At 41.5% G+C, this 576,716-nt stretch overlaps 3 protein-coding genes and 1 non-coding gene across 4 annotated transcripts in view; 2 read left to right on the top strand and 2 right to left on the bottom strand.

The window, feature by feature from the left end:
* Positions 1 to 78,522, top strand: part of LOC126092733 (uncharacterized) — a 179,117-nt gene extending 100,595 nt beyond the window's left edge. The window contains exons 6-7 of the mRNA XM_049908459.1: positions 22,249 to 22,533; positions 78,416 to 78,522. Of these exons, the coding sequence (XP_049764416.1) occupies positions 22,249 to 22,533; positions 78,416 to 78,522 (392 nt within the window). The remainder of the gene's footprint in view (positions 1 to 22,248; positions 22,534 to 78,415) is intronic.
* Positions 23,159 to 23,233, bottom strand: Trnas-cga (transfer RNA serine (anticodon CGA)). Its single transcript has one exon. It is a non-coding gene; the product is annotated as a tRNA-Ser (tRNA).
* Positions 78,523 to 175,665: 97,143 nt separating the features above from the next.
* Positions 175,666 to 464,103, bottom strand: LOC126091983 (uncharacterized). The gene is made up of 18 exons (XM_049907347.1): positions 464,046 to 464,103; positions 463,791 to 463,916; positions 433,509 to 433,641; positions 421,108 to 421,293; positions 376,166 to 376,338; positions 370,947 to 371,065; positions 363,319 to 363,486; positions 356,069 to 356,358; positions 345,754 to 345,982; positions 331,685 to 331,874; positions 331,446 to 331,601; positions 300,683 to 300,924; positions 282,238 to 282,387; positions 265,751 to 265,913; positions 250,376 to 250,626; positions 241,230 to 241,374; positions 208,763 to 208,921; positions 175,666 to 177,860 (listed from the first exon to the last, which is right to left on the bottom strand). The coding sequence occupies exons 5-18, from the start codon at positions 376,227 to 376,229 to the stop codon at positions 177,733 to 177,735; spliced, it is 2,454 nt and encodes an 817-aa protein (XP_049763304.1). The 5' UTR covers positions 376,230 to 376,338; positions 421,108 to 421,293; positions 433,509 to 433,641; positions 463,791 to 463,916; positions 464,046 to 464,103; the 3' UTR covers positions 175,666 to 177,732.
* A 223-nt stretch (positions 464,104 to 464,326) lies between these two features.
* On the top strand, positions 464,327 to 529,015 carry LOC126091985 (proteasome subunit beta type-5-like). Its single transcript, XM_049907348.1, has 5 exons — positions 464,327 to 464,555; positions 473,768 to 473,918; positions 500,136 to 500,377; positions 526,389 to 526,593; positions 528,857 to 529,015. The coding sequence occupies exons 1-5, from the start codon at positions 464,409 to 464,411 to the stop codon at positions 528,955 to 528,957; spliced, it is 846 nt and encodes a 281-aa protein (XP_049763305.1). The 5' UTR covers positions 464,327 to 464,408; the 3' UTR covers positions 528,958 to 529,015.
* The last annotated feature ends 47,701 nt before the right edge of the window (positions 529,016 to 576,716 follow it).

Genomic DNA, 576,716 nt, shown 5'->3' with positions numbered 1-576,716 from the left:
TTGAATTATCACGTTCATCATTTTTCAGGGATACCAAGCATTGAGAATGTTCATCATTAGAAACTAATCTTAAATGCTTCTCGTAATAGTGAGGTGAAATATGTTTTCCACAAACACAAAGCATTTACTTTTTAATATCATTGTACACAATACTTGATGGCTTTCCTCACATTCTTTACAAATATATGAAAGCTTATCTTTTGTGTACATATGTGAATATAAGTTATCGACTGACTTCTCCACTTCAACATTTTTAGTTTTATTTGGCTTGTTCACCTTTATTTTTATAGAAACTTTTTAATTAGATTTAAATAAAATATTATGTAATAAATACAATGACACAACCAACTGTGTTAAAATGGTTCAGACAAAATTCGCAAAAGGATACAAAATTTAAACTGTCTTGATAAAAGACAATGATAATTATGTTCATTTTGATAAAACAGTCTGTGATTTACCTCAATATTTACTAACTAAAGCAAAATTGCCTGAAATGCAAGAAAAATTAACGTTATATAGCAAATATTGAATTCATTTTTTCATATTACAGACAAAAATTTATGTAAATAAATGAATCCTCTTTTTCTTCCTGCACAGTAGATAACGGTATATACAAATTATTTAATTCTCTAATTTTTTTACTGTCACTAGCATTTCTACTATGCATTTTTGTTTCAGTTATGAGTATTCATTAAACTCTAAGTTTCATTAGAAAGGAATTAAGACTTATAATTAAATAGTCTCAGTTAGACACACCCTTAAGAAAAGTGCAAAACTACATTATTTAATTAAGCCAAGTAAATAAGTTATATATAAAATGGAGTAAATCCCAAGCACTGTTTCTTGCTGTTCAGAATTGCATACAATGAATATATTACAATATACTATGCAAAATAATTCGGCATTATCTGATGAAGAAATATTGTTCGAATTATGGCTATCTTTGAAGGATATGAAAGACATATTATTACATCAAATTTACTGGGATTCATCAAAGATAGTCAGCGGATGGAAAAGTCGACTGCTGGGTCAATGTCTAACTCACTCATAATGAAAAGAATACCACAAAACGTTTTTCAGCCTATTGAAATTGTTATCTACAAATGGAGTCCCAAAGTACATCTGGTGTTTCTTGGAGTTCGATGAGTAATTAGAATTTATTCATAACAGAAACATGTTGGCTAGACGAATAAAGAAGCACATGTGATTATTGATGAAAAAGTAATCCTTGGTACAAAGGAAAAGATGTTGCAGAATTTTTAGAATATACAAAACCTCAAAAAGCAGTTTGTGACCAAATTAGACAAAAATATAAAAAATATAGTGATATTGGACTGAACAAATTGTTCAAACACACGAATATAAAACATAATACAATAGTTATTAATGAATCTCGGTTACATTCATTAATTAAGAGGTTAAAAATGAACTTAGCTGAAGACTTTCAGGATTGGGAAACTGAAAAAATTTTGATCGGTTCATAAATATGGAGAACATAATATCAGAAAAGAAATGATAAATTACTACACAAACAAAACATAACACAAAAACTGTATAGAACTACAAAATTAATAAAAAATAACGAAGTAATCATTAAACTGCTGGGAGACGAACAGAAATTTTTTAAGTAAATATTAATATTGCTTTACAGATGTTGTTGTTGTCATCTTCAGTCGAAAAACTGGTTTGATGCAGCTCTACATGCTATCCTATCCTGTGCAAGCTTCTTCATTTCCTAGTTACTACTGCAACCTACATCCTTCTGAATCTGCTTAGTGTATTAATCTCTTAGTCTCCGTCTACAATTTTTACCCTCCATACTTCCCTCCAGTACTAAATTGGTCATCCCTTGATGCCTCAGAACATGTCCTATCAAGTTGTGTCACAAATTCCTCTTCTCCCCAATTCTATTCAAAACATCCTCATTAGTTACGTGATCTACCCATCTAATCTTCAGCATTCTTCTTAGCGCCACATTTCGAAAACAATTCTCTCTTGCCTAAACCGTTTATTGTCTATGTTTCACATCCGTACATGGCTACACTCCATACAAAGTCTTTCAGAAAAGACCTCCTCACACTTAAATCTCTACTCAGTGTTCACAAATTTCTCTTCTGCAGAAATGCTTTCTTTGCCATCGCTAGTCTACAATTTACATCCTCCCTTCTTCGGCCATCCTCAGTTATTTTACTACCCAAATAGCCAAACTCCTTTACTACTTTATGTGTCTCATCTCCTAATCTAATTCCCTCAGCATCACCTGATTTAATTCGACTATGTTCCATTATCCTCGTTTTGATTTTGTTGATTTTCATCTTATATCCTTCTTCCAAGACACAGTCCATTCTATTCAACTGTTCTTCCAAGTCCTTTGCTGTGTCTGACAGAATTACAATGTAATCAGCAAACCTCAAGGTTTTTATTTCTTCTCCCTGGATTTTTATTCCTACTCTAAATTTTTCTTGGGTTTCCTTTACTCTTGTCAGTGTACAGATTGAATAATATCTGTGATAGGCTACAACCCTGTCTTGCTCCCTTCTCAATCGCTGCTTCCCTTTCATGCCCCTCTACTCTTATAACTGCCTTCTGGTTTCTGTACAAATTGTAAATATCCTGTGGTCCCTGTATTTTACCCCTCTCCTGTTCAGAATTTGAGAGTATTCCAGTCAACATTGTCCAAAGCTTTCTCTAAGTCTACAAATGCTGGAAACATGGGTTTGCCTTTCCATAACCTAGCTTCTAAAATAAGTTATAGGGTCAATTGTTTCTAAATTTTTGTGGAATCCAAACTGATCTTCCGTGAGGTCGGCTTCTACCAGTTTTTCCATTTGTCTGTAAAGAATTCGAGTTAGTATTTTGCAGCTGTGACTTATTAAACTGATAGGTCCGTAATTTTCACACCTGTCAAAAACTGCTTTCTTTCTCATACATCTTACCCTCCACATGGAAGAGCTTGGTCATGGCTGGCTCTCCCAAGGCTATCGGTAGTTCTAACAGAATATTGTCTAGGCCTGGGGTCTTGTTTCTGCTTCCGTTCTTTCAGTGCTCTGTCAAATTCTTCATCCATCACACATTCATATATGTCTTCTTCCATTTCCATAATATTGCCCTCAAATACATCGCCCCTGTACAGACCCTTTATATATTCCTTCCACCTTTCAGCTTTCTCTTCTTTGCTTAGGACTAGTTTACCATCTGAGCTCTTGATATTCATGCAGCTAGTTCTCTTTTCTCCAAAGGCCTCTTTAATTTCTCTGTAGGCGGCACCTATCTTACCCCTAGTGATATATGCCACTACAGCCTTACATTTGTCCTCTTAGCCATTTCTGCTTTGCTGTTTTGCACTTCCTGTCGATTTCATTTGTGAGACGTTTTTATTCCTTTTCGCCTGCTTCATTTACTGCAATTTTATATTTTCTCCTTTCATCGATTAAATTCAATATTTCTTGTGCTACCCAAGAATTTCTTCCAGCCCTCGTCTTTTTACCTACTTGATCCTCTGCTACCTTCACTATTTCATCCCTCAGGTCTACCCATTCTTCCTCTACGGCATTTCTTTCCGTGTTCTGGCCAATCGTTCCTTAATGCTGTACAACCTATGGTTCTTTCAGTTTATCAGTGTCCCATCTCCTTAAATTACTACCTTTCTGCAGTTTCTTCACTTTTAAACCACAGTTCATGACCCTTGAAATGTATTACAAAATAAAATTTGGTTCCTAAATCTCGGTCTTATCATTATATAATCAATCTGAAACCTTCTGGTGTCTCCAGGACTCTTCCACATATACAACCGTCTTTCATGAGGTGTTAGCTATGATTAAGATATGCTCTGTGCAGAATTCTAGCCGGTGACCTCTTCATTCATTAGCCCAGTCCATATTCAGCTACTGCTTTCCCTTCTCTTCATTTTCCAATGGTCGAATTCCAGTCCCCCATGACTACTGAATTTTCGTCTCCCTTAACTATTTGAATAATTTCTTTGATCTCATCATACATTTCAATCTCTTCATCATCTGCAGAGCTAGTTGGCATATAAGCTTGCACAACTGTGGTAGGTGTAAGCTTCGTGTCTATCTTGGCTACTATAACGCATTTACTATGCTGTTAGTAACAGCTTATCCACATTTCTATTTTTTATTCTTTACTAAACCTACTCCTTCATTACAACTATTTGATTTTATATTTATCACCCCATATTCACCTCACCAGAAGTGCTATTCCTCCTGCTGCTGAACCTCACTAATTTGCACTATACGAGTATCTAACTTTAATCTATCCATCTCCCTTTTTAAATTTTCTAACCTACCTGTCTGATTAAGGGATATGTCATTCTAATGCTCCGATCTGTAGAACGTCAGGTTTGTTTCTCCTGATAATGACGTCCTCCTGAGTAGTCCCTGTCCAGAGATCTGAATGGGGGACTATTTTATCTTCAGAATATGTTACTCAAGAGGACGCCATCATCATTTAACCATACAGTAGAGCTGCATTCCCTCAGGAAAAATTACAGCTGTAGTTTCCTCTTGATTTCAGCCATTCACAGTACCACCACAGCAATGCTGTTTTGGTTGATGTCACAAGGCCAATTCAATCAGTCATCCAAACCATTGTCCCTGCAATTACTGAAAAGGCTGCTCCCCCTCTTCAGGAACCACTTATTTGTTTAGCCGATCAAGAATTACCCCTCAGTTGTGGTTGCACCTACAGCTGTATCTCTGTCTGAGGCTTGCAAACCTCCCAACCATACACAAGGTCCATGTTTCGTGGAGGGAGGGGAGGACTTACAAGAGAGAGATTATTATATAATAAAACCACATATAGTTCCTCAAAGGAATAATAAAAATTTGAGACTAATGTTTGTTATTTTAAGATTATGTGTTGATAACTATAGATATAATTATTATATTATTACTACACAAAGAAAAACACTAGAAAAACAATTAAATGGAATTGCGAATAGACACCATAATTCTGAAGAAATGTTAAGACTTGGTTATTACCCCAGTTGAATAAATTTATACCAAAGAATGAGCGAAAGATTGAATATTATTGGTTTGCACAGATATTTTAATCTTGTGGATGACTACATACAAGAAGAACTGATTGACGATATAACGAATCTTTATCAGACTGAAAATTACATTATTTGTTAATGAAATTGAAAACCCAATTACTTTATTCATAATTAAATTTTACATAACATTCATAACGATATTTATATACATTTAATAAACTATATATCCTAAATCCATCTGAATCAATTAACTGAAATGTAAAATTCTGAAGTAATTCTGATCTTACATCATTCTTCAAATATATTCTCCCTTCTTCGCCTTCTTTAATAAAACAATCAGCGGAATTAGAATTATAATCAATACTGAACACTTTTAATTTTCAGTAATGAGTTTCATTTGTGTATATAAAAATTTTATAGAATAAATTTTTCTTTATTTACCCAACAGTGATGTGAATTAGCAAATCCTAACCACTTAACATACAACTCATCTCCTTTCTTTCTCAAATCCCAACAAGATATATATGTGGATAACTTTGTTTTTTGCAATTCTTGCTCATAAAATTTTCATTTATTCCACATTCGATGATTTCAGCTTGTGTTTGATTGGATTAGAATGAATAAAACTTTCAAATTCAAACATTTATGATGACCAATTCCTTTAATTTTTCTGATTCTGACTTTATCACCCATGTTATATGTCGGTTTCGTCTCCTTCACAACCAACAAATTAATAGTCTGTAGTCTTTCTCATTTTCTTTCCTTACATCATTTGGCTTCATTTGTATTGTTGAATACTTTGTATTTGTGTAATCATCAACTAGTTTTATAACAACGTCAGCCCACTAATTCGTTGAAGAGCAAATCTCTTCCCCATTTTTATCTTTTAGTAATATATTAAATGTTTCAATTATACATGTTTTTAACTCTGAGAAAGCTGAGTGTTGATTAATGTTATATTTTTTCTTAAGTTCTTGAAATTCTTTACTATAGAATTCTATGCCATTATCTGTTTATAGATTTCTTGGCGTTCTCGCTCAAAATACTTTTTCAAAAGCATCGGCTATATTTTACCTGATTTTCCTTATGTGAAATAGCCCAAGAAAATTTTGAATAAATATTTTTCTTTTATTTATTTTTGAAAATCTTTTAAATTTCCTGAATCCATTTCTACTAGACCATCTAGATCATCTACACTAAATGTGATATCTCTTCTTCAAAAAAAATTCTCATTGCATTATGTAATTCGTTAATACCTTCTTCATCAATATTATCAGTATCTGAAGTGGTGAGTGAACAACATACAAAAATATATTGTCAAATTTAGTCTGTTTAGTTTTACACATAATATGTAAATTCTCCATCTTCCATTTTTAATTGTTGTTCTGTGACGATTATGTGTCCCAAAAATTTTCTGCACTTCAAGCACCAGATATAATTATCCTCTTTCATATATTAAAAATTTCCATCTTAAAAAGTTATTGTTCCATTCTGATACCATCATTTGATTCTAAAATCAGTTAACCAAACATGAGTAATTCAGCAGCAATAGGTACAATTTTAACAAAAAGAGATATAAACAATCTATCTTTTATTTTCAAGTGACCAATTATTTAGTTGAGGGGTATATACAATTTTGCATTTCATTGACATTATATCTTTTTATCTGAATATTAAAATCAGTAGGTGGCAAGTCACCATTTACATTGGATCCAAACACAATAATTTAATTTTTACATGATACTCAAGTAGACATTTCATTATTTCATCATCAGTGACAAAATTAAATTTCACTTTATGTTTGTCACACATTCTTCCTCCAAGATCACTTATTTTGAGTTACATGTGGTGTTAAATCTGCCTTGGAGAAGTAAGCTGTAAAAGATTTTTCTCCTTCCTTTTTTGTAAAATGGTTATCTTTGTGAATCTGATTAAGATGTCTTTTAGGCACATAATCATTCAGGTGCATTAGAATACAGGTTTTTTGGCAAGATTGTTTAATTCATTATCTAAATATTGTTTGGTAACTGAATCATAACCAGCTATAGGACCTTTTAAAATTTACCAACCCTCTACATTTACAATCAATATACCTTTAGTTAAGTAGTTTTTATGCAACTGTTTAATTCAATTTTCTATTTTTGGATCAGTTTAATTTTTAATTTTTTCTAATCCTCCAGATGTTTGCTTTTTTATCATATTTCCAAAATGTCCACTTATTAAACTCAAAATGTCATTTGTTGTTGTTGTTGTTGTTGTTGTTGTTGTTGTGGTCTTCAGTCCTGAGACTGGTTTGATGCAGCTCTCCATGCTACTCTATCCTGTGCAAGTTTCTTCATCTCCCAGTACCTACTGCAGCCTACATCCTTCTGAATCTGCTTAGTGTATTCATCTCTTGGTCTCCCTCTACGATTTTTACCCTGCATGCTGCCCTCCAATACTAAATTGGTTATTCCTCGATGTCTCAGAACATGTCCTACCAACCAATGTCATTAACCTTTTAATTATCTGACAACACTATGAAACAAATGGCCACATATTACTTTATTAAAATTTCGTATCCTCTATACATATAGAACAACTTACTTGAACAAAGATATTTAACGAATTTTTAAGGAATGTTTCCTCCAACTAAATCAAACATTTTTTTTTTTCATTATTCTTATAACAGCATATCCAGTGAGTGCCAACATCATCAGAAGTATCTAAATTTACTATTCCAAATTCTTATTCTCTAGGATGAACAGGCAAATCATCAGTGTCTAAGACATCATGAAAGTGTTTAATTTTTAATTCCTTATATATATATTCTAGGTAAAAATTTGATAAAGGTTTATTATATTCTTTTATTCCTTTTTTCGATTTTATCCATTTTTTCACTTCATTTCCTTTCTTCTCCATTGCTAAATTAATCGATTTTGTTCTTCTAATTTTTTATCATCTTTTTTCTTGTTTGTCACTGCAGTAGATGCACCAGCTGCTGCACCAGCTAATGAATCAATTGCAACTAGTGCTGCTAGTAAAAGTAGAAGTAGTTCTCTGTCATGTTTTGTTAATCCAGAACTCTTTTCTTATAAGGTGTTTAATTATTATTATCATCACAAAAGGAATGACTAATGTTGTGAGCAAACTGGCAGCAGTTTTTTTATCTTGTTTTTTTCCTTTTGAGCATTAGTTAAAAATTTATTAATACTCATACTCTGTAACTGTTATTGACTTTAATTTTTCTATCTTTCACTTTAATTTTGCCATTGGGTAGAAATTTGTGACCCATCCTGAAGTTATTCAGTTATATAAATAAAAATTTCTTATAGGTTTCATCCAGTTTCATCATCTAGTCCCATTCTGAGTTTTCTTTCTTTTTTGTTACGTAGTCGATAATTTTTTTTCACAACAGGTACATTGAATGTTATACGTAAACTTCCACTTGTTTTCTTATCTTGCTTTCTTTTCTGAATTTCTGTTAAGAGATCATCAATACTATGTAACTGTTCTTTATTGAGGATAATTCTAATTGATTTTGCTGTAATGTCGCCACTTCCCGAGGACATACAGGTCTACTGTATGATTAAATGATGATGGCGTCCTCTTGGGTAAAATATTCTGGAGGTAAAATAGTCCCCCATTCGGATCTCCGGGCGGGGACTACTCAGGAGGATGTCGTTATCAGGAGAAAGAAAACTGGCGTTCTACGGATCAGAGCGTGGAATGTCAGATCCCTTAATCGGGCAGGTAGGTTAGAAAATTTAAAAAGGGAAATGGATAGGTTAAAGTTAGATATTGTGGGAATTAGTGAAGTTCGGTGGCGGGAGGAACAAGACTTTTGGTCAGGTGATTACAGGGTTATAAATACAAAATCAAATAGGGGTAATGCAGGAGTAGGTTTAATAATGAATAAAAAAATAGGAGTGCGGGTTAGCTACTACAAACAGCATAGTGAACGCATTATTGTGGCCAAGATAGACACAAAGCCCATGCCTACTACAGTAGTACAAGTTTATATGCCAACTACCTCTGCAGATGATGAAGAAATAGATGAAATGTATGACGAGATAAAAGAAATTATTCAGGTACTGAAGGGAGACGAAAATTTAATAGTCATGGGTGACTGGAATTCGTCAGTAGGAAAAGGGAGAGAAGGAAACATAGTAGGTGAACATGGATTGGGGGGAAGGAATGAAAGAGGAAGCCGCCTTGTAGAATTTTGCACAGAGCATAACTTAATCATAGCTAACACTTGGTTCAAGAATCATAAAAGAAAGTTGTATACCTGGAAGAATCCTGGAGATACTAAAAGGTATCAGATAGATTATATAATGGTAAGACAGAGATTTAGGAACCAGGTTTTAAATTGTAAGAACTGCAGATTGAAACTGAAGAAACTGCAATAAGGTGGGAATTTAAGGAGATGGGACCTGGATAAACTGAAAGAACCAGAGGTTGTAGAGAGTTTCAGGGAGAGCATAAGGGAAAAATTGACAAGAATGGGGGAAAGAAATACAGTAGAAGAAGAATGGGTAGCTCTGAGGGATGAAGTAGTGAAGGCAACAGAGGATCAAGTAGGTAAAAAGACGAGGGCTAATAGAAATCCTTGGGTAACAGAAGAAATATGGAATTTAATTGATGAAAGGAGAAAATATAAAAATGCAGTAAATGAAGCAGGCAAAAAGGAATACAAACGTCTCAAAAATGAAATCGACAGGAAGTGCAAAATGGCTAAGCAGGGATGGCTAGAGGACAAATGTAAGGATGTAGAGGCTTGTCTCACTAGGGGTAAGATAGATACTGCCTACAGGAAAATTAAAGAGACCTTTGGAGAGAAGAGAACCACTTGTATGAATATCAAGAGCTCAGATGGCAACCCAGTTCTAAGCAAAGAAGGGAAGGCAGAAAGGTGGAAGGAGTATATAGAGGGTTTATACAAGGGCGATGTACTTGAGGACAATATTATGGAAATGGAAGAGGATCTAGATGAAGACGAAATGGGAGATAAGTTACTGCGTGAAGAGTTTGACAGAGCACTGGAAGACCTGAGTCAAAACAAGGCCCCAGGAGTAGACAACATTCCATTTGAACTACTGGCAGCCTTGGGAGAGCCAGTCATGACAAAACTCTACCATCTGGTGAGCACGATGTATGAGACAGGCGAAATACCCTCAGACTTCAAGAAGAATATAATAATTCCAATCCCAAAGAAAGCAGGTGTTGACAGATGTGAAAATTACCGAACTATCAGTTTAATAAGTCACAGCTGCAAAATACTAACACGAATTCTTTACAGACGAATGGAAAAACTGGTAGAAGCCGACCTCGGGGAAGATCAGTTTGGATTCCGTAGAAATGTTGGAACACGTGAGGCAATACTGACCTTACGACTTATCTTAGAAGAAAGATTAAGAAAAGGCAAACCTACGTTTCTAGCATTTGTAGACTTAGAGAAAGCTTTTGACAATGTTAACTGGAATACTCTCTTTCAAATTCTGAAGGTGGCAGGGGTAAAATACAGGGAGTGAAAGGCTATTTACAGTTTGTACAGAAACCAGATGGCAGTTATAAGAGTCGAGGGGCATGACAGGGAAGCAGTGGTTGGGAAAGGAGTAAGACAGGGTTGTAGCCTCTCCCCAATGTTATTCAATCTGTATATTGAGCAAGCAGTAAAGGAAACAAAGGAAAAATTCCGAGTACGTATTAAAATTCATGGAGAAGAAGTAAAAACTTTGAGGTTTGCCGATGACATTGTAATTCTGTCAGAGACAGCAAAGGACTTGGAAGAGCAGTTGAACGGAATGGACGGTGTCTTGAAAGGAGGATATAAGATCAACATCAACAAAAGCAAAACGAGGATAATGGAATGTAGTCAGATTAAGTCGGGTGATGCTCGGGGAATTAGATTAGGAAATGAGACACTTAAAGTAGTAAAGGAGTTTTGCTATTTAGGGAGTAAAATAACCGATGATGGTCGAAGTAGAGAGGATATAAAATGTAGACTGGCAATGGCAAGGAAAGCGTTTCTCAAGAAGAGGAATTTGTTAACATCAAGTATAGATTTAAGTGTCAGGAAGTCGTTTCTGAAAGTATTTGTATGGAGTGTAGCCATGTATGGAAGTGAAACATGGACGATAACTAGTTTGGACAAGAAGAGAATAGAAGCTTTCGAAATGTGGTGCTACAGAAGAATGCTGAAGATAAGGTGGGTAGATCACGTAACTAATGAGGAGGTATTGAATAGGATTGGGGAGAAGAGAAGTTTGTGGCACAACTTGACTAGAAGAAGGGATCGGTTGGTAGGACATGTTTTGAGGCATCAAGGGATCACAAATTTAGCATTGGAGGGCAGTGTGGAGGGTAAAAATCGTAGAGGGAGACCAAGAGATGAATACACTAAGCAGATTCAGAAGGATGTAGATTGCAGTAGATACTGGGAGATGAAGAAGCTTGCACAGGATAGAGTAGCATGGAGAGCTGCATCAAACCAGTCTCAGGACTGAAGACCACAACAACAACAACATAGTAAAATGTGATCAATGGTGAAGTCATTCATTTATATACAATGTATAAAATCGTTTACAATCTACATCCAAGTCTATTCCTAATTTTCTCTTTTTATACATTATTCCTGTAACTACAGTTGCTACTAATTTTTATCCAAGTGAAGTAACAGAAACATGCTTTCTCTCTTTTGCTGCTAGCTGAACTAGTTTTTCTGCTTCATGTTTTTTTTTTTGTAAATCTTTCTTATTTCTGTATGCATTGTCATGTTGCTTACTGCCTCATATAATAGATAGATTCCTTGATCTCTACTAGCTAATCTGTCATCCAGTTTAGTAAAAGGTCTGCAGCACAAAAATCCTGTTAAATGCAGCTCTAGCATTAGCAACTTATTTACAACCCAAGTTACTAAGCCATTTCACGTTTTTCACTCTTCCAAAACGTGGGTGGTAAGTTATTCAAAAAGCTAATCAAACATGGTATTGCTTTAGTACAACAGATAATAAAATCATTAAATTTAATAGTAACATTGGTGTAATGCCAGCTTATCTGTTATTATAATTTTTATTTCCAGCTGATTCTTCTCCATAGATTAGTACCAATCTCTCGATTAATTACCATGCATCATTCATTCAAACATATTCAACTGGTTTTCTGGTATATTTTTTCATCAAAGCTTCATCCTCACTTCTGCAGTGAATCATCTACATTTCTTTGTCTCGAACTTGGAAAAATGTCATCAATTTCTGTTATGAAATAGTTATAGTTGACTCCTTCACTTGACTTGAGTTCGTTAGGGTTTTTTTGGACAACACCCCTCGTTGGAACAAAATACTTACATAATTTGTTAGATCAGAACTGGTAAATTTTTTGTTCATATTGTCCATAGTGATCTGTTTGGTAGTCAAATGAGGTGTCAATTCATCTATGCCTTCATATGTCTGACCCCTAATAATTAATTTACCTCCATCAGAATTTACATGTAATTTGCCAATATATTTAAAAGTACCAACAGGTCTCAAGCCAAAAACTGAATCTTCACAATGGTTGATATACTTCAGCATTCTTTCATTGAAGTTTATTTTTTATTGGGTTGCTTTTCTTCCTCTTTATTTCTATTTCTTAACTCCTCTTAATATTTTGTAAATCCTATATTTCTGATTTACTTAGCATTTAGCCTTCTTAAACAGTATCATAGTGTTCAATTGCTGGTATGTCATTAAATTCTTAAAAATAATGGCGATAAGAAACCATCTGCTTTTCAACTTCTGTTTTATTCAGTAGCTTTCAGTACATCATCACCTAAAACCTACAATCCTTTGTTTTCCTTTTTTTTGTTGCATCAACAATAAGGTGATCTTTTTTATATTCTTCATATTCCATACTTATCTCCCATTTTTCAATTTTTTTAAAATTCTTCCTTTATTGTTCTGCTTCATCTAGCTTTTCTTACTATTTCTGGATCATATTTTGCAAGCATTTACTAAAGATAGAAAACATTAATAAAATATTTTTTGGACCCAATGTATCGCCAGGGTTTAAAATCAGTATTAATATACATATTGTTATAAAATTTTTAATTCTACCTATGTACTTACCATCGCTAGGCTTCCTAGTCATGTCTACCAAAATGTTCGCCATTCCAGCGTCTACTTTGTACTAATATATTCCTTAAGATTATCAAAACTTAAATCTGCACCAACAGACTCACAGTAAATATGATTTAAATTTACATCATCCTACCTAGAAATATTTTAAAAATTAAGGTTATCTATCACTAATTGTTTAGGTATTCTTGAATATGATGGAGGTAAATAATAACAATCTTTTCCTTTATGTCTTCCTCCAGTGTTTTCTCTAACCACATCCAGATTTTCAAGAATGAAATGATTAGATACTACTTGTAAATCATTGTGGCATTGATTCATTGGTAAAATTACTTCATTATGAAACTAGTAACCTTCTCGTCATTTTTATCTTCGTTTTTTTACACATTTTAAAAAATTCTTGATATTTCGGTTTATATAAACTTTATAGCAAACATACAAGTGATTGAGTTTATTGCAATTCAGCCATCCTGGAACTAGATTATACTGTCAATCATTAATATAGTTTTTCCACAGCCACTTGGTCCTATTATTAAAATCCGACAGAAGTCATTAAAAGCTTGCCATGTGTATTTTATGATTCTTCTCCATAATTCCTGTTTTTGATTCCCAAGCAATTTTCATTTAATTAATAATTTTTTAATTGATATTAAATGAATCAGTCATTTCAATTGAGTGATAAGGCATCTGTTTTCAAAAAAAGATTGCCTATACATATGTGAGGAAGCTACAGTGATGTTCCACTGGTTGGTTTTTATAAATTCCTATCTCCAGATATTACATCGAAAAGTAATAAACTGTATTTTGATGGAGAGACAATAGAAATTCCTGTTGCTTAATATAGTTTGAAAATCTTAGAAAAATCATTCCTTCAAAAAGCCTACTATACACATTAAAGCAGATGAAATTTTAAATAGACTTACTATCGAGAGTGATGTTAAATTATATATGGACATGAAGGATATTATTGGAAGTATGCTAGGTTCAAAATGGCTCTGAGCACTATGGGACTTAACATCTGTGGTCATCAGTCCCCTGCTAGTATTTAATAACAAAGATATTATTGAAAGTAATTAAAAAGGTGTTGCTAATGATACCCCAAAAATTATTAATCCAAATAATCTATATACATTTGAATTTGGCTGATGGAATGTTCCTAAAGCATACATATCATTTTCATTGAGAATCTAATATTAGTTCCTCAATCAAGCCTAATGCTGAATTTGGTTGACCACTAATTCATGATCCACATTACCATACATTTATTCCAATTTTTGATACTATACAGTACTTAGAAATAACTGTAGCTGATGATAATAATTTGATTGACTGCAATGGAGCTACTGTATAAGTTACATTAGAAATGACTTAATAAAATTTTATCCTTATTAAATGGATAAAATTAAGACGTACCAGTTTCACTCATTCCCTGTGAATGATAAGCCTAAAAATAATTTTAAATCTCCCAAACAAGGAAACAGATATTAACACAAATATTGGAGATGGTTGGACTCATCCTAATCATGCTCAGCTATACATGAACTGGAGTTGATGGTACAGAATGTTCAAGATATGATGGAAAATCCAATAAGAAATTAATTGATAGTTATTTGGTAAAGCTATTTGAGGTTATCACTATAAAAAAAAGGAAATAATGTTTGTCTAGAATTGGATATCTTTATATTTCTTCATCTATCCCAATGCAGTTGACTTCATCTATAGCCAATCGGTTAAACAAACAAAGTCATACCCTAAACAATGGGAAGATAAAACGTAAAAAAATGAAGTACTTTTCCACTACAATTGCTTGGTGGCCTCTTCAAAAGTTATGAAGTAGTGGTTTGTGCAGGTGATATTACCTTAACTTTTACTTGAAGTTCTGCTGAAAACGATCTCATTCTTCAATCTGCTGACCACTTTCAAGCCGGTGTTGAAGATATAATCACACGTCCTAAGGAAGTTGAAATTGTAGTAAAATATGGAAATCCATCTTCCTGTTCTTAAACATGAACCAGAATATTCACTCACTATGGAGCAATAAAGTCTAAAAAATCCTAAGATTCGTATATCTTTCTTTGATTCACAAACCACAGATATTGCAAGATTGAGTGCAAAGAGAAATTTTGAGCTAAATATCACCAATTACTAATGTGCCTTACTTTATTTTTCTTGTCTTTCAAACAAATCGAAAAAATAATTGGAGAATTGTCTCTTTTCTGTTGAGTCACATCATACTACTGAGTATTTATATAAAGAATAGAAGAAATGAAGTTTTTCCTCAAGAAATGTAGAATCTAAATTCACCAAACACTAATCTGAAGGCATAGGATGCTTTCCAAGCTTTTAAGTGAGTGACAAAATGGAGTGGTGATGTAAATCCATACAATTCCATAACAAATCATCCTATCCCTGTCATATATATGTGGAGAAGAATGAATGTATTCACCAAACAGAAAACACCAATGAAGCTGAGTGCCACATTCGGTGCTAAAATTCCAAACGAAACACTTGCCTATATTAGTCATGCATCATACAAAAAATTTAGCATATGATTCTCAGCATAGAATTTTGAGTGAACAATTTCAATGGTCTTAAATGAATAAAAAGTATACAGTTGTTACAGTTGCTTTGCAAAACATTTTAAGAAAGTTACAGGAAAAATTTATTATGTCAGTTAGAAGATGATATCTGATTTTATTTATTATTATTTCTATGGATAGCCCTTTTCATGTAGATTACACTAGCTTTCTGAATTTTTATAATTTGTTGGTATTTGACTGAGAAATAAACAAAAATTGATCTGTTCTGGATCTCAGAAGCGGTGAAGCATTATATAGATCCTACCAGTGTGAGAGAATGGACTTGACTGACCCATTCAGGAAGTGGGCACGACTGATATACACTCCTGGAAATGGAAAAAAGAACACATTGACACCGGTGTGTCAGACCCACCATACTTGCTCCGGACACTGCGAGAGGGCTGTACAAGCAATGATCACACGCACGGCACAGCGGACACACCAGGAACCGCGGTGTTGGCCGTCGAATGGCGCTAGCTGCGCAGCATTTGTGCACCGCCGCCGTCAGTGTCAGCCAGTTTGCCGTGGCATACGGAGCTCCATCGCAGTCTTTAACACTGGTAGCATGCCGCGACAGCGTGGACGTGAACCATATGTGCAGTTGACGGACTTTGAGCGAGGGCGTATAGTGGGCATGCGGGAGGCCGGGTGGACGTACTGCCGAATTGCTCAACACGTGGGGCGTGAGGTCTCCACAGTACATCGATGTTGTCGCCAGTGGTCGGCGGAAGGTGCACGTGCCCGTCGACCTGGGACCGGACCGCAGCGACGCACGGATGCACGCCAAGACCGTAGGATCCTACGCAGTGCCGTAGGGGACCGCACCGCCACTTCCCAGCAAATTAGGGACACTGTTGCTCCTGGGGTATCGGCGAGGACCATTCGCAACCGTCTCCATGAAGCTGGGCTACGGTCCCGCACACCGTTAGGCCGTCTTCCGCTCACGCCCCAACATCGTGCAGCCCGCCTCCAGTGGTGTCGCGACAGGCGTGAATGGAGGGACGAATGGAGACGTGTCTTCTTCAGCGATGAGAGTCGCTTCTGCCTTGGTGCCAATGATGGTCGTATGCGTGTTTGGCGCCGTGCAGGTGAGCGCCACAATCAGGACTGCATACGACCGAGGCATACAGGGCCAACACCCGGCATCGTGGTGTGGGGAGCGATCTCCTACACTGGCCGTACACCACTGGTGATCGTATAGGGGGCACTGAATAGTGCACAGTACATCCAAACCTTCATCGAACACATCGTTCTACCATTCCTAGACCGGCAAGGGAACTTGCTGTTCCAACAGGACAATGCACGTCCGCATGTATCTCGTGCCACCCAACGTGCTCTATAAGGTGTAAGTCAACTACCCTGGCCAGCAAGATCTCCGGATCTGTCCCCCATTGAGCTTGTTTGGGACTGGATGAAGCGTCGTCTCACGCGGTCTGCACGTCCAGCACGAACGCTGGTCCAACTGAGGCGCCAGGTGGAAATGGCATGGCAAGCCGTTCCACTGGACTACATCCGGCATCTCTACGATCGTCTGCATGGGAGAATAGCAGCCTGCATTGCTGCGAAAGGTGGATATACACTGTACTAGTGCCGACATTGTGCATGCTCTGTTGCCTGTGTCTATGTGCCTGTGGTTCTGTCAGTGTGATCATGTGATGTATCTGACCCCAGGAATGTGTCAATAAAGTTTCCCCTTCCTGAGACAATGAATTCACGGTGTTCTTATTTCAATTTCCAGGAGTGTAGATATCAAACCACGCCTTTTGCTTCAGTCCACCATTCTGCCTCGCTTCTTCACTACTAATCGCACAGCAGTTGATAATTCCATTCGTAGATGGCACTAAGGCAGCCTCCATTCAAAAAATTATGGGAATATATTTCGTTTTTCGTGTAAAATATTTTTTTAATCTAGATTGACATATTGATTACAATAGCTCTCTTCTAAAAGATGCAATAAAGTGACGTAAATAATGCATTTGTATCTTAAGTAAATCGATGAAAAGTCTTAATTTGAATAAAGCTTAATACTCAAATACCAACTACATATATGATATGTAAACGGTTTTCGCCAGCTTGTACGTGCTGCTTTAGCTAATGGTTTGGCCAGCCATTACTAAACCATTTGCTGTCCTGAATTCTTCGATAATATCTGGCAGATAATCTGGCAGCTCTCATCTGGTAGAGTCAACGATCTACTAGCAGAAGATGGGACAGCAGCAGTGTCACAGAAAAAAGTGACACATGAGCAGCACCAGAAAAAACTTGGAGGATGAAAATAAGAAGCAAACAAGAAACATCAAGGATAAAACCCTCTGGGTTTCTTTGATATGGCCTGCAGTTTTGCTAAATTTTTGTGATAATTTTTTCTATAAATTGGAACCCCTACTCTAGAAGCTCAATAATGCAAACAATCCTCATTTGTTTAAGAAAATTACTGAGCTACAAGTCAATGCTTGGTATAACATTACTGGATGCGAATATTTTAATACTACATATGGAGAAAAATTTTTTGTGGAGCTTGATAATGAATTTAAAATTATTTTGCCAAACAGATACCCAAAATTAATTAGTGCTTGGGATTTTCAATATTTTGAAGATGGGCACATTAAATAGCAATACATTTACCTTATAGATCTTATAATTAAATTTTCCCCAAAACATTTAAGTCTCAACTTTATTTACGATAATGATGAAAGCAGAAGAAATGAATTAAAATTTGCGCCAAGGCCGGGACTCGAACCAGGTTTTTCTGGCCTACTAGGCAGAAATGCTAACCATTACACCACCAGAGCATGAAGGTCAAGTCCGCTGTACAAACTGCGCAAGCCAAGTGCCCTCCCAACACAAACTTCAATTTATATCTTCATCTTATTTTCCCCCTTACATTGTCACTATTGCCAGGGCTCTCCGGCACTGGAATAGCACCCCAGCACTGGATGGGGAAGCCTAAAATCACATATTGTACATCCAACGCTATGGTGCCTTTCCAGTGCCGGGGAACCCTGGCTGTAGTGACAATCTAAGGGGAAAATAATCTGAAGATATGAATTGAGGTTTGTCTTGGGGAGGGACCTCGACTTGGGGAGTTCATGTAGCAATGGTATCATTGGTGCTGCAGTGGTGTAATGGTTAGCGTTTCTGGGACTGGGGTTCAAGTCCCCTCTGCAGTACAAATTTTAATTCATTTTTCTCCTTCCATCTTTATCGTAGATACAATTGATTAAAGAAAATCAAAATGTTGTTGTGGTCTTCAGTCCTGAGACTGGTTTGATGCAGCTCTCCATGCTTCCCTATCCTTTGCAAGCTTCCTCATCTCCCAGTACCCACTGCAACCTACATCCTTCTGAATCTGCTCAGTGTATTCTTCTCTTGGTCTCCCTCTACGATTTTTACCCTCCACGCTGCCCTCCAATGCTAAATTTATGATCCCTTGATGCCTCAGAACATGTCCTACCAACCGGTCCCTTCTTCTTGTCAAGTTGTGCCACAAACTCCTCCCCAATTCTGTTCAATACCTCCTCATTAGTTATGTGATCTACCCATCTAATCTTCAGCATTCTCCTGTAGCATCACATTTCGAAAGCTTCTATTCTGTTCTTGTACAAACTGTTTATCGTCCACGTTTCACTTTCATACATGGCTACACTCCACACAAATACTTTCAGAAACGACTTCCTGACACTTAAATCTATACTCGATGTTAACAAATTTCTCTTCTTCAGAAACTCTTTCCTTGCCATTGCCAGTCTACATTTTATATCTTCTCTACTTCGAGCATCATCAGTTATTTTGCTCCCCAAATAGCAAAACTCCTTTACTACTTTAAGTGTCTCATTTCCTAATCTAATTCCCTCAGCATCACCCGACTTAATTCGACTACATTCAATTATCCTCGTTTTGCTTTTGTTGATGTTCATCTTATACCCTCCTTTCAAGACACTGTCCATTCCATTCAACCGCTCTTCCAAGTCCTTTGCTGTCTCTGACAGAATTACAATGTCATTGGCAAACCTCAAAGTTTTTATTTCTTCTCCATGGATTTTAATACCTACTCCCAATTTTTCTTTTGTTTCCTTTACTGCCTGCTCAATATACAGATTGAATAAAATCGGGGAGAGGCTACAGCCCTATCTAACTCCCTTCCCAACCACTGCTTCCCTTTCATGCCCCTTGACTCTTATAACTGCCATCTGGTTTCTGTACAAATTGTAAATAGCCTTTCGCTCCCTGTATTTTACCCCAGCCACCTTTAGAATTTGAAAGAGAGTATTCCAGTCAACATTGTCAAAAGCTTACTCTAAGTCTACAAATGCTAGAAATGTAGGTTTGCCTTTCCTTAATCTTTCTTCTAAGATTGCTATGCAATCCAACTGATCTTTCCCAAGGTCAGCTTCTACCAGTTTTTCCATTCGCCTTTAAAGAATTCGTGTTAGTATTCTGCAGCTGTGACTTATTAAACTGATCGTTCGGTAATTTTCACATCTGTCAACACCTGAAAAATAACGACAATGAATTTCACAATTTGGAATTTAGTTTAATTTTTAATTCATAAATACACAGTGCTAAGTCGTGCATACCAAATTATTTACATTTTATTGTTTTACTTTGGTGCCCTGTCCCCCTACTGGTTCGCAATAAGTAGAGACATTAATTTGCTGTTCAGTATATCCAAAATGCCCACTTTTGGTAATATGGAGAATCAGTCTGAAGTTTGGTAAATTTCACGATTGCTAGCTTTTTTTTCAGACAGATTTAGAGGACTAACAAGAGAAACAACTTCTTTCGTACCATATAAGCCTTCATGGTGGGAACCATGTACATGTAACAGTTCGCCCTATTTCTTGCTGTTCAAATAGCTGCTATTAATCCTAAGTCCCATAAAGAGATCCACCTCTCAATGTTACACTTCTTCAGTGACTGAGCTGAGTCATCTTTGTGTAAGTGGTACTTGTTTAAATATTTGCAGAACTAAATACAAATATAGATAACCGTGACCATTCACTTCTGAAATGGATTACTTTTTAAGTATTTTCTGGCTCACCTTCATATGGGGAATAGTTGCATATTTATGTTCATAGGGTCAAGGTGGATATTTGTTCCATGACAAGAAGATAAGAAGCACTTAAATTTATCGCTGTGGGTTATAGTTAAATTGCTAGTCGTATCGAAAAAGTAAATATCATTGTCCGAGTAAGTAAAGAAATTCGTTTTTCGACACAAACTGCCATATAACGGTGACTCAGGCGACTCATCCTTCCTTCTGTAGTGTCTTCAGAGCCAGTATTGAGTGTTATGCTACAAAAATAAGTATGCAACTTCAGCATGCCCCATCTGAAGATCAGCCAGATAAGGCTTGAAAATTGGTGGGAGTTTTCTGCTTTTATAGTAAGTTAATACACTTTCATATGTGCTACACTGTCCATAACTGATAAGTTTAAATTTATTTTTGGGCTATGGGCTTTTCCAGTAGAACACATAACTTAAAAACAAAGACCAAATACAAATTAATTATTTTGTTGGCTTGCACTGTGATCAAAGTAGAACGACTTCACTATCGGTAGTGTTAGCTTTCTGTAATAAGTACAGGGTGGCTATGATTAAACATTCACTGCTGGAGGAAGTGTAGACGGAAAATTGCCACCATGTGGGCACCCAACTTTACGGGACTGATGTTCAGACTCTGAGCTGCAGGATTTGTGTTGTTAGTAGTGTTAGTGGCATGACATGCCGTTAGGCACTGGTAGTAGAACGGTGATGTGGGGTTGCAATATAAGAAACAGTGTGCATTACAGTTGCAGACAGTCAACGTCAATCTGGACGAGGTTAGCAGAGCTTTACTGGTAAAGCTGTTTTATTAAAAGAACAGCGTTTGTGTTGCTTGTCTTCACGAGTATCAGAGCGTTAAAGGAGTACGGACAGGTCCTCTTTCAGCACAGCGATTCAAGAATGCGATTACAGCCAATTGTGCAAAAATTGTTGCAGAAGTTACTGTTGCCATGGCTGAGAATGCTGGAAGCAGTGTGCGATCTTCAAGCAGTACGCAAGCTGTGTATCGACAATTGAACATCCCAAAGTGAACCGTTTGAAAAGTGCACCAGTAGAGGAACGTTCGCTGTGGATGCAAAATGTCATCACATTGCACAACGTTTGTAACCTGGAACGTAAGCACAGTATGCAGCTAACAAATGTTCCCTTTCCATGTCAAAATTAAAATGTGTTTATTTCAATGGTTTATTCGTTATTCATCTTCCGCGTGTCCCTACAAATGTTACCACAAAGTTTCATTGTCCTGCTATCACTCGTTTTTTATGTTGGTGCTGTCATGAAGCGAAAGTTTAATTATGGCCACCCTGTACATTAATATCTATGAGCCTAATCTATTCAGTCCCACCATATGAATCGTTCCAAACACGAAAATCTCAAGAATTAGCCTTGAAGTCATAAACGGTAGAGTTAGTGACATTTAATTTCTATTTAGCGCAAAGAGTGGAAACATCGGCCTTTCGTGACTGCGCAGCAGCCTGAAAACCTTTGCCCGCACGCGTTGGCTCTCCTGCAGACAGGCGACCGCAGCGCCGCACGGCGGCCATCACGCCGGACCTGATCCGCGGCGCGCGGCCGGCCCACCGCAGCCTGCCCGCACGCAGCCGGAGCAGCACCGCCGCCCCCGCCGCCCCCACAGTCTGCGGCCCCGAGCGCCCCTGGACGCTGCAGCGCCCGGACGGCGCCTCCGACCCCTGTGTAGTCGACAGCGACCCCGCTGGAGACTCTGCGCCGGCAGCCGCCTGCGCTCGCCCCCCTGCGAGCCCGCCACACGCTACCATTGCTCTCCGCAGAGACACAGGTACTCTCGCTATAGGTGTCGTGCCCCACGCTTGTGCGACTTCCAGATACTTTTTAGAAATGTGTTAAAATGAATCACTTTAATATGTAAACACAGCACAGAACTACTCCAGACGTACATAGTCACAGCCTACTCCTGTTTAACCGTGAGTGCTGTTTTCTAAAAAAAGATTAGTTATCTGTGGGCTTAACAATGGAGCTCATCTTTCCATCTGAAAACAACTGTACACCCAGGTTATGGAATCTCTCGGTGGAATGAGACTTTCGCTGCATATATTTACATTAGACACTTCATTGACTTCATTGAAGTTCAGAGTATTCCAAGTTTAATGATAATTACAGAAATATTTTTTATGATTAATCCTTACTGAGAAAATCTGTTTGAGGCATAAACAGTTTTTTAATAAGTTTGGTAAATTGTTCAATAGCGTTCACATATTCTTCAAGATATAATCCAATAGAAAAGGATGAATACTTCCAGCTAAAAATGATCAACATCTTAGTTAAAAGACAGAAAAAAGAACTCTTTCACTCTTAGATTAGAAGCATTAAATTGAGAATTCGCTCTTGATTATCATATGAACCTTCTAAAATGACGTTAATACTGGCTTATCACTCTCAACTACGTGCCGGGCCGAGACTCGAACTCGGGACCTTTGCCTTTCGTGGGCAAGTGCTCTACCAACTGAGCTACCCAAGCACGACGCACGCCCCGCCCTCACAGCTTTTCTTTTGCCAGTACCTCGTCTCCTACCTTCCATACGTAACAGAAGCTATCCTTTCTTTCAGGAGTGCTAGTTCTGCAAGGTTCGCAGGAGAGCTGGTTGGAGCCATCGATCAGATGTCTCTCTAGACTCTCACTCATAATAAAAGAACTAAGACATCCAGCGCCATAATGACATGATCCATGATGTTTTCTCTTTTTAGAGTAAAGTAAGTGGGACATGTTCTTGACCCATACACAGTGCTGTTTATTGTGCTTGGAGAATAACAAATGGTTCAAATGGCTCTGAGCACTATGGGACTTAACATCAATGGTCATCAGTCTCCTAGAACTTAGAACTACTTAAACCTAACTGACCTAAGGACATCACACACATCCATGCCCGAGGCAGGATTAGAACCTGCGACCGTAGCGGTCGCGCGGTTCCAGACTGAAGCGCCTAGAACCGCACGACCACAAAGGCCGGCGGAGAATAATAGCAATCTATATCTTTTGCATGCTGACTAGCTAATTTGGAAAGGTTGAGGGGTCCGACAACTTTGTGCTTCGCTTCTTTTTCTTTTTTCCACACAGCGTTCTCTTCCTCTGGCTCACTTTCCTGTTTCTGAATGGTTTAAACATGAACTGAATTACACATGTTCTGCGCCCTCATTAGGTACATTGCACAGTGTCAGGGAGAATGAGGTGCCATTAAAGTTAAAAAGCCTGCAGTCATTGTTCCGTATTCTTGAGGACGATGTATGTTATTAGTATAGTTCCTTTCATAAGCCAATACCGGCCACGAGAAGCAGAATTCACCTTCAAGTTCTTAACATTGATACATGCTTGTTTAGCTGACAAATCATTTGCAAGTTTTATATAGGCGGAGCCCCGTTTAATGGGTGAAATACATGGGTATGGACATCCAAGTAACAAATATGGCTGACTGCCTTACCAGCCCCTATTTCCAGAAAAATGGGCTAGTAGGACACTGAAGACGGAATCACGGAACCACCACTGATTGAGTCGGCCCACGCTAGCTTCGGCCACACCAACATTTTGTTTGGAGGGGGCATAAGTTAGTTCACAGAATAGTATAGCACTGCATTTTATGGTGACATAACATGGATCTCTTAAGATTTTAGCGAGCGCGCTTTCCAGAATGTCTATACACATGTTAAGGAAAAGGTTAAGATCTATGTACCATACAGTAGAATTCTCTGTGGGCATATGAGATCAGTTCCATAAATATGCCTGAAAACACTGAGTGGTGTAATGCTGGCATGGGACTGCCATAGTCCAGTCCAAATCCAATAGGTTGGGCAAAGGAGTTTCTGCTAGCCAACTAATGACTATTGCATGTCGAGAGTGACGCCATGAGGGCCACAGGCGAGGTGATGGCGCCATAGACGGTGCCAGTGATGCTATGAGGGCCCCACACATGGTGACTTAGCAGTAGGCGGCCCCAGTCGTGGTGGCTGCAGCCACGGCGTCGTAGACGATCCTGGTGGCAGGAAGTGAGGCCATGAAGGTCCCACACGCAGGGACTGAAGATATGATGGTCCTGCACATTGTGGTGGTGTCAGGCGCCTTAACAAAGGGTTAGAAGGCAGGATTGTTCGGTGAAGTCTGCCTTCAGAGGGGCCCTCAGGTATTCTGCAAGGCAAAAATACAAGGACAATGATGTCTAACGATGTCAGGAACGAAAAAAACATATGACAGTAATGATTTGTGATACTTACTCATACACTGATCTGCATCGTATATCACCCTTATACATTCTTGTCTGCCAGGAGGCATCTCTTATCAACTGTTCAAGATCGTCATTTGTCATCATGAACATCACACAATTATTATTATTATTATTATTATTATTATTATTACTATCGAGCACATGTAAGTATGATACAAAAGGTTCTTACATAAGAATGACATAAAAAGTTGTTAAAGTAGAAAAAGAAGAAACAGTTTTCATCTATGATGGGGCAGATCCAGCCCTGTGAGCTGATGGGAAGAGTGGAGTCATGGGCTCAGATAGCTCGACCCATTGTCTACCAACAGCTTCACTGTTATCGATACCATCCAGAAACAAGATGAAGAAGAATAACATTCGATTATTTCATCGGTTATTGGCGTCCATTCCTGTGAGGCAATGAACGAAAGAGGCATCATACCTGGGATGGAACATCTTTCTGATTATAGAGTCCTTCTAGCAAGGAGAAGGACTTGTAAGCATTGCATATCGATGATGCAGGGAGAAGAAGGAATATGTATCACTACATATATATATGCTCACTCACTTGAAAAGTTAAGCTCTCGGGCCAAAAACGGTTATGGGTACCACATTTGTAACGAAAACTCACAAGAAAGATTACGCTCGCCGTGTTGTGGAGCCACGGGACTGGCTGCAACCTAAACGTCATCTCGTGAGGCGACCAAGCGTACAAGAGAGACGAACTCGCTCTGAGCTGCATTTGCCCCTGGAACATGATTTCACAGCCTTTATTATTTTTATTTTATTTACACGTCAAGTTCCGTAGGACCAAACTGATGAGCAAATCTCCAAGGTCATGGAACGTGTCAGTACATGAAATTACAACATAAAAGTTTGTTGTTGTTGTTGTTGTTGTGGTATTCAGTCCTGAGATTGGTTTGATGCAGCTCTCCATGCTACCCTATCCTGTGCAAGCTTCTTCATCTCCCAGTACCCACTGCAACCTACATCCTTCTGAATCAGCTTAGTGTATTCATTTCTTGGTCTCCCTCTATGATTATTACCCTCCACGCTGCCCTCCAATGCTAAATTTTTGATTCCTTTTTTGCCTCAGAACATGTCCTACCAACCGGTCCCAACTTCTCGTCAAGTTGTGCCACAAGCTCCTCTTCTCCCCAATTCTGTTCAGTACCTCCTCATCAGTTATGTGATCTACCCATCTAATCTTCAGCATTCTTCTGTAGCACCACATTTCAAAAACTTCTATTCTCTTCCTGTCCAAACTATTTATTGTCCATGTTTCACTTCCATACACGGCTACACTCCGTACAAATACTTTCAGAAACGACTTCCTGACACTTAAATCTATACTCGATGTTAACAAATTTCTCTTCTTCAGAAACGCTTTCCTTGCCATTGCCAGTCTAGATTTGATATCCTCTCTACTTCGACCATCATCAGTTATTTTGCTCCCCAAATAGCAAAACTCCTTTACTGCTTTAAGTGTCTCATTTCCTAATCTAATTCCCTCAGCATCACTCGACTTAATTCGGCTACATTCCATTATCCTGGTTTTGCTTTTGTTGATGTTCATCTTATATCCTCCTTTCAAGACACTGTCCATTCCGTTCAACTGCTCTTCCAAGTCCTTTGCTGTCTCTGACAGAATTACAATGTCATCGGCGAACCTCAAAGTTGTTATTTCTTCTCCATGGTTTTTAATACCTACTCCAAATTTTTCTTTTGTTTCCTTTACTGCTTGCTCAATATACAGATTGAATAACATTGGGGAGAGGCTACAACCATGTCTCACTCCATTCCCAACCACTACTTCCATTTCATGCCCCTCGACTCTTATAACTGCCATCTGGTTTCTGTACAAATTGTAAATAGCCTTTCGCTCCCTGTATTTTACCCCAGCCACCTTCAGAATTTGAAAGAGAGTATTCCAGTCAACATTGTCAAAAGCTTTCTCTGAGTCCACAAATGCTAGAAACGTAGGTTTGCCTTTCCTTAATCTTTCTTCTAAGATAAGTCGTAAGGTCAGTATTGCCTCACGTGTTCCAATATTTCTACGGAATCCAAACTGATCTTCCCCGAGGTCGGCTTCTACCAGTTTTTCCATTCGCCTGTAAAGAATTCGCGTTAGTATTTTGCAGCTGTGACTTATTAAACTGATAGTTCGGTAATTTTCACATCTGTCAACACCTGCTTTCTTTGGGATTGGAATTATTATATTCTTCTTGAAGTCTGAGGGTACTTCGCCTGTCTCGTACATCTTGCTCACTAGATGGTAGAGTTTTGTCAGGACTGGCTCTCCCAAGGCCGTCAGTAGTTCTAATGGAATGTTGTCTACTCCCAGGGCCTTGTTTCGGCTCAGGTCTTTCAGTGCTCTGTCAAACTCTTCACGCAGTATCGTATCTCCAATTTCATCTTCATCTACATCCTCTTCAATTTCCATAATATTGTCCTCAAGTACATCGCCCTTATATAGATCCTCTATATACTCCTTCCACCTTTCTGCTTTCCCTTCTTTGGTTATGACTGGGTTTCCATCTGAGCTCTTGATATTCATACAAGTGGCTCTCTTTTCTCCAAAGGTCTCTTTAATTTTCCTGTAGGCAGTATCTATCTTATCCCTAGTGAGATAAGCCTCTACATCCTTACATTTGTCCTCTAGCCATGCCTGCTTAGCCATTTTGCACTTCCTGTCGATCTCATTTTTGAGAGATTTGTATTCCTTTTTGCCTGCTTCATTTACTGCGTTTTTATGTTTCCTCCTTTCATCAATTAAATTAAATATTTCTTCTGTTACCCAAGGATTTCTACTAGCCCTCGTCTTTTTACCTATTTGATCCTCTGCTGCCTTCACTACTTCATCCCTCAGAGCTACCCATTCTTCTTCTACGATACTTCTTTTCCCCTCTGCTGTCAATTGTTCCCTTAATCTCTCCCTGAAACTCTGCACAACCTCTGGTTTAGTCAGTTTATCCAGGCCCCATCTCCTTAAATTCCCATCTTTTTGCAGTTTCATCAATTCCAATCTGCAATTCATAACCAATAGATTGTGGTCAGAGTCCACATCTGCCCTGGAAATGTCTTACAATTTAAAACCTGGTTTCTAAATCTCTGTCTTACCATTATATAATCTATCTGATACCTTTTAGTATCTCCGGGATTCTTCCATGTATACAACCTTCTTTTATGATTCTTGAACCAAGTGTTAGCTATGATTAAGTTATGCTCTGTGCAAAATTCTAACAGATGGCTTCCTCTTTCATTTCTTACCCCCAATCCATATTCACCTACTATGTTTCCTTCACTCCCTTTTCCTACACTCGAATTCCAGTCACCCATGACTATTAAATTTTCGTCTCCCTTCACTATCTGAATAATTTCTTTTATCTCATCATACATTTCATCAATTTCTTCATCATCTGCAGAGCTAGTTGGCATATAAACTTGTACTACTGTAGTAGACGTGGGCTTCGTGTCTATCTTGGCCACAATAATGCGTTCACTATGCTGTTTGTAGTAGCTTACCCGCACTCCAATTTTTTTATTCATTATTAAACCTACTCCTGCATTACCCCTATTTGATTTTGTATTTATAACCCTGTATTCACCTGACCAAAAGTCTTGTTCCTCCTGCCACCGAACTTCACTAAATCCCACTATATCTAACTTTAACTTATCCATTTCCCTTTTTAAATTTTCTAACCTACCTGCTCGATTAAGGGATCTGACATTCCACGCTCTGGCCCATAGTACGCCAGTTTTCTTTCTCCTGATAACAACGTCCTCTTGAGTAGTCCCTGCCCGGAGATCTGAATGGGGGACTATTTTGCCTCCAGAATATTTTACCCAAGAGTACGCCATCATCATTTAACCATACAGTAAAGCTGCATGCCCTCAGGAAAAATTACGGCTGTAGTTTCCCCTTGCTTTCAGCCATTCGCAGTACCAGCACAGCAAGGCCGTTTTGGTTAGTGTTACAAGGCCAGATTAATCAATGATCCAGACTGTTGCCCCTGCAACTACTGAAAAGGCTGCTGCCCCTCTTCAGGAACCACACGTTTGCCTTGCCTCTCAACAGATACCCCTCCGTTGTGGTAGCACCTACGGTACGACCATCTGTATCACTGAGGCACGCAAGTCTCCCCACCAGCGGCAAGGTCCATGGTTCATGGGGTAGAGGAACATAAAAGTAATAACAGATAAAAATAAAATGTCAATCCATAAGTTTAAGTAAATGCAATCAACAATACAACAAGATTCAGCTTCATTTTTCAAGGAAATCCTCGACGAAATAGAAGGAGTGACCCATGAGGAAACTCTTCAGTTTCGATTTGGATTACTGCTAAGATTTTTGAATTCGATTGGTAGCTTACTGGAAATGGCTGCAGTAGTGTACTGCACACCTTCTGCACAAGAGTTAATGAAGTCTGATCCAATGCAGGTTTGATTTCTGCCGAGTATTAACTGAGTGAAAGCTACTTATTCTTGGGAATAAGATAATATTGTTAACAAGCAATGACAGTAAGGAATATATATATTGAGAGGCCAATGTCAAAATACCCAGACTCGTGAACAGGGCTCGACAAGAGGTTCGTGCACTTACACCACTTATTGCTCGAACCACCCGTTTCTGAGCCAAATATGCTTTTAGAATGGGAAGAGTTACTCCAAAATATAGTACAATATGACATAAGCGAATGAAAATAAGCAAAGTAGACTCACTTCAGATACCGTTCGGGTAGTAAAAATGGCAGCATTAAGTCTTTGAACAAGATCCTGAAAGTGGGCTTTCCACGTCAGTTTACTATCTATCTGAAAACCTAGAAATTTGAACTGTTCAGTTTCACTAATCATATGCCCATTCTGTGAAATTAAAATGTCAGGTTTTGTTGAACTGTGTGTTAGAAACAGTAAATACTGAGTCTTACTGTGATTTAGCGGCCGGCCGAAGTGGCCGTGCGGTTCTGGGCGCTGCAGTCTGGAACCGCGAGACTGCTACGGTCGCAGGTTCGAATCCTGGATGTGTGTGATGTCCTTAGGTTAGTTAGGTTTAACTAGTTCTAAGTTCTAGGGGACTAATGACCTCAGCAGTTGAGTCCCATAGTGCTCAGAGCCATTTGAACCATTTTTTTTGTGATTTAGCGTTAGTTTATTTTCTATGAGCCATGAACTTAGGTCACGAACTGCTCTATTTGAAACTGAGCCAGTGTTGCACACAACATCCTTTCCTACCAAGCTAGTGTCATCAGCAAACAGAAATATTTTAGAGTTACTCATAATACTAGAGGGCATATCATTTATATAAATAAGGAACAGGAGTGGCCCCAACACTGATCCCTGGGGCATCCCCCACTTGACTGTATCCCTCTCAGACCCCACATCTCAGCCATTCTCAATATTGTGAATAATGACCTTTTGCTGTCTGTTGCTAAAGTAATAGGTGAACCAATTGTGAGCGACTCCTCACATTCTGAAATCGTCCAACTTGTCGAGCAATATTTTGTGATCAACACAATCAAACGCCTTACTTAAATAAAAAAAAATATGCCTAGCTTTCGAAACCTTTTGTTTAACCCATCCAGTACCTCATAGAGAAAAGAGAATATGCCATTTTCAGTTGTTAAACGACTTCTAGAGCCGAACTGTAAATTTGATAGCAAATTGTGTGATATAAAATGATCACTCATCCTTACATACACAGCCTTTTCAATAAATTTAGCAAACGCTGATGGCATAGAAGGAGGTATAAAATTATCTACATTATCCCTTTCTCCCTTTTTATGAAGCAGCTTTACTACCGAGTACTTTAATCGTTCAGGAAACTGATCATTCCTGAAGGAAAAATACATGTATGGTTAAATACAAGGCTAACAGGTACAGCACAGTACTTTAATATTCTGCTACGCATTCCATCATAACCATGAGAGTCCTTAGTCTTCAGTGATTTAATTACTGATTCAATATCCCCTTGTCTGTATCACAGAAGAGTATTTCAGACATCAATCTTGGAAAGGCATTTGCCAAGAATGTTTTATAATTCCCTGTACAAACCAAATTTTTATTTAATCCATTAATTCACCAGCAATGCTCAGAAAATGATTGTTAAATACTGCACATATATCTGATTTATTAGTAACAGAAGTACTTTTACTATGAACTGACTTTATATCGACAGCCTTGTGCTGACGACCAGACACTTCCTTCACAACTGACCACATGGTTTTAATTTTATCCTGTGAATTAGCTGTTCTATTTGCATACCACATACTCTTTGCCTTCCTAATAACATTTTAAACACCTTACAATACTGTTTATAATGGGCTATTGCAGCTTGATTGTGACTGCTTCTAACATTTTGATGAAATTCCCACCTTGTTCGCCAGCCGGAGTGGCCGTGCGGTTCTAGGCGCTACAGTCTGGAACCGAACGACTGGTACGGTCGCAAGTCCGAATCCTGCCTCGGACATGGATGTGTGTGATGTCCTTAGGTTATTTAGGTTTAATTAGTTCTAAGTTCTAGGTGACTGATGACCTCAGAAGTTAAGTCGCATAGTGCTCAGAGCCATTTGAATGATTTGAACCACTTTGTTCTACATGATATCCTTATCCCACTAGTCAGCCTACCAGGCTGCCTATTACTGCAAGTACCCCATTTAGAACGTTCTAATGGAAAGCAACTCTCAAAGAGCATGAAAAATCTGTTAAGGAAAGCATTATATTTATCATCTATGTTACCGGCACTACAAACATCCTGCCATTCTTGTTCTTTAACATGAGTTAAAAAATTCTATGTTGCTGTTGGATTAACTTTCCTACATAGTTTGTAATTATATGTGACATTTGTTTGAGTACAAAAGCCTTTTAGTTTTAAAATTTGTGCATCATGGTCTGAAAGGCCATTCACCGTTTTACTAACAGAATACCCACCTAGTAATGAAGAATAAATAAAGATATTGTCTATGGCTGTGCTATTGTTCCCCTGCATCCTAGTTGGAAAAAATACAGTCTGCATCAGATCATATGAATTTAGGAGACCTACCAACATCCTTTTTCTTGCACCATCATATACAAAATTTATATTGAAGTCACCACATATAAATAATTTCCGGTACTTCCTACAAAGTGAATCAAGAACCCGCTCTAGCTTGAGCAGAAATGCTCTGAAGCCAGAGTTAGGGGACCTATAAACAACATCAATTAGAAATTTAGTTTCACTAAATTCAGCTGCCCCTTCACAAAATTCAAATATCTGTTTAGTGCAGTGCTGTGATACATCTATGAACTCATATGGAATACTGTTTCTTTATGTGCATAGCCACTCCCCCATCCTACGAGGAACTCCTTGAGAAACAGCCAGTAATCTGTATCCTGGTAAAGGAAGTCTCTGAATTGTCAGATTGTTTATGTGGTGCTCTGACATACCAATAATTTCAGAGTCAACATCTATAAGCAGTTCACTAACTTTATCTCTAATTCCTCTTACATTTTGATGAAATATGATAATTCCTTCCCTACTTGGAAACATGACATCCTCTGAAGGTGATCCCGTTGTTAGAGGGACTTCGTTTAAGCTGGTATACATATAAGCCGGTATACCTATCAGTTGACTTCAATCTAAAAAAGGGGCAGCTCTAACACCAACTACTACAGAAAATTTTCCATTAGTGATACCACCACTACCCACTACACTGTCACCTATAAGCTTTGCCAGCCTCCTCTTCCCATACCTACTGAGGTGCAGGCCATGCCTAGTGAAACCCGATCTACTGATAGACCCAACTGGCACCACTGAAATGTGACCCATGCCCTCTGCCATCAGCGCCCTCCCCAGCCCCATGTTAACGTGCCTAACAGCCGCATTAAGATTAGGCCGATCATGACGCTGATACAGTTGCGCATTAGTGCCACCAGTTTGAGTGGCTATCCTTACCAGATCACGACTTACATCATGCTCTCTGCTGGCCGGTGTGACCGAGCGGTTCTAGGTGCTTCAGTCTGGAACCGCGCGACCGCTACGATCGCAGGTTCGAATCCTGCCTCGGGCGTGGATGTGTGTGATGTCCTTAGGTTAGTTAGGTTTACGTAGTTCTAAGTTTTAGGGGTCTGATGACCTTAGATGTTATGTCCCATAGTGCTCAGAGCCATTTGAACTATCATACTCTCTGTCCCTATCAAGACTGTCCCCTGCTCCAACCGGCCGCGGTGGTCTAGCGGTTCTGGCGCTGCAGTCCGGAACCGCGGGGCTGCTACGGTCGCAGGTTCGAATCCTGCCTCGGGCATGGGTGTGTGTGATGTCCTTAGGTTAGTTAGGTTTAAGTAGTTCTAAGTTCTAGGGGACTTATGACCTAAGATGTTGAGTCCCATAGTGCTCAGAGCCATTTGAACCATTTGAACCCCTGCTCCACCCACTATCACTACCCGATCCGCCTTCATCCTACATAGCTCCCCTATGCTGTCAGTCACCTAAGCCAACCGTGCACTAGGCTTCACAATGCTAGTGACCTGCCACTCAGTCCCCAACACATCCTGCAACTGCTGGCCCACACCTCTACCGTGAGAACTACCTTGCAGCAGAACCTTCTTCTTTCTGTTAGACTTTGCAACTGACCTAGGCCTCCTAACTGCTGAGGATTGGTGCATGTTCCCTACATCTACAGCTACAAGAGGCTCCTCTCCACTCAACTCTGATAGTTGGTCAAATCCATTGCATATACGCAAGGCGTAACTGTCTGAATACCCTCCTACTCCTAGCTGCCTTCTTGCAAACTGCCAGTTCCCATTCCCCATCACACTTCACCCTCCTCAACCTATCTATTTCCTCCTTTTCGTGTTGTAATTGCACCTGAATGGCACAGATCTTACGCTCCTGCTCCTCTATCAACTTATTTCTACTACAGATTCTTCATTCCCAGGAGAGGATTTCGCTATAATGCCCACTGGCTTCCTCACTGAATCCCCCCCCCCCCAATGTGAAAATAGTTTTAAAAAATCCCACACCGCAACCCACTACTCACAAACCTACGACGGAGCACGCACTTCTCACTCATGGTAAAATTTTACAGTTACTGATAAAAACTATACATCTACATCACCTAACTTCACTTACACCAGTAGAACTATTTATAGAACTAACAAAAGCGGTCTAGAAATTCTCTGTCTACTAAGAAAGCAACTACTTGTATGAATCATACTACACCACAGCTAATACCAATACCAACAAAACTTCACAAAATTATTAGCTAAAACTAAAACTTCAAGAGGCCATTGGAACACTCAACAAAGTTAAAACACTGAATGAAAATTTTACTGAAATGTTTCGCTAGAAACAACAAGAAACGTCACCTGAAAACTAAAGCACGAAATTTACTAAATGACTTCAGCTTACAGAAAACTCTAAAAAAAAAAAAACACAGCGAACGAATGTTTTCAAAAGTTTATTAAATCGTTACTTCGCCACAAACAGAAAGAAACGCCGCTGAAAACTACTAAAAGGAATAGAAAGGTGTAGTAGTATTTACAAACACAAGAAGAAAAGGCGGATGGTGTTTTACAAGTAGCATACATAAGAAGAAACATGCAGAGGGAAAGAGATCGCATTAGCACTCACTATGTTGTTGCTGAACTAGCGGGCTGCCTACAAAACAGGCGTCAGCTTGCGGATTGGACGCGTCCAGGGAGTAAACGGAAACGACAGACTCAAACTGGCTCGTATTCGCCCCCGCTACATCACTGAAAAATCTACACATAAGAAGAGGAAATACGTAGTACACACATACACGGAAATGGGGACTCATACAAATAGGGAGAAATACGTTAGATAATAGTTCATCACAAGATGTGTATTCACACTTAGCTTCAAAAAAATCTCGAGTTAACGTTTCTGGTGCCACAGGTCCAAACCAACTCGCTGCTCCCTCAGGGCAATCGGCGAACGAGAAGTCAATTGTTTCGCTCCGCACTAATGGTGACGGTATATCACCATGTGCAAAGACAGAAAATCACAATCACATTTTTTTGGGCTACACGGCAGTGAGCGAGTACATTGGTACATACACAAAAAGTTCACAATACGTATCAACATCAATGCGAGTTCACTTGTCTCCCTTTCCATTGGAGTATTAAGGAGAACAAACTGACTGCATTTGCTTCGTGCTGGAAGTGGTTCTGCTGGCTGTTTGGTGACGACTGACCTACAATCCCGGAGCCTGGCCTATTAACAGGGCGCTGGTAGGGAAGCGGGTAGGGGCGAGGGGGAATGCATCTAGCATCAGAACAGAGTGATACAACCAACCCACCACAATATCTTCAACCAATCAGAGACGAGAGCGCTGCCGCCGTATTGTCTCCCTCCCACCAATCACAATGCCCACATCCAGGAGAGCTTGATGCCTATGCCACAGACAAGTTGGAGTAGGAACATAGCTGCTGCACTATGTGAGCCGGACATAAAAGCTGCCGACCAGACTTGACCTGTTGTTGCAGAGAAGCCCAGATGACCTATTATACTGCGTCAATGAGCAGCTACTGATGCGACCTGAGCATTGTTCTGGATGATGTATTAAATTTCTGTACCAGACAAACCCTGTCTGTAAGAGCTCAATCATCTGTCTCTGGTACAGTGGACGAATGCTACTCCATAGTAAGGCCCTGTGTGTTATATAATGAATTTCTATAACAGCTAGTACAGTAGAGTTCTGCACACTATATGACATTCACATATGTCGAAGTGGATGTTGCTGTGTACAATAAACGTTCACCCGACAAGAGTACTCTAATAAATTTCTGTACTGTCTGCTGATGTAGAGTCCTGCAGATAAGGCAGTGTCCTACCATTGTAACCACAAGACAGCGTCAGTATTCAAGTGGGCTGAGAAGGGTTCTCAGTGTCTGAACCTGCTATATTTTAGACTGCCACAGTGTGAGCACTGAAAACACACACGGGGAGCACCTGCCACAGGGGCCGCCCAGGGAGCACATACAGCCACGCCAGCCCACAGCAATGGGCGCAAGGAATAAGCGGCGCGTGCCTGTCGACGAAATCAGTAACGAACTTCGCCTAGTGAATCTATGGCTCTATGTATACTGGGCAGCTTGCGTAGGGGAGGGGCTGATGAGAGCAGCCGACCGATACCGATTTGGAAAACGTATTTTGAAGCTGTCTGAAATGCTGTCTCCAGTTCTAGAACGCAAACACGGGGAGAATTTGCATACCAACCATTGAAAAATCTATTGGTAAGAGAAATAAACCAAATGCATAAATTAGTTTTTTAAAAAAATGTTTATTGATCACCCAACTTAAACGTCATTTCACATTATTTGAAGCAAAAATAAAAGCATTGTTCTCTCCATTTTCTTCTCTATACATCTTCTTGAGTTGGCAGACTGCCGGACAACAGTATAATTCAAGATAATATACTGAAGTGTTGTTGAATATTTTCTGCGTCCAGAACACTTCGTCACTATCTTTGGCATAAACTACATTACCAATGTGATAAAATTGCTAAACGTCATCAGCACATGTTCCTGAGACACGCCAGATTCGTCCCAGTCCTTTGAATGGCGATTTTGCGTCAGTCATTGTCATTTGATATTCCTGAGTGATTTAGGAGCCTGAAAAATCGGAGAGAATGTTGCTGTCACATGTCCAGAGTTCATAAAAGCTAGGAACACCAGATCTTTATACACAAACTCTCCAAATTCATCCATGAACCCCTGGGTGCCAGCAATAATATTCACACTCTGAGACTCCATCGTCAAATGGTGTTGATGTGGTGTATCACTCGTTATTTTATACCACCTGCTGTACAATTCTAGTCAGTGGGCAATATAACAAGCTCTATACGAAAACATCAATAGGTCCATCTTTGATAAGCTCCTTCTGCTTCAATGTGTCTGTAACACTGATTGTCACTGACTCCTTGAACTTCTGTGGACTCAGTGTACATCCAGATCCATCATGTAACTCATAGCAGGAGGGACAAAACTTTGAATACACGTTTCATAATAGACTGCACACCGTGTACTCCAGTTCAGCTGTAAGTTATCGAACAGGGGTTGGGTTGTTTGAAGGAAGAGACCAGACAGCGAGGTCATCGCTCTCATCGGATTAGGGAAGGACGAGGAAGGAAGTCGGCCATTTCCTTTCAAAGGAACCATCCCGGCATTTACCTGGAGCGATTTAGAGAAATCACGGAAAACCTAAATCAGGATGGCCGCACACGGGATTGAACCGTCGTCCTCCCAAATGTATCGGACAGGTAGAATTCTCCATTTAGAAAGACCTTAGTGTTTGTTAGTTTACAGCTGTCGAATACACCTGAACCATTCTTCAAGTCTCTTTTCTGCTTTGTCTGGAACGCCAATCTAATGAACTACTGCCTTGCTAGCTGAATACGCTTTTTAACTGACAAGACTGACGTTCAGCGGTCAAAAGAACTCAATATTCATATAATTCCCATGAGCGGAAAGATAATGGTAGTATATCAGAGGAATTCAAGACCCCCAAGAACCATAACTGCTCTTCACCCGATTCTGTAATGTGCTGCATTTGCCCGATGACCTTCTCCAGCACTATCTTATTCTATTCCAGATTTGGCTCTTTCTCAACATAACAGTTGTTATCCATGGCACTTCTCACTAAAATCGGTTGTCATTTCGAGTGTAAAATAGCACGTTCCATATCTTCAGAGAACCCCATAAGGCCACGTGGGATTAGCCGAGCGGTCTAAGGCGCTGCAGTCGTGGACTGTGTGGCTGGTCCCGGCGGAGGTTCGAGTCCTCCCTCGGACATGGGTGTGTGTGTTTGCCTTTAGGATAATTTAGGTTAAGTAGAGTGTAAGCTTAGGGACTGATGACCTTAGCAGCTAAGTCCCATAAGATGTCACACACAAAAAGAACCCCATAAGCATCTTGAGAGGTAAGCAGACACCAAGTCAGTCGTATTCACTTACATATCCGTCTATGAACCATCCTGCACTCTGCAGACGATTCTCGTCAGAAGCTGACAACGGAAACATATGTCTTAAGGGTAGATGTGATAACCGTGCTACGAGTGTGGTCGATTTCTATGCCGTTCAGTTCATATCTTATTTCTTGAAACAGAAAGGTGAACACGTTACACGTGAGTCGCGAAGTCAAAACTACACTTCTAGGTAAAGGAAACCGCTGCCTGAAAGTGTCAGTGTATCCTGTTGTTGAATCAAAATTCGTTCTTCATCGTTACTGTTAAACGTCGCTGAAGCAAGCGGTTTATAGGAAAGATATTCCTGACAGATGATTTATTCATCATATTGAATGGAAGCTGTTGTATCGAGTGACGTCGTTGTACGCTTTCAAACCTGTCGCTTTAAGAAACTTAAAATTTGCGTTTCCATCGCAAAGTGGTGTAGTGGCGACTGTGAGAGTCGCATACCCATACTGCTTCAGGTAGAGACATACAACTATCTCCTCTCCACAGAAATCAACTAAATTTCCGTCCTGATCTAGAATATTAATCTCGAGGTGGTCTATTGTCCGGATAGTCAGTGAGAAAGATAATGAGATGTGTGGAACCTGTATACTATTGATCCCTGGGTCTACTGCAGGATAAAGTATCCGTAGATACTTGGCATTAGTCGGTCGTTCAGTTATGAGTTTGTGGCAGTATTACAATCAACACAGATTGTGTTTGCCAGTAACATAGTCATAAGTTATGCTGACTCGTATAATTTATCAAAGATATTCTGTAAAACGGCTCTTTGAGAAACCAAGTAGAGGTCCTGTTGAGGCTTTCTGGCTAAAGTCTGTTCGCTGATCCATAGTTTTATTTCTGTTTTAAACGTACAAACGTTTGTGTGTAACTCGAGCCCTTTTACAAATTGTTTTATATATGCATTAAGATCGTCAGTATCGTATGAGCCGGGGTGGGGGTGGGGATTTGCAAAACTTCGCCACCTTCCAAATGAAGCTTCCTCTTGCCTTGGTGATGTTCAGAATGCTATTGTACATTTCAAGATTGATCAACCCAATATTCCATTCTCCCTTTCGAAGGTTAGTTGACGGGAAGTAATTCGCTTTTAGTACCGATGATCGTCCTCTCAAAGTTGAGCTGTGAGACATAACATCTCGATATCGGCTGACGCATTGACGTCCATGCAGTTGGTTTTTATACATTTGTCAGGAGAAACATTAGACAGAAACGTCAACAGAGATACTGATCGAGGTATTGGTAGCGTCGGAAGTTGTAGAACATATGATTGCTGTAGGTAAAGTAACAGTGCAATTCTTCTAGTTGACTAAAATCATAGTACGAGTCGACGTAGTAAACATCATTCCCATTCTTCGTAACATACGCAACCCAGTAACTTCCAGATCCTCCTGCAATGTCGAGGTTCATAATACGAGGTGCATTCAAGTTCTAAGGCCTCCGATTTTTTTTTTCTCCGGACTGGAAAGAGATATAAACATGCGCATTGTTTTAAAATGAGGCCGCGTTCATTGTCAATACGTCCCAGAGATGGCAGCACCGTACGGCAGATGGAATTTTACTGCCAGCGGCGAGAATGAGAACTGTTTTAAATACTTAAAATGGCGACGTTTTCCTTACTTGAACAGCATGCAATCATTCGTTTTCTGAATTTGCGTGGTGTGAAACCAATTGAAATTCATCGACAGTTGAAGGAGACATGTGGTGATGGAGTTATGGATGTGTCGAAAGTGCGTTCGTGGGTGCGACAGTTTAATGAAGGCAGAACATCGTGTGACAACAAACCGAAACAACCTCGGGCTCGCACAAGCTGGTCTGACGACATGATCGAGAAAGTGGAGAGAATTGTTTTGGGGGATCGCCGAATGACTGTTGAACAGATCGCCTCCAGAGTTGGCATTTCTGTGGGTTCTGTGCACACAATCCTGCATGACGACTTGAAAATGCGAAAAGTGTCATCCAGGTGGGTGCCACGAATGCTGACAGACGACCACATGGCTGCCCGTGTGGCATGTTGCCAAGCAATGTTGACGCGCAACGACAGCATGAATGGGAATTTCTTTTCGTCGGTTGTGACAATGGATGAGACGTGGATGCCATTTTTCAATCCAGAAACAAAGCGCCATTCAGCTCAATAGAAGCACACAGATTCACCGCCACCAAAAAAATTTCGGGTAACCGCCAGTGCTGAAAAAATGATGGTGTCCATGTTCTGGGACAGCGAGGGCGTAATCCTTGCCCATTGCGTTCCAAGGGGCACTACGGTAACAGGTGCATCCTACGAAAATGTTTTGAAAAACAAATTCCTTCCTGCACTGCAACAAAAACGTCCGGGAAGGGCTGCGCGTGTGCTGTTTCACCAAGACAACGCACCCGCACATCGAGCTAACGTTACGCAACAGTTTCTTCGTGTTAACAACTTTGAAGTGATTCCTCATGCTCCCTACCCACCTGACCTGGCTCCTAGTGACTTTTGGCTTTTTCCAACAATGAAAGACACTCTCCGTGGCCGCACATTCACCAGCTGTGCTGCTATTGCCTCAGCGATTTTCCAGGGTTCAAAACAGACTCCTAAAGAAGCCTTCGCCACTGCCATGGAATCATGGCGTCAGCGTTGTGAAAAATGTGTACGTCTGCAGGGCGATTACGTCGAGAAGTAACGCCAGTTTCATCGATTTCGGGTGAGTAGTTAATTAGAAAAAAAATCGGAGGCCTTAGAACTTGAATGCACCTCGTACCACATTCTCCACTTCTCCATATCTCTCCAGGAGCCGATCTCTCAAGAACACCCTATGGAATCACCAGATACGCGATTTTTTGACGAATTGAAGCAGATCTGTTACAGCTATAAGCATTTTTCCTGTCTAAGCCCTTTCCCGTATGATTTTAAACAGAGTTCTTTCCCAGTAGAAATAGATTCCATAAGCTTGTTATGTCTTTGCTACTCCTGAAGTTACCATTATGCACCCGGTGCGTTCTTCATAGTCCATGCTATGGTGGCGGCAGCACCGACCAGAGACGCGGCTCCTGACAAGTCAGCCAGGGCTGCAACCGAAAATAGAATGATTCCACCTGGTGTCTTAGGTAATGGTAGAATCTAGGGCTATTTAACGCGTCGTCTTCTTTTTACTCCTTTCCACTTCAGAATACTTTAAGCCGCCAACAACGATGACATGCCTGATCAGTAGATTAATCTCTTTCTCATTGTGTGCCACACGTTTTTGTAATTTCGCTCGAGGCCCACAAAAATGGTACCCTGCTATATGCAATTCGATTGGTAAACTATAGAGAATACTACCTTTACTGTGCACAATGCGCATTCTAAATGGTTCTGAGCACTATGGGACTCAACATCTTAGGTCATAAGTCCCCTAGAACTTATAACTACTTAAACCTAACTAACCTAAGGACACCACACACACCCATGCCCGAGGCAGGATTCGAACCTGCGACCGCAGCAGCGCATTCTATGACACGTGTTATGATACTGCATGCTTGGAAGGTTTGAGCACATTATTATGAGTTTATACTACATCTTTAGGGTCCACCCAGCTGTTATGCTTTGACTATTTCACTGGTCCCATGCTCCCTCGATGTCTTGCAACACACTATACGAGAAACACGTCGGGTTTAGAGCTTCTCTGCAAATTCTCTGTGTACAAACTACCGGCAGTTTCCCCACCTTCACCGTCTTTTAAGAAGTAAGTCCTTGGATTTGCATGTCCCATTTTGGAAACTGTAAATACCTCCATTAACCAGTTCAAACGCTGTTATATATTGTGAAATATGCACCAAATCGCCTACATCGAATTTCTGTCTGTGTGAATCCAGCTTGTTAATGAGATTGTGCATTGTATTTAGAAACTCATTGTCACATACATCTTAGGGCGCATTTTAATGATGTTATGTCGACAGTGCTTACATTGACCTATTATTTGTGGGAGAATATCAAGCCACAGATGTGATCCTCGAAGATAAAGCTGTACCCAAGACGGTTTTTTACTGTCCTCTTGAAATGCTCCACAATACTCGTTTTCTTGTGAATGAATGTCGAGTAGTGATGTATTCTGCACTGATTCATTATTAGCTGTAACAGCGATTGTAGAATTCACCTCCATGGTAAGTCTAAAGATTGTCGTGGCAACGATTTGTCCCTGTCTACAACAGCTGTTCAAAGATGTCTGCTACTTCCTTATCAGTCTTCAGCTTCACAGCTAGAGCTAAGGCAAATTTCGAATACGTATCTATAACCATTAAAATATTCTTGAAGCCTCTATTTGCTCGCGACTATTGTCCCCAATGAGGTCTGCCGGCCATAAATCATCCAAACCATGTATAGTAATATGTATACCTTAAAATGCCCTTCTCGTTGGTTCATGGAGCTCTCGGACAACCGTTTCCATAATTATTCAATAACGCGTCTTTCTCTCAGCTCGAATATGACATATATAATTTCATTCATGTCCGCTGTATTCCCCCCGGTGCTTGATGCTGTGAGCGGCTGTAACCATTCTATGACTCCGCTAAGATTGTTGTAGTCTATGAACTGCACAGGTCACTTGTTCATTCTCTTATACTCGGTATCTCTACTTTCACCCACACCATGTACAAACTATAATGCAGGTCTAATAATATTCACGTATTTCTTGTTGTTTGGGCTTTTTATTCCTCCATCTAGCGTGCTGTTTAGCCTGTGTGTATTAGTCGTAAATAATACACTACTGGCCATTAAAATTGCTACACCACGAAGATGATGTGCTACAGACGCGAAATTTAACCGACAGGAAGAAGATTTTGTGATAGGCAAATGATTAGCTTTTCAGAGCATTCACACGAGGTAGGTGCTGGTGGCGACACCTACAACGTGCTGACATGAGGAGAGTATCCAACCAATTTCTCATACACACACAGCAGTTGACCTGCGTTGCCTGGTGAAACGTTGTTGTGATGCCTCGTGTAAGGAGGAGAAATGCGTATCATCACGTTTCCGACTTTGATAAAGGTCGGATTGTAGCCTATCGCGATTGCGGTTTATCGTATCGCGACATTGCTGCTCGCGTTGGTCGAGATCCAATGACTGTTAGCAGAATATGGAATCGGTGGATTCAGGGGGGTAATACGGAACGCCGTGCTGGATCCCAACGGCCTCGTATCTCTAGCAGTCGAAATGACAGGCATCTTATCCGCATGGCTGTAACGGATCGTGCAGCCACGTCTCGATCCCTGAGTCAACAGATGGGGACGTTTGCAAGACAACAACCATCTGCACGAACAGTTCGATGACAGAATGAGATTTTCACTCTGCAGCGGAGTGTGCGCAGATATGAATCTCCCTGGCAGATTAAAATTGTGTGCCGGACCGAGACTCGAACTCGGGACCTTTGCCTTTCGCGGGCAAGTGCTCTACCAACAGAACTACCCAAGCACGACTCACGCCCCGACCTCACAGCTTCACTTCTGCCAGTATCTCGTCTCCTACCTTCCAAACTTAACAGAAGCTCTCCTGCTCCTGGTAGAGCACTTGCCCGCGAAAGGCAAAGGTCCCGAGTTCGAGTCTCGGTCCGGCACACAGTTTTAATCTGCCAGGAAGTTTCAGTTTGACGACGTTTGCATCAGCATGGACTATCAGCTCGGAGACCATGGCTGCGGTTACCGTTGACGCTGCATCACAGACAGGAGCGCCTGCGATGGTGTACTCAATGACGAACCTGGGTGCACGAATGGCATAACGTCATTTTTTCGGATGATTCCAAATTCTGTGTACAGCATCATGATTGTCGCAACCGTGTTTGGCGATATCGCGGTGAATGCACATTCTAAGCGTGTATTCGTCATCGCCATACTGGCGTATCTCCCGGCGTGATGGTATGGGGTGCCATTGGTTACACGTCTCGGTCACCTCTTGTTCGCATTGACGGCACTTTGATCAGTAGACGTTATATTTCAGATGTGTTACGACCCGTGGCTCTGCCCTTCATTCGATCCCTGCGAAACCCTACATTTCAGCAGGATAATGCACGACCACATGTTGCAGGTCCTTTAAGGGCCTTTCTGGATACAGAAAATGTTCTACTGCTGCCCTGGCCAGCACATTCTCCAGATCTCGCACCAATTGAAAACGTCTGATCAATGGTGACCGAGCAACTGGCTCGTCACAATACGCGTCACTTCTCTTGATGAAACGTGGTATCGTGTTGAAGCTGCATGGGCAGCTGTACCTGTACACGCCTTCCAAGCTCTGTTTGACTGAATGCCCAGGCGTATCAAGGCCGTTATTACGGCCTGAGGTGGTTGTTCAAATGGTTCAAATGGCTCTGAGCATTATGGGACTTAACATCTATGGTCATCAGTCCCCTAGAACTTAGAACTACTTAAACCTAACTAACCTAAGGACACCACACAACACCCAGCCATCACGAGGCAGAGAAAATCCCTGACCCCGCCGGGAATCGAACCCGGGAACCCGGGCGTGGGAAGCGAGAACGCTACCGCACGACCACGAGATGCGGGCCGAGGTGGTTGTTCTGGGTACCGATTTCTCAGGATCTATGCACCCAAATTGCTTGAAAATGTGATCACATGTCAGTTCTAGTGTAATATATTTCTCCAATGAATACCCTTTTATCATCTGAATTTCTTCTTGGCGTGGCAGTTTTAATGGCCAGTAGTGTATTTCAGCATATGATCGCATCTCTTTGTGGAGATGCGTGCTAGAATTCAAAGTTTTTAAGAATATCAGATTCACTAGACCAGGTGTTCACTCAGATTCCTTCCCTCCAGAGTGTATTAAGTACCTTTCCGAACATAGGAGTGCACGGTTTATACTTAGTGACTCTGTACATTCTGTCTATTTGGCTAGCACTGTGATAGTTAAAGTAATCGGTAATACTATATCTTCTTCTTCTTATTCACCTCTTCTTCTTCTTCACCCCTTCTTCTTCCACCATCCTTCACTTATGAGAGCCTTTTAAGATTTCAGTTACTGGTCTAAACGTCTCTGAAACAGTATTATGTCGCTATAACTTTCCTAATTTCAGCAGTCGTAATTTATGGGGAATTGCCTTACTCGCATCGATGACTTTGCGTTTTGCCAACATGCTCCTGCATACTAAATCGACTCTGAGATGGTGTACAACTTATATACATACTTTAATGCATAGGGTTTCCCTTTCGTATGTCTAACACTCGTTCAACCTCGTTAATCTTTGTATTATTGTACTAATTAACCTTAAAATGGTTCTGCTGCTTTCTTCTCGTATATTTCTTTCCTCATTATTTACAGGAAGGCTTTTCTCCATATCTCCTAATGTTTCTTCAGTTTCATTAGCCTTCTCAGATTCCATTTTTAGGGCATTCCCCCAACGCCTGCATTTCCGTAGTATGACGTTTGAGAGTTCCGGAGATTTTTTTTTTCAATGAAACTTTTACGGGAGTCAACTTTTGTGTCTATTTATAGATGGCTATTCGGTCTGCGCATCATACCTTTGCAAACCTGTCCACTGCAAGCAACGTACTGATGCAGTTACATACAGGTACACTACCTTTCAATAAGAACGTCCTGGAAATTTCGTCTGTACCAGCCACCATTCAATCTCCTAGTTTTACCGACAATCAGAAAACCATACTGCGAACTACTCCAACAATTGCTGCATATGGTGACGAATTCATTGAGTGACGTGTCGGTTCCTATATGAGGTTGGTAAATATGCTTTAAATTTAGACTGTCCTATTTGAAAGCGATAACAAGTTCCGCATTATCCCGAATCAGCTGTTTTTGCATCCTTGAGTACATCCGGTTCAAATAAAATACATTGACTTTCATATGGCGGCCAATGCATAAATATTTTCGGGTCTCATCCTGTCTCTCTGCTGCAACGTCGTCAAATATGAAAACTCTGTTTGGTTTGACTTTTTCATGGGGGTGGCGAAAGTCGCTGCTTTCATCTACATCTACATTTATACTCCGCAAGCCACCCAACGGTGTGTGGCGGAGGGCACTTTACGTGCCACTGTCATTACCTCCCTTTCCTGATCCAGTCGCGTATGGTTCGCGGGAAGAACGACTGTCTGAAAGCCTCTGTGCGCGCTCTAATCTCTCTAATTTTACATTCGTGATCTCCTCGGGAGGTATAAGTAGGGGGAAGCAATATATTCGATACCTCATCCAGAAACGCACCCTCTCGAAACCTGGCGAGCAAGCTACACCGCGATGCAGAGCGCCTCTCTTGCAGAGTCTGCCACTTGAGTTTGTTAAACATCTCCGTAACGCTATCACGGTTACCAAATAACCCTGTGACGAAACGCGCCGCTCTTCTTTGGATCTTCTCTATCTCCTCCGTCAACCCGATCTGGTGCGGATCCCACACTGATGAGCAATACTCAAGTATAGGTCGAACGAGTGTTTTGTAAGCCACCTCCTTTGTTGATGGACTACATTTTCTAAGGACTCTCCCAATGAATCTCAACCTGGTACCCGCCTTACCAACAATTAATTTTATATGATCATTCCACTTCAAATCGTTCCGCACGCATACTCCCAGATATTTTACAGAAGTAACTGCTACCAGTGTTTGTTCCGCTATCATATAATCATACAATAAAGGATCCTTCTTTCTATGTATTCTCAATACATTACATTTGTCTATGTTAAGGGTCAGTTGCCACTCCCTGCACCAAGTGCCTATCCGCTGCAGATCTTCCTGCATTTCGCTACAATTTTCTAATGCTGCAACTTCTCTGTATACTACAGCATCATCCGCGAAAAGCCGCATGGAACTTCCGACACTATCTACTAGGTAATTTATATATATTGTGAAAAGCAATGGTCCCATAACACTCCCCTGTGGCACGCCAGAGGTTACTTTAACGTCTGTAGACGTCTCTCCGTTGATAACAACATGCTATGTTCTGTTTGCTAAAAACTCTTCAATCCAGCCACACAGCTGGTCTGATATTCCGTAGGCTCTTACTCTGTTTATCAGGCGACAGTGCGGAACTGTATCGAACGCCTTCCGGAAGTCAAGAAAAATAGCATCTACCTGGGAGCCTGTATCTAATATTTTCTGGGTCTCATGAACAAATAGAGCGAGTTGGGTCTCACACGATCGCTGTTTCCGGAATCCATGTTGATTCCTACATAGTAGATTCTGAGTTTCCAAAAACGACATGATACTCGAGCAAAAAACATGTTCTAAAATTCTACAACAGATCGACGTCAGAGATATAGGTCTATAGTTTTGCGCATCAGCTCGACGACCCTTCTTGAAGACTGGGACTACCTGTGCTCTTTTCCAATCATTTGGAACCTTCCGTTCCTCTAGAGACTTGCGGTACACGGCTGTTAGAAGGGGGGCAAGTTCTTTCGCGTACTCTGTGTAGAATCGAATTGGTATCCCGTCAGGTCGAGTGGACTTTCCTCTGTTGAGTGATTCCAGTTGCTTTTCTATTCCTTGGACACTTATTTCGATGTCAGCCACTTTTTCGTTTGTGCGAGGATTTAGAGAAGGAACTGCAGTGCGGTCTTCCTCTGTGAAACAGCTTTGGAAAAAGGTGTTTAGTATTTCAGCTTTACGCTTGTCATCCTCTGTTTCAATGCCATCATCATCCCGGAGTGTCTGGACATGCTGTTTCGAGCCACTTACTGATTTAACGTAAGACCAGAACTTCCTAGGATTTTCTGTCAAGTCGGTACCTAGTATTTTACTTTCGAATTCACTAAACGCTTCACGCATAGCCCTCCTTACGCTAACTTTGACATCGTTTAGCTTCTGTTTGTCTGAGAGGTTTTGGCTGCGTTTAAATTTGGAGTGAAGCTCTCTTTGCTTTCGCAGTAATTTCCTAACTTTGTTGTTGTACCACGGTGGGTTTTTCCCGTCCCTCACAGTTTTACTCGGCACGTACCTGTCTAAAACGCATTTTACGATTGCCTTGAACTTTTTCCGTAAACACTCAACATTGTCAGTGTCGGAACAGAAATTTTCGTTTTGATCTGTTAGGTAGTCTGAAATCTGTCTTCTATTACTCTTGCTAAACAGATAAACCTTCCTCCCTTTTTTTATATTCCTATTAACTTCCATATTCAGGGATGCTGCAACGGCCTTATGATCACTGATTCCCTGTTCTGCACTTACAGAGTCGAAAAGTTCGGGTCTGTTTGTTATCAGTAGGTCCAAGATGTTATCTCCACGAGTCGGTTCTCTGTTTAATTGCTCGAGGTAATTTTCGGATAGTGCACTCAGTATAATGTCACTCGATGCTCTGTCCCTACCACCCGTCCTAAACATCTGAATGTCCCAGTCTATATCTGGTAAATTGAAATCTCCACCTAAGACTATAACATGCTGAGAAAATTTATGTGAAATGTATTCCAAATTTTCTCTCAGCTGTTCTGCCACTAATGCTGCTGAGTCGGGGGGTCGGTAAAAGGAGCCAATTATTAACCTAGCTCGGTTGTTGAGTGTAACCTCCACCCATAATAATTCACAGGAACTATCCACTTCTACTTCACTACAGGATAAACTACTACTAACAGCAACGAACACTCCACCACCGGTTGCATGCAATCTATCCTTTCTAAACACCGTCTGTACGTTTGTAAAAATTTCGGCAGAATTTATTTCTGGCTTCAGCCAGCTTTCTGTACCTAATCTGGTTCTTTGCGCCCTTGATGTTATGCTTAACCTCCTGCAGTAGCTGTTACTTGGACTGAAATAATTTTTGAGAACGTGTGTACATTCTCGAAACGGACTCGCTCGGGGTGTGTTAGCAGCGATGTATTCCTCAGGGTGGGTTAGCAGTGACAGAACCAAATTACTTTTCCCACACCCTGATGAACTAATAATTGAAGCACGGGTTTAATTGGGGAGGAGGGAGCCTTCCTTCTTCTTCTCAGCATCATTGCAGGACCAGTCAGTTACTGTACTGCAAAGTCCTTGTGATGGAGATGTTTTGTCCATTGAGCCATGGCTATGATTACAGTGCAACCATACGGTGTTTATCGCTCGACGTGGAGGAGGGGGAGGGATGTGCAGGCAGCCTCTGCATGGTACCTCCCAGCCGGCGCGCCACTGTTCCCTGGCAGCTGTGGCCAAAGGCCTGCCCACCCGCCTGCCAATATTTTAGCACTTTGTCGGCGTATGAAATAATAAACTGCATAACTAACATACCTCAGTGTTATTTCCTTTAACATTAGAGTAGGAAGGGTGCATGCTTTTTGTGACATTACTTGGGTATTTATGTATATGTGAACGCAGATTATGCATTATGATGTTAGTTGCAGGAGTGTATCTTTTTAGTGCAGTGAGATGTTCAAATTCTATAACGATATTCTTGATATTAGAGAAGCAAGACAGTATTTTTCTTTTTTCAGTGCAATGTGACTTGCTTGGAAATTTTTTATGTATGATTACAGGGTATGTATTGTAATGTTAGCTGCAGGAACCTACTTTTTTAATGCACTGAGATATTAAGTTCCACAATGGTATTATTTTTTTTTAATCCGTAAATAGGATTGGGGTGCATTATTGTGCTGGAAATTGAATATGTTTCATGGTGGTGACAGTGTTGCTCCAAGAAGGTCCACACTAAAAATAGCAATCTCTAGATGACACTAATGAGGAGTGGGGGTGATGATGTTTGGGAAACAAGCCGTAGCAGCACAGTGAGAGCAGTGACAGGGTGTCATTTTTTTGTCATAGATTACTATAATTAAAAATGACAGTTATCACTTTAAGCTAAAAGCATCACACATCTGGGTAAACAAGCCACCATTGCACATTGCACATTTTCACAAACGTACCAGTGACTTGGAAACACGATCACAAAAACAAAACTGTAGTGTAGTGGACAAGATGGCGGTCAGAATGCCACTGGTTTCGATCTGACTATCGATTTGTCGATCTATGTGGTGTCAGATGTTTACATGTCTTCTGCCTGTCTTGTTATCGTATTACTGATGTAGGTTGACGAAATACATTACAAACTGAGCACCAGTTACAATATTATTGTACAAATATATTTCATCAACCCCAAAATATGATGACATACGAAAGCAGTGAATCAAAATAGGCATAGTACGCTAATTTACTGATATGTTTATCACCAAAATTTGCAGTAACCCTAATAGCATTAGTAGCTGAACCTAAACATTTGCCGGCCGCAGTGGCTGTGCGGTTCTAGGCGCTGCAGTCCGGAACCGCGGGACTGCTACGGTCGCAAGTTCGAATCCTGCCTCGGGCATGGATGTGTGTGATGTACTTACGTTAGTTAGGTTTAAGTAGTTCTAAGTTCTAGGGGACTGATGACCTAAGATGTTAAGTCCCATAGTGCTCAGAGCCATTTGAACCTAAACATTTCAGCAGATCAGCGCTGTGTTTCTTCCAATTAAATTTCTCATCTATGCACACACCCAGTGATTTTGAATATTCTGCCTTAGCAACGGACGTCTGTTCATAGTTTATATTTATCAATGGTGTTATGCCATTTACTGAACAGAATTGTTTAAAGTGTGTTTTCTCATAATTAAGTGAGATGTCCATTTGCAGAGAACCACTTAATAATTTTATGAAAGACATTATTTACAATTTCTTCAGATAATTCTTGCTTGTGTGATTACTATACTTGTATCATCAGCAAAGAGAACTGGCTTTGCATCTTCGTGAATATAGAGTGGAAAATCATTAATATATATTAAGAACAATAAGGGACCCAAGATTGAACCTCGTGGGACACCATTCTTTATACCTCCCCAGATAGAGAAATCTCCTTTCCACAGACTATCCGTACTTTTAATTTCAACCTTCTGCATTCTTACAGTTAAATATGAATCAAACCATTTGTGCGCTGTCCCACTCATACCACAATAATTAAGCTTATCTAGAATTTCATGATTCACACAATCAGAAGCCTTTAAGAGGTCACAAAATATCTCAGTGGATGGTGTTCGGTTATTCAATACATTTAATATTTGATCAATGAACGCATATATAGCATTTTTCTGTTGAAAAGCTTTCCTGAAAACCAAATTGACATTTTGTTAGTACTCCATTTTTACAAATATGTAATGTACTCTTGAATACATTACTTTTTCGAGAATTTTGGATAAAGCTGTCAGAAGTGAGATTGGACAGTAGTTGTTAGCCTCAGATCAATCCCCTTTTATGCAATGGTTTAATAATAGCGAATTTCAATCTATCTGGAAAAATGTATTGTTTTTGTGAGCTACTACATATGTGACTGAGAATCCAACTTATTTGTTGGGAACAAGCTTTTAGTACTCTATTGGAAATGCCATCAATTCCATGTGAGCTTTTACTTTTGAGCGAATTTATTGTTTTCCTCATTTTAGTAGCAGAGGTAGGTTGAATTTCAATGTTATCAAATTGCATAGATATTGCCTCTTCCATATACTGTCTAGCATTTTCTAATGAATAGCTGGGTCCTATTTTTCTACAACACTGAAAAATGATTATTAAAAATATGTTGTACTTCTGACTTCTTGTCAACAAACTTTTCATTGAGTTTGATAGTAATACAGTCTTCCTGTGCTCTCAGTTGCTCTGTTTCCCTTTTAACAACATGTGCTAATCTCAGACATAATGTACATACATCTGGACTTTTTAATAACTTTTCTTAGTACACTGAAGTAGTTTTTATAAAACTATAAGATACATTTCCGTTTTCTGTTTATAAGATATTTTTATCCCTTTAGTAAGCCATGGTGTTTTATGTGGTTTCTCCATTTTCTTAGGGAAACAGTTTTCAAGTATACTCACAAAGGTATCATGAAATAGGTTAAATTTTAAATTAGCATCAGGTTCTCTGTACAGCTCATCCCAATCTAACTGATGCAAGCTTTCCCTAAAATTTTCAGCTGTTAAATCATTAATTGAATGCACTATTTTGGAGGACTGTGTAGCGTTTCTGTGTGGAACTCTATCATATACTGTACCTGGCTGTGCATCATGATCAGACAGACCATTCTTAATAGGAAAAGTTTTTATTTGATTAAATTTATGTTGCTCCATGAAAACATTATCTATCAGTGTGCTATATTCCTGTACCTCCCGAGTAGGAAAATCAAAAACTGATCTCAAATTGAAAGATACTTCAAGGTCAAGCTTTCTATCAGACTCTTTCAAAAAATCTACATTGAAATCCCCACAAACAATATTGTGCTTTCCTCTGTCTGACAGATAGCACAACAAAGAATCCAAGTTTTTCAAAAATAGTTGAAAATTTCCCAACAGGGACCTATACAAGCCTACAATTATAAAAGTGCCATTGTTTAGTTTAAGCTCACATGTGCATTCTTCTATATGTTGCTCTACACAAAACTTTTTAGTTTCCAAATTTTTCACACTATGACAGACTTTAACAGATATGACAACTCCTCATCTCTCCATAGTGTATCTACCTACATGTGCTGAAAGCTTATGTCCACCTAAATTTACTATTTCGATACCTGTGACTATATTATGTTCAGACAGGCATAGTACATCTATTCCACTCTCAGTTTCTAAATCTTTACTAAACAAACAAGAAGCTCATCTACCTTGTTTTTTAATCCCCTGATACTCTGATGCAATATACTAACATTATTTTTCACTGTGCTTTTATGAGAATCTTGTGACATACTAACATTATTTTCCTTTGTACTGTTATGAGAATCTTGTGATATTTTAACATCTCTAGTACCTGCATTTCTGAACTTCTCATTAAGCTTAATTTCAATAAATTTTTGGATGACTGGACACTGATCTTGTCCTGACAGCATAAACATTACGAAAATCAAACAATAAACAAATTAGAAAGCCAGCACACCTACACACATAACTGTATTTCCCGATATGTATATAATCCCCAGTACCAAAAGTAAAATGATGACAAATATTTCCATCCCTGTACTTGTAACAGAAAAATATTGAAAAACTATTTTCATTCTGACACTGGAAACTGAAACACACCAATATACATAAGATACATTTTCTGTTACATGTATACCCTATTAACAGCAAAGTCTTGAAAGGTATATTCGAACACTATATTGTGGCACTCGGCTGCTGCATAGACTAACGGGATCTTGGACGGCCCGAGGGGAGAGGAATGGAGTGGGGGAACAAGCTCCTGCCTCCCTCTCACTGGACTGGCATCCTACGTCCTTATTCTGTGCCCCTGCCAAAGCAGAACTAAAGTAACACTCATAAGGGATTGACAGTCTCTTCAGGTGTTGTGAAGGTCGTCCTCGAACGCCACTGTGGACGGTGTGTAGTCTCACTGCTCATCACAAACTAAGGAAGGAAAAGCAGAGTACACAAAATATTCAGTAACAGCGACATATGAATTGTCTGCTGACGTTGGCAGCGTCGTAAATGTGTAGTTCAGGCACGACCTCTGCCAGTCTCTTAGGAACCATAGATCAAAACACCATCTACCTTAAATTGCCGCTATATAATGTAATATAATGTAACGTACTCTGATACGAATAACACCCCTTCCCCGACATGCCACACGATAGCAACAAATCATGCCTCAAAACAAGCGTTTTCGAGATTACATTCATTTTACATTCAGCCAGAAAACAAAAAAATTGATACCACTTAGAAAAAAGCGAAAACATGTGAAATACAAATAAACAACAGGTGTTTACTTACCTTTAAAACAGATTAATCCTACTGTTGTGACTGATGGCGGCATCATCAACCACTCTTTGCAAGTCAGTGGTCTTTGTCACAGTCCTTTCTATTGTAAGAAAAGACAAATAAATCAGGATTTCAACAGACCTTAAATTCCTCACATAACATTTTACACGTCGCATACACGAAAATGTTCTTTCACGTGATGCAGAGGAAGCTGGAAAAGTCAATTCTGTATGACTTAATTTGTACAAATCATCTATTGCAAGTTTATATTGCTCTAAAAACTTGAGCAGTGCAAATAAATTGTCAGTCTTCACTCTGGTTTGCTGTTCATTTCTAATGATAAGATTTTATAATATCTTAATTTGTAACATTTGTTTGTCCATGAAATATTCAGTATTTGACTTTAGACAAGTGATTTCTTTAATTAATCCAGAGTGTGAAATAAAACATCTCTCCAATTAAGTTTCTGCTGTATTTAAAACTTCATCAAATACTAATAATTTGAAATCAGTTGGTTGTACAGGTTCCAGGCTGTCATCATTCGGGAAATGATAACTTATTCCCCAAGACGTTCTAGTAGTTTTCTAATTCTACCAAGAGAAGTGGAATGTGTGGAAATAACAGCACCTATTTTTGTGACCACAGCTGCACTTTCTTTCCATACATAAGTGAAACCTGAGTTCTGATTCACACATTTGATTGAACTGATTGCTTGTACCAAATTGATTGCAGTTACACTATCACAGTCTCTGACCTGAAGGAAATCAGGTAGCGACTTGCACTTTTCTAGCAAGCATATGAACAGGCAAAAATTAAAAAAGGAAAAAATTAACTATGCACTAAATCCTGATGCTCCTGCAGCTTGTTCTGAAGTTTTTGCCTGATTGTGTACTAGAAGTACAACGATAGCTTCAGTTGTCTTCTTCACAGCCACGCACGTAACATACTGACAGCCTCATCTAGTGTCACTTAACCTTTTCAATTCCACCTTTCCAGTCTTCATTTTTATTTTTGTGTCAGTGAACATTTGATACACTGCCGACCCCCTCATAAAAAGGTAGAGTCCCTGCAATGTCATAAAACAATCTGTAGCCGACTCGTTGCCCCTGCATGTTATTACTATGACGAGATTAAGCTTATGGTTCTTACAGTACGTGTAGGTGGCTTGTGGGACTTCCCCGCTTCAAAGAGCTTGAACACCTGCGCAAGAACCATTCATTACTGCAGCGCCATCATGTGTTTGCACAATACAGATAATTTAAATCAATTTTACAGTATGCTAGATTTTTTAATGGAAATTACCAGAGAAGAAGCATCCAATTTTTTCCTGGTTCAAAGCCTAGAGTTCTTTCGTATATGTTACCATCTAAATAATACCGAGTGACAGTTGATAGTTGCACGGTTTTCCTACAATCTTTTGATCCGTCAACCATTAGCGCACAATGCGACAAAAATGGGTTCAAATGGTTCTAAGCACTATGGGACTTAACAACTGAGGTCATCAGTCCCCTAAACTTAGAACTACTTAAACCTAACTAACCTAAGGACATCACACACACCCATGCCCGAGGCAGGACTCGAACCTGCGACCGTAGCAGCTGCACGGCTCCGGACTGGAGCGCCTAGAACCGCACGGCCACAACGGCCGGCACAATGCGACAATTCTCTCGCTTCGTCTGAAGTATCTTGTAGCACAATGTTGGTCATGGTGCTAACAATTTGGTTTTTTGTATCATGATTTGTATATATTTTTCTTTTAGATTCAATTTCTTTTCCTAAAACTCAGATCACAGTACCTATTATTGTGCAATAAGCATTTAACGTGTGAGGGTGCCTTAGGATTCCACTCAAATTTGACAAAGAAATCACCATCCCATCGAACTTACCTAGTATCCACTTAATTCTCACAATTGTGCCACTGCACTGAACAATTAACTAAAATAGAGTTAACTAAGGTCCAATTGAAAACAGAAATTGCCATAACCAGCCACATTTATTATATTATACTTTCACTAAATATTTCGAAGCATTAGAATCTGCATCATCCTTGGCTTTACACTATCTGATCAGGCGCATCCAGACATGTATTAGTGGACATTAATATGCTGTGTGTCCACCTTTCATCTTTATTGCGGCTGAAATCTGCTGGAGACACTTTCAATTAGGTTTCGGAATGCCTGTGGAGAAATGGCAGCTCATTCTTCTCAAGTCCCGAAACTAGAAATGTTGGATACAGTGGTCTCGACTGAAGTCGATATTCCTGCTCATCTCTGATGTGTTGTATTGGGTTCTCGTCGTGAATCTGGGCAGGCCAATCCATCTGAGGAGTGTTATTGTCCACAAGCCATTGCCTCACAGTTGCTGCTTCATTGACAGGGCGTGGTGTCACGCCGACACAGTCAGCCATCGCTTCTGAACTGTTCCTCTACTGCATTCCTGTAAACTGTATTCGTAACCATTCGCATTTAGCTTTTTCTTAACCACAGTATGGGGGCCACACTCTAACAACCGAAACACACCCCTTATCGTAGTGCCACCCCCTCCATACCTCATTGTTGGGCTACATGTGCTGGCAGCTAACTTCTTCAGGGATTCGCCAAAGTGACAAGGTGTAGCGTGATGTGGAGTTATCCATTTCACTCGTTTCCAGTCATCCACTGACCAGCAGAGTCTCTCTTTACATCATCTCGAGCGCCACTAACCACTGGCTACAGGTATATGTGGGTCATGGGGGGCCTCTCGACAATCGTACTCCATTCTTTTTAACTCCCCACACACAGTCATTGTCATAACTGGACTGTTGGTAAGACACTGCAGCTCACGATTGATTCATTCCGCTGATTTCACGCAATGTTGTAACAACCACCCTCCAGAATGCTCGACAGTCCCTGCCCAGCACTACACGAAGTCTGACAAGTTTGCTGCGGTTCTTTCTTCGCGTTTCCACCTTACAATCGTATCATCAATAGTCGACTTGGGCAGCTTTAGGATGGTTGAACTGTCGCTGATCGATTTGTTATTCTGGTGGCATCCAATGACTATTCCACTTTGCCTGCCAGAGTGGCCGAGCGGTTCTAGGCGCTACAGTCTTGAAACGAGCGACCACTACGGTCGCAGGTTCGAATCCTGCCTCGGGCATGGATGTATGTGATGTCCTTAGGTTTAACCCTTTCGTGAGCCGTGGGAAACATACTTCCCACTACAATGAACTCGCTCCTAGTCCTGTGGGATTCACAGTTCCCACCTCTGTACGGTGCTACCACCTAGTGAACATTACAGGGTACTACTTCCAATCGGTAGTTCCCGCCGTTTTTGCTGTACCTTCGCGCAGAGGCATTGTATAGCTGAGTGTTGCTCTGTAGAGGAGCCGCCTTTCAGTGCTGTTTGCGTGACATTTTGTGATTTTTTTCCTCAAAGCTATGGTGTAAAGTAAATACTTTTGATTTGCCCAAATTTATGAAGGAAAACGTAAAATTGGAACGAGGAGAATTCCAGTTTGAAACAAAAGGAGCCATTTCTGCAGTAAAATGGATGGATAACCGCCCAGTCACTTTCCTGTCCTCAATTCATGACCCATGAGAAACAGCCACAGTGAAAAGGAAAAAAAAGGATGGTACTAGTACAGAGATTTCTTGTCCTGAAGTTGTGGCAGAATACAACAAAATAGTGGGTGGTGTCGATAAGTTCAATCAATTACGAGAAAGGTGTGCTATTGTCAGACGTTCTGTAAAATGGTGGCACAGAATATTTTATTTCCTGGTGGACGTTGCTGCAATGAACAGTTTTATCCTGTGGAAAATAAGTAAAAGAGAAAGTGGACAGCATGATCAGCTCACATACAGGATCCATCTAGCCAGACAATTTATCGCTGGCTTCTCATCCCAAAAAAGGCGTGGACAAAAACCTGTCTTTCTGGCAAAAAGGGGTAAAGTACCTGAAGATTTTCGTTATGTGGCTGTAGGGGAGCATCAACCCATTTTAGGAGAAACCTACTGGACGTGCCGTCATTGTAGTACCAAAGCTGCGGAAAAGAGCACTCGCTGTGTTTGTACATATTCTCAAATACCACTTTGCATAAACCCATGTTTCAGAAAATTTCATGGCGAGTAATTGTGAACAATCATTGTAACAAGAGAAGTAAATTTATCAGATAAATATGACATATATTGAAAAAGTTGTTTATGTCATTTAACTCCAAGGAAGGGCAGTGGGAAGAATACTTCCCATCTTGTTGTGTGACCTCACTTTCACAGTTGGAGCTAATTTGATATTCTATATCATAAATATACCTACCTGTTAACTACTATCTGCTCTCCATTCATTAAAAAAAACTGCTCAATAATTTTGCCCACGAAAGGGTTAAGTAGTTCTAAACTAGGGGACTGATGACCTCAGAAGTTAAGTCCCATAGTACACAGAGCCATTTGAACCATTGGACTATTCCACTTTTGAAGTGACTGAGGGATGGTCATTCTGTGCAGAGGACGCGGCGCGCCGCCCCGCCGGTGTGGGGGAGGCGGCGCCTCCGCGGGGGTGGGGTGCTCGCCAACGCCCGCCTCCCGGGGCCGACACCCCTCCGCCTCCGCCGCCGCCGCAGCCACCGGCCGCAGGACTCCGCCGCGACCGCACGTGAGTCGCACACACACACAAACACACACACACACACATACCGTTCCTCACTGCCGCTCTGGAAGCAGTGACCGAGCGCGAAGCTGATGTCGACACAGTAGACGGAACGACCGACAACAACAATATCCCATTGCAAATCACAGGGCGCTGTGACATTGCTGTAGCTTCACTAATGTTCGACATACTCCGAGCTGACAAAAGTCATGGGATACCTCCTAATATGGAGTCGGACCTCCATTTGCCCAGCGTAGTTCAGCTACTCGACATGGCACGAACTCACCAAGTCATTGGGAGTCCCCTGCAGAAATGTTGAGCCATGCTGCCTCTGTAGCCGTCCATAATTGCGAAAGTGTTGCCGGTGTACGATTTTGTACACTAACGGACCTCTCGATTATCTTTCATAAATGTTCGATCGGATTCATGTCGGGTGATCTGGGTGGCCAAAGCATTTGCACGAATTATCCAGAATGTTCTTCAAACCAATCGCGAACATATGTGGCCTGGTCAGATGGTGCGAAAATGGTTCAAATGGCTCTGAGCACTATGGGACTTAACTGCTGAGGTCATCAGTCTCCTAGAACTTAGAACTACTTAAACCTAACTAACCTAAGGACATCACACACTTCCATGCCCGAGGTAGGATTCGAATCTGCGGCCGTGGGGGTCGCATAGTTCCAGACTGAGGTGCCTAGAACCGCTCGGCCAGAGCAGCCGGCTGAGATGGTGCATTGTAATCCATAAAACTTTCCATCATTGTTTGGGAGCATGGTGTCCATGAATGGCTGTAAATGGTATCCAAGTAGCTGAACAGTCAGAGGACCCAGCCCATTTCATGTAAATACAAACCACACCACTCAGGAGCCACCGCCAGCTTGCAAAGCGTGTTGTTGACAACTTGGGTCCACGGCTTCATAGGGTCTGCGCCACACTCGAACCCTATATCAGCTCTTACCAACTGAAGTCGGGACTTGTCTGACCAGTCCACGGTTTTCTAGGAGTCTTGGATCCAACCGATATGGTCCAGGAGAGGTGCTGCAAACGATGTCATGCTGTTAACATTGGAACTCTTCTTCTATCTTCTACTGCCATTGCCCATTGGCACCAAATTTCGCCGCACTCTCCTAACGGATACGTTTGTCGTACGTTCCACATTGATTTCTGCGGACATTTCACGAAGTGTTGCTTGTCTGTAGCACGGACACCTCCATGCAAGCGCCATTGTTCTCGGTCGATAGGTGAAGGTCGTAGGCCACTGCGTTGTCTGTGGTGGGAGGTAATTCCTGAAGTGTGATAGCGTCAGGACACTCTTGACAGGGTAGATCGCGGAATTTTGAATTCCCCAACGGTTCCCGAAATGGAATGTCCAAAGCGTCTAGCTCCAAGTATCATTCCGCGTCCAAAGTCTGTTAATTCCCGTCCTGCGCCCATAATTACGTCGAAAATCTTGTCACATTAATCACCTGAGTACAAATTACAGCTCCATCATTGCCCTTTTAGACCTTGTGTACGCGGCATTACAACTATCTGTATATATGCATGTCGGTATCCCATGACTTTTGTCACTTTAGTGTAGAAAGACATCAAATTTCTTTCGTAGATGGGTTTCTCAGTCAGTTTCTTTATTATGTGAACATCGTAGTAGCCTTTCACCGTACAAACTACGTTGCCAGTATTGTGACTGTCTACGTTCCAGCACACATTCCACCCTCTCTATGGAGTCGGCGAGTATTGTGTTGGTGCATAAGTTCGTAGCGTTTTTATATACGTTTAATAAACTCGATAGAGACACATAAAGAGGCTTTAGTCATCAATATTTATTTTCCTTCACTATTTACAACACTCTGCCAACGCTGAGGTGACTTTTAGATTCCGCGACTGTAGAAATCACGTGGTTTTCAGGCGAAGATCTCATCGAGCTACATTTGGTGCACATTTTCAACCTAAAAGGAAGTTCTTCGGAGAGTGGAAAAGGTGAAAATCAGAGGATTCAACTCTTTTATAGTGTTTTGTGTCAGCCTAGCAGAATGCGGGCAGGCGTTATCGTGCAGTAGTATCACTTCACGCAGTCTTCCTGGACATTGTTCTTGGATTGCGTCTGAAAGACGTCTCAGTTGTTGACAATAAATGTAAGCAGTGATGGATACACCTAACAGAAGCAATTCGTAGTACAACAGTATTGCTGTTCCACCAGATGCATAACATTATCGTTTGTCAACGCGTGTAGGTCTCTGTATGGGGAGTTGCTTTTTTGTTTGGGTTCAACCATTTCTTTCTTTTTCCTTATGTTAGCACAAACACAATATTTCTCGTCGCCAGTCATGACGTAGGATAAGGATGATCGGCGCTGTCCAAGAGTCAATTGATGACGAGCAAGCAGAGATGCACATATGGCCATCCGCTGATTTTCGTGATTTGGCTTAGAGCATGCGGTACTCACACACCCGATTTTTGAACGTTTGCCATTGCACGCAAAAGTCGCACACTGGTGGAATGATCACAGTTCTTCACATCTGTCAGTTCTCGAGTACACTGATGTGGATCATTGTGCATTAATCCATTTAAATGATCTTCATAAAACCCTGAAGCTCTTCCTGAACGTGGAGAGTCACTAACGTCAGAACGAGCCTCTTTAAAACGAGAAAATCATTTTCTTTCCATGCTCTGTCCAGTGTCATTATCCCCATGCACGGCACAAATGTTTCTGGCTGCCTCCACAGCTGTCACCCCTCTACTGAACTCAAACAGGAGAAAGTGAAGAAAATTTTCCGATTTCTTCACTTGTATCTTCATTTTCTACCATCCACAACTCCAATTACTATTCCACATGACAAAATGAATGTACGTAAACTCAAGCAGCAACAGTGAACTATAAATAAAAACTGATAAACGATAAATAAAACCATAGCAACCGAAATACCAACGTGCCAAACAAAAACGCTACGAACTTGTGTCATAAACGAAGAAAAATAAGAAAAGTAGATTAATTTTCGTGTTGGACTGTCGCTTATTGCAGATACTGTTTTAACGTTAATTATAACAGGACTTTCAACAAGATCCTGGACGTAGGCTTCCGAAGCTCCAGGCCTAAATTACCTACGAATTGAACAAATAAAGAGATTCGAATCAGGAACTAAAAAGTGGATTTTAAATATAATTAACAACTGAATCTCAAAGTTACAGATACCCGAAATCTGGTATAAAGCTAAAGTGGCAGCCTTATTGAAACGTCTGAAAGATCCGACACACCCCAAAAATTATCGAACAGTCTCACTTCTCTGTCATGTATACAAATGTTTATGAACTGCATATCGCGATATGTAGACCAGGTACTTGTTAAACAACAGGCAGGATTTCGCCTGGGAAAAATCATGTTGTGACCAGATCCTCACCCTAACCTAGCATATAGAGGACCGATACGAGAGAGGGCAGATTACAGGCGTGGTGTTCGTGGATCTATGCAGTTCTTCCAAAGCGTACTACGAAACAGGGTTGTTTGTCACCCTGAACAACAAGAAAATCAGGTGAAGAATCCAGAAAAACGATCTTCCTCAAGGCAGTGTCTTGGCACCGCAGCTGTACAATATCTACACTAATGACCAACCTGTCGGAACAAATATAAGATCTGCAAATATAAGATCTGCAGTTGCAACCCAAAGAAGAAGGAGGCAGAAATGAAGCTGACTGCTGCCTTCGAAGATCTGACGATACCCCCTGACGCCTAACCCATCCAAAACACAGGTCTGTGCATTTCACTTGAGAAATAGACAAGCTAGGGGAAAACTGGAAGTAACTTTGAGGGGAAAGCAACTACAACATTGGAACATTCCTACATACTTCGCAGTAAAGCTCGACCGCACACTTACTTTCAAAGACCATTGCGAGAAGACAAAGTTCAAAGTCTGCCCAAATAATGTTATACACAAGCTCTCTAACAGCACATGGGTAGCGTAACCAAATGTTCCACGCACGTCTGCCCTGATAAGCCACACTTATAAGCCAAAACATTATGACCACTGCCCACTGCGACGTTGGATGCCACCTGGTGGCGTTGCGGACACGTTACGCTGTGACAAAAGGGTGTAAGCGGAGCAGACATGGACCGGGGATCACCCTAGTGAAGGTATGGGCTGCAAATGGGGAAATCCATTGAGATAAGCGACTCTGACAAAGAGTAGGTTATTATTACCCAGAGCCTCTGAAAGGGCATCTCTAAAACGGCAAAGCTGGTCAAATGTTCACGTGCTGCTGTCGTGAGTATCTATGTAAAGAGGTAGAAGGAAAGTGAAACTACCACGAGGCGCTAAATGGTTGGACTGCGCGACTCTTCACAGAACGTGGGGTTCGGAGGCTTATCTGCTATGTAAAGTACGATAGATGGTGATCTGTGGCATCTCTGCCGAAAGAGCACAACGTTCGTGCACACAAAACTGTTTCAGAGCTCACCATTTATCGTACATTGTTGGACATGGAGCTCCTCAGCAGACCACCCCTACGTGTTACATGTTGACCCACCGACATCGTCAGTTACGATTGCAATGGGCACGAGACCCACGGGATTCGACCGTCGATCAATGGACAAGTGTCGGCTCTTAGGGTGAATCACATTTTTGCTACACTACGTCGATGGTGCTCTCCACAAACGCCGTCATCGTGGTGAACGGCGGCTCGAAACGTTCAGTGCGTCACGGAGCAGTATTAAGCTATGGCAGACATTCTACTGCGCCTGCATGGGAGCTGTGGTAGTAATCGAAGACACTGACAGCTGCGAACCACCTGATCCGTTGGTGCTTGATGTCTTCCCTGACGGCGATGTAATCTTTCAGCAGTAAAACTGTCCGTATGTCAGAGCCAGAACCTTGCTACGGTGGTTTCAGGAGCATTATAGTGTACTCAGTTTGATGTCTCGGCGATCAAATTCGTCTGATGTAAATCCTACGGAGCCCAACTGGGTCGCTATCGGGCGCCATCTCTGCTTACACGAAGCAGCGGCCCGCTATTTACGCGAATTACATGACCTGTGCGTAGATATATAATGCCACATGCCTTCACAAACCTACCAACAAACTGATGGATCCCTGATACGCAGAATCAGTGATGTATTTCTTTCCTAAGATGGGCAAACGAGCTGTTAAGCAGGTGGTCATAATGTTTTGGCTCATCAATGTATGAGTCTCCACAGCAGAATCGCGGCACCAAATACATTGATATCGCACTTAACAAGACAGACCGTATTATAACTGGTTGCTTACGACCAACTCCAGTTCACAAAATCTACCTTATTACAGGCACACCACCCCTGGGTATTAGACGAAGAACAGTGACAGAGATTGAGAAGCAAACGCAGGAGAATGATTCCAAGCATCCCAAGCTTCTTGTCCCAGGATGAGGTCGAGAACATTTTTCTTCGAATGACTGAAGCAATTAAATCATCGCCTTCTGCTCGCCAATAGGATTTTGGCGAAACAAGGCAACTGAAACTAATGACCAAAACCTAAAGGAAGAGCCCGATGCTGGTTTCCAACTACCTTACCAGACGTGGAAGAATTTGAGCAGGCTGCGAAGTATAGTGAGGTGGTGCAAACAGAACTTGATTCGGTGGGACACGGTACTGGAGATTCAACCTGCGAATGTGGAGAACTCCAAGATGCTGAACACGTCTTGATCTTCCTGAAGTTACCTGAGTAGTGCACCCTGGATGATGATGATGTTTGGTTTATGGAGTGCTCAATTGTGCGGTTATCAGGGCCCGTACAAGTTCCCAACCTTTGCACAGTCCAATCTCGCCACTTTCATGGATGATGATGAAGTGATGAGGACAACACAAACACCCAGTCATGTCGAAGCAGGTGAAAATCCTTGACCCTGCCGGGAATCGAACCCGGGACCCTGTGCTCGGGAAGCGAGAACGCGACCGCGAGACCACGAGCTGCGGACAGCACCCTGGAGCACATCATGTCGGCAAAGGTTCCAGCAATCAAGACTGCCGAATTCTGGTCCTCAAAATCAGTGCACATGTACAGACACTTGTGTATTTATTGTATATATGTTTTCATTTATATATATTTGTAGTGTGCTGGATACAAAGATGATAACAATAATAGCACTTAGGAATTTTGATTATTCAGATCCATTTATCATATGCTCATTGTGTGTAACCAAAATGTCAGTTTCAGTTTAATTGCGTGTCAGAGGCCGCAAAAACTGAGCCTTACTGTGATTCAGCATTAATTTATTTTCTACAAGTCGTGAACTTATGTCATGAACTGCACTATTTGATACATAAACTGTGTACAGCATGTACAATCCATCTGAAATCTGTTGCTCGCGACACTTCGCTGCCAATATACAGAAAACTACCTTCCCCACTGACGTTGCTAGTTTCTTTATCGGAGTCTTTTGTTTTGCCGTCTCCTGTTTCAGTCGTGGATTATAATGCCGTCGTCTATGCTTTGAGTCTCCTCGTCCATCAAAGCATCTCTCCTCCGGCAGGTGCCACACACTTTTTGGAGCCTAAAGCCATAACAGCAACAGTTGTTGTCACAACAAACAACAGCAGACTGATCACGTGGTACCATGACAGAGTTTTTGGCTAGAAGCGCCGAGGTGTTGGGTTTGATTTCGAGTGACCAACACAGATGTTTCTATGATGGATCGCTCTGTGAATAGGTCCACTCAATCTTGTGAGGCCGCCTGAAAAGCTGCTTGAATAGAAAAGAGAACTAAACTGACGCTCAGGTCGCCGAAGTAGCGTTTGTAACGTTAAGCGTATGTAGGCGAGTAACCTGGCCGCCTGGTGGTGGCATGAAGGGAGAGGAGGTGGAAGTATGGCTGAGCGCCGGGGTCCAAGGACTTGGCGCACTGTGCCATCTCCACCTGGGCGCCTGGTACGGGCGAATCCAAGTATAAAGACGAGAAAATATCGCCGGAAATGGGAAAATCCCAAAGCAGGGAATTTGGGTGGGTGTTGCTCGCATGACTTTTGTGCAGAAAATGCACCAAAAACGACGGAATATCAAACAAGCTGAAAGATAGCTTCTTACAGCTCTTTGAGAATCAGTAATAATTTACAGTCAAGCATTGAAGGAAATCTGAATACACTTGCGATCTCAGAAAAATGAGGTGCATTCAGTGGCACAACAATATTTTCAATATTTTTGAAACTACAGAAATTAATACACACATCAATAAAAGTTTTGCATCACCTCGGTTCCGAAAGTTCCGGAACCTGTACAGAAAATTGGAATAGAGATCAACATAAACATCATTTCCGCCATTTTTACTGCTCATGAAAACCGCACACTGCATGTTGTACCACCATACAGCGAGACCTTCAGAGGTGGTGGTCCAGACTGCTGTACACACAGATACCTCTAATACCCAGTAGCACGTCCTCTTGCATTGATGCATGCCTATATTCGTCGTGGCATACTGTCCAGAAGTTCATAAAGGCACTGTTGCTCCAGATTGTCCCACTCCTTAACGTCGATTCGGCGTAGATCCCTCACAGTGGTTTGTGGGTCATGTCGTCCATAGACAGACCTTTTGAATCTATCCCAGTCATGTTCGATAGGGTTCATGTCTGGAGAACATGCTGGCCACTCTAGTCGAGCGATGTTGTTATCCTGAAGGAAGTCATTCACAAGATGCACACGATGGGGGTGCGAATTGTGGCCCATGAAGACGAATGCCTCGCCAATACGCTGCATGTTTTTGGGTCCATCTGAACTACGCTGCATGGTGTCATGGTTGCAAACACTCCGAAAGAACAGACACCATATCAATATAAGTGTATAGTTCTGGCAATACAGCCATGACTTTCCTCTTCTGTGCCGATGCACACGTATTACCCGAACTCTTACGGGACTTGTAAGAATTTCTTCACGAGTAGTGAGTGTGGTGGGTAGGGACACTATGAATGTAGTGTGTGGACGTCTAAGGTGAGAATGTGGGTCTCGCTGGAGGTCTCGCGGGAGGTGTGCGCGGGATTATCCCTGCAGTCGCACTATCCTCTGTGCCCTCGGTGGCTCAGATGGTTGAGCGTCTGCCATGTAAGCGCGAGATCCCGGGTTCGAGACCTGGTCGGGGAGCACATTTTCACCTGTCCCAGTTGATATATATCAACTCCCGTCAGCAGCTGAAGGTATTAATATATAATTCTAATTATTCAACATGGTGGCTTTGCTGTCAGGGCTCCTCCGAGCCATAATCCGCAGGTAGCGGTCATCCACTGCAGTAGTAGCCCTTGGGCGGCCTGAGTGATGCATGTCATCGTCGGTTCCTGCCTTCTCCATTTCCAAACAACATCGCTTTGGTTCACTCCGAGACGCCTGGACACTTCCCTTGTTGAGAGCCCTTCCAGGCACTAAGTAACAATGCGAACGCGATCGAACAGCAGTATTGACCGTCTAGGCACGGCTGAACCGCAAACAACACGAGCCGTGTACCTCCTTCCTGGTGGAATGACTGAAACTGATCGGGTGTCGAACCCCCTTCGTCTAATAGGCGCTGCTCATGCATGGTTGTTTACATCTTTGGGTGCGTTTAGTGACATATCTGAGCAGTCAAAGAGACTGTGTCTCTGATACATCGTTCACAGTCAACGTCTATCTTCAGGAGTTCTAGGAAGCAAGGTGATGCAAACCTTTTTTGCTGTGTGTTTTTTACAGTGAATAAATTTTCACCTGGCTGTTGTCATCTTGGAAGAGACCAGTGTCCACAGGAGACTCATCAGTTAGATTTACGAGAAAAGGCAACACTTGCTCACCCAAAATTTTGGAATAAATGTCCCAGGTCATGTTCACAGTCAATTGAATGAGTGGATCCAACCCGTGATACGAAAAGGATCTCTAAAACACTACAAAACAACCTCCAGTCTCAACTACAGCTGCCACACACTGCCGGATAAACGCCTCATTAGACTGCTGGAGTACTCTGCACCTGAGAGCAGCGGCAGCGACTGGCTGGAGCACGCCACATCCCTCGTAACATCTCAAAAGAACAGCAGCCGCAACTAGTCAAACAACACTACATGCCTCGCAAAATCTTAAAAGGGGGTGGCTCCGACTAGTCCAGCCATGCTCCGTGCCGAACAGCAGCTCAAAACAGGAGCAGCTGCGACTAGTCAGACCACACTGCATGCCTCACAACATTTCAAAAGAGGAGCAGCCACAACTAGTCCAACAACGCTACATGCACGCAACAACTGAAAAGAGGAGCGTCCGTGACTACTCACACCATGCTATGTGCCTCATAACATCTAAAAAATAGGAGCGACTGCAACTTATCGGATCACGCTGAATTTCTTGCAAAATCTCAAAGACTAGCGGCCATCACTGGTCGGATCACACTAGAGAGGAGCGGTCGTGACTAGTCGGACCACGCTACACGCCAGCAGTCAGCTATCATTTAGCCTATATGCTGCCTAGACCACTAAATATCTGCAGCTTCTAAGCCGCTGTTATCAATGGCTTCTGGGTGGTTTTTTTCCTGAATTATCAGTCTTGTGTCCGGTTTGATGCGGCCCACCAACCTCTTCATCTCGGAGTAGCACTTGCAGCCCAAGTCCTCAGTTATCCGTTGTATACATTCCAGTCTCTGTCTTCATCTATAGTTTATACTGTCTTCAGCTTCGTTTCGTACCATGGAGGTTGTTCCCTGATGTCTTAATGCATGTCCCATCGTCCTGTTCCTTCTTGTTGTTAGTGTTTTCCGTTTGTTACTTTCTTCGCCGATTCTGTGGAGCCGGCCGGTGTGACCGAGCGGCTCTAGGCGCTTCAGTCTGGAACCGCGCGACCGCTACAGTCGCAGGTCCGAATCCTGCCTCGGACATGGATGTGTGTGATGTCCTTAGGTTAGTTAGGTTTAAGTAGTTCTAAGTTCTAGGGGATTAATGACCTCAGCAGTTAAGTCCCATAGTGCTTGGAGCCATTTGAACCATTTTGATTCTGTGGAGGACCTCCCCATTCCTTATCTCCTCAGCCCACCTAATTTTCAGCTTTCTTATGTGGGGGACGCTTCGATTCTATTCTTTTCAGGTTTTCCCGCTGCCCATGTTGCACTACCGTACAATGCTGTCATCCAGACGTACATTCTCACAAATTTCTTCCACACAGTAAGTCCTATGTTTGATAGCAGTAGACTTCTTTCGACAACAAAAGCTCTCTATGCCTGTGCTGGTCTCCTTTTCATGTCGTCCTTGCTTTCTCCGCCGTGGCTTATTTTGCTTCTGAGACAACAATACTCCTTAACTTCGTCTACTTCACGGCCACCAATTTTGATGTTAAGTTTATCACTTTTCTCTTTTCTGTTATTCTCATTACTTTCGTCTTCTTCCAGATTACTCTCGATTTAGATCTGTACTCATTAGACTGTTCATTCCATTCAACAGATCTTTAATTCTTCTTCACTTTCATTCCAGATAGCAATAGGGTCGAAAGACTTCATCCCTCGTTAAACTTCGGTTACACGATAAATCAGTATAATCTAAAAGCCGTAAATTGAACTAAATACCTAGGTATTACAATTACGAACAACTTAAAGTGGAAGAAACACATAGAAAATGTTGTGGGGAAGGTTAACCAAAGATTGCGTTTTATTGGCACGACACTTAGAACATGTAACAGATGTAGATGTCCTACACTATTTTCAATCCGAGGACTTCGTTCTTGACTGTCCAGTCACACTTCGTTCTTGGTTCATAAACAAACTGTATAATACACGTCTTTGCCTATAGCTTACTCTATTTTTTGTCAGAATTTCGAACATTTTGGACCATTTTACGTTACCGAACGCTTTCTCCAGGTCGACATATCCTGTAACTGGGTGTTGATATCTCTTCAGTCTTCCTTAGATTATCAGGCACAGTGTCAGGACTGCCTCTCTGGTGGTTTTACCTTTCCTAAACCCAGACTGATCGTCATCTAACAGACCCTCAATTTTCTTCACCATTCTTCTGTATATTACTCTCATCAGTAAGTTGCAGACATGAAAGTTGTTAAGCTCATTGTGCAATAGTTCTCGCACTTACCTGTTCTTCCTGCCATCAGAACTGCGTGGATGATATTTTTCCGAAAATCTGATGGTATGTCGCCAGTCTCATAGATTCTACACACTAACTTGAGTAATCGTCTCCTTGCCACTTCCTCCAACGATTTTAGAAACTCAGTTAAACTGTTATGTGTCCCTTCTGGCTTATTCGATCTCAACTTTTCCAGAATTTAAATTTTGACTCTAATATTGCATTCCCTACCTCATTCATATCGATTGCAACTTTCTCTTCTATCACGTCAGTAGACAATTCCTCCCCTTATAGAGGCCTTCGATGTATTTTCTATCTACCCGCTCTCTTCTTTACGTTTAACAGCGGAAGTTTGTTCAGTCTTTTCAATATGCTGGGTCACACCTTCAGACGACGTTTCTCTTTCAGTTTCGTCAGATTTTTCCTGCAGCCATTTTACTTTATGTCACTCTCGATTTATGTTGGTGTATTCCTGTCTTTCCCTGAACATTTTTGTACTTCCTCCTTTCGTCGATCAATAGAAGTATTTCTTGTGTTACGTTCCTTCCACCTTATGTTTTTCTGTCGAACATTATAATGGCTCTTCTTAGAGATGCCCACTCTTCTTCAACTGAACTGCCTGCTATGGTATTCCTTATCGCAGTATCCACTTCTTTAGCGAACTTGAAATGCATCTCATCGTTTCTCAGTACTTCAGCATCTCAGTTCTTTCCACATTCGTTCTTCCAGACGATTCTCTTAAACCTCAGTCTGCGGTTCATTACCTGCGAGGTCCCGACTCCAGACGTTGACCGCACGCAGTTCCCTTCGCAGCGTTCCCTCAGAAACTGACAGAAACTGACGTTCATTCGCTGACAGCAGCCACTCCTCCCCCGATAGGTCTGAAAGCAACTATCACTCACAGGGCCTAACACTCGTCTCTGGTCGCTTCCGGTTAAGTTGTTTTTTCGACCATTGTTCCTAGACCGTGTTACATCGCTGTGAATGGTACACCATTCCTTATAAAGACACTGGACAATCCACAATGACACAATAACAAATCAGGCAGCTACATTCGCGTTGTGATTACGGGTACGTGCAAACACGACACTTCATTTCAGATATTCTGTCACGTGTCCCTGCCGACTCATCTTACTTCGCTAATTCCATATAACCCACTTGCATATGCGAATTGTACTCATTAAATTTAATTGTACTCATAAAATTTAATTTATTGAAAATAATCAAGTTGCGACCAAGGAAATTGTTAGCCCTTTTCTACATATTTATCCTGCAGTGCGACAAATTTTTTCTCAACGGTAGCTGACTTGGTGTTGCAGAGGTCTGCATTTTGGCTGTTCAGGGCGCGTGACACCTCGACAGTCACCTCTTCGTCATTCTCTAAATTCTTGTCACGCATCGGGAGAAAGAGACAGAAGACAGGGAGCGCCATTTGAGGGGAACATGGACGAGAAAGAGGTCGAAGCAAAATTCGACAGCCCATGCAGAAAACGAATGCCCCATTTCATTAGTGTGTTGCGACTTTGTTTTGTGTCTCTTCTATCGGTATGCCACGTTGCTCTGGCGCGTGGAGTTGAGTGTATACCCAGGAGTGTGTACACGATCTGCAAACATACAGAAGAAATAATTACATAACTCTATAATTGAAACTTTACGACTAACCCTAATACACAACACTTCACTGCCAAGGCTGATCCTAGCATTTGAGAGCCAGTGACCGCCTGGTAGCAGTTCCATGCCATCTGCAAGGCTCTAAAGCGACCAGAGTGCTCTTTTAAGGGGGTTACAAACATATTTCGTCCGCCGAGCTCCACAGAGTTGGAATATCTACACCCTACGGACTCAGCATTCAGATACGCAAAATGTTGAGTCGCATGGTGGATAATGTGCACTACTAATGAGTGGACATCCCGGGGCAGCTAAAGATCTGTAGAACTTTATTAACACTACACATCAGTGAACTTTAGCACGCCGCGCGGGATTAGCCGAGCGGTCTGGGGCGCTGCAGTCAGGGACTGGGCGGCTAATCCCGGCGAAGGTTCGATTCCTCCCTCGGGCATGGGTGTGTGTGTGTTTGTCCTTAGGATAATTTAGGTTAAGTAGTGTGTAAGCTTAGGGACTGATGACCTTAGCAGTTAAGTCCTATAAGATTTCACACACATTTGAACACTTTTTGAACTTTAGATTTCACACACATTTGAACATTTTTTTGAACTTTAGCACAAAGGAGCTTCAGAATAACTATACTAAAAGACCGTCCAGACCTAATATCAGAATGACACAATACACAATAACAGTTTCTTAGAATGTACATGCCATGTCACTGAGTACTCATGGCTAGTATCTACTACTACTTAGTTCTCCTGTTTGTGTTCCCAGTTGCGCAGCACAGGGGAACGGTTATTATGGATTTTTGTCCCTTTTACTCTTTCGACACGGGACCTTTGGTTGAGTTGAGGATGACCTCAGATGATTAAGTGATTTTATTCTTTACACCAGATGATGGAATTGTAACTGTTCAGAAACCAGTTGCATAGCCAATAACAGATTGTGAATTAAGCAACTGTCCTGCGGTTTTCTTCATTTTTCAGAATAAATATATCATTTATGTTAGCCACGGTCACTGAGTCACGTGAGTGACGCACTCGCGACGATTCGGCAGTCTGTCGTGGTATGCGACACTGTAGACTCTGAGTGATGGACCACGGATGTGACCTGTGTAAAGCCCGCAGTGTACCGTGTGCTCAGCGGATGGGACGGATTGAGGACCCTGTAGCAGTTGGTGTCAAGCCCAGACAACTGTAAACTGTCAGCTCCCGATGTCGACTGACTGGAGAGCGACCGGGTGGCGTCCTGTAAAGCCATCCAGCGGAGGAACACCAGGAAGAGCGTCGTGGTGGCACGTCACCACGTCGCATGCGGAGGCGAGGTAATCACGACGTTAGCAGTGCTGCATGTGGCGAATATAGCGCCACCTGTGGTACCTCGGCGGCTGCTGATGTGTGATGTTCCGCTGTTGGGTTGTTGGCGCACAGGAAGGGCCGCAACCCGCAGTACACCACTGTGTGGCTGATGGCCGGGCCATAGGCGCCAGCCGATGTGGCAGCAGCCCTCGTTCCTACGGAGAAGGCAGCGGATCAGACTCGCTGTGGTCGGCAGCCGAGGATACCGCACAGAAGAGAATTTTTGCCATCGACACACACAGACTCCAAAAGTCACGTGTCTGTAGCGTGAAGCAAGTTTAGCCCATAAATGCTCTGCTGATTTTTAATGTCATTGCGTCGCTACCACAGACACATTTCGTTGAAAGTACCACGGACTTTTCTACACATGTTCTCTTTTCATCTTAACAATTTGGATTCGACATCTGGAATGAACTTGTCTTGCAACTTTCAAGATGTAAATTCCAGTGCATTTCGCTTGCTTGTGATGTGTGTCATAGCTCTGATGTAATTTTTTTTTCTTTCTTTCTTTTTGGGGTGTTACAGCAAAAGAAGCTATGACCACGGCTGTTTTTAGGTTTTGTTCTGAACTCGATAGGACTGCCGAGTCTATATTTGGGCAAGATATGTTGCAGGGGCTTTGTGATATTGTTTTCCTGTGCGCCAAGATGACAGTGTCACGAAAAGCTTCGAATATGGAGGTATTAACGCCGCAAGTTAGTGGTTGATCACACACTGAAGTATTTTTAGGCTCGACATTCTTCTTTTCTTCATTTTCAGTCCGATATGTTTAATATTCACACATTTTTCAGGAGCTATATTATTGATCGTGCATAGTCATTCTCCATGACACAGGCGCTAGTATTATTTTACTATAATCACTAGTTTAAAATAAGCACAATGGTTTGGAGATGTGTGTAATCTGGAAGCAATGACCCATACTGTCGTCTATAAATACTATCTACAAGTAAAAGTTACTCGAAATGTGTGTGCATTCAGCGGACTGAATGCCAGCACACTCCCACACCATTGAATAAGAGATAAGGCCATACAGCCACAAAAAATACTCCTCTGATGTTAACCTTTGTAGCGCCGTTTCTCGATATTTTTCAAGACATAAAAAGCCTCTTACTATTATGATAATCATAATTAGGCCTTCGTGTTACTTACCTATGAAAAGCAACTTTTTCTCCTTTGATGCATTCGGATTTGCGTCTGTAACTGTTTCCTTCTTTTTTTGCCGTAGTGGTTATCCCGTCCAGTACGGAGACCACTTTGACAGGATTTGTCAAATTTTATTTTATTATTTAAGTCTGTCGCCGTACGCTGTTCCTGACGCCACAGCCATGAAGATAACCTAAGGAAGAGAGGTGGTATATGCGCATCGGTCTGTGAATCGCATAAACCTTTCCGTATGTGGTCGTATTTTAACTGTTTGTGCATCTTATACTATGAGGCATAATTTCGGGGACCAGCCCAGCATTTGCATAAACGAAAGTAGGGAACCGCCTAAAAAATATACTGAGGCAGACCGGTGAAACAGCCCACAGTCGTTAAACAGCCACGTGGATTTGGTCCGGGTCTGACCTGCATCTCTTGCAAGCTAGGGGCACTGCGCAGTACGCTGTACGACCAAATTGCGTCCATAAGAGCTGTTACCAATAAATAAATGGGTAAAAGCTGTTCTAAAAAACGGAATACATACATTTCAGAATTAGCTCAAAATGTAAACAAACAGCGTTATGTTGTTGTTGATGTTGTCTTCAGTCCTGAGACTGGTTTGATGCAGCTATCCATGCTACTCTATCCTGTGCAAACTTCTTCATCTCCCAGTACTTACTGCAACCTACATACTTCTGAATCTGCTTAGTGTATTCATCTCTTGGTCTCCCTTTACTATTTTTACCCTCCACGCTGCCCTCCAATGCTAAATTTGTGATCCCTTGATGCGTTAGAACATGTCCTACCAACCGGTCCCTTCGTCTTGTGAAGTTGAGCCAAAAACTCCTCTTCTCCCCAATTCTATGCAATACCTTCTCATTAGTTATGTGATCTACCCATATAATCTTCAGCATTCTTCTGTAGCACCACATTTCGAACGCTTCTATTCTCTTCTTGTCCAAATTATTTATCATCCATGTTTCACTTCCATACACGGCTACACTCCATACAAATACTTTCAGAAACGACTTCCTGACACTTAAATCTCTACTCGATATTAACAAATTTCTCTTCTTCAGAAACGCTTTCCTTGCCATTGCCAGTCTACATTTTATATCTTCTCTACTTCGACCATCATCAGTTATTTTGCTCCCCAAATAGCAAAACTCCTTTACTACTTTAAGTGTCTCATTTCCTAATCTAATTCCCCGAGCATCACCCGACTTAATTAGACTACATTCCATTATCCTCGTTTTGCTTTTGTTGATGTTCATCTTATATCCTCCTTTCAAGACACTGTCCATTCCGTTCAACTGCTCTTCCAAGTCCTTTGCTGTCTCTGACAGAATTACAATGTCATCGGAGAACCTCAACGTTTTTGTTTCTTCTCCATGGACTTTAATACCTACTCCGAATTTTTCATACGTACTCTATTTGGTCAAAAGTATCTGGACGCACGTATGTAATGCAGAATTAACCAGTAAACGTCTGGAGACGCGGATGCACCAATACAAGAGGAGGCGGGTGGTACTGTGTTGTCAGTAGAGAAATAGGAACTTCAGAACGGGTCGGTCAGGAGAGCTCAGTGACTTCGGATGTGGACTAGCCTGGAGCTCCTCACAATTCACACGTTTCTGTGGTCAGTACTGAGCGACGCCTGAGGTGGTCTACAGAGCGTCACCCCTGGACAGCGCGTGACGGGTGACCCTTTGCTAAACCGACGGAAGGGTTTGGGTTCAGCAGATAGCTGGAGAAAATTATCTGCCGTCACGTGTAGGACCAGCAGCGAAGTACGGAGATGCGTATGTGCCAAGCAAGATCGTAAGAGATGGAAAAGAGCCACCGTGGTACAACAACCGAGTTACAAAACTGCTGCGGAAGCAAAGGGAACTTCACAGCAAACATAAACATAGCCAAAGCCTTGCAGAAAAACAAAAATTACGCTAAGTGAAACGTAGTGTGTGGAGGGCTATGCGAGAGGCGTTCAATGAATTCGAAAGTAAATTTCTATGTACTGACCTCGCAGAAAATCGTGAGAAATTTTGGTCTTATGTCAAAGCGGTAGGTGGATCAAAACGAAATGTCCAAACACTCTGTGACCAAAATGGTACTGAAACAGAGGATGACAGACTAAAGGCCGAAATACTAAATGTCTTTTTCCAAAGCTGTTTCACAGAGGAAGACTGCACTGTAGTTCCTTCTCTAGATTGTCGCACCGATGACAAAATGGTAGATGTCGAAATAGACGACAGAGGGATAGAAAAACAATTAAAATCGCTCAAAAGAGGAAAGGCCGCTGGACCTGATGGGATACCAGTTCGATTTTACACAGAGTACGCGAAGCGGTGTACCGTAGGTCTCTAGAAAAGCGTAGCATTCCAAAAGATTGGAAAAGGGCACAGGTCATCCCTGTTTTCAAGAAGGGACGTCGAACAGATGTGCACAACTATAGACCTATATCTCTAACGTCGATCAGTTGTAGAATTTTGGAACACTTATTATGTTCGAGTATAATGACTTTTCTGTAGACTAGAAATCTACTCTGTAGAAATCAGCATGGGTTTCGAAAAAGACGATCGTGTCAAACCCAGCTCGCGCTATTCGTCCACGAGACTCAAAGTGCCATAGACACGGGTTCACAGGTAGATGCCGTGTTTCTTGACTTCCGCAAGGCGTTCGATACAGTTCCCCACAGTCGTTTAATGAACAAAGTAAGAGCATATGGACTATCAGACCAATTGTGTGATTGGATTGAGGAGTTCCTAGATAACTGGACGCAGCATGTCATTCTCAATGGAGAGAAGTTTTCCGAAGTAAGAGTGATTTCAGGTGTGCCGCAGGGGACGTCGTAGGACCGTTGCTATTCACAATATACATAAATGACCTTGTGGATAACATCGGAAGTTCACTGAAGCTTTTTGTGGATGATGCTGTGGTATATCGAGAGGTTGTAACAATGGAAAATTGTACAGAAATGCAGGAGGATCTGCAACGAATTGACGTATGGTGCAGGAATGGCAATTGAATCTCAATGTAGACAAGTGTAATACATAGAAAGAAAGATTGTTTATTATTTAGCTACAATATAGCAGGTCAGCAACTGGAAGCAGTTAATTCCATAAATTATCTGGGAGTAGGCATTACGAGTGATTTAAAATGGAACGATCATATAAAGTTGATCGTCGGTAAAGCAAATGCCAGATTGAGATTCATTTGAAGAATCCTAAGGAAATGCAATCCGAAAACAAAGGAAGTAGCTTACAGTACACTTGTTCGCCCACTGCTTGAATATTGCTGGCCAGTATGGGAACCGTACCAAATAGGGTTGATAGAAGAGATAGAGAAGATCCAATGGAGAGCAGCGCATTCGTTACAGGATCATTTAGTAATCACGAAAGCATTACGGAAATGATAGATAAAATCCAGTGGAAGACTCTGCGGGAGAGACGCTCAGTGGCTCGGTACGGGCTTTTGTTGAAGTTTCGAGAACATACCTTCACTGAGGAATCAAGCAGTATTTGCTCCCTCCTATGTATATCTCGCGAAGAGACCATTAGGATAAAATCAGAGAGATTAGATCCTACACAGAGGCATACCGACAGTCTTTCTTTCCACGAACAATATGAGACTGGAATAGAAGGGAGAACCGATAGAGGTACTCAAAGTGCCCTCCGCCACACACCGTCGGGTGGCTTGCGGAGTATGGATGTAGATGTAGATGTAGAAGTAACGGTGGTGTTACACTAGGGGTGTGCTTTTCGTGGTTAGGACGTGGTCCTGTTACTGTGCTTAAGGGGGGTAGGACGTCAAACGGGCCGACTTGGAACAGGAGAGGCACCACAGGACATTTTAATTTCCACTGTCTATACTTTTACAAATAAATTCATAAAACTTTGTCAGCATGACCAGAAAGGATTCAGAATTCACACTCATAGCAGTGGAAGTTCGAAAACATGACGAAGTAATTTTTTTTACATTTGAAATTTAATCATTTTTTTCACTTACTAATGGCAGCATTTGTTGCTATAGGTACACTTTTCTTCATAAGTAAGAGAGATGGTTCGATGAATTTTGCACAGGATACAAACCATACTTAAAGGTGTATGAAACTTTAGAATTTTCCAAATCTATTAAAAACTGTGGTAAAAATTGCGGTAATTAACTACAAAATTTGTGTTTTTTCTAAACATGAAGTTTAAAATACAACAGCTCATTCGTTTTTTCATAAATTAAATAAATTCTAGAATTTCATACACCTGTAAGTATGGTATGTATGCTGTGCAAAATTCATCGAAGAATCTCTCTATCTTATGAAGAGAAGTGTACCTATAGTAACAAATGCAGCCATTAGTAATTGAAAAAATGATGAAATTTCACACGTGAAAAAAATTTATTTTGTTATGTTTTCGAACTTCCACTGCAATGAGTGTTAATTCTGAATCCTTTCTGGTGATGCTGACAAAGTTTTGTGAATTTATTTGTAAAAGTATAGACACTGGAAAATAAAATGCCCTGTGACGCCTCTCCTGCTGCAAGTCGGCCCGTTTGACGTCCTACCGCCCTTAAGCAATCGTTAAATGCAGAATGATACGAACACATTTTGTAGCACTGTGTGCTGTGTACAGTAGAGGAGCAGTTTGGATACGATGACTGTATCAGAGTGACAATAGATCCTGTCATAAATCAGTGATGGCTGGACACCTACATTCGTGAAATGGGTTGGTGCGCCCGGAGTCCCACCCTGAAGCCAACGGGAGACCTGCAGACCACAGCGTCCCATATCACTATGGTCTCTGGTTTCGGCACTTGAGGAATAGTTGGTTGCCATTGCCATTCCTCCACATCTCTTTGGAAGTGTCCCCAGTGGAGTTCAAGCCGTCACAAAGGAGAAGGGTGGACACACATCATACAATAGTAGTGACCAATGGGTATCTACTTTTGATCAGGTAGTGTAAGTCACGTGATAATGTCGGTGTGGCATTACGCTATACTCAATCCACCTTCATTTCTACTCTACGGATAAGACTACCTCTGAAGTTCGACAAACCGTGTCCCTTACTGTGACGCCTGAGAGCGGCCTCTGCGTCCGTGTTGCAGTGTTTCGCCCGCGGCAGCCGCCCTTCCCCCGCCGCCGGCCGAGCCTCCTGCTGGTGACGTCGTTCCTACCTGGCGGCAGCGCCTGCGGGCCGTCGCCAGCAAGCTGAGCTGCAACTGCGGCTGACGCGGGGGCGGCGTCTCGAGGCGGAGCCCAACTGGAGGCCGTCGCCGCAACCAGAGGACCCCTGTCTCGACGTCCACCACAGCGCTGTCTCTAACGGGATTACGGGCCGCTCAGTTATTGATGTAGTCGACAGTTTAGAATGATCAGTTTCAGGCCGAGACTCAGCCGGCTTGCTATCAGAGGCGTCTAGATGTAGCATTCGCTGGATACACTACGATATAATGGCCTCATTGTGCACACTTTTATAGACAATCACGTAGAGGGACATCACAAAGGGCTAAAGAGTTCCCTTCACATACACGGCCTGTCCTTCTTGATACAATAGTGGGTAAGCTTTTCCACGTCAGGTTCCACAACAACACATGTATTGAATGACAATTCCATTTCTCATTTACGTGACACAATCAACTGATTTTGGCGATTTCTCATTTTCAAGTCCTACACCTATCTTTCTAATTTGACACCATTATCCAGTGTGGGTACGTCTCTCATTAAATATATGACCTTTCTGTTTTTTTTTTTTTTTTTTTTCAAGATCTAATCAGTCGCGAAGTGGACACCACAGAGAAAATCAGAAATGTTTTATTTCCAACATTTAGCTACACCTTCTCCACACAGTCGCCACTCCGACTTACAGATCTGTCGTAGTGTTGTATCAACGTTCCAGTACACTCGTCACAGAAGGCAGCCACCTGTGCTTACCGACAATTCTCTACGCTGGTCTGCAGCTCTTTCTCTGTGCCAAGTTGCCGCCCTCATAGCCAGCACTTCGTGTGAGCAAAGAAAGCAAAAGCAGACCTCCAAGCTGGGGCTGTATGAGAGGTGATCAAACACTTCCCATCGAAAACGCTGTAGGGGCGTCTTTGCTGCAGCTGCAGTGTGCGCCCGAATATTGTCACGAAAAAGTACCACCTCTGATGACAACAGTCCGCTTCCCCTGCCCTTCGTAAATGATTTTCTCTAATCGCCTAACCAACTTGCTGAACAAAATCACTGGTTGACACGCGCTACCCTCCCGTGATCTCCATGCATGACAGTTACGTTTTGTTGGCTGCATGAAAACAGGCAGAACATTTCTGCATGAAGAAATCGAATGACAGCATGCACTTACAACTTAGCCGGAGACACTATTTTTCAACCATATTTGCATATTTGCTGTGAGCTCAGAACTGGAAAGAGCGACGTAACGCGATCGACGGGTGCACTAGAGACACTGCGCAACACATTTTCCCACAGCTTCATCAGATTTTAAATTTAGCATTAACCCAAACAGCCGCCACATACGCATAATGATCGAGGAAAAATGCAAGTAGAGGTCTCGTGGGGCGGTTCCGAGGCAGTATAGCTTACATTCCGGAAAAGACAAAATTTCCAGATGGCATTCAGCCTTTCAGGGTATTTACTCAGCACATTACTATCAAGGTGAACTGCAATAGGAAAAACAGCAGTACAAAGGAACTGCTGTTGACATTCTCGCAGACTTGAAAGAGCATTCAGATTCAGTTGCCGTACACATATAGCAACTACAGTCAACCTATTATAGTTTCTCTTGTGAAGACAGCAGCAGCAAGAAGGATTCTCGAGTCGGAAATAGACTTCATATCACAGATTAGGTACATAACAAAATACAAACGACTAGGATTGCCGTACTGTCAGTGATATCTGACCCGAAGAATTCAGTACGCCATAAAGCGCCCTAGTGTGGTAATGAGAGTCTCTAAACATTGCGACGTGGATTCAGTGTGCGAGCGTTCCTGGAGAATTTCTCTCGAAAAGGTTCATATACAGATGCAACACAAAGCATAGACAGTGTTGCTAGAAGACATTGACGAGTAAGTTGTCGCCTACTCATACCCGACAAGGACATGTTCCGTGGTCCACATAGAGGGCGAACTTACTGGCCAACGAAAAGTGGCAGTCGCTCTTGAGACTCGCACATCTGCAGCCAAATGCGCGCAGGCGTCGTCTTCCTGGAACGTGGCGTTCCGCGTTTCCTGGATGACGAGGAGCACCTCGAGCTCTAAAACCTTTGTGACGTGATTACTGCCGTTCAGACCGATCTTGAGGCGTAGGCCACGAGTCACTTGTGGTGTCCACTGGCGCTCCAAACCACGGAATCCTACGTCTGTCCGCTGCGTCGCTCAGGGAAGCGCGCTGCCCAACAGGAGTCACCGCAGGTCGAAGCAATACTCGTCTGGATTCGACATTCCGCGCACCAGCACGTGCTGTGAAGTGTGACGTGCCTTCAGTTCCTGACGGCAGACGCAGCAGAGTGGGCGTCGCCCGCCTGGCCAGCAGCAGATGCCGTCGAATCGTCGACGCAGGCAGGCCGACCTACCTGCTGCGGTGCTCCAGCATCGATCCGGCGTTCCGGACGAAATTTTGCGGTACCTACGAGTACTGGTCCGGCACCCCGTGATAAAAAAATGCAACTATTTTGTACTGACTGGTGGTCCAATATGTTGGTATTCACGACTTAACGAACAATGTTTGGATTCTGAGACATGTGAAGCTGACGCACTTTCTAACATGTAGTAAGATGTAGTGTCCGAAAAGTACCTCATACCAGCTACATCTTGTTTTCGCTATTAACAATACACACTGTTGGCAGAAAACTTCAGCCAGCTCTGTACCACTCAGGTAATACCCATTGTAACGAACGTTGTTAATAAAAGCAATACTGCATTGTAAATATCACAAAATAAACTTTCTTTATAATAGACATTCTTTATTATCATAAATATTTTAAAAAATGAAACTTGAAAAAAGTACTACGTAAATAAAAATACTAAGAATTAAAAAACACTAAAACTTAGACAATGCACATATCGCTACCACATTTCACTTTCAGCATTTCTGACTGTACAAATCCAAAAAAATTCTAGTTTCTTATTTTTTTATAACAATATGATCAGAAACGAAGCAAAAGACTACAGTTTCGAAGTGTATAAACCGGCTACACCGTGTTCACATGGTTGGAAGTGTGCTGACGGAGTTAGTCCCTCATAGGTTCTTGCTGAGTTTTTTCATCGACAGTTTATATTGTTAATAATACGTAAAATAGTTTTAGGTAGTATGCGGTAGTTTCTGAACATTATATTTTACGACATTTTTGAAAGTACCTTACTGTCGTGTGGCCCTGAACCGAAACTTTTTGATAATACGCTTTTGTTTGTTAAATCATTGATAACAACAAACTGAAATACTGAGTGGAAAAAATAGTTGCATTTTTTCGTTACAGGCTCCCGGGTCAAACAAAGAATATGGCAGTCATAACCATTCCATTAGCCGTTTCCAGGCATACACTATTGTCCTAACAGCAAATCCTGTACGAGTTACGAGTCACAATGTAGAAATATGTTTTCTGGCGACCAGTCATTCTGCCCCATTAGAACTGACTAACATTCCGATATTTCGCCTTTTGAAGACGAAAGGGCCGCCTCGTTTGACAGGTTTCCGGGCTGGCACTAATGACACTGAGCTCTGCAGCCACACAAGAGAGGGCTTTACTGGGCACACGTGTGCAGCACGTAGCTCCAACCTGGACACCGAGCTCTGTCCTATGATCGATTTCATTCGTTATTTACAGATACAAAATGAAGAGCAGCAAATTTTTGCGACAAGGAAGATTATCAAACGCATAGCTAAGGAAAAAGAGATACACTCCAGCAGCGCTGCGAGTTCTGTTAATCAACTGACGAGTCCACGGACCTCTGCGAAATTCCCAGTGCGCGCAGTTAGCTGTGAAGTGACTGAAACCAATAAAATTTGAAACTTTTTTTGTTACTTCAAATTTCGCACCTTCAAGTACAGGAGATGAAAACACTATGGTCCCAGTAAGTACAGTTCAGAGAAAGGTAGTTGCATTGTTGCATTAATAGAAGTGTTTTCTGTCTTGTGTAGAAGTCACAATAAAGAAAACACAGTGCAAAACATTTGTGTTTAATTTTGACTTTACTATGACTGTTAAATGTATTTCACCTAATTCTTCAGGGAAATCAGTCCGAAAAGCCTCAAGACCGGCTCTTCAACTGCTCTAAGAAGGTAAGAGTCATTAGTATGACCGACATCAAACTGGACCCCAGCGACTCCCAGTCTGCTGCAGTTCGCTTCTGGCTGGTGCCTGAGAAGCAGGCGGCGCAGCGGTGGCACATTCTCTACTCGTCGTGTTCCCGAGGTTCAGATCCCCGTCTGCCCGTCGGGATTTAAGTTCTTCGTGATTTCCCCAAATCACTTCGAGGCAAATGCCGGGATGGTTCCTTCTCAACGGCTCTCCCAGTTTCTTTTCCCGCCCTTCCCCAGTCCGAACCTGTGTGACGTCGTCACCAGTGCGACGTTAACCCCTGACCTTCCCTTTCTCTACTGACGATGTTCGGGCATCTCGTGTATCAGGTTCCGTGCGTGTATCTGTCCCATGTAGGTGACTGTAATGAGTGTGTGTTTTTGTGTGTTCTTCAGTGTCCTGTTGGTGTTGATGCTGACGACAGTAATAATGATGATGACCAAGAGAAAACGTAGAGGATGAAAGCTAACGCCAGTAAAGAGCATACTCCTCTAGACAGCACCGCCGGGGTCGCTAAATTTGACGCCTGCAGCCGTCACCTCTGTCACGTGCCCTCTCTTTTCTTCACGAGGAACTGCGAAGGGCTTTGGAATTTAATCCAGGACATTGTCTCAGAGTCTGATGGTAAGGAACCTGGTACCGCCACAGCTCGTTCCCTTGCGGCTAAGTATAGATTGCAAAAATTTACTTCACCACTGCGATTTGAACTCGCTGCATCCGAGTCGAGAGTAAATCCCTAAATCACTATAAAAAAACTGCTACCGTGTATAAAACAGCTTCAGTCGTCGGATTACTTTGCAAATGAGTTAATGTGTTAAATATCTGACGTTAAGCGAGAAAGAATTTAGAAAAGCAAAAGCTATTTTTTCACGCAACTCAGTGCTTATTAGTTCACATCTCCTGAACTATGACTATATAATTTTGCAGGTACATATACAATGGTGTACTGTATATGGATACTGCATCGTGTACAATAATGCCTGATGGGACAGTTTTATTGTGTGAACACCGAAATTATAATAAGCCATAATTTTGTTTTCCTTTCACCTTTTCGTGGAGGGCGTCAGCAATAAAAAGTTTCGTTGGGTTTTGAAATGATGTGTAAAGTTTGTTCCAAGTCACTAAGTGCTGTCATTCTCATATTCTCGACGAATATAGTCGGAGTAATTTGTGTGCAGTCAGCGGCGCTGCCTTAAGACACATTTCGTAACCGTTTGTAGCCGTAAGATTTGTCTTACAGTGTTAAACTTTTCAATGAGTAGATTACGAAAGCAGTTTAAATTTTTAATCTCGGTCAGTAATTACATGATGTACTGAAAACCAAATTTCCGTCGCCGTTGCTGTCATGTAGGCAACCTGTAACTGGGACCGTCAACCATGAACCATAAACCGGATAAATCCCTTAGCAATGAAGATGGGGGAACCTGTTGTTTCGTTTTATATCTTGTATATCCGGGTCTTGCAAGCTGAACTTAAAACTTCGGGTAATGTCTTCTGAAGTTAGGTCAAAACCTGTACATAATGAGTTTGCTAATTGTATAATCTTATCCTGCTCATTTATCGAATCTACGAAATGTGAGAACAGTGAGAAACTGAGAACTGCACGCTATTCCCCTTGAGCCAGTGTACGCCTAATATTGCAGCCAGTACACTGAGGTGACAAGTCATTGTACAGAGACATGCGTATATACAGATGGCGGTAGTATCGCGTACACAACGTATAAGTAGGCAGTGTTCTGCCGGAGTGGTCGGTTGTACTCAAGTGATTGATGCTAAAAGATTTCCGACGCGATTGTGGCCGCACGACGGGGATTAAGAGACTTTGAACGCAGAATGGTAGTTGGAGCTAGACACAAAGGACATTCCATTTCGGAAATCGTTGGGGAATTCGATATTCCGAGATGCACAGTGTCAAGCGTGAGCTGAGAGTACCAAATTTCAGGCATTATCTCTCATCACGGACAACACAGTGGCCGACGGCTTTCACTTAACGACCGAGAGCAGCGGTGTTTGTGTAGAGTTGGTAGTACTAACAGAGAAGTAACACTGCGTGAAATAGCCGCAGAAATCAATGTGGCACGTATGAGGAACGTATCAGTTAGGCCAGTACGGCCAAATTTGCCGTTAATGGGCTATAGCAGCAGACGACCGACGCGAGTGCCTTTGCTAACAGCACGACGTCGCCTGTAGCGCCCCCCCCCCCACCCCCCTGGGCTGGTGACCATATCGGTTGGATCCTAGACGACTGGAAAACCCGTCTAGGGTCCAACCAATATGGTCACGAGCCCAGACTGGAAAACCGTAGCTCGGTCAGCCAAGTCCCCATTTCAATTGGTAAGAAATGATGGTAGGGTTAGAATATAGCGCAGACCCCCGAAACCGTTGACCCATTGTCAACAAGGCCGTGTGCAAGCTGGTGGTGGCTCTGTAATGGTGCGGGCTGTGTTTGCATGGAATGCACTGGGTCATCTGGTTCAACCTAACCCCTCATTGACTGGAAATGGTTATGTTCAGCTACTTGGAGACCATTTGGAGCCATTCATGGACTTCATGTTTCTAAACAATGAGGGAATTTTATGGATGACAATGCTCCATGTTCGCGACTTGTTTGAAAAACATTCTGAACAGTTCGAGCGAATGAGTTGACCACCCGTGGAACGTTTATGAGACAAAATCGAGAGGTCAGTTCGTACACAAAATCCTGCACCAGCCACAGTTTCGCAATTACGGATGGCTGTGGACGCAACATGGCTAAGTATTTCAGCAGGAGGCTGCCAAAAACTTTTTGAATCCATTCCAAATCGAGCTGCTGCACTACGGCAAAAGGAGGTCCGACACGATATTAGGAGATATCCCATGACTTTTGTCACCTCTGTGTATAATGAAAAAGAAAAGCAATGTACATCTAATTACTAAAAAATCAAGTTTCTCTACTTATTATTGGTAAACTAGACCACCCTTGAAATGCTCGTTAGAACTGTAAGACTGCGCCATTGGTATTATCCTTAAAAGCCCATGTTCTTCGATATTTTCTGCGAATACCATTCCCCGTTCTTACATCCAGTACCTAGAACCGTATTATGGCAAATGTGCAAGAAACTGAATATAAAAATTTTCCATTTCCCTCTACATTTTGTGATTTCAGAACTCTAGTTTTCGTCACCGAACTACTCTCTGCTGGGTCACAGTACTCCTTTAAATTTATTTCAACACAAAATTTCATTTTGGTATAAGTTAGTAATTATCTCGCTTTTCTTTTTTTCGTGCTAAAAAGAGCTTCTGGATGCTCATAGTTAATTAGAAAACATCGAGTCCCAAATTTCCAAAGTAAAAAGGCGGAGCCGGCCGGTGTGGCCGAGCGGTTCGATTCCTGCCTCGGGCATGGATGTGTGTGACTTCCTTATGTTAGTTAGGTTTAGGTGGTTCTACGTTCTAGGGGACTAATGACCTCAGATGTTAAGTCCCATAGTGCTCAGAGCCATTTTTTGAAAAAGACGGAAAACAGACACATAACAGTGTGTTGGTGGTTTCTGTTGTGTTAATAATGAAGGCAATAATTCAAAAATCCGTACTTCAAAGACTTTGCACTATAGTGCATGTTTCGAAAGTCTTTGTTTGTTTGTTGTTTCATCAGAAATCACCAATTTAACAACAAATGGCTAACAACCTGTGTGTTGTATGTTCTGGAGCAAGGAACTATCTGCCAATTTACCGTAATCACTGTATGTGACAAAAACAAATATGAAATGGAAAGCAAACTATCACTAAGTTTGCAATACTTAATGGCAGTAAAAGTTAGCACATAAGCCACCAACAATCATTCAATCCAGAAGATGCCATTACCATGAGTAAAAACTTAGTAAGTTGTTGATTGCTAAAGTTGGGGCATGGCGTTGTGGTAACCATGTTCACACCTACAGTGGAGGGGGAAGGGCAAACTAGACGGGCCTCTTCCAGGAAATTACGCAGAGATCACAAGAACAAAAAGTAAACTCACTGTGATAACAGGAGACAGAAGGGCAAAGTTTTTAAGTTAGTCAGGTTACAGCCTTTCAGTATAGAAATAGATCAGAAATAAAATTAGTGGTAGATAGTTTCATCGGAACATTACGCTATTGACGAACGAGAGAAATGAGTTTCTTGCATGTGTTGAGATTGCAGAATCCTGAAGAGACAGGTTTTTGTGCTCATCTGAACGTCAGGTAGCCCTAAGGATCGAGATGATAGATATAAGTGTTTTCGTACTAATAATATTGTCATACAGAGTGAGAATCAAACAACAAGGAGTCGTTAGACGTATGAAAGGTGAAATGAAGTTAAAAGAAATTGTAAAAGTAATTTTGTGTAGTTGAAAACCTAGAAACTTATGCTTTTGAGCTGTTACTGAAGAATATTTCCCTGTTAACTATAACAGTTTGCTTATGCCCACGAGAAAACTTACAGCCAGTTATGAGAAAATCGAAATTCACTGTTAACAAGATGACACACAGTAAGGATTTAAATGTCGATTTCTCAAAAGACTCAGAGAAGAAGAAATAGATGGAAATGTTATTCAGTTATTATAAAGTAATTCCAGCAGCAAGTTTTCCAACTCACATGAGCCTAATTGACATTTCTATGAGCCAGATACAAGATAAAAAAATATTTACTGAAATGTCTGATCATTGTGGAGAACTAATTAAAACATACAGATCTACAGTTATGAGACATGTCTATAAACAACAGTGATACTTGCTAATGATTCCAAAACACATTGTTTTAAAATAAGGTATAAGAGGTGGGATCAGATGGTTTGTATACATGAGATAAATTTGTGTCAATGATTGTATGTAGCTCTCCTTTAAAAAAATTATTCAGAAATTCTATTGAAAAGCGTAAACCATGGATAAGTATGGAATTAGAACACCTTGCAAATGAAAAAGGAAAATTTACACATTTTCAGATAAATTTACCTATTGTATGTGCTGTCTACAAAAAAAATTATTGTAATACGTTCAGAAGGTATAATAAACGGGCCCTGAATAAGCACACCATGAAAAACATTAATAATGCTGAGAATGAAATCAAAGAATGCTATGAAACGAGAGATAGGTCAACCAGGTAACGTGCAAAATAGTATCACAATGAAATTGAATGGCTATAGTGTGCCAGGTAATTCACAAGGTGCAAACAATCTTAATGATCACTTCCTAAATGTAGCAGCCGAAATAGCGACAAATACTTCAGTAGCAGCAGGGGCATATCTTGATGATTTTATTCTACGAAATTTTAAGCTAGGTACTAGTTGTAGCAGCAACCTTCACTAAAATTTATAGCATTTTGGAAATCGCCAAAACAGAAGTACATATGATCTTGATGGAATTTCCAACACAGTTGTGGAGAATTGCTCTAATATAAATAAGCTATGTATTTAGTGATACAATATCCGAACAAATGCATCTGAAAACCTATTAGTGGCCATTATTATGAGGAGGGTCAAGCCTTAGCTTTTGTAACGGCTTGAACTCTTCTGGATACGCTTCCAGTCAGGTCACTGAAGGTCTCTGGAGGTATGTCAGTCCATTCTTACTCAGCCGAATCCTAAGAAGGTGGTGATGTTGGACGCTTAGGTCTGGAGCGAAGCAGACATCCTAACTCACACCAAAGGTGATCCATCAGGTTCAGATCGGATCTCTGGACAGGCCAGTCCATTTCACCAATTTTACTGTCTACAAATCGTGGCCTCGCTGATGCTACTAAATGAGAGGGTGTATTATCATGTTGATACAAAGAAATATCTTTCCGAAGTGTTCCTCTACTGTATGTACTTTGTTCAAATCCTTCCACATTTAGCGTTTTCTTAAGCGCAGTAAAAGGACTATGCGCTAACGACAAGAAACGGCCCCATACCATAACATTACCCCCTCTGTACTTTACTGTACGCCGTAACGACTTTTTTTTTAAATAAGATTGTTACTTCCTGTAACTAAAACTGAATGAAACTTGCTTAGCATTATGGGCAATGGGACTCAGTTACATCACTTCTTCCTTGCATCTTGTCCCGGAATTCGTGGTCATGTACTGGATATGGAATAAGTTTCTTACGGCGTGTAACGTGAAGGGAGTTCAGGATACCCTGAGAAAGTTTTTATAACATTTGATTCCACAGTGCGACACAGATCTTACGTCAAGGAAGACGGATCAACTCGATCGCATGTATAGTAATAGTGTAGTCACCATAGGTTTTACGAGTTACAATTACAAAGCATCACATCTTGTTAACTTAAAAAATTGGAATTGGATGTTACAGTTGCTATAATTCGATCTATACATACAGCTCAGTCCGAAAAAGAAGTTATCACATAAGTTTACATCAAATGCGCACCATAAACAATACTTCTCACAGTTTTGTTAATCATACAAAAAATAAGTTAGGTACATCACTTTTACCATGTTTGCGACTTTTAAATACACACTTTTTTATCAGTTTTAATAGAAGTTCTGACATTTGAACAGAAAGTAAGTTTTAATTGTTTTTTATAGTTACTGACTTACAATAATTCATAAAATTTCATAAGGAAATATAGTTACATATGTAGATCATACAGATAAATAATGGCTGTACAAAAGATAAGCTAAACTTTAAAGTATTTTGGCTGAGAATCGAAAATGAGAAATTCGTTAAAATATGTAATTCAACAGAATATGCCAATTTCAGGTGTTCCTACCAACTGACTGAGCTTTATAGTTTTGATATGTTAGCAAGGTATATTTATTTGCATACAATATTTTCCACAAGGCAGTGATTACTGGTACCGACATTTTAATAATCTTGTCAACTGGAACATGGGTGGTTGCTCACTTTTCAATGAGCTCAAAAATAAGCTCTTGATCCATTCGGTACACTATCTAAGCCGCTCTGTTTCATTTTAATACCACCCAAGAGTATTGTACATTCACAGGATGGACAAAACTCTTCCGTAAAATCCAAGAAACAGAGAACAGATAACTAGTACAAACTTTAGTGCGTATTACAGAATTTTAGATATAAGCATTTTGTGTCATATAGCCCTGGAAAACTCACTGTCTGAATCACTTTTTCTGTCATCCTGGAAACATACATAGAACAATATATATCTTTATAGATGACTGACAACACAACAAAGGATAAACATCATGTAAAGAACATACAAAGAAAAGTAAACCGCAACATCAACTAAAGCCTTGTGCCACAGTTGCCACAAGTTGCCCAAGGTGAATTCCCTGAATTCCAGACACTGTTCCAGAATTTTTCCCTGACAAATTCTGAGATCCAAAGGGTAAGTAAACAGGTAACTTGACAAAAGAATGCAAGGACTTCTACACTTCTTAACATTTTAATAACTCTAAGTCTGAATAAGATCAAGATACTGTCTTGTTTACAGAATTTATGGTATGAAGGGTAAGTAAACAGGTAAGTTGTGTAAATAAAATCAATTTTAGTTAAAGGATTTCTTCGTTTATTAAGAAGTTAATTTAAGCTTTGAATTAACAGCAAGTTTTTGCTTCTTCTCCCATACAGGATTTATAACCTATTCAGGAGATAGAATGTGCCATACCAAACAAGAAACATAAAAGAAATATGTTGTATACCATGACATTAAAATTTAAAAAATAAGAACGTTTGCACTAGGGTACATGTTGTAACATTTTTTCTTCCAAATATCACTCAGTGTTTTTCAAACAATAAACAGTCAAACAATAATCATATCGGATAAGAAACACAAAGGGAATATGTTGTATATCACAACATTAAAGTTTCAGAAATAAGAACGTCTGTACTAGGGTGAGTGCAGTGACACATTCTCTGACAAATAATACTCAGTGTTTTGTGCAACAAAAAAGTCGAACAATGGTCAATCAATGTAAACCAGTGAAAACTTCTTTGTAGAGAAGCGATATCTTCATCAGTTCCTCACAGAAGAGAATGGTCCAATCCGACATGTCGAACGTTTCCCTGAAATTTTTCAAATGGGAAGAGTACACCGAAGAAATGCAATCAGAATTGACCTGTTAAGGCGCTCTGCATTTATTTACTAAAAAATACTGAAGTTACTCATTTTTGCCGCACTTACAACAGTAGTCTGTACAGCCCTTCCTGCCATTGCGCGATTCAGCGAATAAGCACAGATGCAATCATGATGCCGCGATGTCCAAAGTGCGAATTTTAGTCGCTTAAACCATATGTAAAAGTGTCAAATCAATTATTTTTTGAATACCTTGCAGTTCATACCGACAGCGAAACTCTTGCAGGTGTAATTGTCACACAAGTTGCTAGCAGAGTAAAGAAAGTCAGGGCAGTCTATGAGGTTACACGACAGACGAATTCCACCTGTCGAGATTTTCATTTGTTGACGTGAAAATAATATTTTACAACAGTTCCTGTAGCACAATTCTTGCGATAATTTTTTAATAAAGTATATATTGCCAACAGTGAAAAGTGCCTGTTTATTCCCTATAGTCGTAACAAAAATGTGAAGTGTAATACTGAATGACGAAAACAAACATTTTCTTTATCGAGAGACTGAATCTCTCTATTGATTCAAGGTGGAATCCCAATTACATTAAAAATCTTTCCACCAGCCTCCTATAGACGGAGGTGTCGTTATGTCCAGGACAAGAGTCCAACAAAAGCAATGAATTATTTTCGACAACTGGTAGCAAGACGCTTCGGATGTAATACTGAAAGTTATTCTCTTCCACTTCTCCACATTTTACTATGTCGAATACAAGATTCTTGCAGCTAAACAGTTTTTTTAATTTTTGTTCATAATGTGCCCTGCAGTTTCTGAGACCGATAAAAACCTGCAGGAATGGTAGTCCACTGATACTTATCACTGGCATTGTAGTAGTAGTAATAGCTTTATTCATCTGCAGATCTCTTTTTACAAGGATATAGGACATGTCAAAGTATTTACAAGTTAAGACCAATTTAAAATAAGCCCATTCGTATACACATAGATTTACAAACTTCTAGTTAGAGACAATCATTAGATTTACTCCTGATATATAATGCTTTTAAAAAAAAATACTTATAAAATAATGTATTGCCACACTGTTCACGCATATCTCACTATCAGTCACTGCATACACTATACATACATTGCTTCATAATACTTCACTCACTACACACACAGACACACAAACTGGTGATCTCTGAGCCAATCTGTACCACAATTTCCCATTTGCAATCGTGAAAAACTGAATCAGCATCCCTCTATAATGAGTGAGATGTTGATCTCAGAAAGAGGAAGAGGTGTTAGTATTGTGCTATGCATAGCTTGGGGCTAAGTACACTCCTGGAAATGGAAAAAAGAACACATTGACACCGGTGTGTCAGACCCACCATACTTGCTCCGGACACTGCGAGAGGGCTGTACAAGCAATGATCACACGCACGGCACAGCGGACACACCAGGAACCGCGGTGTTGGCCGTCGAATGGCGCTAGCTGCGCAGCATTTGTGCACCGCCGCCGTCAGTGTCAGCCAGTTTGCCGTGGCATACGGAGCTCCATCGCAGTCTTTAACACTGGTAGCATGCCGCGACAGCGTGGACGTGAACCGTATGTGCAGTTGACGGACTTTGAGCGAGGGCGTATAGTGGGCATGCGGGAGGCCGGGTGGACGTACCGCCGAATTGCTCAACACGTGGGGCGTGAGGTCTCCACAGTACATCGATGTTGTCGCCAGTGGTCGGCGGAAGGTGCACGTGCCCGTCGACCTGGGACCGGACCGCAGCGACGCACGGATGCACGCCAAGACCGTAGGATCCTACGCAGTGCCGTAGGGGACCGCACCGCCACTTCCCAGCAAATTAGGGACACTGTTGCTCCTGGGGTATCGGCGAGGACCATTCGCAACCGTCTCCATGAAGCTGGGCTACGGTCCCGCACACCGTTAGGCCGTCTTCCGCTCACGCCCCAACATCGTGCAGCCCGCCTCCAGTGGTGTCGCGACAGGCGTGAATGGAGGGACGAATGGAGACGTGTCGTCTTCAGCGATGAGAGTCGCTTCTGCCTTGGTGCCAATGATGGTCGTATGCGTGTTTGGCGCCGTGCAGGTGAGCGCCACAATCAGGACTGCATACGACCGAGGCACACAGGGCCAACACCCGGCATCATGGTGTGGGGAGCGATCTCCTACACTGGCCGAACACCACTGGTGATCGTCGAGGGGACACTGAATAGTGCACGGTACATCCAAACCGTCATCGAACCCATCGTGCTACCATTCCTAGACCGGCAAGGGAACTTGCTGTTCCAACAGGACAATGCACGTCCGCATGTATCCCGTGCCACCCAACGTGCTCTAGAAGGTGTAAGTCAACTACCCTGGCCAGCAAGATCTCCGGATCTGTCCCCCATTGAGCATGTTTGGGACTGGATGAAGCGTCGTCTCACGCGGTCTGCACGTCCAGCACGAACGCTGGTCCAACTGAGGCGCCAGGTGGAAATGGCATGGCAAGCCGTTCCACAGGACTACATCCAGCATCTCTACGATCGTCTCCATGGGAGAATAGCAGCCTGCATTGCTGCGAAAGGTGGATATACACTGTACTAGTGCCGACATTGTGCATGCTCTGTTGCCTGTGTCTATGTGCCTGTGGTTCTGTCAGTGTGATCATGTGATGTATCTGACCCCAGGAATGTGTCAATAAAGTTTCCCCATCCTGGGACAATGAATTCACGGTGTTCTTATTTCAATTTCCAGGAGTGTATTTCTAGAAAAGGAAAAAAGAAGGGAAAAAACATAGTGTGAAGGTGTTATGTGGAATGTTGGATGTTTTATAATCATTATTGTTAATTATTTGCGTAACTTTCTTTTTACCAAACCACTACTCTGTTTTATCTAAGTAATCCTTTAATGTATAAAATATATTGCATAACAGGTACTTTTTAGCTCCCTTTTTAAATAAGTGTATTTTGCAATTTCTTTAATCTGTTTTGGTAATTTACTGTGCAGTTTTATTTCTTGGTAAATATAAGTTGAATTTACTTCTTCTTCCATGGTCATGGACAAAGCTGTTTGTACAGTAATTACCAATGTTATTTTTGATGTGTACAATGGACTGGTAAATGTATTCACACAGAGCAGTTAAAATCCCCACTGTTTTGAACAGATCTTTACAATGAGCTCTACTACTATTTTTGGTTATTATTCTTATGGATCTTTTCTGAAGTTTGAAAATTGTGTTCATATTTTCTGCATTTGTTCCCCAAAAAAGTATGCCATGGCTAAGAATTGAGTTTCCACATGAACAGTATGTAACTCAAAGACATTGCATGTTACTGGTACACACTGATGATAGGATTCTAAGGGCATAACATGCTGATGACATTCTGTTTGCAAGTACCTTTGTGTGTTCACACCACTTCGATTGAGAATCAATATTCGTTCCTAGAAATTTTGCATTTGTTACACAGTCTACAGAGGTGCCATCTACATTTAATTTAACATTGTCATTTTTCCTCTTCAAATTGAAATTCATGGCATTAGTTTTCTTTATGTTCAATATCACTTTATTGCTTATTGACCAATCATAAACTTCCTTGAGAGTTTCATTTGCTTTCTCTGCAAGGAGTTCTCTTGTTTTCTCAGTTACTATAATAGTGCTGTCATCAACAAACAGAATTTTTTCACTATGAGTAACACTACTGGGAAAGTCATTGCTGTATATCAGTAATAGTATTGGTCCTAATATGCTACCTTGCGGAACCCCTATATTAAGGTATTTTGATTCTGATAGGTGTTTTACTAAATGTTTACATCTATTTGAAGTGTGTGTTATCTCTTCTCTTTGTACCCTATCTGTTAGGTATGATCAAAACTAGTTATTAGCTACACCTCTTACTCCTAATGCTTGGTCGACTGTATCAAAGGGCTTAGAAAGATCCAAAAATATGCCTGTGACACACTCATCTTTATCAAGAGCATCAAGTACAACTTTTGTGAATTCTGCCATGGCTGACTCCATATTTTTGCCACTTTGGAAACCAAACTGTGATTCGCTTAAAAGTTTGTATATCTTCAGTTAATTCATTAATCTGTCTTTCATAATTGCTTCGATTATTTTTTGAGAATGGTGACAGCAGTGAACTAGGCTGGTAATTTTCTTTGTCTTCTGCATTACCATTCTTAAGCAAAGGTATAACTCTTGCCTGTTTTAACTACTCTGGAAATGTCCCTGACATGAAGGATTCATTTATTATATTTGTTAAAGGGCCTTGTATAATCCCTATGCATTATTTCAGTACACACATTGGTACTTCATCTAAACCTACTGACTTTTTATTTTTTACTTTTTGAACAGTTTTATTGACTTCATTCTCTGTGGTTGGAAGTAACATCATTGTATTTAGTGCAACATTATTTACAGGAGTTATATTTGTTTTGGGGAATTCTTGCTGTAACTTCTCTGCAATACTTGAAAAATGTTCGTTAATATAGTTTGCTATATGTTGTGGATCATTTATTGCCGTATTCCCCTCCTTTAACAGTATGTTATTCTGCGTTTGTTTGCCTCTCCCCATTTCCTTTTTTATAACATACCAGACTGCTTTGCTTTTATTCTCTGCATTTTATATTATTTTGTCATTAATCGACTTTTTTTGCAGCAATCAGCACCTTCCTATAGATCTTTTTGTATCTATGATGGAAAATTAAGAATTCTGGTTCATTGCAACTCTTTTTCATGGAACTGAGGTATTTGAGTGGATAGGAGAACTTCTCAATACCTGCTGTTATCCATCTGTTTTTGTGATATGTTAATACAGACATGCATACTTTTGTAAATGCCTTTTCAAAGTTCAGTTTAAATGGAAATTAAATGAGTTGCGAAATCGAGTGTACAGTAAATGTGAAAAGTTGCGTCAAAGAAACTACCGTCTGAAGTTGAAATTCACTTTACAAGTTGCGATGGTGTTGTGCCATATTATCTGTTTACTGATTTGCTGTGTCTGCCAGGTTGCACATGTGCTGCCTGCTGCAGCTACGGTAGGGGTGTACATTCCTCCAACTACCTGGGGATCTACGAATTTTCCAATTTTCAAAACTTTTTTAAAAAGATAATTGCAGTGCGTCCTAGCAGCTAAAATTTTTCTTTCTTTGTATTGTTTCTATACAGAAATTTTGAGAGCATATTTCAACATGGGCTGGCTCGTTCCCTTGTCAGTTCAGTGTTCCAATCGGCCAATATCCGTGACTGCTTGACCTTCAGTTCATTAATTTGCTGGACGATGGACCTCCTCCGTCTAGCTCTCTAGGGTTCTTCATCTTCTTCACATTGCTTCTGCTTTAAAGCCTCGCCATAGCGAACTCTAACATTGAAACCGTCTCGAATCATCCTTTTGTTAACATCAACCTTGAAGACACCACCAGCTGATTTCAGGCCCTAATGTACGTGGCATATGGTTACCAAGGACTTGGATTCTTTGATGGCTATCAAATACTCTTTATTAACGGAAAACCCTTGCTCTACGAAGGCTTGTCCTGGCTCAGTACGAGAATCTTTTGAAAAAAGTTACACAGATGATTACAGGTGGTTTCTCCATGCAACTAGTCTCTCCAAAAGCGATCAGTTCTCGTCTCATTTCCTTTGCAGCTTGTGCAGAGATCCAAAAACTCTTACTTAACATGAAGCTGCGCAAATTCTTCCTCAACTTTATCATAGTCATTAGCGCTTATTCCTTAGCACTCATCCAATTCTACGAAGATACTCGAAGGGCATTTGAGATGATGCTCTTGCTAGCTCTTGGGCTCCTATTTATCACAGCTGGATCGCAAAATCTTATGTATCTACAAACACTATATTTCAAAGGGGACTTTCGAAGGAGATTTGAGCACGTTTTGATCTCACACTCCCTGCACACAGTATTGAAACTTAAAATATCTTTGTCAGGCAGTTTTCCCTTTCTCATCTCAGACTGTACATCACGACCTGAGTTAATTTCTTTGCCGGGAATAAAAGTAACTTCATCCTCGAGCTTCATATCACATACCCACTTCGTGGCAGATAAAACGTCATGCTTAACTACTATGGACATCCCATTACCAGGAACAGAAGACAAAGCACTCTACAGGAAAGATGGCAAGGCGGGCTCGTGAATTGGAATTCCCTCAGAAAGGGCATGACCTGCCCTGAAACAAAGCCGAAAAAAGATATTTTACCCAGCAGCAGATAACCTTCTAGGTACTTCAACATCGTTTGCCAGCTGTAGGTAACTATTTTAACATTGTGCTCCTTTACTTTGTCCGCATAAGGTTTTGAAAAGGGAATGATTTTTACACCCTGGTCGGCCACAGCATCGCTTTCCAACCACCGCACGGAGCAAACCTTTTTAGGGAATGGTAGATTTTCTGGCATCTTAAGTCTCTTATAATTAGCTCTTCTTGCAGCTACATTCTTCAATATATTATAAATCAATATCACTAAGAGGTACAACGCACCAGTTAGTCTTTAAGGCTGCATTCTTGAAACCCTGGTATACTGCATGGAGACCACAAGATCCCATATCAATAAAAGCTGGTGCAGTGTACTCATGAATACCCTTCATATCAAGATGCAGGTCCTTCAAGAATGTCCATTTATATTTGAAGCATGTTGGTAAGATTCAGGTCAGGAGTTTCTTTCTTACAACCGTCCAACATGTCGGCAGCAGTGGTGTGGCCTAGAGATGCAGATAGAAAGTTATGATTTTCAACAGGCTTGTTTACTTTGTGCCAGTATCTGCGACTCAGCCGCCTTGTTAAGGTTCTCGTCAAACGAGATTACAAATGGTACATCCCCTTCCAGATCTGCAAGAACTTGTTATTCTTAAGTGCAGGGCTAACCCATAAACAATACCGTATGATGTCTTGGTCCTCGCAAGCTGCATGTTACTAGCTAGATTATCGTTAGGGAACATGACCGGAAACACAGCAGGCTGGGTCCTGTAGTAAAAAATGGCTCATGATTACCGACAGTCTGCAGAGTCTATAATATTTCCGCCCCTGTAACGTCGTCCAGGATCAGATACATTGAAATATGACAGTTAGCCGACGCAGCGTTGGTACCACGGCGAACCGGTCGCGAACTGTAAGATCCACGACTGCACTCGCAACACACTGCGTGAAATTTGAAATTATTGAAATGAAAAACAGAGGTGCCTATAATTAACATACTGAGTTTTTGTTTAAACTTGGATGGAGACCAATATCTGATTCCAGTCTCGAGAAAATGGATTGTGTATAGAGCATTTAATTCTGCTGGCGCGTGCACAGTAATGAAATATTCACAACGCCGTCATGTCTCATAAATAGTTCGAGATATTGAAATGACCTTTTGGCAAATACTATTGTAGAGAGAGGAGAATATTATGCTATACGATAGAAATGTGGAAGTTTCTTATCTTCTGTGATAAATGAGTGAGAGAAGAGTTTTGCAATGGAATGAGGTAATTTTTAATAGTCTTTGACAGCTGGTGAAAAGAAAATCAACGTGGCAACGCTGGAGATCGGATAATGAAAACAATATTTGGCTTTACTGATGAGGAAAATATTCGAAGGGTAAACGACGCCGTAGAAGAGGTTAGGCAGTGGGCAACAGGGAACAAAGTCGCGAATGATCATACAATGTAAGCTTTCACGGCCGGTATTGTCTTCACTTAAAACTTCCGGGCTGATAGGCCGTGGTCGAAGTATAAAACTCTCTCCTGACGTTTCGTTTCCGACTGCGGGAGACATCCTCGGAGGTAAAGCGGCGAACTGCGAGGCAGTACTCTGACCACGGCCTACCAGCCCGGAAGTTTTAAGTGAAGAAAGTCGCGAATGATTGGCACACGACGCAGATAGCAAGTTTAGAGGAGGACTTATTGAACAACACACGGCTGCCACGACAGTTGACTGGGGAAGTAATGCGGTATACCAGAGTTGCAGAAGAGGCAGTTGATCAGAATACCAGGAAACCACAGACCGAAGCAGAAGCCTTAGGATAGGGAAGTAGTAATGACAAAATGGTTGCAGTCCGTAGAAGATAGTGTTCGGGAAGCACGAGGCTGTATCAGAAATACAGCAGGCTATGCAGCAGACTGTAAGAGGACAGCTAATGGTAAACTTGTCCCCAGGGCAGTATTTAGAGGGTCTAAGGAAAGTACAGAAGGAACTACCGCCGGAACTGGGGTTGGTTTTAGAACCCGAACACAAAAACTTACCTTTTTATTTCAAAAGTAGCAACAGTGTGGGAGAGAACAGATGGAGCAAAAATTTACATTTTCGTTTTTATACCAGTAGCAGAGGAATGAGCACGTTACGAGTGCTACATAGTTCATGAGTATCCTGTCACGTGGGGTATACTGAAGAAATTTGTAAGAATAAAAACGCAGCGATAATTATTAATTGAAAACACAAAGGAAGATATTAGAAACGGAGGAATCAAAGTTATAAAAATGTTACCAAGGGAAATCACAGTCTGTCCGAATATGTTAATACGCAGGATTTAGTCATCAAAAATGTTCAAATGTATGTGAAATCTTATGGGACTTAACTGCTAAGGACATCAGTCCCAAAGCTTACACACTACTTAACTTAAATTATCCTAAGGACAAACACCCACGTCCATGCCCGAGGGAGGACTCGAACCTCCGCCGGGACAAGCCGCACAGTACATGACTGCAGCGCCCCAGACCGTTCAGCTAATCCCACGCGGCATTTAGTCTTCCCTGCAGTCTACGGACTGCAAATACGCAGGATTCCTGCGTAGTGGAGTTGCTAATGGGACAAAAGGAGGTAAGAGAATACAGAAGTGATCGAGCCAGAACTATACTTTCAGTAGGTTGAGGCGCATCGGTTGTACTCTGTCTTCGACAAGATGGTAGTAGTGACTAGTTGTTTCGAGCAGAGGAAGCTTACGTCAGCGAAGAGGCTAGAATTAAACTAGAGTGGTTTGTTATTAAATCGAACAGCGCGCGAGATAATTGGGCCTACTTTCCGTCTGCCCGCCGATTTGAGGGATAACTCACCGGAATATTTCGCAGCCTCGTTTGTATTGGGCAGAGGATCCCACGGAAGTGCTAACTGCCGCCAATCTAACCAGCTTAAATCAAACTCTGATGGACGGAATTAATGCAGTCTATAAACACGCTTCTGAACCAGCAGGAGGGACAAGTCTACCTGGAAACTTTATTGCATCGTGTAAATTTATGCCGAGAAATCAGTCCCGGAAAGAGACAACACTATCGTCATACCAACCACTGAAGCGGCACTTGTTCTACTGGGTTGCTTGTTTTGGTACATAGAAGACGAAGCACAGGACTGGATACACCGAGCGCAAAAGCAGCAGAAGGAAGATGAACGCACAAGGGGGTAGTGTTAACGAGAACTGATTCATATTAGCTTGTGAGTTTGGAATAGAGAGTTAGAAGTATTGTGCAAGACGCCTAGCGATGAAATAAATTCCATAGTGACTAAGCTAAGGAGCTTCTCAAGGGGCCCTTCAGAAATGTGTAGGATTAAGTGACAGGGTTAAGGAAACCTGTCGTTAGAATACTCCTTAAGAGGCGAAACAGGGCCAGAAGGGCCGTTCGGAAGAAAATATAGTGTAAACGATTATCTACTCTGATCGACTCGAGGGACCGCGTCTCGATAAAAAGGGGGGCGACGGAAACTGCTGTGTCTGTCGAGGAAGGTTTTTGTTTTTGTGCTCTTCATTCGTCTAAAGACGCTATTACATCCTGTGGAAATCTCATCATAGATACACAACTACCGCCACCTAAACTCATCTGAACCTGCTCAATGTACCTTACTCAAGCCTTGATGTAAATCTACAATTTGTACCCCCCACAGTCCCTCCCATTTCCAGACTGACAGTTCCTCGATGCCACAGGGTGTGTACTATCAGTCGATCCCTTCTTTTAGTCAAGTACTACCACAAATTTCTTTTCCTCCCGGTTTCAATCAGTACCTCCTCACTACTTATTCTATCTATCCATTCAATCTTCAGGATTCTTCCGTGGCACCACATTTCAAAAGCATCAACTCTCTTCCTGTCTAAAATGTCTGTGTCCAAGTTTCACTTCCACACAAGGCTACACTCCAGACAAATACCTCCAGGAAAGGCTTTCTAACACTTAAATTTCTCTTTTTTCTCTTTGATGTTAACAAGTTTCTCTTTTCTAGAAATGCCTTTCTTTCCATTGCTAGCCTACAATTTACATCCCCTCTACTTAGTTCATCCTCAGTTATTTTGCTGTCCAGATAGCAAAACTCATAACTGCTTTTAGCGCCTCATTTCATTATCTAATACCCGCAGCATCACCTGATTTAATTTTGTTAATGTTCATCTTATAACCTCTTTTCGAGACAGTATCCATTCCATTCAATTGATCTTTCAGGTTCTTCGCAATCTATACTAGAAAACCTGAAGTTTTTATTTCTTTTCCTTGAACCTGAATTCCATTTTCAAATTTCTGGTTTCCTTTACTGCTTGGGCAATGCACAGATTGTATAACGTCGTGGATAGGCTACAGCTTTGTCTCACTGCCTTCTCGACTATTGCTCCTCTTTCGTGTCCGTAACGTGACAGACCAGCAGACAATGTTGTGAAGATATCTATATCAAGACAGGTGATCATCCCTAGACACCCGCCACGTATAAAACACCCATTCTGTAGATAACTGCTAGCATATTAAATCTTGTTTACACCTTGACATTAGTTTATAGTCACTCTATGGTGAAGCAGACATGCTGTCAGGGTTCCGTGCGTCACTCTATAAAAACGAACCCCTACAGGATCGCTTCGTTGTTCGTCTGTATCTCCATCCGATTGTTAAAAACCATTGTTTCAGTGTCGGGTAGACGTATCAAGTTTAAATTTATGTCACATTTAAGGTCTACGATACCTTGGCAGCGTTCCGATTTTAAGCTTCTAAGTCAATTCACTCAAAAGATACAACAATTTATGTCACACCTAGAATCATGAAATGTCGCAGGAAGCAAAAAATGTGAAAATTAATAAATTTTAATTATATCACATTAAAAAAATCTTTTGGCCATTAGAACATACACTCCTAAAAATTGAAATAAGAACACCGTGAATTCATTGTCCCAGGAAGGGGAAACTTTATTGACACATTCCTGGGGTCAGATACATCACATGATCACACTGACAGAACCACAGGCACATAGACACAGGCAACAGAGCATGCACAATGTCGGCACTAGTACAGTGTATATCCACCTTTCGCAGCAATGCAGGCTGCTATTCTCCCATGGAGACGATCGTAGAGATGCTGGATGTAGTCCTGTGGAACGGCTTGCCATGCCATTTCCACCTGGCGCCTCAGTTGGACCAGCGTTCGTGCTGGACGTGCAGACCGCGTGAGACGACGCTTCATCCAGTCCCAAACATGCTCAATGGGGGACAGATCCGGAGATCTTGCTGGCCAGGGTAGTTGACTTACACCTTCTAGAGCACGTTGGGTGGCACGGGATACATGCGGACGTGCATTGTCCTGTTGGAACAGCAAGTTCCCTTGCCGGTCTAGGAATGGTAGAACGATGGGTTCGATGACGGTTTGGATGTACCGTGCACTATTCAGTGTCCCCTCGACGATCACCAGTGGTGTACGGCCAGTGTAGGAGATCGCTCCCCACACCATGATGCCGGGTGTTGGCCCTGTGTGCCTCGGTCGTATGCAGTCCTGATTGTGGCGCTCACCTGCACGGCGCCAAACACGCATACGACCATCATTGGCACCAAGGCAGAAGCGACTCTCATCGCTGAAGACGACACGTCTCCATTCATCCCTCCATTCACGCCTGTCGCGACACCACTGGAGGCGGGCTGCACGATGTTGGGGCGTGAGCGGAAGACGGCCTAACGGTGTGCGGGACCGTAGCCCAGCTTCATGGAGACGGTTGCGAATGGTCCTCGCCGATACCCCAGGAGCAACAGTGTCCCTAATTTGCTGGGAAGTGGCGGTGCGGTCCCCTACGGCACTGCGTAGGATCCTACGGTCTTGGCGTGCATCCGTGCGTCGCTGCGGTCCGGTCCCAGGTCGACGGGCACGTGCACCTTCCGCCGACCACTGGCGACAACATCGATGTACTGTGGAGACCTCACGCCCCACGTGTTGAGCAATTCGGCGGTACGTCCACCCGGCCTCCCGCATGCCCACTATACGCCCTCGCTCAAAGTCCGTCAACTGCACATACGGTTCACGTCCACGCTGTCGCGGCATGCTACCAGTGTTAAAGACTGCGATGGAGCTCCGTATGCCACGGCAAACTGGCTGACACTGACGGCGGCGGTGCACAAATGCTGCGCAGCTAGCGCCATTCGACGGCCAACACCGCGGTTCCTGGTGTGTCCGCTGTGCCGTGCGTGTGATCATTGCTTGTACAGCCCTCTCGCAGTGTCCGGAGCAAGTATGGTGGGTCTGACACACCGGTGTCAATGTGTTCTTTTTTCCATTTCCAGGAGTGTACATTACATTCATCATATGTCAGAGGATAACAGAGGAATGCTATTGCTTACATGCATAAAACGTAAGTTGCAGTCATGTTTCAGTAGCTAAATTAAAAAATATGTTATTAAATTTTCTATATTTTCATATGTCAACTGAAGTTCCCAACTCTTTCTTTTTTGCGCGTGCATTAGTCTGAGGAACTACTGAAAAGATTTTGATACGGTCTTGGAATTCCTGGGACTGATATCTTGCCAGTATCTATACCGAAAACAGCAAAAAGTCGTTCAGATTTTCGATTCCCAGTATGAATGAACAAAATGCACACACACACACGTACGTTCATTATTTTACGAACATTTACTTTCGTAGAAAATTTCTGAAAAACAGCTATACCATCAGCTCCTGAAACCGTTTTCTAATTTGTTTACCTTTAAATTAATAGATAAATAATGTCCAGCTTACGTTAAAATTCAGTGTAAATGTTAGCTTCAAAATCAACTTCATAATTAAAGATTACGTGAATATCTTTTGAAATTAGTTGTTATCATAATGTAACCTAAGAAATTTTATACGGAAAATCATGTAACTACATTTCAGATTGTATAAACCAAGTTACCATTTGTTATGGAACATTTTTCTGTACTTCAACTTCTGTAAAAGACAAATTATTATTGTTAGTTTAATCGAGTTTAAAAACTAGTAGTGCATAAAGCACGATCGACTATTGAATGGAAAAATAAGGGAGCGGCAGAGACCACCATAATTCATTTTAGTGCATTGCTGTTTGAAGTGTTAGAGACATGGTTTTCATTATGATGTGTTCCACTCCATGCACGATCTTTGAGCCAAATACATGTGTGTTCCAATTTTATCTTATGAATAATTTGTGGTCGCTGTTCTTTGATGTCAACTGCTTCAGCGGACTTGCCATGCAGTGCCACTAGACTGCACCGAGTGTCTTCTTAATCTCTTTGCATTTGGGGCAGGTGCTGAAGGAGAGCTCTGATCCATCCAAGCAACCAAATGACGTAAATCACTTTGTGACAACTCTTCTGTATTATAGTCGCAATGTCTTCTTTATATAATTACTTTTGAAACTGCAGGTGATACAGATAACTAATATATCACAGCTCACATCAGATCAATTCATGTACTGCTTTGATATTAGACACTGGAATGACATGCCTCATGTAATCTTCATTTGTTCAGGCACTTACATTCTTGCCCAGACATTTTCTTCTGCCTGAGGCACCACCAGGCCAGGCCACAATGGCAAAGTGCGAGTGGGCCACCACAGCGGGAGGAGACGCACATTCCCCATAGTGTCTTGTCGATATGCTGAGATGACTTCCTTTTTGCATTCATCTGCACATACATCAAACCAGGGTGTGCACAGTGGGATGATCCACATTCAGCAACTACATGAACTACGTTTCCAGTTTCCACAAACATCTTTCATCAGCTGAAGTGGATAGAAGTGGAACATGTAATACACTCCTGGAAATGGAAAAAAGAACACATTGACACCGTTGTGTCAGACCCACCATACTTGCTCCAGACATTGCGAGAGGGCTGTACAAGCAATGATCACACGCACGGCACAGCGGACACACCAGGAACCGCGGTGTTGGCCGTCGAATGGCGCTAGCTGCGCAGCATTTGTGCACCGCCGCCGTCAGTGTCAGCCAGTTTGCCGTGGCATACGGAGCTCCGTCGCAGTCTTTAACACTGGTAGCATGCCGCGACAGCGTGGACGTGAACCGTATGTGCAGTTGGCGGACTTTGAGCGAGGGCGTATAGTGGGCATGCGGGAGGCCGGGTGGACGTACCGCCGAATTGCTCAACACGTGGGGCGTGAGGTCTCCACAGTACATCGATGTTGTCGCCAGTGGTCGGCGGAAGGTGCACGTGCCCGTCGACCTGGGACCGGACCGCAGCGACGCACGGATGCACGCCAAGACTGTAGGATCCTACGCAGTGCCGTAGGGGACCGCACCGCCACTTCCCAGCAAATTAGGGACACTGTTGCTCCTGGGGTATCGGCGAGGACCATTCGCAACCGTCTCCATGAAGCTGGGCTACGGTCCCGCACACCGTTAGGCCGTCTTCCGCTCACGCCCCAACATCGTGCAGCCCGCCTCCAGTGGTGTCGCGACAGGCGTGAATGGAGGGACGAATGGAGACGTGTCGTCTTCAGCGATGAGAGTCGCTTCTGCCTTGGTGCCAATGATGGTCGTATGCGTGTTTGGCGCCGTGCAGGTGAGCGCCACAATCAGGACTGCATACGACCGAGGCACACAGGGCCAACACCCGGCATCATGGTGTGGGGAGCGATCTCCTACACTGGCCGTACACCACTGGTGATCGTCGAGGGGACACTGAATAGTGCACGGTACATCCAAACCGTCATCGAACCCATCGTTCTACCATTCCTAGACCGGCAAGGGAACTTGCTGTTCCAACAGGACAATGCACGTCCGCATGTATCCCGTGCCACCCAACGTGCTCTAGAAGGTGTAAGTCAACTACCCTGGCCAGCAAGATCTCCGGATCTGTCCCCCATTGAGCATGTTTGGGACTGGATGAAGCGTCGTCTCACGCGGTCTGCACGTCCAGCACGAACGCTGGTCCAACTGAGGCGCCAGGTGGAAATGGCATGGCAAGCCGTTCCACAGGACTACATCCAGCATCTCTACGATCGTCTCCATGGGAGAATAGCAGCCTGCATTGCTGCGAAAGGTGGATATACACTGTACTAGTGCCGACATTGTGCATGCTCTGTTGCCTGTGTCTATGTGCCTGTGGTTCTGTCAGTGTGATCATGTGATGTATCTGACCCCAGGAATGTGTCAATAAAGTTTCCCCTTCCTGGGACAATGAATTCACGGTGTTCTTATTTCAATTTCCAGGAGTGTACGTACAATCATCATGTTACATCCCAATTCTAGCTCAGATTTAGTGGGAGTCTTGTTCCAGGATTTGTATCAGTTGCAACCATGTTTCAGATTCATCAAAGTTTTAAGATCAATTTTTTGTGAACGTTTACACAAATTTACGTCTTATACTGCTTGTAAGAATATAGATATCGATTCTGTACCTTACAGATCTCTGCTACTCATCTTCCCTCTAGCGAATTAGCACTGATGATTCGGGGATGTGCACGGTAGGCTCAGTCAGCTGTGAGCCAGCCAGATCTCGTGTACCAGTCGGTCATTGTGAGCCAGACAGGCCTCATGTACCAGTAAGTCAGTTGGAAATCAGCCAGGCGTTGTGTACCGATCGGTTGGCTGTGAGCCAGCCAGGCCTTGCATACTGTTTAGTCGACTGTGAGCCAGTCAGGCCTCCAGTACCTGTCAGTTGGTTGTGATCCGGCCAGGCCTCATGTACCAGTCAGTCGGCAGTGAGCCAGCCAGGTCTTGTGTACCAGACAATCGGCTGTGAGCCAGTCAGGCCTTGCATATTGATCAGTCATCTCTGAGCCAGCCAGGCAGCCCACAGTACAGGCTGCTGGGATTCGTGCTGTGAGCGATCATGCTGCAGAGTGGATACGTTTTACAAGAATGTTTAAAACTGGACTAAGATCACTTTTAGACAAACCGAAAACCGTACCATAGCTGCCACGTGACTCCAGCCTGGGCCATCGTACTGAGCGTCGAAAAAGACGGTCATGTGAAACCCAGCTCGCGCTATTCGTCCACGAGACTCAGAGGGCCATAGACACGGGTTCACAGGTAGATGCCGCGTTTCTTGACTTCCGCAAGGCGTTCGATACAGTTCCCCACAGTCGTTTAATGAACAAACTAAGAGCATATGGACTATCAGACCAATTGTGTGATTGGATTGAGGAGTTCCTAGATAACAGGACGCAGCATGTCATTCTCAATGGAGAGAAGTCTTCCGAAGTAAGAGTGATTTCAGGTGTGCCGCAGGGGAGTGTCATAGGACCGTTGCTATTCACAATATACATAAATGACCTTGTGATGATGATGATGATGTTTGGTTTGTGGGGCGCTCAACTGCGTGGTTATCAGCGCCCGTACAATTACCCAATCTTTGCTCAGTCCAATCTCGCTACTGTCCTGGATGATGATGAAATGATGAGGACAACACAAACACCCAGTCATCTCGAGGCAGGTGAAAATCCCTGACCCCGCCGGGAATCGAACCCGGGACCCCGTGCTCGGGAAGCGAGAACGCTACCGCGAGTCCACGAGCGGCGGACAAATGACCTTGTGGATGACATCGGAAGTTCACTGAGGCTTTTTGCAGATGATGCTGTGGTGTATCGAGAGGTTGTAACAATGGAAAATTGTACTGAAATGCAGTAGGATCTGCAGCGAATTGACGCATAGTGCAGGGAATGGCAATTGAATCTCAATGTAGACAAGTGTAATGTGCTGAGAATACACAGAAAGATAAATCCTTTATCATTTAGCTACAAAATAGCAGGTCAGCAACTGGAAGCAGTTAATACCATAAGTTATCTGGGAGTACGCATTAGGAGTGATTTAAAATGGAATGATCATATAATGTTGATCGTCGGTAAAGCAGATGCCAGACTGAGATTCATTGGAAGAATCCTAAGGAAATGCAATCCGAAAACAAAGGAAGTAGGTTACAGTACGCTTGTTCGCCCACTGCTTGAATACTGCCCAGCAGTGTGGGATCCGTATCAGGTAGGGTTGATAGAAGATATAGAGAAGATCCAACGGAGAGCAGCGCGCTTCGTTACAGGATCATTTAGTAATCGCGAAAGCGTTACGGAGATGATAGATAAACTCCAGTGGAAGACTCTGCAGGAGAGATGCTCAGTAGCTCGGTACGGGCTTTTGTCAAAGTTTCGAGAACATACCTTCACCGAAGAGTCAAGCAGTATATTGCTCCCTCCTACGTATATGTCCGCCCCGGTAGTTGAGTGGTCAGCGTGACAGACTGTCAATCCTAAGGGCCCGGGTTCGATTCCCGGCTGGGTCGGAGATTTTCTCCGCTCAGGGACTGGGTGTTGTGCTGTCCTAATCATCATCATTTCATCCCCATCGACGCGCAGGTCGCCGAAGTGGCGTCAAATCGAAAGACCTGCACCAGGCGAACGGTCTACCCAACGGGAGGCCCTAGCCACACGACATTTCCATTTTCCTACGTATATCTCGCGAAGAGACCATGAGGATAAAATCAGAGAGATTAGAGCCCACACAGAGGCATACCGACAATCCTTCTTTCCACGAACAATACGAGACTGGAATAGAAGGGAGAACCGATAGAGGTACTCAAGGTACCCTCCGCCACACACCGTCAGGTGGCTTGCGAAGTATGGATGTAGATGTAGATGTAGGTCGCAGTGCATGTGACGTGTACCATATCACAGGCAAAGTTGCGTAATTTGAAGAAGGGTTTAATTTCGTAATGAAGAAACGGATATTTAATTTAAAGATTGCTGTAAATTACCAAACAGCAATGGTGAACTCAAATGGAATGGTGCTAGCCCACGGTGGCCTAATGGGGGGAGGGGGGAGGGCCTCGAGATTTGGAGAGCCCCAGGACCAGGCAATTTTAATAAAATCCCAAATAAACAGTTGACGTTAAATTTTGTTTGAAAAATGAATAAAGTGCAGTAGAGCATTCGAAATGTTGACAGTGGCCTTTGGCGAGTCTACTGTGAGTAAGACAAGAGCTTTCGAATAGTATAAACGTTTCAAAGCGGGTTGAGAATACGTTGAAGACAATTCTGACGCCTATATGGTAGAAGTGAAGAAAATTGCTCTGGAAAATCGCCGAATCACTATCAGGGAGTTTGCTAAAGATGTAGGCATGGCCTTTGGCTCATGCCAAGTAATTTTTCGGGTGTTTTTGGCATTAAATGTGTAGTAGCAAAGATTATTCCGGAATTGTTAAATTTCGACCAAAATGACATTACGGAGACATCACTCAGGTACTGCTGAATGAAGTCGACGACAATCCAGAATTTCTAAAGAAGGTTACAAAAAGTTGTGAAACATGAGTATACGGGTATGACGTTGAAACCGAGGCCCAATCGCCCCAATGGAAATTGCTTGAAGAGCCAAGACCAAGTAAGATTCGGCAAGTTTGATCACAAGTGAAGGCTCTTCTCACTGTTTTCTTCGATTACAATGGAGCAGAGCACTATGAGTTCCTGGCTTATGGATATGGTCAATAAGGAATGCTACCTGGAAGTTACGCTCCGTTCGCGTGAAGCAGTCCAAAGAACTGCGGCGAAACCACTCGCGGAAATTGGATCATGATAATGCTTCCACTCACATCTCAATTTTTGTTCATGATTTTTTGACGAGAACAGAAACCTTTATGTTGCCTCAGCCACAGTATTTGCCAGACATGTCCACCTGCGCCTTCTTTCTATTTCCGATGCTGAAGAGAACCTTGAAAAGACGTCGTTTTGCTACCATTGGTGACACAAAAACAGAATCGCTGAAGGATCTGAACACTATAACGAAAAGTAAGTTCCAGAAGTGCTTCCAAGACTGGAAAAGGCGCTAACACGAGTGTACAATGTCTGAGTGGGATTATTCTGAAAGGGAAAAAATGATGTTGATGAATACATAAACATTCTGTAAGAAAAATAAAAATTCCCCTTACTTTTTGATCACACCTCATATGTTCATTAAATAACAGGCAGTTTGGAGTTCGAGTCCTCAAACGTATGCAACATATATGCAAAATAGATGTCGGAAAAGCTGCAGAGGATTCATCAAAAGAAGTTCGACAGTTACCGGAAAAAGATGAGCTGGATATTGTGTTGTGCAGGACTCTATGTTATGACAACGCCGCGTTTATGTCAGGGGCACACGGAGGAGTACAACGACAAATACGAGAAGTTAGTCCAAAAGCTCTGCTCCATCCTACTGGTAAGCATTCCTTAAATCTTTGTCGAGTTCATGCATTTTCATGTGTTCCCTTTACTGTCATCTGTTTGGGAACTGTAGAGAACTTATATTTATCCACTCTCGTCTTCTATACGTAGATGGAAATTACTTGTAGATAACAACACGAAAAAGTTTGAAACGATCATCTGATACTCATTGGAAAGCTCATTACAAAATTAGTCATAAAAGAAAACGTGTAAACAATTGTGGGCTCTTTGGAAGATATGCAAATTCCGTTTGAGGCAAACCTTGATACTACGAGATATGCATCCAGCTTGCTCCTTCTATATATAATTTTACTTTCCGGATGCACATCAGTTTTTCCACACCATACTGTAGGAAGTAAATTTAGTCCAACAATATCTAGTCTCCAAGAAGACTTTGGGTAAAGGATCTGCTAAATTAAAAACCCTGCCTAAGCGTTTAGTGACGAAGTGAACTACAATTATAGACAATACTGGGTGAATCACCATATGATAGTGAATTATAGATTCAAGAAGAAGTTCGTAAATTGATGTTTGAATGCGTGGACTTATTTATACGAGAACTGTCGCAAATACACATGGCCGTCAAAGAAATCACCAAAATTCTCGAAAAAGTTTAAGCTTGCAATGAGTTTCTGGCTGTAGCACTGAAGAATCTGGAAATTTACGATGAGTTTGACAAGGAACAAATGCTGGAAGAAATAAACAGAGAGCATAGGCATCAACATACAACCGACACGAGTGTGGATGTTGCTGCTAGATGGACAGCCCAAGAAATCCTTCGATTCATGACTAAATGGGATTTCAGTGATTTATTGCCCTGCATATCACTTACAATTCAATACTTCTTGACCATTTCTGTCTCAGTCACATCATGTGAGAAAAGTTGTCCTAAACTGAAACTGATAGGCAATTGTCTTCGCTACACAACGAACCAAGAATGGCAAGCCTCTCTGTCCGTTTTATCAATCTGAAGCAAAACAAGCGCTGTATCTTGTGTGAGATACAGAAGCGAGCGAGTGTGGTGGGACTTACCCCAGTTCACTGCTAGTAGCGGCACGTCACCCAAAGCGTCTGCGCGTAGCGCGCAATATTGCCCCACAATTAAGAATAAAATAAAAAATCAAAAATTCAGTTTAAAACTTTGTTAAAACATATTCCATTGTAATAACATTTCAAATATCAAGTCTTAATGTGCCTAGACTTGATAGTTTCCATAAAAATGCAGTTTTAAGAAAAAGTAAGTGGCGCTAAATAATAAAGCTAGAAATCCAGAATTTGGTCAGAATGCTCCTATGGAGGACAGACATAAGTGGTGCGAGTTTCAAAGTAATAAAATGAAAATTACGATTGGAATCCACATTTTTAAGAAAAATGGAAGACGCTAAAAACTGGACTTAGAAACGTAAAAGTTGGTTTTATGCTTCAGTTCACCCTCGAAATAATAACTAAGAGACCACGTTAAGCTACCTCTTATAGTTTTTGAGTAATTAAGGGAAAACCAAATTTGTAACTAAAATATACCCATTTGTAGTAGATTAAGTACCTGTAATTTTAATGGTAGAGAATTTCGGTTAGAGCACATGGTAAAACCTACTAAATAATAGAGCTATACCAAATTTTAGAACCTCAATAACAATAACATTCAATACAAGTTCTACTAAAGGCACGGTTCGGAGGTAACGATCTACCTTTAGTTCCATCATAAAAATTCTAGAAGGCAAAGTTTTTATTCAGGCGAGCTGAAACTTTTTCTATGCTTTCAAACAACCTACCTAAATACATGTAAAAATTAAGAATATTCTGAATTAATTCATAACTATGTTATTGAAGATTATGTGTCCGAGAAAGCGGTCGGTCTGAGGTTGCTACCGTGTGGTAAGGCGGGAGACAACACATGTTCCCTCGGCCGTCCTCTGCGGCACTTATATAAATACAGCCCGAGGTTCAAATGGTTCAAATGGCTCTGAGTACTATGGGACTCAACTGCTGTGGTCATAAGTCCCCTAGAACTTAGAACTACTTAAACCTAACTAACCTAAGGACATCACACACATCCATGCCCGAGGCAGGATTCGAACCTGCGACCGTAGCGGTCGTGCGGTTCCAGACTGTAGCGCCTTTAACCGCTCGGTACAGCCCGAGAGGCAGGAGGTACTAGAGATGGGTCGAACTCGTTCATTCCCGTGAACTGCTTCATTCATTTCACTCTTTGCCGTGAAGCGTTCAAATGAAGTAGTTCATTCATGAAGTACGGAAGCCTGGCGAAGTAGCCCAGTTCGCCGCTCAACCGCGGCTACGCTCGCTTCGCCTCGCTCGTACAATAAAGCTTCGTAATACTTCATAATTTTACCAACAGATGGCCGAACTATGCAGTAACGTGCACGCAACGTTTTACGCTCTTACGACGTCTAAGCTAACTTAAATAGAGTATGGTCGAAGGGGACAAAGGAAAGTAAACAGAGAAGCCTGTCACATATAAAGAAGGTATTACATTTAATCTTGCTCGACATTTTCTCATGAAGCGCCCAAAAAAGTCTTTATCTGCCAAGTGAAACATTATTTGTTGTATTCACGGACTGAAAACTAGGGCTACCAACGAAATGCAGTCCAATTTTATGTTCCTTTTAAAATGTAATCCAAAATAGAATGTGTATGTTTACCACAGTCACAAAGTCTATATATCTACTTTAAGTAATAATTCAGAAGTTTTCCTGTAGATTTATTTTTGTTGAGAATAATAACCCTCCAGATTCAAAACGTAAACTGTCACCTGTAGTCATTGTTACGATTTCAGTGTTATGAACATGTTGGCTGTGCGTGCTCACACAGCCAGCCTCATCGTTTGTATCTGTAATATTCATTTGTCCGCAAGCGCTGCCAACGGTAGGCTACCGGTAGACGCGAAGTATAACTGAACTGCACAAAGTCACGGGTAATGATGTCAGCACTGCAGGAAGCAGCTAACGCTGCCTTCCCCTCGCCCCTCGCCACCAAAACCCGTCGCAAACCTATCGTTTCCCACAAACGCCGCGCGATTCGTCGACAGGCAGTAGAGGGGGAACTGAAGTGAAGGGAGAATAAGTGACGTAGCGCCGATGTAATGGGATGAGGGAGAGGGGAAGAGAGTGAGTGAACTAGATAAAAGTGTGGAGTGTGTTATCTGTGAAGAGTTTGAAGTACCAGTTCATTGAAATTGAGTGGTTAGTTCAACTTCACTGGAATGAAGCGTCCATTTAAACGACTCATTCACGAGCTCCCCATCACTAGGAGGAACGGTCGAGAGCGCGATGTCAACGCGAGCAAACTGTGCAGGGCGCGCGAGTCGATCGCCCCATCGGCCACTCCACTTACGACGACTTCGGCACCGGCAGATGGACATCGGAGGGAGACGATACAGGCTATGGAATTGGTTTATGTGAGTTCAACGTTTCACTCGGACGGAGCTGCGCAACCGCCTGACGCCGCGGCGACGAGAGAACACCACGCGCCGGCCGGGTGGCCGTGCGGTTCTAGGCGCTACAGTCTGGAACCGCGTTACCGCTACGGTCGCAGGTTCGAATCCTGCCTCGGGCATGGATGTGTGTGATGTCCTTAGGTTAGTTAGGTTTAAGTAGTTCTAAGTTCTAGGGGACTGATGACCTTAGAAGTTAGAAGTCCCATAGTGCTCAGAGCCATTGGAATTTGAGCACCACGCCAAACTGACACCAACAGCCGCTTCTACCGGTAAACAAGAGCGTTCGCGAAGCCGGCGGCGACGCGCAAAATTGCAACGTTCACGGACGAAGCAAACTCGTACCCTCCGCGCGTAGCGTCCTTCACGACGAACCTGACGCTGAACAGGACAGGACAACACCGCTGGAATTCGGCGAGGACGTCGAACGGATGGACCAAGAACCACTGGAAAGATACACCAGCTTTGCAGAAACGGATAATTTCGTTGTAGTGCGACACAAATGGCACTATCGGAGGAACTCGAAAGAAGACGTGAACCCTCAGAAACGATGATCTGAGATGATTGAAACTACCAATAGAGTCACACCTAATACCCCCAGAGATGACAACAACGACGACACCATGAAGACACGAAACCTCGAACTAGGAACGTCGGAACAACAAGCCGCTGCTGCATCAGATGCAGCAAAACAGAAACGTGTTCCACCAGTGACGGTTTATTATACTGGCCAGTATGTGGAACTGAATAATGCGCTACAACAACTCTGCAGAACCCTGAAGGCCATCTTCCAGAAGGACTAGATTAAGTACCATTTCGAGTCCTCTGAGGACCAAAGAAAGGCTCTGAAATTTTTTGAGACCTACGACTTGCCCCACTTCACACATCAACCACTGGAGGAAAAGAAACTTAAGGTGGTGATCAAACGACTGCCTGCAACAGGTCACTGAACGTCAACTCCAGGAGGCATTAAGTGAAAAAACATTCCCACACGCCAGGGTACATCAATATAAAAGGAGAGAGGGAGATCAAGTCAGTGGTGAATTAGTTAGGCTGCCCACGTACTGCATCAGCCTTCCCAAGGCAAAGGAAAACCATAAAATCTAAGACATCCGGTACCTTCTCTACTCGAGGGTGCACATTGAATATTATCGGTCCAGGGATGGGCCGACACAGTGCAAAAACTGTCAACGCTTCGAGCATATGGCAAATTATTGCCAGATGCCATCCCACTGCGTGAAGTGCGCTAGAGACCAGCGAACCAAAGACTGCAGCCTGCCCTGCACCTGCAAAGCAAAATGTGCTAATTGTGACAAAGACCACTGCGCCTCATGGCGCGGCTGCAAAAAATACCAGGCACTGCTTGGGAAATGTAAAGTCCAGCCGCAACAGCAGGCCAAGACGCCGACGGTGAAGATCGTTCAACAATCGACAACATCATCGACGACCAGCAAACTGGACTGTGAGGCACCGGAACAACATCCATCCAGACAGCCCCAAATATCAGTTACCCTACAAAAGACTCCAAGATGACGGATTTCACGATCCTATACCTAGGAGCGACCAACCTGCAACATCTGCTTCCACTACAGCCACACTAGGCACCTTGATGCCAGGCATATTGTACATCGCAGCCCTGCTTGTACAACTTCAACAAAAACTGACAGGAAGCCTCACGCTGGTGGAGGGAATAATCAAGGTGTTTATCGCTCCTTAAGGAATAGATAACGGCCACAGAACAAGACACCTCCAGCTCTGCATTTGGAATGCCAATGGTGCAAGTCATAAAGAAACTGAACTGAATGAAATAGTTAGTTGGCACAGGATGGACATAGTTCTGATATCGGAAACGCACCTGACGGAGATGGTTAGTTTCAAATTACGCAACATTCATGGTTATAGGACGGAACAGGTTGGACAACGAGGTGGCGGAACTGCAATGTTCGTCAAAAACACTATACGACCTCATCAGGAGGATCTACCGACCCTGGACTCATTGGAAGCCACAGCGGTTACAATCTTCACGGCAATAGGAAACCTAACTCTTGTGGCGGCGTATCTCAGCCCCAAGAAACAGTTGATGGCCAGAGATCTTCATGCTGTCTTCAATAGATTCAATAAGGTCTTGGTTGGAGGAGACGTTAACTCCAAACATGGGGCTTGGCATTCAGTGAGGGCCAACCGACAGGGACAGCAACTCTACGATCTAGAGAACGATCTTCAAGTCACAATATATTGGCCACAGGAGCCGACTCATATCCCCGAGTTTGCCGTCCAGGAGGCTGACGTTCTCAATATAGCGATTGTTAAAAATGCCGCTGCAAATCTACAGCTCAAGACCATCCAGGACCTGTCATCTGATAATATACCAGTTCTCGGACTTCTTGAGGGTGGCGGCCTCCCAATACCTCCTCCTAGCTCCAGAGCTGTTAACTGGAATCTCTTTGCGACATACCTTAACAATAACATCCGACCGACCCAAGCAGTTTTTACAATTCTGGAAATTGACATCGCTGTGGCAACTTTGACAGCTAAAATGCAATGGGAAGCAAGACGTGCAGCAACTGATATCTTTCGTCATGAGCATCAATCTGAAACATTCCCTCCTCATCTCATCGACATCAAGCATCGCCGGAATACTCACAGAAAACGATGGCAACGATATAGAAATCCAGAAGATAAATGGCTTATGCATCGTTTATCCTGGGAGCTACGCCGCCGAGCTGAAGAATGGCGACAAGACCTCTAGGAAACAAAGATGGACGAAATGTTTCTGCAGACCAGAGAAGAGTGGCAACTTGCCAGGGCACTACACCAACCGAGACCACCAAAGAGAGCAATACGAAACACCGATTGCCTCTTATACGACTCTCTTGGCCAAGCTAAATTGTATGCCGACATATATGAACACCACATGACAGCTCCACCCTCATAGGATGCAGAGGACGCAAGGAAAGAGGACCGTATCTGGCAGCGAATCGCCGACTTTCGCCAACTCCCCACACAACCGAGGCCTGTTCTTAGTACTCCCGATGAAGTTAGAAAACTCATCAAGAAGACGAACAACTCGGCGCCTGGCAAGGACTCTCTGACCAATGCGATTTTAAGCATCTTCCGAGAAAGGCCATCGTTCTCTTAACTCGAATTATCAACAGCTGCTTACTCAACACCACTTCCCTGCATACTGGAAAACGGTGAAGACGATTCCTACTCCCGAAAGAGGAAAAAACCCAACGTTGCCAGACAGCTACTGCCCGATCAGTCTGTTGCCCACACTCGGTAAAATACTGGAACGGGTGCTACTACAGCGTCTCCAAGACTATCTCAAAGAAAATAACATCATCCGCCACTAACAGTTTGGCTTCCAGGCGCGGTTATCGGCGGAGCTTCAGCTGCTTCGGATGAAAGAGTCCATACAACTCAACCTGAATAGACGGCCAGTTAGAGTTTTTCTAGACATCGAAAAGGCATATGATCGAATGTGGCGTGACAAGCTTATAGACAAACTAGTCGATCAAACCCGTCTCCCGACTGTTACATCAAACTGATTGATAGCTTTCTGCTGGACAGGTGCCTGTTTGTACAAACAGATGGAAAGAAATCATCACTGAAAACTGTCTTAGCTGGCATCCCACAGGGAGCGGTGATATTTCAAAAATGGTTCAAATAGCTCTGAGCACTATGGGACTCAACATCTTAGGTCATAAGTCCCCTAGAACTTAGAACTACTTAAACCTAACTAACCTAAGGACATCACACACACCCATGCCCGAGGCAGGATTCGAACCTGCGACCGTAGCAGTCCCGCGGTTCCGGACTGGCGGTGATATTTCCCTGCCTGTTTAATTTGTATATTAACGAAATTCCCACCATTCAGCACGTCACCGCCAGTCTGTACGCCGATGACACGGCCTTCCGAACCTCTGGAAGGAACATCGAACAACTTGTCAACAGGATGTAGTGTCAACTTGTCGTCACCGAACAATGGACAAAGAGCAATAGAATCACCCTAAACCCTGTTAAAACTGCTGCGATACTGTTTACGAAGAAACCGCCTGAACTGAGGACGCGATTTGCCATCAATGGACAGCCAACACCCTGGACTACGACGACGAAATACCTGAGAGTGATACTGGATAAAGGGATGACTTTTACCCCACACATACAAGATAGAAAACTGAATACTATGAAGATGATCTGGGCACTCTCGCCATTTTTCACGAGCAGGAATCTAAACGCGTCAACGAAATTAAAGCTTTATAGAGTAACGGTACAACCCTCCCTCCTGTATGGCTCGACGTCTTGGGAAACAACATGTGACTCTAATATACGTAGTTTGCAACCATTACAAAACAGATCTTTGAAGTGGAGTCTGGGCACCCCACGGTGGGCCAGGACGAGAGAAATAGCTGACTGGAGAAAAATACGTCGTTGAGAAGATAAAAGACCAGGCAACTCGTCTTATTCACAAATTAGACGAATATAGGGGAAACGTCCGCCAACTTGCGAATGTAGGTCAGGCCCTACCACAACGCTGGCACAGATACAAGGTGCGTCGAGCCATTATTGCACCCCCACAGGATCATCAAAGATGATGTTATTCAGTGTAGTTACTGTGCATCACTCGTTCGACTACCTAACCAACACCCTCAAAGGACTCAAGGACCGACAGAGAGCCCAAGTCCCTTTGCAAGCGAATAAACAATAATGTGAAACCATTTCTCACACCTTGCCACTCCAGAAGAAAAAATTGCCAAAGACGATCACTCTTTGGACACAACATGCCAATATATAAAATAAAAAATGAAAAAAATGCAGGAGGAAGTTTCACTTCGCACTCAGCCACTGTAAGATCCACGTCTGTTAAACGTCGGAATGCGCTCTGCCTCGGATGACGTCAGAGACGAACTGGGACAAATCGCGTATTTGCGGTAAAAACTGATAGTGAACTCGCGAGGACTGTACACCGTCCTGGATCGCTTAGAATTTGCTAAAGTAACTTTTACTGTGCCATCCGTGATGATTACAAATCCGCGTGGCAAGTGGTGAATATTATTTCCATTTTTGTGGCGAGCATTTATTTTGAGCATTTATTTGAGTATTAGTAGTCAGAGCGAAAGACCACTTGGTAGGAACGTATCTTAGAGGTCGCCTCTAAACTGATAATAGTGTTGTTTAAGATAGAAAGATTTACTGTCGATTGAACATTGTGACTTACAAAGTGCTGTGCGAGAGATACTTAACTCAATATATGTTTGAACTAAAAATTTATACCTACATTTATAATCATTGTTCTGATCTCGCTAAACAGAAAGAGAATAGAAACATTTCTTTTAGTGGGCTGGACCAGAATGTGGCCGTGCAGACTGGAAACTAAGGCCAGTACGTTCTCCACCGCTTTCTGGCTGACCACAAAATTAGTTACCAGTCTCGCGTGGGAAAGACGGCGTACTACACAAACAACCGTCATAACTATAAATAACTCCGCCGCCCCACAGATTGAAAGAAAAATTTCAAATTAAATGCATTTCACCTACATTATTGAGGATTTCAGTACAGTAAAGGCTCAAAGACACGTGTTATAATAATATCAGTTACAACTACTATCTCGTACTGAGGTTTCGAAAGTGATATTATAATTGTACAAGCTTTGTTTCCAGACATATAAAATAAAAGGTAATTTTGTTAGTCTATTCTTTATTATTTCTCTGTACTCTGTCTGATGGTTGCTGTGCTAGATTCTGATTCGTATTCTAAGTCCCTCACCTACATTTTAAGTATGTAACCTGCCAGGAAAAAAATGCGTCACCCGCAAGGACAATTTCATTTTATTGAGAAGTGAGGTAACAAGCAGCTCATCATTTTAGGAGTGTGTGGCAACAAATTCAGACCAAATGTAGCACACGTCACAGTAAAGGCTGCCCAGACAGTCTCATCAGTACACAGTTTGGCACCCTATGGCAGCAACACAAGCGTGTGTTCTCGCATGCTGACTGGCAACCTGCGATAGATTGTCTCAAGCCTCTTGCGCCTTTTACTGCAATTTAGCAATGGTTCTTTCAAGCCTCAGAGAATGAGTAAATTCCCACTTCATCATCTCCCTTGTGTTTTCAATTGGCAAGAGAGCTGGAGATCTTGCCAGCCACAAAGATCACATCGCACTGGAGCACTTGCATGTGGGTGTGCGCTGTCCTGTTGAAAAACCACAGCATCCTCCTGTCGAAGGACCAGGTGGAGCATGAGGATAACAGTGAGTGCAATATGGTGGTCACTGGTTACTTTACCCTGCAACAACACCAAATGTGACCGTGAGTTGTAGGTAATGGCCTTCCACACCATGAAGCCGGGGATGGTACTTGTGCGTCGTGAGCAAATGAACTCTGAAATAAGCAGTGCACTATGTCTGTGCCGTACACAGGTACAACGGTCACTCGGGTACAGGTCAAACCCACTCTCATCACCGAAGACATCGGACGCCATTCGACTCTCTGGTCAACTATTCTACGTGACCAGAATAATCGTTCTCAGCGTGTCATGGTGTCGACGGTAGCCTAGCTAGAGGCACATTCGACCTCAATCCTGCTTCAGGCAGACAGTTTCCAGTGTCCCTGACGACACCGCGGGAGCAACTTGTGCCCAGATTTCGTCCCTGGCTGCTGTTCGGTCAGCCACGGCTGCTCGCACAATGCGTCGATCTCGCAGTGCACCTTCACTACGGGGGCGTCCTGAACTTCGTCTACAGTTGCGGGAATGTTCCACAGACCGGCGTTGAAAGCAGCGGCGTATCTCCGATACACTGTGCCCAACGTGTGCAGTAGTCCATTAGTGTATCCATCCAGCTCCTCGCAGCACCACAGTATGAACCCGTTCGAAGGGCTGAAGCTGTTCAACAGTAGAACATACTCGTCGGCAGGGCACGGTTGTGCCCTAGAAAGAGTGTTTCGAACAGTGTCCACCTCTAAACTCAATACAGTTACCGACCACAGAGTCAAATCAGAGGGCCACGTGAGTGTCATCTGATCGCCGATGACTGTGACAAATGGATCGTTAACACTACAGCCTCTATATCTACATCTACATCTACATGGTTACTCTGCAATTTACACTTAAGTGCCTGGCAGAAGATTCATCAAACCATTTTCATACTACTTCTCTACCGTTCAACTCTCGAATGGCGCGTGGGAAAAGGGAACACTTAATCTTTCCGTTCGAGCTCTGATTTCTCTTGTTTTATTATGATGATCATTTCTCACTACGTAAGAGGATGTCAACAAAATATTTACGCATTCGGAAGAGAAAGTTGGTGATTGAAAATTCTCGCTGCAAAGAAAACCGCCTTTGTTTCAGTGACTGCCACCCCAACTTGTGTTTCATATCAGTGACACTCTCACACCTGTTGCGTGATAACATGAAATGAGCTGCCCTTCTTTGCGCTTTTTCGATGTTCTCTGGGTAAGGATCCCATACTGCGCAGCAATATTCCAGCAGAGGACGGACAAGTGTAATGTAGGCTGTCTCTTTAGTAGGTTTGTCGCATGTTCTAAGTGTTCTGCCAACAAAGCACAGTCTTTGTTTCGCCTTCCCCACGATATTATCTATGTGGTATTTCCAATTTAAGTTGCTCGTAATTGTAATTCCTAGGTGTTTAGTCGAATTGTCAGCCCTTAGATTTGTGCGATTTATCGTAAAATTATCGAGTAGAACAGAAGTGATATCTGGCGTTCTGGAAGATAGTTTCATAGGCCCTCTGCTGTTCCTGATTTATATAAATGAGCTAGGTGATAATCTGAGCAGCCCCCTTAGATTGTTTGCAGATGACGCTGTAATTTACCGTCCAGTAAAATCATCAGACGATCAACTCCAATTACAAAATGATCTAGAGAGAATTTCTGTGTGGTGCGTGCAGAAGTTAATGGAATGTATTCTGATATTGAAGCTAAAATGAATAAAATGGGTTCTGATACAAAGAATTCTTTAAGCTCTGAGATAAATTGATTGAACAGTGAGATAAATGGGTTGCACACTGAAGTTCATGGATTGTGTCTGAAGCTAATCAAGGGTTTAATAACTTGTCAGTTAAAATGGAATCAAAAATGGAAAATAAAATTTCGAATTTAAGGGATTCATGGAAAAATGATATGACTTTGTTTAGTAACAGCATTAAAAGTGAGATTAGTCAAGTAAAAAAAGAGTGTAATACTGCTGTTGCAACGGTGAAAAGTGAGTTAACATCTCAAGTTATGCAAGTTTCTGATGACAAAAGACAGTTAAAGGAACAAGTAAATTCAGAATGAGATAAAATCCATGAAGAAGTCAATAGTGTAGAAAAGCAACGTGAGGATAATGATATAGCATTGGAAAACCAAATTAAGGAAGGAAAAGATGGGTGTGCGAAGTATGGAGTGCAAGTGGCTAATAAAATCACTAACCTTGACACTAACATCAATCAATTTAGTGCAGATGTTGATGAGCGATTGTGTAACCACGATGGTAGACCAACCAGAATAGAGCAAAGTGTTAACAACAGTAGTGGTTGTATTGTATCTAATGGTGTAATAGAACCATCGGAAATTGCCTACATGACTCATCGACAATTTTTTAGATTCGATTCGAGTAAAAATGTACATCCAAAGGAACTTTGGAGTGATTTTGACGACGTATTGCCCAATCTTGGAATGATAAACAAAAAATTGGAATCATTACGTCAAATCTAGTGGGAGAGGCAACAATTTGGGGAAATATGGCCTCAGATACATATAACAAGTTAGTGGATTTTAAGCAGGCCTTTTCGAGGAATATTGGGGAAAAAGGAAGCAAATGGAAATTTTGAATAAATTATGGTCTGGAGACTAATATGATCCTAAGAAAGAGAATATCAAAAGATTTGTACAAAAATGGGTAACAACTTTGTGCTATTTGAACTCAAAAGTAGAAACCGAACAGGTTATTGTGGGAATAGAGAACAAGTTACCACTATATTGGTGAAATAAAACAATATCGGCACCTAGGGATGATATTGACGAATTTTTTCATTACCTTGAGAGGGTGGAGAATATTTTGAAAGAGGAGGAAAGTGCCAGAAGGGACTAAGACCTCCCATTACACAAAGTGAGAACAGGACCGAGGTACAAGTGAACAGAATAGGAGTACAGAGATCTAATAGTTACAGAGGCAGGTACCGAGGGCGAGGAGGTACTGTAGGAAACAGATCCAATGACAGAGACCGAAATATCGAGTACAGACAGCAGCAATAAGCTGACGGGACAGAGTGGCTAAGACCTCCATGTTAGGAGTAATGACCACATAGAGGAGGAGGAAAACTAATAGCAGCCTGTAACGGCACTAGCGCCTTCAGACTGAAAAATGGTTCAAATGGCTCTGAGCACTATGGAACTTAACAGCTGAGGTCATCAGTCCCCTAGAACTTAAAACTACTTAAACCTAACTGACCTAAGGACATCACACACGTCCATGCCCACGGCAGGGTTCGAACCTGCAACCATAGCAGTCACATGGTTCTGGACAAAATCGCCCAGAACTGTTTGGCCACTGCGGTTGGCTTGCAGACTGAAACAGCACAAATTAAACCCGCTAGCAAGTCCGTTTGTGAGACAGGCGCTGACTGAACAGCTTGGGGGTAAGATTATAGGAACAAAGAAGGCAAAGGAGAGAGGCACTGTAGAAAATTGTGTTTATCAGGAAAATGTAGTCGAAATTTGCGAGGGAAAAAATCAGAAAGGAGATTACAGGAACCAGGTTAATGAGGAACAATCAGCAGAAAGTGATGATTCAGAACAGGAAGTGGGGGTGAATAAGCACTGCCAAGCAGATGAGGGGCTTACCCTAGGCTGTGGAATTAGTACAATAATAGGGGAAACTGTATTGGAAGTACCAGTGGAGTAGTAAAAGAGGGCTGAGGAAGTGTTAAAGAGAATAAATGGAGTAGTTTCAGATAGTGGGGAGGAAGAAACAGAAGAGGAGGAAGCCAAGAATAATTTAGAAAATTCTGACAACACCATGGGAAGGGTTGCAGAATCAAATGATGCTATTACAGAAGGTGAGGATTTAGAGAAATGTTTCAAACTGTCGATAGTGGACAGGCAAGCGAAAGCTGCCACAATTACAGAAGAGGAAGAGAACCCAGTAAATATGTTTGTAACTTCTGCAGGAGGGGCAGGTTTCAATAGATGTGATGTAGTGCAAGATTTATTAGATGAACCTGATTCTGAATTTAGAGAACAAGCTATAGGACAATCTAAAATTAAAGTAATGATATTTAATTAAAAAGTTCCTTGTTTATCAGATAGTGGTTCCGATGTGTGTGCAGTCACAGAGTTTTGCAAAAGCTCTCCCTGATAGTAAGGAGGTGGTTATAGTGCCAGTGAGTGGCATAAATGTCATTGTGGCCACTGGAAAAAGTAAAAGGATAGTACAGGAAATTACGCTACCTGTCAGTATAGGTGGGGTGCAGTTAGAACGGAACTTTTTAATAATTAATGGACTTAGTGTAGAAATTCTGGTAGGTGCAGAGTTCTTACAAAGGTACCAAGGAAGGGTGGATTTTGGAAATAATGAGGCAGTCAAAATAGTACATGGAAGAACAATAGCTATTCCTTTCACAGGAAGAAGACAATATGTATCTGTTGAGAAAAATGACGTTCCTATACGATATAGCATAGCAAAAGAGTATACTGAGGGGTATAATGAATATGGCAAAGGGAAGGAAGTAGGTCCTTCTGAGGTAGAAAATGTCAGGATAAGGATCGATGAAAAAATACAAGGATTATCAGATTTGACTTAAACACAAAATAATTTAAAATCACACAAGTTGCTAGGAATGAGAAACGTCATTGAATTAAAAAGATATACACAGAAGGAAGGATGGATACAACAGTAATTAGGAGGCCTCAGGGGAAGCATGTTCTTCGCATCATCAGGTGTTTGACGAACACCAGGCATCCTCAGTTGTTGGCAATATTATTTCCTTTTCATTTCGTTTTGTCAACCTAACTCTTCATTTTTCAGAACTTCTGCATCATTTTTCCTTCCTCCCTGTTAGAATAGAATTTGTAGATAAAGAGCGTAGAAAAGTTAGGGGTAAAGAGGCAAAAGAAAGACAGCTTTGAAAATAGATAGCTAGAAAACTAACACTTGTGGATATAGAATGAAAAGAGTATTGTAAGGAGAAAAGTAATGTGGCTATGTAGCAGGCGATAAGTAAGCAATTTTTGTGGAACAAATAGATGTTGTTGTAAGATGTTTGTGATAAAGGCCGAAGAAATGTGCCTATGAAAAACCCAATCTGTGACTGAGGACTGGACAATGTGTCACAGTGACGTGGCAATAATGCAACCCATATGTAAGTGTTAGAATGAAAGTTGTTATCACCCATACGTTTCAACAGAAAGTAAAGTGTTTAGATAAAATGGACGCTCACCAAAGCAATCAGAAAGTCAGTTAATTTGTTTCGTGTAAAAAGAACAAACCAACATTTTTTTCATCTGCTAGAAGAATGCTCACCAAAGCGATTAAAATAATTAATTTCATGAACGCTACAACAGCGAGGGTAAAATGTTTAATTTCGTGTAAAATGTTAGATTAAAAAGGACACTCCCCACAGCGATGAATATAGTTTACTAGATTTCAGAGCACTAGAATAGCAATTGTAAAGTAGCTGTACATAAAAAGAACGCCCACCACAGCGATAAAAATAGTTCAGTGAATTTCTTAAACACTGACAAAGCGACTTGTAAAATGTTTGGTTCTGTTCAACCTATATAAAATTTTGAAAAGTAATTTTGTTTTCAAAAAATTGTAATTTCAAGGAAACCTTGAATATGTAATAATGTGAATGGTTTGTTAGATCAATTTTTGTGGAAAATGTTAAAATGCGTCAGTTGGTAAAAAATATATTATTTCTGGAGAAAAAAGGAAATTTATGTAAATTAATTTCGTTATTCGCTATCAAGTCCAAGCCTTTGCAAATTTATATAACAGTGTATAAAAGTGTAATGCAAATTTCGATTTCATTTGAAAAATTTCTTACTGGGAACAAATTTTCATTAGAAGTCCCATAGTTAAAATGTGTCAGTGTAGTCAGAGTTCAGTAATATCTTTGCCACTGTAAGGACCTCAAATACACTCAAGAGGAATTTTAGGATCTTAAGAGGTGTGTAACGTAGCAAGTTATTACCAGATCATATTTTGCACAGTACAGCACACAACCATGTATCACAGTGGCTGCAGGACTTGCTCTCCGCTGTGACTAACAGAACAGCTGACGTTATCGGCCGTGAGAACAGTCTCCAGTAACATCTATTTGGAATGTAAATTCATACCCCCTACGAACATAAATAAACTATAGTAATAATTTCCGATTTTGCTCAAACTTGGTATACCATCATTTGTTATTAAGTTGAAGAGCCTGTTAAAATTTCAGATTTTTATCTATTATTGTTACAGAAATTGAGAAAATTACTTAAAAGTCATAAAACCGACTCTTATGTTTCAAAACTCAGTTAGGAACAATAGCTGTTTGTCTTTTATTATCATCTATTGTCATAACAAAGTTTTCAATATATAAAATTACTTAATTGGAATTTTTTCATAACTTTAATTACTCTGCATTTCGTAGTGTAAAAATCATTCAAAATTATTATTTGCTTATTATTTTGTTGTGTATGTATATTTGGAATGAATGAGAGTGTGTCTGTGGGACATACGCTAAAACTTAATATTGTTTGATGTAAAATCTGATAAAACTGAATCGTGGGAAAATTGTGGTGCAACCACGATGACGTATGTTGAAGTGTGCTTGCTTTTGGAAGAGAGCAGACAGAAGAGAAGTCGGAAGTGGAATAAGTTTCTAAATTAATTTATTGATTATTTTGCATTTCGGTCTATTTTATTAAACATTCCACTAGAAATTGGCATTTGACGTAAATGATTGGCTCAGGCAAGTTTTGCTGCGAGAATGATCTAGAAGGATCATTCTGATTGGTCATTCAGACAATTAATTTATTGATTATTTTGCATTTCGGTCTATTTTATTAAACATTCGACTAGAAATTGGCATTTGACGTAAATGATTGGCTCAGGCAAGTTTTGCTGCGAGAATGATCTAGAAGGATCTTTCTGATTGGTCATTCAGACAATTAGCCAATCAGAATTAAGCTTCCCGCACGCAGAAAGTTAGATAGGCAGAGAGTGGGGTGGCATCATGAGAGTCTCTCGCCAACCTTCGTACGTGTAACATTATGCTAAATATCGCCGAGAAAATAACTTGTAAAATGAAGAACTGTTGAGTTCATTGCTGTTAGGAAGTGTCGTGACTTTGGCTGTTTAAGTTACGAACATTTTGAGGGCAATTTTATTAATTAATTGATGTGTTATGAACGTGTGATATCTCGGTCATTGTGAAAATTCCGCGTGGTATATTATAAAATACTTGGGCCAGCACTTCGAACTTTGAACACCACTGACACGACCAAAGTTTCAAGTCGCAAAACTAGTGTGTCAGTGACTGTCAGATCGGACATTAATCGGGTCAGACTGGTAGATATTCTGGATTTTTTTTTTTTTTCGTGTGAGAACATTTTGTACAGACTGTGAGATGGGAATAGTAAAGCAGTTGAATAGTAAATTCGGACTTGGCGGCAAATTTATGTACTCCCTTAAGAATAATAACTAGTTTACTAAAATTTCCGAACTGCAGGTAAGCTGTATTTTCCCACCACCCGAAATTTGTTAAAATGAACTTACAGGAACTGATCTGCAACTTGAGTTACGCGGCCTCTGTGTGGTATGTATTAGGCCGTGGTTTCATCAACGCTACTTTATATGACCTAGTGAGTATCTACTGCTGCAGACGGAAGGGACATCGTAAGAAAGTCGTATTCAGGTAGGTGGACAATTAAGGTGAGACAGTACAATCAACGACAACAAAACCCCACCCTGCCACAAGCTGTCACCAACACAAGGACAAAATCACACACAAAGAAATACACAAAATACAAGAATAGAAGCAGCACAATGTGTGAAAGAAACATGAAGCAAAAGATGGTATACAATGACATACAACCACAAATACACACACAGAATAACCAATATTTTCAAAAAAGAAGGCATAAAAATAGCACACCAAACCAACAACTCAATTCAGAAATACTTCCCAAAAACAATAGGAAAAATTGATCTGTATCAGGAATCGGGAATATACCAACTGAAATGCAATACATGTGATGGAAGATAGGCAGGTCAAACCAGGAGGACATTTGACACCAGATACAAAGAACATGTAATATCATGGAAGTATACTGTAGTACAAATCATTCAACTTTTGCAGAACACTTACACCAACACCAACATAAAATTACAACAAGAGACACAGACACGGAAATCGTAAGGATAAACAACAAGAAAATTCACCTCCTCACCTTACAAGAAAACTACCACATCCAAAAAACCATAACAGAAAAGAAACAACTCATAAATGATCAGATCAACTTGGCAAACCACACACTCTTTAAACTGCTTCGCTACTTAATATAACATTAAAAGTACAAATACAGCCACAGGCTCCATTTACCACTACCATTTTCTCCCATATCTAAGCCATAATCACTGCCCAGGCCATCCCTGTCGTCCCCCCCCCCCCTCTTAAAAGAAAAACCACCACCCCTCTCATGTCTCTACCTACAAGACAGTTTCACCAACTCTCTCCGCCCCCTCTGCCAAAAACTGCAGATGTGAAATGAAGCCTGTCAACATCAAGCACTGCTAGTGGGAGGGGAAGGTGCAGACTATGTAAAGAAACACCGTAAGTAGCGTACAGGTTAACTACATAAAGAAAGCGCTGTTTTTAACCTAAAAGAATCAAAAAATAAATGTACAAATGTATGTATCCTATTTACAGAACGCCACAGAAGATGCTTTGTAAATAAAAGCGAAACACGTCTGGTGTAATTCTTTTTAATTACATTGCAATCAGCTCAAGACAGATAACCTATAATGACAGGTGGTAATAGCTTTTGCAGAAGATGGCCACATAAACAAGTGTAACAAAATATTTGACTAACATTTCTTTTCTACAACATTTCTAATTTATTTTTATTGATGTGGGCAAAAATTCAAAGGTCCCTTTTTGCCTCACTATCATCACTTTCTATGCCAACATCCCCTAAACCTAGATAGCCTGACATTATCCTTCCATTCCGAACAAACTGCCAGGAAAACAGTGAAAATATAGGGCTTTGAATGGGGATGACATAAACATTACAAAAACAAACAATAAACAAATTTTGAAGCCAGCACACCTACGTATCTAACTTTATTTCTCGATACATGTAGTAGTCATTACTAACAGTAAATTACTGACAAACGATGCCATCGCTATACCAGTAACCTCAGTGCACCTGTATACATAAAACTTATTTTCTGATACACGCATTCCCTCCTAACAGCAAAATACTCAAAAAATATTTCCATTCTTGAATTGGAAATTAAAGTACACCTTTATACATAAGCTGTATTTTCTCATACACGCTATTACCAGCAAATGTTTGATAGATAAATTCGGACACTATATCGTGGCAGTCGTCTGCTGCCTAAACAAACATGAACTTGGATGGCTCGGGGAGAGAGGAACAGAGTTGGGGAACAAGCCCCACACCCCTCTCACAGGACTGGCAGCCCACGTCCTTGTCCTGTGCTCCTGAGAAAGTAGAACTAAAGTAATGCTCATAAGAGATCGCTAATAGCTTCTGGTGTTGTGAAGGTCGTACAAGAGCCCTCACCATGGACCATATTTAGTCTCTTCATTCATTTTAGACTAGGAAAAGGAAACAACAGTTAATGCACAATACAAAGGAAAGCGGAGTACAAAAAACATTCGACAACAGCTACAGGGGAATTGTTTGCTGAGGTTGGCAGTATCATAAACATGTATTTCGGGCCCGACACCAGTATCATGGTCGCCAACCGTAGGGATATATCCCTACGCATGGGGACTTTTGGGTCTTTTTTCCAAAATGTAGGGATGTAGGTACAGATTTTCACCCCTCTGTACATCCAAGAAATAAAAGATTAAAAAATAAATTAAAAAAGGAAATGTTGCCAAACTGTATAAATTTTAGACATTGTAACTAGTAGGACAAAGAGAGCGTCGTCCCACTCTGCATTGTTGCCAAATTTATTGAAGATGGTGGATTCAAGATGGCGGCGAGAGATGTGGCAATGTCGCAGTGATGACATAGTGGGAACTTCAAATTTTGTGGGAAGATATGTCAATTAGGTTACCCCCACTAACCTAACCGCCTCCCCTCTCCTCCCCCATCTCCCCCTCCAAGAAAATGGTGGGAAGTTCATATTTTGGCAGAAAAAGGTCACTTGCGCTACATTCACTAACCTAAGAAAATGGTGGGAAAATTTTGGTTGGAAAATAGGTCACTTGGGCTTCCTCCACTAACCTAAGTCATCCGACCGCCACCACTTCCTTGTAATTGATGGGAAAAGGACTCAGCCTGTGCTGGATAGGATGGACTTAAATCTTTATTTCCAGTGTTTATTTAAACAGTTTGAGGCAGCAGTTCCATCCACTGTGTTCACCATGAGGTCTGGAGCCCAACTGATCTGGTACACGGAACTGCCACAAGAGGGCACTATCGTCCCATGGCGGTCTGGGGGAAAAATAGCGGGAAAAGGACTCAGCCTGTCCTGGGCTGCTGGAGAGAGGAAGAACTGTACTTAATTTATTTCAGAATAACTTTTAATGATGGATTTCATGTACCATAGTTCATTTATTACAATGGTATAAAACATTCGCTCTGACGTGCTTGGGGTCACACTACATAGCCTACAGACCTGCAAACTACTTGTAAATCACCAAAATAATACAGTACACTGATGTGCAGACGCGAAAATAACTCGTAAATTGTCAAATAGTGCATGTAAAACTCTCTGCAAACACGCTCACTAATTGTAAGCTGTCGAAATAATACAGTACACAGCAGACAGACCCCCAAACTACTCGTAAATTACTGAAATAATGCATGTGTAACACTATACCAATGCGCTCACAACGCCTAAACAGCCGAAATTAATGCAGTGTGGAAACACCCAGGGAATGTAAAAACCACTTTCGAACTATTGTCAACCACAAAGTATCAGTGAACTCTCCCCAACAAAGGTTCCAACACACACATATGCTGATGCGGTAAAATTTTGGTTGGAAAACAGGTCACTTGGGCTACCTCTACTACCCTAAGTCATCTGACCACCACCACTTCCTTGGAATTGATGGGAAAAGGACTCAGCCTGTGCTGTATAGGATGGACTTAAATCTTTATTTCCAGTGTTTATTTAAACAGTTTGAGGCAATAGTTCCATCCAGTGTGTTCACCATGAGGTCCGGAGTCCAACTAATCTGGTACACAGTCTGGTGGTCTGTGGGAAAAATAGCGGGAAAAGGAATCAGTCTGTCCTGGGCTGCTGGAGAGAGGAAGAATGAGGAAGGAGTCATGTCTGTTTCAGGTACACAGTTAGAATTCTTTGAGTGTTAGACTGACATCACATCTCTATGTAAATAAGAGCCAAGTCCCCTTCTGGAGACACATGTGTTTGCCATTGCTGGCATGATATCTTTGTACCTGTGGTCCAGCGGTGAGAGAGATGTTTGCATAGCAGCTCACCCTTGCAGACGCAGCTAAAAGGTGCTCATTGTTATACTGATGCCACATGTCTCTGTAAATAAGAGCCAAGACCCCCAGTGGACACGCTATAGAAATCTGTTCAATGTTTTGCAGAACAGCACAGGGTGCATTCTCCCTAACGATCCTAATGGGACATGCGAGACGCCTCCAGCCGCATACCTGTCGGTCCAGTGTCAAGTGAGAGACGTTTGTGTAGCGACTCGCCTGTGCAGGTGCACCTAAAAAGTTCTCAGTGTTATACTGATGTCACATATCTACATAAATAAGAGACAAGTCTACCTCTCAGAAATAGTAAAGTGCCACAGAAATAGTTAACGGTCGCTTTTGTAGGAGATTTTGTGATGTCTCGGCTTGTCTGCATGAAAATTCTGGTCCTAACAGGACCTGTTCACGAAAATAGACCAGAATAACACAGAGTGCATTCTTCTTCATGATCCTAACAGGACAGCCCGTCCGTTACTTTTCAGTCCCTTCTCGGAATTGGTAAAGTGTCACAGAAATAGTTAACAGTCGCTTTTGTTGGAGGTTTCGTGACATCTCAGCTTGTCTGAATGGAAATTCTTGTCCTAACAGGACCTGTTCGCGAAAATAGCCCAGAATAACACCGACTGCATTCTTCCTGATGGTCGAAGGGGCATCATGTGTTACCCTTCCCGGAAATCGTAGTGTCCTGCTTTCAACATACGTCTCAGAAACGGTAAATTTCTCACCGCTAAAAGCCTTCGTCATGTATGTGCATGCTTGCGAAAACACCATTAATCATAAAAGCATTCTTGTTATTTTGAGAGGGAGACGATGGTCGCATCAGGCTCTTCCAGAAATAGTGACGTTCCATAAAAGCTTCTCATTGGCTGTACATTCAAATGAAGCTCTCTCGTTGGTCGCCTCGGTCTATATATAACTGCTACAACCAACCTCCATTGTCCTCAGTCCACTGCTAGCCGCCTCATTGTGTGTTCCATCATCTCTGTGTGTACTTGTTTTCTCTTCCCAAGATGAAGAGAAGTAGCTCCAGCAATGCTTCAGATTGTGGAGTTCTGGAGACAGGATTACCAAGTGAGTAAATAATTTGTACTTTGAGTGTAAATTTCCGTATGTACATTAAATTCGCCTTATTAATTCCGTCTTGTTGTTAAGTGCAACTCCAGGATTTTATTTTGGAGTGTGAGGAGAGACAGGAGGGGGCTGGACCATGGCAGACTCTTGAACTCCAGCCTCCTGTAGTGGATTCACAGTCAGAATTGCCATGTGAGTATAATTTTCATAGTAGTTTGTTGTTGTATAATAGCGGTTTAAAATTTTCTTATTTCATACTTGTTTTTCAGTTTATATAATTTGTTTGCTGTTGTTGTTGTAGGCAAGACAGACTAACTACCAGATGTCTATTCTGATGGTGATGATGACATGCCTGAATGGGTCAGAGAAAGGGCTACTGAACCAGAGGAGGAAAGGCACTCTGATCTGGCCCTATTAGATGGTGATGATGATGATGACTTCTTTGAGGGTGTGTTGGAGTCGCCCAATGAAGTGTTAATGCCTTGGAGCCAGAGTGAAAAAGGTAATTACTCACTCTGCTTATAAACTTGTGATCGTCAGAATGCTTTCTTTCACTGCGCCAGCAGCAGTAAGCAATGTACCTAACTGTTATTTATTTTATCTCTCCTTCTACAGCAGCCATGTCTCCATAACCAGAACACAGTGTAGCGTGCATACCAGTGGTGGCTAAACCTTCTTCCAAAGTGGCGCCCGGTAAGGCGTGCATCACCTATAAGGGCAATGCTAGTCGCTGCTGCCCCCACCACTGCTGCCCGGGCATCGCCGCTCTCACACCCGTGGGCCGAGGAACGAACCACCACACCTCAAGTTACTGGTGTGGGTCTACAGCAGCAGCAGCAACAGCATTGGGAACGATCACCTCAGCCTGGCTGTTCCCATCAAATTGACCTGGTACCACCACAGTACCCTCCACCATCATCATCATCATCGAATCAGCCTTGTCAGAATAATCAGCATAAACACAAGATGTGTGTGCCTTGGCACATACTGACTTACTCCTCCCCAGCACCACCATCAACGGGGTGGACTCAGAATAGCATTAATTGTAATAGAGAACATCCTGTGGCAAGTGACAATTCTCTCTCCCACCTTTTTAGTGAAGGACATTAGGTCAGCGAAACTATACCGCAGTTAGAATACTTGGTAACTGCAGACGCCTGTAAGGAGTGAATCTCATTCATGAGGATCAAGAACCTGGCAGTAGGGTACATCAACCCTGTTGGTTTTTTAAGGGCATGCCTTCCTGTTGCGGAAATGGAGCTTCTCAAAGTAGTCAATGATCTGTGGTATCCCACCATTAAATGCAGTGCGGTGTCCTGCATCGAATCATCGCACACCCCAAAAGTTGATTCTGCTGTTGAAGAGACAACTCTTCATTATCTTTGGGAGGGAAATGGCGTGATAACGCGGAGCATGTCAATCACCAAGTGGTTTCGTAAATACACCTTGAGCTCTATGCTGGCCCGGTTTTCCAAGGTAGAAGTCAGAGGGTCAGCTAAAGCACTCAGCCGATTGCTATACCTGGACATCCATCCCACGGAGGTTCAAGCTACATCAAGCTCCCTAAAGATATTGCTAACAAGAGGGCATGCATTAATATCAAAAATAGAAGCAATTAGGCTTGTTCTGCACGGTCAATTCTGGCTTGCGAAAGAAAGTACAATCGTAGGGATCATCCTGAGCGTCCCAGTACATACCATGTAGATGATAGTATTCGTGGGTGTTATAGCTTTGATGGTATTGATTTCTCCATCAAGTTCGAGGAATTCCTAAATTTAAGGCACAGAATACTGGAACATCGGTTCATGTTTATGGCCTGGAAAAGAAAAGCAAGTCAAATGAGCAAGACAAGCACATTGTTGTCAGACCCCTCAATTTCTCAAAATTTTCTGGTGAGTGTGAGTTACATGTAAACATGCTGCTGTTCTTTGAATGTCATAATTACCACTATGTTTGGATCAAAGACATGTCCCAACTCCTTTCCGTCCAACTGAGTAATCATAATGGTAAGCAGCATATTTGCTTAAGGTGCCTCAATGCATTTTCCTCAGATACCCTATTAGTGCCGCATCTAGTAGATTGCGCTTACATGGACCCAGTACATGTTATTATGCCTACTGAGGAAAACAAATTCATATTATAAGTTTAAGAATGCTCACCACCAGGAGCAATGCCCATTTGTAGTTTATGCCATCCAGTATTCAGCAACGCATATTTTCAGTAAGTTACCAGCAACCATTAAGAGTTTAGTTTCAGACAAGGCACAATTTAAACATAATTTAAAAGAATTTTTGGTGGCCATTTCCTTCTATTCCATCCATGAGTTTCTCAACAAGTGCAGTAGACCATTTTAATGAAAATTTATTATACTTTAATTTTTGACAATACTTGGTTGTAATAGCCAAGAAACTAGCAAATGTCTGAATGATGGATTTAATGAAAGCAGATGTAAGTATTAAACCTGTAAATATTAGAAGTTTAAATGTAATTCATGTACATAATTTTACTGTTTATTACTGAGGATCATTAAAATTAATGAAACTCAAGTTTTTCTAATTACATTTTTGTAATGTGTTTATCTGACATGTTCCACATCCAGGAGGATTCCCTCGTTTATGGGTCTATGGAATGAATAATTAATCTAATCTAATGTAATCTAATCTGTGAATGCCTCCTCGCTCCTGTGACCTGCTGTGAAGGTGATCCCGCGGCCTGACATACCATCCTTACACAAAAACACGTACCATATGTGGCAGCGTATCAAATTGTATCATTCTATGATTCCAGTGTTAACCGCTACAAATCTTATGTTGTGCATAATCCTGCGGTTTGACTGCTCACTGAGCTCAAAAAACTTTCATGGGAAGTTGATAAGTTTCACAACAACAATGTTCCCATGACCAAATCGAAGGAGAATGATGAAGTGTACAATAACGCGGTTGACTGTCATATCTGTAGGCTGCTGATAGACAGAACAGTGTAAACTCCTCTTAGGGACCACTGTTATCTTACAGGGAACTTCCATTGCACAGCTCACAATGCGTGCAATCTGAAGCACCATCTATCAAGGCAAATACCCGTTTTCTTCCACAATTTAAGCGGGTATGATGCTAACTTTCTAGTTTTAGTTGGGAGAAAAATCAGTGTCCTACCTGAGAGCATTGAGAAATACATTTCATTCTCCAAACCAATGACACCAAGAATTACGCTCCACTTCCTTGATACTCTGTGTATTATACAGGCGCCACTCCAAAAACTTGTTGAAACTCTACCTTGGGAGGATATGCATCTCACTGGAGCTGCATATCCCAATGAGAAAAAGTTTCAACTTGTGACTAGGAAGGGGGTTTTCCCATATGAGTATGTGGATAGTATGGTGAAACTCAAAAAAACCAGACTACCCAACATAACTGAATTACAGGCGATGCCATAACAGATGCCGAGTATGAGCATGGTGTGAATGTCTGGCAGGAGTTCAGCACCTCCACTTTAGGAGAGTATGCACGGCTTTACATAGACACAGATGTGCACTTGCTTGCGGACGTTTTCGATAAATTCCAGAGTCTATGCATGACCACATATTCTCTGGATCCCTCCTTTTATTACACAGGGTCTGGATTGTCTTGGGAAGAAATGCTCAGGAAAATGAAGTGCAGCATTGAATTATTGCCAATGCTGACATGCTTCTTTTCTTTAAGCGAGGAATCCGTGGGGGACTCTGGCAATGTGTCCATAGGCACGTGAAGGCAAATAGCCCGCAGATGGGTGAGAGGTTCAGCGCATTCCTTATTTGGTTTACATAATGTACCTGGACATAAATAACTTATACAGGCACACCGTGCAGCAATCACTGCCGATTGGTGAGTTTTGATGGGTGCCCGAAGACGAATGCAAGTGATTAGGTGGTAAACTCGTGGGGGCATGGCACCTGATTCTGATCTAGGGTATGTGGCGGAGGCAGAACTCACATACCATACTAGTTTGCCTGATGCGCATGCTGATTTGCCACTGCGTCCAGAGCAACTAGTTCCATGAGGCGGCTCCACGCCAAAACTGATGACAATGCTGGGGGATAAGCAGAGATATATGATTCATTATCGTAATCTCCAGCAGTGACTCAGCTTGGTTAGAATCATCTGGGCTATCTTCTTCAAGCAGTCCCCCTGGTTGAATGAGTATATTGATTTGAATATGAGACAGAGAGCTTCCACAACATGTGACTTTGAGAAAGATTTTTACAAATTAATGAACAATTCAGTTTTTGGTAAAACAATGGAGAATTTGAGGAAACGACTTGAAATTCTGATTAGAACCGAATGGAATGGGCATTATGGCATAAGAAAATGCATTGCCAGACCAAATTTTAAGTGGGTCACAATATTCAATAAGAACTTTGTTGCTGTGGAGATGGGAAGACTGCAGTAGAGCTTACAAAACCTATTTATGTGGAGATGTGCATACTAGACTTATCTAAACTTCACTTGTACCACTTTCATTATGAGTTTGCGAAAACTCATTTTGCAAATCCTAAATTACTTTATACGGATATAGATAGCTTCATCTATTGGGTGAAGAAGTAACAAGGTGCCACGATAATGAATTTGACACGTCCTCATACTCGGCCGATAATCCTTACAGTATTATTCCACAGAACAAGAAGGTTATTGGTCTTATGAAGGAGGAGGCGAATGGATTGCCAATTGAGGAGTTTGTAGGTCTACGCTCAAGATTTATGTGTATCACACCATGGAAAGTGCCCCCAAGAGGTGGGCTAAGGGTGTGTGTCGTATGGCATCGAGAGCCCTCTCTATCAAAGACTATTTGCAGTGCCTGTGCAGTGGTGTTCACACTGCTGCATCACAGCCTCTGCATATGGTACGGCAGACCAGTATTCAATCAAGAGGACATGGGTATATGCTCTGCTGCAGCCTAAAATCGATCTGTCACCTCATGACGATAAAAGGGTCATTTGTGATGACAGGATTGAAACTCTCCCGTATTCACACTACTCACTTATAGCAAGAGAAGAGTTGGGGGACTCTAATTGAGTGAGAAAGAGAGAGAGAGAGAGAGAGAGAGAGAGAGAGAGTCTGCATAGTAATAGTAGACCCTTTTATGATAGTGAAAGTAGTTTGTGTGTGTGTGTGTGTGTGTGTGTGTGTGTGTGTGTGTGTGTGTGTGTGTATGTGTGTGTGTGTGTGTATGGACACCATGTGTGTGAAAGAAAGGATTTTTTTTTAAAAAAAAGCATAAGAAAATATTAAAAAGCGTAAACAGGAAAACTATTTATATATTTATTTATTTTTTCATATGCAACATATGTGTACCCTGTAAATATGTATTTCTAAGCACCATGTGCGTCTTGTAAATAGAATAGTTTTTAAGTGTGTGTGTGTGTGTGTGTAGCTCACAGCCCATCAGAATTGTTCTTGTAAGAACCTTTGCTATTGGGACTGTTGAAATTAGATTCTAAGCATGGTCAGTCCATCAGAATTATTGTAAAAGCTATGTTACTGGGGCTGTGGAATTTAGTTCTAGTAAAGAAAGTATCTCTTCATTAGTTTTTAGGGCAGATTTATAAAAAAAAAAAAAAATCCGACCAGTGTTACTTTGTAGCGAGTAAGTTAAAAGTATTTCTGCATTGGAATAGCAGAGTCAGTTTATACCTCAAGAATACTATATTGTACCTCAAACATTACATTGTACTTCAAGAACTATATTATACCTCAAGCGCTATAGTGTATTTGTGTGAACTGAATAAATGAAGAAAAAAAATCTTCACCATACGTCTTTGTTGTTATTTACAAAAAGTAGTTTTGCTGAAGATGAGTGCTATTAAGGTGGTGAAGTTTAAGATGGAAGCTAACAAAATATATAGGGTGGTTTCATGGAATTACGCCTATCATGCAGCACGAATTGGGTTATGGGAGCAGGAGGCACGTGACCGTGTCCACTTCCAAGGATATATAGCAGACATGTCTAAAATTATATCTCCTGTGCTTGAAGAAAACCACAGATGTAGCATGTGGTTAAAATTGTACACTTTCAAAGCAGTAACGGGGATGAAAAGAAAAGAACGCAGAGGTTGTCAGGTAAAAATTCATTTATTTCTCATCCAACTTAAAAGTAATTTTACATTTTCATAATCAGACACAACAACACTGTTTTCACACATCTTCTTCTTCTTCAGTCGATGGAGAGAAGGATACCTGTAGAATTCCAGGTTTTGAACAGCAGCAAACTTAAAGATTCGACACATCCATGAGATCTTCTCCATCCCCTTCATGTGGATGATGGTATCCGTGTGGTCAAATAATTTAAGCACCGTCACCATGTCTTTATAGGGTATGCCAGTATCAGCCCAGTGAATTTCATGGTAGAAATTCATTAACCACTTTGCACTCCTCCGTGTCTTAGTACACTTCACATGCTTGAAAGACCTTGGTGAAGCTATGTTTATTGAGAATGTCTCTATTATTCCTGCATATTCTGTGTATGCTACAAACACATCATCTTTAATTATGAACTGTCTACACTCACCATCGTAGAAACCCTGAGCATCTGCAATGATGTTCATCCCTCAAGACGCCATTGTGGGGAGCTCTAGGTATGGTGCAGCACCTGTTCATTTATACTGCTCATTGCAAAACACCTATGAATGGTCAGTAGTTGATCACATAGTTATGTAGAACTAGAGCTTACATGGTCATATATTCTGGGAAAATTTGTTGCAGATTCAAATTCAGTTCGCACATCTACAGGCCCAGACTTAATTATCTCATTCTGTTTTGAGCAGTCTATTACGATAATCGGTGATAGCTCCTTGAACTTCTGTGGATAGGGTAGACACCCTCCTCCTTCTTCTTCTTCAGCATTTCCATAGTAAGAAGCACGAATCTTTGCATACATGTCATATGCTAGACTGTATACATTTTCATTCCACTGCAGGTGTAAATTGTCATATGGGTAGAATTCTGAATTGAGGTAGACTTCGGCATTAGTTAACTTGCAGTTGTCGAACATAGTGGAATCATTTTCTATATTCCCTCTTCTATCAGTCTGAAATGCAAGTATGATGAATCTAGATGTCTCTAGAAGCGAAAAGGTCTTAATAGCCCGTGTTAGTCTGCTTGCACTCGGTAACACTGGTTAATTGAAAACCTCCCATGAGTGAAATGTCAGTGACAGAAATGTACTGGAATTCAGGACTTTTAAAAGCTTCAAATGCTCCTCGTCTGATACACTGATGTTAGGCATTTTCCATATTATCTTGCTGACTGTGACCATATTCTCCTCTTGAGCTACCTGAATGTATGAGTTATTTTCCGTTGCACTCCATAGGAGAATTAGTTCCTGTTTAGCATTCATAATAATCTGCCTGATGTCTTCGAAGTACCCCATAATCATTTTTAGAGGTATGCATGCAGTAAATAGCTTGTACTCTGAAACTGTTCTAACCTCCAGATCATCTATGAACCATCCCGCATTTTCTAAACTATGCAAATCTGCAGGTGGTGCAGAGACGTGTGCTTTAAGGGTTGATGTTATGCCAACACTGTGTATACGGCTGATCTAAGACCCATTGAGTTCATGGTGTATCTCTTGGAACAGGAATGCTAAAGTGTTACCTGTAAGCCTGGATGCCACTGTATCGCTGCCATTGATTTTCTTTAATGATCGCTCTAGATATATGAAACTCTTGCATGGAAGCGTCTTGGTGCTGGATGACAATCCTAATTTCATCATTCTTGTTCAATGTGGTTGAAGCATAAGGTTTATGTGAGAAGTTTTCCTGATGTATAATTCTCTCATCATACCCTACTGGACTGGTTATAATGAGTGGGGATATCATTGCGAGGTTTCAAGCCAACTGATTTAAGAAACTCGTAGTTAACACAAGTTATCAGGAAATTTGGAAATTTGTGTTAAGATCTTATGGGACCAAACTGCTGAGGTCATCGGTCCCCAAGCTTACTCACTACTTAATTTAATTTGAACTAACTTACTAACTTACACTAAGGACAACACATACACCCATGCCCAAGGGAGAACTCGAACCTCCAACGGGGGGAGCCATGCAGACCATGCTACCCCACGTGGCACATGTTATCATGTTGTGGTTCGGCAGTGAAGTGACATGCTATGGATTGGGTACATTGGTCTTATACCATATGCTCATCTTGCCTTAGATGTAATTGTACAATGATTTCCTCACCATGAAAGTCAACAAGTTGATTATTCTGGTCCATAGTATGCAGCTCCAAATAATCCAATGTCTGAGCTGTCACTGGAAGGCATATTGCATTGGCAGGAGTCTCAACAATCTTATACTATGTTGCAACTGAGGGGAAGAATCCGTAAATAGTATGAATCAGTCTGTCATTGAGATAGGAGTTCATTGTAACGTTACACTCAACTCAGATTGTGCTGACAGGAAGTATGTCCACAGTCTGATCTGACTTGTAAAATTTACTAGGATCCTTCATCAAAACCTGCCCTTTCATGAAACCCAGCAGGCACCCTATTGAACCTTTCTGGTTAAAGTCAATCATTGCATTTATAGTCCTTATTTCAGATTTAAGTGTACTGATGTTTGCACATAGCTCAATACCTTTTCCAGACTGTTTTAAGACTTCGTTTAAATTGTCGATATCATATGCACCCAGTTCTATTTCCACAATGTCTTTTTTGCTATTTGCAGTCTGTTGTTAGTCTTGGTGATATTTGGAATGCTGTTGTACATCTCCAGTCCAATCAATACAATTCTCCAGTCACCAATGTTCAAATCAATCGGCCAGAAGTAATTTACACACAATACAGATGATCCTTCTTTTAACATCAAAGTGTACAACATTACATCTGAACCTCAACTGATGAAGAAATGCATAAAGCTCCTCCTTATATTGTCTGCTTCTTCTTCTTCTTCTTTGTGAACGTCAAGAGAAACATGATGCATAGATGTCTGCAGAGGTGAGTATCAAAGTCCTGATAGTGCCGAAAATCAGAGAACACACGTCTTCTGTGAGTGAAGTGTCGTTGTAATTCTTCTGGTGGTTGCAGGTCACCAAATGAGTCGAAATAGTAGACGGTATCCGTATTTTTCATAACATATGACACCCAGTGAGTGCCGGGGTCTCCAGGAACATCTAAATTCACAATACCACATTCAGGAGTTTTCCATATAGTCTTTGGTAATGTATCCTGCATAGACACACCATATCGCTGTCAGGACACAGATCTTCAAACAGCTGTGCTTCCCGCCCTTGTCCTTCTTCTTATTTAGTGCACAAAGTGTAGCATTCATAACTCGCTTGAAATCCATCACTCCCAAACTCAACTTAATTTTTCCATGCATGATTTTATCAACTATAAGTGCTGCGATGCCTTGACCTATGCCAATACCCTTTTTTCTCCATATCACCTTAGCTTCACCAGCTAAAATTCTATCTGTAGTGTGATGACTTGAAAGATCTTTATTTGCAGCGTATGCAATGTCATGTTCCACATATGCTTCACTAGCAGACTGACCCCATTATCACCTTGTGCCAAGCGTTTCTGAAGCTTTGTTCCTGGTCCACAGTATACCCTGGAATGTGTAATTCCACTGGCAGTTTGTCTAGAATACCACCATCTCCCCTAATGCGTCTCCTGTCACACATATTATGCTACTGCGGTGGTTGTGGACTGTGCACCCCTATTATATAGCAGGTCGTTAGCTGCAGGAAAACCAAGCCATCTGACTAGTGCTCTGTTTCCCTGATGTCTTATGAGTCTCTCTACGAGAAACACATCCGGGTTTGAGCTTTTCTGCTACTCCTCAATGTAGAAGCAGCCTGCAATTTCTTCGCCTTTACTATCCTTCCTTTCAGTCCTCATATGTAAGTTCTAGGATTCATTCTTTACGCCTTGTAAACTGTAAATATCTCTGTTGACCTGTTTGGAAGGTATGATTTCTCAAATCCTGTCTTGTGTTTTGAGATACGTACCAAGTCACCTACAGTAAATTTATGTCTGCATGGATCCAGCATTTTAATGTGATAGTACACCATTTTCATGAGTCCATTACCACGAACGTCGATTGGTCTCATTTTTATTGTGCTATGTTTGGTTCTATTGTATTGAGCAATTATTTCAGGGAGGATATCTGTCCATTTGTATGAGCTGTGAAGGTTAAAAAGCATCCACATTCGACCTTTTATTGTTCTGTTCAGACACTCCATGATACTTGCCTTCAGGTGAGTGAATGTTGAGTACTGATGTATTCCATACCGCTGCATCATGGTCTTGAAATACCTATTGCAAAACTATCCACCATGATTGGTTTGGAGGTTGTCTGGGCATCAATTCATCCTTGTCTGTAGCAAACGTTCAAACACATCCACAATATTTCTATCCGTTTTTGTTTTAACAGGTAATGCCCAGGCAGATTTGGAGTATGTATCAATAACCATTGAAATATATTTGAATTCATTATTCTCATGTGACTATTGCCTCATATCTACAAAATCAACTTGCCATAAGTCATCCAAATCTTTAATTATAACATGTCTACTGTGGTGTCACCGCCAGACACCACACTTGCTAGGTGGTAGCCTTTAAATCGGCTGCGGTCCGCTAGTATACGACGGACCCGCGTGTCGACACTGTCAGTGATTGCAAACCGAGCGCCACCACACGGCAGGTCTAGAGACACTTCCTAGCACTCGCCCCAGTTGTACAGCCGACTTTGCTAGAGATGGTTCACTGACAAATTACGCTCTCATTTTCCGAGACGATAGTTAGCATAGCCTTCAGCTACGTCATTTGCTATGACCTAGCAAGGCGCCATTATCATTTGCTATTTATCTTGTGATGCCTGTACTGTCAGACCGATGTACACCAATTATGGATTAAAGTCAAGTATTCCAGCAGCTATGTACCTTATTGGCTATATTAATTACATTGTCCTGTTCCAGACCTCACACCAGCCTGTGTGAGCTTAAACGCGTGCTTTTTGGCTACCAATCATAGTGGCTTGGCTGTCTTGCCAAGTCACAACAAATTGGTGATGAGAATTTTGCGTTCGTATTGATTTACATGTGTAACGGCTTTGCCACAATCTCCAGAGGTCCGAATTTTATCGCTTACAGAATCAGCAGACGCAGGCCTTATTGGATGCCCTTGGACAGCTCGTCCAGGGTCAACGTGCACTGCAAAACGATGCGACAGCCGCCGCTCCACCGCTCCCGCAGCCACAACACGCAGTTGCACCACCTTTTCGTCCTTTTGATGCGGCTGGACGGAGTGGTCGGACCAATTTGGATTCCATCTCGCCGCCTACAGAATTCAAGGTATTGAGCGGCAGCCTTTTTTGCTTTCATGTGTAGGCGTTCAAACGTACCATGTGATAGTGAAATTATTTCCCCGACGTGACGTCGCAACTCTGTCTTACGAAGAAATTTTGTCTGCATTAGATGCATATTTCAAAGACTCAGTCAATGTAGTTGCAAAAAGGTATACGTTCTTTCGTACAAAACGTACGGCCAGTCAAACTAATCGGGAGTGGGTTGCAACTTTGCAAGGCCTTACTAGGGATTGTGCTTTTGAGTGTGAATGTGGACTCCCTTATTCAGATACTATGGTGTGTGATGCAATTGCACAGAATGTTTCTGATGTTCGTATATGGGAACAGATTTTGAAACTAGTCAATCCCTCCCTTCAACAAGTGATGGACATATTGGATCGGCAGGACACACTTGACTTTGCTCAGGAATCATTTGAAACTTCGCCACCTGTGTGTCACGTTAACCGGCCCGCCGGGCGAGCTGCACGGAACAGTAAACAGTCCTTGCGCCCGGCCGCCCCAAAGCCGCCTGGCTCTCAGCCATGTGTCCCACGCCAGCATGCAAATGCAGTGAAATCATGCCCGCGGTGTGCTACTAGACATTCGCGTGAGAATTGCCCGTCACGCCAAGCTATTTGCTTTTTCTGTAATAAAAAAGGACATGTTCAAAGTGTTTGCCAGAAAAAGCTCCGATCAGACACTCACAACCATTCCAGGACCTTTGCTTCACGCCGGTATCGGAATCGAACTAAGGATACTCAGGCTCGCGACACTTCGTCCATGGAAATTCATGTAGTTCATGCCACTCCGCCCAGTGCTACTATCTCTAACAGTGACTGTGTTCGTCCCACAAATAGTGTGCTTTGACATCGCCGGAAATCCCGTCATGTCGCAAGTGATTCTGTACCAGTGTCAGTTCACGTTGCACGAGACAGTCGCTCTTGTCGTCAGCAGGACAATAAACTTTTTGTTGATTTGGACATCGACGGCAACATGATACCGTTCCAGATCGATACCGGAGCTGCAGTTTCACTACTCAATCACGACACTTACAAACAGCTGGGCACACCTCCATTGCGTGCCGCAAATGTTAAGCTAACTAGCTATTCTGGACAGGCGATCCCTGTGTTAGGACAGTGCAGCCTTCTTGCAACATACAAGGGACAAACAAAACTTGTGTCATTTTACGTCCTTCATTCTTCTTCTGCAGTGAACTTGTTTCGTTTCGATTTATTTCAGTTGTTTAACTTGTCTATAGTCAATCAGGTCCTATCAGTGAACCAGACTGTGCCCTCAGCCAGTGTTTCTCGTCTATGTGAAGAATTTGCACACATTTTTGCACCGGGCCTCGGTTGTGCTACGAACTATAAAGCACATTTGGAACTGAAAGTCAACGCGCAACTGAAATTTTTCAGAGCGCGCAATGTTCCCCACGCATTGCGTGATGAGGTCGCAAGAACATTACACGATTTGGAATCTCAAGGTGTAATTGAACGTGTGCAGGCTTCCCTCTGGGCATCACCCTTAGTCATTTTGCAAAAACCTTCCGGAAAATTGAGACTTTGTGCGGACTTCAAGGCAACAGTGAATCCACAACTAGTGACTGCAACTTTTCCTTTACCCCGCCCGGAACATCTTTTTGACAAACTGTGCCCGGGTAACTATTTGTCGAAGTTGGACCTAGCAGATGCGTACTTGCAAATACTGGTGGACGAAGAATCCCAGCGCGTATTGGTGGTTAACACGCATCTTGGTTTGTACCAATTCAAACGACTGCCATTCGGGTGTGCATCCGCCCCTGCATTGTTTCAGCAATATCTACGAACTGTTTGTGCGTTGGTCCCTACTGCAGCAAACTATCTGGACGATATTGTGATCTCCGGAAAGACGGAAGAAGAACATTTAGCCAATCTCAGAACATTATTTCAGATCTTGCGACAAAATGGTCTTCGCTTGCAGAAGGACAAATGCGTGTTTTTTGCTCGTGATTTGCCATATCTGGGACACGTACTCAATGCCCAAGGCATACATCCCAGTCCCGAGCACCTCCATGCCATACAAACTTGCCTTCGCCGCAGAATTTGGAACAGCTACAGAGTGTGCTGGGAAAACTTAATTATTAGCATAAATATGTGCGCCACGCCTCTTCCATTTCAGCTCTGCTTCATTCCTTACGCCGTAAGGGTGTTCCATTCGTCTGGACAACGGAATGCGAACGCGCCTTTCACCAGTTGAAATCGGCGTTGCTTTCCACTACTTGCCTTATGCCATTCGATCCCCGGAAGCCCCTTTTGTTGATGGTGGATGCATCGGATTTCGGGATCGGTGTTGTGTTTGCGCACAAAGATGGTTCGCACGATCGCCCTATTGCCTTTGCGTCCAAATTGCTCTCGTCTGCGCAAAGAAATTATTCACAGATCGAGAAAGAAGCATTGGCTCTCGTATTTGGTGTTACAAAGTTTCGTGATATCTTGTATGGTCGTCACTTTACCATCATCACAGACCACAAACCTTTGACATCGCTTTTTCATCCGATCAAGCCTGTACCTCCATGTACAGCACAGAAATTCATTCGCTGGTCTATTTTCCTCTCGCAGTACCGCTATGATATCTTGTATCGGTCCACTGCTAAGCACGGAAACGCCGATGCGTTGTCCCATTTGCCTGTTGCTGAGGATAGAGCATTCGATTCCTCCGAACTTGCTTGGATGTTCATTGATTCAGAAACCGATGATGTGGTCGAATCGTTTCCGATTGATTTTCGTCATGTAGCTACAGCCACAGCTGCAGACCCTGTCCTTGCTACCGTTCTGCGTTTTGTTGCTACGCAATGGCCCTTGTCACAGTCACGGATCGATGATCCGTTAGTTCGCCGATTTTTTGCTCACAAGGAGAGACTTTTTGTACGACGTGGTGTTTTGCTGTTGCGTTCTGATAATGATCAGTCCAGGGTCGTGGTCCCACGTTCGTTACAGTCCTCTGTCTTAAAGCTTCTCCACCAAGGACATTGGGGTATAGTGCGAACGAAACAACTTGCTCGTCAGCACTGTACTTGGTTCGGAATCGATGCTGTGGTTACGAATATGTGGTCTTCTTGCATGGCGTGTGCTGAACAACAATCAGCACCACCGCGGAAATTCTTTGCATGGCCAAAAGCCGCTTCCCCTTGGCAACGCTTACACATCGATTTTGCTGGTCCATTCTGGAATGCTCGATGGTTGGTTGTGGTAGATTCCTTCAGTAATTTTCCTATTGTTGTCCGGATGTCTTCCACGATGTCTTCTGCCAGCATCCAAGCATTATCCGCTATCTTTTGCATTGAAGGTCTTCCACAGACTATTGTTTCCGACAATGGCCCACAATTCATGTCCGCAGAATTTCACTCTTTCTGCAAGGCCAATGGTATTCAACATCTGACGTCCGCGCCGTTTTCGCCACAGTCAAATGGTGCTGCTGAACGTTTGGTCCGGACTTTCAAGTCACAGATGTTGAAGTTGCAAGAGTCGCATTCTAGGGAGGACGCGTTATTGCTCTTTTTGTCCTCGTATCGCTCTCAGCCCCGTGATGGTCGCTCGCCGGCTGAGTTGCTTCACGGTCGCCCTCATCGAACCTTGATGTCTTTGCTACATCCGCCGCATCAGGTTCCTGTGCAGTGGCAGACACCTGCTTTTGCCCCAGGTGACGTTGTATACTATCGCAACTATCGAGGTTCACGGCGTTCGCTCGCAGGACGCATTCTTCGCTGCCTCGGCCACGCTATGTATCTGGTTTTGGGGGGCCTCTGGTGAGGTGCGTCGGCATCTCAATCAGCTGCGCCTCTGTTGTCACACGGGATCTGCCACTCCCCGTCTGCTTTCAGCGACAGTGCCGTCCGGTCAGCGCCCTGGGGACCCATCTACTGGCTCGCCTCATCCTCAGGTGTTACCGACGCTGCCTTCCATATTGCCCCATGGCGACGCGCCGCCACCGCCGCCGCCTGTTCTCCCGCTGGCGACGCCCGCAGTGGACGCATCGCTGCAGCCGCCGGGCGCCTCCCTGGGTCACGCGCCACCGATCGCTTCCCGTGGCCAGTTGTCCTCCGCCATGGAACTCTTGCCCGCTCCGGACCATCTGTCGTCTTCGCCCGTCGGGTGCTCCGGCTCGATGGAGGTCGACCCTTCGACCCCTCCTGTCTCTCTACGGGTGCATACACCGCATGTTGGCGTGCACCCTGGAGCTGGTTTTCAGGCGTTTCCTCGCTCCCCTCGGTCCGGATGGCAGGATGCGGGTGGCACAGCCTCGCCTGTTGTTAGGCTCCCCACCTCGTCGCATACGCCAACATGGGGTCCTCTCCACGGCGGGCGGAAGCCTTAAACCACAACCGTTCGCCGATTTGCAGGGGGAGGAATGTGGTGTCACCGCCAGACACCACACCTGCTAGGTGGTAGCCTTTAAATCGGCCGCAGTCCGCTAGCATACGATGGACCCGCGTGTCGCCACTGTCAGTGATTGCAGACCGAGCGCCGCCACACGGCAGGTCTAGAGACACTTCCTAGCACTCGCCCCAGTTGTACAGCCGACTTTGCTAGAGATGGTTCACTGACAAATTACGCTCTCATTTTCCGAGACGATAATTAGCATAGCCTTCAGCTACGTCATTTGCTACGACCTAGCAAGGCGCCATTATCATTTGCTATTTATCTTGTGATGCCTGTACCGTCAGACCGATGTGCACCAATTATGGATTAAAGTTAAGTATTCCAGCAGCTACGTACCTTATTGGCTATATTAATTACATTGTCCTGTTCCAGACCTCACGCCAGCCTGCGTGAGCTTAAACACGTGCTTTTCGGCTACCAATCATAGTGGCTTGGCTGTCTTGCCAAGTCACAACATCTACGAGAGTATGTTTTGCGTGTTGGTTTTTACAGCTGTTGAACTACTGTCACCGTACTTATTTGATGATACCTCTCTCTCTAAGCTCAGAGATTATTGAAACAGCCTCATTCGAATGAGCAGTTATTACCTGCAGCAGCTGATGCCATGAGCAGCCGTAGTCGATCTATTAGCTCGTTTGGGTCATCAAAATATATATACTGTGGGATTCACTGCTTTATGCTCAGTGTCAATACCATCGCCGCTGCTGCTGCTGCTGCTGTTGTTGTTCGAGCCATGAAGTATTGGTTTTATAATGGTTTTATATTTCTTGTTGGTCAGGCTTTTTGCGATCTTATGTACATCAGTTAAATGCAGTATTTCACAGTACATTTCCCTATATTAACTGAATAATTTATAGGTTTTTTGGTAGGTCTTAGGAAAATAAGATTCATTAAGCCAGGTGTCCTCTCAAACCGCCTATCACCAATCTGTATTGTATCATGAGTTACATTTATAGGATGCATGCCCAAAATGTATGGTCTCCTCCTGCTAATGTCGAATGTTCTATCTATCTTACCAGGAGCATGATGTATAATGAGTTCATCAATGGCAACACTATCGTTATCGTGTGGTTTCGTTTTTGCTTAGACCTGCCTGAGAGATTCAGTAACCGGCTTGAAGGTCTCTCTTAGTGTTTTCTGTCAATCCGTATGCCCTAACCTTAGCAACCGTAATTTCTTGTGAACTGCTTTCCATGCATGAATAACTTTATGTTTCGTTGACATCTCGGTGTAAGCTAATCAGACGTCTCCACAGCATGAGGCTGTATATATCCGCTCTTCTTCTTCCCCTTACTATGCATCTGCTCAACCTACTCAACAACAAGGAATTCTACATCTATTTTCCCCACAATAGCCTCGACCTTTTCAGTTAAGGCAGTTACTTTCATACTGATTTCATTAACTAACTCATTTAACGCATTGATCATTCTCATAAGAATCTGGTAATATGTCTCTAGTTCCCTGCGCATACCTCCAACTTTATGTACAATAGCTTGAATTTTCGCATCCATGTACAGGCGAATGTTCTATCTCTGTACACCCACTCTCTGGGGTTGAGAGCTAGGCATGCGCACATTTGTCCACGTTGTAGCGTATGCTGATGTACTAACCTCTCTTATCGGACTATGTAAGAGGAAACTCTTGGAAGTTTTGCCTGTACCTACTATCACTCAGTTTTCTTGTTTTATCAGTAACGAGAAAACCATACTGTGAATGATTCCAGCAAACAGCACATATCTTTATAAAATCATTGTACGACATGTCAGTTCCTACATGTGCCTGGTAAATGTGTTTTAAATTCAGATTGTCCTGTTTGAAGGCTATAATGAGGTTTGCATTATCCCTAACCAACTGTTTCAGGATTCTGGAATATGTTTGCTTAAGTAACACACATCAGCACCCATATGACAACGAAAACAGAAATACTTCCGAATTTGGTCTTGGTTTTCCACAGCAACATCGTCAAATGTAAAGACAGTGTTTGGCTTTGCTTTTTCAGGTGGGAGGATATCACCGCTTTCACTGAATGTCGTGTATGTAACACCATCTACACATCTATGAATGAAAAAATGGCCGACATCGAAATAAGTGTCCAAGGAATAGAAAAGCAACTGAAATCACTCAATAGAAGAAAGTCCATTGGACCTGACGGGATACCAATTCGATTCTACACAGAGTACACGAAAGAACTTGACCCCCTTCTAACAGCCGTGTACCACTTAAGTCTCCAGAGGAACGGAAGGTTCCAAATGATTGGAAAAGAGCACAGGTAGTTCCAGTTTTCAAGAAGGGTCGTCAAGCAGATGCGCAAAACTATAGGCCTATATCTCTGAATCGATCTGTTGTAGAATTTTAGAACATGTATTTTGCTCGCATATCATGTCACTTCTGGGAACCCAGAATCTACTCTGTAGGAATCAACATGGATTCCGGAAACAGCGATTGTGTGAGGCTCAACTCACTTTATTTGTTCATGAGACCCAGAAAATATTAGATACAGTCTCCCAGGTAGATGCCATTTCCCTTGACTTCCGGAAGGCGTTCAATACAGTTCCACACTGTCGCCTGATAAACAAAATAAGAGCCTATGGAATATCACACCAGCTGTGGGGCTGGATTGAAGAGTTTTTAGCAAACAGAACACAGCATGTTGTTCACAATGGAGAGATGTCTACAGACGTTAAAGTAACCTCTGGCATGCCACAGGGGAGTGTTATGGGACCATTGCTTTTCACAATATATATAAATGACCTAGTAGATAGTGTCGGAATTTCTGTGCGGCTTTTCGTGGATGATGCTGTAGTATACAGAGAAGTTGCAGCATTAGAAAATTGCAGTGAAATGCAAGAAGATCTGCAGCGGATAGGCACTTGGTGCAGGGAGTGGCAACTGACCCTTAACATAGACAAATGTAACGTATTGCAAATACATAGAAAGAAGGATCCTTTATTGTATGATTATATCATAGCGGAACAAAAACTAGTAGCAGTTACTTCTGTAAAATATCTGGCAGTATGCGTACGGAACATTGTTGGTAAGGCAGGTGCCAGGTTGAGATTCATTGGGAGAGTCCTTAGAAAATGTAGCCCATCAACAAAGAAGGTGGCTTACAAAACACTTGTCCTCCCAGTGTGGGATCCGTACCATGTCGGGTTGACCGAGGAGACAGAGAAGATCAAAAGAAGAGCAGCACGTTTCGTCACGGGGTTATTTGGTAAGCGTGATAGCGTTACGGAGATGTTTAGCAAACTCAAGTGGCAGACTCTGCAGGAGAGGTGTTCTGCATCGCGGTGTAGCTTGCTGTCTAGGTTTCGAGAGGGTGCATTTCTGGATGAGGTATTGAATGTATTGCTTCCCCCTACTTATACCTCCTGAGGAGATCACAAATGTAAAATCAGAGAGATTCGAGCGCGCATGGGGGCTTTCTGGTAGTCGTTCTTCCCGCGAACCATATGTGCCTGGAACAGGAAAGGGACGTAATGACAGTGGCATGTAAAGTGCTGTCCACCACACACCGTTGGGTGGCTTGCGGAGCGTAAATGTGGATGTAGATGCAATATATCCTGTAGTAGCTAATACTTGGGCTGAAACAGTGTTTTTGAGAATACAAAAACATGTTCGAATCAGACTCCATCTACGTGTGTTAGCAATGTCATGAGGACATTAGTCTTGCCACAATTGGATATACCTACAATAATTGCTTGTATATTATCAGGAAGAAGAATTCCGTTCTTCTTCTTCAAGTCTTCTTTTGCATCTTCACAGGACCAGTCACCAACAACAAACTCCTGAGGATGTTTCATTCACCCTGCCAAGATACTACCTACACCAGGTACTGACAAGTGATTGGCATATATAGAAAGATACAATTGAAGAGACAGTAATAGTATGTGTAGCCACTATAGCTCCATCACTTAACCAACTGAGCTGTATTGGCTGCACAGAACAATCAACTATATATATTTTACCCATGAAGAGTAACTTTATCATTCATTTTGTCAATAACTGGTGAGGTGATGTTTGGGGTAATTGTATGCTGCTGCATCGTTATAGATGTAGAATTGAAAAATAATGATATTAATAAGCTTAATACTTTGATTATGAGAGAGATATGAATTAAAACACAAACACGGATTGAGATTATATATACATACATTATTTATTAAATATCATACATAGGATGCAGAATTTTAAAAAAATCATCAGACTCTTTCTTTATCTCCTTCTTTGCACCTATACAGTATTTGCCAAACAAAGCTTTTTGATATGCAATAAATTCTGTGCGTATCTCCATCAAGTCAATAGATACTTCAGAGTACTTGGGTTTTTCACATGCACATTTAATCTGTTTCTCTTTTGGTTCAGCGTTCATGTGCAAACAAAAGTACTGCTCCAAATCATCAACATGTACACTATGCATACATGGGAAGTTTACACCACCATTGTACGCACAGTCTATGCTCAGCAGCCAATGACTCAATCTTGGCTCTGAGCACTATGGGACTTAACATCTGAGGCCATCAGTCCCCTAGAACTTAGAACTACTTAAACCTAACTAACCTAAGGACATCACAAACATGCATGCCTGAGGCAGGACTCGAACCTGCGACCATAGCGGTCGCGCGGTTCCAGACTGAAGCGCCTAGAACTGCGTGACCACACAGGCCGGCACAATGATTCAATCTCTTCAGTGCAAGACGTAGTACAGTATCCAGATCGTATAAGTTCATAAGTGAGGTATGCCTTAGACAAACACATTTGTCACCCGATTTAACATATAGTGCACAGTCATCATAGACTGTTGTAATAGATAGTGTCACACCGGTAAGGCGAATTTCTGGGGGAGAATGAGTGGGATAATATCTGTAGTCATCTGCTGATTGATGTAGCACTCTGCACGACACATTTTGTCCCAATCGAACTCAGAAATTGGCACTTTAACACCCTTCAATGCGTTTTCAACTTCTATTCTCACATGCAAGCCCCAGACATGATGTGCTTCTATACCAATGGTTATACATTTTGTTCCACTGGGAGCTAAATTGTATGCAGAACCGAAAAGCGTGGTTACACTTGATGCCTTCTTATCCACCTGCACTAGCTCAGGGATGTTCTGCTGGGATGGGTCATATCTTGGTGACCAGTGCCATCCACCATCTTGCTGTTGTTTAGGACCACCACCAGCGTTTAATGTGTTGGGAGCAGATCACGTGTCCTCATTACACAAATCGATACGTAGGCCAGATAACAACAGCTCCTTGTCCTGCTCCAGCAAGTGGGCTACGTGCACTATGGGATCCCATGTGGTCGCTACAGGTTCAGAACATGCTGGAGATTGTTGATGCCGCAGGTCTTGACAAGATGGCAGCTGAGGTTGCTAGAGGTTCAGATGAGGCAGAGGTCGGCATGTTGGCACTCAACCCTGTGGGCTTGGATGCAGCGAGGGCTAATGCTGGACAAAGATAGCGAAACGTTACATATGGACCAAAATGTGAAAACAACCAACAACAACAATAATAATAATAATAATAATAATGCTAACCATAGAAAAAGATGTGATATGGGATACTTACTTTTCTGCTTCTTCCTGTTCTGCAGTGCTGTGTTGGATTCCGACTGCTGTTGACGCTTCATGGTTCTTCTTCTTTTTCTTCTTCTTCTTCCTCTTCTTCTTCTGCTACTGCTGCTGCTGCTGCTGCTGCTGTTGCTGCTGGCTGACTGAGCAGGACTGAGGTGCCAGACCTGCTGAGCCTGCCTTATACCCCCTCCAATGACATTATCAGATAATGTCTAATATGTGACTTTATTAAAGGTTCCCATTTGCTCCTGACATTTTTCCCCAGACCGCCATTTTGGATTATGTCACGGGAGGGATGACAGCACTCTCTGGTGGCAGTACTGTGTACTAGGTCAGTTGGAATCTGGACCTCATGCTGAACACACTGGATGGAGCTACTGCCTCAAATTGTTTAAATAAACACTGAAAACAAAGCCTTAAGTCCATCCTATCCAGCAAAGGCTAAGTCCTTTTCCTGTCAATTCCAAGGAAGAGGTGGCAGTCGGATGACTTAGGTTAGTGGAGGTAGTCCAAGTGACCTTTCTTCTGCCAAAATTTGAACTTCCCCCATTTTCTGGGGGAGGGGCGGGGAGGAGGTTAGGTTAGTGGAGGTAGCCTGATTGACCTATTTTCCCACCAAAATTTGAACTTCCTGCCATGACATCATTGTGACATTGCCACATCTCTCGCCGCCATCTTGAATAAATTTGGCAACAATGCAGAGTGAGGCGACACTCTCTTTGTCATACTACTATTGCATATGACTGTCACCACTGTGTTGGCCTATGAGGGCCTGCCTCAGGGACGAAACGAGGTGCAGTAGGAAAGTATTTTAGTCACTGTCTGGGCCCAGATCGGAAGAAATACTGATATGTTTGTTGATTAGCCCTCCTCATACAAATGAGCTGCTGCCTCCTAAGGTACAAATTTTGCACAGAAGGAATGTAGATTCAGGAATGCACATTACAAGACAATCATTTCCAAATGTGGTACTTATTTGCAACAAAGAAAATAAATTAAATTAGAGCTGTTGCAATACTGTGCAATGATTAGAAGAAAAATGGATACTGTTGAGAAGAGCTGACAATCAACCCTGATTACTCCAAATGGGGTCGACATGCAACAACTAAAACCGGGGGCCCATCAGGCAACTTTTACCATGTCTACTGTAGTCTCTGTATCATTGTTCCACAGTACATTCTTAACTCCCATGGCATTTATTGTGTTTCTGTCTTTGTTGTTTGTTCACATGTTGAAAGTAAAGGAAAAAATCTTCTTTCGATCAGTTCAGTTTCTTTCAGCTTAATATAAGTTTCTTTTTTTGGGTGTATAACTGTAGTATTAACATTCTTTCATTATGACTTCTGGACAGAAAAAGAAAAGAGAGTTACAAAACAGTGACAGTCAAAGCCAAAAAACAGAAATTTAGGGAAGCGTGGCAAGAGAAAGAACAACAGTTTAAAGGGTGGTTAACTGCAGATCCCGAGGACAATTATCATGCTCATTGCAGGGAGGTGGTGTATTAGTTTGTGTACTGAAAGAAGTGAACTTTTGAAACACGCAAATCGCAATTTGCACAAAAGTCGAGCATCACAATTTAATAAACAATCAACGCTTTCACTGTGGGTGCATCAACCTATTACAAGCACTGCAAATCCTAAGCTGAAGGAGGATAGCAAACCTGCTGAAATAAGATTGACAGCAACATTTCCAGGGCACTCACTATGCTTATCAACTCATAAAAGACGTTTTCGTCATTTCTAAAATTGTACAAAACACTAACAGTAGCAAACTTTCCAAATAACAATGTGAATATTTTGTTTGAAAATAGTGACCATTCCTTGTACAAAATTAATAATACAGAGGAAATGCTCCTACTGAATACCTGATTAGCCTTTTTTTTTAATTTTGTTCACAGTCTCGAAGTTTCTGAATCCATAGGGATTTTAAAGGTGGAGATAGGAAATTTTCATATGTTGTGTAGGGATGTGGTCGAAAATCAGTTGGCAACACTGGCCAGTATCTGTGGGAACCATAGAGAAAGACACCCTCTAAATAAAACTGATGCAATATAGTGTCCACATATAAGCATACTGTGATACGAATGACACCCCTTTCCCGACATGCCACACAATAACAACAAATCATGCCTCAAAACAAGCGTTTTCGAGAGTACATTCTATTTACACTCAGCTGGAAAACAGGAAAATTGATATCACTGAGGAAAAAGCGAAAACATGTAAAATACAAATAAAAAACTGGTGTTGATTTACTTTAAAAACAGATTCAACCTTACATTGCTGTGACTGATGCCGATATCATTGATCATTCTTTGTAAGTTAGTGGTCTTTGTCACTGTCCTTTCTGTTGTAAGAATATGCTAATATGTGAGGCAATCAACAGAAATTAAATTCAGACTTCCTGGCAGATTAAAACTGTGAGCTGGACTGACACTCAAACTCGGGGACCATTGCCTTTTGTGGGCAAGTGCTCTACCAACTGAGCTACCCAAGCACAACTCACAACCCATCCTCAGAGCTTTAATTCCGCCAGTATTTGTGCTGTGAGGGCGGGTCGTGCTGTGTTTGAGTAGCTCAGTTGGTAGAGCACTTGCCCGTGAAAGGCAAAGGTCCCGAGTTCTAGTCTTTATCTGGCACACAGTTTTAATTGACCAGGAGGTTTCACATCAGCGCACACACCACTGCAGAATGAAAATTTCATTCTGGTAACTTTAAATTTCTTACCTAACATTTTACGATACACATACACAAAATGTTCTTTCACATGGTGCAGAGGAAGCTGGAATAGTCACAGCTGTTTGACTTAATTTGTACGAATCATGTAACTCAAGTTTATATTGCTCTAAAAATTTGAGCAGTGCAGGTAAATTGTCTTCATTCTGCTTTGCTGTTCATGTATAATGATAAGATATTATACCTAAATTTCTGCCTCCAATGATTCAGTATTGCTTGAATAACTTTGTGCTGATGGCAGTAAAATTTGTATATCCACAAAATATTCACTTTTCAGCTTTAGACAAGTGATTCCTTTAATTATTCCAGAATTTGAAATAAAACGTCTCTCCAGTTCAGTGTCTGCTATATGTAAAACTTTATAAAATATTAAAGCTTTGAAATCAATTGGTTAGTGACTTGCACTTTTCCAGCAAATATGTGAACAGGCAAAAATGAAAAACAAAGGAAAAAATTAACTTTAAGCCAAATCCTGATGCTCCTGCAGCTTCTTTGGAAGTTTTTGCTTGAATGTGTACTAGAAGTACAATGATAGCTTCAGTTGTCTTCTTCACAACCAGACATGAATCATATTAACAGAGTCATCTAGTGTAACTTAACCTTTTTAATTCGAACTTTCCAGTCTTCATTTTTTTATTTGTCTGTTGGTAAACATTTGATTCACTGCCGACCCCCTCATAAAAACATAGAGTCCCTGCAGTGTCATAACAAAATCTGTAGCCAATTTGAGCCCTCTGCATGTTATTACTATGACGAGATTAGGCTTATGCTTCATATAGTTTGTGTAGATGGCTTGAATATCTGCACAACAACCACTCATAACTGCGGCTCAATCATGTGTTTCACAGTTTGCTAGTTTTTTTTAATGTAGACTGACAAAGAACAAGCACCCAGTTTTTTGCAGGTCCAAACTTTTGCATGTGTTACCATCTAAATAGTACCGAATGACAATTAATTGATAGCTGCTCAATTTCTGAACAATCTTTAGAGCAGAATCCTGAGCTTTTTTCACATAATCTGAGATATGTTACAGCATGATGTTGCTCGTGGTTCTAAGAATTTTGTTTTGTATATCACAGTGTGTGTATTTTTCCCTTTTACATTCAAGTTTTTCCCTAACACTAAGATTTTTTTCCCTAAAGTGTTCCTCAACTCTAAACAATTTACATTATTTGCTTTATTTTTCAAGTCATGATGACCTCTTTCTGGTACTCCTTGAAGGGCTGTGTACTAAATTACTTCAGTAATTGTATCCTCTGTTTTCCTGAACATCTAGAGCAAACGTTTCATCTATCTGAGCACCAACCGAAGCATTCTCTCCAAACCTACTTTTTCAATTTTTGAAGGACACTCATTCCGATACAGAGTTTTTGTGTACAAAGCTCTTCTCACACTGTTTAAAGCTAAAATTAGTCTCTTTACCAATTAGTGAAACCCTCACTCACAGAACTAAGCAATTTGCTTTTTGTACCTTGAGTTTGGGGATAGAAAAATTGACAGACAGAACATTATACAGCATCATGTAAAATACCATATTGTAGCCATGAATGAATTTTATTCCAGCATGGCTGGAAATTTCTTTTTCTGTCTCCAAATATGCGAGGACAAAAATGTCTTGCCATATTTGGCCAACTATTTTGCACACGATTCTTCAATTTCCCCCAACATATTAGCTGATCAAACAGTCACTTGGGGTACTGTAGATTCACGGTGTCCCACAGGCACAACACTTCAGCAATCAGATATGTAGCCATCGTCACGGACACTGACTTCCTGACGTGCACAGCCAACTTACATTCCCTCCTCTTGCTGGCTGCTCAATATGCAGTCAGCACCTGTGAATGTGCACTGGAGGCCGAAGAGGCAACTGTGGTTAGCGATGCCTAGCAGTGGTAGTGTGGATTTAGACACTCCATCCAACCTGGAACCCGCTCGTCATGTTTGTTGAGTGTCTTCTTAATTAGACCCTGTGCTCATCCCCACACCTTGCCGAGATTATAACTGCAGTCCCGGTTCATGAGAATTATCCTTGGAATGCATTTTGATGACTTCTCTATGACACTGTCCAAGTATTTGGAAGTTTAAGCTAAAATCCTGGTACATTTGTACTCTGTTACTCAAATCTCAGGTAGTATTCTGCAACCAAACTCTTGTTAGGTCTAAATTAGTCAAGTGTGCCACTGGTGTTGCTGGCATTGATCTTCGATGGTGTCCACTGTTTGTCTAATATATGTCTCATCACATTCACATGGAATCTGGTATACCCGGCCTTTTGTAAACCAGGTCATCTTTGCCTCTCTCCAATAATGCTTCTTTTATTGGGAAGGCAAAAGACAATTCTTACACAGTGTTTTGTACGATGAGTCTTATTTTTCCTGATAGGATGTTGATGTATGGCATAAAGGTAGGGGCCTCTTTCTCTCTAACTTGATCCACCTTCACAGGTTGTATTGCAGTGGTGGGATGCAGAGAATGTCTAAAATGCCATTCCAGGTAACCACTTTTCCAGAACTTTGTTCTGAGGTGTTCCTGTTCCCACAGCAGACATACTGTATCTGAGACAACGTGTACCCTGCATACTAGTGTTTTGGACACCCCATTCCTCTGTGCAGGGTGGTGACAATTGTCTGCATGCAAGTACAGGTCAGTGTTTTTTCTTCTGATGTATTCTGTTGATCACGCTACCAGCCACTCTTCTCTTGACCATAACATCTTTCCTCACCGTACATCCCAACATCAGATTCAGTAAAGAGACTGAGGTGAAGAGCAGTCCACTTTTACTGTTCTGTCACTCTTCTGACTGTACTTAATTCTAAAACCTTCAGGATCTGTTGCTTGGACAGGATGCATCAGATAATCACTGATGAAATACAGCAAGCAGCAACCACATTTAAAGATATGCAAAACAGATGATCAACAGCACTTCTTCAATGTGTTGATACCTTCCTGGTGGTAAAGGAAGGAAGGAAGAAGGAAGGAACAAATGAAGGATAATTAGGATTTTACATCCTGTGAACAATGAGGTCAGGGCATAAGCTCAGATTATTTCATGGATGGTGAAGGACATCAGCCTGCCCTTTCAGAGGAACCATTCTGACATTTGCCTGGAGTGATTGACACAAATCATGGAAAACTGACATCAGGATGATCAGATGCAGATTTGAGCTGTCATACTTCTGAATGTGAGTACCATGTTCTAACCACACCAGCTGGATATGAAAAGATTCATACATTCAGACACCATCACCAATGTTGCTAAAGGAAGAACTTTTGAAGAGGGAAAAAGAAAACTGACAAGAGGCTTTGGAAACCTTGGGGAATTGCTATGTTGAAAATCATCTGTGATCTAATCCAGGGAAAACTCAAGTATGCACATTCCACATTTGTAACACAGAAGCCACGAGGCAATTGTAAATAGAATAGAGAGGGATTGGACCATTGCACTACCCCAAAATACTTGGGTGTCAGCCTAGACTCATTTAAAGAACACTGGACTGGGCGCAAAGGAACAATAGGTACAAGAAACAATATTACATGAGAACTGACTGGATGAAAATGGGAAGCACAGCCTGAAGCTCTTCAATCATCAGTAATGGGATTTTGTTTTGCAGCCTTAGAATATGCAGCACAAGTATGGGATTTGTCTTGCCTCTCCAAACAAGTACACATTACTATAAACGAGCCAGTCAGGACTATCACCAGATGTCAGAGGCCTAACTCTGTCCACAAAATTTACCGACTTGCAACCACAGCACCATTAGATATCAGATGCAATGCAGCCAGTGAAACAGGAGGATTAAACAGCAAAGCACCTCACAGCACTTAATGTTTAATCAAAAGATAGTTCGAACTCGTCTTAAGTTGAGGAAGAGCTTTATCCAATGGACAGTACCTGTAGAAGGCTGACCTGAAACCCCAAAGTATCTTTATAGTTGGATTCTCTGCAACATGCAAACTTGCAGCTCAAAGAGGAAATTGCACAAGGGCAGTAACTATAGTATAGTACATGGAGAGCACTAAATAGCTGAACAACAGAATAAGGATGGTTATGTGGAGATACTCTGAAGATTATCAGTGTGAATCCAGAGAATCACAGATGAGTGAACATTTGTTCATGTGCCCAAGGATGGAGTTTGCTTGCATAGCACAAGACCTGTTTTTATGCAATGACAATGCTATTAAATCTGCAGAGTTTTCGAAGAAGATTGTTTACGCGTTACTGCTCAGACATCTAAAGTAAAGTAAGTATGTGTTGATAGGTCTCTCAGGATTTCACAGTTTTAAATACACACATCAAAAAAACCTTTGCATCATCTCAGTTCTAAGAGTTCCGGAACCTGTACAGAAAATTATAATAGAGATCAACATAAACATCATATCCACCCTTTTTATTGCTCATGAAAACCACACATTGCATGTTGTACCGCCATACAGCAAGACCTTCAGAGCTGGTGGTACAGACTGCTGTACCACTGGTACCTCTAACGCCCAGTAGCACATCCTCTTGCACTGATGCACGCCTGTATTCATCGTGGCATACTATCCATAAGTTCATCAAGGCACTGTTGGTCCAGATTGTCCCACTCCTCAATGGTGATTCAGCATAGATTTCTCAGAGTGGTTGGTGGGTCACGTCGTCCATAAACACCCCTTTTCAATCTATCCCAGGCATGTTCGATAGGGTTCATGTTTGAAGAACATGCTGGCCACTCTAGTCATGCGATGTCATTATCCTGAAGGACGTCATTCACAAGATGTGCATGATGGGGGTGCGAATTGTCGTCCATTAAGACGAATGCCTCAACAATATGCTGCCGATATAGTTGCACTATTGGCTGGAGGATGACATTCACTTATTTTACAGCCGTTACGGCACCTTCAATGATCACCAGCAGCATACATTGGCCCCACATAATGCCATCCCAAAACAGCAGGGAATCTCCATATTGCTCCACTCGCTGGCCAGTGTGTCTAAGGAGTTCAGCCTGACTGGGTTGCCTCAAAACACATCTCTGATGATTGTCTGGTTGAAGGCATATGTGACACCCATTGCTGAAGAGAACATGACGCCAATCTTAAGCAGTCCATTCAGCATGTTGTTGGGCCCATCTTTACCACACTGCATGGTGTCATGGTTGCAAAGATGGACCTTGCCATGGATGTCAGGAATGAAGCTGCGCATCATGCAGATGTCAGGAGTGAAGCTGCGCGTCTTGCAGCCTACTACACATAGTTTGAGTCACAACACGACGTCCTGTGGCTGCACGAAAAGCATTATTCAACATGGTGGTGTTGCTGTCAGGGTTCCTCCGAGCTGTAATCCATAGATAGTGGTCATCCACTGCAGTAGTAGCCCTCAGGCGGTCTGAGTGAGGCATGCCATCGACAGTTCCTGTCTCTTTGTATCTCCTCCATGTCCGAACAACATCGCTTTGATTCACTCAGAGATGCCTGGACACTTCCCTTGTTGAAAACACTTCCTGGCACAAAGTAACAATGTTGAAGCAATAGAACCACAGTATTGACCATTTAGACATGGTTGAACTAAAGACAACACGAGCTGTGTACCTCCTTCCTGGTGGAATGACTGGAACTGATCGGCTGTCTGACGCCCCCTGTCTAATAGGCACTGCTCATGCATGGTTGTTTACATCTCTGGACAGGTTTAGTGAACCTCTGACCAGTCAAAGGGGCTGAGTCTGTGATACAATATCCAAAGTCAATGTCTATCTTCAGGAGTTCTGGGAATCGGGGCGATTCAAAACTTTTTTTGATGTGTGTATTTTTTCCAGCCTTCTAATACAATGTCTTAAGCAACATGGTTTCATGTTCTTTAAAAAGGAAGATTAACATTATGACATCCAGTCGACAGTGACATCATCAGATATGAAGCCCATGTTCAAATTAAGGAAAGCTAGGCAAGGAAACTGGCTCTGTCCATTTTGAAAGAACCATACAGGAATTTGCCTCAAGCGTCTGAGAAAAAGCACCAGACACCTGCACTGGATGAGGATTTGAAACACTAATGTCTTCCTATACATGGGTCCAATGTATCAGCACTGCACTATCTTGCTCAAAGTCTTTGAAACACTGCATGAGCAATCACACCCAGATTAAATAATTATTCAGCAATAAAAATCACAACTCTGTTACTCTTAAGAAATATGATTAGGGTTTAACATTCTGTTGTCTGTTTCTCATTAAAAAAAATACAGAAAGGATAATAGATTCATGAACGAATTTTTCACTCTGCAGCAGTGGGTGCACTGGTATGAAACTTCCTGGTATATCAAAACTGTGTGCTGGACCGAGACTTGAACTTGGGACCTTCACCTTTCGCAGGCAAGTGCTCTACCAACAAGGATAACAGATGTTTGTGAGAGAAGGGAACAATATTAAAAACAGAGAAACTTCAGTTGTCAAAGTAAATGGTAGAAATTATTTTGTTACCATTAATTTTATTACTTGCATACAATAACATTAAATACAAATGTGTCTTACAAAATGTATTACCACTATCTCTTTTCATTACTTTTTATTGCAAAATAGTTTAATACTTCCTCCTGAAAGCCTTGTACTGTTAAATTTTCATTAACTTAAGAGACTTGGGTAGTAAAATAGTACACTAATCAGTAATCAAATATTACAAAATATTTTTAGACAACAATTTTACAAATACAGAGCTTATGCTTTCCTATGACTAATTTAATATACCAGCATCTACTAAACAAACGCTATTAAGTCAGGAAAATTATAAGTATTTCATGTACTATTTGATTCATAAAATTTGTTTCTTGCAGAATTCAGCTGCCTATGGCTGTAAAGTGCTGATTAGTGACTAAACACCAAATTGTGGTAGTGGAGGATTTAGGAACTAAAGCAGGACAGATACAATGTTGTGCACTTGAACGGATACAAAAGTGGAACCAAGATGATGATAGACATGAGGATAAATCCTAATTACTTTCGAATAAAAATGCTTATTAATCATGACTGGCATGGCGTAGTGAAGGAGGCTGGAAAGGTACTTCAAGAACTAGTCCACACATTCTAAGTTTCTTCATCCAGACAAGATATTATAATTAGGACTTGTCAGTAGATGCAATTAGCTGGTGAATAATTGAGAATTTTCTACGAGTATGTTCCACTTGGCATTCCATTGTAGGGGGCAACCAGAAAATCAACGGTTGGCCAGGGGAAATACAGGAGATGTGTGTTCCAGTATATTTTACCTGGTAAGAATACTTGGAGAAGTTTATATAAGTTCATGAATTCTTCCTTTAAAAGTGCATGATACTTTTCTGAGACCAAAAATGTGGTCTTTCTGTGGGCAAGTGACAATTTTTATGAGTTACTTTGATTTTAATTGCAGTAAAAATATGTCTTTTATACAACTGTTAAGAACCAATAATTTTCTTTCCTTGTTAGGGAAAAAATATGTATCACATTGTTCTTAATTTGTTTGTTTTGCTGTCTCTCATTGAAAATATTGTTCCTTACTTCCCGAGCAAAAACTAACTACATCCTCATATAATAATGGTTCAATAGCAGTCAACAGAGTTTTCCAGATCCTTCCAGCAGTTTTGTTCTCTCTAGCAACAAAATCTATGTATATCCCATTAAATACCGAGCTTGGAAAAAAGGTGATTTAGAAGGAATCATTAAAAAAATTATAAAAGAGAAGGCAGCCAGTTCAATCCAGTTATGTGAAGTTCAAGGCTCTGAATGAAACAGTGTAAAATTTCTGCCTCTAGAAAAAATGTTGAGAGACCAACACTAATTATAATGGTCCTGTAATTAAGATACAGATGTGCATTACACACAATGACCAGATGATAGCTACCTCACAGACAAGTTCATTTATGAACTGGTCAAATTGTTGAACTTCTGTCCAATGTGTTTTTGTGTTTTTCACTCATCAATGGAATAGAAGCAAACCAATTTTTTTAGCCAGCACTAATTTCAAAGTACAAGTTTATGAAATCAGAAATTTCCTACCTTGATTTAAGTACCTCATCATCAATCTGTATGTAATGTAAAAAAGAATCAACCTACAGAAAATCTGGGACAGAATAATAACAATAATAAAAAAAATTAATTACTCACTGTGTTTCAATATTGGTATATAAAGAAGAAATATTGTTTTTGGGAACTATTTACAAAGATGAGAAAACACACTTATGTGCACATTTCAGAGCGAAACTGGAATGCTGTAACACAAAAGTACATTGATTTGCCAACACTAATACAATTCAGAGTTTATACTTGCAAATGAAAATTAAGTTGGATGAGTGGTGAATCTGCTGAAATTTCTAATGCTAGTTTCAGCTTCACGTGTCACTTAGACAACTCGCTGTTGGTGACAGCCAAGAACGACACCCACATTAGTACACTAAACCAAAGAGAAACACGGTTCAAAAGAGAAGGTTAGGAATTCCAGTGTCCAGCTCTTTCTATGATAGGTCCTATTAGCACTTCACCTCTTTACCAATTCAAAAACTTATTCAGAATTTTTTTGAAGAACCAAAATGTGTTATAAGGTGCAGTAATTCAGTATCACTTGTGCACCTGTAAAAACATTAAACACTTACTACTGAACAAAGCTAGCTGTGCCAGAAATACTACTATGCCAAGTGAAACATGAACTACTTTAGTATCCTATATCCACCAGCTGCCTGGAAGAGGATACATGCAGTCTGGTGATGTCATGTTAATGAGACAACTTCCACACAAAACTCCAGGAGGATAGGTCATTACCTTAGGTAGGATGACATTACCCAAGCTCACATTACCACGTCACTTGATGAGCTATGAGACACACCACATGAAATATCTCTATATGGACAACAACGTAAAATGTGTAAGTGTATAATTGCCACTTATGAGAATTATAGGTAAGTAAAATGCATTAAAATAATCAAAACCTATCAAATTTCCAAAATATAATGACAAGATACTCTGTCCAAATGAAATGCTTTTGGACAACAAATGCTATTTCATTTTCAAACATCTTTTATGCTACTGGTCTTTTATGGAGACTATACAGTCTTACATATCTGAACATCACTCTCTATGCAAGACATTTTAGTGTAGTTGAAGACAATAAAAAATTTTATTTTATTTCTTTTGTGGTTTACTTACACTATCCCACCTAAAATACTAAGTGACTGCAACAGAGTTTTGAATTTGCAAAAGCAGTAAAGCTTGAGATTATGTAATTTATTCATGAAAAATAATCCCACACACATTACTCATTATCTCACCTGTGATTTTACAAAATTTTGTTTTGGTTATCCTTTGTTCACTGGTACTAAACTTCTAAATTGTTGTTCACATACGCCACTGATACAACAAAATATAATCATTTAGGCTATTATCTGCCACACCTGAAAACTCATTACAGCTTGTAATATTTTAATCTCTCTCTCTCTCTCTCTCTCTCTCTCTCTCTCTCTCTCTCTCTCTCTCTCTCTCTCACGCACACACACACACACACACACACACACACACACACACACACACACACACGAGCGAGAGAGAGAGAGTGAGAGAGAGAGAGAGAGAGAGAGAGAGAGACAGAGAGAGAGAGAATGACATAATTAATTAAAAGAATTAAGATAACCTCATCCACCACACAAACACAAACAAAATAGATGGAAGTAATGAATAAAATAATATGTATTATTACAAACTAGATTTCATTTAAAATGCTATTGACCTGAGTGAAATGTCACGAACAGCACAAAATAATTAAATGCATGAACTTTGCCTTCACAAAAAAAAAAAAAACATAAAAATTACAGCAATAATGAAAGATATATTTATATTACAAAGAACTGCATTGAAAAACTCTCTTTATGGGTAATACTACCAGTTTTCTACTACTATAAATAATCTGCAGAACATATCTTCTATAATAGTTCATAATTTACAGTTTTTGATAATCTCACATAGTAAAAGCCAGGTACACTGTTATAAGTTTTTACAGTCCATCATACACCTTAGAATTTTCCTACAGGCCTTATGCTACCTGTATTATATTACTTACTTTCTACATGGAACTACAGAAAACAAAGATCAACTAACCATATTAATTCAACACTAATAATGATGATGATCATGATTTTGATTGTGGTGGTGAGAACAGTAGCAATAATAACCACCATTATCATATCTTAATGACATAAAATACTATACACTGTCAAGTTCTGAAATGAACTGTAACCCTCGACTACAATATTTTTCATTTTCCACAGAACACTTCTTACATTCATCTGCACATAGCATTAACTTACAACATATCTGCTCAGGAGACACTTAAGTGTTTCTCTATTTTAAAAAATGCATTTATGTATTAGTCTAATTATATAAGAGTGACAAACTGAAAATGGATATGAAATGAGATTTTTATGTGTAATAATTTACACATCTGCGGTATAACACAGATACATGAGTGCACACACACACACACACACACACACACACACACACAATCTCCCCCCCCCCCCCCCACACACACACACACACAAACTAATGTGATTGAATTTCCTTAATTAATTTGTTTTTCAGGGAAAGAAGAGACTAGTCAAGATACAGACAAAAAATATACCCAGAGACAGAAAAAAATACACTTGGAAGAAACCTTTGTTCCGTAAGAATGAGGCAGAGAATTGGGAGAGTGAAGCAAAAGAAAGAGAGTGAAACAGAGGGAGGCGAGGAACCTCTGTGTCTCATCCCACTCCTCCCCCTCCACACCCCCCTCCCCATTCTGTTTTTTCTTGTAGGTTTGTAGTTTGAACAACAAACACATCAGTACCTATTTGAAAACACTGTCTGGTGCTTAATTTCAATACAAAAAGTGCTGCAGTTCGAGACCTTATTTAGCACCTAGGCTTCCATACATCCATAATTTGTGATTCGGCCATTACTCAAAAGAACCTTTTTTCACCAAGATCATAAAACATAATAGCAAAACACTTAATTCTGTGAGGTTATATCTACCAGCTGAGACAATACATAGTTCAAAAAATAAAAAACAAACTTATGAAATATGACTTAATTAAAACAAATATTACGCTACTTATTCCCAAATATTTTACTAACAAAACAAAACCTAGTGAAACAGGAACAAATTTCCATCAGGCAAATTAAGGGTACTGTACTCCAAAAATGTATGAAAAGACACCTCCTGGTTTCACATATACAAAAGATTTCAAATGGTGACATTATACATCCGATAAACATTCTAAGTTATGATGTAAAAGATGAATAACAGCAAAAAAAACGTCACAGAATCTGTTAGCACAAAGGCTTCTGCAAGATGAACTGATTTTCTTCCTCTGCCAAACAAATAAAACTTATTTTGACTGTGCAGATGAAAAGTATCTGCTGGTGCATTTTGAAAATTTATTCTCAAAAATGGCTGTAACAAACAAGTCATTTGTTAACATATTATATCAAATGAATTACACACTGAATGTATTTAACAAAATTAAATGGAAATCACTAAGACCTATTTACAAATAGGAATTTTCCTAAATACAAAATTAAGCTCTTTGCCTTTCTAATAACGCTGTCCTAGCTTTGGCACTATCTTAATCGTATAGGAAGATTTCTTTTCTTTTTAATAAACATAATAATACACGCTCTTTAGAGAAGTCCTAAAGTTTTATGAAAATAGCAATATCTGTAGTATACTTTCATCAATAAAAGCTCATTATTCACATCCTGACTGGGTCTGGAGTATGTGCACCCCATTCTCTAAAGTAACTCTGGGGCACAGTCTCAATAAGTGAAATAACATTTTTAAAAAAGCATTAGTTATCAAGTCGTGCTCTTTAACTACAATCTCATGCCAATTTTATAGTAACTTTAAGGTTTTCAGACATCATCATACTAATGAGGCATAGAATAACTTTATATAAAGCTGCCTGAATGTGATCAGATCACAAAAAACAGTTATAGTAATGTATTAAAATGAATTATTAGAATGGCAGATTAATTTTGAAAGAAATTACGCATCTGAATATATTTTTACTTATGTGTTTTCTTCTCACAGCAAATGATTTTGTTTTCTTTAGATTCACACATGTGAAGCTGCGTATTCTAGAAGCAGTCATACACAACACCATTAAAAGAACATCACAAGTACACACATTTCAACAGCATATCACAAAAATATTTAGCAGAATTGTGCATATTATAAATCACTAAGAGAAATTTCAATTAATAACAGAACAATGAAGTGGCTTTGTATTACACAAACAGGCCAACACCTAAGTGAAATATCTTAAGCAGGTTGCAACTAACTACTATGAGGTACAGTTAATCTTTGTACACATGGCAATTCTAACATACATCAAAATTCAAGTGTGACAAAAAAAATACAGTTAACAGCCAATGTGAAAGAGTGCAAAGAGATCAAAAATGCTTTTCTATTAATTTAAGTACAAGTCATCATGACTTACTACAACACAGATCATAAGAGACTTTTTTTAAGTCAGTGGTGTTCATTATCAAATATGGATGAGCTCTACAGTTATTGTGTATCAACAAACAAATAAATCAAGTGGCAGTTACATTCTTATTGCAATAACAAACATCAATTTATTATTTCCATATTCCTATGTTTAAAAACCCTGCCAGAACAGTACACAATGAGGCAGAGTGAGGAAAGCTACAGTATACCAACAAGATCAAACCCAATAGTGCACTGTGCTGTTCAAAGCAACTTTCTGATAGCTGACCATGGCATTAATAAAACAGATGGCAAATGACTACATCATTACATTGTTGCCAATGGAATCAAGTTCATAGGCTAACAGACTACATACCTGCATTTACAACCAATGTGAAGCATTTGTTATTATTTAAAATAAATTTGAAAGAAGTGCATCAACTAATAAGTGTGCAACCCGAGTCAAATATGGGAACTGGATGAACTGCATAGGATTTTGTTGTCAAAGTATTAAAAACGATATTCTATACATATGTTATTGCTTAGCTCTCACCTATTACTAGCACACATCAGTTAGCTGTTGGCTCAATTGTGCTTCATTTACTTCTTGGTTGTTCCACAGGGCACTCAGAAAACAGTTCTAATTAATGAGTGTGGTCCATTTGACTTTTAAAATATGTTTTAAGTTTGCATGTAGTTTATTTTGGAGCTTGTATCATATACGGGTGTTACAATTACTTCCCAACGAACATATTATTTGAATTTATGATAAATTCTTGAGCAAACTTAACAGTAACCATTTTATGACTTCTCGAGTAGTAAAACTGATTTAATTTTAACACAAGGCGAGAAGCGAGTTCTAGCATTTATGAAATAGAATATTAAATAAGAAATATGAAACACGAAAAGTTGTCAACTAAGTAATTTGTGATCAATTACAGGACATATTGGGCTATTACTGTACTTCTACACATAAAATTTTAAATACGCTATTGCTATGACTAAACAGCAGAAAGACACCGAAGTATGAAGAATATAATTTACTCCACTATCAAGTCGGTGAAATATGTGACACTGATTCCCATTTCATCCTCTGCCTAAGGCTCCACCGGATCTCTCTCTCTCTCTCTCTCTCTCTCTCTCTCTCTCTCTCTCTCTCTGTCTGTGTGTGTGTGTGTGTGTGTGTGTGTGTGAGAGAGAGAGAGAGAGAGAGAGAGAGAGAGAGAGAAGAGAGAGAGAATGTTTTAGATACTTAGTTACTAATTAGTACATGAGAGACTTTTGACATTAGCACATGAGAGACTTCAGTTTTCACCTTCTATGTTTGCTTATATACAGTGCATAGGACTGAAATTGTATATTGAGAACAGACTGAAATTTGATATTTAAACTGTAATCGATGTACTATCAGCTGGCTAAAAGGATGGATGAAATCATTCAATTACAGAAACAATATCAACATGACACTCATAAAATTACCTGCCTGCTTGCATCAAGAATATATCTTATTAAAAACACCTGAGAGGATCAATGTAATGTAACTGGATAAATATAAAAATCTATTCACCAAGTGGTGGCAGGAGAACACACACACACACACACACACACACACACACACACACACACAAAGGTTTCACTTACACAAGCTTCGGAGCCAGTGGTTCCTTCTTCCGGCAGAAGAGTTTAATGTGAAGGAAGAGGGGTGAAGGAAAACTGTAGAGATTTAGGAAAAGCGGTTCAGTTCAGAAGTCACCCAGAACCCAGGGTCAGAGGAAACTTACCGGCTGGGATGAAAAAGAAATAGGTCTTTCCTCCTCATCCTGTCCAGTAAGTCTCCCCTGAAACAGGGCTCTGGGTGACTTTTCCGAACTGTACCACTTTTCCTAAGCCTCTCCCATCCTTTTCCTTCACACCTCTTCCTCCCCTTCCAACTCTTCTGCCGGAAGGAGGAGCCACTGGCTCTGAAAACTTGTGTAAGTTAAGTGAGTGTGTGTGTGTGTGTGTGTGTGTGTGTGTGTGTGTGTGTGGGTTTTTTTTCCCCCCCTGCCACTGCTTAGTGAGTAGATTTTTCTATCTGTCCAGTTTCTATTAGTTTCATTGTTACATTAGCCTGAGTGGATCAATGGGCATTTAGGAAACAAATACTAACACCAACAAAAATAAACTCACATTTATGACATTAAATTGTCAGAGTTCAGTGTGATCTAAAATCTTATTACATAACAATCATCAATTTTCTCAATAAAGTTCATGTGCTTATAACAATTTTATCTTGCTTTTCCACTGGTCTATATTTGCATATGGAAACAACAATATGGGATTGTGGGTCTGTCATGCTGCAAAACACTTTTGTTATTTACTTATTGTTCCCAAAGTAGTTTCAGCAACAAAGATATTGCCATCATCAGTGGGTTCTCTGACTCTAAAACATTCGGAAATAGCATACGTATAAAACATTGTTTTACATGTGTACTGCTTGGTTCCAAATATTGTTTTCAGTGAATAATTTCAGAATAGCTTATTTACTATACGTCACAGCGTGTTTTTACAATTGTTGCCTCTGTTTCTGATATCTGCAGGGCATAATCTGTCTCATAGATGAAACACTAAACAGGATAGAAGAGCTACACAGTAACATCAACATGGTGCACCCACAAATCCACTTCACAATGGACACAGAAAAAAAAAGAAACTAAATTTCCTGGACTTTAAAACTACAAGAAACGACGACCAACATGAATTTTCCATCTACAGAAACCCACATAAAGAAGCACTGTTATCCAGAACTCATCCAACCACCCAACATTGAATAAATATTTCAGTTTCAAATACGTGCTCCACAGGATAAACAGGACACCTATTAAGCCAGAAAACTACACACAGGAATTAAATACAATCATACAAACTGCTGTTGAAAAGACTATAAAACAGACATAACAAACAAGCTCAACAACAAGATAAAAATAAAAGATAATAATAGGGGCAACCCACTCAAGTGCACAACCAAAGAGTCTGAAAACACAGAGGCAGAACACACTGACAACACACCACACCACACCACACCACACCACATCAGGAAAAAGAAACAGATAGCACACACTTGGGATCCCAATAATATTCAGAACAAACGACACAGTTCAACAAAGGCTACGACCAGGCAAAAGAATCCTGAAAAATTCAGCAGTGCTGGAATATACCAACTCACGTGTAACTCCTGTCAGACCCAGTACATAGGACAAACAAGCAGAAGCTTCCAAAAAAAGTACAGATAGCACATAAGAGCTCTCAAGACTAACATTCCATTTTTGCAGAACACCCAATGAACAAAAACCACAACCAAACTAATATCAAAAGTGATCTACACATCCTGAAACACAGTGAAACACAGCACCAGTCAATACAGAAAACTAACAATAGAAGAAAATTATTAGATGCAAAAGGCTACAGTGCAAGGGAAAAATGTGATAAATGAAAACACAACACTTTGTCACAACACACTATACTGCTCTAAGAGAACTGACAGAGAACACAGAACAGGAAAAACACACTCACTCCTCCTTCACACACAGAGAGAGAAATAAATAAGGAACAGAAGTTGTCAGAACTCCTGCTATAATTTTCATAACCTTCTCACAATATACGATGCATTTCTAGTGACACATCCAAACAGCACAATTGTGTAACGTTTTGGATTATGAACAAGGTGCGAAAGTTATGTTTTTCTTTGTCTAAAAGTAGGTGCAAGCTGTCCAACAAATGTGATTTCATGACAGACTACATAAAAACCTAGTACACACCAAAACAATTTCCACAACACCACCGCAATCAAAACTGTTTAACAATGACATACATAAGTTCAAATTTTTGTATTTGTTTCCTAATAGCCACTCATACCACTCATACGCCGAGAGGGGGGAAAAAAACAGAAAATATGCTGGAAACAGAAGCAACAATCATAAAAACATGCTGTGACTTATAGTAAATAAGTTAGTCTGAAATTAATCACAGAAAACAATATTTGGAACCAAGCGTAACACATGTAATAATGTTTTACAATGTTTTATAAGAATGCTATTTCTGCATGTTCTAGAACCAAAGAACCCACTGGTGATGGTGATAGTTATCGCTAAAACTAGTTTGGGAATAAATAAATAAATCAATAAATAAATAACAAAAGTGTGTTGCATTAAGGCAGAGTCAAAATCCCACATATGCTTATACTCACATATGGACTTAAAATCCCATACAGCTGCAGTAGTTATAAAATGTGAAAGGCAAGCCTTGAGAGAACAGGAATTTTATTTGTTGTTAAATATAAGTTAATTCATATTTCACAGGGGCAAGTCTGCTAATTCATGGAGCTCTGAGAATTCAGTCCGGCCAGAAACACCAACCAATTGCATCATTTTGTGAAATAACTAATCAGCACTTCTCAAGAATTGCATAAATGAAGGCTTTGTACATTAGCAAAGTTTGTAACAAAAAATCATTACACAGCAAATATACAACAGAAGTGAAAGCACCATGCTAGTTATTTACGACTTTTTGTAAAGTGACTGAGAAAAGTTTGCCACAAAAAGCAGGCCATTGCAAGTAGATATGATTTTTCAGGAGATGGGAATGTCAAATAATGGGCAACAATTGCGAAAGATGTTCTACAACAGTGCTCCTGGGAAACAGCACAATATGAAAGTGCAGTGTGGGACACATCCAAGTCAAAAAAATAAAGACTGTAACCATTTGAAACACTGTACAGTATAAGTCTATCAAAGAACAGATTAAATATAAGAAAACATATTACACCACATGTCAAGTACCCAGAAGCAAAACATAGTTTACATCTTGTAACAAAAGAGGTGGGGTGGGGGAGGCAGGGGTTACACAATTCAAAAGCAAGTGTTACAAGTTGTACAACCAGTTTTGTGAATCAAGACCAGAGGATTCACTGCTGCAACTGTCTATTAATCTTCCCAGGGAGCAGGGCCGGGAGCCAGGGGCATAAGCCTATGGGCTCTAATTGTTTTGATTGGCAAAAACCCGATCACTATTTTTCACGTACAGTTTCATCGATAAAATACATTTCTTTGATAAATATGTTGGTAACTGGCAGGATTAATTTGTCAACAGAAAGAAAGAATATTAGGATGAGAGAGTAGGAGGAAATTGAGGATGTCCTTTTAAAAAAACATCCTTTCCAACCTTTACTCCAGCTGATATGGAGAAACTGCGAACACAGAAATACCCTTTCTAAGACAAGAAGACAAGAGAATATATTTGTTGTTTGGAACGTATTGCAGAGAGAGAGAGAGAGAGAGAGAGAGAGAGAGAGAGAGAGAGAGAGAGAGAGAGAGCGAGAGAGAGAGAGTCATGTGGATTTTAACAAAATAAAGATAAATTTCATAGCATATTTGGAGAAAAAAGGATTTTTTTTATTACAGTTGATTTTGTGAAAGAGCAATTCATATAGGACTCCACATTCCCACACCAAATGAACATTAAAATTACCACCACCAGTTAACAGCAAGGGCACATTAGTTAATGTATTGATGTGTTACTGTATTTACTCGAATCTAAGCCGCACTTTTTTCCGGTGTTTGTAATCCAAAAAACCACCTGCGGCTTAGAATCGAGTGTGAAGTAAGCGGAAGTTCTCAAAAATGTTGGTAGGTGCCACCACAACTAACTTCTGCCGTCAAATATATGTAGCGCTACACAGGCATGCTTTGCAGGCACAAAGAAAAATCTGACACCATAATCTCTGCGTCAGCAAATAAATTTAAAAAAAAAGGTGGAAGACAAGCTTTTTTCTCCGCCCCGAGTTTCGACCACTGCATTTCCATACATTATTCAACGAAGTAAATACAAATTCCTTATTGTTCATCTTCGAATGTAGCGGCATTTCAATGTACTACGAATATCCGACTGGCAAGACTGTTTAGGATGTTTGTCATTGAGAAGAGATGGTTGTTAATAGGAACTTTTATGAATTGTGAATCACATGCAGTATTCTCTTCACCATAAGAATAATACGAATATAAACATTTTGCCATGTATTCTTTCATGTGTGCTGCTATCTCATTTAAATCCTGTCTGCCTAATAAACTACGAAACTGGAGTGAGACAACAGCAAACGCGGAAGAATATACATATCATATCATGTTTATATTCATATCATTCTTATGCCTAATAGTGATACAGTCAGAAATGAAGCACAGCAATTAACTAGATTTTTAAATCTAAAATGACTCTAATTTCTGTGCAGAATGTAATGTACTAAAGAGGCGTCTGCAAAGATTTTCAAACGGAAAAAATTTTTCGCTAAACTCTCGTTCAGAACATCTTCTACCATACGCTGTCTATTATTTGGTTCTTGTTGATCATTATCAAAGAAAGCAGCAGTGTAAGTAACAACAAATAGCAGTCTCTTGCCATTGTTTCGCTAATGAGACGATTCCTCTTTATTTATTTTTTTAAATTGTAAGCGGCAGTAGCGCGCACAAAAGCAAGCCATGCCGCGAGCGCCGACAGGCCGTAAACACTCATTATCAAAATGCAACAAACAATGCACGACACAGTACAGTAATGCATTTTCAGCTTAGAGTGGCTGACGTAAACACCGATAACAAAGAAAACGGCACTTATCAGATCAAAGCAAAATAAGCAATCGATTCAAACCAGACGAAGCACGTGAAAAAGGAAGGGTACCCGTATAAATACGGACGGAGAGCCTGATGCATAGCAATGACTACCTGGTAAAGCTTAACTGCTAAGCTTACGACTTGAACCAAACTACTATAGCTGTATCGTAATTCATTCGACCTAAATTGTGTCTCGTATTACAATGGACCAACTTTGTTTCGATTTGGAGGTGCGGCCTAAAACTTTTCTCTCCCCTTGAATTTCGAGTCTCAAATTTCAGGTGCAGCTTAGATTCGGGAAATTCCCCCCCTCCCCCCCCCCCCCTCCCCACCCCTCGCCCCCTTGATTTCGAGTCTCATTTTTCAGGTGCGGCTTAATTTCGAGTGCGGCTTAGATTCGAGTAAATACGGTAATATGCAAAATAAAGTACTTGTCTAAACTAACTGTTCTGCTCACATGACATCATTTAGGATTAGATGAAATGGTTAATGACATCAATCTAGGATTTTAAAAATAATGACAGAAACAATAACATAAGTAACTTGCATCAAGTATGTTACTTAATAAATAAACTACAGTGAACAGAAACCAACAACCACATCATTTTAAGTTGTACAGATATGGGTCAGCAGCTACAGAACCATGTTTTTAAAATATGCAGGAAAAAAGAGCTCTCCTGAACAGTGGTATAAATGGAAAAATATATAGCTCATCATTTGAGAGCAAATGGTTGTGGTTGTGCACATAGGTTTTTGGTAAATTGATAGCTTTCCATTGGTTCTCATACTCTGAATTATCAACACAACAACATTATCATTTTACTTAAGTCACATTGTGGTAAATGAGTACACAAATACAATGTAAATGAACTACTCCTGTATTACAGTAATGTAAACAGTGTCAATGAAATGCACTATACAATAAATATAATAACATTACATATACCATAGCTCTTCAACTGACAGCTTGTGTTAGGGTAAAAAAATCTACTGCTAAGGAACTTAAAATGAATAGGAACATCATGCAATCTCAGATTTAACAACTATTCACAATGTTTGTGTCAGTACGTGGTAAGCACATATATAAATATTGAGCAAATGACAAAACTGAGGTAAATGTACTTCCTGATTATGATTTTCAACAACTGTATACAAAGACAGGTACCCTACAACAGTTTCTTGGTTTGTTGCCCTTTCTAATAAAATGACAAAAACACACACAAATATTTATTAACATAAAATAAACACTTTATCAGGTAAAGTGAACCTCCAAAGTTGTGTAATTACATTAAAGAGAACCAAACACACTAGAAAACTAAATGTGAAGGTTGCTTCAGTTAACATTAACACAGTCAGATACTGAAAAATCTTAAAGCTTTCTTTACAGAAACAAATCAAATACTAGAAACCATGACGACACGATTTCTGATTACACGCAAGTGTAGCCATTTATGGCCTCAAAAATACCCGTCAATTTTATTTTAGTTGATTAGGATAGACATTTGCTTATTTTGTACATGTGAATGTTATACTGTGATACTAACAGATCTGACATAATAAATACCTAAAAACACGCACATCCTCAGAAAAAGTGTTTTGATTCTATGTAACATTAAAAAGGTGAAACACATGTTGTATGCACATTCAGGGCACAGACAACACACAGCTCCCAAGTGGGGCTGTGATTGCATGCACGTTGCTACTTCAAGGTAGAATGTTGCAACACGATATGCAAAAACCTTGATCAATACCAAAAATATCAACAATGATCACACTTGTCCGTGTTTCAAATGCAGTTCAACACCATAACTCACTTTTATTTGCAAATATGTCTTTTTTCCACAAATGTTTTCTAGTAAGGCCCAGAATATAAAAATAGTTCCAATTCTGCCTTGCAGGTTAAAGGTTACTCTCCCATGTGATAGAAATACTCATAATATTAGAGCAAATCTATCAGTAAACTGCAAAAATGATTTGAGCAAGTGAAGATTCTGTTCCATTTTGAAACACTAATGGTGTTATATGGAGGCAAAGAGCGAATAAAAAAAAAATCACTACCATGCATACTGATACTGCACCACTGAATCATTAAGAGTGTCTTTATTTGATGTGCATCCATTTATTTTTATTTGAAGCCAACTCATCTCTTCTGTATGATGTATACTTTAACGTACGGTACTTTTGTTGCTGATGGTGGAGATGATAAAGGTTAAACACTGCAGTTCAAATAGGAACTCAACACTTGGTTTCATACACATTTCAGTTTCTTCAACACGGCTCACAAGTGAATAGATTCACATCTGCAATCACTTCTTTCGTACAACAGTAACTGCAACCTGGGTGCAATAATAAAAGCTGCATCTTGTCACAACAATGCTCACTCACAACCGTGCCCACATTACTGGAGAACCACATGTAACATATCATAAATTAGCACTTGACCCAACACTGTTCGGGGGTACATTGAAAACAGTGCCACCTGCACTAATATTTCCTGTGGTTATTCCTCCAGTCTGATGAACTTGTTTTGTTCTGTGATGCCGCAATGGATCTGAAAAATACATATATGTATATATTCCAGTCTTTCACATCTCTATATTAAATAATGCCCCATAATGTGTATGGGAACAATCTGAGAACAACTTACACAAAGAATTCAGAAGTAGGATTTATTGAAGTAATCACACATTAAATTTTCATAACACTATGATCAATGAAATAAGTCATATCAAAATTGATGAAAAATCTTGGGGTTGTCAACCAGCCTGCCAGCTGTCCATAAGACGAAGAGTAGGATACTCATCAAAATGTTGTGGTACCTCAACACTGCCAACTGCCTGGAAACCCAAGAGCTTCTCAATAGTAACATATGGCAACAAAATCACCATTCTTATTGAACACATTTCATTTTTGAAAACCAATGAGCACTACTAAAACTAGCAAAAGTGGCTCTAAGAATCTTCATCTGTGCTACAGCAGCATTACACGAGGAATCATATTTATTATATAACTCAACTTTCATAATCGTAAAGCCATTTTTAAATTTTGACAGTACAGTAATTGTGCTCTTAATAATGTTGCTATCAACTCATGAGGTAGCAGAGTTAACTTTGTGCCAAATGCAAGTCTTATTGTGTCACAGAATAAGTGAACAAACAAGTCTTTTGTAGTTATGCAAGGACACAAAACTCCTTCATATGCTCTCTCTAAAGTATTGCAGAAAACATACAATGAATACTACACTTCATGGGATTTGCTAACCATCTTGGAATTTGTATTAGGGACTGTGAAGGTAATGCATATATCCAGATCAGGTCCCAATATAAAATGACTGCAATTAATACCAGTCAATACCTCTACAATATATATCATGGAATAATAATTTGCGAACACGAGATACCTGAGAGAAAAGTCCTCAGGAGTTATAGAACATTGCTGTGATCTGTAGCAGCTTCCTCTTAATAGTTTGCACTGTAACTAGTCTACTGGTGATGTTCTCTACACTCACGCAAAAGCTGTCTGTTTTTGTGTTCTGGTAGATGTCTAGAACCTGCTTCTCTATTTTGACATCCTGTTTTTCAGCTCTTCAAATATTTGATTATTCTCAATTACTGAAACACTGGTGAACTATTCTTGCCTATCTTCCAGTAATGACTAATTAACATATTGGCAAGCAAAATATGTTTTATAATGGTGAAGAAAATCTGTTTTACACTACCCTAACTGTAATCTGTGAACATGTGTCATAATCTTAACAACATGTGAGATCAGTGACTGAGGTGCAAGGCAGTGAGCAATTTCGTAAATATTCACAGAGACCATGAAATTCAAAGAAACTCACTTAATGTTAAAACGGATGTGTTTACACAACCTTAGCAAACTTGCTTGGGACTCAATATACAGTCATTTCATGGTGATCAACAGCACAAAATTTCATGCCTTCTATCAATGCCTGTAATAACTGTCTGGCTCTCATCAAACTAGTAAGCATAGAGTCATGAACCCCAGGCTAGTAAACTTGAGGAACATGAAACTTAGTAACATCTATCTGACCAAGCAAAACAACAATTATCTAGTCTCCTGAGGCCTTAGGGGTCTTCCTGACACTCTTTACCATTAATGCAAAGTTTCCTTCTTCCCATAGTTGGCTGCCTGTGACTGTTTAGCCACAAGAAAGGCTGGTTAAGATCCTTCAGTCTCTCCTTTCATTCTCCTAATCCTGCTATTGTCCACAATCCTGTGCACAATGGTCATATGGCTCACAGAAGACATAAACAGTACCACCTGTTCAACTTTAATTCTTAATATCCACTTGAAATTGTTGTACAGGTGAAGATTAACTGTATAACTTAGGGTGGTGGTGGTGTTTCACAAATATTTTGTAATCCGAGAGCTCTGCCCACATCTGTCCCAATAAATTCTATTACTTTAAGGACGTTGTTCTACGATACCTTCACATTTAACTATCTTTGTCCAGCACTTACAGGGTTTTAATATGCAAATTACAGTTTGTACAGGTGTAGTTAAGTGCTGCTAGAATCACACACTGTAATAGGTTTAATTCCAACTTCATAGTCCAGGTGAACCTGCATAACGCTACCACTGTTGCTATAATACGCCTAAAGCACCTTTTTCGTCTCCTGGTAAGTGTCAACAGTCACACTGATACCATTCCCCTTTTAGGTTTCCATGCAGATGTATGTGCTTAAAAATGGTAAAAAATGACGAGTTCTTGCCAATCAAATGCTTGAACTGTTTTCAAAAGCTGTACAAGCTTCTGAAAAATGCCTTGAACTATAATAAGTGCAGTTTTATTATGGTTCATAAGACAGCTGAGGTGACAGTTACTGATGGTTATGTGTCATTAATGGTAATGTGTGACACAGCACCTGCCTTGTTTCATCCCCATTTTCTGTGAGATACTTACAAAAGTACATTTGCCAATAAGTACATACCATATTCAGTTATGTGAGATTTTAGTACAAGCACTACAAACCTCGCTGTTGTGCGCCCACACCTCCATACCATTATCATCATCAGCATCAGCAGCAGTTATGTTGGCGTGGGTGTGGGGTGAGTGTTGTTTAACGTCCCGTCGACAACGAGGTCATTAGAGACGGAGCACAAGCTCGGGTTAGGGAAGGATGGGGAAGGAAATCGGCCGTGCCCTTTCAAAGGAACCATCCCGGCATTTGCCTGAAGCGATTTAGGGAAATCACAGAAAACCTAAATCAGGATGGCTGGAGACGGGATTGAACCGTCGTCCTCCCGAATGCGAGTCCAGTGTGCTAACCACTGCGCCACCTCGCTCGGTAGTTATGTTGGCAACAAGCTAAGTATCATCAAGCAGGTTGTGAATCTCATTGTTGAGACCTGTCAATTTATCTATTATCGCAAAATAGATGAGAGAATGTCATGGACATGATACAGGATTTGGGATGGACCCAATAGAACAGGCATTTTTCGCTGTGGCAGAATCTCATCACAAAATTTCAGTCACCAACTTTCCCCTCCAAATGTGGAAATATTTTGTTGATGCCAACCTACATAGGGAGAAATGTTCATTATAATAAAATAAGGGAAATCAGAGCTCCCAGAAAGATATAGTAGTTCATTTTTTCCGCACGTTGTTCGAGGGTGGGGTAATATAGAATTATTGTGGAGATGGTTCAATGAACCCTCTGCCAGGCACTTTAGAAAGATTTGTGTGTAGATGTAATCTGGCCTTACAGTGTTCCACATCCTCCAGTAGCATCAAATCAGTAAATTCCTGCACCTACTTGACAAAATGTGTGATTTTTACTCTTATTCTTGCCTGTTGCTTTAAATGGTCAGGAATGTAATTTGTGTACTTCACAAAATGACAAAAACATAATATCGTACAAATATAATACCATTGAAGTCATACAAATACCTGGATGTAACACTCAGTAGGTACACAAAATGGAACAATCACATAATCTCTGTTGTGGAAAGAGCAGGTAGCAGACTTCAGTTAATTGGTGGAATGCTAGGAAAATGCAATCAGTCTACAAATGAGATTACTTACAAATAACTTGCGTGGCCCATCTACATTACTGCTCAAGTTACGATGAAGCAAGCTGGGATCTCTTTACTTCCTCTCTTGTTTTGCCATCTGCCTTCTTAAATTCATTTTATTTTCATTTTTGACTAATTATCTTTAACATACATGAGTATAATCTGCATTTCCATAAAAGAGAAAGGATGGCCCTCAGTCTTAAAGAATAGAGCACCAGGCCTAATTTTGTGCTTAGTTTTGTGTATGTAATTAATTTCCTAATTTATTTTGACTATCCCCAGTTAATACCCTTTGTTATAAGGTGAAGTCAATAATTGTTTGGTGACTTTAATTCTATTGCTGACTTATGAAAAAATATAAATTCTGTGCTAATTATAAACAACTGGAAGGAGAACTGCTAGAATTCTTAAAGTATTTATTTGCCTGTATTCAAAAACATATTAGAAATTAATTATTTCCAAAATCATTACCAGGTTTGTCAAAAGTGTTTTTTGTATAACAATATCTGTTAATTTCATTATTTAAAAACATAATTCAGCCTTTGTGGCTGAAGAAACTTAAAAAAGGAGGAATTTTTTGATGTATTCAGTTAATTGAATGAGTTATGTTTTCATTGTAATTTCTGTAAATTAAACATCGAACAATGTATAGTTTTCGTACCTATTATTGTGAGGATATATAAAGGATGGATTTTTGGTCTCTACACAGTCAGCCCAAGGCCAATTTTCAGAGGGAAATTATGTACTGTTTAAAGTAACAACAATGCGTCAACTTAACAGTGGAGTTAGTGTTATACAAATAGACCGTGCATTAAAACAGGGACAGTGTCAGTTCAATTTTTATAAGAAATGGTGCCACACGTACCATATTATTTTGCAAGAACTGTGAACTGTGTGGTTACGTTTTTACTGCTCAAAGATGTTTATCAGCAAACTATTGTAGCAGTATGCTGATGTTTGCCTGCAACCTATAAATGAGGCTTGTCAAAATTTACCGGTAGTGAACTGGCCATATAACTGTGTAATATTGTGGGGTTGTGAACAGTGAAACTAAATAATTGTGAAACGCTACTATGCAGCTGTCGGCTACATCATTTACAGTAGTCAGTATTGAACTTCCAACCCCCATTTTTCAGCCAGTGTAACAATGCTGTACATCGACACTGTGGACTATCAATGAAGAAATAAAGCAGATGAACATCACATATGGTGCTTTCAGGTGAGGACTACTGCATTTTGACACAATAAACAAGGACTCACAAACTTTGAACAGTGAACTCGAGAGCAGTTTACAGTACAGTGACTTTAACAAAGTGAGTACTTTGAAATATCAGAATTGATGTAGCCGCCATCAAACAGGGAGGTGCAACAGACAATCAGCGAGTGGGTTCTATGGAAGCAGCTGTTGAGTACAGGAGCAGCCAATCAACTCGTAGGTGGACACAGCCGAGCAGGATAAACAACATGTCTCACGAAGAGAATTACAATATGCACCAGCTGTGCAGACGACCATCAAGATGACAACCGCAGCAGCAGCAGGAGACGAGTGAATAAAAATAAGGTAATTCATAGCAAAAGCTGTTTTGTATTAAGTGATACATAATGAGTGGCCTTAACAAACAAGACACTGCGATGGAGGAGAATGGACAACAGGAGAGTGATGTGACTGATAACAAAGCTGTAGATGTTAAGTTTTTAAATGAACAGAAAGACGTAATGGGGACTGATTCAGTAGATGACAGTGATTATAAATCAGATATGAATGTAACTCTGAATGATAAAAGTGGCATCTAAATTCTGTGGTGATGTGAGCGAAATGGACGAAAACAGTACTGAAGCGAGTAAAATCATTAAGGTTAAGGAGGAAGACTCATAGCGAAAGTCAGCAAAGGCAAAATTTATGGCAGACAAAAAATTTAAAGTGATGTCAAGGCAAATTATGAGTAGTATGAGTATGAAAGAAGACATTAGTAGTATGAAAAAAGACATTAGTAGGGTGAAAAATAAAACTGTGAGCATTAAAACTGACATTGCTAGCTTAAAGGATGAACTGAAGAAAGAAATTAAAAAGGTTCAAAATGGTTCAAATGGCTCTGAGCACTATGGGACTCAACTGCTGTGGTCATAAGTCCCCTAGAACTTAGAACTACTTAAACCTAACTAACCTAAGGACATCACACAAATCCATGCCCGAGGCAGGATTCAAACCTGCGACCGTAGCGGTCGTGCGGTTCCAGACTGCAGCGCCTTTAACCGCTCGGCCACTCCGGCCGGCCAATTAAAAAGGAAATTAAGGTAGTCAACTTTAATCTTTCAGCATTAAGTTGATGCAGCAATAAAAGACTGTGATTAAAAGATAAAGAAAGTAGTGCAGAATACTAATGAGAAATTAACATTAATGAGTAGTAAATGTCTAGAAGAGAGAAAGAAACTTTGTGATGACTATAGTAGGAGGACAGGAGGGTGGAGGCTTCCAGGAAACAGTGTAAAGTCAAAGCAGCCAGGAAATTTTGTGCTGAAAATGGGATTAAACTTTAGAACCAAATCAATCAGATTAAAAATGATTTACAAGTGTAGGTAGAAACCAAGTGTGCAAGAGTGATAGACAAAAAACTGGTTGTTGTTGTTGTGGTCTTCAGTCCTGAGACTGGTTTGATGCAGCTCTCCATGCTACTCTATCCTGTGCAAGCTTCTTCATCTCCCAGTATCTACTGCAACCTACATCCTTCTGAATCTGCTTAGTGTATTCATCTCTTGGTCTCCCTCTACGATTTTTACCCTCCACACTGCCCTCCAATGCTAAATTTGTGATCCCTTGATGCCTCAAAACATGTCCTACCAACCGATCCCTTCTTCTAGTCAAGTTGTGCCACAAACTTCTCTTCTCCCCAATCCTATTCAATACCTCCTCATTAGTTACGTGATCTACCCACCTTATCTTCAGCATTCTTCTGTAGCACCACATTTCGAAAGCTTCTATTCTCTTCTTGTCCAAACTAGTTATCGTCCATGTTTCACTTCCATACATGGCTACACTCCATACAAATACTTTCAGAAACGACTTCCTGACACTTAAATCTATACTCGATGTTAACAAATTCCTCTTCTTGAGAAACGCTTTCCTTGCCATTGCCAGTCTACATTTTATATCCTCTCTACTTCGACCATCATCGGTTATTTTACTCCCTAAATAGCAAAATTCCTTTACTACTTTAAGTGTCTATTTCCTAATCTAATTCCCTCAGCATCACCCGATTTAATTTGACTACATTCCATTATCCTCGTTTTGCTTTTGTTGATGTTCATCTTATATCATTCTTTCAAGACACTGTCCATTCCGTTCAACTGCTCTTCCAAGTCCTTTGCTGTCTCTGACAGAATTACAATGTCATCGGCGAACCTCAAAGTTTTTACTTCTTCTCCATGAATTTTAATACCTACTCCGAATTTTTCTTTTGTTTCCTTTACTGCTTGCTCAATATACAGATTGAATAACATCGGGGAGAGGCTACAACCCTGTCTTACTCCTTTCCCAACCACTGCTTCCCTTTCATGCCCCTCGACTCTTATAACTGCCATCTGGTTTCTGTACAAACTGTAAATAGCCTTTCGCTCCCTGTATTTTACCCCTGCCACCTTCAGAATTTGAAAGAGAGTATTCCAGTTAACATTCTCAAAAGCTTTCTCTAAGTCTACAAATGCTAGAAAAACGTAGGTTTGCCTTTTCTTAATCTTTCTTCTAAAATAAGTCGTAAGGTCAGTATTGCCTCACGTGTTCCAATATTTCTACGGAATCCAAACTGATCTTCCCCGAGGTCGGCTTCTACCAGTTTTTCCATTCGTCTGTAAAGAATTCGCGTTAGTATTTTGCAGCTGTGACTTATTAAACTGATAGTTCGGTAATTTTCACATCTGTCAACACCTGCTTTGTTTGGGATTGGAATTATTATATTCTTCTTGAAGTCTGAGGGTATTTCACCTGTCTCATACATCGTGCTCACCAGATGGTAGAGTTTTGTCATGACTGGCTCTCCCGCGGCCATCAGTAGTTCAAATGGAATGTTGTCTACTCCCGGGGCCTTGTTTTGACTCAGGTCTTTCAGTGCTCTGTCAAACTCTTCGTGCAGTATCTTATCTCCCATTTCGTCTTCATCTACATCCTCTTCCAATTCCATAATATTGTCCTCAAGTTCATCGCCCTTGTATAAACCCTCTATATACTCCTTCCACCTTTCTGCTTTCCCTTCTTTGCTTAGAACTGGGTTGCCAACTGAGCTCTTGAAATTCATACAAGTGGTTCTCTTCTCTCCAAAGGTCTCTTTTAATTTTCCTGTAGGCAGTATCTATCTTACCCCTAGTGAGACAAGCCTCTACATCCTTACATTTGTCCTCTAGCCATTCCTGCTAAGCCATTTTGCACTTCCTGTCGATATCATTTTTGAGACGTTTGTATTCCTTTTTGCCTGCTTCATTTACTGCATTTTTGTATTTTCTCCTTTCATCAATTAAATTCAATATTTCTTCTGTTACCCAAGGATTTCTATTAGCCCTCGTCTTTTTACCTACTTGATCCTCTGCTGCCTTCACTACTTCATCCCTCAGAGCTACCCATTCTTCTTCTACTGTATTTCTTTCCCCCATTCCTGTCAATTGTTCCCTTATGCGCTCCCTGAAACTCTCTACAACCTCTGGTTCTTTCAGTTTATCCAGGTCCCATCTCCTTAAATTCCCACCTTTTCGCAGTTTCTTCAGTTTCAATCTGCAGTTCATAACCAATAGATTGTGGTCAGAATCCACATCTGCCCCAGGAAATGTCTTACAATTTAAAACCTGGTTCCTAAATCTCTGTCTTACCATTATATAATCTATCTGATACCTACTAGTATCTCCAGGATTCTTCCAGGTATACAACCTTCTTTTATGATTCTTGAACCAAGTGTTGGCTATGATTAAGTTATGCTCTGTGCAAAATTCTACAAGGCGGCTTCCTCTTTCATTCCTTCCCCCCCAATCCATATTCACCTACTATGTTTCCTTCTCTCCCTTTTCCTACTGACGAATTCCAGTCACCCATGACTATTAAATTTTCGTCTCCTTTCACTACCTGAATAATTTCTTTTATCTCGTCATACATTTCATCTATTTCTTCATCATCTGCAGAGGTAGTTGGCATATAAACTTGTACTACTGTAGTAGGCATGGGCTTTGTGTCTATCTTGGCCACAATAATGCGTTCACTATGCTGTTTGTAGTAGCTAACCCGCACTCCTATTTTTTTATTCATTATTAAACCTACTCCTGCATTACCCCTATTTGATTTTGTATTTAAAAAACTGGTAAAAGTAAATAAAAATGTAGATTCGAAATTGGCTGAAAAGGAGAAAAAGATGGATGAGGTACAAAATCTATTATATAGAGAATGTAGTGTCTCAAACAGTCCTTCATTTGTTAGTTGTAAGAAACTTAATAATTTTGAACCATATGGGGAAGTGCATCCATTGGATTTCATTAGAGAATTTAATGCTTTGCCTGAAACATGGAGTGACAAAGAGAAAATGTCATTTGTGAGAGGTTTGTTGAAATGGGATGCTTATTGATGAGCAGCCCAGGTAGCTGATACTTGTACCTCATGGCATAGCTTTATGAAAGCATTTTTAGATGAATATTGGTCCAAAGAGAAGCAGCAGAGAATTTTGAGTGAATTTTGGGGAGGAGAGAGATTTTGCTCTAGGAAGGGTACTGTGAAAGGTTTCTGTCAGCTTTGGATAAACAAACTGAAATATTTGGACAAAAAGCTAGGTAGTGAATCAATAATTATTGGTTTAGAAACTAAGTTGCCTCAGAAAGTCAGAGAATTGCTTTACCTGCCCCTAGGGGTAATATTAGTGATTTTTTAAAATTATGTTGATAAAGTGGAGAGGATGAAGCCCTCAGTGGAAGATCATAGGAGGAATTTTGATGACAATAATCAATCAGGGAGAGAGTTTCAGGTAAATGGGATGAACAGAACTAATTATAGTAGAAATTCAAGGAATGGTTGGGTAGAAGATAGCCAGAATGAGCACAGAAATGGCAGGACAAATTCAAATAACAAAAATGGAGGAGATGACAGTAATCCTGAATCAAACCATTTATACTAGATAATGCTCCAGTTTTTGGCTCGCAATAGAGGAGGTAGTGATGAAGAGCCATGTGTATGTAAATGTGTTGTAATCACAGGTAAGGTTAATGTAAATGATAGTAGTAAGGCGAGTGTAAATTCTAATTCTAGTGAGATGTTGAATGATGGTGTGGGTAGCAATGTTTATCCTGTAAAAAAAAAAAAAAAGGAGGAGGAACTTGGTATAATAAAATTAAGTGATGAAACAGAGTGTGTTGCTGTTGCTCTGGATGTCCAAAGTGTCAAAATGGATGGTAAATTTTTAAGAGAATTCAGGTATTTTGCTGTTTGTTCTAATACTGGAAACAAGGATCAACTAATTAGCCAAGTATTTGAGGACAGTGAAAGTGGGTCTGATTCTGAAAGTAGCTGTACTGATGATAGCAATGATGAATCCAGTAGTAATGAGGACGAGGTATTTGAATTTATCATCAATAATTATGGCAATGTGTTAAGCAAAGAAAGAATAGAGGATAATACTAGGCCTAATGAAGATTTAGAGTTTAATGAGAGTGGTAATGAGGAAGAGGACCATGCTGTCATTTGACTGTGTCTGATAATTGTTTTGATAAGCAGGATGATAGTTTATCCAGGGAAAGGATTAATGAGGATTTGATGTATGAAGAAGATCACACGCCACGTAAAAAGGAAGTGTGGCAACCTGTAATAAAGTGTACAAGGTATACATGTTAAGTGTTTACTGGACAGTGGTAGTGATTTGAATGGCATTTCACAGTCATTTTTTGAATCTATTAAGAACACAGAGGGTATAGCAGTAATACTTGTTTCTGGAATAAAAATTATTGGTGCTATTGGTAAGCTATCAAAGAATGTGAAATGAGAGGTACTGTAGAATTGGCGGGAAAGTTGTTGGAGTGCAATTTCTTGGTGATTCAAAATCTCAGCATTGATGTAATATTGGGGACTAATTTCTTGTGCAAATGGTGTGTAAATATTGATTCTGCTAGTGGTAAGTTTAGTTTTAAGTGCAATGGAAGTAGGTATGATGTATCATTTTTGGAAGGTATGGACAAGTGTGTGGAAACTGAATTAGATTTGCCATTAAGAGTTTTGACCATTGGGCAGGTTGCTGAGGAACAAAAGGAGGAATGAGCAAGGCTGGAAATAATAAAGAGGGTTGAGGATATTAAAGGTATTACAAATAATCAAAGGGAGGAATTAAATGGTATTCTACTGAGCAACTGTAAGGCATTTTCAGATAGACCAGGTTTGGTAAATGATTTTGAGTGCAAATTAGAGTTTAAGGATTATGAATCATTTTTCAAGAAGCCTTATATTACTCCATTTTCAAAAAAGGAAACAGTGAGAAAAGAAATTCAAAAGATGGTCTCATGGGGGATTACTGAAAGGTTGTGGTCGTAAAGAAGAAGAACAGTGGTGTCAGGTTGGTTCTGGATGCCAGGAAGTTAAATGAAATCGTCGTAGGGGAGAGTGACAGACCAGCTAACACAGATAAAATTTTGCAAAAGTTCCATGGATGTAAGCTTCTGACTTCTTTTGATGTGACTTGTGGCTATTGGAACATTAGTTTGGCCAGTGAATCCAGGTCATGTACAGCATTTTTACATGAAAGTAAATGTTACCAATACTGTGTGGTGCCATTTGGTCTGAACCTCTCTCTCTCTCTCTCTCTCTCTCTCTCTCTCTCTCTCTCTCTCTCTCTCTGTGTGTGTGTGTGTGTGTGTGTGTGTGTAGATGATATCCTAGTAGTGAGTGCATAATGGTTCAAGCACTGTAAGATTCTGAATGAAGTACTGAGGGCTATGTATAGAGAAGGTATGAAACTAAAATTAAGTAAATCTGAACTTGTAAAGTAGGAAATTTCATTTTTGGGTCACAGGATTAACGAGGAAGGTATACAGCCTGATGCAGAAATATTAAAGCTAAGTTTGGCTTGTTTGGCTTCTACTGAAAGTTCATATCAAATCAGCCATTTAACCATTCTTGCTTTGGTAATTTGTTGAAAAAGGATGTGGTGTGAAACTGGACAGAGGAGTGTGAAGAGGCATTTCAGAGTTTGAAAAAAGAATTAGTAAATAGTAAGATGTTAGGACATCCAAATTTTTCACTGCCTTTCTGTGTAAGTACTGATGCAAGTTTTTGTGGTTTGGGGGTAGAAATTTTCCAATTAGTACCTACTGAGAAGGGGGCTGAACACAAAATTATTGCTTTTGCTAGTAGAACATTACAGTCAGATGAAAAGAACTATGATTAGAGGCTTTGGAAATTAGTTTTGGATTTCAAAAGTGTGAGTACTATTTGCTTGGACATATGACTGTAGTGTATACAGATCATAAGGCATTGAATTACCTTCAGAAGCGCAGGCTGAAACACACCAAGTTAACTAGATAGGCTTTGTATTTGCAACAATATGATTTGAAGGTAAGGTATGCAAAAGGAAAAGACGATATTGTGGTTGATGCATTACCTAGGATGCCAGCAGGGAAGAAGGATACTGACAGTAGTGAGAACCATGAAGAACAAGTAAAGTTTTTTAATTTGCAGGGAGTGAAGAATGAGAAGCTTATTAGAAAAATTTGCAAGCAAATCAGAAGGGAGCAGAATGGGGTTCCAAATTTAAGGTTGGTTAAACAGTATTACATTCAGACAACATGCCAAAGGTGGAACAGTACAGTTGATGTTTAGGAGGAAAAATTTGAATGGTGAGGACTGGACGTTTTGAGAATGCACAGTGAAAATATCATCCTGGAAACATCTCCCAGGCTGTGGCTAACCCATGTCTCCGCAATATCCTTTCTTCAAGGAGTGCTAGTTCTGCAAAGTTTGCAGAAGAGCTTCTGTGAAATTTGGAAGGTAGGAGGATTGAAGCTGTGATGAAGGGCCTTGTGTCATGCTTGGGTAGCTCAGTTGGTAGAGCACTTGCCCGCAAAAGGCAAAGGTCCCGAGTTCGAGTCTCGGTCTGGCACAAAGTTTTAATCTACCAGGAAGTTTCATATCAGCCCACACTCTGCTGCAGAGTGAAAATATCATTCTGGAAACATCCCCCAGGTTGCAGATAAGCCGTGTCTCCGTAATATCCTTTCTTTCAGGAGTGCTAGTTCTGAAAGGTTCGCAGAAGAGCTTCTGTGAAGTATGGAAGGTAGGAGGCGAGGTACTGGCAGAATTGAAGCTGTGATGAAGGATCGTGTGTCGTGCTTTGGTAACTCAGTTGGTAGAGCACTTGCCTGCATGAGGCAAAGACTCTCAAGTTCGAGTCTCAGTCTGGCACACAGTTTTAATGTGCCACGAAGTTTCAGAACTGGAAGTGATGCTTTCCTGACCAACATGTTGATAAATTTGTTGACTACTTGCATGAGAGTTATGGACATTATGGCACAAAGAGAATAGTAGCTAAGATACAGGAAACAGTAATATTTAACAATTTGTGGAGAAGGGTTAAGGAGAGACTAGAAAGTTGTGATAAATGTCAGAGAGTAAAGACAACTGGCATGCCATCAAAAGGCTTAATGCTTTCTGTTCTTCCTAGCGAACCTAAAAAGCTTATAGCAGTTGACCTTCTAGGAATGTTCCCTGCATCTACACGAGGTTGTAAACATATTTTCGTTGTTTTGGACACATTTTCAAAACATGTAAAATTGTATCCAATTAAGAAGACAAATACTATAATTGAGAAGTTGACATCTGATTACTTTTGCAATGTAGGGGTACCAAAATCACTTTTGTCTGACAATGGTCCGCAATTTGTTTCTGAGGGGTTTGGACACTGTATGGCAATACACAAAATAAAGCACATAAATATCTCTACCTTTTTTCCACAAGGTAACATGAGTGAAAGGGTTATGAAGGAGATTAATAGAGTGTGCAGGACTTATTGTAGTAAGAAACACTCTGCTTGAGCAAGTCATATTCGACATTTTGAAAATATTATCAACAACTTGTGGAAGAAATCAACAGGATATGCTCCATGTGAGCTTATGTTCAACGAGAGACCCAGCAACATCATCAGAGAAGACGTGGTTTTCCCTCAGCTAAGTGAAGTAGCACAGGATGAAAGGATCAGACTGGCTAAAGAGATCATGAAAAAGAAAGCAGCAGGAAGGAAGAGAAGACATGACAAAGGAGTGAATCCAACTAGTTTCAGAGTAGGTGACTTTGTCCTTATCAAAACCAAAGAAAATACTAGCAAAGTAAATGATGAGATAAAGAAATTTTTGTATGTGTATCATGGTCTTTTCAGAGTGGTACGCAATGCCCATGACAACTCTTATGAATTGGCTTACACAAAAACTAGCAGGATGTTTGGAATAAAGAATATTATTGACCTGAAACCTTATGTATCATCAATTAGATGTTTGTATATCAAACCACGACAGTTTAAAATGTTTCTAAGCTTAGGTAGTGTTGATTTTGTTAGGAGAATGGAGTGTGCATTGAACCAGAAGTAAGACCTACGACCAAGTAGGGGGTTCAAGATTGCGTGTTGTGTTCATTATGTGGCGATAATGCTTACCCCAGCTGTATGTCTCATTCTTTGTGTTTTCTGAGGTAGTCAAACTCTTCTCCTATCCTATCTGAAGTTTATAAGTGAATCGGAAACATTCTATCTTTGACTTTCATGTGTGATCCCCCCCCCGCACTCCACTAGCTAATGAGGTAAGAAATCTAAGTAAAATAATGGAACTGACATATATGAATGAGTCGTGAAAAAGATTAACTGTATACAGACAAATCTGGTGAAACTATGTTGATGATCTATTTTTAAACTTGGCAACATTGGGTACTGTGTATATTGTGCAATTCATGACACTGCAGCTGGGAATGAGAGCTTAACAGAAAGGGCAATATTTGATGTTCAGATCATATAATAGGTTCAGGTCATAGAATACTGAATTATTGGGTCTATAGGTAATCTGAAAACTTCTATTTGTGTTCTCAGGAATTATGAGCTTAAAGTGGCAACAATGGAAGGAAAATAAGTAATTTAGCTGATTAACTGATAACTATGGTGTTAAAGTGATGTAAATATTCTGACAGGTCAACTACTTGGTTACATTTTGTGAGGATTTAATTTTCTGGTTGAATGAGAGCTATACTCAAGAGCTGAGTGGAGAACTAGGGCAATGATTTGGTACAACTTCCATCCCCATAATTTTGATTTGAGTAGTGATGAAGTTATGTGATGGTGAATCTATTCTTTTTTCATAATGTAATGATTAGTAAATCTATGCTACTGCACATCTTGAGTTTTTGCTAGAGGTAAGGTACATATTTTGGACATTAAGATGATGAGTACATACAGGGTGAGAATTTCAAACCAGGACTTGGCATTTTAGTGATTTTGCAAATGGAAAAGAAACCCAAATCTTTCAAGTTTAACCAGTTTAAGACAGAGTTATCTACAAGAGTAGTGTAATGTGCACTTGATTTTAAATTTTTACTAGTCCCCACCTTCCGCACTATAGTCAGTTTTAGTGTTAGTTATTGTAATGTTATGAGAACTGTGTGATGTATTTATTTATGAAGTAATGACCATTATTTTCCATCAGTGTAATACAATTTTTCCTTATACTTAGTTAGAAGTAAAAGTGAGTGTACTAAAGTGGGGCACTTTGTCTAACTTTTTCATGTACTGTAGTGGAGGAGAATCACCTCCAAGGATAGCAGTGCGTTTACTTACTAACTGCCACTTGGACATGTTGAAGGCATGGCCGACTTGGTGAGAAAATGTGTTAAAGCTCATTAAAAGAGTGAAAATGGTTGTGCAAAATAGTACACAATGAAAAAGTGAATTTTTCTGTCAAGAAAATGAACTGCAAGGTGCAGTGCAATTTAACTTTTTGCAACCCAGATCATTTACTTTATTGAAGCAAGTATAAAGTGATATGTATCTTAAAATGTAATCCTTGTTTATCCAAAAAGGACATCACCTATGATGAAGATGCCTATTTTTATTAAAAGTATAATTTGTGGATATTTTGTGCCAAGATACAATATACTATATGTAAATATTTTGTATGGAGATTTTCATATGGCCAGTTCATATAAATAGGAATTTGAAAAACATATGTACTGTAGTTTATGATAAGGAGGTTTCTTATGTAATATTCTTTTGTATGTAGATTATTAAACCTACTTTCTGTGATCTCTTGTGGTCATTGAATTGCCCAGTTAGCTATTTGCAATACCTATCTGGTCAATCCAATGAGGGGGTTATGTGACAAAGCAAGCTGGGATCTCTTTACTTCCTCTCTTGCTTTGCCATCTGCCTCCATAAATTCATTTTATTTTCATTTTTACCTAATTGCCTTTAATATACATGAGTATAATCTGCATTTCCATAAAAGAGAAAGGTTGGCCGTCAGTCTTAAAGAATATAGCACCAGGTTGTGCTTAGCTAAGTCAATGTAATTAATTTCCTAATTTAGTTTGATTATTCCTAGTTAATATCTTTTGTTATAAGGTAAGCTCAGTAATTGTTTCATGACTTAAATTCTATTGTTGACTTATAAACAAAAATAAATTCAGTGCTAATTATAAATACTTGGAAGGAGAACTGCTAGAATTCTTAAAGTATTTATTTGGCTCTTTTCGAAAACATATAAGAAAAGTTAGCCCTTAATTAATTCCAAAGTAATTACAAGGCTTGTCAAAAGTATTGTTTGTATAACTATATCTGTTAATTTCATTATTTAAACAAATAATTTGGCCTAACCTTTGTGATAGAAGAAACTGTTAAAAAGGAGGAATTTTTTGATGTATTCAGTTAATTGGATGAGTTATGTTTTAATTGTAATTTCTGTAAATTAAACACCGAACAATGTATAGTTTCAGTAACTGTTATTGCGAGGATATATAAAGGATGGATTTTTGGTCTCTGCACAGTCAGTCCATGGCCGATTTTCAGAGGGAAATTATGTACTGTTTAAAGCAACAACAATGCATCAATTTAACACTTAATTAGAGTAACACAAATAGGTCATGTGTTAAAACAAGGACAGTGTCTGTTCAGTTTATATGACAAATAGTGTCAGATGTACCACATTATTCTGCCAGAACTGTGAACTGCATGGTTAGATTTTTACTGCTCATAGATGTTCAACAGCAAACTATTATAGCAGTATCAAAATTTACCAATAGTGAACTTACCACATAACTGTGTAATATTGGGTGGTTGCGAACTGTAAAAGTAAATACCTGTGAAACACAACTGTGCACCTGTCAGCTACATCATTTACAGTAGTCAATGTTGAACTTCCATCCTCTATTTTTCAGCCAATATAACAATGCTGTATTCCAACACTGAGGACTATCAACAAAGAAATCAAGCAGGCGAACATCACAAAGTTTGTGGGACCCAAGCTAAGAGTGGAGCAGGAATGGTCACAGGTCTGTCTGACACATGGGAGAGTGTCACAGAGGTGCTGAAGAAAGTCAACTGGCAGACTCTTCACGATAGACATAAACTGTCCCAGAAGGTCTACTCGCAAATTTTCAAGAACCAGTTTTTAAGTGATGACTCTAGGAATATACTACAACCTCCTACATATTGCTCCCATAGGGATTGAGAGGATAAGATTAAATAAATTACAGCACAAACAGAGGCATTGAAACAATCATTCTTCCCATGATCCATATGTGAATGGAATGGCAAAAAAGCCCTAATAATTGGTACAATGGGACATACCCTCTGCCATGCACTTCACAGTGGTTTGCAAAGTACAGATGTAGATGTAAATCTTCTTTCAGAAATGAATGAATATTCTTCCAGGCTACATTAGCTGTTTAGAAGTTCCTTTATTAGGTAGCACAAAGTGTTTCACACCATTATAGATGCATCTTTAAGTGACAATCTGTATTGATTATAAAATATGTTTTTATTAAATGTTGTTAATACATAGTGTATAATAGCTATACTATCAAAAGGATTGATTGCTAATCACTATATAGAGGAGATGTGGAGTTGCACACATACATAACAGAAGACTGTTAAGCATTTGAACTTTCGGATAAAAGGCTTCATATGAAGTGGGGGGACAGTAGGATATGAGTGGGGGACAGTAAAGTGCTGCTTGTGTGAGCATGCAGGACCATGGTGGGGACAGGGTAGGGCAGCTAGGTGGAGTCTGGAGGTTTCACGGGGGAGGGGGCGGGGGAGGAAGTGGAGGAGTGAAAAAATGGCAAGCAGAGGTAGGGGAGGAAATGGAGGGAGAGAGAAAGAGAAAGAGAAAGAGAGAGAGAGGGAGAGAGAGAGAGACTGATGGTTGTGTTGGTGGAATAGAAGATTGTGTAGTGCTGTAATGGGAACAGGGAAGGGGATAGTTGAGTAAATGATAGGGACTAACAAAGGCTGAGGCTAGGGGGATATGGGAATGTAGGCTGTATTGCAGGGAGAGTTCCCACCTGCACATTAAGAAAAGCTGGTGTTGGTAGGAAGGATCCAGATGGCGCAGCTGTGAAGCTGTCACTGAAGTGAAGAATGTTGCTTCCCAGTCAGCACCATCTGGATCCTTCCTGCCAATACCAGCTTTTCTGGACTGTGCAGGTGGAAACTCTCCCTGCAATATATCCTACATCCCCATAAGACCCTGGCCTCAACCTTTGTTAGCACCTATTCTTCCACCAACAACCCATTCCTGCTCTCACTGCAGCACTATACAGCCTTCTATTCAAAAAATGTGCCCACTAGTCTCTCTCTCTCTCTCTCTCTCTCTCTCTCTCTCTCTCTCTCTCTCTCTCTCTCCCCTCCCTCACTCTCCTCTGTTTCTTCACTTTCTCTACTTCTCACCTCCCCCTTGCCCTGCTGACCCTCCTGACTACACCTAACTGCACTACACTCCCTCCACCACATTCCTGTATGCTTCCAAAAGCAGCACTTTACCATCATTTCACAAGCTGTGACATTGTTGCAAAAAAATAGTGACCTGTATATGTAATAAGCTTCCTTTAATTTACGTCTATGGTCACACACTGTCTGTTAACAGATTACCGGTTTCGGTCTTTAATGACCATTATCAGATCTGCAGCAAATGGGAAAAACATAAATATACTCTCAAACTGTATACAGCTTAAGAGCAATACATAGACCATAATGAAAAGTAGTACTGACAAAATTTACATTTGTGAGCTTTAAATATGAAGAGGCATACCTGTTTCATAAAAACAAAGTCCTAATGTACTGCAGCCATAGTGGCATCATGAAATGTTAAATGCGGAATCAGCACCAGCATCATCAAATACATATAAATAACACCACATGCACGAGTCATGTTGTCAGTAGTACTACTGTTTAAAACAAGTTGGCATACAGTAGCCACAAGATGTTTGTGTTGTAAGTTCACCAGATGTCGCTAATGTCGGCATACACTAGTTTTCAATAACTAATTGAAACAGCAAAAATAAAGGGGGATACAATAGTTGAAGTCTGTAATAAGCTTATAATGTATAAAAGGCAACTAAACTGGCCACAAATGGTGAAAAGCTGTTCTTAATTATGTCAAGTATGGATGCTGTCTTTTAAGACAGATTTTAATGATGTGTGAAGCTGTAACAGCACCAGCACTAATCAAGGATGTTTTATGGTATGTATTTTGTAATTAAGTCATGAATATATTATTGGTCCCTGCTACAATATTATATGCAGTTCTGCATGCTGTTGTAAGTTGCTAACTTGAGAAAAAATCTTTTTTATATCATAGATCTGAAGACAGTTAGATTGTTAGCTGAAACTAGTAATCAATCCAAATACAGAAGACTTCATGTGTGATCCTGACTGCATGGGTTTTCAGTCCTTTTTTTAAAATAAATAAATAAATAAATAAACACTGTTAAAGACTTCCACTCAATTGTTGTGCTGTATTCTGAACATTTGGTAATAAATCTAGGATTAAGGAATGCAGAATTCCTGTGATGAACACAGGCATCTCCTGGCCTCTTTGGAGAAGCACTTTTAGCTTCAAACAAATGGAACACTGAAATGTTTCATTATTTAACCATGTCAGTTCTAATGAGGAGGAGGAGATTAGTGTTTAACGTCCCGTCGACAACAAGGTCATTATTAGAGACGGAGCGCATGCTCGGGTGAGGGAAGGATGGGGAAGGAAATCGACCGTGCCCTTTCAAAGGAACCATCCTGGCATTTGCCTGAAGCAATTTAGGGAAATCACGGAAAACCTAAATCAGGACGGCCAGAGACAGGATTGAACCGTCGTCTTCCCGAATGCGAGTCCAGTGTGCTAACCACTGCGCCACCTCGCTCAGTCAGTTCTAATGTTGCAGGTGTCTTTCACACTAGAACTCTAAGGTTGGTTTGATGCCAGACTGGTCTCGGCAGCCAGAGATAGTGGTCATGTCTGTGTGAGCTGTGTTTGGGTGAATGTGTGTGTGCATGTTGCCTATTGCAGCAGAGGGCCTTCTGGCTGAAGGCTTGTGTGTTTAATAGTCTTTTAGTTATGCATATCTGCAACCCATCATCTTCACTATAAGGTGTGTAGCAATCTATCCTTTCCATAATACTGTCATTATACAAATCTGGATTTTCCATCATTTAAAAAAAAGCTAGGTATACGCATCTCTTTACAGTCTTTGGAGAAACAATAACATTTTTACAAAGAAAAAAATTTGGAACAAAGCCCATATAGTCTGCTTGATGATTTTGGAGTTATTTTTCTACTTTTCAGAGAGTGATGTCCACGCATCACATTGAAAAACTTACAGTGGACTTCAAGTTTTGTGTATCTTTGTACTCTTAAAATGACTTATGATGCCTTTTCCTTGCCCATGTTCTATGGCTGTGAACATAATCACTGACGTAAGCAGCTGCTTGGAATAATTCACAAAGTGTTTACATCTTTGATCTGCCTATGTTCATTGACATAACCTGATGTGCAACACCTAAAGTGAATAGAACAGAAGATCTTCAGACCTACTAACATGAGTGACATGGCAGATATCACCATCCTAATGATGTGTTTCTTTCTCTACATTGATTCCTTTTTCCTTAATAAAATAGCTAACAATGGTTCAACATTGTAAAGATACATACATAAACATACGTTAACTGTAGTGCGAGTGGCTGTTTCAAACTGAACCTCTGCAAAACATGCAGTTTTACTGGGAGTGAAATGCTCCCAAATGACACATCAGAAGATACTGGCTGCTCAGCACAAAAAATTCTTTGTGGGAGCTATAGCACTTCAGTGCTTTATAGAGTTGAGTTACTGAGTTCTTCATTTGGATGACATCATAGTTTTGACCACATTATGTTATCTTTGGTCTGTTTTCAATAATTGAGAAAATGTTGGCCAAGGCAGAATGTATTATAAAGACAACAATAATCTCAATTACTAATCAGTCTGGCTAACTGTGGGTATATATCAAATTACATACTTTAAAATTTCAAGTTAATATAAACTGTTGAACAATAAAATACAGAGATTAAAAGCTACTCTGCAACTTGTACAGAAGTCAGACTCCAATTATAACAGAGAAATCTGAACACTGGGCAGATGTTAGAGAATGGAGGGTAATTAAATTAAATTAAGTGATGCTTTACGAATTAGATTAGGAAATGACACACTAAAACTAATGTAGATAAGTTCTGCTATTTGAGCAGCAAAACAACTGAAATAAGACTGACAAAAAGAGGATTTAAGTGCAGACTGGTAATAGCATGAAAAGTTTTACTGTAAGAAAGAAGTCTGTTAACACTGAATACAAATTTAATCATTAGAAACTCATTTCTGAAACATATTTGTCTGCAGTGTAGCTCTATATGAAAATAGGTGGTTCAAATGGCTCTGAGCACTATGCGACTTAACTTCTGAGGTCATCAGTTGCCTAGAACTTAGAACTAATTAAACCTAACTAACCTAAGGACATCACACACATCCATGCCCGAGGCAGGATTCGAACCTGTGACCGTAGCGGTCGCTCGGCTCCAGACTGTAGCGCCTAGAACCGCACGGCCACTTTGGCTGGCTATGTAAATAGAAGCTGGATGATAAACAATACAGGCAAGGGAGTAAAGAAGATTTTGAAATGTGGTATTACAGAAGAACACTGAAGATTAGACTTGTAGACCAGATAACTAATGAAGAGATACCGCATTGAACTGGGAGAAAAGAATTTATATATGAAGATAGTAACTGTTCTCAAAAGAACAGATACCATTGATGACCGTGCAGCTTCTCTAGAATAAATGATAATTAATTGAAATCCTCAGCTGTCGACAGGTGTCGTTGATATACTTCGATGGGGACAGCTGAAAATGTATGTCCCGGTCAGGGCACACATTTTCAGCTGTCCCCATTCAAGTATATCAACAACACGTGTCGGCAGCTGAGGGTTTCAATTAATTATCATTTATTCTTGAGAAGATGCATGGTCGTCAATGGTATCTGTTCTTTCAAGAACGGTTACTATCTTCATATGTATATAGTTAAAGGCTACCCAGCCATTGACCTTCGTCTGTGCAAATGTGCACAGGTTGCCCGAACTCTTACGGGAATCATCACCTTAGTGTGCGCGAGGAATGAGTGGATGGGCAAATATCTATTAGGTACATAACGTATGTAGATTGTGGACAGTTGGAAATGTGGGTCTCACGGAGAGCATGCAAGGGATAAGTCCCTGCAGTGGTGCTACTCATCTGTGTCCTTGGTGGCTCAAATGGGTAGAGTGTCTGCCATGTAAGAAGGAGATCCCGGGTTCGAGTCCCGGTCGGGGCATACATTTTCAGCTGTCCCCATTGAGGTATATCAATAACACCTGTTAGCAGCTGAGGGTTTCAATTAATTATCATTTATTTTAGAAAAGAGTTTAATGACACAACTTGACTAAAACAATGGATCCTGTGGCATCACAGAATTGTTAATTCAGTAATGTAGTGAGGTATGTGGGGGTTGGGTAAAAACTGTGCACGGAGATCAAGGCATGACTACTGTATGCAGGGAGAAGCAGGGCTTGACTTCAGGAAGCAGGTTTTAAGTGATGTCTGGTCCCAGCATTCCTGCAGAGGTGAATAATTTTACACAGGATACACTAGCATGAAGAATTGTGCAACCAGTGACAAGAACATTGTCTATTTTAGGTCAAATAAAGGCTACCATAATGTAACTAATATTTGAAAACAGAAAATGCAGGACAGAATAAAAACAATACACCTTGGGACAGACTGGTAATCACCACATAGCACACACAACACTTATCAGCTGCCAGACCCATTTAAGTAGATCGCTGGCCATTATTAAGCAGTGCATTTTTTGTAGCAACTCGCAGTAGTTGAGTCTTCTAGTATCAGAATAGTGACCAATACACTACATTTAATTTTTGATAATTTTCTTTTTATGACTTAGGATTAAAAGCTATGATGGTAAGTGTGCACTTTCCATTGCTCTTATGTGAGCTATTAAACTATGAAGGTAATTCTACTCCCCACTGACCTTTTGCAAGCTGTTGTGGGTTGCAATCAGAAGTGAGGGAAAAAAAACAATATTTTGTGTTTTTATTTTGGGGAAACAATCCTAAAAATTTCATTTACCACACAATAAAGAAATGAGCTGATACAAGTCATGACAATATATACGGTAGAAATGAAGCAATGTGTTCAGACTTCACAAATGACAACAGTAATGACTTCACAGTAAGCAGAAACTAACGACCATAGCAGTTAGTTTTGACACATAAAGTACGGTGTACTACCACAAGATGTTGGGCACATCCGGAGGTAGTAAGACATATTCCCACGAACACAGTAAAACAAATAAATTGCAGGCACATATGCTTCTGACAGTCCACAAAAAGGAATATTAACCTTGTGAAAAGTTAACAGAGGTGATACAATACATTTCCACGAACGCAGTAAAGAAATACAGTTAGTGGTAAGTATACTTCCCACAGCCCAAGAAAGGGTTATGCTATAGGGCTATGTCCTTTGCCAGATATATGTGGTGCACACACACACACACACACACACACACACACACACACACACACACACACACCAGGTGCTAAGGCCCCATTACAACTTCACCTGTGGTGAGTAGCAATCTCAGCTGGGGTGACCTGGGTCATGGAGGGGGAGGGACGACAGGTGAGGGATGGGAGAAGATGCGAGTGCCATCTGTGGGAGTGTGCAGGGGAGTGGTGGGAACAGGACAGTGGGCTGCTAATTGCAGCGTCAGACAGGGGGGCAGCCTGAGGTGACTGAGGGGAGGGTAGAAAGGGGGAAGGATTATACAGTACAGCAATGACAGAAGGTACATGTAGGGCTGTAGTGGGAGCAGGGAAAGCAGGGGAGAGGATAGAGGCAACTGGAGGAGGAAAGCTAGTAAAGGCTGAGGGCAGGAGGGCTACAGGAACAAATGATATGTGGCGGGGAAAGTTGCCATTTGCACAATTCAGAAAAGCAGTATCAATGGGAAGAATCAGTGTCATGCAGCCGTGAAGCGGTTAGAGTTGAGCACACTGTGCCAGGTGGCACGTTCAGCAACTGGGTGTTCCAGCGGTCATTAATGAGGATGGACAACTTGTTAGTGGTCACATCACTGAAGAATTCCACACAGTGCTTGCAGCTACATCGGTAGCTGACGTGGCTGCTTTCATCATTGATTCCCTCTTTTGTGGGGCAGGCAGTGCCTGTGATGGGACTGGAGTAAGTGGTGGTTGGAGGAAGCATAGGAAAGGTCTTGCATTTATGTCTATCACAGGCATCTGAGCCACAAAGTATTGGGTAGCAAGCAGAGGTGAAATAGGGACAGAGAAAGATATTGGATAGGTTGAATGGGAGGCAGAATATCTCAGAGAGAGGTCTGGGCACAATTTTGTCATTATGACTGGTGGTCACTGTTGTGACAGTGCCACAACATTTAACAGTGCCGCCACGACAGTACGCACAAATGGCGATAGAGGCGCTGCGCAACTCGGCTGAGCGCGGGAGCGCCACCTAGCTACGAACGGCGCCGGCCGCATGTCACGGCACGGCAGTCGAATAAGAGATACTGAGTTGTTATCATGTAACCAGCTATTGTTTCTGAGTGAGTGTGTTTGAATATCCACGCAATTATTGGTGATTAAAGGTTATAGCACTTTTTGGCGACGAGGTCGGATATTTTCACTGTGTTGTGGATTTGTGTGTTCATGACGGGGCAGACATGGAACAGCTTATGCAAGCGCTCATTGAACAACAAACACAGTTGAGGGCTGCTATTCAGGCGTTGTCGACGTCGCTTACTCATCATCTGTCTTCCTCTTCTCCGCCTCCATTCCCTCCTTACGACGAGGCCGCTGAAGACTGGGAGGATTATGAGAAGCGTTTGCAGCAACACTTCTTGGCTTTCGGCGTTGTCAACGCTCCTATGTGTAAGTCGTTATTTCTATCTTGGATTTCCCCACGGATCTATCAGCTGCTATCTCAGTTAGCCCCTCTGTGGGAACCTGCCTCTCTGTCCTTCCAAGAAATGTGTGACTTATTGTCTAACTATTACCGAAAAAACACCCACGTCGTTGCCGCCCGCGTGGCGTTCTACCGATGTCGTAAACGGCCCCATCAATCTTACCGGGCTTGGGCGGCAGAACTACACGGTCTGAGTAGGAAATGTCAGTTTGTCACGGACACTCATCATGAGTCTTATGCTGATTCAATGGTTAGGGATGCTATTCTACGGCTTGCTCCTGATAAAGAAGTTCGGCAACGTGCCCTACAACTGCCAAACCCGTTGTTGTCGGAAGTTCTAAGCATCGCTCAATCCTCTGAAGGGTCTCACGCTGCTGGCGCGCAAATAGACGCGTGGTGTGATGTAGGTGCTGTACAGTCAACTTTCGACACGGACAATTCGCCTGTTTCACAGGAGAACGAAGATGTGGCGGCGGTTCACTCACGTAAACAACGTCGCGTTGGGCAGCAACACTCGCAGCGACAACAGCAACCACAGAAGCAGGTTCGTTCCGCATGACAGGGCCGCATGTCCAAAACGTTGGGCCACGTGTAATTCATGTAGGAAAAAAGGCCACATTGCTTCTGTGTGTCAGTCCCCTGAAGTTCCTGTCGACGAGGACGAGGCATCGGACATGGATGTTAACTGTGTGCTTTCTCAAACAAATAAGTTGTTTGTTACTGTTCCTGTTCTGGATAAAGACATTTGCATGCAAGTGGACACTGGCTCTGCAGTAACTCTCATTAATTCTCGCACGTATTTGGAGTTGGGCTCCCCTCCCTTGTCTCGAGTTACGCGAAATCTGAGAACTTATAATAAACAGAAAATTCCTATCATTGGCCAGTTCGATGCTTCCACTGCCTACAAGTCTGTTGTTAGGCCCCTCACGTTTTATGTGGTGGATCATGCGGGCACTGAAAACCTGTTCGGTTATGATGCTTTCCAGTTGTTCAGGTTCTCCGTTGATGATGATGTGCATCTCATATCTGAGGATATTCCGTATCAACAGCTGGATGGATTGTGTTCTGAATTTTCGTCCGTGTTCTCTGCTAGTCTGGGTCGTGCCAAGGATTTTGAAGCCCACATTACTCTTAAACCTACAGCTCGCCCTAAGTTTTTCCGGGTACGCACTATTCCGGTAGCGTTGCGTGCACCTGTCAAGGCTGAGATAGACAGGTTAACAGCTTCAGGGATTCTCCTTCCTGTTACCTCCAGCGAATGGGCATCGCCAATTGTGGTGGTTTCTAAACCAAACGGGAGTCTGCGATTGTGTAGTGATTTTAAAGCCACTCTCAATGCTCAGAGCCTCACTGACACTTATCCTCTTCCCCATCCTGAGGAGTTATTTACCAAGCTCGCTGGGGGCCAGTTCTTTTCCAAACTTGACTTATCGGAGGTGTACCATCAGTTGCCGTTGGATGCTTCTTCCAAGGAATTTCTCGTCATCAACACTCCTTGTGGGTTGTATCAGTACCAGCTGTTACCATTTGGCGTCGCTAGCGTGCCGGTCATTTTTCAGCGGTTTTTGGTACAGCTCACGGCTTCCGTTCCCAGCTGCATAAACTATCTGGATGACATTGTTGTCACGGGGGCCTCCACTGAGGAGCACCTTCGCAATTTGCGTTCACTGTTTTGGGTTTCGCATTCGGCTGGGTTGAGGTGCAATCTGGACAAGTAACAGTTCTTCCAACCCTCCATTGTGTATCTTGGTTTCCACTTGTCCCGTGAGGGTATACGTCCTCTACGTCAGCACGTTGCGGCCATTAATGCTCTAACCCGGCCGTCTACGGTCAAAGAACTTCAGGTGTTTCTAGTCAAGATTGCTTATTATCACAAATTCATTCCATCCGCGGCAGCGGTAGCTCATCCTCTGCATCAGCTGTTACAAAAAAACGTCCCTTTCTGTTGGTCCAACGAGTGTGAGCAGGCTTTTGTCCGCCTGAAGGCTCATTTGCAGTCGGCGCCTTGTCTTGCCACATTCCGTCCGAGTCAGCACTTGGTTCTGGCGACTGACGCGTCACAGTATGGCCTAGGGGCTGTTCTCGCCCATCGGTATGAGGATGGGTCGGAACGACCCATCGCCTATGCTTCCAAGACCCTCAACGATGCGCAATGGCATTACTCTCAAATCGAAAAGGAGGCGCTCACTATCATTTATGCTCTAAAAAAGTTCAGCGTTTTTTTGTATGGTTCTAAGTTTCACCTCATCACCGACCACAAGCCACTGGTCTCTCTGTTCAGCCCATCGGCGTCGCTTTCGGATAAGGCAGCTCACCACCTGCAACGTTGGGCCTTATACTTGTCTCGTTTTCACTATGAGATTCACTATCGCCCCACGGCCCAGCACGCCAACGCTGACGCATTGTCGCGATTGCTGATGGGCCCCGACCCGGTTTTCGATCGTGATGAATTACTCTGTTTCCACATTGATGAGGAAGAACGTCATGCAGTCGAGGGTTTTCCACTTACAGGTTCGCAGGTCGCGTCGGCTACTGCGCGGGACCTGGTCCTGCGTCAGGTGATCGGTTTTGTTCAACGGGGTTGGCCGGACAGGACCCAGGGCCGGGCATCAGATCTCCTTCGCAACTACAATGCCTTGCGCCTTCGTCTGTCTGTTCGTGATGGTGTTGTTCTTCTGGCCACGGATGGCGCATCTCCACGGGTCGTGGTGCCAGCCTCTCTTCGCAAAGATGTTCTCAAACTGTTGCATGAAGGCCATTGGGGTATTTCTCGGACTAAGTCCCTGGCCCGCAGGCACGTTTATTGGCCCGGTACTGATTCGGACATCGCCCACATGGTTGCTGCGTGTGGTCAGTGTGCTCAACAACTGTCTGCACCTTGTACAATGCCCTCTCCGTGGCCTGATCCGGCGCAGCCATGGGAACGGGTGCACGCTGACTTTGCCGGCCCCTTCCTCGGTACTAATCGGCTGCTGTTGATTGACACCTTCTCAAAGTTTCCGTTTGTTGTTCGATGTCCATCGCCCACCACTGCGGCGACGTCACTGGCTTTGTCCAAAATCTTTGCGCTAGAAGGGCTTCCATCCACGATCGTCACAGACAATGGCCCTCAGTTCTCTTCCCAGGCCTTCCGTGATTTTTGTACTGGACAAGGGATTCATCACGTTACAGCACCAGCCTTCCATCCGCAATCGAATGGGGAGGCCGAGCGCCTTGTCCTCACTTTCAAAAGCCAGATGAAAAAATTCCTTAGTGATTTCTCCACAGATGACACTTTGCTGCAATTTCTGAGTTCTTATCGCTTCACGCCTCTGGGTGATCGCAGCCCTGCTGAACTCTTGCATGGCCACCAACCGCGCACTCTACTGCACCTGCTTCACCCTGTCAGGCCTTGTGCTGTGTCCCCTAGTGCGGGAAAATATTCGGTGGGCGCCGACGTGTGGGCACGAGGGTATGGATCTCGCCCTAAATGGATTCCAGGGGTGGTCAAGCCTCTTCGCGGCCGCCGGCTTTGTGAAATACGTACGGACAATGGCATGGTTGTTCGCCATTATGACCAGATGCACCCACGAGTGGTGGCCACGCCACTGCCACCGCCCCTTCCTTCGCCTCCACCAGCCCGAGAAGCCAGTCCTGTCGCTGCTGCTGATCTACCGTACGTGTTGATGCAGCCGCCGTTGCTACCATTTCCGAGTACGCCGGAACTGGCCCCAGTCACGACGCCGCCTTCTCCGGGACCCATCTCGCTGGAGCACACCTATGGATGCTGCTCCGGAGTTTTCACCCATCATCTCGTCCACGAGGCACGTTCCACGCACGAGCTTCCATCCTGGACATTTTCAACCATACTCTCATGTCTCTCCGCGGGATCTTCTCGGGGCCTCACAAGAGGCCATGGATGTCTCTGCACTGTCCATGTCTCCAAGGAAGTGAGTGTTTTTTTTCAAGGGGGGAAAAGTGTTGTGACAGTGCCACAACATTTAACAGTGCCACCACGACAGTACACGCAAACGGCGATAGAGGCACTCTGCAACTCGGCTGAGCGCGGGAGCGCCACCTAGCTACGAACGGCACCGGCCGCATGTCACGCCACGGCAGTCGAATAAGAGATCCTGAGTTGTTATCATGTAACCAGCTATTGTTTCTAAGTGAGTGTGTTTGAATATCCACGCAATTATTGGTGATTAAAGGTTATAACAGTCACGACCCTAATAGAGAATGTGATTCAGAGCTGCTCCAGTCCTGGGTGGTATTGCGTCATGTGGGAGAGTGGGGGGGAGGGTGCTTCTTTGTTGGTGGCCAGTGGGTATGTGAGGGATGGTGGTGACTGAGGAAATAAGACACATGAGATATGCTTCTAGACAAGGTGCAGAGGGTAATTTCAATCTGTCATTTCCCTGACACATTTGAAAAGGGAATGCTCACCATTATGGATGCAACAACCACAGATGACCAGGCTGTACAGAAGGAACTCCTCAGTGTGGAATAGGTGACAGTTGTCAAAATGGAGGCACTGTTGTCAGTTGGAGGGTGTGATGTGGGTGGAAGTACTGAAGAAGCCACCCTCGAGATGGAGGTTGATGAAGAGGATGGTGACTTGTTGGACTGAGGTGGTCTGGGTGAGGCGAACAGGGAAGAAGGTGTTGAGGTTTTGGGGGACTGTGAATGGGCTGCCCTCACCCTCAGTCCAGACCACGCAAATATCATCTGGGGAGTTTGGTGGGCAGTGGAAGTGTTTAAATTCTGAAGAGTGTTCCTGGACCCACTCTCTAGCAATTCTGGATGCATGGGGTGTCACATTGTCCTGCTGGCATTGCACTGAGTAGCAATTTATCGTAATTCATATAGTTATATTTAACAAACATTTTAGTTTCTTCACATTTCTGATATTCTGTATAGCTCTGAAGACTATAGCTGTTTCAGCACAAAGCCAGGACTACAATTTTGACAAATGTAATGAAACTCTTAAATTTTAAATCGTTTATATACTACATCATTCAAACAACAGCAAGAAATCAAAACAGACTTACTTCTGGACTACAAAGAGCAAAACTGGCACAAATTGTGATGTGTATCACATAAGTAAACACTTTCTAGCATATAAAACTACTTCTGCCTTTTGTCAACAATCTCTATATAATTTACACTACTAATAAATTAGCCACACATGAGAACTTTATCCAAGGACAAGTATTTGACTTCGAACATTTCACATATCTCTCTTGTTGAATTCACTATGTATCCACAATCACATTTCCCTAACACATTTTTATTCAATAGTTCCACATATGCTGGAAGACAGGTCTTTTGGTATGGAGTACTAGTTCAGTCTCTCAGGTCTGATAAACATGAGTGTAACAACCAGTCATAGATATCTCAAGTGAATCATCTTTAAATTTAACTGGACAAATTTATCAAATTACAGAAAACATAAATCAGGCTGGTTTGACAGCAACCCAATTCTCCAGAAACTAACATTCAGAATTTTACTTATGTCAATGATTTACGCCATTACATAAGAATACAATGTTTGAGACATTTCTATGTAGATATTCCACAACATAATTTAAAGCAAGATGATGCTAATGAAATGCTGGATTCTGGGAGTAATGTAAATTGGGTATTCATAAATTACAATGCCATAAATGGCTTTGAGATATTGCTTCTGGGAAAATTCTGTGAAGGTGATTGAATGCATCATTATTTTGTTGGGCAAAATAAATAACTTTTAATGTTGATGGTTCTCATTTATTAACATACCTTCTTACCTAAATATTGTTGACTGAGATTTAATAAATCCTTCATTTCATGTGCATCAATCTCAAGTAATCAACAGCATGCCACTCTACTGAATATTTTAATTGGTATCAAATACACTCACCAGTTTTCACATGGATGAACCAAATGATTATCATCAGTACAATACCAATCACAAAAGATGTCAGAGCAATCCCCACAGTAGCTTGTATGGACACACAAGTTGTACTCATATCAACAACATGTGGGAACACTGCTTCAGCAGAAGTTGGAGAAGGGATGGCTGGAACATATATACCATTAAACTATTTCCACTTATATACAAGTACTACAGTAAATTTATATATCATCAAATGCTGTAAATAATTTTTTTACTCATTTAAAGTTCTGGTACATGGACTAAATTTCAGCCAAATATAAATGAAGTATCATGGTTTCTGAATATACGACATGATAGTGTAATATGTAAGAATTACTGACTGATTCAGATTTCAGTTAAATTGTTCCAGAGAACACCCTAACTGTCAGACTGTTACAATGACTTGTATTTAAATTTAAAATGAATGTGTGTGTGTGTGTGTGTGTGTGTGTGTGTGTGTGTGTGTGAAATAAAATTCTCTAATTTTCAACAGCTGTAACCTTCATCGTCATAAGGAGTAAAACTAACAACTGCCAGAATTGGCACAGTGTTCAGCTTAAATACTGAAGAGCCAAAGAAACTGGCACACCTGCCTAATATAGTGTAGGACCCCTGCGAGCATACAGAAGTGCCGCAACATGACATGGCACTGACTCAACTAATGTCTGAAGTAGTGCTGCAGGAAACTACGCCATGAATCCTACGGGGCTGTCCATAAATCCATAAGAGTATGAGGCGGTGGAGATTTCTTCTGAACAGCACATTGCAAGGCATCCCAGATGTGCTCAATATTAATGTCTGGGGAGTTTTGTGGGCAGCGGAAGTGTTTAAATTCAGAAGAGTGTTCCTGGACCCACTCTCTAGCAATTCTGGATGTGTGGGGTGTCACATTGTCCTGCTGAAATTTCCGAAGTCTGTCGGAATGCACAATAGACATGAACAGCTGCAAGTGATCAGACAGGATCCTCATGTATGTGTTAACCTGTCAGAGTCATATGCTGACGTATCATGGGTCCTATATCACTCCAACTGCAGACACCACCACACCATTATCATTACATCAGCTTGAACAGTCCCCTGCTGACATGCAGGGTCTATGGATTCACGAGGTTTTCTCCATGCCCACACAGACCAATCAGCTCAATACAATTTGAAATGAGACTCATCCGACCAGGCAACATGTTTCCAACAGTCCAATGTCGGTGTTGACGGGCCCAGGTGAGGCGTAAAACTTTGTGTCATGCAGTTATCAAGGGTACACGAGTGGACATTTGGTTCCGAAAGCCCATACCGATGATGTTTCCTTGAATGTTCACACACTGACACTTGTTGATGACCTAGCATTGAAATCTGCAGCAATTTGTGGAAGTGTTGCATTTCTGTCACATTGAACATTTTTCTTCAGTCGTCCTTGATCCCCTTCTTGCAGGATCTTTTTCTGGCTGCAGCAATGTTTGAGATTTGATGTTTTACTGGATTGTGAAGTGGTTGTAAGGGAAAATTGCCACTTCATCAGTATATCGGAGATGCTGTGTTCTATCGCTCGTGCGCCGACTATAACACCATGTTCAAACTCACTTATATCTTCATAACCTACCTTTGGAGCAGCAGTAACTGACCTAACAACTGCACCAGACAATTGTTGTCTTACACAGGACTTGCCTGTTTACATATCTCTGTATTTGAATACGCATGCCTGTAACAGTTTCTTTGACACTTCAGTTTATAGGTGTTGCCACCAGAGAGGGGTAGAAATGACACGTGCATGGGAAGACACATTAGGCTGCTGCTTCTGACAGCTCTGGCCCACTACAGGATGGCATACATCAGATGGTGTGTGGGGCTGGTGCCATGTCTGAACCCTTTTCTCCCGCATCCCTGTAGGCTGCCCCCGTGCCCCAATCCTGCTACATGTATGTTTCTCATTTTGGACAAAATTGTTAGCATATAATTTAACACCAGCCTCCTCTTCTATAATGAAACTCAAATATGGAGGTGCAAGGGCCAAGACCATCATATTTTCATATTGTATTTTATGTTCGTTCTTTAGGCAGTGTTCAGCAATGGTCAAAATCTCAAGCTCCCTCTGCTTTATGTGGTGCACATACCCCCTATACCAAAAGCACAAATCTTTTGGCCTGTGTAGATGTTGCTGAATTCACAGAGGACACTACACAATGGTCACTCAAAGACATACATAATCTTTAGGCATAACATATATCAGGTTGGGCTGAAACACTTGTCTCGATCCCTGACCCTGAAACACACATCCATTTTAGGTCCTCACAGCCATCTTTTTCATCATAGTGTGGAAGGTATACTGCTGGCTTGGCCCCTTGTGTCAAGTCATATAGCATCCTTAACTGGTGGCACCTGAGAGCATCTGCAATTTCCACTTTATGTAATGTGATAGCCCAAGATTTTTATACAGGAGTAGTGGATACACGTTTCTGTTGAAGTTTGCGATACATTTCTATTTTTATTACATTGACGTATATTTATGATTATGTATGTGTGTGTCACATACATTAATCATTGTTTAATACTATTTTAAATAATTTAATATCATTAAGTACAGAAGTTCATCATCAACAATGGAAATTCCTGGCTGGAATAGTACATAAAATAATCTAAAGGCAAGCCCTCACATACAGCGGACTGATGTGTGGTACCCAGAAACATGCAACAGAAAGTAGTATTAATGCTCACTTTTTATATCTTGCTCTTTCTCTTGCAAAAGTTTATGCAATGTAAGCTTTCATGGTTGGTACTGACATCACTTAAAACTTCAGTTTTATTAGGTAACAGTCGATGTATAAAACTTCTTCACAACATTTCCACTCTATTCCGGGAGACATCTTCAGAGGCAAAACAGCCTATCACAGATGTCGGCTATGAGATTATCGCTGGTATTGTCAATTTTGACATCCAAATTTTGTATACTTTAACACCTTCCTCTTTTCAGTTAAAATTATTATGGTGGTTATACATCTCAATAGCCTCTCTATACACATACGCATGATAATGCGATGTTTTCGATGTGACACCCATCTCAGAGAATTTTATTTCATGATCACCATCTTGGTAAAGATGTTCTGCCAAGGCTGATTTATCTGTATATCCCAGGTGGCAATTTCTCTTGTGTTCAATGAGACAGGTGTTAACACATCTTTTTGTGGTACCAATATAAACCAGTCCACAAGTACACGGAATTTTATATATACCCAGTGTGCCGATCTTAAACATTCTTTTATACACTCCTGGAAATGGAAAAAAGAACACACTGACACCGGTGTGCCAGACCCACCATACTAGCTCCGGACACTGCGAGAGGGCTGTACAAGCAATGATCACACGCACGGCACAGCGGACACACCAGGAACCGCGGTGTTGGCCGTCGAATGGCGCTAGCTGCGCAGCATTTGTGCACCGCCGCCGTCAGTGTCAGCCAGTTTGCCGTGGCATACGGAGCTCCATCGCAGTCTTTAACACTGGTAGCATGCCGCGACAGCGTGGACGTGAACCGTATGTGCAGTTGACGGACTTTGAGCGAGGGCGTATAGTGGGCATGCGGGAGGCCGGGTGGACGTACCGCCGAATTGCTCAACACGTGGGGCGTGAGGTCTCCACAGTACATCGATGTTGTCGCCAGTGGTCGGCGGAAGGTGCACGTGCCTGTCACCCTGGGACCGGACCGCAGCGACGCACGGATGCACGCCAAGACCGTAGGATCCTACGCAGTGCCGTAGGGGACCGCACCGCCACTTCCCAGCAAATTAGGGTCACTGTTGCTCCTGGGGTATCGGCGAGGACCATTCGCAACCGTCTCCATGAAGCTGGGCTACGGTCCCGCACACCGTTAGGCCATCTTCCGCTCACGCCCCAACATCGTGCAGCCCGCCTCCAGTGGTGTCGCGACAGGCGTGAATGGAGGGACGAATGGAGACGTGTCGTCTTCAGCGATGAGAGTCGCTTCTGCCTTGGTGCCAATGATGGTCGTATGCGTGTTTGGCGCCGTGCAGGTGAGCGCCACAATCAGGACTGCATACGACCGAGGCACACAGGGCCAACACCCGGCATCATGGTGTGGGGAGCGATCTCCTACACTGGCCGTACACCACTGGTGATCGTCGAGGGGACACTGAATAGTGCACGGTACATCCAAACCGTCATCGAACCCATCGTTCTACCATTCCTAGACCGGCAAGGGAACTTGCTGTTCCAACAGGACAATGCACGTCCGCATGTATCCCGTGCCACCCAACGTGCTCTAAAAGGTGTAAGTCAACTACCCTGGCCAGCAAGATCTCCGGATCTGTCCCCCATTGAGCATGTTTGGGACTGGATGAAGCGTTGTCTCACGCGGTCTGCACGTCCAGCACAAACGCTGGTCCAACTGAGGTGCCAGGTGGAAATGGCATGGCAAGCCGTTCCACAGAACTACATCCAGCATCTCTACGATTGTCTCCATGGGAGAATAGCAGCCTGCATTGCTGCGAAAGGTGGATATACACTGTACTAGTGCCGACATTGTGCATGCTCTGTTGCCTGTGTCTATGTGCCTGTGGTTCTGTCAGTGTGATCATGTGATGTATCTGACCCCAGGAATGTGTCAATAAAGTTTCCCCTTCCTGGGACAATGAATTCACGGTGTTCTTATTTCAATTTCCAGGAGTGTATTTCTGGTGGGTCTGAAAGTAGTGTCCACACAGTACTTACTCAAAACTGCGCTAATGTGATCTGTAATTGTCCTGATGAACGGAAGGAAAACTTTTCCTTCGGGCAGCCATCGTTCCTCATCGGTCCTTATTCTCTCCCTAGGGTGAAGAGATCTATCTACCTCCTCGTTAGAATAACCATTCTTCTTGAAGGTCAAACGTAGATGTTCAAGCTCATCTTTCAAGTAATACGGTTCACAAATTTTGCATGCCCTATCTAGCAAGCTTTTAATCATCCCTCTTTTTTGTCTGGGGTGATAGTTAGAATCTTTATGCATGATTTTTCTATATATTCTTTGGCCCAACGTCCCATCCCCTTGATTGATAACAAACACATCTAAGAAACTCAGCTGTTCATTATCCTCCGTCTCCAAAATAAATTGTATTTTTGGATTGATGCTTTTGAGATGTACCAGGAAGGCATCCACCTCCTCTGCATCGTGTGCCCATATTACAAAAGTATCATCAATGTAGTGGTACCACCTGGCTAGTCTTTTTCTGGCAGTCTGCAATGCCTGTTGTTCAAAGTTACCCATAAACAAATTGGCAACGCCTGGACTAAGAAGATTGCCTATAGCCCCCCCCCCATCCCCCACCCCCACCCCCACCCCACCCCCAATATGTTCATAAAAATCATATTGTACTGAAAATAGGTCATGGTAAGGCAATGTCTGAATAACTCCACAATATCTGATGGAAAAATATCAGCTATACATGAGATAGCTTCATTCAATGGAATAATGGTAAATAAGGACAGAACATCAATACTAACAAGGATGTGTGTGTGTGTGTGTGTGTGTGTGTGTGTGTGTGAGAGAGAGAGAGAGAGAGAGAGACAGAGAGAGAGAGAGAGAGAGAGAGAGAGAGAATGGCAGGGGTGGAGAAGGGGGGGGGGGGGGACAAAGAGAATGGGGGGAGGAGACACCTTTAGCCAAAAACTAAGTTCAACCATGCTGGATTTGTAAAGGACCTTCTTTATTTTACTCATTCCCTGCGGCGAAAACACACTGACAACAGTAACCCAAATAGAATCTTGTTCAAAATAGTTTCAAACTCCCTCCAACATTGATTCTCCTAGCTATCTGTAACCAGAAAACCATTCCAAACCTTATTATTCTTTCTGCAGACAAAGGCTCCAGTGCAGTGTCATAAACTGTAGTGACTATGTGGCTGAGGGCATCTGACAACTTTGCGACAATTCTGCATACAAATCTTATGGCCATGATCCAATGCCAAAGTCCAACATGACCTCCAGCAGCTCTTCCAGGCCTTAAGTCTATCCCCATCTGAATCCATCTCCCTTCTCAATCAGGGCAACCCCCCCCCCCCCCTACCCCCACTCCTAACCTTTTACGTACTCCACTAACCCAAACCCACAAGTCTTCCTACTGATTGTTCCACTGTAGCTCATTACAGTGCTTACACAGAATGAACCTCTGGCTCTACTGACCAACACCTCTGAACTGTTGTCTGTAGCCTCATGTCCTATATTAAACACCCTGCTAACTTCCTTCTCTGCCTTTCCATGGTTCCTGTTCCTTTACAACCAGAAGCCTTCTTGTTCACTGTGTATGCAGTGTCCTTATACACCAACATCCCCCACTACCTATCCCAACATCCATCCTAATCTTTTTAGACAACCATTTTTAGACAACCACATCCTGATCCACAATTATTTCACTTTGAATGATTAATGGAAAATCTCATATAAAGATGTGAAACAAATACTAACAAAGAGTTAGAGAGGCTGGCCAGTACTTACCTCAGCTCAGTACAGCTGATAGATGACACAAAACAGAACAGAAAATTTACATTCCTAGCTTTCGGAACTTTGTTCCTTCATCAGGAAGGAGAGAGGGGAAAAATGGAAGAAGGGAAAGTGGATTTAGTTACTCACAACCCAGGTTATGAAGCAACAGGAAAAGGTAAACAGGGAGGGTAGCAAGGATGGAGGCATGGTTGTCAGAGGGAAGCCAAAGATATTCTACTGTTAAGTACTGTGCCCGGTTCAAACCAAAGAGGATGCATACAGAAGTAAAGAGGTATATAGTATAAAGATAAACACAACTATGTAGGATGAAAAGATGCGGTGAATGGCTAAAGAGGAGAGGCAAAAAGAAGAAGACTGAAGAGTACATGGGAGTGAGGTTGGTTAACGTAGGTTAAGTCCAGGGGGATGGCGGGATGAAAGGATGTGTTGGAGTGCAAGTTCCCATCTCCGCAGTTCCGAGGGACTGGTATTGTTTGGGAGAAGCCAAATGGCATGTACGTTGTAGCAGGTCCCTAGGTCCCTAGAATTATGCTGGACGGCATGCTCTGCTACTGGGTATTGGACATCTCCTAGGCGGACAGTTCGTCTGTGCCCGTTCATGCGCTCAGCCAGTTTAGTTGTCATCATACCGATGTAAAAGGCTGTGCGGTGCAGGCACGTCAGCTGATAAATGACATGTGTTGTTTCACATGTGGCCCTGCCTTGAATTGTGTATGTTTTACCAGTAGTGGGGCTGGAGTAGGTGGTTGTGGGGGGATGCATGGGGCAGGTTTTGCAGTGGGGTCAGTTACAGGGGTAGGAACTGCTGGGTAGAGAAGGTGGTCTGGGAACATTGTAGGGTTTGACAAGGATGTTACGGAGGTTAGGGGGCCGACGAAAGGCAACTCTGGGTGGTGTGGGGAGAATATTGTCAAGGGATGATATCATTTCAGGGCTTGACTTGAGAAAGTCATATCCCTGGCGGAGTCGGAGTAATTTGTTGACGTATTCGAGGCCAGGATAATATTGGGTGACAAGGGGGATGCTTCTGTGTGGTCTGGGGGTAAGAACATTGTTGTTGGACGGGGAGGAATGTATTGCTCGGGAGATCTGTTTGTGGACAAGGTCTGCAGGATAGTTGCAGGAGAGGAAAGCACTGGTCAGGTTATTGGTGTAATTGTTGAGGGATTCGTCACTGGAGCAGATACGTTTGCCACGAATAACTAGGCTGTAGGGAAGGGAGCGTTTGGTGTGGAATGGATGGCAGCTATCAAAATGAAGGTACTGTTGTTTTTTTTTGTGGGTCTGATGTGGACAGAGGTGTGGATGTGAGCTTCAACAAGATGAAGGTCAACATCCATGAAGGTGGATTGGGTTTGGGAGAAGGACCAGGTGAAATTTAGACTCAAAAAGGAGTTGAGGTTATGGAGGAAATTAAGGAGTGTTTCTTCACCATGAGTCCAGACCACAAAGATGTCATCTATAAACCTATACCTGGCCAGGGGAAGCAGCTGTTGGGTCTTCAGGAAAGCCTCCTCCATGCAGCCCATGAAGAGGTTGGCATAGGACGGAGCCATCCTGGTTCCCATGGCCGTTCCCCTGATTTGTTTGTAGGTCTGGCCTTCAAAAGTGAAGTAATTATGGGTGAGGATGAAGTTGGTAAGTGTGATAAGGAACGAGATTTTTGGAAGATCTTTGGGTGGGCGTTGGGAGAGGTAGTGTTCAAGGGCAGAGAGACCGTGGGTATGTGCAATGTTTGTGTAAAGGGATGTAGCATCTATGGTGACAAGAAAGGTTTCAGGTGGGAGGGGAGTGGGAATGGATTTGAGGCATTCTAGGAAGTGGTTTGTGTCTTTGATGTAGGATGGGAGTCTGCAGGCGATAGGTTGGAGGTGTTGGTCTACCAGAGCTGAGATACGTTCTGTTGGGGCCTTGAAGCCAGTCACAATTGGACGGCCAGGATGGTTCTCTTTGTGGATTTTGGGTAATAGGTAGAAGGTAGGGATACGTGGCTCAGGTGGAGTGAGTAGGTTTATGGAAGCCGTTGTGAGGCCTTCTGAGGGACCTTGCATTTTTACGATTTTCTGCAGCTCAGTCTGGATGGAGGGAATGGGATCCTGGGTAACAGCTTAGTAGTTTGAGGTGTCAGAGAGTTGACACAGTCCTTCTGCCACATACTCCACAAGGTCAAGTACCACAGTTGTGGAGCATTTATCCGCCGGGAGGATGACAATAGAGTGGTCTGTTTTCAGCTCCTTAATGGCACGGGATTCAGCTGTGGTGATGTTGGGGGTTGTCGAGATGTTCTTCAAGAAGGACTGGGAGGCAACACTGGATGTGAGGAATTCCTGAAATGTCTGCAAGGGATGGTTTTGGGGGGAGGGGAGGAGGATCCTTTTGGGAAGGCGGTCGGAACTGTTCTAGACAGGGTTCAACACTGGGTTTAGTATTTGGGGGCTGTGTTTGGGTGGTGAAGTGATATTTCCAGTTGAGGTTCTGGGTGAATGAGAGGAGATCTTTAACCAGAGTAGTGTGGTTGAATTTAGGCGTAGGGCTAAAGGTTAAGCCTTTTGATAGAACAGATGTCTCTGGAGGAGACAGGGATCTGGATGAGAGGTTTAGAACTGAATTGGGACTGGTGGTATGTGGCATTTGACTGTGGTTATAGTTGAGATTTGGTCTGTGTGGGGTATGTGCTGGGATTGGGAGATTGAGTAGGGTGGCCAGGCTAGGTTTGTTGGCTATGAGGGGGGTTTGTTGAAGGTGCTGTTGTGGTTGGTGTTAGTGAGGGATAGGGAGAGGGACCCCACTTCTTAGGTGTTGCACTAGCACTATGGATAGTTTTTTCAGGTGGTGTGTGGCATAGAACTCGAGTTTGCAGTTGGCTTCTAGGATGATGTTCCTGAGTGTGTTCTCCAAGCAGGGGTTTGAGAGGTGGAGGACTTTGAAGAGAGACAGGAGCTGTTTGGAGTGGTGGTTACATGAAGTAGTGTAGAGATTCAGGACAAGTTGGGTAAGGGCTAAGGATTGAAGGTTCTGGAAGTCCAGGAGAGAATGGTGGAAGGAGGGATTGCACCCAGAGATGGGAACTTTTAAGGTAAGTCATTTAGGGGTAATTCCAAAGGTTAAGCAGGACCAGAGGAAAAGTATGTGGGATTGCACTTCGGCTAGGGTGAAAGCATGTTTCCGGAATGAATGTAAATAATGTGGTATAGGATTAGGGTACATAGTGGGTAACTGGTGGGTAGGGAAATTAAATAACTGAAGTTAAAATAGTAATAATGAGAAGGAATAAAACAAGGAGGGAAAGACGAGAAAGAAAATAAAATCTGTTGGTAATGTTCAATACCAAAGGAAGACCACTAAATAAGAAAAGTACGGATAAAGATTGACCAGACAAAGCACGTATGTCCATGCCGTCCAGCATAATTCTAGGGACCTAGGGACCTGCTACAACGTACGTGCCATTTGGCTTCTCCCACCCAACACCAGTCCCTCGGAACTGCGGAGACGGGAACTTGCACTCCAACACATCCTTTCATCCCGCCATCCCCCTGGACTGAATCTACGTTACCCAACCTCACTCCCATTTACTCTTCAGTCTTCTTCTTTTTCCCTCTCCTCTTTAGCCATTCACGCATCTTTTCATCCTACTTTTCTCAAAGTATTTGTATGGAGTGTAGCGATGTATGGATGTGAATTGTGGACAATAAATAGTTTAGGCAGGAAGAGAGTTGAAGCTTTCGAAATGTGGTGCTACAGAAGAATTTTGAAGTTTGAAGAATATGGGTAGATCATGTAGCTAATGAAGATGTACTGAACAGAATTTGGAATTTGTGGCAAAACTCCTCCTATGTATCAGATTGACTGATGACATTTTCATTATCTGAACTCACCTCCATAGCCTTGAAATGAGGGCTATCCTATCCACTTCACCCAAAGTAGTGTTCTGCCACTCACCCAACCTACAGAATATCCTTGTCCACCCCTATTTCAATAGTGCTCCCAATCCTGCACCCCATGGATCATTCCCTTAAGGTCAACCCATGTATATGAGCTGTTCCATACATAAACCCGCAATCTCCTAGCACCGTCCAGTCACAGGCATTTTCTACTCAATAAAATGCAGGGTCATGTATGAAAAGCAGCCATGTTATGTATCAGTCATGCTACAATTAGTGCACAGCAATTTTATGTGGGATTGACAAATAACAAACTGTCTACTCACATGAATGGCCAGTACTAAACTGTAGTAAACAACAAACTAGACCAACCAGTTTCAGAACAAGCTGTGCACCACAGAATAATGACTTCAACAGCTGCTTTCACTATGTGAGCCATTTAGATATACCTTTGCAGCACTAGTTTCTCTGAATTACACTGATGGGAATTGCCCTCCCCAGCATATCCTGCACTCTTGCAATCCCCCTGGCAGTAATTCTCCGCTAATTTGTCACCCACTGCTGCACCTTTCCTGCTCTCTCTCTTCTGTTCAGACCACTCCTTTCCCATCCAGATCATGTACTGCCCTCCCCTCCCCCTCAGGCAGGCTTCCCCCACTCCTCTCTCCCTGCCCCACCCCTTCCCCCATCTTTGCCACCTCTCTCCCTTTTTCTCACCCCCTTTCAGACGCCATCTTCATCCTTACCTTTCTCTCTTCCCCCTATATATCTTACATGGTCTACCCTGTGAACTCCTTTCATCTTGTTGTGCAGGCACTGAGACATCTGTCAAAACACTTGGTTCACACTATCCCGCTACCCCATTCTTGGCTTGTGTGTCCTTCCCTACCTCCTTACCACCTCCAACTGCACATGTAACTGCTCTCAATAATCAATAGTCACTCTCACTATAGCTGCAAGAGTTTGTGTTTCAGTGACCATATTGTGTGTGCAAATGCATGTACTTTTGCTAGAGAAAGAGCAAGAGCTCGAAAGCTAGTGTGAATACTGTTTTCTGTTGTGTGTTTCTTTGTGCCAACATAGTCTGTGTATCTGTAGGTGAGTAGTTGGCTTTCCCTCATTTTACATAATGAAAAATTATGATTCTTTATAAAATGAAATTTTGTGCATGCATGTTCCAATTCAGTCATTTCAATAGCTTAAATCTGTGAAAACAAAAATGTAGTCACACAATGCAAATTTTTCATAAAATACAGTGTATCTTTTAATGGAGGTTACTAGAAAGTATTGTCAAATGCTGCAGTTACATATTCAAAATGTGGATATTTAGCACATTATCAACCTCTGGCGAGACAATTCTCTGTATTAAAGAATAAAACTGAAGCATTAGAAACACTGTAATTAAAGGAAACTAAAATAATTTATATATTACTGAAATTTCTCTATCTTAAAACGGAATGTTAAAATTAAACATTTCATAAAATTTATTACAGTAAAGTTTGTATTTAACAAAAATGTGTACTTAAAATTTGTTATTCATTAGGTAGTTTCATATTCCATGGATTATTATACAATTTATTGTAATAATCTGGTATCAGTTACTGTATATTCAAATAACACATCCATATATAAATATGGCTGCCATGGCAACCAATTACAAGTGCCTTAAAGTGGTGAATTAGTAGTTCTTATTACCATCTTTTACATGTTACAAAAACAGAAATTCTTCTGTGGTATAGGAGATGTCAAGGAGAAACTTTTCAGTTTGTTTTCAAATTTAACTTTGCTGTTTCTCACACGTTTTATATCACTGGGTAAGTAATTAAAATTTTTGTTGGGATCATGCGCACCCCTTTTAGTGCTCAAGACAAACCTAATGTGGAATAATTACGGTCATTTTTTCTGCTACAGTAATTATGTACATCATTGTTTATTTTGCATTGTAGTGGGTTGTTTCCAACAAAGCTGTTTTTTAAAACTTTTCTTTGGACATTATAGAATGAAAATGCCCTAAATATATTAACATTCTGCTTTATCTTTCCTCAAGATCTGCACTGATTCAAAAGTGCACATTTGGGTGAACTAAGTTATTTTAGGAGTTCCAAAATCCCCCCCCCCCCCCCCAATTTAAATTCTTATCAATGTCGATACCAAAAAATTTTAAAGTTACCACCCTAGTTATTATTCCCTCATTACATGTTATATTTATTGTTGGTGTACTACACCTGGATGTGTGGAACTGAATATCTTGTGACTTTTTGAAACTGACAGTGTGACCATTTGCAGAAAACCACATCAAAATAGTTTTAAGAATATTGTTTACATTTTTGTCTGTTGCTGTTAAGTTCGGACCAATTACAATACTATTCCGTCATCTCCAAAAAGAATAGATTCTGCTTATTTTATATTAGACTGAAGGCTGTTTACATATATGAGAAACAATAGTGAACCTAATATTGAGCCTTGAGGAACCCCTGATGTGATTTCTTCCTAAACAGAAGAATCTCCCCTATTTATACTGGTTGAATTATTTAGTACAATTTTATCTTTATTCTTCTGATTAGACATGATATTATCCTTCAAATCCACAAAACCTCCGTGTATCTACAAGAATACTGTGATCCACACAGTCAGTCAGATCAGCCACACAGTACACCAACTGGTGCTATTTTGTTATTTAATGCTTGTAAAATGTTGTGAGTGAACAGGTAAATGGCATTTTCAGTTGAGAAACTCTTCTGAAATCCAAACTGTGTTTTACTGAAGACACTATTTTCATTCGGGTGGGATATTATTCTACAACAAATCACTTCTTTAAAATTTTGGAAAATGGTTGTCAGTAGTAAAACACGCTGGTAATTATTGACATTCCTCCTATTTCTTTTCTTATGGAGTGTTTTAACAATGACATATTTCAATCTCACTGAGAAAATGCTATGAGTTAGTGATGTGTTACTTATTTCAGAAAAGACAGTGCTTATTATATGGAAATAAGTCTTTACTACTCTGTCGAAAACATCATCAAATGCAGATACGCTTTTATTTTTGAGAGAATATATACTTCCTAATTGCAGACGGAGAAGCTGGTGAGGCATTCATATAACTTAATGTCATGAGAGCTGCTTTTCTAACATGCTACTATGATTTGCTCTTGAAATGGTTGTCCCTGTATTTTCTATTACATTTAAGAACTGATTATTAGAAATACTTGCTACATGTGTCTGATCATTTACAGCCCTTCTATTTAAATCAATAGTTATATTATCCCATTGCATGGCCTGTTGTTCTGTGTCTTCTTCCATTACATTCCATACAGATTGAAGTGTGAAGTCAGAATTACTAATCTCTGACATAATGTGCACATTCTTAGATTTTTAATAACTTTTCTAAAAATTCTATGTAGTGTGAAATTCCTGCAGGAACTTTACTTGTTCTTGCCAACAGACACATTTCCCTTTTCCTTTCACATGATACTTTATTTCCTCTAGTGCTCTATGGTTTTTAGGTGGTTGACCAATGGTCTTTATGATTAGCTTATGAGGAAAGCTATTTTCAAATAAAGATATGAATTTATCGTAGAGTAGATAAAATTTTATGTCAGCACTTGTAAATGATTCTTAAAAAGTATTTCCTGAAGCCATTAATTCTTCTCATTAATTTCCAGTGAGGAGTATCTTACCATAAGGCACTATCTTATTTATCCTAACTGCTTGAGCACCATGATCAGAGAAAGCAATTGTTACTGGAAACACAGATATTATCTTACTTTGAACTTCATCAATGAAAACTTTGTCAAATAGAGTCCTTCTGTCTTGATCCATCTGTGTTGGAAAATTAATTACTGGGATCGAATTGCAGGATCTAAATATGGTTTCCAGATATTTTTTTCTATCAGAATCCTTAACAAAATCTACAATTAAATCGCCACAGACTAATAACTGCTTGTTGCTGTTTGACAGATATCATAACATCCACATGAAGATCTATATTTAGTTACAATTAAAAGAGAACTATTTTTCACTTATGCAGAATATGCTGTCACACATACAACTTTATAAATGGACATTTCTTCATTGTAATAAAAGATAAATTAAAACTGTTGTTTGCTTATACTTCCAAATAAGAGCCAGTGCAAGATCACGAAAGGAGGAAGTTAGTGTTTGTAGTGAGTTGAAGTTGGTTGTTATGGAGGTTGTTGGTTGGTCAGGATGGTGAAGCAGTGGAGACAGTTGTGAATAATTGAAATAATTAATTAATTAGGCTGTCAAAATTTATGTAAACAGTGACCTGCCTATAAGTTGTATGCAAAATACTAAAAATCTATGACTTTGCCCAATGATATGAAATAACTATTACCAACAATTGCTGAGAAAATTGTTTCTTTGTGTTAAGTATTAAGAAAAACTCTAGCAAAATGTAAATATAATTAAGAGTAAAGGAGACCACACACCAAATAGCAGAGGTCAATGAGTTGTCAAGAGGCACACACAAAAGAGGAAGATAAGTTTTCTAGCTTCCAGTACAAATCCTTTAGCTAGCGACTCAGATAGAGGTAACAGGTGTGTAAGATATGAATGCAAGAGGGAGGAGTGGCAAGTACACCGGCTAGACCTGTGATACAAGGTTACAGTCTGAGCTGGTGAGGTGCGGCACACAATGAAGGTGGCGTGGAGGTGTGGATTCGGATGGGTAACAGGACATAGGGAGTGGGGAGTGTGTTCATTAGAGATAGTGGAGACAGAGGGACAGTGGAGGCAGATGCCACGAGGAGTATGGGATCTGTTGCAAGGATAACTCCTATCTATGTAGTTCAGAGAAGCTTATGCTGGAGGAAATAATCCAGAGTGCACAATTGTGAAGCAGCCATTGAACTCTAATGTGCTATTTTCAGTGGCATGTTGTGACACAGAATGGTGAACTTTGTTCTTGATCACAGTTTGGTGGTGATCAGCTGGTTGGTAGTCATGCCCACATATAATGCTGTGCAGTGACTGTGAAACAGCTGGTATTGACATGCCTGCTTTCACAGGCATCCCTCTCTCTGAAGGCATAGGATAAGACTGGGAGAGGACTGGAGTAGGATGTGCTGGTTGAGCGGATCGGGCAGGTCTCGCACATGGGTCTTGCACTAGGATAGGATCCCTGTGGCAAGGGGCTGGGAGGGGGTGTGGCATAGTGATGGACCAGGAGGTTATGTAGGTTGGGTGGGTGACAAAGTAAAACTTTAACAGGGATCCCTATTTTGAGAATAACTATATCTTCACCCACAACTACTTTTCCTTTGAAAGGGAGGGACAGAAACAAAACTGCAGCCCAGCCACAGCACTCGCATGGCACCCTTCTATGCCAAACTGTTAATGGTCCATCTAGAGGATACTTTCCGAACCTCCCGAAACCCCAAATCCATTATCTGGTTTACATTCACTGATAATATCTTCAAAATGCCCTATCCTCATTTCCCCACAATCTCAACACCTCCTCTCCCATTCCCTTCACATGGCCCTCCTTAACCCAATCCTTCTTAACTCCTGGAGTTGGCCTCCATCTCTCTGATGGCTTCATTCACCCTCTATACATATTACACCCAGTAAACACTAACAGTTCCTATATTGTGACAGCTGTCACCCTTCAAAACCAAAAAATTAAGGCCTTCACAGACAGACAGTAGTCTACCCCGTGCCCCCCCCCCCCCCCCCCCAACCCATTCTGCAAACAGATTTCCTATATCATATCCTCACAAGCCCTCACCCTCTTATCACCTACAACAAGAAGCTTGAAAGGAGTGCAACCTCTTGTCACCCAGTATCACTACAGACTGGAGCAGCTAAACCATATCCTTTGTCAGAGCTTTGATTATTTATCATCATGACCAGAAATGAGAGACACTCTACCCAAGATTTTCCCAACCACTCCTAAAGTGATATCCCATTGTCCACCCAATTTACACAACATTGTAGTAGTTGGTGTTGGAGCTGCTCCTTTTTTAGATTGAAGTCAGCTGATAGGTACACCTGCTTAAAGGAAGCCCCTCTAACTAAGGGATCACCTTCAGAGGGTGTCATATTTCCAAGTAGAGAAGGAATTGGCATATTTCATCAAATTATAAGAGATATTAGAGATGAAGTTAGTGAACTGCTTATAGATGTTGACTCTGAAATTATTGGTATGTTGGAGCACCACTTAAATAATTTGACAATTCAGAGGCTTCCTTTACCAGGACACAGATTAGCTGGCTGTTTTTCAAGGAGTTCCTTGCGGGGTTTAGATTCACTGATAATATCTTCAAGATGCCCTATCCTCATTTCCCCACAATCTCAACACCTCCTCTCCCATTCCCTTCACATGGCCCTCCTTAACCCAACCCTTCTTAACTCCTGGAGTTGGCCTCCATCTCTCTGATGGCTTCATTCACCCCTCTATACATATTACACCCAGTTAACGTGCCTCAGCAATGCCTCTGCGACGTGGTTACCGTCGTCGCTGGCGGCTCAGTGTACCTGTGTATCGCAGTTTGAAGGCGATTGATATTGATTTGGCTGGGCAGTTTAATAAACAGCAATTGATTGGAGGTCCAAATGATTTTTAATGGACTACATCTGAAGTTTACCTGTGATGTACAAGCAGTGTTTGGAGGTAGTACCTGCTTGACACTTGCTGTTGTATGGGGCAATCACGCAGATTATGGTGGCCTTGAAGCATTTCCAGATGCTAACATTTTGGCTTGGAAGACATGGAGTATAGCTGAGACTACAGGACTCTTGGCTAAACAGCCTTATGGTACTCTTGTTCCAAGCATGCCATTTGTTTTGACTACGAGAAGGAAGAAGACGTTAAATGTTAAGGGGGTGACTATGTACATAAAAAACAGTATTCCATTTGAGTCCATAGATGTATCACGGCACTGCATTGAATAGATATTTGAATGTTGTGCAGGAGCAGTTGAATTTAGTGAAACTAAACTTCTAATTGTTGTTGTTTATAGGTCCCCATCTCTGACTTCAGAGCATTTCTGCTCAAGCTAGAGAGGGCTCTTGATTCACTTTGCAGGAAGTACCAGAAATTAGTTATATATGATCACTTAAATATAAATTTTGTATATGAGGGTGCAAGAAAAAGGATCTTCGTAGATCTCCTAAATTCATATGATCTGATGCAGACTGTGTTTTTTCTAACAAGGGTGCAGGGGAATAGTAGCACAGCCATAGACAATATTTTTATTCATTCTTCAGTACTAGATTGGCATTATGTTAGTAAAAGGGTGAATGGCCTTTCCGACCATGATGCACAAATTTTAACACTAAAAGGCTTTTGTACGCAAACAAATGTCACATATAATTACAAACTACGCAGGAAAGTTAATCCAACAGCAATAGAGAGTTTTTTAAACCTTGTCAAGGAACAAGAGTGGCAAGATGTTTATAGTGCAAGTAACATAGATGATAAATATAATGCTTCCCTCAACACATTTCTCATGCTCTTTGAGAGTTGCTTTCCATTACAATGTTCTAAACGGGGTACTAGCATATAGGCAGCCCAGGTGGCTGACTAGTGGGGTAAGGATATCATGTAGAACAATGCAGGAATTATATCAAAATGTTAAAAGTAGTTACAATCAAGGTGCAGTAGCCCATTACAAACAGTATTGTAAGGTGCTCAAAAATGTTATTAGGAAGGCAAAGAGTATGTGGTATACAAATAGAACAGCTTAATCACAGGACAGAATTAAAATAATAAGGTCAGCTCGGAAGGAAGTGCATGGTCAGCAGCATAAGGTCGTGATATAAAGTCAGTTCGTAGTAAAAATATTTCTGTTACTGATAAATCAGATATATGTACAATATTTAACAAACATTTTCTGAGCATTGCTGGTGAATTAAATGAAAATTTAGTTTCTACAGGGAATCATATAACTTTCCTGGCAAATGCCTTTCCGAGATTGATGTCTGAAATACTCCTCTGTCATACAGACAAGGGGGAGATTGAGTCAATAATTAAATCACTGAAGACTAAGGACTCTCATGGTTATGACTGAGTGCCTAGCAGAATATTAAAGTACTGTGCCGCACATGTTAGCCCTGTATTTAGCCATATTTGTAATTTTTCCTTTAAGAATGGTCAGTTTCCTGAACGATTAAAGTACTCGGTAGTAAAGCCAGTTTATAAAAATGGAGAAAGGGATAATGTAGATAATTTTAGACCTATTTCTATGCCATCAGTGTTTGCTAAAGTTATGCTATCAAACATACAGTTAGGCTTTGAAGTCGTTTAGCAACTGAAAACGCTATGTTCTCTTTTCTCTGTGAGGTACTGGATGGGTTAAAAAAAAAAGGTTTCGAACGTTAGGCATATTTTTTGATTTAACTAAGGTGTTTGATTGTGTTGATCACAAAATATTGCTCTAGAAGTTGGACAATTACAGAATACGGGGAGCAGCTCACACATGATTCACCTCTTACCTTAGTAACGGACAGCAAAAGGTCATTATTCACAATGTTGAGAATGGCTGTGATGTGGGGGTCTGTGGGGTAGAGTCAAGTGGGTGGTGCCACAGAGATCAGTGTTGGGGCCACTCCTGTTCCTTATTTACAAAAATGATGTGCCCTCTAGTATTATGAGTAACTCTAAAATATTTCTGTTTTCTGATGACACTAGCTTGGTAGGAAAGGATGATGTGTGCAACATTGGCTTAGTTACAAATGGTGCAATTCGTGAACTAGGTTCATGGCTCGTAGAAAATAAACTAATGCTAAATCACAATTAGACTCGGTTTTTACAGTTTCTAACACATAATTCAACACAACCTAACTTTTAATTTCACAGAATGGGCATATGATAAGTGAAACTGAACAGTTCAAATTTCTAGGTGTTCAGATAGATGGTAAACTGTCATGGAAAGCCCACATTCAGGATCTTGTTCAAAGATTTAATGCTGCCATTTTTACTATTCAAACAGTATCTGGAGTGAGTGATCATTCAACATGAAAATTAGTCTACTTTGTTTATTTTCATTGGCTTATGTTGTATGGTATTATATTTTGGGATAACTCTTCCCATTCTAAAAGGATACTTTTGGCTCAGAAATGGGCGGTTCAGGCAATAAGTTCACGAATCTCTTGTTGACCCCTATTCAAGAGTCTGGTTATTTTGGCTTCTCAATACATATATTTCTTACTGTCATTTCTTGTAAACAATATTAGCTTATTCCCAAGAATAATCAGTTAATATTCAGCAGAAATCAAACTTGCATTTGGATTGAACTTCATTAACTCTTGTGCAGAAAGGTGTGCAGTAGCCGCAGCCATTTTCAATAAGCTACTACTCGAATTCAAAAATCTTAGCAGTAATCCATGTGCTTCTATACCGAAACTGAAGAGTTTCCTCGCGGGTCACTCCTCCTATTCTGTCGAGGAGTTCCTTGAAAAATTAAGCTGATTCTTGTTGTATTCTAGTTTGTGTTTCCTTAAACTTATGGACTGACTTTTTTGGGTTCATAAACATTTTATTTTTATATGTTATTACTTTTATGTTGTAATTTCACGTAATGATACGTTCCATGACCTTGGGAGATTTGCTCCTTAATTTGGTCCTATGGAACTTAGGGCGTAAATAAAATAAATAAACCCCTACGCTACTCCCACTCCCGACCCCTCGACACAGGAGCCCTATCCCAGTGGAAGACCCAGGTGAAAGACCTGCCCAATCCACACACTCAGCACATCTTACTCTAGCCCTATCATCAGCTTATCCTATCCCATCGGAGGCAGGAACACCTGTGAAAGTAGCCATGTCGTATACCAGCCATGCTACTATCGTTGTTGTTGTGGTCTTCAGTCCTGAGACTGGTTTGATGCAGATCTCTATGCTACTCTATCCTGTGCAAACTCCTTCATCTCCCAGTACCTACTGCAACCTACATCCTTCTGAATCTGTTTAGTGTATTCATCTCTTGGTCTCCCTCTACGATTTTTACCCTCCACACTGCCCACCAATACTAAACTGGTGATCCCTTGATGCCTCAGAATATGTCCTACCAACCGATCCCTTCTTCTAGTCAAGTTGTGCCACAAACTTCTCTTCTCCCCAATCCTATTCAATACTTCCTCATTAGTTATGTGATCTACCCATCTAATCTTCAGCATTCTTCTGTAGCACCACATTTCGAAAGCTTCTATTCTCTTCTTGTCCAAACTATTTATCGTCCATGTTTCACTTCCATACATGGCTACACTCCATACAAATACTTTCAGAAACGACTTCCTGACACTTAAATCTATACTCAATGTTAACAAATTTCTCTTATTCAGAAAATTCTTTCCTTGCCATTGCCAATCTACATTTTATATCCTCTCTACTTCGACCATCATCAGTTATTTTGCTCCCCAAATAGCAAAACTCCTTTACTACTTTAAGTGCCTCATTTCCTAATCTAATTCCCTCAGCATCACCCGACTTAATTCGACTACATTCCATTATCCTCGTTTTGCTTTTGTTGATGCTCATCTTATATCCTCCTTTCAAGATCCTGTCCATTCCATTAAACTGCTCTTCCAAGTCCTTTGCTGTCTCTGACAGAATTACAATGTCATCGGCAAACCTCAAAGTTTTTATTTCTTCTCCATGGATTTTAATACCTACTCCGAATTTTTCTTTTGTTTCCTTCACTGCTTGCTCAATATACAGATTGAATAACATCTGGGAGAGCTACAACCCTGTCTCACTCCCTTCCCAACCACTGCTTCCCTTTGATGTCCCTCGACTCTTATAACTGCCATCTGGTTTCTATACAAACTGTAAATAGCTTTTCGCCCCTGCCACCTTCAGAATTTGAAAGAGAGTATTCCAGTCAACATTGTCAAAAGCTTTCTCTAAGTCTACAAATGCTAGAAACGTAGGTTTGCCTTTCCTTAATCTAGCTTCTAAGATAAGTCGTAGGGTCAGTATTGCCTCACGTGTTCCCATATTTCTACGGAAACCAAACTGATCTTCCCCAAGGTCGGCTCCTACTAGTTTTTCCATTCGTCTGTAAAGAATTTGCGTTAGTATTTTGCAGCCGTGACTTATTAAACTGATAGTTCGGTAATTTTCGCATCTGTCAACACTTGCTTTCTTTGGAATTGGAATTATTATATTCTTCTTGAAGTCTGAGGGTATTTCACCTGTCTCATACATCTTGCTCACCAGATGGTAGAAGACCCAGGTGCAAGACCTGCCCAATCCACACACTCAGCACATCTTACTCTACCCCTATCATCAGCTTATCCTATCCCATCAGAGGCAGGAACACCTGTGAAAGTAGCCATGTCATATACCAGCCATGCTACTATCACTGCACAGTATTTTATGCAGGCATGACCATCATTGCTATGCACCCGAATGAATGGCCCTCACTACACTGTGGCCAAAGTTGAACATTTAGTGGCAGAACACATCAATGAGCAGAACACAGTGGAGTTCAATGCCTGCTTCACAACATATGTAATCTGAGTCCTGTCCTCCAACACAAGGTATTCTAATCTACAAGGATGGAAGTTATCCTTGCAACAGGTACTTTTTCCCCCATAATCATCCTCATCTCAACATCAGCTAACCTACTGTTCCCACAGCCTTCACCCAACAGCTTTCCCTCCCTCCCTCCTGTCAGTCCCCACCCCCCCCACCCCCCACCCCCACCCCCTAATTCACGTCAAGCTAGCAAATTTTTCTTGCTTTTTTGTGTGTGTCTCCCAACAATTCAACATCTCTGCCATTGGGTAATTGATTCCCTTAAGTTAGGTTCTTAATACACAATATTTCCTGCCCTTGAATAACTTTAAATATAGTGCAACAAACTCTATCCCTTTGAGTAAACTGCAATTAGGGCTAAATTTTATATCTATTATTGTCAATATTGAGAATGAGAGCATTATACTTGCAGTAACCATTTTCCATGAACACAAGCCTCATATGCAGCAATTCAGACTGTAGACCAAGTTGGCCACAGTGTGCCAAACTTCGTGCTGGCTCTATGTGAGGGCCGAGGCTCAGCCTGTCATGGCTTTGTTCATTCCTTCTCAGAAGTATCGGGTACAGCGCAAGATTTCACTTAGTATGAAGTGTGGCACAACTCTCTTCGGTTCAGCAGAATTGTGGTGTTAGTCCTGTTTACCCTTCACTATTTGTTCATGTTATGAAGGATGTTCACAGGTCCAGTGGACGTTTGCACAGAAAGAGGCAGTCTCGCGATCTGTCATCACAAGCCTTTAGAAATTATCAGGAATGACAGAAGAGAGGGGTGAGAAATCTCAATATATATATTATGCAGTTGCATAAGCAACAGGGACTGCAAATTAGCCATAAAATGATATTACAATACTATGCAGACACAATTTGAAGATTTAACTGACAGTGAAGCAGCAAATAATTACAACTATTGACAGACTGTGTGACGAATCAAGCTGGGATAATTTTAATTGCCCTCTTGTTTTGTGATCTGCCTCCTTAAAATTCATTTTTTCATTTTGATTTAACTAACATTAACATACATGAGTATAATCTGTATTTTCATAAAAGAGAAAGGTTGGCCCTTAGTTTTAAAGAATATAAAACCAGATCTAATTTTGTGCTTAGTTTTATGTATGTAACTGATTTTCTAATTTATCTTGACTATTACCAGTTAGTATCTTTCATTATACGGTGAAATCAGTAATTGTTTCATAACATAAATTCTATTGTTGACGTATAAACAAGTGTAAATTCTGTAATAATTATAAACATTTTGAAGACAAAGTACTAGTAATTTTAAAGTATCTATTTAGTTCTATTCAAAAACATGTTAGCAAAACCAGCCCTTCACTAATTCCAAAATAATTAACAGTTTTGTCAAAAGTATTGTTTGTGTAACTATATTTATTAATTTCATGATTTAAACAAATAACCCTCGTAGTAGAAGAAACTGCTAAAAATAGCCAATTTTTCAATGTATTCAGTTAATTTCGTGAATTAAGTTTTAACCGTAATTTCTGTAAATTTAACTTTAAACAATGTGTAGTTTCAGCACCTATTATTGTGATGATATATAAGGGTCCGATTTTTGGTCAGGAGAGGGTCAGTCCATGGCTGAATTTCAGACGAGGAACCTGTGGTGGTTAGAACAACAACAATGATTGACTTAACAGTGAAATAAGTGTTACACCAATAGGCCCTGTGTAAAAACAATGACAGTGACTGTTTCCATACGTACCTGATTATTCTTCAAGAACTGTGAAACTATGTGGTTAGGTTTTACTGCTCGTAGATGTTCAATGAGAAACTACTGTGGCAGTATGCGGAGTTTCACCTGGAAACTATTAATGAGGCCTATGGAGTTTAAACAACAGTGCACTGATGTGAATTTTAAAGTGCACTGGCCATACACATATAACTGTGTATCATTGGGGGGGGGGGGGGGGGGGTGAAACACAACTGGGCACCTGTCAGCTACATTATTTAAAGTAGTCAGTGTCAGAATCCACAACCCATTTTTCAGCCAGTGCAGCAACGCAATACATCAACACCGAGGACAATCAACAAACGAAGAAAATAAAAAGCAGGTGGAACTGTCACAACTGGATTCACTTTTCTGTACATCAAGATGCAATTTGTGCTCAATTTGTACGGATGGAGCATGTGAAGAAATTGTTGGTACGAATACTAAAACTTCTGAAGTCACAAGCATTATTCCACTGTCAGCTGCAACAGTTTTTAATGGAATTGAACGAAGAGAATAGAGACTTCATATATTACTGCAAAGTATGTTACTTAAATGAAGGAACATAGTTAGAACAAGTTTTTGATTTAAAAATTGCTATTGTTGAATTTATAAAGGGAAAAGGAGAGCAGAAACAAAAATTAGAACATCTGGAATGAATTTCAGACTTGATATTTTTAAGTGGACTTGACAGCACACTGCCAACAGTAAGACACTGCAAGGTGAGAAAAAACTTATTTCTAGTTTGATGGGGATGCATTTACAAAGAAATCCACATTGTAGAAGGTAAAAACTCTGGCCAATACATTACAGTTCCCTAAACTCACTTGTGTTAAAGAAAGCATGAGGTTTGAAGAATTCATTGTGGCCACGAAAGAATTAAAAGTATAGTTTTCTAAATGGTTTGAGAACATTGCCAATTTTGCATCTGTTTTTTTTATCTGTTTTCAAGTCTGTTTTTTATCTGTTTTGCAGTTAGAAGTGCCCCTGTGCATGTGCAGATGTAACTGATTGATATGCAATGTAATTCCCATTTTAAACACACATTCTTTTATGTTAAAACTGTGCAGGACACCTCCATTGCCTTCCCCAGATAGAGTTTCCACGTCTCCATAATGAGATTGTAAAATCACTATAAAATTTCAATCAATGTGTGTGTGTGTGTGTGTGTGTGTGTGTGTGTGTGTGTGTGTGGTTGTACCAGATAATAATTATATTATGTCTTCAACATGCCAAAATAACTAAACAATAGCGAAAATTTGTTTTGTTTGCAATCTTTGTGGTTGAGAATAGGGAAATATGAAACCAAGTTGTATGCAGTGAGAGAACACTGCCATTTAAAGGTAGCACATCTGCATTTTCCCCCTTCCACCTCCTCACACCCAGACAGTTTTCCATGGTGACAGAGGAAATGTGCAGATGTGCCGAACGCTACAGCACTCATGCGATGACGGGGCTCTCGAGGTGAATTCTCAATCAACTCTGCTGTAGATGGTCGTCATCTGAAATCACTTTAGTTGTGTACCAATACATTCGAGTCTGCTTTTTTGTGTACAGGATGGAGAAATCTATTTTCAGTCACAAACTGGTTGGTGTAGGCCAGTTTCCTAAACGCTACATGACCAAGGTGGCCATCTGCCTTCTGCTCAACTAACATATCGAACCTTGACATCCTTCTCCATTTTGATGGTTTGGTCACTCAGTGTATAGGGGACTAACCTATACTGGCCACTACCTGAATACAAACAGTTTTCACCATACTGTGCAGAGAAAAAGCAACCTCGGACACATTGCCACACATAGCTACGATGATTCTGATTATCGTTGTCTACAGTCTGAACTTCAGAATTTGATTCTCATGTTCAGGAAAAATAGCTACAGCAAGATAGACACAACTGTCTGGTGTCAACAATGACGAATGCTAAGTAACTAGTGAGGTTAAGCTGGCAGCATACTTTTTATTCTGTGACATGACAACCAGTACAACAGGTTGCATGCTCCACATATATGGATATTACAGCTGTTCTGACATGCCCCCAAGATCTGAGATATGCAATGCCCTATTAAGGGCGACTTAAGTCATCAAGCGATAGATGTATGTGGTGTCCTCTGTGAATGTGGCAGAATGTACAGAGGCCTCATAACTCAAACTAACGCTACGTGTTGCACTGATCAAATGCACCACTTTAGACAAAAGAGCTCCAGAAGTCTTCCACAGCTGAATATTGCCTAGGGAACATACATAAACACAATTTGAACAGATGAGGGCCTTGGCTCATTTGCTTTCATAAGAGAATCTCTTTATAAAGATGTAACCTGATATTAAATTGAATTGCAATAATTTTAACCAGGATAATGTGTACATATTAAATGAGATCGCGGGTGGTGTTTAGACACTGATAGGAAACAAACATGGATGCTTATCAACAATGTAAGGAAAAGTTAGATTGCTACTTACCATAAAGACAACACATTAATTTGCAGCATCTTTCAACCACAACCTTTGTCAGAAAACACACACACACACACACACACACACACACACACACACACACACACACACAGAGAGAGAGAGAGAGAGAGAGAGAGAGAGAGAGAGAGAGAGAGAGAGAGCGAGAGAGAGAGAGAGAGAGAGAGAGATGTATACAATTTCTGATGATCGAGCTCACACACACAAGGCTGTCATCTCCAGCAGCTTGGATCAGAATGCCAGTGTTGCTTAATAGTGTCTGACTGCAATCTGTCATCCTTATCCGAAGTAGCAATCCATCTTTCCTTACATTGCTGATATTCCACTCTGGAGTTTCCATAGTTTTAAAGGTGGATGCATGACACTTTCAAGAGACGTGGGAGTGACAGGTCCCAATGTAGCACTAGCTCCTCATACCATCTGACATTACTCGTTCCCACAGCACAGCTGCCAAAAGCTGCCTAGCTCGCATTCCCAGATTTGTATCATTTTGGCCCAATGGGAGACAGCTGCAAAAAGTTTGAGTATTTTATTCAACATGATACAGCTTGAAAACCATGAATATTTTATTCACATTATTGCTAACTGACCTCATAACAATATATAAAATAAAGGAAAGGCAAACACTAACTTACAGGTAGCTTATTTGTGGCCCACTGAAACATGTAGAGTAAAACACACATATCCACGCAGACAACCAAATGCACATGCCTGTGGCCATGGTGAAATTTCATGATAAGCTACACAGTGCCATAGTTTAATTGACAAATGAAGCTGTGACCTGAGAAGAACCTTTCAAAAGCTTCGAAGATGATAAACCATATGCATTGACTACTGTACATTACCTCCTATACTGTTGCATGCGTGTCATATCTTCCTGAGAATTCCAACTGTAAGATGACTGATCAATTGATTTTTTTATTATTTATACAAACAAATAAAAACTACAAAGTCATGGGCACAGAGTCAACAAAAAAGGAAAAAGGAAAAACTACCCTCCTCTAGCCAGGAGTTGACAATGACCATACTGCCACATCAGTTAGACCGCCGGCATTGGTAGCTGTGGGATAGAGAGCATATTTGACACAAAGTGTTCTGAATGGTGCCAACATGTGATCAGTCAGTTAACTTTTCATGTGCTGCCATTCACCAACAATCACTGCCACCAGAAATGAAGGAGACTAAACATCTCCAATATCTGATGTTGCCCTGGCTGAATGAGAAGTTTTGATTAGCCTTGAAAATTTTGGAACACCTGCACAACCACTACATAAATGTGGATAAATGCTGCTCCTTGTTGAATTCCAGCCACTCTATGTCCAGTCTTTATTGCTATCCATCTATCATGAATGTGTACACTGTAAATTATGTGTTAACTGTGTCTCGCAGTCTTAAATCTTCTTGGTAATAGTTTTATACAGAATCATGGATACATTTTTAAATGGACATAAGTCAGCACTAGATGACAGTGAAGCATAAAAAGTGCAAGAATACTTAAATTTTCAGTTTACCAGAATTGAAGTAAATGAAGGAGAAAGACCCCTGTACATCATCTGCTCAAAAATTTTGAAAGCAGAGAGTGGGAAACCTATTAAACTTAAATGACGCTTGGAAAAACTTCACAATGAGTACCCTGACAAACCCCAAATAATCATTGAATTGAAATCAAAACCATTTGGAAGGCTTTATTTATTTATTAAGGAAAAAACAGCTTTGTCTGTAATTAAAGTGCTTTATTTGCCTCTTACAATATTTCATATAAAATAGCCAAATAGCCAAAAAGTCTCACGTCAATGGTAAAAAGCCTGTTTTGTCAGCTGCAATCAAGACTGTAGAAACTATGTTTGGAGAAAACTTCACTAAACAACAGTAGTCCATACCTCTACTAAATGGTACTGTTGTCCATATATGATATAGCTGAAGATGTACAGCTTCAGCTCTTCAGGACGTTGCATAACAAACTGTTTTCAATTCAGCTCGATGAATCGGCAGACAGCAATAAATCAAACAATAGAAAATCCAGGATGGAATGTAACAATGTTATGAGCAGGAAAATTGCTACTCACCATATAGCGGAGATGCTGAGTCGCAGATAGGCAAAACAAAAAGAGTCTTTTTGTTGTGCCTATCTGCAACTCAGCGTCCCTGCTATATGGTGAGTAACAACTTTCCTTCTCATAATATTGTCAGATAGCACTAAAGATGCTTATTGCCTTTGTCAGATTTTGTGATGGTATGTCAGCTGTACACGAACTACTTTTCTGTAAACCAATGGAACTGAAAGCAAAATCACATCATTCACTATCTTCAATGATTTTCTAAACTAGGCAAACACAGAGTGGAAAAATTGCATCAGGACAGGTACCAATGTAGCACATTCAATGTATGGAAGATTCCACAGTATACAAACACTTGTAAAGCAAAAATCTCTACAGTGTGTCTGGACCAGTCTGGAAACATTGCATGATTCACAAAGAAGCTCTGGGGTCCAAAGAAGTGAGCTCTAGTCTGAATACTTTGCTGACAGTTGCAGCTGTAGTACATGATATAAATACGAAAGCCCTAAAATCAAGATTTTTTTTTCTGCACTTTGTACAGACATGGGTGAAATACATTGAGCATTATTATTTTATTGTGATGCAAGATGGTTATCATGTGGGAAATTTTTTCTATGTCTTTACAAATTATGAAATGAAATCACCGCGTTTCTAGAACAGGAAAACTGATCGGAAGCCAAGAAGTTTTGAGACAGTTTATTTGTGATGAAACTGAGCTACTTGGTAAACATATCTGAGGAAATAAGTACCTTGAATCATCAACGTCAAGTAGCAAACACACATATTTGTAGAAAATTAGAATTGTGGAGCAGAAATTTAAACCAACAAAAAAAAAAAAAAAAAGAAAGAAAAAATCTGAAAATGTCTGCCAATAAAAACTGTTATTGTAGCCATTGAAAAATCATTTAAACATGGTGGGAAAAAAATTAAAACGTATTTTCTTGCTGATGAGAAATTGGTAGCAAGTTACAAGTAGGTTATGAATCCATTTCAAACTACTCCCGAAGATATCTCAACTGTTAAAAAAGAAACATTCATAGACTTTATGGGAAGTGACGAAATCGGAAGATAGTTTTGTAATAAATTGTATTTGAATTTTGGACACAGATGGATGATGAGTTTTCTGCACTGAAAACACAAGCACTTTGTATAAATTACCATTTGAACATCCTACCTTGGCAAAACGGGATTTTATGCATGAGTTGCTTTGAAGACAAAATATAGATCTCAATTAACATAAAAAACAAACTCAAGACTGTCTATTTCTAATATTAAAACCTCCTCTGCAAATTTTTGTTCTGCAAGGCAGACCCAAGTGAGTCACCAATAACTACTAAAGTTGTTTTTTAATTTAGTTCTGAAACGTTGATTATTAAATGATTTGTGCAGTACTGATGAAGTTTTATGTCTAAGTGCATTACATCAGTGTAAACGTAAATTGTAATATTTCATTGTGTCAAAAAGTATTTTGCTTTGCTTTCCTTTCAGAAAATCAATCAACATTTTAATTCTTTTTTCCAACAAGCTTGTGCCCCACTCTAGTGTTATTGCAGCCCCTACAGAGGCATGTCCTACAGGTTGAGGCAGGCTGCTTCACATGTATATATGTATGTATGTATGTACAGACTATTTTGAAGCAAATAATGTTGAGACATGAAATAACATGTCCAAGTTTTCCCCTGCTACTCTTTCTAACAATAATTGCACTTACAAGTATGGGCTGTGTTTGACTTCAGTTAAGTATAACGAAATGGGTAGATTGCCCACCATAAAGATAACACATTGAATTATAGTAGACACGCACAATGAAAAGACTGTTACACATTTGGGTTTTGGCCAAAGTCTTCTTCAGAAAAGAAAACACACACACACACACACACACACACACACACACATTCACACACACAAGCATACCTCACGCACATATGATTGCCACCTCCTGCAGATCAGACTGGAATGCAACTCTCATGTAGAACGGAAGAATCAAAGTATCAATCTGGAGGGGACAAGAAAGGAATAGCAGGATACAGCTCTGGGGAGAGAAGAACACTGTCTGGGAAACAGTGCAGGGACTAGACTGCCAACAGGCATAGCAGCAGGCTACTGTAGGGAAGGGAGGAGTGGGGCGAGGGGGACGGGAGGGGGGGAGGGGCAAAAACGGACAGAGGAAGTGGAAACTGTTGGGTGGAGGGTGTGAGGACAGTAAGTTACTGTATGTTGAGACTGGACTAATTTCGGAAATGGAGCATGTGTTGTGAGGACAACTCCCATCTGTACAGTTCAGAAAAGCTGGTGGTGGAGGGGAGGATCCAGGTGTCCCAGGTAGTGAAGCAGCCATTGAAATCACGCTAGTCATGTTCAGTTGCATGTTGTGGTTGTGCCACAGGGTGGTCTACTTTGCTCTCAGTCACTGTTTGGCAGCGGCCATTCATCCTGGTGGACAGTTGGTTGGCAATATTACAAATATAAAAAGCTATGCAGTGATTGCAGCAGAGCTGGTAAATGACATGGCTGCTTTCACAGGTAGCCTGGCTTCTTATGGGGTAGGCTAAGCCTGTGACAGGATGAGAATAGGAACTGCTAGGTGGGTGGCCTGGGCAGGTCTTGCACCTAGGTCTTTGACAAGGCTATGATCCCTGTGGCAAACAGTTCTGGCTGGGAGTGGCGTAGCAATGGACTAGGATGTTGTGGAGGTTAGGTGAGTAGCGGAACACCACTTTAGGAGGGGAGGGAAGGATTATGGTTAGGAATCCATTATTTCAGGATGTGATGATACGTTATCAAAGCTCCAAAGGAGACCTGTTCCAGACCGGGGAGGTATTGGGTAACAAAGAGGGCACTCCTTTGCAGCAACTTCCTGGGCACAGTTGGAGGATTTGGGTTGTCTGGGGAAAGGGCACGGGAAATCTTTTTCCGAACTAGGTCTGGGGGACAGTGCCTGTCTCTGAAGTCCTCGGTAAGACCTTCAGCATACTGGGTGGGGGAGTTCCTGTCCCTGCAAATATGCTGTCCCCTGGAAGGGCTGACAGCTGTCAAAATGCACATACTTAATGGTGGTTGGTGGGTTTAATGTGGGCAGAGGTGTAGATGGAGCCACCAGAGAGGAGGATGTCAATGTCCAGGAAGGTGGCATGCTGAGTTGAGGAGGACCAGCTGAAGCAGATGGGACAGAAGGTGTTGAGGTTTAAAGGAATGAGGGAGGAGGACTAAGTGAAGTGGACGGGAGAGAAGATGTTGAAGTCTCTTGGACCTTAGTGCAGATCTAGAAGATATCATTAATGAACCTGAACCAAGTTAGGAGTTTGGGATTTTGGGAGGCTAGGAAGGTATCCTCTAGATTGCCCAAAAACAGGTTGGCATAGAAGGCTGCACTGCGAGTGCCCATGGCTGCGCTGCGGATCCGTTTATACACCTTCCCTTCAAAGGAGAAGTAGATGTGTGTTAAGATATACTTGGCAAGTTAGTAGTGCTCTCTGCATTCCGTGCTGAGCACTGTTTTGTTATGGCTGTGCTGCTCACCAAATGCCACTATCTGTGCTGAGACATGGCATTCCGGATGCTATGAAATACTTATCACTCAATTTTAAGAGAACTACTCACTGAAAAAAAAAAATGGTTTTAGCACACATTACAGTCTGATATCTTTGCTCGATAAATGACTGAATTTCTTTTCATTATTCATCACAGTTGATGCATCAACAGTGCACAAAATTTTAAAGAGCCTGAAGCCAGTATAGAGAATGATGACAATTAAAAAAAAAAAAAAAACTGTTTTCAGCTAAAATTTCTGTTCCCCACTCTACTTCATTTATTATACTTGTCACCTGTGCCCTTTTCATCTGTGCTAGTGAAGAGCTTCACTTTCATATTACACAACCACAAACATGTCTTACACCGTCATTTTAGTTACAGATCATTATCTAATAATGCTACTAAAAAGGTTTTACTAGCAAGAGGTAAATGACAAAAATAGTTGGCAGAAATGCTAGCCTTAGATAAAAAGGAATCATTCAGTCATTGACCAACAGGGAACGAAGGGTTGGAAGAAATGAGACTACTCAGGAGCTACATTTAGATGGAAGGCGGTCAATATGTCAAAGATTTGAATAGAGAGACTGAAAATGAAAGAAAGGGCAAGGCAAATCTGAGCAGTAACTGAAAAATTAAAAGATGGAGCAAATAGTGGAAAGACAGCAGTGAAGATAGAGCAAATAGTGGAGAGGCAGCAGCGACGTTTGAAAAGACAAGAGAAGCTACGAAAATAACAAATACTCATTTCGCAATAGGCATCTACAAGCTATGTGATAATCTAGGTGCAATGTTGCCATACCTGCAATACTCTTTACATGTGTCAGAAAATTGGGTACAAACTTCAGTGGCCCACGGGTAACTATCTGTTGAGCTGTCGACACTGTCGTCTGGTTCACAAGTGGCTGGGACCTTGGCTTTGAGCAATGCTGTGTTCTGTTGACACACTGAAATGACATGTCAATATGATGAGCTGTATAATTTACCTGAAAGTTGTTTCCAATAAAAGGAAGATACACTTTAATTATTACTGTATACCTATTATTCTGAGCATCTGCATAACAACAACAATAGTCCACTATTCTGCAAAGCTTATGCAAAATTTCCTGTGAAAGCATTTACTATGAGAACATGTTAACGAAGAACATTTTGATCAAGTATTCCACAAGCATTGTCAAATTGTAACTGATTTCTGTATGGTTGCTGGTCTCATCCCTGTACATCCACTGTACCAGCTGTGACATCACTGATCCTCAGTCCAATGCCATTTTATTCACTGTTCTCATCCTGCATCTGCAATGTCTACTTTAAACCTGTGATCATCAAGTTTCATGACATACTCAGCTACAAATGACTGTCATTATTCAGAAAATATAGTGTAACTGGATAGATAAAAAAATCTACTCACAAAGTGGCAGCCGGAGAAAACGTGTACAGAGGTATTGGAATTTGCAAGCTTTGGGAGCCATTGGCTCCTTCTTCTGGTGGAAACGTTGAAGGTAAATGAAGAGCGGTAAAGGAAAATGACTGACAACCTTTAGGAAATGGAGAAAGTTTGGAAAAGTCATCCAGAACCCTCAGTCAGGGGAGCCATAACTGGAGGGGATGAGAAGGAAAGGCTGATTGTTGGGGACTGTACCAGATGAGATTTGAAAACCTGCGAGCTTAAAGGTGGAAGATAGGGTAATATTCAAGGCAGAGATTACTGAGAAAACATTGCTGTAATGCCAGTTCCTACCTGCGGAGTTCTGAGGGAAGGGAAATGGTCCTACACTATGTCCTTTGTTCTCACCACACACTTGGCCTTATTTTATGTTAATGTCTTCGGTTTCAGAATTTCTTCACAGTAACTATTCCTTTCTTCCTCTTCTTCCTTTCTTCTTCTCAGTAACTATTCCCCAACAATCAATCTTTCCTTCTCATTATATCCAGTAAGTCTCACATGAACTGGGGTTCTGGGCAACTTTTCCAGATTCTCCTCATTTCCTAAACCTCACCAGTCCTTTTCCTTCACCCCTCTTCTTTCCCTTCAACCCACCTGCCAGAAGAAGCTACTTACCTTGAAATCTTGCAGATTTCAATATATTTATACGTGTTTTCTTCTGCTGCCACTTGGTGAGTATATGTTTTTATCTATCCAATTATATTATACTTCAAAAATTGATTATTTTCATTTATGCCTCAGTTCAGTGCATCATTAGATTTTTTGATCTCTATAGCTTCTTTTTTTACACTATCCCAAAAACATTTAGCTGTCTTGACGATCATCAAATGTAATTTTTTGCCCATTTTCTGAAGCACATTCAGCTTTTACTGATTTCTCTGAATATCACAGTTGCAGACTCCTCTCACGTTCAGCCTGGTGTTATTCTATCTTGTGCACAGTCTGCTTGATGTAACACTGTGCACACTCATATTGTATTTTGTAAATGACAGGAGCTCTGTGGTCTATAATATCTTTCACAGGCCACATGAATTTGCATAATTTGTCTGTAGGCCTAAAGACTCACTTGATGTTCTGTCTATTCTGGATCTTTTAATATTCCCTGTTGATTAACCACTAAATGACTGAACGGTAATAAATACTAGATTTCTACTTCTCCGTGTGCCAATGTTTCACTTGCAGATACATCGTGAAATTACTTGATATATTTGTCGGTTATTGTCGAAACTCCCACAGAAGACTCGTAGATTGTTCACTTCCTGTGACTTATTTCTGGCATCAGAGGCAGTTTCTACTTGATGAATCAAGCTCCTTAGAACAGTCCATAGCTGGATCGTGTGGTGGGGGTATTGGTTAAGAGCTTGTAGAAGTGGGTTTCTTGTACACACTTTGGCTGAGACAACCATTGGGTTTTTGGCAGATGAGGACATCAAAGAAGGACAATGAAACACCCCTGTTTTGTCCTTTATTGGGTTTTGCGTGATTACCAAAGCCGCCAAACAATTAATTATTATAATTATATGACCGTGTACTTAGTGGATGAAAGGCTATCGGTTTTTCTGCTGTGGTTTCAGGGGTATTTCAACCGAGTGCGGATGTTCTGAGACAGAATAGTTAACGATTGAAAGTTTGTCGATTATTAAAGACCATAAAGGTTGCGATGTACAAACATATGGATTTTCTACTAACACACAAATTCTGAGGCAGTTGCTACCTTCGCCTTACACGTCTAATTACAGTTATATCTTTTATTGGTTGCCGATTTTAAGTACTTCGTCACAAGCAATGATGATGGTTAACATTCACAACTATCCTCACTGCAATCCATGGCTGTTGCTGGCCGACACGGTTGACGCGAAACACGTAATTCGGCACGTATCACTTCTGGTTTCATATCACTCGCGAATTGGTATCGATGAGGGTCAACCCCACGATGGTCAAGGGGACGCACTCATTTGTCATACTCCGGTGAATTTACCATTTACTACTCACTCAACCGCCATTCTTGCCCATCTCTCCAGTACTACTGCTCACCCGACACTAGTCTCACTGACTCCTGCAGCGCTCGACAATCGACTCCTGTCTGCTATTGACCTGGGTGTCTGATACTAGCATCTATGTTCGTAGGATCACGGATCCCTTACAACAAGGCACTGTACTTTCAACATGAATTTTATGTCGTATAGATGCTACTGAGGAACTGCATGGACTCTTCGAATTTTGATGTTGGCCTGGTTGTACAGTAAAAGTGTCATCAAAATACCAGCAAAACCACCTTTGTTTCACAGAAGCTGTGTTGAAGGTGTGGTGGTTTCCTCAAAGTTTTAAATGAATAGTTTTGCTATGGTCAGATCTAACAGGCTTCCCATCACAACACTCACTTTCTGATCAAAATACTCTTTGCCATTGGTAGTAAGTGAAAATGAACAGTAAACAATATTTATCATCAAGAAAGCTAAGAGTTTCTGAGAAAACATAATAAAAGAAAATACAGAGGTCAAAATATCTAACACCACTCTCAAAGAAGGTGGTGCCATGCAAGAGAGTATAGCTTGGGACCTGACTCTTCCAAGATTAAATTGGGCACAGCAGACTGGGAGAAAAATGTTGACTACAGACTAATTAGAATTACTTGATAGTTGGAGGTGTCTTCCTCAAATCAGATGGCTTAACATCACGCCAGACTGTTCACCATTGCCAAACTGTCACAACAACTGTCAGTTCACTATCAATGCCTAACCTGGCTTTTTTTTCTTTTTGTGTTTGGATCACAAATCCTGGATCTGGCCCTTTTATTTTGCATTTGATCACACATGATAAAGACCCCCAAAACAACACACACAAAATGATGGTAACAAAATAATGCACATTTTGTACATACCACTAGCCAAAGAGTACTGGATTCTTTCACACAAGACGCAATTCTGATTCACATATTCAATTATCATCATCACAGAGATTGGATTACAGCAGGTACACCTGATGTGACGTGGCATGAAAGCGAACTTTTTCTACACAGTGAATGATCATTGTAACTGGTTCTAGATATAAATAAATATTATAACAATATAATCTGCAGGTCTTCCGTAGTGCAGAAGGAAAGTTACAGTTAGAGACTCAGACAACTGTGTGTACAAATCCCATCAGGTGGGGAAATATTTTTATTTTTAAATCTTTATCAAAATGACTGTGATTATTATTATTTTCAATTAACTGGTCTCAATATAATTTTTTATTTTTAATCTCTTGTTACATCATTTTCATCACCATACTGACTTTTTTATTTGCTCCTATTTTTCTTCTTATCATTGTTTTTTCATCTGAAATCTGCCTGACTCGCCTATAATCTGTAAATGAGTTCCAACCTGGACTGCTCATCAGTTGGTATCAAGTCAGCTCGTGTACCAAAAGCAAGGTGTTACAGTTCGCTTTTAGCACTGAAACTGAATTTTTTCTGTCTTGGGTTTGCTCATACTGTCAGCATTAATTGCCGTGAGCAAAGAGAGTGTGATTAGCAGATCTGCTGTAGATTGCTGACTGCCATTTTCTTATATACATAGCACATTAAGAGGTTGTGGTTAGGTTAGGATACAAGTGCAAGTTCAGGGCTACAAAATGTGTTATATGCCACAGTTATGTCATTGGTCATTTAAAATCAGCTGTGGACAGAGCATGTAACACTCAATCCCATACCTGATGGCAGCAACTCCCTCTGTGTTACATGAACAACATTTCAGCACTTTGGAATTGATCCACCATATTTGCGTGTCGTCTTTAACTGATTGGTAGCCAATATGGCAACACTGCAATGCCAAGCAACAGACGTCAACTATCAAGTAATTTTAAACAGACTATAGCATGGCACTGGACTGAGGACCAGTGACGTCACAGCTGGTATCACAGAAGTATAAGGATGAAACCATTCACCACACAGCAGTCAATGATCATCTGACAAATACTGAGGAGTACTCAATAAAAAAAACACATGGATGTATAACCATTTGATGCAACTGGAAGCCCAAGGTGATTTTATTTAGCCACCCTGCTATGAAAATGTGCATTCATCCACCGTATGACAGTATTGTATATTGTGTATGGCAACAAGCAGAGGAGCATTAGGACTCTGCTGCTTTATGACTGTGACTGTTCTGCAAATTATTCACAAGTGATGCAGTGGTGTATCCTTGTGACTGGCATACACTCTTAAGATGTTAGGTTGGTGCATAAGTACATAGTGTTTTTGTTCTACATGTTGGTATTCTGGTTGCTATGGGTTTATTTATTGATTGTCATTTTTTATTTGTAGTTCACTGTTGCTATTTGAGATTACATATTATCATTTTGTCATTTGGAGAGAGTGAATGGAGCTGTTGACACTAGAAAATGGAGTGCTAAGTGGACAAATCACAACATTTCCAACATATTCTTCTGTTTGAGTTCAGTATAAATGTTACAAAAGTTGAGGCAGCCAGGAACACTAGCACCATGTATGGACTTAAAGCTGTTGAATACAGCACAGCAAGAAAACGGTGCCGGCCAGAGTGGCCGAGCGGTTCTAGGCACTACAGTCTGGAAACAAGTGACCGCTACGTTCACAGGTTCATATCCTGCCTTGGGCACAGATGTGTGTGATGTCCTTAGGTTAGTTAGGTTTAAGTAGTTCTAAGTTCTAGGGGACTGATGACCTCAGAAGTTAAGTTCCATAGTGCTCAGAGCCATTTGAACCATTTGAAGACAACGGTTTTCTCGTTTGAAGCAAAATCGGTTTGACATTAGTGGCTCTCCACATTCAGGAAGACCTGGGGGGTTTGGAGAAGATTGTTTAAATGCATTAATCCTCAATGATCCAAAAATGTGATGAAATGTGATCATTACACCACTGTGTGACATTTGCATGCAAAGCAGAAATTTGTAAATTGAGTGTATAGGTACCAAATTTCTATGCCAAAATCACAAAAAACAGTGGGTGGCAGCATGTGCATTTCTACTTGTTGCTCGTCAGCAGTTGCTTGTGAAGAGTACCAACCATTCCTATACTGTATTGTATGAATGGCTGAGCCCGAGCAAAGCAGCATAAGCCCATTGAAAGACCTGTGCACATCCACAAAATATACTGTATTTACTTGAATCTAAGCCGCACTTTTTTTTCCGGTTTTTGTAATCCAAAAAACCGCTTGCGGCTTAGAATCGAGTGCAACGGAAGCAGAAGTTCTGAAAAATGTTGGTAGGTGCCCCCACAACTAACTTCTGCCGTCGAATATATGTAGCGCTACACAGGCATGCTTTGTAGGCACAAAGATAAATACCGGCGCCAAAACCTCTGCGTCAGTAAAAAAATTTTTAAAAAAAGGTGGAAGACGAGATTTTTTCCTCCGCCCCGAGTTTCGACCACTGCATTTTCATACATTATCCAACGGATCAAATACAAATTCCGTATTGTTCATCTTCGAATGTAGCAGAATTTCAATGTACTACGAAAATCCGACTGGCAAGACTGTTACGGATGTTTGTCAATATGGCCAACTCTATGTTCTGAATTTTTTCCTACCTGTGAGAAGAGATGGTTGCTAATAGGAATTGATGAAATATGAATCACATGCAGCATTCTCTTCACCATAAGAATAATACGAATATAAACATTTTGCCATATATTCTTTCGTGTTTGCTGCTATCTCATTTAAATCCTGTCTGCCTAATAAACTACGAAACTAGAGTGAGACAACAGCAAACGCGGAAGAATATACATATCATGTCATGTTTATATTCGTATTATTCTTATGCCTAGTAGTGATACAGTCAGAAATGAAGCATGGCAACTGACTAGATTTTGAAATCCAAGATGACTCTAATTTCTGTGCAGAATTTGATGTACTAAAGAAACGGCCGCAAAGATTTTCAAACGGAGAAAAATTTTCGCCTAACTCTCATTCAGAACATGTTCAATCATGCACAGTCTATTATTTGGTTCTTGTTGATCATTATCAAAGAAAGCAGCAGTGTAAGTAACAACAAATAGCAGTCTCTTGCCATTGTTTCGCTAATGAGACGATTTCTCTCTCTCTCTCTCTCTCTCTCTCTCTCTCTCTTTTAATTGTAAGCGGCGGTAGCACGCACAAAAGCAAGCCACGCCGTGAGCGGTGACAGGCCGTAAACACCCATTATCAGAATGCGACAAACAATGCCTGACACAGTACAGTAATGCATTTTCAGCTTAGAGTGACGCAAACACCTATAACAAAGAAAAGGCACTTATCAGATCAAAGCAAAATAAGCAATCGATTCAAACCAGACGAAGCACATGAAAAAGGAAGCATACCCGTATAAATACGGACGGAGCGCCTGACGCATAGCAATGGCTATCTGGTAAAGCTTAACTGCAAAGCTTACGACTCGAACCAAACTACTGTAGCTGTATCGTCATTCATTCGACCTAAATTGTGTCTCATATTACAATGGACCAACTTTGTTTCGACTTGGAGGTGCGGCCTAAAACTTTTCTCTCCCCTTGAATTTCGAGTCTCAAATTTCACGTGCGGCTTAGATTCGGGATTTTTTTTTTTTTTTTCCCTTTATTTCGAGTCTCATTTTTCAGGTGCGGCTTAGATTCGAGTGCGGCTTAGATCCGAGTAAATACGGTAATGTTATGCATCTGGTGGAACAGCGAAGGAACTACAAACTGCTACCCTGAGGTGGGACCATCACTACTGCAAGTGTCAACAACTGAGATGCCTAGCAGACGCAATCCAAGAACAATAACCAGGAAGACTGTGTGAAGTGACACTACTCCACTATAATGTCTCCTCGGATTCCGCAAGACTGACAAAATGCACTATACAGGAGCTGGGTTGGGAAGTCATTCCCACACCCACCTTATTAGCCCGATGTCACACCCTGAGATTTTCACCTTTTCTCCTCTCTATTGAAGAACCTTCAAGGAACTTCCTTTACAGATGAAAATTTGCTTCAAACACAGCTTGACGAGTTCCTCACCTCAAAACTGTGCGATTTCTACAGTAGGGGAATTGAAAACTTGCTCCAGCATTGGCAGACTGTTGTAAATAGTGAAGGAGAAAATATTGCTGATGACTGAAGTCTCTGTTATGCATATGTGTTATGTTTATTAAACTTATGGAAAAATACTATGAACTTATGCACCACCCCAATAAGATACAACACTTGCCTTAAGTGCAGCTTTTCTATATTCATGGAGCAGTGGTAAAATGGCTGGAGAAATGTCACTTATACAAATATGTAACACTTAACTCTAATCAACATCACAACTTATATATCTCACCGCTGATGAGTGAACAAATTTTCCCAATGCTTATTGATATGTTGTGGAACAACTATTAACTGAAACTTATATTCTAACTTACTAAATACACTTTCATACTAACTAGTGTTTGTCATACTTCAATGTTTGTAATATCTGTACCTATATAATCTTGTCAGCTCTTAACTTTGGCAAACTCTAATAATGTTTTCCATTATTCATTTTCCTCACTGGTCACACAAAAACTCTCTCCATAAGTACTCTATCATCTCTTAGAGTACCTGTGTGCAATCAACACTTCTCTCTTTGAATAAAAACTCTTTCTCATTAGTGACTGATAGTTTATGGAATGGTCACTAAATTTCAATTAACATCTATAAGAAATAAAGTTACATAATTGATATTTTGTTTGTTTTCTGGTACATTTCTGTACACAATGAAATCCCTGTGCCACAGCAGCCACAGCAGCACAGCACACTGCCAGGGGAGACACGACAAGACAAAATGCCACGGATTGTCGCCACTTTATCGATGGGCTGCGGGCAGCACTTTACTCCGATTCTCCTGTCAGCATGCTACAGTACTGTGGCACAGGGATTTCAATGCTTACGAGGGATGCAGACATGTACCTAGAAACAAACAAAAAATCAGTTATACAACTTTATTTCTTAGAGATGTTAATCAAGATATATGGCTATACTTCATGCTGCCCGCCCCACTTGTGAAATAAAGACTACCTGTGACCAAACAGTCCATACAATTAGCTGTTGCCCATTACTATGATTAGGGAAGGTTTTTTTCCAGCATACACTGTACATCTTATCACTGGCTTCAAAAATAAATTCTACAGTCAATCATCTTTTTGCCAATATAATTTAAAACAGTGTTGCAATTTAGTCCAACTTGCCTGTTACTTCATTTTTGTTGTTATTTATTCAACAGCTGCCTTTCATTGTTTGTTATTATTTTTAAAATGATACATTGTTATTCAAACAAAAGAAAGAAATTATCTTGGTTATGGAGAAATCAGAAATGACTTAGATGCATAACAGCTTAATAACACAGCTCTTTCATCATTTTAACATCAAATAATGCATAAATAGTTTAGTAACACATGAAAAAAGCATTTGATCATTAGTAATACTCTGAAATTGATTTTATTTCTCTAAGTTGATAGTAAACAGTGTACATTTTAACTATGCATATTACAAAAATATGCTCGTACACTCACCAATGCCAAGTTTCCTTTTGTAAGGGATTCCAAATAGGTGCACATACCAATACGACAGTGCATATACACGACACCCACTTCTACATATTCAGGGCTTGTTTTAAAACTGAAGCTTCCATGCTGCTGCAGTAAGCTGACTGACGAGTCAACAGGGCATGCATTACGAAGAAGAAACTTCTGTATTTTGCTTTTCGGATCAGAAGAATTTGTCAGCCAACAGTTCTCAGTAACCAGCTGAACTTTGGTCCCACCTGGAAAATAGAGACATGTAGACAGCTTCCAACTTCACTGAAATGTAACAACAAACAAAGGTTCTACACACACACACACACACACACACACACACACACACACACAAAGAGAGAGAGAGAGAGGGGGGGGGGGGGGGTACCACTTTGGAGAAAGTGATGTGTTATTCCCTCTGTCTATCTAAATGACGAAGGACAGTTGTGACCTTGTACAAGGATTTTGTTATTTTAGTAAATAAGTGTTCATTCTGGTTGTTTCTTTTGCACATATCATGAGCAAAAGTCAATGCAATGTATCTGCAAGGTAAGGGCGATGGGCACATGCATTCCTGCGCATGGAGACCCCTGCTGGTCAGGGCAGTTGTTCTGTGGAAATGCCGTCCCACCTTGGAGATACGGTGTAGAATACTAAACCTCGTTGGGCAAGACAATGGTCATGTTGTCATTTATCAAGTGAAACTCACACAATACATACAGAGTTAAATGAGGAAGGCTAATATGTATTGTGAGATTTGCTGAAGTCATATACTGTAGTAAAATCTACCGTGTGGTGTATATAATGGAGGTTAAATACACCACAATAAAGAAGTAGCATGTGAATTTATTTTTTTAGTGACTAGTGTTTGAGATTTCCAGCTGGCTTAGAGTTGGGATCTTTGACAATGGAATCTGCTGCCTAAAGATAGAGCAACACAGTCCAGTCAAACAGTTAATACAGATAAGTAATGGCGACCACTAAAACTTGTACACAGTCCACCTCCAAATGACACCTGAACAGCAGTATTCAGAACACACACACACACACACACACACACACACACATACACACACACACAGAGAGAGAGAGAGAGAGAGAGAGAGAGAGAGAGAGAGAGAGAGAGAGTTGCCTCTAGGTAAACAGGATACTTGGAAACTGAAACTTTCATGAATGACAGGTCCTGACAGGTGTGAACACTACCAAACTATCAGTTTAATAAGTCATGGTTGCAAAAGAATGACATAAATTACTTTTAGAAGAATGGAAAAACTGGTAGAAGGCGGACTCAGGGAAAATCAGTTTCTAAAAATGTGCAGGGCAATACTGACACTACAACTTACCTTAGAAGATAGATTAAAAAAGGCCAAACTTACATTTGTAGGATTTGTAGACTTAGAGAAAACTTTTGACTATGTTGGCTGGAATAGTATCTTCGAAATTCTGAAGATATCTGGGGTAAAATACAGGGAGCAAAAGGTTATTTATATAACTTGTACAGAAACTAGATGGCAGTTATACGAGTTGAGGGGCATGAAAGAGAGGCAATGGTTGAGAAGGGAGTGACACATGGTTGCGTACAGGAAACCAAAGAATTTGGAGAAGGAACTGAAAGTTCTGGAAAAAGAAATAAAAACTTTGAGGTTTGCCAATGACTTATCATTCAATCAGATGCACCAAGGACTTGGAAGGGCAATTGAACAGAATGGACAGTATCTTGAAAGGAGCATAAGAGATGAACACCAACAAAATCCAAACAAGGGTAACATTATGTAATTTAATTAAATCAGGAGGTGCTGAGTGAATTCGATTAGGAAATGTGGCACTAACAGCAGCAGATGTGATTTGTTATTTGAGTAGTAAAATAATTTATGGTGGCTGAAATGGAGAGAATGTAAAATGAGACCGGCAATGGCTAGAAAATTGTTTCTGAAGAGAAGAAATTTGTTAACATCAAACATAAATTTAAGTGCTAGGAAGTCTTTTGTGAAGATATGTGCCAAGAGTGTAGCCTTGTACAAAAGTGAAACATGGACAATATGCAGTTTGGTAAATAAAATGGAAGCTATTACAATGTGATGCTATAGAGAATGCTGAAGATTAGATGGGTAGACCATTTATTTCTTTTTGGTTTTCTTTACTTTTTTCTCTATTTACAGCCTGAATAAAGATGGGGATGGGCTATTGCCCTGCTTTATTACTACTTTCTTTTCATGTGCTTTGTCTCTTATAACTGAGACTTGGGTTCTTTACAAGTTGTAGATAACTGGCAGAGGTGGCAGAGTTGTGAGGGGAGTGCGGGGAGAGGAGGAAGCAAGCATTGACTGGGGCAAGGTGAGAGGAGCCGCTGGGGGGAGGGGGGGGGGGGGGACAAGGCATGCCTACCAGTTACAGTTCTGGCACTACAAATTGCGCGTCATGCTTACACGAAAGCAGATGAAAGTCTAGGAAGTAAAACTCGCTTTAAATGTTGCTCATAAATGAAACTGAAATTGTCATGTACATTAATATATATATATATACCTAAAAACAAAGATGATGTGACTTACCAAATGAAAGTGCTGGCAGGTCGACAGACACACAAACGAACACAAACATACACACAACATTCTAGCTTTCGCAACAAACTGTTGCCTCATCAGGAAAGAGGGAAGGAGAGGGAAAGACGAAAGGATGTGGGTTTTAAGGGAGAGGGTAAGGAGTCATTCCAGTCCTGGGAGCGGAAAGACTTACCTTATGGGGAAAAAAGGACGGGTATACACTCGCACACACACACACATATCCATCCACACATATACAGACACCAGTTGTAGTGTGGATGGATGTGTGTGTGTGTGTGTGCGAGTGTATACCCGTCCTTTTTTCCCCATAAGGTAAGTCTTTCCGCTCCCGGGACTGGAATGACTCCTTACCCTCTCCCTTAAAGAGGGTTCTTTACAAGTTGTAGATAACTGGCAGAGGTGGCAGAGTTGTGCGGGGAGAGGAGGAAGCAAGCATTGACTGGGGCAAGGTGAGAGGAGCCGCTGGGGGGAGGGGGGATATATATATATATATATATATATATATATATATATATATATATATATATATATATATATATATATTATGTTTGTCTACTACGCGCTCACAAACCATTCATCCGATTGCAATGAAACTTTGGTGATTTGTTCTCTGTACACCCACGAACGTTCCTAGCCAAAAAAAAAAAAAAAAAAGAAGAAGAAGAACAAGAAGAAGAAGAAGAAGAAGAAGACACATTCTTGAGGAGATATGATGTCATAAACATTGAGATGCCACCACGGGAAAATACCCAGATTTATGCATCCACTATTTGAGAATGAGAACACTTAGCGACTAGCAACAAACGTTACATACAATTTCAAACCTTTACGAAAAACTTTCTCACTCGCACCCCCCACAAAATAATGAAAGGAAAAAAGGTTGTCGCTTACTCCATTTTCTCAGTACATACTGTAAATCTGCCACAGTAGGCATGACTTTTAATGTATTATTTCATTACTATTAACTCTAATCACAAGGTATTTCGCATACAGTATCCACATATATCAGTAAATGCGCCGGCAAATTTATGTCTCTTTACGACATATAATTCAGGAGATATGACGTGGTAAACACTGAGATGCGTGAAAAAGTGCCGCGTCAAGCATGACGTTTTGTTCTATTATTTTTTCACTACTAACACTATTCGCAACACGTTCTGCAAACGTATTAAAAAAGTATATAAAACCATGGGTGTATTTCTAAAAAACGTAATGCCAAAATTTTAAATCAATCGGTCAACAACTTTCCGAGATTTCTTCCGTTGCGAAGCACAGGCTTACAGCTAGTGTTTCATAAATATCTTAACTGTGGCAATGAAGTACGCTTATCGCAAGGAAAGGAAACAGTCTGGAATAGAAATAAAATTTACGATGCAATGAATGGCAGATTGTTTTTTGTATTTATTCGAGGTGTCATACTTTCATAAAAGCATTTAAAGCCATGTGGTCCACCACTTTCACTGTCACTATGTTCCGTTTCTGTGTTTGATTAAAATAGAACAGAAATACAATTTACAACAAACTAATAGGAGATTGTTTTTGTTATTTATACAAGCTGTGATCTTTTGTAAAAACATTTCACGCCATGTGATCAGTCGCTTTCACTGTCACTGTCTTCCGTTTGTGTGTCTGAGTCTTCCTCACTTACATCTGATGTGGCTGTGTTGATGATAATTTCGTCCACAGCAATTTCGACGACACCATCACGTGCCCAATATTCTTCTTCTGTTTCTTTAACTTTCTTGCAATATCCCTTCCAATCATTGGCAGTAACCGACTGGAAAGCTGCGTCCACAAAATTCAGCATGTTTGTGGCAGCCAAGTCCCGATATGTTGTGCTCCCTAGCATGCCTTTTTATCTTCACCCATGCTAATTCTATTGCGTTTAAGTCGCAGTTGTAAGGTGGTGAGCGAATGACCTGGTGGCCTTTGCTTTCAGCCAACAGGTTTACAGTAAAAGACTTCTCAGTTCGCTCGTACTTTTGCATACAGCTCGTCCTTCCTCATACTCTCATCACAGGGGATATTTCTGCGTTGCAGCCACTCCGGCATTCACACTTGCGTGTCAAACTTCGTTGGAGTTCTCTCTGTTTGCCTGTTATGGTAAGGAGTGTTATCCGTAACTATTACTGACTTAGGCGGGAGATTTGGCGGTACCTTCTCTCCGAACCACTTCTCAAAGTTTGCCGAATTCATCTGACTGTGATAATCACCCTTTGACGACTTTGCCCAGAACGTAAGTTGCCCTTCCTTGACGAACCCATTCTTGGATCCGACACTTGTAACTATCACTCTTCTCGATGAGCTCCCCCGTGCAGTGACACCGACGACACTCTCTTCACGTAAGTCACCCTTCCTCTGCCAACATTTATTAAACGTTAAGTTATTATCGATCCACGATTCATCGAGATAAAATATTTCTCTGCCTGCTTCCCTGAAGTAATTCATGTCAACAATGAAAAGAGATTGCCAGTGCACAATGTCTGGACGTTCTAACAACACATTCATCTTGTTTTCCACCTTACGCCATACGAATCCCATAGACAAAAGTACTTTTCTCAGCGAGACAATACTCCACTTCCAGCGCAAAACTGGAAGCAGTGTTCGCAGGCTCAGCACAATCTTCCGCACTGAATAAAATTCCACTATCGTGTCGCGAATGACATGCTGGTTGAAATCGTCGATCATTACTTTGATTTCTCCACTTCTTCTCCTTAGTTAAAAGAGAGAGAAAGATTTATAAGAAAATGCCTTCTGCATTGCATGTATATTTTTGAATTTGGAAATGTACTGTAATATGAATATGTTTCGAAATAATACAGTAACCAGTGATGTTTCCATACAAAGCAATACGGTAGCAGGGAAAAATGAAATATAACGTAATTCGGACGAAATAGGGGGCTCCTTCAAAGTGATCGTGAACAAAATATCTGAAATGGAAACTCATCTTTTCTTGCCAGGCGTTTGTGGTGATACACCAGGATGATTCTTGGAAAACTGTTTGAATCTTCCAATGCTACGCATGCTTTGTCCTGTGTATGTAGCAGCTCTCACTGAAGGTTTGTAAATGGGGTGAAGCAATTTTTTCTGCTCCCTTTCCCTTTCGCAGCATTCAATCACATGCAATATAATTTTGCGAGCATCGCTACATAATACTGGTTTCCTTCTAACCATAGGCCTAGCGGTAGGGGTTGTTGGCGACTCCCGAGATGGGACAGCAACTGCCTCTTCACTCATTTTGATAATGTTTAGCACAACTGCACAACGCAGAACAGTACAGCGCAAAACAATAACGAAGCAGACGACAATGGCTACCTTGTACAACACAGTCAGCTACGTAATGTTGGCAGCAGTCAAAACTGCGTGCCTACCGAAGCCTCCCGACGTTTACCGACTTCTACCGATTCAGGACTAGGGAGAGGTCTGCCATCTGAAAGTTTACACACTGTAGGTGCTTTGTTTCACCTTAGGTCTTGCAGTGCTCTGACACATTCTTTTCATGGCATTACCTTCTCATCTTATCTTCATCTACTTCCTCTTGCCTTTCTGCTATACTGACTTAGGGTTTCTTTCCCTTATGCTGTCCTTCTATATATTGTTCCAACTTTCAGCTTTTGCTTAATAATGGCTTACCACCTGAGCTCTTCATGTTAATGCAGCAAGTTCTCTAATTTCCAAAGTTTTCTTTCATTCTAATTTTCCTATTTTTCTTATAGTCATACATGCTTCTGCAGCTTTGCATTTGTCCTCTAGCTATTCCAACTTTGTTACTTGGTACTTCCTGTCAATTTCATTTTTTGTCATCTAATTCCATTCTGCCTCTTTCATTTCCTGCATTTTTATATTTTCTCTGTTCATTAACAAAAATTAATATCTCAACAAAAATATTTTTTTTTGACGATATGAAAATAAATTTGTACTTGTGCATTTCATGACCAACTGAACTCAAAACTGGTAATTTTACAGCAACAAAAACAGCCTATTTCAACATTAACAACTGTTTTTGCCTATTTTGGTTTTAAAATCCTAAAAGATGCCTATTTCTTTAACGTAACACAATTTTTTTTGTATTTTCAAATTATCAGAATTGCTTACAAGAATTGAAGGTGAGAGGACTGAAGGCAATATTTGAAGGGAAAAAAAGTAAAATAAAAATAATAATAATAATAATTTGTAGCTCACAGAATCCTGCCCAACTGTCTGTTTCCACAATGATAGATAATTGTAGGCCCTTTAACTGACATCGGATCGGATTGGGAGGGGGGGGATACATACACAAGGAGAGACTTAAAAGCTCCCTAGCCACTAAAGGAAAAATCCTCATTCTCCCCTTGGTTATACATGGAGGCAATTGTCGAATTTTTGTTATACACCCACCAAATTAAGCCAGTACAAAGTGTACCAATGGACATATAAAGTGCAATGTGTTCATTGTTCAAAATCTACTCTAGTTTCAGTATACGAATAGTTCAATGGAAGAAAATGCCAAAAACAGCTAGTTCAAAGTCTAGTTGTATAAGACTGTGACTGCTAGTTTTTCTGCAAGATATGACAGATGGAAAAATTATATTGTGCCAAGTATGCAACCAAGATGTTAGTGGTTATGTTTTAGTGCTACTTAGTTTTTAGTGCCGTTTTGGAACTGCAAATTTCCTCATACCTCTTTTGACACCAGAGCGTTTTTGAACCAAGTTATTTTGTAAACACTGTTTAAAATTACACTAAGAGGCAATTGTTCACTTTTATTGTAATTTTTTAAGTTGCTGAGTTCAATTTTCATATAAAGGAAAAGTAAGCAATGTAAAAATGTCATACCTACAGGACAAAGAATAAATGTTTTTAAAATGATACACCAAGTTCTGATTTTTTTATAGTTTTGAGTTGTAACAAATATCTATTCAGCGACAGGATAGTTGGAAAACTAAAATTGCCAAATTGTATTTTTTATTTTTTTTATTTATTTTTTTTATTTATTTATTTATTTATTTTTTATTTTATTTTTTTAAATTACATATCACTATCCTTTAACAGCACCAAATACTTTTTATACACACTTCTATGTAGCATATTTTTTCAAGTGATAAAAAGTCCCACTTAACTCAGAATGCAGAAGGAGCATTATATAAGGGAAATGTAGAAAATTATATAAGGGAAATGTAGAATGGATATTGAAATTGAAGCAAATGCTTTTAACAAAGACATCCGACGAATCCACCAAAAAGAACCAATTCTGCAGTGACTTGTTTCATGCTAGTGTGGCAGCAAACTCTCTTTTCGAAAACTAGAAAATTCTATTTTCAAAGGTTTTCTTGAGAACTACTGCCATCAGTCTACAGAGTCAAAATTGTGCAACACATCGCACAGAATTCAATAAGATATTGGTGAGTCTTGCATATGGATTTCTATTGATGAAAATACTTACAGTCTTGGCCCAAGAATTCCAAATCTGATTGTTGGTAAGCTGGATCGAGTTATGCTCTCCAGGGCTTATTTGATTTGTTCAAAACAACTCTCAAAGACTAACCAGCAAACAACTGCAAATTTTGTCTACAATGGGCTGAAGCTGCTACATCCAAATGGTGTGGATGAAAATGAGGTGCTTCTGGCCTTCACAGGTGCTGCTGCATATATGGTGCACGGCATTCCCATTGCTTCAAGCTTTCTACCTTTTAATACTGCATGTAGCTTGTGCAGCACATGGGATCAACCATATAGCAGAGCAAGTAACACTTGAATTCCCTAACAGAAATAAATTACTCTCCACAGTAAAGAAAGTTTCTGTCAATGTGCCATCAAAGATTCAGGCATTCAAAGAACAACTTCAAGATGTCACCTTGCCACCTGAACATGCTGTTACCCACTGGGGCACATGGCACATGGTTAGCAGTGGTGAAATGCTATAGTAAGCATCTCACAGCAGTCCAGAAGGTAATTTAAAATCTGCCAGAGGTTGCCGCCACTGTAACTTCAGCAAAACAATTACTCTGTCCAATTGGACTTGACTTATATTAGAGCCACCTAAACATTTACGGCAAGAATTATGTCTGAATCCGAAGGTTACACGAGACCTAGCCATGAAAACACATTTTTACTGGAAGAAGCTAAAAATTAAAATTAATGAAGCATTTCGTGAAGTGGGAAAAAAAGTAAGGGTAAAAATGCAAAAGGTTTTGCATAACAACACCGGCCTGAAGGACTTATACACTGCAGCATACATACTCAGCAGAAAAATTTAGGTCCCGTGTGGCTGTGTGTGTGTCATTTTTATCATCATTTCGTCATTATTGACCAGCAAGTTGCCAAATTGGCATCAAATTAAAAGGGCACGCATCAGGCAGCTGAATAAGCCATATGCACATTTTCAATGAAAAGTAATATGTTCTTACATCAGTGCCGTGAATTTTACATTATGTTTAGTTTTTCTATATAATACTTGATAGGGCCTACAGTAGGTTTTATATAGCCTAAATGATTCACTGAAAGCGTCTATTTGGGTGCCCAGAATGCACTTTTTACAACCTAAAAATCTGCAGTCCATTCATAATTAATGAATTACTGCCAGTGTCCATATTGGCACATGGAAATGTTTTCCAGATTAACGCCTGGTTTCTAATTCTCTCTCTCACCCCTACATAATCTATGTTAAATTTTATAGTGTTTTCAGGTCTCTTCCACAAATACAGTCTCCATTACTATTCTTAAAAAAAGTGTTTTCAGTACCTAATTGTGATCTGTGCAAAGTTCTACCAGATGGCTTCATCTTTCAATCCTTTCCACCAGACCACATTGTTCTACTATTTCTCATTCTCTTCCTTTTTTGCTATCAAACTCCAGTCCACCATCACAATTAAATTTTCATTTCCCTAAAATTGCTGAATTGTTTATTTTATCTCATCGTACTTGTTGTCAGTCTCTTCATTAACTGTGTAGCAAGTACTCCCATGTACCCCACCCGGCTACCCATGCGGTCTAACGTGCGGCTTCCCGAGCAGGAAGGCATGCCAGTCCCTGGCATGAATCTGCCTGGCAATTGCTGCGCAAACACTGCCACCATGTATGTGTACACCCCATCATTACTCTACCACGCAAACACGCAACAGTGGGGTGAGTGGACTGCTATAGCATGTTGTGGGGTTGTTAACCACTGAGGGCTATGGCGGGGATGAAGCCTCTCCATCGTTTTTAGGTCCCCGGTTCAATACACACTCACATGTATTTTTACAATTGTGGCAGGTCATTAGATTTGTCCATCTTGGCTGCCTTTATCCTTTCACTATGCTGTTCACCATAGTTTACCTGCATTTCTATTTTTTTTTTTTTTTTCATTATTAGTTCTTGCATTAACCCTGATACAATTCTGCATTGACAACCATGTACACACATGACCATAAGTCTGGTGTTTCCTACTCCCACAAATCACCAGTTCCCACTATATCTAGTTTCAACTTATCCAGTTCTCTTCTGAACTTTTTCCAACTTACCTACATTATTTATTCCCTCCTCTGACCTATACAAGGCCAGAATTGTTTTTCAGCTGACAATGTGCTCCTGAGCAGTCTTCATCTGGAGACGACTGAGGGGTACTCATCTGCAGAATATTTTACACAGAAGCATGCAACCATCATCAAACTATACAGTAGAGAAGCTTGTATTTAGGAAATATAATGGCTGTACATTCCCTTGCTTTCAGCCATGCTGGTTAATGCTATAATGCAAGGTCGGTCAGTCAACAAGATTTTCATTCCAGCAACTACTGAAGGATGCTGCCCCCTTCCAGGAGCTAGTGCTAGACTGGACTTTTCACAGACATCAATTTCCACAGGCTTCCACTCCTATCATTATGAATGCTTCCAAACATGATAGGAAGCTCATGATTATTTCATAAACATTGTGATATTATCTAATGAAGGCTTATTCACTTATGATGATGTTCTCAATATACTCAAAATACACCATTTGTGTGAAGTTCACCCAGAACTTACCCATAGCTGTTGAAGGCAGGTCATCTTCAGTAACAGTACAAATAGGGCACAGAATACTGAAAGACAACAATTTGGGTTCCTCTTTGTTTCCAGTCCATATGATTGCATGAACATATCATGTAATTCTAACAGCCAATTTACCTGGTGCACAAGATGATGTTCTGCTTCCCGTCTAGCAGAAATTTTGACTGTTGTATAATGTTGCATATGTGTGCTTTGGAAGGAATGTTCAATGGTTTTTATACAGGATCTTTCCAGTGAAAGGGTTATGTGTTGGAGGCCCTGTTTCATAACCTTCACATTCATCTGACAGGCATTTCACACTGGGCATCTTCCAAATTATCAGGGACTTCCTTTATTAATAAGTATAAGGGTTTTTACCCTGAAAAGAATTGTCTGCATTTTGCATTTCAATGAAGTTGTGTCAGGTGTCCACATGTTGTCATTTTTGCTTGGGAGTTGAGGTCTGTGGGAAAAACTTTGCATGGACTTTTCTCTTCTTCAAAACATTCTGGAGAATGTCTTGAACATTTGTTTTACAGATGTCATTCACTGTGATTTGTGGCACAAAAATGTTGACATGCTGTGGTTGTATGTCCAAGACACTGCCTGCTTGCTACTGACTGGTTGAATCACATCTGCGGTTTAGAGTTATTAGTTCAAGCTGCGGCCACAGTTATTGTACTCCTGGCATATAAATGACATCAGTAAAGTCAGTCTTGGTACTTTCTGGACCGAAGGTATATTGCTAGCACAGAGAATGTCATTTCTGACTCTTAATACTTTATTTATGTACCTGTACTGACAAAAGCACTGGAATGAAGGAGGAATGGCAGCAAGACGAAAGTGTAGCTAATTTTTAAAGAACATTTGTGGATACTTCTAGAATGTACTCGAACCGAATACGGAAATTAAAATTGTACAGTCCAGGTGAGTTTTGAACTCACAACTATCCATGCAACAGTTCAGTATCATAACCACTACACCACGGTGCTACTCAGCTTCTTCTGCGACATTGCTCCCTCCTTACGAGAACAGCGTCTCAGTGTTATGTCGTCCTAGTCCAGGAATGAGTCATCTCGCTCTGGCGGTGATCTTCCAAAGTAGCACCTGAGGAGCTTCTCAGAGCGACCAACCTTCCAAACAGGAGTGTTGATCCAGACAAGGTCACCAGGCTGGTAGACAACAGGGAGGTGGCTCGCGTCATACCTTTGGCGATCATTTTCTTAAGCCTGCAGCGTGCAGAGTTGAGCTAACTGCCAAGCTTCCTCAGCTCTGGTTAATACCTGGCCGATGTAGTTGTCATCCACGTCATCACGATGTAACAGAAACACAGTGTCCAAAGTCGTAGTCACCTAACGCCCATGCACCAGGAAAAATGGCATAAATCCTGTGGTGTCTTGTTTGGCGGTGTTATAGGCAAACGTCACGAAAGATAGCACCTCATCCCAGTTGCTCCGCTCAACATTGACGAACATTGATAGCATGGCGGCCAAGGTCTTATTAAAGTGTTCAGTAAGCCCATTAGTTTGCGGATTGTAGGCAGTCATCTTGTGAAGAGTAATGTTGCACCAACAGTTTCTCTCTGTCACAATACTTGATTGAAAAACTTTCCTTCAATCCGGAATTAACCTTGGAGAACCGTGTTTCAATATAATGTCTTCCATGATGAATTTGGCTACCTTGGATGCTTCGGCTGTTTTCACGGCTTTTGTAATGGCATAGCGTGTCAGATAATCAGTGCAAAAAATAATCCATCTATTGACACTTGCAGACGTAGGAAATCGTCTGAGGAGGTCAGTCCCAACACGCTGGAAAGATGTTTCAGCTGGTGGAATTGGTATAAGTCGGCCAGGTGGTTTCTGAGGAACTGCCTTTCTCCTCTGGTACTCTCGACAGTGCAACACACAGTGACAGACACTTCTAAATAAACCTGGCCAGAAAAATTTCATGCGGACTATATCATATGTCCTAATAAATCCTAAATGTCTGGCCTCAGGTGTGTCATGGAATTTCTGTAGAACATCTAAGCGCATGTGTTTAGGAATCACTGGTAGCCACCTCTTTCCAAACGGATCAAAGTTTCCCTTGCAAAGTAATCCATTAACTACCTTAAACTGTCCTTTCACATCCTCTGACCGATTTAAGGCAAGCATAATTTGAGATATCTTGGCGTCCTTCTTCTGCTCAGCAGAGGGATCCTGGAGTGCAGCAAGACAGACACTATCTTCATCACAGTCTTGATGGTCTTGCACAGGGTTTCTTGAGAGACAGTCGGCATCTTGGTGTTTTCTTCCACTTTTGTACACTATGGTAATGTCATACTCTTGAAGACGTAGTGCCCACCTGGTGAGTCATCCTGTTGGATCCTTAAGACCTGTCAACCAACAAAGTGAATGATGGTCTGTAACAACTGTGAATGGCCTTCCATAGAGATACTGTTGAAATCTGCACATGGCCCAGACCACAGCAAGACATTCTCTTTCTGTAGTTGAGTAGCTTCTCTCGGCTTTTGTAAGTGTCCTAAAAGCATAGTCTATAACCTTCTGCAGTGGAGTGTGCGCTGATATGAAACTTCCTGGCAGATTAAAACAGTTTTAATCTGCCAGGAAGTTTCATATCAGTGCACACTCCGCTGAAGAGTGAAAATCTCATTCTGGAAACATCACCCAGGCTATGGCTAAGCTATGTCTCCACAATATCCTTTCTTTCAGGGATGCTAGTTCTGCAAGGTTCGCAGGAGAGCTTCTGTAAAGTTTGGATGGTAGGAGACGAGGTACTGGCAAAAGTAAAGAATGTCCTCTAGACATTAGTCTTCCTTGGTGCCCAAACAGGTTCCTCACGCGGCATTGTAGGAACATAATTCCACCTTGGTCTCAACTTTTTCACCGTTTTAAAGGGAAATGAAGGACAAGAGATTGGGTTCAATGTCTGTTCCACTTCCTCCCTTATGACCTCTTGAAGCATCTCAGTTTTTTGCTTGCTGTGCAATCCAAACGCCTTCTGAACTTCCTCTCTCACTATCTGACGAAGAACACTTGTGAAATCAGTTGCTTCCTCCATCACAGACATCGATACAATGTTTGGAAGCTGTTCAAACTTCTTGTGTGTAATTCTTTTTTGATGCATTGCTCAGGTTGCTCGTCATGTAAACGGTGGCTCTGTCGTGGCCTGATGGGAGCAGCTCTGTTGTGGCCTGATGGGAGCCACTGTGTTGTCGATAATGTGCGCTATTACAAGTTACAATACCCAGCATCTCCACCAGAATAATGTCACGTAGAAGAAGGTGTAATTAGATGAATGATCAACACTAACTTCACTTAACGAAGGTTTACTCGGCACTTGCACAACAAGAGCGTGGAGCAAACTGCCTCCGGGCAGAACACATACAGTATACAAACAGTTACAGAACATTCCAGTAAAATGATTCTTCTTGACATTTGTGGATACTTCTAGAATGTACTTGAACTGAATATAGAAATTAAAATTGCACAGTACAGGTGAGTTTTGAACTCATGACCCTCCATCCAACAGTTTAGTATCATAACCACATCATAACATGAAGTGCACTGATTTACAAGAAAAGATAGTGCTCCAGATTTAGGTTCTACCTATGCATTGGATTTGAGTCTATTGGACTCATATATCAGTGGTTTTCTACACCAATCTGTGCAAAGACTAGATTTATCCCCCCCCCCCCCCCCTCTCTCTCTCTCTCTCTCTCTCTCTCTCTCTCTCTCTCTCTCTCTGTCTCTTCCTCAGAACAACAACATGAAATGCAGGGGTATTCCAGGAAAGCCAGCCATCTGTAAAGCGTGGAGAGCAGGAGGGAAGAAATGGGTTAATTAAGGTCATGGTTTTTGCATGGACATCTCAGCTGGCAGCAGCACTGCCCATGAAACGCTAGGTTCTGAGTTCTAGTCCTGGTCCACCAAACAGCTTTAAACTCTCAGCAAGTTTCAGAACATACACAGTTCTGACAGTTTCTAATGTTTACAGCAACAGGAAGGACAGCCAGCCAAAGAACCATATGAAAATAACTGGTGAGTCACGGGTAAGCGATTGCCCATCATTAGCGGCTGCTGTTATGTGCGAGCAAAACACTAAAGAAACAGAAGATGCGAGGACGCAATGTATGGATATGGTTCTTCACCAGTGAACAAGCAGACAGAATTTGCTTTTCCAACAGATAGTGGAAATTTAATTCCAGAAACATGTTACAGCTTTTTCAAAAAAAATTATGACCACTGAAGTGGTTGCCTTGGTTTGTTCGTACAACAATATACAATGTTTCACATGAAAACCAACTGCCAAGAACCACCAAATCAAATGACATTCTAGTTATACACAACTGAAAATGTTACCATTCGAAATGTGTATTTGAAAGAAGTGTAAGGCAATCACATATTTAGAAGGAAACAAACACTTTCATTAAATATATCTGACAGTGATCCCACAAAAACTGGCTGACAAGCTGTGAATGTAATAGCCAATTATTTCCACTTAAAATAGGGAAGCAAAAGAAGAAAGATATTGTTCAAAAACGGGCAGCTACTCACATTCAGTACTGTCATCAGACTACCTCCTACATGAAATTTACAACACTGGTCTTGCTATCCACAAAACAGACCCTATCTCATTACTGTAATAATAACCAGCTTGTTTAATTAATTTGATAATGCCTCTAACACTCTGCAGAATTATCAGAAATGCCTTCCTGCATATTATCCAAGAACAATTTACCAAGGCAATATGTGAATTATTTTCTCTTGTTTAAAGTTTCAAGATACTGATATTAACAAACAAGAAAAATATTGTGTCATTTGTACCTCCTTCCATCCAAGCCCGCACAAAAATTTGTTCACCATATCTAACTTCTTCTATTTGAACATTAAGAGGATCAAAATGGAGTTGCTGGTTTAACTCCTTATCTCTGAACAGGTCCATGTTGTAAAGACTTTTGTGTCTGACACCATTATGTTCCACCATATCCTGAAACAAATGCAGATATTTAACAAACCATATTAATCTTTTTTCAGAATAAAATTTAATTGTTGCTTGCAAATATATTTTTATTGCACTTTACTGATTTTGACAAATTAATTGGTCATTTTCAGGAGCTTAGTACTGGTTTAGCAGATGTCAGTATCTTCTTCATAGAAGTGTAATGCCACAATATTTCCAGAAATGTAAATATTGTATGTGATTATTGTAAACATAGATTGATACTTAACAGCTCAGCACATAGGAAGAGATATATTGCTACCTCCCAAAAAGAAGACACGTTACAATTACAAGACACTTTCACAAACTTTCAGCCACAGCCCCCATCAGCTCTCTCTCTCTCTCTCTCTCTCTCTCTCTCTCTCTCTCTCACACACACACACACACACACACACACACACACACACACACACATCGCTGACAACTCCAGCAGCTCAGGTCAGAATGCATGAGTTGGTAGTCATATGTGCTTGAGGTGTGCTTCCTTGTTTGAATGAATGTTGTGGGTTTCTCTTTTGCTGGTAGAGGCTGTGGCCGAAAGTTTCATGTAAGGGTCTTTTAATTGCGCCTGCCTACAACTTACCATGTCTTCTTTACTTATCTTTTCCTATATTTTTCATATTCCTATGTCGTCTTTCCATTGTTTGATTCAGTTTGACATATACATAGATGTGATTCATTCACTGTAAATTGTCAATCTGCATTTACAATACTCACATACAATATGTACATATCTGGATATATAATGCCATTATGCTTCTATGAAGAAGATAATGACATCTGTTAAACCTATACTAAGCTCCTGAAGATGACTAATTAATTTGTCAAAACCAGAAAGAGTGATAAAATCATACTTGCAACTGACAACTGAATTTTATTCTGAAAAATATATATTAAGTTGCTGACTAAAATAAACAGTACTGAATTTCAGCAGTGATTTTGTAGGAGCACTACATCAATTGAGGAACATTACCATATTATTTTAGACTGTATAACACACCAGCTAAATTCATACCTGCAAGACCTGCAGCAGTTCTTGAATATTTTTTGTAGACAGACGCTGAATTGCAGTGCCACACTACAATCAATTTAATTTCAATTAGCTGCACAAGAAGTTGTTTATAGAATACTAAATTTCAATAAATGATTTAAAAATACTTTTATTCTCACCATATACTGAAACACTATACCTTAAATAGAAGTGTATAGTTCATTGGGCAGTCATCGGAAGCAACTTATGACAGTCTTCCTACTGTTGGATGACATTTAAGAGGCTCAAATAGAAATAGCTTGAGTAAGGTCATAAATATATGAATGAAGCTCAGGAACTTTCTTTTTGAAATTTCACAGTGGCTCCCAGAAAACTGCACACAGCACTTTCCTTGCAGGTGATGTCTTCAGTGGGATGTTTCAGTTGCATGGATGAATACTTCTATCTCAGATTGTTAATAATACACACAAGAATCTTCACCTATGACAATTTTGGTAAGAATATCATATATTTCATTGTAACAATAGATGTGTCAATATTATGCCTGATCTATTCTCTGCAATGCCATGTGACTAGCTTGCATGGTATCCACAGTGCACCAACTTCGAAACAATATGAGGTGCACCTTGCTGTGTCATTAAACACTATCAATGGCTGCAGTATTTACTGTTACCTTACTGTCAATTAATTTTCCAACCTGTCTCACATTTACCTTTGTGGCTATATCCAATGATTGATTGACACAAGATTAGTCTCTAATAAATATGCTTCGTTCAGAACATCTTTTTTTAATCTGTCTGTAAGCAGTGTGACATTACAGGCATATTTAGTGTGTGTGTGTGGGGGGGGGGGGGGGGGCAAACGTGGCATACAGTGATCTGTTCACCACACACTGGAGTGTCCTCTAGCCGGAGCAAGAAGCCACATGTCATTGGGCTGTGACCTATGCAAAGACAGGTAAGGAGTAACTTACCTCATCTTCGTGGCTGAAAGAAAGTATGCCACAGCCATGTAGTGGGCTTTATTAGACACAACTTATTATTAGTAACTTCCAGCCACTTGTATTCCCATCGACATATCACTGTCTCTGTATCTCAACAGCAAGGTAATAGCACACAGGGTGATAGAACACTGAAATAACTGACACTCGCTACAAGGCTCCTTGGCTGCTACACCCGTCCTTTCATTCCCCGTAATACCCATGTGCCCTGGTACCCAGCAGAAAGGCATCTCCTTCCCTTGCCACTGTAGTTGGAGGAGGGTGTCCTGGATATTCTGGACTACTTTATCTGCCAGGTACAAACATTGCAGAGAGTGAAGGGCACTCAGAGAATCGGGACAGACAAGGAATTTAGCACTCAAAGCATGCTTCATCTTCTCCAGTGCCAACGAGATCACATACAGTTCCACTTGAATACAATAAAGTCTTGAGAGGCAGTCAGACCTTGAAGACACGATCAGGGAAAACAACAGAGCATCCAAAGGAGTCCCCTGTTTTGACCCATCTGTAAAAACAGTTGTAAAGTGTGGTGACCCATAAAAACGACAGAAAATAAAGAATTAAAAACATATATAGAAGCGGAATCACTCCTATACTGCACTAAATTTAAAATTACCCTGGGCCTCTGCAGTAACCATGGAGGCTGGCAGTTACAACCCTAGATTTGAGGCTGTACATGCTCCACACCAAATGACGCCTTACTGATATACCCAGACAGTGATGTTTACATATGAAAGCTGCTGAACAGCCCCCTCCAAGGGCAGGGTGTTGACAGTGGACCGAAATCTCTGGAATCCACACTGAGAGTAGCGAAGGAGTTGCCTGCTCTCTAGCAACCAGACCAAATGATGGTTAACCACTCACTCCAGGGTCTTTCCTACACAGCTCGTTAAGGTGACGCTCTGTTAACTACTGGGACATATGTGGTTCTTTCCCGGTTTAAGGAGGTTTATCAGAACATCCCCTCTCCACAAGCTGGGAAGTTGTCCTGCTTGCCACATCAAATTAAAACATTCGAGGAGGATTACCTTTGACACTGCTGGAAAATGTCAAAACACACAGTACCAGATCTGGTCATGACTAGATGTGGTATTATGAGTCTCAGACAGTGCCAATTCCAGCACCCACATTGAGACAGGGCAGTTGTAAGACTCAGAGCTGTGGGATCTGAAGTCCACCTTTCCCCTCTCTACAGTCACACAGTAGTGACAAAATGCCAGAGAGTGATTGGCAACAGCAGTAATTGCTGTAAAATACTCTACCATCATCTGAGCAATGTCTCTGGGCGTTATTTGGAGACATCACTGCTGATATGGGTGAACAACTGTGTTTGCTGGAAATCCTCCTGATGGCTTCCCACACTTTTGTAGAACAAGTGGAATGGTTGATGGAGTCCAGGAACATTTGCCATGATCTTTTCTTGCTCTCTTTAATTACACGTCTAGCCTTGACCCTTGTGACCTGAAATGCCCTGAGGTTGTCTGTTGCCGGGCAGTACTTAAGCCATCAAAGAGCCACACACCGACCTTAATTGCTAAGTGGCACTCACCAGTCCACCAAGGTACAGATTGCCTCCTAAGACGACCTGAAGACTTTGGGATGGGTAAGTCAGCGGCACGGTGGATTACTTGTGTGATGTGGTCCAATCATTTCTGGATGCTGTTGTGGTGTTCAAACACAGCCAGCCGGCTGAACAGTGTCCAGTTAGCCCTGTTAACCATCCATCTGGTGGCTTTTCTTCAAGTAGACCTCCATCGAGTATGTGGATCGACAGTGGGAAGTGGTCACTGGACTGAAAGTCATCAGTTGCTTCCCACTGAGCAGAGACTGTAAGCCCAGAAGAGCAGAAAGAGGAGTTGATGGCTGAGGATGACCCACTGTTGTTGTTGTTGTTGTGGTCTTCAGTCCTGAGACTGGTTTGATGCAGCTCTCCATGCTACTCTACCCTGTGCAAGCTTCTTCATCTCCCAGTACTTACTGCAACCTACATCCTTCTGAATCTGCTTGGTGTATTCATCTCTTGGTCTCCCTCTACGATTTTTACCCTCCACGCTGCCCTCCAATACTAAATTGGTGATCCCTTGATGCCTCAGAACATGTCCTACCAACCGATCCCTTCTTCTAGTCAAGTTGTGCCACAAACTTCTCTTCTCCCCAATCCTACTCAATACCTCCTCATTAGTTATGTGATCTACCCATCTAATCTTCAGCATTCTTCTGTAGCACCACATTTCGAAAGCTTCTATTCACTACTTGTCCAAACTTTTTATAGTCCACGTTTCACTTCCATACATGGCTACACTCCATACAAATACTTTCAGAAACGACTTCCTAACACTTACATCAATACTCGATGTTAACAAATTTCTCTTCTTCAGAAACGCTTTCCTTCCCATTGCCAGTCTACATTTTATATCCTCTCTACTTTGACCATCATCAGCTATTTTGCTCCCCAAAGAGAAATACTCCTTTACTACTTTAATTGTCTCATTTCCTAATCTAATACCCTCAACATCACCCGACTTAATTCGACTACATTCCACTATCCTCGTTTTGCTTTCGTTGATGTTCATCTTATATTCTCCCTTCAAGACACTATCCATTCCGTTCAACTGCTCTTCCAGGTCCTTTGCTGTCTCTGACAGAATTACAATGTCATCGGCGAACCTCAAATTTTTTATTTCTTCTCCATGGATTTTAATACCTACACTGAATTTTTCTTTTGTCTCCTTCACTGCTTGCTCAATATACAGATTGAATAACATCGGGGAGAGGCTACAACCCTGTCTCACTCCCTTCCCAACTACTGCTTCCCTTTCATGCCCCTCAACTCTTATAACTGCCATTTGGTTTCTGTACAAATTGTAAATAGCCTTTTGCTCCCTATATTTTACCCCTGCCACCTTCAGAATTTGAAAGAGAGTATTCCAGTCAACATTGTCAAAAGCTTTCTCTAAGTCTACAAATGCTAGAAAAACGTAGGTTTGCCTTTTCTTAATCTAGCTTCTAAGATAAGCTGTAGGGTCAGTATTGCCTCACGTGTTCCAATATTTCTACGGAATCCAAACTGATCTTCCCCAAGGTAGGCTTCTACTAGTTTTTCCATTCATCTGTAAAGAATTCGCGTTAGTATTTTGCAGCTCTGACATATTAAACTGATAGTTCGGTAATTTTCACATCTGTCAACACCTGCTTTCTTTGGGATTGGAATTATTATATTCTTCTTGAAGTCTGGGGGTATTTCGCCTGTCTCATACATCTTGCTCACCAGATGGTAGAGTTTTGTCAGTACTGGCTCTCCCTAGGCTGTCAGTAGTTCTAATGGAATGTTGTCTACTCCGGGGGCCTTGTTTCGACTCAGGTCTTTCACTGCTCTGTCAAACTCTTCATGCAGTATCGTATCTCCCATTTCATCTTCATCTACCTCCTCTTCCATTTCCATAATATTGTCCTCAAGAACATCACTCTTGTATAGACCCTCTATATACTCTTTCTACCTTTCTGCTTTCCCTTCTTTGCTTAGAACTGGGTTTCCATCTGAGCTCTTGATATTCATACAAGTGGTTCTCTTTTTTCCAAAGGTCTCTTTAATTTTCCTGTAGGCAGTATCTATCTTACCCCTAGTGAGATAAGCCTCTACATCCTTACATTTATCCTCTAACCATTCCTGCTTAGCCATTTTGCACTTAAATTCAATATTTCTTCTGTTACCCAAGGATTTCTACGAGACTTTTGTATTCCTTTTTGCCTGCTTCATTTACTGCATTTTTATATTTTCTACTTTCAATATTTCTTCTGTTACCCAAGATTTCTACGAGATGTTTGTATCCCTTTTTACCTGCTTCATTTACTGCATTTTTATATTTTCTCCTTTCATCAATTAAATTCAATATTTCTGCTGTTACCCAAGGATTTCTACTAGCCCTCGTCTTTTTACCTACTTGATCCTCTGCTGTCTTCACTACTTCATCCCTCAAAGCTACCCATTCTTCTTCTACTGTATTTCTTTCCCTCATTCCTGCCATTTGTTCCCTTACACTCTCCCTGAAACTCTGTACAACTTCTGGTTTAGTCAGTTTATCCAGGTCCCATCTCCTTAAATTCCCACCTTTTTGCAGTTTCTTCAGTTTTAATCTACAGTTTATAACCAATAGATTGTGGTCAGAGTCCACATCTGCCCTGGAAATGTCTTACAATTTAAAACCTGGTTCCTAAATCTCTGTTTTACCATTATATAATCTATCTGAAATCTGTCAGTGTCTCCAGGATTCTTCCATGTATACAACCTTCTTTTATGATTCTTGAACCAAGTGTTAGCTATGATTAAGTTGTGCTCTGTGCAAAATTCTACCAGGCGGCTTCCTCTTTCATTTCTTACCCCCAATCCATATTCACCTACTATGTTTCCTTCTCTCCCTTTTCCTACTACCGAATTCCAGTCACCCATAACTATTAAATTTTTGTCTCCCTTCACTATCTGAATAATTTCTTTTATTTCATCATACATTTCTTCAATTTCTTCATCATCTGCAGAGCTAGTTGGCATATAAACTTGTACTACTGTAGTAGGTGTGGGCTTCGTCTCTATCTTGGCCACAATAATGCGTTCACTATGCTGCTTATAGTAGCTTACCCGCATTGCTATTTTTTATATTCATTATTAAACCTACTCCTGCATTACCCCTATTTGACTTTGTATTTATAGCCCTGTATTCGCCTGACCAAAAGTCTTGTTCCTCCTGCCACCGAACTTCACTAATTCCCACTATATCTAACTTTAACCTATCCATTTCCCTTTTTAAATTTTCTAACCTACCTGCCCAATTAAGGGATCTGACATTCCACACTCCAATCCGTAGAACGCCAGTTTTCTTTCTCCTGATAACAACCCACTAACAGCCAGTAAATGAGTGGGACTGCCTGTATTGAGGATGCACAGCTCCTGAGATATCATGAGGTTCTCCAAGACCCAACCCCTAGGGCAAGAATACCTCGTGCACCAAAATATGTTATGGACATTAAAATCACCCACTATGAGAAATGGGCACAGGACACGTCCAATAAGGCCTGTGGGAGCTTCGCAGTCTATCACAATCTGTGGATGTAAATGGAGTGAGCAGATAGTGATCTTCTGACCCACATGAACTGTAATAGCTACTGTCTGTCAGTCAGTAACCAAGGAGAGAGCAGAGGGACACACACAGCAACCCCTCAACTGGCTCTGTCCCCAGTCAGGTCATCCTTTTGGTGAAGGGTATGGCCCTATAGCATAGCGGCATCAGTGGCTTTAAAATTTGCTTCTTGTAAACACAAGCACAGGGGGCATGCCTGTGCTAGGAGTTTCAGTTTCACCACATGTGTCCTCAACCCTATGTTCCATTGTAGGAGGGGTGCCATCTATCACAGGGGTAGCATTTTCATCCTGACTTTCTGTGGGTTTAGTGACATCTCTAAACAGTCAAAGGGACTGTGTCTGTGATACAGTATCCACAGTCAACGTCTATCTTCAAGAGTTCTGGGAACCAGGTTGATGCAAAACTTTTTTTATGTGTATATTTTACAACTTGTGACAGTGCTCCCTCCCTCGAGTTTTTCTGCTATTAGCCCAGCCAGGTTACCCTTCCCTTTTCTGCTGAAGTGGAGGGCATGTCTAGTATAATCCCATCTACATATGAAAACAACAGAAATAACAGCAATATGTGACCCTGCACCTGACATAAACAGCCATTCCAATTCCAGATTAGCTCTCCTGCCAGAAGAGCTCACATGAGGTCAGTCATGTTGTCTCAGGACAGACACAAACTCAACATTGGTACGTCTCAATGCTGATGCAGCCATTGTCAGGTCACACTCTACCCAGTACCCAGGATCTCTGTCAATTCTATTACCTGGCCCGTTCACTATAACGATGATGCCTCTTCATGTGAAGTCTTTGCAAAGTGATCCTAAATCATACATTATCTGCTCCAGACCAACAACACTAGGTAGAAAAAAATTGGTGAGCTGGTATTCTGGTCCTAGTTCATCCGGTGAAAGTTGGCCAACAGCTGTAGCGTGAGAATTATGTAACAACAAACTTTCTTTCTCTTCAGTTACTTTGTTACGTCTCTATTTTTCAATTGACTACTGAAAATTTACAGTGCCCTGTCTACACCAATGTTTGCCTGAGGCACATCAGTTTCCAACTGAAGCAACAATCAAACTTATTTTTCATCTTCACCACAAAACTGTCAGATGAAGTTCTGAGCTTGTCCCCTCTGCTGCCTCTTGTCACTTCCCAACTCTCTCCATCTTTCTCCCTCTTTAATTTCTCCAGATCTGTCCTAGACTTGTCTAATTCAGGCTGAAGGGCTGCAGTTTTCCCCTCTTGTTCCATTATCTTCTTATTTGTGTTACTTATCCTACAAACCACTGAAGCACCTCATTTATTTCCCCAATTCCAACACTACTACAGCCCCCAATTGAAAAAAACTACAGCACCCGTCACACCAAATCCCAAAACTAACAATTCTGCAATCAGTCACTTTTAGTCAGGTATTTATCACTCATGATAAAGATAATATTTTAGTAAAAATTAGTAAATTAAATTAGCAATAAACAAGAAAACACATTTACAAAAACACACAGCAATATGTAAACAAACAACAACTGCAAAGATTCTGAATCAAACAACTTAAAATTTACAAGACTTTCCATAAATATGACCCAATGTGTGACTAAATGTGTGTGTATTCTATTTTGAAGAGAGGACTTTTTTGTCTGAAAGTTTAAATGTTCAGCAGTCTTTTTCAGTGTGCCTGACTGCAACTTAACACCACCTCTATGTGGCGAGTAGCACTCTATCATTTTCGTATCGTTGTTATACCATTCTGTGCTTTCCACTGTCTATTACTACAATCTAAATGGTTTATAATTACAAATCCTTCATGGAATGACTCCTTACCCTCACCCTTAAAACCCACATCCTTTCGTCTTTCCCTCTCCTTCCCTCTTTCCTGACGAAGCAACCGTTGGTTGCGAAAGCTTGAATTTTGTGTGTATGTTTGTGTTTGTTTGTGTGTCTATCGACCTGCAAGCACTTTCGTTTGGTAAGTCACATCATCTTTGTTTTTAAATATATTTTTCCCACGTGGAATGTTTCCCTCTATTATATTCATATCATTAATTTGAAACCAACAATTATGTTTGTTATTGTCACTGTTACATTTCAAATCTTTTCTGTCGTCTTATTCCCTCCTCCTGTTTTTGCCAGTAGTTTCACTTTGTATTCACCTTCTCCTTTTTTACCGTAATCCAGTATACAATTTTATCCCGCCGATATATACTCAATAATACGTAACCCACTTCCAAACCATAACCAAAAAATTTTTTTCCGCTTTCAACACTACCGCTGCTATAAAATCCACCATTTCTAGTTCACAAACAGTTCCTTTCAGCTATTAAACAACCTTTTCGGCTAGTTTTAATAACTTTTGCTTTATTTCCATTTCCGTTTTTCTCACATCACCGATCATTTTTAGCCGCTTCCCACAGGTTTTAACGTCATTATTTCATCAGACAATTGTTAGCCTCATTTCCATAATCTGCCATCACCAAACCACTCGTTTTAATACATCCTCACGTAGTTTTTTCGAAATTTTCCCGAATTTCTCCACCCTTTAACGTGTTTTGGCGGCAACACAACCACCTAACCTTTATGCACATCATTATCTACCTACACAAGTTCACCACAGGATCAACATAGCCCAGCTCTAACCAACCCTTTTTCGCCTTTTTTCACACCAGATCTCCATTTGCTTTCTAGTTCACCTTTATCTCTCCCCATATATTTTTATATTTATTTTCATTTTCATTTCAGCCTCATGTTACACTTTCCACCTTCTAGTACCATGTCACCCTCACAACACCTCCACAACGACCCTATTAAGTTTCATTTACATTCCCTCCGCAAACATGCCTTCGCCCTAGCCAGATTACACTCCCATATTTTATTTTCTCAGGCTTGTCTGACATTTGGCATCACCCCCAAAGGCCTCACACTTAAAGTTCCCATCTCTGGCTGCAACCCTTCTTTCCATCAGTCACTATACCAGTTCCAAACTGAACAATCCATTGCCCTCACCCACCTAATCCTTCACCTACACATCCACTCAGCCAATCAACACACCCATCAACTCCTATCCTTAATAAAATTCCTCAATCTTTCCTCTCCCACATCCACACCGGCTGTTCAGAGCATCCTCCTACAGGCCAACCGCAAATTAGAACAGCATGCCACCCTCCGCCTTAAAAAACTATCCAATCTCCTGGTTTCCCACCTCCGGAACCAACTCACTCACCCTTCACAACCTTTCCAGCAAACCTCAACCTCCTCTCATTGCACACAAACCCAGTCTCTCCCATCTACTCAATCTCCCACTTCCAGCTCCACTCCCTCCAAAACCTCAAAATTCCAATCAACACAATCTGGAACCACAACACCCCAATTCAGTAGTTAACCTTTCCTCCAAACCTCTCTCCCAATCCGAAACCTCTGTCCTATCCAAAGGCCTCACCTTCAGCCCCACTCCCAGATTTAACCAAACAGCCCTCGTCAAAGATTTACTGTCCTACACCCGTACTCTCTGCTGGAAATATCACTTTGCCACGAAGAAAAATGATCCTAATCCTACTCCTAATGATCCAACTCCCCAAGACACTATCCAAATAGAACCATGCCTGGAACAGTTCCGTCCTCCGTCACAGCGGGACCCACCTCCTCTTCCTCAAAATCACCCTCTCCTAACCTTCCAGGAATTTCTGACTTCCAGCCTTGCCTCTCAATCCTTCTTAAAAAAAACCTTAATCCTACTCCCAACATCACCACTGCTGAAGCCCAGCCTATCCGTGATCTGAAGGCTGACCAATCCATCGTCATTCTTCCAGCGGACAAGGGTTCCACGACTGTGGTACTTGATCGTCGGGAGTATGTGGCTGAGGGACTGCATCAGCTTTCAGACAACACTACTTACAAAGTTTGCCAAGGTAATCCCATTCCTGATGTCCAGGCGGAGCTTCAAGGAATCCTCAGAACCTTAGGCCCCCTACAAAACCTTTCACCTGACTCCATCAACCTCCTGACCCCACCAACACACCGCACCCCTACCTTCTACCTTCTTCCTAAAATTCACAAACCCAATCATCCCGGCTGTCCCATTGTAGCTGGTTACAAAGCCCCCACAGAACGCATCTCTGCCTACGTAGATCAACACCTTCAACCCATTACATGCAGTCTCCCATCCTTCATCAAAGACACCAACCACTTTCTCGAACACCTGGAATCCCTACCCAGTCTGTTACCCCCGGAAACTATCCTTGTAACCATTGATGCCACGTCCTTATACACAAATATTCCGCATGTCCAGGGCCTCGTTGCGATGGAGCACTTCCTTTCACGCCGATCACCTGCCACCCGACCCAAAACCTCTTTCCTCATTACCTTAGCCAGCTTCATCCTGACCCACAACTTCTTCACTTTCGAAGGCCAGACATACCAACAATTAAAGGGAACAGCCATGGGTACCAGGATGGCCCCCACGTACGCCAAACTATTCATGGGTCGCTTAGAGGAAGCCTTCTTGGTTACCCAGGCCTGCCAACCCAAAGTTTGGTACAGATTTATTGATGACATTGTCATGATCTGGACTCACAGTGAAGAAGAACTCCAGAATTTCCTCCCCAACCTCAAATCCTTTGGCTCCATCAGATTCACCTGGTGCTACTCTAAATCCCATGCCACTTTCCTTGACGTTGACCTCCACCTGTCCAATGGCCAGCTTCACACGTCCGTCCACATCAAACCCACCAACAAGCAACAGTACCTCCATTATGACAGCTGCCACCCATTCCACATCAAACGGTCCCTTCCCTACAGCCTAGGTCTTCGTGCCAAACGAATCTGCTCCAGTCCGGAATCCTTGAACCATTATACCAACAACCTGAAAACAGCTTTTGCATCCCGTAACTACCCTCCCGACCTGGTACAGAAGCAAATAACCAGAGCCACTTCCTCATCTCCTCAAACCCGGAACCTTCCACAGAAGAACCCCAAAAGTGCCCCACTTGTGACAGGATACTTTCCGGGACTGGATCAGATTCTGAATGTGGCTCTCCAGCAGGGATACGACTTCCTCAAATCCTGCCCTGAAATGAGATCCATCCTTCATGAAATCCTCCCCACTCCACCTAGAGTGTCTTTCCGCCTACCACCTAACCTTCGTAACCTCTTAGTTCATCCCTATGAAATCCCCAAACCACCTTCCCTACCCTCTGGCTCCTACCCTTGTAACCGCCCCCAGTGTAAAACCTGTCCCATGCACCCTCCCACCACCAACTATTCCAGTCCTGTAACCCGGAAGGTGTACACGATCAAAGGCAGAGCCACGTGTGAAAGCACCCACGTGATTTCCCAACTGACCTGCCTACACTGTGAAGCGTTCTATGTAGGAATGACCAGCAACAAACTGTCCATTCGCATGAATGGACACAGGCAGACAGTGTTTGTTGGTAATGAGGATCACCTTGTGGCTAAACATGCCTTGGTGCACGGCCAGCACATCTTGGCACAGTGTTACACCGTCCGGGTTATCTGGATACTTCCCACTAACACCAACCTGTCAGAACTCCGGAGATGGGAACTTGCCCTTCAGCATATCCTCTCTTCTCGCTATCCGCCAGGCCTCAATCTCCGCTAATTTCTAATTTCAATTTGCTGCCGCTCATACCACACCTGTCTTTCAACAACATCTTTGCCTCTGTACTTCCGCCTTGACTGACATCTCTGCCCAAACTCTTTGCCTTTACAAATGTCTGCTTGTGTCTGTGTATATGCGGATGGATATGTGTGTGTGTGTGCGAGTGTATACCTGTACTTTTTTCCCCCTAAGGTAAGTCTTTCTGCTCCCAGGATTGGAATGACTCCTTACCCTCTCCCTTAAAACCCAAATCCTTTCGTCTTTCCCTCTCCTTCCCTCTTTCCTGATGAGGCAACCGTTGGTTGCGAAAGCTTGAATTTTGTGTGTATGTTTGTGTGTCTATCGACCTGCCAGCGCTTTTGTTTGGTAAGTCTCATCATCATTCTTTTTAGATATATTTTTCCCACGTGGAATGTTTCCCTCTATTTTATATATATATATATATATATATATATATATATATATATATATATATATATACCAAACTCCTTGCCTTTACAAATGTCTGCTTGTGTCTGTGTATGTGTGGATGGATATGTGTGTGTGTGCAAGTGTATACCTATCCTTTTTTCCCCCTAAGGTAAGTCTTTCCGCTCCCGGGATTGGAATGACCCCTTACCCTCTCCCTTAAAACCCAAATCCTTTTGTCTTTCCCTCTCCTTCCCTCTTTCCTGACGAGGCAACCGTTGGTTGCGAAAGCTAGAATTTTGTGTGTATGTTTGTGTTTGTTTGTGTGTCTATCGACCTGCCAGCGCTTTTGTTTGGTAAGTCTCATCATCTTTCTTTTTAAATATATTTTTTCCACGTGGAATGTTTCCCTCTATTATATATATATATATATATATATATATATATATATATATATATATATATACTGAGAAATTCATCAATGAAGTAGAAGGAGTTGGCCACTAATAAATCCTTTAGGCTTCTCTTAAACTGAATTTCATTGGTATGAAAAACGTATGTTTTTGGGGGTGTCTGGATACTTTTGATCACACAGTGTATTTCATGACTGACTTACATTTAGAGCATATGCAACAATAAATTTAGTAAGCCATAATAACTGGTTCATCACATGTTTTATAGCACTGAAGATAGCCACACAGTGATAAAAATCTAGATATGCCATAAACATCATTTTGACTGACTGTGACCTTTTACTACTTGATTGGAAGTGATACTCATCAGCAGCACAAATTTCTATTGGAAGAATATACACAAAGGAACTTAGTTGACACCAGATGATAAAACAGTTAATCAGACAGATCACACTGTGACTGACCATGAAGGAAAGAGCTGGGTGATGGATGTGAAGACAGCACAAGGTGCGGAATGACACAGCATCACTTCCTAGAAAAAATCTGACTACAAGAACAACCCAAAACCAAAGTCTGTCGTTGTGTGCTATCACAGCATTGCATTCAAAGGCAATACAAGAAAGACGAATTTCAGCTCCAGCTCAGCAAATCCTTTCAAATTCTACAGGAAAATGATTCACAAAAGAACCTAGAAGAAGAATGGGAAGAAATCTAGGATGCAGTAAATGAGGTGACAAACACAGTCATCAGGAAGCAGATCAGGGGCAAAAATCTTGGCTTATGGTTGAATGCATTAAGAACTTGCGAGGAGAAGAACGACCAAGGAGAGCCAGTTACACAGCTCGGATTTTGCACTAGGCAAAAGTTCAATAAGATTTCTTGGAAAAAGAGTCTTGAAAGATGTACTATAAAGTTAACCTTTTTAAGAAGGGATACCAGAGCCACCAAAAGTTTGTCGATTACAATAATGGGATCATACTCACGAATGCATTCAACAATGCAAAGAGATGGAAGCAATACCTCAGGGTGCTCCTCAGCTGTGATGAACCTAAAGATCTGTTCAAATTCCAACCTCCTGACATTGAAGATTTATATTATCCACCTCTTGCACTGGAAGAAATTAAAAGTCAGATAATGAAGCTGAAGAAGAACAAAAGTCCAGGAGGAGGAGGAATGCAGGTGGAGGTCATTCAAGCTGGAGGAGAGAGACTCCACAAGAGAATTCATCCATTACTCAAGAGGATATAGATTGTGCAGGAGATCCCAGAAGACTGGAAGACAGCAGAAATCTGCCCTATACACAAGAAAGGTGACAAAATGGTCTGTACCAACTACAGAGGAATCATCCTCTTAAACATCTACTATAAGATCTTGTCCATCTGTATACAGAATCCAGCAATTTCCAGGAGAGATTGGTGAGTATCAAGGTGGTTTCAGGAAGGGCTGTTCAACTGTGGACAACAGGAATGAAATGAGACAGCTCGCCGAGAAGATGTGGGGATGTGCTGATGACCTTCATGTGCTATTCATAGATTTTTTGAAGGCATACAACTGCATTCGCTGGGAGAACTTCATGAACTGCCTAATGAAGTTTGGAATACCAAAGAAACTCATCAGCCCAATTAAGAATTTGTCTCACTGATTCAAAAGCCAAACTGAAGCTTGGGATCCAAGACACTAAGAGTTTTAACATAAACACAGGGTTGAGAAAAAGAGATGGTGTGTTACCAACATTGTTCAATCTGGCACTCGAAAAAATTACGAGGAAAGCTTTCCATAAGAATTTTGAAACGATCAAGGTAAAAGCTGAGAAAATACCACACCTCACATTTCTTGACAACAAGGCCCTGTTGTGCAAATCTAAGGAAGAACTAATGTGGATGAGTGACAGCATAGAGTTGGTAGCGAGCAAGATCATTCTTCTTCCGAATGAATCGAAGATTTAGTATAAGATGACGAGCAAAACTTGTGCCTATTTGAGAGACCCACCTCCAGCTGCTGATAGTCATAACCTAATCCTATAAAAGAGTTTATAATTTTAAATATCTGGGGATAATCTTTACACAGAACACTTTGTGTGAAGCAGACATTAAAGCAAGGATACAAGATACAAACCAATCACATTACAGTATCAACCAGCTTTCTTAATCATGGAATTTCAAGCTCCAGCTGTACAAAACACTAAGATTAAACTCATATGACTGTATCGATATGCAGTTTGTCCAAAGAAACACTTAAAATAATCTCCTTGTGTTCGAGAGAAAAGACATAAGGAAGATCTACGGCACAGTACAAGACAAGATCACTGGGAAGCAGGGTCCAGCATAATTATGAGGTGTAAGAGATCTTCGGCAGACCAAATACCATACGCCCTATCAGAACCAAACGGCTTGTAAGGTTAGGTCATGTTCCTTGGCCTTAGAAATCCACCTATTTTACTCCCCACAATTGAAGACTGCGAGGAAGACAAACGAAAAGGTGGAGTGATGAAATCCAAAAGGACTTGCTGTAGACTGGCACACAGAGTGATTGGCAGCAGAAAGCGGAAACAAAATTCAGTGGAAGAGGAGCCTTGCAACTGCGAATGGTCCTGGACCTTGTCACGTAGAGCGAGGCAAAGCAAGCAAGTGTACATACACGTATCAATTTCTAGATGGCCGAGGCGTTACAACATTTCCACAGAGCACTGGTATAGTGATGTAGCAAAGATTTAGTGGTACTGTACAGTGTAAGACACAGGTACTAAAATTCAGCCTTCAGTACTTACAAATGTACTGCTGTCTGACACATCTACTTTACCACCAATGTAGTATGGTTGATTTTTGCAGACAATAGGAATTCCCTCACTTTCTGCTAAATCACCATAAAATTCCTTGTCTTCACTTGTTTCTTCAATGCCAGCTGGCTGGACTTGAATCTGAAATAAAAAGAAACAACTACCTCAATAGTTAAATGAAATTAGATTAATGCAGAACACAGATGTTGCAAACCGTGTGTAGCTAACAACCACAACAACTATGAATTTTAAAATTTTCTCAGCACTTTATATGTTCAAACAAGTTCCGGGCTTGCAGCTGGCTATCATTTGCTATACTCCACAATATTTCGACTGGAGGAGAGCCAATCGTCCTCAGGTGAGCTGTCGAAGACCGATGAAGACTTCCCACTTTTGACAGTACTGTAACCTTGACATTTGCATGTTGATAAGATGTGTATTCTACAAAGTGATTAGACAGTAGGAAGACTGATTAATACCTTACATGATGAGTTTAGCGTAAAAGTTCTGCACTCCTGCATTCTTCCTCATTACTTTGAGAGACCATCAAGTGGATAAGACTACATGCTTGCATCCCACCCAGACTTTATAGCCTTCCTAAAATTCATAGAGAAGGTCTCCCTTTATGCCCAATTGTGAGCAACATTGGTGCTTCTACATCTGATTTAACTTAATATTTTTGTTCTTTGCTGGGACCACTGATGGACAAATGCTTGCATCACATACATAAATTGGGCAATTTTATCAATACAATGAGGAATCTCCATCTCAACAGTTCACACTGCCTAGTTAGCTTCGATACAGAATCACTTCGTACAAAGGTACCAGTCTCCGATTCTTTGGTAGTTTCAAGTGGATGTCGCCATTTTGTTTCAAAACACTATTTTATTTTGAGCAGACTGACAGCATTGCCACAGTCATTTGTCTCCCTAGTGGCAAACTTTTTTTATTGAGGACTTTGTAGAGACAGCACTGGAATCAGCAGCCCTTGAACTGACAGTAGTTTGAAGGTATGGAAATGGTACTTTCATAGTGTGGCCTCATGGAGAAGATAAATTAATGGAGTGGATAGACTGCTGCTCACAATATAATGGAGATGTTGAGTCACAGACAGGCAAAACAAGAAAATGGCGAAACAAGTAAGCTTTGGGCCAAAGGTCTTCTTCTGAAATAGAACACACACACACACACACACACACACACACACACACACACACACACACACACACACACACACAAAACTCATGCACACATGACCAATGTCTCTGGCTGCTCAGACCAGACTGCGAAAAACAGTGCACGAAGGGAGAAGCAACCTGGATGAAGCTGGAGGAGAGTGGGGTGGGGAGGTAGAGGGATAACAGGGTAAGAGTGGGGGGATAGAGAAGTGCTGATGGTGAGAGCACATAGGGATGTGGTGGACAGACGCAGCTATGTGCAGTGGGAGGCTAGATGGGTGGAGGTCGAGAGAGGGGGCAAGGGAGTGGAAGAAGAGAAACATAGAAAGACTGTTGGTGCTTTGGTGGAGTAGAAGCTGGTGTAGTGGTGGAGTGGGAACAGTGAAAGAGACAGGTTGATTAAGAAGAGTGACTAACGAAGGCAGAGGCCACAGGAGTTACAGGGAATGTGTGATATATTGCAGGGTGAGTTGCCACCTGAATAATTCAGAAAAGCTGGTGTTGGTAGAATACTTACTATATATCCTATGTTCCCATAATCCCCCATGGCCTCAACCTCCATTAGTTACTGTCCTTCACCCAATTATCTCCTTCCTTGTTCCCACTCCAGCCTTCTATTTCACCAACACACCCACATTCTTTTACTTCTCTACTTTTCCATACCCCACCCCTATCTAACCACCCAACTGCACCTAGCTCAACTCTCTCCCCACTACATCCCTGTATGCTCCACAACGGCACTTCACTGCCCCCCACCTCTACCATGCTATCCCTCTCCTGCCCCAGCCTCCTCTTTAACAACACTAGATTCCTTCTTCCACCACGCATTGTTGCTCACAGTCTGGCCTTGATGGAGCTATTACATCACCTCAACTACATTCATACGAACATCCCCTTCACTGTGGAAACTGTGAAAGATGGTTGTCTGTCTTTCTGGATGTCTTGTTTAGACTGGAGAATAATGGCTCTCTAGGACATTCTGGTTGTATTTACAATAAGGTTGTCACCACTCATCACAAAGAAAGAGTGTTCTTAAAACACTTGCTATCAGTGCTCAAAGAGCTTCAGACCCAAGTAGCTTGTGTTAGAAGTTGCCCTCTGTAAAGAGGAGAGCACATCAACAAAATCTTTAGGTTTTCTTCCTTTTATTGGTAATATTTTGTTTAAAATAGCAAGAATCTTTCACAAATTTCAGGTGAAAGAGGTTTTCTGTCCACCGGCTAAAACAGCAGACGTTATGGGATCAGAGGACAATTTGTTGCTGCAAAAGTGTGAAATTTAAAAAATACCTTTGCAATGTAGTACACCTTACATACACCAGACCACATACGCTGGGGAAAAACACCAAACACTGATTCTGCACTCACCTTTTGCAATTGAACTACTTCTGAAGATTGTTATCTCCACTAGACATTCAATGGAATATGATCAAATAATGATTTTATCCACAGCAACATCTTTTTGGGACTCCAATATTAAGGAATCTGAAAATATGCATTGTGGAGAACCTGATGAACCAAGACAGCAGCAACCAGTTAGACAATGTGTGGAACCCTACAATTTGCTCTAGCTGAAGACAATACATTACACCAAAGGCATGGCAAGTGACAACCACATGGACAACAGAGTTCCACAACACCATCCAGATAGTTTGGTCAGTCTGTCTCCAAGACATTAAGGTATGCGCAAAATACACACAGCATGATAATAAATTACAGAACGAGGAAGTCTTAGTCAGTCCTCGATGCCTCACCTGAGGATGACGGGTAGATGCCCATTCAAAATATTGTGTAGTTTAGTAAATAGCGACCAGTTGGAAGCCCAAGATTTCTTTGAACACAACACAACCCTTGTATTACACCTTACCCTCTGATCTATTGTTAGACAATGGCAAATGAGTACACAGAGAACTATCTGTTGAATATAATTTGTACTTTAACATTAGTCTGGCACAAAAGTAACTGCATATAGAAAAATGATGATAAATTGAGAAGATCTAGTGCATATTATAACTATCTATACAAGAATAGACCATTCATCAACAAATGGAAAAGACACTGAACAGCACACGTGAATATAGAAAAAAGATACACTACTAACATCATGTATGAAACACAACGATGAATGTGAATTGAAAGGCACATCTTATTAGAGCAACAAGAAGTTGTCGACAAGAAGCGGAATTCTCACTGAGAAACAGAGCATCAGTGCCACCCCACAGCTACCATACATCTACTGGGAGCCTCAGTGCTAGTGCATACAATGCTAAGGTGATTATCTAACGTTAGTTTGGGCTTCAAGTTGTATCTACCTCTGATGAAGGACAATCATTCTGTTATTACGGTCTTATTGGAGACTTTACTGTCTGTGATGAGGATGCAATAAATATACATTGTAAAAATATCTGTAAAAACATCATTCCTTCTCTTGCTATTCACTGCCTTCCTACAGTGTGTTAACTATAAGACGGCAGAGTTGTGAGGGGAGTGCGGGGAGAGGAGGAAGCAAGCATTGGGCGGGGGAGGGGGAGGGACAAGGCATGCCTACCAGTTGCAGTGCTGGCACTACAAATTGTGCGTCATGCTTACACGAAAGCAGACGAAAGGCTTGGAAGTAAAACTCGCTTTAAATGTTGTTCGTAAACGCAACTGAAATCGTCGTGTACATTAAAATATTCCCTTTCGCAGCATTCAATCACACGCAATATAATGTTGCGAGCATCGCTACGTAATACTGGTTTCCTTCTAACTGTAGGCCTACCGGTAGGGGTTGTTGGGGACTCCCGAGTTGGGCCAGCAACTGCCTCTTCACTCATTTTGATAATGTTTAGCACACTGCACAATAAAAACACGCAGAACAGTACAGCGCAAAACAATAATGAAGCACACGACAATGGCTACCTTGTACAACACAGTCAGCTACATAATGTTGGCAGCAGTCGAAACTGCGTGCCTACCAAAGCCTCCCGACGTTTACCGACTTCTACCGATTCAGGACTAGGGAGAGGTCTGCCATCGAAAAGTTTACACACTGTACAGGGTCATATCCGAGATTTGGATACATTATACTGTTTGGACTTCACTCTGTTTACGCTATAAATACACTACAATGCACTGGGCTAGAACACTGCTACTGACTCGGATCACCTCAGGCTGTCGCGTCTCTGTTATTGTATTCTGAGCAGCCTCATGTTTGGCTCCATAAAAAATTAACTGTTCAGCATTCATTTGTATCATGAGCTACAATACAACTGACAAGAAGGACAATCTATTGGTTTCGCATCATTTTCCACAGTGACGATTACATTATTCTCAGGGCCACCTCTCTTTCGTGTGTTTCAGACCGTGGCCCTCGCAACTGGTGACTGCAGTCTTATCTTATGTGTGCACTGCTTCAAGCGCTATGAACTTTACATCTGCTCTATCACTCGGTCTGTGACAATTTTATGTGCACTTTTCAGAGCTGTGAACTTTGCTTTTACACAAGGTCTGTGAATTCTTTTGTGCATTGGAGCCTTGACTGTGAACTTTTCTGTGAACTTTGAGCTGCGTCTTCTCTGCTTTTTATGGCAAACTGCACATGTTTCTCCTCCTTACCCATCACTGTGTACAATCAATCTTTGGCACTCATTTTGTGGCAGCTGAAAAGCTCAACGAGTGAAGTCAAATACATATCAAGGAGCTCCTTGACAGGGTCCTGAATCCAGAAGAGACTGCCAAATCTTTGTCACAGTCCACCACCGCATTTCTGCTTCAGCAGCTCAATCGCCTGGCTGTTGGCCCTTTCTCTATATGGATACCACACCTTCCCACTCTTCAGGTTTTCAATGACACTTTGGAGTCACGGTCTCCCTCCCTCAATTGGCTCAGATGATCTTTTGTGGCCTTCACCACTCGCAAGGGCTGTCGCAAACAAGTTCTTCTCATCACCTGGTCTGGCACTTCGGCCTATCACTTCTTCTCTCACTTCAACCTGGAGTCAACCTTTCTTCCCTCTCCTACATTCACTTGCAGGACAAAATCATCGCTCACTACGCTGCTGCCACTGTCTCTCATGTTTAGGACTTTTTTTCTGTCCTCTGGACTCCTAAGTAGCTCTGTTACAGGATTCGTTACCTGTTGCCACTGGCTCCTTTGCAGCCAGCTCTACTGTGCCCAGGTTTTGCAAAAGGATCCAGCAGAGACACCTTTCTCTCCACTAACTCTGATGCTTCTGGTAGGTTTTGATGAGTTCTGTGCCAATGACAAGACCCTCTCCAGCTGACACTGGCAGTCTCTGCCCCTGCCACTGCCAGCCCTTCTGTACTAGTTACCCTTCCCTCGATTTCCAGTTCTCCTCCTGTTCTGTCCTCATTTATAGCTTCTTGTGTCACTCTTACCTCTGTGCCCTCTACTCCAGCATGCCTATGCCTCTGTACCACTGAGAGCACTTTCACACACCTCGAAGCACCATGAGACCCCACCATGGTCAAACGTGCACGCAGTCAGTATTCTCTGCCTCCTCCTCGCAGTTCACATTTTTCACTACTTTTTGTAATGCCTTCCTCACTGCCCAGTCATCATGCTCTTACACGCATCCATCATTCCCAACTCCTTCCCTCGCTGCATCCTGATTCATTCCTCCTCTGACTGAGACTCCACTCTTTTGAGGTCCTACACACATTTCACAATTTGCATCTTCCTCCGTCACCTCCACTACCATAACTGCCACAGAGGTCGGTCCCAGCTCCACCAAGACAGCCCACAGCACAGATGGCCCTGCTGCCATAATTAGGCTCGCCAGCACTGGTCCTGTGACTGCCACTGTTGGCTCAGCAGACATTGATGCAGCATCTCTTGTGCTGACCCAGTCACGGTCAGCCAGGTTGTGGCCAACCTGGTCATTCCTGCCATCACCGTTTCTGCCGCAGCTGCAGCCGGTCATGTGGCCAGTCTCTACATCCCATGACGAAAGGACGCACGCTCCCGCACACCAGCATGTAGCTCCACACAATCCAATACTTTCCCACCCACAAGGGCTACCAGGGTTTTCAATACCTTCCCGACATTCCACAGGCAGCCCTCCAGCACACGCCGCACTTTCAGTAGGTCCTCACCCTACACTGCTGTGGCCCAGCCACCATGCACGGAAGTCCCCAGCTGGCTGCCAGATGTTGCTTCCAGCACTTTTGGTGTGGTCCTCAAGGAAGATTTGTCATGAGTCCTCTCCGTGATGGCCTGACAGTCCTGCCACTACTAATCGCATCGCCACCTACCACAGACATCCTCACATTAGCAGCCTTCTTCTTGGTGAGGTTCTCAATTTTCACAGGATGAGGAGTGTAGTATAAACACACTTGGGCTTCTACATACTAGACCGTGCCCATTTCGACATGACATCTGCTCCTCCTTTGTGGACTGCTTACGCATCTTACCAGTATATTGCTTGTTTGGATTCAGTGCTGATTCCAAAGAGTATGTTTACAGGCGTAACTCTAGTAGGCACCATCAGAAACTGCCAACATCACTCACAAGTAGCACACACAGCAGCAACAATGGTGGCTTTGCTATCAGGGACCAGCTCTTGTCCACAGGTTATGTGGTCGTCAAGAGCCCACGGATATTCCTCTGACATTGTGTACTTAGCCAAGGTGCAACCAGTTGAATTTGTAGCTCCACTATAGGCCACTGGTACTGATCACCTGCATCGTCCCACATGTTTTGAGTTCCTGCTGAGTCTGCACCATACCTATCACTCCAGTAAATGACCCCGCAACTAACATATCTCCACTGGCAGACTTAGTGCTACTGCGTACAATGCTAAGGCGATTATTAAACTGAGGTTAATTTCGACTTTGAGTTGTATCTACCTCAATTAAGGATGATGTTTCTGTTATTACTGGCAGACATTATTTTCTCTGGTGAGGCTGCAATAAATATACATTGTAAGACTATCTGTGGAATCATCATTCCCCATCTTATTATTCACTGCCATCCTACCAGGTCACACCCGAGATTTGGATACACTATGCTGTTTGAATTTTATTCCTGTTTACAGTTTGGATAGGCTACTCTATGTTGGCCTAGAACACTGCTACTGGCTCCGGATGTCACTTCCCTGTTATTGTATTATTTTCAGTCTTGTGTTTGGCTCCATAACCAAGTAACTCTTCGGCATTCATTTCTATTGTGTGCTACAATACTACTGAATCTTTTTTATTACAGAACAAATGTGTACATAGCCAGGTTACCAAAAATGTAACAGAAAAATGATTCACTTGAAGCAAGGAAGAAATATTATCGCTTTATGTCCCACTGATGATAAGGTTATTAGACCCAAGAGCTCAAGTTCTGACAGAATTACTATGGTGCAGGGAGCAGACCATATCCTTCCAAAAGGAAAGAAAACCACAACAAATCCAAATCATGATATCTGGGGAGGTATTTGAACATCACTCCTTCAAAGGTCACTGCGTCACTTCACTCTGTGAATGCACATCACAGCCTACAAAAATGTAATCAAGAACTTAAGAAAAATCTCAACAAATTCACATTGTGCAGATGCAGATCTCATATTTGTTGTCAAAACTCCTTGACATTGAGTGTGACGGGTATAGATGTGTGCTGCGTAATCGTGGAAACAATACATTCAAATTAGTCTCCCCCCCCCCCCCCCCCCCCCCCCGAATGTAAATGGGTCCTTTGAGTAGTCTGGGTGACTTAGGAATGAAGCAATTTTGTAAGAAACTTGGACATATTAAGGCTCACTGGCACTTAGGACAGAGAGTGACAGTTTTCATTCCGGAGGGTGAGGAGAGGCACTGGAGAGACTGAGTTTATATGCAAGAACGATAAATTAACTATAACGTAAAGGAGAGGGACATTAAAATAAAGATATCCTATGATGAGATCAGACATAATTGACCTGTTACAGTCTCATCAAGAAGTTCCCTGCCACATTTTCTTTGGTCAATCTAGTTAGCTTACGCCACTGGGGTGGTAGTGTAGCATGCCTTTATGAGATCCTCTATGAGCTCACTCATTGTAACTGTTTTCTTCAGCTGCTTTGGTAGTTCCAAATACAATGCATGATGGGTTTCATTTTAAGTTCCTTCAACACATTTCATTCCTTTTGTGATCCCATTTGGTGTAACCAGCTGTTCGTCCCAAGAATTTTGTTTCACAGGCTGTTAGTCTTTCCACATTTTATGCCTTTATTGCCCATGTTTCACTGTCATAGCAGAGCACAGGTCTTGCTAAGGTCATGTACAGGCATCACATATTCTGGTGTACTTCTCGAAGATAATCTGGAAAATTTGTACTGGTCCCTGTATCTGGAAAATTTGTACTGATCCCTGTAGTTGAGTGCTAGCTTTTGTTACTGCAGCAGCACCTCAGAGGACACAATTTTCATCAGTGAGTTTGACACAGATTCTCATAACAAGCATTTATTTTATTTTTCCACTGAACTCTTTAGTTTGAACTCATTAATTTCATGTGGGTTTATTTACTTATCAGGCACAGTTCGGCGTTTAGTAACCATCTAGAGTATATTTTCACCATCTTTAGTTTGGATAGGAACAGTGATTGCTGTGTTCAGATGTGAGCTGAGTTGGTGAGCCAAAGCTCACAGCTCCCAGCAGTTTAGGCTTCAGTCACACAACTTAAAGCTACTGCCAAAGGCCATCACTGTGGGGGGCCGGACATGGAGATCTGAGGAACATCCAGCACATACCATGTGTCCTCCAATCAGTCCATTACTGTGGCTGCACTGGTTATTGCCTGTACTCAAGATCATCACTCACCTTTGGTCGACTGGGAGGTCGTTCCAAGGTGTGGTGGCAGTGAAAGACTTTCCGAGAGGTCAACCAGAGGGCTTTCCCGATTCATCTGAAAAATAGATTCTGTGGCTCACAAAGTCCCTAAGCAAGATGCTGTTGCTCACCCAGTTCCACAGTAAACCTCTCAGCCCGCAAGGTCTGGGCATTCACAGAGGGTGGGTTTACTGGTAGATGGAAGCTCCAATTTTAAGCATGTAACGGGGCCACATAGGGATATGACTTCCGAGGAGGGGAAGGAATCCAGTGGGGACTTTGTGAGCAAACTAGGAGGAGTCATTCCAGACGTGGCACGAGTGCTTCTGGATGCCATGAAGAGCACAGTGTGTAGCCAACTGCAGGCGGTGGTTCATACTGTTATTAATGATGTGTCGCTTTGGATCGGTAGAGATTTTCTCTGGTTTTGGTCAGCTAGCTGAAGTATCAAAGACTGTCAGTCATGTTTGTGAGATGAAGGAGGAGCTCGCCACCTGTCGCATCATTGACGGAAGCGACTGCTGTTCTTTGGAACAGTGCCAAGTGAAGGGTCTGAACCAGAGCCTCAGACGGTTCTGCAACCGTGTAGGTTGCAGATCCCTTGACTTGTGCCACAGAATGGTAGGTTTCCAGGTTCTGCTAAATAGGTCAGGAGTCTGCTACACGCAGCAAGCAGCTGTACCAGTAGCGGGGGCTGTGTGGAGTGGACTGGGTAGCTTTTTAGGTTAAAGGCTGCAGAAAGGGCTTCAGTTTCAAAGGCTGCAGGATGAACACAGGAAGAGGGTAGGCACAGGAACAATCAATATTGTAGCTGTAAACTGTCATAGCTGTGTTGTAAAAGAACCAGAGTTCCAAGCACTAATATAGAAATCACTGACTATCAAATCGTTAAAGGTACAGAAAGCCGTCTAAAGGCAGAAATAAGTTCAGCTGAAATTTTTACAAAGCACCTAACTGTGTTCAGAAAGAATAGATTAAATACAGTTGGAGGTGGAATGTTTACTGGTGTCAGAAGTAGTTTACCTTGTAGTGAAACTGAAGTAGATAGTTCTTGTGACCTAGTATGGGTAGCGGTTACACTTGAAAACCAGAATAAATTAATAATTAGCTGCTTTTACCACACCCTTGACACAGATGATACAGTTGCTGAACAGTTCAAAGAAAACTTGAATGTCATTTCAAATAGATACCCCAATCATACAGTTGTAATTGTTGGTAACTTCAATCTAGATGTAATATGATGGCGAAAACACATGCTTGAAGTCTGCACTAGACATCAAACATCATCCAAAATCGTACTGAATGCCTTCTCAGGCAATTATTTTGAACAACTAGTTCACAAGCCCACTCAAAGTGCAGCAGAAAATAATCCTGAACAAATAAGGAGCATCATGACAGATACAAGGATTAGTGACCAAAAGACTGTTGTAGCTAGACTGAATATTGTACCACCCAAACACAACAAAAATAAAAGGAAAATACATCCATTTAAAAAAAAAAATTCATTTGACATCCTCCTAAGAGACAGTCTCCATTCCTTCTAGTTTGACTGTGTAACGTAGATCACATGTGGTTTAAATTACAAGAAATAGTATCAATGGCAATTGAGAGATATATAGGGTGAGTCACCTAACGTTACCGCTGGATATATTTCGTAAACCACATCAAATACTGACGAACCGATTCCACAGACCCAACGTGAGGAGAGGGGCTAGTGTAATTGTTTAATACAAACCATACAAAAATGCACGGAAGTATGTTTTTTTACACAAACCTACGTTTTTTAAATGGAACCACGTTAGTTTTGTTAGCACATCTGAACATATAAACAAATACATAATCAGTGCCATTTATTGCATTGTAAAATGTTAATTACATCCGGAGATATTGTAACCTAAAGTTGACGCTTGAAACCTCCGACGTTCAGTTGCGTGTTGTAACAAACACGGGCCACGGTCGGCGAGCAGCATTTGCAGGGACATGTTTACGATGACGACCATGTTTACGAGTGAGGCTGTAGTGCACTGTTGTGGTCTGGTCTAGCTGTCGCAATGTCCGCATGTAGTGCTTGCTGCTATTGTTATCCTGCATTCGTCTCCGCACGCAGACCAACTGTAGTACACTGTGTTACCAGACGTCTGTGATAGTGTAGTGTTGTAGGAACTGTGACCATGGTGTATTCGAACTCTGAAAAGGCAGAGATGATACTCATCTATGGTGAGTGTCGATGAAATGCAGCTGAAGCCTGCAAGGTGTATGCAGAACGGTACCCGGACAGAGAGCATCCAACGTGCCGCACATTGCAAAACATCTACCGCCAACTGTATGCAACAGGTATGGTCGTAGCACGCAAACGGATCCGCAACAGGCCCGTCACAGGAGAAGCGGGTGCAGTTGATGTGTTAGCTGCTGTTGCCATGAACCCACACGAGCACACGGGACACTGCGAGAGCCGGTGGACTGAGTCAAAGTAGTGTCATCCGCATACTGCATCGTCACCGCTTTCACCCGTTTAATGTGTCGCTACATCAGCAATTACATGGTGATGACTTTAATCATCGAGTGCAATTCTGTCAATGGGCATTAACAGAGAATGCGTTGCAGTTCTACCTGTTTACCGATGAAGCGGGTTTCACAAACCACGGGGCAGTGAATCTACGGAACATGCATTACTGGTCCGTGGACAATCCTCGCTGGCTCAGACAGGTAGAGCGACAGCGAGCGTGGACTGTACATGTATGGTGCGGAATCATTGGCGACCACCTCACTGGTCCTCACTTCATTGCAGGGGCCCAAACAGCTGCAACATACATCGCGTTTCTACAGAGTGATCTGCCAACACTGCTCGAAAATGTCCCACTGGAAATGCGTTGACATATGTGGTATCAGCATGATGGTGCACCTGCACATTCCGCAATTAACACTAGGCTGACCCTTGACAGGATGTTCGACAGGCGTTTCATAGGACGTGGAGGACGCATAAATTGGCCAGCTCGTTCTCCTGATCTTACACCTCTGGACTTCTTTCTGTGGGGTACGTTAAAGGAGAATGTGTACCGAGATGTGCCTACATCCCCAGAGGATATGAAACAACGTATTGTGGCAGCCTGCGGCATTACACCAGATGTACTGCGGCATGTATGACATTCATTACGCCAGAGATTGCAACTGTGTGCAGCAAATGATGGCCACCACATTGAACATCTATTGGCCTGACATGTCTGGACACACTCTATTCCACTCCGTAATTGAAAACGGAAACCACGTGTGTACGTGTACCTCACCCCTCATGGTAATGTACATTTGCGTCAGTGAAAAAGACCAATAAAAAGGTGTTAGCATGTGGACGTAATGTGCTGTTGCAGTCTCTTTTGTACCTAAGGTCTATCACCGTTCCCTTTGGATCCCTATGTAATTCGGTGCTCTCCGATACACACAAGCGAACAGCGAAGGAGGGGTACTCAAGCATCAACTTTAGGTTACAATATCTCTGGATGGAATTAACATTTTACAATGCACTGATTAGGTATTTGTTTATATGTTCAGATGTGCTAACAAAACTAAGGGGATTCCATTTAAAAAAACGTAGGTTTGTGTTACAAAACAAACTTCCGTGCATTTTTGTATGGTTTGTATTAACCAATTACACTAGCCCCTCTCCTCACGTTCGGTATGTGGAATCGATTCGTCAGTATTTGATGTGGTTTACGAAATATATCCAGCGGTAATGTTAGGTGACTCACCCTGTATACCAAATAAATTAATGAGATATAGTACTGATCCCCAATGGTACACAAAACAGATCAGAACACTGTTGCAGAAGTAGAGCAAAAAGTAAACCAAATTTAAAAGAACGCAAAATCCCCAAGATTGGCAAAGTTTTATGAACGCTGAAACTTTAGCACAAACTTCAATATGAGATGCTTTTGATAGTTTCCACAATGAAACTCTGTCTCAAAATCCATCAGAAAACCAATAGAGATTCTGGTCATATGTAAAATACACCAGAGGCAAAACACAATCAATACCTTCACTGTGCAATAACAACAGTGATGCTATTGATGATAGTGCCACTAAAGCAGAGTTACTAAACACAGTTTTCTGAAATTCCTTCACAAAATATGATGAAGTAAATGGTTCAGAACTCAAATCAAGAACAACTGCCGACACAAGTAACTTAGAAGTAGATATCCTTGGTGCAGCGAAGCAGCGTAAAACATGTATAAAAGGCAAAGCTTCTGGTCCAGATTGTATACCAGTCAGGTTCCTTTCAGAGTATTCTGATCCAATAGCTCCACACTTAGCAATCATACACAACTGCTCATTTATAGAAAGATCCATACCCAGAGGCTGGAAAGATGCGAAAGTCACAACACCACCTAAGAAAGGAAATAAGAGTAATCTGCTGAATTGCAGACCCGTATCATTAACTTCACTCTTCAGTAGGATTCTGGAACATATTCCATGCTTGAACATTAAGAATCATGTCAAAGAAAATGATTTATTGGTGAATAGCCTACATGGATTCAGAAAATATTCTTGTGAAGCACAAGTGGTTCTTTATTCTCACAAAGTAATGAGTGCTATCGGTAGCGAACGTCAAATTAATTCTATGTATTAGATGTCCAGAAGGCTTTTGACACTGTTCTTCACAAGCAACTTCTAACCAAACTGCTTGCCTATGGACTGTCTTATCAGTTGTGAGACTGGATTTGTGATTTCCTATGAGAAAATCATTCCTCATCCTGATCTATATAAACAATTTAAGGGACAATATAAGCAGTCCTCTTAAATTGCAGTTGATGCTGTCATTAACCATTATGTAAAGTCATCAGATGATCAAAACAGATTGTAAAATGATTTAGACAAGGTATCTGTATGCTGCAAAAAGTAGCAATTGACTCTATATTATGAAAATTGTGAAGTCTTCCACGTGAGCACTAAAATGGCCCGCTAAATTTCAATTCCACAATAAATCATAAATCTACAGGCTGTTAACTCAACTAAATACTTAGGATTTACAATTACGAATAACTTAAATTGGAATGATCACACAGATAATGTTGTGTGAAAGCAAACAGAAGACTGTGTTTTATTGGCAGTGCAACAAGTCCACTAAAGAGACCGCTTATACCATGCTTGTACACCCTCTTCTTGAGTACTGCTGCGTGGTGTGAGATCTGCATCAGATGAGACTGAGGGAGAACATCAAAAAAGTTCAAAGAAGAGTAGCTCATTTTGTATTATTGCGAAATACGGAAGAGATTGCCATGGACATGATATGTGAACTGCAGGGGCAATCATTAAAACAAAGCTGTTTTTCACTGTGGCAGAATCTTCTCGTGAAATTTCAATCACCGACTTTCTCCTCTGATTTTGAAAATCTTCTGTTGGTACCCACCTACATAGAGAGAAATTATCATCATGATAAAAACATGAGAAATCAGAACTCGCACAGAAACATTGAAGTGTTTATTTTTCCTGCATGCTGTTTGAGAGTGGAGCAGTAGAGAAATAGCTTGAAGGTGGTCGAGGAACCCTCTGCCAGACAATTAATTGTGAATTGCAGAGTAATCATATAGAAGTAGATGTATATGTAAGTCATCCTCTGAAGGTGCTAAAAGAGCTTAATCACTTGCAAAAAATAATTCATCTAACTATGTGTTACGATTTCAATGAAACCATGTAGTATTTGTCTCTCTGTCTTCACTCTTGGACAATTTTATTCATGTAACAAGCCTGGTGAAAGACCACATCAATGCCATGTTCTTACATGTATTCTATTCCACTATGATAATTGTCTTCTTTCTTGATGCAGATTCAATTTATTTTGGAAATTTTGTTTACATCACCAGTAAGTTGTTGGGGAACATGATCATCTGTCAGAATTTGTAATAAATTGTTTGTGTTGACTTCATCAAAGCTTTTCTGAAGTTGTCAAAAGCGATGTGCGTTTCCAGATTGTATTCTCTATGTTTTTCTATTAGTAATTTCAATTAAAAATAGCCACCACAGCATGATCTTCCTTTTTGAAAGCTGTTTCGTAGTGTCTGTGTTATTTATTTTCGATGATGTAGGCAAACATTTTTATGCTGAGTTCACTAATCCTTTGTAATTATCTTTTTAATGTGTGAAATTAAATGATTAAATGTACTCCTGTCCTATGGTGGTATGGTGAACAGCGACTATCAGGTACAGGGGTAGGATACATGCTGGTGACACTGAATGACTGTATGAACTGCCATACATGTGGACTGCAACTAGAGATCAACATTTTGATAGTTATTCCTCGAGGACACTGCCAAGATCGGAGAAATATGAAGTAGGTGTGCACTTTGATAGTCTTATAATCAATCATTTTGTCTTCACAGTCAAAAGCAAAGTTCATCTGTTATAATCTTTTATATTAAATATTAATGCAAATACTGTTGGCCAGTTACTGAAACAGACCCTGGAGGAAGGGTGATGTTTAGATGCTTAAGAATATGCAAATACTGCATATCCTGTTCTCTACTTCAGACCTGGTATTTTCTGCCCTGAATCTGAATCTTCTATGCTCCTTTGGCCTTTCCTTTTTCAGTAGCGCTCTCTCTCTCTCTCTCTCTCTCTCTCTCTCTCTCTCTCTCTCTCTCTCTCCCAAAGGGAAATTAATTGAAATTGTAATGCCAGAGACTTCACGCATTATCTTCCCTTTCATTAATTGGAGCTTCTTTCTGCCTCAAAAATAATTAATTTATTACTTTATATATCTAAAAACAAAGATGGTGTGACTTACCAAACGAAAGCACTGACATGTCAATAGACACACAAACAAACACAAACATACACACAAAATTCAAGCTTTCGCAACCAACGGTTGCTTCGTCAGGAAAGAGGGAAGGAGAAGGAAAGACGAAAGGATGTGGGTTTTAAGGGAGAGGGTAAGGAGTCATTCCAATCCCAGGAGCGGAAAGACTTACCTTAGGGGGAAAAAAAGGACAGGTATACACACACACACACACACACACACACACACACACACACACATATCCATCCGCACATACACATACACATACATTTCCCCCTAAGGCAAGTCTTTCCGCTCCCGGGATTGGAATGACTCCTTACCCTCTCCCTTAAAACCCACATCCTTTCGTCTTTTCCTCTCCTTCCCTCTTTCCTGACGAAGCAACCGTTGGTTGCGAAAGCTTGAATTTTGTGTGTATGTTTGTGTGTCTATCGACATGCCAGCACTTTCATTTGGTAAGTCACATCATCTTTGTTTTTAGATATATTTCTCCCACGTGGAATGTTTCCCTCTGTTATATTCATATCATTTATTTATTACTTTTATATTTTTAATTCTATTATGTCTGTAGTTTAGCAGCAACCAATATACACACAATTACATAACTGTTAGTTAAATAATTTAAGAGTAAAGGTAACAACTCACCAAATATTAAAGGTGATGACTCATGGACTGGTAAATAAACAAGACAGAAGACTTTGGCATCTTGGGGACAAATCTTTTTCATGGAAGGATTGTGTGTGGTGCAGTGGGTGAGGGAGGAAAGGAGGCAGAATCTGGGAGGGAGGTGGAGAAGAAAGGGAGTCTGGCTTACAGCTCAGAGGAAGGCAGCAAATGCTGGTCATGCCAGCATAAAACGCTCTGCAGTAAATGTGGGTGCCTTCACAGGTGGGCCTGTCTCTTATGGGATAGGATACATTTGCGACAGGACTGGAGTAAGATGGGTCAGGTGGGTGAACTGTATGGTCTCTCACCTCGGTGTCCCCCAGGTATATGATCTACCTAACAAAGGATCTTGAGTGGGTGTGGTAGAGGGGCAGACCAGGGTACTGACCAGATTTGAAGCATGGCAGATGTTCCTCATTTCCAGGCACAACGATCGGTAGTCAAAGCCTGCCTCAGGGTACGGTTCAGTTGTTCCAGTCCAACACAATATTGGGTGATGAGGATGGCGCACCTTCACAGTTGGTTGTTCAGTGTGGTGGAACGATGAAGGGTATGTGAGAATATGGCATAGGAAATATGTCTGTAAATTAGGGTTGAGGGATAGTGCCTGTCTATGAACACTTAAGAGTGAACTTCAGCATACTAGACAAGGGAATTCTCATCATTTCAGATGCACGATCCACATGTGACTAGACTATACAAGAGCGATTTTCTGTTGTGAAAGAGATGACACCTGCCAAAATGCACATACTACTGACAATTAGTGACCATGACACAGACAGATGTCTGAATGGAGCCATCGGAGAGGTGAAGGTAAACATCCAGCAGGATGGCACATTAGGCTGCAAAAGACCAGCTGAAGTGAACGAGGACAGGGTGTCATAGCCTTGGGTCCACATCATGAAGAAATCACCAAAGAACCTTAACCTGACAAGGGGTTTGGAGTTTTGGGAGGCTAGGGAGGTATCCTCTAGATGGCCCGTAAACAAATTGGCATAGGACAGTGCCAGGTGGGTGTCAAAGAGCATGCCACGGATCTGCTTGCATATCTTCCTCTCAGAGGAGTGGTAGTTATGTGTGAAAATGTAATTAGTTGCTTGTGTAGAGAATGAGGTGGTGGTTTTGAGTCAGATCATTAGGAAAGGTAGTGGTTGACAGCAGCAAAGCTACAGGCATGGGCATTGGGGATGTTGATGTATAGAGGGGTAGCATCAACTGTAACGAGCAGTGATCCAGGTGGTATGGTTGACAGTCAGTGAAGGAATTGGTTTGTATCTTTAATATGAGAGGCTAGGCTATGATGGAGGATGGGGGGAGGGGGGGGGGGGGGAGCGGGGCATTATGGTGAGGAGAGAGAGGATTTTTTTTGGGAGGGGGGGCAGTGGATGGATACTTGGGTAGGTCCAAGGATTTGAGCAGGGATTGGAAGCTATACTGGACTTCTGGGGATCACTATGTCAGGGAGAAGTCAGATACCTGGCAGATGTCTCCTAACAGTTAATCTGTGCTGTAATTTCTGTACAGCATTTTATGTGGGCATGGCCACAAAGCAACTGCCCACACAAATGATGGCCACTGCCAAAGAATGAAACAATGACTAAGAACAGAGTTGACCACCCAGTGACAGGACACACTGCTAAGCACAATGTACTCAACTTTTTAATGGCTGCTTCACAACACATGCAATCTTCTGGATCCCCAGCTTTTCTGAACTACACAGCTGGGAGTTTGTGTGTATGTGTGTGTGTGTGTGTGTGTGTGTGTGTGTGTGTGTGTGTACACTCTATCTTGATGAAGAAATCACCCAAAAGGTAGGAAAGTTATCAGTTCTATGTACCTGTCAACATCTCAATGCATCTAATATTCGCAAGTGTTACTTTTACTTATAAATTATTTATATTCTGTCAGAACTTTTAATATCATAATTGTGAATTAAAGAACCCGTATGGATTAACACAAAACGTATACAAAAGAAAGATTAATGAATAAACCATTTTCACAGCCATTACTTACATAATTGTAAAAAGCGGTGAGGCCACGGTCAATTGCACTTGTGCTACCACATGATGTTAAAGGACTGGTAAGTGTCACATGCGTACTGTTGGGGACTCCAATACAGCTGCGATCACTGAAGCTCAGTTGCGGGGAACCAAGCTGTTTCACTACTGACAACGGAAAGGTAATGGTGAAACGTTTTTCACTGCAGTTCACGATCATTGCTTTCTTCAACCGTGCCAAAATTTCTTCTCTGATTTCTGTACAGAGTCAAACAAAATTTGAAAATTAGTTCTTATTACTCATAATACACATCTTAACAGAACCATTGTTGAAATTGTATGTCATTTTATCAAGAAGATCTTAGTACATTCACACAAGACTAATACAATAAGTAACAACACGTAACAAAGGTAGAGGGCAGAGAAACATTGCAGCATAAAGTCTTCACCAAGAAATCACTCTGCAAGATTGTCTTTTAAAAATAAGAAGCATTTTTAAATCAGCCAATAGGTTGGTGCTGTATTTTTTGTGCAAAGAAATTGCAATACAATAGTAAAACAGATATACTTCCTCAAGTCAAAGACACAGCAGTTGATGATTGTTAGTAATTATTACAACTGTTACTAATGAATTTACATTTCTTTATAGTTATGTGGTTTCCTTAAAAAAAATTTCAGCTGCATCAACAGTGAACATTTTAAAAGGTATAAATATAGAATAATTCATTAGATACCACAAAGAAAAATATTTTAAAAAGTAAACAAAAAAATACAGAATATAAATTTAAATATTTGTATGAGTGAAGGAATTGGTGGCAAAATTTATTTCTAGTGCTGAGATGGATCACTGCAGAAAATTTCAGTCACACCCATATTTTCTTCAGACATTCATTCACACAAATGTAGGCAAGTTTATTTCTAGTGCTGAGATGGATCACTGCAGAAAATTTCAGTCACACCCATCTTTTCTTCAGACATTCATTCACACAAATGTATGCAAAACATGAAATAGTAGAAGAAAATCTATAACAAAATGTCAAAGAAACATCACAGTTTAATCTCAAGAAGAAGAAGAAAACTCAAATTACAAAACTGTATGTCACTGCCTATGAAAACAAATTTACCCACATTTGTTTAAGAAAGCCACTTACATTACATACATTTTTAAATTTGTATAGCAATAGTCTTCTTTCAAGTTGAAATGTAGCACGAGCCACAGAGTAAATGATTGCTGCCTTCCTCTCGGAAAGTTAAATTGCGACATAAGTGATTATAACAAGCTGCATTTGATCTTGTTTCTTTGGTGAAGGACCTACTTTCCTTCACATGTAATATCAATTGGAAATATCATTTAGCAACCCAATCCCAAAACCTTTCCAACGTCAAACCTGACACTGAACCCTACATTGTACAGTTCAGACCACAATCCCCAACTGGATCCACTACCACTACCTCAAAATCATCCATTACAAGCCTTACAAGAATTCCTCACAGCCAGCACTGCTTCATAATCCTTCTTCAGGTCCCTATAACATGGCCCTAACCTGTCCTCTGCAGAACTCCAGCCTCTACATTCCCTAAACGCTGATGACTCTATCATTATCCTCCCAGCACACATAGGATCTACCACTGTAGTTGTTGTTGTTGTGGTCTTCAGTCCTGAGACTGGTTTGATGCAGCTCTCCATGCTACTCTATCCTGTGCAAGCTTTTTCATCTCCCAGTACCTACTGCAACCTACATCCTTCTGAATCTGCTTAGTGTATTCATCTCTTGGTCTCCCTCTACGATTTTTACCCTCCACGCTGCCCTCCAATACTAAATTGGTGATCAATTGCCTCAGAACATGTCCTACCAACCGATCCCTTCTTCTGGTCAAGTTGTGCCACAAACTTCTCTTCTCCCCAATCCTATTCAATACTTCCTCATTAGTTATGTGATCTACCCATCTAATCTTCAGCATTCTTCTGTAGCACCACATTTCAAAAGCTTCTATTCTCTTCTTGTCCAAACTATTTATCGTCCATGTTTCACTTCCATACATGGCTACACTCCATACGAATACTTTCAGAAATGACTTCCTGACACTTAAATCAATACTGGATGTTAACAAATTTCTCTTCTTCAGAAACGCTTTCCTTGCCATTGCCAGCCTACATTTTATATCCTCTCTACTTCGACCATCATCAGTTATTTTGCTCCCCAAACAGCAAAACTCCTTTACTACTTTAAGTGCCTCATTTCCTAATCTAATTCCCTCAGCATCACCCGACTTAATTACACTACATTCCATTATCCTTGTTTTGCTTTTGTTGATGTTCATCTTATATCCTCCTTTCAAGACACTGTCCATTCCATTCAACTGCTCTTCCAAGTCCTTTGCTGTCTCTGACAGAATTACAATGTCATCGGCGAACCTCAAAGTTTTTGTTTCTTCTCCCTGAATTTTAATACCTACTCCGAATTTTTCTTTTGTTTCCTTTACTGCTTGCTCAATATACAGATTGAACAACATCGGGGAGAGGCTACAACCCTGTCTTACTCCCTTCCCAACCACTGCTTCCCTTTCACACCCCTCGACTCTTATAACTGCCATCTGGTTTCTGTACAAATTGTAAATAGCCTTTCGCTCCCTGTATTTTACCCCTGCCACCTTTAGAATTTGAAAGAGAGTATTCCAGTCAACATTGTCAAAAGCTTTCTCTAAGTCTACAAATGCTAGAAACGTAGGTTTGCCTTTCCTTAATCTTTCTTCTAAGATAAGTCGTAAGGTCAGTATTGCCTCACGTGTTCCAGTGTTTCTACGGAATCCAAACTGATCTTCCCCGAGGTTGGCTTCTACTAGTTTTTCCATTCGTCTGTAAAGAATTCGTGTTAGTATTTTGCAGCTGTGACTTATTAAACTGATAGTTCAGTAATTTTCACATCTGTCAACACCTGCTTTCTTTGGGATTGGAATTATTATATTCTTCTTGAAGTCTGAGGGTATTTCGCCTGTTTCATACATCTTGCTCACCAGATGGTAGAGTTTTGTCAGGACTGGCTCTCCCACGGCCGTCAGTAGTTCCAATGGAATATTGTCTACTCCGGGGGCCTTGTTTCGACTCAGGTCTTTCATTGCTCTGTCAAACTCTTCACGCAGTATCGTATCTCCCATTTCATCTTCATCTACATCCTCTTCCATTTCCATAATATTGTCCTCAAGTACATCGCCCTTGTATAGACCCTCTATATACTCCTTCCACCTTTCTGCTTTCCCTTCTTTGCTTAGAACTGGGTTTCCATCTGAGCTCTTGATATTCATACAAGTCATTCTCTTATCTCCAAAGGTCTCTTTAATTTTCCTGTAGGCGGTATCTATCTTACCCCTAGTGAGATAGGCCTCTACATCCTTACATTTGTCCTCTAGCCATCCCTGCTTAGCCATTTTGCACTTCCTGTCGATCTCATTTTTGAGACGTTTGTATTCCTTTTTGCCTGTTTCACTTACTGCATTTTTATATTTTCTCCTTTCATCAATTAAATTCAATATTTATTCTGTTACCCAAGGGTTTCTACTAGCCCTTGTCTTTTTACCTACTTGATCCTCTGCTGCCTTCACTACTTCATCCCTCAAAGCTACCCATTCTTCTTCTACTGTATTTATTTCCCCCATTCCTGTCAATTGCTCCCTTATGCTCTCCCTGAATCTCTGTACAATCTCTGGTTCTTTCAGTTTATCCAGGTCCCATATCCTTAAATTCCCACCTTTTTGCAGTTTCTTCAGTTTTAATCTACAAGTCATAACCAATAGATTGTGGTCAGAGTCCACATCTGCCCCTGGAAATGTCTTACAATTTAAAACCTGGTTCCTAAATCTCTGTCTTACCATTATATAATCTATCTGATACCTTTTAGTATCTCCAGGGTTCTTCCATGTATACAGCCTTCTTTCATGATTCTTAAACCAAGTGTTAGTTATGATTATGTTGTGCTCTGTGCAAAATTCTACCAGGCGGCTTCCTCTTTCATTTCTGTCCCCCAATCCATATTCACCTACTATGTTTCCTTCTCTCCCTTTTCCTACACTCGAATTCCAGTCACCCATGACTATTAAATTTTTGTCTCCCTTCACAATCTGAATAATTTCTTTTATTTCATCATACATTTCTTCAATTTCTTCGTCATCTGCAGAGCTAGTTGGCATATAAACTTGTACTACTGTAGTAGGTGTGGGCTTCGTATCTATCTTGGCCACAATAATACGTTCACTATGCTGTTTGTAGTAGCTTACCCACATTCCTATTTTCCTATTCATTATTAAACCTACTCCTGCATTACCCCTATTTGATTTTGTGTTTATAACCCTGTAGTCACCTGACCCAGAAGTCTTGTTCCTCCTGCCACCGAACTTCACTAATTCCCACTATATCTAACTTCAACCTATCCATTTCCCTTTTTAAATTTTCTAACCTACCTGCCCGATTAAGGGATCTGACATTCCACGCTCCGATCCGTAGAACGCCAGTTTTCTTTCTCCTGATAACGACATCCTCTTGAGTAGTCCCCGCCCGGAGATCCGAATGGGGGACTATTTTACCTCCGGAATATTTTACCCAAGAGGACGCCATTATCGTTTAATCATACAGTAAAGCTGCATGCCCTCGGGAAAAATTACGGCCGTAGTTTCCCCTTGCTTTCAGCCGTTCGCAGTACCAGCACAGCAAGGCCGTTTTGGTTATTGTTACAAGGCCAGATCAGTCAATAATCCAGACTGTTGCCCCTTCAACTACTGAAAAGGCTGCTGCCCCTCTTCAGGAACCACACGTTTGTCTGGCCTCTCAACAGATACCCTTCCATTGTGGTTGTACCTACGGTACGGCTATCTGTATCGCTGAGGCACGCAAGCCTCCCCACCAACGGCAAGGTCCATGGTTCATGGGGGGGACCACTGTAGTACTTGACCAAAAGGAGTATGTTAGGGAAGGTCTACACCAGCTGTCTGACAGTGTCTGCTATCAAGATCCCATCCCTGTGATTCGAACTGATTCTTAAAGCCTCAGGCCCCTCACAAGGACCACACCTCAATCCAAAGAACTTCTCACCCCATCCAAACTATGCACCCCCACCTTTTACCTTCTTCCTAAGATCCACAAACCCAATCATCCTGGCCATCTAATAACTGCTCGCTTCAAAGCATCCACCTGATCAGCACCCACAAACCATAATACGAAGACTCCCACCCCCCATTTCCTAGACCGTGTAAAATCCATGCCCATACCACTCCCACCACACACCTTGCCTATCATACCCCACGTACATGCTCTGTATGCTGCTGAGCATTTCCTCGGGCAGCACCCACCTGATCCCAAACCTATGACATCCTTCCTACTCACCTCAATCAACTTTATACTTACTAACAACTACTTCACATTTGAGGAGCAGACACAAAAAGGTCAGGGGTATGGCCATGGGAACCAGAATGGCTCCTTCCTAAGTCAACCTTTCATGGGCCGCTTGGAGGGGTCTTTCCTGGGATCTGTAACTCTTCAGCCTCTGGTTTGGTTTGGATACATTGGTGACATCTTTACCATAAGGACTCACGATGAGGCTGACCTGTTAAAATTCCTGGAATCTCTGAATACCTTCTCCCAAATAAATTTAACACTGTCCTACTGTGAATCCCATGTCACTTTCCTTGATGTTGATCTCATCCTCACCAAACACCAGCTACACACTTCCATCCTCATTAAACCTACCAACAAACAACAGTACTTACATTCTGACAGTTGCCATCCTTTCAATGCCAAACATTTCCTCCCATACAGCCTTGGCACCCAAGGCAAACGTATTTGTTCAGATGCAGACTCTTTACAGCAATACACTACCATTCTCACCTCAGCCTTCACTGCACGTGATTACCCACCAGCCTACTTAAAAAGCAGATTTCCTGGGCCAAAGCAGATTTCCTGGGCCATCGCATCCAATCCTAGTACGGCTGATCCCTCCTAAAAACAACTTCAGAGCACACCCTGGTGACTCAGTATTATCCTGGTCTCAAATGAATTAATCAGCTACCTCGACAGGGCCATGACTTCCTCAAATCATGCCCTGAAATGAGAACCATTCTGTCTGAAACTTTGCTCACCACACCTAGAATAGCTACCAAACTCTGCAACATTCTTGTCAGACCCTATGCTCCTTCTGCACCCATCTCCCTGCCCTGTCACTCCCACCCCTGTAATCATTCCCGCTGCAAGACTTGCCCTAAGCACACTCCTACCACCACCTATAACAGCCCTGTAACTGGCAAAACATATACCATCAGGGGGACAACCACCTGTAAAATGACACGTAATATACCAGCTGTTATGTAAACACTGTTCGGCCTTTTATGTCAGCACGACTACCACCAAATTATCAATTAGGATGAATGGACATAGGCAGAGGGTGCATACTGGTAACATGCAATATCCTGTTGCAGAGCATGGTCTGCAACATGACAATCATGACTTCAGTGTCTGTTTCACCACATGCTCCATCTGGATTCTTCCACCAGACACCAGTTTCTCAGAATTCCACAGATGGGAACTAGTGTTACATGTACTTGGTTCTCACCGCTCACACCTGGCCTTAATTTACATTCTTCCATCTCAGCATTTCTTCACATTAACTACTCTTTTCTTCACTCCATTTTAGTTTTCTACATTTTTCACTGGCTTACCCATCTATTTTTCACTGCCACCCTTCCACCTCTTTTACATACAATACACTTAGCTTTTAACTTTTATTAACTTAAGCATGTCATTTAAGCAGTAATCTCTGTCTTGCATATTACCCTCTCTTACACCTTTAAGCTCTCAGGTTTTCAAATCTCATAAATGCAGTCCTCAACAATCAGTCTTTCCTTCTCAACCCATGCAGTAAATCTCCCCTGACCCAGGATTCTGGGTCACTTTCCCAAAATCTACCCCTTTTCCTAGACCTCTCCAGTCCTTCTCCTTCACTCCTTTCCTTCCCCTTCAACCCATCTGCCTGAAAAAGCAGCCACTGGCTCTGAAAGTTTGCCTAATTACAATCTTCGTTTATGTGTGTGTTCTGCTGACACTTGGTAAGTAGATTTTTTATTTATTCCATTAACTGACATTAGTAAGTATTATCACAAAGCCACTATACACTCATGGATCTTCTTACCAGATCAAGAATTGATGTGTTTTGACAATGCACAATTTAGATGCTTGTCTGAGTGCCCTGAAAGAGATACGACATGTACCCATTGTTGGTTTCACTCTTAAGATGTCATTACTCAATCCCAAAGACTCACCTTTCCACCACTGTGATTCCATGTAATAGGTAGTAAGCTCATAACATGTAACACAACATGGTGTGCCAAAGAGTCCAGTCTTTTTACTCACTTCGGATGATGCCTTTCTGCAAATACCAAAATGACATGGTTCTCTGTGAAAGGACACCTTTGCCATACCACTGCAAGTGAAGAAGGGAATCAGGTTTATTTAACAACTTGGATCACGTAAGGGACAGCTTCTAATGACAGGTCATAAGAAGTTTGGATAAATAAAGCACTCCATTGCATGATCACATCTCACATGACAAGAACTTCTAAGGATTACTTCAAAAGTAATGTACAGGAAGGTAACACTGTGGAAAGGGTGACGCATTCAGAGTGCTTGCCATGACAGTAGAATGAGGAAGCATATTTTATCCATGTTAGTGTATAAAAGTGGTGACTGTGTGAAATGGATATTGTAGGCATCTCCGGTACAGTATGGTAGTGAATCAAAGAACATAAATTAAAATGTGGTATCAGAACTCAAGTTGTTTTGCAGAAAATTGATTGAGATGAGGCTGTAAATCACAATCCAAGTTACCACTGAGAACCCAATTTCAATACAATTCATGTTAGTGTAAAAAAACAGCCCAAAGGTAGGCTCTGCAAAAGCATCAACTGATTATGGATCCGTGAAGCATATGGTGAACCACTTGCCGAAGGTTATCATGCAATATGTGAAGACTTTTCAACAGCAGCTGAGAAGTCACCAATATCCATGTTCCATATTTTGAAAATTGATTTTCATGAAAGGAAAGACTCTGTGCAAGGGGTTGCTCAGTGTCTAACAGCTGACCAGAAATAGAGATGCCTGGACAGAACAATGGAGGAACTGAAAACCAATCAACTGTTGAGTGTAAAGCATTCCTTTAATGGAGGAAGTTGAGATGATGTTGACTGTGACATGTTTGACAAGGATTTTCTCTTCTCCAAGTCTAAAACCATCCGAGTGGTTGCAGTTCAATGTAAAACAACTGATTATCATTGTTTACGATTATTGAGGAATTGTAGTGTTGAGTTTGGGGCAACACAGAGTGTGTGTAACTATAGCATATCATTATGACTTATACTCAACACTGGCCGGAACATACATAGAAACCAGATGAAAAGTTGCAGGTTGACACACACAACAATACACCCCTCACATTATGACCTCTGTGAGAATTTTTTGGAAATTGTAGATACAAAAATTTATCATGCACACCTAAAATTTGTCAAGTGGTCTTCAGACCTCCACTACTCACCCAAGCTGAAAAAGTTCATATGTGGACACTATTTTGTCTGACAATATGGACCCAAATAACAACATAATATTTGTTATTTCCCAGTGATGGTTCATTCAAGAGTGTACAAAGGAAAAAAATATGGTTATCAGATAATCGCACAAATTTGCCTGCTGGTGGTGATCTCTGAATCGCTTGAAGCAGGTTTGCTTTAGGTAATTAAAGCCAAAGAAAAAACATCTCTTTTTCCAGATGAAACATTATATTACAAACCAAAGTGTAGTGCTCTCTCTCTCTCTCTCTCTCTCTCTCTCTCTCTCTCTCTCTCTCTCCCCCCCCCCCCCACACACAACACACACAAACACACACACACACACACACACACACACACACACACACACAAAGACTGTCACTATACCCATCCACTAAAAGTTTTTGGCATGGTTTTTGTATGCAATTACACATTGTGCTCATTGTTTAAAAGATAATGCAGTAGAGATTTAAAATATATTCTGAAGTAAATTCTTCTTTGTACTCGAATATACCACAACCAATTCCAGTTTCTGAATTATCAGTGTTAATGAGGGATTGGAGCCTATGATGAGGGCAGCAGTTTGAACCACAAATGCTCTGTGAGAATCCAAATCATTTTTATGAAGATTCTTTCAGTTGACAATCAACAGTGGTTATGAATCCTAGTAATTATTGAACAGAAAATAGTCTGTAACATATCATCACATGTCAACTGGCTGCTACAGCAATTACAACCACCTGCTGCTTGTATGTTACCTCATGGCAAATAGAACACAGCAAATCACAATGGCCTTGCAGAACTGCATACAATGCACTTTTTAGTCATGCTGCTCGTGCATTTTGTTTTAAATTTTCTTCAATGTAGCAATCGAGGCAACTCGTCATAGCGGCATAGAGGAATTTTAATCTATGGACAGTGCTCATCATTCAGAGCTCAAGCAAATAAAAACAGAAGTAGTACAAATAAAATTAAGAGAGATAGAATACTTATAAGACACTCAAAATCTGTAAGAAAAAACAAAGATTAGGGTTATTCACATCACTAATGACAAGGTCATTAGAAACAGTCAAAAACTGGTTTATGTGCAAGCCTTCTTTCATTGCGTGTATTTTGTGAAACACTGTAATAATTATACAAGAATATGTTTTAGTTTTGTCCATGTTTTATTGCTTTGTAGCTTAGATTTTTAGTAGTTGCACTGTAACAACTCTAGAAAATAATTTGAAAGTTTGATTACTAATAAAAAAAGATTTGTGGTTTATGTCATTAACAGATGTGTGTTCCAACACACTGATAGATATACAGTTAAATCTCAAACAGAATCTTGAGGGCTAACACTAACTACTAATGACTTGAAAGAGCATCACAAAGAAAATATGAAAACAACTGCTCATCAGAGAAAGACCTACATAAAGATGGAAACTCACAGGCAAGCTCAAAAGAACAAACAAATACCTTTTGAGTGAAAGGCTGCTATATAATTACCATCAGCTGGTTTCTGTTGAGACAGAAATATTAGGGTATAACATCTCATCAGAAAAAAAGTCATTAGAAATCATGCACAACTTGGACTGGGTCCTTTTCAAATGAACCATCGAGAAACCACAGAAGAAACCTAAATCTGGATCAACAGATAAGGCTTCAAAATCCAGATCTCATGAACGTGAGTCCAGTCTATTTACCACAGCAAAACAGCAAATGATTTCTGTAAGAAAGATTGGAATGGTATTTCCTGAGCCCAAATGAAACAGCAGATGACCACCTGCCCATTTACCTGTAAGTCTCTTGCTTGTAAATGAAGTAGATGCCCCTAGCATGATATACATCAGTATCATTTTACTGAACTCATAATATACGAATAGGTAGAGTGCATATGTACAAGAAAGTGGAATAAAGACCACACCTTTCAGTGTCACGATTCAGTAAAAGTGCTTATAACAATATACAGGCTTTCAACCAGAAATGGTTTAACTTTGTATGAAAATTTAAAGGAATACTAATACGTCTTAATGCAATAACTGAGAAGTAATTGTATGTGAAAATTTAAATACTGATTTTTGTCCTATAGTTCTAATCTGGGTTATTTAGAGTTGCTAATGTCCGGTTTTGACTGGATCCCAATAGTAGCAGCATTCTGAACAAAAATCGAAACTCATTTTGCACAAAAGGGATAAATTATTTTGAAAATTAACTGTCTTATATGAAATAGATGTTAGCCACACAATACATGATTATATATCATGATGGTCAGGTGGCACCAGTAGAGCTACCTATCAATCGGGTTTAACTAAGAAGGGAAACACATGATTTAATAAAACCATAAATGCTAACTCAGTTTGGTATTCAGAGAGTATTTACAGGATGAATGATGGGAAGAGGTTTATCAAGGGAACACAGTAGATGAGACATTTGATTATTTCCAAAATATTCTTATGATACTCTGAATAAGCCAGAAACAAAATCAATAGACACTGAAAGAAAGAGTGGTTAACATCTAAAAAAAGAAAAAGTATCTTCTGTCTGAAGAAAGAGTTGTATTTAGGGCAGATGATTAACTCCAATCAAGACTGAAAGATATACTATAATTGGTACTGCAGTACTATTCACTGTGTCATCAAAAATAGCAAACACCTTGTACCACACACAAAACTTTCCAGAACAAAGAAGAGATACTACTGCATACTTCAGCCTTTTAGGAAAGACATCTAAGCTGGGTGAATGATTATAAAGGCAACTCGAAGGTTGCACTATTACATCATTTACTGAAACACCAACACAGCACGAAGAATTAGTTCTTTCCAATGAGCAAATATTTTTTGTGATCTTTTTCAGAGGTGAGTTGAAAACCAGTAAACAATGGTGAACTCTGCATTGCCTGGCTAAATAAATCTAATGGATCAGCTTTTGGTCTCTGTACTTTCTGCTAATGTTAGAAAGAATTCATTGAACTTAGTGGCCAACGATTTCAATTTAACTTTATTTGTCTAGCACTACTGCTTTCAGTGACTGGGTACATTATTTGCTTTGCAGAAGTTATTCATATTATGCCTAATATTGCTCATGCAGTTTCATCAATAAGTCTCAAAGTCCATATTTGTGGATGAAGTGGGATCAAGGTGCCCACAAGTTACAAAATCTGCTAGTGATTCTGGGACATAAATATTCATTCAGATCTTGATAAGATTTCAAAGTGGTGCAGAGATTGGCAACTTGCTTTAAATGTTCACAAATGTAAAATTGTGCACTTTACAAATCGAAAAATGTAGTACCGTATGGCTATAATATCAATGAGTCACTGTTAGAATCAGCCAACTCATACAAATACCTGTGTGTAACACTTCATAGGAATATGAAATGGAACGATCACGTAAGTTCACTTTGGGTAAAGCAGGTGGAGACTTCGGTTTATTGTTAGAATACTGGGGAAGTGTAATCAATCTATGAAGGAGATTGCTTACAAATCACTTGGGTGACCAGTTCTATGATATTGCTCAAGGGTGTGGGACCCATAACAGATAGGCCTAACAGGGGATATTGAAGCATACAGAGAAGGGCACAATGAATGGTTTGTTTAATCTGTGGGAGAGTATCACAGAGATGTTAAAGGAATAGAACTGGAAGACTCTTGAAGAGAGACTAAACTATCCAGCAACCGTTGGTTGCGAAAGCTTGAAATTTTGTGTGTGTGTGTTTGTGTTTTTTTTATTGTGTCTATCTACTAGCGCTTTCCCATTTGGTAAGTCATAAATATATACCTGGTATCATATATCCTGATTACTGACTTCCTAGTAAAGCATATCACAAATGTATATAAATAAGTGAAGTATCCTTACAGCCAATGAGGAAAACATGTCGGTAACTGTTGCACTCATTTAGTTTCAGAGTAATTAGCTTCCTTAGTAAAACATATTAAGGCAAACTAGCCAACATAATCCAATAGAAATTCTTGTGGTATCTAAAAGTTCTCATTCTAACAAATCTTCTTCCCCTGTTCAGTTACTCATGCAAAGCTTTAATTGCAATTTGTGAAAATCTAGTAAACAATAACAACTTTAGTTCTAATTATTGTAGTTTTATAAAATAGGCTTGTTGGGACCCATTTTAGGCCAGTCTGCAGTGAGTTTCAATGGAGCAACAACTGTGAATATGTCCAAATTACAGGAGAATGTATTGCAGATAAGTCAGTACAAGTTACAAGTCAGAAAATGTACCACAAGTTACACAGATTTTGTGTCTGGGAGTTTATTTAATAATTCAGTGACTGTTTTAAATGATTAATCATACTGTGAATGTGTAATTATTATCATGGACTGTATCAAACTTCAAACTTTAATAATAATCACCTACTGTCCACATAGTTTTTGTATTTATATGGCTGTTAAATTTCAAGCACATCAATTCAAGAACTTTATTCAGTGACTGCGTTAATTATACAACAATGGGGAAAAAATGCAGCACCAAAAAATAATTAAGAGTAATGAAATTTCTGGAATACATTTGTCTACATAACTATTTAAGTGATTCACATCGCAAGTTCACATGTATAAGTATGAGATAAGCCACTGCAAATGTGAAATGCTGGTACATCAATAACATGTGTAACCACCAAAATGTTGTACAGGTGCTGGAAGTCACTTTGTGGGATGGAGTTCCATACTTGTTGCACTTGGTCAGTCAATACATCAACGGTTAATGCCATTTGTGGATGACACTGGAGTTGTCATCCAATGATGTCCCATATGTGCTCAACTGGAGACAGATCTGGTAATCGAGCAGGCCAAGGCAACATGTCGACACACTGTACAGAGTGCTGCATTACAACAGCAATATGTGTGTGAGCGTTATCCTGTCGGAAAACACCCCTGGAATGCTGTTGTGAATGACAGCACAACAGGTTGAATCACCAGACTGACATACAAATTTGCAGTCAGGGTGTGTGGGATGACCATGACAGTGATCTTGCAGTCGTACGAAATCACACTACAGACCATAGCTCAAGGTGTAGCTCCAGTGCGTCTAGAATACAGACAGGTTTGATGCAGGCCCTCAATTGGTCTCCTTCTAACAAACATGCGGCCCTCACTGATACTAAGGCAGAATCAGGTTTCATCAGAAAACAGAACAGACCTTCACCCTGCTCTCCAACGAGCTATCGCTTGACACCACTGAAGTCACAAATGGCGGTGGTTTGGGGTCAGTGTAAAGCACACTACAGGGAGTCTGGCTCGGAGTTGTCGTTGAAGTAACTGATTTGTCACAGTCTGTTATGTTGCTGTGGTAACAACTGCTGCTCAAATTGCTCCTGCAGATGCAGTACGATGCACCAGAGCCACACACCAAACATGATGGTCTTCTCTCTAAGTAGTGCCATGTGGCCGTTTGGAGCTCAGTCTTCTTGCATCCATACATTCTTGTGACCACCACTGCCAGCGATTGTGTACAGTGGCTACATTCCTGCCAAGTCTTTCTCCAATATCACAGAAGGAACATCCAGCTTCTTACACAACCTCATTCAAACTCACTGAGGTGTTGTTAATGGTGTCTTTGTCACCTTAAAGGCATTCTTGACTAACAACTCATAATGTCCAATCTCAAAAGTAACTAACACTCACAACTGTTACAGCATGATTTAAAGGAACCCTGATTTGCATCCTCAGAGTGGTGCTACTAGTGCCACTATTATATGACTGGTGCAAAATATGAATAGATACAATCCTTTAGATGTAGGAACACGCATACCAATGTTTGGTTGTGTCACACAACTCCCTCTTGGTGTTGATTTTTTCTTTTTATGTCAGTGTATATGTTTGCCACATGAGAACTGTCATGACACATCACACCAGCATTAGGTTAGGTTAGACTGAAAAATCACATTATTGGACATTGGTTGAGCATAATATTTGGTTATATAATTATCCATACTGTAATTATAATAGATGAGGTTAAATCTGGGTTGATTGAGTAATCAAAGAACCTGTAAAGTGTTTGAACTGCATATACGGTACAGACTAAATCACAGGCAATAGCTACTTTTAACAACCACTTTTCAGCCAGATCTGACAGAGGTGCAGCTACCGAAGGCACATTTGTATAAGTAACAGTTACACTCCACAATGTAAAGTTCCTTTCTATTTATTTCAGTTATTTTGTGGCTCCTGGATTTGAGTATAGGAGATTTACATACAGAATATGCTTTATTACAAAATAACCCCGATCACGTGTGTAATACAAATATCTGCCTCTTATACTTTTAAAATATTAAGGTATGTCAATTAAAATCTGGAAAATGTCACATTGAAATAATAACAGTACAAATCAATGTTACTTCAGTTTATAATCCTTTTAGCATGTAAAACACTTCCTAACAATGTCTAGGCTCAGCCACTCTTGAATCAACAATTAAGCTCATTTCACATTTATACTGAAGTAACCATTGATGCATTCCGTCTTCCACATTAATTTAACAGGTAAGCACCGATCATGGAAGACTTCTTCAATTATGTCTTGAAAACGATACGTTCCACCATGGAAGTTACTGATTAACAAACACAATGCTGTTTGAACCATAAATTTCATAACTTATCCTGCATGCCTGTCCATGAATAAAGCTGAATCATTAAGGCTCCATTACTCTGCGATTCGACACAATACTTTCAAATTATAATCATGTAATCATACTTCCTGATAAATTCTTCAGGCAGATTACCCATCATACAGCTACGTGAGAGTGTTCTGTACGTAATCGCAACAATGACTCCCCTCCACACTAGTACTGGATATGAACTGTAGTACTCAGGCACTGTTGACATTAAAAGTGAAACAGTGCCCCCAATAGAGCAAATGTGCACTCAGTTTCGAAAATTCCAGGAGCCAGTGACGAGTAAGGACAATAATATCGCTAAATCGTAACGTCAAAGACAGCAGTACAGCTTAACTACAGTGAGCATTTAAAGAACTAGTGCTGGAAATTTCACACAAATATTTTTGTCGGGTGACTTTTTTATAATTCTCCTGAAGGCCTAAATCAAGCATAATGCCTGAAATTGTTTAGTCAAACTTTTGGTAATTAATCTCTTTTAGAAAATAGTGTCACCAAGGGGTTTGCAGAATACTGCTGTGGTTTTGCTTCCCTTAACAATTAATTTCAATTAAAATCAACCAAAATCAGTTGTTATTCCATGAAAACATCAATGCTGTGCACAACATGACAGGGGGGGGGGGGGGAGGGAGAAAGGGAGGGAGGGGGGAAGGGGGAAGGGGGGAGGGAGGGGGAGGGGGAGAGACAGAGAGAGAAAGAAAGAAAGAGAGAGAGAGAGAGAGAGAGAGAGAGTGTGAGAGATATAGGGCTTACTGTGACATACATGCATCCTTAGGCATACTGAAAACTGCAGAATACTAAAATTTGCATCAGCATTTAGCTATGAAAAAGATCTGTTTTCACAGACTCTGCATAATTTGACGTAAGTTTAAAGACATAATCAAGTCAATTTGTCTAAGGAGAGGTTAAAAATATGAATAAGGGAATGCAGAATCCATAGACAATTGTAAGAGGGCCTAAAACCTGGCCACCCTTACTGTTAAGTGACTAACCAGGGAAACAGTATCAGTTGCAGGTTGCCCATCTAATCACTTCCAGAGGCAACAAAATTTTGCTTTTCAATATTTCATACTATTATCAATCAAATCTGAAATTTTAAAGTACTGTCATAATCTATTCCTTACGAAAAATAACCTTATGGTAAAGGTTTAACACAGCAAACCAAATATTACAGTTAGAAACTATCCATACACGCTGAGGCAGCATAACTCGTGATGTGTAAATTACCCGTGCTTCATTCATCCATTATTTGAGAATGAGGGCACTAAAACCTTACACATCATTTCAACTCTTTTCGAAACACTTCCATGCTAACACTTCCCACTATATTTTCACTGTTCATGCAGTAAAACCTCAAGCATCAGGCACAATGTTTCAATTTATTACTTCTCTAGTATTAAACCTCTTTGTGAAACATTTTGCTGATAGTATGCACAATACTGAATGTACCAGCACAATTATATGATTGTACAAAACACAGTTCAGAAAATATAATGTCATAAACATTGAAATGTGAGAAACGGATGTTTTATACACAGAAGTCTGATTCTTTAGAGTTTCGGAAAAAATGTAAAAGGGGGAGAGGTATTTGTACTGGTATTGATATAAACTGAAACTAAAAAGCTGTCAGCTATTTGACTGTTCCATGGTGAACCAAAACCAACAAAATTGGGTTTTTCATGAAGCATTTTGAAAAGTTTCTTTTGTTACACTGAATATCTTTTGTTACACTGAATATGTCACAGCCACTGCTTTACAGGAGTGAAGAAAAGTTAACGGTGTGTGATATACAGGAATTTATTTTCCACAACTCATTGGTGAAATCAAGAAAACAACAAGAAAGGTAACATCATTCTTCTTAACAATGCCACATGTCACACATGAAGTCAATCACTCAAATTAATGTCTCATCACCCAAGTCCCCTGATTCATTGCCTCACGCCTCTTTTTGTTCCCTCGTATCAAACCAACAATTAGTACGTAGTCATAAGCACCTTTTCCAGAAGCTGTTGAATACTTTGCAGAACAATGTTTTTGAAATTCCTACAATGGACTAGAAAAAATTGTTTCCAGAATGGATTGAGAGCATGCAAAAGTGTATACATTTTAAAAGTGAATATTTACAGAAACAAAAACAGGTTTATACAAAAACAGTACCTTTCCTTTCATTGTTTTTGTAAATAAAGGTGCAATGAAAGGAAGAGAGAGTGAAGACAGAGAGACCAGGGAGTAGGACAAGAGTGTGGTGATGGTGAGCTTGCTCAGCTGCAAGCAGGGGAACTGACATGTGACACACAATTTAGTAGGAGGTGTGGGTTACGGTTGCAGAAGGTCCACTGATGAACTTCCATGATCTGGGTCCTTATTCCTCCACAGGTTTGAAGCCTTTTCTCCTATCCATTAAACCTATTCCTCTTTAGCAGCATGACACCTCTGTGGATGTTGACCTCCAATTCTCCAATGGGATCACAAAAAATCTCCATATATATAATACCTACCAACAGCTAACAATACCCCGCATTGATAACTGCCATCCAGTTCACATTAAAAAGTCTCTCCCCTGGAGCCTAGACATCTCTCTAAAATCACACACAATTCCTCATCCCACATGCTGAAGCTCCCGTTACGGCCGTCACAAGCGTGCACCACTCTCAAAAACTATTCGACAAATAAATTTCCTATGTAATACCCATATATGCCCATATTTCTTCAGCCAGCAGCACTAATTAGCTGCACATGAGCACACTTTTGATAGCCAATATTGTGAAGGACTGGAACACCACCGAAGCGCACTTGCGCATTCTGCCACTGCAGTGTTTGTACCTAGTGCCAGTGACGGCTGGGCGAAGCAAGTGCACTGCCGTCACTTGCAGCCAGTACCCTGGCCAGCAAATATAAACACATCGGGCCCCTGTCAGTGGGGCCTCTTCCACTCGCATCTTCTCCGAGCTATGCAAATGTTCTCGAGTCACATCAGTTCCGTGGCAGTGTACATTAAGTTGTTAGTGGCAGGTTTTTACACTTGGGCAGCTAATAGTTGTGTTAATATTTCTCTGACTTTGTCAGTATTCAGTGTGCAGTTATCAGCCTATGTAATTTTTGTGCATGTAGTGGCTGTCAATAAAGAATGTAGGTACAGCAGATTTGGCAACAAGCTAGTTCGTTTTGCATGTGTCTTTTGAGAGTTACACAGATATGATGTTGATTCAGTTGTTACAACAACAGCATCAAACAGCTTGAGCAATAACAGCAGCCGTCAGACTTGATTTGTCAATTATTTACAAATTCCTGGGGGCACTGGCTCCCAGCCACTGCTGCATACACCGCACCCCCACAAGATTCATTATAGTCCCACTACTCATCATGCTTATACAGATGTGCTGCCACAATTCCCCATTGGCTGTAACCCAGAATTTGACAAAAAAGAAGTTACTTTATCAGTGTTGGATCTTGTGAATTCCACAGCCTTTAATGATGGTTGGTGAATGACACAATTTTTGGCTGGGTGTCAGTCATCAACCACTAAAACAGAAGTTGCGTGCTTCCAAATCGATGATTATGTGCATCAGGCATCAGAAAAGCTCCCAATGAGAACAAAGTGCACAGAGAAAACTAACCAGAAACATCCAGTGCTCAATCAGGTGTCCCATTTTGGGCCAAATGGTTGGCCCAAATGGCTGCCTTCTACAGGCCCGCACCACAATTTTTTCCTTCTTAGGTATTGCCTGGTGCTGGTTGATGGAACACTCCTCCTTAGTAGGATCCAGATGAAGTCTGCATTGTCATCCCAGCATTCCTGGACTCTTGTGCTTCTCCACTGAGGCATAACCCACATGAAAATGCTAGCGAGCCACTTGTCTACTGGCCTGAATTGATTTGGTGATTGAAAAGCTTGTCCGTAGGTGCATTCTGTGTGCTGAGCAACAGGCAGCCCCCCCCCCCCCCCCCCCCCCCACTTTTGATTTGTGGCCCACTCCCAATCAGCCGTGGGACTGCTCCACATGACTTTTCCAGGTTCTTTCTGTCATTCCATGGTGTTAGTAGTGGTACATGGGATGTCAAATTACCCATACATCTTGTGCACATGCTCTCCCTCTGCAGAAGCTACTGTGCGAGCTCGTGATGCAGAGTTTTGCAACTGAAGGATTGCCACAGATGATCGTCCACAATATTAGCCCACAGTTTGCCTAGGCATTGTTCCATGATTTCTGCATCCAGAATGGTATCACTCAACGGCAGACACACTTGCCAATATGGCACTGCCTCTGCTCCTCAGCACCTACAGAACCAACCTCTGAACGGCCACAGTCCAACAGGGGTTCTCTGTAGCAGACAACCCTAAATTCTGCTACACTGCTGCAGCTTGTGGCACAGACGCACTCTTCACGATATGATGTGAGCGATCCAGTCCATATGTTCACCTTCGGTCGGCAGCCAGGACAGTTGCCGGCTGTGGTTCAACAAATGCATGATTAGTAAATGGTCACTGTGGATGTCATTGGGGCATCACTCTCCCACCATCGAAATCAACTGTGGCCTTATTGGGGGAAAAACCTGCCACAGCTGCAGCAGACACTGTCCAAGGGACCTCCTGCAGGCACTATACCCTCCCCGAGACCTGAGCTCGATCCTTGGACGTGCCGGTGGGCATGACAACGTCGAGATAGAGCTGCTGCCTGCCCTGTGCCCTCGACCGGTGTCTGACAGAAAATTCCTGGATGCCGCCCACTCATCGGAGCACCGGGTGGATGTTCCCTCTCACTGCTGCTTCCATCTCTCACTGGCGTAGGTCCACAAAGCACCCACGTGTGAGCTCATCACTGCGGCCAGCGCACCACTGTTCGGGCCACTTGCACCTACACACCCTGCCTGGATGGAGACAGCTGAAGGCCAATCCCCACTAGGTGATCCCTCTTCAGATGCTTACGAGCTGATGGAAACCGACACAGTAACCATGCAGCTGCCATCGCACCACTGCTGTCATCGACACCGGGTCACCTGGCCGAATCTGGTGGCTTGTTCACCTTTGTCGACCTTCCACCAGAAGTGATCCAGCTGGTGTGGTCTTCCTTTCTCACGCGTCAGTGCCAGTGGGGGCAGCTCTGCAGAAGAGTGGAGGAATGTGGCAGCACGCTGCGCAATCTGCCAACGCAGCATTTGTATCTGGCACCAGCAGCAGTCAGGGGGAAGCAAGAGCACCACCATCACTGGCAGGCAGCCAGCGCGCTGACTGGCTAATACTGACATGACGGGCCTCTCCCAGTGGTGCCTCATCCCATTGCATCTTTCTCCACTGTACAGAAACATACTCAAGTCAGACCAACTCTGTGCCGAAGTGCATTCATTCAGTTGTTGGTGATTGGACTCTGTACTTGGACAGTTAATATTTGTGTTAATGTTTCTTTTCAATATTTGGCTTACATCAGCTGACATATTTTTTGTGTATTCAGAGGCTATCAATAAAGAGTGTAGATACAACAAGCAGCATAACCGCACCTCCCACCATGCTATGATGATCTTTCAATATGCCCTGAAATGAGGAACATTCTTTATAAAATATGTTCCACCTCTTCCAAAGTGGTATTCTACTGTCCATCCACGCTATGAAATATCCTAATCCATCCTTACTTCACACGCAGTGCATACTCAATGGTAACGAATAACATCCTCAAGAAAGACATGTGCAAGACATGTTCCACGCATCCCCCCAGCTGATTTAATTCCTATCATCTAACAGGCATATCCTGCCCCATCAAAGGCAAGAGCACCTGTGAAGTCAGTCATGTCATTCTCTAACTGTTATAACTTTTGAACACACTTTCATATGGGCATGACCATCAACAAGTTGTCCACCAGAATGAAGTGTCACCAGCAAACTGTGAGCAAATGCAAAGTTGCCCATCCAGTGGGAAAGTCTGTTACTGAGCATGAAATGCTCCACTTCAACAGACATTTCACGACCATGCCACCTTTATCAACCACTCGCCCCTCCTCGTGGGCCGGAGCTGTATATCCACTATCCCCTAACACCTCCCACACCACATCCCTTTCACTGTCTCCATACCTTGCATCCTCTTCACCTCCTACACTGACTTCACTCATGTCTGATTCATCTATCCATTAATTGACATCAGGAATCTCTGAGGTCTGCCTTTTTCCCTGTTCTATCTTCCTCCCCTTCCCCCCACATACTGATCTAAAGCTCTTATTTTTTCATTTACCACAGATGACTTCTCCTGCTAGCTACAGACAAGCTCACCGGCACCAATTTCTATCCACTTCTCTTATCCATCAACTTCCCCTTCCCTCCTCCTCCTCATTATCCACTCCATCCACCACATTCACCCTTGTCAGATTGCGATTCAAACAATATAAATATATATCTGTGTGTGTTTGTGTGTGTGTGTGTACGTGTTTGCATCCACAATTCATCCTCTGGGAACCACAGGTGCAATGACGTAAAAAGTATAAGTATTGTGAGGCAGGTGGATTGTGCTACATCAATTGCTGCTAAAGATGACATTGTTCCAGAAGAAGAATGGAGCAGGACCACAGATATCCCAGAAAATGTGACGTTCCAAAACTTCATTTCTTGTGGTGATGATATCCTTACCTCCATACTGAAATGAATAAACGTGATATACGTGAAGCGCTTGTGAAGGAAGACTGTGAGGTAGAAACTGGTACTGGTGGTGGTGGTGGTGGTGGTGATAATGAACAAGAAGAAGAAGAAGAAGAAGAAGAAGAATATAAGAAGAAAAAGATGGAGAAGAAGAAGAAGAAGAAGAAGAAGAAGAAGAGGTCATTGCAAAAGTGTTGTAGCTGCTGTGCAAGGAGCTGATACCATTAGGAAATACTTTTCCTCTTTTGGGTATTGTATTAACGAAAGTTCTTATTGAATGTAGAAGCTTTTTGATTGAAGGAGACAACTGGCTGAAAATCGGAAGCATTGTGTTGTCGATCAGCGTGCATGCGCCCACAAAAAGAGCACACACACACACACAAAAGGACAAGACAAGCAATTCTTCTTATTAAAAGAAAGTGATATGTGTAAAGTGTGATTTTATATCAACAAAACATGCTTGGATTACGATTCCAGGTCATTTGCCCTGTGTGCTTGGGCAAAATCCCCCATTTAAGGAAAACCTCTGTTTAAAGAAAAAATATTTGCGAATCCATCGATTCATAAAAAATGGATTTTACTGTAATTATAGAATACTCCTTTTGAAAAAAAAACGTATTTCAAAGATTATACTGATATGGACACACAATTTTTAAACGATGTTAAACAATGTTATCAGATTAATTAGCTATACATATTGCTATAGGTGGCTTAAACATATTAAAGACAGCAGAAATCTCACACAATACTTGGAAGAAGCTCATGAGGAGAGTGTCAATACAGTGATTTGCAGGGTTCACTGGTTAAAATTTCAAAATGTTCATACTGATGAACACATCAGAATACAATCATGCAGTGTCATTTTAATGACCAAACTTCACACAAAAATCAAACAATGGAAAATCCAGGATGGAATAATGACAATATTATGAAAACAGTAGATTCCTACACACCATACTGAAGAGACATTGAGTCACAGGCAGGCACAACAAAAAAAGGTTATACATTTAAACTTTCGGCCACAAGGCCTTCTAAAGTAGACGGCACACCACATGCACGAGCGCGCGCGCGCACACACACACACACACACACACACACACACACACACACACCACTGTCTCTGGCCTCAGCCAGAGTGTGTGTTTTCTACTTTAGAAGAAGGCCTTTTGTTTGAAAACTTAAATGTACAGTAGTCTTTCTGTTGTGCCTGTCTGTGACTCAACATCTCCTCTACAGGGTGAGTAGCAAGTTACCCTTTTCAAAATATTGTCATTAAACAGTAAAATCTGTCGAACAGGACAAAACTGTCATATTCTATAGGAGAAAGGTGTCATCAGTTAATGCAATCATGTATGAACTGAGGAGACATCAACCTGCTGGTGACTAAGTCCCTTTAATTGGAAAGGCACTGTGCATCAAAAGCTCATATACCATACAGTAAACAAAGTACTTCACCACAGGATTTTAGCTTGTTTAGAAGAAGCTGTGCACAGGAAAACATTTAGGGTGTGTAAAAATCAACTGTCAGAGTTAAATCACTACATACTGGCTTATACATCACACAACAACATACTGTTTCATACATCACTTCTTATACATATTTTCTGGCAAAACATTGCACCAATGTTGCACTCAATTCATACTATTCCTCCAACTTAGTTGTGATACATTTTTTTCACATCCGCATATTCAAAAATGCAAGATCGTTTCATTTGGCAAAATCCAAGAAATATGACAAGGTAACTTTACGTCAGCTTCAGGTAAATATTCAAGGAAGTGTTACAAAAACTGACGAAATTTTGGACCTCTGTGCACAAGAGGCAAGGACTACTTTGAAGGGTCTAGCCTTTAAAGCAGTACAAGATGATAAAAGAAATTTCACAACACAGGTCTGATCTTTTTCTTTTCTTCCTTTTTGGATTACCCCCTCTACAGCCATTTAGTCTCTCGCATTTGAATTTTATAGTCAAAGATTTGATATTAAAGGCAGAAGGTGGCTTCATCTGAGTCATGGATAACACTCTGCTGACACCTTTTGAGCACACTGGGTGCAGCTGTTTGCAAACTGTGGTTCGTGTAGACATGGTTTCAGTTGCCTGAGGCTGCAGTTGTGTGTGCGAGTTGCTTTTTTGTGTGTGTGTGTGTGTGTGTGTGTGTGTGTGTGTGTGTGTGTGTGTGTGTTTTTCTATTGTTGACGAAGGCCTTAATGGCTGAAAGCTTTAATTGTAAGAGTCTTTTTGTTGTGCCCATCTGCAACTCAGTATCTCCATTATATGGTAACAACTTTCCTTTTCATAATATTGTCATAAAATATCCATGAGTGTGTGTCTAGAATGACATTCAGCAGAGTGACAACATATAAAAAAGGGGGTGAAGCAAATGCCTGACTGAGATACACAGGAAAAATCTTGAGAAAATGTAATTCATAAAATAAGTGGGTTACAAGGCATTGTTCAACTGATTCCTGAGTACAGACCATCAGTCTGTGACCTTAACTGAGTTGGATTATTAGAAGAGATAGAGAAGATATGGAATAATGACAATATTATGAAAACAGTAGATTCCTACACACCATTCTGTCACTGGATCGTTCAGTCCACTCAGAAGTGTTACAGAGATGCTCAACAAATGCTAGTGGACACTGTGCATCATGGAGAGGTTAACAATTGAAATTTTGAGAGTCCTTTCTAGGAAGAATGACAATATTATGAAAAGGGTATACTGCTGCTCACCATACAGTGGAGATGTCGAGTCACAGAGAGGCACAACAAAAAACCTGCTAAACACTTAAGCTTTTGGTGAAAAGAACTTCTTCAAAAGTTGATAAACACACACACACACACACACACACACACACACACACACACACACACTAGCCACTGAGACCAGACTGCAGCAAAAATGCATGATGGGAGGAACAGTCTGGGTGTTGGGGTTAAGGAGAAGGCTGAGGTGGGACAGCAGGGCAGCTGTGAGCGACGGTAAAGTGCTACTTGTGGGAGCATACAGGGATGTGGTGGTGAGAGGATAAGGGCAGCTAGATGCAGTCGGGATATTAAAAGAAGGACAGATGGGTAGGAAAGGGAGCAGAAAAGGAGAGAAATAAAAGGAATGTTGGTGCATTTATGGACCAGAAGGCTGTGTAGTGCTGGAATAGGAACAAGGAAAGAGATATCTGGCTGAAGGACAGTAACTAACAAAGGTTCAGGCCAGGGGGGTTAGGGGAACATAGGATATATTTCAGGGAGAGTTCGCACTTGTACAATTCAGAAAAGCTGGTATTGGTGGGGAGGATCTACATGGACAGGCTGTGAAGCAGTCAGTTAAGTGAAGAATGTTGCATTGTGCAGTGTGCTCAGCATCTGGGTGGTCCAGCTATTTCTTAGCTACAGTCTGTCAATGGTCATTCAACCGGACAGACAGCTTGTTGGTTGTCATGCCCACGTTGAATGCAGCACAGTGGTTGCAACTTAGCTTGTAGACCACATGACTGCTTTCACAAGTAGCCCTGCTTTTGATGGGATAAGTGATGCTTGTGGCTGGAATGGAGTAGGTGCTGGTGCGAGGATGTATGGGACAGGTCTTGCAACTACATCTATTAAGGGGTGTGAGCCATGAAGCAAGAGGTTGGAAGCAAGGGAGGAGTAGCGATGGACGAGGATACTGTGTAGGTTTGGTGGATAGCAGAATACCCCTATGAAAGGGGTGGAAAGGATGGGGGTAACACATCCCTCATTTCAGGGCATGACAAGAGGTACTCAAAACCTTGTGATTCAACTGCTCCAGTTCTGGTAATGAGCCATGAATGCTCATTTGTGGCTGGATGGTAGGACTTTGGGAGGTATTGGGTGACTAGAGAGACAAAATATGGGAGATCTGTTTCAGTATAAGGTTGGGAGGGTAATTTCAGTCTGTGAAGGCCTCAGGGAGACCATCGGTTTATTTCGAGAGGGACTGCTTGTCACTACAGACTCGACAGCCGTGGGTGCCTCGGCTGTAGCGAAGGAACTTTTTTTATGGAATAGGAGGCAGCTGTTCAAGTGAAGGAATTGCTGGTGGTTGCCAGGTTTGATAAGCGTGGAGATACTGATGGAGCCATCTTTGAGGTGGAGGTCAACATCAAGGAAGGTGGCTTGTTGAGTTGAGGAGAACCAGGTGGAGTGATTGGAGGTGAAGGTGTTGAGGTTCTGAAGGGATATGGATAGGATGTCCTCACCCTCAGTCGAGATTCCCAAGATGTCATCAATGAACCCGAACCAGATGAAGCATTTAGGACTGTGGGCAGTTAGGAAGTTCCTGTTCCTTTACCACATGGAGCTCTGCTCGTCTCTACTGACGCCCCCTCCCTTTACACCAATATTCCTAATGCCGATAGTGTTGTCACTATTGAACACTACCTTTCCCAATGCCCTACGGATTCCAAAATGACAACGGATTCCTGGTCACCAAGACAAAGTAAATCCTCACCAACAATTACTTCGCCTTTGAAGTCATCACCTACAAACAAATTCATGGTACATCAATGGGCACCCGCATGGCACCATCCTACACCACCCTGTTCATGGGGCATCTAGGGAATTCTTCCTAATCACCCAGAATCCCAAACCATCACCTGGATTGTTGAGTGTCATCAACACAGGATTTCAAATTGATTCCACATTTCTAGATTCCCAGAAGGCTTTTGACACCACACCTCACAAGTGGCTTGTAATCAAATTAAGCGCTAATGGAATATTGTCTCAGTTATGCGACTGTATTCACGATTTCCTGTCACGAGGTCAGAGTTCGTAGTAACTGATGGAAAGTCATCGAGTAAAACAAAAGAGATTTCTGTCTTTCTGCAAGGTAGTCTTATAGCCCTCTGTTGTTCCTTATCTGTATAAACAATTTGGGAGACAATCTGAGCAGCTGTCTTAGGTTGTTTGCAGAAGATGCTGTCATTATTATCTAGTAAAGTCATCAGAAGAAATTGCAAAAAGATTTTTGATAAGATGCCTGTATGCTGTGAAAAATGGCAACTGACACTAAATAATGAACCTGACTGACAGTTAAGTGAAGACATTGTCAAGACCTATTGAACAGGATCTCCCAGCATGCAGGTAAAGTACGAAATATCCAAAATACGCGGTAGGCAGGTAGCAAGCATGTTTTCCAGCCATAGAAGAATTGTGCAATAGAATAAACATCAATACAGTAGTTACATGTGCAATGAAATGCTCACTCAATACAAACTAAAGCATTAATGTCCATTCTGTGACTGGAAAATTTGTTTGCTATTGCCAGCCATACATTTTGGTGATTTTGTACTTACCTGCATGCTGGGACACCCAGTTCACTACAGATCAAAAATGTCTTCACTCAACTAAGTCTGGATGTATCCAACATTAATGTACTTGATAATGACTTAAGGGCAAAACCATGACAGTACAGTAGAGTCCCATTAATCCGATCTAATTGGGACCTTGTTCGGATTACCGATTTGTTCGGATTAGCCGGAATTACAGTGACAAGTTTCTAGAATGAAGTATACCACGCAGATAAGTAGGTACATCATGATAACAAATGGGAACAAGTGTGGGAACAATGGCTCACTCTCACTCCCTGCCCTTGCTGTTGTGCAATGTTGAGATCTTTGTAGTGCCTGAGGTCAGTGCATTGCCAGTTAGCTTGCAAAGCACTTGGTTATGTTAGTTATCGATCGCTGGCATGCGTAACAGTTGTATTGTATTCGTTCAGGTATAGTGGTGTACATATTTTCGTCATGAGTAAACGGAAACATACAATGTTAACTCTCAAAGAAAAACTGAACGCTTTGAAGTGGACAGACAATGGTGAGAATGTATCTACACTGGCAACGGAACTGGGTGTTGGTAAAGCAACATCTTTGAGAAAAACACTCAAAATTCAGCAAACTATGAAACAGTCCCAGTATGATAAAGTGGATGAAGCTCTTTTCCTTTGGTTTACGTAGGAAAGAGAAAGGGGAACCCCTTTGAGTGGAGCACTGGTTCAGGAGAAGGCTGTTTACCTGAACAAGTTAATGAATGGTGATGAGTCTTTTAGTGCTAGTATGGGTTGGTTGGACAGATTCAAAAAACATCATGGAATCCATCTGCTAACAATTACAGGAGGGAAGCTTTCTTCTGGCCATGATGCAGCGAAGGAATACTTGGGTGAGTTTGGAAAAATGATAAGAGAGAGAATGTATTCTCCCCAATAAATTTATAACACTGATGAGACTGGCCTTAATTTTAGGGCATTGCCAACAAGAAGCCTGGCAACAAAAGCAGAAGACCATGCTCCCGGTTTTAAAATGTGCAAAGATTATGTGACTTTATTAGTGTGCAGCAATGCTGCTGGTAATCACAAGCTACTTTTAATGCTGATCAGCAAATCTGCAGAGCCCAGAGCTTTTAAAAACTGCAACATGAAGGCCCTGCCCGTATAATATTGCAACCAGAAAAAAAGCATGGATGGATGGTAAGCTGTTCAAAGAATTGTTTCACAGCCAGTTTGTTCCCTCTGTTTGACGGATTTCTAAGGAAAATCATTCGTCTCCCCATGCACTCCTTTTGATTGATAACACTCCATCTCACCCCAGCACTGAGGAATTATATGATGGAGAAATTGTGACGAATTTTTTGCCGCCGAATGTTACACCACTTCTACAGCCAATGGACCAGGGCTTACAGCTAACTTTAAAACTGATTTACAGAAAACAATTTTTAAGAATGCTTTCCAAGATGATAGTATTCCTTTAGTGGACAAAATAAAAAAGACCAATGTGAACTATGTTGTTTATTGGGCTGCTGAGGCATGGAAGAGTATTTCAGAAAATACTCTGAGAGAATCATGCAGAAAACTGTGGACATCTCTTGAATTTCAGGACAACCTAGTGGAAATGAAGAGGAAAATCTACTACAAATTATACAGACAATCCCTGGATGTGAAGAAGCTAGTGAAAGAGACGTAGATGAGTGGATGGAACATGTGTGGAGAACCTTACTCATGCTGATTTAGTTGCTGCTGTGACTCAAGACCAGGAAGAAGTGGATTGGTGTGACGGAAGTGACAATGAGCCTGAAAGCAACAAAGGAGAGCTGGTGCCACACAGTGACGCAGCAGAAGCCCTTGACCTCGCACTATATTGTATGGAGCAACAGCTCACTGCTACACCTGCTGATTTGATGTTTATGAGACAATGGCACAACTATGTGTCATATAACAGACTGTCTTCATTACGCCAAAAAACAATGACAGTTTTTGTCATCTAAAAAGTAGGGATAAAATGTCCACTATATTTTAGTAAGTTTGACAGCTTCTCTTTCATTGTTATGCATTGTTTAAACCGTATGTTTTCTTGCCAGTTTTTCTAATACATGTATACTGTACTGTGTAAATTAAAATAGTGTGTATGTACAGCAGTTTACTATACAGTTTTCCATACTTAGACTAACATTTTTCATGTTCAGATTAACTGAACGTTCAGATTACCGGAGTTCGGATTAGCAGGACTCTGCTGTAACATAAAATAAAGACGTTTGTACAGTCAAATAGTGGAAATACCATTCAACAGATTGTGTTCGTTCGAATGGGAAATTTCTGAGCATCTATCCTGCTACTATTTAAAGCAACAGATTATTCTGCAGAAAGAATTTGTCTGCTTGTTAAGAGATACTATAAATGCTTACATCTGAACAGTGATAATGTGCTAAAGCAATGCAAAAGCTTATTTTTGAAACAATGGAAAATCTGGGGTGAGATAATAGCAATATGAAATTGATAGGCTGCTACTCATAATATGAAGAATTAATGATTGGTAGAAAGGCATACTGGGGAGGGTGAAAGACCGCTTGGATATTATTCAGCAACTGGGTTAAGTCCTTCGTCAGATGTACACCAAACCAACCCCCCCCCCCCCCCCCACACACACACACACACACACACACACACGGACACCGTTGTCTCCAGGAGTGAAACCCTTAGTGTACACAGACAGCGGTGGCCGTGTGTGTGTGTGTGTGTGTGTGTGTGTGTGTGTGCACGTGCACACACACAAGCTATGGATGTGAAAATGTATGGGTGTTTTATCTACATATCAAACACTGGAAAATCCACGACTGAATGTAACAATGTTATGAAAAGGAAAGTGGCCACTTACCATATAGCGGAGATACTGCATTGCAGATAGGCACAACAAAAAGACTGTCACAAATAAAGCTTTCAGCCACTAAGGCCTTCACCAAAATAGAAGACACACACACACACACACACACAAACGCAACTCAAACAAACATGACTGCAGTTTCAGACAACTGTAGACACCTGAGACTGCAGCTGTGTGTGTGTGTGTGTGTGTGTGTCTCAGATATGGTGAGTGGCAACTTTCCTTTTCATAAGATTGTGTTTTTTCTACATCTGATGAAGAAGTTAGCTCTGGCAGCTGAATAATATCTGGCAGTCTGGTTTCAATGTGACTGTTAGCCATTCAATGCCTCCACTATGTGCCAAGTAGTAATGTAGTTGTAATATTTCTAAAAAAGTAGTTATTCCAAAATTTTATTTATAGGCCATTGGAGATTACTTTCCGGATAACCCCGTTATTTTAAACTGATAGTATCATGTGCCACGTGGTTCTTCATACCAAGCTGCTTGAACCAGTATGTTTTCTGTTTCAGAGGTTTTAGCAGGTACCACTTTGCCTCTGCAGATTTACACTGTAATTCCATCCATCACTAATAATTGTCCTAAGTAGCAGTTCTTTTCATCTCCTTCCACAAGCTGCATACAATATCATTACAGATCAACGTGCAAAAACTGAAAATCTGTGCTTAAGTCTAACAGAACTGAATACATAATATGTAATTTTTTTATGAATATGTAAAATAATCTTTGCTATTATAACTAGATTCTGACAACAATGAACTTGAAAAAACTTTCAATGTCAGCTTTTGCACTCAGTTCACATGTACTAACCGTCTGTCTTTAAATTATGAGCAGTACTCCTATCACTGGACACAGGTTGTTGTTGCATTACACCAAGAGTATCCTCAGTAACTTTCCACCCATCCAGGTGAAACACATCACTGGTTTCAGCCACAGGTATTACTTTCATTGAGTCACCAGCACAACCTATAAAATAAAATACGAAGTAACTTCTTTATAAATGGATATGACTTCTTGTTGATGGGAACAAAATACATCAAACTACTAACCATTACTGGTACAAGTACCAACAATTAGATTTAATGTAGATGCCCTTCCAGTTCTTGCATACAACACTGGTGGGACACCAAATTCTTTAGTGATAGCCAAAAGAAGAGTATCCAGTCTGTCAGGTAGCCTTTCCCACCGGACACTCAGGCCAGGATGATCTTCATTCTCAACTTGATCACCTTCATTACTCTGCATAAAAGTGAAAAAGATATCATCATAATTTTGAAGTCAATGTGAATATATTTCAGTGCAAAGTATGCTAAATGTATGTGGAACAGAAAAACATAAGAATCTGAAAATCAAAGTGTTATAAGCAGCAGGCAAGCAAATGTGAAAGGTAACCTTGGTAACAATTAATACAGGTTATCAGGTTTTCATGGCAGATGAAAGTTGTGTGCCTGCAGAAGAAAACATGCTCTCCCCCATTCCCGTTTCCCTCTCCTTGCCACACCCCTTCCCCAAAGGAAAAACACACACGCACACACACAGGGTGAAGCGAAATTTGCGCACTTGGGCTTCGCAGTGCGACTCCTCACATGCCAGTGATAACAAAATGTCTGTCACAAAATTTCGTCCGGCAAGTATATCCGGCAGAAAAAGGATGTCAAAAAGTGGCAATATGGCAACACTGTAACCACGTGTATGGTAACAACCTCTGTCAGCACATGTTGGCCGTGCTGTACAGTTGCTGCAGTGGATAGAGTTTTGGCTTAGTTTGCAGGTGGTCAAGGGCTCGATCCTGGGTTGGGTTGGACAATCTCTATCACGCAGTGGTGGAAGGAGAGAACCTGACTCCCGAAGGCACAGCAGCAGATGACGAAACACGTTTATCTGGATGGCATCAATGAGGATATCCAGCAACGTATTCACAAGCAGCAAAACCAGTCCAGTTATCAGATGTACCACGGACCAGAAGCATATCCACATATTCATCGTTTGTGTATGCCATACATCTGCCACACTGGTTTAGAGGTTTGCAATGAGAAAATTCGATGTGTGTACACATGTACACTGGAGTCTGTCATGGGCATGTTACTCCACTCGCAACTAGTCCTTGTCTGGTGGGCAGCGCATGCGGTACAAACACGCTGTCAGTCCTGCACGTTGTTCCACATAATGTGCATTACCCATCTGACAGATATTGTTCTGCATGGTTCATCCTGACACTGCTAATGAGAAATGTTCAGTTTCGAATTACACTGTTTCCCTAACGTTAATAGATGTGATGTTTCCACAATCCCATCGATAGAATAATAATAATAATAATAATAATAATAATAATAACCCCCGTGGAGGCCCGGGAAAAGAATAGGCCTCCGGTATGTTCTGCCAGTCGTAAAAGGCGACTAAAAGAACAAACCACTACAAGGGCTAACCCCCCCTTTTAGTGTGATTACTTGGTTCAGGACAGAACTAAAGAAGCCTCGGACAAGCGCCGTCACGGTCGGAGACGACGCTTGAACCCTATGCCCGCCCACAATGGTAACGACACTGCTAGCCAACTGGAAAACGATTTAAATCCAAATAGAGGTGTTTTGCAGGATATGCTTCCTGCAACCACCCTAGAAGGAAAACAAAGACAGAGGATGAGATGGTCAGATGAAGTTAATCGACACCTCATGTTCTGCTATTACCAAGCAACAAACCTAGGAACCAACACAACTGGATACAGATCACAAGTATATACAACATTTATTACCAGATACCCGGAATTAAAATTTTTAACAGAACAACGACTAGCTGATCAGATCCGTGTAATAATAAAAAATAACAGGATACCCCAGTCAGAATTATAAAACATCAAACAACAGGTACAACAAATACTAGAACAAAATAATGTGCAATCGGAAGAAGAAGAAAATACAGTAATGGACTCAAAACATCCCAGAGCAAACAAACAAAGAACAACACGCATCAATTAAACAATCAGAGGAAAACGAAATCTTAAGACAGCCACCAGAACAAGCACAAATAGAACACGAAGAGACACACGTGTTAGATATAGAAGAGAAATTTCAGCTGACATATATAGAATACAAAGACACAAATACAGACATTAGACCATTCTTGCATAGACCGCCAAATAACCCACAAGTCGAAACAACAATAAAAACTATCAACACAATCATAAACAACAAAATAAATGAAAATACAACTATGGAAGAGTTACAACTACTGGTTTATATAGGAGCACACACTACACTAAGTATACACACTAGGCAGAGATCAGAACAAACCAACACACAGAAGAAGCCCACAAAACCAGCATGGCAACACAGGCTACAGATGAGAATAGAAAAACTGAGAAAAGACATTGGACAGCTAACACAATTTATAAGAAATGAAATATCAGACAAAAAACGAAAAAGGTTAGGTAAAATCTCACAACAAGAAGCAATAGAGCAATTAGATGAAAAGAAGCAGAAATTACAAGCATTGGTCGAACGACTTAGAAGATACAAAAAAAGTGAAAATAGAAGGAAACAAAACCAAACATTCAGCACAAACCAAAAGAGATTTTACCAAACAATAGATAACACACACATTAAAATAGACAATCCACCAAACATAACAGACATGGAACACTTCTGGAGCAACATATGGTCAAACCAGGTACAACATAACAGGCATGCACTGTGGATACAAGCAGAAACAGACTCATACAAGATGATACCACAGATGCCTGAAGTGATAATTTTGCAACATGAAGTCACCCGAGCAATTAATTCTACACACAATTGGAAATCCCCTGGAAATGATAAAATAGCAAATTACTGGCTAAAGAAGTTCACCTCAACACATTCACATCTCACTAAATTATTTAACAGTTACATTGCAGACCCACACACATTCCCTGATACACTTGCACATGGAATAACCTATCTGAAACCTAAAGATCAAGCAGACACAGCAAACCCAGCTAAATATCGCCCCATAACATGCCTACCAACAATCTACAAAATATTAACTTCAGTCATTACACAGAAATTAATGACACATACAACACAGAACAAAATTATAAATGAAGAACAAAAAGGCTGCTGCAAAGGAGCACGAGGATGTAAAGAGCAACTGATAATAGATACAGAGGTGACATATCAAGCTAAAACTAAACAAAGGTCCCTACACTACGCATACATTGATTACCAAAAAGCCTTTGATAGTGTACCCCACTCATGGTTACTACAGATATTGGAAATATACAAAGTAGATCCTAAATTGATACAGTTTCTAAACATAGTAATGAAAAACTGGAAAACCACACTTAATATCCAAACAAATTCAGATAACATCACATCACAGCCAATACAGATTAAGCGTGGAATATACCAAGGAGACTCATTAAGCCCTTTCTGGTTCTGTCTTGCTCTGAACCCACTATCCAACATGCTAAATAATACAAATTATGGATACAATATTACTGGAACATACCCACACAAAATCACACATTTGCTATACATGGATGATCTAAAACTACTGGCAGCAACAAATCAACAACTCAACCAATTACTAAAGATAACAGAAGTATTCAGCAATGATATAAATATGGCTTTTGGAACACACAAATGTAAGAAAAATAGCATAGTCAAGGGAAAACACACTAAACAAGAAGATTACATATTGGATAACAACAGCGACTGCATAGAAGCGATGGAAAAAACAGATACCTATAAATATCTAGGATACAGACAAAAAATAGGAATAGATAATACAAATATTAAAGAAGAACTAAAAGAAAAATATAGACAAAGACTAACAAAAATACTGAAAACAGAATTAACAGCAAGAAACAAGACAAAAGCTATAAATACTTATGCTATACCAGTATTGACCTACTCATTTGGAGTAGTGAAATGGAGTGACACAGACCTAGAAGCACTCAATACACTTACACGATCACAATGCCACAAATATAGAATACATCACATACATTCAGCAACAGAAAGATTCACATTAAGCAGAAAGGAAGGTGGAAGGGGATTTATAGATATAAAAAACCTACATTATGGACAGGTAGACAATTTAAGAAAATTCTTTCTAGAACGAGCAGAAACTAGCAAAATACACAAAGCAATCACTCATATAAATACATCAGCTACACCATTGCAATTTCATAACCACTTCTACAACCCACATAACATCAACAGATACGAAGAAAGTAAATTGGAAAAAGAAAACACTACATGGCAAGCACCCGTATCATCTAACACAGCCACACATCGATCAAGACGCATCCAACACATGGCTAAGAAAAGGCAATATATACAGTGAGACAGAAGGATTCATGATTGCAATACAGGATCAAACAATAAACACCAGATATTACAGCAAGCATATTATTAAAGATCCCAATACCACAACAGATAAATGCAGACTTTGCAAACAACAAATAGAAACAGTAGATCACATCACAAGCGGATGTACAATACTAGCAAATACAAAATACCCCAGAAGACATGACAATGTAGCAAAAATAATACATCAACAACTTGCCATAAAACATAAACTAATAAAACAACACGTTCCCACATACAAGTACACACCACAAAATGTACTGGAGAATGATGAATACAAATTATACTGGAACAGAACAATTATAACAGATAAAACAACACCACATAACAAACCTGACATCATACTCACCAATAAAAAGAAGAAATTAACACAACTAATTGAAATATCCATACCCAACACAACAAATATACAGAAGAAAACAGGAGAAAAAATTGAAAAATACATCCAACTGGCTGAGGAAGTCAAGGACATGTGGCATCAGGATAAAGTCGACATTATACCAATTATACTATCAACTACAGGAGTCATACCTCACAATATCCACCAGTACATCAATGCAATACAGCTACATCCAAACATATATATACAACTACAAAAATCTGTAATTATTGATACATGTTCAATGACCCGAAAGTTCCTAAATGCAATATAACATATACCATACAGTTACAAGGAAGTCACGCTTGATCAAGGTCCGCGTCACGTTCCATTTTTAACCAGACTTAACAGTCTGAGAAAGTAAAGAAAATAATAATAATAATGCATTGAGATATGTACTCAACAGCATGCAGTTACCAGTCTCAATGCTGAAAGGCATAATTAGTGGGACCATGGTGATAACACATTCAAATATTAACTGAGTTTGGACACTATTCACAAAGCAAAGCACGTTGCTAGTACTACTGGTAACATAAGGCCCTTACAAAATATAATGGACCTAAACGAGGCAAGAATAATAGTTGGTACTAATCTGTGGGACCATTGAAGGAGGGTACAAAGAAAACAGGTTTCGCATCTAGTAGATGAAGTGGTGCAAATAAATTCACGCCCATGACATGGAAAGGGCTTCTTTCAAAGCTGACCAATCTTCTGTTTCTAAGATTGTGAATGTAAGTGCAAATGTTGAAAGGGCTTCTTTCAAAGCTGACCAATCTTCTGTTTCTAAGGTTGTGAATGTAAGTGCAAATGTTTTCTAGAAGATGCTGCAATCACTGTTGACCATTCCACAGGGGTACATTTATCAAATAAAAAATTATGCCACAAACCAGAATCAAACCCTCGACCTCTTGCATGTTAATCCCAAAACTCTATCCACTGCACAAACTGTACAGCACGACTCATATTTGCTGACAAAGGCAGTTACCATACATGTGGTTACAGTGTCGCCAGATTTACACTCTTTAATGTCCTTTTTCTGCTGGACATATTCGCCAGACAAAATTTTGTGAAAGACATTTTTTTATCGGTGGCATGTGAGGAGTTGCGCTGCGAAGCCCAAATGCGTGAATTTTTATTAGGAAAATTTGGGAGACACAAGACAGAGGACAAAGTGATAGTCACTGAAGATCGTGTTTCACTCTACTTTGCTTTAGTAAATAGTCTCCATTTCATGCACTAATTTTTAAGACATCTTGAAGGAAAAATGAAGGTAATACCTGTGAAATACATGTAATCAGACTTATTATTTCATGAATAATATTTTGATACTTTTTAAAATACTGCTGCTTTTACCAAAACAAGCATATAAAAGGCTTCAGTTCACTGGCATCAGAATATCGGAACGAATTAACTAGTAGCAAGACCCATGTAAGAATACTATAATATGGAAGTAATGTAGTGATAAGTGAAAGAATGAATCAGCGAGCAGCAAGAGCCCTGTCATAAAATACTAGTGCTACATGTTTTTCTAGTCTTCATAACTAAATTCTGAAGCTTAAAACTGGCATATGGTGTGCCATGCAGCAAAAGTAAAGTTTGCCCATGACCTATCAGAGTCTGAAAAGTGCTGTTATTGAAAGACATTTTACAGATTCCATTCCAGCTGTTGTTTAAGTGTATTTACTTTATTTAATTACACTGGTATATATTGTGACATTTTGACATCTGCAGCAAGTGAGAATGGTGTATAACGCCAAAAGCGATCAATTGTGCATAAGTAAATAAAGTAAATATGTGTAAAAACAGCTGATGTGGAACTTGTACAATGTCTTTCACAAATATACAGCTGTGGTACACCACATGAAGACAATGCATCGAAATCAAAGTCATAAGAAGACCGTTTCTATTGTGATGTTTTGTTTCTCCTGGCTTTTCACATTCTGCATAATACAAAAGTTTAAAAAGTACTGATTACATTATAGGACACCTATACCACTGGAAGAGAGAGAGTGGATACATTTCCTGGATAATCTTGTATAGTCTCATGCAATACCAGTTTTGTTAAACAGATGATGATAAACCATATCCAACAGGCCGTGTCATTTGAGCTGGTAACCTTTACTTCTGTACTTACATATTAAATGCTATATCCCATTGTTAAGGAAATATCTGCTCATATTTAAAAAATGGAGTAAGTGTAGTTTACGAACTTTTTTTAACTTCATAATAAATTGAAACTTCCTGGCAGACTAAAACTGTGTGCCGGACCGAGACTCGAACTCGGGACCTTTGCCTTCTGCGGGCAAGTGCTCTACCATCTGAGTTACCCAAGCACAACTGACGACCCGTCCTCACAGCTTCAAGTCTGCCAGTACCTCATCTCCTACCTTCCAAACTTCTTCCTTCCTATGGAATAGCTTCTGTGAAGTTTGGAAGGTAGGAGATGAGGTACTGGCAGACTTGAAGCTGTGAGGACGGGTCGTAAGTTGTGCTTGGGTAGCTCAGATGGTAGAGCACTTGCCCGCGGAAGGCAAAGGTCCCGAGTTCCTGAGTCTCGGTCCGGCACACAGTTTCAGTCTGCCAGGAAGTTTCATACCGGTGCACACTCAGGGTGTCTACGCAGACAAGGAAAAAAAAAATCCTGGGTTTCCCGGTTAAAAATACACTTTCTCCCAGGTGAAAACACACTTTTTCCATGTTAAGTGACAGTATATTTTCCCTGCAAAACTTATCAGTCCTTTGAACTGTTATGGATTTATGCACGGGCATTGAATTTCCTGGCACTTTAGAAAACGAAATTCAGGGAAAAAGACACGTTTTGGAAATATCTTTTATGTGCAGCAACACGTACGTTGCGTATTTTCGTATTACGAAAGTATACATTGGAATCCCACCAAACACCGCATGTTAATTTAATATTGGTCTCTAAGGTTAATACGTTACAAGGGAAGCTAAGCTTTCACATATAATGTTAATCTTTTTTGTGCGTTACACTTTAAGATATATCACACAAATGTGCCAGTAAAATTTTTAATAATGACATAAATGTGATCTTCAGGGTTCGAAATTCTACATGGCTCGTCATTAAAGAGTTGATTTTTAAATGAGAGTCAAATGCTGTGTAATTTAAGAAATTCATGGTACATTCTCGCACATAGTTCAACCAACGTATAAGGATATTTACTTTGAAAGTAACGCTTTTCAAACTACCATTCGCAATATTTTCCCGCGACCTGTTAGAAATATGTTCGTTTCAGCAGTTGCCGTGTTATAAAAATGACCTCTTGTGCCAAAACAGTCTCGTGTATTTGGTGTGTGTTGCAAAATTGCTGCAATATTAGAAAGGCCTATTTTGTTTTATCTATCAGACAGTGACAAAATAGACATAATCAAATCAAGAAACCACACCATCTTTGGTATTATTTGTATCAACATCTTTTTCAGTATTAGATAATGACATTTCGATTTTTCATGTAGCAAAATGTTGGACGAACTCTGATGAGGTAATAGATTCTTTCGCAGAAAGGAAAGCACGCCATGTAAAGCTGTAGCAAGATTAGAGGGAAAAAAGGCTAGGAGCTAAGAATTGAAGAAATGTACCAATATCAAATGCCTATTAGGCCTACTACAAGCAAAAAGCTTTAAGTTAGGAAATAGTTTCACATTTCATTCACACGCACCAGTTCCTCAAGCATAAAACCAAAAGTGGTATTATGAAATTTTTATATAAATTTGGAATCGTCTTATTCTTCCATAATTTGTGTGATGTCACCGTTTCTTCTCCTTCCTCGATCTAAAAAACAATCTTATCATCACAAATTCTGTAGCTATTCCTGCCATCGTCAAAATTTGTTCGCCGATTAACCTCACTAACCCGGCCAGAATCACAGGTTTAGTTATTCCACAAGCATTCTCCAGTTAGGCATTGTTACGTGTACGTACAACATGTTTTCCGCGTTACTTCCAGAATAGAACTTATGCTGCTGCTAGTCGGGGACTGTACAACTGGTCCTTACAAGTGTAGCGATCTGGCTAAATATTTTCTGTCAAAATTTCATTTTCCTGGATACACAGAGAAGATAATACGTAATCTTTCTCACCTGTTATTCCTGTTAGTCGTTTATTGCCATTCTCGTAGTCTGAATCTATGGAGTTTGCTAGTAATTATAACAACGCTGATCATTCGCAAACCCAATCAACCACATAATCAGACAGCGATTGGCATTCATGCGTTCGGCTTTACTCCGCTCAGCTCTTATAGCCCCATCCCCTTTTGTCTGCGGAAAGTTTATTTCTAGATGTGATGAGGATTCTCCTGACAGAGACATCACATACAATATGCACGCATTCAGAAATCAACTTAAAATGTGTTCAAAAATGTTCAAAAACTAACAGGGGTTCATTTCAAAATCATATGAATAATCAATTAACCAACGTGCACTGGATGCTAAGCGTTTTGTGAAACAAGCTTTCTTTCCTCAAGAATATGAATTTGGTGCCCCCTTTTCCCTGTAGCATCTAGCTGCTTGTTGTGACTGCTTGCACAGCCAACAGCCACATTCCTGTAGCCAGAAACGGGAGAATCTACTGCTCAAATGCAACTCAACTGCGCATGCACATGATCCCACTCGTAACTGCTAAAACAAATCTAATGTAAACAGTTGTGACATCACGCTCATCGTAGGCAATTTGTTGTTATGAAGCTTTGCATAGTCTTCCTAAAGCCTTTGACACATTTTGCTGCTGGCACACGCTTGCATGTGTCATTGTATATGGCACATTTCTTTGCAATTTAAGTTATTTTTGTTTCTTTCTCTCGGTTATGTTTTATTGTTGAAGTGTTATTCTGCAATAGCGGGATACAGTAACATCCTTTGTTAGAATATTGGTTCTTACCAGTCGCAATTACAAAAGTTTAACAGAAACTAAATCTGAAAAATTCCTGGAATTCTAAAAAGTTCCCGGGTTTTTCCCGATTTTCTCCCTGATGAAAAAATTCCCAGGTTTTTCCCGGATCTCCCGGTTGTCCTGGGTCATATACACCCTGACACTCCGATCCAGAGTGAAAATCTCATTCATAATAAATTATTTACCTTTGATACGGCAGTTGATCAACTCTCCACTGCACAGTGAATTTAAACACATTTAGGAAAATGTCAGACAATGGAAAATCCACGATGGAATTCAAAACAATATTATGAAAAGGAAAGTTGTCATCCACCATATAGCAGAGGTGCTGAGTTGCAGATAGGCACAACAAAAAGACTGTCACAAATAAAGTTTTCGGCCAGTAAGGCCTTTGTCAACAATAGACGAAACACACACACACACACACACACACACACACACACAGCTGCAGTCTCAGGCAACTGAAACCACACTGCAAGCAGCAGCATCAGTGCACGATGGGAGTGGTGACTGGGTGGGGGTAAGGAGGAGGCTGGGGCGGAGAGGGGGAGGTATAGTAAGGTAGGGGTGGCGGACAGTGAAGTGCTGCAGGTTGCCACACTGTGGTTTCCGTTGTCTGAGACTGCAGTCATGTCTGTGAGTTGCATTTGCGTTAATATATGTGTGTGTGTTTTTTGTCCATTGTTGACGAAGGCCTTACTGGCCGAAAGCTTTATTTGTGACACTCTTTTTGTTGTGCCTATCTGCGGCACAGTGTCTCCACTATATGGTGAGTAGCAACTTTCCTTTTCATAATATTGTTAGAAAAATGTCAATACCTCAGAATTACAAGGCCACATGACCCATCATCTTATCTAACTAACTGAATGGAATGCAACATATGGCAACAGTGCTTTGATGAGAGAACAAATTGCCACTATCTTACCACAGGGCTCAATATTGAAGGCACTTTCATTCTCATTATTTAGTGTTATTACAAACAATGGAACTGTTTCACAAATTTATTGTAGCTTGTTGCTGAACTTTGCAATCACACTGAGAAACTCATGAGCTTTTGTTACAAATGTTCAATATGTGTCCCCAAGCTAATCCTATAGACGCTCAGACTAAACTGAAGCAAGAAGCTGACTTATACTGTTTAAGTTATCTGAGTCACAGATTTCCTCTTACAGAAGTATACCATGGCTGTGAACTGCTTTGTCATTACCAAACGGAATGGCCACACTGACCATATTTGGAAACCTCGCCCTGAAATGTCATTCCTCTGGTGTGTAAGAGTAATTTTAATAAAATTCAAGCACAACAGAAAGTTTTTCAGCACCTGTTATGTTCTTTACTACCTGTTAATTATTGGAAGAATGTGGGAACTACGACAACAACTAGCAACTTTTGAGTTTCCTAGTATAACTGTCAAGTTTGGCAACATTACATCCAACAACACAGTTACAAAAAAGAAGAAGAAGAAGAAGAAGAAGAAGAAGAAGAAGAGCAACATTTCAATCATCTGTAATAAACCTGTATGCATGTTATTATCATTATCACTATAATTTCCCATTAGATTAGTAAGAAGCTGAAACACTTCTCTTTGCTGATTATATGAATTTCACATAAATTTTTGTGGAGCAAACATTATGAAAGGTAAATGAAATTTTCTTGAAAATTATTAATGGTTTCCTGTAACTAGGCTGTAAATAAATACCAACAAATTAAAGTAAAAGGCTAAACCTCCCCTTTAACAATAAAGCATGAAGGAAAAATAATTCATTAAATTTTTGGGTGTGTTGATCGATAACAACATGAAGCAGAAGTAACACATACACTACTGGCCATTAAAATTGCTACACCACGAAGATGACGTGCTACAGGTGCGAAATTTAACCGGCAGGAAGAAGATGCTGTGATATGCAAATGATTAGCTTTTCAGAGCATTCACACAAGGTTGGCGCCGGTGGTGACACCTACAACGTGCCGACATGAGGAAAGTTTCCAACCGATTTCTCATACACAAACAGCAGTTGACCGGCATTGCCTGGTGAAATGTTGTTGTGATGCCTCGTGTAAGGAGGAGAAATGCGTACCATCACGTTTCCGACTTTGATAAATATCGGATTGTAGCCTATCGCGATTGCGGTTTATCGTATCATGACATTGCTGCAAGCGTTGGTCAAGATCCAACAACTCTTAGCAGAATATGGAATCGGTGGGTTCAGGAGGGTAATAAGGAATGCCGTGCTGGATCCCAACAGCTTGTATTACTAGCAGTCGAGATGACAGGCATCTTATCCGCATGGCTGTAACGGATCGGGCAGCCACGCCTCGATCCCTGAGTCAACAGATGGGGACGTTTGCCGGCGATGGTGTACTCAACGACGAACCTGGGTGCACGAATGGCAAAACGTCATTTTTTCGGATGAATCCAGGTTCTGTTTACAGCATCATGATAGTCGCATCTGTGTTTGGCAACATCGTGGTGAACGCACACTAGAAGCGTGTATTCGTCATCACCATACGAGCGTATCACCCGCCGTGATGGTATGGTGTGCCATTGGTTACACGTCTTGGTCACCTCTTGTTCGCATTGATGGCACTTTGAACTGTGGACGTTACATTTCAGATGTGTTACGACCCTACATTTGAGCAGGATAATGCACGACCGCATGTTGCAGGTCCTGTACGGGCCTTTCTGCATACAGAAAATGTTCGACTGCTGCCCTGGCCAGCACATTCTCATCGTGTTGAAGCTGCATGGGCAGCTGTACCTGTACATGCCATCCAAGCTCTGTTTGACCCAATGCCCAGGCGTATCAAGACCGTTATTAAGGCCAGAGGTGGTTGTTATGGATACTAATTTCTCAGGATCTATGCGCCCAAATCGCATGAAAATGTAATCACATGTCAGTTCTAGTATAATATATTTGTCCAATGAATACCTGTTTATCATCTGCTTTTCTTCTTGGTGTAGCAATTTTAATGGCCAGTAGTGTATGTTCTTCAGCATCAATGTTGAGTGACACTTTGTAATGGATCTGGGAGATGTGTTATTTTCTACTGGATTTGTCGATACCAAATCTAATGAGGGAAGTTGTAAATGTTTTCTTATATTTTTGTCAGATTTTTTTTTTTTTGCCTTATTTTATGCTAATTTGCTTATATGTTAGAGAGTGACAGAATATTGATTAATATTAGAAGATGTGACGAAGAATATCAAAGAGACTGGTTACAAGTGGAAGCTTGTGTGTTGTGTAAAATGTCTTTGACGCTGGAGTCGTCTTTGACCGTAGTCAGTCGGCAGCAAACTCTCGGTGTGTGTGACAGTGGAACAATGTGCAGGTCACTGTTATAATAATTTGCTACTGAACAGGAAAAATGAATTATGTTACTACTTTTTTATATAAACATCAAGAAGGAACCACATTCGAAGAAATGGTATTTGAAGCACCAAAAATGAGGCAAATGCATTGAACCAGGTCATTTCTGCAGCCAACAAAACTGCATTGTGGAATCATACTTTCACTAGATGACTGAAGCCAACACAGAAAAGTCAAATATCATCTTATAAACATATATGAGAAGAACAAGAGAAATTTGTTAACATCGAGTATTGATTTAAGTGTCAGGAAGTCGTTTCTGAAAGTATTTGTACGGAGTGCAGCCATGTATGGAAGTGAAACGTGGACGATAAATAGTTTAGACAAGAAGAGAATAGAAGCTTTTGAAACGTGGTGCTACAGAAGAATGCTGAAGATTAGATGGGTAGATCACATAACTAATGAGGAGGTATTCAATAGAACTGGGGAGAAGAGGAGTTTGTGACCCAACTTGACTAGAAGAAGGGATCGGTTGGTAGGATATGTTCTGAGGCATCAAGGGATCACCAATTTAGTACTGGAGAGCATTGTGGAGGGTAAAAATCGTAGAGGAAAACCAAGAGATAAGTACCAGAAGGATGTAGGTTGCAGTAGGTACTGGGAGATGAAGAAGCTTGCACAGGATAGAGTATCATGGAGAGCTGCATCAAACCAGTCTCAGGACTGAAGACCACCACCACAACAACAACAACAACAAACATTTCACGGAAAAGTGAGTACTGTCACGAAATATGCTAAATTCAAGCATATAAAATAGTGAGCATATTTCAACTTGCATTCAGGTGATATCAGATTTCAAAGACATAAATTTTCTCTTATTTTTTATCTTTGCCTGTTTTCTCTCTCTCTCTCTCTCTCTCTCTCTCTCTTTCTCTCTCTCTCTCTCTCTCTTTCTTTTAAGTAACCTCCCTGAAGAAAAACAGAATTCAATGTACAGAAATTTGCAAGAAGTATAATGTCATACCAATTCCCAATTCTCAAATACGTCGCAGATAACTGGAGAGACTCTTATAATAATGAATTATCATGCATATTATTAACATAAAAATTGATGACAATGGACTAAACCATATTGCATTAATTGCAGAAGTTTCAAACACACAAATGCAAATACTGACCACAATAACAATTTTTCCAGTGTTACGAGGTGTGTGACCAAATCTCCATCGAACAGGCTGGCTGCTCTTCAGTACCAAAGTCAGATTGTGTAATTCAGTTAGCAGTGTATCTCCACTATCTCCACCTTCATGAAGATGTACTAGGACTACTGGCAGTGAAGCTCGATCTGCACGTTCATCTCTTCCGTTGTTTCTTGGACCAGCATCCATTTCCACCACATATACATCCCTGAAAAACAGATACTTTTAACAGAAAATGAAGAATACAATCCAGGGTAAGTGCATTACAAATCAGAATAATGTGGGTATTTAGCTTGGAATAAATAAATTTCTATAGTTTTTGAAATTAAATATTGTAGGCCTACATTTATCTTACATTTTCCCAAGGAAACATACACAGCAACCATAAAATATTCTGTAAGATTATGGCCTTACAATATTCACCATGTAAATCACAGACTAACTCTTTTAAACTATGTATCTCACACCTGCATACAGTATATTCAATACTTTCTTTCCAAACAACCATTTGAATGAGGTTTTTAAGCTTTCTTCATTATCTTGAGAAAATTTATTAATAGAGTAATTGTATGGTATCATCTTTCTTAAATGAACAACTCACCTGTATCTGCAATCTTTAATGGCAGCTTCACATCTAATGGGATACTTTTAGACTAATCAATGTGTATAGCTACATAAAAAAAACAATTTTCACCTCCTACCTTATTCCATTCATGTACACAAATAGTGTTCTTGTGCCGAAAGGGTGGATAGCACTATTCTTATTCAGAATCCTTTCAGATGCTTTTGTTTACATGCTTCTATATTAATTTTCCTATTCTTCCAATTATTTCAATTATTTAGAAAAAATCACGTTACTTCCCCAATCTTGCAAAGAGACAAAAATGATTGTCTTTGCTTACAAAATTTTCTGTTTCTCTCAGTCAAGCTCTCTGGACTGTGATGATTTTACCAAGGGTTCAGTTTCATGATGCACGTGATCCTGACAAATGTAATATGAGTATTATCCTCTTTAACATTTAGCTTTGGAAAACTGTTCCATCAAAAGTGAAAACTAATTATATTTCCAGGCACAAGCAGGATAATAATGAAGCATCCCCATGCAAAACATCACAGTTCTCCAATTTCATGCTCTTTGATTGTGCACATTGTGCCATCAAAGTATGCTCTTTTCCCACCTAAATATATATATCACCAGTGATTTGAACACATAAGTACTTCACTCTATCACAGAAGAATGTCTGAGAGAATAGCGGATAGCTTGGAGTCAGGGCAATCTAAATAAACTATGTGAATATTGGTAAATAAAAATAATGCTTGCAACAGATTTACAGAAAAGTAAATTTAACACCAGGAAACAAATAGAATTTCGTACAAAGTTATCCACAGAAATGACACAGCAAATAAGGAAAAACTATTAAATAATCCAGAGAAATGACACCACAAAAAAGGAAAAACTGACAAAATTCTAGGAAATTACAATCCAAGACAACCTTAAATGGGGCATGCATACAAATTCCGTAGCCTGTAAGTTGTCTAAAAGCATATTTGTGATGAACATGACAATCAAATATACATAAAACTAAGTTTCATTCATCTTTCTCATCAAATTTAAACCATGGAATAGAAGAACAACATGAACCAACCGAAGCACACTACTAATACTACAGAATGAAGCTATCAGAATTATCTGTGGTGCCAAACCTAGAGAATCATATCAAAACCTGTTGCCAAAATTAGGTGTGCTCACAATTATAGGTGTATATATAATAAAAGTTATATTGCTTGTGAAGACAATAAATCCAAACTTAAACTGTGACTTACACCAGAATAATAAAAGACAAAATTACGGTACCATGTAAATATCCGCAGAACAGCTTTGCATGAAAAACAGGCACTACATGCTGGGCTGAAACTAGCCAATGCCCTACCAAAAAATCTCACAGCCCTTCCTACTAGCTAATTAAAAGATCTGCCAAAAGAATTTTTACTGTTAATCCATTTTAGTCCCTAGATGAATTCTGTACCTTACTAAAAAGTGGTTTGTCAGTATGTCGAGCCCACAGTTTTTAGGTAGTTCACAAGCAATCTAATAATAATAAAAACATTTGTAAAACAGTTATCTGTATATTAACAAATGCAAAATGCATTAAAATGTAAAATTTCTTGTTACACATAAATCTTTAGGTTCTGATTTGTAAATCGACATATTCAGAAGAAGAATCTGTACGATGTCCTGAAAATGTATTATTTCTATAGTTTATGTTTGATTATTTGATGTTCAATAATAATAATAATAATAATAATAATACTATAACTTCAAGAAATCTTTGAAGGCCAAAACTGCTTAGGCATTTCCCACTCAAATATACAGACTATAGAGAGGAGGCTGGGTGGACAACAGTTAAGAAAGAGCACATGTCCAGAGCCAAACCGTTTTTGTGTTGTGTTGGAGCAGTGTGATCCTTCTCATTATCATGTATAGCCATCTAATGCAGCAAAAATAGCAAATAAAGTGTTGTGATATGTGAATACTTATGACAGAATGAATTTTATCCTAATAACTTCTGAGTAGGGAATGCTCTGCATTCTGAGAGCTGGAAGTTAAGTATTGAATGAAACTCATTCCAGAAAACAACTTTTCATTAGTATCATTTAATGAAATCGAAAACCTGGAAAAATGTTCACTATATACTACCTCTAATATGGATTTTTTCCTTATATGTACACTCTACGGAAGACTAAATCAGTGAATCCAGCAAGAAACGATAAGTAGAAGTTGACATGTCCTCCAGTGCACAGCATATGACAGCGACAGAGATATAAGATGTACTTGATCTGAATGCAGACAACTCTATCATCATCATCACAGCAAAAAAGGTCCTGAAATTGTGGAACTTGAGTATAGGGAATACCTATGCAAGGAATGGCATCAACTCCTTGACACCGTATATAGGAAACAGATTTTCACAAAGTGATCCTTCCATCCACAATGAGCTACAGAAAATCTTTAACAGCTTGACTCTTATAACAATTGCCACTGACCTTGGCCCACCTGATCCACACAACACAAGAGAGCAGAATGACAACTATATTTTAGTATTCAATAGTTCTTCCTCCAAATGCCCAGTAACTCCAACCCAACATGCCAAATTTACCGTACCACATAAAACACATCAACTGTTTACTGCAATGACTCAAATCCATTTCTAGAACTCTTCTATCTGAAATTTTCCTGATTACCATTTATGTGACCTCTACATACACCAGCATCCATATACACGTAACCCTTCTGCCCATCAAAATAGCATCCCCCAATTTTCTTCTTCTTCCTCTTCCCCTTCTTCTTCATGAAATGGTCCTGCTTATGCGGGTCATTCACAAAGCCTCTTCCAGTGGTAATCACCATCACTTTCAACAATGAATCAATCATCGCTAAATACCAGCTGGAAAGTCTCCAGAAAAATCTGTTTCTTGCCACCGTAGCCAACCTCATCCTTTCTGCATAACTGCTTCACCTACAGAGCCTAACTTACAAACAGATCATGGTGGTTATGTGCACCAAGATGGGAAAGTCTACACTATATCATGGGTTGCAAGAAAGAAGCATTCCTTAACTTCCAGAACTCTGGTATGAAATATGTTCACTGATGAAATGTTTCTCTTTTGGACTCTTGGTGGTGGCATTGGTCTCTCAGATCGTGGTGCTCTATTTTTCTGTGATAATGCCTACACTGATTATGTTGCAACCTCAAACATCAAGCTGAGCATTTGTCTCTGATGTGAAAATGTGGCTTTGTAATTGTTGCTACCCACTACTACAAATTTATCAAAAAGGCTTCATAGGCCAGTTATACAGTTAATGTATGAAGATTCTGTGTACCTCTGATCTCTCATTTTAGAAAAAGTCATTGTTGCTTTCAACAATATTACAAGTAATAGTTCACTCTCTTAGTAAACAATCACTGTTAAGCAGCACAAAGATGTTTCTATTTCAGTTTCAATGAAAAAGTCAAAAGAGACCCTGAATGTAAATGTGTCATGGCGATGTCATCTGATGGTCCAGTTGGATTTACGACAAGCGGATGTTTAGAGACAACTATGGTTCATATGACTCCTCTGTTCCTGAAAATGATATGCTGTCATGGTCCACCGATAATACAAGAGTCTGAAATTGATGAAAATGAAAGTAAAAATAGTGAATGCCATGACAATGGGAGTTCAGGTTATGGTACAACAGAAGACGAAAACAGTTTTCCTATGGGGAAAAATAAGTGTTTCACATGGAGCTCAGAGAGACTACACAATCACAGTAAAGTGTGGGAAAGTAATGTTATAAAACTAAAAATGACAGCACTAAAAGGCAATTCCTGAAGTCTGAATAGAATTCTATGCCCGATGAAGTATGACACTTAGTTTTCAATGATGAGATAATTACAAAAATTGTTAGCTGCACAAAAACAAATCTAGGGGTACCTAGAAGGAATCGGAAAATTGTTATACCATTTGCCACCTGGACTAGAATATCCAGTCACTGTTCTCTACAGACACTAATGGCAGCAAAGATTTACGAGGAGTATGTCCTTGAAAAGAAGTCAAGTCCTCTTATTGGTTTGCGATTTGATGACTTATCCACTCGAAAAGGAAGAGAAAAAGATCACAAACTATACCATTTTGGAGCACATGTTTCTGTTGATGAAATATTAATTCCACACAGAAGCATGTGTCAGTTCCAAATACTCATGCCAAATACACCAGCCAAATGCTGAATAAAGCTCATGTGTCTTACTGATGCTCATAATGCATATCTTCTAAATCATATACAGGGTATCCCATTTATCTTGACAACCCTAAATAACTGTTTGTCCAGATGCAAATCACAAAATGTTTCAAGCAAATGTTCTTTAGCCATCAGGGGGACATCAATCAGCATGATTGCTTTCATTGTAGCTTTGTTTCTTACAAAGATATGAACAATGGTACGACTTTTTTAAATGGCACCCTGTGTTTTTTAATTGGTAATTCATTTCCTCTCCTAAAAACCTATTCAAAAATGTATCACAGTGTACCATTCACTGAAACACAACGTTATTAATTACATAACGCAACATTGACATTGACACTCCCGGCGCTTAGTGCAGGTACTCGAGGTAATGGAACACATCCATGTGCTGACATTGACAGAGGACAAATGTAAACATAAGTACAATGCACACCCATCATTCCATCAGCCATCGTCAGTTGAAGAGTTGTGTGAGTAAAATGTACACCAACGAAGAGAAGGCAGAAATGCTACTCATCTATGGGGAATGTAAGTTAGCAGAACAGTAATTGCAATACTGGTTTCTTATGTATGAGTACATTTAGTACAGTAGTTTAGTCCTTTTAAATATTGTTGTGTACAGTAGGCATACAGTAAAGGCTGCCCTTCCTACATTTAGTCCTTTTAAATATTGTTGTGTACAGTAGGCATACAGTAAAGGCTGCCCTTCCTACAAACTGCTTCAGTCAACATGACGTTTCTTTTATTGTTGTTGTTGAAGGTAGGCGAAATGCTACGCAGGCAGCGGAACTGTACAGAGAGCGATATCCTGACAATAACCCACCTTCCCAATGGATGTTTTCTCATCTTGTTGCAACACTTCAGGAAATGGGAAGTTTCACACTTTCGTTGATATGAATCCACATGTGAGCACATGACAGCCTGAATACGAGATGGGCATTCCTAAAACCAGTGTACATTGTATTCTTACATGTCACCGGTTCCATCCTTAACATGCACACCTACATCAAAAATTGCATGGGAATGATTTACAGAATCATGTACAGTTCTGTCAGGACGAATGTTCCTTCTCAAACAAAGGACAGGTAAACACAAGGAACATGCATTACTGGTCCAGCAACAACCCACGATGGCTTAGACAGGTGGAACGTCAGTGTCAATGGAGAGTTAACGTCCAGTGTGGGATGCTTGGTACTACAATTAATGGTCTTTATTTCGTCAATGATAGTCTAAACGGCACAGCGTATGCCAACTTACTCAGATGAATTCTTCCTCCTCTTCTGGATGAAGAGAAATTTCTGAAGAAGAGAAATTTGTTAACATCGAGTATAGATTTAAGTGTCAGGAAGTCATTTCTGAAAGTATTTGTATGGAGTGTAGCCATGTATGGAAGCGAAACATGGACGGTAAATAGTTTGGACAAGAAGAGAATAGAAGCTTTCGAAATGTGGTGCTACAGAAGAATGCTGAAGATTAGATGGGTAGATCACATAACTAATGAGGAAGTATTGAATAGGATTGGGGAGAAGAGAAGTTTGTGGCACAACTTGACCAGAAGAAGGGATCGGTTGGTAGGACATGTTCTGAGGCATCAAGGGATCACCAATTTAGTATTGGAGGGCAGCGTGGAGGGTAAAAATCGTAGGGGGAGACCAAGAGATGAATACACTAAGCAGATTCAGAAAGATGTAGGTTGCAGTAGGTACTGGGAGATGAAGAAGCTTGCACAGGATAGAGTAGCATGGAGAGCTGCATCAAACCAGTCTCAGGACTGAAGACCACAACAACAACAACATTCTGGATGAAGTGTAGCTAAAAACCAGAATGCTTATGTGGAATCAACACGATGGGTGTCCAGCACATAATGCCTTGTGTGCATATCGTGTTCTGAACCAAAGGTATCCTACCAGATGACTTTTCTCTTTGGGGATGCATTAAAGACATTGTCTATTGCGGTATTACAACAACTCCAGAGGAGATGCAGGAACGTATCGTGTTTGCTTGTAATTCTCTTCAGCGGGCAGCACTGGAAGCAATGAATGATTCTTTCATTCAATGAGTGCACCAGTTTATCAGTGTCCAGGGTCACCACTTTGAGCACCTTTGAATGTTCTAGTCCTGGGCAATGGTACAGGAGAGTCAAAGTCAATTTTGTGATATGTTTTTACTTGGTTTTCATTTGTTTTCTGACAACTCCAGCAAGTGGATGAGTTTGTGATCCCAGGCTCAAAGTCAATGTTGTGTTATGTAATTAATAACGTTGTGTTAACATTGGGAACTAATTGCAACATAATGGCAGACAACTGATTCTCATCTCTTGAACTGGTGTCTGAGCTGGGAAAGAGGAAACTCAACTACAGAGGAACTCTAAAAAAGAATTAAAAATGAGATAAAATTAGACAAGTTGGCTCTTCAATACATGGCTTCACTAGTAATGCAATACTGTTGTTTTATGTGCCTAAGAAATATAAAGCTGTGGTTCTTGTGTCATCGATGCACCACTCAAAGTACCAACTGTGATAAACAGCAAAACCTGACTTTATTTCCTTCTATAATGCCACCAAATCTGGTGTTGACACAATGGATATAAAATAATGCAAACTAGTCAACAAATCAGCAAACCAGAAGATGGCCTCCACTATTTTCTTTTTCATGATATCAGTTACCTGTGTAAATAAGGAAATAATATTCCCGGCTTTGAACAAACTCCAACATTGAACAGATTCAACTTCATGAAGATATTAGCAACTTATCTAATAAAAACACATATGATATGGAGGCTACACATTCCAAATGTACCAGCAGAAGTGGGGAAAATAATAATAGACACTTTCTGACAGAAGGATGCAGAAAGAAACATGGACCAGAGATGATTTTAAAAAAAAAATGCCACTATTGCCCATATAAAAATGTAGAAAAATTAATTACAAGTGCATCAAGTGTGGAACATCAAAATGCTTTGAATGTTCTAAGAAGTTGTGCAAAGAATGTGTAATGAAACTGTAACTTCTTTATGGTGACGATGCAATTTTATGAACAAGACACTGCTGAACACAATGTTATATTACTATTATGTGAAATAAATTATACATCAATGTAAAAGTGCGGTATTTGAAAATGAATTTCACACAAATTCATACTTTTCTAATAAGTGTCTTTTGTTACTTAACTGTAATTTGTTGTTTAAAAACCGTTTTATTATAATTAAAACATGAAATATGGAAAAAACTCAATACCGTATTGAAAATCTGTAAGTAAACTCAAATAAAAATTACAAGACCTGAGAGACTGATGTTAACAATAATGTGCCAAAATTTATGTTACCATTTGAGTATTAAAGCACTGAACTTATTTTCCCTGCTACAGGTTATCTCACCCACATGCAATCACTTAACTCTAGTCCCAGCACTATTAAAATGCATATAATTCAAATCAAGTTCCCACATAAACTGACTCATTTCACTTAAAAACCATCCTGTGTTTCCTGCCCAGCAGGCTATAGGGTAATGACTACCTTCAAAAAAGCAGAATGCATTAATGGAAAGAGATGAACTGTCTGCATTAGACCATTCTCTGGACTTGCTCTACAGCATGAATGAAGGTACCTGACGGAGTGGACCACCATCTAGGCAATTTGGATCCTCATCCATTAGCTTTCTTGAACTCCAGAGATGGGAGCTCATACTTCAACAAATCCAGTCATCCTGCTACAATCCCACATCCAACCTGTTAGCTACCTTTCCCTCTTTTCCTTCCTGTAACTCCCATCCCCTACCTCCCACCCTCAGAAGCCACAATCCTGATATTTTATTGTTTTGCTCTCTTCTTCTTTCCATTTGCTTTGTTTCTTTTCCTCTTCTATACCTATATTTGCTTCTTACTCTATTAACTCTCTTCTAAGATCTTTGAACTGTAACTGGTACAGTGCTTACTGACATCCTGTCAAAAGGTAATAGTTTTTTATTTGTTTAAACTGAGCTGGAAGTTCTACTTCCTGAAGACAAAACTACTGGTTAATCTATACCACTTTTTGTCTGTTTAAGAAATTTCTGAATTTAATTTTCCTTTTTCAAAATTAGTTGTTTATTCTCGTAAGTTAACATAACTACTAGTTGAACTTGTACAATATTCAAAGTAGTCATCACTAATAAATTGTGTGTCATGTTTTTTGTGGCACCCTGTTACTGAGCTTAGGTATGTACAAAGTCAAAGAAAAAATTAAAATGGTAGAAAAGTGCACAGAAAATGCAAAGAAACACATTAACATACAATGTACATAACAAATAAAGTTTGTTAGCATGATTTTGATCATACACCACATTACAACAAAATACTAAAAATAACAAATTCTGTGTACTTTATTCACTTTTTTTCAATAATTTAATAAAGGGGAAAATTTCTCCCAGCAATTCAAGTTTAATTTTTTCCATATTATTTTTGTATTTCAATTATAAAGTATGAAAGAAATTGTAAGGTACTCCCGCAATTTCCCAACTGTTTAAAATCTCTTCAATATGTACATGCATATGAAGGAAACAGAAGCACAGACCATGATTATAAAACTGAAAAAATAACCAAAAAGTTGAAAATTAAATCTGTAACTACCGATGAAAAAGCTGTGTGTATAGGGAAAATACAAATGTTTCAATGATTTCAAACTTCCAGTTTTTCTGGACATGAAGAGCGAATACGGAAGGAAGGGGAAATTGTAAGAAAATATGTGATTATTTGGAACTCAGTCATAAAGCAGATGTATTAGTGCAATGGGATCTGAGCTACTTATCACTGTCTTTAACTTTATCTTCCAGCTTTTGTTTGTGCTGCTGTACAATAAGAATTCTGGTTTTCCACACAAGTGTAACTATATCACCCATTTCAACCAGATCAACCAGATCTATATGTTCACTCTTACTTTATTTATAAAAAACTTTACATTATAAATTGTAACACACATAGTCATTTTCAAACAACAGTTTTACTTACATTGGAATAGATGGAAAGCAAAGACACAGTAACTTCTCAAATGAAAGCTGTTGCTCTGAGCATGGAAATAATAATAATAATTTAGGAGGGAAATTAAAAATTTTTAGAATCCCAGCTTTATTCCCTGGGAGTTGAAATTCACTTCATTTGCGTCCAGCTGACACTCTTTGTTGATATGTCATAAGCAAACTGCTTTTCTTTTCTTCCCCCCCCCCCCCCTCTTCTGGTGTCTGTACTACCTTCTTAGAACTACCATCCCCCCCCCCCCCCCACACACACACACACACTACATTCATTCTCTCTCTCTCTCTCTCTCTCTCTCTCTCTCTCTCTCTACCAAAATAACATGTTTCCATTGCAACACCACACAGTATTGCAACTCATTACTGTGCATAACAAAGCTCAAATTGCTCTGTATTATGTTTAAACTCATGCAGTGATTTTTTTCATAAATGCATAATAAAAATAAACAAATAACACAAACACACCTCATAATTAGTTAATACTTGTTAATCCAAAGTGACTTACATGGGATTGTCTCCAATGTAGTTTTTGTGAAAGCAGCCCTCCGTTCTAATTTGTACAGCCCGTGAAGCAGAAACAACACGGCTTTCAGACAATGATTGCATGTCGCAATATTCCTCTGGCCACGACAAACCCACAGTAAGCTCAATTCTGTTTGCACCTTGTACTTCTGTATAGGAAGCTAGATCCTTAAACTGATGGTGTAAATATCTCTGCAGAGCTCTTCTGTTTCGCCACCAGTGTTGTGAAGTGTTGAGCTCAGTGTGTGACTCCAGTGTAGATCCATTAGATACCTTACCAGAAGAAAGTAAACACACAGAAAGACATTATAAACAGGATGCTATAAAACACAAATATTAAATAAAATTATAATATTATAAACTGTCTTCACAAAAATGTAGGCTCTGTTATTGCACCTGGCTATTCTGTAGAAACACTACTACACCCAAGAATCTCACAATAATGAATAATCAAGGTAGTGTTTATCGGTGCTGAGGAAGATAGTGGCACAAAGGTTAGAAAAAAAATGAAAGACATTTCAAAATAACACAGACACTACATTCTCTCTGCAGAGAAAATTTGTTTCGTTGTACATTTTTCCCATAGTTGCATTTCTCTGTATATCGAAACATGCCATATTGTTGCTTACGACACTCCACTTCACAAGGAATGCTCACGCATTACACACAATTTTTATCCAAGTTAAACAGAATGTTTTGAGGACTGTGACAATATCGTAAATTTATGAAATAATTGCTACTGCTTCAGTCATTTTTTTTCTAGCATTTGATTAGTATGATACGTTTCAGCAGCACGCTGCCATCATCAGGTGCAGTCCACTTGCACATACATTATATTAATCTCAAGCGTGATTAAGTTCGAGGGTCACATGGTTTGGCATTATTTTATTTTAGGAATAAAGAAGATGACTCACTGAAAGGCAGAAGCACACAGACAAAAGATACACAGCTTGGCTAGCCTTCGGAGCACACACACACACACACACACACACACACACACACACACACAAAAGTCTCTCTCCCTACTTGTTCTCAGTCAACTGCCAACTCTTTACTGGCCCACGATGAGTGTACTGTGAGTTCAAGTGTGGGTGTGGAGTGGGAGAGTGGTCTGTGGGCCAGCTAGGGGTGCAGGCAGTGGGGGCAGGTGGCAGATGGCTGGGCATATGTTTTCACAGACTAGAGTGTGAGATAATAGCACACACCTAGCTGATGTGAGGATACAAACTGGGTCGGGTACTGGGGCAAGGGTGGTGTGTGTGTGTGTGTGTGTGTGTGTGTGTGTGTGTCTACACGTCTACACACACACACACACACACACACACAGAGAGAGAGAGAGAGAGAGAGAGAGAGAGAGAGAGAGAGAGAGAGAGAGAGTGAGAGAGAGAGAGTGAGAGTGGCAAAACAAGTGTTGTATCACTGTGACAGATACAAAGGCGAGCAAGTGTACCGGCACTTATCCCAGTTCACTATTACCAGTGCAATGCACCTGTGCTTAGCATACAAAGGATTGCACCATAATTTGAGATTGAAACTAAAAATTAAAATAACTTTTCCAAGCTCTGTCAGTGTGTGCTTCAGAACATTAATGTTAACATTGTGAAGTCACAGTATGATTTAAGGAATATGTTTCGCTACATATATTGTTTTAAGAAATAAATAAGTGGAGCTTAATAATGAAACTAGAAAGTTAAAATTGTTCAGAATCTGCAAATCTATGTCACAATCAAAAGTTACAAGTCTCAACTTGATCAGGGCAATATTTTGGTCAAAACCGGCATTTTCAGGAAAATTTGAAGGTGCTAGATATCAAACTTGGAAAGATGAAAATTCGTATGCAGCCTCAGTTTTAGCTTTCAAGTTATTTATTAAAAACTAAATTTGGAAGAAAAACATCCTTATTCAAAATGGAATGGATCATTTGTACTAATATATCAATAAAAATAATCAATTTTTGACAATATAATGTAATCGGATAGATAAAATATCTATTCAAAAAGTGGCAATGTTTACCTTTTGCACTTGAAAGTAAAAGTGCTGTCACAGGCAGGGCACAATTTCATTATCTTTTGTAGCTTATTCAAAACTTCACAACTATTCCTGATCGTTGATTAAGAAACCAAACGATGTACACGCAGCTATATAAAATATGTTGGTTCCTGTTGATGAGCTAACTCAATAAGTATTCAAGCTACTCATTCATAACTGACTGGGACTTTGATTTTCCACCTACCATAATCTGCTGGCCAATGTATGAGACTCATATCTGTAGTAATGCAGAGAACATTGGGGGGCAGGGGCAAGGGCAGGGGGGGGGGGGGGGGGAGGGGGACAGAGAGAGAGAGAGAGAGAGAGAGAGAGAGAATGTGTGTGTTCCTGAGATCAATGACGGCAGAGTTCACAAAATCAAAGCCAGACCAGAGCAAAGTCATCTTCAGCATATACCAAGATTCCAGGGAGCAATCTAAATCAAAAACATAATACGGGTACAGTCAAACTCTACTGATCACGGCATGTACTGAAGTGTTACATGCCATTTAGGCAAAATAATGCTATTGTACTAAACTTTCAAGTAAATGATTTGGTATTAGTACATTATTTTCATCATAGCTAGAATTTATGGAAGGAAATGAGCAAATTTTTCAGCATTACAGTGGACCTTTTAAGGTTCAGAATGTACCACATTCAAAAGCAGTACATTTAATGGACCCTGATATAGGGTAAGATATAGGATTATACAATACAGATATGATTAAAACATTTAATGCCCCAGGAGGGCTCACGCCCTTTGCAAATTCGGTGGATTGACAACCATCGACTGCCTGAGTTAAACTGTTTTTATAATTCTATCTTAGTTTTCTCGATGACAATTTCTATCTACCTTGACTATGCTATTCTCTTTTATTAATACTATACCTTCTACCACCACTTCTTCCAGAAATAGAACTAAAAATATGGCACCAACAAACAATGCATAGCCTCTGGGTTTTATTCCATAATAATTGCACTGGTATGTTTATGAAGATAGCCATGAGCTTGCTTAATAAACTTGACTACAAATTAGCATTTGAAGGACGTGACACATGTTTGTTACGCCACACATTGTAGAGGAGAAGAGTCCAGGTAGGAGATGGGAGTCAAGACAAACTGATGGCGTGCTACCATGCGTAGCTATATAAGAAGCAAGAGTTGACAAGAGAACAAGAAGGTTTGATAACTAGTATTCAATAAGGAATAGATCCATGAGGAATAATAGGAGATGAACTGCTAATGTTATCCTAGTGTATTCACAAGAGATACCAGGAGTAAAAGCTTTTGTACCGTCTAAATCTAGTAATTATAAGAAAGTAAAGGAAAACATTCAACAACGGAATGTCCCAGATGGAATGTAACAATATTATGAAATGGACAGCTGCTGCTCACCTTGTAGCGTTGAGGCTGAGTTGCAGATGTTACAATAAAAAAAACTGTCAGAAAAAGAGCTTTCAGCCAACAAGGCCTTCGTCAGAGATAGAACACATACGTACACATCATGCAAACGCATCTCACACACAAATTACAGCAACTCTAGCTGTTGAGTCCACACTGCCAAGCAAACGATAAGCTATATTTGCCAGTAAGTAGAAGCAAGATACATAAGCATGAGAAGCATGTGCGAGTAGTGATGTTATATGTGTTATAAACAAGAGTAAGGAAAAAAAGTAGTTAGAAGAGAGGAGTTAAAATATTTAGGTAGAGAGCAATCAGTTAATGTCAGCTGAAAGCAATTAGGGAGAAACTTATCGCTAAGAGTGAGAAATGATAGCAAAAGGGCTGCTAGTAACTGTGTTTACAGATGAAGTTAAGACGAAGCATACCCAATTATCAAATGAGGTGTAGAAGAAGGAAAGGGTAGGCGGATCCATACAAGGAATGAGCTACACCTTCGTGAGGTGAATCTACAGGAGACAAGACCTGTACCACTTAATGTAGATAGCACAGAGGTTAAGGTTAGACAGGCGCATATAAGGGATGGTCTATACCTTGTTCAGGTGAATCCATTGAGGGAATGACGTGTACTATATTTTTTTAAGGGAAAAAAGGTTACACCCACATCTATAACGGTGTAGAGGTTTGACACAGTGGCTGCCCTTAGAAGGAATATAAGTGCAGTGAATACAGAAGTATGAAGCTGTATAATGACTGGTGGTCACAATATGAAAGTTTTCTCCAAACTAGTTCGATAATCAAATAGACTTACCTGATAGTAGAGACGAAAATTGTTGGAGCAGGAATGTTCCACATTTGTTGACAACAGCCTTTACTGAGATTTGACTCGAGAGACTGAATAGTAGGCAGATACCTGACAAGCAGCTCCTCGTAATTATTATGTGAGAAAGAATAAAAGGTAACTAACTCTGTATGTATACGAAAAGTAAACAAGAAACTCTCGAGCATACTGGCTTGCAGACAATTCATTGTTAAATAAACTGATAAAAATGAAAACCATAACTAAGTTGACATGATACACAAATATATATTAAAATGATATCTTGCTATATAGAAAGATGGGTCATTAAAGGACAATTTCTTGCATCACAGAGGATGTGAAGTAAAAAAGATGGAGTTACACAAAGTGGACTAACACTGTTAAGCACAATTTACCTGAAATGAAACAACAAAACTGAAAAAAGTCCACAGGTGTACTTTCGGTCCATAGTGTCCAACAAGCACAATATTTCGGCGATCAGACATGTCGCCATCATCAGGTGTGCTGACGAACTACGCACCTGATGATGGTGACGTGTCTGATCACCAAAATATTGTGCCTGTTGGACACTATAGACCGGCAGTACACATGTGGACTGTTCAAGCTGAAAAGAATTGTTACTAAAAATGAAGTTTCCTTCCATTTAACAGAAGGAAATAATATCATGTGTTTTTAAGCAATCAGGTTTTTTATAGCAGTATATTAATGAGAAATCAACTTTGAGATTGAGAGATGTCCTGACTTCCGTCCTTTAAGTGGGGGAATATGTAGTGTTGCATGCCATTCAAGCAAATGACATTTCACTCCTTGTGTAGTACAAGGGGAGATGATTGTAACAGAATAATATTAAGTAAAGCATAAGTCGTGGAACAAACACTGTATGCAGGTGTTTTTTCGTATGTGCAGACATTAAAAGGGAGGTGTGGAATACGAGAAAAGAGCCAGCTGTTATGACAAATAAATGGATTCACCTACTGTGGGCTGGGCCTTTTACATTTTGGTGTTGCAGCTTGGCGGTGGCTTGATCATAAAGAGCAACCACACTCTCCAAGAGTGGAAATAAAAGACAAGGTGGTTTTGTAACAAATGAAATATATTGTAATCTTGAATGTCATGTCGAGCCTTCAAGGCATTTGCAGTATAAAAAGTTGTGTTCTACTCTAATTCACGTGTCACGCTAACGACCTGTGCATCCATTCAAGGAAATATAGAAAGCAGTGGATGTGCTTTTTCATGATATGAGTAGAAGTTATCTTCTTTTGTTTCAATAACAGCTACAGAAAATGAAGAAGTCAAGCCTTTCATCAGTTAAACACAAAATTTCAGAGGTACTGATTACCAGGATCTCTACTTCAAGAGAATCAACTACAGAAACTGGTTTAAAAGGAAAAGATAAATATGTCAGATGTTGCATTGGGTGACAGATCTCATGAAGTGTTCTGACTCAGCTTCTACTACAAGGAGTGAGCCAGCAGCTACATAAAACCCTAAACCAACTAGAAAAACACTTCAGTACTTGATGTTTCACTGAACTGGTGAGACAGACTGGCAAGTGTCGTGCCAAGGTATTTACAGGCACTCTCGCATCAGTGGACACTGAACGGTTCCACATAACATGCTTGATCTTGCAGTACCTTGTGCATGAGCAAGCTGTGGCTGGGCAGGGAATGTGAATCTCTTTCACATACTAACTTGCCTCTCTGTCGTCTTGGAATTGAGGGGCGCCAATGTGTCGGTATGTGCGTCAATTGATTAATGCCTGCTGCACATCTGTCCATCTGACACTCTGTGTCTGCTGATTGTTAATAAACTGTGCCTATGCTGTTGCTGCTTTCCCAAGCATACGTTAGTTAGGTGTCCTAGCTTGTAATAAGGACACTGGTTAGTGTTTATCCTCTGAACAATAGTTGGGGCACAATTTCTGCAACTTAATGCTATGGGCTTGGTGCGATGATGTGGAGGAATGGCTATAACAGGTGTCTGTATACTGGTGATGGAAGGAGACACGTGCTCCTGATCTGTGAGCAATGTACTGCACAGTGCACACTGCTCAGTGAGAATGTTCCCCTTCGCCAATCTACTGTACGTGTAACTTGAAGATGGTATCTGAGTGGAGCAGTCCACGAGGTATTCAACATTTGCCAATTCAGCCCACAGAGACTAAAAGTTTGCTGAACACTGATAAGATCTGATATACCGGCAATCTTCACAAAAGCGATCGGCAACACTTCAGGCACCTCAGGCACACATGCAGCCTACATGGATCCTGCACACCTCAGCATTGCAGTTGTGCCCTTTTGCAGTAAAGACAGACACCACCAGGCCCCGGTACCAGCACTAACACAGGCTGCCGCTTCCAAGGGACCTATCTGTGTGCGCCACACGTTTGACCAGAAAATAGTGCCACGAGTATTCTGCAACAGGCTGCTATAAAGATCGGCACCAGAGCTCAGAAGTCAGTCATTCAGCCTTCGAGAGCCTCTCCTAGTCTGGGTGGGTGCTTTCACCCTATCGTCTTAGGACGATCTCAAAGTCCATCGTAGGCACCAACACTGCTGTATCCAGCATTCATCGTTGTTTCCCTTGGTATAACTGTACTGTATCCAGGATAGACTTTACTGTTCCTAGGGTGGTGTTACTCATGACAGCTTCATCAGACTTTTCTATTTTCCATTCAGGTGTATATGTCTGTGACGATCCTGATCATGTTACTTTGTCACAAGTCTGGAACCATCATACTGTCAAGTCTTCATACCTGTGAGAAACTGTAATTGTGATTTTGTAATCATCATCAAAGCACACATTTTCTTTCCTTGGTCAATAACCTTCTGGAAATTTTGGTCACTGTTCTATATGGGTCAATGTGAGTGGCACATCGAGGTTCATCAAAAGATCTTTCACCAAACATGTTTTCTCTAATTATGAAACACTTAACTCATTATAATTCTTCTCAGAAACATAAAATTTGGTCTCATTTCACTTACCATAACATGTGGCACTGTAACTCCATTGGGAAGCCTTGTAGTTATCTTCCAGTTAACAGCATGGGCTGATGTGAGAACCAGAACAAGACTGTTCCTCAAACCAGATCCTAGGACATCAAGACTCACCCAAGGCGAAACACGTGGACCTCGTAACACTAGTACATGAACCTGTTGATTGCAGATATCAATGTTCAGTTTAATATCATTTTCACTTAAGATTATAAAATTAGAAATAGAATGTCCATCAGTCTGCAAAAGGTATTCTCACATATTTCAGTCAAGAGTTTAACAAATTACAATACACTGGAGTTCATGTTTACATTAAATCAGTTTAATTCCATGGAGCCTGCTGTACCTAAATCTCCAAACAATTAACAATTAAATTTTACATGCAACAATGAAAATTGTACAAAAACCAATTTAAAAAAAAGGTCTAGAACACAAAACAATGGGACTGATAATGATAAATACGAGTTCCAAAATGAAGATAACTGTATAAATTTTAGTCAATGGAGTGCAAAATGCTGTATATTGTATTAAAACAGAAGCCAGCAACTACAACTGGAATTAAAGACTTTTATTTGTAGAAACATTTGTCTTGATTAGGTATTCTAAAATAGTTTCTTTCTCCCCATTCTAAGTGTCTAATTTTTACACTTTTTTTTCTTTATATGACTCTCAAACTGCTTACAAACTGACGTACGCTATTAAAAGCACAACGGATCAAGAACATTCGACAAAAAAATCATAATTTCATTTTCCACTCTTGCTGACTGACAACTGAGTACCAGTACAGTACATAACCAAATAAACAAACATACAAGAAATGATGACAACATTTATCCATCAGAACAAGAATTAACTCAGAAAAAATACAGCATTAAAAGGAGACAGCCTGGCTGCTGAGTGCTTACCTTCAGGAGGCAAAATTCCAATACTGCCAATAAACGCATTTAAAGTAGAAACAACACAGTCCTAGCTTTCAGCACTGTTATTCTATATTTTTCCAATAAATTGTTTGTCTCCTTATATGAGGCAGCATTTGGAAGTGGCATTTGTTATCAAAAACATTTCAGAGTTGCTCCAAAATCCTTGATGAACACTTAGGGGGAACATTAGCATTAATTTAATTTTGCATCCTTAGGGTAAATACTTACCAAACATTCTGCCTTCTTGTAATTGTATAGTTTTCTCAGATGAATCTTCCTTTTGATATTTATATAGCTCCATCAGATCTCACATTTTAGGCAGTAAATTGAGAGTGAAGCAACATATGTAACAAATTAGTTCCTAGCAATATTATGAGAAAAATAGTTGCTACTCACCATACAGTAAAGATGCTGAGTCGCAGATAGACACAACAAGAAGACTGTCAGAATCTGAGCTTTCGGCCAACAAGGCCTTTGTCGAAAATAGACAAAAAACACACACACAACCACAGTCTCTGGCAGCTGAAGCCAGATTGATTCGTTCCTAAGCACTTTCCAAACAACAACATACTCTCTCACATACCACGCTTAAATCAAGAAAGTCAATGTGGGATCTCAACAGCCTTGGCCAACTTACTACTTGTGATTTAGAAGGGTACCAGAGATCTAACTGGACACTGCCTGGAGAATAACACTGGCCCAAGCATACCATCTACAGGTGTGCAGCTGCCAATAAATGTCTGGAGCTGCTTCAATGAAATCAAACCCAGACACGCAAGATGCAAAGCATCCCTTTACAAATGGTATGTTGCACACAGCTGCAAAGTGAAACAGTGGTGCACACAGTAGAACACATTGTTACTGAATTCCCAGTAAGATCTCAAGGGGACTTGAATGACTTCATAAAGGTCTTTTCAAATGTTATTGTGGTGCTAAGTTCCCTGAACATAGACTTCTGGTGGAGTTGTGATATTAATATCTCTCTGGAAGTTCAATTACTATAATTTTACATTAGTTTGTTATCACTCTCGTATGTTTGTTTTATGTGTTTTCTATGGTTATTGTTCTCTACTTTTTCCATATGCTAAAAAAATAAATAACAAAAACAGTTACACTGTTGAAAATTAAACTTGACCATGTGCAACTGAACTGTAAAGCATTCCATAGACAGAATGAAGACACAAAGTGCTGAGTTTAGACAAAGTCATATCTACTTATTTGTATCCTTCCTGGCACAAAGACTCTTCGGCAGCATCTTGCAGATAACTGGCAATCCAAACTCAGGGGTTCTGAATGTGACTGTCATCCTCAATCATTTCTCAAAATACAAAACTGATTTCCTTTACCAATTTTTAAATTATTTCCATGTTCTAAGGACTACCACTGTGAAATCTCGCGATGATGTGGAATGAGAAAGTTATGTCACTTATGTTCAGTCTCACACATATACATACCTCATAAGCGGCAGTCAAAAGAAAATGAGACAAATGAAAAAAATTAAGTAAACTGTCCATTATTTCAAAAGTAATCACCATAACTTTCAATACATTTATCCGACTGTGAGACAAGACTGACAATGAGTTCATGGAAAAATGTTTGTGGTTGCTTCTGGAACCACAACTGTATATGAGTATGCACCTCTTCATCCGAATCAAATCTACGGCGATGAATGTCTTTCTCCAGGGCTCCAAAAAAAATGAAAATCACATGAGGAGAGATCGGGACTGTATGGAAGATTTGTAAGGGCCTCCTAGCAAAAATTCTGCAGCATTCACCTAAGTACAGGACGACTCTCAATATAATACAAGGCCCTCCCATAGAGGCTCCTTGAGATCCCCCCCCCCCCCCCCCCCCCCCACTACCCCTGAGCTCAATTATTGACTAATCAAAATTACAAACTGTTTTGTCAATTTGTTAAAATTATACCTAATCTAAACTTATGCCATTTATTGACTGTTTAAATTCTAACACTAAAAGAAGAAACAAACTAAACAACAACAAATGGTTTACCTTAACTTTTATTTTCATTTCTTTTTTGCTTACTATATCTGTGGTATCAATATTCTTAACCATCATCATCATCATCATCATCATCATCATCATCATCAATGCTGTTGCTATCTTCATTTGTAAGCTTACTAATATTTTTTCCTTCCTACAGTCCTCCCAGAGTGTCATCTTCTGAACTATCCGTAGCATTGGATATACACCACTTTTTGTATCCTTTCATAATAGATTCACTTGAAATTCTGTCCCAGTCCGTAAGGATCCATTGGCCCAGCATGGATATTTTCAACTTCTCCCTTAAGAGGCACGGCATGGCCTCCTTGAAGATGCCACTCACTGTAAATCTGCCGCAGGTGAGCCTCAACACGTCTATTCACAACAACATCCATTACTTGAAATTGTGAGCTCATACTGCCATAAATTATTAGCAAGTCTGTGTTGTTCTTTACTATCGGATCCTTAACTGCCTATGTGAGGTGTCCCCTAAAAGAATCCAGTAAAAAATTCCCTTGTGTTAAGTAAGGAAATCAAGTCTTTGTCATCCACTTATTTTCTTGGCGTTTAAAGATAAGTTTCTTTCAGTATCATTTTCCTGTGAAGAATCACATATGGGTGGAGTGGGAGAGAGGGGGAGGGGGGAAGGGGGAGGGGAGCATCCTTCCATCTGCTAGTGCACCCACTATTACTGTTATTCTGGCCTTTTCATTGCCAGAACTTCTTACAATAACACTCTGAATGCTCTTCATATTGACATTAACATTCAAGGGCATTTCAAAATAAATATATGTCCAATTGGTGTCGCCCTTATGGCCTAGCAAACCACCACTTCCTTACATTCATTATATGATGTCGATGTGTGAGTAATTCTTTGTCATACGCCATGGGAAATCATGTATATATAACAAGAACAAGAGCAGACACAGAACCAGTCTGTGTGGTAAATCTGTAGGGATTATTCCCCATTCTAAATAACAGCGTTTTCTTGTGCACATTCCCTGAGTTTCTTAATGCAAAACTGTATTCTTTTAGTTGGTTGGCATGAAAACCAGTTAGTAGCAAGGTCTCTGATACAATATTTTAGCTTCTCTGAGAAAAAAACTGTCAGCTACACAATCTAATGCTTTTGATAAGTCACAGGAAATACCACATTGCAGTATTTTGTCATTTAAATTTTGCATACCCTAATTTGTGAACAGTAAAACGCATGTTCTATAGAAAGATAATTTTGAAATGTAAATCGAGACTGGCTATCTCATTTCAGCATAGGTGTGTTAAAGTTGTTTCGCGTATTATCTTTTGCAGTGTCTTGGAGAAGGAAGTAAGCAGAATGATCAGTTGTTATTAATATCTTTCTTATTACCATTGGTGTATGGGTGTATGACAATAGTATATACCAATTTGTCTAGAAAAATGCAATGTGAAAGTGATATATTGCATTTATGACAATCTAAATTTTATAAATGTTGAGTGTTTTACTTGAGATATTAACAATCCCATAAGAGTTTTTGCTTTTGGGGGAATTAATAACATACTTAATTTGTTTTCAGAATATGGAGTCACTGTGATTTGATTGAATGTCTCTGACATTGCTTCTTGCATGTATTCTATTGCTTCATCCTTCACACTGTCCACATCAATCTTCATGCTATTTCTAATAAGTGATTATTTACCTGACTGGTATCACTTACTTTTTGGCCGTTTCCTATAATATTAAAGTTATGACATGCCTTAATTGATTTCCCATTCCCCATTAGCTACTGCTAATACAGATTTAATGTTGGGACCTAATTTACTACACAGGCTTTTTTCCCCTCAAGCAGTTTCCTTAGAGCTGTATGTTATAAGTTGAAAACTGAAGTCAGTCCCACTTCTCTCTTTACACTAAGTATTTCATATCACTATCACTTTGCAAAAATATCGACAATGTAGAAAAAGACAGAGAGCTACTTATTGTAAAGAAGACATGTTAAGTTGCAGACAGGCACAATTAAAAGACATTTACATAAAGCTTTCAGCCACTGCCTACATCAGCCAAAGAGAAACACACACCATTCATACACACAAGTAAGCACAACTCATGCACCCACAACCGCCAACTCAGACAGCTTGGGCTGTAATACTCGCCCAAGCTGCTGGAGCTGGCAATCACATGTGCATGAGGTGTAATTGCTAGTGTGTATGAATGGTGTGAGTTTCTCATTGGCTGACAAAGGCTGTGGTGGAAAGCTTTATGTAAGTGTCTTTTTAGTTGTGCCTATGTGCAACTTAATGTGTCTTCTTTACAGTAAGTAACAATCTATCATTTCCTACACTGTTTATTTTACTACCTGGAGTTTCCATTGTTCGATTTCATATCACTTTGTTTTCACTGCACATGATACTTTGATTCCTTTCATAATTTAAGGATTTTTTCTGTATTATTTGTGCCATGCTTGACAGTTTTCTGGGGAATATAGCTCTTAAATATTGACAGAAAGCCACCTGTAAATTATTTTATGTTTACAGTTGACATCTGTTACATTATAAATGGTATCTATAAAATCACTGCAACATTTCAAAAAATTGGTAGAAGTAAATTGTTAAACATAACAAATGATACAGTTACATAAAATGTTAAAGTCAACTGGGCATCCAGGACAGGCAGTGGACGAATTGAGGGACATTATGTTGCAAAGTACCATGAAGTCCACCTATGAAGCTAGTGCGGAACTGAATACACCTCAGCCAATAGCGAGGGAAATTCTTCGTAAGTGATTAGGAGCAAATTCTTACAAATTGCAGCTCCTCCAAGCCATAAGCTATGGCGTGGACCGGCATCGAGGCTCGGTGGCTATCCAATCTGTCTGCGGATGCCACTGCCTTCAGATCAGAGCATTCCTGACATATTTTGTCAACTGTGAGATTCCTCACTGCACTGAGCTGAAAACAGCTATCCCTGTTTACTAAATTGTTGTGCAGACGTATCTTCACTGCCTCTTTGATGATCGAGTCCCAGAAACCGTTGGCACTGCACAGTTTCTTTGTTTTTTCGAATTCGAAGGTGTGTCTCTCGATAATGCTATGTTCTGCTACAGTGAACTTGTTTGTCTGTCCTAGTCATACATTCCTGATGTGTTCAGTACAGCGCTGGGAGATGCATTGTTTTGTCTGGCCGATATATTCCATCCCACATTCACATTCAGTACTGTAAATGCCCAGCGTCTGTGGCCCCAGTTGGTCTTTGGTTGAGTCAAGTATATCTCTGACTTTTTTCGGTGCGCGAAAGATGGTCATTATTTCTTGCTTCTTGAATATTCTTGCGATCTTTGCTGTTGGCGGTCCAGCATACGGCAGAAACACCACACGTTCTGCTTCGTCTTCTTCTGGTTCACCTCCCGCCTCTTGTCTGCACACAAGGTGTGTCTTATTTTTGTCTTGGTGCATCCATTCTTACTGAAGGTTTCCCGCAGAAGTGCTAACTCACGCGGCAAACTCTCGCTGTCACAGATCGACCTGGCTCTTTGTACTAAGGTGCAGAACACAGCATCCCGACACTTCGCCAGAAGATGATGGATACGAAACTCATTGAAACGTTGTGACAAGATAACGCCACTACTCAGCTGATAACCCGAGAAGAATTCACAAGTTGTTATATATTGTCATCCCCTTATACTGTGAGTCCATGCATATAATTTCACTTTATGTGTGGTTCAAATGATTCTCCGCACATAATTTTTGTCTGCTGTGTAGGAACATTATAATTTCATAAATGCACATGCAGGGAGCAGTTATGATTTGTAGTTTCCAAAGTAATGAGCAACAGATTCTGTTTCTGTGCAGTACACGTGTATCTTATAAGTTTCCCCTGCAGTTTTAGTATTCGAGATACACTAGTTGTACTTCCCCAGAAATGATACCATACCTAATGTCAGATTAAAAATAACTATGACATGCTATTTTTTGTGAAATCAAATCAATGGAATTTGCTAATATTTTCCTTTTAGGGTTACAACAGGGACAGTATTTATTTTCTACCTCTAGTCTTGCACATACTTTGTCATTTGTTATAGTGATTTTTTTGAATTTTTTAATTTTATTTTATAATCACCCCACACACATCAAACTAGTCAGCATACAGTGACAGTGACACTGCCCTTTAACTTTTTACTGCTGTTCATTGGTCGCTCTTTTTGCACTATTGTGAACATTCCGACCCACTTTCTTCTTCAACTTCTTTTTTTTTTTTTTTTTTTTTTTTTTTTTTCCAGTGTCAAACTGTTAAACAAAAGATAAGTCTCAAAGAGAAACACAGATCCCAATAAGGGGTGATATTCAACATCCATTTAACTTTCAGGAATTTTCACACAGACATGCTCCTGTTTCAAATCCAAGGCTGAACGGAACAATAACTGGAATGAATAGCTGTTACTGAAACACACACACACACACACACACACACACACACACACACACACTGCTATTTTCATGCAAGATCCTAGAAGTGTGAAACTGGATCAACACCAATAACTCTCACAATTTTCACAGTGACCATTGTAAAACACCTGATTTATTTGAAGAAAAAATGGATGTATGTTTCAAGACATGCATTAAACAAATTTAATAACAATAATAAGCTTTTTCAAATAAATATAATGAGCAGAAAAAATTGTTTAGAAAATTTTAACTATGTGAATCGTTTACAATTATGCACACCTCAGCTACACTGGAAGCATGAGGAGTCGCCCAACAGCCACGTGCCTTGCGAGGAGTTTCAAGCCAGGGAGTGAAATACGGTGTTTCCAAAGAACTCACCACACACAATTCTGGATGCTCTGTAACAATAAAGCATCACATGAGTAAATAGAAATAAAAAGTAACATTATTTGATTTAAAAGGAATTTTTGAAATGATTCTGCCATATACAGGGTGTTACAAAAAGGTACGGCCAAACTTTCAGAAAACATTCCTCACACACAAAGAAAGAAAATATGTTATGTGGACATGTGTCCGGAAACGCTTACTTTCCATGTTAGAGCTCATTTTATTACTTCTCTTCAAATCACATTAATCATGGAATGGAAACACACAGCAACAGAACATACCAGCGTGACTTCAAACACTTTGTTACAGGAAATGTTCAAAATGTCCTCCGTTAGCGAGGATACATGCATCCACCCACCGTCGCATGGAATCCCTGATGCGCTGATGCAGCCCTGGAGAATGGAGTATTGTATCACAGCCATTCACAATACGGGCACGAAGAGTCTCTACATTTGGTACCGGGGTTGCGTAGACAAGAGCTTTCAAATGCCACCATAAATGAAAGTCAAGATGGTTGAGTTCAGGAGAGCGTGGAGGCCATGGAATTGGTCCGCCTCTACCAATCCATCAGTCACCGAATCTGTTGTTGAGAAGCGTACGAACACTTTGACTGAAATGTGCAGGAGCTCCATCGTGCATTAACCACATGTTGTGTTGTACTTGTAAAGGCACATGTTCTAGCAGCACAGGTAGAGTATCCTGTATGAAATCATGATAACGTGCTCCATTGAGCGTAGGTGGAAGAACATACTGACGAAACTAAAATGAGCTCTAACATGGAAATTAAGCGTTTCCGGACACATGTCCACATAACATCTTTTCTTTATTTATGTGTGAGGAATGTTTCCTGAACGTTTGGCCGTACCTTTTTGTAACACCCTGTATATGGGGGGGAGGGGAGGGGGGGAGGGGGGGGGAGGCGGCACTGTGACAATAATATTATAATAATAATAACCACAACAACAACAATGATACAATGTTTGGGCTGAGATATATGGTGAAAAACCTGGCGTCTCAACTTCACCTGTTAATTATTACAGTCTAAAGTCTGAATGCCCCACCTACATAGAGGAATAAGACAAGTTCAAGAATGTTAAACTGCTCCTGTATGCAGATAAAACAGAAATGGGAATACAAAAGGCAAAAAACAATCAGTGAGTTGTACAAACATACATTCTGAACCCACAAGGATATTTATTTTAATTTTATTGTGATTTACTTCTTAACTAAATAACTTCCGTATCTAAATCAAACTATGGAAAATCCAGGAAGGAATGTAATAATATTAAGAAAAAGATAGTTGCTACTCGCCATATAGCAAGATGCTGAGTCACAGATAGGCACAACAAAAAGACTGTCACAAAATGAGCTTTAGGCCAACAAGGCCTTTATGGAAAAAAGACAACAGACACACTCACACAAACGCAACTCACATACACAGCATGTCTCAATGGCATGCCCGGTTTGTGAATATTTTAGTATACTCATCTTGGTGCCAACATTTTTAATTTGGTGTGACATTCCTCATTACCAGGTATATTCAAATGGGATTTTATTAGTTACCCTATGCACAATGGCTGAAGGATACCACCTGTCGAGCTCTCCCAAATCACTCGACTATAATATATCCTGGCATTTATCATGGTCACTCTTCTTCCTTACGGTCATCCTAAAGCTAATGACACTTAGACCGTGCTTTCAAACATCAACACTAGGCATGTCAAGTTCAATGTACGGCCGAATGCTCACAGTATGCTCCAGTAACACTTGTCAGCTGTCTCTGGGTCGCAAATCGCATTGTTTACGAAATGGGCAACTGTAAAATTCTTAAGTCACCTCTATTAAAATGCACATTTATTCCTTGTCTGTATACTAATCCTGTTGTTCTGTCTGTAGTATACATAAGTAAAAACTTCAGTCTCCATGAACATTTTATAAGGCAGAAAGGAAAGTTCCAAACACAGTCAGTAAGGACATCAGCTCACAAAAATTCCATTACAAATAGTGCAATACAAATTAACACTTGTCTCAGCATCTCTGTTCAATACTATACACTGAACTTCCACAACATGTGACATTGTCTTGAATGTTATTATCTTCTAAAGGCATTAACTGCTGACACATTATTAACTGAAATGTAACTCTAATAAATCACACCAAGAAAAATTTGTTTTTCATGGATCTTCAATGTGCCTTTAACTCAAAATGTTATATTTCCATAACACGCTAGTTATAATTTGAAAATTATTTAACCACTAACATGATGTTTCCTACAACTTTATCACAACAAATTGTACCACCTATAAATCACAGGTTTTCGAGAGATCAATTGGCTGGTGCTTTGAAACACCATATATTCATAAGATGTTATGTTACAACATAAAACCAACCAAACATAGGTTTTAAGTGAAAGCCAATATTGTGTATCGAGGCTGTGTACTAAAAACAGATGGCATTCTTGTGACATAAGTGGTGTGCTTCCATTCAGTGGTCCAAGTTCAAACACCCATTCAGAATATATGTCATCCTCGTTATTGCTTTGCACATACTGAAAGACTCGCCATTGTGCTTTTCCATGATATGACATCAGAAATCTGCTAGGTTCAACATCACTCTTTGAATGCACAGTCCATGTGCTGATGGCTTAATGCTGTCTTAGTCACTGGAATAATAAGAATTTCTTTGGCGAAGAGTTCTCAGGCTTCCAGCCGGGTGGCAGTGTCTTCAAACTGCAACGTTTCGATGAGTGACATACTCGTCATCTTCGCCAGAAGATGACGAGTATGTCACTCGTCGAAACATCGCATCGGGACACAATAAACGGATGGGTTAAACGGAACACTGGGTTATTCTTGCAGTAGTAAAATAATTGTATATGGAAAGATAGCTTCGAAACAGATACATTAAAATAACAATCTGTATCTTCTTCAGATATGTATTTAAAAGAGCTCTTTTTTGACCTACAGGGTTGCACATCACACGTACCACCAATAATAGAAACAAAGTCCCGTAAATCATTCACATAAACATCTTCGAAGGATTTCACATAAGCATGCATATGAGAATACGCGCCAGTAACACCACACCGCTCCAAAGCAATGCAATAGTCTTCAATCTCAGTAAATGACTGTAAGAATGTCAAAAAATCTTGACCAATTTTAGAATAAATATCGCCGATGTTCAAGACAGACAATATATAAAACGATTGAAGACGTGGAGATGACAACATCAGCTGCAGACAAAAAAAAGAATACTATAAAGTCTGTCTCAGCACACTCTCTACTGGATGGACCAGCAGTCTTCTGTGGATGCAGACTGAACTTCAGCATAGACATCAACGATTCTTTCACACATGGCAACGGATGGTTAACCGTCGCTATTGTACGAGGTGTTTCTGGAGTTCCAAATGTATCCGGCCTCGAGAGCTTTGTCGACCGTGATGTCATCGCATATAGGACCTATCACGTTACTGAAAATGCTAATAAAGACTTCGGCAAATCTACTTATATGTCACCCTCACCCTTTACTTTATATACTCGTAATAGACGTAAGCTATCATGTAATGAAACTGTATTTATTTGGATCAAAGGCAAAGGTACTTGTGAATATGTAAAATTTGTTGGTGACTGTACTTTGTATTTTCATAAATAAAGTGATTTGTAGCATAGCTGAGAACCGGACAAGGGTACATCTAGAACCTGTCGGCCATAGAGCGAGAACATGATAGGTCCTATATGCGATTACATCACGGTAGACAAAGCTCTCGACGCCGGATACATTTGGAACTCCAGAAACACCTCGTACAATAGCGACGGTTAACCATCCGTTGCCATGTGTGAAAGAATCGTTGATGGCTATGCTGAAGTTCAGTCTGCATCCACAGAAGACTGCTGGTCCATCCAGTAGAGAGTGTGCTGAGACAGACTTTATAGTATTCTTTTTTTTGTCTGCAGCTGATGTTGTCATCTCCACGTCTTCAATTGTTTTATATATTGTCTGTCTTGAACGTCGGCGATATCTTCTGTAATAAGGCATCGTGACAGCGTTCAATGCAGTTGCCTGTGCAGCAGCAGCAGCGCGAATGAGCTGCTGCGCAGCGCTCGCTCGCTTTTATAGACGCGCGATAGCACGTGACCTTGATTGGGACTTAGCATATTTCACAGTGCCAGCGGCGTGTTATCCCGGACGGGCGCACTAGTCGCACTAGAGTGCGCCCGTCGTTAGAGCGCTAAGTCTGCCGCTGGCGCGCTGCCACGATGGCGCGGCGGGCCTTATCGCACGGGGTCAAAGGTCAAGCGTTCAGAGAGCTGACGTAACATGCTGTTCTCACTCTATGGCCGACAGGTTCTAGATGTACCCTTGTCCGGTTCTCAGCTATGCTACAAATCACTTTATTTATGAAAATACAAAGTACAGTCACCAACAAATTTTACATATTCACAAGTACCTTTGCCTTTGATCCAAATAAATACAGTTTCATTACATGATAGCTTACGTCTATTACGAGTATATAAAGTAAAGGGCCAGAAGATGACGAGTATGTCACTCGTCGAAACATCGCAGTTTGAAGACACCACCACCCGGCTGGAAGCCCGAGAACTCTTCGCCAGCTGTATACGCCGGGAAAGCATACATTCACAAGAATTTCTTTACCTGTATTTAATCCCCCAAGAGCTATCTTTTTCACGTTTTGTTACGTTCTTGAGAGTTGTATTTGTTCTGGCTAGTGACGTGAACATTTCACTCACAGTTGGTTTAGGAGGTGAGAGTTACAGAAGGTATTAGCTCCATTCTGTGTTCCACAAGCCTGCAGCCTTAGCCATAACGAACATAGTGTTGTCTTCAGTTATAATGAACATTGTTTTCTCTCGCGCTACTGAGTTTTTGTGATCCAGAAAGTAGATGTGTTATTTTTGTTGTCTAAGACTTTTAGTTTAACACTTGTCTTTCTCATGCAGATGTCAAAAACTTACAACATTAAATTCACATCCAATGTATACTCTGTACTTATAAACCTACTTTACTTACTTTTTACACTGGTTTCATAGTGCTTCATTAGAGTCAACTAATAAAATAATGTTTCACTGACAACATTGTTCATCAACATTTACCTAAATGTGCATGTGAGCCATTCCAAATACTTAAACCAAATATGAGAAGTATCTCAAGCAGCATAATGGCGTCAGGCTGTCCATTCAAGTTAACTGAAAATGGAGGTGCGAAGTACTGCACCACATTTGTCCTCAAGAAAATTCCATTCCAATGGACTTCTCTTCCGATCAGTCTGAAAAGTAACAGTGATCCTTAATCAAAATCGATTAAATAAGTCTTAACAATTCTTTGAAGAGTTGCATAACAATTCACTCTTAACAGAAAAGAACATTACAATACAGAATGTATAATTTAATACACTAAATTACACAAAGTACAATTTTATTTATTCAATTATTTCCCTTCAAGTAGTCGAGTATGTATTCCCTTAATTGCAACAATAAAACTACACTGAAGTGTTTACATAATTCTGCTCCATTTGTATGTGGAGCCTGAATATAATATAAAGATCTAAATGTCAAAAAAAAAAATTGTGTGGGAATTTCACTGGTTTTTGTACCTCTCAAGCTAATCCTATTGTAATAGCTGTAAACTGATTCAAAAAAGTCCATACTCAGTAGTGCGGAAATATCCTGACCACGTAAAATTACTGAGACGGGACGTTAACTTACAGTGTATAGAGTGGGACAAATGGTTCAAATGGCTCTGAGCACTATGGGACTTAACAGCTATGGTCATCAGTCCCCTAGAACTTAGAACTACTTAAACCTAACTAACCTAAGGACATCACACAACACCCAGTCATCACAAGGCAGAGAAAATCCCTGACCCCGCCGGGAATCGAACCCGGGAACCCGGGCGTGGGAAGCGAGAACTCTACCGCACGACCACGAGCTGCGGACAGAGTGGGACATCTACGGGTTCATAGCAGCAGGTATTGACAGTCTTGAGAAGCAGACCTAAAATATTTCCCGAAAACTAGCTAGAAGCTACAGTGTGACCCCTATTTTACATTTTCATGTGGTCCATGCTTTAAAAATGCAAGACTGAGGAAAATGCAGAATCAAGGAAAATGTTAAAACCCCCAAAATACGAACAAAAACACATGTAATTGGTGTAAATGATTAAAAATTTGAATCCTCTCCAATATTTCATATAAATTCTGTGTAAGTGAAAGAAATTAAATGTACACTACAATGTTTATACAAAAATTTGTGGTAATGAATTTCATCAGTTTTTAAAAAAATCACACATGTGTAACAGCAAGTAAAAACTCATCAAAAAATTGAAATTGGTATCTGGAAACAAGGTAATAGACCTATTTTCCAACACGCTACAAACCAAATTATACATTCAAAACACTCATTTTTGAGAGATCAACCTTTGTGTATATATATATATAACCTGTGTGTGTGTCTATATATATATATATATATATATTTAAAAAGAAAGATGATGAGACTTACCGAACAAAAGCGCTGGCAGGTCGATAGACACACAAACAAACACAAACATACACACAAAATTCTAGCTTTCGCAACCAACGGTTGCCTCGTCAGGAAAGAGGGAAGGAGAAGGAAAGACAAAAGGATATGGGTTTTAAGGGAGAGGGTAAGGAGTCATTCCAATCCCGGGAGCGAAAAGACTTACCTTAGGGGGAAAAAAGGACAGGTATACACTCGCACACACACACATATCCATCCACACATACACAGACACAAGCAGACATTTGTAAAGGCAAAGAGTTTGGGCAGAGATGTCAGTCGGGACGGAAGTACAGAGGCAAAGATGATGTTGAAAGACAGGTGAGGTATGAGCGGCGGCAGATTGAAATTAGAAATTAGCGGAGATTGAGGCCTGGTGGATAGCGAGAAGAGAGGATATGCTGAAGGGCAAGTTCCCATCTCCGGAGTTCTGACAGGTTGGTGTTAGTGGGAAGTATCCAGATAACCCGGACGGTGTAACACTGTGCCAAGATGTGCTGGCCGTGCACCAAGGCATGTTTAGCCACAGGGTGATGATGATGATGATGATGTTTGGTTTGTGGGGCGCTCAACTGCGTGGTTATCAGCGCCCGTACAATTACCCAATCTTTGCTCAGTCCAATTTCGCCACTTTCCTGGATGATGATGAAATGATGAGGACAACACAAACACCCAGTCATCTCGAGGCAGGTGAAAATCCCTGACCCCGCCGGGAATCGAACCCGGGACCCCGTGCTCGGGAAGCGAGAACGCTACCGCGAGACCACGAGCGGCGGACAAAGCCACAGGGTGATCCTCATTACCAACAAACACTGTCTGCCTGTGTCCATTCATGCGAATGGACAGTTTGTTGCCGGTCATTCCCACATAGAATGCTTCACAGTGTAGGCAGGTCAGTTGGTAAATCACGTGGGTGCTTTCACACGTGGCTCTGCCTTTGATCGTGTACACCTTCCGGGTTACAGGACTGGAATAGGTGGTGGTGGGAGGGTGCATGGGACAGGTTTTACACCGGGGGCGGTTACAGGGGTAGGAGCCAGAGGGTAGGGAAGGTGGTTTGGGGATTTAATAGGGATGAACTAAGAGGTTACGAAGGTTAGGTGGACGGCGGAAAGACACTCTTGGTGGAGTGGGGAGGATTTCATGAAGGATGGATCTCATTTCAGGGCAGGATTTGAGGAAGTCGTATCCCTGATGGAGAGCCACATTCAGAATCTGATCCAGTCCCGGAAAGTATCCTGTCACAAGTGGGGCACTTTTGGGGTTCTTCTGTGGAAGGTTCCGGGTTTGAGGAGATGAGGAAGTGGCTCTGGTTATTTGCTTCTGTACCAGGTCGGGAGGGTAGTTACGGGATGCAAAAGCTGTTTTCAGGTTGTTGGTGTAATGGTTCAAGGATTCCGGACTGGAGCAGATTCGTTTGCCACGAAGACCTAGGCTGTAGGGAAGGGACCGTTTGATGTGGAATGGGTGGCAGCTGTCATAATGGAGGTACTGTTGCTTGTTGGTGGGTTTGATGTGGACGGACGTGTGAAGCTGGCCATTGGACAGGTGGAGGTCAACGTCAAGGAAAGTGGCATGGGATTTAGAGTATGACCAGGTGAATCTGATGGAACCAAAGGAGTTGAGGTTGGAGAGGAAATTCTGGAGTTCTTCTTCACTGTGAGTCCAGATCATGAAAATATCATCAATAAATCTGTACCAAACTTTGGGTTGGCAGGCCTGGGTAACCAAGAAGGCTTCCTCTAAGCGACCCATGAATAGGTTGGCGTACGAGGGGGCCATCCTGGTACCCATGGCTGTTCCCTTTAATTGTTGGTATGTCTGGCCTTCAAAAGTGAAGAAGTTGTGGGTCAGGATGAAGCTGGCTAAGGTAATGAGGAAAGAGGTTTTAGGTAGGACGGCAGGTGATCGGCATGAAAGGAAGTGCTCCATCGCAGCGAGGCCCTGGACATGCGGAATATTTGTGTATAAGGAAGTGGCATCAATGGTTACAAGGATGGTTTCCGGGGGTAACAGACTGGGTAGGGATTCCAGGCGTTCGAGAAAGTGGTTGGTGTCTTTGATGAAGGATGGGAGACTGCATGTAATGGGTTGAAGGTGTTGATCTACGTAGGCAGAGATGCGTTCTGTGGGGGCTTGGTAACCAGCTACAATGGGACGGCCGGGATGATTGGATTTGTGAATTTTGGGAAGAGGGTAGAAGGTAGGGGTGCGGGGTGTTGGTGGGGTCAAGGTTGATGGAGTCAGGTGAAAGGTTTTGTAGGGGGCCTAAGGTTCTGAGGATTCCTTGAAGCTCCGCCTGGACATCAGGAATGGGATTACCATGGCAAACTTTGTAAGTAGTGTTGTCTGAAAGCTGACGCAGTCCCTCAGCCACATACTCCCGACGATCAAGTACCACAGTCGTGGAACCCTTGTCCGCCGGAAGAATGACGATGGATTGGTCAGCCTTCAGATCACGGATAGCCTGGGCTTCAGCAGTGGTGATGTTGGGAGTAGGATGTGCACGGCCAGCACATCTTGGCACAGTGTTACACCGTCCGGGTTATCTGGATACTTCCCACTAACACCAACCTGTCAGAACTCCGGAGATGGGAACTTGCCCTTCAGCATATCCTCTCTTCTCGCTATCCACCAGGCCTCAATCTCCGCTAATTTCTAATTTCAATATGCCGCCGCTCATACCTCACCTGTCTTTCAACATCATCTTTGCCTCTGTACTTCCGTCCCGACTGACATCTCTGCCCAAACTCTTTGCCTTTACAAATGTCTGCTTGTGTCTGTGTATGTGTGGATGGATATGTGTGTGTGTGCGAGTGTATACCTGTCCTTTTTTCCCCCTAAGGTAAGTCTTTCCGCTCCCGGGATTGGAATGACTCCTTACCCTCTCCCTTAAAACCCATATCCTTTTGTCTTTCCTTCTCCTTCCCTCTTTCCTGACGAGGCAACCGTTGGTTGCGAAAGCTAGAATTTTGTGTGTATGTTTGTGTTTGTTTGTGTGTCTATCGACCTGCCAGCGCTTTTGTTCGGTAAGTCTCATCATCTTTCTTTTTAAATATATTTTCCCACGTGGAATGTTTCCCTCTATTATATTCATATATATATATAAACATATTGAATTAAACCAAAAACATCTTAGAACCTAAGTGGTTAAACCATAAGCATAAATGTGAACATCTAATTAATGACAAACTTTGTCACCATTGCTGATATTGGTTGAAGAGTCCACGGGTGTACTGCTGGTCCATAGTGTCCAATGGGCACAATATTTCGGCAATCAGACATGTCGCCACCGTCAGGTCCGCTGATGAACTGAGCTCCTGAGAGCAGGCGGGAGTATTAAATCCCCTCCCCTCGCGAGGCGTTCTCTCCACGGTCCGCCCCCGCACGTCAGTGGTCGCTGAGACAGTGGCGTCGGCATCTATGGTGGCATCAGTGTAATTGCCTCGTCTGCCCTAGTCACCCATTCATTTCCTTAGCTGAGTGTCTTTTTAATTAGACTCAATGCTGGTTCCCATGCCCTGCTGAGGTTGTAGCCACAATCTTGGTTGATGAGTCCATCCCTGGTACGAATTTCGATAGCCTCTCTAACGATGCTGTCCCAGTATTTAGATGTCTGTGCCAAGACACTGGTATGTTTCCTGGCTCTGACGAGAACTAAACCGATCAAGTCGAATACTACCATCAGCGAGAGGACAGCCATTAGTAACCAGAGACAGAACCCTGAGATTGTTGTCTTACCGGCCTTGTACTCCGAATGGAAAATCAGACGTGCTTTCCGCTCCACCTCTACAGTACAGTGTGTGGAGACGGAAGAAGTCACAGAGAAAGAGATAATCACTGCCTATATACCGTATATTGTCGCATTATTGGGGAAAATAGGATGAATATTGAGAAAACACAGAGTACGAACTGTCTTTTACCCACCAAATAAAACACAAGCATTACCAGATGTACCGGTATGAAATGAGCGTTAAGATACAAATGTGTCGGTAGGGAACATTTGTTGTGAACGAGCTTTAATTTTGTTTTTGTTTGGTTGGTATGACATCTATCAAAGATATTTAGTATACATCAAGTCATGGAACAAACAACACCATATGTTTTCATCATGTTAACAATGTCGAATTTTGTACCAGAAAGTGATTATCTGTGGAAAGCATTAATTTTTTGTTTTCATTTGAAAAAAAGTGCTGCAGAGTCGCATCGAATGCTTGTCGAGGCATATGGTAATCATGCTCTATCAGAAGCAACATGCAAAAGATGGTTTCAATGGTTCAGAAATTATGATTTTGATGTAAGAAATGAAGAACTTGGAAGACCACCAAAAAAGTTCGAAGACACCGAATTGCAAGCAATATTGGATGAAGATGATACTTTGAGTCAGAAGCAAATGGCAGCAATGCTAAATGTTGCACAACAAACAATTTCTGACCGTTTGAAAGCTATGTGAAAGATCCAAAAGTGTTAAAAATGGGTGCCACATGAGTTGAATGAAAGACAGATGGAAAACCGAAAAACCATTTGTCAAATTTTGCTTCAAAGTCATGAAAGAAAACCAATTTTGCATAGAATTGTTACTGGCGATGAAAAATAGATTTATTTTAAGAATCCTAAATGGGAAAAATCATGGGTTAATACGGGACAACCATCAACATCGACTACAAAACCAGATCGATTTGGCAAGAAGACAATACTGTGTGTTTCGTGGGATCAGAAAGGTGTGGTGTATCACGAGCTTCTAAAACCTGGTGAAACTGTGAATACTAATTGCTACAGACAACAAATGATCAATTTGAACTATGCATTGATCGAAAAAAGACCAGAAAGGGCCAGAAGACATGGCAAAGTAATTTTTTTACATTACAACTCACCTGCACACAAAGCAAAACTGGTTCAGGATACAATCAAAACACTTGGCTGGGAGCTGCTACCCCACTCGCCGTATTCACCAGACTTGACCCCTTCTGACGACCATTTGTTTTCATCAATGGGACACGCATTGGCTGAGGAACACATTGATTCCTACGAAGAAGTCGAAAATTGGGTGTCTGATTGGTTTGCTTCAAAAGACAAACATTTCTATTGGTGTGGTGTCCACAAATAGCCAAAAAGGTGGTCAAAATGTATAGAAAGTAATGGTCAGTACTTTGAATAAAATGTTTTTACTTTTCAATTCAAAACTAGTGTTCCATTTTCGCAAAAAAACGCTCATTTCATCACGGTACACCCAGTATTGGAAAGTGTCAAAGACAATCTTGGTTTGCAGATGGCCGGCATAAACCAGATTCCATGTCAATGTGGGACGACTTACGTTGGACAGACAGCGTGCACCATCAAAGATCGTTGCCGTGAACATCAGAGGCACACTTGACTTGGGTACCCCAACAAGTCGGCGATCGCAGTGCACTGTTTGTCCAAAAACCACGAAATGGACTACCAACATACCAGGGTCTTCGCACAGACATCTAAATACTGGGACAGTGACATTAGAGAGGCTATCGAAATTCGTACCAGGGATGGACTCATCAACTGAGATTGTGGCTACAACCTCAGCAGGGCATGGGAACCAGCACTGAGTCTAACTAAAAAGATGCTCAGCAAAGGAAACAAATGGGTGACTAGGGCGGACGAGGCAATTACACCGACGCTACCACAGACGTCGATGCCAGCATCTCAGCGACCACTGACGCATGGGCGTGGACCGCCAAGAGAACGCCTCGCAAGGGGAGCCCGCCCTCAGGAGCTCAGTTCATCAGCGCACCTGACGATGGCGACTTGTCTGATTGCCGAAATATTGTGTCCGTTGGACACTATGGACTGGCAGTACACCCGAGGACTGTTCAAGCAAGAAATATGCCAGGAGGAACTGAAGAATCACATTGCTGATATTGTTTAATGCTTTTCTTATGAGCTGCAATCGTATTCTCACCACCATTAGAGTGTTATTTTAGGCTTGATAAGAGAAACAGAGACTTGAAAAAATGAGTTTATTTCTCTGCTGTTGTTACAAGCTTATTAGAAGTCGGCTCAGTTAATTTCTGTACACAGTGTAAATTTGAAAGAAAGCTAAGGTCTAAAGTTTCACTTCATGCCCTCCATTACAGCTGCCAATCTTTACAATCTACGTGTGTGGTGTGTGTGTTCTGCAAAGTAAATGCACGAGTAGCGTATGTAGTTGATGCGACTGTATCATGTCATATTTGAACGTGAAAGTGTGACATTTCTGTCACAGTACATCATTGGCACGAAAATTATATTTTCAGCACCTTACAAAATGCTTTCACTACTACCTGCACTCCCATCACTGAAGGTCCACTCCCCCTCTCCACACATCCAGTATGTGAGCTCATTTTACATGTGTTAGTGTGATGTGATGAGTGCGCTGGCTATTGGATGACTTAACAAGTCACCAACCAATAGTAGTTCACTACGCAGAAAGGGGAAACGTTTCTGTGGTGTCACCGCCAGACACCACACTTGCTAGGTGGTAGCTTTAAATCGGCCGCGGTCCATTAGTACATGTCGGACCCGCGTGTCGCCACTGTCAGTAATTGCAGACCGAGCGCCACCACACGGCAGGTCTAGAGAGACGTACTAGGACTCGCCCCAGTTGTACGACGACTTTGCTAGCAACTACACTGACGAATCCTTTCTCTCATTTGCCGAGAGACAGTTAGAATAGCCTTCAGCTAAGTCCATGGCTACGACCTAGCAAGGCGCCATTAACCAATTCTAGAGAGAGTCTCACTTGTATCATCAAGAATGCTGTATACAAATGATGGATTAAAGTTAAGCATTCCAGCAGCTACGTACTTTTCTTTATAGCATTCATTACGTATCCTGTTCCAGACCTCACGTCCGTCTGCGTTAGATTACAGCATGCATTTCGGCCTCCTCTAACTACAAGGTGTTGGCACATCTGCCAACACATCAGTTTCCTTGGTTATGACTGAGCATATTCTTTGAGACTCAGTGTTTGAATTTAAAAGGTTGATGATTGATATTGCTGCTAAATACAACACATCATAAATACATGCAAAAAGATGAGACTGAGTTATAAGTGCACAAGAAAAGGTGGTGCCTGGGGGCCCTCAGTCACATATTGGCTTGGTCCGGAACACTTCGCGCCAAGTATCTTGTTTATCAATTACCACTGCAACCTAGCAGTAGTTGTGTCATAATTGCATGGTGAAGCTAAATGTTGCAACTTGGCAAAACCGATCATGGATTATATCAGCATTTCCTCTCGCACATCACCTCTCTCCACAATGGCCTGAAATATTCCCTTAATTCTGCCATTACCCGTGGTGCAAACTATCCATCTTTTGAGCCACTTATAGCTCATTCAGTCACATCAAATGTCAATAGGAAGAAAACAGGATGAAGTCAAGTGAGATGTCAAGTAAGAACTTAGAATCGACGTAAACTTTACTAGCAAGAATTATAAAATTAGTGAATTTTCAGCATTAACCTTATGGGTTTTTCACAGTGCCTACGAATTTATGGTGTAGAATTGTGAAACACACAAAATCACAGAATGTAAAATCAATGTTCCACTGTAGTTTGACAATCCACATGCAATGGAAATACTGTAAACTTCATAGCTACAAACAGGCCTGACCTTACTGATAGTGTAACTAGAGACACAAGGATTAGTGATCATGATCTCATTACACCAATGAAGGTTGCTAAAGTTAACAAATCCATCAGGAAGGCTTGGAGAGCGTGTATGCTGGAAAGAGCAGATAAGCAGTTGTTAGCATCCTATTTAGATAATGAATAGACATTGATTTTATCCATACTGGATCAGAGGTCGTGGTTGTCAATTTCAATGTTAAAAAATATTTTGGCTCAACCACTTGTTTGAACTATAAACAAGTGGTTGAGCCGAAATATTTTTTAACAATGAATAGACATCATTAAGTTCATTACAATGGACACACAGGAATTATACGAAAAGTTTAAACTCATTGTAAACTGTGATCTGGACGAGTATGGGCTCAGTAAATGAATTAAGGATGGAAAAGACACACAATCACTTAAGAACAAAATTCGGAAAATGCTGAGGAAGTGGAGATCGTTGCGCTTTTGATTCAAAAAGAAAAATGGAAATGTCAACAGGCACAATTTAGAAGAAATTCTTATGTCTATAAAAAGATCAATACGTAAAGCATACAACAACTTCGACCATCGTAACTTCATGGAAGATCTTGTCAAGAATCTGAAAAAATTCTGATCCTATGTAAAGTCACTAAGCAGGGCAAAGGCTTTAGTCATTCATCAACCTGTCCGGCATGGTAATAGAAAACAGCAAAAGAACAGCTGAAATTTTAAATTCCGTGTTTAAAACACAATTTGCATAGAAGAATTATGCAAACATGCAATTGTTTGACCTTCACATGGATTCCCATTTGGAGGACATACAAATGGGCATCCCTGGCACTGAGAAGCAACTGATAGTTGAAAACAAACAAGTCATAAGTCACAAGGTCCAGATGGAATCACAATTCAGTTTCTTTGGCACTGACTCCTTATTTAGTTTCCATTTATTGTGAATCTCTCACCCAGCATGTAGTCCCAAAGAACTAGAAAAAAGTCAGGTGATATAAGAACAGTGAAAGAGCAGACATACAAAATTACAGACCAATATTCGTAACATCAGTTTGCTGTGGCATATTCTAAGTTGAAATATAATAAATTTACTTGACACAGAAAAGCTTCTGCCCACAAATCAGGAAGCATTTAGGAAACATTGTTCCTGCTAAACTCAGCTTGCACTTTTCTTACAATATCCTGTGAACTATGGACAAAGGGCAATAGGTAGATTCCATATTCCCAGATGTCTGGAAAGTGATTGACAGTGTTCCACTGCAGACTGTTAACAAAGGCCTGAGAATATGGAATTGGTTTCCAGATATGAGAGAGACCCGAAACCTCTCAAGTAACAGAACCCTGAACGTTGTCCTGGACGGTGAGTGTTCCTCAGAGAGAAAGGTATCATCAGAAGTGCCCCAGGAAAGTGTGATAGGACTTCTCTTGTTCCCTATATACAAATATGATCTGACAGATACAGTGAGCAGCACTCTGTGATAGCTGATGATGCTGTAGTGTACAGTGAAGCATCATTATTGTCTGAGGCATAAAAACTCAAAATTTCTACTAGGTGCAATAAATGGCAGTTCATTCTAAGTATAGAAAAATGTAAGTTAATGCAGCTAAGTAGGAAAGCTAACCTTGTAAGGTTAGACGATAGTATCAGTGCTGCTTGACACAGTCACAACAATTAAATATCCAGATGCAAAACTGCAGCTTGACACAGTCACAACAATTAAATATCCAGATGAAAAACTGCATAGTGATATGAAATGGAAAGAGCATGTAAAGTCAGTGGCAGGGAAGAAGAATGACAGACTTCATTTCACCGGGAGAATTTTAGGCAAATGTTGCTCAGATATATGGAGATCGCATACAGAACAACATCAAATGTTTGGGATCCCCACAAGGTCAGATTAAAGGAACATATCGAACCAACCCAGAGGCAAGTTGCTACGTTTGTTACTGGTAGGTTCAATCAATACGCATGTATTACAGAGGGAGAATTTTAGGCAAATGTTGCTTAGATATATGGAGCTCACATACAGAACAACAGCATGGCCCATTCCTAAGTGCTGCTCAAATGTTTGGGATCCCCACAAGGTCAGATTAAAGGAACATATCGAAACAACTCAGAGGCAAGTTGCTAGATTTGTTACTGGTAGGTTCATTCAACACGCATGTATTACAGAGGTGCTTCGTGAATTCAACTGGGAATCACTAGAGGGAAGACTACATTCATTTTGCAAATATTATTGCAAAAATTTAGAGAACAGGAATTGGCTGCTGACTGCAGAATGAATCTACTGCTGTCAGTGAACATTTCCTGTAATGACCTTGAAGAAACAATAAGGGAAATTAGAGCTAGCATGGAAGCATATAGATTATTTTCTTTTTCTGCATTTGCAGTTGGGCAGGAAAAGATAAGACTAGTAGTGGTACAGTGTACCCACCACCATGCACTGCATGGTGGCTTGCAAAGTATGAATGTAGATGTAGATGAACTTGATTCATTCCACATTCATAATGGGTCTTCATGATGGGATTTACAGAATACAAAGTAAGAATAAATTAATGAATTAATATCTTCATAATAAGTGAGGTAAGTGAGGATTATTGAAACACAACACATATGTATGACTCTCGAGCTCCTGTTGTTTGCCATGGGGCAAGGCAATGACGCAGCCATATAAAGTACTTGTGTAGAGGTCAGCTGAGGCAAAGGTGTCTATGGTTAAGCAGGTACACAAGTAACTATCAAGTACCTTGTCACTGTGTGATATCGCATAGTGAGAGGGTCTCCCTGTGAGTAAGTGATGGTTCAGATTATAGGATAATTGTTACTTTTGGACAAAGGCTTGGGGCACACAGAAACAAAACAGAGACATCACCTACACGAGTCATAATGTTAAGCGATTCATCATTTTCAAAGGGTGAAAAAAATCATTTTGATGGAAAGATTGACAGTGTTTAAAGAATGGATAAGTACAGCAGCATAAATGACTCCTTAGTTGTCTAAATTGGCCTGATACTGCTGCAAAATTATCACTGTCACCAAAAACAAGTTACAATACAATACACCATTTTACCTATGGATTGTGTCGTTTTGTTTCAACTGCTCTCGTGGCATGCTATGGTACTGTGACATTGAGATTTCAATGTGTACCATGATTCTAAACAAATAAAAAATTGATTTTGTAATTTATATTTTTGAGGTGGTAATTAAAATGTTATAACTACCCCTCATACTTGTCACTTTGCACGGCAATTTGCAGCATGCCTGGATCAGGCGTTATGTTGTGCATCAAGTGAGTCTATATGCACTTTGAGAACTTGCTGAAGCACTCATAGAGCTTACAGTACCAGAAGACAGGCAGTCTTAACCAAACCCTAGCTCGGGCCACAAATGTGTAGCATAAATAGCCAGTTTCAATTAGCTGAGTTCCCTTAGGTATTTTCATTTTAAAAAACCTAATGGGCACAGGTGTCTTTACGAAAATGTCATGGATAAGCTGAGCATTACATTCCTGCAACTGGAATCCTCCATTACTCATCAGTAGTAGGAACACATTTCAAACAAATTTTTCACACCCTCAAGTGTGCTGGGTAGATGATGAGCTTGTTACAGAGCTTATTAAAAAAAAAAAAAAAAAAATTACCACGCACACACACACACACACACACACACACACATTCTATCTTCATTAATTATATGGCCACAGATGTCCCGCTCCCTCTCCCCGTTTTCCCTAAGGTGACAAAGAGGCACTTCCACAGGTTCATGTTGAGATGGTGATAATAAACAGGGTTTCCAAGGAACTGAACAGGCAGTTGTTAGTCTTTTTATAATCACAAATAAGAATGAATGGAAAAGTTTTGTGAGTAACGTGAACAGAGTCCGGTCAAGAGGAGCGGTGCTGTAACAAGAAATGACTTACAGAGAACAGTGAAAAAGAGTATCGATAGAAGGAGATGCAGACCACGCACAGGTGAAAGGAGGAGGAAGGGAACGGTCAAGTTTCTCCCACTATAAGAGGGCTACTTCAACATTAGGACACGATATCACAAAAAGGAAAACACATTCAATGTATTGCGGGTGATAAGGAAAAATAAAATAGATCAATTTCTAGTATAGGGAAGCAAGATTTAGAGTTGATGTCTGGACTGGAGTGGAGATAGGTCGGAACCACCACCTAAAGCAAAAAAACGCTGCAGGTGGTGTCCCCTGCCTAACTTCATCCCACAAGTCAACTGCTAAAATGAATACTTCAAATCAACTGGCAATATAATCTTTCCTGCAGAAATATTAAAACCTGAGCTGTTTGGTCACATAATAATCTAGAATATGTGGCTACAATTCATCGAGATATAATCTATATTGTCCATCAAGCGAGTCTGGATGTCCTTTGAGAATGTGGCAGAATGTCAGAGTCATTCTACAGGTACACTAAGCGAGGTTTTCTTCCAACTGTGTGTAGTCGTGTGTGAAGAGATGGAACGCTGCAGTTTCTTTTGGAGAGGGGCAGAGTGACTTCCTTCACTTCTTTTCTTGTTCAGGGTAAGTTTGGGATGGATGTTAGTCATCCATTCTGCTCCCCATTTTTGTAGGCTGCACCTCCTGTGATGTACCTGCAAATCAGCTTCATCTACTGTACAGCCAGCAGATCCATATTAGAGGCTGCCTTAGCTAATGTACATCGGCACACTAACTGCCCAGGTTGCCTATACAGCTCAATATCCAGTGGAATATCAGGAAAGTTCCTCTATTGTGGAGTTCATAAAAAAGTCTGTAACAGGCAGAGACTAAAGGACATTCCAAAGAGTACTTTTCAATCACCTTCGAACTTCTGAAGGATCATTCTACAGGAGAATATTTCTGGTAGGCTGAGGCTGTACTTGTGCAAGAGCTCTGCATACTGCTATTAATTCCACAGTGCAGAAGCCACATATAGTGGGAACGAAGTGTTGTTCATAAACCTATTTGTTGATAAATGCATAGCCCACTTCCTCATCGCCCTTGGAGCAATTAGTATACATCAGACTACAGGTCGTTTGGTCATGGAGGAACAAACACAACCTACAGTGATGAATATTAGGACCTGCGGTAGGTGGATAAGTTTCAAGAGGATGCATTTCTTTTAGTCTAACCACTGCTGTTCACCCTGTTTAAAAACAACTTATAAGAGGACGGATGTTGGGGTTATGGGAATGTGTTGTCTAATAAGGATGTTCTGAAATACAGTAAGTCACAACCATGTTTTTAAGAGTTGTCGGCGGTGTACCTTTAATGGTGAAATACCTACTTCAACTACTACACTATGGACAGGTTTTGTATGGGAAATTCCAGTCGTAAAGCAGGTTCCACTGAGGTGCATAGGGTCCCGTTTTTGAGAAAGCACAGGCAGTTCCAAATACAAGCTTGAGTTGCTTTATGTGAGGCAATAATGTCAGTTCATGGCTGAACTGCACTAAAAAGCAGAGGGCATTTACCACTTCCAGCCATTGGTTGTCCAGACATAACTCAAACACATGAATGTCAGCTGAATGGCTATCTGAAGATGACATTCAGCTGAAAATAATGATACACAGCTGCAGTGCAAACAGAAGTCATTGGCATACAAGGCTGATGATATATTTGCTATTCCATTTATGGCAAATGCAAAGAGGAAACCCGTTTTACTGTACAAGTCAATTATTATGGAAGTGTCAACTTTTTAACTTGGAAATGCCAATGGGGTGATAAATTTATAACACCAAGTTGCTCAGAAATATCAGCTATATAATCTGGTTAAGATACAGTGCCGTCACAATGTGACATATGCCTTCTACAAGTTGAGTAAGACCAAGCCTCTCTGACAGCAGACTCCAATCATACAAGGTTGTCAGTTCTTGCTCTGGACCTGTGGCATCCACTTTGAAATTGTGAGACAAATTATTGTTTCCAGATGCTGATAAAGTCTTTGACTGACCTTCCATTCCAACAATCTACATAGGGTTGCTTTTAGACTGATTGGTCGGGCTGTATTATGGGGTGGGGGGGGGGGGGGGGGGGGTACCAGGTTTCAATATTGGTATAATGATACTGTCTGCCAGATGAATGTGAAAGAAACTCCTACAGGCAAATCTTGTTTAACATCATCAGGCTGCTTTGTTTGGTATCTATATTACTAAGAACAGTTCCGAAACCTGGACCCTACACCAGTTGCGGGTCACCTGGCCAACATGTAATTACTGGTCAGATTTAAAATACTACCATAGGCTACTTACCGAGAGGTATGATCATATGTAAGAAGTTTAACACAGTAAGACAAGTATTATAATTAGAAACCAAGTGTTTGTCTTGAAGCAGCTTAGCAGACAGGAAGCAAATACTCCAATTTTATTCATTCTGCATCTAAGAATGAGGACACTTAGCAACTTACAACAAAGTTTACACATTATTTCAAACATTCACAAAACTTTTTCTGGCTGACCACCCGCTCCCTCCATCTCCCACAAATTGATGAAAGGAAAAAGTTTATCGCTTAGTACACTTTCGCTGTTCGTGTAGCAAAACTTCATTACTTCTTTACTAAAGATTCTATTTACAATGTAGTTTGCAGACACTGCCCACATATACCACTGAATGTACCTGCAAAGTTATACCATTATATTGCATATAGTTAAGAGATACGTAGTCATAGACATTGAGTTGTGTGAAAATTCTTTTCTACTTAAAATTGCACTTAATAAAACTTCAGCATCACGCATGACATTTTAATTTATTAGTTCTTTACTACTAACTCCATTCACAACACTCTTTGCACACAATATCTACACATGCAATTGAATGTACCTTAAAAATTATATCATCGTACAACCCACAGTTCAGTAGACACATCACCGTAAACACCGAGATGCACACAAAACTTGCTTTTGCTTAAAATGAAGTATTAATTACTCAGACTGTATTCTGCCAGTGTTCATAATAACAGGAGCACTTAGTGACTTCCAAACAACTTTAAGCATAATTTCAAACTATTTCTAAAATATTCTCACTTACAGGCTTAATGTCAAATATTTAATACATTAACTCATTTGAAAAGTAATCAAATGTTTGAAGTTGTTTTATACACGGGAGTTTCATTCTTTAAAGAACTGGAATTTACTGGTGGTCACTATGGTGATGAAGCACTTGGTAGTGTACTGTATCTGGGCTAAGGGAGGTATTTTTGTACTATGCCAGTGCACTGCTGAATTCTGTGTATAAAGAGATGTTACAGGTTTCTGTCCGTCGGGTCTTAAAGTACTGAATGTACATCCTGCTAAAGCCAATGTTGATAAAGATATGGGTGAAACTCGTTTGAAACTGACAGTTTTGTTTAGTAGACCAATAATTACATTATGTCAACAGGAGTGGTACATTGTACTCCTCTGTTTAAAATTCCGTGTATTCTAGCCAGGAATGGCTACTGATAGGTCACAATTTTTGTATGCATCTGGACATCTGCTATATGTCCATCCAGTGGAAGTAATGTATTGTTGCCAACAATCCTATGCCTGTTGTCTTATTAAATAGCATGCTTTTGCTAATAACTGTTTACAGAAAATTAAACAATGGACAATCCAGGATAGGATGTAACAATATTATGAAAAGGAACATTACTATTCACCGTATAGCAGAGATGCTGAGTCACAGATAGGCAAAACACAAAAACTGTCATAAATAAAGCTTTTGGCCGGCAAGGCCTACATCAAAAATAGACAACGGACCAACACACACACACACACACACACACACACACACACACACACACACACAAAACACAAACACAACTCACACACACGACTGCAGTCTCAGGCAACTGAAACCACACTGCGAGCAGCGGCACCAGTGCACGATGGGAGTGGCGACTGGGTCGGGTAAGGAGGAGGTTGGAGTGGGGAGGGGGAGGGATAGTAGGGTTTGGATGGTGGACAGTTAAGTGCTGAAGGTTAGACATGAAGTGCTGAAGGTTAGACAGAGGGCAAGGGAGAGATAGGAGAGTGCGGAGGCGTGGGTGGCGGGGAAAGGGGAGGGGGGATAGTGGAAGAGGAGAGAAAAAAAAGACTGGGTGCAATGGTGGAATGAGGGCTGTGTAGTGCTGGAATGGGAACAGGGAAGGGGCTGGATGGGTAAGGACAGTGACTAATGAAGGTTGAGGCTCAAATGGCTCTGAGCACTATGGGGCTTAACATCTGAGGTCATCAGTCTCCTAGAACTTAGAACTACTTAAACCTAACTAACCTATGGACATCACACACATCCATGCCCAAGGCAGGATTCGAAACTGCGACCATAGCGGTCACGTGGTTCCAGACTGAAGCGTCTAGAACCACTCGGCCACACCAGCCAGCGAAGGTTGAGGCCAGGAGGGTTATGGGAACATAGGATGTATTGCAGGGAAAGTTCCCACCTGCGCAATTCAGAAAAGCTGGTGTTGGTGGGAAGGATCCATATGGCACAGGTTATGAAGCAGTCACTGAAATAAAGGATGTCATATTCGGCGGTGTGCTCAGCAACAGGGTGATCCACTTGCTTCTTGGCCACAGTTTGTTGGTGGCATTCATGCAAACAGACAGCTTGTCAGTTGTCATGCCCACATAGAATGCAGCACAGTGGTTGCAGCTTAGCTTGTAGATCACATGACTGGTTTCACAGGTAGCCCTGCCTTTAATAGGATAGGTGATGTTTGTGACTGGACTGGAGTAGGTGGTGGTGGGAGGATGTATGGGACAGGTCTTGCATCTAGGTCTATTTGGGGTATGAGCAATGATGTAAGGAGTTGGGAGCAGGGGTTGTGTAGGGATGGACAAGTATATTGTGTAGCTTTGGCAAATGGCAGAATAACACTGTGAAAGGGGTGGGAAGGACAGAGGACATGACATTTATCATTTCAGGGCACAATGAGAGGGTAGTCGAAACCCTGGCGGAGAATGTAATTCAGTTGCTCCAGTCCGGGGTGACACTGAGTTACAAGAGGAATGCTCCCCTGTGGCCTGACAGTGGTAGTGGAAGACTGGAAAGATAAGGTACGGGAGAATTGTTTTTGTACAAGGTTGGAAGGATAATTATGGTGGAGGTATTTCCGGTGGTTAGTAGGTTTGATATGGATGGAGCTACTGATGTAGATATCTTTGAGGTGGAGGTCAACATCTAGGAATGTGGCTTGTTGGGTTGAGTAGGACCAAGTGAAGCAAATGGGGAAGAAGTTGTTGAAGTTCTGGAGGAATGTGGATCCATCTTTGCCCTCAATCCAGGTCACAAAAATGTCATCAATGAATCTGAACCAGTTGAGGGGTTTAGGATTCTGGGTGTTAAGGAAGGATTCCTCTAGATGGTCCATGAATAGGTTCGCACTGGATGGTGCCACACAGGAACCCATAGCCGTATCCTGCATCTGTTTGTAGGTAATGCCTTCAAAGGAGAAATAATTGTGGGTGAGGATATAATTGGTTATGATTACTAGGAAGTAGGATATTGGTTTAGAATCAGTCAGGTGTTGGAAGAGGTAGTGTCCAATAGCGGCAAGGCCAGGGGCATTAGGGATGTTAGTGTACAGGAAGGTGGCATCAATAGTGACGAGTAGAGAACCATGTGGTAAAAGAACAGCAACTGTGGAGAGTCAGTGGAGGAAATGGTTGGTATCTTTTATGTAGGAGGATAGGTTCCAGATAGTAGGTTGAAGGTGTTGGTCTATGAGAACAGAGATTCTCTCGGTGGGGGCACAGTAACCAGCCACAATGGAGTGATTTTGGGTGGTTGGGTTTATGGACTTTAGGAAGCAAGTCGAAGGTAGGAGTGTGGGGAGTGGTAGGGGTGGGCAGAGAGATGGACTTTGGGGAGATGGGATGGGCGTAAGGATTTGAGGAGTGACTGGAGATCCTGCTGGATTTCTGGAATGGGGACACTGCGGCAAGGTTTGTAGGTGGAAGTATCTGACAGCTGGCAGAATCCTTCTGCCAGGTAACCCTTGTGGTTCAAATAACAATGGTCAAGGCTTTGTCAGCAGGTAGAATAGTATGGTCAAGATGAGATTTTAGGTGGTTGATTGCAGTTCTTTCGCAGATGTAAGACGTAAGGTTAGCTTGCATAATGAGGGATTTGGGGAATGATGGTGAAGCAATGTTCAACGTTAAGAAATTCTGGAAAGTTAACAGAGGGTGATTTTGGGCTGTGGGGGTGGATCAAGATTGGATGGGTGAGTGAGCTGAGTTAGACAGGGTTCAACATTGCTCTTTGGTTGAGTCTGATTGGTAGGGTTGGTGGTGAAAACGTGTTTCCACTGTAGGGACCGGGAGAAGAAGAGAAGGTCTTTAACAAGTCCTTGCAAAGGGACATCCCCCTCTAGCATTACTTTTCCTTAACAGAAATTATCGGTGCCAAAAATATTCACAAATTTTTAAAAGGTTAATAATATCTCAGCTGTTTTTCTAAAAGAATTTCATACGATTTGTACACTACGTCTCGTAATTCAAGCTAACAGAAATAACTTTATTTTCTTTACTACAATTGATATGTACTAACTCTGAACGTATAGTTGAAATTATTTTCTCTTAGAAACATTTGAAATTGTGAAATATTTGTCATATTTATGATTTCTATTATTAATTTTGCAATTTAGCGCAATTTATTAAATTTATTTCTAGATTATATAAAATAATAACAGAAAGTAATAGAAATTTATTTGTCAAGAGAATTTGTAAACCCTTTGGAATACTGTTAGTACTGCCAAGTGAAGTAGTAGTGGGCATAACTCTGGTGTGATTGGACATGTTTTTATTTTTGGGAAGAACAATGTAATGTTCGGCTTTGTTGACACGGAAATTGTACGGACAGTGTGATACAGAAAAATGTGAGAGAATAAAATTTTAGAGCAAAACAAAAAATACAGTGCAGGCTCACTTCAAATTTATTATGTCAATTGAAACCGTGAACACCTATAATGACAGAAACTTCAGCTTCACGAATCAGCCCCTAGACATGAAGAACTGGAGCCAACTACGAGAAAAGAAGAAAAGTAAAAAGTTTATTGTAAATCCTACTCCTCTCGAAGCTTATTAAAAAAGTTAACAATACAGACAGTGACAATCAACAAATGATGTGTGGGAGGGGTAGATTACATTCTGCATGATTGAATTTGGGATTGGGGAAGAAGGTGAGGCCTTTGAAAAGGAAGGATATTTCTGTGGGGTTAAGGCTCCTGGAGAAAAAGTTCATGACTGTGTTTTGGGTCTATTTAGGTTTTGGACCTAACCCCATGAACCATGGACCTTGCCATTGGTGGGGAGGCTTGCGTGCCTCAGCGATACAGATGGCCGTACTGTAGGTGCAACCACAACAGAGGAGTATATGTTGAGAGGCCAGACAAACGTGTGGTTCCTGAAGAGGGGCAGCAGCCTTTTCAGTAGTTGCAGGGGCAACAGTCTGGATGATTGACTGATCTGGCCTTCTAACACTAACCAAAATGGCCTTGCTGTGCTGGTACTGTGAACGGCTGAAAGCAAGGGGAAACTACAGCCGTAATTTTTCCCGGGGGCACGCAGCTTTACTGTATGGTTAAATGATGATGGCGTCCTCTTGGATAAAATATTCCGGAGGTAAAATAGTCCCCCATTTGGATCTCCTGACGGGGACTACTCAAGACGACGTCGTTATCAGGAGAAAGAAAATTGGTGTTCTACGGATCGGAGGGTAGAATGTCAGATCCCTTAATCGGGCAGCTAGGTTAGAAAAGTTAAAAAGGGAAATGGATAGGTTAGTGTTAGATATAGAGGGAATTAGTGAAGTTCGGTGGCAGGAGGAACAAGATTTTTGGTCAGGTGAATACAGGGTTATAAATACAAAATCAAATAGGGCAATGCAGGAGTAGGTTTAATAATGAATAAAAAAAAAATAGGAGTGAGGGTAAGCTACTACAAACAGCATAGTGAACGCATTATTGTGGCCAAGATAGACACAAAGCCCATGTCTACTACAGTAGTACAAGTTTATATGCCAACTGGCTCTGCAGGTGATGATGAAATTGAGGGAAATGTTTGATGAGATAAAAGAAATTATTCAGGTAGTGAAGTGAGACGTAAATTTAATAGTCATGGGTGACTGGAATTCGAGAGTAGGAAAAGGGAGAGGAGGAAACATAGTGGGTGAATATGGATTGGGGGAGAGAAATGAAACAGGAAGCCGTCCGGTAGAATTTTGCACAGAGCATAACTTAATCATAGCTAACACTTTGTTCAAGAATCATAAAAGAAGGTTGTATACATGGAAAAAGCCTGGAGATACTGGAAGTTATCAGATAGATTATATAATGGTAAGACAGAGATTTAGGAACCAGGTTTTAAATTGTAAGACATTTCCAGGGCAGATATGGACTCTGACCACAATCTATTGGTTATGAACTGTAGATTAAAACTGAAGAAACTGCAAAAAAGTGGGAATTTAAGGAGATGGGACCTGGATAAACTGACTAAACCAGAGGTTGTACAGAGTTTCAGGGAGAGCATAAGGGAACAATTGAGAGGAATGGGAGAAAGAAATATAGTAGAAGAAAAATGGGTAGCTCTGAGGGATAAAGTAGTGAAGGCGGCAGAGGATCAAGGAGGTAAAAAGACAAGGGCTAGTAGAAATCCTTGGGCAACAGGAGAAATATTGAATTTAATTGATGAAAGGAGAAAACATAAAAACGTAGTAAACAAAGCAGGCTAAAAGGAATACAAACGTCTCAAAAATGAGATTGACAGGAAGTGCAAAATGGCTAAGCAGGGATGGCTAGAGGACAAATGTAAGGATTTAGAGGCTTATCTCACTAGGGGTAAGATAGATACTGCCTACAGGAAAATTAGAGAGACCTTTGGAGAAAAGAGAACCACTTGTATGAATATCAAGAGCTCAGATGTAAACCCAGTTCTAAGCAAAGAAGAGAAAGCAGAAAGGTGGAAGGAGTATATAGAGGGTCTATACAAGGGCGATGTACTTGAGGACAATATTATGGAAATTGAAGAGGATGTAGATGAAGATGAAATTGGAGATACGATACTGCGTGAAGAGTCTGACAGAGCACTGAAAGGCCTGAGTCAAAACAAGGCCCCGGGAGTAGACAACATTCCAATGGAACTACTGACGGCCTTGGGAGAGCCAGTCCTGACAAAACTCTACCATCTGGTGAGCAAGATGTATGAGACAGGCGAATACCCTCAGACTTCAAGAAGAATATAATAATTCCAATCTCAAAGAAAGCAGGTGTTGACAGATGTGAAAATTGCCGAACTATCAGTTTAATAAGTCACTGCTGCAAAATACTAACGCGAATTCTTTACAGACGAATGGAAAAACTGGTAGAAGCCGACCTCGGGGAAGATCAGTTTGGATTCCGTAGAAATATTGGAACACGTGAGGCAATACTGACCCTACGACTTACCTTAGAAGCTAGATTACGGAAAGGCAAACCTACGTTTCTAGCATTTGTAGACTTAGAGAAAGCTTTTGACAATGTTGACTGGAATACTCTCTTTGAAATTCTAAAGATGGCAGGGGTAATATTCAGGGAGTGAAAGGCTATTTACAATTTGTACAGAAACCAGATGGCAGTTATAAGAGTCGAGGGGCATAAAAGGGAAGCAGTGGTTGGGAAGAGAGTGAGACAGGGTTGTAGCCTGTCCCCGATGTTATTCAATCTGTATATTGAGCAAGCAGTAAAGGAAACAAAAGAAAAATTTGGAGTAGGTATTAAAATCCATGGAGAAGAAATAAAAATGTTGAAGTTCGCCGATGACATTGTAATTCTGTCAGAGACAGCAAGGGACTTGGAAGAGCAGTTGAACGGAATGGACAGTGTCTTGAAAGGAGGATATAAGATGAACATCAACAAAAGCAAAACGAGGCTAATGGAATGTAGTCAAATTAAGTCGGGTGACACTGAGGGAATTGGATTAGGAAATGTGACACTTAAAGTAGTAAAGGAGTTTTGCTATTTGGGGAGCAAAATAACTGATGATGCTCAAAGTAGAGAGGATATAAAATGTAGACTGGCAATGGGAAGGAAAGCGTTTCTAAAAAAGAGAAATTTGTTAACATCGAGTATAGATTTAAGTGTCAGGAAGTTGTTTCTGAAAGTACCGTATTTACCCGAATTTAAGCCGCACTCGAATCTAAGCCGCACTTGAAAAATGAGACTCGAAACAAAGGAAAAAAAGATTTCCCGAATCTAAGCCGCACCTGAAATTTGAGACTCGAAATTCAAGGGGAGAGAAAAGTTTTAGGCCGCACCTCCAAATCGAAACAAAGTTGGTCCATTGTAATATGAGGCACAATTTAGGTCGAATGAATGACGATACAGCTACAGTAGTTTGGTTCGAGTCGTAAGCTTTACCAGGTAGCCATTTCTATGCGTCAGGCACTCCGTCCGTATTTATACGCGTACCCTTCCTTTTTCACGTGCTTCGTCTGGTTTGAATCGATTGCTTATTTTGTTTGATCTGATAAGTGCCATTTTCTCTGTTATAGGTGTTTACGTCACTCTAAGCTGAAAATGCATCACTGTACTGTGTCATGCATTGTTTGTCGCATTCTGATAGTGCGTGTTTACGGCCTGTCGCCGTTCGCGGCATGGCTTGCTTTTGTGCGCGCTATCGCCGCTTACAACTAAAAAGAGGCGAATCGTCTCATTAGCGAAGCAATGTCAAGAGACTGCTATTTGTTGTTACTTACACTGCTGCTTTCTTTGAGAATGATCAACAAGAACCAAATAATAGGCTGCGTATGATAGAACATGTTCTGAACGAGAGTTAGGCAAAAATTTTTCTCCGTTTGAAAATCTTTGCGGCCGCTTCTTTAGTACATCAAATTCTGCACAGAAATTAGAGTCATCTTAGATTTAAAAATCTAGTCAGTTGCCGTGGTTCATTTCTGACTGTATCACTATTAGGCTAAGAATAATACGAATATAAACATGACACGATAAGTGTATTCTTCCGCGTTTGCTGTTGTCTCACTCTAGTTTCGTAGTTTATTAGGCAGACAGGATTTAAATGAGATAGCAACAAACACGGAAGAAAACGTGGCAAAATGTTTATATTCGTATTATTCTTATGGTGAATGGTGAAGAGAATACTGCTTGTGATTCACATTTCGTCAGGTTCCTATTAGCAACCATCTCTTCTCACAGGTAGGAAAAAATTCAGAACGTAGAGTTGGCCATATTGAAAAACATCCCAAACAGTCTTGCCAGTCGGATTTTCGTAGTACATTGAAATTCTAATACATTCGAAGATGAACAATACGGAATTTGTATTTACTTCGTTGGATAATGTATGAAAATGCAGTGGTCGAAACTCGGGGCGGAGAAAAAAAAGCTCGTCTTCCACCTTTTTTTTAAATTTATTTACTGACGCAGAGGTTTTGGCGCCAGTATTTATCTTTGTGCCTACAAAGCATGTTGTGTAGCGCTACATATATTCGACGGCAGAAGTTAGTTGTGGCGGCACCTACAACATTTTTCAGAACTTCCGCTTGCTTTGCACTCGATTCTAAGCCGCAGGCGGTTTTTTGGATTACAAAAACCGGAAAAAAAGTGCGGCTTAGATTCGAGTAAATACGGTACTTGTACGGAGTGTAGCCATGTATGGAAGTGAAACATGTACGATAGATAGTTTGGATAAGAAGAGAATGGAAGCTTTTGAAATGTGGTGCTACAGAAGAATGCTGAAGATTAGATGGGTAGATCACATAATTAATGAGGAGATATTGAATAGAATTGGAGAGCAGTTTGTGGCACAACTTGACTAGAAGAAGGGACCAATTGGTAGGACATGTTCTGATGCATCAAGGGATCACAAATTTAGCATTGGAGGGCAGTGTGGTGGGTAAAACTCGTAGAGGGAGACCAAGAGATGAATACACTAAGCAGATTCGGAAGGATGTAGGTTGCAGTAAGTACTGGGAGATGAAGAAGCTTGCACAGGGTAGAGTAGCATGGAGAGCTGCATCAAACCAGTCTCAGGACTGAAGACAACAACAACAACAACAACAACATAGGTTTTGGATTCTGCATGGTGGTGGGAGGGAGTTTTGAAGGGTGGGATACGTGTAACAGGTCTAGAGACAGGGTTTGGCAGCTATGAGGGGATATGGAGAAGGTTTGGATTACTAGCACAAGGATGTCTCCTCTGTCTTGTCTATTTCTGATGGCCTCAGTTACTTCTTACAATCGTCATGATACAGACTTGTGGTTGACAGCTAACTCCTACTTTTCCATGCTACATGTCAAATGCTAGATGTGGTGTCACCGCCAGACACCACACTTGCTAGGTGGTAGCCTTTAAATCGACCTCGGTCCGTTAGTATACGTCGGACTCGCGTGTCGCCACTATCAGTGATTGCAGACCGAGCGCCGCCACATGGCAGGTCTAGAGAGACTTCCTAGCACTCGCCCCAGTGGTACAACCGACTTTGCTAGCGATGGTTCACTGACAAAATACGCTCTCATTTGCCGAGGCGATAGTTAGCATAGCCTTCAGCTACATCATTTGCTACGACCTAGCAAGGCGCCATTACCAGTTACTATTGAGATTATGAATAATGTACCGTCAAGAGCGACGTTCACCAATTATGGATTAAAGTTAAGTATTCCACCAGCTATGTCAGTTTTTTTCTAAAGTCTAATTTCCTTGTCCTGTTCCAGACCTCACGCCAGCCTGTGTGAGCTAAAATGCATGCCTTTCGGCTTCCTCTCATACCAGTGTTGGCTCTCCTGCCAACCCACAACACTAGATATTCAAGAGTCATACATATGTTTACTGAACAACATGGTTGCCAGGTAACTTTCAGTGGCATGATAATCAATTTATTTCACTAATGATTTTGGCCTGTAGGTCTCTGGTGCTTCAAAATTAGGCTGCAGCCCAAAATGGATAGCGGAATAAATTGATAAAAGGTATGAGCACAGTGTTACACCGTCAGGGTTATCTGGATACTTCCCACTAACACCAACCTATCAGAACTCCGGAGATGGGAACTTGCCCTTCAATATATCCTCTCTTCCCGTTACCCACCAGACCTCAACCTCCGCTAATTTCAAGTTGCCGCCGCTCATACCTCACCTGTCATTCAACAACATCTTTGCCTCTGTACTTCCGCCTCGACTGACATCTCTGCCCAAACTCTTTGCCTTTACATATGTCTGCTTGTGTCTGTATATGTGCGGATGGATATGTGTGTATGTGCAAGTGTATACCTGTCCCTTTTCCCCCCTTAAGGTAAGTCTTTCCACTCCCGGGCTTGGAATGACTCCTTACCCTCTCCCTTAAAACCCACATCCTTTCGTCTTTCCCTCTCCTTCCCTCTTTCCTGATGAAGCAATCGTGGGTTGCGAAAGCTTGAATTTTGTGTGTGTGTGTTTGTGTTTGTTAGTGTCTCTATCAACATACCAACGCTTTCGTTTGGTAAGTTACATCATCTTTGTTTTTAGATATATTTTTACCACGTGAAATGTTTCCCTCTATTATATTCATATCATCAATTTGTAAATTTTCTATTACACTAAATGTTGTCTTTCTCTGTTTCATGAAAGAGAGACTATTTTATCAGAACAAGAGTGGAAATCACACAATGTGCAAAGATTAAACATAATCAATTGGAGAATTAATTCTGGAAGGAGCGAGGAAGCCAGCGAAGAGACAGGAAAATTCACGATCCACTGTGTTCATGACTGCACTTAGTAACATTTCCACCAATGGTGATCATAGAACCTTTTCTAATCCAATTCCCAAATTAGACATTGGGGCAGAAAATAAGCTTTAGGGAGAGAAGTATGTGCATACAAGTGAGTTACGCTGGCAATCTGTTATGATACATGTTAGCGAGGCACCACTGAATACGTTTTGTAGTGGTATCCTACTACAAACAGAATACTTCATTTTCAAAAATATTCATTTATCTTGTCCTTTTGTAAAACTATCAAAAAATGAGTACACACAATAGGCACATTGTCGCCAGTTCATTGCCGGATAGCCAGGCACAAGATGTCACCAAAATTGACATGGTAACAAATGAAACCAAAACTGAAAATGTCAGTTGCAGTGATGACGACCTGTTACACTTTTCAATTAACATGGGCACAGATGATAGTAACATTATCATTCGAAATGATACAATGCTGACAGTAGATGAGATGGGTCACAATTTTCACCAGGGAGTATTTTTTTCCCTGAGGAAAATGTAGTGTGCGACAGCACAGACTTATTAAATCATTCTTTGCCTGCCTCACTTACACCTAATGCAAACATGATTTGACAGGGTGCATTGTGCACGATGAAAACCTAAATCACGATGAAAATGTTACAATAGTTGTTTAAACAAAGCTTCAATGATTTTAAGAATGAATTTAAGGAAGAGCAAAAACAAACACTCAAACAAAGTACTGATGAAAAATTTAATGAGTTTTCAAAATGACAGACATATACACAAAGCGAATTACCTGAACAGCAAAACCAAACTCTCGATGCTTTCAAAACCGACATAACACAACAGTTCAATGAGATGTGTGCTGATCTTTTAAATGAATTGTTGGATATACTTGGAAGTATAGGGAATGACCTAAATACACAATTGCTCAATGATTTGTCACAAGATGTAGATAATTTAAGCTAAAGAGTGTCATCAGTAGGCAAGACACAAGAACAGTTCACAGAAAAGGTAGAAGAGGTAGAAGAGGCTTAGAGAAAAATGCAGCAGGAGCAGTCACAATTGTGACAGAATATAAATACACTCGCAGGTACCGCTGACAGGTTGCGGACAGCATACAAAGGTCTACCTAAACAGGTGCAAGACCTGTCATTGCAACTAAGTAGTGTAAGTTTAAATACCTTATTTACTCGAATCTAAGCCGCACTCGAATCTAAGCCGCACTTGAAAAATGGGACTCGAAATCAAAGAAAAAGATTTTTCCCGAATCTAAGCCGCATATGAAATTTGAGACTGGAAATTCAAGGGGACAGAAAAGTTTTAGGTCGCACCTCCAAATCAAAACAAAGTTGGTCCATTGTAATATGAGACACAATTTAGGTCGAATGAATGATGATACAGCTACAGTAGTTTGGTTCGAGTCGTAAGCTTAGCAGTTAAGCTTTACCAGGTAGCCATTGCTATGCGTCAGGCACTCCGTCCGTATTTATACGGGTACCCTTCGTTTTTCACGTGCTTCGTCTGGTTTGAATTGATTGCTTATTTTTCTTTGATCTGGTAAGTGCCGTTCTCTTTGTTATAGGTGTTTACGTCACTCTAAGCTGAAAATGCATTACTGTACTGTGTCATGCATTGTTTGTAGCATTCTGATAATGTGTGTTTATGACCTGTCGCCGCTCGCGGCATGGCTTGCTTTTGTGCATGCTACTGCCACTTATAATTAAAAAAAAAAAAAAAAGAAAGAAAGAAAGAAAGAAAGAAAAAGAGAGAGAGGAATTGTCTCATTAGCGAAACAATGGCAAGAGACTGCTATTTGTTGTTATTTACACTGCTGCTTTCTTTGATAATGATCAACAAGAACCAAATAATAAACTGCGGTTGATAGAAGGTGATCTGAACGAGAGTTTAGCGAAAATTTTTCTCCGTTTGAAAATCTTTGCAGATGTCTCTTTAGTACATTACTTTCTGCACATAAATTAGAGTCATCTCAGATTTAAAAATCTAGTCAATTGCCGTGCTTCATTTCTGACTGTATCACTATTAGGCATAAGAATAATACAAATATAAGCATGACATGATATGTGTATTCTTCCGCGTTTGCTGTTGTCTCACTTAACTCACTCTAGTTTCGTAGATTATTAGGCAGACAGGATTTAAATGAGATAGCAGCAAACACGAAAGAACATATGGCAAAATGTTTATATTCGTATTATTCTTATGGTGAAGAGAATACTGCATGTGATTCACAATTCATAAAAGTTCCCATTAGCAACTGTCTCTTCTCACAGGTAGGAAAAAATTCAGAATGTAGAACTGGCCATATTGACAAACATCGCAAACAGTCTTGCCAGTCGGATTTTCGTAGTAGATTGAAAAGCTGCTACATTCGAAGATGAACAATACGGAATTTGTATTTACTTCGTTGGATAATGTATTAAAATTCGGGGTGGAGAAAAAAAGCTCATCTTCCACCTTTTTTTTAAAAAAAAAAAAAAAATATTATTTACTGGCGCAGAGGTTTTGGTGCCAGTATTTATCTTTGTGCCTGCAAAGCATGCCTGTGTAGTGCTACATATATTCGATGGCAGAAGTTAGTTGTGGCATCCACCTACCAACATATTTCAGAACTTCCGCTTACTTTGCACTCGATTTTAAGCCACAGGCGGTTTTTTGGATTACAAAAACCGGAAAAAAAGTGCGGCTTAGATTCGAGTAAATATGGTACTCAGTTCATGAAAAAGGAGCAAGAAGGATAGATAAAGACATTAAGAAAATAAAGGATAGAGCTGAGGCTGGTATCCTAGACCAAGGCAGTACCCTGGTGCAGAAAGTAATCCATGAACATGGGTTGTGTAGATGTGATCAAGGAAGCAATGAAGGTACAGAAGGCAGAACTAAGAACTGAAATAGATTAGAGATTGAAAGCAGTGGAATAACAATCGCCGACTAACATCATTATTAACATTGAAAAGGAAAGGGAACATTCAACCCCATGCTATGAGGTGTGAACAGACAGGATAGAAAATCGGAACATCTATCCACACTTGAACCCTATCCCGTCAGGTGAAATAGATTGTGACTATGTAACATGAAGCAGGTGCTGCTGACTTCTACCCCTGTCATGTAGAAGAGGTATTCGGAATACAATCAGATATTCAAAACCATGTCACGCTAGCAACGGACAGTGCATCACGCCTTTCTACTTTCCTTGCAGATGAAAGCTTATTATGGCACAAGCAGTTTCCGATTTTTTCTTCCAAAGGTATGCGAACAAACCCAGTCATGTTCATAAGAACCTTCCAGAACATTTTCCCACTAAATTGGACTGAAGCGCAGAAGATATGTTTTGTGGTAGGTTATACACAGGGCGACGTCTTATTGTGGGCCACTGACGTGGCGGAAAAATATCTGCTACAAACAGTTTGAAAGGACATTCCTAGACAAGTTCTGGTCCATCATAGTACAAGGGAGATTGAGATGCAAAGTGGTTAACCTGGCACCATTCAGCAGTAAACACGGAGGGCTCAGAAGATACTTCGAGAAACATCTCAATAAAACCTGTTACTGGACAAACACAATATCACGCACAGATGTCCTAAAAATTTTGAAAAGTGGATTACAGATTAACATACATGAGAAATTAATCACCACTTCTGAGCATGATACAGAATTTCCTCTCAGTTCTTAATTCCATTGATCTTATCTACGAAGAGATGCCCGCACGACCACAAAGTGACAGCACGCAGGTAGACCCCAGAAGAACTAATGAACAACATGGAGGGCATGGCAAAAACAACCAACACAGCTGGCAGGACCCTGTTTGATGACCAGTAATAGGGTGGAGACATGGAACTAGTTAAAAGCTGTTTTCTTATATACGACAACTGTAGTGATATCAAACATGACCTGTGTCAGCAAAGATATTACTAACTGTGTGGATGAAAATGCACACACAGTACAGGCAGTAATCAATGCACAAATACTTGGTTTAAGGATACAAAGAGCACTGGACACTGGAGCTACAACAAATATAATTTCACAGGTTCTGTTTGACCAACTACAAAAATGAGGACACATACTGACACTCCCAGTCCAAAATTGTAAAATCCAAACAGCTGCAGGAGGTCAGTTTAAAGGCATAAAACTGCAGGTGTGGATTCCTATTCCAGTTAATAGCTTCTCTTTACAATGCATTTTTCTTGTGGCTGAAAGGCTAATAGTAAACTGCCTTTTCAGCATGAGCTCCTTTAGGAAGAACGAAGCACAAATGGACATTGATAATGGGAACGACCAACAATATTCAGTACGCCCAGTCAAGTCAAACACCATAAAAAGCAAACCAAAACACACTGCTTGTAGCAGTTCACCTACTTTGATTCTTCGCTTGTTGTCCTCAGTTTTCTTGGCTGAAAAAATAGGGTTGTTGAAGTACAGTACTGTCTACTGTAAATGATGTAGCCGATAGATGCACAATTGCGTTTTACAGCCTATTACTTTCACTTTTCACAACCCCCTTCCCCCCCCCCCCCCACCCCCCCCCCCCCCTGACAATAGACAGTTATATACGGCCAGTGCACTATTGTTCTAACTTCCCATAAGCCTCATTAATAGTTAGCATGCAAACATCCACATACTGCTACAATAGTTTCCTGTTGAACATCCACAAGCAGTAAAAACATAACCACATAATTCACAGTTTTTTTGGAATAATCAGGTACATATGGAACAGACACTGTCATTGCTTTAACACACGGCCTATTGGTATAACACTTATTTCACTGTTAAGTTGATGCATTGTTTTTGTTCTAACCAAGACCAAAAATCAGGCCCTTATATATCCTCACAATAATAGGTGCTGAAACTACACACTGTTCGAAGTTTAATTTACAGACATTACAATTAAAACTTACTTCATTCAATTAACTAATACATCGAAAAATTGTGTCTTTTTAACAGTTTGTTCTACTACAAGAGTTAGGCCGATTTAGTTGTTTAAATTGTGAAATTAACAAATATTGTTACACAAATGATACTTTAAATAAAACTGTTAATTACTTTGGATTTAATTAAGGGCTGACTTTGCTAACATGTTTTCGAATAGAGCCAAATAGATAGTTAAAGAATGCTAGTGTTTTGTCTTCCAAATGACACAGAGTACGCGAAAGAACTTGCCCCCCTTCTAACAGCCGTGTACCGCAAGTCTCTAGAGGAACAGAAGGTTCCAAATGATTGGAAAAGAGCACAGGTAGTCCCAGTCTTCAAGAAGGGTCGTCGAGCAGATGCGCAAAACTATAGACCTATCTCTCTGACGTCGATCTGTTGTAGAATTTTAGAACATGTCTTTTGCTCGAGTATCATGTCGTTTTTGGAAACTCAGAATCTACTATGTAGGAATCAACATGGATTCCGGAAACAGCGATCGTGTGAAACCCAACTCGCTTTATTTGTTCATGAGACCCAGAAAATATTAGATACGGGCTCCCAGGTAGATGCTATTTTTCTTGACTTCTGGAAGGCGTTCGATACAGTTCCGCACTGTCGCCTGGTAAACAAAGTAAGAGCCTACGGAATATCAGACCAGCTGTGTGGCTGGATTGAAGAGTTTTTAGCAAACAGGACACAGCATGTTGTTATCAACGGAGAGACGTCTACAGACGTTAAAGTAACCTCTGGCGTGCCACAGGGGAGTGTTATGGGACCATTGCTTTTCACAATATATATAAATGACCTAGTAGATAGTGTCGGAAGTTCCATGCGGCTTTTCGCGGATGATGCTGTAGTATACAGAGAAGTTGCAGCATTAGAAAATTGTAGCGAAATGCAGGAAGATCTGCAGCGGATAGGCACTTGGTGCAGAGAGTGGCAACTGACCCTTAATATAGACAAATGTAATGTATTGCGAATACATAGAAAGAAGGATCCTTTATTGTATGATTATATGATAGCGGAACAAACACTGGTAGCAGTTACTTCTGTAAAATATCTGGGAGTATGCGTGCGGAACGATTTGAAGTGGAATGAACATATAAAATTAATTGTTGGTAAGGCGGGTACCAGGTTGAGATTCATTGGGAGAGTCCTTAGAAAATGTAGTCCATCAACAAAGGAGGTGGCTTACAAAACACTCGTTCGACCTATACTTGAGTATTGCTCATCAGTGTGGGATCCGTACCAGATCGGGTTGACGGAGGAGATAGAGAAGATCCAAAGAAGAGCGGCGCGTTTCATCACAGGGTTATTTGGTAACCGTGATAGCGTTACGGAGATGTTTAACAAACTCAAGTGGCAGACTCTGCAAGAGAGGCGCTCTGCATCGCGGTGTAGCTTGTTCGCCAGGTTTCGAGAGGGTGCGTTTCTGGATGAGGTATCGAATATATTGCTTCCCCCTACTTATACCTCCCGAGGAGATCACGAATGTAAAATTAGAGAGATTAGAGCGCGCACAGAGGCTTTCAGACAGTCGTTCTTCCCGCGAACCATACGCGACTGTAACAGGAAAGGGAGATAATGACAGTGGCACGTAAAGTGCCCTCCGCCACACACCGTTGGGTGGCTTGCGGAGTATAAATGTAGATGTAGATGTAGATAATTATTATAGAATTTATATTTGTTTGTACGTCAACAACAGAATGTAAGTTACAAAACAATTTCTGATTTCACACTATAATGAAAGATACTAACTAGGAATAGTCGAAATAAATTAGAAAATCAATTACATATCCAAAACTAAGCACAAAATTAGATCTGGTATTATATTCTTTAAAACTGGGGGCCAACCTTTTTCTTTTATGAAAATGCAGATTGAATTTGCGTATGTTAATGGTACTTAATTCAAAAACAAGAAAAAAATTAATTTTAAGGAGGCGGATGGCAAGAGGGGAAGTAAAAATATCCCAGCTTGCTTCATCACATCACCCCCTCATTGGATTGACCACATAGATATTGCAAATAGCTCACTGGGCAATTCAATGACCACAAGTGACTCCAGGCAGTGGGCTAAAAATCAACACACACAAAATATTATACAAGAAATCTTATTAAAACTACAGTACATATGTTCTTTCAAATTTATACTTATGTGAACTGGCCATGCGAAAAGCGCCATACAAAATAATTATATACACTGTATTGTTGTACATTTACATAAAATATCCACAAGTTATACTTTTAACAAAAAATTAGGCATCTTCTTCATCATAAAAGATGTCTTTTTGGGTAAGCGAATATTACATTTAAAGATACAAGTCCTGTCTTGCTTCAAATAACAAATCCTCATGGGTTCCAATAGACAGACAATATCACTTGCTCAATGTTTAGTATTTTTCACAAGCACTTTCACACTTTTATTGAGCTTTAACACACTTTCTCACCAAGTTGCCACACTTTCAACAGGTCCAAGTGGCAGTTAGAAAGGAAATGCACTGCTATCACTTCCCTTGGAGGTGGTTCTCCTCCGCCATAGTACATGAAAAAATTACACAAAATACCCTACTTTAGTACACTTTTACTTCTAACTTAAGTCTAAAAAAATGTTTAACACTATTGGCAAATGATAGTCACCACATCATAAATAAATACCACACCATACATAAATACACAGTTCTCTTAACATTGCAATAATTAGCACTAAAATTGACTATAGTATGAAAGGTGTGGACTAGTAAAAATTTAAAATCAAATACACATTACACTACAAAACATTACTCAAAGTCATAACTGTCTTCATCTGGTTAAACTTGAAAGATTTGCATCTCTGTTCATTTTTTAAAATAGCAAAAACTCAAGATGTGTAGTAGCATAGATTTACTAATCATTATGTTTTAAAAAAAAGAATAGTCACCATCAAATAACTTAATTACTACTCAAATCAAAAGTAAGGGGATGGAAGTTGTACGAAATCGTAGCCCCACTTGTCTATCCAACTCTTGAGTATTACTCTCATACAACCAGAAAATTAGATCATCACAATATGTTACCGAATAGTTGACCTGTCAGAACATTCACATCAGTCTAGGGCCACAGTTATCAGTTAATCAGCAAAATTAATTTTCACTATTCCAACACTACCACTTTAAGCTCATAATTCCTCAGAACACAAATAGAAGTTTTTCAGATAAGTTATATATCCAATGATGCAGCATTATATGATTTGTACCTCACAAAAATATTGCTCTTTCTGTTAAGCTCTCATTCCCAGCTGCAGTGTCATGAATTGCACAATATACACAGTACCCAATGTTGTCAAGTTCACAATTAGATCCTCAATATAGTTACATCACATTTGTTTGTATACAGTCATATTCTTCATTAATAATGTCTGTCAGCTTCATTATTTTACCTACATTTTTTACCTCGTTACCTAGTGGAGGGCATTCTCAAAAAATATCCCTACTGCAGAGACAGGCTCCCTAACCATTAGACCAAGCGGGGTGGCCCAGTGGTTAGACACTGGACTCGCATTCGGGAGGACGACGGTTCAATCCCGCGTCCGGCCATCCTGATTTAGGTTTTCCGTGATTTCCCTAAATCACTCCAGGCAAATGCCGAGATGGTTCCTCTGAAAGGGCACGGCCGACTTCCTTCCCAATCCTTCCCTAATCCGATGAGACCGATGACCACGCTGTCTGGTCTCCTTCCCCAAACCAACCAACCAACCAACCTAACCATTAAGACCCTAACATTATCCATTATTTTATTATTCCATTATTGTTTCATTACCTAGTAAATAAACACCTGCTCTGATTATCTAATGATAGAATCTAATTGATTCTACAGAAAAACACTTCACAGTAACAGATCCTTATGCTAAGGCAAACTTAACTCCCATTACAGATCAGACAAAATTATCACTTAGAAAAACTATTACTTCACTGCATTCCATCAAATAGCATGAGATTCTAGCCTGACGGGCAATGCACATACAAATCTTGCTTTCTCTTTACCCGGATTACTCCAGGCAACAATGTTTAAAGTTGTAATTCCTTAATGTCAAAAAAGGCTGTACCATGACACACTTCTATAGGTAGATAGTTATCTTCATATACTGACTGCAATGAGCAGAAACAATTCTATTATACCAGAATTAATATTAAGATCTCATATTTAAGATGGTTTTTACTGCATATTGCCTCTGCTGCTACACCAATGAGCTGATTACTTCAGATGTTAATTATCCTCTGCATATGCTGACATCTTTCACTTTCAGTTTACCTTACCCTTTTGATAGAAATTCTTTAATCATTGTACCAATTTACTTTCTTCCATCCTCTTATGATTGCATTACTTATCACTAACACAACATACTACACACACACACACACACACACACACACACACACACACACACACACACACACACAGAAACACTAGTGAAACCTTTTCTAAGATGTTGTTGTTGTTGTGGTCCTCAGTCCTGAGACTGGCCCGATGCAGCTCTCCATGCTACTCTATCCTGTGCAAGCTTCTTCATCTCCCAGTATCTACTGCAACCTACATCCTTCTGAATCTGCTTAGTGTATTCATCTCTTGGTCTCCCTCTACGATTTTTACCCTCCACACTGCCCTCCAATGCTAAATTTGTGATCCCTTGATGCCTCAAAACATGTCCTACCAACCGATCCCTTCTTCTAGTCAAGTTGTGCTACAAACTTCTCTTCTCCCCAATCCTATTCAATACCTCCTCATTAGTTACGTGATCTACCCACCTTATTTTCAGCATTCTTCTGTAGCACCACATTTCGAAAGCTTCTATTCTCTTCTTGTCCAAACTAGTTATCGTCCATGTTTCACTTCCATACATGGCTACACTCCATACAAATACTTTCAGAAACGACTTCCTGACACTTAAATCTATACTCGATGTTAACAAATTCCTCTTCTTGAGAAACGCTTTCCTTGCCATTGCCAGTCTACATTTTATATCCTCTCTACTTCGACCATCATCAGTTATTTTACTCCCTAAATAGCAAAACTCCTTTACTACTTTAAGTGTCTCATTTCCTAATCTAATTCCCTCAGCATCACCCGACTTAATTTGACTACATTCCATTATCCTCGTTTCGCTTTTGTTGATGTTCATCTTATATCCTCCTTTCAAGACACTGTCCATTCCGTTCAACTGCTCTTCCAAGTCCTTTGCTGTCTCTGACAGAATTACAATGTCATCGGCAACCTTCAAGGTTTTTACTTCTTCTCCATGAATTTTAATACCTACTCTGAATTTTTCTTTTGTTTCCTTTACTGCTTGCTCAATATACAGATTGAATAACATCGGGGAGAGGCTACAACCCTGTCTTACTCCTTTGCCAACCACTGCTTCCCTTTCATGCCCCTCGACTCTTATAACTGCCATCTGGTTTCTGTACAAATTGTAAATAGCCTTTCGCTCCCTGTATTTTACCCCTGCCACCTTCAGAATTTGAAAGAGAGTATTCCAGTTAACATTGTCAAAAGGTTTCTCTAAGTCTACAAATGCTAGAAACGTAGGTTTGCCTTTTCTTAATCTTTCTTCTAAGATAAGTCGTAAGGTCAGTATTGCCTCACGTGTTCCAATATTTCTATGGAATCCAAACTGATCTTCCCCGAGGTCGGCTTCTACCAGTTTTTCCATTCGTCTGTAAAGAATTCGCGTTAGTATTTTGCAGCTGTGACTTATTAAACTGATAGTTCGGTAATTTTCACATCTGTCAACACCTGCTTTCTTTGGGATTGGAATTATTATATTCTTCTTGAAGTCTGGGGGTATTTCGCCTGTCTCATACATCTTGCTCACCAGATGGTAGAGTTTTGTCATGACTGGCTCTCCCGAGGCCATCAGTAGTTCTACTGGAATGTTGTCTACTCCCGGGGCCTTGTTTTGACTCAGGTCTTTCAGTGCTCTGTCAAACTCTTCACGCAGTATCTTATCTCCCATTTCGTCTTCATCTACATCCTCTTCCATTTCCATAATATTGTCCTCAAGTACATCGCCCTTGTATAAACCCTCTATATACTCCTTCCACCTTTCTGCCTTCCCTTCTTTGCTTAGAACTGGGTTGCCATCTGAGCTCTTGATATTCATACAAGTGGTTCTCTTCTCTCCAAAGGTCTCTTTAATTTTCCTGTAGGCAGTATCTATCTTACCCCTAGTGAGATAAGCCTCTAAATCCTTACATTTGTCCTCTAGCCATCCCTGCTTAGCCATTTTGCACTTCCTGTCGATTTCATTTTTGAGACGTTTGTATTCCTTTTTGCCTGCTTCATTTACTGCATTTTTATATTTTCTCCTTTCATCAATTAAATTCAATATTTCTTCTGTTACCGAAGGATTTCTACTAGCCCTCGTCTTTTTACCTACTTGATCCTCTGCTGCCTTCACTACTTCATCCCTCAGAGCTACCCATTCTTCTTCTACTGTAGTTCTTTCCCCCATTCCTGTCAATTGTTCCCTTATGCTCTCCCTGAAACTCTCTACAACCTCTGGTTCTTTCAGTTTATCCAGGTCCCATCTCCTTAAATTCCCACCTTTTTGCAGTTTCTTCAGTTTCAATCTGCAGTTCATAACCAATAGATTGTAGTCAGAATCCACATCTGCCCCAGGAAATGTCTTACAATTTAAAACCTGGTTCCTAAATCTCTGTCTTACCATTATATAATCTATCTGATACCTTTTAGTATCTCCAGGATTCTTCCAGGTATACAACCTTCTTTTATGATTCTTTTCTAAGATATATCTATACTAAAGTATCCTACTGTATAAAATTGCATGAAAGTTGAAGATAGAATGGTTATGATTTACTTATGAGCTACAGATAGGATAGGCGAAGAGTTTGACAGCCTCTGGAAACATGAAATATGAGACAGACAGCAGGGGTAAGCATTACTGCCACATAATAAATCAAACACAGAATGTTGAACCACCTACTTGCTAATTGCACAAAGAATTAATCCTAAATATTTCATCAGTGCTCAGATTATGAATCACCAAGAAACTGCACTCCAACAGCTGTCCTGCCAATTCCACAGTTAACAGTACCTCTTGTTTCACACTCTTTGATAGCTTACCAGTAGCACCAATAATTTTTATTCCAGAAACATTCATCACTACTATACCCTCTGTATTCTTAATAGATTCAAAAATTGCCTGTGAAATGCCATCCAAATCACAACCACGGTCCAGTAAACACTTAACATTTATACCTTGTACACTTGCTGTTATTACAGGATGACTCACTTCCTTTTTACTGACCATGTGATCTTGTTCATACAAAAAATCCTCATTAATCTTTTCCCTGGAAAAACTATCATCCTGCTTACCAAAATGATTATCAGACAGTCAAATGACAGATAGCATGGTCCTCTTCCTCATTACCACTCTCTATCTCTTCATTAGGCCTGACATTGCCCTCCTTTATTCTTTCTTTACTTAACACATTGCCATCATTATCAATTATAAATTCAAATGCCTCATCCTTATCACTACTGGATTTGTCAGTCCTATCATCATTACAACTGCTATCAGAATCAGATCCACTTTCACTTTCTCTATGCTTTAGATTTTGTACCCCTTCCACCCTTTTCTCCATTTCAGTCAATTTTGAATCTACATTTTCATTTACTTTTACCAGATTTTGCTCTACCACTGCTGCACACTTGGTTTCTACATCCGTTGCAAAGTCACTTTTAATCTGATCAATTTGGTTCTCAAGTTGAACCCCATTTTCAGCACATTGTTTCTCGAAAACCTCCACCTTCCTACTATTGTCGTTACAAAGTTTTTCTCTCTCTTCTACACATTTACTATTCGATTTTAATTTCTCATTAGTATTACATACTACACTACTGGCCATTAAAATTGCTACACCAAGAAGAAATGCAGATGATAAACGGGTATTCATTGGACAAATATATTATACTAGAACTGACATGTGATTACATTTTCACGCAATTTGGGTACATAGATCCTGAGAAATCAGTACCCAGAACAACCACCTCTGGATGTAATAACAGCCTTGATACGCCTGGGCATTAAGTCAAACAGAGCTTGGATGGCGTGTACAGGTACAGATGCCCATGCAGCTTCAACACGATACCACAGTTCATCAAGAGTAGTGACTGCCATATTGTGACAAGCCAGGTGCTCGGCCACCATTGACCAGACATTTTAAATTGGTGAGAGATCTGGAGAATGTGCTGGCCAGGGCAGCAGTTGAACATTTTCTGTATCCAGAAAGGACCGTACAGTACCTGCAACATGCGGTTGTGCATTATCTTGCTGAAATATTGGATTTTGCAGGGATCGAATGAAGGGTAGAGCCACTGGTCGTAACACATCTGAAATGTAATGTCCACTGTTCAAAGTGCAATCAATGCAAACAAGAGGTGACCGAGACGTGTAACCAATGGCCCCCCGTACCATCACGCCAGGTGATACGCCAGTATGGCAATGACGAATACACACTTCCAATGTGCGTTCGCCGCGATGTCACCAAGCATGGATGCAACCATCATGATGCTGCAAACAGAACCTGGATTCATCCGAAAAAATGGCGTTTTGCCATTCGTGCACCCAGGTTCGTCATTGAGTTCACCATCGCAGGCACTCCTGTCTGTGATGCAGTGTCAAGAGTAACCGCAGCTGTGGTCTCTGAGCTGATAGTCCATGCTGCTGCAAATGTCGTCGAACTGTTTGTGCAGGTGGTTGTTGTCTTGCAAACGTCCCCATCTGTTGACTCAGGGATCGAGACATAGCTGGACGATCCGTTACAGCCATGCGGATAAGATGCTGTCATCTCGATTGCTAGTGATACGTGGCCATTGGGATCGTGATACGTGGCCATTGGGATCCAGCACGGCCTTCTGTATTACCCTCCTGAACCCATCGATTCCATATTCTGCTAACAGTCATTGGATCTTGACCAACGCGAGCAGCAATGTCACGATACGGTAAACCGCAATCGCGATAGGCTACAATCTGACCTTTATCAAAGTCGGAAACGTGATGGTACGCATTTCTCCTCCTTACACGAGGCATCACAACAACGTTTCACCAGACAATGCCGGTCAACTGCTGTTTGTGTATGAGAAATCGGGTGGAAACTTTCCTCATGTCGGCACATTGTAGGTGTTGCCCCCGGCACCAACCTTGTGTGAATGCTCTGAAAAGCTAATCATTTGCATATCACAGCATCTTCTTCCTGTCGGTTAAATTTCGCTTCTGTAGCACGCCATCTTCGTGGTGTAGCAATTTTAATGGCCAGTAGTGTACTTTCTTTATACTATTTCCCAACCTCCTAATGTCCTTTTTCACACTATTTTCAAACCCATTAAGGTCTTCTTTCATAGTTATATTACTCAAAATACTCATAATTTGCCTTAACATTGTTTCCACTTTTCCATTTGCCATAAACTTTTGCCCATGCTGACTTTTACTACTAGAATCCTCCTCCTTAACCATAACGATCTCACCCATCTCAGTATGGCTTTAGTCCATTTCGCTCACATCACCACACAATGTATATGAATCTTTTATCATTCCATCTACAATAGGACTTTCGACCCCGTCATTCAAAGTTATATTCATGTTTGATTTATAATCACTGGTGTTTACAGAACCAGCCCCACTTAGATTGTTCTGTTCATTTAACAACTTAACCTCCACAGCTTTGTTCTCAGTCACACTGTCTGGTTCATTAAAGTCACTCATTATGTATCACTTAATATAAAACAGCTTTTGCAATGAATTACCTTATCTTTCAATCATTCATCTCCTGCTGCTGTTGCTGCTGCTGCGGTTGTCATCTTGGTTCGTCATCAGCATGGCTGCGGCAAGTTGTAAGGCTCTTGGTGAGGCGTCTTGTTTACCTGCAGTCAGCTGTGTCCACCTGTGTGCTGACTGGCTGCTCCTATGCTCAGTGGCTGCTTCCATACAACCCGCTCACTGATTGGCTGCTGTCCTATTGTGGCTAAGAAACCCATGTGCTGATTGGCTGTTGCACTGCTACACTGTAAACCGCTGTTGAGTTCACTGTTCAAAATTCGCGAGTCCTATTTTATTCTGGTTACGTACAACATTCCTCACCTGGGGTACCATATGTAACGGTTCGCCTACTTTGATTCTTCGCTTGTTGTACTTGGTGTCGACGTACTGGCTGAAAAAATAGGGTTGTGAAAGTGCAGTACTGTCTACTGTAAATGATGCAGCAGACAGATGCACAACTGCGTTTTACAACCTTTTACTTTTACTATTCACAACCCCCCTAACAATACACAGTTATATTCGGCCAGTGCACTATTGTTCTAACTTCCCATAAGCCTCATTAATAGTTAGCAGGTGAACATCCACATACTGCTACAATAGTTTCCTGTTGAACATCCACGAGCAGTAAAAACACAACCACATAATTCACAGTTCTTTTGGAATAATCAGGTACGTATGGAACAGACACTGTCATTGCTTTAACACACGGCCTATTGGTGTAACATTTATTTCACTGTTAAGTTGATGCATTGTTGTTGTTCTAACCGAGACCAAAAATCAGGCCCTTATATATCCTCACAATAAAGGTGCTGAAATACACACTGTTCGAAGTTTAATTTACAGACATTACAATTAAAACTTGCTTCATTCAATTAGCTGAATACATCAAAAAATTGTGTCTTTTTAACAGTTTGTTCTACTACAAGAGTTAGGCCAAATTACTTGTTTAAATTGTGAAATTAACAAATATTGTTACACAAATAATGCTTTTGACAAAACTGTTAATTACTTTGGAATTAATTAAGGGCTGGCTTTGCTAACGTGTTTTTGAATAGAGCCAAATAATACTTAAAGAATGCTAGTATTTCATCTTCCAAATGTTTATAATCATTATAGAATTTATACTTGTTTATATGTCAACAATAGAATTTAAGTTAGGAAACAATTACTGATTTTGCCCTATAATCGAAGATACTAACTAGGAATAGTCAAAATAAATTAGAAAATCAATTAAATATCAAAAACTAAGCACAAAATTAGATCTGGTACTATATTCTTTAAAACTGAGGGTCAACCTTCCTCTTTTATGAAAATGCAGATTATATTTATATATGTTAATGGTACTTAATTCAAAAATGAAAAAATGAATTTTAAGGAGGCAGATGGCAAAACAAGAGGGGAAGTAAAAATATCTCAGCTTGCTTTGTCACATGCTTACATTTGAATACAATTCTTCTATCTTACAGTCATGTTTGCAAACACACTGGGAACTAAGCAATCACAGGAAGAGGAAATTGAAAAACAAAAGGAAGAACTGCAGATGCTTTTAATATATTATGCTGATGTTTTCAAATGATGCCCTGGCATAAACAAAGTATATAAATACGAAATGGAGCTGCACCAAATGAAACCTACATTTTCATCTTACCTCCACTTCATGGACCAAGAAGGAAGCTGTGAGGAAAGAGATCAATAGAATGCTAAACTGAGAAATAACAAAACCATCCTGATCTCCATACTGTACCCCATTTTGGCTGTTAGCAAATCACATGGTAGTGTCAGTCTCGTGCTCCACCACGAGAAATAAATAAAATTATTGTGCCATCAGGACGCAGCCTAATGACATGGAAGAACATCTAAAATTCCATAATGTTAAGTAACTCACCATATTAGATTTCTGAGCCTTGCACTGGCAAATTGCACTACATGAAAATAGCTGTAAGTACAATGCCTTTATATGTGTGGGCAGAAGCTATGAGTTCTGTGTTCTCCCTTTTGATTTAAATGTCAGTGCAGGCATTTTATTTCTGCTTTAGATCGAGTCTTTGGACCTGAACTGTTAAGCAGAGTCTCCGTGTATGTTGTTGATTTAATGATTGCTACCCACACGTGGTCAGAATACTTAAGGCTCTAGGCTCAGGTCTTGTATAGGTTTTCAGAATACGGAGTCACAGCCGACCTAATGAATTCACATTTCAGTAAGGAAAGGACTAAATTCCTTGGACACAAAACTTCATATATAGGCACACTTCCAAAAGCTCAATGCTATCAGACACTGCCCTATACCTCAAAATGAAAAACAATTGAAGGGATATCTTGGATTAGTATTTCTCTTCAGAAAATTTATACCACAGCAGCTTTGAAATAGTGATGATCTATTGGATCTTCTACAGATACCTGGTTATTGACTAAGTATGGTAAACTGAATCGTAAGTGGCAATTGCCGTACACAGGGGCATTTATTACATCAAAAATTTCTCACCCAGAGAATAACATTGGTAAGGAAAAAGAGCTCTACCCGTGCAAAGGTTTACGTGAATTTCTGCAGTAAATGGAATTTGACACTGATCAAGCACAGCTTGGAGGAATGTATACAAGTGTATCTAAGACCTACTGTCTGCTTGAATATACTTATTACTATTGATGTTTAGTGTTAAGGAAAGAATTCATTTTTGCCTATTTCACATGTGTTGCCTTATTAGGATGTAAGTTTTAATAACGTAAGATCTTTTCATATGTTTACAGGCCAGAGAAGCTCAGAAAACATTACCCTCAAACATTACCCTCACTGAGCACATGAAATTATTTAATTTGACACTGTACTGTTCAAACACACAGTATGCTTGTGATTGAGAGACAGCACATGTCAGTAGTGAAATGGCATGGGGACAGAACTGCACAAACACAGTAGATACCTTTGCAGTTAACAACTTCTGCACATGCGCACAGCACAGAGTAAGCCAACAGAAAGCCACAAGATGATGATTGTACCTTAACAAAGAAATGCCATGCAATCCAAACTTAGAGAAAACCTTTTTATACGACTTGACTACTAAGGAAATAAAATGTCTACACTACAGAACTAAACTAAGATTTAGAAATTAGGAAGAACTAAGCTAAGGAATATATACAGGGTGGTCCATCGATAGTGACCGGGCCAAATATCCCAAGAAATAAGCAACAAACGAAAAAACTACAAAGAACAAAACTCATCTAGCTTGAAGGGGAAAACCAAATGGCGCTATGGTTGGCACGTTAGATGGCGCTGCCATAGGTCAAACAGATATCAACTGCGTTTTTTCTAAATAGGAAACTCCATTTTTATAACATATTCATGAAGTACATAAAGAAATAGGAATGTTGTAGTTGGACCACTTTTTTCGCTTTGTGATACATGGAGCTGTAATAGTCACAAACATATAAGTCTGTGGTATCACGTAACATTCCGCCAGTGCGGACGGTATTTGCTTTGTAATACATTACCCGTGTTAAAATGGACTGTTTACCAATTGCGAAAAAGGTCGATATCGTGTTGATGTATGGCTATTGCGATCCAAATGCCCAACAGGTGTGTGCTATGTATGCTGCTCGGTATCCTGGGTGACATCATCCAAGTGTCTGGACCGTTCACCGGATAGTTACGTTATTTACGGAAACGTCAACCAAGACCTGCAACAAATGATGATGCCCAAGTAAGTGTTTTAGCTGATGTTGCGGCTAATCCACACATCAGTAGCAGACAAATTGCACAAGAATCAGAAATCTCAAAAACATCGGTGTTGAGAAAGCAACAATCAACATCGATTGCACCCGAACCATATTTCTATGCACCAGGAATTGCATGGCGATAACTCTGAACGTTGTGTACAGTTCTGACACTGTGCACAAGAGAAATTGCGGGACTATGACATATTTTTTGCATGCGTACTATTTAGCAATGAAGCGTCATTCACCAACAGCGGTAACGTAAACCGGCATAATATGCACTACTGGGCAACAGAAAATCCACGATGGCTGTGACAAGTGGAACATCAGCAACCTTGGTGGGTTAATGTATGGTGCGGCATTATGGGAGGAAGGATAATTGGCCCCCATTTTATCGATGGCAATCTAAATGGTGCAATGTATTCTGATTTCCTACATAATGTTCTACCAATGTTACTACAAGATGTTGCATGACAGAATGGCGATGTACTTTCAACATGATGGATGTCTGGCACATAGCTCACGTGCGGTTGAAGCTTTACTGAATAGCATATTCCATGACAGGTGGATTGGTCATCGAAGCAGAATACCATGGCCCGTATGTTCACCGGATCTGATGTCCCCGGATTTCTTTCTGTGGGGAAAGTTGAAGGATATTTGCTATCGTGATCCACCGACAACGCCTGACAACATGCTTCAGCACATTGTCAATGCATTTGCGAACATTACAGAAGGCGAACTACTCGCTGTTGAGAGGAATGTCGTTACACGTATTGCCAAATGCACTGAGGTTGACGGACATCATTTTGAGCATTTATCGCATTAATGTGGCATTTACAGGTAATCACGCTGTAACAGCATGCGTTCTCAGAAATGATAAGTTTACAAAGGTACATGTATCACATTGGAACAACCGAAATAAAATGTTTAAACATACCTACATTCTGTATTTTAATTTAAAAAACCTACCTGTTACCAACTGTTCGTCTAAAATTATGACCCATCTATCACAAAGCGAAAAAAGTGGTCCAACTAAAACATTCATATTTCTTTATGTACTACACGAATATGTGATAAAAAATGGGGGTTCCTATTTTTAAAAAAGGCAGTTGATATCCGTTTGACCTACAGCAGTGCCAACTAGCGGGCCAACCATAGTGCCATCGGGTTTCCCCTTTCAAGCTAGACAAGTTTTGTTCTTTGTAGTTTTTTCGTTTGACGCTTATTTTGTGAAATATTTGGCCCGGTCACGATCAATGGACCACCCTGTATATAGAGGACAAAGTAAACACTATCTACACATATAAACAAATATTAGCAGCATCCGCATACTGCAAAGATATAGTAGGGAGGCATGATTATATCTGGGGAGGTAAGATTATATCTGCGATGACAGAAAACTGAAGAACAAATTTATAATTTTTCTTATGTATTTCTTTTGGTTTATTTTTGTCTGTCGTTATTTTGAGCTGGTATGAGAAAAACACATGTAACTGTGTTGTCTCAGTATTGTGTTACGTAAAAGTTATAATATGCTCAAATCACAAGTTTTCATTCTACTACCAAGCTACGGCCTAATTTCCTTCTCCCGATTTGATGAGGACCTGTATTTGTAAATGGAGATTTTCAAGGATGAAGTCAACACAAAGAGAGAATAGCCAGCATGGCCACGCCGGCATCATTGTACATCATTTGGGGGGAAATAATTACTACAGATCTGGACAATACACATTACCTCTCTCCCCAACCACTGTATCTTCTGTGTGTGTGTGTGTGTGTGTGTGTGTGTGTGTGTGTGTGTGAGAGAGAGAGAGAGAGAGAGAGAGAGAGAGAGAGAGAGAGAGAGAGAGAGAGAGACAAACATAGGATCTGAGCTGTTGAACCAATTTTCTCATAATTTCCGGTGTTTTAATTTCCTTCACCCAATCTCCTCTGTCTATTGGTTTTCAGGCTCTATGTACAGCAGTATTAAATCTTAATGCTAATCCTTAGGTACTGAACAATGATGCTTCTTCTATCAACCTTTCTATAGTGACAGACTCTGACACTGACATGGAACTGTCCTAGTTATCGGACATCAATCCCTACCTCCAGCCCTCACCACCAGTGGTGTCACAATCCACAAGCTGTCACTGCAAGAATTGCTCTGGGAAGAGACCACACCCTTGGAGCTGACATCACGGCATCTGGCGGGATCCTATGACCTCCGGTCAGTTATAACCGTGTGCCTGCCATGCAGAGGACTCATTCTCTTGTGTACTCACTTGACGGACTCTTCACCGTACCAGCTGCTGTCTGCTGAAAACTTGTGCTTTGATCTTGGACTACGTTTGGACTTTAATATTGGCTGACTGCCTTTTGACTGTGTGACATCAAACTTATACATTATTGTCTTTACTGTGTCAGTGTAAAAAAGGAAAATAAACTGTGCTCATAACTGCAGACTTCTATGCTTTCCACAAATTTAAACCTAATCCCTATTTTCATGATTGACTCACCTTATATCTTTTTTCAAAATACTGAGATCAATGTACATAACTTGGGGATGGACACCCTATCTATTGTGTACAAATGACCACCTAAATATTCTCAGTACGTGAAAAACTAGTACTGTCACAAGGCCAACATGGTAACTACTCCAATCTGGTAGGGTCATCTTGCAGCCACAGCCCCTGACAATGCGGGGCTTGCACAACCAATGCTCGAGCTCCACACATACACCAGAGCGAAGATGCCTGTCCTTTTAGAACTCTTGAGTAATCATCAAGACAGGTGGACACTGGTGTTGCTGGGTGGCACCTCCGAGGTGAGTGCTTGATCAGAGTAGACAGTGTTGTAGCAGACACCTCACAAATGAAACATATTAAACTTACACCAGGTAATGGCCGTGCAGAACTGACTGTCTCAGTCATGCCTTGGGATGAGTAACAGGCTAAGAAACAAGGAACTAAACAATTCACCTAATATTAAGTTTCCACTAGGACAGAGGATGAATCCTTCACAACAGCAAAACCTATGTTTATTTTGGAGAATATAGAAGATAAGTGTGACAAAGTCCTGAGCTGGAAAAAGTTTAAAATCGACTCTTATTAAATAAAGCAGTGCCTGAAACACAATCTCAAGCACTTCCAGCCTGTACTGAGCTAGGACATATGCCTGTCACTACTAATCCATTCGAAAGTGTTAATATGCCATAGGGCATCACCTCTCACAGAGATCTAACATTCCACTCTGACAAAGAACTCGGAAAAAACTTGGAAAATCATGGTGTTAACTTTGTATGATGCCTACAGAGAGTACCAATGAAAACCAAGTTGAGACAGGTGCTTGACATTGGCATTTGAAGAAGACATCTAACCAGAAAAAGTAAAAGTTACAGTATATAAATTTGGCATTAAGCCTCATTTCCCATGAATCATGAGGCGTTTCCTGTGTTTCTGTTTTGCTCATACATCATCCTGCTGTACTTCAGAACCTGTTTTTGGGAACTGTTGGCAAACTCATCACAATGACTGCCCTGTGAACAAATTCCCACCATACACAAAACAGCACGGGCTATCAGCCTCCCGAGTTGCAAGTTTGCCCTATTTTTAAAAAGGAAAACAAGATATAAGAATATAAGATATTTGATCACCTGTCATACTTTAAAGTATGTGAACATCTTCATCCAGTGGATATAACAATTTCTACACAACTATTCTGCAATTCACAATTTTCACATGGCACCATTTTAACAAGACAGTTCAGCTGCATATGTTCTGAATTTAGATGTTCACAAAATAATTCTATGAAGTATCAATCTTCCAAAAAGTGCATGAAAACTGTGAAACGTGGCTTAATTTGCATTTGGTGTGGAAAGATTGACCCTTCAGTGAAAAGTGACGATAACTATGCAAATGTGTGGAACTGTGTAGATCATAAAAGAAAAGCAGTGACCATTAATAGTCAAGATATGTGTACTTGTGAGGCAGCTAGGAAGACCGACAGAATCAAAAAGAAAACCTAACATCTATTTCAATTATTACAGTCTTGTAGGACGAAATTAAAAACTGAATGAGAAATACGAAATAAACAGACCAATGAAAACTGGAATTGTAGATCCGTCAGTGAGCGATGATAAAAAACAGACGACAGATTGGAAATGTGGTGAGAGTAAGTATAAATTATTGCCAAATCGGATCTCTTGAGGAAAGAAGAAACAGCAAATCAGTACCACAGATCGGCTGCAAACAGGACTGGACCACTTACCGCAATAATACCAACAACAATGAAGCTAACAGCGTCCATTCATCGCACACAACAATGAAGCTAACGGCGTCCATTCATCGCAGCAGAAGTGTGATTTAATGGAGAAAATGCACAAGCAAGCAGAACACGTAAGTCTCACATCTTCACCTGTGCTTTCTAAGAATCCAGCCCACGATTCAGACTGTGAAGCAACTACTTGTACAGGCAAAAAACACACACCAAGATGTCCATCAAATCTTGAAACAGTAATGTTCACGTGTCAAGAAAAACACAAAAACTCCTAATTTACACTGATAGCCACGGAAAAGGCCTCTCTGTTTCCCTTCACGAAAATATGAACTTCGATTATTCAATGTTTGCTAAGCTCAAACCAGGAGCTACATTCAATTCTGGGGTAGAAAACTTAACCATAGAAACAAACAAGCTAAAAAGAGATGGCTGCAGCTTCAATAGCATAAGTAGTCAAACTGGTCCCAATGATCTTTTATACTTGGAGATCTTAACATGGATGCAAACTCCAACAAAATTGCTAACATGAAACGTAGAAGTTAATCATACAATCTTAGAAATATAGTTACCATTGATAACAGGGCCTCAGATTCTAGTTCTACCAGGATAGATCATGCAATAATTAACAAAACTGCTGAACACACTGTTAAGTATAGTAACATAAACTTGTAGTCTCGTTAAACTCAGGCAAAATATTAATGACCTGAATATTCTGTACAAATCAACAAGGCTGCACATTTTCAAACAAAAATATAATACAGCTAAGAAAACCTTTAAAGAAGAACTTTCAAACCTTACAAAAGCAAGTCCACAGTATTGAAATCTCACAATCTACAAGTATAAGCAAGGCATCCTGGAAACTGATCAATAAGTGTAAAAAAAAAACTCCACAACTAGGGGCAGCAAATCCTTATGCATTATACTGGCTGGTAATGATATAAGAGAACACAAGCATTATGTAACATTTTTAATAAACATTTCATATCACCAACAGGAAATCCAACACATAATTTAGAAATGTGGCAAGAGGTACTGAATCACACCCCTCAAACAGGGAGTTTTGAATTAGATGAGGTCAAAGAAAATGATATAAGAGAAATAATCCTCACATTGAAGAACAAATATTCAGCTGGATGGGGTGGTATGTCGAGTGTCATAGTTAAAAAATGCATAAAAGAAATAGCTAAACCACTAAAACACCTCGTAAACTGTAGCATTATATAAAGCAGTTACGCTAGTAGTCTATAAACTAGTGCATAAGAAGGGTATTACAAAAGGGGTTTCAAACTACCACCCAATACCATTGATCCCTACCTTTAGTATGATTTTTGAAATTGCTATCATTTCTCAGTTCTCTGCTTATTTTATGAAGAACAAATTGTCCTTAGAAACGCAACATGCCTTTAGGACAGATCAGTGCACAACTACTGCAGTTGCTGAATTTCTCCATAAAGTGTACACCATCCTAGACTGAGGTATGAAGACAAGAGGCATATTCTTAGATATTTCCAAAGCTTTCGACTCAGTCATCCGTGGGTTGCTCATTAAGAAACTGAAGGCTTACATCATCAAGGACTCAGCTATGCAATTACTGACCACGTACTTCACAAATCACAGCATACTAAACTTTCATATAAAATAGATAGTTAGGTAATAGATTTTCAGTTGACTAGAAATAAAGTAAGACAGGAGGTACCACAAAGATTGACTGTTGGTGGCTTTCTCTTCTTGGTTTATGTCAACGACATGACACAACTCTTCAACTAACATCTAATAACCTATGCTGATGACACCCCCCCCCCCTCTTATTTTATGAAAAAGACTTGGAGACATTACACTCAGCTGTAACTAAGGGTGTAATGGAAGTAATCACATATTGTCTAAGCACCAATTCAGTTACTAACATTTAAAACGACTAATTCTCATTATTCTGAAATAAACAATATATGTGGTATTACATCAGCAGAAACAGATAAAATTAAATTTCTTGGTGTCCACCTGGACAAAAATCTCCATTGGGTAAACCACATTACTTCTTTGTGTGAGAAAATCAACAGTAGCTTGTATCTGATAAGTCAGTTGGCAAAAATAGCCCCAAGTGAAACACTAAAAATTGTTTACTATGGAACAGTTCATCCATTTCTTAATTATGGAACTGAACTGTGGAGTTGCACCTGAACAGAATATTAGGTTAACGCATGTACTAAAGCCCAAAGTCCTGTCTTGAAACCTGTGTCCAACATAAATATCCAACAGTATATTCCTTATATCTGTAGAAACTTATTATATTTTTTCTGAATAGTAAAAACAAAATAAATACATGTAATGACATACATAATTATGATACTAGAAGTAAGGGTAACCACTCCAGGCAGAGGACAAAATTAAAATTAACTAACAATAGTCCATATATCAATGGAAAGATATGGTTCAACAAGCTGCCACAAGCTTTGAAAACTTGTGAACCAAAGCTGTTCTACAGGGAGTTTAAAGCCTTCTTAGTAAATAAATGTTTATATTCATTCAGTGAATTCTAATCTACTTGCCCTCTGTTGTAACATGTAATATAATTAGAATATTAAAAAGAATGTATGTATCACTATTATATGTAAGTGTTATCTATAATAATCTACTCAACCTACATACGGCATTTGTAAAAGACATCAGCTTGATAGCCTACACACAAAAAAATGTAAATAAATAAATAAAAGTGCCTTGCAGAGGCTTCATCCAACCACCTATTTCTCTACTGTTCTACCCAAAAAGTGAACTCTGATTTCTCTTACTTTAGTGTCATGACATTTTCTCCCTATGTAGGTGGGTGCCAACAAGGTATTTTCACTTTCAGAGAAGAAATAAAAATTGCAAAAGTCTCTGTTCAATGTTGTGAACAACTTCCTAAATTGGTAAACCACTGAGAGTATAAACTGACTCCTTCTCTGAAGACTACAAACCCTCCACTGACAAGAGCCAGAGGCACTCCATTCTTTTAAGGTATCACTAGAGAGAAGGCTGCTTTCTAGAGAGTCTTTCTCCTGGATTTCGCTCAACTCAAACACAAATAACACATCAGCTGAGAAAAGCAGTAAGATCACAGAGAGAGAGAGAGAGAGAGAGAGAGAGAGAGAGAGAGAGAGAGAGAGAGAGACTTACTCTACGCGATCAGGCCCAATGGATCGAGCACTGCTTTGAGAGATTGCCTCCACTTCAGCCTGTCTTCGGCTCCTTTCTGCCATCCTTTTAGCAGTCGCACTCTCTGAAGCTCTTTGGATATGCAGTAACTCCATCGAGTTCTAGGTCATCCTAAGGGCCTTCTGCCAGTTGGCTTGGTGTTGAGTACAGTTTTTGGCCATCAGTTGTCCTGCATTTGAGCAACATGCCCTACCCACTGGAGTCGTCGTGTCTTCATTATAGCCACAATGTTCGGCTCTTTGTAAATATTATACAACTCTGTATTGTGACTAAACCTCCATTTTTCACTCTCATTATCGTAAACTGGTCCAAAAATCTTCCGAATTACTGTCCTTTTCAAATATCATCAGTCTGTACAGATCTAGCTTGGATGTACTCCAGGTGGCACACCCAACTGTATTTCCATTTTACTGGATGGCTCATCTCTGAATACTGCGCCCAGATATTTGAACTCTGTGACTTGACGATAAGAACCTTCAGTTGTCTGTAAGGGTGGAAGTGATTCTTGAGTTTCATTATGTCTATGATGTAGAACCACGTATTCCGTCTTGCCCAATTTTCCTTGCCATTGTTTCCAGAATGTCAGCCATTTCCCCCAATTCTTCTTGCGACCCAAATATTAGCATTATATAGCATCGGCATATCCAAGGTACTCCGGTCGGGACTCCTGTGAGTTCATTAGATGACATCTCTCGCATTATCTTCTCTAATGCGTGATTGAAAAGAACAGGTGATAGTCCATCACCCTGCTGTAGCCCAGTTTTTATTTTGACTGTTACAGTCACCTTATTTCCAATTTTTACCTTTGCTGTAGTATCCATCAGGCAGGCCTTCGTGAGGCTTGGCAAAACCAAACTCTTCCAGACACCTCAGCATACTATCCCGATGAATGCAGTCATACGCTTTTCTGAAGTTGACAAACAGCAGGTGTAGTTCTTGGCCAAACTCCCACCTTTTTTCTACGATCTGGCGTAGGACAAGGATTTGGTTGATAGTAGATCTCCCATGACGAAATATTCTTCAATAATGGTGTCTGCCAATGGCTGGATTTGATATAGAAGACATTTTCAGAAGATCTTATGACAAATATTGAGCAGAGTGATACAACATTAGTTTTCACATGCCATTTGGTCATTCTTCTTGTGGATGGGACAGATTAGTGCACTCCTCCAATCTTCTGGAATGTTCTCCGTATTCCAAATGGTCTCTATTAATTTGTGAATCCTTGCGACAAGGTATTCACCCCCTTCCTGAATTATTACAGCATGGATACCATCTTCTCCTGGGCTTCTGTCCTTTTTAAGCCATTTTATCTGCTTCCTGATCTCTTCTACAGATGGTGGTAGGTGTTCAGGGTCTGCTGTCTGTGGTAGGGGGAAGTTAAAGAGTGTCATTGGGTCTTCAAAATTTAACAAGTCACTGAAATATTCTTCCCATCTCTTTGCAATTTGATATTCAGTTGTCAGCATCTCTCCTTTGTCATTTTTTATGAATTTATCCATGAGTTTATAGTTTTTCCTCAGATAGTTGACCTTTCTGTACATGTTCTTCACCCTACTTCCCTGGAAGTCTTCTTCCGCTTCTGTAATAACCCCACTCACAAACTTCCTATTTTCTCTCCGCAATATCACTTGTGTTTCTCTTCAGACACTGTAAAATTCTGTCTTACTGCTCTGATCAGTTGCTGACTGTAACCACTTGTCATGGGCTTCTTTTCTCCTGTTGACCGCCTCTTCACAGACCTCATTGAACCATTTCTTCTTCCTTGTCACTGTTTCACTGTTTCACCAATGATTGCTCCTGCAGCCTTTGTAACCACATTCCTAACTTCTTCCCACTGCTGATTTACATCTGAGTCCTCTGTTTCCGGCAGTAATGTAAAACAATTCCTGACCTCAACTTGAAGTTCAAAAAAATGGTTCAAATGGCTCTGAGCACTATGGGACTTAACATCTATGGTCATCAGTCCCCTAGAACTTAGAACTACTTAAACCTAACTAACCTAAGGACAGCACACAACACCCAGCCATCACGAGGCAGAGAAAATCCCTGACCCCGCCGGGAATCGAACCTGGGAACCCGGGCGTGGGAAACTTGAAGTTCATTTCTGGTTTCTTCCTGTGCTACTTTTTCTATATATATGGAGGAATACAAGAACAGATGTAAACCAAAAACCTATTTGGTGGTATTGCCCTACCTTAAAACTTTACCTATACAAGAGCTACCCACAGATATGAACATTTCACCAGTTGTATGGGAAGCTAGGGAAGGAACACTGACTTAGCCAAACCATCCTTCATGTCCACTGTCTTATCACCCCCTCTTTCAACAAAGATACATCAGCCCTGTAATGGCTATTACCACCACTGGTTGAACTCAAGCAGCTGATGTCTCCACCATATTGTAATGTAAAAGCTCCCCAGGGTTGTTTATCTCACACTACAGAGTTTATTTTAAAAGGCTTTTACACCCCTAGCAAGCTTTTTGAACACATTCTGCAGAGCAGTAGTGTACTTTGGAAGTAGCTCACTTGTGGTATATGTCCTACAAAACAATATCCTTGAAATCAAATGCCCAATCATTTGGATACCAACCGAACTCAATATGCAATGATACTGTGAACCAACAAAGAATGGCAACAGAGTTGTTCCATATAAAGCTGTAGAACAAACAGGAAAAATCCACCAAAAAATTTAGAAGAAGCTACTTGATACTACATCTGCAACAGCACAAAACTTAATTACCCAGAACAAAGGAACTGATTTGAAAATGGCCACGTGTCAAATAATGACTGGGAAGTTCTATATGAACATAAATCTGTATTGTTCTTCAGTCCAGTTATAATAGTGGTTTCATATTTGCACAATTTGGGCCTCACAGAAGCACTGACCTACTACCATACATTGACCTACAACCATACTAGCCGCCATCTTGGGATTACTATACAGTCTCCAGCCCCATCGTTACGTGCAGGTCCTCATCTGTTCCAGCTGACAGATGCACTGGGTGGTCTACTATGCCCATTTTGACTATTAAAATTCTTTACTTTCTACCCATTACCACTAGAGAGCATACGCTGAAATATTTGTTATTGGAAGACACCTGCCCATAGTCAGAAACAACCACATTTTTAGTAAAAACTGTAATAATCTGAAGAAGGCTTCAGGAAGTGTTTGCGTATTGCTACAGTCATCCATTTTAGCTAACAGGTGCTACTGGACGCCAGGTTCAAGGCTCAAAATGTTAGAATCCAAATGTTTACCCTGGTAATGATTTGCAACTTATGCATCCCACCAGGTACAGATATATATACCATCAAGAAAGAGAAGAACTATGACACTAGTTACACCTCCACTTCATCCTGCTACGTGATTTCAATGCCCCCAATTACCCACCGGGCACCAACATTACAGAAATGCATATTTTATTTGCACGAACATGGTGTAAAGACTACTTACTCTCATATATGAAAATGTTTTCAACAAGGAATAAGAAAAGCTCAAGGTATACAGATCCCGGACTTCCATGCTGCCTTGAAATTTTGCATGTAGCAAAGGGGGTGGGGGGGGGGGGGGGCACAGCAGTAAGAACCAACAGAAACTCCTCATAAGTTAAAATGATAGGTACATACAGTCTTTAGCTGTGGGTTCCATTTCAATCTGTCTGGAGGAAAAAAATCTGCAAATACCAGCCACTTGTGCTAGCAAAACATTAGGAAAATTGTTAAACAAACAATAGCAGAAATGCATGTGACTGGAGCCAGCAGGTAATATGTGAACTAGAGGCATGAGAGTGACAACAATTTTGCACCCATCCACTGTTTTCTATAATGGAGTCCGGTCTCAAGTGCTCCTTACCCCATCAAAGATAGAACCAATTGTGCTGTAACTACTGTGCAGAATTCTATGTGGATATGCCAGCTAACCAGCTAACTGCAAAGTGACTGGTTACGGAAAATTGTAAACTTGACCACTCTTGTTTCTGAAAGCAAATTGTCGAGGTTACAACATCAACGATTTGAATAGATGCATAAATTCCTTATGCCTTTTTGTATCTTCCCTCACTCTCCTCTCTCCTCAGCAGCAACTCTTTCATGCTCTCAAACCCCATAGCCCAGGCCTTGATTAATCCACATTATTAGCTGCCTACTTCCCACTCCTGTACCTCTCACTATTCACCCCACACCTTTCTGGTCCAGACACTGCACACCAGTTTCTCCTGATATGTTCTCTACTCTGTGTCACACTCCACATCACCATCACTCAGTTTTGTTACTATTAACAAAAGTTATCCTCATTTTGCCACTATACCAGTAGCAACTGTCCCTTCCTTTCTCCTAACAGTTTACAATCATTTGTTTCAACCCCCCCCCCACCCCCCTCCCCCCAAAAAAAACTTTATTTTTCTCTTCCCACCACTCATCTATGTGTCTCTACAACCACCCATAACATTCGGTTTTGTTGCAGTTGCATGTATGGGCTTTTATTTGTGCCTTGAAGACAGGTTCTTAATGCTACAAAAATGAACAACGCTACAGCTATGAGACATTATGGATGTCAATATACTACCCACCAATCATTCTCAGGCGAATGGCTCCCTTTCTAAATTTTTATTTGTTAGAATTTTCATCATCTTAATATTCACTGATATAAAACGACATGTGCAAGAACCATAAGTAATGAAAACATTTCCTTGTTTTGATACAAGGCTTACCCATCAATTTTACTCACCTTATCTAATTCTGCCTGATTTCATCCCCTCGAGAAAGAGTGGTGAATAATATTTCACCATGGATATGATGGACATCAGATAATGGAAAATAATGAAGACACTGAGGCAAAACATCCAGAACAATTTTCTCTCCTGTAAATAAAATAAAGAAAATGTTATGTTCCTTCTGAAGTGAATATGGCACAGGTGTAGGTAAACACAATTTTATTAGAACCTACGTTCCTACCTCACATAAACTTATGGCATTTTTGTATTAGGTTTCAAAGTGGAAAATTCTATGCTAATGTATATTTCTCCTGAAACTAAACTTATGTATTTCACTATTCCCACAATAAAATCAAACAATGGAAAATCCAGGATGTAATGTAACAGTATCAGAGAAGGAAAGTTGCTACTCACCATATAGCGGAGATGCTGAGTCGTGATAGGCACAATAAAAAGATTCACACACTCATCGCTTTGGGCCATTAAGGTCTTTGTCAGAAGTAGACACACATGCACACACGCACTCAAGCAAACGCAACTTGCACACATGTCTGCAGTCTCACAGAGCTGAAACTACACTGCGAGCAGCAGCACCAGTGCATGATGGGAGTGGCGACTGGATGGGGGTAAGGAGGCGGCTCGGGCGGGGAGGGGGAGGGATAGTATGGTGGGAGAGGCAGACAGTGAAGTGTTTCAGTTTAGATGGAGGGCAGGAAGAGAAGGTGCAGAGGGGGGAGGGGGTAAGTAGCCTCTTGGCTTCAACCTTCGTTAGTCACTGTCCTCATCCATCCAGCCCCCTCCCTGTTCCCATTCCAGCACTACACAGCCGTCATTTCACCACCACACCTAGTCTTTTAATTTCTTTTTATTATTTTTATTTCTCTCCTTTCTGCTACTTACCCCCTCCCCCCTCTGCACCTTCTCTTCCTGCCCCCCGTTGAAACTGAAACACTTCACGGTTTGCCATTCCCACCATACTATCCCTTCCCCTCCCTGTTCCAGCCTCCTCCTTACTCCCATCCAGTCGCCACTCCCATCATGCACTGGTGCTGCTGCTCGCAGTTTAGTTCAGCTCTCTGAGACTGCAGACATGTGTGCAAGTTGCGTTTGCATGAGTGTGTATGTGCACGTGTGTGTGTGTGTGTGTCTCCACAATAAAATCACTATTTCAAATACAAAAGACTTTCCTCTCAGGTCATTATGGGTCAACCAAAATTTGCAAAACCACCCATCTATTTTGACCTGTGGCACAGCTGTGCCGTGTGATGTCATGGTGCTGTGACATACTTGAACCGGATTGTATTAGCAGATGATTGTGTGTGTGTGTGTGTGTGTGTGTGTGTGTGTGTGTGAGAGAGAGAGAGAGAGAGAGAGAGAGAGAGAGAGAGAGAGCGTATTCATGCAGTGGCACTCCCTAGTGTTGGATGTTTATGTTTAAAAGTTGTTTATTATGTATGGTAGTGATCATTTGATGTTATGATTTCCATGTGTGAATTTAATATTGGCAGAATTTGTGCCAGTTTACTATTAACTTATTTTTATGTTGAAAGTTATGGCTAATGAATTCGTGGGTGTGTCTGAAACTAGTGGTGGCACATGTTGCTTATGGTTTGAGATTTAATATTTTGTCCATTATGGATATGACAAGTTTACAAGTAGGTCTCTTAATCTGGCAACGTGGGATGACACACAGATGACTATTAAGTCCCTTCAGCTATATGATCTCATCATTGAGTACATGAGGTGTCACATATATGGAGGTGAAATGAAATTAACAGTTGCTGCACCTCGGAACAAAGACCAGTATACACGGTTTTGTCACTAGGATAACATATGGCAGTCTATCCAGAGAGATTGCTTCTGAGATTGCTTTTATGACTTATTATTTTTGTTATAATTCATCTACTGAATCCTGTGCTACCAAGGCAGGCTTTTGTGACACAGGTATGGGTGGTATTAATTGAGGAGCTTATTGAGGAGGGTTCAATTATAGGTAGTTTCGGGGCATTTTGTTCTTATAAGCATTTAGGGAACAGGGGTATGAGCATTTACTGGTCAACCATAGTACCAAGTTTAAGGACTAGAGAACTGGGGCTTGTACAAATAGAAAAAAAGGGTACTGAGGAGGGTTGTTGCATCTGTGACAGGGAGGGAAAGAAGGTGCTCTTCCACCTTGCAGCCTCATTTAGATGGGTACTGCTGGAGGGAGAGTGTCCCTGATAACTTTTGGCCATTTCAAAGTTTGTAGAGGGCTATTGGGAAAATGTACAAACATAGGGTTGTTAGCTCAATAGATTTTTCGGGGTGGGTGGGAGAATAGGTTTATGGGGGAGGGGGGGGGGAGGTTTGGAGGTTGTATGACATGTTATTTTTTGTTGTATTTTTCTTTGGGTAGTGGGTTTAGCATGAGTAATATTTGGGAGGGGGCGGTTTAGGGGGAGATCGTTGAGTTTGGGAAATATGGATGGCAATTATGGAGATTTCTTTGTTTTTTAGGTTGTTTGTGGTTGGCCAGCCTATATTTGTGCGTCAGAGGCTTTTATTGGTACGTATTTATTTGTGATTTTATTTGATTTTTATAATAGTGTGTACGGTATCTGTGGTTATATTTATAATTGTGTTTTTCTCATGTGTCGATACTGGCAGTGATGTAAGTTTTATATGAATTTCTGGCTTGTACCATTAGTGTTCAGTAACTGTGCTGGATTGTGATTGGAAAGGTATCGTGGATAGAGCTTTATCATTGTTGGTGAGGTTACATTTTTGGCATTAGCTATGTGAGAGATATTTGGTTTTGTGGTTTGGTAGACTCTGTCTGAGCTCTATAGGTAGGCTTACCATAGGTCTGGGATTAACCCAGACAGACCATGTTTTTTAGATCTTTCTGGGATAACACCTTGGGCTCCAAAAACGTCCTGGGTTTGAGAATTTCATTACTGGAGAGTACTTTCTTTTTTTTTTTAATTTTAGACTTACATGTTTGACATCATGTTTTTAAACATTCTCTTACGGCCATACGTTGGGCTGCAGATTCCTCGACTTGCGCCATAGGGTGGTGGGGTTTCGGGTTCCGCTGGATAGGTCAGGAGTCCACTACACGCAACAAGCGGCTACACAGGTAGCAGGGGTTGTGTGGCGTGGGCTGGGCGGTTTTTTAGGTTAGATGGCCTCGGGCAAGTGCAGAAAGGGCAACAGCCTCAACGGGTGCGGGGCAAAGTCAGGACATGCGGGGACCAAGCAGCAATCGGTATTGTAATTGTAAACTGTCGAAGCTGCGTTGGTAAAGTACCGGAACTTCAAGCGCTGATAGAAAGCACCGAAGCTGAAATCGTTATAGGTACAGAAAGCTGGCTGAAGCCAGAGATAAATTCTGCCGAAATTTTTACAAAGGCACAGACGGTGTTTAGAAAGGATAGATTGCATGCAACCGGTGGTGGAGTGTTCGTCGCTGTTAGTAGTAGTTTATCCTGTAGTGAAGTAGAAGTGGATAGTTCCTGTGAATTATTATGGGTGGAGGTTACACTCAACAACCGAGCTAGGTTAATAATTGGCTCCTTTTACCGACCCCCCGACTCAGCAGCATTAGTGGCAGAACAACTGAGAGAAAATTTGGAATACATTTCACATAAATTTTCTCAGCATGTTATGGTCTTAGGTGGAGATTTCAATTTACCAGATATAGACTGGGACACTCAGATGTTTAGGACGGGTGGTAGGGACAGAGCATCGAGTGACATTATACTGAGTGCACTATCCGAAAATTACCTCGAGCAATTAAACAGAGAACCGACTCGTGGAGATAACATCTTGGACCTACTGATAACAAACAGACCCGAACTTTTCGACTCTGTAAGTGCAGAACAGGGAATCAGTGATCATAAGGCCGTTGCAGCATCCCTGAATATGGAAGTTAATAGGAATATAAAAAAAGGGAGGAAGGTTTATCTGTTTAGCAAGAGTAATAGAAGGCAGATTTCAGACTACCTAACAGATCAAAACGAAAATTTCTGTTCCGACACTGACAATGTTGAGTGTTTATGGAAAAAGTTCAAGGCAATCGTAAAATGCGTTTTAGACAGGTACGTGCCGAGCAAAACTGTGAGGGACGGGAAAAACCCACCGTGGTACAACAACAAAGTTAGGAAACTACTGCGAAAGCAAAGAGAGCTTCACTCCAAGTTTAAACGCAGCCAAAACCTCTCAGACAAACAGAAGCTAAACGATGTCAAAGTTAGCGTAAGGAGGGCTATGCGTGAAGCGTTCAGTGAATTCGAAAGTAAAATACTAGGTACCGACTTGACAGAAAATCCTAGGAAGTTCTGGTCTTACGTTAAATCAGTAAGTGGCTCGAAACATCATGTCCAGACACTCCGGGATGATGATGGCATTGAAACAGAGGATGACAAGCGTAAAGCTGAAATACTAAACACCTTTTTCCAAAGCTGTTTCACAGAGGAAGACCGCACTGCAGTTCCTTCTCCAAATCCTCGCACCAACGAAAAAATGGCTGACATTGAAATAAGTGTCCAAGGAATAGAAAAGCAACTGGAATCACTCAACAGAGGAAAGTCCACTGGACCTGACGGGATACCAATTCGATTCTACACAGAGTACGCGAAAGAACTTGCCCCCCTTCTAACAGCCGTGTACCGCAAGTCTCTAGAGGAACAGAAGGTTCCAAATGATTGGAAAAGAGCACAGGTAGTCCCAGTCTTCAAGAAGGGTCGTCGAGCAGATGCGCAAAACTATAGACCTATCTCTCTGACGTCGATCTGTTGTAGAATTTTAGAACATGTCTTTTGCTCGAGTATCATGACGTTTTTGGAAACTGAGAATCTACTATGTAGGAATCAACATGGATTCCGGAAACAGCGATCGTGTGAAACCCAACTCGCTTTATTTGTTCATGAGACCCAGAAAATATTAGATACAGGCTCCCAGGTAGATGCCATTTTCCTTGACTTCCGGAAGGCGTTCGATACAGTTCCGCACTGTCGCCTGATAAACAAAGTAAGAGCCTACGGAATATCAGACCAGCTGTGTGGCTGGATTGAAGAGTTTTTAGCAAACAGAACACAGCATGTTGTTCTCAATGGAGAGACATCTACAGACGTTAAAGTAACCTCTGGCGTGCCACAGGGGAGTGTTATGGGACCATTGCTTTTCACAATATATATAAATGACCTAGTAGATAGTGTCGGAAGTTCCATGCGGCTTTTCGCGGATGATGCTGTAGTATACAGAGAAGTTGCAGCATTAGAAAATTGTAGCGAAATGCAGGAAGATCTGCAGCGGATAGGCACTTGGTGCAGGGAGTGGCAACTGACCCTTAACATAGACAAATGTAATGTATTGCGAATACATAGAAAGAAGGATCCTTTATTGTATGATTATATGATAGCGGAACAAACACTGGTAGCAGTTACTTCTGTAAAATATCTGGGAGTATGCGTGCGGAACGATTTGAAGTGGAATGATCATATAAAATTAATTGTTGGTAAGGCGGGTACCAGGTTGAGATTCATTGGGAGAGTCCTTAGAAAATGTAGTCCATCAACAAAGGAGGTGGCTTACAAAACACTCGTTCGACCTATACTTGAGTATTGCTCATCAGTGTGGGATCCGTACCAGATCGGGTTGACGGAGGAGATAGAGAAGATCCAAAGAAGAGCGGCGCGTTTCGTCACAGGGTTATTTGGTAACCGTGATAGCGTTACGGAGATGTTTAACAAACTCAAGTGGCAGACTCTGCAAGAGAGGCGCTCTGCATCGCGGTGTAGCTTGCTCGCCAGGTTTCGAGAGGGTGCGTTTCTGGATGAGGTATCGAATATATTGCTTCCCCCTACTTATACCTCCCGAGGAGATCACGAATGTAAAATTAGAGAGATTAGAGCGCGCACAGAGGCTTTCAGACAGTCGTTCTTCCCGCGAACCATACGCGACTGGAACAGGAAAGGGAGATAATGACAGTGGCACGTAAAGTGCCCTCCGCCACACACCGTTGGGTGGCTTGCGGAGTATAAATGTAGATGTAGATGTAGATGCAACAAGAAGGTCCAGACAGTTACACCATGTCCTACTGCTCAGTTGGTAGGCGAGGCAATATTATACCGATATGATGACCAATGCTGAACAGTATTAGTGTTAAGTATTGTTGTTGGATCTAAAACTGTTTGAACTGTATATTCAATGTTTTATTTGTATTCTGTTTCACATTGGAGAAAGGTGCCATAACTTCCAGTCTGCAGCATCTTTGATGCCAATGCCAATAACCACGAACTGGCAGCTGTTGCCCTCCGCATGAGGGCTGTCTACATCTACATCTACATCCATACTCCGCAAGCCACCTGACGGTGTGTGGCGGAGGGTACGTTGAGTACCTCTATCGGTTCTCCCTTCTATTCCAGTCTCGTATTGTTCGTGGAAAGAAGGATTGTCGGTATGCCTCTGTGTGGGCTCTAATTGCTCTGATTTTATCCTCATGGTCTCTTCGCGAGATATACGTAGGAGGGAGCAATATACTGCTTGACTCTTCGGTGAAGGTATGTTCTTGAAACTTTGACAAAAGCCCGTACCGAGCTACTGATCGTCTCTCCTGCAGAGTCTTCCACTGGAGTTTATCTATCATCTCCGTAACGCTTTCGCGATTACTAAATGATCCTGTAACGAAGCGCGCTGCTCTCCGTTGGATCTTCTCTATATCTTCTATAAACCCTATCTGGTACGGATCTCACACTGCTGAGCAGTATTCAAGCAGTGGGCGAACAAGCGTACTGTAACCTACTTCCTTTGTTTTCGGATTGCATTTCCTTAGGATTCTTCCAATGAATCTCAGTCTGGCATCTGCTTTACCGACGATCAACATTATATGATCATTCCATTTTAAATCACTCCTAATGCGTACTGCCAGATAATTTATGGTATTAACTGCTTCCAGTTGCTGACCTGCTATTTTGTAGCTAAATGATAAAGGATCTATCTTTCTGTGTATTCGCAGCACATTACACTTGTCTACGTTGAGATTCATTTGCCATTCTCTGCACCATGCGTCAATTCGCTGCAGATCCTCCTGCATTTCAGTACAATTTTCCATTGTTACAACCTCTTGATACACCACAACATCATCTGCAAAAAGCCTCAGTGAACTTCCGATGTCCTCCACCAGGTCATTTATGTATATTGTGAATAGCAACGGTCCTATGACACTCCCCTGCGGCACACCTGAAATCACTCTTACTTTGGAAGACTTCTCTCCATTGAGAATGACATGCTGCGTCCTGTTATCTAGGAACTCCTCAATCCAATCACACAATTGGTCTGATAGTCCATATGCTCTTACTTTGTTCATTAAACGACTGTGGGGAACTGCATCGAACGCCTTGCGGAAGTCGGGTGAGAGAAGATCCTGTCGGCACTTGTTATCACCTTTGACTTAAACCAAATTAATGAACAAAAATAATCATTGAAATATTCTGTAATAATGGAGAGCTATACTCAAAACAGAAAAATGCCATGTTTAAAATCAGATCTTGTTTAAACTTGATACTAAGAACATGTGTGTCACTGTACGACTTCTGATGTCAAAATATATATTGGTTTCAGTCAAAGTTGACATGTTTTTCAATCAAGAACATTGATATATTGGAATATGATAAAGACATGTATGAATTTTTTTTTAGTCTGTTGTCGTCATGTGGTGACTGATTTGAGGACTGAATTTCACTAATGAATTTTGAAAGGTCACCGAGTATTAAAATGCACCACCAATCAATATATTGAGAGTTGCCAGTAAAGATATTAGGCCACTGGTGCAAAAGCCAAGGAGTTCTATAAATATCTGACACACACAAAACAATCTTCACCTCTCTCAACTTCCGAACTTGCTGAAAGTTAAGCAAAATGATACCTTTAGTTAATTCAGTTTTTGTTATAGTGTCCCTCTGGAGGAAAATTCTGTTAAGATCAAGATTTAGTATTTTCAAATATGATCAAAGGTGTTCACTACTATACAACATGCTGGTGTTGTAATCCATTTAGAAAGGGGCATGGCACTGCACACGGCAACCGATTCAGTGAGTGTGAGCAGAGATTCGCAGAAGCGAAGATCATAAGAAGAGAAAGGGGCTATTTGGCCAGCAAACAACGACTACAAAATACAGTGTTGGCTGGTAACTGAGCGCTGTTGACAAATGAATGTCACATCCTGGTGGTGGCAACCAGGGCAGTGGGTGTTGCAGGCAATGACCAAGAGACATAGCGTCTGCAGGGAGTGGCAGTCACGTGCTTTCACTAGCAGCATTTAGAGTTGTAGGTAGCAGCAGCCAGGAGGAGCCAACATCAACTTGTCACGTCCTGGTGGTAGCTGCGACCTGACTTCACAGGTGATGAGATCTGCACACTGCAACTGGGTGGTGCCAACTGGGTGAAACTGCAGTGAGTGCTGAGATGCTATCTACACTACAAGCCAGTTTACAGAAAGACATGTTCGGTGAGTTTAATTCACACTGACAGACTGAAAGTGTATTGTATTGAACACAAGCTATGTCAATATGACTGATCGATTATGACATCTGTATATAATACAGATAACAGTTTCATGTTTTAAAATAAATAGAAAACACGATGGAGGATAGTGTAGCGGATGTAGAGGATAGGCGTTTGTGGGCAAGGGTACTAATCCAGAAAACGCAAAATTTGACCTTAGGGATACAAGTAACAAATCAGGAAATAGAGACTTTGAGTTCAAAAACACAATCTGAGTTAACCAATTTAAGCACTCACATTGCAAATAAATATTCTAGGTTGAAAGAACACATTCATGAATCTAGGGATTAGAAATTTAAAATGAAACGAGACATCAAAAACTTGATGGAACAGGTGGGAAAGATGAAGTTCATTGTGCAGGAGGAAACAGAAAAATAAAGCAGTAATCCATCATATAGTAGAGAAGTAAACTAGTTGTGTAAGTGATGAATTGGTAGAATATATCAACAATATTTACACTAATGCTGAGGGACACTTACTACTTCCTGATGGGGACATTACAACAATTACCAGTCATGTAGAAGAAGAACACAGGGAGACTCAAAAGTTAAAAACCGTTTACTACGAAATAATCCTGGCAGAGAATTTTCATACTGTGGTGAGGATCACTGAATAAAAAAGCAGCATTGTTGAAAAGGTTAGAATGAACAGAGATGGGTTTGCACAAATGTCATAAACAAATCTCAGAGATTGTGATGCAGAAGAATCCTAATACTACAAACAGTAGTAACAATGTAGAGAAGAGGAGTAAAACAGCCATTTTTGATTGTTTGAATCATGTGATAGAATCAACAGAAACAGTAACAAACAAAATCAATTTGCTGCATTTATAACAACCTAAAGAGGACAAATTGTATTCACCTAGTCAATGGTGGGAGGAATTTAGTTTGACTAATAGTAACCATGTGCCTAGCCAGATCCCAAGCTTTAAACCAGGAGGGGAACTACACCCAAAATATTTTTGAAATTTATCAGGGAGATTTGCCACCTAAATGGGATGACGGAAAGAAAATTCAATTTGTGACTGGACATTTGGAGGCAGAAGATGCCAAATGGGCAGTATTGCATAAGTAGCATTTTAAAGAGTGCTTGGATTTTGTACAGCAGTACAAGGATAAATCCTGGTCAGCACACGAGTAGCAGAAGCTTATGCTCGAGTTGCTAGATCCATGTCCCTACAACAAAAAATGGGGTAGATTTAGAAAGTACTTTTAATGGTATTTAAATAAGAGAAAGCTGCTGGATGAAACCATAAGCAAGAGTCACCTAATTCAGTTGCTACTTAGTCGCATGCTGGTACATGTAATGGAAAAGTTGATAGGAAAAGAATAGTCGAAATTAGTGTTATTTTAAGCTATTTAGAGCAATTGGACATTTTCAATAAAACTAGTGGAGATGAAAACGTTATGGTGAATAAAGCGGAATTCAACAAAGATTCAAATTTTTATTAAAGGAAAAACAGTAAAAATAGTAGCCACAACTGTTTAATGAAAAGGCAAAACAGGGAAGTAGCCACAAAGGAAACAGTCAGACTGGATCCAAAAGTGAGTAGACTACAAAAGAACTCAGTCATAATGAAAATGGACATCCAGTAAGGGACACTATTATCATGAATCAGAACACTAATAGGGTCCCAAGGTGAGTGCCAACATTCGGGAGACCCAAATTTGGCACAAGTGAGGCCTGTTGTTGTTATTAATTTGGTAGAACGTGCTGGTACTAAAAGCTGGCAGGAAGGTTTGTTGTATGAAAATAAGCCCATTGTAAGAAATATATACAGAAAGTCTACTGTCAAAGGAAACATAGGGGGTACCAATGTACATATTATTCTCAATTCTGGAAGTGAGAGTAGCATTCTAGCAAAGAAATTACATCAAGTCAAAAGAAAACAGTGATGTTGTCCTACATTACCCATTACATCAGAGTTACAGGGCAAAAATGTCAAACTGTAAGCAAGGAAGTTTTCCTTAGCTTTTCTACAAACGAGGAAGTGATTACCCACTCCTTCCTGGTAGTTGCCAGTTTAATATATCCTTACTTTCTAGAATAAATTGGCTTTGTAAGTAAAAGGCTGTATTGAATTTTTTGACCCTATGTCAAGATAATAAGATAAGACAGATCATTGGATTTATAGAATCAGAAGTAGAAGAACCTATAATACATAATACACAAGTTACAGTTTCAGCATCTATGTATTAGCTACGAGAAAGTAAAAACAGTTCGTTGTTAGTGGAAGAAAAGGAAGAGCCAAAATCTTTGTAATTAGATTTCTACAAAGTTTTCTCTGAGAAACCAGGGGTTATAGAAGAACACATATGCAAACCGAAAATTAAGAATAATGAGCCACAAAAAACACACACAGATGCTACACCCTTGGAATTAAGTAAGGCAGCTGCGACAGAGGTCGAGAAAATGGCTGAACAAGGCATCATTGAGAGAACCCGTAGTGCACTTATCAATCCATTATTAGTGGTAAAGAAAGCAGGAGGTAATGTGTGATTACTTTTGGATGAAAGGGCACTAACTTGTATTATCGAAATGGAAAGAGACTGTCCTGTTCCAATGGGAGAAATCCTTACAAAGCTCTCTGGAATGAAATATATTAGCACAGTGGATTTCAGACCAGGATACTGGCACAAGAAATTGCATCCAGATTCCAGAGAACACACGGCTTTATTGTCCCAAGACAGGTCATATCAGTTCAGGGTGTTCCCCTTTGGGCTGAATATTTCAGTGAATGTCATCAGAGCACTAGGTTTTGCCTGAGGACCACAAGAGTTGCAAAAATTAATCGTATACATAGACGATATCTTAGTTGTAACTAATACTTTGGAAGAGCATATTCCTACTTTAAGTTTCAAGATCAAAGGTGAAAGGCATTATGATTAAGTTAGCTAAATCCTTTTTCGTAAGCCGTGAAGTTAAGTTTTTGGGTCAAATAATTTACAGTTCAGATATCAGCCTGATCCTGCATGAGTAGAAGCCACTACCCTGTGTCAAAGCCCAAGGTGTTTTTTTTTTTTTTTTTTGTTTTTTTGTTTTTTTTTTTTTTTTTTTTTTTTTTTTACGTTTCCCGCCAGGGACGAAGCTCACTAATTTGAAATTACTAAATCTACTGAAACAGAAAACAATTGGGGTAAGGAGAAAGAGAATACTTTTTGCAAAACAAAACGTGACTTAGTGTATGCGCCAATTCCATTTCACCCAAATTTTGAACAGGATTTTAACATGTCAGGATGTGTCAGATTATGAATTACCATGTGCAGTGTTTCAAGAGGAGTTGAACAATGAGAGCTGTTTACACTGCCCCATTGTCTTTGTGAGCCGTGTGATGAATAAGCATGAATGAAATTATTACGCCACAGGAAAAGAGGCACTTGCAATAGTCTGGGGTTTTCAGAGATTCCGTGGGCTGCTAGCATGAAAGAAATAATTATTCTAGAATAATTAGTGTGACAGAAAAAAGTAATAAGCATGTTGGCAAAAGTAACATTTACTGCTATGTAAGAAGCCAGGATGAGAATAATGACTCAGGTGAAAGTCTTTATTTAGCTATAATGATGTTACTCACAATGGCTCTTTATAAGATTACTTAAGGAACTGATTACCCTGAAGGATCATTTTTAAAAAAAGCAAAAGAGAAGGAAGAGGGGCTCCACAAGCCATAAGACAGAAGTGTGTGATAATAAGAAGAGAAGAGGATGAGCTAATGTAGGATAATAAAGAATGTACCAGTGTGATGTCAAGGCAAGGGTTTTCTGAAAGATTTGTTATCAAGAATACCTTGACTGTGATTTAATTATTGTAGTGAAAATGGAAAAACCTGCAATCTTATTAAAAGTGACTTTAAAAAAAGATGAGGGAGCAAAAGAGTTAAGAATATGTATAGATTTATGGTTGAGGCAGAAGTAACAGGAAAAGCACCTTAAGGACCTCGGGTAATAAGTGCAGCAAGGGAATGGGGGAAGAAACAAAAGTGAATGGAGACAACAGGTTTCCGGGGCATAAATGTGCGCAGGAAGGTACTGATAGTGTCATTAGTATGGGTTTGCATAGACATTATGGGACAGCACTCCAAACTTGACACTAGTCACATGCTTCTCTTGACACTAGTCACATGCTTCTCACAGTTAGGTTTAAGGAACTTCTCTCCAATCGTGAGAGATGTAGTGAAGTGGTTATACTGCATCGAGTTTGTTCTGAGCATATGCAGAAGGTGTCGCCTTGTGGTCTCATAAGAAAATTATCATTAGTGTTTTGTGGGATGTAAATATTATTGGGAGCAGAATGCCCTGGTAATGTTTCTTAAGCTATGGTTAAGTAAATATGCAAGCTTTAACTAAAAATTGAATTAGGAGACTAAATGCACAATAAACCACCTTATGAATAAGAAGCTAAATAAATAATAATAATAAAAATTTTTATAAAATCTTGTCCATAGACAACAATGGTTATCGGATGCGCTTATGATCCTCGAAAAAAAGGAAGTGTAATCAAGTATTCTGATAGTGTGAAGATTAAATAGACCAGCATGTAATGAGAGAGCGACTTGGATAGACATGCATATGTAAGTGGAAAATTTTCCATAATATTATATGGGAGTAAGTATAAGTTAACGACTAGAAAAAGGTTAAAAACACTAAAGGAACTCTGTTAAAATAAAAATAGTACATTTACACCTGTTACCAATACAATAAACCTAGGTACCAATACAAGGATAGATCAAGCCACACAAAGAATGAAATTCATTTACATTATAAGCAAAATGAATGAGAAAATAATGGAGGTGGCAACCTGTTATAACTTCAAGTTGAACAAATATATTTCAAGGAATACATGAAAGTCACAGATCAAGTAAACAGAGTAAGACGTGTGTACACTTTAACAGTCAAATCATAACTGAGTCCAAGTGTAGCAGCCGCTGGCTGGCTGGCCGCTTAGGTGACGCTGCTGCTGCATGGCTGGCAGACAGCGCCGCATGTAGAGGAAGCGCGTAACTGCGCGGCGGCACTTTGAAAGATCGGCGAGTCACAACACTTTTCCCCCCTTTCAATTTTTTGCACAGGTCTTGATAGAGGTGGCCTGTAGATTGCTAACATCCATAGGTGTTGTTTGACTGGCTGTAAGTCTCGACAGGAGGCTTCCCGTACGGACGGAAGTGTCCCCGACGATAATGGGTCGAGATGACAGGAGACGTGGGGGTTGAATCTGCTGGGGCCCTGTGCACCAATCTGCCCGTTGCGGCAAGTCCAGTTGTTATAACAGGAGACATTGGCGATGTGTCCGTGTCCGTAGGAGAAGGAGGCAAGTAGAGTTGCTCCAACAGATGATGGTCATCTGGTTCCTGCATGGGCACGTCTCCTGGTGGCATCAGTTCTTGTGCTGGCACCAATATGATGGTGAGAGGACTGCATTGTGAGTAATGAGAGATTCCAGTATCCCGAGCTTCAGGTAGAGCCGAAGGTGGTGTAGCGGCATCCGGAACAGGTGTTGCCGGCACACGAGGCCGAAGCTGGTCAGAATGACGTACTGCAACACCCGTGTCCATCAGGATTTCATAGAGGTGTTAGCCACGGTGTCATAAGATGCGCTCAGGACTCCATTTTGGCCACCTGCCATATCCCCATACCAATACAAGGTCGTCGCCAGTGAACCGGCCAAGCGAAGGCACCTGCGGCCGTGAGGTGGAAGGCCGCAGAAGATGAAGTAGCATGCGGGGCTGTCGGCCATGTAGGAGCTCAGCCGGGCTGTGGTCGCCCATGGAGGGAAATGGTAAGGAGCCAGAAATTGGAGAAGCACATCATCAACAGAAGAAGTCAGGAGTTTCCTCATCTGAGCCTTAAATGTGCGGACCAGTCGTTCAGCCTCACCGTTTGACTGTGGATGGAACGGAGGGGCCGTGACATGCATGACGCTGTGACGGGCACAAAAATCCGCAAAATCGGAAGAGGCAAATTGTGGGCCATTATCAGTAACAAGAGTAGAGGGAAGGCCTTCCAAAGAGAAAATGCGAGCTACACCATTGGTGGTTGCCGCAGTGGTAGGCGACGTGCAAAGGACAATGAAAGGAAAGTTAGAGTAGGCGTCAATAACGAGAAGCCAATAATTACCTAAAAAATGTCCCGTGAAGTCAGCATGAATACACTCACAGGGCTTCTCAGGTGAAGTCCACGGTGACAAAGATGACTTCGGGGTGGCGGCCAGTGACGCACAAGGGCCGCAGGCAGCGACCATGTGTGTGATTTCAGAGTCAATGCTGGGCCAGTACACATGACAGCGCGCCAGAGATTTTGTGCGAGAGACACCCCAATGCCCTTGGTGAAGGAGGTGTAAGACCGAAGCACGCAAAGACGCAGGTACCACAACACGCGGCTAAGCATTTTCGGTAGAAAGGAGGATAACACCATTCCTAGCCGTGAGGTGGTAACGCAAAGCGTAGTTCCGCAATGGATCAGAAGTCTTAGCGGATGGACGATCTGGCCAACCCTTCTGAATACAGCACAAAATCTAGAAGACGGTAGGGTCAGAACCCGTAGCTGCCGCCAGCCGGTCCCCGGTGATGGGGAACCCGTCCACAGCCCGCTGCTCAGCAACATCCAGGTGGAACCACAAAAGTTTGCCCCTATCGAACGCCAGATCAGGACCCATGGGATGGCGAGACAGTGCATCAGCATTCGTATGTTGAGCCGTCGACCGGAAATGAATCTCATAATTGAACGAGACAAGTAAAGAGCCCAACACTCGAGGCGGTGTGCAGCCTTGTCGGGAAGTGACGTTGATGGATGAAACGAGGAAACAAGTGGTTTGTGATCCGTGACAAGATGAGATTTGGATCCATAGAGAAAAACACCAAACTTATGAAGAGTATAAATAATGGCCAAATCTTCTTTTCCACTTTGAGAATACTTTTGTTGGGCATCCGTGAGTGTTTTGGAGGCATAAGTAATGGGTTGTTCAGAACCGTCAGAATAACGGTGCGCAAGGACTGCACCGACCCCGTATTGAGAGGCGTCCGTGGCAAGAACAAGATGTTGGCCAGGTCGATAAGTAGCCAGGCACGGGGTCTGTTTAAGTATAATCTTCAATTTCTGGAAAGCCGCATCGCATGATGCGGACCAGTGAAAAGGCACGTTTTTATGCAACAGGTGATGCAACAGCTGAGCCACCGAAGCAGCAGACGGTAAAAACTTGTGATAGTATGTTATTTTCCCCAAGAAGGCCTGCAGTTCCTTAACAGATGTAGGGCGAGGAAGGGCATCGATCACAGCGACAGTTTGCTGAAGTGGACAAATACCATCCCGAGAGAGTTGAAACCCCAAGTACGTGAAAGATGCCTGAAAAATTTTGATTTCTGAAGATTACACTTAAGACCAGCTGTCTGTAAGACATGAAAAAGTGTGCGGAGATTTTGAAGATGTTTGTCAGTGGTGGAGACAGTGACAACAATGTCGTCCATGTAATTTATACACTCAGGGACAGTGAGTAATAAGTGTTCCAACAATTGCTGAAAGAAAACAGGGGCGCTGGCAACCCCGAATGGCAATTGTTGGTATTGATAGAGGCCAAAAGGCGTGTTAAGGGCTAGAAACTACCGGGAAGCAGCATCGAGAGGAAGTTGATGATAAGCTTCTGACAGGTCAAGTTTAGAAAAATACTGGCCTCCAGCAAGTTTAGTGAACAATTCTTCAGGTCGAGGTATAGGGTAAGTGTCGATAAGGCATTGAGCATTTACAGTGGCTTTGAAATCACCACAGAGACGAATATCACCATTTGGCTTAGCAACGACAACGACAGGAGAGGATCACTCACTGAAAGTGACAGGAAGCAAGACCCCTGAAGCAGTGACACGATCCAGCTCCCGTTTGACCTGTTCACAAAGGGCCACAGGGATGTGCCGAGCCTGAAAAAATTTAGGCCAAGCAGTGGGTTTGAGCATAATATGAGCGTCAAAATCGTTTGCACAGTCTAACCCAGGAGAAAAAGGGACGAAAATGTCGTCGACAAGGAATCCAATTGAGCATAAGGAATAGCATCAGAGACGATATTGACAGTCATCTACAGAGAACCCAAAAACACAAAAGGCATCGAAACCAATAAGATTCTCCGCGTTACTATGGTCGACTACGAACATGGGAACAGTGCGAACGACAGATTTGTAAGATACTTCAGCATCAAATTGTCCCAAGAGAGAAATCTTCTGTTTATTGTAAGTCCGTAATTGCCTAGTGACAGGTGACAGGATTGGAGAACACAACTGAAGATACATCTGAGAATTGATGATAGTGGCAGCAGAACCAGTATCAACATGCATGCGAACATCTCGACCAAGTATTTGGACAGTGACGAATAACTTCCCGGAAAGGGAAGAAGTACAATTAACAGACAACAAAGAATTAGAATCAGCGTCATGTTGATGAACATCACGTATGCAGTCGGATTTGCAAACGGATGACACATGACCTTGTTTTTTGCATTTGTGACACATGGCCCAACGTTGTGGACAATCTTCTTGTGAATGTTTCGTAAAACACTGCGGACAAAAAGTAAGTTGCCGTGGGTTTTGCTGCAGTTTCTTAGATGTTTGTTTACGGTTAGGCCGAGGCTGCGCTTGGGAGCATACTGCAGCCACGTCGGCTGGCGGGGACACGCCACATGCTTCGTCAACATCGCACAGACTTTGTATTTCCCCGACGTCACCCCATGCCTCTATTTGCGCTCCAGCAGTGCGAGAAATTTCAAAAGACTAAGCGATGGATAGGACTTCATCTAGAGTCGGATTTGCCGACTGAAGGGCACGTTGCCTAACTTCTTTGTTGGGTGCCAATTGGATAATAGCATCCCGTACCATGGAATCAGCGTAGGATTCTTTGTGCACTTCAGTAACAAATTGACACTTTCTACTGAGGCCGGGAAGTTCAGCAGCCCAAGCGCAATAGGATTGATTCAGTTGTTTTTGACAACAATAATAGGCAACACGAGAGGATACCACAAGTGTTTGCTTTTGAAAATAGACGGACAGAAGTGAGCACATTTCAGCAAACAACAAAGTCGCAGATCTTTCAAAGGAGCCAATTGCGACAACAACCGATACATTTGAGGTGAAATCCATAAAAGGAACAGAGGCTTACATGTTTGTTCGTCCGCGACATGAAATGCCAAGAAGTGCTGTTGAAGACGTCTTTCGTAATCAGACCAGTCTTCCGCCGTCTCGTCATAAGGAGGAAAAGTAGATAGAGACAATGACGAGAGACGCCCCGCATTGGATGCCGCGACGAATTCACGAATCGCATTTGTGAGAAGCATTTGCTGTTCTATGAGACCTTGCAATAATTGGTCTAAAGTAGCCATGGAAACGTGTGGGTCAATGATGGAAAAGAAAAATCACTAGCTCATCGCCAATTGTTATAACTTCAAGTTGAACAAATATATTTCAAGGAAGACGCAATACATGAAAGTCACAGATCAAGTAAACAGAGTAAGACGTGTGTACACTTTAACAGTCAAATCATAACTGAGTCCAAGTGTAGCGGCCACTGGCTGGCTGGCCGCTTAGGTGGCGCTGCTGCTGCATGGCTGGCAGACAGCGCCGCATGTAGAGGACTCGCGTAACTGCGCGGCGGCACTTTGAAAGATCGGAGAGTCACAACACAATCTCAGCATAAAAGCAATTTATCAATGATGCCCATAAAATGCAATTTGAAACAACAGTACTAATCTCATCACCAGCCAAACTAGCTAGCAAGTGGGGGATATGGTGCGACAAGAAGCTCCAGACAGTTACACCACATCCTACCACTCAGTTGGCAGATGAGTCAATCTTGCAGTCGGCAGCATCTTCGGCACCAACGCCAGTGTCTGTAATCTGGCCACTGTTGCCTTCCATGCAAAGGCTCTCAAGGTGAGAGATCTGGCACTGACTTAATGAATGAAAATAACTGTTGAAACATTCTGTGATAATGGAGAGCTATGCTGGAAATGGTAAAATGCCATGTTTACAGTCGGATCTTGTTTAAACTGGATACTAAGAATACATGTGTTAGTGTATGACTTCTCATGTGAAAACATACAGGGTGAGCAATGTGTGCTCCATTGGTAGCTCAGAGAATGTCGAGGTGGTATTCCAGTTCCTGCCAGGTGTTTCGTAACATGTGTTCTGTCACAGTACCCACAGCAGCTTGTATCCTAGCCTTCAGTTTGTCGTCATCAGCAACTGGTGTGGCAAAGACTCTGTCCTTGATATAGCCCCAGAAAAAAAAGTCAGGGGCCGTAATGTGTGGAGAGCAGGGTGGCTAGGGGTTTAAACCGTTTCTTCCAATCCACCGATCCGGATATGTTTCATCCAGGAAATCACGCACTATCAAAGCCCAGTGTGGGGGAAGGGGTGGGGGGGGGGGGGGGGGGGGGGGTGCTCCATCTTGCTGGAAAAGTATCCATGGTTGATATTCTTCTAACTGTGGGGCAATGAACGTTGCATAACGTCTAAGTAAATGTTAGCGGTAATGGATTTTTCTGCAAAGAAAAATGGTTCAAAAACCTTGTTATGCATGAGGCTGCACCAAAGATTCACTTTTTTGCCGTCTGACTGTAACTGTACAGTAGCATGTGGAGACTCTGAACCCCATATATGGACGTTACGCCTATTTACCATTCCACTAACATGGAAGGTGGATTCATTGGTAAGGCATTTGCGATTTAAGTAATTGTTGCAAATTCAGCGCATGTCAGCAAATCATTGGATTGCAAGACCTGCACGATTTGCACTTTGTAACCGTGCAACCTAAGTCTTTCATGAAGAATCTTCACCACACTTGCTTGCGGTATTTGAAGTTCATGTGATGCTTGACAAGTTGATTTACATGGACTCCATTGAAATGATTGCTGAACACGATCAACAGTTGCATCACTACGAGGCCTGCCACTTCAAGGATGATCTTCAACGCTGACTGTTTTGTTAAACTTTGCATACCATGGCTTTATTGATTTAATGTCAGCAGGGCTGCAGCCTTAAGAAGCCCGAAATTTACGCTGAACATTGATGGACGATTTCGTTTCATGAAACCAAAGCATACATTGCACTTTCTCCTGCTTTGACACCATTTCAGCAGCAACTAATGTGACGTAACAGATAGCGTCGGTGTTATGGAACACTAGCGCTATCTACTGGTCACAACAACTAGTAACACTAACCTTTGTAACGGCATCAAATGTAACTTATTTTGTCAAACAGTTATTCTGTTATAAATTTTTATAATCAGGACAATAGTTTGTGTTCACCCTGTACATTGATGATTGGGAATGTTGATGTGTTTCTCAATCAAGAACCTTTATATGTTGGAATATGATAAAGATATGTACGAACATTTTTAGACTGTCATCATGTGATGATTGATTTGAGGATTGAATTTCACTGATTAATTTGGGAAAGTCACTAAATATTAAAGTGAGGCACTGATCAATATATTGCGAATTGCCAGCACCGATATTAGGCCACAGGTTCAATTTAAGAAAAGCCAAGGAGTTTTATGAGTGTTTGATACATACAAAACTGAACCTTCATCTCTCTACTTCTGAACTTGCTGAAAGTTAATCAAAACAATCATTTGAGTTAATTCAATTTTTGCTGTGACATCCCTCTGGAAAAGAAGCCCATTAAGGTCAAAATTTAGCACTTTCTACATACGATCAAAAGTGTCCATTACTATTGCACACATTGGTGTTGTAACCTATTTATAAAGGGATATGGCACTGCAATATCTCTCAACAAACATCAATTAGCACTGATGTTGATGTAGAGATCGTCTCTACAAATTTTGTCTCTGTCCACCTTTTGTCTTATCATTTAGCAATGCGCAATAGAAAGAGTTTAATGTTAACATGCAACAGGAACACAAATTTCTGACATTGTTTAAGGACATTAGCAATGGACACATATATTGAACACTATGTAGTGTAGAATTTTCTGTTGCACACAAAGGAAAGGGTGATATTAAAGACCATGTGGAAACAGCTAAACACTGGCGCCCTATTAATGCTACTGCTTCAGCAACTATCAGAGACTTTTTTGAAGCTAGTGAAAAATACCACTGAATAAATCAAGTTTAACGTTTCAGTAAACTGCTAAGACGATTAGGCATTTCAAAAATATGGCTTGGTTTGAACACAAAAAATGATGGTAATCCCACATATAGGTCTCAAGTGAAATTTGCAGTACTGGGCCTTGCTATTGTGTGTAGTATGTGCATGGAATCACAGCCACTATGTTCACGCTACAAAGGTGAAGTGAAATCCCTGACACCATTTATTTATTTATTTATCTATTTATTTTTCCCAACTGCTGAGAATTTTGTTTGCTCGATTTTTATTCATTTGTGTCACTTTCTGTATGTCTTTATTATTATAATTGTTGTATAGTTACTTTTCCCCTGTTCAAAACCCCCTAATACCTGTAGTTGTCCAACTAGTTTCATTGTATTGCTGTAATTAAATATTTTGTGTATTATGTATGAGTGTTCATGGGTGTAACGTGAGACACCATAGTTGTACGTTGTATACACTTGACACAGGGGTGTCCATCATTTTGATGACGTCATAGGTCAAAGACGACAGGTGGTACTGCAATCTCCAGTTTTGCCATAATCATTCTCCTGAAAACTTGATCTTAACTAGTTACTTCTTACTTTTGCCTTACATGATCAGTTTCAATGATTTTCATTAATGTTTCTGTTTTAACGTCAAGTTTAACACATATATTTCAGAATGACACAACACATATAAGTCACAGAGTAAGTTGACAAGCAAGACATGTGTACACATTAGCAGTCGAATGAGCACTGAGTCCCAGTATAGCGCAGTTGCTGCATGGCTGGCGGACAGCACCGCACGTAGAGGACGCGCGTAATTGTGCGGTGGGGCTTTGAATGATCGGCGAGTCACAACACTTTTCCCCCTTTGAAATTGTTGCACTGGTCTTGATGGAGGTGTCCTGGAGATGGCTAACGTCCATTGGCGTTGTTTGACTCGCCGTAAAGTCTCGAGGAGGAGGCTTCCCGTATGGACGGAAGTGTCCCTGATGATAACGGGTCAAGATGACAGGAGACGCAGGGGTCGAATCTGCTGGGGCCCCATGCACCAATTGCCCATTACGGCAAGTCCAGTTGATATGACAGGAGACATGGGTGATGTGTCGGCATCCGTTTGAGGAGGAGGCGAGTAGATTTGCTCTGACAGAGGATGGTCATCCGGTTCCTGCATGGGCACATCTCCTGGTGGCGTCCGTTCTTGTGCTGGCATCGTGATGACGGTGAGAGGGCTGCGTTGTGAGTATTGAGAGATGCCAAGACCCCGAGCGTCAGGTAGAGCCAAAGGTGGTGTAGCGGCATTCGGAACAGGCGTTGCTGGCGCACGAGGCTGAAGCTGGTCCAAATGACGCACTGCAACACCCGTATCCGTATGGATTTCATACAGGCGTTTGCCACGGTGCCTTAAGATGCGGCCCGGGCTCCATTTGGCCGCCTGCCATATCCCCGTACCAAGACGAGGTTGTCGGCGGTGAACCGGCCAAGTGAAGGCACCCGCGGCCGTGAGGTGGAAGGCCGCAGAAGATGAAGTAGCGTGCGGGGCTGTCAGCCATGTAAGAGCTCAGCCGGGCTGTGGTCGCCCATGGGAGTGAAACGGTAAGACGCCAGAAACTGGAGAAGCGCATCATCAGCAACAGAAGAAGTCAGAAGTTTCCGCATCTGAGCCTTAAATGTGCGGACCAGTCATTCAGCCTCACCATTGGATTGTGGATGGAACGGCGGGGCCGTGACATGCATAACGCCGTGACAAGCACAAAAATCCGCAAATTCGGAAGAGGCAAATTGCGGACCATTATCAGTAACAAGAGTAGAGGGGAGGCCTTCCAAAGAAAAAATGCGGGCGAGAGCACTGGTGGTTGCTGCGGTGGTATGCAACGTGCAACAGACAATGAAAGGAAAGTTAGAGTAGGCGACAATTATGAGGAGCCAATAAGTATCTAAAAAGGGTCCCGCAAAGTCAGCATGAATGCGCTCCAAGGGCTTCTCAGGTGAAGGCCACGGTGACAAAGATGAGTTCGGGGCAGCGACCTGTGACGCACAAGGGCCGCAGGCAGCGACCATGTGTGCTATTTCAGAGTCGATGCCAGGCCAGTACACGTGACGGCACGCCAGAGATTTTGTGCGAGACACACCCCAGTGCCCTTGGTGAAGGAGACGCAAGACCGAAGCACGCAAAGACGCAGGTACCACAACACGCGGCGAAGCATTGTCGTCAGTGGAGAGGAGGATAACACCATCCCTAGCCGTGAGGCAGTAGCACAAAGCGTAGTAGTTCCGCAACAGATCAGAAGTCTTAGCGGACGGGCGATCTGACCAACCCTTCTGAATACAGTGTAAAACCCGGGAGAGGGTACGGTCAGAACCCGTAGCTGCCGCCAGCCTGTCCCCAGTGATGGGGAACCCATCCACAACCCGCTGCTCGGCAACATCCAGGTGGAAACACAATAGTTCGTCCCTATCGAATGCCTGATCAGGACCCATGGGAAGGTGAGACAGAGCATCAGCATTTGCATGTTGAGCCGTTGACCGGAAATGAATCTCATAATTGAAACGAGACAAGTAAAGAGCCCAACACTGGAGGTGGTGTGCAGCCTTGTCGGGAAGTGACGTTGATGGATGAAACAAGGAAACAAGTGGTTTGTGATCCGTAACAAGATGAAATTTTGAGCCATAGAGAAAAACACCAAACTTATGAAGAGCATAAATAATGGTCAAAGCTTCTTTCTCAATTTGAGAATACTTTTGTTGGGCATCCGCGAGCGTTTTGGAGGCACAAGCAATGGGTTGTTCATGACGCATGACGCAGACCAGTGAAAAGGCACGTTTTTATGCAACAGGCAATGCAACGGCTGAGCCACCAAAGCCACAGACAGTAAAAACTTGTGATAGTATGTTATTTTCCCCAAGAAGGCCTGCAGTTCCTTAACAGATGTAGGGCAAGGAAGGGCATCGATCGCAGCGACAGTTTGCTGAAGCGGACGAATACCATCCCGAGAGAGTTGAAACCCCAAGTACGTGATAGATGCCTGAAAAAATTGTGATTTCTGAAGATTACACTTAAGACCAGCAGTCTGTAAGACATGAAAAAGTGTGTGTAGAGTTTGAAGATGTTCTTCAGTGGTGGAGCCAGTGACAACAATGTCGTCCATGTAACTGATACACCCAGGGACAGGGAGCAATAATTGTTCCAAGAATCGCTGAAAGAGAGCAGGGGCGCTAGCAACCCCGAATGGCAAGCGTTGGTATTGATAGAGGCCGAAAGGCGTGTTAAGGACCAGAAACTGCCAAAGCAGCATCGAGAGGAAGTTTATGATAAGCTTCTGACAAGTCAATTTTAGAAAAATACTGGCCTCCCACAAGTTTAGTGAACAGTTATTCAGGACGGGGCATAGGGTAAGTGTTGATAAGGCATTGAGCATTTACAGTGGCTTTGAAATCGCCACAGAGACGAATATCACCATTTGGTTTAGCAACAACAACGACAGGAGAGGACCACTCACTGGAAGTGACAGGAAGCGAAACCCCTAAAGTAGTGAGACGATCCAACTGCCATTTTACCCGATCACAAAGGGCCACAGGAATCGGCTGAGCCCGAAAAAAATTAGGCCGAGCAGTAGGTTTGAGCGTGATATGAGCTTCAAAGTCATTTGCACGGCCTAACCCAGGAGATAAAAGGGACGAAAATGTCGTCGACAAGGAATCCAGTTGAGCATAAGGAACAGCATCACAGACGATATTGACAGAGTCATCTATGGAGAACCCAAAAACGCGAAAGGCATCGAAATCAAAAAGGTTTTTTGTGTTGCTCTGGTCGACCACAAATATGGGAACAGTGCGAATGACGGATTTGTAAGATACCTCAGCATTAAACTGTCCCAAGAGAGAAACCTTCTGTTTATTGTACGTCCGTAATTGCCGAGTGACAGGTGACAGGAGTGGAGAACCCAACTGAAGATACGTCTGAGAATTAATTATAGTGGCAGCAGAACCGGTATCCACTTGCATGCGAACATCTCGACCAAGGATTTGGACAGTGAGGAATAACGTCCCTGAAAGGGAAGAAGTGCAATTGACAGACAACACAGAATCAGAATCAGCGTCATGTTCATGAACATCATGTATGCGGTCGGATTTGCAAACGGAAGACACATGACCTTTCTTTTTGCAATTGTGACACACAGCCCAACGTTGTGGACAATCCTCACGTGAATGTTTCGTAAAACACCGTGGACATGAAGGAAGTTGCCGGGGGTTTTGCTGCAGTTTCTTAGCGGGTTGTTTACGGCTAGGTCGGGGCTGCGCGTGGGAGTGCACTGCGGCCACGTCGGCCGGCGGGGACGCGCCACACGTGTTGTCAACAGTGCACAATGGTTGTATTTCCCCGACATCACCCCATGCCTCTATTTGCGCCCCAGCGGCGCGAGAAATTTCAAAAGACTGCACAATGGAGAGAACTTCGTCTAGAGTCGGATTCGCCAACTGAAGGGCACGTTGCCGAACTTCTTTGTCGGGCGCCGACCGGATAATAGCATCCCGTACCATGGAATCGGCATAGGATTCTTTGTAAACGTCAGTAACAAACTGACACTTTTGACTGAGGCCGTGAAGTTCAGCAGCCCAAGTGCGATAGGATTGATGTGACTGTTTTTGACAACGATAAAAGGCAACACGAAAGGCTAACACATGCGTTTGCTTTTGAAAATAGACAGACAGAAGTGAGCACATTTCAGCAAAGGACAAAGACGCAGGATCCTTCAAAGGAGCCAATTGCGACAACAACTGATACATTTCAGGTGAAATCCAGGAAAGGAACAGAGACTTACATGGTTGTTCGTCCGTGACATGAAATGCCAAAAAGTGCTGTCGAAGACATTTTTCATAATCAGACCAGTCTTCCGCCGTCTCGTCGTAAGGAGGAAAAGGAGGTATAGCCAACGACAAGAAACGGCCCGCATTTCACGCCACAACGAAATCACGAATCGCCGCTGTTAGAAGCGTTTGCTGTTCAAGGAGATTTTGCAATAGTTGCTCAACAGTAGCCATGGAACCCTGTGGGTCAACGGTGAAAAGGAAAAATCCACTACCTCGTCGCCAATTGTTTTAACGTCAAGTTTAACACATATATTTCAGAACGACACAACACATATAAGTCACAGAGTAAGTTGACAAGCAAGACATGTGTACACGTTAGCATTCGAATGATCACTGAGTCCCAGTCTAGCGGCCGCTGCTCGGCTGGCCGCTTAGATGGTGCAGCTGCTGCATGGCTGGCAGACAGCGCCGCATGTAGAGGACGCGCGTAATTGCGGAGCGGCGCTTTGAATGATTGGCGAGTCACAACAGTTTCGTCATCCATACAGTAACATTTGCAAATGGATCAATGCTACTTAGTGCTACTCTTGCTCCACAATACACAAATTGCTACAGACCAACTAGATGAAGATGCTTAATTGACAACAGGAAATACTTATGTTTATCTTGTAGACAAGAACAAATATTAATTTCTTTTGAAACTGAATGTTACTTACAATAAATACTGTTATTATAATATTTCAAGCAGCAACTGAGGCAGAATGACTGCAACTATTTTAACAACATAATTTCATCAACATCTTAAAAAGAGTGCAATATTGGGTCTCTGGAATGGCTTAAGGATTAAGAGGAAACTAAAATAGATGTACGCCATAAGCTATAAAAAATAAATAAATAAACAAAAATAAAAACAATTTGCATGAAAATGCTACGAGATGAAATGACCATTTGGATGCACTTTAATAACTTTCTGTTGTTTTGACCACACTTTCTATTATTCCAAAATCGCCTTATGCTTTTCAACATTTTGCAATTATCAAAAGCTAAAAACTACAATACAAAACTTGTATCAAAAGATACGAAATATGTTACATTTCACTATTGATTAGAGACATACTATGAGTGAAATACGACTTTCTAGCTAACCAATGTTATATTAAACATTTAAAATTGTTCAGTAGATACATTGTATCTCATCAAAATTCCCAACCACAAGACCAGTGCAAACTGCTACCAAGGAACAAATTGGAAACACATGGACTAAACCACTAGGCAGCACTGGATACATGATACATACTCCATTTGCTTGTTCAAAACTTCATTTTCATTTCTACATCATATAAAACAATTTCATCAGTAAATAATTCACAAAAAATCACTTTACATTATTTAACAAAAAAGTACTCTTTCACAAAACAATGCATTGAGTGGTCAAAAATAATACACTGGTTGTGGCACTAGGATAGATGAGGCAAACTTTCTGGTACAAAAAATTTTGGTAACTTACAGCATATAAATTACAAGCATTAGTAAAAGTTCATAAATACCATTTTATAAGACTGTACAAAGTATAGAAATACCGGTTATGGCATGCAGCACTCACTCATGTAGAGCAGGTGGTGTCCATGCATTGCCATTTCAGCCAATGGAAGCGAATGCATAAGTGCTATATAGGAAATTCAAACAATTTGAGAGGGAGCAATCTTGGAATGTCATACACCAGTTCCAGCAACAGTACATGGCAGCCATTCAGTATTGCCTTATCTAATTAAAACTCCTTAACACCCAAAAATCCATTTAACTAAAACAGTGTAATGTTACTGTTAATCATACACTGGCAATTGTGCTACCTTACATAACTTGTTTCATTTTACTTCTATAGTGTGTTATAGTTTTTGCTGGGAATCAAAGGTAACTCTAACAGAATAAGCTGTAAATGTATGTATGACAACTTATAAAAAATAAAAAATTAAAATTATAGAGATTAGAGAGGGTGAGAAGTGAATAGGTTTAGAATTTGCACACTTAAAATAACATATATAAGATCTGTGATTCTATGAACATTTCTTTTCCATAAATAACAAGAACTGTAAAATACCATGCAATTAAAGGAGGAGGGGGAAGGGAAGGGAGGTGAACAGGAAAACAAGATTAATCTTCACATACTGAAAAATTCCTTGCAACTGTTTTTAATCCTTTGATTACAAATGTTTTCTTTTCTTTCAACTATTTCTCATTTAATGGTAAATATTATCATTTACCAGTAGTTCAGTTCATGAAGGTTTAATCGGTGAATTTCTTTTTTAAACAAAATGATGGGATGTTGAAACTGTGAGATGATTTTTGGGAATAATAAAGAATGTAGTCCAAAAACCTGAAAGTTTCAAAGTTAAAATCAAACAATGGAAAGACCACATAGGAATATCAACGATGTAGGAGAAGACAGGTTGTTATTTACTGTAAAGAAGACTTGCTACGTTGCAGACAGATGCAATTAAAATACATTTACATAAAGCTTTCGGTCACAGCCTTCATCAGAAAAGAGAGACACACAGCATTCATACACACAAGCAGGCACGCCTCATGCACACATGAATGCCAATTTCAGCATCTGGAGCTGGCAGTCATGTGTGCATAAGTTATAAAGTTAAATACTATTGTATCCAACCTTACTTTTGATGTTTAAGGAACTTGCATTTCCAATACTATGTGTCTGGGAAGTCGAAAATGTGAAGCATACAGAGAAACACTAATCATCAGAAGCTAACAGGCAAGAGCAGTGCTAATAATCAACACACAATGCTATATCATCTTATTTTTTTAAAATAACACTGTAGTTTTGTAGAAAAAATTAACATATGATGTTCTTACTGTTAAAATGTCAGAGTCCAATGAGTTGGTTGCACTCGAGACCAATTAATGGAAATCTACAATCACTTTTTATAACCAAAAAATGAAATAAACAGGTAGTTACATCAAATAATGCTTGAGTTCAGCTACATTTTCTCCATTATTTTTGTGATGGAAGCATTAGAATATTAGTTTACTTCACAAATTTCCAGTCCTGATTCCACATGGAATAACTTTCAGGGGACATTACACACACAGCTGCAGAAACTATTCACTGGGTACAAACATGCTATACGGATAATACTGTCTATCTTCATCTTCTTGTGGGTATCTGTTTAAAAAAAAAAATAAGCATACTAACAAGTCTCACAATAGATTTGCTCTTGCATAGTTTGTTGTGAAGAATAAGGCAAAAATTGTAAATAATGCTACATTAACAAATATCAGGCTAAGAACAAAAATGATCTCTGCTATCCATAACTTAAACATACAGGCAGGCCTTTGTTCCAAAGAAAGGTGCAATGCAGGCAGTATGGAAAAAATCTGACCACCTCCCTTTTGAACTAAAGATGCTGGGAGATAATGAAGTTTTATATAAAAATTCAAATTATGTCTGACATGATCATCCAATCCAAAGATGAATTTCTGAATAGATAGTACGCACCATGGTCTTTTTAACCCCAAAATCACATTTTTTAAACAAATCAAGCGATGTTTTAACTTGTCAATGAAATTCACATTTACTTGGTTTATTGATGACACGCTATAATAAATACAGAACACAATATAGATGGTCCTGCAAAACCATATAATGTAAAATAACGGTAAGAATAAAAATAAACAAAAACTTTCTTTGGGTCTCACTTTGCTAGATCAATTACAACCTAAAATATGTTCACTTTTTACAGTTTTCAATAAACTAAACTCACACATGATGGCACAGATGTGCCGAAACATGTTTTGGTAACAAGAAAAACAATGTTTTTACTTAAAAAGGAGAATCTTTATCCAATAATTTAACTGCAAACATGGAAAGAAAGCCAAGAGCTGCAGATCCAAAAGATGAATACTAAAAATACTTGTGACATGTATACATTAATGTCAAGTACTGCTGATCGACAAGAGAAGGAAAATGGAGTAGGCCCCTACCAGTGAAAAATAGCTATGTTCAATGTTGAGACACCCCAGGTTGTAACAAAAACAATGTAGGGCATACTGGATAGAAATAAACATATCGTATACAGTGGAAACATTGAGAAACAGACATAGGCCTAATCATGAACACAGTATCTGTTCAGGTAAAGATGTCGAGCAGGGAACTTCTCGAGAGACAGGTGTAAGACTACACTGTTACCGGTTCATGAAGATTTCATCAGTCACAGCTATGAGAATTCCTAAAAGGAATAATGTGTAAGGTGTCCTAGGTAATCTAAAAATATAATGATTCGTCAATTTTTTTAATCTGTATTACGTACGCTTCAGAAATAAAAGGAAAAATTGAATCAAATGGTGAATATATCCTACTGACAAAAAAAATCACTAATCAGTGACGCGTAATGAATACTCCCTTTCCAGGGTTTATCTAAATCCAGTACGGCATTAAATAAGCTCCATCGAAGAGATATGTGCAGACGACATGGCTTTCTCCACATAAATGCATTTAATAAAATACAGAATGCAAAAATTTAATGTAAATAAATCTGCAAAGAAGTTGCGTCCTACTGGTAACACCAGATTGCTAGTAAATTACAGAGCAACGGAGGGCAAGAAAATACTGCTGGTGACGTGTTTGGCCCTAAGTATGATAACGGCGTTAATGATGTCGGGCAGATATTTGTCGTGAAATTTCTGTGTTTGTTAACACCGATGACCACTAATTTAGAATACTACAATCTTGTTTTGGAAAAAATATCACTATATCGAAGAACATGACATTGATTTCTTTCACAACAAATTGAGGTGCGTGTTAATCCATGATTCAATTAAATAAATAAAATGCCAATGATTACTTACGATTCCTTGAGACAAACACCAAATTGCCGAACGTAACTCCGCGCAGAAGCTAAGAACCTGCGACGCCTGTCACAACAAACATGCGTCACTCACAGCGCAGGAAATTTAAAGACCGTTCTGGCACATCTGTAAATGTTATTCATTTCGGTTTACTTGCGACTGACGAATTTCCTTAAACAAACGCTTCTCCACATCACTGAAGCGAGCAACATTTTAACAACAAAACATATTTACACACAACTCCTGTCACCTTACCTGCCATAATGCATCAATAAACAAACAACTTCTACTTCTCCGTGCAATATGACGCAACTACTGAGCGGTCAAAGAGAATAGAGTGTAGGCATGCAATTGTTAGTATCACTTCGTTCCTTTAATGAATAGTATAGTAGGTTTGATGATTTAATCTTGATAGTTTTTTACCGTTGAATTTTTAGTGATATAGTTCCCAAAATTATTTTTATTCTCAAAAGTATGGGTAAATCAATATTTTAAAAATTCGTTGAATCTTATGTTGGCCAACCTGCCATGACTAGAAGAAGCGCAAACGCTGAGTGTTACAGGAGTTACTTCAATTACTTGTGAGTGACTTGTGAGTTTGGCGTCTGTTTTGTCATCATGGCATTGGAAGTGCTTACTGGTTGTAGGAGCAATTTTGTAAATCCTTGTCGTGTCAATCAGGATTTACATGATGGATTCGATTTTAATTTCTCAGCTGGAAATTTTACACACAACATGCAGTTGGCGAAACCTCCATTCTCGAACGTAAGTGCAAGATGTTTGCAATGATAGGTACATTTTTTCTAACATTACCAGTAACACTTGAAACAGGAAAAAGAAAACTGGCGCTGAGCGACCCTTTTTTTCCCCCTCTCTGTCAATACATCTAGCATTCTGTTCCTATTCCTTTTCGTTCATTTTTAGCCTGTATTATAGTGTGTGTTAAATACTTTTTAATGAAAAATAACGCTTTGTCGTGATTAGTTGTTATGAACAATTTTTATAACCGAAACGCCCTGCTATGACTGTTGCTTTCGGGTACAAATAGTCTTTGTTTTGCAAATTCCAAGTGCTGTCGGTCTTTATTACCATGGGACTAAGAGGAAGGCGTGACTATGGTATTCTAACTACTGAGACTGCTCTTTACAGAAAATGGTAGATTTGAGCATGTGTCTGGTTTCATTAAGCTTTTGTTGCTGTATGGCTTATCTGGCTATGGAAGGATGACCCTGTGGGATCTGGTATGTAAATGAAATTCTGAACCAGTTTTGTTCTCGCGGAACAAACTGAAAAAAATTAATTGAGAGTTTCTGGTTGTTTTCCACTACAATTTAGTCAAATTTTTTTCGCAAACAGCAGAGTGAAAATAATTAATAAAAGAATACTTGTAGGCTTCCCTTAAGGGTATACGGAACGCCCTATGCTTACAATGTTAAATTGAGCTAAAAGTTAGGAACATTTTCTCATTTGTTATTTGGACGATTCTCTTGAATTTTTTCACAGAACACAGAGATATGTTCAGCTTTTATGCTGAATTATTAATTTTGAAAAAATAATGTATAGTTTTTCAGATATTTTATTTTTTGTAAATGTTAAAAAAAGTTATACATTTTAACAAGTATTTTAAAACTTACATCCATTAATACAAAATAGCATATCTTTTAATTCAGATATATTAGAAGGTCTTAAGGAACAACTACAGAAAATTTCATCTTTCTACTATATATAGGCCCTGAGAAAATGTACCTTATACACTCGCACGCGCACACACACACATATCCATCCACACATATACAGGCACAAGCTGATATGTCTGCTTGCGCCTGTATATGTGTGGATGGATATATGTGTGTGGGGGGGGGGGGGGGGGGGGGGTGTTGCGTGCGTGCGCGAGTGTATACCCGTCCTTCCTTTTTTTCCCCCTAAGGTAAGTCTTTCCGCTCCTGGGATTGTAATGACTCTTTACCCTCTCCCTTAAAACCCAAATCCTTTCGTCTTTCCCTCTCCTTCCCTCTTTCCTGACGAGGCAACCGTTGGTTGCGAAAGCTAGAATTTTGTGTGTATGTTTGTGTATCTATCGACGTGCCAGCGCTTTAGTTTGGTAAGTCAAGTCATCTTTGTTTTTAGATATATTTAAAATAGTTCTATTCACGTCATCCAAATATTTTATACATGGTATTAAACGGGAGAGTCTAAATTTTTCGAAAATGCATTTACCCAAAAATCGATTTTTTTCATCGAAAAACTCATTCCGTATACCCTTAATCGTTTTATGACACCACCATAGTTAGAGGTCTGCTTGCAGCAGCATACAGTTGAAACTACTTCATGCAACTTTTAATTATTTTGGCTTATCCTATGGATTATTAAAGTTTCCATCCACATTGGATAGCCATTTTGTGAGTTGATGCATGAAGACAATTGGGTTGCAGCATTACTATATTCCTAGGCATTAAGTTATACACTGAAGCACCAAAGAAACAGATGTAGACATGCATAATCAAATACAGAAATATGTAAACAGGCAGAATATGGCTTCACGATCGGCAATGCATATATAAGACAACAAGTGTCTGGCGCAATTGTTAGATTGGTTACTGCCACTACAATCTATAAAGATTTGAGTGAGACATCTCCAAGGTAGCAATGAAGTAGCGATTTTCGCTTATGACCATTTCACAAGTGTATTGTGAATGTCAGGAATCCAGTAAAGCATCTAATCTCAAACATAGCTGCAGCTGGGAAAAGATCCTGCGGGAATGGAACCAACAATGTCTGAAGAGAACTGTTCAACATGACAAAACTGCAACCTTTCCCCAAATTGCTGCACATTTCAATGCTGGACCATCAACAGGTGTCATCGTGTGAACCAATGAAACATCATTGATATGGGTTTTGGAGCCAACGTCCCACTCGTGTACCCTTGATGACTGCATGACACAAAGCTTTATGCCTCATCTGGGCCTGTCAATATCGATATTGGACCATTGATGACTGGAAATGTGTTGCCTGGTCAGACGAGTTTTGTTTCAAATTGTATCGAGTGGAAGGACGTGTACAGGTGTGGAGACAACCTCATGAATCCATGGGCCCTGCATGACAGTAGGGTACTGTTCAAAGTGGTGGAGGCTCTGTAATGGTGTGGGGCATGTGCAGTTGGAGTGATATGGGACTCCTGATACGTCTAGATATGACTCTGATAGGTGACGTGTACGTAAGCATCCTTTCTGATCACATACATCCATTCATGTCCATTGTAAATTCTGACAAACTTGGGCAGTTCCAGCAGGACAATATGACACCGCCCCCCCATGTCCTGGATTGTTACAGAGTGGCTCCAGGAACACACTTCTGAGCTTAAACACTTCTACTGGCCACCAGACTCCGCAAACATGAACATTTTTTAGCATAACATGGATGCCTTGCAACGTGCTGTTCTCGTGTTGCGGCACAGGGGCCGTACATGATAATGGGCCGGTATACCAGTTTCTTTGGCTCTTCAGTGTATATCAGTCTGTAACTCATATTAAAATAATGTAATGAATGAACTTCGCACAATTCTGAGGGCTGTCAATTCAACTAAATACCTAGGAATTACAATTACGAGCAACTTAAATTGGAAAGACCACGTAGATAATATTGCGGGGAAGGCGAAACAGACTGCACTCTGTTTGCAGAATACTTAGGAGATGCGACAAACCCACTAAAGAGACAGCCTACATTACACTTGTCCATCCTCTGCTGGAATATTGCTGCGCAGTGTGGGATCCTTACCAAGTAGGATTGACGGAGGACATTGAAAAAGTGCAAAGAAGGGCAGCTTGTTTTGTGTTCTGGCACAATAGGGGCGAGAGTGTCACTGATATGATACGCGAGTTGGGGTGGCAGTCACTGAAACAAAGGCGGTTTTCTTTGTGGCAAGATCTACTTACGAAATTTCAATCACCAACTTTCTCTTCCGAATGCGAAAACATTTTGTTGACACCCACCTACGTAGGGAGAAATGATCATCATAATAAAATAAGAGAAATCGGAGCTCGAGCGGAAAGAGTTAGGTGTTCCTTTTTCCCATGTGCCATTTGAGTCAGGATTGCCTTTTGGTTTCTCATGTTCAGTATTCTTTGGCTAACTTAAGTTTCTTGTAATAAGCTTTTCAAAAATTCTTTTTCTTTTGTAACTACATTTTTCGATTACTTAGCAATATCGTCAAAAAAAAGTAGTTCCAGTTTTGTAATGATATAATGCAAGTATCATAAATATGGTGTATAGGGTTTCTTAGCAGTATTGTCACAAAGAAATCGTCAAAAATATTTTATAAACATTTCAGAACTATTTATATAGGTATTTTTGGAATCATGATTGTTTTTATATTATGTATTTGACTTTTACTGACAGAATCTACGTACTGGAGTGATACCTGTTGTGCTTATCATTCTGTCTCGTGCACTGGCTATTGACAGTCTTGTGACACCCTGATAGGCATGACATGACATGTTATGTTATGGGAACAATGTTTAGGTGAACTGTGATGTACATAGTAATTTTTAATTTTGACGTGCAAAGGGATTGCTCATTTCTTGTATGTGTACCTGGAAATTCAATGGAAATACTTTGTGCATGGCTGGCACAAGGTGTTTGTAATAACCTTTATGAAGGTGGGCTGTCATTTGGTTCTTCTATAGGTCAATGTAGCATTATTTGCATAATATTTCTAGTGTTTCTTATAATTTTATTACAGATATCTGTTGATATCTAACTTCAATCTGACTGTGATTAACAGGCCTAGGTGAACTCAAGTTAACAATCAGATTTTGTTACTGGCCACCCAATTCCACTGCAACAGCTACAGAATCATTCAAAGAAAGTCTGTGCTCAGTAGTGCAGAAGTGCACTGACCATCCAATATTAGTTGAAGGGGATTTTAACTGACCTAGTGTAGACTGGGTCTCTATGGATCCATTGTGTTACGAGTAGACATTCTTGTGTAGTAGTTCTGAACAAGTTTTCCAAAAACTTACCGTGAGTAGCTAGCTTGACAACTCCCACACAATGGAAATATTGTAGATTTTGTAGCTACAAACAGGTGTGACAGAGTGCGTGTGTGTAGAGAGCGATTAGTGATCATAAAATAGTGAAAGTGGAGACTGAAGTTCGTTGAATCCACCAAGAAGCATAGGGCAGTTTCTGTGGTGGAATGAGCAGATAGTAGTTGTTGTTGTCTGACTGAAACAAGGAATGGACAGCATTTAGTTCCACTACAATGGACGTAGTGGAATTATGGGCAAAGTTTGAACTAATTGTAAACCACACTCTTGGAGAAGAATGCGCTGAGTGACTGAACTGAGATGCAAAATACCCGTCGTGGTTTAATATCAAAATTCAGACTCTTGCATGCATGTCATAGAAATAGACATCCCTGGTGTTGTAAAGCAGTTTAAAACATGTAAAGCAAATAAGTCAACAGGTCCAGATGGAGTCCCAGTTCTGTTTCAGAGTACTCTTCAGCACTGGACCACTATGCAGTGTGCATTTATTGCAGATCTCTTGTCTATTGCAGTCCCAAGCAATTGGTGAAAAAAAGTGCAGGTAACTCCTGAATATAAGAAGGGTAAAAGAATGGACTTGCTAAAATTACAGACCAATTTACTTAATGTCGATTTGGTGTAGAATTCTTTAGCATATTCCAAGTTCAGATAAAACAAATTTCCTTGAGATGGAAAAGCTTACATAAAAAAGGATTTAGGAAGTGTCTCTCTTATGAAACTCAGGTTGCCCTTATCATGTGATATATTAATGAAAGTCTGAGCATACAGAGTAGGATCCCAGCTATGTATCTCGAAAAATGCTTAAGGAATATTATCCAGTATGGTGTCCTAAATGGCAAGTGTTCTTCAGAGAAAAGTGTAAGGTCAGGAGTTGAAATATTACTGTATCTCATTGCTACCTATCAGAACCCCTCGGAGAGCATTAAAGATAAACACCCGTCCTAATTGACCAATTGTAAAGTGACCTGTTTCCAAATTACATACAAAAATAACCACTATTTCAGTATACATATAATTCAAAAATGATGCTTTGCTGATTAACATTGTTCTTATGTGAGAAACACAATATAAATGTGAAATTAATACTGTAACTAATCGAAGGAAATGTAGCACATGGTCAGGATGTACCAGTAAACCTATCATTATAAAATTACTACAGCAAATTAAATAGAACATATAAATAAAGCACATTAATTGAATCTCTGATATGTTAGCACAAAAATTCAGGCACTAGTTGATTTGTTATAAACAAATTTAGAAATGTAATTGTTACCTGTAACATAATTAGTCATAAAATGTTATATTAACTCGTAACTAAGTCGAAAATAGGTTACCTTGTTCAGCACTGAGATTGTAAATTTTTAGCAATGTGTATCTCATATTCGGTTTCACTTTTAATTGTGATTTTACATAAAATTGTAATTTTCATTGTAGGTAATTGTTAACAAAAGTATAAATAGAGGTCACGCAGGTGCCTTGGGGCACTTGTTTTTTGGCTAGGGTTGCAAGCAAATGTATTGTAGGCTCACTCGTTTGTTGATTGTTGTGAACTCTGTGTCGTTTGATGTCAACTTTGGGTACTTTGGGTACCAGGCTCGGACACCAGAGTCCTGGAAATATATTGGTATTAAAACTGCACTGTACTTTGTAATTTATTTGGGAGTCTTCCTCAATCCTTTTCATAGGCTGCACAACGACGAGACATGAATCTAGGAATTTTACAAAACTCAGAGAACTAAACAACTCTCAATGTTGGTAGAATTGAAGTGAAAACAACAGCGCATCGACTGGGCATTTCACTCAAAACATTTGCAACGCGGAGGTGGGAAAATATAAACATCTCAGAGTACCCCACCACGGAAGTGTTCATAGGACCACTCTTGTTTTCTGTATACATAAATGATGTGATGGGTAGGGCGAGCAGCAGTCTAAAACTGTTTATTGATAACCTTGTAGTAAATGAGAAAGTGCTGTTGCAGAAGTGACTGGAGGATACAGGATAACCTGGACAGAATTTCTGTTTCATGTGATGAATGGCGGCCCATGCTAAATGTAGAGAAATATGAGTTGATGCAGATGAGTAGGTCAAACAACTGTACTAGTAGTGCGCTGCTTGACACTGTAAAGTCAATTACAAATCTGTGTATTGTTGCGAAGTTACATGAAATGAAACAGCCTTGTAAGGTCAGCTGTAGGGAAGGCAGATAGTCATCTCTTATTTATTGGGCGAATTTTATGCAAGTATAGCTCATCTATAAAGGGACCCCACACAGAACTGCAGTGTGACCCTTTCCGGAGCACTACCTGAGTTTTTGGAATCCCTACCAGGGTAGATTAAAGAAAGACAACACAGCAATTTAGCCCATTGTTGCTAGATTTGTCATTGTTTGGTTCAGTCAACATGCAAATACTGTGGAGATGCCTTACAAACTTGGATAAAAAATTTCAGGAGGGAAGATGATGTCCTTTTTGCAAAACACTAGTGAAAACATTTAGATAATCATCATTTGCAGCTTACTGAACAACAGTTCTACTGCTGCCAACGTACATTTCATGTAAGGACTGTGAAGAATAGTTAGGGGGGGGGGGGGTCCACAACTCTTTTGTGGATACGTGCGTGGTGAGCACAGGGCCCCGAGCCATTGCAGCCTTTTTTCTCTCCAGGGCTGCATTTCCTTTCCCTTCCCCTCCTTTCCCCTCCTTGCTCCTTTCCCCTCTCCTCTCCCTCTCTCGGTGTCCTTGCTTATGTTGGCTCCGCTATCCTCCTGGTTCTGTTGGTTTTCCAATTCGGCTTTGTTGCATAATCATCTCCTCCTTTTGGCATTCCTTGGTCCCCCTCTGGGGTTTGACCTCCATTACAAAATTTCTCCTCCGTAGTGTGAGCCATTTGGGGAAGAGCACCTTACCTAGTGTCTCCTACGTGCGCCCTTCTAGTACATTCCACCTTTTCTTTCACGTCGTTGTCTGATACTAGGGTGCATAGCCAGCACGGTAGCCAGCCCGTGTGGTGGGGTCGCTATGTACCCTTTTGGTTGAGCCCCCTGAACACACAGGTATCACACTTCGAATACCTGAGCTGTGACCTCCTCATGCATGCCTTGGAGTGGTTGCTCGTCATCCTGGAGCATTGGAACTCCCGGCAATGGCCGCCGTGCCAGACGGCCCTTGCTGTGGCTGGGTGACTCCCGCCCTCGGGCGGGTTTACCAGTTGGGCTGCGCCTTGCGTCTCTTTGCCGTGATTTTCAGCTTCCTTCTTTGTCCTGTCTTCCTCGTTCCCTCCCCTCCACCCCTCCTTGGTTAGTTCCTCGGCCTCGAATTCGGATGGATCTCCGCCGAGGTCCGAAAGATTCCATCCCCCCGGTGGTGTTCCGTTCCTTTTTCCGCCAAATTTTATGGGAGTTTCGGGATGCTGTTGTTTTTTACACTGATGGCTCTAAATCTGCTGATCATGTTGGGTATGCCTTCACATCCTCTGTTTGAACCAAAAGTCATCTGCTGCCATCTACATGTGGGATGTTTACTGCGGAATTGATGGCAATTTCCCAGGCCCTTACCTTTATTAAACAGTCCCAACACAACCGCGTTTTGTTATGTATGGACTCAATGAGTGGCCTTCTTGCTATTGACAGGTTTTTTTCGCGCCATCCCTTGGTCTCTGCCATCCATGACCATCTCGCTGATATTCACCGTGCTGCTTATTCCGTTGACTTCCTTAGAGTCCCTGGCTATGTGGGTATCCCGGGTAATGGGCTCGCTGATCGTTTGGCTGGGGGAGCAGTTACTTACCCCCGTTTTCTGTAACCCCTCCTGCAGCGGATTTACGGCTTCACATCAAATCCCACCTCGCACAGTCATGGGCCACTTCTTGGGAGGCTACTCCCCTGTCTAATAAACTTCGTGCAATTAAGGTGACACCAGGCCCGTGGCGTTCTTCCTTTCGCCTCTCCCGAAAGGACTCGACCACACTGTGTTGTCTCCGCATTGGCCATACCAGGCTGACCCATGGTTTTCTTTTGCGTGATGAGCCACCTCCACTATGTGGTTGTGGAGCCTTCCAGTCAGTAGCCCACATTTTGGTTGAATGCCCCCTTCTTTTGGCTCTGCGTGCTAAGTACAGACTCCCCCCCACACTTTACCTTTGATGTTGGCTGACGATTCCCGGATGGTCTCTCTGGTTCTCGGTTTCCTCCGGGAAAGTGGTTTTTATTCTCAATTTTTGAGGTTTTTAATCTCTCTGGTGTTGGAGCAGGGCGGTGAGTGTTTGGGTGTCTCCCACTGTAAGCAGTGTTTGGAGATTCCCGATTCACCTCCCTGACCGAAATCCTCTTTTCTTCCCCTTTTACTCTGTTTTTACCCTTTTTTTAAGGCTTGGCTAGTCTTTCTATTCCCATACGTACTTTCTACATTCTAGCAGTTGTACCTTTTACGTCACAGGTGGTCTTGCCTATGCTGCTTCAGCATAGTGTTGGGTTCGTTCTCTTGCCGCCTTCCCTCATTTTGTTTTTTACCAATGACGACATGACTGCCCTTTTACGTTTTTACCTTTTTCCGTTTTATTGTTCTGACTTTACTGAGATGTCCCATTAGCGGAATGGAGCATATTTGAAACAAGGGACTGATGACCTTGCTGTTTGGTCCCTTAAACCTCAAACGACCAACCAACTAATTTGGAGGCAAATGGCAGTCGGCTTTGTATGGAGGCAGATAGATGTTTTTCCATCACTCCATTGTTGAGTGGAACAGGCAAGGAAATGGTGAGTAATGGAACAAGGTACCCTCCACCATGCTTGCGGCTTGTGAGGTATGTATGTAGAGGTATCTATTTATAGGAAAACAGTGATATGCAAAAGGCTATCGTGCCATGAGAGAGAATCTGCCCATTTCCTGTAATTGCACAATTGATTCAACTTTAAGTCAGTGTTTTGTTTGCAGCCAGTGGAAGACATAGAAGCATTTACCAAAGATGAGCATGGGAAGAGCATGAAAATTCATTTTGACCATGGAACTACAACATTGGGTTTCATGTACAAAGGGGGTGTGGTACTTGCTGTTGATTCTCGTGCGACTGGTGGCCAGTACATTGGTAAGTCACGATTAAGATGGATATGAGAATGTACTGTGAAGAGCTGTAATGTGGCTTCTTAAATAGTGATAATCCACTTTGAAATAAATTTTAATTATTGTGTTTTGGCCTGTTTCTAGTTCTGATCTTGAGTTTGTGGGGTACTTTTGCATAATAATTACTCACTAGTACATCTAGCTATGAAAGTTTTGAGCCCATGTTAGTGTTACAATATTTATGTTTTGAAATGTTATGCCAATGTAAATTAAATTAGTTCCAAAAGAGTCTAGGGTCCACAAGAAGACTCAGTAGATAGAATCCTTCACAAGTAAATCTGCTTTGGAAGCATACAACACAAGTCTAGTGTTAAGTTTTAGTTTACATGCTGAGAAATTGTTGGAAACTAAAATGGTAGAAAGCAAGAAGCTGCTGAATATTTTGTACCTAAACCTGCATGAAATAGTTGCAGTCTACTCAAACAAGTAACTATTATGAACGGTTTATACTGTAACTATCAGAGTATTCATTGAGATTGCTGTAATAGCCACAAATTCACTTTTCAGTTGTCAAACAGTTTCAATTTGAGCACGGATTTAGCAAGAACTACTTACATGAAACACAGCTCAACCTTTTTACATGATATCTGGCAGACCAACAGGCACTTTCTAATTTCTGGGAAACATTAGACATATGAAACTGTAGACTGTTAAAAATCTGAGCTTTCAGAGTATATCCTTGAATAAGTGATCCAGTATATTGTCTTGACAGCTAGTGTTCATCCAATACAGTGGTGGCACCAGTAGAGCCCAGGGAAATGTGCATAGACCACTATTGATTGCAGTGTATAAATGCAATCTGTCATATAGTGCGCAGCAGTCTTAGACTAGTAGTTGATGATGTCAACAATAGTGTGTTATCGTGTCATTGACAGTACGGGAATTAATACTTAGAGGTCCAACTGATTACAGTCATTCTGGGACTGAAAAACCAATCATTCATGCAGTTTTTTAAAATGTCATTGGTAAGTGTTTACTTGACATATCATAAAGAAAAATACATGTTGCAAAACAGCAATTTTCAAAGTTTATTTTACATACTTTTTTCTTAATTCTCTTTTGTTAAACAATAGTAATTTTAAAAAATTGTTACCAAAAAAATATTTTTCAGTTTTTGCAGGTGATTAGTTTCATTGTGAAAGATTTTCAGGGATTCAGGGGTTTAGAGTGATAATACATTCATGACATGACCAGCTCGTTTCCTTCGTACTTCTGTCACTGTATTGCCCCCCCTCCCCCTCCCTCACCACCATCTTTGATCAAACTCTTCATTCTCTTATTGGATCTCAGAAGTGTTATCCTAGAAGTGTACTAGAAACACTGTCATGTGGTTTCTGAATTTCCAAGTTTCACCATAGATTGAGGGAAAAGATTGAAAATACATACAGGAAGGTAGATTCTCATCATCTGCTGCTCGTACTCTCCTTTTTTATTTTTTTAACAGTGGCACAGTAGGCTGATTATTAGCAAATTTCCAGCCTAATTTAGCAGGAATTAGTTTCTCTTGAGAACTTCGTTACCTCCTCCTTGGGTATGCAGACAACTGTTTTGCAAAGGACATACTTGGTTGACTGAACAAGATCTAACTTGCTGGAGGCTCATCATCAAATTCCTCTGCAAAGTAGGTTAGACAAAGGCGAATAAGTTGTATGATAAATGAAACCCCACCAGCACTATCAATTGTAGCAATAACAGCAAAGAAAATTTTGCTAGAAAGCAGTGTACGTGAATATGAACGTTCTCTGTGTGGTTTACACTCAAATATTACCTTCTAACCAAAATAATTAAATTCTTCCTCTAGAGATTCCAAACTTTTGTGCTCGCTCAAAAACAAGAAATATTTGAGAGAAGATTTAGTAAAATGGCAAAAATGAATGAAAACTATGCAGTTCTCACAGCGACGCACACAGAACGGCACAGTTTGTCACTGTAGCAGCTCTGTGTCACTTCCTGCTTCTTTCCAGTTAATGCTATAATCAGATCAGAGGGCAGCATCAACCAACAATTGGGTAGGCAGATACCTACATAGTTCTTCTACAAAATCTGTGCAGTTTTTGATCATTAACTGGCTCCTGTGGCCTGTGCAAGTGTGGCCTAATCTATACTGCGCACTGACATTTTGCAGAAGTTTTGTAACGTGATCTGTGCTCAGGCTTGGTCACCAAAGTGTTAATGACCAGTTAACAGGAGTTCCATTTGGTGTGATGAATGCCAATACGCTTTAAACTTGGACAACTGTAAGCTAATGCAGATGGGAAGGGTTGCCATGGCTATAACATTTGAATATAGTATTAACAGTATGCGGTTTGACCTAGTCACATCAATTAAATATCTAGGTGTAACATTTTGGAACCATGTGAAATGGAACAAGCACATAAGGCCAGTTGTGTATGGAAGGTGAGTGGTTGATCACTATTTATTGGCAGAGTGCTGCAATTGTTTAGCACGGCTCATAAAGAGGACTGAACAGAAAGCTTGTGCAGTCCATTCCTAAGTACAGTTAGAATATTTATGATCACCACAAGGTCAAATTAAAGGAACCGCGGGGCCCAGCTGTTACAGCGTTTTTTCCCTTCCGTACTGCTTGTCTATCCTCTTGCTATTCTTTTTCTTCTCCTTTGGGAAACATGTCTAGGCTGTTATTGGAAATGTTCTGCATTGTATGTCTGTGACATAAGAACAGTTTCACCTTTATTTTTCACTCCCTGTTCCTTTTTTAGTTTCCCTTCTCCTCTCGTTCCTCTGCTTTGGGCTTTGAGGTTCTCTTTTTCTTCTTCCTCCCTGTGCATTCTCGAAGACCGGCCCACGCATCTGACACATAACAAGTGACTGAGTAACACACAATTCCCAGCCCTGGGTCAACAGGTAGGGTTCGAACGTACACCCCCCCCCCCTTCCCCCCTGGTACATGCCATGCCCAGAGAGGGGTGATTGCCTCAGCTGCAACCTTCCCAAATTACCAATTGGTCCCTCTGTCAGGTGTTTGGGAGGTGTGACCTGAGGTGTGAACAACCACCTAAGGTGGATGCGCACCCTTGTGAAGGGAGCCCCCAGTTGGAAAGAGATGCTGGCAGTCATGGGGGAATTTCCTGCAATGAGTCAGTCATCTTCCCAATCAACATCTATGAAACATAAACGTAATGAGGCTAATGATTCGAAGACCCTTCCCACTACACCACGGTTCCTTGTGGTCCCACGTACTGAAAACGGTCAGTTCTTCACCACGGTAAATCCATTTATTATTCAGAAACGTGTTCATGCAGTTGCTGGCCCTGTGAAATCGTGCTCTCGTTTACGGAATGGCACTTTGCTTTTGGAGACCACTTCCGATCCTCAAGCACAACTGCTTGCTGCCCTGCTTCTCCACGTCTACCCTGTTTGTGTTGAGGCCCATAGAACTTCGAATTCTTCCCGTGGTGTAATTTACACCAGGCTGCTCGGCGGTCTAACAGAGGCCGAAATCCAATCTTACCTCTCTGATCAGGGTGTCATTGCCGTCCATTGTGAAATGAAATGGGTAAATTCCTGCTCGGTGCCCACTCGCACTCTCTTCCTCACCTTAGATAGAGTGGTGCTGCTGTCAAAGATCGAAGCAAGCTATGAAATAATCACAGTCCGGCCGTACAATCCGAACAAGATGCGCTGCTGCTGCTGCTACTGCTACTACTGTCACCATTACAACCACAGTAGAACGTCTTGTCGACACCCAGCCAAATGTGTAACCTGTGGTAGGGATTGCACATGAGGGAAATTGTCCGCCTCCTCCCCGCTGTATCAACTGCAATGATGACCATGTCGCCTCCTCTCGGGATTCTACCGTGTATCTTGATGAGCAGGCTGTCCAAGAGATTTGGATAAAGGAAAAAGCGCCTCACCCAGTAGCTCACAAGTTACTGGCTACTCACAAACCCTGTGCTCTCCCGTCTGTCACCTATAGTTCTGTTCTTGTTACCACTCGCTCCATGAAGGACATGGCCACGCAGGCATGCGACCTCAAATTCAGCTCTGAGGTTGTCATCCAGTGTCAAGGTAGCATCGCCACTTGTTCCACTGTGCAACAAATGGTAAAACTCTCGCCTCAAGGAGCGAAGCCACCAGCTACACAACCAGTAGGCAGGAAAGGACAGGAAGAGTACTCCCATGAAGACTTCCTCCGTCCTTCCAGCCAAACAACACCCAAGTCTTCCTCTAATCAGAAAGGCTCGAAGAAGTCCACAAGTCCACCAAACGCAAATGGTCTTCTCCTTCGCCAAATCAAAGATCCTGTTCGACGGTGTCACCACAAGGTACCTTAGCCCGGCTGGCCTATATCTCGTCAGTGCACACCACCAACTGTTTTTCAACGTTTGACTCCACGAACCAACTACAGAAGCAAGCCGATGCTTCTGTGGACCCCATGGAGCAGGATCCTCCTACTTGTGTGCCCTGTAGTAGCGACTCTATACTGGCTGTAACACGGTGGCCGCCGCTTTGACACCCCTACATCTCTTCCTCCTCATGACTGTCGTCCAATGGAACATTTGCGGCCTTCGGTCCCTACAAAGAGGATTTACTGTTGCTTTTACATCGCAGCATCCCCTTGTACTCTGCCTTCAGGTAACGAAATTGCACCCTCACGAGTGCTTTGAGCTTTCACATTACTTACGGATTCGTTTTGACCTTGCCCCTGTGTTCGGCATTCCATCTCACGGGGGCATCACGCTGCTCATGCAGGATGCTGGCTACCCAACTTCGAGCTGTTGCAGTTTTCCTTTTCCTTCCCGGCCTGACTTTTTCCCTTTGTACCATTTATGTACCTCCATCATTCGTTGTCACCAGGGCAGACTTGCTTCAGCTTACTGAGCATCTACTTCCCCCATTTTTGTTACTCGGTGACTTCAATGCGCATTATCCCCTTTCGTGTTCTCCCAGGACCTGTCAGAGATGTGCTCTTTTGGTTGACTTTCTTAACCAACTTAATCTCTTCTGCCTTAACACTGAAGCACCCACTTTCCTTTCGGACTCCTTGCACACCTATTCCCATTTGGACCTATCCTTTTGCACTGGCCAGCTTGCCCATCGACTTGAGTGGTCTGTTCTTTCTGACACCTACACGAGCGACCATTTTCCCTTTGCTGTCAGTTTGCTGACTCCTACCCCAACCGCGTGCATGCCCAAATCGCAGATTACTAATGCTGACTGGCAGCTTTACTCCTTCCTGGCGACCTTTGAAGAACAAGATTTCCCTAGTTGTGATGACCAGGTGGACTATCTCACAAACATTATTCTTATTTGCTGCAGAACTTTCCACTCCTCGCACATCCTCTTTACCACGTCATGTCCCTGTCCCTTAGTGAACTGAGGCTTGTCGCGATGCAATTCATGCACGGAGACATGCTCTCTACATTTTTAACCATCAACCTTTGATGGCAGACTGCATTCACTACAAACAGATGCGTGCAAAGTGTCGTCGCATTCTTTGGGATAGCAAACGAGCTAGCTGGATTTCATTCACTAGTTCTTTTAACAGTTCCAACCCTTCCTCTTTCATGTGGGCCAACCTCTGACAGCTCTTTGGGACCAAGATCCATTCCCCTATTTCCGGCCTCACAGTAGCAGACGATGTTATCGTGGACCCTATTGTTATCTCCAACACTTTTGGCCACCATTTTGTGGAAGTTTCGAGCTTTTCCAACTATCACCCTGTCTTCCTCCATCGGAAATGAGTGGAGGACGCTTGGGTGATACCCTTCTCCTCTCCAAATCATGAGTGCTACAATGCCACCTTTACTATGAGGGAGCTCGATCATGCTCTCAGTTCATCCTGATCCTCCACCCCAGGGCCGGACGCCATCCACATTCAGATGTTGCAGCACCTTTCTCTTGCAGGCAAGCACTTTCTGCTTAAAATGTAAAACTGCATCTGGGCAGAGGGCACATTTCCTGGACACTGATGTGAAGCTGCCCTCATACTCATACCTAAACCCGGTAAGGACAAAAACCTTCCTTCTACCTACCGCCCCATCTCTCTTACCAGCTGCATCCCCCCAGGGGGTCCACAACTCTTTTGTGGATACGTGCGTAGCGAGCACGGGACCCCGAGCTAATGTGGCCTTCCTTCCTTTCCGGGCTGCATACCTTCCCATTCCGCATCCTTCCCCATCCCTATCTTCGCCCCTCCTCCCCTCACCTCTGGCTCTTTCCTTCCCTTTCTCCCCATCTGGGAGTATGGTTTGTGCCTACGTCCGGAGACGGACGCTCGTAAATGTACTGCATTCTTTGCCTTCCTTGCTTTTATGTCTTCTTCCTTCCTTTGTCCTTCTCTGTCTTCTTCCTTCCTTTGTCCTTCTCTTTTCCTTACCTCTTCTCTTTCCCTTTTCTCCGCTGCGGCGTTTGAGACCTCTCTTCCTTCCTTTCCCTTTCTCTTTCTTCCTCCCTGTGCGTGTCTGAAGGCCGACCCACGCCCTTCGTGCGTAGCCGGTGACGGGGTAACGCGTAATTCCCCGCCCCGGATAGACAGGTAGGACACGTACGTACCCCCTGGTAACGGCCAGGCCCAGGGAGGGGTGATTACCCGAGCTGATACCTTCCGAAAATGCCGATTGGTCCCTCCGTCCGTTTGTCGGGAGGTGTGACCTGAGGTGTGAACAATCACCTAAGGCGGGAGTGCCCTCAGAGAGGGCCCCCACAAGGGAGGAGCGCGCCATCGGAGACGCCGGTAATCATGGGGGATTCTTCCGCAATGGTTTCCTCACCTTCCACTAAGTCTGCTCACAAACGTAAGTATACTGAGTCTCAGCCACAGACGATTCTTCCATCGTTTCCACAGTTCCTTGTTGTTTCTCGGTCTGATGAAGGTCACGACTTCTCCACGGTCAACCCTTTCATTATTCAGAAAGGTGTCGACGCAATAGCAGGTCCTGTAAAGTCTTGTTCCAGATTACGGAATGGCACCCTGTTGTTAGAAACACACAGTGCCCTCCAGGCACAAAAATTGCTGCGTACTTCTCTGCTCCACACCTTCCCTGTCCGGGTGAAACCGCACCGTACCTTAAATTCCTCGCGTGGAGTCGTTTATACACGCTCCCTCGATGGATTGTCTGACGAAGAAATTCAGCACTATCTGTCTGACCAGGGCGTAACGGCAGTTCACAGAGTAATGAAACGGGTTGACACGAACATCATTCCAACCCGCACTGTCTTCTTGACATTTGACACAGTTCAACTCCCATCGAAAATCAAAGCTGGCTATGAGATAATTTCCGTTCGCCCTTACGTCCCAAACCCTACGCGTTGCTATCGATGTCAGCGGTTCAATCACACCAGCCAGTCCTGTTCCAATCCAGCCAAATGTGTTACGTGTGGCAAGGATGCCCATGAGGGTGCTTGTCCACCTCCATCCCCTCGCTGCATCAACTGTATGGGTGACCACGCTGCTTCCTCTCGAGATTGCCCCGTTTTTAAGGACGAGAAGCTTATCCAGGAAATAAGGGTGAAGGAAAAGGTGTCGCCCTTGCTGCTCGAAAATTATTCGCCAGTCGCAAGCCCACCGTGCCTCCGACAGGAAAATACAGCACTGTCCTTGCTTCTCCTCGGCCAATAAAGGAGGCGGCCACGCAGACTTGCGACCTCACCTTTAGTACCACGGTCGTCAGATCGGCCAGCGCAAAGATCGCTTGTTCAACCTCACCTCTTTAGCCTGCCCACTCTATGGCTCACCCTTCGTCGGGTTCTGCTACATCTCGAGCCCAAAAGTCGGACGCCAAGTCTTCGAAAAAAGAGCATACTCGTGAAGAGTTTTTACGTACCGCAACTTCACAACCATCGGTTCCTCCTTCATCTAAACAACATTCTTCCAAGAAGGCTACAAAGAAACCCAGTTCCTCTCCTTCTCCGCCAAGGCGTGCCCCCTCTACAGCACCACCTGGCGGAAATCGCCCTCGGCCATCTTCTGTGTCGCCAAGGCGCACTGCTGGTGGCCGGTCAACCGGCCGATCGCTGGTGGCAGGGACTGCTCCTGACCAACCTATGGATCAGGATCTTCTGCCTTCGGCTGAATGCCATTCCATGCTGTCGGTTGCTAGCTCCGAGCAGTCTTTGAGTTGACAGCAACTTTGGTCACATTCCTCCATTTTCTGTTCACCCCATGTCCATTATCCACTGGAATATCTGCGGCATTCGAGCCAATCAGGATGAATTGTCGGTCCTCTTACGCTCCTACTCGCCGGTCATCTTCTGTCTTCAGGAAACAAAGCTGCGTCCCCATGACCGCTTTGTTCTCCCTCACTTTCAGTCCGTCCGATATGACCTCCCCTCTGTTGAAGGCACTCCAGCCCATGGAGGACTCATGATTCTTCTCCATGATACTCTCCATTATCACCCAATCCCCTTAAACAGTTCCTTCCAAGCTGTCGCCGTCCGTCTTTCCCTTTCTGGATACACGTTTTCTCTTTGTACTGTATACATTCCATCATCCACACCAATGGCACGAGCTGATCTCCTTCATCTTCTTGGTCAGCTTCCACCCCGCTATTTGCTGGTTGGGGACTTCAATGCCCACCACCCGCTTTGGGGATCTCCTCATCCTTGTCCACGTGGCTCTCTATTGCTAGACGTCTTCCACCAAGCGGATCTAGTTTGCCTCAACACTGGGGTCCCCACATTTTTGTCTGCCTCCACGACAAATTTATCTCATTTGGACCTTGCGGTCGGTACTGTTCCGCTAGCTCGGCGCTTCGAATGGTTCGCCCTTGATGATACACACTCGAGTGACCACTTTCCATGTGTCCTTAGACTGCAGTCTCCACTGCCATATATGCGCTCGCGACGCTGGAAATTTGCCCAAGCCGATTGGACACTTTTTTCGTCTCTCGCGACATTCGATGACCGTCGCTTTCCCAGCGTCGACGATGAGGTCACACATATTACCGACGTTATTCTTACAGCTGCGGAACGTTCAATACCACGCACCTCCGAATTGCCCCGGCGCCCCCCAGTTCCTTGGTGGAACGAGGCATGCCGTGACGCACTACGTGAGCGGCGACGTGCTCTACGCAATTTCCGTCACCATCCTACTTTGGCCAACTGTATCCGCTATAAGCAGCTCCGTGCGCGATGCCGACGCGCCATCCGCGATAGCAAGAAGGCAAGCTGGAAATTCTTTATTAGCTCATTTAACACCTTCACTCCCTCCTCGGAAGTTTGGAGTCGGCTTCGACGGTTCTCAGGCGCGCCTAGTTTCTCCCCGGTCTCTGGGCTCACTGTCGCGCATGATACCTTAGTGGACCCCGTCGCAATTTCTAACTCGTTGGGTCAGCACTTTGCTGAGATTTCGAGCTCTTCAAATTACCCGCCAGCGTTTCTCCCGAAGAAACGTGCAGCAGAAGTGTGACATCTTGCTTTCTCCTCTCCAAATCACGAAAGCTACAATACTGTTTTCTCCATGCGGGAACTCCAACATGCCCTCTCTTCTTCTCGCTCCTCCGCCCCAGGACCGGATGGAATCCATGTCCAGATGTTGCTGCATTTATCAACCCATAGTCTGCGTTACCTCCTTCGCCTTTATAATCGAATTTGGACCGACAGTACCTTTCCCAGACGGTGGCGGGAAGCTATTGTCGTTCCCGTTCCGAAACCTGGAAAGGACAAACATCTCCCCTCTAGCTATCGTCCCATTTCTCTCACGAGTAGTGTCTGTAAGGTTTTGGAGCGTATGGTGAATTACCGTTTAGCTTGGTGGCTGGAATCCCGCAGTCTTTTAACACCTGCCCAATGCGGATTCCGAAAGCATCGTTCTGCAGTTGACCATCTTGTTGCTCTCTCCACTTACATCATGAACAATTTTCTCCGGAAACGCCAAACGGTAGCAAAATTTTTTGATCTGGAGAGAGCATACGATACCTGTTGGAGGACAGGCATCCTCAGTACACTGTTCTCTTGGGGCTTTCGAGGCCGGCTGCCCCTTTTTCTTCGCGAATTTATGGCAGAGCGCACATTTAGGGTGCGGGTGAACACTACTCTCTCCCGTACTTTCTCCCAAGAAAACGGGGTACCCCAGGGTTCCGTGCTGAGTGTTGTACTGTTTGCCATCGCCATAAATCCAATTATGGATTGTCTCCCTCATGATGTCTCGGGCTCCCTCTTTGTGGACGATTTTGCGATCTACTACAGCTCTCAATGGACCAGCCTTCTTGAACGACGTCTTCAAGGATGTCTCGATCGCCTCCACTCGTGGAGCATCGAAACTGGCTTCCGTTTCTCACCCAGTAAGACCGTTTGTGTCAATTTTTGGTGACGTAAGGAGTTTCTTCCGCCCTCCTTACATCTAGGTCCTGTCAACCTTCCGTTTTCAGACGTCGCTAAATTCTTGGGTCTTATGTTTGACAGAAAACTATGCTGGTCCTCCCACGTTTCCTATCTTTCGGCTCGCTGTCTGCGATCGCTTAACACCCTCCGTGTCCTGAATGGTACCTCCTGGGGAGTGGACAGAGTGGTCCTTCTCCGCCTCTATCGCGCCTTAGTGCGCTCGAAATTGGATTATGGAAGCATAGTCTACTCCTCTGCTCGGCCGTCTATTCTTCGGCGTCTCGATTCTATCCACCACCGTGGATTACGTTTAGTGTCTGGAGCTTTTTACACTAGCCCTGTGGAAAGCCTTTATGCTGAGACTGCTGAACCTCCGCTGTCCAATCGGCGAGCAGTCCTCCTGAGTCGTTATGCTAGCCATCTGTCTTCCATGCCTGCTAATCCAGCCCACGACCTTTTTTTCGACGCCTCCTTTGATGTAGCGTATGCAGGCCGCTCCTCCTCCCTACTACCACCGGGAGTCCGCTTCCGTCAACTGCTCCATTCTCTTTCCTTCCGCTTTCCTAAAACCTTCTTGACAACTTGGGGTACAGCACCGCCTTGGCTCCGTCCCCGGATCTGCCTGCTCCGTGACCTTTGTCAATTTCCCAAGGATGGTACCCCTACACTTATTTATCGTCGGGCATTTGCTGCTCTATGTGCACAAATGACGGACGCCACATTTATTTACACCGACGGCTCGAAAACATCGTTAGGTGTAGGGAGTGCCTATATTGTTGGCGACACCCCAAATCGCTTTCGGCTTCCCGGCCAATGTTCGGTTTATACTGCGGAGCTTTACGCTGTTCTCCAGGCTGTCCACTACATCCGCCGCCATCAGCGGATACAGTACGTTATCTGCTCAGATTCTCTCAGCTCTCTCCTCAGTCTCCAAGCTCTTTACCCTGTGCACCCTCTGGTCCACCGGATTCAGGACTGTCTGCGCTTGCTCCACCTGGGGGGCGTCTCGGTGGCGTTCCTCTGGCTCCCGGGACACGCTGGTATCTGTGGGAATGAGGTGGCCGATATAGCGGCCAAGGCTGCAGTCTCTCTTCCGCGGCCAGCTATTCAGTCGCTTCCCTTCACCGATATACGGAGCGGTTTATGTCGCCAAGTTGCTCATTTATGGCATGCGCATTGGTCGGCACTTCCCCATAATAAATTGCGGGAAGTGAAAGCCCTTCCTTGCGCTTGGACCTCTTCCTCCCGAACGCGTCGTCGGGAGGAGGTAATTTTAGCTAGACTCCGGATAGGGCAGTGCCGCATCTTTTAAGCGGCGATCCTCCCCCACTCTGTCCCCACTGCTCTCAGCTGTGGACGGTAAGACACCTTTTAATTGAATGCCCCTATTTTAATCCGTTACGCTCCCGTCTACAGCTATCGCCTGATTTATCGTCGATTTTAGCAGATGACACGCGCTCAGCCGACCGCGTTCTCCAGTTTATTCGTGACAGTGAAATGACGTCAGTCATTTGAAGCTTTTTTTGGGGACAACCACCCCCTTTCTGTAGCAGATTTTTAAGCATTCTTCTATTTTTAGTTTCTCCGATTTTCTGACTTTGTTCCCATTGCTGCTGGTTTTCAATTTCGGTTTTTTACTGTCTTAAGTCACGGGCTGGGCGCTAATGACCATAGAAGTTTTGCGCCCTAAAACCACAAAAAAAAAAAAAAAAAAAAAAAAAAAAAAAAATTACCAGCTGCATTTGCAAGGTGGTGGGATGTATGATTCATGCCCAGCTGGTATGGTGGCTTGAGTCTCTAAATTTACTGATGAATGTACAGTGTGGATTTTGAGCACAGCATTCTGAAGTTGACCATCTCTCTACTTTGTCCACCCATGTCATGAATGGTTTTCTGCGGAAATCCCAGACTGTGGTTGTGTTTTTCGATATGGAGAAGGGCCTACAACACCTGCTGGAGAAATGTTATCCTCCATACTCTTTTCACGTGGGGCTTCTGTGGCTGCTTGCCCTCTTTCCTTCAGTCATCTTTACAAGATGGAGTTTTCAAGGTGCATGTGGGTTCTGCCTAGTAGGACACCTTTATCCAGGAAAATAGTGTGCCTCAGGGTTCCATTCTGAGTGTCATCCTCTATGCTATTGCCATTAACCCTATAAATGCTTGTCTCCCACCAGGCATCTCCGGCTCCCATTTTGTTGACGATTTTGCCATCTGTTGCAGCTCTCCACAGACCTGTCTCACTGAGCAGCGTCTTCAGTGGTGTCTTGATCATCTTTACTCATGGAGCATCAACAACGGCTTTCACTTTTCCACTGACAAAACTGTATGTATGAATTTCTGGTGACACAAGTGGTTTCTCCCACCATCTTTACATCTTGGGCCTATCCCTCTTACGCCGTCTCAACACTATCCATCATCGTGGCATCCATTTGGCCACGGGCGCCTTTTACACCAGCCCGGTTGAGGGTCTGTATGCTGAAACTGCTGAACTACCCCTGCCCTACTGCCGTGACTTTCTCCTCAGCAGGTACGCATGCCATTTGTCTGCCATGCGTGGCCACCCATCCTGTGCCTCCTTCTTTGATGATTCCTTTGATCATCAGTATGGGGCTCGTCCTCCTCCTGTTACCGCCTGGAGTCCGCTTTTGGCACTTGCTACGGCGGCTTAACTTCACACTACCTGCAACTTTCCCAGTTGGTGTGAACCCTTCACCACCTTGGCTTCGTGAAGTGGCCAATGTTAACCTTGACCTTCATTCACTTCTTAAGGACACTATTCGAGCCTTGGTCTATTGCCTTCAGTTTCACGACCTTTGTATGGAACTTCGCGATAGTACCTTTGTATACGCTGATGCTCTCGAACTGACCGTGGGTTCGAGTGTGCCTTCATCATTGGGACCTGTGTCTTTCAATATCGGCTTCCGGTACATTCTTCAGTATTTACAGCTGAACTCTTCGCCTTGTATCAGGCCACAGAGTACAGCCAGCGACACAGCCTTTTCAGTTGTCCTCCACTCATTCTCACTCAGTGCGCTTCAAGTCTATGTGCACTGTACACCACCCATCCCTTAGTGCAGCAGGTCCATGAAAACAGTCAATTGCTCACTCTTTGGTGGAGCCAGTGTGATGTTTCTGTGGGTTCCTGGTCATGTTGGTCTGCCAGGAAACGAGGCTACTGATGCTGCTGCCTAAGCTGCAGTCCTTGTACCTCAGCCTGCGAGTACCTACATTCCCTCCGATGATCTCTGTGTTGCCGTCCGTCAGGAGATGGTATCGCCAATGGTCCTCCCTTCACGGTAATAAGGTCCGGCTTATTAAGCCTCCCCCAGCGGCTTGGACGACCTCCTCAGTCCCCTCGCCCTGCCTTTTTAGCCATCATCATTTGCTAAGTGGTGCTACTCCACCACTTTGTACAAATCGCATTCCAGTTTTAACTGTCTGCTGCTTCCTTTTGGAATGTCCACTTTTTAACCTTTTACATTCCCATGTGGGTTTGCCATCTGAGTTATCAGCCGTTTTAGTAAATGACTCGCAGGCTGTCGACTGTGTCTTACCTTTTATCCGCCAAAGCAATATGACAAAGGCCATTTAATTTTTTGCACTGCCGTTTCTGTATGGTGTCTTTTTTTTAGCCCTTTTTCCACATGCCTGTTTTTAGCTGTCTTCTATTATGTCAATTGGGTCTGACATATAGTCGTTTTTAACTCCTATCTGCCTTCATGTTCTATAGTTTTGACTTGGGTGCGTATGACCCCGGTTGTTTTTGCGCCCTAAAGCAAAACAAAACCAAACCAAAATTAAAGGAAGACGTTGAAGTAGTTCAGAAGCATCCTGCTAGATTTATTAACTGTTGGTTTAATATAACTGGATAGACAAAAAATCTACTCACCAAGTGACAGCAGGAGAAAACGCACAAAACTTAGACATGTGCAAGCTTTCAGAGCCAGAGGCTCCTCTTTCTGTCAGAATGTTTGAAAGGGAATGAAGAGGGATGAAAGACACAGGGTGTGGATTAGGAGAATTACAGATAAGTCGCCCAGAATCCCAGGTCAAGGGAGACTTAGCAGATAGGATGTGAAGAAATAAGTGATTGTAGAGGACTGCAGCAGATGAGATTTGAAAACCTGAGGGCTTAATGGTTGATGATAGAGTAATATGCAAGAGGAAAACTAAGTGCATAATACATGGTGGATGTAAGGAAAGATAGACAGATCAGAAAATAATGGAGTGAAGAAAGGAACTAGAGTTCATGACCTCAGTGCCTGTTTCATGACACATGCCATCTGGATAACCCCTAACATCAGCTTCTCGGAACTTTGCAGGTGGGAACTATTATTACTACAGCCCCTTCTCAAGATCCACCTGGCTTCAATTTAAGTTAATTTATGTGATTTCAGCATTTCTTGCCAGCAACTGTTCCTTTTTTCACTCCCTTTTAGTTATCTGTATCTTTTATTTTTTGACCTGTTTATTTTTCACCGCTCCCTCCCCCACCTCTACCACATACAATGCACCTAGATTTCCACTGTTAACTTGTGTACGTTGTTTTGTCAGTAATCCCTGTCATGTTAATTACCCATCTTCCTCCTCTAAGCTCTCAGATTTTCAAATCTCGTCTGGTGCAGTCTCCAGAAACCAGTCTTTCCTTCTCATTCCATTTAGCAAGTCTCCCTTGACCCGGCATTCTGGGTGACTTTTCCAGACTCTCCCCACTTCCTAAACCTCACCAGTCCTCAGTTATCATCCCTCTTCATACCCCTTCAACCCTTCTGCCAGAAGGAGCCACTGGCTCCGAAAGCTTGTACGTTTCCTTAACTTTTGTTTTTTTCCTGTAGCCATTTAGTGAGTAGGTTTTTTTTCTGTCCAGTTATAATTTTCAAAAATTGATTATTTTCATTAACTAATAGTTGATCAATATGGGAGGATTACATCAGTGATGCATGGGCTTAGGTGGATACTCTTGGATGAAACATGATCTTCTTTTGGAATGGAAGGTTAGTGTCAGCATGTCAAACACATTGCAGAACTATTCAGTTTCCTCGAACAAATTTTCACATGAGCCCAGAATAAAGGAGATTAGGGCTCGTACGGAGACATACAGGCAATGATTTTTCACTGACTCAGTTTGCAAGTGGAAGAGAAAATCGAATGACTGGCATTGGTGCGGAGCATCCTCAACAGTGTTCTGGACAATGTTTTAGGACATACGAAGCTCTAGAAAAAGTGTTGTGCTTATTTTTCACCATCTGTCTCTACCACAGTTGCCAGGAACAAGGTACTGACTGCTATTATTTGTGCAATGTGCTTTTTATAAGCAAAGTATAAGATTATCTAGAACTTTCCTGGGGTGACCTGAAAATATACACATACTAAAAGATAAGACATGTGGTTGTGAAGGTTAAGAGTAGGAGCATTGTTACATGTTTTACATAGTACTGTTTGTGGCATTTGTGATGATGCATGATTAGGTAGCAAGGACACTGTGTGAATGGTTGGTTTGAGTAACCAGTGAGAAAATAATGTGCAGATAATCTAATCTCTCCAAATCTTAACACGACCTAAGGATGGGTGGTGTACCGAAAACAGCAATTGGCTAACTGTGGCAGCTTAGTAGGAACCCTTGGCTCCCATTTTTTTGTGAAGGCTTAGCGCTATTGGCTATTCCTTTGGACTTTCTGCTTCACTCATTTTAGTATCCTTTCTGTACTGCTTGAGATCTACTCAATCTGAAACACACTAAAAAGTAACAATAGTATCCTGGAAGGAACAAGTGTAATCTGGCAGCAGGTGTGGACACTGAAATGCATGACAGTGTTTCACTCTTGTTCTCGAGTTGTGGGTGTGCCAGTTCTTTGACAGTCTATAAGTTTCTTGTAGAAACCACTGACTGACAGCATACCTGTTTGTCAAGGTAGGGTATGTCAGCCACCTGTCAGAATTCCACAATTGAAAAATCCCAAAAGAAGTGCAGAGCGAGTCTGAGAGCTCAGTGGATGGTTGCCATGTGTGTACTGCCCCCCTCCCTCCCCAAATTAAATCATGTTTCCCCAACTTCTCTGCAGTTATTGAATGTGTCTATCAGAAAGCATGTTTTTGTAGGAGGAAAATGATCTACACATCAAAAGATGTTGATGGTGCAAATTTTTAGAGATGAAATATTCCTAGAGAGGTGTTCATTGAAGCATCTTCTCTTCCCCAGCTTAGGATATTGTAGGTAGCAGCAAAAGTCGAGTAGCTTGGATTTGTTGCAAAACCAGTGTCACTTATTCACTATTCTGTGTCAAATATTACCTATGTGGGTCCACTCATGTGCGACGTTTTCAACAATTTGTAACGATTTCTACAAATTCAGTATTTTAATCTGAATAGTCTCCTAAAATTTTTCAGTCAGTAAATTCACAACTTGAAATTCTTAGTTATAAAAACCAACAGCTTCATTCCATGCACCCTGCCTCATTAGGACTGGCTCAGATGACACCGCCAGGTTCAGCAGCAATTCTTTACAAGTGCGGGGCTTTGGAAAACATTTTTGTGGTGTATGTAATTACATTATTTATTTCTTGGTAGCTACAGTTTACTTCTTCAGTGGTATTTTTCAGTGTGTGAACCAGATAGGTGAAGTGTGTTAAATATAGACAGGATATACTTATGACAGTTGCCATGTTGGCCACAGCATCTGAGAACATGACAGGAACTTTTTCCCCCGAATTCAGTCAGGCCACAGCATTATAACAAAACGAGCTACTGTTGAATGATCTATAATTTCCAGTGCACTGCAGAAAATAATGGGTTTGAGGATTCATCTCTGTCGAGTTTTCTGATAGTGAGATTGCCAATGGAACATACACAAACTTTCGTTGTTTTGGCAACAGCTATCCAAATGTGATGCTTATTTATATAGTTTTGCACACTTTTAACAGTCTCCCAGTAGCAAAATACTAAATAGTTTTTTCCTTAAAGTCTATCTGTATATGTTTCCGAAGCTGTGACTTCGTAGAGCACCTTATCTGCTTATTGCTTGCTTGATGTAACCAGTCTCTCTCAGTAGTAAAAGCATCATCCATTGTAACGTGAGATCTTAATTTTGATGATAATTTTAATGTAACAGGAAACATTATCAACACACAGTTGTTGATCCCTTATGAAGTACCATTTTGTAAACTTTTTTTGGTACGTGCACTTCCTACTTCTAAATCTGATAACTTGCTAGTTGTCAGAAAACTTTGGGCATCTGCCCTTTTGTTTGCCCCACAGCCAATCTTCACAGCGCATGAAGACCTTGAGATGTACATCTGCATTACTATTGTACAAAGCACACTAAGTGCCTGGCAGAGGGTCCATTGTACTAACTTCCCCATATCTTTTTTCCACTCTTGAACAGTGCACAGAAAAAAGGAACACCTATATCTTTCCGTGCGAGCTCTGATTTCCCTTACTTTATTATGATCGTTTCCCCTTATGTAGGTTGGCACCAACAAAATATTTTCACATTCGGAGGAGAAAGTTGGTGACTGAAATTTCATGAGAAGATCCCACCACAATGAAAAAGCCTTTGAGTGATTTCCACCCCAGATCTGTTATGTGTCTGTGACACAAGAATGGCTACTGCAGTGGTATGCACAGTATTGTTAGCCTACTGTATCTACTTTGCTTTTGGGAACTGAAATTGTGAAATGCTGAAAATTAAAAGCAGCACGTCCATTATAATCGAACAGTGCAGTTGAGGATACAGGGTACTTTTCCGGCTCAATATTATGTAAAAATCTACACCTGTTTCTTTCAGGCACTGTTTATAATGCATATGTGTTACCGATTTTATTTATTGGTATCATGTCATGCAGCACATTTTTTAAACAAATTAGAAGTATTTTGAATATTTTTGAACGTGCTTAGGGTTATTAAAGAAAATTACAAAGAAATTGATGCAACTTTTTTCTAAAATGCTTCCTCAAATTGTGGTACCATTTAATCCACTGTTACACATATGGAGGAGACCAAATTTTTACCAGATATGCACGACATGATGGCTGAGATACTAGACCTACTTAATTCAACCTATTATGTATATTACAAGGAAAAAAATATCATCTTACATTTTAATTTATATAATTTTTTCCTAATAAAACATTATTTTTTCTATAATGTAGTTGGTTCTGCAATAAAGCTTAGGTCTACTACTTAAGTATGGACTATTGAAAGTTACAGGAAAAAATTAGAGCAATGCTTTATAAACTTTAGGAAATACTTGTACCTGAATTCTGAAAAATACAACTTGTGGGAAATTGCGATTGGAGATATGAGTCTAATTAGACTGTGCCTTAGAACAATCCTGAAGCATAGTCTTCATCCTGCAGCATTCTTCGTCTTCAAGCTTCCTCTTGGCAGATCCAGGGAAGAGAATAGGCCAGAGGTATTCCTGCCTGTCATAAGAGGCGACTAAATGGAGTCTCTCATGTTTAGGCCTTTATGTCATGGTCCCCTGTAGGGTTTGAGCTTCATTTTTCAAAATTTTCCCAAAGAGTGAGCCAATTGGGTAAGGGCCCCTTACATGGTGCATAGTGTTCATTGTGCCTTGAGATCTTTAGCCCACTTTCTAATTGTCTCACTGCAATCCATCTCATTCTCTATCTCTTTGGCGAGGACACCTTCCTGGATGTGTTTTCCACCGTGCACTGTGCAGTGTCACTTTTTGCGCCAACGATGACCATGGACTTCTTTGCACCTCATATCCAGCACAGTAGCCAGTCCATTGTGGTGGGGCCGCCATGTACCCTGTCAGTTGTAACCCGCTGACAACACAGGGATTGCTCTGCTGATGTCTGCACCATTAACTCCCCACATATGCCAAGGGGTGGATGCCTGTCATCCTGGGTCATTGGGGCTTCTAGCAATGGCCATCCTGCCAGGTGGCATTTGCTGCGGCTGGGTGGTGCCCGTCGGGAGGGCCCCTGGTCTGAGTGGGTGGCATCGGGGCAGATGACGTGTGATGAAGCATACCACATCATCACATGCTGGTGATCAACCAACAGCAGTCCCTGAGTGTTCAAAGTCTCAGAACAGTGCAAGAAAGTATGAGTCTAAATCATTCCCCTCCCTGGCCAAACCATGGGAGGAACGCCAGGCTAAGGTTGGCAGCGAACCTTATTCATCCCAGTACCTCGTATGTATGAGAACTGACAACTTCTTTGTTTTGATGAAGCCACAGTTTATTGTAGAGTATTTAGATGACAAGTTTGGGGAAAATGCAATCTGGGTCAGTCTTCACAAAACCAGCATCCTCTTCTCAGTCATGGACTTTACTCACTTGTAGCAAGTTGGGGAATGTTTCTATTACCATCATGCCACATAAGAGCTTAAATATGGTCTAGAGTATTATCTACCACAGGGACCTTCTTTCGCAGTTTGACAATGAGCTGCACGCCAATTTAGAGTGGCGAGGTGTTCGTTTCATGCGGCGCGTCCATCAGGGTCCAAGGGATAATCAGGTTGCCACCGGAGCCTTCATCTTGGCCTTTGAGGGTGACACTTGACCTGAGAATGTTAAGGTGATGGTCTACTGCTGTGATGTCAAGCCATATATCCCTCCCCTGATGCGGTGCCTTAATTGCTGGAAGTTTTGGCCATGTGTCTTCCCACTTTACTTCCAATATCACATGTCGAGATTGTGGACGTCCATGACATCCCAATAATCCATGTGCCCCGCCTCCCATCTGTGTCAACTGTGGAGAGCATCATTCATCTTGCTCGCCAAACAGCAACATTTTACAGAAAGAGAGGAAAATCAAGGAGGGGCCGACTGACCTACACTGAGGCTAAGAGAAAATATGAGCACCTACATCCTGTGGCTTTGACCACCTCGTACGCTGCCGCTATGAGAACAGTTGTAGCCCCATCAGTTCCGTGAATTCCAGTCGGCTCTCAGAGCCAGAAGGCTACACTTACCCCCTTGTTGGTGGGGGGGGGGGCACTTCCCCCTCTGTTGCTCCCACACCATCCACCTCAGAAGTACTAAGTACTCCCTCACCCCCCCCCCCCCCCCCCCAACCATTGGGAACACCAGTCCCCACTTCTCTCCTCAGCCGGAGAATCGTAAGTCTTCTTCAGTTCCTCTTGCCAGGAAGGGGTCCCTTGGGTCACTCCCTTCCTAGTTTCCTACTGATGTGAAAGATGCCGCCCCCCCCCCCCCCCCCCCCCCCCCCCAGTGGCTGAAGTGCCCAAAAGCAGCTGGTCGTAAGGCTTCATGATCATCCTCAGTCCCGGAGACTGAATCAGTGACCCCCTCCCAGCCACAGAAATGCAGGGGCAGTGAGAAAAGTCCAAAAAGAAGACCCCTAAGACCAAGGAAATTGCGGTGGCACTCACACCACTGCTACCTACAGGCTCTGCATCTGGGAATAAGGTGGAGATTCTGGCGTCCACTGAGGACCTAGATCTCGCTGGACCCTCAGACACAATGGATATAGACTGCTCAGGCAGTAAGTCAGTGTCAGCAGGTGACTCTGAGGTGTAAACTGCCTCATCGAATGTTCCATGCCTTCCCACTCTCAGAATGACATGATCCTCCAGTGGAATTGCGGCAGTTTTTTCCACCGTCTGGCCGAGCTACGGCAACTCTTAAGCTTTACACCTGCTTTCTGCGTTGCCCTCCAGGAAACCTGGTTCCCAGAAATGCGGACCCCTGCTCTCCACAACTATAAGGGATATTACAGGAACCGTAGTGACTATAACAGTGTGTCAGGTGGAGATTGCATTCATGTCCTAAACCCAGTCTGTGCTCCTTCAAACCCCTCTTGAAGCTGTGGCTATCAGAATAAGGACGATGTAGGAAATAACTCTCTGCAATGTATATCTCCCTCCAGATGGTACAGTATCCCTGAATGTATTAGCTGCACTGATTGATCAACTTCGTAGACCTTTCCTACTATTGGGAGATTTTTAACACCTGTAACCCCTTGTGGGGTGGCACTGTGCTTACTGGCCAATGTAGAGATGTCGAAACTTTACTGTCTCAGTTCAATCTCTGCCTCTTAAATACTGGGGCCACCACACATTTCAGTGTGGCTCATGGTAGTTACTCGGCCATTCATTTATCAATTTGCAGCCCAGGACTTCACCCATCTATCCACTGGAGAACACATGACGACCTGTGTGGTAGTGACCACTTCCCCATCTTGCTGTCTGCCTCGGCATCAGGCCCATGGTTGCCTGTCCAGATGGGTTTTATACAAGGAAGACTGGGAAACTTTCACCTCTGCGGTCAACGTTGAGTCTCCCCCACATGGTAACATCAATGTGATGGTTGAGCAGGTGACTACAACAACTGTTACTGCAGAGGAAAATGCAATCCCCCCCCCCCAAATCCAGGAGAATGGGATCCCGCAGGGCTCAGTATTGAGTGTATCTCTATTTTTAGTGGCCATTAATCGTCTAGCAGCAGCTGTAGGGCCGTCCGTCTCATCTTCTCTGTATGCAGACGACTTCTGCATTTCATACTGCCCCACCAGTACTGTGGTTGCTGAGTGTCGCCTACAGGGTGCTGTCCACAAGGCGCAGTCATGGGCTCTAGCCCACGGTTTCCAGTTTTCGTTAGCAAAGTCGTGTGTTACGCACTTCTGTCGGCGTCGTGCTGTTCATCCAGCACCAGAACTTTACCTTAACAATGATCCACTCACCGTAGTGGAGACATATCGATTCTTAGGACTGGTTTTTGATGCCTCACCTCTGTCAGCTTAAGTGGAAGTGCTGGGAGCACCTCAATGCCCTACGCTGCTTGAGCAACACCAACTGGGGTGCAGATCCTATGCTGCTGCAGCTTTACAAAGCCCTTGTTCAATCCCGCCTTGATTATGGGAGTGTTGTTTATGGTTCTGTGACACCCTCAACATTGCGTTTACTCGACCCAGCGCACCAGTGTGGTGTTCGCCTATCGATAGTAGCTTTTAGGAAGAGTCTGGTGACCAGTGTGCTGGTGGAGGTCGGAGTCCCTCCATTGCAGGTTAGGGGTACGCAGTTGCTCTCCAGTTACATTGCACACATTTGTAGTTATCCTGCACATCCAAATTACTGTCTCCTTTTCCCACCCACGTCAGTTCATCTCCCTTGCGGCGGCCCAGGTCAGGGCTTACAATTGCAGTTCATGTGCGATCCCTTCTCTCCGAACTGGAGTCCTTGCCTTTACCACCTGTACTTGTATTTCATTCACAAACACCTCCCTGGTGTACACCTAGGCCGCGGCTTTGCCTGGATCTTTCACATGACCCTAAAGACTCGGTTAACCCTGCAACTCTCTGCTGTCCCTTCCTCTCGATTCTTGACATGTACCGGGGCCATGAAGTGGTTTACACTGATGGCTTGATGGCTGATGGTCATCTTTGTGTATGTTCATGGAGGACATACAGAACAGCACTCCTTACCAGAGGGCTGCAGTGTTTTCACTGCAGAGCTGGTGGCCATATCTCATGCTCTTGAGCACATCTGCTCATGCCCAGGCGAGTCATTTCGTTTGTGCACTGACTCCTTGAGCAGCCTACAAGCTGTCAACCAGTGCTACCCTCGTCATGCTTTGGTAGCAACCATCCAGGAGTTCATCTATGCCCTGGAATGGTCCGGTCGTTCAGTGGTGTTTTTCTGGACCCAGGTCACGTTGGAATCCCAGGCAATGAACTTGCTGACAATCTGGTCAAACAGGCTAAACCGCTTATGGAGATCGGCTTCTCCGAAACTGGCCTGCTTTCAGTATTATGCCGCAAGGTTTTGCAGCTTTGGGAGACCGAATGACACAACCTCAGTACACACAAGAGTTGCGTGCCATTAAGGAAACTATGAATGTGTGGAAGACATCTGTGCAAGCCTCTTGCAGGGATTCTGTGGTTCTCTCTCGGCTCCGCATTGGCGATACATGGCTGACGTATGGTTACCTTCTCCGTCGCAAGGAGCCACCTCGGTGTCACCATGGCTCATGAGTAACGGTCGTCCATCTCTTGCTGGACTGCCCACTTTTAGCTGCTCTGTGGTGGACTTCTAACTTTCCCAGCACCCTACCTTCGGTGTTGGGTGACAATACCTAAATAGCAGCTTTAGTTTTACTTTTTATTCATGAAGGTGAGTTTTATGATTTGCTCTAAGTTTTAGCACATGTCCTTTGTCCCTGTGTGTCCTCCACCCTAGTGTTTTCAGGGTGGAGGTTTTAATGTGTTGCGGAGTGGCTGGCTTTTCCTTTTTATCCTCATGGTCAGCCAACCATGGTAACCTGCCTTCTTGTTGTAACTCCTCCTACTCGTTTCTTGCGTCTTTGTGGTTTTCTTGTCCCCTTTGTCCATTTAAGTGTTTGTTGCCCTTCAGTCGTTGTTGTGGTTTTTCCTTTCATTCTGTTTTGTTCTGTAAGTCTCATTGTCTTATTCTCACCCTTGTGACATTGTTTCCTTTGGAACAAGGGAACGATGACCCTGTAGTTTGGTTCCTTCCCCCCTCTTTTAAACCAACCAACCTCTTGGCAATCCTTTTGGTACTTCTTGCTTCTTTGGTAACTTGAAGAGCGAATCTTTCAGATTCATGCAACCGTTGTCACATGCAAGTAATTGATCTTCCATATTAGAGCCACATTTTGTGCCTAAATTTCTCAGGACTTAAAACCTTCCTACCACTCCATCATTGAAAAACATCACCGCATCTGGTACACCAACTTTTAATGTATTTAGTCCTACAAAAACATTCTTGGGTAATCTTTCCCATATGCAATGGTTGAAACTTTCATTTGTGTTCTGAGTGCCCCCATGAAGACACTTAGTAAGCAAAATAGGGTCACTCAGGTCTCTAAAAATTGGTTTTATTTCATTTATAACAGGCTCAGGAACAGGATACTTATGGAGGTATATTTGACCACTTTCTTTTGCTTTTTGGTAACCACACCAAGAATATGCTTCTTTAGGGCAGAGTCTGTGGACAGGGTGGTCATCTGTGGACAACTTTTCTCATAGCTGTAACATCATTCAGAGGTGCAGTTCATCTAATGGCCAGTCCATAATAACTCTGAAGGAGCTCTATTTCAGTTTGTCAATCTGCCTCGGCCATACAGAGATTTTCCATTGGGTAGCAACTTTAATTTCTCTTCGTAGCTTCCTCAGTCTAGCACCCATCCTCTTTTGCACACATCCACAACACTTCAGTTTTGTTACCAAGGTATCACCATAAACACTGAACTCATTAATTTTATTGAAAGCTTTAGAGTCCCCATTGCCTAGGTACTTAGCATATTTAATGTTATAAACAGGCACCGACCTCTGAAATATTTGTAGAGCTCCATCAAACTCCATAACTCCACTGTAACCATCATAATTCCTAGAACACTGATGTTCAATATGTCCTTCAGTGTTACCATGGCAGGTGTGGAAGTACTTAAATAAGCACTCAGCATCAACAACTTTTCCATTCTCCAGAGAAGTAGTACTTAAACACCATTCAAGGAACTAGGTCCTCGACGTTGCCATGTCATCAAGTACAACAGCAATGTCCCTGGTTCCACTGATACTTACATTTTGCCCTTTCTTTATCAAAGAAGTTAAGATGCCCACATCAACAACAACAAATCCACTACAAACAGTGTCACTGTTAACACACAAATTTGAATCACCAGGAGGCGTGCCATATGGGAGTTTCTTCCCTCAAGAACTGATACATAGGTTACTTTAAACGGTGTGGCATGCTTTGTTTGTGTACTGGTTACCATGGAATTTGCTTTTATTGAATTTCTTGATGCGTGGCATAGTTGGTATTTATTGCACACTAAAGGATTTGTACTTTCACACATATATGTAGCACTTGGGCAACAAACATTCAGTAAAACATGAGCAAACTGCTTCAGTGAAACAAAAATAAATACTAGCAAAGATAATCATATACACACACTAGAAACTTGCACTGTTACCAACATATACAACGTATCATACATATAATCGCTGGGAACAGAAAGTTCAGTTCTTTTCGAAATAATATTGGTTTCTGTAACAGAATTAAAGGGGGTGTGGTGGCATACATGACCGTAACTTTAAAATTTGGTATATGTATGTCATTTTTTATTTGAAACCCTATAATGTTTATATCAGTGTAATGAGGAAAAGTATAGAATTTAATAAAGTGATAAAAAAATTTTGAGTTTAAGTCCCCTGTATCCTTAACAATGTTTTGTTGTGATTTTTAGGGATAATTTCTTTCTATTTTCAACTTTTATGACAATCAGATTCAGATATTTTTCTAAGGGAACAGTCTACTGACAGTGTGGGGGAAATATGGAGGAGGGTAAAAAAGCAGTAATATGCAATTCTATGTAGTGTAAAGTTAAAACATGCAACTACTGATTAAAGTGAAATATGTAAAAATATATTATGATAAAATAAAATGTCAATGTTAGCAGCACAATTTGTGCTCTTTAAATTTTTCATGTGCATAGGAGCAAAGGAAAATATTTGGCAATTACGTAAAAAAATATGGGCTATAGTCATCAGTCATGATGGGGTTCTTCCAAATTGTCATGTGATGATAAATAAAACTATTTTGGTGATTAAGACGAGTGTTTTTCCATTTGGTGCCAATGTATTCACAGATATCCTTAGAGGCTTTTTGTCTAGAGAGGTAAAATTGTAAATTTATTTTACACAGTTATCATAAATTATATTTGTGATTCTGAAGTAGTATTACAAAATATCTGTGGATTCTCATAAGAGGAGTCAGTCAGCCTTCAGCAATAATTTTTCTTCCAAATAAAATGTGTTCTAATTGCTGTGTAGTAGAATTAGAGGTTTTTCTTTTATTGTAAAATAATTTTCAGTATACATGCAGTGTTAACTAGAACCATATCCATAATACATAGAATGAAAGTTTTCTGTATAATACATGTTTACAGGATCACAGACAATGAAGAAGATTGTGGAGATAAATGATTATTTGCTTGGTACTTTGGCTGGAGGTGCAGCTGACTGTGTGTATTGGGACAGAGTGTTGGCAAAACAGTGCCGCATGTATGAATTGCGTAACCGTGAACGCATCTCTGTGGCAGCTGCTTCAAAACTGATGGCCAATATGGTGTACAACTACAAAGGAATGGGTCTCTCAATGGGGATGATGATTTGTGGTTGGGACAAGAGAGTGAGTTTCATAAGTGTGTCACTTTTGCTAAGTACACACATGGTGTGCTTGCTTTATTTTATTGAGAATTTTAATACTTTGATTTAATATATTTTTTGTGTAAGACATTACCCATCACATATTACCAAACATAGAAGGAAAATTATGCAGGAATGACTTTGGATTTGAAAAATTTGTGATGGTGTAATACTTTGTGCATTAAGCTATGTAGAGTCTGAAAGCATTTCACTTGGTTATGTCTAGCAGTCAACTAATGCCGAGGTGTTTGAGGCTGGGGGCCTCATGCGGTGGGTGCAAGCACAGCTCATTATTTGCAGCATTATTCCCCGAGTTGTCGGGGCTCTTTGGTATGGAGTTAAGTGGAATATCTCACCCAAAGACTTCGCTGGCTCTGTGACAATCTTGGCTGCAGATTTCTGGTCCTACATTATTGGATGGGGAACTGTAGGACTCTCTTTGATAGGTCACAGGTGCCTACATGAAGGAAGCAGCTACTTGGCTAGCAGAGTACTTTTGGAGCGCCCATGGGGGTGGGGGTTATTTGGCTGGATGGTAGTTGAGGTTCTCTGATGAACACTCACTGGGTGACTCAAAGATAGTGGAACCAGACCACATTCATAGTAAAGACACTTCAACTGTCAAAATTTTATCAGTAAATTGTCGAAGTATTCGTAACTACGTCTCTGGATTTATGGCTCTCCAGGTAATTTACTATGCTCAAATTATTCTTGCAACTGAGAGCTGCCAGAAATACTAAGTAGAAAGCTCAAAAGCTATTTAGTGATTTATTGAACATACAGGGCATACATAAAGTCTGGGAACACTCTCAATTATTTATTGCACAAGAACTAAACAGTGTACAGATGTCATATATATTGCATTTTGAAGAGAAACTCAACCATGAGTGTCCCGGCAGATGTCAATACGGTAATCGAATTCTTGCCATACCCATCCCAGCATGGCATCGTCGACTGTGGCATTTGCTTCCCATATTCTCTCCCAGAGCTCTGCTACATCACGTGGTAGAGTCAGTACATACATCAGATCTTTAATGTGTCGCCACAGATAAGTCACATGGAGTGAGCTCTGGTGATCGGGGGGGCCGTTTCATGAAACTCAAAATGCTTGTCTTTGCCATCGTCATTAAGCGTCTGCAGTAGCTTCACTTTAAATGGTTTCATAGACAGCTTCTGTCACTGCTTATCGGCTCTTTCTATCAGGAACTCTCTCCTAACCTTCTTGGTTGATTTATTAACTTCAGTAACAAAAGTTGCTATGGTAACTAACCCCTGTCTGACACAGTCAAGTCAGTTAAATATCTAGGTGTAACGTTGCAGAGTAATATGAAACAAAAAGGGCAGGTAAGGATTGTGGAAGGAAAGATAAATGGTCAACTTCGGTTTATTGGGAGAATTTTAGAAAAGAGTGGTTCACCTGTAAAGGAAATGTCATATAGGATGCTAATGTTTGGTATCCACACCAGGTCGAATTTAAGGAAGGTGTCGTAGCAGTTTGGAGGCGGGCTGCTAGATTTGTTACTCGTAGGTACTAAAAAGATGCTTTGGGAACTCAAATAGGAACCACTGGAAAGAAAGAAACATTCTTTTCAAGGAGCACTATTGAGAAAATTTAGAGAACTGACATTTGAGGCTGATTACTGAACTATTCTACTGCTGCCAATCTACATTTCACAACAGGAACACAAAGATAAAATTAGAGAAATAAGGGATTCTACATAGACATATAGACAGTTGATTGTACCTCACTCTATTTTCAAGTGGAAGAGGAAAGGAAACCAGTTGCAGTGGTATGGGGTTCCCTCTGGCACACACCATACAGTGGCTTGCAGAGTACGTGTGAATGTAGATGCTTTAGTATAAAGAAGAGTGGAAATCCCTGAATGGCTTTGAAATTGCTAACATGCAACAGTTGTTGGTTGAATATTGTAATGAGCTGTACAAATATTTGAGGGATGGAAAATAACATCTGTTGTTGGAAGGTGTCCCAACATTCATATTTAATTGTGATGGAAGACGATGTATTTCCTCTAGTTTTGTACTGAATAAATTTTACGCCATTTTCATCAATATAATGCTCATTATAATGTTTTTATTTGCAATTGAACTATGCCCAACGAAATAAGCTAAACTTTTTTTGATGTTATTTCCTAATTTATGATGGTCTCTCTCTCTCTCTCTCTCTCTCTCTCTCTCTCTCTCTCTCTCTCTCTCTCTCTCTCTCTCTCGCCCCCTCCCTCCCTCTCCTCCTTATCCCTCTTACTCCACAAGATATGCTATAATTTCTGTAGCCAAATTGATTTTCATCAGTTCCGTGATGATACTGTTTTCTTGCCAATAAAATAATAAGGTATTTAACTTCATTATTCTGCAAAGCCACCACAGATATTTTCTATGTACACAGAAATGTACATGTTTAGACATGCTTTGTTTAATAATCCCACTGCCAAACTGCACAATTCCTTTTTCTGTATTTCTATTATTTCCTCAGCATTTCAAAAAAATGAGAGAGTAAATCTTTATTACATAATTTTATTCCTGAAGAAGGATTCACAGCAACAATTAGTATTTAGCTTTCTTAAAATAAAAACAATTGATAAAATATCTACTCACAAAGCGGCAGCAGGGGAACACATGCATATAAAGGTTAAAGAAGTTTCTAATTGTTAGGAGCTGGTGGCTCCTTCTTTCAGAAGTGTTGAAAGGGAAGGAAGAAGGATGAAGACAAAGGACTGACAAGGTTTAAGAAACAAGGAGAGTTTGGAAAAGTTGCTCATAACCTTGGGTCTGCGGAGACTTACCAGACATAACGAAAGACTGATTGTTGGAAACTACAGTGGATGAGATTTGAGAACTGAGAGTTTATGGATGAACGGTAGTAGAATAAGCAAGACGGACTGACAAAACAGCATACGAGCTAATAAGAGAAGAAAGCTAAGTGCATTGTATATGGTAGAGATGGGTGGCAGGGGAAAATAGACAAGTCAGAAAAATAAAAAGATGTTGAAAGCTACAATGGAATGAAGAAAGTAGTAGTTACTGTGAAGAAATGATGAGACCAAAGAAATTAATGTAAATTAGGGCCAGGTGGGTAGTGAGAGCCGAGGACATGGTGTAATGCCAGTTCCACCAGCAGAGTTCAAAGAAGCTAGTGCATGGGAGAAGAATCCAGATGGCAAGTGTGGTGAAATGGACACAAAGATCGTGACTGTCATGTTGTAGAGCATGCTGTAAAACAGGGTATTATATATTGCCAGTGCAAACCCTTTGTCTGTGTCCATTCATCCTGACTGATAACTTGGTGGTAGTAATACCAATGTAGAAAGCTGAACGGTGTTTACACAACTCCAAATACACACGTGTTGTTTCACAGGTGGCCCTCCCTTTGATAGTGTATGTTTCGCCAATTAAAGAGCTGATGTATATGGTGGTAGGAAAATGTGTAAGGCAAGTCTTGCAGTGGGGACACAGGGGTAGGAGCAATGGGTTAGGGAGATTGATGTGGAAGGAGCTTAAGTTCTGATAAGAATATTGCAGAGATTGGGAGCATGACGAAAAGCTATTCACGTATGGTGGGAAAATTGTCAGACAAGATGAACCTCATTTCAGGGCATGATTTTAGGAAGTCATAGCATTCTTGAAGTAGTTGATTAATATATTAAAGACCAGAATAACACTGAGTGACAAAAGTTGTACTCCTAAATTGTTTTTTGAGGGATCTTCAGTACAAGGATTGAATGCAGTGGCCTGGGAAATCTGCTTTTCAAATAGGCTGGTGATGTAATTACATCCAGTAAAGGCAGAGGTTGGAATGGTGGTGTATTGGTGTAAAGAGTCTGCAGGTGAGCAAATAAGATTGCCTCAAATTCCAAGGCTGTATTGGAGGGAATGTTTGACATAGAAAAGATGGCAATACAGTAATCTTTCTTTTTACCCGGCTAATCTGTGACCTTTATGCTTAATCTGCCAATTTGTACTCCACCAGACTTCTCTCCATCTACAAAAGCATGCATTTATTTGCGTTTCATGTTTCCTTGGATGATATGATCTGCCAAGCCAACTTCAACTGCAACAACAGGCTAGACTTCACCTCAAAAAACTGTCCCACCTTCTTCTGAACTACCTGAACACAGATGTTTACCTTCCCATCTCTTTCCAACTACCAAAAATACCACACCATGAACCACCACTCCTCTCCTACAAACCCAGCTCGGCCAACCTTCTTAATGTCCCACAGCCTCCACAGCTGCCTCCCAGAGCAGTAATAAAACATGATCACAAGAACCAGCCACATGAATACTGTTTTCTCAACCTCTCATCTAAGGCACTCTCCCCTTCTGAATTATCCATAGGGTCTCACTTTCAGCCCTAAAGCTGCATTTTATCGTGCTGCTTTGGTGAAGAACCTACTTTCCTTCACACGTAATGTCAACTGGAAATATCGCTTTGCAACCTAATCTCAAAACTTTTCCAACAGCAAGCCTCACATTGAACCCTTCCTTGAACAGTCCTGACCACAATCCCAATTTGATCCACCACCACTACCTCAAAAATCACCCCTTACAAGCTTTTCAAGAATTCCTAACATCCAGCATTGCTTCACAACCCTTTCTCAGGTCTCTACAACATGACCTTAATCTTTCCTATACGGAAATCTGTGCTCTTCGTTCCCTAAAAACTACCGACTCTATCATTATCCTCCAGGCAGACAAGGTACGTAAACAAGGTCCTATACCAGCTGTATGACAGCTCTACGTACAGCGTCTGTCATAAAGAGCCCATCGCTGTAATACAAACTCTCTCACAGTTCCTCCATAAAACGTCAGGCCCCTCATAGATACTAACACCTCAGTCCATAGAACCACTTACACCACCCACACACAGAGGTATTGTATGCATTAATCAGCTATCTCTACAAGGCTATATGACTTCCTAAAATTGTGCCCTGAAATTAGATTGATTCTGCCTGACATTTTGCTTTTCATCTTGCCCCTAATCTCCACAGTATCGTGTTAAGACCACGTGCTTCTTCTGCACCCATTTCTCTACCCTATGGCATCAACTCCTGTGACAGTCCCCACTTTAAAACTTGCTTTATGCACCCTCCTGCAACCACTTATAACAGCTCTGTGAGTGACAAAACATGCTCTATCAAAGGGAGAGAGGCCTCTGCAATGACACATGTTATGTACCAACAGTTATGTAAACACTGTTCAGCCTTCTATATTGGTTTAACTACCATCAAGTTATCAGTCAGGATGAATGGATATAGACATACAGTGTACACTAGCAACATGCAGTACCCTGTTGGATTACGTGCTCTACAACATGACTGTCGTAACCTTGGTGCCTGTTTCACCACCTCAGATCTTCACAGGTGGGAACTGGCATTACAACATGTCCTTAGTTCTCACCACCCATCTGACCTTAATTTATGTTAATTTCTTTGAACTCGGCATTTCTTCTCACTAACTGTTCCTTTCTTCATTCTTTTTTTGTTTCCTATATCATTTACAATCTGACCTCTCTTTTCCCCCACTCCTCCCCAACCTCTACCATATACAATGCACTTAGCTTTCTGCTCTAATTCATGCATGATGTTTCGTCAGCAATCTGTCTTGCTTATTACCTGTCCTTCACCTCTAAACTCTCAGGTTCTCAAATCTCATCTGGTGCAGTCCCCAACAATCAGTCTTTCTTTCTCATCTCATCCAGTAAGTCTCTGCAGACTCAGGGTTCTGGGTGACTTTCCCAAATTATCCCCATTCCCTAAACCTCACCAGTCCTTTTTCTTCATCCTCCTTCCTTCCCCTTCAACCCTTACGTTAGGAGGAGGATCCACTAGCTTCAAAAGCTTGCAAATTTCCTTAACCTTTATCTGTGTATGTTCTCCTGCCACCACTTGGTGAGTAAATTTTTTATCTATCCAATTATTACATTTTAAAAAATTTGTCATTTTCATTGATAATCTAAATATTGAAATTTATTCTTGAAATTCATCTTAACTGTAATAGGTACAGATGTACTACCTGAGTGACATAAAAAATTTGTACCAGACAGGGACTCAAACCCCGCTTAGTCAGTCACTCATGTGTTCCATTGATTATTTTGCATGAGAGAGTGTAATGATGTGGAACAAGTCATTTTATATTCACGTCACAAATTAGTTTGTAAATGTGATTGCTTGCTGAACATTTCTATTTTTTAAAGAAAAGGGAAAAAGATAATATATGTATGGAATATGAGGAGTTGTCAAGGAGAAACTTTCTCAGTTTGTTGTTAGGTGATCAAAAATTTTTGTTGCAGCATTGTGCACCCCTTTTTGTGCTAAAGACAAACTTAATGTGGAGTAATGAGTGTCGTTTTTCCTTGTGGTATTGTAATTATGTTCCTCATTGTTCCTTTTGAACTTTGGTGAATTATTTACAACCAACTTCATGGGAGGGGGGATAAATATACTGTGAAGCAACAGTCAGAATCCCCAACTCCTTAAACAGATGTCTAGAAGATGATCATGAGTGAGCACCACGTATTATTCTTAAAACATGTCTTTGTGCAATGAAGACTTTCTTTCTTAAAGATGAGTTACTGCAGAATATTATTCCATATGACATTGTTGAGTGAAAATATGTAAAATACATCAACTTACTAATTTGTGTCACCTAAAGATATGCAATGATTCTAAGTGCAAATGCGGTTGAACAAAGTTGTTTTATGAATTGCAAAAGGTGTTTTTTCCAATTTAAATTCTCATCAGTATGGACTGCTAAGAATTTAGAAGTTTCCACCCTGTTTATTGTTTCCTCACGATGTGTTACACCTATAATTATTGGTGTAGCTCCTCTAGATGTGCAGATACTGTGTCTTTTTAAAACTGGGTGAAAGACCGTTCGCAGAAAACAAGTCAATGGTGCTTTTGTGTGTGTGTGTGTGTGTGTGTGTGTGTGTGTTGGGGTTTATGGGCGCTCAACATCGAGGTCATCAGCGCCCAATGGTGCTTTTAAGGACTTCATTTACCATTTCTTCTTTTTATTTACATATGATTGGATTGATTACAAGTGTCATCTGCAAAAGAACTAATTCTGCTTATTTACTAGACAGAATATTGTATATGTATATGAGAAACAGTAGTGGACCTAAGATTGAATCCCATACGTGATTTATCCCCTTTCTGCATTCTTAGTTAGATTTGACATTATTCTTTGGTTTGCTATACCATCAATCTCATATAATGTCAATTTATGTAGGAGAATACTGTTACTCATACAGTCACATGCCTTAGAGAGGTCACAGAAAATACCAACCAGCACTATTTTATTATTTAATGCTTGTAAAATCTGATAAGTGAATGTGTAAATGGCATTGTCATTAGAGCAACCCTTCTGAAACCCAAACTAAGATCTGCTAAGGATGCTATCGTTGCTGAGGTGTGATACTATTCTAAAATACATCATAATCTCAAAAATTTTGGAGAATGTCAGCAGTGAAACAGGTCAGTAGTTACTGACATCTCTCTGGAAAATGCCTTGAATTAGTGATGCATTACATATTTCAGATAAGACTTGGCTTATTACATGTGAAAAAAATTTTAGTACTCTATTGGAGACACCTGCAAAACCAGATGAGCTTTTATTTGAGAGAATGTATAATTTTCTTAATTTCAAAAGAAGTTGGTGATACATTCATGTAATTGAATTTTATAAAATTTACATTTTCAACATGCAGCAGTGAGTTTGCTCTTGACGTTTTTGTCCCTATGCTTTCTACTACATTTAAGAAATGATTATTAAATGCATTTGCTACCTGTGAATCATCCTTTATAGCCCTTCCATTCAGGTCAATAGTGCTGTTTCTTTGTTCTGTGGCTGGTTGTTCTCTCTCTCTCCACTACATTCCATATAGCCTTAAGTCTGTTATCAGAAGTACTGATTTATGACATAATGTGCATGTTCCTTGATTTTTTAATAACCTTTCTTAATAATTTCAAGTAGTTTCTTGTAGTACTTCAGAATCCCTACTTGTTCTTGCCAAAAGATAAATTTCCTTTTCCTTTCACAAGATGCTTATTTCTCTAGTGATCCATGTTTTTTTACGTGGTTGTTTAGTGTCCTTTCTGATTAGCTTATGCGGAAAGCTATTTTCAAATAATGATATAAAATTGTAATGAAATAAATTAAATTTTATATTAGCATTTGGTTCATTATAGATTACATTCCATGTCGTCATCTGTAAACTATTCTTAAAAACACTTGGCCTGGAGTCATTACTTATTCTAACTGATTTCCACTGAGTTATATCCATACAGGAACATGCTATGTTATTGATCCTAACTAACTGTGCATCATGATCAGAGAGAGCATTTGATTTGTTACTGGGTAAACAGTTATTTTCTTGCTTTGAGCTTCATCAAGGAAAACATCAGCAATACGGGCCCTGCTGTCTATCCACCAGTGTTGAAAAATTAATTACCAAGATCAGATTGTAGGACCCAAATAAGGTTTCCAGATCATTTATCATATCAGAATCCCTTAGAAAATCTGCATTGAAATCCCCACAAACTATTAACTACTTGCTACTGTCTGACAGATGGCACAGTAAGGAACCCATATTTCTCGTAAACAGTTCAAAATTTCCCATTGGGGATCCATATACCGTTACAATTGAAAGTGAACTATTTTTCAGCATGAATCCAGATAGCACAGGCTGTAAAGCAGTCAGTGAAATGAAGAACGTTGTGTTGGGCGGCTTGCTCGACAGTGTGGTGGTCCAGCTGTTTCCTGGCCACAGTTTGTCAGTGGCCATTCGTGCAGACAGCTTCTTGCTTGTCATGTCCACGTAGAATGCAGCACAGTGTTTACAGCTTAATTTGTAGATCACGTAACTAGTTTCACATATATCCCTGCCTTTGATGGGATAGGTGATGTTGGTGACCAGACTGGAGTAGTTTGTGATGGGAGGATGTGTGAAACAGATCTTGCGTCTATGTCTGTTACAGAGATATGAGCCATGAAGCAAGGGGTTGGGAAAGGAAAGGAAGCAGAAAAGGAAAAAAGAACATACATAAAAGAGAAATACTTTCACAATATTGTAAAACATTAAATAAAGTTACAAACACCTTGGACTCCTCCTTTAACTGTGTTCCATCTGCTTTCAAAGACCATAAATCAACCTTTCATTTATTTATTTCGCTTTTTACACCTTACGGTAGTAACAAACAGATGTAGTTATCTGAAACATTTGTACCTTTCCAACATAAGTTGATCAGGCAATGTATCACTTAAAATACTTTAGTTACATAGTACAACACTCGTGATTCAATTCAGTTTATTGCTTGTAACATGTAATTTTACCTGCATGTGCGTTTTCAACGAAGTATGAAGTTTTTACAGGTACAATTTGTTTTAGTTTACATTATTTCTTAATATGTTGTAATTCACGATAAATTAATGTTATAAGGGCATTTTTCCTTCTTCTTCTTCTTCTTCTTCTTCTTCTTCTTCCTCTTTTTTTTCAGTTCGTTTGACATAGGGGCTTTGCGCTCTTAAAGTTAAAATCTGTTAACCACATGAAAATCTTTTCTGTGTCTTGTTTCATAGTTGTGAATATCTACGTTTCTTTTTGTGATCTTAGTGTCTTCTTTCACTAGCATTATGGTTTCTAGTATATACATGGCATAACCTTTGAGAATATTGTGTGTAATGAATAGGGATTTTGCAAGAAGTTCCTGATTTTACTTTTGCTATGATCAAGGCTCGCTTCTGCAGTATGAAAACTCTTTTTCATATTAGTTTAGCATATCCCACTCCACAGTACTATTCCATAAGTTAAGAAAGGATTCACTAATACATAATATACAGTGTTATTTTTTTATAGACGTAATCAGTTTGCTTCTTCCATGAAAGTCGATCTGTGTATAAACCCAAGAATTTACCATCTTTACAGGGCTAGGAGAATTTCATCAATCACAGTATTTTGTCTGTTTGGACCACTTGGTTTAAAATTAATAATATTAGTGTTTTCTGTGTTTACTTTTAGGTTCTCTCTTTCAATAAAGTTATATATCTCTTTGACTAGGATGGGCTCATTGTCTGCAAAGCAGACATCAGATGTATTGTCTGCATGCATAGTGATAAATTGCTTACTGTCAGGAGAACTTAGGAAATCATTTGCGTAGCATATGAATAGGGTTGGACCTAAAATAGAGCCCTAAGGAACACCAAAATGTATATTTCTTATATTTGACCTTCTCCTCTCCAGTATTTCTCCATTAGAATACATTATCTACACACACTTTTGCCTACCCTTTAAATATGTGTCTAGTAATTGCATGAGTTTTCCAGTGACACCACTCTTTGCAATTTTTGATAAGAGCACGTGATGATGTACTCTATCAAAAGCCCTTGAGAGGTCCAGGAATACTCCTGCTGCTTGGGATTTTTCATTTATTTTTTCAAGTACATTATGGACAAATTGTACTGCTGCTGATTTGGTACTTTGAACTCTTCTGAAACCATGCTGGAAATCGCTTAATATTTCAGCATTGTTGTCATGTTCAAAGATTACTTTAATATTATTTTCTTTGTCAGTTTGCTGAAAGTTGAGATAAAGGCAATGGGTCTGTAGTTCTGTACATTCTTTATTTCCCCATTTTTGTGTATTGGTTTCACTACAGACAAGTATCAACTTGTCAGGAAAGACACCATCTTCGAGAGCACAGTTTATAAAATGAACTAGTGCTTTCATTATTTCATGTTTACATTTCTTCAATAGATATGGAGAAATTTCATCTAATGCTGCAGAATGTCATATGTGCTTGCAGGTAGTGTGCTGGAGTTTGTTTGTTACTGGACTCGCAAATGAGTGCTGTATATCCTGTTTCATAGACATCATTTTCGACAGTATCTATGAAGTAATTATTGAAAATATTGGTGATTAGAAGAGGGTCAGAGATATCTTCATTATTCACAGTTATTTGTACATTATTAATTTTGGTTTCTGTTTCTGATTTTATTTACAATTTACCAGCAAGTCTATGAAACTTTACCTGAACCTCGTATCTGTTGGCTGATTCTTTCTTATTTTAATATCCTGATTTAGTTGTGGTACTTAAATTTGTACTGCTTGTAGAGTTCTTTATGTAACTCTGAGTTAAGGTATACATGTTTTCCATTGTTTCCTTTGTTTTAAAATCTAACGGCACAGGTTTTGATTTTCAAGGTTGATTTTTTGGACACTCTTTTTTTCATGGCTCTATCTAAGTGCTCAGTCATAATTTCTGTGGACATGTTCCATTTATTGTTGACCCCAATGGTAGTCATAACTGATTCCCATGATTCCTAGCTTAAACTGTAACTTAGTGTAGCAATGTTGTTTGCTGATAATATTCGCCTGTGCCCATACTTTTTTCTTGGTTTGAATTTGGTATTACATTTTAGCACTAGTGTTTGGCCTAAATTATCTGAGACATGACCATTTATTACGTCTGTTCAGATAATGTATTCATAATTTGTGATAACATAATCAGTTGAACTACTATGTTTGTTAGCTGTTCTGGTGGGTACTAGTCCAAAAAATCTTTAGTCCCATAAGATGGGATACAATCTGTAAAACATTTGCTTTTCTGACCATCTTGTAAAGTGTCAATGTTCAGATCTCCCAGTATGACAAGATTTACACTTCTACAGCCTGAGATTAATTTACTTAAAAATCAATCAAGTGATTTCGGAAAAGCATCACAGTTTCCACAGAGGGATCTATATACACCTACGACACAGAAAGGAACAGGGCAAAATGTGATTTTAAGAATTGCAATTACAAAATCTTTGTCAACACAGAAATTCTTCCCCCATAGCACTTTTTGGTAGTTATGAACTCACATTTTCTTGTGTGGATGGCAACACCACCACCTTTATTGTGTGTTCTACAGTAGGACGTAGCTAGGTTGTAACCTTCTAATTTGCAATTTGAATGTTGTTCACTGTTTTCTGGTGTTCTGTAACTATTACTACATGTGAAGATAGTCCTGTGATAAATGATTCAAAAGCATCTATTTTGTTTCCTAACCCCTGTACATTATAATGCAAAAGTGATAAATTATTCTCTTGTGGACTGACATCTGCTTGAGGCACATACACTTGCATCTGGTGTTGCACTGGTGGAAGGTTTTATCGTCTTAAGACACCGGTCTTGTCCTGCCAATGTATTGCTTTACTGACCTGGCATTTCATGGTTGATTCTCCCAAATATGTGTTATTTTTGTCCTTGAGAGAGATGGCCTCTGTAGCACAACACTGAACATTATATTTTTGCTGTTCACTATTTCTTTGATACAATTTATAACTAAGTCCTTCCCTAGTCTGTTGATATGTAAACCATGGGATGTGCGGAATCTTCTTCCTACACAGCTTATGTCCACAAATGTAACATTTTTTAATCTCGTGCATATGTTTAGGATCTTCTTATTTGTCTTTTGCACTTCTCTATTAACACATGACTGGATTGGCAAGTCAATGTGCTGTAGAACAGAGAAAACAATCATGTTTGAACTTCTCAGCTCATTTAGCCTTCTTTCAAGTGAGATCACTAGGTCTTTCATTTTGTTTTTTGCTGTGTCATTTGTTCCCGCTAAGAACACAAAAAAAGTTATTTGTTGTTGCTATTTTCATGTCATGGTTCATGGAAGTCACTGCCTGAAATTTTGTGCCTGGTTTTACTATGCTAGTTATTTTGTGACTGCTTCTACACAAATTTGGCTGCTGTGTTCCATCCTTGACTATCTGCAAATAGTTCTATTTTACATGTTTTTGTTAGTTGATAACTGTTTTTAGGGCTGCTGGTATTTGGATTTTGCATGGTGGCAATGTTTGTTTTGTCTTTTTTTGTCCATATTAGTCGATAATCCAACTTGAGGAACACTTGAGTTTGATTCACTGTCAGCGACCACACTCACGGTTGAATTGTTTTTTCCTGTGGTTGAAAGCGACTCAATATTGGAACCCAAGGATCTCAGTGTATATTTGTATGCAAAGATTCGTACTACTCTTTTTTGGGGTGTTGTTATGAAGCTTAGTTCCATTATAAAATCCACTATAATCACACCCAAAACCAAATAAAATGTTGTATACAAAATGGAATAACATTTGATAAACAATTTGTCATCTAAATGGTAATTTCTCATATTCCATTCCTGATAAAACTTCTCTAATTCAGAAATAATATATAACGACTTGTAACATGGTTATAAGTGGAGGAACTGAGGAAAGGTTTAATTTCTGCTCAGTCATAATGCTATCAGTACTAATACTAGTGTAGACATTCTACAGCTCTTTCTTTATGTACACCGCTGGAATACCTATAGCTTGCATTAATCGCTTCATAAATGAGAACAGACTCCTCATCTTGGAGCTGCTACTTAACTCGCTCTCTACATGCAGCAATAACAAATACCTGTATTGTTGTGGAAATCCATATAGGGAACAAAAAAATTCTCTTTGTTTTTCTTGATGGGTTCACTGCCCAACTAAATACCTCAAGTCAGGTTCAATCCTAACTTCTCAGAGTCACCACTTATAACGTAATCACCTTCCTCTTGCCACCGCTCAGTAAAGGCGTGTAAAACAACATTCATCATGTTATTAATATCATAATAGTGTTAGCATACATTAGCCTTACCTGTATCACACTTTTATAAACAATGGGTTAATGTCATTATATTGACCCTGCTGGGGCTAATTACATAAGATTTCTGAATTACTTAATTTTCTACAAATTTCCTAATAATCTTGTTACACCCTATGATTTTGATGAAGAAAATGGACTGTTACTAAATCACTCTTTAATTTCTTGTGAATGGCTGTTAAGTCCTGGGTATCATATATACACTTTTCTTTGCTGGTTGTTGTCTCTGTTAATATTACTGCCTTTGCATGTGGTTTTCTGGTTATCATGAATGGTCCCTCATATGGTGAGTAAAACTTGCTCTTTGTCTCTCCACACTTGTCACTTCTCTTGTGACTTTTAACAAAGGCTGCATCCCACTCTGTATGATATAGCAGTGCCTTTCTCCCATCTCCCCCCCCCCCCCCACCCTCTTCCCCCCCCCCTCTCTCTCTCTCTCTCTCTCTCTCTCTCTCTCTCTCTCTCTCTCTCTCTCTCTCTCTCTCTCTCTCTTTTCCCCCCTTGGTATTTCAGCTTCCATAGTTGTTGACATCAACTAGAGGGCAGAGTTTTCTTCTGGCTACTTAACCCATTTCTAGAAGGGTTCCCCTTCTACTTGTTGCCCTGTTACCTCTAGTGCTAACACTTTAGTGGCAATTCATTCAACACTAATTCTATCCACTTTGAAAGCTTAATCACACAGTAAGCTCAGAAAAAAAATCTCACATCATGCATAACCCTTTCTGACAGGTTACTTTCAGGATGGTAGTGTGAATTCAAAATACGGTTTACATTCTCCCATGCTAAAAACTCTTGGAGGTTTATGGATGTAAACTGGCTCCCATTGTCCATTAAAAGATTCTTAGGTTTACCAACTTGTTTAAAATAGTCATCTCATAGTTTATTTGCTACGCTGTTGATTGTAGATTTTGTTAGGGAGTACAGCTTTACCGACTTTGACCAGCATTCTAAAATGACCAGGCTGTATCCCGTGCTTCCATGGCCTTAAAGCACTGAGCCAAAGAGATCCAATGCCACAAGCTCCCAAATTTATCCTCTAATAATGGTGTACAGCAATATGTGTACTCCTGAAGTATTTTTTACCTTTTGGCATATTTTTGGTACCTGTCGATTCATGTTTTTAAAGTAGTAGTACTTTTTCATATCCACAATACATTTCTTTGATCCAGAGTGTACATACCCAAAGTATACATACCAAGTAATTAATTCTGTTACTGCTATTTTGTCTGATAGTGACATGGGGAGACCGTGGCTGTGTACAATTAATGTAGATTAATTCTTACAAAGAAGAAAACAGCAACCAGCCACTATTAATACTGCTATTTATTTAGGTAAATAGCACCGTTACCGGTTTCGAACTGGCAAGTTCATCATCAGACGCCTGTTCACATGATTTTCAAGATACTCTTTACATTATCGTCTGTTTACAATTTTTATTCTTCCACTGTGATGCAGATTGTTGGTGTGTTGTTGCCCTACGGTAGGAAACAGTGTCAGAAGTGCCCTATGTGAAAATAACTAACCTCCAAATGATGAAATACAGAGTAAGTAAAAATGTGAGGTTAAGTGGTTATGGTACTTATGTCGAAAATTCCGCGCAATTATGCAACTGACAGGAATCAAACCGGACCCACGTACACTAATTGCTATTAAACTTTGTCCAGAACCTTCAAACAGTGTCAGACTCACTGTGTGTCCCAAAAATTTCACCTATTCCTACCAAATTGTGATTTTGATAGTTTAATTGTAATTCCTTGTGATCATAGTCTGTTGAAAAATTCATTTAGCATTTGTAAGTGTTTGTTCCATGTGGTATATATAACTACAATGTCATGAATATAATAGAAAGAAACATTCCACATGGGAAAAATATATTAAAAAATTGCTATGGCTTACCAAACGGGAAAACGCTGGTAGATAGACACAATAAAAAAAAAAAACACACACACACACAAATATCGAGCTTCCGCAACCCACGGTTGCTTCATCAGGAAAGAGGGAAGGAGGTGGAAAGACGAAAGGATGTGGGTTTTAAGGGAGAGGGTAAGGAGTCACTCCAATCCCGGGAGCGGAAAGACTTACCTTAGGGGGGGAAAAGGGACAGGTAGACACACACACACACACACACACACACACACACCAGCACATATCCAGACACAAGCAGACATATGTAAAGGCAAAGAGTTTGGGCAGAGATGTCAGGCGAGGCGGAAGTACAGAGGCAGAGATGTTGAGTGACAAGTGATGTACGAGGGGCGGCAACTTGAAATTAGTGGAGGTTGAGGCCAGGTGGGTAACGAGAAGAGAGGCTATATTGAAGGGCAAGTTCCCATCTCCGGAGTCCTGATAGGTTGGTGTCAGTGGGAAGTATCCAGATCACCCGAACGGTGTTACACTGTGCCAAGATGTGCTGGCCGTGCACCAAGGCATGTTTAGCCACAAGGTGATCCTCATTACCAACAAACACTGTCTGCCTGTGTCCGTTCATGCGAATGGACAGTTTGTTGCTGGTCATACCCACATAGAAGGCTTCACAGTGTAGGCAGGTCAGTTGGTAAATCACATGGGTGCTTTCACACGTGGCTCTGCCTTTAATCGTGTACACCTTCTGGGTTACAGGACTGGAGTAGTTGGTGGTAGGAGGGTGCACGGGACAGGTTTTACACCGGGTGCGGTTACAAGGGTAGGAGCCAGAGGGTAGGGAAGGTGGTTTGGGGATTTCATAGGGATGAACCAAGAGGTTATGAAGGTTAGGTAGACGGCGGAAAGACACCCTTGGTGGAGTGAGGAGGATTTCGTGAAGGATGGATCGCATTTCAGGGCAGGATTTGAGGAAGTCGTATCCCTGTTGGAGAGCCACATTCAGAGTCTGATCCAGTCCCGATAAGTATCCTGTCCCAAGTGGGGCACTTTCGGGGTTCTTCTGTGGTAGGTTCTGGGTTTGAGGGGATGAGGAAGTGGCTTTGGTTATTTGCTTCTGTACCAGGTCGGGAGGGTAGTTGCGAGATGCGAAAGGAGGACAAGGTGAAGTGAATGGGGGAGAAAGTTCTGGAGGAATATGGATAGGAGATATCCTCACTGTCAATTCAGATCACAAGGTGTCATCAGTGAATCTGAGCCAGTTGAGGGGTTTGGGATTCTGGGTGGTTATAAAGAATTCCTGTAGAGGGCCCACAAATAGGTTGGCATAGGATGGTGCCATGGGGGTGGACATAGCTGTACCCTGGATTTGTTTATAGGTGATGCCTTCAAAGGTGAAGTAATGGAAGTTGAGGATATAGTTTGTCATAGCGACTAGGAAGGAGGTTGTGGGTTTGGAATCTGTTGGGTGTTGAGAAAGATAGTGTTCAGGAGTGGCAAGGCCATGGGTATTAGGGATGTTAGTGTACAGGGAGGTGGCATCAGTAGTGACGAGCAGGGCACCGTGTGGTAAAAGGGGCAGGAACTGTGGAGAGTTGGTGGAGGAAATGGTTGGTATCTTTTATACAGCAGGTTAGGTTCTGGGTAATAGGTTGAAGGTGTTGGTCTAAGAGAGCAGACATTCACTGTGGGGGCACAGTAACCGGCCACAATGGGCCATCCTGGTTGGTTGGGTTTTGTGGGCTCAAGGAAGCATGTAGGAGACCAGGGACTAGTCAGGGTAAGGAGAGGGGTGGACTCTGGGAGAGGTTCTGGGATGGGCCTCAGAATTGGAGCAGAGATTGGAGAGCCTGCCGGATTTCTGGAGTGGTGTCACTGTGGCAGGATGTGTGGGTAGATGAATCTGACAGCTGGCAGAGTTCTTTTGCCAGATAATCCTTGCAGTTCAGATCAGCAGTGGTGGTGCCTTTATCAGCAGATAGAATTGGAAAGGTCGGGATAAATTTTTAGATAAAAAAAAACACCTTCAGCCTATTACCTGCATCGTACCAAACTAATATAAAAGATACCGACCATTCCCTCTGCCGACACTCCACAGTTCCTCTTCCTTTACCTCATTGTGCCCTGCTCATCACTATTGATGCCATCTCCTTTTACGTTGACATTCCTAATGCCAGTGGCCTTGCTGATATTGAGCAGTACCTTTCCCAAATCCCAACAGATTCCCATGACTACTTTATATCCTCATCCACAATTGCTTCTCCTTTGAAGACATCACCTACAAACTAATTCATGGTACAGCTATGGGCACCTGCATGGCACCATCCTATGCCAACCTGTCCATGGGCCCCCCCAGCGGGTTCGGGGGTAAGAATAGGCCCGAGGTATTCCTGCCTGTCGTAAGAGGCGACTAAAGGGAACTTCAACCGTTTCGGCCTTCAATGTGATGGGCCCCCTTGGGGTTTGACCTCCTTTTTTCAAAATTCTACAGAAGTACGAGCCTTTTGGGGAAGGACGCCTTACGTGGTATATCACTGGTCCTTAGTGCACTAAGACCTTGGCACTCAGCATTGTAATGGTGTTGTAACCACACCCATTATTCCTCAAATTGGGCCTAAACGCCTGATGGGTTGCACAAGTTATGCCCATAGTGCGTCCCCATCTGCACCTACGATCATGATGGACTTTCCGTGGCACCCGAAATCCAGCCCGTTGTGGTGGGGTCGTCATGTACCCTCTAGGTTGTAGCCCCCTGACAACACAGGGATCGTACTGCCGATACCTGAGCTGCACCCTCCCCACGTCGGCCAAGGAGTAGATGCCCGTCTCCTGGGGGCATCGGGATTCCCGGCAACGGTCATCCTGCCAGGTGGCCCTTGCTGAGGCTGGGTGGCGCCCGTGGGGAGAGCCCCTGGTCGGAGTGGGTGGTATCGGGGCGGACGTTTCGCAGATGAAATGTCAACACGTATCAGGTCGCTCTGTGGCCGAGTCTTTTAAAAAGAAAGGTACTGTCTCTGGTTCTGGTTCTCCTGCCCTTTCCCCCTTGACTCCTCCCTGGAAGGAAGGACAGGCCCGCCGTCTTGGGGCGAAGTACTTCCCCCGCTATTTAGTCTGTTCTTGGACCGATGCGGGGACGTTCGCCACCTCCAAGCCCATGTTCTTTGTCCAGCACATCGAGGACATCTTCGGGGAAATCGAGGCTCTCAGTAAAATATGTTCGGGGTCCGTTCTTATAAAGACCGCCTCCGCCACACAGTCGGCGGCGCTCCAGGCGTGCGACCGACTAGGCGACATCCCAGTGTCTATTGTCCCGCATCTGGCACTGAATAGGACACAGGGGGTTATTTTTCATTGGGACCTCCTGCTGCAATCTGATGAGGAGCTCAGGGCCAACCTGGAGCGCCGAGGTGTGCATTTCGTCTGGCGAGTTCAGCGCGGCCCCAAAGACCGTCGCATCGACACCGGAGCCTTTATCCTCGCCTTCGAGGGGGACGTTCTACCGGAGAAGGTAAAGGTGATGTGCTACCGGTGTGACGTGCGACCTTACATCCCACCTCCTATGCGCTGCTTTCGGTGTTTACGCTTTGGGCACATGTTGTCACGGTGTGAGGCTGAGCCCCTTTGTGGCGATTGCGGATGTCCTCTTCGTGAGGAACATACATGCACCCCACCACCTCGGTGCATCAATTGTCCTGGCATCCACTCGCCTAGATCTTTAGACTGCCCCGCGTATCAGAAGGAGAAAAAGATTCAAGAATTTAAAACTTTGGATCGTCTCTCTTATTCTGAGGCCAGGAAGAAGTATGACCGCCTCCATCCCGCGACGTTGACAACTTTGTTTGCCTCAGTCGTGTCCACTCCTTCCACAGTATCCTCACCCCTATCCTGTCCCCCCTCAACCTCCTCACCCCATCCGGGGTCTATGCCTCCGCCTCCCAAATCCCTCCCTTCCCAATCCTCCTCCCTCGCGGCGCTTGTCCCCTCTGTCCCGGGGGCCACCCTTTCTCCTCCTCCTCCTCCTCCTCCTCCTCCTCCCCCTCCGCCGCCTGAGAAGCGATCCTCTTCTCAGGCATCCATCGGGGAAACGTTCCGGACCCCGGCTTCCGAGATCCGGCGTTCCAAAACGGACTCCGTGTGTGAGGACCTTCTTCGGGTCCAGCCCACCATCCCCGTGCCTCATCGGCCTTCCAAGAAGGCCTCCAAGAAAAAATCTTTATCCCCCTCTCCACCCCGGCGTGTTTCGTCTGACGCTCCATCTGTGAGTCGCTGCTCCCGGCCATCCTCAGTTTCGCCGGGATGCTCTGCTGCCAGGCGCTCAGCTGGCCTCTCGTCGGCGAATGATGCTGCCCCTCCTACGCAACCCGGGAAAGCGGCCGCCTCTGGCGACGACTCGATGGAACAGGATCCGGCTCCCGCTGGTTGTAGCATTGTTCCCTCGACACCTGGCCCTCCGCGGCCGTCAAGGTGACCAGCTCTTCACCCGTTTCGTTCCCCCTCTTTTCTGACTAGCGATGGCTTTGTTACATTGGAACATAAGAGGTATTCGATCTAATCGGGAGGAATTAAAACTGCTCCTCCGCCTGCACTGTCCGCTCGTCCTTGGTCTCCAGGAAACCAAGTTGCGCCCAACTGACCGTATTGCTTTTACCCACTATACCTCGGAGCGGTCTGACCTCCCCCCTGTGGACGGTATTCCAGCTCTTGGTGGGGTCATGTTGCTCGTTCGGGACGATTTCTATTACCATCCCCTCCCATTGACCACCCCACTCCAAGCAATAGCTGTCCGTATTACTCTTTCTGCCTTTACTTTTTCTGTTTGTACCGTCTACACTCCATCGTCATCCGCAGTTAGTCGGGCTGACATGATGCACCTGATTGTTCAGCTTCCTCCGCCATTTTTATTGTTTGGCGACTTCTATGCCCATCATCCCCTTTGGGCCTCTCCTGCATCCTGTCAGAGAGGCTCCCTCTTTGCGGATGTCTTCAATCATCTCAATCTTGTCTGCCTCACTACCGGCGCCCCGACTTTCCTCTCGGACTCTACTCATACCTACTTCCACTTGGACCTCTCGATCTATTCTACCACTCTTGCCCGGCGGTTCGAGTGGTATGTCCTTTCTGACACCTATTCGAGCGACCTGTGTCGTTCGTCTCCTGCACCACACCCCATCCCCACGTCCTTCGAGCTGGAACGTACCGAAAGCTGACTGGGGACTTTACTCCTCCCTGGCGACCTTTCCGGGCCACGATTTTCTCAGTTGTGACAGGTCTAATACCTCACGGCTGTTATCATCAGTGCTGCCGAACGTTCCATTCCTCGTACTGCCTCTTCTTCACGTCGCGTTTCCGTCCCCTGGTGGAATGAGGCTTGTCGAGACGCTATCCGTGCTCGACGACGTGCTTTATGCACCTTTCGCCGCCATCCTACGTTGGCGAATTGTATTGGATACAAACGACTCCGAGCGCAATGCTGTAGTCATCAAAGACAGCAAAAAAGCTTGTTGGGCCTCTTTCACCAGCTCCTTTAACAGCTTTACTCCCTCTTCTGTCGTCTGGGGTGGCCTGCGCCGGCTGTCGGGCATTAAGGCCCACTCCTCGTTACCTGTCCTGACTTCAGGTGATGAGGTCCTTGTTGATCCTGTGCATATCTCCAACGCCTTCGGCCGCTTTTTCGAGGAGGTTTCAGGCTCCGTCCATTACCACCCTGCCTTCCTTCCCAGGAAAGAGGCAGAAGAGGCTCGGCGACCTTCCTTCCACCCGCTGAATCTGGAAAATTATAATGCCCCCTTTACTATGCGGGAACTCGAACGTGCACTTGCACTGTCCCGGTCCTCTGCTCCGGGGCCAGATGCCATTCACGTTCAGATGCTGGCACACCTTTCTCCGGCAGGCAAAAGCTTCCTTCTTCGTACCTACAATCGCGTCTGGACCGAAGGTCAAGTCCCCATGCGTTGGCGTAACGCCGTCGTTGTTCCTATACCCAAACCCGGGAAGGATAGACACCTTCCTTCTAGTTACCGTCCCATTTCTCTTACAAGCTGTGTCTGTAAGGTGATGGAGCGCATGGTTAACGCTCGGTTAGTTTGGATTCTTGAATCTCGACGGCTACTTACCAATGTTCAATGCGGCTTTCGTCGCCGCCGCTCTGCTGTTGACCACCTTGTGACCTTGTTGACATTCATCATGAACAACTTTTTGCGAAAGCGCCAAACGGTCGCCGTGTTCTTCGATTTGGAGAAGGCTTATGATACCTGTTGGAGAGGAGGTATCCTCCGCACTATGTACAGGTGGGGTCTACGCGTTCGCCTGCCCCTTTTTATTGATTCCTTTTTAACAGATTGAAAGTTTAGGGTATGTGTGGGTTCCGTATTGTCAGACGTCTTCCTCCAGGAGAACGGAGTGCCTCAGGGCTCCGTCTTGAGTGTAGCCCTTTTTGCCATAGCAATCAATCCAATTATGGATTGCATTCCACCTAATGTCTCAAGCTCTCTTTTTGTCGATGACTTCGCGATCTACTGCAGTGCCCAGCGAACATGCCTCCTGGAGCGCTGCCTTCAGCGTTGTCTAGACAGCCTATACTCATGGAGTGTGGCAAATGGCTTCCGGTTCTCTGAAGAGAAGACGGTTTGCATCAACTTTTGGCGATATAAAGCGTTCCTTCCGCCATCCTTACATCTCGGTCCCGTTGTTCTCCCATTCATGGAAACAACTAAGTTTCTAGGGCTCACACTGGACAGGAAACTTTGTTGGTCTCCGCACATCTCTTATTTGGCTGCTCGTTGTACACGTTCCCTTAATGTCCTCAGAGTTCTTAGTGGTTCATCTTGGGGAGCGGATTGCACTGTCCTGATCGCTTGTATCGGTCCATAGTCCGATCAAAGCTGGATTATGGGAGCCTCGTCTGCTCGGCCATCCCTCTTATGCCGTCTCAACTCCATCCACCATAGGGGGTTACGTCTTGCGACCGGAGCTTTCTACACTAGTCCCGTCAAGAGTCTTTATGCTGAAGCTGCCGAATTACCATTGACCTACCGGCGCGACGTACTGCTTTGTCGGTTTGCCTGCCGGCTGTTGTCAATGCCCGACCACCCCTCTTATCAGTCCTTCTTCGCCGATTCTCTCGACCGTCAGTATGGGTTGTATGTGTCTGCCCTGCTGCCCCCTGGAGTCCGCTTTCGTCGCCTGCTTCGCCAATTGGATTTTGCCCTCCCTACCACCTTCAGAGAGGGTGAGAGCCCGACACCACCTTGGCTCCAGGCTCCGGTTCATGTTTATCTCGACCTCAGCTCGCTCCCGAAGGAGGGTACTCCGGCTGCAGTGTATTGCTCACGGTTTGTCGAACTTCGTGCGCGACTTGCCAGTCACACCTTTATTTACACTGATGGCTCCAAAACTGACGATGGTGTCGGCTGTGCCTTTGTCGTCGGGGCCGTCACCTTTAAATACCGGCTCCTCGACCAATGTTCCAGCTTTACAGCTGAGCTTTTTGCTCTCCATCAGGCCGTTCAGTATGCCCGCCGCCACTGCCATTCATCGTATGTACTCTGCTCTGATTCACTCAGTGCTCTTCAGAGCCTTGGAGCTCCATATCCGGTCCATCCCTTGGTGCAACGGATCCAGCAGTCCCTCCATTCTTTCGCTGAGGGTGGCTCTCCTGTCAGCTTTCTGTGGGTTCCCTGCCATGTAGGAGTGCCTGGGAATGAGGCTGCTGATGCTGCAGCCAAGGCTGCAGTCCTGCCTCGGCCAGCCTCCCATTGTGTCCCGTCATCTGACGTTAGTGGGGTTGTTTGTAAGAGGCTTGTGCCCTTATGGTGGGATACTTGGTCCTCACTTCAAGGAAACAAGCTCCGGGCAGTCAAACCATTCCCAACTGCTTGGACAACCTCCTCCCGACCATCTCGGCGAGAAGAGGTCCTTCTGACCAGGTTGCGGATTGGGCATTGCCGGTTTAGCCACCGCTACCTGCTCTCCGGTGACCCAGCCCCGCAGTGCCCTTGTGGTCATGCATTAACAGTGCGCCATGTTTTATTGTTGTGTCCCCATTTTAGTCAATCTTGTGTTGTCCTGTCTCTGCCATCTACTTTACAGGATATTTTAGCGGATGACGCTCGAGCAGCTGCTCGTGTTCTTCGTTTCATTACTGTGACTGGATTGTCCAAAGACATCTAACTCTTTCACTTATTTTATCTGCCTCTTTGTAAGAACTTTCTGGTGTGTGTGTGTGTGTGTGTGTGTGTGTGTGTGTGTGTGTGTGTCCCTCCCCCCCCCCCCCCCCCCCCCCCCTTGAGTTTTACTAGATTCTATGTGCTCTAACAATTGTGACTGGGCACTAATGACCTCAGTAGTTGAGCGCCCTTAAACCCAAAAAAAAAAAAAAGAAAAACTGTCCATGGGCCATCTAGAGGAATCCCTTCTAACCTACCAGAGTCCCAAACCCCTCACCTAGTTCAAATTAATTGATGACATTTTATTATCTGAATAGAGTGTGAGGACACCCTATCCACATTCCTCCAGAACCTCAAAACTTTCTCCCCCATTCACTTCACCTGGTCCTCCTCAACCAATAAGGCCAGCTTCCTCGATGCTGACTTCCATCTCAAAAAAGCTGCATCAGTACCTCTGTCCATATCAAATCTACCAACCAGTAATAATACCCTCACTTCAACAGCTTTCACTCAGTTCATACCAAGAAATTGCTTCCATACAGCCCAGTCACCCGTGACTGTCGCACCTGCAGGGATGAGTAATCCCTCTCAAAATATAAAAAAGGTCTCACATAGGCCTTCAGACTGTAATTGCCCTCCCAACATTGTACAAAAAGAGATCTCCCGTGCCTTATCCCTCGATTAACCTGCCACCTCCCAAAGTCCCACGGTGTGGCCACAGAGGAGCATGCCCCTTGTGACTCATTCCACCTGTTATTGGAGCAACTGAATCACATTCTCCACCAGGGTTTCGACTACTCTCATCATGCCCTGAAATGAATGAGGAATGTCCTACATGCCATCGTCCCCACCCACACACAATATCCTCGTCCATTACTACACAACCCCTACTCCCAACTCCTTGCCTCGTGGCTCATATTCCTGTAATAGACTTAGATGTAACCTGTTCCGTACAATCTCGCTCCACCATCACCTACACAAGAATCGCCTATCCCACAAAGGCAGGGGCTACCTGTGTAACTAGTTGTGAGGGCTACAAGCTGAGCTGCAACCACTGTGCTGCATTCTGCTTGGAGCATGACCACCAACAAGCTGTCTGTCCTCGTGAATGGCCACTGACAAACTGTGGCGAAGAAGTAGCTGAACCATCCAGTTACTCAGCACACTGCCCAAGACGATGTTCTTAATTCCGATGACTGCATTACAGGCTGTGCCACCAGGATCCTTCATTGTCCTTTACCCAATTATCCATGTCCCTGTTCCCAATCCAGCACTAGACAGCCCTCTGTTCCACCTATGCACCCATGGTCTTTTCCATTGGGAAATGCTTGCCCTATGTCTAACCTCCAGACTGCACCTTGCTATTCTACCCTCTGCCCACTTCACCCCTGTATGCTCTCAATAACACTTTACCATTCTTGCTACCCCTCCCCCCTCCCTACCCCAGCCTCCTCCCTCAAGTGCTGCTGATTGCAATCTGTCCTTGGCAGCCAGGATCTGTGGTCATGTGTGTGTCAGCTGGGTTCGCGTAGGGTGTGCGCGTGCATGCATGTTTGCTTGTGTGTGCCTGTTTGGCTGAAAGCTTTCTTTGACCGTCTTCTTGTGCTTATCTACCAATCAGCTTCTTTACTGTATGCTGAGTAGCAACTATCCTTTTCATAATATTGTCATTTTTGCATCCTGGATTTTACATTGCTTAACATTACTTTTCCGTGCATTATTAAGTATTTTGTATGGCTCTTCTGTTATTTTCACTTCTTTTAAAATAGGGTGCCTGAATCCTGATACTAACCTAAAAAAGGTGCCCCTTTGACACCAGTAACCACAGGTATTTTGCTGTATGTGATTGTGCCCCCCCCTCCCCTACCCCATATATTATCTGCAAGAAGCTCAACCAACCCATCTTTACGCCTCCTATTAAGGTGTAGGCCATGTCTAGTATATTCCCATCTCCCTTATCACGATAAGCTTACAATCCAGGTTCACGTCTGAGTCCAGCACATGACACTTCATGTAATACCTATGTACCTATTAAAATTAATTTGAATTTCAAGAATGAATGTTGGAAACTGTAGTTAGTCATCAAATGCAAATATAAATTAAATATTCACTGACCAAAAATGGATGTGAAAGTATCTGCATTTGCTCAACTGGTAAGTAAGAATATTTAAAACACTGTAGTAACTGGTTGCTGTAAATTCTTCCTCAGAAATATATTTAATAGTCATGGCATGCAACATCCAGTGTGGTGAAAAAAGGTAAATATACATTCCTTGGATATGCATTTGACAGGGACCAGGACTCTACTATGTGGACAATGAAGGCACGAGAACAAAAGGAAAGGTTTTTTCGGTTGGTTCTGGCTCGGTGTATGCCTTCGGTGTTTTGGATGCTGGATATAACTGGGATTTATCTGATGAAGAAGCATACGATCTAGGTCGACGTGCAATTTATCATGCAACTCACAGGGATGCTTACAGTGGGGGCATTGTAAGAGGTAAGTTTTTACGAACAGAGGACTATACTGTTTCTGAGATACCGGTAGTATTACAGTGGTGATCAGCAGCTTTAAATATTATTGTTTTCTATTGTTTCTTCTCATGGGGGATTTCATTGTTTGGGAGTCATGGACTGACATTTTCATGCATGTTATGTATATCAATGACAGCAATACTGTTGATATGTAATTGTAAATCAGCTGATTGAGAGGCGATACTTGTCTTTTAACTCTTCTTACTCCCGTCACTGTAGACACATAAGATGCACTATGTGATCAAAATTATCCGGACACGTGGCTGAAAATGACTTAAAAGTTCACAGCACCACCCTCCATGAGTAATGCTGGAAATAAATATGGTGTTGGCCCACCCTTAGCCTTGACGACAGCTTCCACTCTCACAGGCACACGTTCAATCAGGTGCTGGAAGGTTTCTTGGGAATGCCAGCCCATTCTTCACAGAGTGCTTCACTGAGGAGAGGTATCAATGTCAGTTGGTGAGGCCTCGCACGAAGTTGGTGTTGAAAAACATCTCAAAGGTGTTGCATAGGATTCAGGTCAGGACTCTGTGCAGGCCAATCCATTACAGGGATGTTATTTGCATGTAACTGTTCCACCACAGACTGTGCATTATGAGCAGATGCTCAATCGTGTTGAAAGATACAATCGCCATCCCCGAATTGCTCTTCAACAGTGGGAAGCAAGAAGGTGCTTAAAACATTAATGTAGGCCTGTGCTGTGATAGGGCCATGCAGAACAACAAGGGTTGCAAGCCCCCTCCATGAAAAACATGATCACACCATAACACCTTCGCCTCTGAATTTTACTGTTGGCACTACACACACTGGCAGATGATGTTCACCGGGCATTTGCCATACCCACACCCTGCCATTGGATCACCACTTTGTGTACCGTGGTTTGTCACTCCACACAACAGTTTTCCACTGTTCAGTCGTCCAATGTTTACGCTCCTTACACCAAGTGAGGCATCGTTTGGCATGTACCAGCATGATGTGTGGCTTATGAGTAGGTGCTTGACCATGAAATCCAAGTTTTCTCACCTCCCATGTAACTGCTTTAGTACTTGGAATGGATCCTGATGCAATTTGTTATTCCTGTACGATGGTCTAGATAGATGTCTGCCTTTTACGCATTATGATCTCTTCAGCTGTTGGCGGTCTCTTTCAGTCAGCAGACGAGGTCGGCCTGTACACTTTAGTGCTGTATGTGTCCCTTCACGTTTCCACTTCACTATCACATTGGAAACAGTGGACCTAGGGATGTTTAGGAGTGTGGAAATGTTGTGTATAGACGTATGACACAAGTGACACCCAATCACCTCACCATGTTTGAAGTCCGTGAGTTCCGCGGAGCACCCCGTTCTGCTCTCTCATGATGCCTAATGACTACTGAGTTTGCTGAAAAACATATAGTTGGGGGGGGGGGGGGTCTGGATACTTTTGATCACATAGTGTATCTGGTCTCTTTCTTGAAGTACTATTTTAAAAAAGGCTTTCCAGAAGGTATAAAAGAGTTTTTATTATATGAGAAAATTTGTTTATTGCTTCTCTCTGTTTGATTAAAAACAGAAGAAATACCAATTTGGTGCACTTTCAGTTTCAAATATAAAAACACAAATTATCTGACTTTCTGACACTAATTATATAGTATTTGCTACTACCTGTTTATCTGTGATGTAGGGTGTTTGTACTACAGACTGCTTAATCTAACCATATGTTTCTCCTTTTAAAGTTATTTATTGTTTATCACTACAGCTAGTAGACACTTATGACATTTCAGTGAATCAAAATTAACAGATTGATGGGCATTGGCAAGTATGTGTGAGGGAACACACTATGGCCAGTGTTCCTATACATAATATAAACTAACAGCCATATCTGTGTTGTTTTTTCTTGTGTTTTGTTGTACCAAAATGAATGTGTGTGTGTGTGTGTGTGTGTGTGTGTGTGTGTTTCTATTCTAATGATGGGCTGTTTGGCCAAAAGCTTTGTTTGACAGCCGTTTTGTTGTGCCTATCTGTGACTCAGCATTTGTGCTATATGGTGAGTAGCAGCTGTCTTTTTCATAATACATAAAAAAAAGACACACACACACACACACACACACACACACACACATTGTTTACATTCACGTTCAAAACAAAACAAATTGCCTTGAATATACTATGCTTTGTACTTGTTTTTTGTTTCAAATATAAATATTATCAAATATCTGTTCAACACTTTGTTGATATTCTTTGCAGTGTACCACATGAAGAGTACTGGCTGGGAGAACATTTCCAATGAGGACTGCAAAGAGCTGCATTATAAATTTAAAGAGGAAAAAGAAAGTCTTGTTCATTAACTCTGTTTTACAAGTTGTATCGTGAAATTGTGTAAATAAAAGACACATTTTGTGCAAATGTCCTGTCCTCATCAATACTGGTGAACATCCTTTAATATAAGACTTCTACTGGCCTGTAAAGCCACAAAGTTGCCTATAAATTGTAGTACTCCTGTCCGGATTCAATTTTTCCTTGAGATCCTTCTATTGACTGTTCTAACTGATGACACTGTCTTTGATGCTTGGATAATGTGTGCTGGGTAACTAAATGGGTTAGCCCTTAAACTGTGGACTTTCACTCTGATATGACCCATTCGGGTCGAGGTTGGAAGCAGGGGTGGTTTAAGAATTAACTAAAACAGTATTTTGGTTGGGGAGATGGTAGAATAGCACACTGAGAAGGCTAGGAAGGATTCTGGAGAGGATATTCCACACTTTTAGGCGCTATAATCAACACCCTGGCAGAAACAGGGCCAATCAAGTGTTTTAATAAATGACAAGGCCTTCTTTTTTGGATGCTCAGTAACTCTGGTTGGAAAAAACAGGGTACGGAGATCTGTTTGAGTACCAGTTGGGGCAGTGGTACATGAAGAGCCTGGGTTTAAGCCTCCAGGATGTATGCTGGAGGTGACATGTGCAGAGATCTTTTCAGTGGGACCTTCATAATTAAAAGTAGTGAATGTTGTGCTGAACACATTTTTATTAAGACAATAACAATATTGTAAAAAAATGGAATTGCTGCATGTAAGCGAAAATAGATGATAAAGTCACATTGAAATTGACTGGTAGACAGGACTAGTGTGCTGTTGCTGTAGCAGTAGAGCCTGGAGCTCTGGGTTGGAAACCTAACAGTCATTAATATGGCGAACAAAGCAAACATAGGAACTCGGATTGTATCAAAAAGGCATTGCATAGTTTGACATAATGTAAGATGGCCAAAAATACTCAAGATATTAATGCAATGAGAGGTAATGTGAACTAGGCCGTCTGCCGGCAGTGAACGATCATACAGAATTTTCCCTTGTTCACTCCAGTGTTGATATAGATGGCACAGAAAGGGGGGTGTCACTAGAGACCATGTGGCTGGGGGGGCAATGTCTATCACAGTCCCAGACATGGGACGGTCATTGGGAACTACATTGTGGTAGAAATGAGATCTTATATCACCACATTCGTCTCCTTTTAGTGGAGCTAAAGCAGGAGAGGTGTAGTCGACAGGATAATGCCAAGGGACTCTGAGAGTGTTGCGGCATTGGTGGTGCCGATATTGAGTCTCGCATTGTCTAAGTGTCTAAACAGCTTCCTGGCTGTATTGTTTGTAATGCAACAACAGTTGAATTTTAGCAGCCACAGGCTGCAGGAGCAGTAGTGTGTACAACTGGTAAAGAGGCAACAGCATCAGATGTGACAACTGCATTGTGGGAAGCAGGTTTTGTTGCTGCAGATGGAGTTGGTGGTTATCACTATTTCACGTGTTCAGGTGGTTTTGCTGCCGGGTGAACCGTGTGCCTTCAGTACCAATAGCAAAAAAGTGGTAAAGACCGTGACTGGTGTGCCACCCACACAGAAGCCAGATGCTGGTGCCCGAGTTATACCGGGTCTGTTGGCTTTGGGCATCCTCCGATAGCAACTGGTCTTCCTCTATTCATCTTGTTCCCAAAAAGGATGGCTCCTTACGCGTGTGCGGGGACTACAGGTCCCTTAATGCCCACACCACTATCGATAACTACCCCATACCACGTATTCAAGATTTCATGCAATAGCTTCATGGCTCTACCTTTTTCTCCATATTAGATTGTTCCAAAGTGTATCACCCGATTCCTATGCATCCACCAGATATTCCAAAGATGGCTATCATCACACCCTTTGGCCTACTTGAATACTGTTACATGCCTTGTTATTTGAAAAATGATGTGCAGACATGGCAATGGTTCATTGATTCCATTTTGCTCCCTCTGCCTTTTGGTTACACCTACTTAGACGATATCCTTATCTTTTCTTCCTCCACTGAGGAGCATCAAGTTCACCTCACCCCAGTCAGTTTGGCCCTCGCTGCCAATGGCGTGGTGACCATCCATGATAAATCTCAACTATGTTCCACATCCGTTACCTTCCTCGGCCATTCTGTCTCTGCCGACGGCCTCCGACCAATGAGTTCTCATGTTGAAATCGTACTTGAGACTTCCTCTCCCCGAAGATTATGCTCAGCTCCATCATTTTCTGGGTGTGGCAAACTTTTACTGCTGCCATATTCCTCAAGCTTCCTCCATCCAAATGGCCCTCACTGACACACTCTCTGGCAAGAACACCACTGGAAAACAGAAGTTAGAGTGGACACAACCTATGCTCAATGCTTTTGGTAATCTTAAAACTGCACTAGCCAAAGCCGTCACACTCACCCATCCTGACCCTGAGGCCCGTGTCTTGATCACGACTGATGCCAGTGACTCGGCTGTGGGTGCCGTTTTACAGCATCACACCACCGACTCCACCCAGTCCCTCCACTTCTTTTCCAAGAAACTGACTAAGAGCCAGTGCAAGTGGTAGGCATTTGACCATGAGCCACTTGCAGTGTACAAGGTGATTAAACATTTTTGTAGTGACCTTGAGGGGTAACCCTTCACGATCTATACCGATCACAAGCCACTCATGGATGCTATTCATAATCCAGCTAAAGATCTTCTGCCCATGCATTTCTGCCATATGGACTACATCTGTCAGCACTCTTCTGATGCACTCTATATATATGGCATGGAGAACATTGTGGCAGATGACCTTTCCCACATCTGTGTGCTAACCGCACCACTGGATCTGGAAGAGCTCCCCCAACTACATGCCAACAACCAACGACGATATACAGCAACTAAGATCAGACAAGGGTTCATCGCTCTCTGTTTAGCCCCATATACTACCTGGTTCAGCAATCCCTGTCCTTTGTGACACCTCTATGGGCACACTTTGCCCCCTGGTCCCTGTCGCCCTTCACCATAGGGACTTTACTGGCTTGCATGGCTTAGCTCACACTGGGACACTGGTCATGACATATCTGGTTACGGATCGCTTTGTCTGGCCTGGTGTGAAGCATGACTGTTGCACTTGGAGCCGTGTGTGGGTTCTGTGGCAGTGCAGCAACATCGGCAGGCACGCCCAACCTCCTCTGGGCAAGTTTGATATCCTGAAGGGGCGTTTCCAGCACGTCCATATCAACGTCGTTGGTCCCCTTCCTCCATCCAAGGACTACAGATATATGTTATCGGTCATCGACCGTGTGACTGACTGGGTTGAGTCAGTCCCCCTTACTGACATCACGGCACGTTGTAAGTGTGCTCCTAGATCAATGAACTCCGCGCCCAGAATGATAACTTACGTGCACATGGACGGCATACCAAATATCACCTGTCTATCACGGCCGAGACCGTCGCCCATTCTTTTGTCTCAACGTGAGTTGCTCGCTTCGGCTGTCCCCTATCTCCCACCACCAACCAGGGACGCCAATTTGAGTCTGCCGTTTTCGCGAAACTCTGTGGTGTCGCCAAGTTTCATACCACAGCTTAACACCTGCAGGCGAACGACCTCATTGAGTGGTGGCACCGTACCTCAAGGCTACCCTAATGTGCCTCAAAGCCCTATGGTTGGAGGCCTTTCCTTGGATAGCCCTAGGTATTTGCTCAGCTCATAAAGGAGATCTTAATGCCTCACTCACCGAGGTTCTGTATGGCAAGCCTTTCCTTCTTCCTGCCAACTTTGTTGGGGATTCACATTCTGCCGCATCCGAGGATCTCCCCATCCCGGTCAAACATGTCCACATGCACGTCACACACCTCCACATGCCCCTACCCTGCCTCCCCCCTCCCCCCCATGTGATTATCCACAAGGACCTAGCTACTTGCTACTTTGTGATGTTGTGGGATGACACTGTGCGGGCAGCCCTTCAGCCACCCTATTCAGGTCCTCACCATGTGCTACGTCACGGTACCAACATGTTCGTCATCCACCTCCACGGACGGCCCCAGACAGTCTCAGTTAATAGACTTAAAGCAGCGTGGTCCCTCAATGGCAACCTTCCTCCTGAGACTGCCGTCCTGCCTTCGGCTGAGTCATCTCTGCCTAACGTCACGTCTCGCATGCAGCCGTTGGGACCACCGGGCTGCAGCATTACCGACACTGCCACCCCCACTTCCCGCACCGGCTGCCACCTACAACCACTGTGTTGACACCAAGATTATGACTTCATCTCGTGAGCCTTCTCTCCACTGTGGTCCACACTGCAGGGGAGAGGTGGTGGTGGAGGGGGGGAGATTATGCTTCACTGAGTGATTTACATAACTATGTTGTTGTTGTGCCTGATTTTCTGTTTCTCTATTTGATACAGGTCTTTCCTCATTAAGTTGATAGAATCAAGCACTGACAGAAAATATTCAGTGTCATGCTCTCGTGATGTGACAAATTTTTCTCCAATGTGCGATGGTAAATGACTTTAAAAAAAATTTTAATATGTCTATCTGTGATATTGGGTTCATCCAGTAGTGTGTCTTGTTCAGGTATTTTTCATAGAATCTGTGTCAACTACAATATTTGCCACTGAATGGTGCCAGGCTAAAAACCTCACGTCTGAGTCTTTCTTGTACTGCCTCAGTCCAGTATTTCTTGAGGAAAGCTCGTTCAAATTGTATATAAGTGCTGCGACATTCGGCCACTTCAGTTGCCCATAAAAGAACGTTGCCTTGCATACATCCCACAACAAATCTGATTTTCTGTGCTTCCGTCCAGTTGTGTGGAAATACATGGTGAAAAGCACTGATAAATACTACTAGGTTCATTCTTTTACCTTCGGTAGTGAATGCAGGAAACTGTTGATGACTCAGCAAACCTCCATCTGCAAAAATAGTTTATAGAAATGTGGCATTTTTGGTCGCGTTTATGTTGTTATTGTACTTACCTGTAATTCCGGTTGGTAATTACTTAGGTGTTGGAGTTGTGGGTAAGTTTACATTTTGCCCTCTGCAACTGTCACTGGTACCTGATGTAGGACTCGTAATAATTTGTGGATAAATACCGACAGGTTGTGGTTTGTTCACTGTAGTCTGTGTATTATTTACATGCATATTTGAAGATAAAAGATTGTGTATCCTACCTTCCGCAGATTGTAGGTGAATGTTACCTTGTTCACTATTTCATTTTCTTTTTTATGAATAGCTTTTTCTATGACATCTGTGTATAACTTACAATCGGTTACTAACTTCTCTGCAATGGTATTACTCTTATCTAATGTACCTGCTTCATCCTGACTAATGATATCCCTTAGAATTTCATTGGTCTTCTCTCTCTCCTTCTTAGCACATCCTGAGTCAACTTCTAATATTGCTACCCTTAAAGTAAGCTCTTCTACACTATAGGTACACCTTCATAATGTTTGTTAATGACAGTGGTTACCTTTTTTTACTGTCAAACACAACTGGTTGTGTGTGGCTTCAATATTTGTGTTCACATCTGTGATTTTCTTTATCTGTTGCTCTACTACATCTTGATGCTCATTAAAAGTATCTACCTTCTGTTTTAACTATGTAATGTTACTGTTAACTTCAGAAAGTAGTTCATGCTTATTTGTTTTTTTATATAATTCAATTTTTCATCGATTTCAGAGCAAAATTTTTGGCTAAGTCATTGAACTTCTGTGAGAGCGTGTCATGCAGATCCTTGAATACTTGTTTTTGTTCTTGTTTCATTGTATTTAGATCTTGTGTTACAGTGTTTTGTTGCTGTTTCACCATGTTCATATCTCATGTCAAATTATCAATTTTGGTATTCAGATCTTGTTTCATATCGCTTGAAATTGTTCATCATACGAGTAAGATAATAACTGCCATAGTAGTGCGTCAGTTGTACTATTGTGGTTGCTGTCAACTGTACTTTCCAAAGTTAATGTTAGTGCTGTGAACAAGTGGTGTTTGTAATGTGTTGTCAAGAGTTATATTTTTATCATTCTCTAATGTTTCATTCGTGTGTGTTATATCACTCTGGGAGATGCATGACACTGCCTCGTCAATTGTAAACATTGTCTCATCAAGGTTATTCTGCTGTGGAGTGTCACTATCATTTGTCACACCTGCGACACTCATCTCTGACCTCCTTCAACTTTCTGCGGTAGGCATGCATGGCGCCTGAACTTCAGTTGTTAGATCGCGCAATTCTACACCATCTTGGCTGATTGCATTTTCGCTATTGCTATCAACAATAGACATATAGTTTTCTGCCATGTATGAATATGCAAAAATAAAAATTTCACAAAAAATGGTAAAATTTCATACGTTAATTATTACACTTGGTAATACTGACCATGCAAATTATGTTAGAAGATAGATTAAGGAAAGGCAAACCTACATTTCTAGCATTTATAGACTTAGAGGAAGCTTTTGACAGTGTTGACTGGAATACTCTTTTTCGAATTCTGAAGGTGGCAGGGGTAAAATAACGTGAGTGAAAGGCTATTTACAATTTGTACAGAAACCAGATGGCAGTTATAAGAGTAGAGGGGCATGGAAGGGAAGCAGTGGTTGGGAAGGGAGTGAATCAGGGTTGTAGCCTACCCTGATATTCAATCTGTATATTGAACAAGTAGTAAAGGCAACAAAAAAAAAAATTGGAGTAGGAATTAAAATCCACAAAGAAGAGGTTTGCCGATGACACTGTAATTCTGTCAGAGACAGAAAAGGACCTAGAAGAGCAGGTAAATGGGATGGATAGTGTCTTGAAAGGAAGATATAAGATGAACATCAACAAAAGCAGGTCCAGTGCAAAGATCCCAGAGGAAGCTTGGACAAACTCTCAACAACATGCCACAGAGCTGCACATGGCCATCTGATGCCCTACCACGCACAAAATTCCACACAGAAATGCGAAAAAAAAGTGTATGAGCAGAACACACCAAGCACGGGCTACCTACATCATTGTAGCTGTGCATGCGTAGTACAGCCTGTTTCCCCCCCCTGCGGGTCCGGGGATTAGAATAGGCCCGAGGTATTCCTGCCTGTCGTAAGAGGCGACTAAAAGGAGTCCATCCCCCTCACGGGGGTAGTTAGCGCCTGCGTCCGGAGACGGACGGTTTCACGACCTATAATCGTGGTCTTTTTGGTTTTTCACTTCTCGTTTCTTCCTTCCCTTTGTTGGTCCCTTTCTTTGCTCTTCTCCACCTCACTGTCTTCCTTACTCTTTCCCTTGACTTCTCCTTGCCTTCTCATTGCCTTTTTCTCCTTGCCTTCTCATTGCCTTTTTCTCCTTGCCTTCTCATTGCCTTTTTCTCCTTGCCTTCTCATTGCCTTTTTCTCCTTGCCTTCTCATTGCCTTTTTCTCCTTGCCTTCTCATTGCCTTTTTCTCCTTGCCTTCTCATTGCCTTTTTCTCCTTGCCTTCTCATTGCCTTCTTCTCCTTGCCTTCTCTGGTCTCCGCCTCGGCGTTTGAGACAGTCTGTCCTCTTTCTCCCTCTCTCTCTTCTTTTTCCTCTTCTTCCTTCCTCCCTGTGCGTGTCTGAAGGCCGACCCACGCGTTCGCACGCGTAGCCGGTGACGGGGTAACGCGTAAGTCCCCGCCCTGGGTAGACATGTAAGGCACGCGCGTACCCCCTGGTAAAGGCCAGGCCCGGGGAGGGGTGATTGCCTGAGCTGATACCTTCTGACCATGCCGATTGGTCCCTCCGTCTGTTTCTCGGGAGGTGTGACCTGAGGTGTAAACATTCACCTAAGGCGGGAGTGCCCTCTGAGAGGGTCCCCACAAGGAAGGAGCACGCCATCGGAGACGCTGGCAATCGTGGGGGATTCCTCCGCAATGGATTCTACTCCATCGCTTTCGACTTCGACCCAAAAACGGAAACGTGACCAGCCAACAGTGACAAAAGTACTACCGCCTGCCCCACAGTTCCTCGTAGTTTCTCGCACTGAGGACGGAAAGGATTTTTCCTCTGTCAACCCTTTTGTTATTCAGAAGGGCGTTGATGCCATAGCCGGATCTGTCAAATCTTGTACCAGGTTGCGTAACGGCACCTTATTACTCGAAACTGAGAGTGCCTTTCAGGCACAAAAACTGCTTCGGGCCACCCTCCTGTACACGTTCCCTGTCCGGGTGGAGGCCCACCGAACTTTGAATTCGTCTCGTGGTGTAGTGTATACTAGCTCCCTCGACGGATTGACTGACGAGGAGCTTCAATCTTTCCTCGCTGAGCAGGGCGTGACGGCTGTCCATCGGGTCATGAAAAAGGTCAACAACGACCTTGTACCGACCCGGACACTCTTCTTGACCTTCGATAGTGTTAAGCTGCCATCGCGCATCAAGGCGGGCTACGAGGTTATTTCTGTTCGCCCCTATGTCCCGACACCTACGCGCTGCTACCAGTGTCAGCGTTTCAATCACACTCGACAGTCTTGTTCCAATGCGGCTAAATGTGTCACTTGTGGCAGGGATGCCCATGAGGGTGACTGTCCACCTCCGTCTCCTCATTGTGTGAACTGTCAGGGTGACCATGCCGCATCCTCCCGCGACTGTCCTGTCTATAAGGACGAACGTTGCATCCAAGAAATTCGTGTCAAAGAGAAAGTGTCCACCTCGGCTGCTCGCAAGCTATTGGCTAGTAGGAAGCCCACGCTGCTCCCAGCGGGGAAATATAGTACTGTCCTCGCCTCTCCTCGGACTACCCGGGAGGTCGCAACCCAGACATGCGATCTGACCTTCAGCACCACGGTCGTCCGTTCGGCCAGTGCTAAGATCGCGCGGTCGACGTCTCCTCTTCCTCCCATCACACCACAGACACCAGCCACTTCCTCAGCTTCTGCTAAGTCGAAGACCCCGAAGTCAGATGCACGGTCCTTCAAGAAGGAACCATCCCGTGCAGACTTCCTCCGTCCCTCGACCTCCCAGCCTTCGACCGGTACTTCCACCAAACGTCCTTCCAAAAAGGCGCATAGGAAGCACAGTTCTCCTTCTCCGCCACGGCGCATCTCTTCTCCTGCGCCACCCAGCGGTTGCCGCCCCAGGCCGTCATCCGTTTCGCCTGGCCGCATCGCCGGTAGCCGTACATCTGGCCGTTCACCGGCGGAGGAAGCTCCCCCTCCCGGCCATCCTCCCGAGATGGCCGATGACCCTATAGACCCAATGGATGATGACTGTCCGCCTACTGATAGCGGCGGCAGTGCTCGCTCGAAGCCAGGCCCTAAGCGGCCTTCGAGGTGACCCCTTCTCTCATCTTCCTTTTCTTACGATGGCACTTATTCACTGGAATATTCGCAGCATTCGCTCCAACCGAGAGGACTTGAAGTTGCTGCTCCGCTTGCATCGTCCGCTCGTCGTAGCCCTCCAGGAAACGAAGCTACGCCCATGCGATCACATTGCCTTGGCACACTACACCTCTGTGCGTTTTGACCTACCCCCTATGGTAGGAATCCCAGCTCATGGAGGGGTTATGTTGCTGGTCCGGGATGATATTTACTACGATCCCATCACGTTGCACACCGGCCTGCAGGCAGTCGCCATCCGCATTACTCTCCCCACTTTTACGTTTTCCTTTTGTACCGTTTACACTCCCTCGGCATCTGCCGTTACCAGGGCAGACATGATGCAACTTATTGCTCAGCTACCTGCACCGTTTTTGTTAACTGGAGACTTCAATGCCCACCATCCCCTTTGGGGTTCTCCAGCCTCCTGCCCGAGGGGCTCCTTGTTAGCAGACCTTTTCAACCAGCTCAATCCCCCCTGCGGGTCCGGGGTAAGAATAGGCCCGAGGTATTCCTGCCTGTCGTACGAGGCGACTAAAAGGAGTTCAACCGTTTCGGCCTTCCATGTGATGGTCCCCCTTGGGGTTTGACCTCCATTTTTCTAAATTTCTACAGAAGTACGAGCCTTTTGGGGAAGGACACCTTACGTGGTGTACCACTGGTCCTAAGTGCACTCAGACCTTGGCACTCAGCATTGCACCGGCGTTGTAACCATACCCACTATTGCTCAAATTGGGCCTAAACGCCTTTTGGGTTGTCCCAGTTACGCCCATAGTGCGTCTCCATCTGCACCAGCGATCATGATGGACTTTCCATGGCACCAGAAATCCAGCACGGTAGCCAGCCCGTTGTGGTGGGGTCGTCATGTACCCTCTAGGTTGTAGCCCCCTGACAACACAGGGATCGTACTGCCGATACCTGAGCTGCACCCTCCCCACGTCGGCCAAGGAGTAGATGCCCGTCTCCTTGGGGCATCAGGACTCCCGGCAATGGTCATCCTGCCAGGTGGCCCTTGCTGCGGCTGGGTGGCGCCCGTGGGGAGAGCCCCTGGTCGGAGTGGGTGGTATCGGGGCGGACGTTTCGCAGATGAAACGTCACCACGTATCGGGTCGCTCTGCGGCCGAGTCTTTTAAAAGAAAAAGTACCGTTTCTGGTTCTGGTTCTCCTGCCCCTTCCCCCTTGGCCACTCCATGGGAGGAGGGACAGGCCCGCCGGCTTGGAGCGAAGTACTTCCCCCGCTATTTAGTCTGTTCTCGGACCGATGGGGGGACATTCGCCACCTCCAAGCCCATGTTCTTTGTTCAGCACATTGAGGACATCTTCGGGGAAATCGAGGCTCTCAGCAAGATGCGTTCAGGGTCCGTACTTATCAAGACCACGTCCGCCACACAGTCGGCGGCGCTCCAGGCGTGCGACCGCCTAGGGGACATCCCAGTCTCCATTGTCCCACATCTGGCACTCAATAGGACGCAGGGGGTTATTTTTCATCGTGACCTCCTGCTACAATCTGATGAGGAGCTCAGGGCCAACCTGGAGCGCCGAGGCGTGCATTTCGTCCGGCGAGTCCAGCGCGGCCCCAAAGACCGTCGCATCGACACTGGGGCCTTTATCCTCGCCTTCGAGGGGGACGTTCTCCCAGAGAAGGTAAAGGTAATGTGCTACCGGTGTGACGTGCGACCCTACGTTCCGCCTCCTATGCGCTGTTTTAGGTGTTTGCGCTTTGGGCACATGTCGTCACGGTGTGAGGCTGAGCCCCTCTGTGGCGATTGTGGCCGTCCTCTTCGTGAGGAACATACATGCACCCCACCACCTCGGTGCGTTAATTGTCCTGGCGTCCACTCGCCTAGATCCTCAGACTGCCCCGCATATCAGAAGGAGAAGAAGATACAAGAAATCAAAACTTTGGATCGGCTGTCTTATTCTGAGGCCAGGAAGAAGTACGACCGCCTACATCCCGTGCCATTGACCACTTCATTTGCCTCAGTTGTGTCCACTCCTTCCGCGGTATCCTCACCCCTCTCCTATCCCCCCTCCGCCTCCTCCGCCCATCAGGGGGCTCTGCCTCCGCCTCCCAAATCCCTCCCTTCCAAATCCTCCTCCCCCGTGGCCCCCACCCCCTCTGCCCCAGGGGCCATCCTTCCTCCTCCTTCCCCCCACACGCCGCCTGAGAAGCGATCCTCTTCTCAGGCGTCCATCGGGGAAACGTTCCGGACCCCGGCTTCCGAGGTCCGGCGTTCCAAAACGGACCCCGCGCGTGAGGACCTTCTTCGGGTCCAGCCCACTGTCCCTGTGCCTCCTCGGCCTTCCAAGAAGGCCTCCAAGAAGAAATCTTTATCCCCCTCTCCACCCCGGCGCGTTTCGACTGATGCTCCATCCGTGAGTCGCCGCTCCCGGCCGTCCTCAGTTTCGCCGGGACGCTCTGCTGCCAGGCGCTCAGCTGGCCTTTCGTCGGCAAATGATGCTGCCCCTCCTACACAACCAGGGACAGCGGCCGCAGCTGGCGACCAGTCGATGGAACCGGATCCGCCTCCCGTCGGTTGTAGCGTTGTTCCCTCGCAACCTGGCCCTCCGCGGCCGTCGAGGTGACCAGCTCTTCCCCCGTCTCGTTCCCACAACTTTTTGACTAGCGATGGCGTTGTTTCATTGGAACATAAGAGGTATTCGATCTCATCGGGAGGAATTACAACTGCTCCTCCGCCTGCACTGTCCGCTCGTCCTTGGACTACAGGAAACCAAGTTGCGCCCGACTGACCGTATTGCCTTTACCCACTATACCTCGGAGCGGTATGACCTTACCCCTGTGGACGGTGTCCCAGCTCATGGTGGGGTCATGTTGCTCATTCGGGACGACGTCTATTACCATCCCATCCCATTGACCACCCCACTCCAAGCAATAGCTGTCCGCATTACTCTTTCTGCTTTTACTTTTTCAGTTTGTACCATCTACACTCCACCGTCGTCTGCCGTTAGTCGGGCTGACATGATGCACCTGATCGTTCAGCTTCCCCCGCCGTTTTTATTGTTTGGCGACTTCAATGCCCATCATCCCCTTTGGGGCTCTCCTGCATCCTGCCCAAGAGGCTCACTCTTGGCAGATGTCTTCAACCATCTCAATCTTGTCTGCCTCAATACCGGCGCCCCGACTTTCCTCTCGGACTCCACTCATACCTTCTCCCACTTGGACCTCTCAATATGTTCTACCACTCTTGCCCATCGGTTCGAGTGGTATGTCCTTTCTGACACCTATTCGAGCGACCACTTCCCCTGTGTCGTTCGTCTCCTGCACCACACCCCATCCCCACGTCCTTCGAGCTGGAACATACTGAAAGCTGACTGGGGACTTTACTCATCCCTGGCAACCTTTCCGGACCACGATTTTCCCAGTTGTGACAGTCAGGTCGAATACCTCTCGGCTGTTATCATCCATGCTGCCGAACGTTCCATTCCTCGTACTACTTCTTCACGTCGCGTTTCCGTCCCCTGGTGGAACGAGGCTTGTAGGGACGCTATCCGTGCTCGACGACGTGCTTTACGCACCTTTCGCCGCCATCCTACGTTGGCGAATTGTATTGAATACAAACGACTCCGAGCGCAATGCCGTAGAGTCATCAAAGACAGCAAAAAAGCTTGTTGGGCCTCTTTCACCGGCTCCTTTAACAGTTTTACTCCTTCTTCCGTCGTTTGGGGTAGCCTGCGCCGGCTGTCGGGCATTAAGGCCCACTCCTCGGTACCTGGCCTGACCTCAGGTAATGCGGTCCTTGTTGATCCGGTGGCTGTCGCCAACGCCTTTGGCCGCTTTTTCGAGGAGGTTTCAAGCTCCGCCCATTACCATCCTGCCTTCCTTCCCAGGAAAGAGGCCGAAGAGGCTCGGCGACCTTCCTTCCACTCGCTGAATCTGGAAACCTATAATGCCCCCTTTACTATGCGGGAACTCGAACGTGCGCTTGCACTGTCCCGGTCCTCTGCTCCGGGGCCGGATGCCATTCACGTTCAGATGCTGGCACACCTTTCTCCGGCGGGCAAAAGCTTCCTTCTCCGTACCTACAATCGCGTCTGGACCGAAGGTCAAGTCCCCATGCGTTGGCGTGACGCCGTTGTTGTTCCTATACCCAAACCCGGGAAGGATAGACACCTTCCTTCTAGTTACCGCCCCATTTCTCTGACAAGCTGTGTCTGTAAGGTGATGGAGCGCATGGTTAATGCTCGGTTAGTCTGGATTCTTGAATCTCGACGGCTCCTTACTAATGTCCAATGTGGCTTTCGTCGCCGCCGCTCCGCTGTTGACCACCTCGTGACCTTGTCGACATTCATCATGAACAACTTTTTGCGAAGGCGCCAAACGGTAGCCGTGTTCTTCGACTTGGAGAAGGCTTATGACACCTGTTGGAGAGGAGGTATCCTCCGCACTATGCACAGGTGGGGCCTACGCGGTCGCCTGCCCCTTTTTATTGATTCCTTTTTAACAGAACGAAAGTTTAGGGTACGGGTGGGCTCCGTATTGTCCGACGTCTTCCTCCAGGAGAACGGAGTGCCTCAGGGCTCTGTCTTGAGCGTAGCCCTTTTTGCCATCGCGATCAATCCCATTATGGATTGCATTCCACCTAATGTCTCAGGCTCTCTCTTTGTCGATGACTTCGCGATCTACTGCAGTGCCCAGAGAACATGCCTCCTGGAGCGCTGCCTTCAGCGTTGTCTAGACAGCCTCTACTCATGGAGCGTGGCAAATGGCTTCCGGTTCTCTGAAGAAAAGACGGTTTGTATCAACTTTTGGCGATATAAAGCGTTCCTTCCGCCATCCTTACACCTCGGTCCCGTTGTTCTCCGATTCGTGGACACAACTAAGTTTCTAGGGCTCACGTTGGACAGGAAACTGTGTTGGTCTCCACACGTCTCTTATTTGGCGGCCCGTTGTACACGTTCCCTTAATGTCCTCAGAGTTCTTAGCGGTTCATCTTGGGGAGCGGATCGCACTGTCCTGCTTCGCTTGTATCGGTCCATAGTCCGATCGAAGCTGGATTATGGGAGCTTCGTCTACTCGTCCGCTCGGCCGTCCCTCTTACGCCGGCTCAACTCCATCCACCATCGGGGGTTACGTCTTGCGACCGGAGCCTTCTACACTAGTCCTGTCGAGAGTCTTTATGCTGAAGCTGCCGAGTTACCGTTGACCTACCGGCGCGACGTACTGCTGTGTCGGTATGCCTGCCGGCTGTCGTCTATGCCCGACCACCCCACTTACAAGTCCTTCTTCGCCGATTCTCTCGACCGTCAGTACGGGTTGTATGTGTCTGCCCTGCTGCCCCCCGGAGTCCGCTTCCGTCGCCTGCTTCGACAATTGGATTTTGCCCTCCCTACCACCTTCAGAGAGGGTGAGAGCCCGACACCACCTTGGCTCCAGGCTCCGGTTCATATTTATCTCGACCTCAGCTCACTCCCGAAGGATGGTACTCCGGCTGCAATTTATTGCTCACGGTTTGCCGAACTTCGTGCTCGACTTGCCGGTCACACCTTTATTTACACCGATGGCTCCAAAACTGACGATGGTGTCGGCTGTGCCTTTGTCGTCGGGGCCACCACATTCAAATACAGGCTCCTCGACCAGTGTTCCAGCTTTACGGCCGAGCTTTTTGCTCTCCATCAGGCCGTTCAGTATGCCCGCCGCCACCACCATTCATCATATGTACTGTGCTCTGACTCACTCAGTGCTCTTCAGAGCCTTGGAGCTCCCTATCCGGTACATCCCTTGATACAACGGATACAGCAGTCCCTCCATTCTTTGGCTGATAATGGTGGTTCTGTCAGCTTTCTGTGGGTTCCCGGACATGTGGGAGTGCCTGGGAATGAGGCTGCGGATGCTGCAGCCAGGGCTGCAGTCCTCCTGCCTCGGCCAGCCTCCCATTGTGTCCCGTCATCCGACGTTCGTGGGGATGTCTGTAAGAGGCTTGTGTCGTTGTGGTGGGATGCTTGGTCATCCCTCCAAGGAAACAAGCTCCGGGCAGTAAAACCGCTACCAACTGCTTGGACAACATCCTCCCGACCATCTCGGCGCGAGGAGGTCCTTCTGACCAGGTTGCGGATTGGGCATTGCCGGTTTAGCCACCGCTACCTGCTCTCCGGTGACCCAGCCCCGCAGTGCCCTTGTGGTCAGGCATTAACAGTGCGCCATGTTTTATTGTCGTGTCCCCGTTTTAGTCAATTTCGTGTTGTCCTGTCCCTGCCATCTACTTTACCGGATGTTTTAGCTGATGACGCTCGAGCAGCTGCTCGTATTCTGCGTTTTATAACTTTAACTGGCTTGTCCAAGGACATTTAATCTTTTTACTTATTTTGTCTGCATCTTTGTCGGGTCCTTCTGGTGTCCCCTCCATCCCCTTGAGTTTTACCAGATTCCATGTGCTCAAACAACAGTGACTGGGCGCTAATGACCTCAGCAGTTGAGCGCCCTTAAACCCAACCAAAAAAAAAAAAAAACCAGCTCAATCTTGTCTGCCTTAATACTGGCGCCCCTACTTTTCTTTCGGACACATCTCATACCTATTCCCATTTAGACCTCTCTATATGTACTCCCCAACTTGCACGCCGGTTTGAGTGGTATGCACTTGCTGATACTTATTCGAGCGACCACTTCCCGTGTGTTATCCATCTCCTGCAGCATACTCCCTCTCCGTGCTCCTCTAGTTGGACCATCTCCAAGGCAGACTGGGGGCCCTTTTCTTCCAGGGCGACCTTTCAGGATCAAACCTTCACAAGCTGCGATCGTCAGGTCGCACACCTCACGGAAGTCATTCTCGCTGCTGCTGAATATTCCATCCCTCACCCTACTTCTTCTCCACGTACGTACCGGTCCCCTGATGGACCGCAGCATGTAGAGACGCTTTACGTGCTCGTCGACGTGCTTTACGCACCTTTAAACGCCACCCTACAGTGGCGAATTGTATTAATTATAAACGATTACGTGCTCAGTGTCGTCGTATTATTAACGAAAGCAAGAAAGCCAGCTGGGCTGCTTTCACAAGCACCTTCAACAGTTTTACTCCTTCTTCTGTTGTCTGGGGTAGCCTGCGCCGGCTATCTGGCACTAAGGTCCACTCCCCAGTTTCTGGCTTGAAGGTCGCGAATGAAGTCCTTGTGGCCCCTGAGGCTGTCTCCAATGCCTTCGGCCGCTTTTTCGCCGAGGTTTCGAGCTCCGCTCATTACCACCCTGCCTTCCTCCCCCGCAAACAGGCAGAGGAGGCTAGGCCACCTGACTTTTGCTCCTCGAATTGTGAAAGTTATAATGCCCCATTCACCATGCGGGAACTCGAAACCGCACTTGGCCGATCACGGTCCTCCGCTCCAGGGCCTGATTCTATTCATATTCAGATGCTGAAGAACCTTTCTCCTGCGGGTAAAGGTTTTCTTCTTCGTACATACAATCGCATCTGGATTGAGGGACATGTTTCCGCATGCTGGCGCGAGTCTATTGTTGTCCCGATTCCTAAGCCGGGGAAGGACAAGCACTTGCCTTCCAGTTATCGACCTATCTCACTTACCAGCTGTGTCTGTAAAGTGATGGAGCGAATGGTTAACTCTCGATTGGTTTGGCTGCTTGAGTCTCGACGCCTACTTACCAATGTCCAATGTGGATTTCGTAGGCGCCGCTCTGCTGTTGACCATCTGGTTACCTTGTCGACCTTCATTATGAATAACTTCTTGCGGAAGCGCCCGACCGCGGCTGTGTTCTTTGATTTAGAGAAGGCTTACGACACCTGTTGGAGGGCGGGCATTCTCCGCACCATGCATACATGGGGCCTTCGCGGTCGCCTCCCTCTTTTTATTCGTTCCTTTTTAATGGATCGACAGTTCAGGGTACGTGTGGGTTCTGTCCTGTCCGACACCTTTCGCCAGGAGAATGGGGTGCCACAGGGCTCAGTTTTGAGCGTCGCTCTGTTCGCCATCGCGATCAATCCAATAATGGATTGCCTCCCAGCTGATGTATCAGGCTCTCTTTTTGTGGACGATTTTACCATCTATTGCAGCGCGCAGCGTACACGTGTCCTGGAGCGCTGTCTTCAGCGTTCTCTTGACCGTCTTTACTCCTGGAGTGTCGCCAATGGCTTCCGTTTTTCTGCCGAGAAGACGGTCTGTATTAACTTCTGGCGCTACAAAGAGTTTCTCCCACCGTCCTTACGACTTGGTCCCGTTGCTCTCCCAATCGTGGAGACAACCAAATTTTTAGGCCTTACCTTTGACAGGAAACTTAGCTGGTCTCCACATGTGTCATATTTGGCCGCCCGTTGTACCCGTTCTTTAAATGTCCTCCGTGTTCTCAGTGGTATGTCGTGGGGAGCGGATCGAACCGTCCTACTTCGTCTATATCGGTCGATCGTCCGCTCCAAGCTGGATTATGGGAGCTTCGTATACTCCTCTGCACGGCCATCCATCTTACGCCGCCTCAACTTCATACAACATCGGGGTTTACGACTTGCGATCGGAGCATTTTATACCAGTCCTGTAGAGAGTCTTCATGCTGACGCTGGCGAATTGCCACTCACTTACTGGCGCGATATACTGCTTTGTCGGTATGCCTGTCGGCTACTGTCAATGCCCGACCATCCGTCTTATCGTTCCTTTTTTGACGACTCTCTTGACCGTCAATATAGGTTGTATGTCTCTGCCCTGCTACCCCCTGGAGTTCGCTTTCGTCGCCTCCTTCAACACCTTAATTTTTCACTCCCTGCAACCTTTCGAGTGGGCGAGAGCCACACGCCACCTTGGCTCCAGGCTCAGGTCCGCGTTCACCTTGACCTCAGCTCGCTCCCAAAAGAGGTCACCCCCAGTTCGGTCTACCACTCCCGTTTTTTGGAACTTCGTTTGAAGTTCATCACCATGACTTTCATTTATACAGATGGCTCTAAGACCAATGACGGGGTCGGGTGTTCCTTTATAGTCGGGGCACAAAGTTTCCAATACCGGCTCCATGACCATTGTTCGGTCTTCACAGCTGAGCTCTTTGCCCTCTACCAGGCTGTTCTTTACATCTGCCGCCACCGACATTCTGCTTATGTCATCTGCTCAGATTCCCTGAGCGCCATCCAGAGCCTCAGTGATCCGTACCCGGTTCACCCTTTCGTACACCGGATCCAACGCTCTCTTCAGCGGCTGGTGGACGTCGGTCCGCCGGTTAGCTTTATGTGGGTTCCTGGCCATGTCGGTATCCCTGGGAACGAAGCTGCAGATGCCGCGGCCAAGGCTGCGGTCCTCCAGCCTCGGACAGCTTCTTGTTGTGTCCCTTCGTCCGATTTTAGCAGGGTCATTTGTCGGTGCGTTGTGTCGCTGTGGCATGCCGATTGGGCTGCACTTACCGACAACAAGCTTCGGGCCTTAAAACCTCTTCCCGTGGCTTGGACGTCCTCCTCACGCCCTTCTCGGCGGGAGGAGGTCGTTTTAGCAAGGTTAAGGATTGGACACTGCCGGTTCAGCCATCGCCATCTGCTGACGGCTGCGCTGGCGCCGTTCTGCCCATGTGGGCACTTGCTGACGGTTAGACACATTTTAATGTCCTGTCCCGATCTTAACCAACTGCGCCTCGATCTTAACCTGCCTAATACTTTCGATGACATTTTAGCGGATGACCCACGAGCAGCTGCTCGTGTTCTTTGTTTTATCAATTTGACACACCTCGCTAAGGACATTTGATGAAGTTTTTTAATCCTATGCCTGTCAGTCTGTCTTTTATTGTGTTTTTCCTTTTAGTTGTTGTTGTCAACTTGTGGCTCGCGGTGCATTTTTAGAGTAGTCAGGGCGCTAATGACCATTGAAGTTGTGCGCCCTAAAACCACAAAAAAAAAAAGCCTGTTTCCCGGTGCACTCTGGCAACTACTCAAACAAAGACTTTAGCGACAGCAAAACACGGGAGGTGACATAGTTCACAGAAGATAGCACATCCAGTTGAAGGACCATGGAGGTAAAAATTTTCTACCTCCATGTGAAGGACGTGACGTTAGCAACAGCCTTGGACATTGCACAAGTTGTGCCCATTCACCCCCCTCCACACCTATCCATATGCCCTGCCCATGGTCTACCGCATGTTCCGACATCAAGGTTGTTAGTATCACAGATATGCCAGTCATAAAAACAACGGAGAAAATCAGTAATTAGTACGAAATTCAGTTTTTCTGGTACCATTCTGAAAAGAGCATATTATTAAAGAAATATAAATATGTATATTGAATATGTGAGTTGAAAAATTGCCAATAAAAACAAAAATAAAATTGGTATCCATACTGTCTTTTTTAAGTCATGGGCTTTCATCTGCAGTATATCAAAAAATCTGATATTTGTTAGCTGCGGTGAGCGCCAATCTCTATCAACTCGTGTAGTGTAAGAAATACTGTTGGGAAATATTTATTGGTAGTAACGCCAAGGATGCAGTCTCTTATCTCGATTGTCTAAAGCCAATGTTGCGCATAAACAAGCCAAAATCGATGTCTTGATTTGTTTCTGATTACCTCATCAAAATTAAAGAATATAAGAGAGAGAGAGAGAGAGAGAGAGAGAGAGAGAGAGAGAGAGAGAATGGAGATGTGCGAAATGCAAGCAGTCACACATTTATATATGTGACATACTTCATTAGTATTTTCATGTGTAATGGATGAATTTTTACTTGTGAACTCTTTTGACTGTTTCTTTGAGTTCTTCTTTAGTGTTTCAGAGATTTAGAACTATCTGTTGTTAAACATTTGTATATAATTTCATCAGTGTCATTTCAACCCATCTTGTCCTTTAATGTTTGTTGGATTTCAGTTTTGACAGCAGTTGGTCTCAACAGTCAAGATTAGATATCTTGTATATGACAATTTTATTGAAAGTGCATGTCTATGTTTAGTTCTGACAGTGTGTTAATGCTCTAAATATTAGCATTTCCAATTTACTGTAATGTAGTCGCATAGTCTGACAACCTCCTGATAAATGACCAGGGTAGTGAGTATTCAAATGTTTTGTTTTTTTATTTCATACTTTCTGACTTGCTCTACACCTATGAGAATCATTTCATTTTTGGGCCTATGGAATGAAAACTGAATCTAATCTGAACTTAATAATTGGGATGTGAATGTAAGAAACATGTTAGAAGAATGGAATGGTGTGAAACAAGTACTACATAGTTTTTTTATGGCCAAAACCAATGTTCTTGATTGCATTGCTAAATTCTTTTTCCACCCTTAAAACTGTGCAGCAAAACTTAAAACTGTGCAGCAAAACTTAAAACTGTGCAGCAAAACTTAAAACTGTGCAGCAAAACTTAAAACTGTGCAGCAAAACTTAAAACTGTGCAGCAAAACTTAAAACTGTGCGACACATACACAAAGTTTGGGTTGTAGTGGCAGCAATAAAGTGAATTGGCTCCCCTGCAGAACTTCAGCCAAAATTTGTATTTTGTCACATACTGTCTGAATTCTGAGTCACCTCTCAGCCAGTATGTTTCTCTACATTCTCTAAGTTGTTCTCATTATTCTTTTTCTGATTGTGCTACATAAATATGCCCCAAGCATTGAGGTTACAGTTTTCCATCACCCTGAGTTGTATTTCTTACTAAGCTACACACCTAAATACTGGGTACTTGCGTTTAAAGAATCTGGTGTAAGTTCAGGTGCTGTCATTTTCACCTACAATTTCTGCAGAAGTTGCTGTCACCGGTGAAACCAAATCAGCAAGTGTTCAATTTTGTAATATCTGTCTTCCAACTTGGTGAAAAAGCAAGGATGCTTATTTAATGCTCACACCTGAAAATACTTAAAATTCTTCTGCACTCTTGCATGACCTTTATATATATTGCAGTTACATGACTTTGACTTGAAATCCATCTTTTTGATAAGAGCAATTCTTTTTTTTATTGTTTGCTATAATATGATGTTACCCAATGCTATTGTACATTCCATAATATAAATGTGACATTGATTTCACTTACAAAAGTACTGATGATAGGATGTGAGGGAATATTGGGTGGCACGATGTTAAAAAAAATCTATAATGCAAATGAAAATTCCCTATCATGTTGTGTGTGTGTGTGTGTGTGTGTGTGTGTGTGTGTGTGTGTGTGTGTGTGTGTGTGTGTGTAAGTTCTTAGTTTCATTTTATTACAACAACAAATCCTATACCATTGTAAGATGATCCCTGGATGAATAAATAAAACATTGCAACCAATGTGGTTCATGGTGTAGGTTCCTGTAGTCATGTCCTAGTTCATGAACCATGGGCAACGTATGAGTGGCCAAGTAAGTGGTCCTGACAGTCGGGATACCAGTTACTTTGGAATAAGGCTGGGCATCTCGGACATATTCTGAGTCGTCGTCACCTTTGTGCTCATACAGCAAAGACTACCAAATCCACCGGTTAGTCCCTCAGCCGTTAGGGGTAAAACCCAGTGGGACTCGGGGCAAGTAAGGCTAGCAACCTGCTTCCCTGGTACTTTAAATATGATGCTGGCAACAATCAGAGCAAAATGCCTCGGACCTTTGGAGGTGACGGAGTCCCACCTCTAACTGACAAACCAGGGACTCCTAAGATACGACTTGGCAAACAAATGGTAATGATGGGGAGCTATTAATATCAATGGGGGCTACTCTGGGAAGAAGGTAGAGCTGGCAGAGGCTGCAAGTAAGATGGCGCTGGACGTTTTATCTCTTATTGACATTCGGGTAAGGGGTGAGAAAGAAGAGGAAGTGGGAGAATACAAGGTCTACCTGTCAGGAGTCAAAGCAGGAATAGCACAATGGGGTGTAGGGCTTTACATCAGGAAAGAAATGGAACCCAGCGTAGTTGCAATAAGGTATGTAAATGAACGACTGATGTGGATAGATTTGACAGTGTGTAGCAAGAAAATTAGGATTGTGTCAGTATATTCGCGTTGCCAAGGGACAGATCAAGATAAGATGGATAGTTTTTATGAGGCACTCAGTGATGTAATTGTTAGAGTAAAGGACAAGGACAGTGTTCTGCTCATGGGTGATTTTAACGCCAGGATTGGAAATCGAACAGAAGGGTATGAAAAGGTTATGGGTAAATTTGGAGAGGATATGGAGGCCAACAGGAATGGGAAACAACTCTTGGATTTCTGTGCCAGTATGGGCTTAGTAATCACAAACACCTTTTTTAAACATAAGAACATTCACCGGTATACTTGGGAAGGCAGGGGAACCAGATCTGTCATTGACTATATAATAACAGATAAGGAATTCAGGAAGGCTGTGAGGGACACACGTGTATTCAGGGGATTCTTTCATGACACTGATCATTATTTAATCTGCAGTGAAATTGGGATTGTGAGGCCGAAAGTGCAGGAGGTCAGGTCCATATGTAGGAGGATAAGAGTGGAGAAACTTCAGGATAAGGAAATCAGGCACAAGTAAATAACAGCGATCTCAGAAAGGTACCAGTTAGTTGAATGTAGTCAATTACAGTCATTGGAAAAGGAATTTACAAGGTACAGGGACACAGTACTAGAAGTGGCTAAAGAATGTCTTGGAACAGTAGTGTGTAAAAGTAGGAAGAAGCAAACAGCTTGGTGGAATGATACAGTCAAGGCAGCCTGTAAAAGGAAAAAGAAGGCGTATCAAAAATGGCTACATACTAGAACCCTGGTAGACAGAGAAAGTTATGTTGAAGAAAGAAACAAAGCCAAACAGATAATTGCAGCATCCAAGAAGAAATCGTGGGAAGACTTTGGAAACAGGTTGGAGACTATGGGTCAAGCTGCTGGAAAACCATTCTGGAGTGTAATTAGCAGTCTTTGAAAGGGAGGTAAGAAGGAAATGACAAGTATTTTGGACAGGTCAGGAAAACTGCTGGTGAATCCTGTGGATGCCTTGGGCAGATGGAGGGAATATTTTGAAGAGTTGCTCAATGTGGGTGAAAATGCGATCAGTAATGTTTCAGATTTCGAGGTAGAATGGGATAGGAATGATGATGGAAATAGGATCACATCTGAGGAAGTGGAGAAAATGGTCAATAGATTGCAGTGCAATAAAGCAGCTGGGGTGGATGAAATTAAGTCGGAACTCATCAAATACAGTGGAATGTCAGGTGTTAAATGGCTACACAGGATAATTGAAATGGCCTGGGAGTTGGGACAGGTTCCATCAGACTGGACAAAAGCAGTAATCACACCAATCTTTAAACATGGAAACAGAAAAGATTGTAACAACTACAGAGATATCTCTTTAATCAGCGTTGTGGGTAAAATCTTCTCAGGTATTGTTGAAAGGAAAGTGCGAGTATTAGTTGAGGACCAATTGGATGAAAATCAGTGTGGGTTTAGGCCTCTTAGAGGTTGTCAGGACCAGATCTTCAGCTTACGGCAAATAATGGAGAAGTGTTATGAGCGGAACAGGGAATTGTATCTATGCTTTATAGATCTAGAAAAGGCATATGACCGGGTTCCTAGGAGGAAGTTATTGTCTGTTCTACAAGATTATGGAATAGGAGGCAAACTTTTGCAAGCAATTAAAGTTCTTTACATGGATAGTCAGGCAGCAGTTAGAGTTGACGGTAAGTTGAGTTCATGGTTCAGAGTAGTTTCAGGGGTAAGACACGGCTGCAACCTGTCTCCACTGTTGTTTATATTATTTATGGATCATATGTTGAAAACAATAGACTGGCTGGGTGAGATTAAGATATGTGAACACAAAATAAGCAGTCTTGCTTATGCGGATGACTTAGTTGTGATGGCAGATTCGATTGAAAGTTTGCAAAGTAATATTTCAGAGCTAGATCAGAAATGTAAGGACTATGGTATGAAGATTAGCATCTCCAAAACGAAAGTAATGTCAGTGGGAAAGAAATATAAACGGATTGAGTGCCAAATAGGAGGAACAAAGTTAGAACAGGTGGACGGTTTCAAGTACTTAGGATGCATATTCTCACAGGATGGCAACATAGTGAAAGAACTGGAAGCGAGGTGTAGCAAAGCTAATGCAGTGAGCGCTCAGCTACGATCTACTCTCTTCTGTAAGAAGGAAGTCAGTACCAAGACTACATTATCTGTGCACCGTTCAATCTTTCGACCAACTTTGTTGTATGGGAGCGAAAGCTGGGTGGATACAGGTTACCTTATCAACAAGGTTGAGGTTACGGATATGAAAGTAGCTAGGATGATTGGAGGTACTAGTAGATGGGAACAATGGCAGGAGGGTGTCCACAATGAGGAAATCAAAGAAAAACTGGGAATGAACACTATAGATGTAGCAGTCAGGGCGAACAGGCTTAGATGGTGGGGTCATATTACACGCATGGGAGAAGCAAGGTTACCCAAGAGACTCATGGATTCAGCAGTAGAGGGTAGGAGGAGTCGGGGCAGACCGAGGAGAAGGTACCTGGATTCGGTTAAGAATGATTTTGAAGTAATAGGTTTAACATCAGAAGAGGCACCAATGTTAGCACTGAATAGGGGATCATGGAGGAATTCTATAAGGGGGACTATGCTCCAGTCTGAACGCTGAAAGGCATAATCAGTCTTAAATGATGATGATGATGATGATGATGATGAACCAATGAACAGTTTTCAGTTTTAAAAAAATAATTTCATGCGGATATATGTACCATGCAGACAAGATTGGAACTGTCAGATATACAGACTTACTTACCATTCTATGGACGTCACCAGGCAATAACACACTGATATTAACAAAGGTTCCACTGTACCCCAGGACACCTTGACTGCTGTCCAGCAACAGCCTGGAGTAGGGAGGGAAAAGGAGTAACTGATGGAAGTGAGGTCATGTTATCTAATAATGTAAAGCTCTATTAATTTATTTAGCAATGAAAAAATTTCCATTACTGCACCTGTACTAGAATCACAATACAGTCCTTTAACTTGAGACATATATGTACTAGTTTCATTGTTTCTAAATTTGTAAACCTGTAACTTTCCACATAGTTGTCATGTACCTCCACAAATTGGTAATTTTCATCTCTTACCAGGATCATTGACTGCAGCAAATCAGGAATGTTTAAGCTGAAAATGTTTTCCCATTTGTGTTGTTTACAAGGATGATCCATTAATGTACAATTGTTCATCACATTCTCTAAGAATCAAACAAATAACCCTTCCTCCCCCCCCCCCCCCCCATGCCAACCTATTTAACTTAATTAGGTTAGTTCAGCTAAGTGTCAACCTTTGCTCTCATAGGAGCTATCACCTACTTCACACTGATCCAAATAAAAATGTTTTCCACTGTTACAGTTTTTTTATGCAGAACAAAATCAGAAAGCCATTACATTACTCACTTGCATCCACAAGGGCTCTTTAGTACAACAGTGTAATAACACATGCCCACATTTGTGTAATTTCATAACGTACACTGATTTGTTTGTGTTGTCAGAGGATTCATAATATAATAGTTCATTTAATTATAAATATGTTACCACAAGAATAGCAAGTTGAAGTTTCAGTATTGACAGATTCTCCATGTAAAGTAACAGGGTAGATTGCTCTTTCTTCAGTCGCCTACATATAACTAAACTGAATGATTGAAAAACTTGTGCATGTGGTCTTTCTTGTGCATATTCCCACAGAAGATCACTTTTCAGATGATGTTTTGTGTCCTCTAACCTCACACTTTCATATCCCTCATGTACTCACATTTTTTGTTCCAATTGTCCTGTATCAGGCAAAATTATTCACTCTGTAGCTGAGTGTGAGCTGTTTTACAAGCATTAATGGAAGATTGAAGTGTCTTTACTGGTGAATGCACTGCTCTAGATAATCAGGTACCTGCATTCAACTCCTGGCCAGTTCACAATTGTGATCTTCCATTAATGTTTCAAGTAAACATCCAACACTGGAAAGTCAATAATACTATGAAAAGGAAAGATCGATACTCTTCATAAAGAAACATCCTGTTACATATAAGCTTTTGGCCAGTGACTTTTTCAGAAAGGAGAAACGCGCACACATTCCATTAATGTTTCAAGTAAACATCCAACACTGGAAAGTCAATAATACTATGAAAAGGAAAGATCGATACTCTTCATAAAGAAACATCCTGTTTCATATAAGCTTTTGGTCAGTGACCTTTTCAGAAAGGAGAAACGCGCACACATTCGCTCAAGGTAGAATATCTCATACACACAACTACTACCTCCAGCCACACTGCAACAGAAACATGTTGAACAGAGTCAATAATCTAGAGCAGGGAGGGGAAGGGGGAGGGACAGTGGGATATGGGTGAGGAAACAGGAATCGGCCCCTTCTGGTGTAGAGGGGGTAGGATAGGGCTGACAAGTACAGCATAGGGAGTCTGTGGGAGAGGAGAAGATGGGGAGCAGAAAGGAGAGAAGCAGAGAAGAAAAAAAGACCAGTGGATACAATGGCTGAGAACAGCACATGGTGTGGGTGAGGGAGGCGAATTTGCAAGGTGACAGGACAGAGGGGGCTGGAAACGATTGGGTGGAAGATGTGGGGTCAGTAGGTAAGCTTAAGTTGAGGACAGGATGATTTCGGAAGGGGAGAATTTGTTGTAAGGATGACTCCCATTTGTGCTGTTTAGAAAAGCTGGTGGTGAAGGGGATGATCCAGATGGGCTGTGTTGTGAATCAGCTATTAAAATAAAGTATTTTATGTAAGCTGCATGTTGCACCACAAGATGGTGCACTTAGTTGTTGGTCACAGTTTTGTGGTGGCCATTCATCCTCACTGACAGTCGGTTGATAGTCATACCAATATAAAAATCTGAACAATTACTGCAGGAGAGCTGGTACATAACACAACTGCTTTCCAAGGAGACCTGGTCTCTTTGATGGGGTAGAATAAGCCTGTGAGAGGAGTAGAATAGAAAGTGCTGGGTGAGTGGATTGGGCAGGTCTTCCACATAGATCTTCCACAGGGATGTGACCCCTATGGCATGGGGTGGTGATTGGGAATGGCATAGGGCTGCACTAGGATACATAATTTATCTTGAGAAAAGTGGTTACTTCACCATGTTAAGGACTCTGCTGCTTTACAAATGTGTGTGTATGACGACAATAGCATGCATAAAAGATTATTTCATAACAATATGCTGCATCCACTAGCCAGATGCAGAAGTTGACACTAGATGGCAATAAAAACTCCACAGATTCTAAATGGAATTTTATGCTGAATCAATACTCACAGGAAAACACTTTACCTACCGTATTAATGCAAGAATCTTTTAGCTTTGTTTCCTAACAGTTTAATAGCAATCAAAATTCAAATTCACTATAACAGTTTAGAGTTCCCAAGTCTTGTGTGAACATGCCAACTAAAGACACACGAAGATGGAAATAATTCTAAGAGTTTTCACATATCTTCATGTTTCAAATATTATGAACTGTTAGCTGCATGAGGTCCAATATTTTAATTTTGAAAAGGCTAGATTTCAACTCACCACACAGAGGAGATACTGAGTTGCACACAGGCAAAACAAACAGGTGAAAAAGGCCTTGTTCATGGCCAGACACAGTGCTCACTTATGAGACAGTTGTGGTTGCATGAATACGTGCGCACGCTTGTGTGTGTGTGTGTGTGTGTGTGTGTGTGTGTGTGTGTGTGTTTTCTACATTAGAAGAAGGCCTTTTGACTGAAAACCCACATGTATAGCAGTATTTTTGATATGCCTGCCTGCGACTCAACAGCTCATCAATATGGTATCAATCTATCCTTTTCTTAATATAACTGTTATTCCAGCCTGGATTATCCATTGTTGGATTGCAATTATGAGAGTCCTTTCACACTGCAGTGCATTTTTAAGTAGAGCCAGAAAGAATCCTTGTGCTGAAATCATCTTGGGTGTTCAGTGTAGAACTACACATTAAGAACTATGTACAGCATAGACATCATGAGATAGCACTGACAGTTGTCAACAGTAGTTCACAACTCAAGCAGCCACAGGTACTGCGAAGGATATAGGCAGCACATTATAAAACAGTCAGATGTTTGTGATGGGTGAGAGCTGGGACCATGCATTGTGCACTTTTACTGAGAAGCAATGCAGCACCATTTGTAAGGTGTATATCACTACGTAACATTTATAGGATGACCATTTCATTAACAAATACTTACCAAGTGATGAGCTTTCAATAGTCCCCCTTCATATTTCCAATGGGTAATTTTAATTATGTAAAATGGGTAAGGTAATCAATAAGAAACAAGTTTTGTAAGGATATACTTTTATTGACTCAGTAAAAATTCTTGTAACTATTACAGACCTCTGAATGAAACAAATGTGGGAATAAGTTGTAAGTGACCTACTGCCAGCCCTCTGTAGTTCAAAAGAGTCAGTCAACTGGCTTTCTATGCTCACTAAATGAAATATTAAACTCTGGACACCTCAAGAGAACAAAAACATTTTTCCCACTGCATCCAAAATTTAAATCTTCCTCAAAAGCTTTGCAACATATAAGACAATTAGGTATGATTAGTTTCAGGGCGCCAAGTACTTTAGTTGGCGAAACACAGATAATGGTGTGGTTGAAACATGTAATAACTCTCATGGCTAAAATTATCTGAAACTGAAAAATAGTATTTGCTTATCTTAGTAAAGGTCACACAAATTAACAAAGTATCAGGTAAACACAAAAAACAAAAACAAAAAAATGTACTGTGTACATTAAATTACACCCTACATTGGGTGTCAAAATGTAATAAGTTAGGATATGGATATGACATCACATGAGCATTATGTAAATCAAATCAAAATACTGAGCACCAGAAATACAGAAACTTGGGAATAGGATCTGCAAATACCATAGATTAAAACATGAGATGTGAGTTATCACATTAACGTTCATTCATTTGCACTGAAACACATACACTACAAACTCTAAGCTCTCACAGGGATCAGAGTGTATATATATATATATATACACTCTGAGATATATATATATATATATATATATATATATATATACACAAACATTCCATGTAGGAAAAATATACCTAAAAACAAAGATGATGTGACTTACCAAATGAAAGTGCTGGCAGGTCGACAGACACAGAAATGAACACAAACATACACACAAAATTCAAGCTTTCGCAACAAACTGTTGCCTCATCAGGAAAGAGGGAAGGAGAGGGAAAGACAAAAGGATATGGGTTTTAAGGGAGAGGGTAAGGAGTCATTCCAATCCCGGGAGCGGAAAGACTTACCTTAGGGGGAAAAATGGACAGGTATACACTTGCGCGCACACACCACACACACACACACACACATCCATCCGCATATACACAGACACAAGCAGACATTTGTAAAGGCAAAGAGTTTGGGCAGAGATGTCAGTCGGGACGGAAGTACAGAGGCAAAGATGATGTTGAAAGACAGGTGAGGTATGAGCGGCGGCAGATTGAAATTAGAAATTAGCGGAGATTGAGGCCTGGCGGATAGCGAGAAGAGAGGATATGCTGAAGGGCAAGTTCCCATCTCTGGAGTTCTGACAGGTTGGTGTTAGTGGGAAGTATCCAGATAACCCGGACGGTGTAACACTGTGCCAAGATGTGCTGGCCGTGCACCAAGGCATGTTTAGCCACAGGGTGATCCTCATTGCCAACAAACACTGTCTGCCTGTGTCCATTCATGCGAATGGACAGTTTGTTGCTGGTCATTCCCACATAGAACGCTTTACAGTGTAGGCAGGTCAGTTGGTAAATCACGTGGGTGCTTTCACACGTGGCTCTGCCTTTGATCGTGTACACCTTCTGGGTTACAGGACTGGAGTCGGTGGTGGTGGGAGGGTGCATGGGACAGGTTTTACACCGGGGGCGGTTACAAGAGTAGGGAAGGTGGTTTGGGGATTTCATAGGGATGAACTAAGAGGTTACGAAGGTTAGGTGGACGGCGGAAAGACACTCTAGGTGGAGTGGGGAGGATTTCATGAAGGATGGATTTCATTTCAGGGCAGGATTTGAGGAAGTCGTATCCCTGCTGGAGAGCCACAGAAACTGATCCAGTCCCAGAAAGTATCCTGTCACAAGTGGGACACTTTTGGGGTTCTTCTGTGGAAGGTTCCGGGTTTGAGGGGATGAGGAAGTGGCTCTGATTATTTGCTTCTGTACCAGGTCGGGAGGGTAGTTGCGGGATGCGAAAGCTGTTTTCAGGTTGTTGGTGTAATGGTTCAGGGATTCAGGACTGGAACAGATTCATTTGCCACGAAGACCTAGGCTGTAGGGAAGGGACCGTTTGATATGGAATGGGTGGCAGCTGTCATAATGGAGGTACTGTTGCTTGTTGGTGGGTTTGATGTGGACGGACGTGTGAAGCTGGCCATTGGACAGGTGGAGTCAATGTCAAGGAAAGTGGCACGGGATTTAGAGTAGGACCAGGTGAATCTGATGGAACCAAAGGAGTTGAGGTTGGAGAGGAAATTCTGGAGTTCTTCTTCACTGTGAGTCCAGATCATGAAAATGTCATCAATAAATCTGTACCAAAATTTGCGTTGGCGGGCTTGGGTAACCAAGAAGGCTTCCTCTAAGCGACCCATGAATAGGTTGGCGTACGAGGGGGCCATCCTGGTACCCATGGCTGTTCCCTTTAATTGTTGGTATGTCTGGCCTTCGAAAGTGAAGAAGTTGTGGGTCAGGATGAAGCTGGCTAAGGTAATGAGGAACGAGGTTTTAGGTAGGGTGGCAGGTGATCGGCGTGAAAGGAAGTGCGCCATCGCAGCGAGGCCCTGGACATGCGAAATATTTGTGTATAAGGAAGTGGCATCAATGGTTACAAGGATGGTTTCCGGGGGTAACAGACTGGGTAGGGATTCCAGGTGTTCGAGAAAGTGGTTGGTGTCTTTGATGAAGGATGGGAGACTGCATGTAATGGGTTGAAGGTGTTGATCTACGTAGGCAGAGATGCGTTCTGTGGGGGCTTGGTAACCAGCTACAATGGGACGGCCGGGATGATTGGGTTTGTGAATTTTAGGAAGAAGGTAGAAGGTAGGGGTGCGGGGTGTCGGTGGGGTCAGGAGGTTGATGGAGTCAGGTGAAAGGTTTTGTAGGGGGCCTAAGGTTCTGAGGATTCCTTGAAGCTCCGCCTGGACATCAGGAATGGGATTACCTTGGCAAACTTTGTAAGTAGTGTTGTCTGAAAGCTGACGCAGTCCCTCAGCCACATACTCCTGACGATCAAGTACCACAGTCATGGAACCCTTGTCCGCCGGAAGAATGACGATGGATTGGTCAGCCTTCAGATCACGGATAGGCTGGGCTTCAGCAGTGGTGATGTTGGGAGTAGGATTAAGGTTTTTTTAAGAAGGATTGAGAGGCAAGGCTGGAAGTCAGAAATTCCTGGAAGGTTAGGAGAGGGTGGTTTTGAGGAAGAGGAGGTGGGTCCCGCTGTGACGGAGGACGGAACTGTTCCAGGCATGGTTCAATTTGAATAGTGTAATGGGGAGTTGGATCATTAGGAGTAGGATTAGGATCATTTTTCTTCGTGGCAAAGTGATATTTCCAGCAGAGAGTACGGGTGTAGGACAGTAAATCTTTGACGAGGGCTGTTTGGTTAAATCTGGGAGTGGGACTGAAGGTGAGGCCTTTGGATAGGACAGAGGTTTCGGATTGGGAGGGAGGTTTGGAGGAAAGGTTAACTACTGAATTGGGGTGTTGTGGTTCCAGATTGTGTTGATTGGAATTTTGAGGTTTTGGAGGGAGTGGAGCTGGAAGTGGGAGATTGAGTAGATGGGAGAGACTGGGTTTGTGTGCAATGAGAGGAGATTGAGGTTTGCTGGAAAGGTAGTGAAGGGTGAGTGAGTAGCCTTTCCGGAGGTGGGAAACTAGGAGATTGGATAGTTTTTTAAGGTGGAGGGTGGCATGCTGTTCTAATTTGCGGTTGGCCTGTAGGAGGATGCTCTGAACAGCCGGTGTGGATGTGGGAGAGGAAAGATTGAGGACTTTTATTAAGGATAGGAGTTGATGGGTGTGTTGATTGGCTGAGTGGATGTGTAGGTGTATATATATATATATATATAATAGAGGGAAACATTCCAAGTTGGAGAAGATAAGTCTTTCCGCTCCCGGGATTGGAATGACTCCTTACCCTCTCCCTTAAAACCCACATCCTTTCGTCTTTCCCTCTCCTTCCCTCCTCCCTGATGAAGCAACCGTTTGTTGCGAAAGCTTGAATTTTGTGTGTATGTTTGTGTTTGTTTGTGTGTCTATCGACCTGCCAGTGCTTTCGTTTGGTAAGTCTCATCATCTTTCTTTTTAGATATATTTTTTCCACGTGGAATGTTTCCTTCTATATATATATATATATATATATATATATATATATATATATATATATATATATATATATATATATAACAAAGATGATGAGACTTACCAAACAAAAGCACTGGCAGGTCGATAGACACACAAACATACACATAAAATTCAAGCTTTCGCAACAAACTGTTGCCTCATCAGGAAAGAGGGAAGGAGAGGGAAAGACGAAAGGATGTGGGTTTTAAGGGAGAGGGTAAGGATCATTCCAATCCCGGGAGCGGAAAGACTTACCTTAGGGGGAAAAAAAGGACAGGTACACACACACACACACACACACACACACACACACATCCATCTGCACATACACAAACCTGTGCATGTGCGAATGGATGTGTGTGTGTGTGTGTGTGTGTGTGTGTGTGTGTGTGTGTGTGTGTGTGTGTGTGTGTGTGTGTGTGTGTGTGTGTGCGAGTGTATACCTGTCCTTTTTTCCCCCCTAAGGTAAGTCTTTCCGCTCCCAGGATTGGAATGACTCCTTACCCTCTCCCTTAAAACCCACATCCTTTCGTCTTTCCCTCTCCTTCCCTCATTCCTGATGAGGCAAACGTCGGTTGCGAAAGCTTGAATTTTGTGTGTATGTTTGTGTTTTTTGTGTGTCTATCGACCTGCCAGCGCTTTTGTTTGGTAAGTCTCATCATCTTTGTTTTTAGATATATTTTTCCTACGTGGAATTTTTCCCACTATTATAACTGATAATTTTTAGCTGCTGCCCACACGTTTTAACGTCATTATTTCTTCGCCAGACAATTGTTAGCCTCATTTTCATAATCTGCCACCACAAAACCACTCCTTTTAATACATTTACACGCAGTTTTCTCGAAATTTTCCCGAATTTCTCCATCCTTTAACGTGTTTTGGCGGCAACACAATCACCTAACCTTTGTGCACATCGTTGTCTACCAACCCAAGTTCACCACAGGATCAACATAGCCCAGCTTTAACCAACACTTTTTCGCCTTTTTTCACAACAGATCTCCAGTTACTTTCTCCAGTTATTTTCATTTTCATTTCAACCTCATGTTACACTTTCCACCTTCTAGTACCATGTCACCCTCACAACACCTCCACAACGACCCCATTAAGTCTCATTTACATTCCCTCCGCAAACATGCCTTCACCCTAGCCAGATTATGCTCGCATATTTTATTTTCTCAGGTTTGTCTGACATTTGGCATTACCCCCAAAGGCCTCACACTTAAAGTTCCCATCTCTGGCTGCAACCCTTCTTTCCATCAGTCCCTATACCAGTTCCAAACTGAACAATCCATTGCCCTCACCCACCTAATCCTTCACCTACACATCAACTCAGCCAATGAACACACCCGTCAACTCCTATCCTTAATAAAAGTCCTCAATCTTTCCTCTCCCACATCCACACCGGCTGTTCAGAGCATCCTCCTACAGGCCAACTGCAAATTAGAACAGCATGCCACCCTTCACCTCAAAAAACTAATCAATCTCCTGGTTTCCCACCTCCGGAAAGGCTACTCACTCACCCTTCACTACCTTTCCAGCAAACCTCAACCTCCTCTCATTGCACACAAACCCAGTCTCTCCCATCTACTCAATCTCCCACTTCCAGCTCCACTCCCTCCAAAACCTCAAAATTCCGATCAATACAATCTGGAACCACAACACCCTAATTCAGTGGTTAACCTTTCCTCCAAACCTCTCTCCCAATCTGAAACCTCTGTCCTATCCAAAGGCCTCACTTTCAGCCCCACTCCCAGATTCACCAAACAGCCCTCATCAAAGATTTACTGTCCTACACTCGTACTCTCTGCTGGAAGTATCACTATGCCATGAAGAAAAATGATCCTAATCCTACTCCTAATGATCCAACTCCCCAAGACACTATCCAAATTGAACCATGCCTGGAACAGTTCCGTCCTCCGTCACAGTGTGATCCACCTCCTCTTCCTCAAAATCACCCTCTCCTAACCTTCCAGGAATTTCTGACTTCCAGCCTTGCCTCTCAGTCCTTCTTAAAAAACCTTAATCCTACTCCCAACATCACCACTGCTGAAGCCCAGGCTATCGATGATCTGAAGGCTGACCGGTCCATCCTCATCCTTCCGGCGGACAAGGGTTCCACGACTGTGGTACTTGATCGTCGGGAGTATGTGGCTGAGGGACTGCGTCAGCTTTCAGACAACACCACATACAAAGTTTGCCAAGGTAATCCCATTCCTGATGTCCAGGCGGAGCTTCAAGGATTCCTCAGAACCTTAGGCCCTCACCTGACTCCATCAACCTCCTGACCCCACCGACACCCCGCACCCCTACCTTCTACCTTCTTCCTAAAATTCACAAACCCAATCATCCTGGCCGCCCCATTGTAGCTGGTTACCAAGCCCACACAGAACGTATCTCTGCCTACGTAGATCAACACCTTCAACCTATTACATGCAGTCTCCATCCTTCATCAAAGACACCAACCACTTTCTCGAACGCCTGGATTCCTTACCCAATCCGTTACCCCCGGAAACCATCCTCGTAACCATTGATGCCACTTCCTTATACACAAATATCCCGCATGTCCAGGGCCCCGCTGCGATGACGCACTTCCTTTCACGCCGATCACCTGCCACCCTACCTACAACCTCTTTCCTCATTACCTTAGCCAGCTTCATCCTGACCCACAACTTCTTCACTTTTGAAGACCAGACATACCAACAATTAAAGGGAACAGCCATGGGTACCAGGATGGCCCCCTCGTACGCCAACCTATTCATGGGTCGCATAGAGGAAGCCTTCTTGGTTACCCAGGCCTGCCAAACCAAAGTTTGGTACAGATTTATTGATGACATCTTCATGATCTGGACTCACAGTGAAGAAGAACTCCAGAATTTCCTCTCCAACCTCAACTCCTTAGGTTCCATCAGATTCACCTGGTCCTACTCCAAATCCCATGCCACTTTCCTTGATGTTGACCTCCACCTGTCCAATGGTCAGCTTCACACGTCCGTCCACATCAAACCCACCAACAAGCAACAGTACCTCCATTATGACAGCTGCCACCCATTCCACATCAAACGGTCCCTTCCCTACAGCCTAGGTCTTCGTGGCAAACGAATCTGCTCCAGTCCGGAATCCCTGAACCATTACACCAACAACCTGACAACAGCTTTCGCAACCCGCAACTACCCTCCCGACCTGGTACAGTAGCAAATAACCAGAGCCACTTCCTCATCCTCTCAAACCCAGAACCTCCCACAGAAGAACCACAAAAGTGCCCCACTTGTGACAGGATACTTTCCGCGACTGGATCAGACTCTGAATGTGGCTCTCCAGCAGGGATATGACTTCCTCAAATCCTGCCCTGAAATGAGATCCATCCTTCATGAAATCCTCTCCACTCCACCAAGAGTGTCTTTCCGCCGTCCACATAACCTTCGTAACCTCTTAGTTCATCCCTATGAAATCCCCAAACCACCTTCCCTACCCTCTGGCTCCTACCCTTGTAACCGCCCCCGGTGTAAAACCTGTCCCATGCACCCTCCCACCACCACCTACTCCAGTCCTGTAACCCAGAAGGTGTACACGATCAAAGGCAGAGCCACGTGTGAAAGCACCCACGTGATTTACCAACTGACCTGCCTACACTGTGACGCATTCTATGTGGGAATGACCAGCAACAAACTGTCCATTCGCATGAATGGACACAGGCAGACAGTGTTTGTTGGTAATGAGGATCACTCTGTGGCTAAACATGCCTTGGTGCATGGCCAGCACATCTTGGCACAGTGTTACACCGTCCGGGTTATCTGGATACTTCCCACTAACACCAACCTATTTGAACTCCGGAGATGGGAACTTGTTCTTCAATATATCCTCTCTTCTCGCTATCCACCAGGCCTCAATCTCCGCTAATTTCAAGTTGCCGCCACTGATACCTCACCTGTCATTCAACAATATCTTTGCCTCTGCACTTCCGCCTCGACTGAAATCTCTGCCCAAACTCTTTGCTTCTTTATATGTCTGCTTGTGTCTGTATATGTGTGGATGGATATATGTGTGTGTGTGTGTGTGTGTGTGTGTGTGTGTGTGTGTGTGTGCGCGCGCATACCCAACTTTTTTCCCCCTAAGGTAATTCTTTCCACTCCCGGGATTGGAATGACTCCTTACCCTCTCCCTTAAAACCCAAATCCTTTCGTCTTTCCCTCTCCTTCCCTCTTTCCTGACGAAGCAACCCCGTTGGTTGCGAAAGCTAGAATTTTGTGTGTATGTTTGTGTTTGTTTGTGTGTCTATCGACGTGCCGGCGCTTTCGTTTGGTAAGTCACATCATCTTTTTGTGTGTGTATATATATATATATATATATATATATATATATATATATATATATATATATATATATATATATATATATATATAATAGAAGGAAACATTCCACGAAGGAAAAATATACCTAAAAACAAAGATGATGTGACTTACCAAATGAAAGTGGTGGCAGGTCGACAGACACACAAACATACACACAAAATTCAAGCTTTCGCAACAAACTGTTGCCTCATCAGGAAAGAGGGAAGGAGAGGGAAAGACGAAAGGATGTGGGTTTTAAGGGAGAGGGTAAGGAGTCATTCCAGTCCCGGGAGCGGAAAGACTTACCTTAGGGGGGAAAAAAGGACGGGTATACACTCGCACACACGCACATATCCATCCACACATATACAGACACAAGCAGACATATTTAAAGACAAAGAGTTTGGGCAGTTTGTTTTAAATATGTCTGCTTGTGTCTGTATATGTGTGGATGGATATGTGTGTGTGTGCGCGCGAGTGTATACCCGTCCTTTTTTCCCCCTAAGGTAAGTCTTTCCGCTCCCGGGACTGCAATGACTCCTTACCCTCTCCCTTAAAACCCACATCCTTTCGTCTTTCCCTCTCCTTCCCTCTTTCCTGATGAGGCAACAGTTTGTTGCGCAAGCTTGAATTTTGTGTGTATGTTTGTGTTCGTTTGTGTGTCTGTCGACCTGCCACCACTTTCATTTGGTAAGTCACATCATCTTTGTTTTTAGGTATATATATATATATATATATATATATATATATATATATATATATATATATATATATATATATATATATATATATATATATATATATATATAGTGAGGAGAACCTCACTGATGTAGACTACTGCAGAGAACAAATACATGGATGATTCCTTTTGGACTCTCACAACAGCCTCACTAAATCTGAAGGATAACGTTATTCCACACGCTGTATGTCAAATTACATTGAGGAATAGTGCAATTCCTGCAAATGTACTTCAGTTTAACAGTATCACCTCTTCAGTGCAAAAAAATAATGCACAACAGCATTGTTAATAATTGCATAGTGCTAAACTACTTCCAGGGTGGCTGCTCAAACTTGGAAAAAAAATCCTGTGAATTCCAGGTGTGAGAAGGATGAATGTGTCAATACACTGCTGACAAAGTAATGGTAATAGGAGAAGTTTGGAGGGGGTGGGGGGCACAGTGAGGGGGGCAGGTGCAGAACACCACAATAATGACTTTTCCTTTCTCTCAGCTGTACTACATACTAGCTATAAGCAGTAGTTTATCTAATTTTTAAACATCACTAATTTATATGGAATAATATTCATATAAGTAACACAATTTCCAATATTAGGTATTTCTAAATTTGTGATTTATAACTCAATAAAATTCAATTTCAAAGCTACATTAAAATGTAGAATTCCTTTGGATTTTATAACATTCCTGGAATTCCCTGAGTTTTTCCTGATAAAACGTTATTTTACATCTACATAGGTACTCTGCAAGCCATCTTACGGTCCACAGCAGTCATTATCACAACTAGTCATTTCCTTTCCTGTTCCACTCAGAAATAGAGCGACTGCCTACCTTGTACTTCTTACCAGTTGGAGTAATTAAAACATTTAAAATGAGTGCTTTTAAATATGAAAATTTGTGGAAACCGGAAGTCTCTGAGGCAGCATATTTCCAGAGCGCACATATAGCAGTTGAACAAAATCGTACCTCGTGTTACAAATAATGAACCTTCATGTCCCTACCAGTGCTATATATGCAACAAGAGTTTTAACTTGGGAAAGAAGTTTAAAACACCTCCAAAAAGACATTCATGGCGTAATGAAGCATTAGAAGTGGTTGAAGTGTATGATATGCACATTTGAAGCAGAGTCAAAAAAGTGTTGGGTTGATCATTTCCAAGCCACTCATCAAATACGTGTGAAATCTGAAGGTCTGGAGTTCTCTAGTGAAGGTGAATTTTTGAAATGGAAAGAGGAAATTGAACATACTACACAACTCAGATTTGTCAAACATCATGGCATTAAGTTTGTTCATGATTGCTCAATCTTATGTTTGCTATCATTCAGGTCAGTTTCTTTCCAAAGGTGAAGGTATGAGACACCTCAAAATGGCAGGTAGTAACAAAATTGATGGAAAGTGCCCTACAGAGGTGAAAATCCTCTATAAGGGCGAAAAGTGTCTTGTCAATTTTGTGTCGCCTCATGTTGGACATGATCTAGACTTAAGTCATTTGAATCTGACACCACAAGAACACGAGAGCATAGCTGCAGACACTCCTGTAAGAATCCTATGTCCCATTGTTCTTGGCAAAATTTGATCAACAGTGCTGGGTTCAGATTTGGAGAGAGTACATCTCACAGCACTGCGGGACTTGCGTAACAATGAGCTTCTTATAATTTGGCTTCAAAATCAGTTGGACATCAAAGTGATGACATCAGCATCAAAGCTTGTGTACAAGAATTTAAGTAAAGTGATAATCTGTGTGTAGGCCTATTATGTCATAAGCCTCAAGAAATAATCACTGACCATCACCTGGAATTGAGGAGTGAGTATTTCATGTTAGTAATAATGAACACCCGGAATTGAGGAGTGAGGATTTCATATTAGTAATAATGAACACTGCACAAGGTGAACTACTGGCAAAATAAGGAAATGGTAATATGTATGTTGATGGAACTGGACGCTTCCCTTGACCTATTATGTCAACAGCAGCTCATGATACTAAAACACACATAGCTACAACGGCCCATTGAAATCGGACACCTCCATGACCTATATAGCTCAAAAACAACTAACAATACCAAATAAATTTAAATCGAGTATTTCCCCAAAGATACAGAAATCAACTCCAACTGCCAATACCGCAACATCAACCTAAAACACATACAGTAAATACCACAAAACACAGGAATACCCCACCAAACATCATACACACGAAAAATACAACCAAAAAAACGACTACTTACCACAAAAAAGTTCCGGCACTACACTAGGTCAAACAAACACACACACACACACACACACACACACACAAAACATACTCCCAACCCACCCATAACCTTTTAATCTCTATAGTATTAAATATTTGTAAGCACATTCATATTGTTTGCAATTAAACAGAAAAGAAGTGCAGAATTGAGACTCCCTTGCAAAATCTTGTGTTGACTGATGCACTTGTTATTGATGCTGAAGATGTCTGTGATTGATGAGAGGGACGCAATTTTGGCCCGAGTAAGTACAAATGCTAGCTGCAACACCCAAGAAGCATTGTCAGATGGAAAAAAAAAGATTGTCTCAATGTTTTTGGAAAAGTCATTACTGGCATGTCAACTGCTGAAGTTAAGCTAGCGAAAAAAATGATGACAATGTTGAAAGCGAATGTAGGTGCTGTTAGAACCCACAAAGGAGTCACAAGAGAAACCTTGTACCACAGAGGAAGCAAAGAAAAGGAAATCATTACACCACATACCTACGGCTGTTCCTGACGTAGAAGAAAGCCATGGGATATTGAGAACTCTTCTTGGTGAAGGTTTGTACCACTAATTAGCAACCATTTCATGGTAATATTTTAATACTTGAAATGCTCATGTGCTCCATTCTGGTACAGTAAGATCTACTCCAGGATATATGTACATTATCTTCCCGCGCCCGGGTTCGATTTCCCAGCGGGGTCAGGGATTTTCTCTGCCTCGTGATGACTGGGTGTTGTGTGATGTCCTTAGGTTAGTTAGGTTTAAGTAGTTCTAGGGGACTGATGACCATAGATGTTAAGTCCCATAGTGCTCAGAACCATTTGTACATTATCAGCCATGTAGCCATTAACATTCTCTTCGAGTTTGACTCAAAGTTTATTTTTAGTGCCCAACAGTAACCCTGATAGCATTATTTTGATCTCTGGCTGACTTTGAAGCCAAATTACAAAAAGCTGCAATGCTGTGCACGTACTGCAATGTTGTGAGATGTACTCTCTCCAAATTTGAATTCTGTACTATTGCTTGAATATTATCAAGAACAATAGGAAAGGGGATTCCTACAGTAATGTCTGCAGCTATGCTCTCGTGTTCTTGTGGTGTCAGATTCAAATGACTTAAGTTTAGATCGTGTCCAACATGTGACGACACAAAATTTGCAAGGCACTTTCCTTTCTTATTGCGGACTTTCATCTCTGCAGGGCACTTTCCATCAATTTTGTTACTACCTGCGATTTCGATGTGTCTCCTACCTTCACTTTTGGAAAGAAACTGACGTGAATGGGACAAACATACATACAGGTTGAGCAATCATCAACAAACTTTATGCCATTGTGTTTGACGAATTTGGATTGTGTAGTATGTTCAATCTCCTCTTTCCACTACAAAAATTCACCTTCACTAAAGAACTCCAGATCTTCAGATTTCACACGTATTTGGTGAGTGGCTTGGAAATGATCAATCCAACACTTTTTTTTACTCTGCTTCAAATGTGTATATCATACACTTCAACCTCTTCTGCTGCTTCATTACACCATGAATGTCTTTTTGGTGGCGTTTTAAACTTCTTTTCCAAGTAAAACTCTTGTCGCATGTGTAGCACTGATAGGGAAATGAAGGTTCGTTATTTGTAACACGAGGTACGATTTCGTTCAACTGCTGTGGGTGCGCTCTGGAAATATGCCGCCTCAGACTTCAGATAATTGTATTCGTTTCCACCAATTTGACACTTAAAAGCACTCATTTTAAATGTTTTAATTACACAAACTGCTAAGAAGTACTTCTGAGAACACAACACTGCTAGTATAAGCAACCACGGTAAAACACATGGACTACAAAAAAGCGGGGATCAAGTTAATTGTTGGAATTTAGAATCGATGCCTCTGCTACATATTTATCTTTGCCGCAGTTGCTACAGACGCTTTTATAGACGTTCCTATTAACATGGTTGTTTTTTGCTTACTCTTGAGTTACATTCGTTCTGTGCGTGTCAATAAAAGCATTTATGTTCACTTTCAAACCGTAACCGCCTGTTTATTTCAAGTTCAATAACAGGTTATGGGCCGAGGCACAGTCACCCAGCGGTATATTTGAAGTGAATAAAAACTACGTTTTTCTCGTCACATCAAGACGCAGATACAGAACGCCGATATCATGAGTTGAGTCAGTGCTAATTCGTTGCCGTTAATTGAAAAACTGAAAGGAAGAGAAAATTACAATACATTGAAATCTGCAGTGAAAACTTATTTACAGCACGAACAATTGTGGCAGTGTATAATGGGCGAGACCAAACATGAAGTTAAGACATGCACCGCAAGGGTCAAAATAATCTTATCAGGTGATCCTGCTATTTATGTGCATCTGCAGAGCACGTCATCTGCAAAAGAAGAGTGAAATAAATTAAAACAAAACTTATGAGGATTCAGGACTTTATCGAAGAATAGGCTGTTGAGAACGCTTTTAATAACACGATTAGAGAGAAGTTCGTCTGTGGAAGAATACGTGACGAGAATAATTTCAGTGTCAAGTAAATTGAATGATCTTAACTTTGAAGTGAAAGACGAGTGGGTAGGATGTATCTTGTTAGCTGGGGTACCTAATGAGTACAAACCAATCATAATGGATTTAGAGAACTCCAACACGCCGATAACGGGCGATTCCATTAAAAACAAATTACTGCAAGATGTAAAGGACGAAGTGTGTGGCAACTCGTATGTTAATGACGTGGCTCTCCAGACGAATAAAAAAGACAAGCGAATCGCACCTCACACCACAATCCCAGAGGTCCGAGATGTTACAACTGCAACAAATATGGACACATAGCGAAAAATTGTTGCAGTAAACACAAGGCAAGCGAAAAATCAGTAATTAAAGAAACCAGCTACAAGACATTCATCATGATGCCACCGTCAACTAAAGCTATACACAAAGACTGGTTTGAGGATTCTGATGCCTCAGTTCACATGTCAAACCGTCCATGTGATTTAATCTTCGTAGCGTCAGTTCCCAGTTCACAAGTGGTCGTGGCCAACAACGAAAATTTTCCCGTTAAAGGGACAGGTTGCACGCATATTAATGCTGTGGCTGGCAGAGAGAAAATAAATATTAAGGTGACGGATATACTTTATGTTCCTCAGCTGAGTACAAAAATAGTGCAACAGGGTCACACAGTCATTTTTGACAATAGAGGCTGTCTCATTCGAGATACAGAGAAGAAATTGCTAGCTACAGCATCGTTAATCAACAGAATGTATAGGCTGGACCAACCAAGTGATAGTGCAGAAACAAAATATGCATCCTTGTCTATTGATGGCACAGAAGATTAGGCCACCTACACTCAGATGCCATGGAAGAATTACAAAGCGGTTTGGCTAATGGCATCAAATATAAAGGAGCCGACGACACTCCGTGCGTTACTTGCCTGGAAAGTAAGCAAACTAGATTTTCCTTTCCTCACTCCACTTCTAGGGCTAAAAAGATTTTGGAGTTGTGCATTCAGATTTGTGTGGTCCAATGCAAACCACATCGATTGGTGGAGCTAAATATTTTCTAACTCTGAGTGATGATTTCTCTAGAAAGATTTTTTTGTACACTGTCAGCAATAAATACCAAGTACCTGACATTATACACAATTTTAAAAAGTTCGTAGAGAATTAGACAGGCAAAAGGCTTTGTATCTTGCGAACTGATAATGGAAAAGAATATGTAAACGAAAGACTGACGAAATTTTTAAGGGAAGAAGGAGTTAAACATGAAACCACTGTTCCCTACATTCCAGAACAAGATGGTGTTGCGGAAAGGTAACCGCAGGTTATCTCATTAATAAATAACTGACAAAAGCTTTGAACAACATAACGCCAGAGGAAGCTTTCTCAGAAAAGAAACCTGACCTCTGACATCCACGATTATTAGACAGCAAGGTATACTGGTTGTTCCATCCAGTTCAACAAAGAACCATTAAATCCAAAGATGTGATATTTAAAGAAGAAATTAGCCAAGAGAATAATAACAAGCCAGGGACATGTGATCATTTGCTGAAACCAAATCAGATATCTATCCCGTTCGCAAATAAGGAGGAGAAGAACATTACGATTCAAGATGACGCAAGGGACAACATATCAGATAACAGCATTTCAGAAGAAACAGGCTCAGTTGAAATAGAAAATGAATCTGAACCGCCTCAACAAGTGCTCAGAAGATCTTCCAGAATACCAAAAAAGATGTATGATTATGTGACCTAATGTACAAAAGAAGATTCATGAGAATCAGAGCCATCAACTTTGGAAGAAGGTTTGCAATCTAAGGATTCAGATAAATTTTTTCAAGCAATAGAAGAAGAATTGAAGTCACATGCAGAAAATAAAACTTGGGAATCATCTATCCTGCCTCAAGGCAAAAAAGCGATTGATGCTAAGTGGGTCTTTAAGATAAGAAGAGACAGATAAGTCGCCATAAAGCTCGACTTGTAGTTAAGATATGTTCACAAGTTAAAGGTTTAGACTATGAAGAAACATACTCACCAGTGATACGATACAATTCACTTAGATATTTGTTTAGTCTATCTGCTAAATACGACTTGGTCATTGATCTTTGTGATTTGGTGACAACTTTTTTGCAAGGTGATTTGAAAGAAGAAATTTATGTCAAAATTCCCACAATTGACTACATGACAAAAACAGCAAAATATGAAGCTATTAAAAGACTCAAGGAAGCAGTGTGTGGACTTAAACAGGAAAGTCGCTGTTGGAATATCAAACTGGACAAAGTTTTACTAAGTTTAAATTTCAGCAGGACCACCGCTGATCCACGTGTTTATAACAGATACCAATGAAGCGATATATTAATTGTAGCAGTTTATGTAGATGACATGCTGATATTTGGTAACAATAAGCTACAGAAAATTGCATTTAAAGAACAACTAAAGGAACAACATAAACTAAAGGACCTTGCAGACGTATCCAATTGTCTAGGGATCCGAGAGACAAGAGATCGTAAGCTTGAACTTTTATGGTTGGATCAGATTTTACGAAAGTATAATATGGAAGACTGTAAGCCAGTATCCACTCCGATTAACAATAACTAAGTATTAACTCATGAAATGAGCCCAAAAACAGGAAGAGAAAGAGATGCCAAGAAGAAAGTCCCATATAAAGAAGCCATAGATAGCTTAATGTATGCACAACTAGGTACTAGACCAAATCTAGCGTACGCAGTTGGAGTTGCGAGTCGGTTTAATAATAACCCTGGAATATCCCACTGGCAAGCTGTAAAGCGAATCGTAAGGTATATTAAGGGAACTAAAGACTTCAACCTACAATTTTCCAAAGAAGATAATGACATCACAGGTTACACTGATGCCAACTGTGCTGAGGACATAGGAGATAGAAAATCAACCACTCGTTTTCTATATATGTCACAAGGTGGAGCAATTTTATGGAATAGTAAAAAAACAACCAACAGTAGCTCTCTGGACAACAGAAACAGAATATATATCATTAACTTCTGCATGTCACGAAGCACTTTGGCTGTAACATCTGCAAAGAGAGATATCCCCTTTCCCAAAAGAGGGCCCAATAAGATTGTTTTGCGACAGCAAAGGTACAATTGATCTGTCAAAGACAAGTGGATACAGGGGAAATCACAGTGGAGCAAATATCCAGATATTATATGCTTGCAGGTATGATGACAAAGCCACTGCCAAGAATCAGACATCAGCAACTAACACAAGAATTTAGACTCCAAGAATGAAGTACTGAGACACATCGCTTCTAGTGGAGGTGTTGGAATTTAGAATCGATGCCGCTGCTACATATTTATTTTTGGCGCAGTGCTACGGACGCTTTTATAGACGTTCCTATTAACATGGTTGTTTTTTGCCTACTCTTGTGTTACATTCGTTTTGTGCGTGTCAATAAAAACATTTACGTTCACTTTCAAACCGTAACCGCGTGCATATTTCAAGTTCAATAGCAACACAAATTCTCACTCTAAAAATAGCGACGAACATATCGATGCGACCAATGGTCATATCGATGTGCTACACAGGATTAATTTTCATGGAGAAGAAGTAAAAACTTTGAGGTTCGCCGATGACATTGTAATTCTGTCAGAGACAGCAAAGGACTTGGAAGAGCAGTTGAACGGAATGGACAGTATCTTGAAAGGAGGATATAAGATGAACATCAAAAAATGCAAAACGAGGATAATGGAATGTAGTCAAATTAAGTCGGGTGATGCTGAGGGAATTAGATTAGGAAATGAGACACTTAAAGTAGTAAAGGAGTTTTGCTATTTAGGGAGTAAAATAACCGATGATGGTCGAAGTAGAGAGGATATAAAATGTAGACTGGCAATGGCAAGGAAAGCGTTTCTCAAGAAGAGGAATTTGTTAACATCGAGTATAGATTTAAGTGTCAGGAAGTCGTTTCTGAAAGTATTTGTATGGAGTGTAGCCATGTATGGAAGTGAAACATGGACGATAAATAGTTTGGACAAGAAGAGAATAGAAGCTTTCGAAATGTGGTGCTACAGAAGAATGCTGAAGATAAGGTGGGTAGATCACATAACTAATGAGGAGGTATTGAATAGGATTGGGGAGAAGAGAAGTTTGTGGCACAACTTGACTAGAAGAAGGGATCGGTTGGTAGGACATGTTTTGAGGCATCAAGGGATCACAAATCTAGCATTGGAGGGCAGTATGGAGGGTAAAAATCGTAGAGGGAGACCAAGAGATGAATACACTAAGCAGATTCAGAAGGATGTAGGTTGCAGTAGATACTGGGAGATGAAGAAGCTTGCACAGGATAGAATAGCATGGAAAGCTGCATCAAACCAGTCTCAGGACTGAAGACCACAGCAACAACAACACAGGATGACTACCAAAAATCATATGGATGCGCTACACGGCGTACAGGCGTCTAAAGCTAGCGAAATGAGGGATGCTCAACTACCGGACCTACCGATAGATGGCTCTACCAGCTGATTACTGTCGTCTGTATTGTCCGCCATATTCGAATTTGACGAGAAGTTTCTCTCGGTCTGTACGTTGTATAAGGAAATAAGGATTATCGAATTGGTGATTTCTTGTTCCGCTTTCAATTGTACGAAGCGATGGAGTAAGGAAAGTGACTCATCATTTCACAGGTAATAGGACTATCGATACGATACGATAAAAATACAGACTTAGTGCGTTTGCTAATTCGATTTTTTGAACAGACTTCCTGTAAAGCACCCAGAGCTGCTAAAGAAGTGGATCACCTCCGTGAAGCGGAAAGGTTTTAATCCTACGTCTTCCAGTTTTCTTTGCGGAAGCCATTTCCGACAAGATGATTACATAGTCAGCCCTGTAACGTGGAAGAAACGTTTCAAACCCGAAGCAGTGCCATCAGTTTTTGACTTTCCGACACATGTGATGCCACCAAATAAAGAGCCACGACGACATGTTGTTAGGATTTTGAGTGACAACGATGCTTCTCCATTTGGAGTAGCTAATTAATTTCCTTGATATGTGTGTGCTTTTGTGAATTTATTTCGTACGGACACAAATGGGCTACATAGGACTAAGCAATGTTGTAATAAAGGTCCATATTTTTGTTTTTAGCGTTTTGTCATGGAATCCGTGCTCGATATGCCCACTGAAGAAGCTACTGATTGCGTGGAGAATGTTGTCAATGAGAACTCTTCCGTGGAAAGCATGTCCTATTTATCCAATGCAGAAGCTGCGAATTGTGTCGAAAACGTTAGTAAATGGATGTTTCCACACCCCCAAAGTTTTCTTATAATATTTTTTCATCAAGCCTTGAGTTATTTCAATCATATATAACGAAATTATTTCTTTATTTCAGAGTGCAGTTGGTTCTTCAGTAACTGATTGTGGTATACAGTCGAAAGGAGAAATGGAAGACAAGGCGACCGAAACTTGCAATTTTTTCTCCGACATTGTGCACGAATTAAAACGTAAACTGAAGTGCGTCCGTGAAAAACTTTGAAGAAGAGAGAAGAAAGTGTTT

This window comes from Schistocerca cancellata, chromosome 7 (assembly GCF_023864275.1).
Source record: "Schistocerca cancellata isolate TAMUIC-IGC-003103 chromosome 7, iqSchCanc2.1, whole genome shotgun sequence".
Lineage (NCBI taxonomy): Eukaryota > Metazoa > Arthropoda > Insecta > Orthoptera > Acrididae > Schistocerca > Schistocerca cancellata.
Note: the sequence above shows the minus strand (reverse complement) of the source record. Positions and strands in the feature narration are given on the sequence as shown.

What these genes read in the sequence shown, in the direction of transcription:
- LOC126091983 (XM_049907347.1), bottom strand. Translation starts at nt 376,229, where the DNA reads ATGCTGCTTGAGATACTTCTCATATTTGGTTTAAGTATTTGGAATGGC. An exon ending in TCACCGCTTTTTACAATTAT is followed by an intron (nt 282,388 to 300,682) that starts GTAAGTAATGGC and finishes TTTTTATTTCAG; the next exon opens with ATTCAAGTCCAGCCAGCTGG. An exon ending in TGTCAGACAGCAGTACATTT is followed by an intron (nt 265,914 to 282,237) that starts GTAAGTACTGAA and finishes CATTTGTTTCAG; the next exon opens with GATATGGTGGAACATAATGG.
- LOC126091985 (XM_049907348.1), top strand. Translation starts at nt 464,409, where the DNA reads ATGGCATTGGAAGTGCTTACTGGTTGTAGGAGCAATTTTGTAAATCCT. An exon ending in GACTGGTGGCCAGTACATTG is followed by an intron (nt 473,919 to 500,135) that starts GTAAGTCACGAT and finishes ACATGTTTACAG; the next exon opens with GATCACAGACAATGAAGAAG. An exon ending in TTTGTGGTTGGGACAAGAGA is followed by an intron (nt 500,378 to 526,388) that starts GTGAGTTTCATA and finishes TGCATTTGACAG; the next exon opens with GGACCAGGACTCTACTATGT.